The 576,716-nt window shown below is 43.9% G+C and overlaps 4 protein-coding genes across 6 annotated transcripts; all 4 read right to left on the bottom strand.

Moving 5' to 3' along the window:
- Positions 1 to 10,023: 10,023 nt before the first annotated feature.
- Positions 10,024 to 56,369, bottom strand: LOC137372272 (UDP-glucuronosyltransferase 1A1-like). 2 transcript variants are annotated; one of them, XM_068036007.1, is made up of 5 exons: positions 55,492 to 56,369; positions 46,746 to 46,877; positions 41,246 to 41,333; positions 39,257 to 39,476; positions 10,024 to 10,368 (listed from the first exon to the last, which is right to left on the bottom strand). In XM_068036007.1, the coding sequence occupies exons 1-5, from the start codon at positions 56,353 to 56,355 to the stop codon at positions 10,080 to 10,082; spliced, it is 1,593 nt and encodes a 530-aa protein (XP_067892108.1). In that variant the 5' UTR covers positions 56,356 to 56,369; the 3' UTR covers positions 10,024 to 10,079. The 2 variants fall into 2 exon arrangements, with proteins under 2 accessions (XP_067892108.1, XP_067892106.1); XM_068036005.1 differs by lacking the exon at positions 10,024 to 10,368 and adding an exon at positions 27,262 to 27,911.
- Positions 56,370 to 90,671: 34,302 nt separating this feature from the next.
- LOC137372273 (UDP-glucuronosyltransferase 1A1-like) lies at positions 90,672 to 91,616 on the bottom strand. The gene has a single exon (XM_068036008.1). The coding sequence runs from the start codon at positions 91,598 to 91,600 to the stop codon at positions 90,755 to 90,757; it is 846 nt and encodes a 281-aa protein (XP_067892109.1). The 5' UTR covers positions 91,601 to 91,616; the 3' UTR covers positions 90,672 to 90,754.
- Positions 91,617 to 144,033: 52,417 nt separating this feature from the next.
- On the bottom strand, positions 144,034 to 443,084 carry LOC137372271 (disco-interacting protein 2 homolog A-like). Its single transcript, XM_068036004.1, has 38 exons — positions 442,820 to 443,084; positions 328,257 to 328,328; positions 302,358 to 302,501; positions 292,775 to 292,894; positions 286,680 to 286,889; positions 257,902 to 258,033; positions 255,067 to 255,186; positions 253,152 to 253,349; positions 252,553 to 252,644; positions 245,603 to 245,713; positions 245,349 to 245,472; positions 242,023 to 242,132; positions 235,643 to 235,745; positions 234,457 to 234,521; positions 220,892 to 220,985; positions 219,510 to 219,629; positions 215,003 to 215,117; positions 213,361 to 213,500; positions 212,293 to 212,429; positions 209,818 to 209,898; positions 205,465 to 205,592; positions 204,287 to 204,401; positions 203,335 to 203,536; positions 201,932 to 202,041; positions 189,927 to 190,007; positions 185,499 to 185,622; positions 183,684 to 183,805; positions 177,212 to 177,323; positions 172,023 to 172,132; positions 170,614 to 170,744; positions 166,981 to 167,149; positions 166,520 to 166,690; positions 163,938 to 163,999; positions 156,759 to 156,816; positions 155,300 to 155,374; positions 153,597 to 153,771; positions 151,418 to 151,541; positions 144,034 to 149,324 (listed from the first exon to the last, which is right to left on the bottom strand). Exons 1-38 carry the CDS (start codon positions 442,896 to 442,898, stop codon positions 149,072 to 149,074), a joined length of 4,689 nt encoding a protein of 1,562 aa, XP_067892105.1. The 5' UTR covers positions 442,899 to 443,084; the 3' UTR covers positions 144,034 to 149,071.
- Positions 443,085 to 479,609: 36,525 nt separating this feature from the next.
- On the bottom strand, positions 479,610 to 555,884 carry itgb2 (integrin, beta 2). Of its 2 annotated transcripts, none has more exons than XM_068036002.1 (16): positions 555,543 to 555,884; positions 528,565 to 528,628; positions 520,499 to 520,593; positions 516,619 to 516,814; positions 515,183 to 515,353; positions 512,603 to 512,844; positions 509,898 to 510,056; positions 508,510 to 508,605; positions 502,866 to 502,955; positions 502,546 to 502,683; positions 501,292 to 501,482; positions 493,976 to 494,208; positions 492,381 to 492,603; positions 490,443 to 490,651; positions 488,077 to 488,243; positions 479,610 to 483,331 (listed from the first exon to the last, which is right to left on the bottom strand). In XM_068036002.1, the coding sequence occupies exons 2-16, from the start codon at positions 528,623 to 528,625 to the stop codon at positions 483,266 to 483,268; spliced, it is 2,337 nt and encodes a 778-aa protein (XP_067892103.1). In that variant the 5' UTR covers positions 528,626 to 528,628; positions 555,543 to 555,884; the 3' UTR covers positions 479,610 to 483,265. The 2 variants fall into 2 exon arrangements, with proteins under 2 accessions (XP_067892103.1, XP_067892104.1); XM_068036003.1 differs by lacking the exon at positions 555,543 to 555,884 and adding an exon at positions 544,840 to 544,966.
- Between the last annotated feature and the right edge of the window lie 20,832 nt (positions 555,885 to 576,716).

Here is a 576,716-nt window from a genome sequence, read left to right as displayed (position 1 = left end):
CCAGGGGACACAATTTCAAAATAAGGGAGAAGCCACTTGGGACAGAGATGAAGAGAAATTTCTTTACTCAGAGGGTTGTGAATCTTTAGAATTCTCTACCCCAGAGGGCTGTGGAAGCTCAGTCAGAGTATGTTTAAGGCAGAGATTGACAGATTTCTAAATAGAAATGACATAAGGGGATATGAGGATAGTGTGGGTAAGAGTCATTGAAGTGGATGATCAGCCATGATCGTATTGAATGGCAGAGAAGGCTCGATGGGCTGAATGGCCTACTCCTGCTCCTATGTTCTTAAACTCACTGCAGAAAGGTAAGACTAGTAATTAACAGCATAAGTACTGTTTATTGACTGCCAATCCACCGCTCTTGCCCAGAAGATGAACAATTAAATGGGTGAAGTCTCATTCCTTTAGGCTGTGAATTGTTGTTGGAGATTTTAAAAATGTCAAATTTATAAATGCTTCTTTACTTTTCCTTTGTCTCCGATGTTCTCTCTCTCAATCCAATCTTTCTTTCCCTCTCTTTATTTCTCTTTCTGGACCTGATTTGAATCTAATTTCACCCTATTTCCTTGTCTGTCATTCTTGTTCCTTTCGTGATCCTTTAACCTCATTCGTTAAGGAGATAGACTGTTGGTTCTGGAGTTTATCAAGCTGCCAGATGCCCCGTTGCCCTCGCCATACCATTACTATCTTGCACTTCTGGCAACTCAGGAAATGTCCAGTGTCCATATCTCATTGGAATTTTAGCCTTCTGTCTTCAATGATGGCCGATTTCCCATTGATGATTAATAACTATTTCCAATACTGTCAGGTCTTACACTTGCATTGTGTATAGACATATTCATCGATTTCAAATGGCAATCACATGAATGTGCAGCCACGCTTCGCTAAGATTGCAGGGATGAATAAGATCTCATGCAAAAGGGAATTTCTGAGGGGAATTGTTATGTTTCTCTTCCCAACGTTCCTTGATGATGTGGCTTAATGTTGGCTGAAAAGTGCAGAAATGAGGTTCTCCATGATGTTCCTTGCATGTCTCTCAAAGGCCCTTATACTGATGACGGAATCATTGGCATTGTTGTCCTCCTCCACACCCTCTTCATAGTCATCCTCATCTGAGGAGGACTGGTGTTCCTCCTGTTCCTCCGCCTGCAGAATGTTGCCATATCTAATGGCAAGGGGGTGCAAGGCACAGCAGACAACGACTGTTCCTGACACCCTCTGTGGCGTTTACTGAAGAGTCACTCCAGACTGGTCAAAGCAATAAATTGCAATTTCAGCATGCCAATGATGTGTTCAATGATGGCTCTGGTAGATGCGTGTGCAACATTGTACCTCTTTTCAGCAGTGCTTTGGGGATGACGTATTGGTGTCATCAACCACATACAAAGTGGGCAAACCTTGTCACCCAGGATCCATTCGTCCACTTCGGCTGGTTCCTCAAAAACTGCTGGCAGCTGGGAGTTCCTCAAACAGCTCCCTGGGAAACCTAAGCAAACCTGCATGATACTTTCCCTTTGGTCGCATACCAAATAAATGTTTGAAGAGTGGAAGCCTTTGTGATTAACAAACACAGCAGGCTGGTCTCAGGGAGCTCGAATGGCCATATGAGTACAGTCAATCACCCCTTGTACTCCAGGGAATCCAGCGAAGGCTGCAGACCTTGCTGCCTGTTAAGTAGATGAAATCTTTGGCACATCGAAAAAGGCCATTGGACACCTCTTTGATGCACCTGTGGATTGCAGACTGCGAGATGCCACATATGTCACCCGTTGACCCCTGGTAGCAAAGAAATTGAGGGCAATTGTAACCTTGAGGGTAAGTAGCACGGGGCTCCCAACGAAAACAAGTGGCTGCAGGTAATGCTGAAGGATCATACACATTTCTATCACCATTGCCAGTCAGCCCTCATGCTTCTCTGGCATTGCCTTTCAGACATCCGAAGGTAATGTATCCTTGTCCTGAGGATACGATGACACGCCAGCGCCCGTCTTTGATAATGCCTTTCCTGGATGGTTTCAGAGCAGCCTCACCCTCTTGTACTGCCTATTGAAGCATCAGCCGTTGATCACCAAGATCCCTCCTCAGTCTCTGCCTCTGCAATTGTTTGTGTGCAAAGAGGACAAATAGCATGTATGAGACTCGGCTTTGCAGCTTTTCAATTGCTAAGATGAGAAGAGTGTTGTAAAACTGTCCTTCTGCCATTCAGCAGAACTATGAAAGTGATGAGCAGATCTCTGTTATGTACCTTACATTTGCATGTAGCAGGAGATCGCACCCAACACCATTTGTCTTCTCCCAATCCACTTGCATTCCTTGATTGGGCAAGCGGTTTTCATTCTTCTTCCAGAAAATGTTGTGTCTGCAATACTAGGCAAGTTTGCCCACCTTCCAACCTCCTCTTGCCTTCACCCATCACCCTTGACCCACCCAACTTAACCTTCACCCTTCCCCCTGTTACCATAGAACCTCCCCCCAATTGGGGACCGGCTCATCAATTTCTACATGCCATCCTTCGCCCCTGTCCCTACTCCCGTCACCATCCAACTACTGACTTTCATCCTTGAACCTCCAAGATATAGTTACAGATTCCCAATCCCTTCCCTGTAATGACCTCGACTATCCAGCCCTAAGTTCCGACCTCTCCCCCCTACCATATACAATTGCCCCCTGTAACTGTGACCGTGCCTTCTGCCAGCCAGTACCCTGATGTGGACACACAGGACTCTGACGACAACAGTGATCCTCCCTCCTTTTAGGCCTCTCATGACCATCAGTTTTCTGACAGGGACATTTCAAGCCACCACTCCCTGCAACCACACACAGCCAGCTTCATTGTCTAAATCAGCTGCCCTCTTCCCACTCCTGCTCCTCCATGCACCAGAGACCCCACCCTGTCCTACCCAACTACCCTCCCCTGTTCTACCATGTAGCCCCCACCCATGCCTACACTGTCATCCCCTGAGATGATTTACCCTTGCTGGTGCTGAGCCTGGCAGCAAACATCCAATCCAATGCTGGCATTAGTTTAGCAAATGAGTTAAAGAGAGAACAGCACAGTGCTGAGACACAACTGCACAAATCCAACTGTTGCATGTCACGTTGAAACATTCATGAACCGGGTGGCACGGGAATATCGCTCACCATTTAGTTAATCTGGCAGATCGGACTAAATCCTAACTATGCGTAGGGTAGTGAGTATTTATGGCATGTAAATGAATGCAAAGCTGCAATCTCCCACCACACTGGGGGAACCCTGGAATGCCGCTAACCCACCAAGTTAATTCCTTTAAAATATGACACTGATGGGAATCCGTAAAAACAGCTCCCACCTAATTATATCTCCCCACACACCACCAAATCTGCTGTGGCGGACAGCATAAAATTCCCCCCTTGGTGTTACTATACACTAATCCTTTTTTGCTGACAAAGCCAAAAAGCGTCCTTTTTGATTGGAATTAATTTCTGTTCTCACAATTTTTTCACAACTCATGGAATGTTTATGCAACTCAAAAACATGACTTTTTAGTGACTGCAGATTAAGCTTCAACACTTCTATTCACATCAGCATTAACATAGCAATTACGTATGGTGATTATAAATTAAGCTAGGGTTTGGGATTCATTGGTTTGAACATCACCCAGAAACACACGAAAGGTTATATTTTTACCATGCAAGTTAGAAATGAGGTCAATCCAACTGAAGCTCAGCAAAACTGTTTACTCCCTCACTTACTCCGTCTGCTTCATATTTTCCCAGCGTCAGCAGTTTTTGCATTACCAAAGTTAACACACATCTCGTCTTGATGACGCAGGAACTATCTTCCTGTGATTCGCAGCTGGAGAACATACCAGGAGTATAAGGTGTTGATCCTTGTGACTGGTTCTGGCCAGGTGTCCTCACCACCTGCTCAGTAGATCAGGTTAAAATTGCGAACAACACAGAAACAGGCCATTCGGCACACCTGGTCTATGCCAGTGTTTGTGCTCCTCATGAGACTCCTCCCACCTCTCTTCATCTCACCCTATCAGTACATCCTTCTATTTCTCTTTCCCCCATGTATTAAACAAGCTCCCCCTCACTTCTGGGGATAAGTAAACTGGGTGATTTTGCAACCCACCTGCCCGTTTTCCACCTAACTAAAATCACCCCCACAAAGTTAAAAATCATCAAGCAGCAAAACTAAGCAGTTGGACTAGTGTCACCTCTCTTTGAAGGAAATTGGTGGCCAGAATTTCAAAAGGTGAATGTATAAAATGACACTGCTTCCGATAAATCACCTTTTTTGTGCTTTAGAAAAAGGTCATTCAATGGGTGTTCCCTGTGGCAGGTATGAGAATGGCCTGGGGCACTTAGTGGCTAAATTATCCAAACTGCAAGGAATTGCTTGCAGCAAGTCCACAGCGGGCAGTGACAGATACTCAAGCAATAATTACACCAAAAGGGATAAAAGGATCACAAGTATAGAGTCAAATTTTCTGTCGACCAGCTCATGCATTAGCTTTGTGTTATACAGTAGAATCACACAAGGGGGGTGGGGCGCAGTGGTGCAGGATTAGTGGGGAGCTGTGTCGGGACGGCTCCCTGACACATTCCCACAGCCAAGGAGGTTACCCATGGGCAGAGGTTACCCAGATCAGCTGCCCGTGCCATGGAGATGGGACACAAATTAAGCCGATTACAGACCCAATCAGGTCCAATATTGCTGACACGCCGGCATTTTTGCCGCCAGCGGAGTGGCACCCCCACTGCGAGCGGATTTCACCAACTCAATGGAGGCGATGTCCCTGCGGCAGGCTGGGGGGTGGGGGAGGTCACCAGAGCTGGAGGCTGCATGCCCCAAAGGAGGGCGCCACCGCAGGAACGGCCTCACCCGTAGCCCAAACAATACACCTAGAGGGGTTTCCCCTCCGTTTTGAGGGGCTGATGCCTTTGCCTTAACTTTAAATATGTCTCCAAAAGTGGCTCCACGTTGAGGCATCCTCATGGTCCCCGACCTTCATCAGCAGTGCCCACCTCTCCCGGTGGGGCTGCCGAGGCTCCAGAGCTGCTCGCCCTCTGATTGGGTCTACAGAATCAAGAGCCTTCCCGCCATCATTAATGCCATGGCCAGAGTGGAGGCAGATAATAAGAAGGCTGCCTCTGGGAAGATTGTAATGTCGGGTGCGCTGCCAGTGAGTGCAGTCTTGGAACCCCCATATGGTCCTGATGTTGGGTCCCTGAAACTCAAGGGAAAATCCAGCCCCATGTTACAAAGCATATCAGTTCACTAATAGGATAAGCCGTTTCTTCCTGCTGGCTCATATCCAAGTCTTACTGAACTCAAGTATCTGCCAACTGAGCTCAACTACACACACTTTCAGGTGTTATTCTCATATTAGATCTACATCACCAGCTTTTAACCACTAAATTGCCTTATCCATGGCAAGATGTTTCTGTCATCAACTCGCATTTATAAAACACCTTCAACGTAGTAAAACATCCCTTGACACTTCACTGGAGTAATATCAGATAAATTTTGTCACTGAGCAACACATTAGGGCAGGTGACCAAATGCTTGGTCAAAGAGGTAGGTTTAAAGAAGCACCTTAAAGGAGGAGAGGAAGAAAAAGAAAGAATTGCATTTTTATAGCGGTTTCACAACCTCAGGGTGTCCCAAAGCACTTTTGAATTGCAGTTCCTGTTGTAATGTAGGAGAGAGGGATAGAGAGGCATCGAGGGGTAAAAAGGTTCAGGGAAGGAATTCCAGAGCTTCAGGCCTAGTCAGTTGACGGCATGGCCTCCAATGCTGGGGTAAAGGAAATCTGACAAGTGCAAAAGGCACAAAATTGGGCAAATGCATAGTTCTTGGAGGAGGTTACAGAGATAGGGAGGTGCGAGAGCACGGAGACATTTAAACATAAGGATGAGAATTTTAAATGCCAACATAGATCAGCGATGGGTGAACAGAACATGATGTGAGTTAGGGTATGGAGAACAGAGTTTTGAATCAGCTCAAGTGTAGGGTGGAGGAAGGGAGGCCAGCGACGAGAGCAATGGAATAGTCGGGCAGAGGTAGGAAAAGCGTGTTTAAAATGTAATAGATGTCAACAAATGTGACATTTAAAACACAAACAAGAAATGCTGGAAATATTCAGCATCTGTGGAGAGGGAAGCAGAGTTAACGTTTCAGGTCAGTGACCCTTCATCAGAACTAAATGTGACATTTAGTCTGATTTGTTCCCAGAATTAAATATTTCAACTTAAAAGTTAATGTTTCCAGGTACTCTCAGTCAAAACATCCTTACTAAATACTGACTCATTCTGAGTGTAGGAACACAGGAATGGAGGGAGAGGAGAAGGCCATTCAGCCCATTCAATTAGATCATGGCTGATTTGTATCTTAAAATCCATCTACCCACCTCAGTTCCATATTTCTTAATATCCTTCCCTAACAAAAATTTATTCATCTCAGTTTTGAAATTTTCAATTGACCCCCAGTCTCAACAGTTTTTGGAGGAGAGTGTTCTAGATTTCCACTACCCTTTGTATGAAAAAGTGCTTCCTGACATCACCCCTGAACAGCCTATCTCTAATTTTCATGTTTTTCCCCCTTGTGTTTCCCCCTAGAGTTTCTCTCTAATCCTTTAATCAATTCAAACCTTTCAATCAGATCACCCCTTAATATTCTATAGTCAAGACAATACAAACCTAGCCTGTGCATCCCGTCCTCATAATCTAGCTCTTTTAACCCTGGTATCATTCTGGTGAATCTGCACCACCTCCAAGGCCAATATACAAACATATGAATTAGGAGCAGGAGTAGGCCACTCGGCCCCTCGAGCCTGCAAATAGCACAGTGCTGGTGCCGTTGGAAGTTGCGCCTGTCCAGGCAGATGGTCACCGACATTTGTGCTCTAGTCCATAATGACCTGAGGTCTTGCAGTCCCCATGGCCATCCCCTACCTGCAGCTACCAATGTCACCATTGACCTGAAGTTTTATGTATCTGGGTCTTTCCAGGGATCAGCTGTGAACCTGGGTGGCATCGCGCAGTCCACAGCTCGACAGGCCATCAGGCAGGTCATGGATGTTTTCTTCTAGAAGACACACGAATTCATCCATTTTGACACAGATGTGTCTGCGCAGGCACCGAGGGCTTTGGGCTTTGCCACCATTGATGGATTTCATCAGGTCCAGGGGGACATCAACTGCACCCACGTAGCCATCAACACACCGAGACGCCAACCAGCCAATTCCTGAACAGAAAAGGTTTCCACTCAGTGAATGTCGCGCTGGTCTTTCACTAAAGGAAACACATCTTGCAGATTTGCGCTCGGTTTCTGGGTATCTGTCATGTGCCTTCATCCTGTGAGAGAGTCCCAGGTGCTGCACCTCTTCAGACCAACATCCAGAGTCTGTGGGTGGCTGCTGGGGGATAAGGTTTATCCTCTGAAGAGGTGGCTCCTGGCACCCGTCCGGGATCCAGCCACAGATGCAGAGAGGTGCTGCAGCCAAAGCCATCTACTAACTTGTACCTGCACTGTGCAGACGATTGGTATCTTGAAGATGTGCTTACGTTGCCTTGACCATTTGGGTGGTGCCCTCCATACAAATCTGCCAGTCTCCCCGATTGTGGTTATCTGCTGTGCCCTGCACAATAATGCAAAACAATGAGGCCTGGAGCTGGATGGAGAGGAGGACCTGCAATGCTGCTGCACCTTGGAGGACGACAAATGGGGTGCTCCAGAGGCATTGAAGGAAAACCGCTGAGGGCATCCCAGATCTCATGGCAAGCGGCAGGCTGGCATGGCTATGACGGCCATGCTGATTCAGCAACATTTCACTTCACTGGCTCTCAGCCCCATGACAGATGAGTCTGTAACTCACCTTTCATCAGATAGAGAAATTATCCAGCAAACACACACTTCTGAATAATCCCATTGCCTCCCAAATGGATTGAAAATGGGGGCTCCACTGCCAATAATCTCCCACAACACAGACCATGACATCCATATGAGATGTTGCGTTCCTCAGTGACAACCCCTGTTCAAACGCACCCCATATTTTAGGGTTGCTAGCACCTCAGTGATGCAACTGGCCATTTGATCTGACTAAGTTAAAGAGAATTATGGACACTCAGTCTGCTCAACTTGCGTGCATGTTGATGTATACAGGGTCAGATACCCATCACCCGGGTTTCCCTTGCCACTCATCTTTCCAAACCTTATCAGATGATTGAATCGCTTTCTGTACTGTTAGCTATCAGTGCATTTATTTTTCAAGCAGCTTCAGCTGCCATTTTTATTTCTGACTTACATGAATATGCAGCCATACAAAATAAATTTGTCAAATAACAAACCCATAATCGTTATTAATATTTTCCCTTAAAACAAAGTTAAGTTTACTTCTATGATATTCCAAATTCCAACACCGTTGTTTCTTTTCTGTTCAGGAATTGGCTGGTTGGCGTGTCGGTGTGTTGATGGCTACGTGGGTGCAGTTGATGTCCCCCTGGACCTGATGAAATCCATCAATGGTGGCAAAGCCCAAAGCCCTCGGTGCCTGCGCAGACACATCTGTGTCAAAATGGATGAATTCGTGTGTCTTCTAGAAGAAAACATCCATGACCTGCCTGATGGCCTGTCGAGCTGTGGACTGCGCGATGCCACCCAGGTTCACAGCTGATCCCTGGAAAGACCCAGATACATAAAACTTCAGGTCAATGGTGACATTGGTAGCTGCAGGTAGGGGATGGCCATGGGGACTGCAAGACCTCAGGTCATTATGGACTAGAGCACAAATGTCGGGCCTTTCTGTATTTGGACTACCTTGACACTTCCCCTCCCTTTTAATCTTTTCTCTTACCTCTTTTTAAGTTGTACTTTTATTTTTCCCATACATATTTCCCATTCTTTTGGCCCGCAGTTCAAATTCAGCTTCAGGTTCACCCAAATACTGGAACGTCCTCACATTTTGCACATGCTCATTCATCCAGTCCTGTTCAAACATATATCTATACATGAGATAGATGTGTAAATAAAGATATTATCTCTTGTGTGACTGGCATACAAAATAAATGAAGAAATTTGCACAGAACCAAACCTTATGAAAGTCAAACAGATCAAGAATTTGAGAACGAGAATGTGCTGAACCTGCTTATTCTCAGACAAAAATCAGTAAAACTGAAATTTGAAAATAAATGAACAGCACCTCATCTTTTGACTGAGCACTTTACAGCCTTCCGGACTCAACATTGTGTTCAACAATTTCAGACTGTAACCTCTGTCCCCGTTGTGTTTCCTTTTTCTTTGCCGTTTTTGGTTTTACTCTCATTTTTCTCATTTTTGCTTTCAGATGGCAGCTCTTCATCAGTTGGCCATTCACACCTCCTCTAGACACATCTTTTGTTTCTTTACTTGTTCCATTGCCATTCCCTTTGGCCTTGCACCATGAACCTTTTTGTCATTTAATCTCTCCTTTCTTCCACCCTATCACAAATCTTCCCTTTTGTTCCCTTTCCTACCCTCCCCTCTTACACCTGCGTCAAACCGATGACAGTTCTAACTTTTCCCAGTTCTGATGAAGGGTCAGCGACCTGAAACATTAACTCTGTTTCTCTCTCCACAGATGCTGCCAGACCTGCTGAGTATTTCCAGCATTTTCTGGTTTTATATTGAAAATAAAGATCCTTGCTTGTTATACAGAATTATGGTAATTCAATCGCAGTGCTGACCCATATTCTTATTTCAGTGTTTGCCACATCTTGCAAAGTATAAAGTGACAACTATTAACAATCATAAAAATGGTTTCATCGGTCACCAAATGCTTACTTTGTTCACTCCTCCACATGGCATTAATGTTTAATTTGAAATCAGAAGATCATTCAAAATCCAGCATACATGTATGATGCCAAGAACAAATCGAATCCAATACACAAAGTTATACAAGCAATATTGATTATCCTCTCCTCCTGCTAACATTCATGGACTGAGAGGAATAAGCAGAGTTTGTTTTACTTGGACTAAATTACCCTTTAACCAGTAACAGAGACCAGGCTACCTTTCAAATATTTAGAGATGGGAATGATTAATGTCCACTTTAATCTGATTTTCTCTTCATTTGATCCCTCGCTCCACACAAACACCTCCTGCAACAAAACAAGCAACATTTAACCATTAACCACACAGAGGCCACTTTAGAGACTAGAAGCAGACCAAAAACATTCAGACAGTGGTATTGGATCCAGTTGAGGTCATGGGCTGCAGGACGCAAATGTTCTGCCCCTCTGTGCTTCATCACAAATTCCACCCAATGGACAGCGAGCTCCACTGGATGAACTAAATGATCCTTGTGTAGTGAAGACAGCTTCATTATGGATTCTTTGTACCTAAGGCAGAAAAATAAAAGTCAAAATTAATTTCAAGTGGATAGCAACATGGTGGGACAGTGTGCTGAATGGGCCATCGTTAGAAGAATAATATAATAGGGTGAGAAAATTGTAGTCACTTGCCCGTCTGGCTGAGGAACTTATCAAGCTGAGAGGATGCTGCCCCTCATGAGGGAATCTAGAACTAGGGGGCATAGTTTCAGAATAAGGGGGTCACCCATTTAAGACAGAGATGAGGAGGAATTTCCTCTCTCAGAGGGCCATGAATCTTTGGAATTCTCTTCCCCAGAGAGCAGAGGAGGCGGAGACATTGAATACATTCAAGGCTGAGATAGACAGATTTTTGAACTGTAGGTGAGTCAAGGGTTATGGGGAACAGGCAGGAATGTGGAGTTGAAACCAAGATCAGCCATGATCTTATTGACTGGCAGAGCAGGCTCAAGGGACTGTATGGCCTACTCCCGTTGTTATTTCTTATGTTTTTATTTACACTGATACAGAGATACTGGGAGACAATATATTAAAAAAATAGCATTTCTGCATATCACAACCAGGTATCTACCAAGGAGCCAGGCTGATACTCAAATATAAATTGGATATTGGTATGGAAGCTCAGAGATTCATATCTAAAACCACTCAAACTCAGGATGGGTGGGAAAGGGAACTTGGGCCTAGTTTTTAACACATTTTATTTCATAGAAAGGGATAGATAAATCTGCTGCAAACTTTCTTTTAGTTTGCACTCGATAATATCTGATTTATTTCACTACATTCAAACAGCTTGCATTAAATATAAAACAGCTATCATCTGTCTGATTGCATGGGCCTATTTTTAAAAAAAATCAGTGAGCCCCTCATTGCAGAAATCATTTTATGTATCAGATGTAGCTGAGTGCATAGCTCTCTGGCTTCTGAGTCAGATGACTGCGAGTTCAAGTCCCATGGAAGAGACTTGAGAATATCATCCAGACTGACACCCCAGTGCTAGTACTAAGGGTGTACTGCACTGTTGGAGGTGCCATCTTTTGAAAGAGTGTCACATTGAGGCCCTCCCTGGGGAATATAAAAGATCCCATGACTGTATTTGAAGAACAGGGGAGTTCTCCCGGTGTCTGAGCCAATATTTATTCCTCAACCGTGATAACTAAAAAAAAACATGATCTGGTCATTATTACATTGCTGTTTGTGGGAACTTGCTTCTGCAAATTGGCTGCTGTGTTTCCTACATGACAACAGTAACAAACGTCAAAAGTACTCCATTGGCTGTAAAGTGATTTGGGACATCCTGAGGTTACAAAAGGCACTATATAATTGCAAATCAGTCTGCTTGTCTGACATCCAGTATTGAATTAGCAGAAATGTCCTCCAACTAATTACTGGGAAGACCGAAGCCATTGTCTTTGGTCCCTGACACAAACTCTGTTCCCCAGCTACTGATTCCATCCCTCTCCCTGGCAATGCCTCAGACTAAACCAGACTGTTCACAACCTTGGTATTATATTTGACTCCGAGATGACCTTCTGACAACATATCTACGCCATCATTCAGACCGCTTATTTTCACCCCGATAATATCACTCGACTCCGTCCATGCCTCAGATCATCTGCTTTTGAAGCCCTCATTCATGCCTTTGTTCTCTCCAGACTTGAATACGGTCTCCTGGCCTGCCTCCTACCTTGCACCCTCTATAAACCTGAACTCATCCAAAACTCCGCTGTCTGTATCCTGTTTGCCTATCACTCCTGCACTCACTGACCTACAATGGCTCCTGGTTAAGCAATGCCTTGATTTTAAAATCCTCATTGTTGCTTTCAAATCCCTCAATGGCCTCGCCACCTCCCTATCTATGTAACCTCCTCCAGCTATATCCCTCCGAGTTTTCTGCAATTCTCTAATTCTGGCCTCTTGAGCATCCCTGATATTAATTTCTCCACTATTGGTGGCTGTACTTTCAGCTGCCAAGGGTCTAAGCTCTGGAATTCCCTTCCTAAACCTCTTGGCCTCTCCACTGCACTTTCCTTTTTGAAGATGCATATTAAAACCTACTTCTTTGACCAAGCTTTTGGTCGTCTGCACTAATATCTCCTTAATTGGTTTGGTGCCAAATTTTATTTGATAACGCTCCTGTGAAGTGCCTTGAGATGCTTTACCATGTTAAAAGAGCTATACAAATACAAGTTCTTGTTGAAGTTTTTCTTAAGGTAAGATAGGACCATTAATTTTACTGACCTGGTATCATTGATAACGATGTTTAATGCATTAGCTAAATCATGGGAGCTCATATGTTCTATATCCAGGTCGATAGTTGCACCACGATCCACCATGTGATCTATGTTATATCCTTGATCTCCAAATAATGGTAACATGACAGATGGCACACCACTGCAGATGGCCTCATAGATTCCACTAATCCCTCCATGGGTAATGAAGGCTTTTGTTTTGGGATGTCCTAGTTCACAGAAGAATGAAACAAACATACATTACAGAGACTCATTGAAAACTTGACTACCAGTTATTTTCAATAATTAATCAAACCTTCTGTAGAAAGAAGCAATGCGGTGAAAATAGTGAGGTCATTCAACCGGCATCGCCAAGATTTAGAAGAAATTAGAAATCTTACAGACTGCCCTAAACTAGGCAGCTAATAAGTTTATTATTTTCAGTTAACAGCCTCACTAATTCAAGGCAGATGGTAGGTCACTCGACCCATTCATTGCAGCAAGAAGAGAATGGGTATTAGTTATTTCAAAGTGAAGCTAAACTGTATAAGTTTACATACCCATCACCCACAGGCGAACGCCAGATTGAGATTGAGTGCAGCCATAGTGTGAGACACTCTGAATTCAGGAGCATCTTTAGAAATTGGACTTGAGGTTAAAATTCATTTTAAAGCTGCTGGATAGGCTAACATTCTAAATCAGAAGGTTCTGGGTTCAAGTCCCACTCAAGAGACTTGAGTACAATATCTGGGTTTACACTTTTGGAGGTACCATCTTTCATATGAGATATCAAATCAAAGCCCCATCAGCTCTCTCAGGTGGACACAAGAGATTCCAGGGCACTATTTTTGATGGAGACCATGGGAGTTCTCACTCGTGTCCTGCCTAATACTTAACCCTCAATCAACATCACCAAAAAACAAAAACATGACTGCTTGTGGGATCTTGCTGTGCGCAAATTGGCTGTCACATTTCCCACATTGCAACAGTGACTACTCTTCAAAAATACTGCATTGACTGTAAAGTGTTTTGGGAGGTTTTGAGGTTGTGAAAGACACTATATAAATGAAAGTTCTGCCTTTAACCTCTCATGAGCAAACTCTAATATGGTCCCACCTGTGCCAATGCCTAAATCAGTTTATGTAGCAGCATACAAGAAAGATCCCACTACTGATCCTGAAGCAGACCAATGCTCCCATTCACCAGTCTGAAAAACATTAATTGGACCAAGCTCACTGGGGCTTCCTGGAACTTGTCAGGTTGAACAAGGCAAAAGGGATTGACTGGGTTGAGTAATTGACAAGCGGGAAAGGCTTTAAATGCTGAGAAATGACAGCCGTTTCCTTGCCTCAATGAAAGGCTTTTGCTCACAGGACTTATACTGAGAGTGTACATTCACTGCTTTCACTGGAGGTGATTTCAAAGACTTTGAAGCTCATTTCTGCTCCCTTCAAGGTTTTTGCCTTTGACTTGGGGCGGCATAGTGGTGCAGTGGTTAGCACCGCAGCCTCACAGCTCCAGCGACCCGGGTTCAGTTCTGGGTATTGCCTGTGCGGAGTTTGCAAGTTCTCCCTGTGACCGCGTGGGTTTCCACCGGGTGCTCCGGTTTCCTCCCACAGCCAAAGACTTGCAGGTTGATAGGTAAATTGGCCATAGTATATTGCCCCTAGTGTAGGTAGGTGGTAGGAGAATTGTGGGGATGTGGTAGGGAATATGATATTAATGCAGGATTAGTATAAATGGGTGGTTGTTGGTCGGCTCAGACTCGGTGGGCGGAAGGGCCTGTTTCAGTGCTGTATCTATCTATGTATCTGCACTTCTCTGCTGAGTCTTCACAGCAGCATGGGAACAGCTTATGAAGCTCTACTTTGGACCTCTGATGAGGAACAAGAGGAGCAGTAAGACCAACACCAACAGCAGTGGAAGCAGCAACAGCTTTCTCCTCAGCCAACTGCCACTCCATAAGAGACAGGGGGTGAGTGTAGAGCTCCAGCTCACAGGGTATACATGACTGAACACGTTGATGTTCACTGGAACACTGCAGCAGGCCAAGGACAGAAATGTGGGTGCGAGAGCAGGCTGGTGAATTAAAATACAAGCAACCGGAAGCTCGGGGTCATGCCTGCGGACTGAGGGGAGGTGTTCCGCAAAGTGGTCACCCAATCTGTGTTTGGTCTCCCCAGTGTAGAGGTGACTGCCATGTGAGTAGCGAATACAGTATACTAAATTTAAAAGAATACAAGTAAATTGTTGCTTCACCTGTAAGGAGTGTTTGGGGCCCTGGATAGTGAGGAGAGAGGAGGTAAAAGGGCAGATATTACACCTCCTGCGATTGCATGGGAAGGAGACAAGGTGTTAGGGGTGTTGGAGGAGTGGACCAGGGTGTCGTGGAGGGAATGATCCCTTCGGAATGCTGACAGGGGAGCCCTCAACCCTTCCCCTCCCTCCCAGAACTGTGACAGGGTTCCCCTTGTCCTCACTTTCCACCCCATCAGCCTCCATATCCAAAGGATCACCCTCCTCCATTTCCGCCACCTCCAGCGTGATGCCACTTCCAAACGCATCTTCCCCTCCCTTCCAGTCAGCATTCCGAAGGGATCATTCCCTCCGCGACACCCTGGTCCACTCCTCCATTACCCCCACCACCTCGTCCCCATCCCATGGCACCTTCCCCTGCAATCGCAGGAGGTGTAATACCTGCCCATTTACCTCCTCTCTCCTCACTATCCCAGGCCCCAAACACTCCTTTCAGGTGATGCAGCGATTTACTGGTACTTCTTTCAATGTAGTCTACTGTATTCGCTGCTCACAATGTGGTCTCCTCTGCATCGGGGAGACCAAGCGCACACTGGATGACCGCTTTGCGGAACACCTCCGCTCGGTCCGCAAGCAGGACCCTGAGCTTCCGGTTGCTTGCCATTTCAACACTCCCCCCTGCTCTCATGCTCACATCTCTGTCCTGGGATTGCTGCAGTGTTCCAGTGAACATCAAAGCAAGCTCGAGGAACAGCATCTCATCTACCGATTAGGCACACTACAGCCTGCCGGACTGAACATTGAGTTCAATATTTTCAGAGCATGAGAGCCCACCATTTCACTTTCATTTTCAGTTGTTTTTTCTTTTTTCTTCTTTACATTTTTTGCAACCTTTTTTTTGCATTTATTTCATTTCATCTTAGTTTGTTCAGTTTGCTTACCCACTGTTTTTTTTCATGTTTGCACTTGCTGCTGTTCAATATTCAGTCCGTTAACGCCCTATCTGTACTAATACTTTGTCTTTCAACACACCATTAACATATTGTTTGCCTTTGCTCCGTGACCTTTTGGTCAGCTATGTGGCCTTGTCCAATCTGCACCTTCTCCTTTGTTATCTCTTGCCCCACCCCCACCTCACTTGTTTATAACCTGTGACATTTTTAATATTTGTCAGTTCCGAAGAAGGGTCACTGACCCGAAACGTTAACTCTGCTTCTCTTTCCACAGATACTGCCAGACCTGCTGAGTGGTTCCAGCATTTCTTGTTTTTATTTCAGATTTCCAGCAGCCGCAGCATTTTGCTTTTATTATAGTAGAAGGGAAGATGTGTTTGGTGGTGGCACCACGCTGGCGGAAATGACGGAGGATGATCCTTTGGATGTGAAGGCTGGTGGGGTGGAAAGTGTTGTGGTTCTGGGAGGGAGGGGAAGGGGTAAGGGCAGAAGTGCGGAAAATGGGTCGGACACGGTCGAGGGCCCTGTCAACCACAGTGCGGGAGAATCCTCGGTTGAGGAAAAGGGAAGACATATCAGAAGCGGTATTGTGGAAGGTTGCATCATCAGAACAAATGCATGAGAGACGGAGAAACTGGGAGAATGGAATGGAGTTCTTCCAGGGGGCAGGGTGTGAAGAAGTGTAGTCAAGGTAGCTGTGGGAGTCAGTGGGCTTATAATGAATATTAGTATACAGCCTATCCCCAGAGATGGAGACAGAGAGGTCGAGGAAGGGAAGTGTCAGAGATAGATCTTGGAAAGGTGAGAGAAGGGTGGAAATTGGAAGCAAAGTTGATGAAGTTTACCAGTTGGGTGCAGGAGCAGGAAACGACACCAATACAGTCATCAATGTACCAGAAATAGAATTGGTGGAGGGGGTCTGAGTAGGACTGGAACAAGGAATATTCGATATACCCCACAAAAAGACAGGCATAACTTTTATTTGGAGGAACAGCGGAAGCAGAGCTTTGAAAAGCGCACCAAGAAATCGGAAGCCACAGCGAGAGAGAGAGAACAGCGGGAGCAGAGCAATTTTCGTGTATAGGCGGAGCGCACGCGGGACTGCTGGGTAAGTGAGGTTACATATTTGGGCGGTTGCTTTACCCGAAACACTACTCGGGTAGTGTTTCCCAGCCATCCTCCTCCTCTAACCAAAAAAAAGTTCTGTCCGTCGGATTGCTCAGCTAACAAGTTTTGACTTTTTTCTTTTTGGTTTTCAGTAGATTTGTTGGGAATTTAGAATAGTGGGAATGGAGGTTAAGGCAGTTGAATGTTCCTCCTGCAGAATGTGGGAGGTAAGTGTCGCCAAGAGCGTCCCTGCTGACTGCATCTGCGGGAAGTGCATCCAGCTCCAGCTCCTCGAGAACCGCGTTAGAGAACTGGAGCTGGAGCTGGATGAACTTCGGATCATTCGGGAGGCGGAGGGGGTTATTGACAGGAGTTATAGGGAGGTAGTCACACCTCAGGTAAAAGAAGTAGGTAGATGGGTTACCGTCAGGGGAAGGAGAGGAAACCAGCAGGCAGAGCAGGGATCCCCTGTGACCGTTTCCCTCAACAACAGGTATGCTGTTTTGGATACTGTTGGGGGGGGACGACTTACCAGGGGTAAGCAATGGGGTACAGGTCTCTGGTGCAGAGTCTGTCCCTGTTGCTCAGAAGGGAAGGGGGAAGAGGAGCAGAGCATTAGTCATTGGGGACTCCATAGTTAGGGGAACAGATAGGAGGTTCTGTGGGAACGAGAGAGACTCACGATTGGTGTGTTGCCTCCCAGGTGCCAGGGTTCGTGATGTCTCGGATAGTGTTTTTGGGATCCTTAAGGGGGAGGGGGAGCAGCCCCAAGTCATGGTCCACATAGGCACCAATGACATAGGTAGGAAGAGAGATGGGGATTTAAGGCAGAAATTCAGGGAGCTAGGGTGGAAGCTTAGAGCGAGAACAAACAGAGTTGTTATCTCTGGGTTATTGCCCGTGCCACGTGCTAGCGAAGCGAGGAATAGGGAGAGAGAGGAGTTGAACACGTGGCTGCAGGGATGGTGCAGGAGGGAGGGTTTTGGTTTCCTGGATAATTGGGGCTCTTTCTGGGGTAGGTGGGACCTCTACAAACAGGATGGTCTTCACCTGAACCAGAGGGGTACCAGTATCCTGGGGGGGAGATTTGCTAGTGCTCTTCGGGGGGGTTTAAACTAATTCAGCAGGGGGATGGGAACCTAAATTGTAGTTCCAGTGTACAGGATGTTGAGAGTAGTGAGGTCAGGGATAAGGTTACAAGGATGCAAGAGGGCACTGGCAAGCAAGAACTTGGTTTAAAGTGTGTCTACTTCAACGCCAGGAGTATCCGGAATAAGGTGGGTGAGCTTGCAGCATGGGTTGGTACCTGGGATCTCGATGTTGTGGCCATTTCGGAGACATGGGTAGAGCAGGGACAGGAATGGATGTTGCAGGTTCCGGGATTTAGATGTTTCAGTAAGAACAGAGAAGGTGGTAAAAGAGGGGGGGGGTGTGGCATTGTTAATCAAGGAGAGTATTACGGCGGCAGAAAGGACGTTTGAGGACTCGTCTACTGAGGTAGTATGGGCCGAGGTTAGAAACAGGAGAGGAGAGTTCATCCTGTTGGGAGTTTTCTATAGACCTCCGAATAGTTCCAGAGATGTAGAGGAAAGGATAGCGAAGATGATTCTCGACAGGAGCGAGAGTAACAGGGTAGTTGTTATGGGGGACTTTAACTTTCCAAATATTGACTGGAAATACTATAGTTCGAGTACTTTAGATGGGTCAGTTTTTGTCCAGTGTGTGCAGGAGGGTTTTCTGACACAGTATGTAGACAGGCCAACCAGGGGCGATGCCACATTGGATTTGGTACTGGGTAATGAACGTGGCCAGGTGTTAGATTTAGATGTAGGTGAGCACTTTGGTGATAGTGATCACAATTCGGTTAGGTTTACCTTAGCGATGGGCAGGGACAGGTATATACCGCAGGGCAAGAATTATAGCTGGGGGAAAGGAAATTATGATGCGATTAGGCAAGATTTAGGATGCATAGGATGGGGAAGGAAACTGCAGGGGATGGGCACAATCGAAATGTGGAGCTTATTCAAGGAGCAGCTACTGCGTGTCCTTGATAAGTATGTACCTGTCAGGCAGGGAGGAAGTTGTCGAGCGAGGGAGCCGTGGTTTACTAAAGAAGTTGAAGCGCTTGTCAAGAGGAAGAAGAAGGCTTATGTTAGGATGAGACGTGAAGGATCAGTTAGGGCGCTTGAGAGTTACAAGCTAGCCAGGAAGGATCTAAAGGGAGAGCTTAGAAGAGCGAGGAGAGGACACGAGAAGTCATTGGCGGATAGGATCAAGGAAAACCCTAAGGCTTTCTATAGGTATATCAGGAATAAAAGAATGACTAGAGTTAGATTAGGGCCAATCAAGGATAGTAGTGGGAAGTTGTGTGTGGAATCAGAGGAGATAGGGGAAGCGTTAAATGAATATTTTTCGTCAGTATTTACAGTAGAGAAAGAAAATGTTGTCGAGGAGAATACTGAGATACAGACTACTAGGCTAGATGGGATTGAGGTTCACAAGGAGGAGGTGTTAGCAATTTTGGAAAGTGTGAAAATAGATAAATCCCCTGGGCCAGATGGGATTTATCCTAGGATTCTCTGGGAAGTCAGGGAGGAGATTGCAGAGCCTTTGTCCTTGATCTTTATGTCGTCATTGTCGACAGGAATAGTGCCGGAAGACTGGAGGATAGCAAATGTTGTCCCCTTGTTCAAGAAGGGGAGTAAAGACAGCCCTGGTAATTATAGACCTGTGAGCCTTACTTCGGTTGTGGGTAAAATGTTGGAAAAGGTTATAAGAGATAGGATTTATAATCATCTTGAAAAGAATAAGTTCATTAGCGATAGTCAGCACGGTTTTGTGAAGGGTAGGTCGTGCCTCACAAACCTTATTGAGTTTTTTGAGAAGGTGACCAAACAGGTGGATGAGGGTAAAGCCGTGGATGTGGTGTATTTGGATTTCAGTAAGGCGTTTGATAAGATTCCCCACGGTAGGCTATTGCAGAAAATACGGAAGTATGGGGTTGAAGGTGATTTAGAGCTTTGGATCAGAAATTGGCTAGCTGAAAGAAGACAGAGGGTGGTGGTTGATGGCAAATGTTCATCCTGGAGTTTAGTTACTAGTGGTGTACCGCAAGGATCTGTTTTGGGGCCACTGCTGTTTGTCATTTTTATAAATGACCTGGATGAGGGTGTAGAAGGGTGGGTTAGTAAATTTGCGGATGACACGAAGGTCGGTGGAGTTGTGGACAGTGCCGAAGGATGTTGTAGGTTACAGAGGGACATAGATAGGCTGCAGAGCTGGGCTGAGAGATGGCAAATGGAGTTTAATGCGGAAAAGTGTGAGGTGATTCACTTTGGAAGGAGTAACAGGAATGCAGAGTACTGGGCTAATGGGAAGATTCTTGGTAGTGTAGATGAGCAGAGAGATCTTGGTGTCCAGGTACATAAATCCGTCAAAGTTGCCACCCAGGTTAATAGGGCTGTTAAGAAGGCATATGGTGTGTTAGCTTTTATTAGTAGGGGGATCGAGTTTCGGAGCCACGAGGTCATGCTGCAGCTGTACAAAACTCTGGTGCGGCTGCACCTGGAGTATTGCATGCAGTTCTGGTCACCGCATTATAGGAAGGATGTGGAAGCTTTGGAAAGGGTGCAGAGGAGATTTACTAGGATGTTGCCTGGTATGGAGGGAAGGTCTTACGAGGAAAGGCTGAGGGACTTGAGGTTGTTTTCGTTAGAGAGAAGGAGGAGGAGAGGTGACTTAATAGAGACATATAAGATAATCAGAGGGTTAGATAGGGTGGATAGTGAGAGTCTTTTTCCTCGGATGGTAATGGCAAACACGAGGGGACTAAGCTTTAAAGTTGAGGAGTGATAGATATAGGACAGATGTCAGAGGTAGTTTCTTTACTCAGAGAGTAGTAGGGGCGTGGAACGCCCTGCCTGCAACAGTAGTAGACTCGCCAACTTTAAGGGCATTTACGTGGTCATTGATTGGATAGACATATGGATGAAAATGGAATAGTTTAGGTCAGATGGTTTCACAGGTCGGTGCAACATCGAGGGCTGAAGGGCCTGTACAGCGCTGTCATGTTCTATGTTCTAATGTTCTCTAAGTGAGTGGAGTTGAAGGAGAATGTGTTCAATGTGAGAACAAGTTCAGCCAGGCAGAGGAGGGTGATGGTGGATGGGGACTGGTTGGACCTCTGTTTAAGGAGGAAGCGGAGAGCCCTCAGACCGTCCTCGTGGGGGAAGGAGGTGTAGAGAGATTGGATGTTCATAGTGAAGAGGAGGCGGTTAGGTGCAGAAAACTGGAAATCGTCAAAATGACGCAGGGTGTCAAAAGAGTCAAGGATGTAGGTGGGAAGGGACTGGACCAGGGGAGAAAAGATAGAGTCAAGATAGGAAGAAATGGGGCAGGAACAGGCTGGAACAATGAGTTTACCAGGACAGTCCTGTTTATGGATTTTTGAATGAGGTAGAAGCGGGCTGTCCGGGTTTGTGGGACTATGAGGTTGGAAGCTGTCGAGGGAAGATCTCTGGAGGAGATGAGGTCAGTGATAGTCCTGGATACAGTGGTTTGATGTTCGGTGCTGAGGTCATGGTCCAGGGGGAGGTAGGAAGAAGTGTCTGAGAGTTAGTGCTCAGCCACTGCATGGTAGAGGTCGGTGCATCAGACAACAACAGCACCACCCTTGTCAGCGGGTTTGAGCACCTGAATCCCATGGCAGCAACTCGTGACCTTGAGTAAATGTCATCCTCAAATCGAGGAACAGCCGATGACGATGAGTTGGCTTGACCCAGATGGTTTCCAACGATCATCTTTCAGCAGTTCTGGCTTCCTGCGTCTGGCTAAAACTTTTGCTGATTACTGTTTAATTGAATCTGTGTCCCTGCACCTTTTTTTAAATCTACTTTCCACAGACAGACAGAGAGGGATTAAAGGACTTTCAAATACAATGGGGTTGATTTTGACTTCAGAGCAGAGCAGGGCAGCTAACTGCCCATTCTCACAGGTGGCTGCAATTCTGCAGCTGCAGGGTGAAGTGCAAAACAGACATCCTGAAGCAGCTCCGCAGATTGAGGCCTTCTGATGCAGGGTCACCAGGAAGCTGGGTGCCGATGGAGGCTGGGGTGGGAATGGGGTTAGGGGGCTGAGTGGGGGTGGGGAGAGGAGGCTGCCACAATCATAGAGTTGGAGTGCTCCAGAGAGGCAGATTCTTTTTGTGGAGCCGATTATGGCATAAAATGGTAATCAGGGCCCGAGAAAGAAAATGAAAGACGTGTTCATACCGAGCCTTTCACTGCCTTGGGACATCCCAAAACACTTTACAGCCAATAAAATACTTTCAAAGTGTGGTCACTGTTGTTATGTAGGAAATGTGGCAACCAAATTGTGCACAGCAAGATCACACAAACAGCAGATAATCTGTTTCAGTGATGTTGCTTGAGGAATAAATATTGTCCAGGACACTGGAGAGAACTCCCCTGCTTTTTTTTTTTGAATATTGCCATGGGATATTTTTACTTCAACATGAGACGACAGACAGGGCTTTGATTGAAAGTCTCATCTGAAAAACAGCACCTCCACCAGTGCAGCACTCCATCAGTACTGGCACTCGAGTGTCAGACCCAAGTCTCTGGTCCTTCTAACTCAGAGGTAAGAGTGCTGCCCACTGAGCCATGGCTGACACCAAAGACCATATTCGCATATTAAAAGGGGCCTATGACTTGAGACAGGCAAGTGCTTTGGGCAGCCACCGCTCGGTCACTTGGCCTAGCCATTAGTACCCAGTTAACTCTAGGCAAAGGAGGTGAAACGTGACCCCAATGGGTATGAGCTTTTTCAATAAGCCAGATAAGAGAACAAATTATTTATTGTTTGGTTTGTCGTGAAAAGAGCTTCTATTCATCAATCACCCTTTTTTGCACGAGCGCCTTTTCTAAAACTTGCAATAATACGCTTTGCCTACAAAAGCTTAACAACAAAAGATTAGGATTGCTTGCAAAGTTGTCATTTAATCAAGGCATTACAATTGCTTCATAAGCCGTCGCATCAAGCTTATTTTGAATTGATTTGAGGACAGCCATTAATTAATTTTTCCAATATAGAATTGTTGAGCTACTTGATTTCATGTCAACTGTCATATGGTTTTCTTTCATTAAATTTTTCATATACAATAACAGCTTGCATCTAATATAGCATTGTGAACAAAGCTAAAACATCCCATAACACTTTGCAAGAGCACGATCAGAAAAAAATGGCTGCCAAGCCAAAGAAAGAGATATTAAACAGCGGCAACCAAAAATCTGGTCAAAAGCTGCAGTTTAAAGAGGGTCTGAAAGAAGCACAGGGAGGCAGAGTGGTTTCGGGAGAGAACCTCAAAAATAGGGCCCAGAGGCTGAAGGAATGGCCTCCAATGTTGGAATGAAGGAGGTGGGAGGAGGGTGCATGAGGTCCAAGTCAAAGGAATGCCTAGTACAGTGGGGAGGAATTGTAGGGATATAACTGTGTGATCTTGAGATATTTGGTACAAGGAAAATGGCTTCAACCTTCATATCAACTGCCATTTTATGATTTAAAAAGAAACCATTGTGGATTTCCTTTCAGCGGATGAAAAATTGTCCTTCTTCTCATCCTCAGTTTAAAAACTGATAGAAACTGTTTTCCCTTGCCAAAGGTTTTGAGACAAACCAATGGGTGACAAGCCCTGTCTCTCTCTCTCTGCCAGCTGAAAGACTTTGAACCAAAGTGACTGTTGTACTGAGTGGCCTCCATCGATGCTGGAATGGCTGAATAAGGGGAGATAGTGGCTGGAATAATAGAGTGAAAAGTTGTTTTTTTGAGACCTACCTCACCATGCCAACCTGGATTTCCCTCCCCCAGCCCCTACTGGGACGCTGCTGGCTGCTTATTCTCTAATATGCTGATGCAGTGGGTGTAGGGCCCAGATTTCCCATCCCATCCCATCCTCAATGGACCCTGAGGTTGCAAGGTGGGCCATTGTTGGTAGGCCTGTGTCAGCGGTGCAAATGGCCCCCAGATGGTCTAAATGGTCTCCTCTTCCCTGTTGAAGATCTTGAGCTCAGACAAAGTCTTCAGTGGATGATTTGGAACAGTCCTGAGGACCCTGTGAGCCCTTCAAATTATCTATGATCCTCTTCTGCTCCCACATTGGCAGTCGTTCTGAAGTATCTTCCTGGCAACTACTGGCGGGCACCTACATTAGCCGGCATGGACTCGATGGGTCAAATAGCCTCCTTCAATGACTCTACCAATGTCTCTATGAATCCCGTCAGATGCCATGAAAACGGAATGACCCCCCCCGCAACCACCACCCCCCCCCCCCCACCCCCCTACCTCGTGACCCAGGAATCTTGGCAGGATTAAGTTGGCAGGCTTACATGTCCCTCTGTCCCTGGAAGAGCAGGGTCTCACCCCAAAAGGTCAAATTCTGTTCAAGTTGCATGGGCTTCAAGAGAATTTTTTTATGTTGTTTAAAATTACGAACATACGAATTAGGAGCAGAAGTAGGCCATTCAGCCCCTCTAGCCTGCTCCACCATTCAATAAGATTATGGCTGATCAGTTTGTGCCTCAAATTCCACACTCCCATCTACCCGATAACCTTTGATTCCCTTGCCTAACAAGAATCTATCTACCTCCGCCTTAAAAATATTCAATGACCCCGCCTCCACCACCTTCTGAGGCAGATAGTTCCAAAGTCGCACAACCCTCAGAGATAAAAAATTCTCCTCATCTCCATCCTAAAAGAGCGACCCCTAATTCTAAAACAGTGCCCCTTAGTTCTGGACTCACCCACAAGAGGAAACATCCTCTCCACATCCACCTTGTCAAGATTGTTCAGGATCTTATGTACTTCAATCAAGTCTCCCCTCACTCTTCTAAACTCCAGTGAAAGCAAGCCAGTCTGTCCAACCTTTCCTCATAAGGCAACCCACTCATTCCCAGTATCAATCTAGTAAACCTTCTCTGAACCGCCTCCAACACATTTACATCCTTGCTTAAATAAGGAGCCAAAACAGCACACAGTATTCGAGATGTGGTCTCACCAATGTCCTGTATAACTGAAGCAAAACTTCCTTACTTTTATTTTCAATTCCTCTCATAATAAAGGATAGGATTCCTTGAGCCTTTTTTATTATTGCTGTACCTGGAGATAACTTTTTGTGACCTATGCACTAAAACACCTAGATCCCTCTGCACCTTGGAGATCTGCAGTCGTTCTCTGTTTAAGTAATACTCTGCTTTTTTATTCTGCCAGCCAAAGTGAACAACTTCACATTTTCCCACATTATACTCCATCTGCCAGATGATTGCCCACTCACTCAACCTATCTATATCGGTCTGCAAGCTCATGTCCTCTACACAACATACTTTTCTACCGATCTTTGTGTCATCTGAGAATTTAGCTACCATGCCATCGCTCCCCTCATCTAAGTCATTGATATAAATTGTAAAAGGTTGAGGCCCCAGCACAGACTCCTGCAGGACTCCACTCATCACATCCTGTCAATCAGAAAAGGACCCATTTATGCCATACTCTATTTTCTGCCAGCCAGCCAATCTTCTATCCACCCTTGACAAGCAAGGGGGTGGAAGGTTATCGGGGATAGATGGAAATGTGGAGTAATCAGTTCAGCCATGAATTTATTGAATGGCGGAACAGGCTCGAAGGGCCGAGTGGCCGATTCCTGCTCCTAATTCATGTGTTCATGTGTCATCTGTTCGTATGTTAATGTTACCCCCTACACCATGAGCTCCTACTTTACGCAATAACCTTTTATGTGGCACCTTGTGAAATGCCTTCCGGAAATCCAAGTACAGTACAAATCTGTGGCATTGATCAGCCTGACCTACCTCCTAGTGAGCTCCAGACTCAAAGTGTAATGTTCCTCTAGTTTGACAGAGATTGTCAGTTTGGTGGAGTGGTTGCAATGTTGAAAATGGGAAATGGAAAATAGGACTTATTCCTCCAGGGACCAAGATGGGGAAAGGCAGGTTATTAAGGCAGAGTCAGAGGTGATTCAGGGAGGATATCATGCTGACACTGGGTATTGTCAGTGAGAATCTCCAATGTGAACATAATTCATTGCTCTCAGGCTTTTTCTACGGTAACAACTTGCATTTATATAGTGCCTTGAATGTACTAGAACTTCGTAAGGCACCTCACAGGAATGATCGAAAAAAATTTGATGCTGAGCCACATAAGGAAATATTAGGACTGGTGGTCAAGGAGGTATATTTTAAGCAAAGTCTTAAAGGAGGGTGGAGAGAGCGAGAGAGAGGCCGAGAGGTTTAGGGATGGAATTCCAGGGCTTAGGACCCAGGCAGCTGAAAGCATGGCCGCAAATGGTGGGGTGAAAGAAGTGGGAGACAAACAAATGGCTGGAATTGGAGGAACATAGAGATCTCAGCAGGTTGTGGGGCTGGAGGATGTTGAGGAAATTGGGAGGGGAGAGATCATGGAGGGATTTGAAAACAAGGATGAGACTTTTAAAACAGAGGCATTGCTGGACCTAATTGCATCTCTGACACACAAACCCACACACATATATGGCTGGAGTTTTACAGGAACAGGTTGGGAGGCGGGAAGGCTGACAAAATGGCAAAGGAAGGCCTTGTGGGGTAAGGCCTGACGTCTTCCTGCTGGCATGCCATTTTTCTAGTAGTGGGAATGGTGGTAGATCGGCCAGTGTCAGGACTCAGGGGGGCATATTCCCAGGGGTAGCCAATTAATTGGCCATTGCAGAGGCTGTCCAATCAGAGGGCTGGCAGCCAGCAATTTCAGCAACGCCACCACTCGCGATGACTATTGCTGGGGCTGCAGCTGCGAGGTGAGGGTGCCTCAATGGCTGAGGTGCACTCGAAGAAGGATAAGCGGGGTCAAGGAATGCTGGGGCCAGGCAGGCAGGCCCCAGTGATCGGGGAGCTGGGAGTTCACTGAGGCCAGCCACGCCGTTTCCACGGGAGCGGCCATTGCAACTGGGGGACACATCGGCGGAACATGGAGTGCCAAAAAGGAAGGGCCTACGCCCCCCCCCCCCCAAAGCCTACTGGGAGGCCACCAGGTTTCACTGGACAGTCTCCTCAGGTGGCAGTGGGACCCACGCACCCCTCCACCCTATGTGGGCACTCCATGGCCCACTCCTTTGGCAATGGTGCTGCCAGCCCTCAGTGGCCCCATCAACCCCCTCTCCCAGCCCCCCAATCGCTGGGGCCTGCCTGCCTGACCCTGGCGTTCACTCACATACCCCTCTTCGAGAGTGCCTCATCTGTTGAGGCTCCCTCACCCTCCAGTTGCGGCCCCAGCAATGGCCACACTAGCAGTTGTTGAGATGGCAGCCTTGGTGGTGGCTACTTAATTGGCCACTCATGGGAATATGCCTCTCCCCGGGTCCCACTGCTACCGAAACGGGGTCGCCTCCTGCTTTCGACCTGGTGACGGGACCTCAGTCGCAGTGGAAAGATTCAGCCCTATATATATATATGAAAATGTGCGTATATAATAAATGTATATGCGTGATCAAACAGATTATTGACTTCGAAGAGACTGCATAGCCCAATAGTCCTGCTGGGAACTGAGAGAATTACCTAACCCCATTTTAGCGCTCGTGGACTCAGTCTTCAACCAGCACTGGGGATTGACTCCACTGCTACATGCACATAAAGGGATGTTTCATCCATCAGACTATCAGGTGGTCAGAGGAAGGTTCACTTTTAAGAAGGCACTTCAATCGTGTTTCCTCCTTCTTTGGCCTTTCACTCTGCGTAGACAGAATGAGCAGCACTTGATCACCAAGCAGAGAAGCAGCAGTGCCATGGCAAGAAGTGCCCCGATGACATCCAGGCAGTGGTACTGGATCCAGTTGTAGTTGTGAGCTGCAGTTCGCAAATGTTCGGCCCCCCTGTGCCTCATCACGAACTCCACCCAATAGACGGAGAGCTCCAGTGCCCCTATTGGGCGATCCTTGTGGAGGGTAGACAACTTCATAACGGCTTCCTTGTATCTGAAACACAAAGGCATGCCATATCTAAGACTGCTGTCCCCACTGCAGTGCTTCCCGAAACCTGAAGCAGGAGGACCATTGAATCTATCCTCCTAATGCAGCATTATTGACATACTCACTGGTTCAAAGACAAGCTAAGTGTCTCACTCCACTACACCAACACTACATTTGTAAGTGCAGCCCAAATGGACACAGAAATTGCTAGACCAACATCCTTCTGCCATGAAATAAAATCAGAAAATACTCAGCAGGTCTGGCAACATCTGTGGAGAGAGAAACAGAGTTAACGTTTCAGGTCGATGACCGAAATAAACACAAGATACAGGAAAAACTCAGATGGGTAGATAGGTGTAGTTTGTTCTGAGGAAAGGTCATCTCTGACTATTTCCTTGTGCACTAACATGATCTGAGACACACTGAGCACAAGCACAGCTGGCAGTATGTTTGACTTGGGAAGCCTAGATCTACGGCGAGCAACTAACTGTAGCAGAAATGTGGAGATGGGTGGACAGGCTGCAGTTTTGTTCGATCACTTTGGGAAGAGAGTGAGGACACTGAACCAACTGACAGGCTGAGGTAGACCATCCAGACACTGGAGTATTCATGTGGAATTTTACCACAACAGTGAGCTTCGTTAAATAATTAACAGAAATGATTTGTTTGCGATATCTACTGATTCCTTCAGAATGGATTAAATGGAGCATTACAGTGCGTACGTCATCACTACGAGGTTGAAATCCACCCTTTGTTCAGTGCTATTCAGGTGCGATGTCTGCCTGAGGGGAAATGTGCTGACCCACTGATGTGTGGGGAGCAGCACCAAGTCCCTTCAGCATCATGAAAATTTCCCAGTATGGGAGGAAGTGAGATATGTTTAGCATGGCACTGGGGTGGCACCAGGGAGAGTTGGCAAGACTTTCGGAAAAAATAGTAGTAGATTAGTGTTGGAGAATGGGAGTTATAAAGAAGACATTAAAAGAAGGATTGGATTGCAGAGAGAGAGCAGAGCAGGGGAAAAAAAATTGAAAAGTGACATCAGAGTGACGTCACAGTCGACAGAGACAGCAGGTAACAGAAAGCAGCCGAGGTGGCTATACCGGTAAACTTTTAATTTAATCTAATCTCAATCAACAAATACTAAGTAAGACATCAACTAAAAACTACAGCAGAGTTGATCATTTGTCATACAGAGTGAGAGAGAGAGAGAGAGATAGAGAGACACCAGCAGGGAGTGTATTCATTCACATTCGGACAACTTAATACAGAAGCTGTATTAAGTTTGCTCAGCATTTATCAGTATTTGTAAGGTTTACTAATAGTAGTAAGGTTTATTAGTATTGGCAACGCTTTATGAGCATTGGTAAGGTCTATGACCAGTAGGAAGGTCTACATACACAGTAAATTCTATGATACGTAGGTCTTATTCTAAGTTTATTAAGGAAGTAATTAAAGTAAATTAACTAATAGCATAAGTAACAATGGCAGAACAGGTGTTATGTTGCTGCTGTGGTATGTGGAAGCTCCTGGATGCCAAGGTGATCCAGGACAAACAGGTCTGCAGAAAGTGCAAGCAGCTAGAGGAATTCTGGATCAGGATTATTGATCTGGAAGCCAAACTCAAACACTGCACAACATAAGGGAAGGGGAGAAATCCCTGGGCACTTTGTTCTGGAAGATGGTCACATCTCTTAGAACAGGGTCATCTGTTTTGGTCAGCAGTGAGGGACAGGAGGATGTGACTGTGAGTGAGGCAGGTAAAGCGACCGAGCAGATGGTAGTGGAGGAGCCTCAGACTTGGTAATTGTCAAACAGGTTTGAGGTGCTCTCAGCCAGTGTGGACGAAAGTGAGGTCTGCAAGGTGGATGAGCAGACTGGCCATGGCTCTGTGGTGCAGGAAGCCATTCAAGTGGGAGGGGAGCAAAAAGGAATGTAGTGGTAGTAGGGAATAGTATCGTGAGGGGGATTGACACTGTTCTGTGCAGCCGAGAGCGCGAGTCCAGAAGGCTGTGTTGCCTACCTGGTGCCAGGGTTCAGGACAGTTGCTTAAGGCTGGACAGAAACTTGGAGTGGGAGGGGGAGGATCCAGTTGTCATGGTCCATGTAGGTACCAATGACATATGGAGGACTAGGAAAGAGGTTCTGCTTAGACAGGATGAGGAGCTAGGCACCAAAATGAAGAGCAGAACCTCAAGGGTAATAATCCCCGAATTATTACCTGAGCCACGTGCCAATTGGCAGAGGGCACATATGATTAGTGAAATGAATATGTGGCTCAAAGACTGGTGTGGGTCAAGTGGGTTCCGGTTTGTGGGGCACTGGCACCAGTACTGGGGAAAGTGGGGGCTGTACCGTTGGGATGGTCTGCACCTGAACCGTGCTGGGACCAGTCTTCTTGCAAACTGTATAACTAGGGAAGTAGAGAGGGCTTTAATCTAAACAAGGGGGGTGGGGGGTGGGAAAGAGGGTTCAAGCCTGGGTAGATGTAGCAAATCAAGGGGGAGAGTCAAGGCAGGAGAGCAGAAGAGTAATATGGGAAATGAAGGTCAGAGAATGGCAGGAAGGGACAGAGAGAAAAAAACCTAAGAACACAACAACAGTCAAGACTAGATGTTACAAAGATATCTGAAACGCATGTAGCATTCATAACAAAGTTTTCGAACTGATAGCGTGTATTGAAGTAAATAAATATGATCGGATAGCCATTACGGAGACATGGCTGCAGGATGACAAGGATTGGGTCCTGAATATTGAGAGGTAAAAACATTCAAGAAGAATATGAATCTCGGTAAAGGTGGAGGGGTAGCACTGTTAATTAAGGATGGCATTGGTGCAATAGTTAAAGATGACCTTGGTTCAGGAGATCAGGATGTAGAATCGGTTTGGATGGAGATGAGGAATAGTAGGGGAAAGAAGTCACTGGTGGGAGTGGTCTACAGGCCTCCTAACAGTAACCACAATGTAGGATGAAGTATCTTTCCATCTTTGGCCTCCTTGTCTCGAGAGACAATGGGTAAGCGCCTGGAGGTGGTCAGTGGTTTGTGAAGCAGCGCCTGGAGTGACTATAAAGGCCAATTCTACAGTGACAGACTCTTCCACTGGTGCTGCAGATAAAATTGGTTGTCGGGGCTGTTACACAGTTGGCTCTCTCCTTGCGCTTCTGTCTTTTTTCCTGCCAACTGCTAAGTCTCTTCAACTCACCACGCTTTAGCCCCACCTTTATGGTTGCCCGCCATATGGTTGATCGCTGGCAACTGACTCCCACGACTTGTGATCAACGTCACAGGACTTCATGTCGTGTTTGCAGACTTCTTTAAAGCGGAGACATGGACGGCCGGTGGGTCTGGTACCAGTGACGAGCTCGCTGTACAATGTGTCCTTGGGGATCCTGCCATCTTCCATGCGGCTCACATGGCCAAGGCAACTCAAGCGCCGCTGGCTTAGTAGGGTGTATATGCTGGGGATGTTGGCCGCCTCGAGGACTTCTGTGTTGGAGATACGGTCCTGCCACCTGATGCCAAAGATTCTCCGGAGGCAGCGAGGATGGAATGAATTGAGACGTCGCTCTTGGCTGACGTACGTTGTCCAGGCCTCGCTGCCGTAGAGCAAGGTACTGAGGACACAGGCTTGATACACCTGGACTTTTGTGTTCTGCGTCAGTGCGCCATTTTCCCACACTCTCTTGGCCAGTCTGGACATAGCAGAGGAAGCCTTTCCCATGCGCTTGTTTAATTCTGCATCGAGAGACAGGTTACGTGATAATCGAGCCTAGGCAGGTGAACTCTTGAACCACTCCAGAGCGTGGTCGCCGATATTGATGGATGGGGCATTTCTGACGTCCTGTCCCATGATGTTCATTTACTTGAGGCTGATAGTTAGGCCAAATTCTTTGTAGGCAGCCGCAAACCTGTCGATAAGTCTCTGAGATGTTAATGCAGCATCGTCAGCAAAGAGGAGTTCCCTGATGAGGACTTTCCGTACTTTGGTCTTCGCATTTAGACTGGCAAGGTTGAACAACCTGCCACCTGATCTTGTGTGGAGGAAAATTCCTTCTTCTGAAGACTTGAATGCATGTGAGAGCAGCAGGGAGAAAATTATCCCAAACAGTATCGGTGTGAGAACACAGCCCTGTTTCACGCCACTCAGGATTGGAAAGGGGTCTGATGAGGCACCGCTATGCTGAATTGTGCCTTTCATATTGTCATGGACTGAGGTGATGATACTTAGTAGCTTTGGTGGACATCCGATCTTTTCTAGTCGTCTGAAGAGACCATGTCTGCTGACGAAGTCAAAGGCTTTGGTGAGATCAATGAAAGCAATGTAGAGGGGCATCTGAAACAAAAACAAGAAATGCTGGATTCACTCAGCAGGTCTGGCAGCATCTGTGGAAAGAGAAGCAGAGTTAACGTTTCGGGTCAGTGACCCTTCTTCGGAACTGACAAATATTAGAAAAGTCACAGATTATAAACAAGTGAGGTGGGGGTTGGGCAAGAGATAACAAAGGAGAAGGTGCAGATTGGACCAGGCCACATAGCTGACCAAAAGGTCACGGAGCAAAGGCAAACAATATGTTAATGGTGTGTTGAAAGACAAAGCATTAGTACAGATTAGGTGTGAATATACTGAATATTGAACAGCAGCAAGTGCAAACCTGAAGAAAAACAACCTGAAAAAAACAGTGGGTAAGCAAACTGAACAAACTAAGATGAAATGAAATAAATGCAAAAAAAGATTGTAAAAAATGTAAAAAGGAATGTAAAAAAAAAAGGAAGAAAAAATAACTAAAAATGAAAGTAAAGTGGGGGGCTGTCATGCTCTGAAATTATTGAACTCAATGTTCAGTCCGGCAGGCTGTAGTGTGCCTAATCGGTAGATGAGATGCTGTTCCTCGAGCTTGCGTTGATGTTCACTGGAACACTGCAGCAATCCCAGGACAGAGATGTGAGCATGAGAGCAGGGGGGAGTGTTGAAATGGCAAGCAACCGGAAGCTCAGGGTCCTGCTTGCGGACTGAGCGGAGATGTTCTGCAAAGCGGTCACCCAGTCTGCGCTTGGTCTCCCCAATGTAGAGGAGACCACATTGTGAGCAGCGAATACAGTATACTACATTGAAAGAAGTACAAGTAAATCGCTGCTTCACCTGAAAGGAGTGTTTGGGGCCTGGGATAGTGAGGAGAGAGGAGGTAAATGGGCAGGTATTACACCTCCTGCGATTGCAAGGGAAGGTGCCCTGGGACGGGGACGAGGTGGTGGGGGTAATGGAGGAGTGGACCAGGGTGTCGCGGAGGGAACGATCCCTTCGGAATGCTGACAGGGGAAGGGAGGGGAAGATGCGACTGGTAGTGGCATCACGCTGGAGGTGGCGAAAATGGCGCAGGATGATCCTTTGGATATGGAGGCTGGTGGGATGAAAAGTGAGGACAAGGGGAACCCTGTCACGGTTCTGGGAGGGAGAGAAGGGGTGAGGGTAAAGGTGCGGGGAATGGGTCGGACACGGTTGAGGGCCCTGTCAACCACAGTGGGGGGAAATCCTCGGTTGAGGAAAAAGGAGGTCATATCAGAAGCACCGTCATGGAAGGTAGCATCATCAGAGCAGATGCGTCGGAGACGGAGAAACTGGGAGAATGGAATGGAGTCCTTACAGGAGGTAGGGTGTGAAGAAGTGTAGTCGAGGTAGCTGTGGGAGTCAGTGGGCTTATAATGGATATTGGTAGACAACCTATCCCCAGAGATGGAGACAGAGAAGTCGAGGAAGGGAAGGGAAGTGTCAGAGATGGACCATGTAAAGGTGAGAGAAGGGTGGAAATTGGAAGCAAAGTTGATAAAGTTTTCTAGTTCGGGGCGGGAGCAGGAAACGGCACCGATACAGTCATCAATGTACCGGAAAAAGAGTTGGGGGAGGGGGCCTGAGTAGGACTGGAACAAAGAATGCTCGACATATCCCACAAAAAGACAGGCATAACTAGGACCCATGCGGGTACCCATAGCAACACCTTTTACTTGAAGGAAATGCATGGAGTTGAAGGAGAAGTTGTTCAATGTGAGAACAAGTTCAGCCAGGCGGAGGAGGGTGTTGGTGGATGGGGACTGGTTGGGCCTCTGTTCCAGGAAGAAGCAGAGAGCCCTCAAACCATCCTGGTGGGGGATGGAGGTGTAGAGCGATTGGACGTCCATAGTGAAGAGGAGGCGGTTGGGACCAGGAAACTGGAAATTGTCAAAATGACGTAGGGCGTCAGAAGAGTCACGGATGTAGGTGGGAAGAGACTGGACCAGCGGAGAAAAGATAGAGTCTAGATAGGAAGAAATAAGTTCAGTGGGGCAGGAGCAGGCTGACACAATGGGTCTGCCGGGACAGTCCCGTTTGTGGATTTTGGGAAGGAGGTAGAAGCGTGCTGTCCGGGGTTGCGGGACTATGAGGTTGGAAGCTGTTGAGGGAAGATCTCCAGAGGAGATGAGGTCAGTGACAGTCCTTTGGACGGTGGCTTGATGTTCGGTGGTGGGGTCATGGTCCAGAGGGAGGTAGGAAGAGGTGTCTGTGAGTTGGCGTTGAGCTTCTGCAAGGTCGAGGTCGGTACGCCATACAACAACAGCACCACCCTTGTCTGCAGGTTTGATGATCATGTCGGGGTTAGACCTGAGAGAACGGAGTGCCTCAAGTTCAGAGGGTGACAGGTTAGAGTGAGTGAGGGGGGCAGAGAAATTGAAACGACCAATGTCTCGCCGACAGTTTTCAATGAAGAGATCAAGAGCGGGTAAGAGGCCAGGGGGAGGGGTCCAGGTAGAGAGAGAATGCTGGAGGCGGGTGAATGGGTCTGCTGGTCAGGGGGAGGACTCCTGGTCGAAGAAGTGAGCCCGGAGGCGGAGGCGACGGACGAAGAGCTCAACGTCATGCCGAGCGCGAAATTCATTGAGGTGGGGGCGTAAGGGGATAAAACTGAGACCTTTGCTGAGTACAGAATGCTCAGCATCAGAGAGGGGGAGGTCAGAGGGTATAGTGAATGCACGGCAAGGGGTCAGATCAGAAGGGGTGGGGTCAGAGGGAAGTGAAGCGGAAGGAGGATCTGGAGGGGCATTAGTCCCCATCAGCTGCTGGAGCTTGCGTTCCTTAATACCTGAAAGGAAGAAAAAAAGTTTTTTGTTAATGCGTCGGATGAGACGTAAGATGAGATGAAACTGCGGAGTAGAACAGATTTGAGATAAGGTAAGACGGTGCTGCTGGAGAGAGGGGTCCAGTGTGTGCATATGTCGGCGCATAGCACTGAGTGTGGATCTCAGGATGCAGCGAGAGTAGCAGTCCGAGGAACGTTGTATTTCTCGGAGATACCTGTGATCCTGGGTGGTTTCAAAGCATGATGGGTGAAACTGCAGTTGGAATCCACGTGGAATCAGTCGGAGCCGGAGACAGTCACTGAGGAAGGAGATGTGGCTGTGAAAACGAGTTTTGGTAGATACCTTATCAAACACCAGGAGGGAAATAGAAAGCAATGAAGGTGAACAAGGTAAAAGAGACAAACGAAAATCCCGTCGGAGAGAGGAGCAGAACTTCTTCAAAGTAGGCATTCCTGGAAGAGAAGTGGCAGTGAATTAAACACTAAAATAATCTGTTGTTCACGGCATTTCTCCTGTAGCTGGCGAAGGGAGAACAGCATGTCAATGGAGGATCTCTTTGCTCGAAAGCCACACTGTGCCTCAGGATAGACACGCTCAGCCAGCTTCTGGAGCCTGTTTAAGGCGAAACAAGCGAAGACTTTCCCCACTATGCTGAGCAGGGAGATTCCACGGTAGTTGTTGCAGTCACCGCGGTCACCCTTGTTCTTATAGAGGCATCGCGCATGTCCTGGTACTGCACCCTCATCCCAGCACAGGCAAAGTAGTTCGTGCAATGTTGAAAGTATAGCAGGCTTGGCACTCTTGATGATTTCAGGGGTAATGCCGTCCTTCCCAGGGGCTTTTCCGCTGGCTAGAGAATCAATGGCATCACTGAGTTCCGATTTTGTTGGCTGTACGTCCAGCTCATCCATGACTGGCAGAGACTGGGCTGCATTGAGGATGAAGTATACAAGAAGAAATATTGGGTGCTTGTGATAAAGGGACGGCAATAATCACAGGTAATTTTAATCTACATATAAACTGGGAAAATCAGATTGGCAATAGTCGCCTGGATGAAAAGTTCATAGAATGCTTTCGAGATAGTTTCTTCGAGCAGCACATTCAGGAACCAACCAGAGAGCAGGTTATATTAGACTTGGTATTGTGTAATGTGACAGGATTACTTAATGAACTCAGAGTAAAGGCACCTCTAGGTAGCAGCGACCACAATATGATTGAATTTTACATCCAGTTTGAAAGAGAGAGGAGTGGGTCTAAGACTAGTATTTTAAACTTGAATAAGGGCAACTATGTGGGCATGAAAGCTGAGCTAGCTGAAGTGAACTGGGTTACTAGGCCAGGAGATAGATCAATTGAGAAGCAGTGGCAGACATTTAAGGGGATATTTCAGAATATTCAGAATAAGTATATTCCTACTAAAAGGAAAAATTCTAAGGGGAGGACCCACCATCCGTGGTTAACTAAAGAAGTTGAGGAAAGCATCAAACTTAAGGAAAAAGCATATAATTGTGCAAAGATGAGTGGCAGGTCAGATGATTGGTCAGAATATCAAGAACAGCAGTGAATGACAAGGTTAATCAGGAGAAAGAAATTAGAGTATGAGAGGAAGCCAGCTAGAGATGTAAATATGGATAGCAAGAGTTTCTGCAGATAGTTAAAAAGGAAAAGAGGAAGTAAAATGGGTGTTGTTCCTCTCGAGAGTGAGAATGGGGAGTTAATAGCAGATAATAAGGAAATGGCAGATGAAATGAACAAATATTTTGCTTCTGTCTTCAATATAGAGCATACAAAAAAACATTCCAGTAATAGCTGTAAATCTGGAGGTGGAAGGAAGAGAGGAATTTGGTGAAATTACAATCACCGCAGCCTCACAGCTCCAGGGACCCGGGTTCGATTCCGGGTACTGCCTGTGTGGAGTTTGCAAGTTCTCCCTGTGTCTGCGTGGGTTTTCTCCGGGTGCTCCGGTTTCCTCCCACAAGCCAAAAGACTTGCAGGTTGATAGGTAAATTGGCCATTATAAATTGTCACTAGTATAGGTAGGTGGTAGGGAAATATAGGGACAGGTGGGGATGTTTGGTTGGAATATGGGATTAGTGTAGGATTAGTATAAATGGGTGGTTGATGTTCGGCACAGACTCGGTGGGCCGAAGGGCCTGTTTCAGTGCTGTATCTCTAATCTAATCTAAAAAAGCAGTACTGAGCAAACTGATGGAGCTGCAGGCAGACAAGTCCTCCTGATGGGCTTCATCCTCCTGTCTTAAAAGAGGTGGCTAATGAGGTGGTAGATGCGTTGGCGTTAATTTTTCAAAATTTGCTACATTCTGGTGAGGTTCCATCAGACTGGAAAGTAGCAAATATAACCCCTCTATTCAAGAAGGTGGGGGGGGGGGGGGAGGGGGGGGGGGGGGAGACAGAAAACAGGTAACTATAGGCCAGTTAGCTTGACGTCTGTCATGGGGATGGTATTAGACATGATCATTAAGGAGACTATAGCTGGGCACTTAGAAAAACTCAAGGTAATCAGGAATAATCAGCATGGTTGTGTGAAAGGGAAATCATGTTTAACCAATTTATTGGAGTTCTCTGAAGGATTAACATATGCCGTGGATAAGGGGAGCCCGTTGACGTACTGTACTTGGATTTCCAGAAGGCAATTGACAAGGTGCCACAAATAAGGTTATTGCACAAAGTAGGAGTGCATGGTGTAGGGGGTAACATATTAGCATGGATAGAAGATTGGCTGGCTGGCAAAAAACAGAGAGTATGCATAAATGGGTCCTTTCTGATTGGCAGGATATGATGAGTGGAATCCCGCAGGGGTCTGTGCTGGGACCTCAACTTTTTACGATTTATATCATTGCCTTAGATAAGGGGAGTGATAGCATGGGAGCTAAATTTGCAGATGACACGAAGATAGGTAGAAAAGTATGTTGTGAAGAGGACAAAAGGAGCTTACAGACTGATATAGATAGGTTGAGTGAGTGGGCAAAAATCTGGCAGATGGATTATAATATGGGAAAATGAGAAGTTGTTATCTTTGGCAGGCGGAATAAAAACCAGAGTGTTTCTGAAATGGGGAAAGACTGCAGAATTCCAAGGTGCAGAGGGATCTAGGTATTCTAGTGCATGAGTCACAAAAAGTTAGTATGCAGGTACAGTAAGTAATAGGGAAGGCTAACGGAATGCTATCCTTTATTACCAGAGGAATTGAAAATAAAAGTAAGGATGTTTGTGCTTCAGTTGTACAGGGCATTGGTGAGACCACATCTCGAATACTGCGTGCAGTTTGGTCAGTAGTGGTGCTACCGAGCCACTCTTGGTGATGGACATTGAAGTCCCCGATCCAGAGTACATTTGGTGCATTGGGAACTTTGCAGGCTTCACTCCTCCAGCTTCTGATTTACCAGGAATCAGCTACCAATAATCAAGTTATCAGCCTATATAATCAACAGCCCCAATTATACACACTAGACAAAGACTGGTGATACACTAGATCTGCACTATACTCAGTACTATGCCAAAGTGATAATTTATTCCTTGTGCAATCAAAACAATGGCATTTTATGATGAAAGGCTGGCGGGTTCAACCCTCAATCAATAAGATGTTGGCTGTGGGTCAGTGGGGTCACTCTCGAGGCAACATTTTTCTCCATACATTAAGTTTTGTTGATTAATCTGCTATTTTATGTCAGCCTTGGCTTAATGGGTAATACTCTTACCTCTGAGTCATAAGAGCATGAGTTCAAGTCTCACTCCAGGAACTTGAGCTCAAGGTCTAGACTAATGCTCTGAGGGAGTGCTGCACTGTCAGAGGTGCTATTTTTCAGTTGACACACATAGATGAGGTCCTGACTTTCCTTTCAAGTGGACATAAAAAACCCCATGACACTATTTTGAAGAGCAGCAGTGGAGTTCTCGACAGTGAGCTGGCCAATATCTATCCCTCAACCAACATCACCCCATTGCTGTTTGTGGGAGCTTGCAGTGCACACATTGGCTGCCGCGTATCCGACATTACAACAGTGACTGGACTTCAAAAAGTACTTCACTGGTTGGAAAGTGCTTTGGCACATCCCGAGGTTGTGAATGGCACTATATAATTGCTAGTCTTTCTTTTTTTCTTATAAACGACTGGATAGATCTTTCTTTACTCTGCTTTATTTGTAATCTTTGGGTTTTAAGTATCGAAAAAGACTTTGGAGATTTCATATAAATCAAAGCTGTGTGAACTTCACTTACCTGGTATCATTGATAACCATGCTTAACGCATCCATTAGACCCCGAGAGCTGATATTTCTCAAACTTAAGGCAATGCCAGCTCCATGACGCTTTATATGTTCTGTATTTTCTATCTGGTCTGCAAACAATGGCAACATGACCATTGGTACTGCACTGCAGATAGCCTCGTAGATTCCATGTGACCCTCCGTGAGTCAGAAAAGCTCGTGTTTTGGGATGTCCTAGACCACAGAACAAGGGAAAACAAAAATGTGAAACTTACTGCGATCCAATGAAACTTGAATCAATTGCCTTCAGCAGTGTGCAGTATTGGAAGATTATCCAAAAAGTCCCGAAGAGACGCTTGTTTGATGAAGGGTCTCTTTAATGATAAAGGGACCTTTTACATTACTTTTTTCCGAACACTACCAGAAATGTGATGCATTTCCAGTATTTTCTGCTTCTATTTCAAATGTGCCAACTCAGTTGCTGGCGTTATTAACTTGTCCTTTTCCCATGCACTGAATATGGAAAGATTGGGGTCAGTTTTCACCTTCACTATACATGGATTGGAGAGTGGGGTCTCAGAACGACCACAGAGTTATCAGCGAGAATCCCAAACCATTTGATGGCCAGGCTTAATTTAAATTCAAGCTGCCCACGAGTCGTGTGTGCTGAGAGGCAGCTCGCTGTTATTTTGGCAGGGTAGGAAATCCAGTGCGTCATCCACAGAGCATAGGTCTCTGCCAAAAAGAGGAGGGCTTGACTGATTGGGGGAGAGGGAGGGGGTGGAATAAGGGAGATCTTTATAGTGTCACTTGTCTCTTCATTGTGTGCTAGCACCTAGGCTAGATACTTTCACCTTGGTGGCAATGAAATGTCAGTGACAGAAGGTAATTAATAAAACATGTGGGAGCAGGAGAAACAGAAATGGGGTGGAAGGGGAGGAGGATGTGTCATTCTGTGATGTCCTTCCTCCAGATAATAGCGTAGACTGGATGTATCCAAAGGAAAAGGCACACCTGCTGCTGAGATGCCCTGACTGCAGGAGGTGGGGAGGCCCAACAGTCTTGAGATAGTCTGGGCAGTTAGAAACTGATGCAGGTCTACATGGAGGAAGAGAGGGGTGCAAAACATGCTTTGAAGCTGCAGAAATGAATGTTTTCAGATCCTTCAAGCTCACAGACTCCTCACTTCCACCTTTGATTAGCTGCCAAGCTTTATATATCTCCGGCCAACTGGCCCAGAGTACATCTGCAAGGTGAAACCAGGAAGCTCACAGCTGCTTTGCCACTGGCTGTCACTCTGGCAGATGCAAATGTGGTCACTGGGGAATGGTGGCAGCATCATGGGAAGGCCCAAAAAGCAGGAGGAAACTGGGCAGGAAAGCCCTTTAAATGCTCACACATCAGAAAACAGCTCAAGTTCGTCCCTTTTTTTGTTTGAGATGCAGCACTGAAACAGGCCCTTCGGCTCACCGAGTCTGTGCTGACCATCAACCACCCATTTATACTAATCCGACACTAATTCCATATTCCTACCACATCCCCACCTGTCCCTATATTTCCCTACCACCTACCTATACTAGGGGCAATTTATAATGGCCAATTTACCTATCAACCTGCAAGTCTTTGGCATGTGGGAGGAAACCGGAGCACCCAGAGGAAACCCATGCAGACACAGGGAGAACTTGCAAACTCCACACAGGCAGTACCCAGAATTGAACCCGGGTTGCTGGAGCTGTGAGACTGCGGTGCTAACCACTGTGCTGCCCCTAAACAAATTCACTCACCAAAAAGCTGACTGAGCATCACAGATCGCAGTCTAGTTTAACAGCATTTCTACAAACCTCAATTTGTCATAATCAGGTATTTCCAAAGACATATATTCCTACTATGAAGTAAACTATGAAGCCTCATAGTGACTGGGTTGGGTTACTATCTGTTTTCCCACCCTGTCACAAATGGTAGCATGTGTGGTGTGGCTCTATCAGCACGTGTTGCTCTCTTACCCAGCAGATCATTCTGTGGCAGCCATTTCATCAGTTTGGTATTTGGTGCCAGTGTAGAAGGCCTTTCCCCAGTGTATCTCCACAGGACCTATCACAAAAGAGGCAACATTCCAATAATAAGTTACCAGATCAATCTCATTACGGATATTGATGAGATATTCAGGTATTTAGGTGTCGGTTGCATCTCAGTGAGTCGCTCTCTCACCTGAGTCAGAAGGTTGTAGGTTCCTTTCCCTTTCCAGAGACTTGAGCACAAAATCTAGGCTGACAGTCCCAATGCAGTACTGAGGGAGTGCTGCACTGTCAGAGGTGCTGTCATTTAAATGAGACATTAAATCGAAGCCCCACCTGCCTTCTTAGATGGATATCAAAGATCCCATGGCCACTATTTCAAAGAACAACAGGGAATTTTCCCCAGTGTCCTGGCCAATATATATCAGTCAACCAACATCACTAAAACATATTATCAGGCCATTATCACATTGTTGTTTGTGGGATCTTGCTGTGTGCAAATTGGCTGCCACGTTTCCTACATTACTCTTCAAAAAATATTTTATTGGCTGGAAAGTGCTTTGGAACATCCTGAGATCATGAAAGGTGCTCTATAAATGTTGGTTATTTTCTTTGTATTCAGTTACCCCTCATCCTTCCCTCCCCAACTCAATGCATTATTTTGAGTAAATCTACACAATCCCCAAATTATGAACTTTGAAACTATCTCATTGGGTAGCAGACTTTTGGCAGGTCTTTATCAATGCTCAAATTAATCTTCAGAGATAGTTTCCTGAGGCTGCAATACAATAAAAAGCAACTTATCTGTATAATGTTTAGAAATATTACACAAAGGTACTGTTGCTATGTTTTCCTCCGTGTCAGTTCAAAAAAAAGTAGATGGGAGTAATCAAGGCAAGTGGAAAGTGGTAAGGAAATTTCAGGATCACTCCGCACTTTACAGTCTTCCAGCCTTGATACTGAGTTAAACAACTTTCAATCTTAATCACTTGTCTTGGAAAGCAGGATGGCTGCACCACAGCCACTGGGGGCAGAGGAGTCATGTGGGCTTGTGTTTGGAGTGCGGATCCCTTTTGATACCTGATCAATGGACTCTACCCATCTTTTTTGCAGCATTTTCTTTTGCCAGATTTCCCATTCCTCCCTCTCACTCTGCTATTCTGCTGTCACCATTTACATCTGCTCTGGACCCATCTTTTGTTTCTTTACTTGTCCTATTATCAGCCCCTTTTGCCGTGTACCATCATCCTTTTTGTTATTTAATCCCTGCTGCCTTCCACCTTATCACCCTTTAGTTCTTCCCCTGCCTCTGCACTTGCTTAAAAACTGATCATCTCTAATATCTTCCAGTTCTGTTGAGAGGTCATCGACTTGAAACATTAACACTGTTTCTCTGTCCATATGCCTGATTTGGTGAGTGTTTCCATTTAGAGTCATAGAGTTATATAGAACAGAAACAGGTCCTTCAGCCCATCATATCTGTGCCAGCCATCAAGCACCGAACTATTCCTAATCCCATTATCCAGCATTTGGCCCGGATGCTATGGCATTTCAAGTGTTCATCTAAATACTTGTTAAATGTTGTGAGGGTTCCTGCCTCAACCACCCCTTCAGGCAGTGTGTTCCAGATTCCAACAAAGGCTCTGGGTGAAAAACATTTTCCTCAAATTCCTTCTAAACCTCCTGTGCCCCTTACCTTAAATCTGTGCCACTGATTATTGACCCCTCCGCCAAGCGAAAACGTTTCTTCCTATCCAATCTATCAATGCCCCTCATAATTTTGTTTGGATTACCCGTTTTCGTTAACAAAATGTGGTTGCTTTACTGCTGCTACTCCAAAGCCTGCTGTGATGCTAAAGGTGTTAACAAAAACTAGTTCAAACAGGTCCTGGATATGACTGAAGCCTGGTTGAAACCATGCATACAAAATTGACACAGGATTTGTTTCAATGCAAGAAGTATAACCAGTAAGGCAGATGAACTTAGACTTGGATTAGTACTTGGAACGATGATGTTGTTGCGATTACAGAGACTTGGTTGAGGGAAGGACAGGATTGGCAGCTAAATGTCCCAAGATTGAGAAGCTTCAGGTGGGATAGAGGGGTATGTAAAAGGGGTGGGGGAGTTGCATTACTGGTTAAGGAGAATATCACAGCTGTACTGCGGGAGGACACCTCGGAGGGGTCGTGCAGCGAGGCAATATGGGTGGAGCTCAGGAATAGGAAGGGTACAGTCACGATGTTGGGGGTTTTCTACAGGCCTCCCAACAGCGAGCGGGAGGTAGAGGAGCAGATATGTAGACAGATTTTGGAAAGATGTCGAGGTAACAGGGTTGTGGTGGTGGGTGATTTTAACTTCCCCTATATTGACTGGGACTCACTTAGTGCTCGGGGCTTCAATGGGGCAGAATTTGTAAGGAGCATCCAGGAGGGCTTCTTGAAACAATATGCAGATAGTTCAACTGGTGATGGGGCCGTACTGGACCTGGTTATGGGGAATGAGCCCGGCCAGGTGGTCGAAGTTTCAGTGGGGGAGCATTTCGGGAACAGTGACCATAATTCCATAAGTTTTAAGGTACTTGTGGATAAGGATAAGAGTAGTCCTCGGGTGAAGGTGCTAAATTGGGGGAAGGCTAAGTATAACAATATTAGGCAGGAACTGAAGAATTTAGATTGGGGGCAGCTGTTTGAGGGTAAATCAACATCTGACATGTGGGAGTCTTTCAAATGTCAGTTGATTAGAATCCAGGACCAGCATGTTCCTGTGAGGAAGAAGGATAAGTTTGGCAAGTTTCAGGAACCTTGGATAACGTGGGATATTGTGAGCCTAGACAAAAAGAAAAAGGAATCATTCGTAAGTGCTGGAAGGCTAGGAACAGATGAAGCACTTGAGGAATATAAAGACAGTAGGAAGGAACTTAAGCAAGGAGTTAGGAGGGCTAAAAGGGGTCATGAAAAGTCATTGGCAAACAGGATTAAGGATAATCCCAAGGCTTTTTATACGTATATAAAGAGCAAGAGGGTGACTAGGGAAAGGGTTGGCCCGCTCAAGGACAGAGAAGGGAATCTATGTGTGGAGCCAGAGGAAATGGGCGAGGTACTAAATGAGTACTTTGCATCAGTATTCACCAAAGGGAAGGACTTGGTGGATGATGAGCCCAGGGAAGGGAGTGCAGATAGTCTCAGTCATCTCATTATCAAAAAGGAGGTGGTGTTGGGTGTCTTGCAAAGCATTAAGGTAGATAAGTCCCCAGTGCCTGATGCGATCTACCCCAGAATACTGAGGGAGGCAAGGGAAGAAATTGCTGGGGCCTTGACAGAAATCTTTGCATCCTCATTGGCTACAGGTGAGGTCCCAGAGGACTGGAAAATAGCCAATGTTGTTCATTTGCTTAAGAAGGGTAGCAAGGATAATCCAGGAAATTATAGGCCGGTGAGCCTTACGTCAGTGGTAGGGAAATTATGAGAGAGGATTCTTCAGGACATGATTTACTCCCATTTGGAAACAAACAAACTTATTAGCGAGAGGCAGCATGGTTATGTGAAGGGGAGGTCGTGTCTTACTAATTTGATTGAGTTTTTTGAGGAAGTAACAAAGATGATTGATGAAGGAAGGGCAGTGGATGTTATCTATATGGACTTCAGTAAAGCCTTTGACAAGGTCCCTCACGGCAGACTGGTACAAAAGGTGAAGTCACACGGGATCAGAGGTGAGCTGGCAAGATGGATACAGGACTGACTCTGTCATAGAAGACAGAGGATAGCAGTGGAAGCGTGCTTTTCTGAATGGAGGGATGTGACTAGTGGTGTTCCACAGGGATCAGTGCTGGGACCTTTGCTCTTTGTATTATATATAAATGATTTGGAGGAAAATGTAGCTGGTCTGATTAGTAAGTTTACAGACGACACAAAGGTTGGTGGAGTTGCGGATAATGATGAGGATTGTCAGAGGATACAGCAGGATATAGATCGGTTGGAGACTTGGGCGGAGAAATGGCAGATGGAGTTTAATCCGGACAAATGTGAGGTAATGCATTTTGGAAGATCTAATGCAGGTGGGAAGTATACAGTAAATGGCAGAACCCTTAGGAGTATTGACAGGCAGAGAGATCTGGGCGTACAGGTCCACAGGTCACTGAAAGTGGCAACGCAGGTGGATAAGGTAGTCAAGAAGGCATACGGCATGCTTGCCTTCATCGGTCGGGGCATCGAGCATAAAAATTGGCAAGTCATGCTGCAGCTGTACAGAACTTGAGTTAGGCCACACTTAGAATATTGCATGCAATTCTGGTCGCCACACTCCCAGAAGGACGTGGAGGCTTTGGAGAGGGTACAGAAGAGGTTTACCAGGATGTTGCCTGGTCTGGAGGGCATTAGCTATGAGGAGAGGTTGGATAAACTCGGATTGTTTTCACTGGAACAACGGAGGTGGAGGCGTGACATGATAGAGGTTTACAAAGTTATGAGCGGCATGGACAGAATGGATAGTCAGAAGTTTTTACCCAGGGTGGAAGAGTCAGTTACTAGGGGACATAGGTTTAAGGTGAGAAGGGCAAAGTGAGGCGATGTGCGAGGCAAGATTTTTACACAGAGGGTGGTGAGTGCCTGGAACTTGCTGCCGGGGGAGATGGTGGAAGCAGATACGATAATGACGTTTAAGAGACACCTTGACAAATACGTGAATAGGATGGGAATAGAGGGATACGGTCCCCAGAAGTGCAGAAGGTTTTAGTTTAGGCAGGCATCAAGATCGGCGCAGGCTTGGTGGGCCGAATGGCCTGTTCCTGTGCTGTACTGTTCTTTGATTGAGCAGAGGGGGCTACACTTAAGGAAACTGGAGTTCTGAGTTCTAAGTCAGGCCTGGAATTAGCACTGTTAGCTAAAGGTAAATCACTACAGCCGTGATCAGAATGAATAGTATTGCATTGTTATCAATCACGTGGTAGGGATACCTTAGTGCATCAGGAGCTGGAGGAGAGGGAGGCCTAAAAGCATAAAGAGCAAAGGAAGTACACAATGGATCTACTGCAACAAACCTTGATGGGCAGCAGCAAATGGCAGGGCTTTGATAGAAGCTCACTGCATATTACAAAAGGATGGTGGTCTACGGGAATACAGCAGGGGAGCGGAACTAATTGGACAGATCTTTCAAAGACCTGCCACAGACACATTGTCCGAATAGGCTGCTTCTGTGCTATATCATTCTAGGATTCTATCACCTTTCCTTACCTTGGTGTTTGTCCCCTCTCCAAGTTCTGATATTTCTTCCAGACCTCTCCCAAGTTATGGGTCCCAAGTTATCTCCCCCAACCTCTGACATATTGCCCAATCCTTATGGTCCACAGATTACAAAGCAGCAGAGACTGAATGAGTTGGAAGGATTTTAATAGGTGAAGCTTTTGTGAAGCTGCAATGAATAGACACCTAATACTACTAGACTGAAATTAGCAGCATAAATTATTGTTGATTACTCCTCTATCTGAAATCACCTTCTGAGGAATTTGACCCAATGCTTCTGCAATCTGATTGGCTGTTGTGATTGGTATTTCCGACATCATTGACCCTAAGGAGAAGATCACAGCTCCATGTTCTCCAGAACTGTTCATAAATTCTTCTAAATCCTGTGGAGAATAAAAAAAGTGTGGTCATTTTGAATATTTAAAATGACTGACTGAAACATTAGCTCCACGGTTGATTCAGGAAACCTTGTTGATACCAAGATGACCAATGGTGAGACAGTAATTCATGGGATCTATTATTGACACTATCCTTGAGGAGGTGATAATATATATTGGCATGGAATTTCCTGTAACCCGGAAGCTGCATCTGAAAATATTTGTATTCCTGCATCTTTCTGCTGATGTCAAGTTATGCTCAAATTTCCTGCCAATCCACTAGTATATACCAGAACATAAAAATGGTTGAGCCTGGCATAAGTAGCCAATGTATTATGAACATAATTGGAACATAACCAATGGGGCTCACAGTGTGAGGGTGAAGCACTATAAAAGTGCAGCCCTTCAAGGCAAGGCTGGGGAGTGCAGGGTAAGTGTCAGATAGCTCTCTATCATAAAACTTTTCATTATTTAATTTAATTCACTCAGCAGAGAGTCTCCGTTGTCTCGAATCTTTCCCCTACACAGGCAACTGCTGCTGATTGACAGGAGAAATGGCCCGGAGGAGGGCTTTCAACTTCATGGAGAGAGACCTGCAGGCCCGACTGGGTGCACTAGAAGGTAGGGGGTGATCAGATCCTCAGCTCCCCCACATCCTAGCACTCGTGCCGTCAGGAGGTGGGCATGAATGGAGGCATTGAATGCCACATTCATGGTCCTCAGGACAACAGTGCAATGTGGTAAGTTCAATGACCTGACCAGAAGGTAATAATTCGCTCACTGTGGGCCCCACACTTAAGGTTCTCAAGAACATAAGAAATAGGAGCAGGAGTAGGCCATATGGCCCCTCAAGCCTGCTCTGATATTCAATATAATCATGGCTGATCTTTGACCTCAAATCCACTTTCCCACCTGATCTCCATATCCCTTGATTCCTCTACTGTCTAAAAATCTATCAGTCTCAGCCTTGAATATACTCAACAACTGAGCATCCACCTTAGATAGACAAGTCGAAAGATACCCAACTGCGCATGAAGAAATTCCTCCTCGTCTCAGTCCGAAAGGATCGACCCCAAGTTCTAGATTCACCAGCTTGGGACCACAACCCTCTTAGCATCTACTCTGTCAAGCCTCCTCAGAACCTTAAGAGCTTCAATGAGCTCACCTCTCAAGTGTAAATCAATGACCTCCTTGCAACAAATTCTCCAGAAAGGCAGAGACCAGTTGCCCTTTTGATGGTTCCACATCGACAGTATCTCCAACTTCTCTCTCTTTTTGTCTTTACAGGGCAAGATGGCACACAACTTCTGGGAGAGGGCAAAGAGCCTGGGGGGGGGGGGGTGGGGGGGGAGACACAACCCTTGGCTTTCTGACCCCATGAGGAGAAGGTGGTGGAGCTGTGACCATGATATTACAAGTGCTTGCATTTTTTGTTAAATTTTTTTGAGGTCTTGGGTTTCAAAACTGAAGTGGATTCCATAGATGCTGGAACTTAAAGTTTTTTGAAAAAAAAAGATCATCAAAAGGTCTTGTGGACTGAGCTTGTAAACAACAGTTACTGAAAGAATCAAGCGGTGCTAAAAACAAGTCTTTACTCGAAGGCATCTGTCTTCAGATAATTGCCCAGCGGGGTTTTTTTTTTGACTTGGGGAAAGATGTTTACAAATAAGTGGCAGGTCAAGAGTTAAAGGGGTCAGGAGGCTAGACTCCCGAGATGTTTTTGGTTTAGCTTTGGACAGCGAGTGCGAGCGTGGACCGAGTTTGGAAAAGACAGTTGGAGAAAACAGGCCAAGGGAGCAAACCCCAACTCAGCTTGTTCCATCTCTTTAAAAATTCCTGTCAACTTTTCCATCTCTTTACGAAGCCCTGAGAAGTACATGAAACAGACTGAAACGGGGGCCGCATTTCTCCTGGAAAGCCTGCCCAAACTGATCTTCAACGCTGTGGACAAGAACTGTTCTAGAAAGATCCCAGTGTCAGCCGTCTACGCATATTTGGGATGCCAAACAGAAACTAAGGACATCTGACGTCTTTTCATATCTTCTGTTTTTTTCTTCACGATTTCGCAAGTATTTGGCCAAAGTATTCTTTTTGCCTGTTTTTTTGTAATAGAGCTCTAAAGAGTAAATCTCGAGTGTGGTCAGGTGGTCGAGGTTTCAGTGGGGGAGCATTTCGGGAGCAGCGACCATAATTCCATAAGTTTTAAGGTACTTGTGGATAAGGATAAGAGTAGTCCTCGGGTGAAGGTGCTAAATTGGGGGAAGGCTAATTATAACAATATTAGGCAGGAACTGAAGAATTTAGATTGGGGGCAGCTGTTTGAGGGTAAATCAACATCTGACATGTGGGAGTCTTTCAAACGTCAGCTGATTAGAATCCAGGGCCAGCATGTTCCTGTGAGGAAGAAAGACAAGTTTGGCAAGTTTTGGGAAGCTTGGAGAACACGGGATATTGTGAGCCTAGTCAAAAAGAAAAAGGAAGCATTTGTAAGGGCTGAAAGGCTAGGAACAGATGAAGCACTTGAGGAATATAAAGACAGTAGGAAGGAACTTAAGCAAGGAGTTAGGAGGGCTAAAAGGAGTCATAAAAAGTCATTGGCAAACAGGATTAAGGAAAATCCCAAGGCTTTTTATACATATACAAAGAGCAAGAGGGTAACCAGGGAAAGGATTGGCCCACTCAAGGACAGAGATGGGAATCTATGTGTGGAGCCAGAGGAAATGGGTGAGGTGCTAAATGAGTACCTTGCATCAGTATTCACCAAGGAGAAGAACTTGGTGGATGATGAGCCCAGGGAAGGGAGTGCAGATAGTCTCAGTCATCTCATTATCAAAAAGGAGGTGGTGTTGGGTGTCTTGCAAAGCATTAAGGTAGATAAGTCCCCAGGGCCTGATGGGATCTACCCCAGAATACGGAGGGAGGCAAGGGAAGAAATTGCTGGGGCCTTGACAGAAATCTTTGCATCCTCATTGGCTACAGGTGAGGTCCCGGAGGACTGGAGAATAGCTAATATTGTTCCTTTGTTTAAGAAGGGTGGTAAGGATAATCCAGGAAATTATAGGCCGGTGAGCTTTACGTCAATGGTAGGGAAACTATTATAAAGGATTATTCGGGACAGGATTTACTCCCATTTGGAAACAAACGAACTTATTAGTGAGAGACAGCATGGTTTTGTGAAGGAGAGGTCGTGTCTTACTAATTTGATTGAGATTTTTGAGGAAGTGACGAAGATGATTGATGAGGGAAGGGCGGTGGATGTTGTCTATATGGACTTTCGTAAAGCCTTTGACAAGGTCCCTCATGGCAGACTGGTGCAAAAGGTGAAGTCACACGGGATCAGAGGTGAGCTGGCAAGATGGATACAGAACTGGCTCTGTCACAGAAGACAGAGGGTAACAGTGGATGGGTGTTTTTCTGAATGGAGGGATGTGACTAGTGGTGTTCCGCAGGGATCAGTGCTGGGACCTTTGCTGTTTGTAGTATATATAAATGATTTGGAGGAAAATGTAGCTGGTCTGATTAGTAAGTTTGCGGACGACACAAAGGTTGGTGGAGTTGCGGATAATGAGGAGGATTGTCAGAGGATACAGCAGGATATAGATCGGTTGGAGACTTGGGCGGAGAAATGGCAGATGGAGTTTAATCCGGACAAATGTGAGGTAATGCATTTTGGAAGGTCTGATGCAGGTGGGAGGTATACAGTAAATGGCAGAACCCTTAGGAGTATTGACAGGCAGAGAGATCTGGGAGTACAGGTCCACAGGTCACTGAAAGTGGCAACGCAGGTGGATAAGGTAGTCAAGAAGCATACGGCATGCTTGCCTTCATCGGTCGGGGCATAGAGTATAAAAATTGGCAAGTCATGTTGCAGCTGTACAGAACCTTAGCTAGGCCACATTTCGAATATTGCGTGCAATTCTGGTCGCCACACTACCAGAAGGTTGTGGAGGCTTTGGAGAGGGTACAGAGGAGGTTTACCAGGATGTTGCCTGGTCTGGAGGGCATTAGCTATGAGGAGAGGTTGGAAAAACTCGGATTGTTTTCACTGGAACGACGGAGGTGGAGGGGCGACATGATAGAGGTTGACAAAGTTATGAGCGGCATGGACAGAGTGGATAGTCAGAAGCTTTTTCCCAGGGTGGAAGAGTCAGTTACTAGGGTACGTAGGTTTAAGGTGCGAGGGGCAAAGTTTAGAGGGGATGTGCGAGGCAAGACTTTGACACAGAGGGTGGTGAGTGCCTGGAACTTGCTGCCAGGGTAGGTGGTGGAAGCAGATACGATAGCGACGTTTAAGAGACATCTTGACAAATATATGAATAGGAAGGGAATAGAGGGATATGGGCCCCGGAAGTGCAGAAGGTGTTAGTTTAGGCAGGCATCAAGATCGGCGCAGGCTTGGAGAGCTGAATGGCGCATGTGTGTGCGTGCGCGTGCGTGTGTGCGCATGAGGAAGGGGTAATGTAAAACAGGAACTTGTATTTTTCAATCTGTGTGTTAATACTTTGCATTGTGACTGGTTAAGACTTGTTTTATAATAAACTGATAATTTTGTTCTTTAATAAAGAAGCTAGTGTATTTTATTCTGGGATAAAAATAGAGTCTATGATTGACCATATGGGTAACTGGGAAAAAAATTAAACATATTTATTTGTTGATACAGCACTGAAACAGGCCCTTCGGCCCACCGAGTCTGTGCCGACCAACAACCAACCATTTATACTTTTTCTTTTTTTTTTTCTTTTTTTCTTTTGGGCCTCCTTATCTCGAGAGACAATGGATACGCGCCTGGAGGTGGTCAGTGGTTTGTGAAGCAGCGCCTGGAGTGGCTATAAAGGCCAATTCTGGAGTGACAGGCTCTTCCACAGGTGCTGCAGAGAAATTTGTTTGTTGGGGCTGTTGCACAGTTGGCTCTCCCCTTGCGCCTCTGTCTTTTTTCCTGCCAACTACTAAGTCTCTTCGACTCGCCACAATTTAGCCCTGTCTTTATGGCTGCCCGCCAGCTCTGGCGAATGCTGGCAACTGACTCCCACGACTTGTGATCAATGTCACACGATTTCATGTCGCGTTTGCAGACGTCTTTATAACGGAGACATGGACGGCCGGTGGGTCTGATACCAGTGGCGAGCTCGCTGTACAATGTGTCTTTGGGATCCTGCCATCTTCCATGCGGCTCACATGGCCAAGCCATCTCAAGCGCCGCTGACTCAGTAGTGTGTATACGCTGGGGATGTTGGCCGCTTCAAGGACTTCTGTGTTGGAGATATAGTCCTGCCACCTGATGCCAAGTATTCTCCGAAGGCAGCGAAGATGGAATGAATTGAGACGTCGCTCTTGGCTGGCATACGTTGTCCAGGCCTCGCTGCCGTAGAGCAAGGTACTGAGGACACAGGCCTGATACACTCGGACTTTTGTGTTCCGTGTCAGTGCGCCATTTTCCCACACTCTCTTGGCCAGTCTGAACATAGCAGTGGAAGCCTTACCCATGCGCTTGTTGATTTCTGCATCTAGAGACAGGTTACTGGTGATAGTTGAGCCTAGGTAGGTGAACTCTTGAACCACTTCCAGAGCGTGGTCGCCAATATTGATGGATGGAGCATTTCTGACATCCTGCCCCATGATGTTTGTTTTCTTGAGGCTGATGGTTAGGCCAAATTCATTGCAGGCAGACGCAAACCTGTCGATGAGACTCTGCAGGCATTCTTCAGTGTGAGATGTTAAAGCAGCATCGTCAGCAAAGAGGAGTTCTCTGATGAGGACTTTCCGTACTTTGGACTTCGCTCTTAGACGGGCAAGGTTGAACAACCTGCCCCCTGATCTTGTGTGGAGGAAAATTCCTTCTTCAGAGGATTTGAACGCATGTGAAAGCAGCAGGGAGAAGAAAATCCCAAAAAGTGTGGGTGCGAGAACACAGCCCTGTTTCACACCACTCAGGATAGGAAAGGGCTCTGATGAGGAGCCACCATGTTGAATTGTGCCTTTCATATTGTCATGGAATGAGGTGATGATACTTAGTAGCTTTGGTGGACATCCGATCTTTTCTAGTAGTCTGAAGAGACCACGTCTGCTGACGAGGTCAAAGGCTTTGGTGAGATCAATGAAAGCAATGTAGAGGGGCATCTGTTGTTCACGGCATTTCTCCTGTATCTGACGAAGGGAGAACAGCGTGTCAATAGTCGATCTCTCTGCACGAAAGCCACACTGTGCCTCAGGGTAGACGCGCTCGGCCAGCTTCTGGAGCCTGTTCAGAGCGACTCGAGCAAAGACTTTCCCCACTATGCTGTGCAGGGAGATTCCACGGTAGTTGTTGCAGTCACCGCGGTCACCTTTGTTTTTATAGAGGGTGATGATGTTGGCATCGCGCATGTCCTGGGGTACTGCTCCCTCGTCCCAGCACAGGCATAGCAACTAACCCTACAGTAATCCCATATTCCCTACCACCTACCGACACAAGAGGCAATTTACAATGGCCAATTTACCCATCACCCGCAGGTCTTTGGCTGTGGGAGGAAACCGGAGCACCCGGCGAAAACCCACACGGTCACAGGGAGAACTCGCAAACTCTGCACAGGCAGTACCCAGAATTGAACCCCGTCCCTGCAGCTGTGAGGCTGCGGTGCTAACCACTGCGCCACTGTGACCTGGGGAGAAGTGGAACTAGTAAAACAGTGCACTCCTCCTGCTTCGGTAGTAATAATAGTGGTGGTGACACAGTGAGTATCCAGAGTCAAGTGTGTACCTGTCCACTTGCTATCTGCCAATACACTAGGACATTGTGCTGCCTTCCTCCACTTTTTCCCACAGATCTTTCAAAGCATCGGAAGGTAAAGATGAAGAGAAGGAGGAAGAGGAGTTCCAGGAGGTGACAAGGATGGGGTGGAGAGGGAGGGAGGGTTAGTAGATTCCGAAGGAGCTAGAAATCACAGATCCTGACTGTGTCCTGCAACTCGTCCCCAGTGAGCTGCCAGATGGAGTAATGGAAAGTCAGAGCCTTACACCTTCCTCCTTTCCTGGGAGAACCCCCCATCTTCAGGCCTCCAACAAGCAGAGTCAGAGTTCCCCAACTTGCAACCAAAGAGATACCAGTGTAAACACATTTCACCATGCCAGGCGAGTGCCTTAAGACCAGGTGAGATCTCCAGATATGGAAAAGCAGTCTTGGGGAGCATGGAGACTCCGGGGAGATGAAGAATGCTACCACTTCTCTGGAGAGTGCGGTTGCTATGCACTGGTGAGTCAGCCAATCGACTCCTTTGTAAAAGCCTAGGATATCAGTTGAGGCCCACATGCTCTCCAAGCCAGGTTCTTGAACATGGGGCAGGGTTGCCAACCCTTCAGGATTGTCCTGGACTCTCCAGGAATAAAAGATTAATCTTCCCAACACGTCTCCGAGCAAACCGGGAGAAAAATCGTTAGGGTTTTAAAAAGAATGCTGTGGGTTTTTTATTTTCTAAGAATGCTTTTGATTATTCATTATAAAAATATTGAAGAAGGGAAAAGTTAAGAACCATCTAAATGAGTAAGGAAGAGGCTGTTTGTTTCACAATTGGCGTGGAACAGCAGGAACCACATAGACAGACGTGTGGGCGACAAATGTCAGGAGTGTGGGGGTGGAGCAATAGGAGGCAGGAGGTCATGTGCTGAAATCTGCTGGAATACATCTAACCAGTGTTGGAAAGCCTAATGTTGGGGTGCAGTCCCTGCTGCACTCTCCAGATCTCCTGTCATTTATTCTCCCCCTCCCATTCCTCCTCCTCCATGATAATGGCAAACAGATGTACAGTCACTTTAAACATTCACTCCCTCCACCAATGGCGTACCTTGGCAGCAGGGTGTACTAATTTACAAGATGCACTGCAGCAACTCGCCAAGGCTTCTTAGACAGCACCTTCCAAACCACGCAACCGCTACCACCTTGAAGGACAAGAGCAGCAGACACTTGGGAACACCACAACCTGAAAGTTCCCCTCCATGTCACACATCATCCCAACTTGGAACTATATCACTGTTCCTTCATTGTTGCTGGGTCAAATTCCTGGAATTGCCTTCCTAACAGCACTGTGGGTGTACCTACACCACATGGACTGCAGTCGTTCATTACACCTTTTCAAAGGCAATTAGGGATGGACAATAAATGCTGGCCTTGCCCATAAGAGAGTGAATTAAGAATGAGACCTGGGTTAATCTCAATCTACTTTAATGTAATATATTATGTCAGTTTCCAGAGTTTCATTCAGTACAACATTTAATCAAGAAATAGGCTTGAATGAAGTGCAGCTTTGCAACAAAATCTCAAATATAGGATGATGGTGGAGACACTTTGGTAATGTTCCAGGTGTGAAGAAGTGTTCCAAGGGCACAATGAGAAGTGTATCAGTGTCCTTCAACACATATATAACTTCCAAAAGTACATGTTTGGATATTAAAGTAGCACCGATAAATATATCGACTTAAATAAATGACTATTCAAATGATCTACAACCTAAATAATTAGATAACTATATCAGATTACATGCATTTCTAGTTCCATTGAACTGTGTATTTGGCATTTAATGTCCCTATCCTTGCATTTGCCACGTAAATGCATATTCTTTCATTCCATTCATACCAGTGCTGTTCCTACCTGAGGTAAAGGTTTTCTCTCCTTGCAGCTGATGCCTCCAACTAGCACCATATTTGGCATCAGAGGTCTCGGAAACTCAAATACAAAGTCAAATCGCAGCAACCAGATGGAAGCCTGACTCAGCAGTTGGGCCAGTGTCACATCTCTCTGAAGGAACTTGGTGGCCAGTTCTTCAAAAGGTGAATATATAAAATGGCACCACAATGGCTCTAATAAACTGGCCAGCACATTGTTTGTCCTTTGGAGAAACGTCATTCGATCAGTGTTCCCTGTGAAAATTCTTGGCACATAGGAGAGTGGCCTGGGGCACTGAGTGGCTAAGTTATCCAAACCACAAGGAATCCTTCGCAACAGATTCACAGAGGGCAGTGAGAGATACTCCGCAACAATAGCACCACATGGGCTGAGAGGGTCACTCAGTAAAGCGTCAAATTTTTCCTCAGCCAGCTCCTGTATCAGCTCTGTGCTAAACAACAGATCCTCACAGATACTCAGGAAGAACTGCCTCATTTTACTCACATGCTGCAAGCTTCCACTAATCCTTTGGTAAAAGGTTCCATCATAAAAAGCCATCCCTATTAGGTTTTTGTAAAACTGGTCCACATCAGCTTTGCTGAAGGCAGTGGAGTAAATCTTACTGCTGTAGTGAAGGGACGTCTTGATCAACAAGTTGTTTTCAGGATAAACAACAACAATTTTATGTCCTCTTTCATGGAGTTCCTCCAGGACAACTTGCATGCTCAGCCAATGACTCCCATCGACAGGAATAACCAGCAGCTTTCCACTTTCAGCTGGACTCCAAAAACACTGCAAGCAAACCAGTAGACATCCCAGCTGACCAATACGCTGGTAGGTTGAAGCCATCCTGTGAAGTAACTTAAAGCCACTGCAGAAAATTGAACAACAGAATCTGGTCTGAGCCCGCAGCATTTACATACTGTCTGGGAAAGGTCCCATACAAATGTTGTTTAAAATATTATCATTTACAGAATCTGTAACATCTATACTATTGATGTTTAACATGACAGCATGCAATCACTTACACTATCGCACATTTTCTCACTTAACGTTTTCAATTTTTAACCCATGCTGGGCCAGGACTGTACCATCAGGACGGGCTGTACGTGAAGCGGGCTGGGACCATGGTCCTCATGGAAAGGATGAATAGGGCAGTCATAAGAGCTTTAAACTAGTAAATTGGTGGTGGTGTTGGGGAGGCGGTGGGAGCACTCAGGTGGAAAAGGTAGTATAAATAATAGTTCAAAAACAAACAAAAGGGAATAGAGTTACAGTCAGAATCTCACAGACCTGTATAACGGACAGACTCTCCAAAATGGAGATTGGATCCAATTGCTCTACACAAACATCACCAGCACACTTTCGATCAATGGGTGGGAATTGGAAAGATTTCCGATCAAATCTGGAGTCAGGCAGGGCTGTCAACTCTACTCTGTCCTGTCGTGGGCTGCATTGAACCTTTTGCTGAGACCATCAGGAAGGATGTGGTCATCAAGAGGGGTGGCAATCCCAGGGCAGCGGAGCCCGAAGGCCAAAGTCTCCCTGTTCGTGGATAACGCCACCATCTGCTGCTTGGATCCACTGTCGGTAAATGGACTGATGAACAGTTTTTATTTTAATCTTTAATGGGATGTGGGCATCACTGGCAAGGCCAGTATTTGTTGCCCATCCCTAACTGCCCTTGAACTGAGTAGGTTGCGAGGCCATTTCAGAGTATAGTTATGAGCCAATCACATTGCTGTGGGTCTGGAGTCACATGCAGGCCAGACCAGGTAAGGACAACAGATTTCCTTCATTAAAGGAAATTAGTGAACTAGATGGCACCATTACTGAGACTAGCTTTAAATTCCAGATTTTTAAAATATTCGTTCATTGAATTTAAATTCCAACAGCTGCCGTGGTGGGTTTTGAACCTGTGTCCACAGGGAATTAGCCCAGGCCTCTGGATTACTAGCCCAGCGAAATTACCATTCCGTCACCGTCTCAGCTGCAACCAGTTCGAACTTTCCTCGGGTACCAAAATAAATTGCAGTAAGAGCGCGGCCATATTCTTTGGGAACTGGGCCAACTGATGCTTCACCCCCTTTACCATCAGGTCAGACTACCTGAAGGTGCTGGGGATATGGTTTGGCGAGGCCGGGGCATGTGCCAAAAACTGAAAGAAGCATATAGCAAAAGTCTAACAGAAACTTGGCATGTGGGAGCGACACTCCCTCTCCATTGTGGGCAAGAACCTGATCATCAGGTACAAGGCACTCTCGGTGTTGCTGTAGATGGCGCAGATTTGACTCATACCCCAATCCTCAACCGCAGTAGTGACCCAAGACACCTTCTGCTTTTTCTGGAGATTGATAACGGACCATACCCACATGGTCACAAACCTCGAGATAAACGGGGGAAAAGCATACCCAATGTCACCCTCATCCTGATGGTCACCTTTGTGTGTGGCTGCTGTGTGTAGAACCCCAATACACACAGAGACTGTCACCAACCTCCTTCTGAAATGTGTCTTTGCAAAGTGGGTCTGGAAAGAAATGCAGTGGTTTTTGTCGAGGTTTATCCCGCGCAGCTCTGTAACACAGGATTCTGTGCTCTCCAGGCTGTTCCCAGGGACACACACCAAGATTAACATCAACTGCTGCTGGAAGACCATCAACTCGATGAAGAGGACACTCTTTGGTCTGCCCAAAACTTGCTGGTCTTCCAGCGCAAAGAGCTGTCGACAACTGAGTGTTGCAGACTGGCACATTCCAAGATCTGGGAGTACATGCTGAGGGACGCACTAAAGCTTGGGGCAGCAGCCGCTAAGGTTCAATGGGGAAAGGCCCTCCCACCATTATATAATGAGGGTGCTGGAAACCATGTAATTTACTTCTACAAATTTTATGAATAAAGTATTTTTGGGGAGGAAAAGAACGGTCAGAAATTGTGCTTTTGGTACTGCAGGTAAAAGGAAAACTAAAAGATGTAAAGTAATTAAACAAGGAGAGAAAACATAAACTCTGAGTAAAACATTAGAGTTGCAGAACAGATTTGAGTGAGTGGCCCAAATAAGCATTCTTTCGAGAAACACACAAAGTATAAGGAACAAACTGAATGAATTGCAGACAGAAATTCAACTTGGAGGGCATGACATGGTAGCCATTACTGAGGCATGGCTACAAAATGGTCAGGATGTGGAACTAAATATACCAGGTTATAGAGTTTACAGAAAAGACAGGGAAAATCGCAGAGGGGGAGGAGCAGACTTAATGATTAAGGATGACATCACTTCCACAATATGAGAGGATATAGCGAGAGATAAACAGGCAGTGGAAACTTTGTGTGTAGAATTAATAAATAGAAAAGCATTTCTGTATGGGTGTTGTGTATGGACCCCTGGTAGCAGCTATAAAGTGGTAGATTATATAAATGCAGAGATTAGACAAGCATGTAGCAAAGGCAACGTGGTTTTAATGGGGGATTCTAAATTTCATATGTAGCAGATGGACTGCGGCAATTCAAGAAGGCGCTCATCAACACCTTCTCAAGGGCAATTAGAGATGGGCAACAAATTCGGCCCTTGCCAGTGATGCTCACATTCCATGAAAGAATTTAAAAAATCTCTGCTATTTAAGAAAGGTGAGAGGGGGAAAACGGGGAATTACAGACTGGTTAGCCTAACATCTGTTGTTGGTAATTGCTCAATCTATAATTAAGGATAGAGTGACTGAACAGCTTGAACATTTTCAGCTGATCAGAGAGAGCCAGAATGGATTTGTAAAGGGTAGGTCAGGCCTGACGAACCAGATTGAATTTTTTGAAGAGGTGATTAAAGTAGTGGAGAGGGGAATGTCTGTGGATGTTATTTATACGGACTTCCAGAAGGCATTTGATCAAGTCCCTCATAAGAGACTGTTAGCCAAAGTTGAAGCTCATGGAACTGAAGGCAAATTATTGACCTGGTTAGGAAATTAGCTGAGCGGAAGGAGACAGAAACAGAGAGTAGGGATAATGGGATGGCACTCTAATTGGCAAGACGTGACTAGTTGTATCCTGCAATGAGCTGTGTTGGGGCCGCAACTCTTCACCGTATTTATTGACAACTTAGATGATGGATACAAAGCCACATATTCGGATTTACTGATAACACAAAGATCGGCGGCATTGTAAACAGTGTAGATGGGACCATAAAATTACAAAGAGAAATTGATAGATTAAGTGAATGGGGAAAACTGTGGCAAATGGATTTCAATGTAGGTAAATGTGAGGTTATCCACTTTGAACCTAAAATGAATAGAACAGGGTACTTTCTAAATGGTGAAAAGATCAAAACAGTGGAGGTTCAAAGAGACCTAGGTATCCAGGTACAAAGATCATTCAATGCCATGAACAGGTACAGGAAAATAATCAAAAAGGCTAATGGAATGCTGGCCTTTATATCCAGAGAACTAGAATACAAGGGGGTAGCCGTCATGCTTCAGCTATACAAAGCCCTGGTTTGACCACACCTGGAATACCGAGAGCAGTTCCGGGCACCACACCTTGAGGAGGATATATTGGCCTCGGAATGAGCGTAGTGTAGATTTACCAGAATGATACCTGGACTCCAAGGGTTAAATTACAAGGACAGATTACACAAACTAGGGTTGTATTCCCTGGAATTTAGAAGGTGATTTGATAAAGTTTTCAAGATACTAATGGGAACAGATAGGGTAGATAGAGAGAAACTATTTCTGCTGGTTGGTGAGTCCAGGACTTGGAGGCTAAAAATTAGAGCCAGACCTTGAAGGAGTGAAATTAAGAAACACTTCTATGCACAAAGTTTGGAACTCTCTTTCACGAACAGCAATTTATGCTAGATCAATTGTAATTTTAAAACTGCTGATAGATTTTTATTAACCAAAGTTATTAAGGGATATGAGGCAAAGGTGGGTATATGGAGTTAGGTTGCAAATCAGCCATGATCGCATTGAATGGTGGAATCGGCTCAAGGGGCTAAATGGTCTACTCCTGTTCATGTGTTCCATTTCACATAGGAATAAAATTACATTATAGGATACTGTACTTTGAGAAAGAATGAAGTTGGCATTTATGTTGCGTCTTTCGGGATCTCAGGGCATCCAAAACTGCTTCACAATCAATGAAGTACTTTGAAAGTACAGTCACTTTTGTAATGTAGCAAATTTTTAATTCGGACTTGCAGACAAATCCTATGAGGTACAGTAGCATAGTAGTTGTGTCAAGTAATCCAGGACTGTGGACTAATGATCTGGAGAAGAGGTTTACATTTTGAGTAGTTCATTCTGCTGCTATCCCCCTTCCACAGAATCAATCTCGTTCATGTTTCCTATATTTCTGCTTGTGCCATTTCCAGTGTGAAAATTACTGAAATAAAAGGAAATCAGAGAAATCTGAATCTGTACTTCCTGCCAATACGTGGTTACAATTAACCTTTAACCCTATTCTGACAAGCTTTTATTTTTCACCTCAAACATTCTGTTCCCTTGTCTGCAAACTCTGTTCTATTTAGCTGAACAGCAAAGGCTCAAAGTAAATTTCTCCAGTTGTGCATTTTGGCCCTGACAATGATCAAGGAACTTTAGGGAACAGTTAACACAGACACAACTTTGCAAACGTGCCGGCTGCCAACGAACATGCACCTTCAAACTGGTTTTAATCCAGCTCTGAACAATTGTCTCAGGAGCTGTGCCCACTTTTTATTAACACTGAGTTGTTAATGAAAGGTTCTGTATATTTATGGCAACAAAAGACTTGCTGACTCGCAGATGCTGATCAAAATAAAATCACAGACAAAAGTGCAATGGAAACAATGCGTTTGGAAAACCTTGATCCCAAGGCACTTCACAGGAGTGATACCAGAAACAAAATCTGACATTAAGCCACCTAAGGATATATTAAGATAGGTGCTGAAAGCATGATCAAAGAGGTAGGTTCAAAGCAGCATCTTAAAGGAGGAGAGAAAGGTGGAGATGTTAAGGCAAGAAATTCCAGAGAGGGCCTTGTCAGCTGAAGGTATGGCTGCCAATGGTGGAGCACTAAAAATCTGGGATGATCAAGAAACCTGAATTGGAGGTGTGCAATGATCTCGGAAGGTTGTAGGGCTGAAGAAGGTTACATTGACAGGGGTCATGCAGGGATTAAAAACAAGGATGAGAATTTTAAAATCGAAGCATTGTTCGACCAGGGGTCAATGTAGGACAATGAGCTGAGACATACAGACAGCAGAATTTTGGATCAGCTTAAATTTGTGAAGGGTGGAAGGTGAGAGTTCAGCCAGGACAGCATGTCTCCATGTCTATAGTGTTCACAGTATGAAAAGCGAGATCTCAGGATGTTTTACAGGACGGCAGACAGCAAATGAATACCGAGCAATGCAAAGGGAAAAACATAAGCAAGGATCAAATGGTGGCAAAAAAAACAGATAAAGACTAAGGTTTTAATGTGATTCTTGAATATGGAGGGAAAGAGTTGTAGAAGGTATGGGAAAGGTGGCTGAAGGAATGATCGCTGCTGGTGTAGCGGAGGGAACTGGGAACTAGAAGTAACCCAGGGTTGGAGAATTCCAGGGCACACACAGGCAACTCGGATTGAAAGAGACTGCGGATGCAGGGGGAAGAGGAGACTGCGGATGCAGGGGGAAGAGGAGACTGCGGATGCAGGGGGAAGAGGAGACTGCGGATGCAGGGGGAAGAGGAGACTGCGGATGCAGGGAACAAACACAAGAAATAGGGGCAGAAGTAGTCCAGATGGCCCATCAAGCCTGCTCTGCCATTCAATACAATCATGGGTGATCTTGGGATCATCTCTGGATTACTACCTGAGCCACGTGCAAATTGGCATTGGGCAAATAAGATTAGAGAAATTAATGCAGGACTCAAACACTGATATGGTAGATGTGGGTTCCGGTTTGTGGGACACTGGCACCAGTACTGAGGAAAGTAGGGGCTGTACCATTGGGATGGTCTACACCTGAACTGTGCTGGGGCTGGTGTTTTAGCGAGCTGTGTAACTAGGGAAATAGAGAGGGTTTTAAACTAAATAGTGGGGACAAGGGATCAAATTTGGGAAGATGTGGTAAATCAAAGAGGAGAGACAAGGCAAGAGAGAGAGGTATTAATATGGGAAATGATAAACAGACCGTGACTGGAATCAGTGCTGGGGCATCAACATTTTACAATTTATATAAATGACTTGGATGAAGGGACTGAATGGTTGCTAAATTTGCTGATGATATAAAAGATAGGTAGGAAGGTAAGTTGTGAAGAGGACAATAGGAGGCTACAAAGGGATATAGATAGGTTAAGCGAGCAAAGGTTAAGTGGGCAAAGATCTGGCAAATGGAGTATATTGTGGGAAAATGTGAAATTGTCCATTTTGGCAGGCAGAATAAAAAAGAAGCATATTATCCAAATGGTGAGAGATTGCAGAGCTCTGAAATGCAGAGGGATCTGGGTGTCCTTGTGCATGAATCAGAAAAGGTGAGTATGCTGGTTTGACAAGCAATTAGGAAAGCTAATGGAATGTTATTATTTATTGCGAGGGGAATTGAATACAAAAGTAGGGAGGTTATTCTTCAGTTATGCAGGGCATTGGTGAGACTACAACTGGAGTACTGGTCTTCTTATAAAGGATGTAAATGCGTTGGAAGCAGTACAGAGAAGGTTTACTAGACTAATGCCTGGAATGGGTAGGTTGTCTGATGAGGAAAGGTTGGACAGGCTAGGCTTGCAACCGCTGGAGTTTAGAAGAGTAAGAGGCAACTTGATTGAAACATAAAAGATCCTGAGAGGTCTTGATAGGGTGGATGTGGAAAGGATGTTTCCGCTTGTGGGAGAATCTAGAACTAGGGGTCACTGTTTAAAAATAAGGGGTTGCCCATTTAAGACAGAGATGAGGAGAAATGTTTTCTTTCCGAGTGTTGTGTCTCTTTGGAACACTTTCCTCAAAAGGCAGTGGAAGCAGAGTCTTTGAATAATTTTAAGGCAGAGGTAGATAGATTCTTTACAAGAAAGGGGGTGAAAGGTTATCGGGGAATGTGAAGTTGAGGTAACAATCAGATCAGCCATGATCTTACTGAATGGCAGAGCAGGCACGAGGGGCCCTACTCCTGCTCTTAATTCGTATGTTCATATGAAATAAAGAAGAAAGACTTGCATTTATACAGCACCTTTCACATCCTCAGTCTGTCCCAAAGCATTTCCCAGCCAATGAAGTACTTTTGAAATGAGGTCACTGCTCTACTAAACGAAACACAGCAGCCAATTTGCACACAGCAAAGCCCCCACAAACAGCAATGTGATAATGACCAGATAGTTTGTTTTTATGACATTAACTCAGATAACTCCTGTGCTCTTAAAAACATATGAAATCGGAGGAGTAGACCGTACAGCCTCTCAAGCCTGCTCTGCCATTCAATACAATCATGGCTGATCTTCTGACTCAAGTCCACTTTCCTGCTCCTCCCCTTATCTCTTGATTCCCTGAGAGACCAAAAATCTATCACTCTCAGCCTTAAATATACTCAATGATGGAGCATCCACTATCCTCTAGAGTAGAGAATTCCAAAGATTCACAAATGTTTGAGTGAAGAAATTTCTCCTCATCTCAGTCCTAAATGATCATCCCTTATCCTGAGACTGTGCCCATATATTCTAGATTCCTCAGCCAGGGGAAACAACCTCTCAGTGCCAACCCTGTCAAGCCCCTTCAGAATCCTGTATGCTTCAACGAGATCACCTCTCATTCTTCTAAACTCCAGAGAATATAGACCCAATTTGCTCAGCCTCTCATCATAGGACAACCCTCTCATCCCAGGAACCAATCTAGTGAACCTTCGCTGTACTGCCTCTAAGGCAAGCATATCCTTCCTTAGATATGGAGAACAAAACTGCACACAGTACTCCAGGTGTAGTCTCAACAAAGCCCTGTACAATAGTACCAATACATCCTTATTCTTGTACTCCAATCTCCTTGCAATAAAGGCCAACATGTTATTTGCCTTCCTGGTTGCTTGCTGTACCAGCATGCCAACTTTCTGTGTTCCTTGCACGAGCATACTCAAGTCTTCTTCAAAACACTGCTATGGGATCTTTTACATCCAGCTGAGAGGAGAAAAAAGGCCTCTGTTTAACGTGTCATTGAAAGAAGGCACCTCTGCAAGTGCAGCACTCCCCGAGTACTGCGCTTCAGTGTCAGCCTAGTTCTTGTGCTCAAGGCTAGTATTGGAACCCGTGACCTGGCTCAGAGAAGCAAAAGTGCTGCCACTGAACCATGGTTAACACCAAGGAGGAAGATGAGCTCAGGGTCATATACCACTTAATCAGAGTAACTTGATGCATCGCGCACTTCATGGCTCCTCAATTCAAACAGACAAACAGGAAAAACAACTCATCATTCACGCCATGAACTGTGGATCGGTTATGCAGGTGAAACATTTGCGATTTCGCCACAGCTACTTATCACACATGGGACTATTTGTTCAAAACAGGACAGCAATAAGCTGTACACAATACCCTGAATATTATAGGAGTGTCTGTATTGTTTCCGCAGATCTCCTTGTAAACCACAACATTATGTTTTGCAACTGCAAGCACGCAATGTGATAACGTGTTCAGTTTATGTTCAGTTGCAACAGGCAGATGTGAAACTAGATTGGTGGCATTCTGCTGCATAAGTCATTAACATTGGATATTACTGTTTCATACCAATCGGAATCTTACCTACGGCAGTATTTGACAGGCATCAGACATCACAAAGGGAGACAAACCAACTAAATAAACCTAAAGGGTCAAGGCAGAATGAGAAAAGGATTGATACATTGGACTAGATCCTTCTTTAACAGTAAATTTTGACAATTAACCACAACCTGAATATTTTTCTTCCATGTCGCAATCTGCCAACACTTTTGATGGCTCCAGACTATTATTGGATCCCATGTGCCCCCGCCACACCCCCCTCTCCGCTATAGTCGTATCCTTCCAAGCACTGGTTAGAACCCTGGTGGGTGGGGCCCACTGAGAAAATTTACGGCCTGATTCTGTAGTTAGTCATCCGGGCACAAACATTCCTGTTCAGTCTGCTCGACAAAGGCAGAGAATTAAACCACTCTCTGCGCACAAACAAAAATTTGAAACGTCCGCTTTAAACAATAGGAACATCAGAAAAGGAATTCAGCCTTTCAAGCCTGTTCTGCCTTTCATTAAGATCATAAAAACATGGCAGCACACAATGGCCGGCGGGCGGGCGGGGGTACGAGCAAGTGGGCGGGCGGGAAGATCGAGCGGGCGGAGGGGAGAGAGAGAGAGAGCGGGCGGGGTGGTGGACGAGCAAGCAAGCAGGAGGGAAGAAAGAGCAGGCAGGGGGTGGAGAGCGCGATTGGATGGAGAGGTAGAACGAGCAGGCTTCCCCGCCTGCTTTCCACCACACCCCACTCCCCAGTTTTTTCTCCGCTCTCCCCGCTTCCGGACGTCAGGCGATGACGTCAACTGTGCATGCGCCAACTCGTCTTGGCACTGCGGAACGCAGCACACGCGCAGAGAGCAGGACTCCGTTTGCACATGTGCGCTGCCTGATAACGTCAGCGGCCGGCTGCGTTGTCAAGAATCACTTTGAATATATATAGCATGGATAGTGGATTAGGTAACTGGAAACAGAGTGGCGGGATAAATGGGGCATTTTCAAGTTGACAAACTGTAACTAATGGTGTGCCACAGGGATCAGTGCTGGGGCCTCAATTATTTACATAAAAGCAAAATACTGCAGATGCTGGAAATACTGAAAAGGGTCTCTGACCTGAAACGTTAACTCTGCTTCTCTCTGCACAGATGCTGCCAGTCCTGCTGAGTATTTCCAGCATTTTTTGTTTTTACCTCAGCTATTCACAATCTATATTAATGACTTAGATAAAGGGACAGAGTGCACTGTCGCCAAATTTGCTGATACAAAGGTAGGTAGGAAAGCAAGTTGTGAGGACACAGTCTGCAAAGGGATATAGATAGGTTAAGTGAATGGGCAAACATTTGGCAGATGCAGGATAATATGGGAAAATGTGAGACTGTCCACTTTGGTGGAAAGAATAGAAAAGGCAGAATATTATCTGAGTGAAAATTGCAGAATGCTGCTATACTGAGGGATCCGGGTGTCCCCAGACATGAATCAGAAAAAGTTAGCATGCAGGTGAAGCAAATCATTCAGAAGACAAATGGAATGTTGGCCTCTATTTCAAGGGGGATGGAGTACACAAGTAGGGAAGTCTTCACGTGACTTAACAGGGCATTGGTGAGACCGCACCAAGAGTACTGTGTACCGTTTTGGTCTCCTTAGTTAAGGAGGGATATACACGCATTGAAAGCAGTTCAGAGAAGGTTCACAAAGCTGATTCCTTGGATGAAGGGGTTGTCTTATGAGGAAAGGTTGGGCCTATACTCATTGGAGTATCAGAGAATGAGAGATGATCTTATTGAAACATACAAGATTTTGAGGGGGCTTGACAGCGTAGATGCTGAGAGGATGTTTCTGTTCGTGGGGAGAATCTAGAACTAGGGGGCACAGTTTAAAAATAAGAGGTCTCCCATTTAAGACTGAGATATGTGGGCGGCACAGTGGTTAGCATCGCAGCCTCACAGCTCCAGGCACCCGGGTTCGATTCTGGGTACTGCCTGTGTGGAGTTTGCAAGTTCTCCCCGTGACCGTGTGGGTTTTCGCCGGGTGGCAAAGATTTGCAGGTGACAGGTAAATTGGCCACTGTAAATTGCCCCTAGTGTAGGTAGGGAATATGGGATTACTGTAGGGTTAGTATAAATGGGTGGTTGTTGGTCGGCACAGACTCGGTGGGCTGAAGGGCCTGTTTCAGTGCTGTATCTCTAAATAAATAAAAAATATATCTTAATTCCATCTACGCACCTTGGTTCCATATCCCTGAATGCAATTACCTAACAAAAATTTATCAATCCCATTTTTGAAGTTTTCAATTGACCCTCAGCCTCAACAGCTTTTTGGGGGAGAGAATCCCAGATTTCCACTACCCTCTGTGTGAAGAGGTGCTTCCTGACATCACCCCTGAATGGCCTAGCTCTAATATTATTATTATGTTGTTTTGATCTGGAATCACCTACCAGAGGAAATAGTTTCTCTCCAACTACCCTGTTAAATCCTTTAATCATCTTAAACACCTCAATCAGATAATCCTTTAATCTTCTACACTTGAAGGAATACAAATGTAGGGCTGGATTTTCCCTCTGCGGAGGGGGGGGGGGGGGTAAACAATAAATCATTGGGATTTTAATGGTGGTGCTCCCTTCATTGCCATGGAGATAGGTTCCCTGTCCAATTAATGGTGGCAGGAGGCTCTTGAATCTGGAGGGCCAATTGGAGACCTTCCAGCTTGAGTGCAGCAGCAGGCTGCAGTAGAAGGAAAGTAACGGAGAGGGCACTTCAACATGGAGGTGCCTTCTCACCAGCTTTTCAAAACTTTAAATAAAAAGTAGATTCAGCAGCCAGGCTGCACCTGTAGGGGGGAAGTCCCTCTACGGGGAGGGCCTTTGGCTACACCCGCATCCAGGCAGGCAGGGAGGGCCTCTAGGCCTGTCTGGAGCGATGGCATCCCCCTGGCCTGCCACTGGTGCCCACGTCCAGGCAGTTAAACTGCCCCCTGTTGCATTGGAAAACTGGAGGCCAACTGGAAAATCTCAGTTGGCCTCCTTTAACGGTGGTTCTGCCTGCCTAGTGAGGGTGGGCAGCCCTGCTGGCCCGAACCTGCCTCGGCAGAAATGGCTGGTGCCAGCATTTTCGATCCCATCTGCCTCTGTTCCCACCCTTGGCGGTGCCTGAAAATTCACCCATAGTGCATGCCACCTCTCCTCATAACATAACTCTTTTAGCCCAATCTATCACTTTCTACCGCATCATAACCCTTCCTAAACTTGAAGACAACTTAACGCTCCAGTGAAATAAAGCCTTAATTTTGCAACCAGGATGTTATTAACTGCGGAGGTGTAGGAAAAGAGCTTTGTGTCAACTATGGCGTCCCAAATGTATCCTAAAAATTTCCCAGACTAGTGAAAAGTTGTGAAGACATGGCTGTCAGGGTAGATTAGTGTTACTGGTACATGAAGGATGGCACAAGAGTCAGGCACAAGAAATGAGGGGAGTGGTGGTGAGGGCAGCAGGAGGTGCAGAGTGTCAGTAGCAGCCAAATTCAGTTCAGTGAAGTGTACAGTTGTGATTTGGACAGTGATGGGAAGCAGGGGAGAGCAGGCTTGAGAGTGCTGGGGCTACGAGCGTACAGGGCTGAGTGGTCTCAGTATGATTCCAACCCTTGCAGCTCTGATCAGATTATTGAATTTTTTTTCTGGCCTTACAGCCAGGTCCTGGGCTCTATATTCGATATTCCTTGCTTTAGTCTGCTGTGCCATCCCTCCCCACTGTTGCCGGGAAAACTTTGAAACTCTTCTGTCACCCAGGCTCACCTCCTCTACTGGTACCTCTGGAGCAGCTTCTGAAAGTCAGAACAGCCTTTTCTGCTTCAGCTCTGCCACCCGTTTGCCAATGTTCAACTCCAATTCAATTCCAATGCTCGATGTTCCGCCCCAGCTCTATTAGGGAACTGCCAATAAGCAATGAGAGCAATGCTGGGAGCTCACCAATCCAGTCAAATGAGGCATGCACTCCAATTTCCCACAAACCTCTTGCTGATATGGTGTACATTCCAATCACGCCACCCGAAAATATAGTTCAATTGTTCCCACTTTGACTCTTCCCGGGTGATCCTCAGCTGACTCAGTTTCTTGGGAGTAGGGTGATGGTAAACAGAGGCAATGATCCAGAACTTGCTGACAAAATCAGGGCAATGCTCGCTATTATTAATGTGCATATCAGCCAGCCAGCGAGGAAGAGATACTCCGTAAATTACAAATTATCACAAATTGCTGGCTAAAAGCAAATGTCAACTGTTAGCTTTGCGAAAACAGTATCTCACCCTTAACCTGCGCACAAATTTCATGAAGTTCTAGCATTCGCACATTAATTTCCCAAAATCCTTGAGGGATGAGTGACCATAATATGATAGAATTTTACAATATGTTTGAAAGTGAGGTCATTCCATCTGACAAAGATCAAAGAACAGGACAGCACAGGAACAGGCCATTTGGCCCTCCAAGCCTGCGCTGATCTTGATGCCTGCCTAAACTAAAACCTTCTGCACGTCCGGGGACCGTATAAAGAACAAATACCAGGGTGTTAAATTCGAACAAAGGTATGAGGGGCAAATTGGCTGAGGTGAATTGGGAAAATACATTAAAAGGTATGACAGTACAGAGTCAATGGATAGTCGTTAAAGAAATATTAGATAGTTTACAGCAACTATACATTCCTTCAAGGCACAAAAACCCCAAAAGTAAATGCAGTCAACCGTGGCTAACAAAGGAAGTTAAGGATTGTATAAGATTTAAAAAAAGGCCTACAATGTTGCCAGAAATAGCAGTAAACCTGAGGATTGGGAAGATTTTAGAATATGGCAAAGGAGGACGAAGAAACTGATAAAGGGAGAATTGAATATGATTGTAAGCCAGCAAAAAATATAAAAACAGATGGTAAAAGCTTCTATAGGTATGTAAAAAGGAAACGTTTGGCTAAGATAAATGTGGGTCCATTACAGGCAGAGGCAGGAGAATTTATAATGGGGAATAGAGAAATGGCAGAGAAGCTAAATGATTACTTTGGGTCTGTCTCACTGAGGAAGATACAAGAAATCTCCCAGAAGTAGAGATCCAAGGGATTAGGGAAAATGAGGAATTGAAGGAAATTAGTATTAGTAAGAAGGTTGTATTGGAGAAATTAATGGGGCTGAAGGTTGATAAGTCCCCAGAACCTGATATTCGACATCCCAGAGTGTTGAAAGAGGTAGCTATGGAGATAGTGAATGCATCGGTGATCATCTTCCAAAATTCTATAGATTCTGGAGTGGTTCCTGCAGATTGGAAGGTCACAAATGTCACCCCACTATTTAAGAAGGGAGGGAGAGAGAAAACAGGGAATTACAGACCTGTTAGCCTCACATCAGTTGTTGGGAAAATACTAGAATATATTCTAAAGGATGTGATAAATGGACACTTGGGTAATAATGATCTGACTGGGCATAGTCAACATGCATTTATGAATGGGAAATCATGTTTGATGAACCTGTTGGAGTGATTATGAGGATGTTACTAACAGAATCGATAAAGGGATGTGGTATACTTGGATTTTCAAAAGGCCTTTGATAAAGTCCCCCACTGAAGGTTGGTTAGCAAAATTAAAGCACATGGGTAAGAGGTAAAATACTGGCATGGATTAAGGATTGGTTAACAGGCAGAAAACAGAATGTAGGAATAAATGGGTCATTCTCGCGTTGGTAGGCTGTGATTAGTGGGATATGACAGGGAACAGTGCCTGGACCCCAGCTGTTCATAAATATATATCAATGATTTGGATGTGGAGACCAAATGTAGTATTTTCTAGCTCACAGATGACACAAACCTAGGTGGGAATGTGTGTTGCGAGGAAGATGCAAAGCGGCTTCAAGGGGATTTGGAAAGACTTAGTGAGTTGGCAAGAATGTCACAATGGAATATAATGTGGAAAAATGTGAGGTTATCCATTTTGTTGGAGGAGCAGATATGGACAGCATTTCTTAAATGGGAAGAGATTAGAAAGTGTAATGGACAAAGGGACCTGGGTGTCCTCGTCAATAAATCACTGAAAGCTAACATGCAGGTGCAGCAAGCAATTAAGAAGGCTAATGGTATGTTAGCCTTTATTGTAAGAGGACTTGAGTACAGGAGTAGTGAAGTCTTGCTTCAGTTGTATAGAACCTTTATTACACCGCACCTGGAGTACTGTGTGCAGTTTTGGTCTCCTTACCTTAGGAAGGATAATATTGCCACAGAGGGAGTGCAACAAAGGTTCACCAGACTTGTTCCCTGATGGCAGGACTGTCGTAGGAAGAGAGGTTGGAGAAACTGGGCCTGTATTTTCCAGAGTTTCGAAGAATGAGATGTGATCGCATTGAAAACTACAAAATACTTAAAGGGAGAGGCAGGGTAGATGCAGCTAAGGAATCTAGAACCAGGGGACACAATTTCAAAATAAGGGAGAAGCCACTTGGGACAGAGATAAAGAGAAATTTCTTTACTCAGAGGGTTGTGAATCTTTAGAATTCTCTACCCCAGAGGGCTGTGGAAGCTCAGTCATTGAGTATGTTTAAAGCAGAGATTGACAGATTTCTAAATACAAATGACACAAGGGGATATGAGAATAATGTGGGAAAAAGGGCATTGAAGTGGATGATCAGCCATGATCGTATTGAATGGCAGAGCAGGCTCGATGGGGCTGAATGGCCTACTCCTGCTCCTATGTTCTTAAACTCACTGCAGAAAGGTAAGCCTAGTGATGAACAGCTTAAGTACCCTTTAATGACTGCCAATCCACTGCTGTTGCCCAGGTGAACAATTAAATGGGTGAAGTCTCATTCATTTAGGTTGTGAATTGTTGTTGGAGATTTTAAAAATGCCAAATTTAAAAATGCTTCTTTACTTTTCCTTTGTCTCCGATGTTCTCTCTCTTAATCCAATCTTTCTTTCCCTCTCTATATTTCTCTTTCTGGACCTGATTTGAATCTAATTTCACCCTATTTCCTTGTCTGTCATTCTTGTTTTTTTCATGATCCTTTTACCTCATTCATTAAGGAAATGGATTGCTGGTCCTGGGGTTTATCAAGCTGCCACATGCCCCGCTGCCCTCGCCATTCCATTATTAGCTTGCACTTCTGGCAACTTTGTGGGAAAAATAGCATTTGAGCTGAGGGTTGCAAGAACAAATCTGACCAATGGAACTCGCCATGATTTTCCAAACTCCAATAAATTTCGGGTCATTGGAACATCAATCAAACTTAGCTGGGTTTCAGTAAAATAACAGTAATGATGCAGCATACTACACCAATAACACAAAGGACAGTTTGTGCTGTTAAATGGAAATATTATTTAGCAAAGTGAAACATTACAGCGGCATGTCCTTGTATTTGGTTTGCACAGAGTCTGTGAACATTGTTTAGGTTAGCATCTGTGGAGCAGTGGGTGGAAAGCAGTTATCTACTTAAGTTGTCGTAACTTCTGCTCCCGCTGCAAATCCCGTTTCCCACGTGAATTTGTATTTAAATTAGCCATGTTACAAAAGGCACAGGGAACACGTGAGATCATGTGGCGGGGTGGCCTTTCATTGGTGGAACCCGCCTTCACTGCCCCAAGCACCATGATCGCCACAGATATAAAACATTCTGTGCTGGAAGTCTCAAGGAGCAGCAGCCTTCCTTTCATGTAGGTATCTTCAGAATAACTTAGCTGAAGCTTTCACTTAAATCAAAATGTTTTTGCCTCCCTTCTTTCGTGAAACTCATCACCAACTTCATATCATTTATTTTCCTTACAGCCAAAGTGAATCACATGGAAGTCAGCAGGCAGCGTCCCACCCCACGGTTCAGTGATGCCTCCCTGCAGATTCTCCTCCAGGCCGTCAGGGAAAAGCAGGAGGTTCTCTTCCCTGCAGATGGAGTTAGAAGACCCTCTGCCTCACCAAGGCGGCCTGGATGGAAGTAGTGAAGGAGGTCTCGAACCATGGGGTAACTCTTACAACATGAGTGCAGTGCTGTAAGCGTATCAATGACTTGCTCAGATCAGCATGCTAAGACGGGAGGAGGGTAGTCCCTGACATAAGACTGCTGACCACGGCTGTGGAGGAGGCTTCGAGATTGCAAGACAGGAGGGAGGCAGGGCGATCAAAGATGGCGAGGCAGGATCCACAAGGCGTGAGGATGAAGTGTCATCTCAGCTCTTACAGCCATATGTGGAAACTGAAGGAAATTGTGTGAACTAACGTGACAAACATGCTTAACGTGTCTCTGTTTGTGTCTCCACTGTAGGTTCCCGCACTTGAGCCACAGAACATCACGTGACCCAAGAATCCTCCTCTGGGGAGCAAGAAGAAGCCAATGCCCCAGAGAGTACACCAGCACCTGCCTCTTCTTCCACCACCGCCAGCGCAGATATATCCACAGGGTCCGCAGGAGGTTTAAGATTAGAATCTGGGTCACAATCTGGTGTACACGACACAGACATGTCCCAGCAGCTGAGGGAGCATGTGCCAGCCAGGTCCCCTGACAATTGGAGGACTGCTGGGGACCAGGCCCCTGCTCAGCCCCACGCTTATGATGATCCTCCGTTTATAGCTACGAGATGTCTGCTGGATGTGCAGCAAAGCCATGTGGAAAATATGTCAGAAGTGCCTGAGGTTATGTGTGGCTTAGCACGTGCCATGGAGGCGTCCATTCAAGCCATGACATCTGCCATGTCCCAGGCATTTGAACATATGGCTTCCTCAGTAGAGAGTCTGGTGAACTCCATGGCGAGTCTGGTTGAGCACTTGAGCCATCTGTGATCTGACCTGCACTCCATTGCTGTTGCTGTGGGCTCCATGCAGCAGAATCTAAGCAAGGGGGGGATGAGGAATCTGGATCCCCCTCCAGGTGCTCCTTCCCCTCAGGAAGACAGGCAGGTGCCATCATGCACACAGACAGAGGAGGAGCATGTGCCAGCTGCCCCGGGGCCTTCCTCTCAGGAAACCCCCAACGAAAGCGGCTTCTCATCCCCCCCCTCCACCACTTACCTCCAGCAGGTGAGCACATGGGGGATACTCAAGCACCACTGCTGCCGACCCCAGTAGGATGGAGCCATCTGGCATCGTTCCTCCAGAGGACGCCCGCCATGGTCATCTACTACAACAGGGCAGCGCACTGAGCAGACTGCCTCCGCCTCAGCTGCTAATGTTGAGGTAGCACCTAGACATAGTGGGAGAGAAAGAAAATTGAAACAGTTTTGAGCACGAAAGTGGCACAGGTGATGGAGCAATGTTAATGAATGCAAAGCTGTATTAAAAAATTTTTATTCCTTGCAAAATTTGATCCACTCTCGGTAATGTTTTGCTTGGTTACAATGGATACAAAGATGTTTTTTGCAGGCTATGGGAGGAACACAACGATGCTTGCAAAGCATCTCAGGAAATGTCCAGTGTCCATATCTCATTGGAATTTTAGCCTTCTGTCTTCAATGATGGCCGATTTCCCATTGATGATTAATAACTATTTCCAATACAGCTTTTGTATTCTACGGTCATAACTTAATGCTACTTACATGGTGTATAGTCACATTCATCGATTTCAAATGGCAATCACATGAATGTGCAGCCACGCTTCGTTAAGAATGCAGGGATGAAAAAGACCTCATGCAAAAGGGAATTTCTGTGGGGAATTGTTGTTTGTCCTCCCAAGGTTCCTTGATCATGTGGCTTACTGTTGGCTGAAACGTGCAGAAATGAGGTTCTCCATGATGTTCCTTGCATGTCTCTCAAAGGCCCTTATATTGATGACGACATCATTGGCATTGTTGTCCTCCTCCACACCCTCTTCATAGTCATCCTCATCTGAGGAGGACTGGTATTCCTCCTGTTCCTCCACCTGCAGAATGTTGCCATATCTAATGGCAAGGGGGTGCAAGGCACAGCAGACAACGATTATTCCTGACACCCTCTGTGGCGTTTACTGAAGAGTCACTCCAGACTGGTCAAAGCAATAAATCGCAATTTCAGCATGCCAATGATGTATTCAATGATGGCTCTGGTAGATGCGTGTGCAACATTGTACCTCTTTTCAGCAGTGCTTTGGGGATGACGTATTGGTGTCATCAACCACATACAATGTGGGCAAACCTTGTCACCCAGGATCCATCCGTCCACTTCGGCTGGTTCCTCAAAAACTGCTGGCAGCTGGGAGTTCCTCAAACAGCTCCCTGGGAAACCTGCGCAGACCTGCATGATACTTTCCCTTTGGTCGCAAACCAAATGAAGCTTTGAAGAGTGGAAGCCTTTGTGATTAACAAACACAGCAGGCTGGTCCCAGGGAGCTCGAATGGCCATATGAGTACAGTCAATCACCCCTTGTACTCTAGGGAATCCAGCGAAGGCTGCAGACCTTGCTGCCTGGTAAGTAGATGAAATCTTTGGCACATCGAAAAAGGCCATTGGACACCTCTTTGATGCACCTGTGGATTGCAGACTGCGAGATGCCACATTTGTCACCCTTTGATCCCTGGTAGCAAAGAAATTGAGGGCAATTGTAACCTTGAGGGTAAGTAGCACGGGGCTCCCAACGAAAACAAGTGGCTGCAGGTAATGCTGAAGGATCATACACATTTATATCACCATTGCAAGTCAGCCCTCATGCTTCTCTGGCATTGCCTTTCAGACATCCGAAGGTAATGTATCCTTGTCCTGAGGATACGATGACACGCCAGCGCCCGTCTTTGATAATGCCTTTCCTGGATGGCTTCATTCTGAGCAGCCTCACCCTCTTGTACTGCCTATTGAGGCATCAGCCGTTGAACGCCAAGATCTCTCTTCAGTCTCTACCTCTGCAATTGTTTGTGTGCTAAGAGGACAAATAGCATGTATGAGACTCGGCTTTGCAGCTTTTCAATTGCTAAGATGAGAAGAGTGTTGTAAAACTGTCCTTCTGCCATTCAGCAGAACTATGAAAGTGATGAGCAGATCTCTGTTATGTACCTTACATTTGCATGTAGCAGGAGATCGCACCCAACACCATTTGTCTTCTCCCAATCCACTTGCATTCTTTGATTGGGCAAGCGGTTTGCATCCTTCTTGCAGAAAATGTTGTGTCTGCAATACTAGGCAAGTTTGCCCACCTTCCAACCTCCTCTTGCCTTCACCCAACACCCTTGACCCACCCAACATGACCTTCACCCTTCCCCCTGTTACCATAGAACCTCCCCCCAGTTGTGGACCGGCTCATCAATTTCTACATGCCATCCTTCGCCCCTGTCCCTACTCCCGTCACCATCCAACTACTGACTTTCATCCTTGAACCTCCAAGAATACACGTTGATATAGTTACAGATTCCCAATCCCCTCCCTGTAATGACCTCGAATATCCAGCCCAAAGTCTCGACCTCTCCCCCCTACCATATACAATGTCTCCTGTAACTGTGACCGTGCCTTCTACCAGGCAGTACCCTGATGTGGACACACAGGACTCTGATGACAACAGTGATGCTCCCTCCTTTTAGGCCTCTCATGACCATCAGTTTTCTGACAGGGACATTTCAAGCTACCACTCCCTGCAACCACACACAGCCAGCTTCATTGTCAAAATCTCCTGCTCCTCCATGCACCAGAGACCCCACCCTGTCCTACCCAACTACCCTCCCCTGTTCCTCCACGTAGCCCCCGCCCATGCCTTCGCTGTCATCCCGAGATGATTTACCCTTGCTGGTGCTGAACCTGGCGGCAAACACCAATCCAATGCTGGCATTAGTTTAGCAAATGAGTTAAAGAGAGAACAGCACAGTGCTGAGACACAACTGCACAAATCCAACTGTTGCATGCCACGTTGAAACATCCATGAACCGGGTGGCACAGGAATATTGCTCACCATTCAGTTAATCTGGCAGGTCGGACTAAATCCTAACTATGCGTAGGGTTGTGAGTATTTATGGCATGTAAATGAATGCAAAGCTGCAATCTGCCACCGCACTGGGGGAACCCTGGAATGCCGCTAACCCACCGAGTTAATTCCTTTAAAATATGCCACTGATGGAAATCTGTAAAAACACCTCCCACCTAATTATATCTCCCCATACACCACCAAATCTGCTGTGGCGGACAGCATATAATTCCCCCCTTGGTGTTACTATACACTAATCCTTTTTTGCTGACCAAGCCAAAAAGCGTCCTTTTTGATTGGAATTAATTTCTGTTTTAATAATTTTTTCACAACTCACGGAGTGTTTATGCAACTCAAAAACATGACTTTTTAGTGACTGCAGATTAAGCTTCAACACTTCTATTCACATCAGCATTAACATCGCAATTACATTTGGTGATTATAAATTAAGCTAGGGTTTAGGATTCATTGGTTTGAACATCACCCAGAAACACACGAAAGGTTATATTTTTACCATGTAAATTAGAAATAAGGTCAATCCAACTGAAGCTCAGCAAAACTGTTTACTCCCTCACTTACTCCGTCTGCTCCATATTTTCCCAGTGTCAGCAGTTTTTGCATTACCAAAGTTAACACACATCTCCTCTTGATGACGCAGGAACAATCTTCCTGTGATTCGCAGCTGGAGAACATACCAGGAGTATAAGGTGTTGATCCTTGTGACTGGTTCTGGCCAGGTGTCCTCACCACCTGCTCAGTAGATCAGGTTAAAATTACGAACAACACAGAAACAGGCCATTCGGCTCACCTGGTCTATGCCAGTGTTTGTACTCCTCATGAGACTCCTCCCACCTCTCTTCATCTAACCCTATCAGCATATCCTTCTATTTGTCTTTCCCCCATGTATTAAACTAGCTCCCCCTCACTTCTGGGGATAAGTAAACTGGGTGATTTTGCAACCCACCTGCCCGTTTTCCACCTAACTAAAATCACCCCCACAAAGTTAAAAATCATCAACCAGCAAAACTAAGCAGTTGGACTAGTGTCACCTCTCTTTGAAGGAAATTGGTGGCCAGAATTTCAAAAGGTGAATGCATAAAATGACACTGCTTCCGATAAATCACTTTTTTTGTGCTTTAGAAAAAGGTCATTCAATGGGTGTTCCCTGTGGCAGGTATGAGGATGGCCTGGGGCACTTAGTGGCTAAATTATCCAAACTGTAAGGAATTGCTTGCAGCAAGTTCACAGCGGGCAGTGACAGATACTCAAGCAATAATTACACCAAAAGGGATAAAAAGATCACAAGTATCGAGTCAAATTTTCTGTCGACCACCTCATGCATTAGCTTTGTGTTATACAGTAGAATCTCACAGGTAGTCAGGAATAACTGTGGAAAGTTTCTAATATCTTCCAAAACAAAACTAACTCTTTGGAGTAAGGACATGTTATTGAAGATTGTTGGTTTGATGTTGTCCTTTTCTCTGCTGTAAGACACTGCGGACATTGTTGGTAAGCGGATCGTCCATTGTTCATGTTCTCCTCAGGCACAGCAACCACCACATTGTGATCTCTTTTCCCAAGATTGTCCATCAGAGTTTCGAGGTTTAACCAGTGACTTCCATCCACAGGCACCACGAGAAGGTTCCCACTTTTATTCATTCTCCAAAAAGACAGTAAAAAATTTCAGGAGGCATCCCACTGCACACACATGGTGAAAGTTATAGGCTGAATTTTCCCAGCCCCATGACTGTCCGCTTTGATGCGGTGTGGGGGGGTGGGGGAGGGGACGCGGTGGTGTGACAAGTATACCGTTTTGGATACTGTTGGGGGGGATGGTCTATCAGGGGAAAACAGCAGCAGCCAGAGCAGTGGCACCACGGCTGGCACTGTTGTTCAGCAGGGAGGGACAAAGCGCAGAAGAAAAATAGTTATGGGGGACTCTATAGTCAGGGGCACAGATAGGCGCTTCTGTGGACGTGAAAGAGACTCCAGGATGGTATGTTGCCTCCCTGGTGCCTGGGTCAAGGATGTCTCTGAATGGACAGGGGGCATTCTGAAGGGGGAGGGTGAACAGCCAGAGGTTGTGGTACACATCGATACCAACGACATAGGCAGGAAGCATGATGAGGTCCTGCAGGGGGAGTTTAGGGAGTTAGGTCGTAAGTTAAAAAACAGGACCTCGAGGTTTGTAATCTCTGGATTACTCCCTGTGCCACGTGCCAGTGAGGCTAGAAATAGGAAGATAGTGCAGCTAAACACGTGGCTGAGCAGCTGGTGTAGAAGGCAGGGTTTCAGATATCTGGACCATTGGGCTCTCTTCAGGGACAGATGGGACCTGTACAAGAAGGACGGGTTGCACTTAAACTGGAAGGGCACTAATATCCTGGCTGCAAGGTTTGCTAGCGTCACTCGGGAGGGTTTAAACTAGTGTGGCAGGGGGGTGGGAACCAGAGCAGTAGGACAGCTAGTGAAATAAATGAGGAGGACATAGTAAATAAGGCCAGTAGGACTAAGAGGAAGAGCAGGCAGGGAGATGTTGCTGAGCACAGCGGGACTGGTGGTCTGAAATGCATTTGTTTCAATGTGAGAAGTATAACATGTAAGGCAGATGAACTTAGAGCTTGGATTAGTACTTGGAAATATGATGTTGTTGCTATTAGAGACTTGGTTGAGGGAAGGGCAGGATTGGCAGCTAAATGTTCCAGGCTTTAGAAGCTTCAGGCAGGATAGAGGGGGATGTAAAAGGGGTGGGGGAGTTGCATTACTGGTTAAGGAGAATATCACAGCTGTACTGCTGGAGGACACCTCGAAGGGTTCATGCAGTGAGGCAATATGGGTGGAGCTCAGGAATAGGAAGGGTGCAGTCACGATGTTGGGGGTTTTCTACAGGCCTCCCAACTGCCAGCGGGAGGTAGAGGAGCAGATATGTAGACAGATTTTGGACAGATGTAAAGGTAACAGGGTTGTAGTGGTGGGTGATTTTAACTTCCCCTATATTGACTGGGACTCACTTAGTGCTAGGGGCTTGGATGGGGCAGAATTTGTGAGGAGCATCCAGGAGGGCTTCTTGAAACAGTATGCAGATAGTCCAACGAGGGATGGGACATTCTGGACCTGGCATTGGGGAATGAGCCCAGCCAGGTGGTCGAAGTTTCAGTGGGGGAGCATTTCGGGAGCAGTGACCAAAATTCCATAAGTTTTAAGGTACTTGTGGATAAGGATAAGAGTAGTCCTTGGGTGAAGGTGCTAAATTGGGGGAAGGCTAATTATAACAATATTAGGCAGGAACTGAAGAATTTAGATTGGGAGTGGCTGTTTGAGGGTAAATCAACATCTGACATGGAGGAGTCTTTCAAACGTCAGCTGATTAGAATCCAGGACCAGCATGTTCCTGTGAGGAAGAAAGACAAGTTTGGCAAGTTTCGGGAAGCTTGGATAACGTGGGATATTGTGAGCCTAGTCAAAAAGAAAAAGGAAGCATTTGTAAGGGCTGGAAGGCTAGGAACAGATGAAGCACTTGAGGAATATAAAGACAGTAGGAAGGAACTTAAGCAAGGAGTTAGGAGGGCTAAAAGGGGTCATGAAAAGTCATTGGCAGACAGGATTAAGGAAAATCCCAAGGCTTTTTATACATATACAAAGAGCAAGAGGGTAACCAGGGAAAGGGTTGGCCCACTCAAGGACAGAGATGAGAATCTATGTGTGGAGCCAGAGGAAATGGGTGAGGTGCTAAATGAGTACTTTGCATCAGTATTCACCAAAGAGAAGGACTTGGTGGATGATGAGCCTAGGGAAGGGAGTGCAGATAGTCTCAGTCATCTCATTATCAAAAAGGAGGTGGTGTTGGGTGTCTTGCAAAGCATCAAGGTAGATAAGTCCCCAGGGCCTGATGGGATCTACCCCAGAATACTGAGGGAGGCAAGGGAAGAAATTGCTGGGGCCTTGACAGAAATCTTTGCATCCTCATTGGCTATAGGTGAGGTCCCAAGAGGACTAGAGAATAGCCAATGTTGTGCCTTTGTTTAAGAAGGGTGACAAGGATAATCCAAGAAATTATAGGCCGGTGAGCTTTACGTCAGTGGTAGGGAAATTATTAGAGAGGATTATTCGGGACAGGATTTACTCTCATTTGGAAACAAACGAACTTATTAGCGAGAGACAGCATGGTTTTGTGAAGGGGAGGTCGTGTCTTACTAATTTGATTGAGTTTTTTGAGGAAGTGACGAAGATGATTGATGAAGGAAGGGCAGTGGATGTTATCAATATGGACTTCAGTAAAGCCTTTGACAAGGTCTCGCATGGCAGACTGGTACAAAAGGTGAAGTCACACAGGATCAGAGGTGAGCTGGCAAGATGGATACAGAACTGGCTTGGTCATAGAAGACAGAGGGTAGCAGTGGAAGGGTGTTTTTGTGAATGGAGGAATGTGACGAGTGGTGTTCCGCAGGGATCAGTGCTGGGACCTTTGCTCTTTGTAGTATATATAAATGATTTGGAGGAAAATGTAGCTGGTCTGATTAGTAACTTTGTGGATGACACAAAGGTTGGTGGAGTTGCGGATAATGATGAGGATTGTCAGAGGATACAGCAGGATATAGATCGGTTGGAGACTTGGGCGGAGAAATGGCAGATGGAGTTTAATCCGGACAAATGTGAGGTAATGCATTTTGGAAGGTCTAATGCAGGTGAGAGGTATACAGTAAATGACAGAACCCTTAGGAGTATTGACAGGCAGAAAGATCTGGGCGTACAGGTCCACAGGTCACTGAAAGTGGCAACGCAGGTGGATAAGGTAGTCAAGAAGGCATACGGCATGCTTGCCTCCATCGGTCGGGGCATAGAGTATAAAAATTGGCAAGTCATGCTGCAGCTGTACAGAACTTCAGTTAGGCCACACTTAGAATATTGCGTGCAATTCTGGTCGCCACACTACCAAAAGGACGTGGAGGCTTTGGAGAGGGTACAGAGGAGGTTTACCAGGATGTTGCCTGGTCTGGAGGGCAGTAGCTATGAGGAGAGGTCAGAAAAACTCGGATTGTTTTCACTGGAACGACGGAGGTGGAGGGGCGACATGATAGAGGTTGACAAAGTTATGAGCGGCATGGACAGAGTGGATAGTCAGAAGCTTTTTCCCAGGGTGGAAGAGTCAGTTACTAGGGTACACAGGTTTAAGGTGAAGGGGCAAAGTTTAGAGGGGATGTGCGAGGCAAGTTTTTTTTACACAGAGGGTGGTGAGTGCCTGGAACTTGCTGCCAGGGGAGGTGGTGGAAGCAGATATGATAGCGACGTTTAAGCGACATCTTGACAAATACATGAATAGGAAGGGAATAGAGGGATATGGGCCCCGGAAGTGCAGAAGGTGTTAGTTTAGGCAGGCATCAAGATCGGCGCAGGCTTGGAGGGCCGAATGGCCTGTTCCAGTGCTGTACTATTCTTTGTTTGTTCTAGTGGGGAGCTGTGTTGGGACGACCAAGGAGGTTACCCATGGGCAGAGGATACCCAGATCTGCTGCCCGCGCCATGGAGATGGGAAACAAATTAAGCCGATTACAGACCCAATCAGGTCAGATATTGCTGACGCACGGCATTTTTGCCGCCAGCGGAGTGGCACCCCCACTCCCCCCACTGCGAGCGGAATTCACCAACTCAATGGAGGCGATGTCCCTGCGGCAGGCTGGGGGGGGTCATCAGAGGAGGGCGCCACCGCAGGAACAGCCTCACCCGTAGCCCAAACAATATACCCAGAGGGGTTTCCCCTCCGTTTTGAGGGGCTGAATGCCTTTGCCTTAACTTTAAACACAAGCCTCCAAAAGTGCCTCCATGTTGAGGCATCCTCACGGTCCCCGACCTTCATCTGCAGCGCCCACCTCTCCCGGTGGGGCTGCCGAGGCTCCAGAGCTGCTCGCCCTCTGATTGGGTCTACAGCATCGAGAGCCTGCCCGGCATCAATAATACCATGGCCAGAGTGGAGGCAGATAATAAGAAGGCTGCCTCTGGGAAGATTGTAATGTCGGGTGCGCTGCCAGTGAGTGCAGTCTTAGAACCCCTATATGGTCCTGATGTTGGGTCCCTGAAACTCAAGGGAAAATCCAGCCCCATGTTACAAAGCATATCAGTTCACTAACAGGATAAGCCGTTTCTTCCTGCTGGCTCATATCCAAGTCTTACTGAACTCAAGTATCTGCCAACTGAGCTCAACTACACACACTTTCAGGTGTTATTCTCATATTAGATCTACAGAGCTACATCACCAGCTTTTAACCACTAAATTGCCTTATCCATGGCAAGATGTTTCTGTGCACGTGCACTGGATAGAAAAACTGCGGACAACAGAACCTATTTTATAAAAGCATCAACTCGCATTTATAAAACACCTTCAACGTAGTAAAACATCCCTAGAGACTTCAATGGAGCAATATCAAATAAATTTTGTCACTGAGCAACACATTAGGGCAGGTGACCAAATGCTTGGTCAAAGAGGTAGGTTTAAAGAAGCATCTTAAAGGAGGAGAGGGAGAAAAAGAAAGAATTGCAGTTTTATAGTGGTTTCACAACCTCAGGGTGTCCCAAAGCACTTTTGAATTGTAGTTCCTGTTGTAATGTAGGAGAGAGGGATAGAGAGGCATAGAGAGGCAAAAAGGTTCAGGGAAGGAATTCCAGAGCTTCCGGCCTAGTCAGTTGACGGCATGGCCTCCAATGCTGGGGTAAAGGAAATCTGACAAGTGCAAAAGGCACAAAATTGGGCAAATGCATAGTTCTTGGAGGAGGTTACAGAGATAGGGAGGTGCGAGAGCACGGAGACATTTAAACATAAGGATGAGAATTTTAAATGCCAACATAGATCAGCGATGGGTGAACAGAACATGATGTGAGTTAGGGTATGGAGAACAGAGTTTTGAATCAGCTCAAGTGTAGGGTGGAGGAAGGGAGGCCAGCGACGAGAGCAATGGAATAGTCGGGCAGAGGTAGGAAAAGCGTGTTTAAAATGTAATAGATGTCAACAAATGTGACATTTAAAACACAAACAAGAAATGCTGGAAATACTCAGCATTTGTGGAGAGGGAAGCAGAGTTAACGATTCAGGTCAGTGACCCTTCATCAGAACTAAATGTGACATTTAGTCTGATTTGTTCCCAGAATTAAATATTTCAACAGAAACGTTAATGTTTCCAGGTACTCTCAGTCAAAACATCCATCACTAAATATTGACTCATTGTGAGTATCGGGACACAGGAATGGAGGGAGAGGAGGAGGCCATTCAGCCCATTCAATTAGGTCATGGCTGATTTGTATCTTAAAATCCATCTACCCACCTCAGTTCCATATTTCTTAATATCCTTCCCCAACAAAAATTTATTCATCTCAGTTTTGAAATTTTCAATTGCCCCAACAGTTTCAGTCTCAACAGTTTTTGGGGGAGAGTGTTCTAGATTTCCACTACCCTTTGTATGAAAAAGTGCTTCCTGACATCACCCCTGAACAGCCTATCTCTAATTTTCATGTTTTTCCCCCTTGTTCTGCTCTCCACTACGAGAGAAAATAGTTTCTCTCTAATCCTTTAATCAATTCAAACCTTTCAATCAGATCACCCCTTAATATTCCATAGTCAAGGCAATACAAACCTCGTCTGTGCATCCTGTCCTCATAATCTAGCTCTTTTAACCCTGGTACCATTCTGGTGAATCTGCACTGCCTCCAAGGCCAATATACAAACATACGAATTAGGAGCAGGAGTAGGCCACTCGGCCCCTCGAGCCTGCAAATAGCACAGTGCTAGTGCCGTTGGAGGTTGCGCCTGTCCAGGCAGATGGTCACCGACATTTGTGCTCTGGTCCATAATGACCTGAGGTCTTGCAGTCCCCATGGCCATCCCCTACCTGCAGCTACCAATGTCGCCATTGACCTGAAGTTTTATGTATCTGGGTCTTTCCAGGGATCAGCTGTGAACCTGGGTGGCATCGCGCAGTCCGCAGCTCGTCAGGCCATCAGGCAGGTCATGGATGTTTTCTTCTAGAAGACACACAAATTCATCCATTTTGACACAGATGTGTCTGTGCAGGCACCGAGGGCTTTGGGCTTTGCCACCATTGATGGATTTCATCAGGTCCAGGGCGACATCAACTGCACCCACGTAGCCATCAACGCACTGGCACGCCAACCAGCCAATTCCTTAACAGAAATGGTTTCCACTCAGTGAATGTCGCGCTGTCTTTCACTGAAGGAAACACATCTTGCAGATTTGCGCTCGGTTTCTGGATATCTGTCATGTGCCTTCATCCTGAGAGTCCCAGGTGCTGCACCTCTTCAGACCAACATCCAGAGTCTGTGGGTGGCTGCTGGGGGATAAGGTTTATCCTCTGAAGAGGTGACTCCTGGAACCCGTCGGGGATCCAGCCACAGATGCAGAGAGGTGCTGCAGCCAAAGCCATCTACTAAATTGTACCTGCACTGTACAGACCATTGGCATCTTGAAGATGTGCTTACGTTGCCTTGACCATTTGGGTGGTGCCCTCCATACGAATCTGCCAGTCTCCCCTGTTGTGGTTGCCTGCTGTGCCCTGCACAATATGGCAATACAATGAGGCCTGGAGCTGGATGGAGAGGAGGACCTGCAATGCTGCTGCACCTTGGAGGACAACAAAGACTTGCAGGTTGATAGGTAAATTGGCCATTAGCAATTGCCCCTAGTATAGGTCGGTGGTAGGGAAAAATATCGGGACAGGTGGGGATGTGGTAGGAATAGGAAATTAGTGTAGGATTAGTATAAATGGGTGGTTGATGGTCGGCACAGACTCGGTGGGAGGAAGGGCTTGTTTCAGTGCTGTATCTCTAAACATAAACTAAACTAAATGGGGTGCTCCAGAGGCATTGAAGAAAAACCGCCGAGGGCATCCCAGATCTCATGGCAATCGGCAGGCTGACATAGCTACGACGGCTATGCTGATTCAGCAACATTTCACTTCAGTGGCTCTCAGCCCTATGACAGATGAGTCTGTAACTCACCTTTCATCAGATCGAGAAATTATCCAGCAAACAAGCACAACTGAATAATCCCATTGCCTCCCAAATGGATTGAAAATGGGGTCTCCACTGCCAATAATCTCCCACAACACAGACCATGACATCCATATGAGATGTTGCGTTCCTCAGTGACAACCCCTGTTCAAACGCACCCCATATTTTAGGGTTGCTAGCACCTCAATGATGCAACTGGCCATTTGATCTGACTAAGTTAAAGAGAATTATGGACACTCAGTCTGCTCAACTTGCGTGCATGTTGATGTATACAGGGTCAGATACCTATCACCCGGGTGTCCCTTGCCACTCATCTTTCCAAACCTTATCAGATGATTGAATCGCTTTCTGTACTGTTAGCTATCAGTGCATATATTTTTCAAGCAGCTTCAGCTGCCATTTTTATTTCTGACTTACATGAATATGCAACCATACAAAATATATTTGTCAAATAACAAACCCATAATCGTTATTAATATTTTCCCTTAAAACAAAGTTGAGTTTACTTCTATGATATTCCAAACACCTACACTGTTGTTTCTCTTCACGGGCCTTTCTGTATTTGGACTACTTTAACACTTTTAATCGTTTCTCTTTTTTTGGGCCTCCTTATCTCGAGAGACAATGGATACGCGCCTGGAGGTGGTCAGTGGTTTGTGAAGCAGCGCCTGGAGTGGCTATAAAGGCTAATTCTGGAGTGACAGGCTCTTCCACAGGTGCTGCAGAGAAATTTGTTTGTTGGGGCTGTTGCACAGTTGGCTCTCCCCTTGCGCCTCTGTCTTTTTTCCTGCCAACTACTAAGTCTCTTCGACTCGCCACAATTTAGCCCTGTCTTTATGGCTGCCCGCCAGCTCTGGCGAATGCTGGCAACTGACTCCCACGACTTGTGATCAATGTCACACGATTTCATGTCGCGTTTGCAGACGTCTTTATAACGGAGACATGGACGGCCAGTGGGTCTGATACCAGTGGCGAGCTCGCTGTACAATGTGTCTTTGGGGATCCTGCCATCTTCCATGCGGCTCACATGGCCAAGCCATCTCAAGCGCCGCTGACTCAGTAGTGTGTATAAGCTGGGGGTGTTGGCCGCTTCAAGGACTTCTGTGTTGGAGATATAGTCCTGCCACCTGATGCCAAGTATTCTCCGAAGGCAGCGAAGATGGAATGAATTGAGACGTCGCTCTTGGCTGGCATACGTTGTCCAGGCCTCGCTGCCGTAGAGCAAGGTACTGAGGACACAGGCCTGATACACTCGGACTTTTGTGTTCCGTGTCAGTGCGCCATTTTCCCACACTCTCTTGGCCAGTCTGGACATAGCAGTGGAAGCCTTACCCATGCGCTTGTTGATTTCTGCATCTAGAGACAGGTTACTGGTGATAGTTGAGCCTAGGTAGGTGAACTCTTGAACCACTTCCAGAGCGTGGTCGCCAATATTGATGGATGGAGCATTTCTGACATCCTGCCCCATGATGTTCGTTTTCTTGAGGCTGATGGTTAGGCCAAATTCATTGCAGGCAGACGCAAACCTGTCGATGAGACTCTGCAGGCATTCTTCAGTGTGAGATGTTAAAGCAGCATCGTCAGCAAAGAGGAGTTCTCTGATGAGGACTTTCCGTACTTTGGACTTCGCTCTTAGACGGGCAAGGTTGAACAACCTGCCCCCTGATCTTGTGTGGAGGAAAATTCCTTCTTCAGAGGATTTGAACGCATGTGAAAGCAGCAGGGAGAAGAAAATCCCAAAAAGTGTGGGTGCGAGAACACAGCCCTGTTTCACACCACTCAGGATAGGAAAGGGCTCTGATGAGGAGCCACCATGTTGAATTGTGCCTTTCATATTGTCATGGAATGAGGTGATGATACTTAGTAGCTTTGGTGGACATCCGATCTTTTCTAGTAGTCTGAAGAGACCACGTCTGCTGACGAGGTCAAAGGCTTTGGTGAGATCAATGAAAGCAATGTAGAGGGGCATCTGTTGTTCACGGCATTTCTCCTGTATCTGACGAAGGGAGAACAGCATGTCAATAGTCGATCTCTCTGCACGAAAGCCACACTGTGCCTCAGGGTAGACGCGCTCGGCCAGCTTCTGGAGCCTGTTCAGAGCGACATCGTTTCTCTTACCTCTTTTTAAGTTGTGCTTTTATTTTTCCCATACATATTTCCCATTCTTTTGGCCTGCAGTTCAAATTCAGCTTCAGGTTCACCCACATACTGGAACGACCTCACCTTTTGCACATGCTCATTCATCCAGTCCTGTTCAAACATATATCTATACATGAGATAGATGTGTAAATAAAGATATTATCTCTTGTGTGACTTGCATACAAAATAAATGAAGAAATTTGCACAGAACCAAACCTTATGAAAGTCAAACAGATCAAGAATTTGAGAACGAGAATGTGCTGAACCTGCTTATTCTCAGACAAAAATCAGTAAAACTGAAATTTGAAAATAAATAAACAGCACCTCATCTTTTGACTGAGCACTTTACAGCCTTCCGGACTCAACACTGTGTTCAACAATTTCAGACTGTAACTTCTGTCCCCGTTGTTTCCTTTTTCTTTGCAATTTTTGGTTTTGCTCTCATTTTTCTCTTGTTTTTGCTTTCGGATGGCAGCTATTCATCAGTTGGCCATCCACACCTCCTCCAGACACATCTTTTGTCTCTTTACTTGTTCCATTATCATTCCCTTTGGCCTTGCACCATGAACCTTTTTGTCATTTAATCTCTCCCGTCTTCCACCCTATCACAAATCTTCCCTTTTGTTCCCTTTCCCACCCTCCCCCTCTTTCACCTGCGTCAAACCGATGACATTTCTAACTTTTCCCAGTTCTGATGAAGGGTCAGCGACCTGAAACATTAACTCTGTTTCTCTCTCCACAGATGCTGCCTGACCTGCTGAGTATTAACAGCATTTTCTGGTTTTATATTGAAAATAAAGATCCTTGCTTGTTATACAGAATTATGGTGCTTCAATCGCAGTGCTGACCCATATTCTTTATTTTATTTATTTAGAGATACAGCACTGAAACAGGCCCTTCGGTCCACCGAGTCTGTGCCGACCATCAACCACCCATTTATACTAATCCTACACTAATCCCATATTCTTACCACATCCTCACCTGTCTCTATATTCCCCTACCATCTACCTTTACTAGGGGCAATTTAGAATGGCCAATTTACCTTTCAACCTGCAAGTCTTCGGCTGTGGGAGGAAACCGGAGCACCCGACGAAAACCAACGCAGACACAGGGAGAACTTGCAAATTCCACACAGGCAGTACCCAGAATTGAACCCGGGTCGCTGGAGCATTGAGGCTGCGGTGCTAACCACTGCGCCACCCATCTTATTTCAGTGTTTGCCACATCTTGCAAAGTTTAAAGTGACAACTATTAACAATCATAAAAATAGTTTAATCGGTCACTAAATGCTTACTTTGTTCACTCCTCCTCATGACATTAATGTTTAATTTGAAATCAGAAGATCATTCAAAATCCAGCATACATGTCTGATGCCAAGAACAAATCGAATCCAATACACAAAGTTATACAAGCAATATTGATTATCCTCTCCTCCTGCTAACATTCATGGACTGGGAGGAATAAGCAGATCTGGTTTTACTTGGACTAGTTTAGTTTTAATTTAGTTTGGTTTAGAGATACAGCACTGAAACAGGCCCTTCGGCCCACTGAGTCTGTGCCGGCCATCAACCACCCATTTATACTAATCCTACACTAATTCCATATTCCTACCACATCCCCACCTGTCCCTATATTTCCCTACCATCTTCCTATACTAGGGGCAATTTATAATGGCCAATTTACCTATCAACCTGCAAGCCTTTGGCAAGTGGGAGGAAACCGGAGCACCCGGATAAAACCATGCAGACACAGGGAGATCTTGCAAACTCCACACAGGCAGTACCCAGAATTGAACCCGGGTCGCTGGAGCTGTGAGGCTGCGGTGCTAACCACTGCGCCACTGTGCCGCCCAGTAATGTTCCAAAGAAGGGTCACTGATCCGAAACGTTAACTCTGCTTCTCTTTCCACAGATGCTGCCAGACCTGCTGAGTGGTTCCAGCATTTCTTGTTTTCATCTCAGTAATGTATGTTTGTTTCATTCTTCTGTGAACTAGGACATCCCAAAACAAAAGCCTTCATTACCCATGGAGGGACAAATGGAATCTATGAGGCCATCTGCAGTGGTGTGCCATCTGTCATGTTACCCATTATTTGGAGATCAAGGATATAACGTAGATCACATGGTGGATCATGGTGCTGCTATCAACCTGGATATAGAACATATGAGCTCCCATGATTTAGCTAATGCATTAAACACCGTTATCACCGTTATCTCAGGTGGATACAAGAAATTCCAGGGCACTATTTGTGATGGAGACCATGGGATTTCTCCCTCGTGTCCTGCCTAATACTTATCCCCCAATCAACATCACCAAAAAGCAAAAACATTGCTGTTTGTGGGATCTTGTTGTGCGCAAATTGGCTGTTCATAAATTCTTCAAATTCCTGGGACAAGCAAAATGGAGCTTTACTTCACAGTGACGGTTCATTGAAATGCTTCAATTTAATTTAGTTTCTGCTATAATCAAAAGGCAGTTAAAAGCCGAAACAAGTTTAGAAAACTTTCTAACTTTACACCTTTTTGACCAGTGCTGTTCCTACCTGACCTCAAGGTTTTCTCTCCTTGCAGCTGATGCCTCCAACTAGCACCATATTTAGCATCAGAGGTCTCGGAAACTCAAATACAAAGTCAAACTGCAGCAACCAGATGGAAGCCTGACTCAGCAGTTGGGCCAGTGTCACATCTCTCTGAAGAAACTTGATGGACAGTTCTTCAAAAGGTGAATATATAAAATGGCACAACAATGGTTCCGATAAACTAGCCAGCACGTTTTTTGTTCTCTGAAGAAAGGTCATTCGATCAGTGTTCCCTGTTAAAAACCTTGGCACGTATGAGAATGGCCTGGGGCATTGAGTGGCTAAATAATCCAAACCACAAGGAATTCCTCGCAGCAAGTTCACAGTGGGCAGAGACAGATAGTCAGCAATAATTGCACCACAAGGAATGAAAGGGTCAGTCAGCAAAGCGTCAAATTTTCTCTCTGCTAGCTCATGCATCAGCTCTGTGTTGTACAGCAGACTCTCACAGGTAGTCAGGAAGAACTGCCTTACAATAATTGTCTTTTGAAAACCAGAACTGATTTTTTGGAATAAAGACATGTTGGTGAAGATCTTCGGTTTGATGCTGTCCATCTCTTCCTTGCTGTAAGCCACCGGGAACCTCTTTGTTGTGTAGTAAGGGGATGGACCCATTTTCATGTTCACCTCAGGCACAACAACGACCACATTGTGACCTCTTTTCCCAAGTTCGTCCATCGGAATTTTCAGGTTTACCCAGTGACTTCCATCCACAGGCACCACGAGAAGGTCCCCACTTTCAGTGACTTTCCACAGAGATGTGAATAGAAATAGTAGACATCCCACCACATGCAGATTGTGAGAGGTGGCAGCCATATTACAAAACAAAGACTTTTGTTTTACAGCTCAGTGGCCGTACAGAGTTTATTCCAATGTCTGCTGCCTCAGGCCCAACCTCAAACTGGATTCAAGTAGCTGCCAACTAAGACAAAGTGCACAGAGCTGCGGGGTCATTCAGATTTATGCTAGTGCATCATCAGCTATTAACCATTTGAATGCAATTGAATTTAATTCCCAGGTACAAAACTGCCAAGAAAGGTGTTCCCATAGGATTTCTGTTTTGTAAAAAAAAAACTCATGCTTATGTTATTCAAGGCGTTAGTAAGTGGCTTGCAAGATAAAGATTGAGAGAAACAAAAGTGACTTTGTTGCCTGAATCAAACAGAAGGGTTAATGATTAATAAGGGCGTTCCCTCAGAAACACACCGACGATTAGATTCAAAGTGATCTGTTAAATGTTTGAAAGTGCTGAGCCGTACTGGGGTAGTTTCAAAAGTGGCGACACCCTCCAGTAGCTTGTCCAAGTAACTGTTTTGAATGTGGTTTTTTTGTACTTAAAAAATCAAAATACTATTGCATGATTTCCCGAAAGCTTCAGGAATTACATTACCGTCCACGCTCTTCTTTCATTTTGTCTCACTGCCTGTATTGGACTCTGAGCAACTATGGATAAATGAGTAAAAACAAACTTTATTAAAAATATTTATTACCCGTAGACCTGCAGCTGATGAAAGAGTTAACAGATCTCTCATTGCGAATTTGTCAAAAATGTACTTCTGACTTTGCATAATTTCATGTTTCATCCTGAAGAAGTTGCAAATTAAACTTTGACAATTAACTTCTGTGATCTGTGGAATAGACTGCCACCTAGTGCTGATCATGGACTGACCTAAGATATTTAGAACAGAACTGGCTCAAGTTCCACATTCCCCTGAAAACAGATGGTGGCAGTAAAAAAAAGGTGGGAATGCTTATATTGGTGCTTGAAATGGCCTGGATGACAGTGCAAGATGGATGTGCCGGATTAAAAGCTTCTGAGGCTCGGTCAATTGAAAATTTAAAACAACGTGATTGATAGATTTTAGTTGAGCATTTCTTTTGGGCCTCCTTATCTCGAGAGACAATGGATACGCGCCTGGAGGTGGTCAGTGGTTTGTGAAGCAGCGCCTGGAGTGGCTATAAAGGCCAATTTTGGAGTGACAGGCTCTTCCACAGGTGCTGCAGAGAAATTTGTTTGTTGGGGCTGTTGCACAGTTGGCTCTCCCCTTGCGCCTCTGTCTTTTTTCCTGCCAACTACTAAGTCTCTTCGACTCGGTAGTTAAAACAACGTGATTGATAGATTTTAGTTGAGCATTAAGGGATAGAGAATCAAGCTACAGATCCAGAGCTTCCATGCCACTCTCCCGCCTCTATTGTTCATCTTTAACCATTTACACCTCATCGTCTGTTTCTATACATGTCTCATTAACACCCCTTTTTGCCTTGCAACAACAACATTTTGCCATTTAAGCAAGGCTGTGTTTGTTAACAATGCTACCAGTAGGTGGCGCTGCAGTGGCACGTGTGCAAATGCAGCATGTGCCACTAAAACAGACTGCGACTTCAGGCAGCTGCCTGGACTAAAGATGGCGCTGCTCAAATAATCACACCTAACCTAAACACGTGGCAGCACACAATGCGAGGGAGGGAGAGAGCAAGTGGGCCGGGTGTAGGGGGAGAACGGAGCGGGCAGGGTGCGGGGCGTGAGCGGAGCGGGGTGGAGGGGGAGCAGGGCCGGGTGCAAGGGGGGGTGCGGGGAAAGAGTGTGGAGCGGGCGGGGACAGCAGCGAGCGAGGAGCGGAGCTGCCAAAACAACGGAGCAGCCGGGGAGAGCAGCAAGGGGGGAGTGGAACGGCCGGGGAGAGCAGCGAGGGGGGAGCGGAGCTGCCAAAACAACGGAGCGACCGGGGAGAGCAGCAAGGGGGGAGCGGAACGGCCGGGGAGAGCAGCGAGGGGGGAGCAGAACGGCCGGGGAGAGCAGCGAGGGGGGAGCCGAGTGGCCGAAAGAGCGGAGCGGCTGGAGAGAACAGCGAGGTGGGGAGCAGCTGGAGAGAGCAGCGAGGCGGGTAGCCGAGCAGCCGGGGAGGGCAGCGGAGTGGCCGGGGAGAGCAGCGAGGTGGGGAGCCGCCAGAGAGAGCAGCGAGGGGGGTGGCGGATCGGCCAGGGGGAACAGCGAGGGGCCGGCCAGGTGCGTTACCCGAAGTTGCACACGTCACGATGACGTCATCGGCGCATGCGCAATCCAGTCCTGGCAAGTCGGAACGTAGCGCACGCACAGAGAGCAGAAGCCCGTCTGCGCATGTGCACAACATGTCGCAGCTTGATGACGTCAAGTGGCCGGCTGCGTTGTCAGGAATCACTTTGAATTACAAGTTACATCCAATGTGACTGTGACCATAGCCAATTATCTCTCCTTGTCCTTCTTGCTTTATCTGCAGTCTTTGACATGGTTGACCACACCATCCTCCAACACCTCTTCTCTGTGTTACGACTGAGGTGGGAGGAGTGCACTGTTTATTCTAGCCCCACTTCTCCACAGGACACAACATATATTTAACTTTTCCCACTTACCGAAACAGTCAATCATATACTCTATTTTCCCCCCAGAATAAAGCACACCAACCAGTTTCTTTAATAAACAACAAAATTATCAGTTTATTATAAACCAAGTTTTAACCCCAATAATGAAGTAAAATATACACACAAATTGAACTATTAAAGCCCCTTAATTATCTTCACCCTCACAAACATCCAGACATGTCCACCGGTTAACTGGGGGAAAAAAAAAGGAATTTTGTTTATAGCTGTTACAAAGAAATAGAAGGAATAATAAAAAAAAAAAACACAGGCTGAAAAGAAGGTATGGAACGAAGTCCTTTGTTTTGGTTAGGTGTCTCAAATGCGTGTTGACGTCAGTCAATGGGATCTTCCGAGAACAGTTTTTTTTCCAGGCGATGTTAGTCTTAGAGAAATACAGCACTGAAACAGGCCCTTTGGCCCACCGAGTCTGTGCTGACCATCAACCACCCATTTATACTAATCCTACATTAACCCCATATTCCCTACCACATCCCCACCTTCGCTCAATTCTCCTACCACCCACCCACAGTAGGGGCAATTTAGAATGGCCAATTTACCTATCAACCTGCAAGTCTTTGGCTGTGGGAGGAAGCAAGAGCACCCGGCGGAAACCCATGCGGTCACAGGAGAACTTGCAAACTCCGCACAGGCAGCACCAAGAACCGAACCCGGGTCGCTGGAGCTGTGAGGCTGCGGTGCTAACCACTGCACCGCCCACGTTGATCAGTTTGGATCGGCTTTCCAAGAGATGCAGCTACAGAGGCTCCAAATAGGTCTTACACCAGGAAGGCAGCAACAAGATTTCAGTGCGCACACATTCGATGCAAGGTTCCTTCAAATACAGGAGGAAATATGAATCTGCCATATTGGAAATACAAGCTTTCTTTTCAAGCGAGAGAGATGAGCTGTCTTCTCCTGCCAGGCAAGAAACAACTGGCTTTTTTAACAGTTCAAACTGAAAGCAAAACCTTCCAGAAGACAAGTCTCCTGATGTCTATAAATCTTGGTCTGTCACTCCTTTATAAAACATCTCTCCAAGTCAACCCCTGCTGGATTTTTATTTGAAAATGGGGATGCCTTCCAGTAACTGCTTCCAGTTCAAACTCAGTCCAAACTTTCTGGTGACCTCCTTTTAAAAAAAAACACCCAAAGTTCCAGCCTCGATAAAATCCTTTTCTGTTTTAAACCCAAATTCTCAAAATTTAACAAATGGAACACTCATAACACCTTTGGAGAAATGAAATGCCATTTATAAATGCATTTCATTACAATGTGTATAAAAAACAGAAGTTGAAAACTTCTGTCCAAGTGAAGGATTGGGTAAGGGCCTGCCTTTGTCACTGCATTAACTTTTCAGTAGTCCATGCAAGTCTAGTTGACCCATCAGGTTTATGCACTAATACTACTGGTGATCTCCAGCTGCTTGACTGGGTTCAATTAGGTGGTTTTCTAGCATGTTTGCTGGAAAATTCTGCTTTTACCTGGGCCTGTTTTTCTGGACTTAAGCAGTAAGAATGCTGTTTTATAGGAACAAATTCCCCTACATCCACATCATGGGCTGAAAATTCTGCGGAGTGAGGCCCGCCTTGACCCGCGACGTCGGGAAGGGCCCGCCGCAAATTACTGGTGGCTGGGGGACCTGGGTGCTGCCCCACACCCACACGCCACATGGCGGCAGCACCACAATTAGAATATGTAAAACGGTACTCACCTCTGCAGATTATGTAGCTCACCGCCTCTCCACGGACACCTGTGGATTTTTTGCTGAATGGGCAGCCGTCACATGCCGTACTGTTCACGATTGGAAAAGCTGCCGGGACCTCAAAGGCAGATGTTGTCACCAGTGAATTTAAATCTGCCATTCAGCGGTCTCACTCAGTATTACGGAAGGGAGGAGGGAGGGGGGTGATAATCAGGGGTCTCACTCTGCAAACTGGAAGGGAGGAGGGAGGGGGGGATATTCAGGGGTCTCACTCTGCATTCTTAAAGGGAGGGAGGGAGGGGGACATTCAGGGGTCTCATTCTGCATACAGGAAGGGAGGAAGGAAGGGGAATATTCAGGGGTCTCATTCTGCATACTGGAAGGGAGGAGGGAGGGGGATATTCAGGGGCTTCACTCTGCATAGTGGAAGGGAGGAGGGAGGGGGATATTCAGGGGTCTCACTCTTCATACTGTAAGGGAGGAGGGAGAGGGTCTGGGATTACTGGAAGGAAATCTCTGCAGGCATGAAGGGAGGTACTGTGTACCCTGTCTCCGTAAACAGTGCATGCTCTGCGTTTATTTGGAAATAGTTATGGCTCATCCGACATTGTGTGATCCTCTGCTCCTGAGGATCCGTATGCACCAGAAGCAAAATCAACAGGCAGGTGGGATTCAAGTACAGGCTCCCAGTCGTGAGCAGCAGCCTGCAAGGGGAGCTCGCCATTACGATTGTCGTGCATCTACAGGCCTCACATGACATGCCATCGGATGTCAGAGCACCAGTGTCAGAGGCAATTGCACATGTAGAGGGGATGGTGACACGTCTCTGTGCCCTGCTCAAAGATGACCTGCAGCCCATGGGCTTCAGTGGACATCCAATGCATTTGGAACTCATAGTGGCAGTGGTGCTCAAGCTTGACACCGATGCAGCTTTTCTGGGGCCCACCAGAGAGCTTTGCGGGGTCACACAGTCAGCAGTGCACCGCTGCATCAGGGAGGTCACCGATGCCCTGCACCCGATGGCCAGTGAGCATGTCCGCTTCAGGACAGACTCTCACAGCCAGGCCCAGTCGGACATCGGTTTCAGCACCATTGCCAGAGAACCATAGGTTTTAATGTTCATAAACTGCACTCATGTGGCCATCTGCACACGTCACCATTAAAGGAATCCTCTTAATTTAGGTGAAGCTGGTACGTGATCACTGCAGATGTTTCATGCAAATCTGTGTCCGTTTCTCAGACAGCTGTCATGACACCTGGGACTGCGCTAGTCCCAGTTGCCCCTGCTGCTCACTGAACTGGCTCAGATGGAGGGGTGGCTTCTTGGAGATCAGGGCTATCCCTTGCAGACATGGCTCCTGACACCAGTGAGAGACCTCACCACTGCTAAAGAGGAGAGTTACAACGCCAGCCTCTGAGGTACAAGAGCCACCATTGAGCAGGAGATCGGAATGCTGAAAGTGCGCTTCCAATGCCTGGATGGATAGGATGATGCCCTGTACTATGGGCTGAAAAGGCCAGCTCCTTTCTTTGCTGCTCTGCATAATGATGAACCCAATCGGGGCCAGACATGGCATGATGAGGAGAGACATCAACAGGATCCCTCCTTGGACTATGAGGACGCTGGGGACCTACAACATCAAAGACGCATGGGATCGCAGACGGCACCCAGGCTCTGCATGCAGGGTTAGCAGTAAGCAGCAGTGGCTTATCAGACAAAAGCTGTCTGCTCCATTGGAATTCTCATGAGCTCTGCAAGCCACACATCACCCTCACTCACCTGATGTGCACCAGTCCACATCTGCAGCATGCCTGTGTAAACCATTAGAGGCAGCAGCTGACTGAGCCAATGTCCATGTCACCGCATCCGTGGAGACGCTCATGAGTAATGGTGGCATGGCAATGGTGTTATTGCATACGTTGGCTCTCCTGAAGGACCAACGGTGCAAAGGGATGTAACATTGGCGGTACATGCTGGCACACATCATTCACACAGAGAAAAGGACACACATGGTGAGGAGCATTTAGTGAAAGACGTATTTACATTGCTGTGACACCCATGCATTCCCATTTGTGTCAGTGTGTTCTCTATAAACCTCTGTAATACCTTTTATGGTATATTTAAGTCTCACGTCTTGGAATGTGAAAAATTAAGATTATTCACCCATGTGCGGCATGCCTACAAAAAGGAATGTTACACTTGAGTGGAAGAAGAGGATTGCAACGTCACAGGATACTGGGACACAACAGGGTAAGTATGTGGCAGCAAAGTGGCAAGCGCTGGGGTAATTCTGCAGGTCAGGCAGCATCTGTGGAGAGAGAAGCAGAGTCAACTTTCAGGTCTGTGAACTCTTATTCTATTTCCACAGATTCTGCCTGACCTGCTGGGTTTCTGCAGCACTTTCTGCTTTGCTGCCAGATTGACAGCAGCCCCACTCTTCAGCAGTCAGGTACGTATTCTTTGACAGCGATCAAGAAGCAGGTGCTGGGACGCTTAAAATAGGGCCCCAGCACCTGCTGCACAGCTGTCAAATGGTCCCTTACTGCACCGATTGTCCTGCTTCTCCCCATGTAATATGGGGAGGGCAGCTCGGCGCCGTGATGCTAATGAGCCCCCGTGCGTAATATCGCAGTGGCTCTGCAGCGGCCACTAAATGCGGGCACCTTCTTTTGGGCCTCCTTATCTCGAGAGACAATGGATACGCGCCTGGAGGTGGTCAGTGGTTTGTGAAGCAGCGCCTGGAGTGGCTATAAAGGCCAATTCTGGAGTGACAGGCTCTTCCACAGGTGCTGCAGAGAAATTTGTTTGTTGGGGCTGTTGCACAGTTGGCTCTCCCCTTGCGCCTCTGTCTTTTTTCCTGCCAACTACTGAGTCTCTTCGACTCGCCACAATTTAGCCCTGTCTTTATGGCTGCCCGCCAGCTCTGGCGAATGCTGGCAACTGACTCCCACGACTTGTGATCAATGTCACACGATTTCATGTCACGTTTGCAGACGTCTTTATAACGGAGACATGGACGGCCGGTGGGTCTGATACCAGTGGCGAGCTCGCTGTACAATGTGTCTTTGGGGATCCTGCCATCTTCCATGCGGCTCACATGGCCAAGCCATCTCAAGCGCCGCTGACTCAGTAGTGTGTATAAGCTGGGGGTGTTGGCCGCTTCAAGGACTTCTGTGTTGGAGATATAGTCCTGCCACCTGATGCCAAGTATTCTCCGAAGGCAGCGAAGATGGAATGAATTGAGACGTCGCTCTTGGCTGGCATACGTTGTCCAGGCCTCGCTGCCGTAGAGCAAGGTACTGAGGACACAGGCCTGATACACTCGGACTTTTGTGTTCCGTGTCAGTGCGCCATTTTCCCACACTCTCTTGGCCAGTCTGGACATAGCAGTGGAAGCCTTACCCATGCGCTTGTTGATTTCTGCATCTAGGGACAGGTTACTGGTGATAGTTGAGCCTAGGTAGGTGAACTCTTGAACCAGAGCGTGGTCGCCAATATTGATGGATGGAACATTTCTGACATCCTGCCCCATGATGTTCGTTTTCTTGAGGCTGATGGTTAGGCCAAATTCATTGCAGGCAGACGCAAACCTGTCGATGAGACTCTGCAGGCATTCTTCAGTGTGAGATGTTAAAGCAGCATCGTCAGCAAAGAGGAGTTCTCTGATGAGGACTTTCCGTACTTTGGACTTCGCTCTTAGACGGGCAAGGTTGAACAACCTGCCCCCTGGTCTTGTGTGGAGGAAAATTCCTTCTTCAGAGGATTTGAACGCATGTGAAAGCAGCAGGGAGAAGAAAATCCCAAAAAGTGTGGGTGCGAGAACACAGCCCTGTTTCACACCACTCAGGATAGGAAAGGGCTCTGATGAGGAGCCACCATGTTGAATTGTGCCTTTCATATTGTCATGGAATGAGGTGATGATACTTAGTAGCTTTGGTGGACATCCGATCTTTTCTAGTAGTCTGAAGAGACCACGTCTGCTGACGAGGTCAAAGGCTTTGGTGAGATCAATGAAAGCAATGTAGAGGGGCATCTGTTGTTCACGGCATTTCTCCTGTATCTGACGAAGGGAGAACAGCATGTCAATAGTCGATCTCTCTGCACGAAAGCCACACTGTGCCTCAGGGTAGACGCGCTCGGCCAGCTTCTGGAGCCTGTTCAGAGCGACTCGAGCAAAGACTTTCCCCACTATGCTGAGCAGGGAGATTCCACGGTAGTTGTTGCAGTCACCGCGGTCACCTTTGTTTTTATAGAGGGTGATGATGTTGGCATCGCGCATGTCCTGGGGTACTGCTCCCTCGTCCCAGCACAGGCATAGCAGTTCATGTAGTGCTGAGAGTATAGCAGGCTTGGCACTCTTGATTATTTCAGCACCACGCTGAGTTTAAAGGGCGCCACTGTGCAGTGTGGTGCCCGAATAAAATTCAGCACCATGTGTGGCTAAGGTTGTACATCCTGGCTTATCCCTACAGACTCTTGTAAATGCTGTGAGTAGCTTTGTTAGGCCTTATCATTGTTCTGCATCTAAATATGAAAGCATAGTGTCCAATCTTCTTAGAAATTCAGTAATAGTTAACTGGATCATAGGAAATGCAATTTGAGAACTGTCTCAGCTTCCTTCTGCCTCATCCTCACTATCCCTTTCATTCTTCACTGTCCCTACTACCTGACATTTGTGTTTGCTTATCCTCCTCTCGGCAATGATATTGTTTGAACATTTTGAGACAGTCGATTCTTTTTCCGGCGATCTGGGGTGTCAATCAAATAATTTACCTTACCAATTTATATGGACCTCATTTACCGATTAGGCATGCTGCAGCCTGCCGGACTGAACACTGAGTTCAATAATTTCAGAGTTTGACGGCCACCCTTTTTATTTTTAGTTATTTTTTTCTTTTTTCTTTGTTAATTTCATTTTAGTTTGTTTAGTTTGTTTCTACTGTGCCTACCCACTTTTGTTTTTAATGTTTGTGCTTGGAGCCTGGGCTGTTCATTTTACAGTCAATTGACACCCTCTCTCTACTAATGCTTTGTCTTTTACCACACCAATAACATACCGTTTGCCTTTGTTCCATGACCTTCTGGTCAGTTATTCTCAGTGACCTTGTCCTATCAACACCTCTTTTGTTATTTCTTGTCCCATCCCCGCTTTACTTGCTTAAAACCTTTTACATTTCTAATATTTGTCAGTTCTGAAGAAGGATCACTGACCTGAAACGTTAACTCTGCTTCTCTCTCCACAGATGCTGCCAGACCTGAGTATTTCCAGCCTTTCTTGTTTTTATTTCAGATTTCAAGCAACTGCAGTAATTTGCTCCCATCTTTAATATAATAGCCTTCTGAAACTTCTTTTGCCTCAGTTTCTGCTAGAGCTGATTGTGCCACTTTATTCAACACTCGATCAGCTTGCTGAGTTGTGATCAGAGACTTATCTGTCTGTGATGCCAATTTTATCTCTGACAATGGAACTTATTAGCCATTGCTTGGGTTATTACACATGAAGGAATAATTCCTGGAACCTTTTCTGTCACATTTCTGTCTCTTTAACTTCAGTTGATTTTTCTGTGACTATGGGAGAAATTACTAATTTCACACTGGCCAAATCATTCCCCAGGAGTAGGTCAACTCCATCTACTGGCAAGCTATGGACAACTCCTACAGTTACCATTCCAGACATCAGGTTACACTCTAGGTGCACCCTATACAAAGGGTATAGGTGTATACTCCCCACCAATACCATTCACTAAAACTTCAGTGTTCAGTGCGCTCTCGGGTAGAAATGTTATGCCCTTCCCCAGCAAAAGAGTTTGGGTGGCTCCTGTAGAATCATAGAAAAGTTACGGTCCAGAAGGAGGCCTTTCAGCCCATCCATCGTGTCTGCGCCTGCTGAAAAAACTAGCCGCCCAATCTAATCCCACCTTCTAGCACCTGGTCTGTAGCCTTGCATGTTACAGCACTTCAGGTGCATTTCCAGGTACCTTTAAAAAGAGTTGAGGGTTTCTGCCTCCACCACTGATCCAGGCAGTGAATTCGAGACACCTACCACCCTCTGGATGAAAAAGCTTTTCCTCATGTTCCCTCTAATCCTTCTACCAATCACCTTAAATCTGTGCCCCCTGGTAATTGACTTCTCCGCTACGGGAAACAGGACTTTCCTGTCTACTCTATCTCGGCCCCTCAATTAAGTCACCCCTCAGCCTCCTTTGTTCTTAGGAAAATAACCCTAGCTGATCCAATCTTTCCTCATAGCTGTAACTTTCAAGCCCTGGCAACATTCTTGTCAATCTCCGCTATACCCACTCCAAGCAATTACGTCCTCTCTAAACTACCTGTGGACATGCACTCCAGGGTCTCCCACTTCTTCCAGCCCTCTCAATATCCTCCCTTTTATTGTGTATTCCCGTGCTTTGTTTGCCCTCCCCAAATGCATTCCCTTACACTTCTCCAGAATGAATTCCATTAGTCACTTTTCTATCCACTCAACCAAACAAACCTTTGATATCATTCTGGAGTCTACAGCTATCCTCTTCATTATCAACTACACGCCTGATTTTGTGTCATCAGCAAATTTCCCAATCATGCGTCCCACATTTAAGTCCAAATCATTAATCTATACCACAAACAGCAAAGGGCCAACATTGAGCCCTGTGGAACGTCACTGGAAACCGCTTTCCATTCACAAAAACATTCGGTGACCTTTGTTTCCTGTCACTGAGCCAATTTTGGATCCAACTTGTCATTTTTTCCATGGGCTTTCATTTTTCTGACCAGTCTGCCATGTGGGACCTTGTCGAATGCCTTACTCAAATCCATGTAGACCACATCCACTGCACTACCCTCATCAATCTTCCTTGTTACTTCCTGGCTTCCTTTAATAACCTGGGATACAATCTATCTGACCAGGTGATTTATCCACTTTCAAAGGATGTCAGACCTCTAGTATTTCTTCTCTCATTATGCTTATTGTATCTAATATTTCACACTCCTCCTCTTTTATTACAATGTCTGCATCATTCCTCTCCTTTGTGAAGACAGAGACAAAGTACTCATTAAGAACCCTGTCCCCAACTTCTGCATCCACGCATAAGTTCCCTTGTACATTGATAGGCCCTACCCTTTCCTTAGTTATCCTCTTGCTCTTAATGGACTGATAAAAAGATCTTTGGGCTTTCCATGATTTTACCTGCCAATAATTTTTCATGTCCTCTCTTTGCTTTCCTAATTTTCTTTTTTACTTCACTCCTGCACCTTCTATATTCCTCGAGGCTTTCTAAAGTATTAAGTTTTTCATGACCTCCCTAAGCTTTCTTTTTCTGCTTTATCTTACCCTGTATGCTTTGAGATAACCAGGGGGCTCTAGAATTGGTCGTTCCACCCTTTACCTTTGTGGGGACATGTCGACACTGTACCTGTAGAATCTCGCTTTATGCAGTGTCAGTGTCGTAGCCAATGAGGTTAAACCAAGGCAGGGAAGAGACCACGATCAGTGGGCTTTGACCCTTCAGGTGGTGTTTTTGTGTGTGTTTCTGGGGGGTTTCAGTGCCATTTTTACGGCATTTTGCCCTTTGGGATTGGAGATTGACGTTGGTTGTTGTTTTCCTGTTGGTTGGGGTTTTAGTGCCTGTTCCAGGAAAGCTTCAAGCAAAAAAATGCTGCAACCAACACCAGAGCTCCAGGCCAGGGTTGCGTAACACCGTTAGGGTGGCGGTGAAAGATAGCGCAGGAGGTGCACCTATCGACTGCGCCTTCTTCATTAAGGAAATCCTGATTGAATGCTGTGGATTTGAAGCTGTGGACATCTTCTGCCTGCAAGACTTCCCCAGCAGTGGCTATTTCGATGTGACATTCAAGAACATGGCAGGATACATCAAGTTCCTGAAGGTGTTCAAGGAGAGGGGAAACCAGGTGCCGTCACAACAAAACTGCATGGTGACAATCCACCTCGACAACCCCCACGTGGATGAGCTCACTTTCCTCACCAGGTAAGTCGAGGTGGTCGGGTATGACACCGAGGTCAAGGACTTGTTTGGGATTTGGACCAGCAAGCAACAAGTCAAACTGACCTTGAAGGTTGGCGCCAACAGAGTCATCATCCATCCTCCCTTCCACTTCACTATCGGGGAAGTCGAGGCATCTTAGCAGCCCAGAGTTTGTCGTACCTGTGGCAAATCTGGTCATGTGGCGGCCAACTGCAGCACAGTCATCTGCAAGAACTGCAAGCAGGAAGGCCATCACACAAAAGACTGTAAGCGCTGCAACCTGTGTGGTGGGGCAGGCTACCTCTGCAAGATCTGCCCCTAATGCTGCTTCAGTTACGGCACAGGCAACAAGGTCGAAGGAAAGGCTGGAGGAAGGAACAGTGAACGCATCTGCTGCTGCGTAGGAGACCAGCAACCCTCCCCCCAGCGAGGAAAATCCATCCAAGGATAGGAAAGGGGAGGCAGCTGCAACAAGCGACCCAACACCTACCCCGTTCCCAGAAACTCCTCCTCAACAGACAGAATCAATGGAGAAGGAGGCAGCAGAGGGACAACCGGTTGAGTGGCAAGTGGTCAAAAGGAAAACGACAAAGAAGAAACCCCAAAAGAAGGAACAGGTCACCACCCAAACCAGTGCCAAGAGGAGGCTACTGTCTGAGACGGACCATGGCAGCTGCTCCTCATTGGACGAGGAAGGGCCGGAAAGATTGCACCTGCAAAAGAAGTGGCAGAGCGCAAAGGAGCTAGAAGAGAAAGACCCCCAGCTCCGTGGCACTGGAGACAGCTGTCAGGCAAATCCCCACCTGCCAAGACTGAGGCACACATTATTTTGCCACATGAATATTAAAACTTAAAATTGCAAGCCGTGACCAGAAAGACATTTCCATGGTAACAGACAATGTTGAAACAATGGAGACTCTGCAGTGGCTCTCCAATAAATAGAAGTGTTCAGACTAGTTTTAGTCGCATGGCTAGCTGGCTGGGGCAGAGAAATTTAAGCCTCCAGCAAGGGATGTTAAGAGACGGTTCCAGAAATGGAACTAGTCACATGACTAACCTGCTGAGCACCCTGGGAACTTTTTGAATTTGAACTCCCAGGCAAAGGAATTGCCAGGCAGAATGCCGTGTGCTCTGATAACTGAAGCAAGAACTCCTGCCTGCCTGCCTTCATTTCTTCTCAGGGAACTGAAACCATTTAAGACATGTGAAACTCAAAGAGAGAAAGGTTTTGCCACATGAACAAAGTTTTAAGATTACTGGGCCCCAACGAAACGCAACAATATAACTTCAATCAAGTACTGCAGCGAGCTCGAGAAACAGTAACAAGATATTGCCTCAAACTGTTCCACTTATCTTTTATTCTCTTTTTTTTGTCCCTATCTTGCATGTTTATTTCGCATGTGCATGCTGGCATGAGCACGTCATATATCCGCAGGCGTGAACCATATTAGAATTAAGTTAAAGGTTTAATAAATTTCATCTTTCTGCTTTAAACCAAAGAAAGCCTGTTTGTGCTCAGTTATTTGCCTGATAATTGAAACAGTGAACACAGATTCACAAAAAGGGGAGATCAAAACATAATGCGCTTAAAATTAAACCCTGTTACAATAAGACCAGGTGAAGACAGCAAGAGACCCCCGAGACATCTTGCTCACCTGGTCGTAAGAGTGATGGGCCCAGCGTGCCCCAACCCCAAGGCACTGAACCCAGCAAGATGCCCAGCACCCACAGATCCAGGAGACCAAGAGCAACGCAGCATCCAGCGCACTCCAGCTCTGGGATGCCGGGAGCAGAAACGTCCTCGAGGAGAAAGACGCCACCAGCAGAGCACAGTCCAAACCTTGCTGCCTACAAGACGCGCCCCCCCACCCCACCCCCCTCCGATGTCACCCCAGAGGAACAAACCCCCCGTGAGTGAACGGGGTTTTTTTCTGAACCCAACGAATGTGCAACAGCTTGTGTACACTATGGGTATCCAGGCATATACCCAAGGACTGGGACTAGTAAGGACACCTGGTGTGGTAAGCGACATCCAGCTTTAAATAGGTATAAAGATTTCTTCCATTAACGTGTGTAGTATTAAATCCACTACGCGATGTGCTTTGACCTTGGGCTACCTTGCCAAGGTCAAAGCCGACCTATTATTTCTACGGGCATGTGGGATACCACACCTCAGCAGTTGCAGGCAATAGTCAAGGCGGCGGTTCCACGGGCCATCGATCTGGTCAGGGGGAAATGATTCCCGTTCCTCTGGCCTGGGTATTCTGCTGCAGGGAGGCAACTTCACCACCTCCAAAGTTCAGGAGGTGGTGGGTAGTCGCCTCCTCATAGCAGACGTAATGTACAACAATGCTCCGCTCCTGTTATTCAAAGTGTATGCCCTGGTCCAATACAGCGAGCGTCTGACCATCCTCTAGCAGCTCCAACTGCTGCTGGCGGCATCCAGGCCGGTCATTCGAGGTGGTGACTTCAACTACACCATCGATGCAGCTGGACAATCTGGCAGTGACAACAGCAAACTAGACACTATGTCCAGATTCCTGACGGAAACAGTAAAAGATGCCAAGCTGCACGATGTCTTCAACTGTGCAGATGGAATGCAGCATAGATACACCTGGTCAAGACCGGATGGGTCTGCCCGTTCCAGGATTGACTTCCTGTTTGTGTCCCTTGCATTCACGGTCAGATCCACCAACATCAAGCCAGTGTTCTTCTCTGACCTCTGCCTCCTACTGACCGTTACTTAAAGGACGACCAGCGGGTTGGCAGGGGGACATGGAAGCTGAATGTAAAACTGCTAACCCAGAGAACATTGAGGAAGTCAAAATGGATTACAAAAGTTGGAGAACCGTGAAACCCCTCTTTGAGTCTCAGGCACACTGGTGGGAAGCAATCAAGGCAAACATCAAGAGATCCTTCATCCTCGAAAGTGTTCAGATGGCTAGAGAAAGACAGAGGGAAATGTCCCGACTCCAGAAAAGAATGCAGAATCTGCTCCGGCTGCAGTCGATGGGGGTCAAGGTCAAGGAGAATCTCCAAGAGGTGAAGAGCCAGCAAGCCTCGCTCTTCGCCACAGAGGCCTCCAACATCATCTTCCGGTGCAGAGTCCGTTCCGTTCAGTAGGATGAGACGTGCTTGTGTTTCTGCTTCCAAAAGGTACAGAGAGAGAGAGCTCTGTGATCAGGAGCCTGAAGGAAGAGGATGGCTCGGTAACATCATTGCAGTCGAACATACTAAATCCTTTTATGCGGGGCTGTACGACGTGAAGCCCACAGACAGCATGGCCTCCCAGTCCTCCATCATGGAGGTCTTAGATGACAGTACGTGGGAGAGTCTGGACAAAACAAGTCCTTCGAGACGAGTAAAACTCCAGGAAGCGACGGCTTACCAGTTGAGTTGTATTTGGCTCTGTGGGACTGGATCAGCCCAGACCTGCTGGAAGTATACGAGAGTATGCTTTTGGATGGCAGCATGTCAGAATCCATGAGGAAAGGCATCATCACCCTCATCTACAAGCAGAAGGGGGAGAGGGTGGAAACCAGAAATTGGCAGCCCATCTCACTGCTTAATGTAGACTACAAGATTCTGTCCAAGGTCATCGCCAGTCAGGTCAAGTCTGCTCTGGAGTCGGTGATCCACACCGACCAGACCTGTACTGTACCCGGCAGGAAGATCTCTGATAGCCTCGCACTACTCAGAGATACGATCGCCTGTGTATGGGACAGGGGTGTGGGCACCTGCCTCATCAGCTTGGTCCAGGAGGAGGCCTTTGACAGGATATCGCGCGCACACATGATGGACATGCTATCCAAAATGGGGTTTGGGGAGGGAATCCGCAATTGGATCAAACTTCTGTACACAAATATCAGGAGCGCAGTCTCAATCAATGGGTGGGAATCAGCAAGTTTCCCGATCAAATCTGGAGTCAGACAGGGCTGTCCTCTCTCCCCTATCCTGTTTGTTTGCTGTATCAAATTTTTTGCTGAGTCCATTAGGAAGGATGCGGGCATGAGGGGTGACAATCCCAGGCAGCGGAGGCACTCAGGTCAAAGCATCCCTGTATATGGATGACGTTGCCGTCTTCTGCTTGGATCCGCGGTCCGTTTGCAGGCTGATGAGCATCTGACCAGTTCGAACTGGCCTCGGGAGCCACGAGCGAGGCCATGTTCTTTAGGAACTGGGCCGACCAATCCTTTGCTCCCTTCACTGTCAGCTCAGACTACATGAAGGTGCTGGGGATATGGTTCGGAGGGGCCGGGGCATACGCCAAAAACTGGAAGCAGCGTATAGCCATGGTAAAACATAAACAGAGCATGCGGGAGCAGCGTTCTCTTTCCATTGCAGGCAAGAACCTGGTCATCAGGTGTGAGGTGCTCACGTCATTCCTGTACGTGGCGCAGGTCTGGCCCATACCCCACTCCTGCGCCATGGCAGTCACCCGAGTCATCGTCCACTTTAGCTTGAGATCCAAAATGGACCGGGTCCACAGGGACACCATGTTTGAACCTCTGGATAAAGGGAGAAAAAACGTACCCAACGTCGCCCTCATCCTGATGGCCACCTTTATGTGCGGCTACATAAAGCTGTGTGTAGAACCCCAGTACACAAACACCAAGTGTTACTACATGCTGAGGTTCTATCTGTCCCCGGTGTTGCAAAGGATGAATCTGGCCACACTGCCGCTAAACACTCCAATTCAGTTGGACCGTGCCATACCACCTTATCCTTCGTGGAAAAGTTTGTGCAGAAAAACACATTTGACCACCAATCCATCAGGCAGTGGTCCGCACGGAATGTCCTCAAGGCCCTGTGGGCAAAGGAGACGGTGGATCCTGTTGGATGGTTACCCGAGCAGACTGCCAAAGTCATTGGCAGAATGCCTCATTGCCAGAACTTTCAAACAAGCACCAAGACATAGCTTGGCTTGTGGTGAAAAGGGCCCTCCCAGTCAGATCCCTTCTGCACGCCCGTAATCTCTCCACCTCTGGACGTTGCCCTCAAGGTGGCTGTGATGGGGAACAGACTGTTGCCCACCTCCTTCTGGAATGTGACTTTGCAAAGCAGGTATGGAAAGAGATGCAGTGGCTTTTGTCGAGTTTCATCCCGAGCAGCTCCCTAACACAGGACTCTGTGCTCTATGGGCTGTTCCCAGGGACGCACACCAAGATAAACATCAAATGTTGCTGGAGGACCATCAACTCAGTGAAAGACGCACTTTGGTCTGCCCGAAACCTGCTGGTCTTCCAGAGCAAAGAGTTGTCCACGACCGAGTGTTGCAGACTGGCACATTCCAAGGTCCAGGACTACGTGCTGAGGGACGCACTAAAATCTGGGGCAGCCAGATTGGAAAATAGCGAATGTAACTCCTTTATTCGAAAAGGGAGGGACACAGAAAGCAGGAAACTACAGGCCAGTTAGCTTAACATTTGCCTTAGGAAAAATGTTAGAAGTTGTTATTAAAGACATTATAGCAGGGCATTAAGAAAAATTCAAGGTAATCAGGCAGAATCAATACGGTTTTGTGAAAGGGAAATCACGTTTAACCAATTTATTGGAGTTCTTTGAGGGAGTTACATGTGCTGTGGATAAAGGGGAACCGGTGGATATATTGTACTTAGATTTCCAGAAGGCATTTGATAAGGTTATTGCAAAAAATAAAAGCTCATGATGTGGGGGGAAAATTTTGGCATGGATAGAAGATTGGCTAGCTAACAGGAAATAGAGAGTAGGCATAAATGGGTCATTTTCTGGTTGGCAAGACGTAACGAGTGGTGTGCCGCAGAAATCTGTGCTGGGCCCTCAACTTTTTGTAATTTATATCAATGACTTAGATGAAGGGACCAATCATATGGTTGCTAAATTTGCTGATGACACAAAGATAGGTAGGAAAGTAACTTGTGAAGAGGAGATAAAGGGGCTACAAAGAGATATAGATAGGTGAAATGAGTGGGCAAAGACCTGGCAAAGAGTATAATGTGGGAAAGGGTGAAATTGTCCACTTTGGCAGGAAAAAAAGAAAAGAAGCATATTATCTAAATGGTGAGAAATTGCAGAGCGGTGAGATGCAGAGGAATCTGGGTGTCCTAGTGTATGAATCACAAAAGGTTAGTATGCAGGTATGGCACGTAATTAGGGGAAAGCTAATAGAATGTTATCGTTTATCGTGAGGGGAATTGAATACAAAAGTAGGGAGGTTATGCTTCAGCTATACAGGGTATTGTTGAGACCACATCTGCAGTACTGTGTACAGTACTGGTCTCCTTATTTAAGGAAGGGTATAAATGTGTTGGAGGCAGTACGGAGAAGGTTTACTAGACTAATACCTGGAATGGGTGGGCTGTCTTAGGAGGAAAGATTGGACAGGCTAGGCTTGTAGCCATTGGAATTTAGAGGAGTAAGTGGTGACTTGATTGAAACATAAAATCCTGAGGAGTCTTGACAGGTTAGATATGGAAAGATGTTCCCCCTTGTGGGAGAATCTAGAACTCGGGGTCACTGTTAAAAATAAGGGGTCGCCCATTTAAGACAGAGAAGAGAAGAAATATTTTCTCTGAGGGTCGTGAGTCTTTGGAATTCTCTTCCTCAAAAGGCGGTGAAAGCAGAGTCTTTGAATATTCTTAAGGCAGAGGTAGATAGATTCTTGATAAGCAAGGGGGTGAAAGTTATCGGGGGTAGGTGAAAATGTGGAGTAATCAGTTCAGCCGTGAACTTATTGAATGGCGGAGCAGGCTTGAAGGGTCCAGTCTCCTACTCCTGCTCCTAATTCATATGTTCGTATGTTTGCCGCAAAGGCTCAATGGGGAAAGGCCACTGTGTAAGGTCCTCCTGCCATAGTGAACCGAGAGTCTGCAACCTGCATAAAACCCCTCGGGCTCTATGCACCAAAATGTTTTTTTACTATGTAATGCCAATGTATATTGCATTTAAAATGAAATGGCAAGAATTGTGAGGCACTTCATGTTTTTCTGTGTCGAAGAAATCTGATCTCTATTGTACTTTCTCAAATGAGAAATTTGAACTGTTTTTTAGATTTTTTAGATTTAGAGATACAGCACTGAAACAGGCCCTTCGGCCCACCGAGTCTGTGCCGACCATTAACCACCCATTTATACTAATCCTACACTAATCCCATATTCCTACCACATCCTCACCTGTCCCTATATTCCCCATACCACCTACCTAAACTAGTGGCAATTTATAATGGCCAATTCACCTATCAACCTGCAAGTCTTTTGGCTGTGGGAGGAAACCGGAGCACCCGGAGAAAACCCACACAGACACAGGGAGAACTTGCAAACTCCACACAGGCAGTACCCAGAATTGAACCCGGGTCGCTGGAGCTGTGAGGCTGCGGTGCTAACCACTATGCCGCCCATTTTTGCAAATTTTTCTGAATAAAGTATATTTTTGGGAAAAAAAGACTTGTTACATACCGGCAAAAAAAGTTCTCTTGAATACAGTTCAAGAATTTTGTGCTGTCTGTATTCATCACACTGTTTGTATCCCAGTTGATATTGGGGTAGTTGAAATCCCCAACTATTATTGGCCTATAGTTTTTGCACTCAGAAATTTGCCTACATATTTGTTCTTCTATCTCCCTCCCATTATTTGGGGGTCTATAGTACACTCCTAGTAGTGTGGCTGCCCCTTTTTTATTTCTGAGCTCAACCCATATGGCGTCATTTGATGATTCATTCAGCATATCATCCCTCCTCAAAGCTGTTATTGATTCCTTAACCAATAATGCTACACCCCCTCCTCCTTTTTATCCCCCTCTCTATCCCGCCTGAAAACTCTATATCCAGGGATGTTGAGCTGCCATTCTTGCCCCTCTTTAAGCCAAGTTTCCGTTACAGCAATAATATCATGCTGCCATGTGTCTACCTGTACCCTCAGCTCATCGGCTTTATTTACTATACTCCTTGCATTTAAATAAATATATTTTAACACTGCCAAATTCCTGTGCTGCACATTTTTTAACCTTTGCTTCTTCAGTCTTTGATTTTCTTCAGTCTCTACTTTGATGCCTCCTGTTCCCTGCCCTGAAATTAGGTTCCCACCCCACTGCCAAACTAGTTTAAACCATCCCCAACAGCACTAGCAAACCTTCCTGCAAGGATATTCGTGCCAGTCCCATTCAGTTGTAGACTGCCCGGCTTGTACAGGTCCCAACTTCTCTAGAGCCAGTCCCAATGTCCCATAAATCTAAAGCCCTCCCTCCTGCACCATCTCTCCAGCCACGCATTCATCTGGTGTGTTCTCCTATTTCTATACTCGTTAGCATGTGGCCTTGGGAGTAATCCAGAGATAACTACCTTTGCAGTTCACCTTGCTAATCTCTTTCCTAACTCGCTAAAGTCAGCCTGCAGAACCTCATCCCTCTTTCTTCCTATATTGTTGGTACCAATGTGGACCACGACCTCTGGCTGTGCACTCTCACCCTCCAGAATTCTCTGTAGTCGCTCGGTGATATCCATGATGCTTGCACCTGGGAGGCAACATATCATGCTGGAATCATGTCTGTTCCCCTAACTACAGAATCCCCCACCACTATTGCTCTCTTGTCCTTTCTCCTCCCTCCCTGCACAGCTGAGCCACCCATGGTGCTTTGGTCATGACTCTCGCTGCACTCTCCAGAGGAACCCTCTCTCCCATTGGTACTCAGAACTGAAAACCAGTTAGAAAGTAGGATGCCCTCCGGGGACTCCTGCACTACCTGTCTTGTCCTTCTTGTCTGTCTGACAGCCATAAGCTCCAGGGTGACGACCTCCTGGTACATGCTATCCACGTAGTTCTCTGTCTCGCAGATGCACCACAGTGACTCCAGCTGCCGCTCGAGTTCTGAAACCCGGACCTTAAGCTTCTTCAGCCAGTGACACTTTCTGCAGATATGTTTGTCCAGGACACATGGTGCATCCACGACTTCACACATACCACAGAAGGCACATTCCACTTGGCTGAGCTGTCCTGCCATACATTAGTTTTACAAATTCATTATTGCTAGTGTAATAAATGTAATAATTGGAATAACTTACCAGTTACTTGCCAATCAGTTTCTTCCCCCGTACCGTGGAGGCTGAAAAAGCAGAAAAGAAACCAGAGAACACCTCCTTCCCCTAGTCAGTGAAGTCCGTCATACACCAACTCACAGCCTTACACTCTGCCCAAACAGCACTTTCTAATTAGTAATTACTAATAAATTACACTAACTAAAACCTTAGTAGTACTACCCTTACCACTTATAAGGTATCTATTTGAGGATTTGACTACTAGAAACGATCGGATGTCCACCAAAGTTACTAAGTATCATCACCTCATTCCATGACAAAATGAAAGGCACAATTCAGCATAGCGGTGCCTCATCAGACCCCTTTCCTATCCTGAGTGGCGTCAAACAGGGTTGTGTTCTCGCACCTACACTGTTTGGGATCTTCTTCTCACTGCTGATCTCACATGCGTTCAAGTCTTCAGAGAAGGAATTTTCCTCCACACAAGATCAGGTGGCAGGTTGTTCAACCTTGCCCATCTAAGAGCGAAGACCAAAGTATGGAAAGTCCTCATCAGGGAACTCCTCTTTGCTGACGATGCTGCATTAACATCTCACACTGAAGAGTGTCTGCAGAGACTGAAACAGGATTGCGGCTGCCTGCAACAAGTTTGGCCTAACCATCAGCCTCAAGAAAACGAACATCATGGGACAGGACGTCAGAAATGCCCCATCCATCAATATCGACGACTACGCTCTGGAAGCGGTTCAAGAGTTCACCTACCTAGGCTCAACTATCACCAGTAACCGGTCTCTCGATGCAGAAATCAACAAGCGCATGGGAAAGGCTTCCACTGCTATGTCCAGACTGGCCAAGAGAGCGTGGGAAAATGGCGCACTTACACGGAACACAAAAGTCCGAGTGTATCAAGCCTGTGTCCTCAGTACCTTGCTCTACGGCAGCGAGGCCTGGACAACGTATGTCAGCCAAGAGCGACATCTCAATTCATTCCAACTTCGCTGCCTCTGGAGAATCCCTGGCATCAGGTGGCAGGACCGTATCTCCAACACAGAAATCCTCGAGGCGGCCAACATCCCCAGCATATACATCCTACTGAGCCAGCGGCGCTTGAGATAGCTTGGCCATGTGAGCTGCATGGAAGATGGATCCCCAAGGACACATTGTGCAGCGAGCTCGTCACTGGTATCAGACCCACTGGCCGTCCATGTCTCCGCTTTAAAGACGTCTGCAAACACGACATGAAGTCCTGTGACATTGATCACAAGTCATGGGAGTCAGTTACCAGTGATTGCCAGAGCTGGCGGGCAGCCATAAAGGCGGGGCTAAAATGTGGCGAGTAGAAGAGGCTTAGCTGTTGGCAGGAAAAAAGACAGAAGCGCAAGGGGAGAGCCAACTGTGTAACAGCCCCGACAACCAATTTTATCTGCAGCACCTGTGGAAAAGTCTATCACTCTAGAATTGGTCTTGAGAGCCACTCCAGGTGCTGCTTCACAAACCACTGACCGCCTCCAGGCGCTTACCCATTATCTCTCGAGACAAGGAGGCCAAAGAAGATGATCTAAGGATTTTTTAAAAAAAGAACTTTTTTCCCTCTGATTTTTGAGCCATTTACAGTAGAGCATGGCTACCCGACCCGAACCAGACGACATGTGTTGGGTTCGGGTCGGGTCGCTCTTCTGGGTCCAGCATTCGGGCTGGGTCGGACACAGTGGCAGTGCTGCCTTTTGGTCAGGGAGGGAAAGGGAAGAGTAAGAGTAAGCATCATTAATTTCTGGTAGTCGAGTCGGGTCAGTCATAGAGTCATAGCAAGATACAGCATTGAAACGGGCCCTTTGGCCCACTGAGTCTGTGCCGACCATCAACCACCCATTTATACTAATCCTACATTAATCTCATATTCCCTACCACATCCCCACCTTCCCTCAATTCTCCTACCACCTACCTACACTAGGGGCAATTTACAATGGCCGATTTACCTATCAACCTGCAAGTGTTTGGCTGTGGGAGGAAACCGGTGCACCCAGGTCGGGTGTGGGAAAAATCCCAAAGGACTCGAGCCCGTGTTGGGTTAGATGTGGTCGGGCCGAGCCTGGGTCAGGTTTAAATCGTATACCTGAGGAGGCCTTTTATTTCCAGGCACTAAGTAACAGTTGCTACTCACCAACCAATCAGTTTATGGATTTCCTGTGATGTCAATGTTTAGGTTTTTTTTAATTTTTCAATCCCGGCGGGCGCCAACAGACACAGCCTGCCTCTCTGGTCTCCCAGGGAAGTAAGGGCCTCGAGCCCCTCTTTTTATTTATAGCTCCCACTTTGGTTCCGCCTCCTCCCAGGTCCGCTGAATGCCTCTCCGGTATCCCCAAGTATCACTACAGGTTTGCCTGCCTCACCCAAGGGATAAGGAGTTACTTTTCCTTTCGACAAGTATTCTCTATAACTCTTGGGTATCTTATCCGCAACCCCGACACTCTCATCAGTTTTTTTATTTGGCTTTACAGCTGCAGACAAATCTACAGCCTGATTTGGTGTACTGTTGGTCAGGGCCCCTTTGCATTTGCTTTGTGCAACTCAACAAGTCCCATGGGTTTATCTCACAACTTCCAGCATTCTGCACGAAGATGTCCCATCTTGTGACAATGGCAACATTTTGGCTTGCGGATCTCACTTACACCCTCAGCATCTTCCTTTCTGGCCTGAGGAAGAGATCCTGGGGCATTCCCAGCTGTCCCTTCTTGTCCCCGGCTACTTGTCTTCCTTTCACCCTCCCACCTTCAACCATTCTTGGGTTAGTGGGGGTGATGGACAAAGCGTTTGGGCTTATACACAGCTCAATCATCAGCAATTTCCTCTGCCTGAAACCTTCTCATTCTCGACATAAGTTTTTACGAATGGAGGGATTGAATTTTTAAATTCTTCCAGGAGAATCAGTTCCCTAAGGTTCTCATATGAAGCTTCCATCTTTACTGCCCGTATCCAACGATCAAAATGAATTTGCTTTACCCTCTCAAATTTTATGTAAGTCTGCCCGGCCAGTGTCCGGAGGTTTAGAAACTTTTGTCAGTAAGCTTCAGGGACTAACTCATAAGCAGCGAGAATAGCCTTTTTTGCCATCTCATAATCTGCAGAAGCCTCCTCAGAAAGCATGGTATAAACCTCATGAGCTCTGCCCATCAACCTGCTTTGCATAAACAGTGTCCAGCTTTCCTTTGGCCATTTCATTTGTTTGGCTATCTTTTCAAAGGAACTGAAAAAGATCTCTACATCCCTTTCCTCAAACTTAGGGAGAGCTTGTTTCAATTTAAACAGCTTTCCGCTAGGTCCTGGGCTGGAGTCAGATTCTTCCTCACCAGAACCTTCACTGGCGTCAAGACCACTCTTTTGTCTTAATTCCATCATTTTTTCATTTGAATTCCATTCCTTCTCTTTCCCTTTCCTCAAATTCAAGTTTTTTCTTTGTCACTTCTTTTTCAAACTCAAGCTGACATTCTTTCAATTCTTTTTCCTGCTCAAGTTTTCTTAATTCAATTTCCTTTTCTTTTTCCTGTTGAAGCTTAAGTTCTCCATTTCTAACAGAGTTTTAGCTAATTCAACTGCGCTACCCTCTGGTTTGCTTTCTTCTTCTTCCAATTCCAAATGTTGTTCTATTACTTCAATTACCTCTGCTTTCTTAGTTCCTGGTTTTAACTCTAACCCCAATTGTGCTGCCAAAGCTATTAGATTAACCTTGGTTCAATTCCTCAAATCATTTGGGGATACATCCTCCTTCCCCAGAAGAGTCACAGCAACTATTAAAGGCATTCTGGTGGTGTAAACTTTATTCTGTTACACAAGAAACCTGGTTCTTTTATTTTACTTTCTCAATTATTATTACCCCACTTACAAATGAACATCATTGGCATTGGCTTAATCCCAACAAGAGCACCCAATTATATGTTACGACCGAGGTCCCACTTCTCCACACGCCACAACATATATTTAACTTTTCCCCACTTATCGAAAAAGTCAATCATATACTCTATTTTTCCCCAGAATAAAGCACACCAACCAGATTTCTTTAATAAACAAAATTATCAGTTTGTTATAAATCAAGTTTTAACCAATAATGAAGTAGAACATACACACAAATTGAAATATTAAAGCCCTATATTTATCCTAACCCACACACAAGAAACACACAGACATGACCACCGGTTAACCGGGAAAATATAAAAGGGATTTTTGTTTACAGCTGTTGCAAAGAACTAATAGGAATAATTTTTAAAAAGGCTGAAAAGGTATGGAACGATGTCCTTTATTTTGATTTGGCGATGTGTTGGCTACAGTCAATGGGATCTTCCTAGAACAGCTCTTTCCAGGCAATATTGATGATCAGTTTGGGTAGGCTTTCCAAGAGATGCAGTTACAGAGGCTCAAAATAGGTCTTACAGCAGGAAGGCAGCAACACATTAGCCTACACATTCGATGCAAGGTTCCTTCAAATACAGGAGGACATAGGAATCTGCCACATTGGAAATATAGGGTTTCTTTTCGAGAGAGAGAGATGTGCTGTCTTCTCCTGCCAGGCAAGAAGCAGCTGGCTTTTTTAAACAGTTCAAACTGAAAGCAAAACTTTCCAGAAGTCATGTCTCCTGACGTCTATAACTCTTGGCCAATCACTTCTTTGTAAACATCTCTCCAAGTCAAAAACAACCCCTGCTGGGTTTTTATTTGAAAACAGGTGCCTTCCAGCAACTGCTTACAGTTCAAACTCAGTCCAAACCTTCTGGTGACCTCCTTTAAAAAAAAACACCCAAAGTTCCAACCTCTATGGAATACTTCTCAGTTTTAAAAACAAATTCTCAAAATTTAACAAACTGAAACACTTGTAACATCGGTTATCCAGCTGGGTGGGACTGCACTCATCTAGTTCCATTGTTACCAATCCAGTTGCAGTCAGAAAATCACCAGCAACAACTTCTCATCCTGCTCCCAAGACACTACCTCTGGTGTTTCCCAGGGATCTAACCTTAGTCCTCACCCTTTTTAAAGTTCATTTCATAGGATGTGGGCATCGCTGGCCAGGGCAGCATTTATTGCCCAACCTTAATCGCCCATGAAAAGGTGGTGTTGAGCTGCCTTCTTGACCCGCTGCAGTCCAGGTGGGGTAGGTACACCCACAGTGCTATTAGGAAGGGAGTTCCAGGATTTTGACCCAGCAACAGTGAAGAAGCAGCGGTATAGTTCCATGTCAGGATGGTGTGCGACTTGGAGAGTACTTTGTAGGTGTTGGTGATGCATCTGCTGCCCTTGTCCTTCTAGTTGGTAGAGGTCATGGGTTTGGAAGGTGCTGCCTAAGTAGCCTTGGTGTGTTGCTGCAATGCATCTTGTAGATGGTACACACTGCTGCCACTATGTGTCAGTGGTGATGGGAGCGAATGTTTGTCGATAGGGTGCCAATCAAGCGGATGGTGTCGAGCTTTTTGTGTGTTGTTGGAGCTGAATCCATCCAGGCAAGTGGAGAATATCCCTTCACACTGCTGACCTGTGCCTTGTAGATGGTGGACAGGCTTTGGGGAGTCAGGAGGCGAGTTACTCACCACAGGATTCTTAGCCTCTGATCTGCTCTTGCAGCCACCGTATTTATATGGCTACTGCAGTTCAGTTTCTGGTCAATGGTAACCCCCAGGATAGGGGGGGATTTGGCGATCATAATGCCATTGAATGTCAAGGGCAGATGGTTAGATTTTCTCTTGTTCAAGATGGTCATTGCCTGGCACTTGTGTGGCACAAATGTTACTTGTCACTTATCAGCCCAAGCCTGGATATTGTCCAGGTCTTGCTGCATTTCTACACAGACTGCTTCAGGACCTGAGGTGTTGCGAATGGTGCTGAACATTGTGCAATCATCAGCGAACATACCCACTTCTGACCTGATGAATGAAGGAAGGTCATCAATGAAGCAGCTGAAGATGGTTGGCCTAGGATACTACCCTGAGGAACTCCTGCAGTGATGTCCTCGAGCTATTTCTCACCTACATGCTGCCCCTCAGTGGCATCATCTAAAAAAACATCAGGCTGCATTTGTATGCTGCTAGGTCCCTCTCTTAACCCCTCCACTGTCGCTGGTTTGTCACACTGCTTGTCCAACATCCAGTACTGGATTCGCAGAAATTCCTCCAACCAGCCACCGTCTACATCCCTCGCTCTGGCCGCTGTCTGAGGCCAATCTCAACCATGGTGTTGTGTTTGATCCCATGATGAGCTTCTAACCAAATATCTGCTCCACCATCAAGAACACTTACTTCCACCTCTGTCGCATGCCCAACTTCACCCCTGCCTCAACTCATCTGCTGTTTAAACCCTCACCAATGCCTTTCTTACCTGTAGACTTGACTATTCCAATGCACCCCTGACTGGCCTCCCATCTTCCATAAACGTCACCTCATCCAAAACTCTGCTGCCCATATCCCAACTCATTCCATGTCCCATTCACCCATAACTCCTGTGCTCCCTGACCTACATTGGCTTCCTATCTGGCAATATCCCAATTTTAAAACTCACATCCTTGTTTTCAAATCCTTCCATGGCTTCATCCTTCCCTATCACTGTAACCTCCTCCAGCCCCACAACCTCAGATATCTGCGCTCTTCTAATTCTAGACACTTGCGCATTCCTGATTTTAATTGCTTCATCATTGGCAGTAGGGTCTTCAGCTGCTTTGGCCCCAAGCTCTGGCATTCCCTCCCTAAACTGGGCTTGTTTTCACCAGAGTTTAGAAGAGTGAGGGGAGACTTGATTGAAGTATATAAGATCCTGAACAGTCTTGACAGGGTGAATGTGGAGGGGATGTTTCCTCTTGTGGGTGAGTCCAGAATTAGGGGGTACTGTTTAAAAATTAGGAGTCGCCCTTTTAGGATAGAGACGTTGAGAAATGTTTTCTCAGAGGATTGAGAGACTTTGGAATTCTCTGCCTCAGACGGTGCTGGAGGCAGGGTCATTGAATATTTTTAATGCAGAGGTAGACAGATTCTTGTTAGGCAAGGGAATCAAAGATTATTGGGGGTAAATGGGAGTGTGGAATTTGAGACAAAAGCAGATCAGCCATGATCTTATTAAGTGGCAGAGCAGGCTCCATGGGCTGAATGGCCGACTTCAGCTCCTCATTTGTATGGTCATATGGTAAACTTCTTAGTTTCTCTCCCTCACTCACCTCGTTTAAGAGGTTCCTTAAAACCGACCTCTTTGACCAAGCTTTTGATTACCTGACCCAATATCTCCTTATGAGATTCCATTTCAAATTTTGTGAAGTGCCTTGCGACATTTTACTATGTTAAAGGTGCTATATAAATGCCAATGGTCGTTGTTCAAGAGAAGAAAGAGTTAGAAATTATGGACTTTCTTGTTTTGTTTCAAAGTGCTTGTTCTAATTTCTTCAACTCCACCTTTGCTTTAAGATTGAGCTGCCTATATCGAATTTGTTGCTTTGTTTAGTTTTGTAAATATAAATATTTACAAATGTAAATGTAAAATAGCTTTAATCATGAAATCCATGTATGATGCTTCTCCTATTGGGTCAGTGTAGTAAGTGCACTATGTGATGTAGTACTGAGTCACACAGCGTAAGGTGGCCCTGGGATTGATCACAGGGTTGTGTTTAATCAGATCATCTCATACAAAGTGCTGAAGTGGTTTTTGAAATTAGCCACAAACAGCAAGAAAAGGATTCAAATAAAAACAGAAAGTGCTGGAAATACTCGACAGGTCTGGCTGCATCTGTGGCGAGGGAAACAGATTTAAAGTTTCAGCTTTCATTAAAGTTCACAGACTTGAAACGTTAACTGTGTTTCCCTCTCCATAGATGCTGCCAGACCTGAATATTTCCAGCACTTTGTTTCTATTTCAGATTTCCAGCATCCACAGTATTTTGCTTTTAAGAAAAAGATTAACCTATGTTCCTGCTATTACTGCTGGCAAGTACACTGGTCAGGAACATGTCAAGACGTGCTCTCCTGCTATTTGAGAAACTAGATGGTTTCAACACCCGTGGAATTACATTTCAGCCTGCATCAATGTTTTGAGAACAAAACTGGTAAAGAAAATGTGTTTTGTGCAGCTGACTGATTTACATAAATTGTTATCCCTTAAATAACCAAAAATAATGCTTTTTTAGATCAATGATTACAGGGCCCTGCTCATCAGATCTCTACTATATATACACAGTGTAATTACACAACACATTACATCTGTCAGTGTGTACATGAGGAAGAGGAGGGAGCAATGAATGGGAGATCTTTGAAGTGACTGTATGGAAGTGGGAAGAGAAGGCAATGCCAGATAGAGATGCTTTGGCTATGACCAGCTGAGTACAAGTGCCAGGCCCCATTGCCATTTTTGTTTCTCAACCAACTTTCCTGCTGTGTAAGAAAGTTTTATCTTTGATTTAGCTTGACACTCTGCCGTGACACTGCACACAAAGGGTCATGGGCAGGGGAACTAAATTCCAGTGAGGATAGGGCTGAACATTAAAAATGATAAGACGCTACTAAATAATTAAATCCTTAAGCTCACCTTTGCTAAGATGACTGCTAAACAGGAATTTCAGAAAATAAATTGCTGCAACACAACCCAGTGGCCAGAGTACGTGCATACAGGCAGATACAAACCAAGCTTGTATCCTGGATACTCCCAGTATTCCTCTCAGCCAACTCATACCTGCTGTTTGTACCTTTTACTCATCAACGTTTTGCATGCGCCAATACTCAGACCCAATAGTAATACAGGGATGACCACTGATTCATCAACTCTTTTACCAAAATATCTTGAGCCTGCCTTATCCTGCTTAATCTTCCACAAGCAGCCAAAGCAGAGCTAATCCTGCTCCTGACGTCTTCAAAACTCACATTCCCAGACACTAACCCAAGGTATGCAAATGTTTCTACCTGCAACCCTGCCAACTGTATTCTGTACCTTTTCCTGATGATTCCCATATGGCATCTTTATCTTTGTGTTAATGTGCAATCCAAATTTTCTACTGTCTACATGTATTTGATGTTAGTGTTTGCAAATCTGTTTTAAAGGTGACTGTTTTATATCCTAGCACATTAGGAGATTCGCCAGGTATTACCTTTATCGCAAAATTCATTACTGTTTTCAATACCACCTTAAATGAATCAGTTGACAGTGTGCATCCTTACACACCCCAACAGTTGATATAAACCATTTTGTTAGTTTTGTATCCACTCCAACAGTGCTCAGGGACATGCTGGAGATGTTTCTTCCAGCATCCGCAGTATTTTGCTTTTATTTTATGTTTCTATCAGTCTTTGTTTCAATCACGGGATGTGAGCATCGCTGGCTAGGTCAGCATTTGTTGCCCATCCCTAAATGCCCTAGAGAATGTGGTGGTGAGCCACCTCCTTGAATCGCTGCAGTACATGTGGTGTAGGTACACCCACAGTGCTGTTAGGAAGGGAGTTCCAGGTATTTGACGCAGCGACAGTGCAGGAACAGCGATATATTTCCAGGTCAGGATGGTTTGAGACTTGGGGGGGAAACTTGTAGGTGGCGATGTTCCCATGTGTCTGCTGCCCTTGTCCTTCTAAATGGCAGAGGTCATGGGTTTGAAAGATGCTGTAAAAGGAGACTTGATGAGTTGCTGCAGTGCATCTTGTAGATGGTGCACACTGCTGCCACTGTGGAGGGAGTGAATGTTTAAGGTAGTGGATGGCACGTTGATCAAGCAGGCTGCTTTGTCTTGGATGGTTGAGCTTCCTTGAGTGTTTTCAGAGCTGTACTCATCCAAGCAAGTGGAGAGCATTCTATTACACACCTGACTTGTGCCTTGTGCCCTCCCCTTCGTTCTTTTTGTCTGTGTCCCGCGCCGGGACCTCTGTCCCTTTAGAGACGAGGATCCCGCCTCCAAGAGCTGCCAGTCAATCACAGGGCCAACAGCTCAGCAGTATCGGCAGCGCCACCAGGAGCGGTGGCCATTGCCGGTAAAGCAGAGGCCTTGGACCCAGGCCCAGCGCTGGAACCCCAGACCTCAGCTAAGAGTGGAAGGAGTTTTGGGGGCCAGTCCAGAAGGCCCAGGTGAGGGGGTTGGGGGTGGTCAGGCAGTCCAGGGGGAGGGGGTCCCAGGGAGTAAAGTTGTTTCCGGCAGTGGTCCCCTGTGGGCCACTGATTGTCCACAGAGGATGGACCTCACCCCAAGCCCACAGGGAGTGCATCTCATGTTACAAGGCGACCTCCTCATATGGTGGAGGCCACCCCTCTGCCACTGGTAAGATCCCAGCAGCGCCAGGAAGTGGCCCTTAATAGGCCACTTAAAGGTCTCAATTGGCCTCTGGGCGGGAAGGCCATCATTGGCCTATCCCACTGCTGGGAAGATCATCTGGCGATGGGCCCTCCGCCCCTCACCACCCATCGCAATACTCTGTACCCCCCGCCTCGGGGCATTAAAATCCTGGCCCTTGTTTCTTACTTGAAAATTGGTAAAATTGGAACTTCATGTCTGAACTGATTCAAACGCTGAAAGGAGCTCATGATCAAGTAGATCATGCTCATGTTTTGGTTCATCCCTTGCTGGGATCATGTGATCGACATTGGCATTTTGAAATGGTCAGGTCATCCATGACCGCAATTGCAAAGGAGTATTAGGGGCTTATTTTTTTTTTTTTTACAGTTTTGGCAGATAATAGCTAATCAATGATTCCAGGTCACTGTCTAGACCAGGCCAATAAACAAAAGCTCTAGCTATGGATTTCATACTGACTATTCCGGTGTGTTCAATGTGGAGTTCTGCCATAATCCTATTTCCTCAGAGAACTAGGTACCACTACTCTATGACCCCACTTAATGCAGCCGTGTTCACATAACTCTTTATGCCAATTGTGGAATGGTTTCATTTCCTCATCTGCGCACTGGTCAAATTCTGTCCATCCATTCCATGTCTGTTCTCAGACTCTTTTCAACACAGAATCTTTGAGTTTCAGCTGCAATTTCAGTTGCAGTGATTGGAAAATCATCATCTGCTACTCATACTGTGAAGATTGCACCTTCACAGCCTACTTCTGAATCTTCATCAGACAAATGCGACAGTTCATCAGTGATAGCATTCTCTTTTGAACTGTGATACTCAATGTTGTAGTCAAACTGTGAGAGAGGTACAGCCACCGCTGCATCCTTGACATTGCCATCATCGGTAATGCAGACTTTGGTCCCAGAATAGCTATTAGGGGTTGATGATTTGTTACTAACGTAAAGTTTCTACCCAACAAAAACTGATGAAGCTTTTTGATTCCGAAGATGATTCTAAGCACTTCCTTTCTATCTGCATTCACTCTTGGTCAGGGCATGTGACATAAATGGGCTTCTCTTGACCATTATCCTGACATGACTGATCGCTGCTCCAATTCCGTGATTTAAAGCATCACATGCTTCAGGTCACGATTTGTGTTGTAGTGACTGTGTTGAACGAGTAGTGAAGCTTCTCTTACATGCATCATAAAAATCTTGTGCTTTGGACTATTCCTATTTCACTTCTTTCTTCAACAACTCATGTAATGGAGCTAACGCCATTGCAAACCCAGGCAGAAATTGCAAGTATTGGACCATGCCAAGAAGAGATCTAAGCTCAGGCACAAATTCTGGCTTTGGGGCATTGACTATAGCCTCTATTTTCTCTTTCACTGGCTGTAGTCCTTTTTCATTGATTTTCAGGCCAAAGTACAATACCTCAGATTGCATGAAGGCATACTTGCTCCTTTTCAACCTGACATTGTGATCATTAAAAGTTTTAACGCTTCATCTAACACTTGAAGATTCTCTTCCTCGGTTGCAGTCGTAATTAACACATTATTCTGCTAACATAAGCAGTGCGGCACTGCTTGAAAAATCCTATCCATTGTAGCTTGGAAGATTTTTGGAGAAGACTTCAAACCATTGGGCAGCGTCGTTTTGGAGTATAACCTCATCTCTCAATTCACAATGAGCTTGCATAAGCATGGGATAAATTCAACTTCGTAAATAGCTTGGATCCCACTAACTCTGCATACAAATCTTGAGAGGTCAGTAGTGGATACTGCTCATTATCCACTGCCTGGTTGATTGAGACTTTGTAGTCCCCACATAGTCTTATGGTTTTGTCTGACTTGGGCACTACTACAATTGGGGTTGCCCAATCACTGGTCAGTTTTCACGAGCACACCATTTCTCTCTAGCTTCTTTAGTTCTTCAACCTGGGTTTTGAGAGCATAAGGAACCGGGCTCGCCTTGCAATATACCGGTTTTGCATCAGGCCTAATTCAGATGTGCACTTTCACACCAATTATACCTTCACAGATATCCACGAAAATGTTCTTGTAACTATTCAATAGCTGATCAAACTTCTTGATTGTCTTAACTTGGAAAACATGCTTCCAGTCTAACTTCAGCTTGTGAAGCCAGTCTTTGCCCATTAATGGCTTGTTGACACATCTCGCTACAACAATGGTAACTTTGTGGACTTGCCCTTACATTTGCCATTGCACTCCATTTATCCAGACGTTTCTTACATCTCACCAGAATAGGTTTTCAACTCAACTGTGCTCTTAGTTAGAGGTACATGACTGAATTTTCTCTCATACATATCTCTACTCATAATGGAGAAATCTGCAGCCATATCGACGTGCATGTTGATGCACTTTTGATTCACCAACACCTTTGTACAAAAGCCTTTGTCATTTGAGTGATATCTAGTGGCATACATGCTGTACTGCCCGAGCTCCTCTTTGCTTAGACACTGTGGATTCACTTCAAGATTGCGAACTCATTGTTTTCTAATTACGGCTGGAATGAGTTCCTTTTCCTGCTTTGGCCTTCACTTAGCAAACAGTTGCAATATAGCCTTTCTTTTGGCAATTAAAACATTTGGCATTTCTCTACTGACATGCTTGTGCCATATGGTTGCCTTTGCAACAATAACAAGATGCTAAACCGTTGTCACCAGCACTCTTCTGACTAGGTTTCTCCACTTCAGGCTTGGCAGAAGACTTGTGACTGTGGACAGAAGCTGTACTAGTCACTGGCGTAAGAGCATTCTTTGATGCCATCTCTAAGAAAGAGCAATCTTAAGATTTTGTGCATTTAGTAACCAATTAAATTCTTTGGTCCACCAATCCACACACGTCTGTCTTATACTGTACAGTCTAAGAAGTTTGTGCCTGTGAATCTGTAGGTTTTGCTAGATTTTCTGAACTCCATTCTTGCAAACTGTAGAGCATCTAAAACTACTTCATCTGGAATATTATGCTTAATAAACTGCAATCACTTTTGAATTCTTGCAGTCAACTTTGATGAGTCTTTTTACAGTCGGACGTACTAGAAACCACAATTTGCAACAAACATACTGAAGATTTTGGCAGCCACCCTTAAAAAATAGCATTCTGTGACAGGATGTCCGTGGAATTTTTAGAACTCGGGCGGGGCCCTCAGAACCCCTGATTGAGAGAACATGAGTTCAAATCCCACCAAGGCAGTTTGAGAATTTGAATTCAATTTAATATTTTAAAAAACAGGAATTAAAAAAAAATGCTGCTGTCAGTAAAGCAAAGCAACCAGGAAGCAGTCAAATTGTTGTGAAAAGGCAACTGGTTCACTGGTGCTGTCATTAGGCATTCTGGCCTATGTAACTCCAGTCCCACACCAAAGTGATTTGATTCATAACTGTCCTTTGAGGTGGCCTAGCAAGCCATTCAGCTGAATCAAGCCGCTTGGAGTAGGTCAGGAAGGCAGCCCACCACACCTTCACTGGTCAACTAGGGATGGTCAATAAATACTGGCCTTGCCAGTGACACCTACATCACACATTCGGCTATTTTTTGAAAAATCAGTAATTCGCCAATAGGCACATCAACCAAGTCAGCCACTTTCCTCTCAGCATTACACCCAAGGACACTGTCTTCAGTGGGTGGCCGACTCGTATTGTGAGGCAAGACAGAAAGTTATAGTAATTGATTGTGTTAAAGCTCATTAATATATCAATTCCATTTTTTGTCTCAGGGCAGCAGTACATAGCTATAAGGAGTAATTAAAACCTTTGTGAACTCACTAATTTTAAAATACAACATGTTTTCACCGAATTTACAACACAAGCCATTCGTTGCAAGTACTTATACTCCACACAAGTCTCTCCTCACTCTATTTACCTTATCTCATCCTATAAACATAACCTTCTATTCCTTTTCCCTTTATGTACTTACCTACCTTCCCCTTAAATGCATCCATGATATTTGCTTCAACCACTCCATGTGGTAGCAAGTTCCACATTCTCACTACTCTCTGGGTAAAGAGGTTTCTCCAATATTCCTTATTGGATTGATTAGAGACCATCTCATATTTGTGGTCCCAAGCTTTGGACACCCAACAAGTGGAAACATTGGGCTGGATTTTATGTGGGCGCTGCTGCACTCGGCGGTGGCCGTAAAGAATGGCAGCCCTCATGTGCAGGTTTCACGCCGTGGAGCTGCCGCGATCTTATAGGCGGCGGCACATGAACATAGCCAGGGCAGACTGCAACCCCCCCCTCCCGATGACATGGTGGGCGAGCTGTCCCCAGCAAAGGCGTCTGGCGCCACTGTGCTGGCACCAGTGCCATTTTTAAAGGGCTTAGAGCCCTAAATGACAGTTTGCAATATTAAAGATACATTGCATTTAAAAGTACAACAAATCATTACATAAATCTTTCCGTCTCCTCTTCCACACCCCCCCCCCCACCCAATTTAATTCCTTGCCCACTCATCCCCCTAAAATACTTAGCTTGACTACATGACCTCAACACCACCCCCCGCCATAGTTCATAAACTCTAAACCTCAACCTCTTTCCATCAAACAATCCAAAGATTTTGACCCTGCTACCCACCCCGCCACTGCACTGAGGAAATTACCTGCTCCCCCCTCCCCACAGGTGTCGTGCCTCGCTTCCCCGGATGGGGATCGGAAAGATCAGTTCCGGCCGCCGGGATGAAGATTGCGGTGGCACATCTGGAGGCGATGGGACCTTCATTAATGCAGGCAAGTTAATTTATTTAAATATTTAAATTTGAGGTCCCGTCACCGAGCACCGGGCTGGGGCCACCACAGGTCCTCGCCGCCCAGAATGGGACAGACCCTGCTGGCATCGTGGTCCGTGGCAAACCTCATCTTCATGTCACCCCTCCAGCCACGGATCCCAAAGTCGAGGCCCCTATAAAATTCAGCCCATTATCTTTACCTCCACCCTGTTAAACCCCTTCATAATTTTTAAAGACCTCTATCAAGTCACTTCGCTGTCATCTCATTTCTAGAGAAAAGAACCCCAGACTGTTTCCGAATGTTGTATTCTTTTAGTTCTGGCACCATCCTTGTAAATCTGCTTTGCAAACTTCTCCAGTTCCTCTATATTCTTTTTGTTACATGGAGATCATAACTGTGCATAGTACTCTAAAAGTGGTCTATTCAAAGTTCTTCATCAGTTCAACATACCTTTCCTGTTTTTGAGTTCTGCTGCTCTCGAAATGAACCCTAGTGCTTTGTTTGCACTTTTATGGCTTTGTTAACCTGCATTGCGACTTTTAAAGATTTGTGATCTCATTGCACTTCGACTCCATTTAGAGTCTTTTCACAGGTGTAGGTAGGCCTTTGTTTTCCTCCTACCAAAATGCACTACCTCACACTTATCTATACTAAAATTCGTTTATGCACTTAAACATAAATCATTCCCAAAACTTTTCCGTGGTCAGAAAACTCAAATCATAGCACATCCACACACCAGAATCTACACTTGTAAAAATCCAACCAACCTAGCCAATCTCCTAAAGAAAGGCTCCGAAAAAATTCATCTTCACCCTTTCCCCAAAAAATAAATCAAGCAAACTAAACCTAACATGTTAACATTATACATCATGATCAATTGCTTTTCCTAGTATTACATTTCCATTTTGATAATCTCTGTCTATTTTTATCTGACATACGAACAATGACAGACAGGTAAAGACTCTCTGGTCCACCCAGCCGGTCCCACACCACTGTGTCACAATATACACACTCCCCATGCCATGCTTTATAAACATTACCCCATTCCTAATCAGATATACACTTCGTCCTTTTACAATAGGTATTAACTAACTGTTAAAATTGACCAAACTGGGAGGTATTTCCAAATATCACAGCCCTTTGGGGAAATAAACCTTTCCAGTTTTAAATCTACTCAAAAGTTGACATCATGGGCACAGATGGTGAATTAAGAGTTGCCCTTCTGGACACAGAATCAATATTTGTGGGCAGACAGTGACTGATAGCATTACAAGTCTCCCCTTACTGGATTTGATGAGATGGATCTCATTGGAAAACACTGAAATTGAGAATGTCATCATGATGGGGCAAAAATCATTGTGAGCTAATGACTTGATTTGTCAAAAAGTGTTGTTAAGTAAACACTATTTAAACAGTAACAATTTTTTTGCAGTGATATTTCCGCTCAAATTGAATCCTAATCAACAACTACTGAAATATTTCTGAACAATGAACCCAGTGGGGAATTGTGGATTTAACTATTAAGACTCTGGAGGCTATTTATTGTTATTTGAATTGACCATTTGGAAGCCACTGAGCAATATCTGTCAAAATAATCAATCATTCAAGGATCATGGTTCTCTAAATGATCAGCTATGCTGAGAATGTATACTGTAATCATCAAATGCAATACAGATAGTTTCTACAGTATTTCTAGGACAATAGAAACAGGTTGCATGATTAAACATTTCTAAAAATAAATTGAAACAACTGACAAGCTTTTTCCCCAGAGTGGGGGATTCAATTACAAGGGGACACGAGTTCAAAGTGAAAGGGGAAAAGTTTAGGGGGATATGCGTGGAAAGTTCTTTACGCAGAGGGTGGTGGGTGCATGGAACGCATTACCAGCGGAGGTGGTAGACGCAGGCACGATAGCCTCTTTTAAGATGTATCTAGACAGATACACGAATGGGCAGGAAGTAAAGAGATACAGACCCTTAGAAAATAGGCGACAGGTTTAGATAGAGGATTTGGATCGGCGTAGGCTTGGAGGGCCGAAGGGCCTGTTCCTGTGCTGTAATTTTCTTTGTTCTTTGACATTATAAACTGGTAGGTACAAATGCCTCTAAACTCTTTCACAGCGGGAGACGGCACTCTTGCATTCTCAAATGCGCTCATAAAATAAGCAGTAAACGACGGGAATAGAGGCTTATTGTGGAGAATGGTAGAGTGTCGGATCCATATGATCAGATCAAGATCGCAGAGCCTGCCTTGGACTAAGAGACTCCTTCAATTGTGGCCTCTGCTGCTGAGACAAATTCAAATATCAGAGACCGACAGAGAACGTATATATTATCAGGTCAAAATAAAATTAAATTAAAAAATAAAACACGATTATTTTTCAACGATGTTATCATTCAGTGACAAATAAGAAAATTGTAATAGAACATTAAAAACAGAAACTTATTTACACTTTTGCATAATCTGTGGAACACAGACACTATCACCACACAGGAAAATAGATCAAATGAAATAAAGGAGGTTTGAAAAAAAAGTGAGTAACAGCCAGATTTGAAGGTGGTAATGACAGTGAAACTGAGTGTTCTTCAGCATTATCCCTCTGAAACTGACAGCAACTTCTGGAGTCCACACATGCATAGAATAATGCAGAACTCCAGAAGTTGCTGTCAATGATTCTATCTTTCTCTGTAGAGTGTGCGGTTGAAGTCCCCCCTAAGACTAAAATCAAGTAGAAATCACTGGACTGTCAAGAACTTCCACTTTTACACTATTTGTCTCACTGTAAAAATCCTTGTAAAAGTTACAGCTTGTTGAATGAGGTTTTATTTTAAATAGTGTACTAAGTTCATAATTACTCAGCAGCCTCGCTAGCCCTGAAAAACTAATTTTATATTTGTAGAAATGCCAAATTTCTTTCACATGTTCCAATTTTAAAAAAAAGTTTGTTTATGGAATTTTATCTTCTACCTCGTGGCACCACGTCAGCAGACGTGGTCTCTTCAGACTACTAGAAAAGATCGGATGTCCACCAAAGCTACTAAGTATCATCACCTCATTCCATGACAATATGAAAGGCACAATTCAACATGGTGGCTCCTCATCAGAGCCCTTTCCTATCCTGAGTGGTGTGAAACAGGGCTGTGTTCTCGCACCCACACTTTTTGGGATTTTCTTCTCCCTGCTGCTTTCACATGCGTTCAAATCCTCTGAAGAAGGAATTTTCCTTCACACAAGATCAGGGGGCAGGTTGTTCAACCTTGCCCGTCTTAGAGCGAAGTCCAAATACGGAAAGTCCTCATCAGAGAACTCCTCTTTGCTGACGATGCTGCTTTAACATCTCACACTGAAGAGTGCCTGCAGAGTCTCATCGACAGGTTTGCGTCTGCCTGCAATGAATTTGGCCTAACCATCAGCCTCAAGAAAACGATCATGGGGCAGGACGTCAGAAATGCTCCATCCATCAATATTGGCGACCACGCTCTGGAAGTGGTTCAAGAGTTCACCTACCTAGGCTCAACTATCACCAGTAACCTGTCTCTAGATGCAGAAATCAACAAGCGCATGGGTAAGGCTTCCACTGCTATGTCCAGACTGGCCAAGAGAGTGTGGGAAAATGGCGCACTGACATGGAACACAAAAGTCCGAGTGTATCAGGCCTGTGTCCTCAGTACCTTGCTCTACGGCAGCGAGGCCTGGACAACGTATGCCAGCCAAGAGCGACGTCTCAATTCATTCCATCTTCGCTGCCTTCGGAGAATACTTGGCATCAGGTGGCAGGACTATATCTCCAACACAGAAGTCCTTGAAGCGGCCAACACCCCCAGCTTATACACACTACTGAGTCAGCGGCGCTTGAGATGGCTTGGCCATGTGAGCCGCATGGAAGATAGCAGAATCCCCAAAGACACATTGTACAGCGAGCTCGCCACTGGTATCAGACCCACCGGCCGTCCATGTCTCCGCTATAAAGACGTCTGCAAACGCGACATGAAATCGTGTGACATTGATCACAAGTCGTGGGAGTCAGTTGCCAGCATTCGCCAGAGCTGGCGGGCAGCCATAAAGACAGGGCTAAATTGTGGCGAGTCGAAGAGACTTAGTAGTTGGCAGGAAAAAAGACAGAGGCGAAAGGGGAGAGCCAACTGTGCAACAGCCCCGACAAACAAATTTCTCTGCAGCACCTGTGGAAGAGCCTGTCACTCCAAAATTGGCCTTTATAGCCACTCCAGGCGCTGCTTCACAAACCACTGACCACCTCCAGGCGCATATCCATTGTCTCTCGAGATAAGGAGGCCCAAAAGAAAAGAATCTTCTACCTTAACCCCATGTGCATGCGCCAATCATTTATTTCACTCTCTAAAAGTTTTACAGTTAAGTGAAAAATTCAGGGCATTTTACTTCTTGTTTGCTGTCTATGAGAATACTTCAAGGTGATTGGCTGCTTACCCCACTCGATTACATCACTGTTGCTGGACACCTTGACTTGACACCAGATTCAAACTGATGTTGGGAAAGGGGAAATCCACATCACAGAGATTGCTAGAACTCGTGGACAGCTTTCTTCACGTTAAGTGGTGAACACTGTCTCTCCGTTGCTGACTGCGAAATCCAACCAATTAAGGCAACTAAGAGGTGATTAACCCTCTCCACATCCAATTTTAACTATATTAAGGTAGGGTAAGACCCATAAGGCATTAAAGAGTCTGCTATTATAAAGCAGTACAGAAGGTAAAATCTTGCCAATAGAATGAAAAAGACTGGTGACTTTCCTGGTCTTATAAAAGAGTGAAATTTGAAGCAGTACTTATATTTCTTTTATTGCCAGTGCCAACTGTGGCTGTCTATGCCGTCACAGGCTCACTCTTTGCAATAACAATTTGTATTTATGTAGCACCTTTAATGTAGTAAAACGTCCCAAGGCTCTTCACAGGAGCGTTAACAAAATTTGTCACTGAGCCACATAAGGAGATACTATGGCAAATGACCAAAGAGGCAGGTTTTAAGGAGTGTCTTAAAGGAGGAAAGAGAGGTAGAGATGCAGAGCATTTTAATTGGAATCTCTGCACAAAACGGCTATGACTCCCTCTAACAAATCAGGCTCTGGCGCGGCAGGTGGCAGCAGAAGTAAATGTGGTGGTAATATTATTAGACACTTCAATAATAAGGCTGTAATTCCAGTCTAGTCAACTTCTGCCCTCTTCCAGCAGTATTCAGGGGAAAAAGCCTGGCCATGTCTCGGCTCTTGATCACAATGAAGCCTTAGACAATGGTCATCATTAAGCTAAGTAAAATACTCAGAGTTCAGAGAACAACAGATTATGCCATTGCCAATTCTGGTATAGTGAACATGCCCCTGACAGAGGTCACATATTTACTTCCATTTTATTTATAATTGACTATTTCATTATTGTTCAGTACTTTGCCCTTTTCCTACTCGATCGCCTTTCTTTTTCCAACATTGTTATTTTTAACACACTTCCTTTTTTGTTATTTCTTAACAGTGCCAATTCCTACCAACACTCCTTAGTGCAGGTGTAACCACTCCATATTGTTTTAATCCTGTTAAGCTATTTTAAAGAGCAGTTTATTTAATCTGGTTGAGAATGGATACAAACCATTGCCATTGACTAACATGTCTGACTTGGGGTTGCCATCTCCAGCTGCTCCACCCAGTCAAACTGCCTTTTTTCCCACCTCCAATACTTTTATAACTAATATGCAAAAAGGTTCAAAGAAAATGGGAAAACAAGAAGTTTTTCTTTATTGCCAATATGATTCCCCACCCCCCCCAGGTTGTTTGCAAATGTGTCCAGGAGATTAACCTTCAATTTATGGGGACTCCAGGACAATCCTGGAGGGCTGGCAATCCCAGCCTGACTACAAGCCAAATCACAAACTTTCTTCTAAATTCATTGACTTAGCTAAAGAGCCAAGTCCATAATGCATGACACCAAGATTGAAATAAGAAAGAGAAAAGACTAAGTAAATCAGTAAGTTAAGTAGTAGTAATTAATTGATGCCTGTCAATTGTTGCAGAGGTAATACTGAGGGAGATAAGCAGTTCCATCATTTTAAGATCCTGGGAAAGCATGAGCGCAGTAGCCTCAATTTCAACATAGTGAGGATGTATGGAGGAGTGTGTAGGGTGGTATACTTAGAGCTTAGGAGGACCAAGCCGAAGAAAAGACTTGCATTTATATAGTGCTTTTCACAATCACCAGACATCTCAAAGTGCTTTACAGTCAATGAAGTACTTTTGAAATGTAGTCACTGTTATAATGTAGGAAAATGGCAACAGTGGTGCAGTGGTTAGCACCGCAGCCTCACAGCTCCAGCGACCCGGGTTCAATTCTGAGTACTGCCTGTGTGGAGTTTGCACGTTCTCCCCGTGTCTGCGTGGGTTTCCTCCGGTTTCCTCCCACATGCCAAAGACTTGCAGGTTGATAGGTAAATTGGCCATTATAAATTGCCCCTAGTATAGGTAGGTGGTAAGGAAATATAGGGACAGGTGGTAGGGAAATATAGGGAGAGGTGGTAGGGAAATATAGGGACAGGTGGGGATGTGGTAGGAATATGGGATTAGTGTAGGATTAGTATAAATGGGTGGTTGATGGTCGGCACAGACTCGGTGGGCTGAAGGGCCTGTTTCAGTGCTGTATCTCTAAACTAAACTAAACAAAACAAGTCCTGGAGTGAGACTTGAACCCAGAATGTTACAACCCACAGGCAAGAGCACTACCAATGGTGCCACAACCAACACACAAGAGAAGAGAAGAGGAGCAATAACCAGTGTAGTATTGATTAAACAGGAGAAAGGTAAATTGGAGCAGTGGAAGGTGGGGTAGTGGAAACTAGAAATGAGTGAGCCTAGAATTATATCAGATGCCAAGCTTATTTTTGTATCTTGTCCAGAAGTGTGAAATGTGTTTAAAGAACATTACCAGATATAGGTGCAGTGTTGAAGATTTTGGCAGATGTGGGCTTTTCGAGTCAAGGCTGGATAAGGAGGAAATATATTTTTTGCATGAAAGAGAACACTCGAGTATCTTGGAGATTGCTTTAAGAGGAGATGGTGTAGGATTACATTTGAGAAGATCATACTGCTGAAAACATTGATATGAAGAACCACCAAGGATGGAGTTAGGTGTTAGTTGTGGATTTACAAGAGCAACTGTATCTGAAAAATTGACAAATGGGACTTTGATTTCCCCAGTGAAGGGCATGTAGATCAAGATTCGATTCAACCATAATACTCTAAGAGGAATAAACATTATATGTAAGGAGGGTTTGCCATCTGGAGTAAGTGGGTGAATACAGAATTGAAGTATCAGCAAGAGTTTGTGCCTCAGCACTCCCACTGATCAGAGGGACAGCAGACTGTAGAAGTGCTGTGACATCTTGGAAGCCCCTATCCACAGTTTCCTTTCAAGCTTAGTAAGCTGGATGAAATTGTAAAGCACTAACATGGCAAAAACAGATTTAAAGTAAAATACATAATATAGCTACTACTCCTCAGGATATTTAAAATATCAGGCAGCTGAATCTTTGAACTTGAAACTCTCAATAAAACTAAAGCTGAAAAAAGTCTCTAGTCGTAATTTTAATTCAGCTTTTGCTGCAAAGCTTCTACAGATTAATCTATTACCTCTCTCTCTTATGGCTTCAGAAGGACTCCTGAATTGGGCAAGTTTTCTTGAGATATACTTAACAACTCACTTTGAAGTTACACCTGGGACAAACATTACATTACAAATATTCACTGGGTCTCAGCTTCTCAGGGACAGTCTCCAGTGTGCTAACTCAGGAAGCTGCCCAAATGTAATCAACTACACATTGAAGAGTGAACAGGTAACCAAAAATATATGCAAATACACCCTCAACAAAAAAACAGAATGGACTTCCCTGCCCTCCTGACCAAAAGCTGCTGAAACAATCCAATTATCAGCAAGTCATAACAGTCCCCTTTGAACACCTAAAAAAGAAAGGTAAGCAGCTGAACAGGATCACCATTTCTTAATCAGGCACAGTGAATAGAAAATACAGTATGTAGAGCATATCATTCAATCTTTAGGAGTGAGCCCATCAGCTTACCTTGCATCAATAGCAGAGCGAAGAAAAAAAAAACCCACAAGCAATTATTTACTTTTTGTGGTGAAGTGCATCAGAAATTGAGAAATTGGTTTACCTTTTTTTTTTAGAAAAAGGTAATCACCAGTAATATATAGCAAAGTAATTGTTCCAATGAGGGCCTTCTTGATTTAGCATAATTTGCTAGTTTTTTGAACTATAATGAATTGCCTTCAGCGGTGGGAGATTCTGTATACTGTCATAGCTAATAATTTGTTTGTAGGAATTCTCTCCTCCAAAAAGCTGTTGAGACTAGGCCAATTCAACATTTCAAAACAGAGGTCGATAGATTTTTGTTAGGAATGGGCAATATTCCCTCTAATTTTTTTTTGTTGGAGTGTGGGTGATTGGTTTGAGTGTGTGACCCTTTTAAATTCTTTTGCATGGCCGCATATGCAATTTAAAGAGACCAACTTGGGCATGGCCGCAGCGGGAACTTTTGGGTTGCTGCATCGCTGAGCAGCTTAGGGGAAACATTACACATGGGTATTCAGGGATATGGAACCCAATTGGAAAAAAGGAGTTCAGATACAGAGCAGCCATGAACTACTCCTGCTTCCAATTTCCTAAATTGGTTAAGATTTGATGACAGCATATGCAAGAACATTCATCCTCATATAATACTGTCTAATATGTAACTTCCAATTGTTGTTGTGTATTAATACCTTTGAGATGTGTGAAATCTGCAGGTGGCACATACGAAGCACCCAGGACAGCATCCTGTTTTTTATTGAGATGCTAAACTGTTCCTGTTTTCCAAGTGCAATCTTCAAAGGAACTGCTTTGAAGTTCTAAAAAGAGGACAACCTGAAAACAGAAGGATCTTTCAGTCATCAACAGTTTTAGCATTTAACTGAATACATGTTCAGGATACATACAATTCCATAAAGTGGCACATATCACAGCACAAGACTGTATCATTTCAAGAGTTTGCCAGAAAAACCAAGGAGAACAATGGAAAGTTTTAAACAATCATGCTACTAGTAAACAGTCGCTGAATACTTATGGCATTGGATTAGAAGTCGTGAGTTCAAATTCAACCACAACAAAAGGTACAAAATTGGATTCTGGATTTTTGTAAAATCCCAACTGGTTCACTAATATCCTTCAGTCCTCCAAAATGTGTTGACACTGAGCAAGACATGCATTGCAAACGCAACAATAAGAACCCCATCACCACAACGCCAGCAATGGCTCAAGCACAAGGCTCACCATCTTTTCAGGGCAATTGGGTGATGGGCAAGAGATGCAGCTTTCACAGTGACGTGTACATCCGGAGAACTTAAACTTCATATAATACATACTTTATTTGTTCATTGGATGTGTATAGGGTTATATAACATTCTATCTTTGCTTCTGTAACATCTGATTGTAAATACATTGGAACAGTTTAGCCTATGTAAGGCAGGAATAGCATGAGATATTTTCTGCCTTTCAGATTGACAGCAGATTTTATGGGTATTTGTGTGAAATACTGCAGACAATGTCAGATCATTTATGTTTATTATGGGCGCGGGACAGCATTAATTCAGTACAGCAGAAAATAAGTCACAGCTTTCGGTTTGTAAGAGGTGTGTGGTTTACTTAAGGAAATTTCATGCCGTCTGAGAAAGGGCATTGGGGTAAACCTGAACTGTAACAAGGTCAAAGCAACAATAATTGGTGAAAATTGGCGAATGACTACAATAACTGCTCTAAATGGAAGAGATAACTACCACTGACAACTATGCCATCCTATAGGTGAAAACACACACTAATTGTCCAGCTTCAAATGAATAGAAAGTCATGGCCACTGTCCTAAAAATACCTACTGCTATGACCCTGACTGTAGTATCCCTATACATTCAAAACGATCATGGCTGATATTGGGCTTCAATTCCACTTTCCTGCCCACTCCCCATATCCAGTGATTCCCTGCGAGACCAAAATTCTATCTATCCCAGCCTTAAATGTATTCAACGATGCAGCATCCACAACCCTCTGGGGTAGAGCATTCCAAAGATTCACAACCCTTTGAGTGCAGCAATTTCTCATCTCAGCCCTGAATGATCGGCTCCTTATCCTGAGATTGCTCCCTTGCATTCTAGATTCCTCAACCAGCGGAAACGATCTCTCAGCTTTACCCTATCAAGCCCCTTCAGAATCTTGTATGTCTCAATGAGATCACCTCTCATCCTTCTAAACTCCAGAAAATATGGACCCAATTTACTCAGCCTCTCATCATAGGACAACCCCCTCATCTCAGAGACCAATTTAGCAAATCTTCGCTGCACTGTCTCCAGTGCAAGTATATCCTTTCCTAAATGTGGAGACCAAAACCGCACAGTATTCCAGGTGCGGTCTCACCAAAGCCCTGTTCAATTGTAGCAAGACTTCTTGATTCCTGTACTTCAATCCCCTTGCAATAAAGGCCAACATGCCATTTGCCTTCCTAATAGCCTGCTGCACCTGCATGTTAACTTTGTGTGTTCCTTGTATGAGTACCAAGTCTTTCTGAACATCAACACTTATCAGTTTCACACCTTTGACAAAATATTCTGCTTTTCTATTTTTACGACCAAAGTGAACAACTTCACATTTCCCTATATTATACTCCATTTGCCATCTTGTTGCCCACTCACTTATAACCTGTCTATATCTCTTTGCAGCCTCTCTATGTCCTCCCTGCAACTTACCTTTCCACCGAGCTTTCTATCATCAGCAGATACATTACTCACCGTCTCTTCATCCAAGTCAATAATAGAGTGTAAATAGCTGAGGCCCCAGCACTGATCCTTATGGCACCCCACTATTGCCTGCCAACTTGAAAATGCCCCATTTATGCCCACTCTCTGCTTCCTGCCTGTTAATCAACCCTCTATCCACACTAATGCAGTGTACACCAAGGCTCCGCAGACTGCACCTTCCAAACCTGCGACCTCTACCACCTAGGACAAGGGCAGCAAATGCATGGGAACACCACCACCTACAAGTTCCCCTCCAAGTCACACACCATCCTGACTTGGAACTATATTGCCATTCCTTCACTGTCGCTGGGTCAAAATCCTAGAATTCCCTTCCTCACAGCACTGTGGGTGTACCTATACCCCCAAGGACTGCAGCGGTTCAAGAAGGCAGCTCACCAACATCTTCTCAAGGGCAATTAGGAATGGGCAATAAATGCTGGCCACAACGCCCACATCCCATGAACCAATAAAAAAATTACCTTCAACACCATGAGCCCTTACCTTGCCTATTAATCTTTTATGTGGCACCCTATCAAATGCCTTTTGGAAATTCAGGTATACTACATCTACTGGTTCCCCTTTATCTACACCCTACTAGATACATCCTCAAAAACCTCTAATAAATTGGTCAAGCAGGATCTCCCTTGAGCAAAACCATGCTGCCTTGTTCTATTCATACTATGCTTTTCTAAGTGCAATGTTAAGACTTCTTTAATAATAGTTTCCTGCATCTTCCCAATGGCTGATGTTAGGCTAACTGGCCTGTAGTTCCCCGTTTTCTGTCTACCTCCTTTCTTAAAAAGCAGTGTAACATTTGCCAACTTCCAATCTGATGGGACCATTCCTGAATCTAAGGAGTTCTGGAAAATCATAGCCAGCGCATCCACTTTCTCTGCATCTATCTGTTTTAGAACCCTGGGATGTCAGCCATCTGGTCCAGGGGGCTGATCAGATTTTAGTCCCTCAAGTTCTCCAATACCTTTTCTCAGCTGATATCAATTTCCTTAATTTCCTCATTCTTTTTAGCCTCTAGGTTACTGCCTATTTCTGGTATGGAACTTGTGTCTTCTACTGTGAAGACAGACACAAAATATTTGTTCAATGCCTGTGCCCATTGCCCATGATGATTTCTCCTGTCTCTGCTTCTAAGGGACCAACATCGACTTTAGCTACTCTCTTCCTTTTTATGTACTTATAAAAGTTCTTAAAATGTGTTTTTATATTGCTGGCTAGTTTACTCTCATTCTACTTCTTCCCTTATCAATTTTCGGTGGCCCTTTGCTGATTTCTAAAACACTCCCAATCCTCAAACTTGCTTCTATTTTTTGCAACATTGAAAGCCTCTTCTTTTAGTCTAATTAGATTAGATTTTTTTTAGATTAGAGATACAGCACTGAAACAGGCCCTTCGGCCCACCGAGTCTGTGCCGAACATCAACCACCCATTTATACTAATCCTACACTAATCCCATATTTCTACCAAACATCCCCACCTGTCCCTATATTTCCCTACCACCTACTTATACTAGTGACAATTTATAATGGCCAATTTACCTATCAACCTGCAAGTCTTTTGGCTTGTGGGAGGAAACCGGAGCACCCGGAGAAAACCCACGCAGACACAGGGAGAACTTGCAAACTCCACACAGGCAGTGCCCGGAATCGAACCCCGGTCCCTGGAGCTGTGAGGCTGCGGTGCTAACCACTGCGCCACTGTGCCGCCCTTCTCCTTAACTTCCTAAGTGAGCCACGGATGGGTCTTTCTTGACGAGTTTTTGTTTTTGAACGGAATGCACTTTGGTTGAACCCTTTGAATTGTTTCTTTAAATGTTTCCCACTGTTCATTTACTGTCATACCTTCCAGTCTATTTACCCAATTAACCTTAGCCAGTTCTCTCCTCATACCTTTATAATTGGCATTAAGTTTAAGATTCTTGTTTCTGAATCAAATGTGTCACTTTCAAACTTAACATGAAATTCAGTGGTATTATGATCACTATTTCCCAGTGGATCTTGTAGTAGACATTGCTCATTAACCCTGCTTCATTACACAATACGAGATCTAAGATAGCTTTATCCCTAGTTGGTTCGACAACGTATTGCTCCAAGAATCTGTCATGAAAACACTCTATAAACTCATCTTCTAGACCACTGTTGCCAATTTGATTGTCCCAGTCTATATGCAGATTAAAATCCCCCACAATTAATACATTACCTTTTTACACACTCCAATAATTTCCCATTTGATGTTCTGCCCAACTGTTAGGGGGCCTGTAACTACTCCCACCAGGGTTTTCTGACTCCTGCTATTCCTAATTTCCACCCAAACTGATTCTACTTCAAGATCTTTGGAGGCCAGATCCCTTCTTATTAATGTCCTTATATCATCCTTTACTATCAGGGCTACCCCTCCTCCCTTGCCATTCTGTCTGTCGCTCCGAAATATTGCGTACCCTGGAATATTCATTTTTCAACCTTGATCTCTTTGTAACCATGTCTCGGAAATGACAATTAGATCTATATCATTTACCTCTATTTGTGCCACTAGTTCATCTATCTTATTACAGAAGTTTTGTGCATTCAGATAAAGGAACTTTAATTTAATTTTTTTTTACCTCTATTCCCTGCAATGACCTTATTTGTTGATGCACAATTTTTGTTTGGCAGCACAGAACCCGAGTATTGCTGAAAACGGAGATATTTTGTTGAAGCTTTTCATCTTGCACCCATCAGGACAATTAGCAAGAATATCAATGTAAGGGAAACAACAAGTTTATACTGCATGAGAAGAGAGCGCTGATTGGTTGGCAAGTGGACTCTGATCGGTAGAGGCGTTGCCATGGAAAATGCACTGGTTTATGGTTAACAGCCAAGCTTTTTTTCAAATTTAAACCAGACAGCTTGACGGTGATTGGTCAAGGCATTGCCCTGAGAAATGAACCAGCGAATGGCTGTCATTTATTTTGTTTAACTGAAACAGGCACAAGCAACGTATGTACACAGCAGTAGCGAACCCCTTAGCAGATTTCTCAACTAAATCCACTCGCTAGAAGATTGGCCTATCTGCAACCTCGTAAATAGGGTCCAATCACACAGAAGAGTAACATGATATACAAATTTCAATGCCAGCGTGATGCTAGGTATATAGGCCGTACATCCCAAAGACTGGCTGATTCTATCAAACAACATGTCCCTTCCGCTGTTTGCAAAAAAGCACAGACCGTACCCAAACAGCCCGTGCTTGCAAAACTCAAACCAGAGTGTCCAACATTAGATGTGATTCTGCGAATGGAAAACTTTTGCTAAATAACCCTCAGTGTGCTAAGAATTACACTGACAACCAATTTAAAACTGTCAGTTCAACGCGATGTGGCTCATTTGTGTGTACTGGAAACTACATATATTAATACACAGAGCCCTGTTTTTTGCAGACAGAAAGAACATGTACACACATTGCGCCTGTTTCAGCTAAACAAGTGACAGCCATTTGATGGTTCATTCCTCAGGGCAAGGCCTTGACCAGAGTCAAGCTGTCTGGTTTAAATTTGAAACAAAGCTTGGCTGTTAACTGCCACTCACCATAAACTGGTGCATTCTCCATGGCAACACCTCTACCAGAGTTCATTTGCCAACCAATCAGCACTCTCTTCTCATAGTATAAATGCATTCCTTCCCTTACATTGGCATTCTTGTAAATTTTTCTGATGAGTGCAAGATGAAAAGCTTCGACAAAATGTCTGTTTTCAGCAATTTTTATTACAGTCTCTGTCCCTTCCTGTTGGAATTTACCCACACCACTATCCTGCTACAATGTCTTGACCCCTGTCTTTGGATTTCTCAATTTCCCTTTACCCAACCCCTCTATGTCTCTATTTATAAAACTCAGAATCCTGTATGCCCTTTTAACTACTGTTTCAACCTGTTCTGCCACCTTCGATGATTTGTGCACATATACCCTCAGGTGTCTCTGTTCTTGCATCCGCTTTACAATTGTACCCTTTCGTTTACATTGCATCTCCTTTGTTTCCTACCAAAACATATCACTTTGCACTTCTCTGCATTAAATTGCATCTGCCATGTGTCTGCCCATTCCACCAGCCTGTCCGCATCCCCTTGAAGTCTATCACTATCCCTCTCACAGTTCACTACTCTTACAAATTTCGTCTCATCTCCAAATTTCAAAATTGTTTCCGGTACATTCAAGTTTAAGTAGGCTTGATGGATTGAATAGCTTTCTCCTTTCCTGAGTATATAGAACGACACTATATCACAGTGACTTAACTATCTATAAGTGCTTAATAACCTTGAACTACTAGTTTTAGACTTAAACTGTGATACCATTGTTGACAACTATTAGTAATACTGTAGTGTAATGAAGCTGTAGCTCAAATGGAATTATAAATTCTTGATTACAATGCATTATATGTATTTTTAAAATGTTAAGAGTCCAAAACACACTCTGCAAATTATTTATTTTTCCTTGATCTCTTTATGCTGAGATTTGTGGCCGAGATAGTGGATGGGGCCAGTAACTTGCTCCCATGTCTCTGCCATATGCTCTCTAAACTGACCACTGGGATGTGCACAAAAGGAAACTGGTGGATGACTGTCTCTTCAGTTATATTCCTTCCACATGGATATGGCTGCCCACCATCAGCACCTTCCCACCAAGGGGCCTGAAACAACAAACTGAGTATTCTAGGAACATGTTGGTGCAAACCCATGTTCAACCACTTTGTGATTTCTTATTTTTGTGCATCACTATCGTGGTGCATATTAGCTCTTTCATATTTTTCATTACAGCAGATGAAATTGAGAAAATATGTTGGAAGTAGCCAAAGGAGAATTTATCGTAATGAAGGAGGAAAAGACAAAGATGAACATGGATTGATCTTATTGCTTCACCACTAACAAAAAAAGCTTAATGACAAAACTTCAATAACTTGTCTAGTGTGTCCTGTAAGGAAATTGTGAACCAGGAGAGGGCTTAAAGCCCTTGCAAAGCTTATAGCATAGGAAATAGAACAATGAAGTGTTGAACCATAGTATCAGGTAAAGTAGACTTTGAATGAGAAATACCAATGCTGTTTCAACGTTCAGTTTAAGGCATAGACGCAAGTAACTTCTCTGCCAACTTGATATACAACAAGGAAGTTCCAGTCAAGGATGCATTTATCCTGGAGCTGTTTATTCAATGAATTGGAGACTGCCCTCCCTGAATACAGAAGTTGGATAGCTAACAGAAAACAAAGTCATTTGTGAGCATAGAATTGTACTATAATACAAGCTGGAGTAAAACAGTGATGTTGAAAAGACTGCTGGCGGTTAGAAAAATATAATAAATTTACAAAAGCAGTACTGTGGAGAAATAGATCTAAATTTGCAACAGACTGGTTGCAACTAGTGTTTATGTTGGAAAAAAATTGAAGAAAACTGCTTGGAGATAATATTACATGGTGTGGGGGAATAAAATTTACAGATTCTGCATAAATAAAGGCATGAAAAGATAAGGATCACTGCATTTCTCAGTTGGGTTGGCTGCCAATATAATTATGTTTTTCTGGTGATCTTGACCTATTGCCAATAGTGCAGTCCAGCTAGGAATAAGAGCTGTCAATTCCAGCATAGGCCTATATAACGGACCTAAAATTCTCCCTTCTTCTCAGAGGTGGAAACGTTTTTAAGTTGCATAGCTTTGCAATATGCTTGAAATCGAAGCTTTTCTTCAGGGAAGAGCTGTATCCACCAGTTCAGAGCAGAATGCACAGTAAGTGTGAGGAACTAGTTACCACATTCCAACAAAAACTTCAACTGCAGAAGAACATTTCATAAACAGACGAAAAATTGTTTATTAGTCTCTCGTGTTCAACTACAAGTATATTGCATTAGACATTTAAGTGTGAATATGACATACACAGCTGTCAACCAATTCTTTAATCATACCAATCACACTTGATGCGGTGGCTTTCCTACTTTGACTTACTTCAGAATGAAGGAGTTCCAAATCCTTATGCTCGGAAAGTAGTTAGAGCAGGGCCTCAAGTTACGTATCCTATGACCTTGAGGTAGCAGAAATTTCTGAATATCAAAGGCCCACAGCATTTCAATGAAGGAACTGGCTCCATAAAGTAACACCTGAATCATAAAATGGGTGCTCTAAGTCAGAATTGCTGTTCTCAACTGTCTTCACGCTACTTGATTTGAGGAGACCTCCATTTGTTTGTAAATGATCGTATGAGATTGTTTTATTAACCACGCAGCAGTGATGGTAAATCGTTGTACAACATGAAATAGAAGGCAGCAACCAACATTATCTGCAAGTTCTAGTCTAACGCACAAATAGCCAGTATGGTGGTTGTTATTGTTGGTCTACCAGTGATCCTCTTGCCTATTTTAAATACCTCTGAAATTTTACTTTTGCGATTCATTAGTCATTGTTTTAGCTATCCCAAATCTTTTGAGGGGGTTTGGCACCGTGTACCAGAACAGGTTGACATTATATACTTTTTTCTTTATTATTCATTCATAGAATGTGGGTATCACTGGCAAGGCCAGCATTTATTACCCATCCTTAACTGCTCTTGAGAAGGTGATGAGCCACCTTCTTGAAATACTGCGGTCCATTTGGTGTTGGTACATCCACAGTACTGTCAAGGAGGGAATTAACGATTTTGACCCAGCGACAGTGAAGGATCAGCAATATATTTCCGAGTCAGGATGCTGTGCAATTTGGAGGGGAACTTGCAGGTGGTGGTGTTCCCATGCACCCACTGCTCTTGCTCTTCTAGCTGGTAGAGGTTTGGATGGTGCCGTCAAAGACGACTTGGCAAATTGCTGCAGTGCATCTTTATGGTTTATACTGCTGCCACAGTGCGCTGGTGGTGGAGGGAGTGAATGCCAATCAAGCAGGCTTCTCAGTCCAGGGCAACATCCAGCTTGAGCGTTGTCAAAGCTACATCAATTCAAGTAGTTCCTGCATTACTCACTATGGTGCCATGACTTCTCTGCAAGATTTCTATCCAAGCAGTTTCTGCATTGGTTTCCATGGCTAGCTGATTCAATAGCTCGATTGAAACATATAGTTGGCTTTAACAGTGAAGCACGCTTGAGTGTCTTAAATGTCAACTGTGAATGGGAATATTGCAAAAGTCAACTGATGGATAAATGACATTACAGAGATGAAAGTTCCTAAATCACAGCCTTTCCTTTCTCTCAAAACCAAGATTGCACTTTAGATGGTAGAATTACAATAGTTTGAAAAATATCATCCATATTCAATCTTAATTTTCATTTGCTACCAACTTCCTTTCAAGTTGACTGGGCAAAAGTTTGATCCAAAGAACACTTTTTGGCTAGATGCTCAATTGCACCTGAAAACAGGTGAGCAGTGGTAGTGCATACGCTGTACACATGTACACACCAGCTTACATGGTCCAAGGTCACACACTAAATTAGTTTTGGGACCTCATTAAAATGATTCCGACTTGCAGCCAGTATCATTCGCACTATTCATCGGCTGCACACCAATGTTTCCTTTAATTTTCTTTTTTTGAGTGCATGAATGATTTATTTAAGTGCGCGGACTATATAAATACCTTTGCGCGGCCTGCGCAGGAACTTTCGGCTTGTTGCTTGGCCACTGTGGAAACACTTGGTAGGAGTACTAGGATAGGTGAAACAAGCACAGACCCATAAGGCTGGATTGATAGGAGGTAACTGGATGGTGGCAGTAAGATCAGTGGTGATAACGATTGTGGGTTTATGGAATCTGACAGATGGTTCTGTGATGAGCTGCTCTCAGAACTCTGGCAGCTAGGGACACTCGTGGTCAATGCTGCTTCTCCTCTACATGCTGCACTTCTTGCTGCCCAAGTGGTGGTAAGGGCTGGCCGCTGGTGATTGAAAAGTTACGAACCATGCAGAAGACGACCACAAATTTGCATAGCCACTCAGGGCATTGCTGCAGAGCTGCACTTTGGCATCGAGAGCCACAGGCAGTGCTGTCCATGCCCTGGTGTGAGGCTCAAGTTGTGGTTGCAGCTGACATAGGTCTGTGATGGTGTCCTTTGTGAAGTGAAGGCAGCTGCAATAATGGTGCTCTGAGAAGCTGAGGCAGAAGTGCTCCCTGAAGACTTACTGTGGGTATGCCCTCCTCCTCACTCATGACCCAGCTGCTTATGCTCTCTCCTGTGTTCCATGCTGCTCCCCCTCATACTCCAGCCTCAAAGGCAGCTACACCAGACCACCCATGACTAGCGTACGACTGTTCTAAAGTCACAAATAGTGGATCATCAGTAAAATCATCTCAAGTCCGAATTCAGTTTTCAACGCCAGATAACAAGCAAAAGGTATCCAGAAGTTAATCAGCAGCCTCAAATGACAAAACCGCAACTAACCTGTCTGCAGTGGATGAGCCCTCTAAATAGTGCTGTTGAAGGGTCCTTCCTATTACCACCACAAATTACTGGGCAAGTTTATCAGAGGAGCCCAGTATCAGAAAGGAGATCCCATAGGACCCTTAAACATTTGAATTAGTCATTTTAATAGTTCAGTCATCCATCCTGGATGTCTACAGAGGAGCCAGATTCGACATGGCACACTTCCTGCTCATAATGTCCACCACACATTGGAACACATACCTGAAACACAGGCATGGGGCCAGACTGAATTGCTACATTTTTATATTGTGGACAGTTGGCATTTTTGACCATTTTCTGATCTTGAATTGAGTTGTATAGTCTCATGGTTTAAAAGAAAAAAGGGATGCTCTGATTATCTTGCAAATATCACAACATTGTTAAGTGTTATTATTTCATTCGGTGATGATTCACTTACCATGATTAAAAAATCTCCCATAAAAACAGAAACAGTGAGGTGTGGTAAGATTGAAGTCATATTGTTGAGAAAAGCACTGAGAGAGAGTTCAAAAGTTCCTGCTCTGCAGAATGAATAAACCAGATGACTGCCCATAAGCTGTTGTCCCCTTTGGAAAATAAATGATTTTAGCAAAATCTGCAAACTTCTGCAATAACTTTATTTATTTGTGTAATCACCGAGCTGTGTCATGTCTCAAGACCTAGAATGCAAAAAAAAGCCAGCCAGGTATGCAAGTGCATGTCAGCAACATGGTGCAAATTGTAGCAACTGGCAGAAATTGGAGCTCACTAATCAAATAGAAAGATTTTCATTTCACATCAACTCAACCCTTTTGCAACTTTATGATCAAAGCCACTCGAGATTGGAGACCCCTCTGAAAATTTTTGTAACATGATCAATGATCGACTCCCGTGGAACTTCCAAGTCTGGCATTATTAAATAAAGTGGAAGGAAACACGTTAATGATGGGAGTGCTGCTATAGGATTCCGTTAATGGAATGACAATACTTTATAAAAGGTATCACAATATTATCATTAAAATGACAGGATACTAGTTTTATTCATTTTTCCTAGAGATATAATGATGCTCTCTGTGCAGGTAAGATGGTTTGATGTGGGTTTCTATTGCTCAGGCCTGATTATCATGGTTAGCAGTGATCACAACAGTGACACAAGTTGGCAAGATTCTCACCAGCTTTACAAATTGCAGCACAAGGATGGGATAAAGTTCCACTCATAAGTCATTGATGTGACTCACAGTACAACCGAGCACTTGACAAACTTTACCAGCGACCATTTTCCATTGCTTAACAAGCTGAACAGTGGATAAGCTTGAAGATGAGCACAACTTTAAGGAGACTGGCCCCCTCAACTCCTGGCTCTGGGATATCCACTGTCCTATCCATCGACCCGTTAAATTACATCCGCTGATTAACGGAATAATTAGGATTTAAAAAGAATTTTCAAATCCAAAGCCACACTGAGAAAGTGTGGCAACACAAACTGCAAAGATGAGCAGGGATTTAAGAAAAATGTAACACTGGTGATAGATATGTCTCCCAATCTTGCAGGAAGTCTAATGACACATGATGGAGATATGTTCCTGCTGCTGCTGTGCAGTCTCTTTAATATGCGGATAGTGATTTTTCTAAAACACTACTTCACATTTAATATGGCACCAGCAGTGGTGTGGCTGGCAAGCCCATTGTCTTTTGATATGACAGGCGTTGCAGCATTGCTGAACACATCACCTTGAGAAGTGGCTGACAATAGATCGTACGGGATGTATGGTCTCAACGCACAGAGCACCACCTCCCAGCAAGGTCTGGCTTTCTTTGTTCTCATTTTTAGTGCAGCATATAAGATCAATATGGACATTCAGGGCACCGGCGAACACTGTCACTGAGGCAGCAGTAGCAATAAGTAGTCTCAGAGCACTAGGCTCACATATTATAGGCCACGTAAATGGGATCAAGCTGATCAGCTAGGAAACCATCCCGAAGATGCATTCGCTGCTTTTCGCCACGCGAGTTGATGGGAATGACCCCAGGGTCAACCACAACTACCACTCCCACAATCAGATAATGTTCTTCTAAGACAACATTAGTAACCAAGGCAACCAAGTCCAGTGCTTCCTGCTCAGAACCATCCAATTCAACCACTACAACAAGCAGGTTGGTCCATGTGAAGACAGCACTGCAGAAGAACAAAAACACAATTATCAGAAAAAGGCAAGAATATAGATTGATGGACAGAACAATGCTTAAGGGAGCTATCTTAGAACCCAAAGAGATAAAACCCAATTATCCACAGCGCATTATTAAGCATCTCTTATCTATCATGAACAATTATAAAGATCGTTCCCAGGTTGTTAGTACCTGGCCGAGTTCCTCTCCAATGTAATTCCATCTGTTGATATCCTTTGCCCTCTTCCCCACTGCTCAACGCCCCTGCTAATAATTCAGTTCAATGTACAAGTTAAAGTTTCCTGTACAGTGCACATCACCCATCCCCCAACCCTCTTTGTTCTGTGCTTTTTTCAACAGTTGACCCTGAGCTCTCATGATTTTCCAGACACCGCTACCACCAAGATGATGCTGTTCTGCTGGACTATGCTGCAGGGACACATGGCCATGATCTAAATTCCACTCAATCTATTCAAATTTAACTATTCCTTCCAGCCCATCCCACACTTGTTTCTGTTATCTGCTGACTTCGGGACTGTATTCCAGTGCACTTCCCAGCATTACTCTGTTGCTGTTTTGGGTCCTGAGCAGAGATCTGCTTTCTTCAATCAAGGCCTTCAAAAGAGAACTGGAAAATATCTGAAAAGAAAAAAATTTTCAGGGCTACGGGGAAAAGGTAGGGGAGTGGGATGAGGCGAATTGCTCTTGCAAACAGCCGACATGGACAGGATAGGCCGAATGTGGTCCTACTGAGCCATTCTTGGTGATGGACATTGAAGTCCCCCACCCAGAATACATTCTGCATCCTTGCCACCTTCAGTGCTCCCTCCAAGTGGTGTTCAACATGGAGGAGTACTGACTTATCAGCTGAGGGAGGATGGTAGGTGGTAATCAGTAGGAGGTTTCCTTGCCCATGTTTGACCTGATGCCTTGAGACTTCATGGGGTCAGGAGCTGATGTTGAGGATTCCCAGGGCAACTCCTTCCCGACTGTAGACCACTGTGCTGCAACCTCTGCTGGGTCTGTCCTGCTGGTGGGACAGGACATACCCGTGGATGGTGATGGCAGTGTCTGGGACATTGTAATGTATGATTCAGTGAGTATGACTAGGTCAGACTGTTGCTTGACTAGTCGGTGGGACAAGTCTCCCAACTTTGGCACACACCCCCAGATGTTAGCAAGGAGGACTTGCAGGGCCGGGTTTGCCGTTGTTGTTTCCGGTGCCTTGTTCGATGCCGGGTGGTCCGTCCAGTTTCATTCACTTTTATTGACTTTGTAGCAGTTATATACAACTGAGTGGCTTGCTAGGCCATTTCAGAGGGCATGTAAGAGTCAACCACATTGCTGTGGGTCTCCACAAGACTCCATGATTAACTTCTGGTGGCTCAATGTCAAATCTCCACTCCTCCTTGGCTATCTGACTCCAGTGGAGAACCTCCACTTGCATCCCATTGAACTTTGCCCTCATGGGTTCACTAGCTTTCCACAATGGACAAAGAAGCTGCATACTGTTTTGTGCACGCTCAAAGGTGACTACCTTCAAGTTGACTTCCTTCCATCGCAGGGCCTCAGATATTATCTTTGGACTCCATCACGTTTCTTCCTAGTCCTCCGTCCACGTCCTTGATGCTTCTCATGACATGTGCCATGCTTCTATAACCCGAAATCCCTCTGGTCCATTCAGGTATGCATTTAGGCTGCAGTGCTGGACCCCATGTCCAACTACTTCTATTTTCCCGTTTTATCCCTTCTTGTCCTCCTCTCTCTACCGCTCATCAGCCATCAGTGCCACCTTTTATACTTCCCCAGTCAGGTACTTTTCCCCCACAATTCTTTCCCAACTCATCATTACTTCCTCGACCTATCTACACTTCTGCCACTTTCCCAGCCTGAATTTCCCCTTGAATGAGTCCTCATCAACAGCATAAAACATGAACGCTTCTGGTGGAATATTTTTCAAGAAGCACTCAATTTCGCAGTTCAGCTGGATACAAGAGCTTTATCCTAAATCATGGGTCAGTGGATCAAGCAGCAAGCGGATTTATATCAATCATTTTGATAGTTTCATTTCAGAGTCTGGTTAACTCCATCTTTATGCCTTACCATTCAGCAATACTCTTGTGTGATCTGAGCACTGAGGTCTCAATATCAATTGGGTGATAGCGCATTCCTCTCAACTCCAGAGTCTCATCCAAGGAACCAACCACATAAAGGGCATCATGGCGTTCTACAAGAGGAGACAAGTATCAGTTATCTAGAGAAGTCAGTTTGAAGTTATCTTAGGGAAAGAGATGAAAGCATCCTTTTTGAAGGTGATCAATGGTCCTAATGTCTTCACTTACAATTAATGCAATCAGTAAACATGCCACATTTCAGTGCACATGCATCCTCCATTACCCCCTAAATACACCACATTCTTCTGCAGCTTGTTGGCAGCTTCCTACACACTACTCAAAATAACTCATTTAAAGAGCGTCCCCAAGGCGGCGCCTGTACACAGTGCGCACCCATGACAGCTCCTGTAACACCGCTCCCAAGCGACCCCAGGGTAAGCACCCCCTCCCCAATGACTCTGGTATGAGCACTCTCTCCCCAATGACTCTCATATAAACACCACCCCCACCACCCCCACTCCTCAATGGCTCCAGTATAAACACCCCTTCTTCTTCTAATTATCCAGTATAAACACCCCCTCCCCAATGACTCCAGTACAAAAACCCTCTTCCAATGATTCCAGTATAAACATCCACTCCCCAATGCCTCCGGAAAAACACCCATCCCAATGACTCTGCTATAAACATCCCCTCACCAATGACTCTCATATAAACATTCCCCCCCACCGACTCCGGTATAAACACCCCTTCTTCTTCTAATTATCCAGTATAAACACCCCCTCCCCATAACTCCAGTACAAAAACCCTCTTCCAATGATTCCAGTATAAACATCCACTCCCCAATGCCTCCGGTATAAACACCCGCCCCCATGACTCTGCTATAAACATCCCCTCACCAATGACTAGTATAAAACATACTGATGTTTGAGAAACGATATAAAAACATCCTTTATCACATATCCCTCACTCGTCTATGGATTCCAAAAAGATTCCATGGAAGGTCAACTGGGATACAAAGTGAATGTTTTCCAATGTACGTTCTATCAAAATCAACTAATTTCCTATAATATACAAGAAATTTTTGGAAAATGATTTGATCACTACAAATAGAGTCTCAAACTCAAAGGTCACACACCTCATGTATTCCAAGTAATTTCAATAATAAACAGTATTCGAAGAAGAAATAGGACCACGAGTGGGCCATAAGGCTGCTCCAGCCTGCTCTGCTATTCAATAAAATCCTAGCTGAACGTCTAGATCAACTCTACATTCCTGGATTCCCTTAGTGCCCAAACATCTAACAATCCCAAACATGAATATATTCATATGCTAGAGAATTCCAGATTCACAACCTTCTGAGTGAAGAAATTTCTTCTCATCTCAGTCCTAAATGGCTGCCTCCTTATCCTGGGACTATGACCTACAGTTCTAGACTCTCCAGCTGGGGGAAACAGCCTCTCAGTATCTACCCAGTTAAGACCTTTCAGAATTTTCTATATTTCAATGCAATCACCTCTCAATCTTCTAAACTCCAGATAATATAGGCCCATTCTGGTCAATCTCTCCTCACTGGGCAGCACTTATCTCAGGAATCAATCGATTGAGCCTTTGTTGCACCCTCTCGAAGGCAAGCATATCCTTCCTTGGGTAAGGAGAACAAATGTGTACACTGTACTCCAGGTGTGCTTTCAGCAATAACCTATATAGCTGCAGCAAGACTTTACTCTTATATTCCAACTCCTTTACAATAAAAGGCTAATATACCACTTGCTTTGCTAATTGGTTACTGTACCTGCATGTTAACTTTGTGATTAGTGTACAAGGACAGCTAAATTCCTCTGAATACCAATATTTACTATTCTCACCTTATTAAAAAAATTCTGCTTTTCCATTCTTCTTACTAAAGTGAATAATTGCACATTTTCTCACATTATACTCCACCTGTCACCTTCCTGCCAATCTGTTAATAAGTCTATATTCCTACGCAGACTCTGTATTCTCCTCACAGATTACTTCATCATCTCGCTCAGATGTTTTTATACTTATCCTTAGTTGTCTAATTTTACTAATATGCTTAATTGAAACATATGTCATAATTTAAACTTTAAAGCCACACTGAACAATTGAACGAATGCTATTGCTCATTGTGGGTGCGCACCAAGTCTCACCTCCAGTTGCATCAGTGAGCTCCGTTCTACGAAGAAATCCCAGATAGCCTGTCCGTGCCCACAAGGTTTGTGTGTCCCCAAAACTGAGCCTGGCATTAAAATGGTCAGCATGCAAGGATTCTTCACCATAAACAGTGTAGTACCCAGTAGCATTATGAGGGCTGCTCACCCAGATCTGTGCAAGAAAAATATCACAATCGGCAGCACATTATTTCCTCTAACCTATCAACCAATTTTTGTTTGCATGTATAGAGAATCAGACAGCTTAATACATAATAAAAGGGCAGGCCCACCATGTTTGATATGCATATTTCTTCCCTCATTAGATTTTTGTGTCACACATCATGGCCTGCCTCTCCCCTTTGAGTCAGAAGACTAAAAGACTTGAATACGTAATCTAGGCCAGAATGAAGAGGATGCCAGCAGTTACAGGTAATGCTTTCTCCACTGGTGGCACTGTAGCATTCTCCTCAACTCTGGGCAGTTGCCTGGTTCAGTTCTATTCAAAATTCAGGCATTCCCTGCAAATGTTTTCAGCTTACAAGTATTTTCATGACTCCTCAGTTTCTTTTTAGTTAAAAAAAAGTCATCATTTGCCTTCTAGTCTGCACGCTGTGCAGAGTTGCCAATCCTGGTTGATGCATTTCTAGAGTTTTCATCAGAAGACCTCCAACGACTTCATATAATCAAATAGCCTTTCTTCCCATCTTTAATATTTCTTTAACTAATACACAAAGCATTCAAAGAAAATGATTTTTCAAAATTATTTATTATTTTTCTCCTGGGTTGCTCTTGTAAGGGAGCAGAATTAAAATCTGAAGGAAAAAAATGAAGTATTCTTGATTACCAGCTATATTTACACTATTAATTATGCAAAAATACTTTTTGTTTTTGAAGACAGGGCAGGTGGTGTGTATGGGACATGAATCTCCAAAGAGGGCTCAAAAAATGTTTGGGAACCTTTGATCTAACCTAAAACTTTCGTGCACTACTGAAAGTGCTGTCTTTTGGATCAGATGTTAAACCTGCCCTTAAGTGGACATAAAAGATCCCATGGCACTATTTAAAGGGGAGCAAGCGAGTTATCCCCGTGTCCTGAGCAACATTTATGCCTCATAGAACAGATCAACCGTTCATTCATTTCACTATTGTTTGTGGAAACTTACTATGTGCATTATTGAGTGCCATGCTTGCCTACATAACAAGAGTAATTGTACTCAGTAGCTCTTTGGTACTGAAGGGAACAGAAGAATAATTATTGAAAGGCACATATGCAAAGGCACCCAGTCTCTACATTTAAACCCAGTGAGGCAGTTGCAACTCCATCTGAAGTATGGCATACATGTCCAAACATCCCTCCAGAAACTGTTGCAGGTGACCAATAATGAAGCAAAGGAAAGCAGTAGGCAGCAAATGTGTCATTGTCTGATCAACTCCCTGCCCAGGAAACAGGAATGTAGCCAAAGTCAAATGCAATTTTTCACTCTGGCTGTTTAATTACAAAACTCTTTAGAAAAAATACTAATTATATTATAAATTTGCTACTGCATAATAGATTAAGCACATGCTAAGAGAAAAGCATGGTACAGTCATAGTGATATTTATTAATACAGCGGTATCAGGATAATTTTCCAACTCATCATTTTCCAACTTGTGGAAACTAGGGACTAACTGTAGCATTAACTTGTTCTTCCTGATCTCACCTCTCCCAAGTGGGAATCTCCCAGAGGACCTTTTGTCTCTGGATTAGTTATGATAACCTTTACTCCAGGAAGAATCTACAAAAGAATGGAGATTAAAAAAAGACAGTTAAAGATCAGTTAGGTAGTTCAACATTTTTGGCACAAGTTCTCACTGATTCAACAGTACTTTACATCTTTTTAAAAAAAAATCAGCCAATCATAAAAGGTAAGAGAAACAAAGCCAGTGCTTCAGGTCAATGACCTTTCATCAGAACTGGAAATAGGTTTTAAGCAAGTACAGCGGCAGGGATTTGCTCAAAGCCTGTTATATCTCCAACCTTTTCTAGTTCTGACAAAAGGTCATGGACCAAAAATGTTAACGCTGTCTCTCTCCACAGATGCTGCCTACCTGCAGAGTATTCCCAGCAGTTTTTCTTATTTCATTTTTCCAGTATCTGCAATATTTTGCTTTTATAAAAGATGTTTCCGCCCATTCAGGGAACAAAGAACTTGTGAGTCTAGTTCTAATAGAACACATGCAAGGCTCCCTATATTACATAAGTGATATAATGTTTACAGAACCAGGTAAAGAGTAGTGTCCAATATTTGGTCAGAACCACAAGCTGGAATGGTTTGATAAATCCAAAATGGCCACCAAATCATTTTTAAATTTGGGTCTCAGCTGTACCATAAAGACTAATTCTTGTAATCATTTAATTCCAAGTTGGCCTATTTTTTAAATCCAATCATCAATTTTTCCCCCCTCTTCAATGACACTGTAGGCAGTTTCCATAATCAGCAAACTGGGCAATCAAAAGGCACAAACATAAAAAGCAGGGAAAAAGAGAAGTGATTTGTTAGTCAAAGACCTATCCATTTCATCACAGCTTTTATACAGTCCTTCCCTCCATCATAACCATGTGCGTACCTCCAATTTTTGGAATTAGTATGGTCAGTGTTTATCTGAATTTACCTCTCATTTCTCAAATTGCAAAAACAGCATTGTACACCCTCTTCCTTCTCACTACATCATATGATACTGCAATAAAGATTCATTTGCAGTCTCCAACTTTAACTCTTCCAGAACCGTGGAGGTCCTTTCTTCCCTCAGTCTTTCCTTCATTCTGCACCCTCAGGTTTGGCGTCACCGATTCACTATTTGCTCTTTTACTTGATCTGTGCCTTTACACCTCAGCGATGTATTACATTATTGCCTTTAGCTTTTCACCTTACTTTCTCAAGATAAAATATTTAATCATCTGATGCAAATGAAAGGAAAATCTTTTCCAATATTACAGAGTCCAATTTTACTGCATGAAAAATTACCAGTTTGGTTAAAAATCTTACAAAATGTCTTTTCACACCTGTTGTTTCAACTAGGGAATGGTGTAGTCCGAGTATGCTGTTAAATCTCTATGATAACTGGCTGATCAGTAACCTTCCTGAAAGACGTTTTTCCTTGTGTGCGGGGTCAACTTACCTTTCCCGACTCCATTAGTGGAAGACTATGTGGGGAACCTCTCTCCACCAAACGTACCCTACAACCAGAGAAATCAGCTTTTAAAAAGAAAAATCCATACATTCAGTAAAAAAGCTTTTGCACAGTTGCACAATGTGCATAAATCACCCCTTTCAAAACTCTGGCAGAGTAAGAGTTCTATTTTAAAAATGACCTACCTTAAAAATAATAGTCTCTCAATTTTTGAATATAGGTTATCCAACATTTACAAGCGAGAGAAATGAAATACAATCTCTTGCGACTTTGGAACATTGCACTACTAATTACACTCATGTAGCTCTTATGCTACATAACAAGTAAGCCCATGGGCCACCTCTATGCTCTCATCAATCAAAGCAAAACATTTTCAGAGCTCAAGTGTCAAACTGAACAACAAAATAATTCTCCACATATCAACTAAAACTATCACAGTAGAGTCCAAGTTGAGTTAAGTGACTGCAATTTTATCTCAAGTCTTACTTTAGGAAGTAGCATACCAGAAAACAAATCTTCCTTTACAGGGTGATTGAAAGAACATTTAGTTTAGTTTAGAGATACAGCACTGAAACAGGCCCTTCGGCCCACCGAGTCTGTGCCGATCATCAACCACCTCAACCACCCATTTATCCTAATCCTACACTAATTCCATATTCCTACCACATCCCCACCTGTCCCTATATTTTCCCTACCACCTACACTTGGGGCAATTTCTAAATGGCCAATTTACCTAATTTACTGAAGGACTGTTCCATGGAGTAGTTTTGCAAGTATAATCCAGTACAATGCTCCCCATATTAGCTCATGAAGTAACTTTGGGTCTTGTAGAACAAACTGCCTGTTTTCTATCCACAAACTGAAAGCAAAACACACTGTCGAACCTATTTGGCAAGACATTATTTAATACTGTCGAATGTTCGATTAACACATGTAACTTTGTCTGTGTACATAGAGCAAAAAGTCCCGATATAAAAAGGTTACATTTATGTCGGAACTTTAATAGAGTAAAACATCCCAAGGTGCTTCACAGGAACATTATCAGATAAAATCCAAACCCAAGACACAAACAGATATTAGGTAAGATGAACAAAGGTTTGCTCAAGGTGATAGGCTTTAAAAGGCCTTAAAAGAGGAGAGAGGTGTTGGACCTAGGTTGGACTGTCAGACCTTAGAACCTAAGTATCTGAAGGCACAGCTGTCAATGACAGGGCAAAGGAAATCATGGAAGCACAAGAGGCTCAAATTGGAGGAATGCAGAAGGCTCAGAGGGTTGTAGGGCTGGAGAAGGTTAGAGAGATAGGGAGGGGCAAGACTATGGACGGAATCAAAAGCAAGGATGAGAATTTTAAATTCAAGACTTTGCTGGACCAGCAGTTAAGAGAGGTCAGTGTGCACAGGACTGATGGGTGAACTAGACTTTGTGTAACACTGTAGTTGAATCTATGCTACACTTCACATGATGAAGGCGCCAGACAAAGAAGTTTGATTATTATTCTCCGAGAGAATTAAAAATCCAATATAAGGGAAGAATTGTGAGAGAACTTCTTGGGCAGCCACAATACAGACAAAATCCACCACAAATGTGCTGGTGTTTATGCTTCAAGTTCATACAACAGGGAACTTTGCTGCTTCTTTAGCAGTCACAGTTTCTGTAGAATGGCGAGATGGTAGGGAGAACACACTGCAGATTTTCCAACTTGGACAAAGCTGTATTGTAGCACAGGGCTCTCTCAATTTATGAAGACTCTATACTGATATCCCTTGTAGTTATTGAGTTTTGCAGGGGAATGTGCTTGTGGGAGATAATCCCATTGTTTCCATGATCTCAGTCTCAGAGATCTCATTAAAAGGGATAAGATTACACCTGTTATTACTTGAAAGTGATTCAATTAAAAGGAACACAGCAAGACTTCTCAGAATTAGTGCTTTAATAGCATTTAATCAACTCTACATATGCAGAAAGAGCCCATACCATGGAACATTCAAAATTATAGAGCTGTCAAAGCTCTATTTATACATACAAGATCCTGACAAAGCAATGTTTAGACATTCAGTGTTAGAGACACCAGAGAGCAGTTTGTGTATTCAGGATGACAAATCTTGATGTACTATTTACAGAATGTTTAAATAAAGGCAAAGACAAACTATATCACCGTTTTTGTCAACATTTCTCCACCAGAAAATATTAAAAGGGACCATATCTATGCAATTGACTGAACTGAATCACTGATTTACGGCAGAGGAGAAATTTTGTAACTCAGTGTTGTGAATCTTTGGCATTATTCCTGAGGATTGTTGATGCTCCAATCTTTGAGTACATTTAAGGGGGAGATATACAGAGTTTTGGTCTCTCAGGGAATATGAGGAGTGGGCAGGAAAGTTGAGTTGAGTCAGAAAATCAGGCGTGATCATGTGGAGTCGTATGGTCTACTCCTGGTCCTATTTCTGATATTCCAATGAACACATGGGCTAATACTATGGTATGTGAGTTCGAATGGAACACAAAGGAGGAATTAAAAGTTCACAATCTCTGGGAAAGTTCTCAAAAATGTGTATGCTGTTTCGCAGCAACTTAAAGGCAGAAATCCTAATCAGACTCTGGATGTGTGCTTAAAATAAGTCAGCCAAAACTTTTGTTAAAATCATGCACTGAGGAATTTCATATGAGTGGCAGTATGAGAACAGCACAGATTCAACCTTTTATATGCAAAGGAGCTTTTAGTTCTGCATGATATGTTTTGCTCAGAACAATAGCAGTGTTGAGTCTAATTTTATTTAGCAAGTCAACAATGATGTTAATTAGATCTTAATCACTGCTCCCATTTTCTAAGTCGGATTCTGGTAATGGAGGATAGCTCCACTAGAGCCAACAAGAGTGGAGGCGGTGCAGGCTGGTGCTTGGGGTGGGGCGTTCCATCAATACACGGACAGCAAAATGGTCTGCATGACTGGAGTCTACCCAAGATTCTCTGGTACATTCCAGGTCATGGGAACCTTCTCTTTTGTCAGATTTTTCCATGCTTCCTTCCCTCTCTGATATCCTGCTGTACCATTTACAACTCCTCTAGACCCATCTTTTGTTTCTTTACTTGTCCTAGTACCGCCCCCATTTGCCGTCCACCATCAGTCCTTTGGTCATTTAATCACTCCTAACCTCCACCCAACGAGACCTTCCCCTTTCTTTCCTCCACTCCCCTACCCTTTCATTTTCCTGCGCATATGCTTCAAATTTGATAAACTCTAACTTCTATTAGTTCTGATGCAAGGTCAATGATCTGAAACATTAACAGTTTCTCTCTCCACAGATGCTGTCTGATCAGGTGAGCACTTTCCAGCATTTTCTGATTCTATTTCAGATTTCCAGCATCGGCAATATTCTGCTTTTGTTCAATTAATAATGGTTTTCACATGATAATACTGCACTGCAGCACCTCTTGCTCTCAGTGGATACATGAAATAAAATGGAGAAAAATTTCCAAGCCAAAGCAAGATGTACCATGGTTGGCATCCTTCCCCTCTACGAAAGATGACTGACATGCAGCAAACAATCCATTTAGGTGGCGTGTCTCCTCTTGGTGCATCTTTGCTGATGGCTGTGAAGGCCAATCCTTGAAAGGGAGATTCTGCCACAAGCGCTACACGTGAAGCTGCCAAGTGACGCTGAGAGTTGTTGACGTTAGCATCTGTTGCCAAGCTGCTGTAACAACTGGTCGTCATTGTAGTACATGCCAGTCCACAGGATGTGTCACCATTTCCCTCTTTCGCCAGCTTGTGACTCCCAGGTGCGATAGTCGACATTTAGGGCCTTCATATCACACTTTCAAGCATCCTTGAAGTAGAACTTTGGGCGCCCCACTGGTTATCTGACCGCAGCTACCTCACCATACAGAAGGTTCTAGGGTACGCGACCATCTTCCATCCTGCGGACATGTCTGATCCACCGAAGCCGCCTCTGTTTGTTTAGTGACAACACACTTGGGAGCTCTGTCCTTTAGAAGACTCCCACCTTTGTGCTTTTGTCCTGCCAGGATATACCTAGGATGCACTGCAGACAGCGAAGATGGAAATTATTACGATCATATGAATTAGGAGAAGTAGGCCATTCGGCCCCTCAAGCTTGCTCCGTCATTCAATAAGACTGATATGGCTGATCTGTTTCTGTCTCGAATTCCATAATCTTGGATTCCCTTGCCTATCAAGAATCTATCTACCTCCGCCTTAAAAATATTCAATGACCCCACCTCCATTAACTTCTGAGGCAGAAAATTCCAAAGTCGCACAACCCTCAGAGAAAACATTTCTCCTCATCTCTGTCCCAAAAGGGTGACCCCTAATTTTAAACAGTGCCCCCTTGTTCTGGACTCACCCACAAGAGAAAACATCCTTTCTACATCCACCTTGCCAAGACCGTTCAGGATCATATATACTTGAATCAGGTCTCTGCTCACTTTTCTAAACTCCAGTGAAAACAAGCCCAATCTGTCCAACCTTTCCTCATAAGACAACCCGCTCATTCCAGGTATCAATCCAATAAGCCTCCTCTGAATCACCTCTAATGCATTCACATCCTTCCTTCCTTAAATAAAGAGATCAAAACTGCTCACAGTATTCGAGATGCAGTCTCACCAATGCCCTGTATAACTGAAGCAAACATCCTTACTTATATTTTCAATTCCTCTTGTAATAAAGGATAGTATTCCATTAGCCTTCTGCATTACTTGCTGTACCTGTATACTAACTTTTTGTGACTCATGCATGAGAACACAGAGATCCCTCTGCACCTCGGAAATCTGCAGTCGTTCCCCGTTGAAGGGCGAGGGGGGGGGGGAAGACGACGACTCGGAGAGAGAAAGGGGGGGGGGGACCGACTCGGAGAGAGAAGGGGGGGGGGGGGGGGAACGACTCGGAGAGAGAAGGGGGGGGGGGGGGGGAACGACTCAGAGAGAGAAAGTGGGGGGGGGAACGACTCGGAGAGAGAAAGGGGGGGGACTCAGAGAGAGAAAGGGGGGGGGACTCAGAGAGAGAAAGGGGGGGGGACTCAGAGAGAGAAAGGGGGGGGGACTCAGAGAGAGAAAGGGGGGGGGACTCAGAGAGAGAAAGGGGGGGGACTCAGAGAGAGAAAGGGGGGGGGACTCAGAGAGAGAAAGGGGGGGGGACTCAGAGAGAAAGGGGGGGGGGACTCAGAGAGAAAGGGGGGGGGGACTCAGAGAGAGAAAGGGGGGGGGACTCAGAGAGAGAAAGGGGGGGGGACTCAGAGAGAGAAAGGGGGGGGGGACTCAGAGAGAGAAAGGGGGGGGGGACTCAGAGAGAGAAAGGGGGGGGGACTCAGAGAGAGAAAAGGGGGGGGGACTCAGAGAGAGAAAGGGGGGGGGACTCAGAGAGAGAAAGGGGGGGGGACTCAGAGAGAGAAAGGGGGGGGGACTCAGAGAGAAAGGGGGGGGGACTCAGAGAGAAAGGGGGGGGGACTCAGAGAGAGAAAGGGGGGGGGACTCAGAGAGAGAAAGGGGGGGGGGGACTCAGAGAGAGAAAGGGGGGGGGGACTCAGAGAGAAAGGGTGGTGGGGGGGGGGACTCAGAGAAAGGGGAAACCTTTATCTTTCTGAAATTCTCTCTCTGTCCCCCTATATAAGATAAAAGTTGTATTGTAGCCTCCCACGCTAAAAGTTTGAACAACCCTGTTTTTGACTAATTTGCTTAACATCAATGGAAGATAAGATAATAGAATCCTTACTCCAAGATGCAATAGAAAAACATCTCGGCACTGAAAATATAATAAAGAATAGTCAGCACAGGAAAAAAAGGAAGGTTGTGTTTGAGCAACTATATTGAATTATTTGAAGTAGTAACAGAAAGGGTAATGCTGTAGGTGTAATATACTTGGATTTCTAAAAAGTCTACAATAAGGTACTGCATCGTAGACTCATGACAAAATCAGAGCAGGTGGAGTCAGCAGACAAGTCGCAGCACGTATAGCAAGCTGGCTCTCGAACAGAAAAGAGTGAGTAGGGATTAAAGTTAGTTTCTCGGATTGGCAAAAGGTGGATGTGGTCTTCCACAAGGACCATAGTTGTACATTATTTGCATAAACGATTTGCGCTCGAGAATTGGAAGTACAGTTTGACATTTTGTGCATGACACCAAATTGGGGGTGTAGTTAATACAGAGGAGGACTGCAGCAAAATACAAAGACAACATTAATAAACTTGCCAAATGGGCATGTAATAGCAAATAATAGAGATAAGTGCGAGGCAGTACCTTTTGGTAGGAAGAATAAGGAGACCACATACTGAGAAAATAAGTGACTAAATGTGACTGTGCAACAGAGGGATTTGGGGGTATAGACACACAAATCATTAAAAGTAGTGACACAGGTTCATAAGGCCATCAAAAAACACTGGCTTTCATTTCTAGAGGGGTAGAATTGAAAAGCAGAGAAGTTATGCTTAACTTGTGTAGAACCTTTGTTAGACCACATTTGGAGTACTATGAACAGTTCTGGTCTCCATATTATAAAAAGGAAATACAGGCACTGAATTTCGAAGGATGATAACAGAACCAAGAGGTTATATTGGTCAGGAAAGACTGAACAGGCCAGGGATCTTTTTCACTACAAAAAAGACAGAGGTGACCTGATAGAAGTCTTTAACATTATGAAAGGGTTTGATACAGTAGATGCAGACAAGATGTCTCCACTTGAGGCGAGACCAGAAAGAAGGGCCATAAATGTAAGGTAGTCACCAATAAATCCAAAAGGGAATTCAGGAGAAACTTCTTTACTCAGAGTGGTTAGAATGTGGAACTCGCAACTACAAAGAGGAATGGAGGTGAGCAGCACAGATGCAGTTAGGTGGAAGCTAGCTAAACACATGAGGGAGAAAGCAATAGAAGGATATGTTGATTGAGTTAGATGAAGAACAATGGGAGGAGGCTCATATGGAGCATAAACATGGTCATGGACCTATTGGGCCAAACATATTGCTTCGGTGCTGTAAATCCTTTATAAAGTCATTTGATAGCAAATTCCTTATCTTGGATACGCTGTTGAGTAAAGGCAGTGATTAGATACGCTATACTTCTCTGGGGCTAGATGGGTGATATAAGGTGGTAATAAAATATATGAGAAGTTGCCAACTAAAACAAGTCCAAAAAAATGGTTTAGGCATACCTGTCATGCCGGAGAGCTCTCATATCCACAAACACTGTGGTCGGATCTGGTCCAGATGTACCCTAGTAAACAAAGACAGTGACATCAACACCAGAAATGTCATAATAAACGTTATTTAGTCAATCCTTTCATGTGGTTCATATAAATAGAACTGCGCAACACTTCTCAGAAATAAGGCTGCAACATGGTGTCCTGCCAAATCTACAGATGCCAGAAATAGCTTTCACCACAAAACATTCAAAATTACAGAGCACTATTTATATATCCAAGAATCTTTAAAAGCATAATTACATGTTCAGCATTACAGGCGTCATCAAAACAGATTATACATTGAGGATTACAAATCTCTTCAGCAATTTTTATTTTTTGAACAGCAAATACGATCAACTCTTTACTTGGCCTCCAGCTAAAGTTTTCTTTTTTGCCTCCTTGCTAGAAAATGGATAACAGTGAATGCTGTTGTTTAGCAGGTGGGATCTAGCATCTTACTGTGTAGACTTGAATGTTATTTGTAAATCAGGGTTCAAAACAATAGAACTTTAACCAGTGGAAAAACAGTCCTGAAGAATAGTGCAAGAGAAATGGGCACAGACACCACTGAGATTTCTGTTGCGGACTGAATAGGAACTTGGAATTGGATATTATTCTTAATCTAATCACATAGCACAACATCCCTTCTGGACTAATAGTGCAGTACGTAAGTGGGGCTGAAATGTTTACCTCAGATTGCCATGAAACTTGCATCCCAAAATTTGATCTAAGAGGATTGACAATAACTCTGGTCCACAAAGGGAACTGAAAATCAGTCGGGAGACAACTCTCAATGCTTAAATCAAGACACCACTGGTCAAGTCCAGGAAACATGTTGGCTACCCATCCTTTTGGCCACATTTGTTTCATGGCTCTGGGGAAAAAGCGTGAAGAGGAGGTTCTTATTCTCACTCAAAAAGAATACTGATACTTGATCAATAACACAAAAGCAAAATACTACGAATGCTGGAGATCTGATATACTTGGTGCTTGCCCTAGCTCTGCACAAGTGTATATTGGTAATACAGCTACTTTGGTCTCCAAGAATAATCATGATCAAATGCTGAGAGAAAATATTTTTCTGATAGCAAACTGGGCTACAGCATCTAGTAGTCAGTGAAAATTCTTGGCTAACGGGAGAGCAGGTTATTTATGAAATGTAGTTTAAATTGGCTTCTGCCCGTGACTTGAATATGCGATCATATAGTAGATTAAGAATTGTGATCAAATGCATTAATAGACTGTGCCGTACCGTTGAATCAATGCAAAAAAAAAATTAACCCAATGTCATAATATCTATACTCTTCAGCCATATCACTAAGTTACACATTGCTGTGCTGCTTTTGCATGAAATTCCATTTAAATTTTGAACTACCCATTTGTTCAGCGACTTAAATAGAGCAGTGATTCTTAACTTTGTAATTTTAAGATAAATTTTTACTAGTTTGTTAAGGAAAGGACATGGGCAAAATAAAACACAAATTACTCTACCTGCTCAGCCAGCTTGCCCAGCCTGTGTGGCTGAGAGTGCGAGGGAGGAGGAAGCGAGGAATGGAGATGACACAGGTCAGCCCAGAGAGAGGAAGGGACAGCCAGATTTAAAGAGAGAGAAGCATAAGCAAGAGACAAGAGACAAACAGAAATAGCAAAAACAGTTACTGGAGACACTGGAACAGCCATTAGCAAAATTACATTGCTGGTTTAATACAAGGATCTCAGGGAAGTATATACAAAGCTCAGCCTTTCACTAAATCATGGTTTTGATGAAAGGTCACAGACCTGAAAACATTAACTCGGGGTTTCTCTCCACAGATGCTGCCTGACCTGCTGAGTATTTCCAGCATTTTCTGTTTTTGTTTGTGAATTAAATCATGGTGTTGCTTTAGTACAGGGCATCTCAAGAAAGGGCATGATGGATTAAAACAGTTTCATACATCACTTTAAAAAAACGTTTATGTGTTCACACTTTATATTGTCCACATTTCAATTTATATCAGCCATCAGGTTTAAATAAAGTGCAACCCAAGAATGCAAATTTGGGATTTTTCTCCAAAGTTTTACCACACAGACGTAGCCTTCAATTTGCCAAATACCTCCTTTTACTAAGAAAACAATGAGATGGGAATGAGACTGTTAACTGCATTACAATTACATCGCCATTGTGCTGACTTGATTATTCCTGTCTTTCTTGGTGTGGTGGTGATGGTGTAAGGACCATTTTGCATTGCATAGGTCCTGAGAGTACAACACAGCTTTGGATCAGTCAGTCAGTCAGGTCAGAGATGGTTGATACCATCCCCTACAGTTCACAACAGTTTTAATACAGATTTATCTTTTGTGTCTTAATGGTTACATAATTCCAAGCATCACCATCAAGCTTGCAATTGTGGCCATTCCAATGGCAACAGTGAAGCTTGGAGTGGATGGGCATTCCTCAGCAACAGGAAAAGAGACTATGCCTAAAATATAGGAAAAGAAGGGATTACATTGAAAGGAAAGGCTATTCCAGTATGTTCTCATCTTATGTTTAGTTTAGAGGATGAGATTCTCACCTGTAAGCAGATGGCCACATTGACCCTGCAGCCAAAGGTTGTACTGACAGCCCTCAGAGATAGTCCAAGGTCCTTAAATAACTTTGAGAAGGATTGTGTAAGCGCTATTCGTGGCCGCTCCTCTGCGACCACCATACATGTTCGAACACAGGACAGGTTCACACCTTTTGCCTGGAAAAATAAAACATGCTTAGAAGCAGACCACATTGCACACAATGATAAAGACAACAAAAGGTTACCAATCCATAGACTTTAAGAAAAGCCACAGTAGTTTTGCTTGGCATTCATGACAATCAAGATGTGTCACTTCACCTGAAGTAGTTCCAGAACCTTGACAAGGAGAAACTTGATTTGAAAGAAAAACATTTGCCATCAATTTGCCACAGCATCTTCAAAAACAGATGACTCAGTCACATGGCACAGTTCCCAAGGTAAATTCCAGACTCACTATTGACTCTTACCTTCAGTGCATCTGTTTGCGCACCAAGTCCTTTGGTGCACATCTCCATTACAGAGTAGGAACAGAAAGTAACACGCACTTTGTATTGGCTAACTGCAGACAGCCAGAGGGAGACATTACTCTCTAATTCAAGTGGAGGGACCAGAATGGACTGATGACCTGAATAAACACTGGGGTGAAAAAAATAGGTGTTTAACAATTATGAAAATGCAAATATAATGTATTTCATAGTACAACATTGTGCAGAGTGCATACATTTGAACAATTTACCAAAGAAATCATGAGTAATACTCAAAAAAAAATCAATGTCTAAAAATATAGAGATGGTTTTGTGTGGGTAAAGTGTGTTCCAAAAATAATAAAAACACTACTAAACCTGACAATTCATTGACCCAAGTGTTTTAGTGATTGTTTTCAAACCTTAAAACAATACTACTCATCAGTCAAATCTGTTTATCACTAAATTAAATAATAGAAAATTTGTTCAGGGATGTGACTTGCCCAGTAGCATGAAAATTGAATATGTTCAAAATATAGATAAAGATTAGGACATGTCAGTATTCAGAGATGTACAAATGACCCATGATTATTCCCAGCATGCTTCCTTAGGGAGGTGTTTGATGAAAGGGACATGCATAATATTTGACGAAAATTAGATGGAGTTCTTGTAAGCTAAGAAATTGGACAAATTTGCATTCCGAGATAGGAGCATGAACAGATGCACAAATCCAGATGTAGGGCAGAATTTTATTCGGGTGCCATGCTTTGTGGTGGCGCCCTTTAAACTCAGCGGGGTGCCCGCATTCAGCAGCCGCTGAGATGCCCCCATGATATTTTGTGTGGGGGCTCATTTAAAGAGTGGGGGCGGAGTGCCCGCCCCCGATGACGTAGGGGCGGCTGCTGCGACCCCAACAATGGCATTTGGCGCCACCGCGCAGGTGCCATCACCATTTTTAAAGGGTTTTAAGCCCTTAAAAATTATAATTTTTAAAGGGAAAATATAATTGATTATTATTTAATATAAAAATAAGTGATGGAGGCCCTTCCCCAACCCCCCTCAATGGTCATTTCATTGCCTGAAATGACCATCAATTGATTTTTCAAATACCCAAACTTAACCCCAACTCTCAATCTTTTGCCCTTCAACCCCTTCCCCATCATCCTTACATCCAATAAAAACTGATTTCCCTGCTCCTTACCCCTCCTCCCCACAAGTTCTCGCTTCGGAACTTGAGTTCCGAAGGCGTGCAAAGGCCTAACGGAGGCCGTAAAATCGGCGTGGGAACGCAGCTAAGTTACTTTGCATACATTTATTGGCAATCTGCATATGGAGATGAAGGGCCCGCCGCCAAGTGGCAGGGGGCGGGCCACACTGAAGTCTCTCCCCACAGAATTTTACCAGCCTCCGTGCCACAACGTTGAGAGGCCAGTAAAACTCAGCCCGTAAATATCATTCACGCCCAAAATAAATTTATAGGAGATTAGAAACAATATTTCAGTTTGTGGCAACAATTTTCCCGAGAACATGAACCAATACTGTTATTTATTCATTTAGGTGAAAATGTAGGTGATGTCCTGTCACTGTTATTATGTCTACTTTCGTCTCTCTCATCTAACAGAGTCACTGCCATAAAACCGAAGGTCTAAAATTGCTGGCAGCATTATTTCTAGCTGTCACAACAGCAGTAATCTGTTCATAAGTCCTTGATTCCAGCATTTCGGGAAAGTGAAATTTTATTTTATAATTTACTTTCTCTTGTTACTGACAGGTGGGAAGAGGTGCGGGTGATTTCCACTTTTCGCCTCTCAACTGACTGCAGACAGTGTTTTAAAAGTAGTGTTTTAGTCCCTGAGTGTTTTAAGAGTCAAATAAATAGATAAATGACAGGTTTCCTCATAGGTTAAAAAACAAAGATGAATATTTATTCTTTTTACATAACAAAAACTATTTGTGACTTCACCCACTCATGCATTTTTACACACACACACACACACACACACACACACACACACACACACACACACACACACACACACACACACACACAAGAAAAGATACAGTATAGAGGGCAGCATGCAATTAGAGCCCAAGTGGTGTAAAAAAATTCATGCTTTGAAAAACTTTTAGAAGCATTTAGGGAGGAAATCTTTCAGCGATGCAGGCCTGAATGTTTGTTGTCTTGAAAAGGATAAAGTGTTGCAGGTTCCTTGTAGTTAAGCCTCAATCTGAAGTCGATGGTGGAAATCCTAGTTCCCTTTGGCAGATGGAGTGTTCCACAGTCACCTTGCAATTTCTCTGTTGCAGTAGTTAAAAGATGTTGTCAGCAGGGCTCCTGTTTAGCTGGAACTGTCTTACAGTTGTTCTGGCTCAGAAAAGGCTTTCTCTCGCTGCTCTCTCTCCAGAGAGATATCTTTTAAGGTAGAAACTGGTCAGGTTGGAGTGGCGGTCAGGTGACTAAGGGCTTTCTCTCCCCTGGGATGGTTCAGACAAAGCTCCAGGATATGAGAACCATACATGATAGCGTCTGAATGTGGTCCATTCTGCTAAAGTAGTGCTATTTCACACCTATTATCTTAGTCGTGGCTGCAGAGTCAGCCTGCTGCAAAAGTCTTTGTTAGCACCACACCTAAAGACAGGAGTTGTTCGCATAGAATGGGTTGTTTTCCATTTCAATGTGTTTTCCCCAAAACTAATTCAGACGTGGGTAATGGGTTTCGTCTTCATCATTCAAACATGTTTATTGACAGTACAGGAGGAGTCACCTGACCTCTATTTCATCCTGCCCCTGTAGCATAAATGTGTCCTTTTTTGTAGTTCAGTTCAACAGTTGACCTTTATTTCATAATTCCTCCAGTTAATTCCATCTGTGAGCATGACACGCTTAACTGATTCTTCTCATGCTGTACAAAGTTGCAAGGGTGGGTGAGTGACCAGTCACCAGACCATCACGAATGTAATTTTAAAACTAGCTCAAGTAATTGTCTCTCTCATATTCCCCTTCATCCGCGAGCTCATGATTTGCATCTATTTGGTGCCTCCCATCAGCATTGCAGAAGAAACCAGGAATTCTGATGCCAAAAGTTGCAAGCTTGACCTTGCGCCTCATTATTCTGTACTATCACTGGTTAATTCTCAAATATACTGTGTCACCACACTATGAAATCCTGCCGTGTTATAATGACAGAAAGAAATCTGCAAGTTTCCATATGGTATAAGCACCACACAAGATTTGTGGTTTACAATACGCTATTTTTGAATCCAAACACATGTTCTTGACTTGGGTTTGGATTAATCATAAATACTAGGAAGTAGTGGCTACAGTTTCATACCGTTAATACGCATCTACAGCAGCAGGATGGGATGGAGCACAGGGGGGCATTATGGTTTCTATTTTGATGTCTGTTTTGCTCGTTCAGAAGTAGGTCTGTATATTGTGACTTGACCGGACAGATTTAAGATGATGTCTCTCTGTCACAAATTCACTGTCACTTATTTACATTAAATATGGTTACAGATACCTCCAGTCTATAGCATTGGTACAAACTGGTGAATTATGTAATTGCCATAGTGGAATTGTTTTCCTGAAGTTCAGTTTGCATCATTAGGATTGATAAGTTTCAGCAGTTATCTTACCTGCAGAGGCACCAGAGTGCAAAACCAAGGCCGCAGTAGGGGTCAAGGCAAACTGCAATCTGTCGGGAAGGGTATAACTCACACTGCAACTTGACAGAGCGGCACATGGCACTTGTTGCTTCATGGGACATCTGTTGCCAATAAGAACAATGTTCAAAGTAAAGAGGTATATATTCAAGATTCCTCTCTTTCCCAAAGTATATTACAAAGTTAAAGCCATTACAGTCTGGAGTTATGCTACGAGATTTTAATCATAAGAACATGTTTGTGGCAATTTCCTGTCAGCCACTTTAAAGGAGACATTAAACCATTTATTACAACAGGTTAACACCTCAGTTGAAATAACAAAGAAACTGGCGATGAATGCTTTAAGTATTTCTGTGATATTATACAGACTTGCATGTACTACTTCAATGCAGACAAAGGTTGCACTGGTATTACAAAAATTATGTGACAGTACTGATTTTATAAAGGAGGTTTTATAGATAGTTGATGCAAACTTTCTGTGCACAAGGAGGACGATTTAAAGGGCATTATCCAGCAACAATCTGTCAACTGTGCTTCAGTTGGGAGCACGCTCGCCTGAGCCAGGAGGTTGTGGGTTAAAGCCCCTCTGAACAGACTTGAGCACAAAATCTAGGCTGACACTCCAGTGCAGTACTGAGGGAGTGCTGCATTGTCAGAGATGCTGTCTTTCAGATGTGACAGTAAATCAAGGTCCCATTTGCCCTCTTGGATAGATGTAAAAGATCCCATGGTACTATTTGATGGGGAGCAGAGGAGTTTTCCCCCGTGCTCTGTCCAATGTTTTATCCTTCAACCATCACTAAAACAGATTATCCGGTCATGATGACATTGCTGCTGTGGGATCTAATATTGTGCAAATTAGCTGCCATGTTTACAACAGTGTCTACATTTGAAAAAGTAGATAATTGGCTGTAATACACTTTGGGACATTCTATTGACTTGATCATAAACGCAAGTCTTTCTTTCTTACTCAAGTAGTTAACTTCTATATTGGTGGATTGAGGCATTTTTACCACTTGAAATTCATAATACTACATGGTTGTAAAGATCAAAGGGGATGTGTGTCACAGCTGGAATTAAAATAAATGCATTCACTGTACTAGAGTCTTGCATCACATACAAGAGTTCACATGTGCCCATTTAGGAGGCGTGATGACAGTTCCAGCTCATCTCAGTTTCCTCACCCTACCTTGACTGTCAACAGGCATAAAAAATCCTGCTGAATGCCCTTAATATAATTCATCATCTGGATGACGAACAGAAAACATTTATACAGTGAAGGGCATAGTAGGCAAAATTATATTTTGCAATATGCTGATTTTTGTAACTGTCACAGCTGCCTCAGTTAGCACATAATGCTATCCACAGTAAAGACGCCATACCTTCACTCCTGCAAGGATTCCCGTAGTGGATACACTGAAGTCCAAATATGCCAACATTTCAGGTGTTGGTGCTTTATATATTTGGGGAGGCTTCTTTCGGGGCAGGTCATCTAATTGAAATACACAGATGTCAAAAATCAAATATTAATACAAATCATCAATGCATCAAAATTAAACTCACCAAGCAAACTTAAGCAGCTTTCTGTCCCACTTAATAGTTTCCTCAACTTTACCTGGAATTGCTGCCTATAAGGAATGTAATCACCTCTAAGTCTGCCAAATGATGCTTCACCTCCCGAAGGACGTGGATGAGCTTTCCGGACGTCGATGGTGGGCACTGAGGAAATGGCTTATTACCTGCACCAGATTCCACCCCCCCTCCCCCCCCCCCTTTACCCCCCTTCCACCCCCCCCCACCCCCGTCCCCTTCCCTGCTCCACCCTCTCAGCTCACCCCCTCACAACCCCGTCCCAGCCCGCCCCCCCCTCGCACCATCTTCACCCCGCACCCCCTTCCCCTGCACCCACCCCCCACCCCCTCCCTCTACCCCTCCCCCTTGCATCCCCTCCTCCCACCGGCACCATCCTACACCTGTGTAGGGGCCCCAACAACCCCACTGCCTTGTGGGCGTCTCGGGAGAGACCAAGGCTAAGGGAGTAAACCCTAACAGAAAATCCGGAGCGGAACCCCGTAGGCGGTCATGTGTCACCTTTGGCATGTTTCCGGCAGTTCCTGCAGCCATACTGGTGCCAAACGTCGTGTCCTGCACTCCTTTGGACCCCACCAGAAAGGCCGAGAGGGGGGTTTTGACGACTGGGCAACTCTCAACCTCCATAAATTTGCCCAGGCATGCGCCATGGAGAGGTCACTCCATAGTTGCCTCACAGCGACTGAAACAACACGGAAGGCAGCAGTTACGGGTTATAAGTCCAGATAAATTGGCGTAGAAACTGGGCGCCACGGGTTGCCTTTGTCGGTGGGAGAGGTCATTGCACCTCACTGGACAGCTACCGCCCGCCTCAAACCAGGCAGCCCCCGGTCAATAAGGTTCTGTCCCGCCACAGTCTGCCTGCTTCAATGGGTGCTTGGAGCTCAGGGTCATTGCCCGAAAGGTGGACTGATACACTGCACCAAACAACATGAAAAAAGGAAAGAAGGTACCAGCCCTTCGCTTTGCAAGCTGGAACGTCAGAACTATGTGTCCTGGCCTGTCGGAAGACCTTACACAAATCAACGATTCTCGGAAGACCGCCATCATTAACAACGAGCTCAGTAGACTCAATGTGGACATTGCAGCACTTCAGGAGACTCGCCTCCCCGCGAGTGGCTCTCTAGCAGAGCAAGACTACACCTTCTTCTGGCAGGGCAGGGATCCTGAAGAACCAAGACAGCATGGAGTGCGCTTCGCCATCAGAAACTCCTTGCTCAGCATGATAGAGCCTCCCTCAAATGGCTCGGAACGCATACTGTCCATCCGACTGCTCACCACCTCTGGTCCAGTACACCTACTCAGCATCTATGCTCCAACACTCTGTTCCGCACCTGAAGCTAAAGACCAGTTCTATGAACAACTCCATATCATTAGCAGCATCCCCAACACCGAACACCTATTCCTGCTGGGGGACTTTAATGCCAGGGTTGGGGCCGACCATGACTCATGGCCCTCCTGCCTTGGGCGCTATGGCGTTGGAAGGATGAATGAGAACGGGCAGAGACTGCTTGAGTTGTGTACCTATCATAACCTCTGCATCACCAACTCGTTCTTTCACACTAAACCCTGTCACCAGGTTTCATGGAGGCACCCAAGATCACGTCGTTGGCACCAGCTAGACCTCATTGTCACAAGGCGAGCCGCCTTAAACAGTGTTCAAATCACACGCAGCTTCCACAGTGCGGACTGCGACACCGACCACTCCCTGGTGTGCAGCAAGGTTAGACTCAGACCAAAGAAGTTGCATCATTCCAAGCAGAAGGGCCACCCGCGCATCAACACGAGCAGAATTTCTCACCCACAGCTGTTACAAAAATTTCTAAATTCACTTGTAACAGCCCTTCAAAACACTCCCACAGGGGATGCTGAGACCAAGTGGGCCCACATCAGAGACGCCATCTATGAGTCAGCTTTGACCACCTACGGCAAAAGTGCGAAGAGAAATGCAGACTGGTTTCAATCTCATAATGAAGAGCTGGAACCTGTCATAGCCGCTAAGCGCATTGCACTTTTGAACTACAAGAAAGCCCCCAGCGATTTAACATCCGCAGCACTTAAAGCAGCCAGAAGTACTGCACAAAGAACAGCTAGGCGTTGCGCAAACGACTACTGGCAACACCTATGCAGTCATATTCAGCTGGCCTCAGACACCGGAAACATCAGAGGAATGTATGATGGCATGAAGAGAGCTCTTGGGCCAACCATCAAGAAGATCACCCCCCTCAAATCTAAATCGGGGGACATAATCACTGACCAACGCAAACAGATGGACCGCTGGGTTGAGCACTACCTAGAACTGTACTCCAGGGAGAATGCTGTCACTGAGACTGCCCTCAATGCAGCCCAGCCTCTACCAGTCATGGATGAGCTGGACATACAGCCAACCAAATCGGAACTCAGTGATGCCATTGATTCCCTAGCCAGCGGAAAAGCCCCTGGGAAGGACAGCATTACCCCTGAAATAATCAAGAGTGCCAAGCCTGCTATACTCTCAGCACTACATGAACTGCTATGCCTGTGCTGGGACGAGGGAGCAGTACCCCAGGACATGCGCGATGCCAACATCATCACCCTCTATAAAAACAAAGGTGACCGCGGTGACTGCAACAACTACCGTGGAATCTCCCTGCTCAGCATAGTGGGGAAAGTCTTTGCTCGAGTCGCTCTGAACAGGCTCCAGAAGCTGGCCGAGCGCGTCTACCCTGAGGCACAGTGTGGCTTTCGTGCAGAGAGATCGACTATTGACATGCTGTTCTCCCTTCGTCAGATACAGGAGAAATGCCGTGAACAACAGATGCCCCTCTACATTGCTTTCATTGATCTCACCAAAGCCTTTGACCTCGTCAGCAGACGTGGTCTCTTCAGACTACTAGAAAAGATCGGATGTCCACCAAAGCTACTAAGTATCATCACCTCATTCCATGACAATATGAAAGGCACAATTCAACATGGTGGCTCCTCATCAGAGCCCTTTCCTATCCTGAGTGGTGTGAAACAGGGCTGTGTTCTCGCACCCACACTTTTTGGGATTTTCTTCTCCCTGCTGCTTTCACATGCGTTCAAATCCTCTGAAGAAGGAATTTTCCTCCACACAAGATCAGGGGGCAGGTTGTTCAACCTTGCCCGTCTAAGAGCGAAGTCCAAAGTACGGAAAGTCCTCATCAGAGAACTCCTCTTTGCTGACGATGCTGCTTTAACATCTCACACTGAAGAATGCCTGCAGAGTCTCATCGACAGTTTTGCGTCTGCCTGCAATGAATTTGGCCTAACCATCAGCCTCAAGAAAACGAACATCATGGGGCAGGATGTCAGAAATGCTCCATCCATCAATATTGGCGACCACGCTCTGGAAGTGGTTCAAGAGTTCACCTACCTAGGCTCAACTATCACCAGTAACCTGTCTCTAGATGCAGAAATCAACAAGCGCATGGGTAAGGCTTCCACTGCTATGTTCAGACTGGCCAAGAGAGTGTGGGAAAATGGCGCACTGACACGGAACACAAAAGTCCGAGTGTATCAGGCCTGTGTCCTCAGTACCTTGCTCTACGGCAGCGAGGCCTGGACAACGTATGCCAGCCAAGAGCGACGTCTCAATTCATTCCATCTTCGCTGCCTTCGGAGAATACTTGGCATCAGGTGGCAGGACTATATCTCCAACACAGAAGTCCTTGAAGCGGCCAACATCCCCAGCTTATACACACTACTGAGTCAGCGGCGCTTGAGATGGCTTGGCCATGTGAGCCGCATGGAAGATGGCAGGATCCCCAAAGACACATTGTACAGCGAGCTCGCCACTGGTATCAGACCCACCGGCCGTCCATGTCTCCGCTATAAAGACGTCTGCAAACGCGACATGAAATCGTGTGACATTGATCACAAGTCGTGGGAGTCAGTTGCCAGCATTCGCCAGAGCTGGCGGGCAGCCATAAAGACAGGGCTAAATTGTGGCGAGTCGAAGAGACTTAGTAGTTGGCAGGAAAAAAGACAGAGGCGCAAGGGGAGAGCCAACTGTGCAACAGCCCCAACAAACAAATTTCTCTGCAGCACCTGTGGAAGAGCCTGTCACTCCAGAATTGGCCTTTATAGCCACTCCAGGCGCTGCTTCACAAACCACTGACCACCTCCAGGCGCGTATCCATTGTCTCTCGAGATAAGGAGGCCCAAAAGAGAAAAAGAGAAGGATGGTGGAAGCAGAGAGGATCAATGATTTCACAAGGAAACTGGATGGGCACTTGGGGAAATAAACTTGCAGGGCTATGGGGCAAGAGTGGGGAAATGGGACTGATTGGACTGCTCTAGAGGGAGCTGGCATGGACTCTATGGGCCATTTGGCCTCCTTCTGTGTCTATATGACTATGATAACTCAGGCTTGTGTACTGCTGGCACTCAATAATTCTACATTCATTGCCCACAAAAGGCAAACTAGACTTGGGTTGGATCTGGTTAATGTACTTAAATAGGGTGTAATTTACACGGTTCATGTATGCCCTAGATACATTTTTGGGTACAGCAGGGGTGGCAACTCCCATAGAGCACCTTACATTGAGCAGTGAGCCCAATATCTAGTGAGGCTACTGGTTAACAATAGAACCCTGTTGTGAACCCAACTGGATGTATCATTGAGTGCCCTTCACCAAACTTTCTGAAGATGAACTAAAACATTTTAGTGAGATGAAGCTAGATATTTGTTAGGCAAGGGAATCAAAGATTATTGTGGGTAGATGGGAGTGTGGAATTCGAAACGGAAACAGATAAGCCATGATCTTATTGAATGGCGGAGCAGGCTCGATGGGCTGAATGGCCTACTTCTGCTCCTAACTCGTATGGTCGTATGCAAATTGTTAAGCTATTTTACAGTCAACAAGTGACTGTACAGAGTAACAGTTTTAATCAATTCTCTTTAACAGATTGATAAAACATGAAGGTACCTTATTAAGCAACTAACTTAAAACTTTTTCAATAAATAACAAAATCCTACCAGTATCTAAAACTGTGGGCCAGCTCTTGATATCCACAGCTGCAGCTGCCTCCTTTGAACGGAGAAGTTTTAATATTGCTTGTGTTGTGAGTATGCAGACAGACTTGCTTACCTAGAGGAATAAAAGAAACAACAGTCAGTTAATGACCAGAATTTGTAGAGTAACAGTGGATGTGCCATGCAGAGACTTGAGCTGTCCAGAACACCAACTCGTTCACCCAAGCACCAATTATTTTCCATGTGTTTGTTTTCTGCTGCTAGCACCACAACATGACAATATCCTTCATACAAATGAATTGCTCTAGCTTCCCAAACCAAAAAATATAAACAGAATAGATGGTGCAAATGCATAGTAGGCCAACTGGCATCAGAGGAACGATAGCCAGCATCTGGGTGGGACATTGCAAACAAATGAGAATTTTCTGTTTTTATTTCAGAACTGCAGTATCTATGAGTATTATTTTCATCTGCAATATGAATGTTCATTACAGTAAAACATAGCAGCAACGTGCTTTTTGATTATGTAGATCAGCCTCAATAAATAAGCTTCAACACAGTGGCAGGCCCTACCCGTGTCTTAACATTTTGCTGCTAAACAGAAAACATCTTGACTTTATGTTGCAGAAATAACAGTTTTCTTTCTTTTTTGGCAAGTTTGTAGCTGAAGACACCTTATAAAGATAGTGAAGGGATCCAATGGTGAAAGGAATCCATCCCAAGTTTATACTGGCAGAGCACTACATCTGTCCCAATGGCCTAGGAACAAGTGAGACATCTGAAGTAGGTTTTGACAGATGAAGATTATTATCTGTCTGGTGTGAAATAATACCGATAACCCATCTTCTTCAGCGTGAGCTGACCCTGAACTCCAACTTAACCTATTTACACAATTATCTAGAGCAAAGACACCCCACTCTTTCAGCTGCTGGTTTGTTACTTATTTTCCATTTATACTGGAGGTGGAAGGCGGTATTTCAGACTATAAGCAAGAAAAGATCTTTTTCTTAAATGCAAGATCTGCATGACCATGGAATAAACTAGGCTGCTGCTAGAATACAAATATTGATTTACTACAGTTGAGTACATATACTGAACAAGATTTTTGTATGAGAGCCACAATTTAGCAAATACACTCAAGCTGGTTTTAATCCAGAATCTTTGTTCCAGCATAGGTTGCACTAATATTGCTATGAAGGGGTCGTTTCAACAAACTACCTTCAAAAGAGCAATGTATATCTGCAACTTTTTCTAAATTCTTAGAGTCATAATGGCACAGAAAGAGGCCATTCTGCCCATCGAGTCCATGGCGGCTTTCTGTAGAGCCATCCAATCAGTCCCATTCCCTGGCTCTATCCCCATAGCGCAGTAAGTTTATTTCCCTCAAGTGCCCAACTAATTTCCATTTGAAATCATTGTTTCCACTTCCACCACCCTTGTATGCAGCAAGTTCTACTTGCTGCGTATAAAATTTCTTACTCATATTCCACCTGCGTCATTTGCCCAAAATCTTCAATCTGTGTCCCCTAGTCCTTGTACCATCAGCTAATGGGATTCGTTTTTCTTTGTCTACCCTAAACAAACCTGTCAGAATCTTGTACACCTCTAGCAAATCTCCCCTGCTCCAAGGAGACCAACCCTAGCTTCTCCAAACTAACCTTGCAGCTGAAATCCCTCACTCCTGGAACCACACTGGCAAATCTCAACACCCGCTCAAGGTCCCTCCCATTCTCCCTAAAGTGTGGTAAACTGAATGCAATACTCTAGTTGAGCTTTATAAAGGTTCAGCATAACCTCACTGTTTTTGTACTCAATGCCTCTGTTTATGAAGCACAAGATCCCATATGTTTTGCTAACTACTTTCTCAAAATGTCTTGTCACCTTAACAGATCTGCACGCATGAACCCCCAGGTCCTTCTGTCCCTGTACACTCTTTCGAATTGTACCATTTAGTCTATATTGCCTCTCCCTTCTGCTGTATTAAATTTCATCTGCCACTTGTCTGCCCATTCTGCTAGCCTATGTCCTGTTGCAGTTGATTGATATCATGCTAACTGTCTGTCACACCCCCAATGGCAAATTTTTAAATTTTCCTCTGTATTCCAATATCCAAGTCATTTAAGTATATCAAAAAAAGCAGTGGGTCAAGCACCGAACCTTGGGGAACACTGCTATCTACCATCCTCCAGTCTGAAAAATAGCCATTTACCACGACGTGCTGCTTTCTGCCCTTAAGCCAATTTTTAAAATTCAAGCTGGCACTGACTCTCTTATTCCTTGAGCCTCAATTTTAGTAACCAGCCTTTTATGTAGTACTTTGTCAAAGACTCTCTTAAAATCCATATAGACAACATACACTGCATTCCCTTCAACAACCTTCTCTGATACTTCATCAAAAAAACAATAACATTAGTCAAGCACAATCTGTCTTTTACAAATCAGTGCTGGCTCTCCCCAATTAACTCAAACCTCTCCAAGTGCCTGTTGATTTTTTTTCCCTGATGATTGATTCCGAAACCATATCCACCACAGATGTTAAACTGACCAGCCAATAATTACTAGGAATGTCCTTACACCCTTTCTTGAAAAAGGGGATCACAGTTTCCATTCTCAAATCCTCTGGCACCTCCCCCGTATCGAGGGCAAAGTGGAAAATTATGGCAAGCCCTTATGCTATCTCCACTCCCACTTCCTTTAGTAACCTGGGATTCAAGCCATCTGAACCAGGTGAATCAGGTGAATTATCCACTCTAAGCATAGCCAGCCTTTCCAGTACTTCCTGTCGATCTGTTTTCACCTCATCCATTACCTCTAATATCTCCACTTCCACCGATATTTTGTCAGCATCCTCCGCATTAGTAAAGACTGATACAAAGTACTCATTAAGTACTACAGCCGTGCCCTATTCGTTTAAGTACATATCACCTTCTCTGTCCCTAAAAGGCCTCATCCCACCTCAAGTTACTGTTACGACCAGTGAGAAAGGTGTCATGGGGTCCCTCTCAGCCTTCACCTGGTCTTACCGTAACAGGGTTTAATTTTAAATACACCGTTTTTTTTAGCTCCCCCCAGTGAATCCTTGTTCACCGCTTTCCAATTATAAAGCAAAAAAAAAACAGCACACAGGTTTTCTTAGATTTAAAGAACAAAAGTTGAAATTTATTAAACTTAAACTCTAATTCGGTTGATGCCTACAGATACATGACACACCCACGCTAGCATGCATATGTGATACACACATACAAATAGAGACAGAAAAGTGAAGAAAAAATAAAGTGAAAAGTTTGAGGCAATATCTTAAGAGTTTTTGTTACGGTTCTTCAAATTCACTGTAGAGTCTTGATTGTAGGTAGTTCTTGCTTTTTGTTGGGGCCCAGTGTTCTTAAACCTTGTTCGCTGTAGGAGATTTTTCTCTCTTGGGGTTCCTGTGTCTTCAGTAGATTCAGAGGCTTGAGAGAGAGAGATGGGAGCAAACAGGAGAGATCTTCTCAATCCAGGAGCAAACAGTCTTTCTGCGTTCAAACTGTTTTTACAATTCGGAAAAACCCAGGCTGCCAAGCAAGTTAGTCATGTGACTAACTGGTCTGACCACGTCTTCGATTGTATCACCTTAGCAATCAACCTGGAATGGGAGCTCTCCCACCTTCAACGTCTGATCAAAAGTCCATTGTGGGTTGAATGTGTCAGGGAATGGCTGCTTTGTCCTTCCAAACACTGTCTGTTAATATGCAAATATCTTTTCCAGCCACAGCTGATCTATTTAACAAGTCCTTTCTTCACTCCAGCAACAGTTTAAAATCAATGTTCATGACAAAATTAATGTGCCTCATTCTTGGCAGGTGGGGGCCCAGCCACCCACTTACTATTTATATACTGGTTGAAGATTTTTGGGTTCCCTTTTAGGTTAACTGCCATTCTATTCTCATATTCTTTCTTTTCCAGTCATATTTTCCTCTTCACTTCCCCTCTCAACTTATTCTATTTGGTCTGGTTCTTGCTTGAAAAATTCACTTGACATGCATCAGACACCATCTTTTTTTGTTTCATCATATTCTCTATCTCCCTCATCAAGGGGCCCTGGCTTTGGTTCACTAAATCTTCACCCTTGTTGGAATGTACCTAGCCTGTACCTGAAACATCCCCTCCTTAAACATCATCCATTGCTCTGTTACAGTTTTTCCTGTCAATCATTGGTTCCATTTTACCCTGGCGAGATCCCTCTCAGCCCATTGAAGTTCGCCCTCTTTCAATTTAGAAGTTCTACGTTAGACTGCTCCTTGCTCTTCTCCATTGCTCGTCGAAATCTTGATCACTCTTACAAAGGTGTTCCCCCCACAGACAATTGGTCCCCCTCATTCCCCAGCACCAGATCCAGAAATGCCTCCTTCCTAGTTGGGCCAAGAACATACTGGTCAAAGAAGTTCTACTGAACACAATTCAGAAATTCTTCCCCCTCCTTTCCCTTTACTTTAACATTATCCCAATCGATATTTGGGTAATTAAAGTCCCCCAATATCACCATAAAGTCATAGAGTCACTTATGGCATAAAGGGAGGCCATTCTGCCCATCAGGTACATGCCGGCTCTCCGCAGAGCAATCCAGTCAGGCCCACTTGAACCCCATAGCCCTGCAAGTTTATTGCCTTCAAGTGCCCATCCAATTTCTTTTTGAAATTATTGATTGTCACTGCTTCCATCACCCCCATGGGCATCAAGTTCCAGGTCATTACCATAGGCTGTGTAAAAGAAGTTCTCTCTCACATTTCCCCTGCATCTCTTGCCTAAAACCTTCAATCAATGTCCCCTAGTCCTTGTACCTTCAGTTAATGGGAACAGTTTTTCCTTGTCTAGCTTATTTAAGCCTGTCATAATCTTGTACACTTCTATCAAATCTCCCCTCAATCTCCTTTGCTCCAGGGAGAACAACCTCAGCTTCTCCAACCGAACCTTGGAACGAAAATTCCCTATCCCAGCAACTTGGCAAATTTCCAATGCACCCTCTCAAGGGCCCTCACATCCTTCGTAACATGTGCAGAACTGGATGCAAGACTCCAGTTAGAGCCTAACTGGAGCTTTATAAAAAATTCAGCATAGCTTTCCAGCTTTTGTACTCCAAACCTTATTTATGAAGCCCAAGATCCCATATGCTTTGCTGACCACTCTCAGTTTGTCCTGCCACCTGCACCCCCAGGTCCCCATGTTCCTGCATACAGTGCCATGAAGTATATATTGCCTCACCCTATCCCTTATGCCAAAATGCATCACCTCACACTTGTCAGTATTAAATTCCATAGCCACTTGGCTGACCATTCTGCTAGCTGATCTATGTTCTGTTGCAGGCAGTTTGTATCATCCTCACTGTTTGCCAATCTTCCAAGTTTGGTATCGTCAAATTTTGAAATTCTACTCTATTTCAAAATCTAAGTCATTTATAGCAAAAAAAAAGTAGTCCTAGCACTGACCTTTGGAGAACACCACTGTCCATCATCCTCCAGTCTGAAAAATAGCCATTCACAACAATTCTTTGTTTTCTGTCCTTAAGCCAATTTTTAAAAATCCGATTGGGCACTGACTCTCTTATTCCATGAGCCTCAATTTTTGTAACCAGCCTTTTTATGTGGTACTTTACCAAATGCTTTCTTAAAATCCATATAGATAACATTCACCACATTTCCTTCATTAACCTTCTCTGTTACTTCATCAAAAAATTCAATTAGATTCATCAAGCGTGGCCTGCTTTTTACAAAGTCGTGCTGGCTATCCTTAATTAACTCAAACCTCTCCAAGTGCCTGTTGATTATTTTTCTCTGATAATTGTTTCTAAAACATAACCCACTGCTGATGTCTTTGCCCCTTCAAGGGAATCCTCACTTTCCAACACGACAACATCTTCCAAATTCCCTCCATATGGACAGAAGACTGGTACAAGGGAGACATCTATCAACCTTTTCCTCTGCATATACAGCAAAATAATACAGGGTGTACTATCAGAAAATCCCTGTGTTTAGGTCATGCAGTGACTCATGGCAAAACATGAATCAGCTGTTGCTTTCGTAAACATGACTCCAATAGTTACGCTCTACCTATGGAAAGCAACAACGTGTAGCATTGTTTTGTGAGCGAGTGAGAGAGATTACTTCTTTAAGTATGCCTCATGATATAACTATCTGCTACTCCCTTTTCATGGAAAGCAGTGAGTTGTGCAAGAGAGTCATTAATGGAACTTTCTATACAGGTTGTAGTGTGCCTCTCTGATTCAAGGGTGCCAACATACATAACAGTACAAGACCTTTAGTTAATCCTACCATATGGATGGCACTGTAGCTAATGTTTAATTCCTATAGTTAGGGACATCAAATTCCAAAACAATATAGCTAATGGTACAGTTCCTAAAGTTAGAGCTATCAATATCTAAATTGAACTGTATGAAATTATCACGCAGAGACAAGTGCTAAATAGTCATTTGATATCATACCTCTACGATCATCTTGACAGTGGGCAAAGTGGTGGCAAGGTTCTGTGGGTGAGGAGGTCGCACAGTGACAGGCACACATCCTGCATACAGGCACCCATAGAAAGTCATTATGAGATCAATACCTGGAGGAAGCAGAATGAGAGAGTTTGTGCAGTACTGTGATTTACTGACCTTTTAGTAGTCACTGTAAGTTGATTCCATAGGACTTGACCATATCTGAGAGACAAAAATCTTAAGAGGATTCTCTGTTCAAATGGGGATACAACTACCAATACCAACTCAACGGCATACATCCATCACAGAATCTGCACTGATGAAGCAAAAGATAGTTGGCAAAAGCTTTCCGAGGTAAACTGACAAAGTACCAGGTTTTTTGCTAAAGGAACAAAATTAAATTATGAAAATTGGATTATTAAACTGTGATAGTCCCACTGCTCCCTGCCCATACAACACGATTGCTTTGTCAGGTAGTTCCTCATAGCCTTACTGCTTTGACAGCATATAAGTAAATAAAACTAGTTCTGACAAAAGGTCATTGACCTGAAACATTAACTCTGTTCCTCGCTCCACAGATGCTGCCAGATTTGCTGAGTATTTCCAGCATTTTTTGTTTTAATTTCAGTTTGCCAACATCTGCAGTATTTTGCTTTTGTAAATGAAACTATATTCACCATTAAAGCATCCGTTAAAACATCGATCTGATCACTTTCAAAAATTTTTGTCTATATCGAAATAATAACTTCAACATTTTGAGCTGTCATAAAAAGTTCATCAGTTGTAGAATAAAGAAACGCTATTAAACAGATCATCTCTACAGCCACTAAGTTTCTTAAGTGAAGTGTGTAACCACTGTGCTTTTGGAACATGAGAGAATATCTTGTGCCAAAATTTCTTAAGTTCAGAGTCACTGGTCTGTCCTTCAACCAGACCATATGTCCTCCATGATCATGAGTTTAATTTTACTTTCCAACCTAGTCATAAGATAGCAGATCCTGGGGGTTGGAAACAATGAATCTCCATGTTACATAAACTGGATATGGAAATCTTGTGTTTCTATCTTCTGGAAGTGGACTAAAGAACACTAGTAAGATGAGATCAATCATAAATTAGCAAGCCAATTTATTTTACATAAGATATATAACAGAATACAACTCACAGGGAAATTTAACCTATTTTATAATGTGGCTGTGACAGGAAAATATTCGTTAGCAGGCTAAATACACTTTCCCCATTAGTAAATTCTCTGAAACTAGTTGCACTAAACTTAAGCAGGGAGTTTGTATTCCCTGTGCATAACCTTAACAGGTCTCTGTAGACGGTGGACTTTCTCAACTGATTAGGAAGCCAAAAGGTTGACTTTTGATCCTGCCCAGCTCTGCGCTCGAGGATGGTTTGTCAAGCTGCTAATCATACCTAGCACTGTTCTGCTAGGTCTTGGCTCTGGGTGCTCATTCCCATTTGTAAATCTCCATTATCTCAAGCTGACATTGTATGTTGGAAGCACCATATCTTGAGCTAGTTTACCGGGATCTATTCCTTTATGTGTGAACTCTATTCTGCAATCCCAACAGCTCTCTGTTGTGCATTTTGTATCTCATAAGCCAAGTTTAACTTAACATCCTAATGTGAAATGATCGGAAATCTCTCCTCAGCCAAATAGTTAGAAATCCCAAAAGACAACAGACCCCCTACTTGGATAAACGTGCAAACGTTTTGCTGCTGGAGTTACCTGATTGAACAGCAACCCGCCTGAAGCAAACAGGCTTGTTTACCCACAAAGATGATGTCAAAGTAGTAGCACACTGTCCTGTTTACCTGGTGGGTAAACCAAGGCCACATGGTCCCCAGTGTTGAGGCGTCCTTTTTCCAACAAGGCTGCAGCCACTCTCTCTGCTCTCTTGTGCAGTTGTATACATGTTGCTGTATTCACAACGGTGCCCTGATTGGTTGAAAAACAGTTTTTAGCACTTTGTGATGTGCAAGATGAAAGAGTTGTCACAAATTTCAGCGACTTTATTCTCCACTATGGACTTTGGTGATCAGTGCGCTCCATACTTTCTGACCAAGATTTTATCAGCCCCTATTACACCCAACAATTCTGTCAGCTTCCATCAGGAAAGAGACACAGAGGGGAGAGAGAGGTTAAGATCACTCCTGACAGATGAACATCTATCCTGATCGCTCCGCATCGCTACATCAGGAGTGCAGGCAGAGATTGACTATTAATGCAACCTAAAACAATGCCAGGTATTGACATGGAGAACACAATCCCCCAAAAAATCCTTTTTGCCTCTACACCTATCTCTGCTCCACAATGTGCAATATCATATTAAAGATATACACATTCTAAAGCAGTGGTGCCAGCCTTTTCGTGTGGGGGAGGGGTGGCACATTACAGGTTTTGTCCTATATAGGGGCTGGTGAGACAATTACAGCAAGATAAAGGCATTAGAAATTTATCTTACCATTAATCAAAACAACAACAAATGCGTATTTTTGTGAACAAGCTTTAAATGAGAAGACTAATTTTTATTGACTTACTTTCTCGTCACTATGCTGAACACTGACTTAGTGACATACCTGGCAGAGTTTTTGATTGCATTAATAGTCAATCTCTGCCTGCACTCCTGATGTAGCAATGCGGAGTGATCAGGATAGATTCTCATCTGTCAGGAGTGATCTTAACCTGTCTCTCCCGAGTCTCTTTCCTCCCTCCCTCCCCGCCAATCTCCTCCCTCCCTCCGCTCTCTTACTAACCTCCCCCCACCACTCTTGCCCCCTCCCCCGCCGCTCTCACTCCCTCCCTCTGCTGCTCCCTTTCTCCCCCTCTCCCTCTGCTCCTTTTCTCCTCCCTAGCCTCACTCTTCCCCCCCCCACCTCCTACCCCCTGCACTCTTTCCTCCTCCCTCACTCCACCGCCGATCTCTTGCCCCCCTCCCTCACTCCACTACCACTGTCTTGCACCCCCCCCTCACCCTCCCAGCTGCGCTCGCCCCCCCCCCCATCCTCCAACCCCCCCCCCGGCCGCTCCCTTGCCCCCTCCCTCGCCCTCTGCCGCCCTCTTGCCCCCCTCCCTCACCCCACCACCGCCCTCTTGCCCCCCTCCCTCACCCCACCACCGCTGACTTTGCCCACCCCCCCCTCACCCTCCCAGCTGCGCTTGCCCCCCCACCCTCCAACCCACCCCCCCCCCCCCCCCGGCCGCTCCCTTGCCCCCTCCCTCGCCCTCTGCCGCTCTCTTACTCCCTCCTTCCTCCCACTGCCGCTCTCTCCCACTCCCTCACAAACCCTCTCCCCTCTCGCGGCCCTTTTCACCCACCCTCCCCAGCCCACAATGTCTCTCTTGCTCCCCGTTCACGATTGGCTGCTCCATACTCATGGGTCCCGCTCCCCCCACATGGTTCACTGCTTCCTGCTCCCATTCCCGCTCATACTCTGAACCACGTGAAAACAGCAGGGGCAGCTGGTCACAGCACACCTACACTGCAAACCGCCAATCAGAACTCACCCTGCCGGACCAGCCCGATGTCAGTCACAGACAGTGACCAATTACTAACAGGCATCCACCCACCCTCAGACGCAGGTCCCGCCCACCCCTCACCTGACATGCACGTACAGAAGAGCCACGGGCAGCCCGCAGAGGACTAGCGGGTCAAATTTTGGACAATTCTGTTCTAAAGGATCTTGGCATTGATCAAAGTAGAAGTAGGATGCCCTGATTTAAAAGGGCAGTCATGATTTACTACGTAATGCATAGCGCATTATGTTGCTACTATGTTGTGTTAAACTCTAACTTCACTGGGATGCAATAGTTAAATATACACAGCTGAGGGCAGTGTTTAATTGTTGGTCGGTCAGGAAATTTTGCAGATTGGAAAATGTGCGTTATTTCGGACAGCCAGTCAGTTGCACCCAACATTAATTTAAAGTTAATAAAAGTAAAATACTGCGGATGCTGGAAATCTGAAATAAAATCAAGAAATGCTGGAAATACTCAGCACATCTGGCAGCATCTGTGGAGTGAGATGCAGAGTTAACATTTCAGGTCACTGACCCTTCATCAGATATTAGAAATGTAAAATGTTTTAAGCAAGAAAAGCAGGAAGGAGGGGGGGGGGGTTGCGAGTGGGGCAAGAGATAACAAAAGAGGTGTTGATCGGACAGAGGGTCACAGAGAAGAACTGACCAGAAGGTCATGGAACAATGGTAAACGGTATGTTAATGGTGTGCTGAAAGACAAAGTGTTAGTACAGAGAGGGTGTGAATAGACTGTAAAGCACAAAGCGCTCCAAGCACAAACATTAAAAAAAAGAAACAGTGAGCAGGCACAGTAGAAACAAACTAAACAAACGAAAACAAAATAACCAAATAAAAAAGAAAAAAAAACTAAACATAAAAAGGAGGGCCCCGTCATGCTCTGAAATTACTGCATTCAATGTTCAGTTCTGCAGGCTGTAGCATGCCTAATCGGTAAATGAGATACTGCTCCTCGAGCTTGCACTGATGTTCGCTGGAACACTGAAGCAATCCCAGGACAGAGATGTCAGCATGAGACCGAGGTGGGGGGGGAGGGGCGGTGGGGGATGTTGAAATGGCCAGCAACCGGCAGCTCGGGGTCATGCTTACTGACTGAGCGGAGGTGTTCCAGAAAGTGGTCACCCAATCTGCGTTTGGTCTCCCCAGTGTAGAGGAGACCATATTGTGAGCACCGAATACAGTATACTACATTGAAAGAAGTACAAGTAAATCGCTGCTTCACCTGAAAGTAGTGTTTGGGGCCTTGGATAGTGAGGAGAGGGGAGGTAAATGGGCAGGTATTACACCCTCCTGCGATTGCAGGGTAAGGTGCCGTGGGTAGGGGACCAGGTGGTGTGGATAACAGAGGAGTGGACCAGGGTGTCGTGGAGGGAACGATTCCTTTGGAATGCTGACAGGGGAAGGGAGGGGAAAATGCATTTGGTAGTGGCATCACACTGGATGTGACGGAAGTGGCAGAGGATGATCCTTTGGATCTGGAGGCTGGTGGGGTGCAAAGTGAGGACAAGGGGAACCCTGTCGTGGTTCTGGGAGGGAGGGAAAGGGCTGAGGGTAGAGGTGCAGGAAATGGACACGGTTGAGGGCCCTATCATCCACAGTGGCGGGGGGGGGGGGGAAAGAGAGAGAGAAGAATCCTCAGTTGAGGAAAAAGGAAGACAGATCAGAGGCACTGTCATGGAAGGTAGCATCATCAAAGCAGATGCGACGGAGACGGAGAAACTGGGAGAATGGAATGGAGTCCTTACAGGAGGTAGGGTGTGAAGAAGTGTAGTAGAGGAGACTATGGGAGTCTGTGGGCTTATAATGAATATTAGTAGACAGCCTACCCCCAGAGATGGAGACAGAGAAGTTGAGGAAAGGAAGGGAAGTGTCGGAGATGGACCATGTGAAGGTGAGAGAAGGGTGGAAATTAGAAGCAAAGTTGATAAACTTTTCCAGTTCCGGGCAGGAGCAGGACCAGGCACCGATACAGTCATCAATGTACTGGAAAAATATTTAAAGTTGTTCTGCACCTGTAAGTCTAAAATTTAGTGTATGATGTTGGGAATACAATGTGCTATGTATACTAGCAAGTCTCCCATGATGATGCTCGCACAAAGTCAAAGGTTGTTATGTTTGCTATCAAGTGCATTATACCAAGTAAAAAGCTTAACCCTTGGAGGCTGCAAAATCTAATTACTAATGATTTAAACACTAGACTCATGCAGGGGTCAAATAAGGCTGCTGCTTTTAAATAAAAACTTGGTAAATTCATATAGGCTCAAGTAAGCAAGTACAGATATTCTGACTCCCATAATTTATGATGCTGCAGAGTTGCTTTGTTTTCTCATTGCTTTTAATTATGAAGTGTGACAGATATTTGAGTCTAATACTGAACTATGTCCAAAAAGTGTAGTAGGAGGGAAATTCCATTTTTACCATTTTTGTAACAGCAAACAGTAAGATATAAAGATGATACAAGATGCGATCAGGGAAATAAAATTCTACTCAAACCATTGCATGTGTCCTGTTTCCCAATAATTATTTTCCATTTATAACTATATCCTTAACTACAGCCTGCTGGATCTTCAGCCAGTACACCCATGTATCAATACAACTCCAGATGAAATTGATAGACACCACTAACTGAAATAACAGCACTCTTATTCATTTCATTTTGATTTGAATTCTTGGTCTCTGAAGAATTAATGAATGCTCTGAACATACCTTGGCATTTAAGAGGAGAAAAAGAGGGTGGTCTGGAGTGGTCTGAGCACGCCAATGCAGAACATCTGCCAAGAACAGAAACTGGGGAAAGACAGGGAAATGTTACTCAGTAGCCAAAGGTAGTACAGATATCAAGTAATTTGCTAAAAATACAACAAAATGCATCCTTTCAGCTGGTATTTTGTCATTCTGAATAACACATCAACTTACATGGTAGCATAAAGCAGATATTCCAAACAAACACAAGCTCTAAAATAAACTTGTATTCAGATCATTTGCTTGGGGGGAAGATTGAGCAGATGGCTAATTACCAGAGGGGGAAATTGCTCTGGATTCTTGTAACAACACAGGAAGTATTCCAAAATACTATTTAAAGGTAGCTACAAATAGTTGCCAGAGAAGTTCTTGCTTCTCAGTATACCAGAGTCAACATGGTTTTGTGAAAGGGAAATCACGTTTGACAAATTTGCTAGAGTTCTTTGAGGACATAACAAGCAGAGTTGATAAAGGGGAACCGGTTGATGTAGTGTATTTGGATTTCCAGAAGGCATTCGATAAGGTGCCACATAAAGGATTATTGCACAAGATAGGAGCTCATGGTATTGGGGGTAATGTATTAGCATGGATTGAGGATTGGTTAACCCACAGAAGACAGAATCAGGATTAATGAGTCTTTTTCAGGTTGGTAAGATGTAACTAGTGGAGTGCCGCAAGGATCAGTCCTAGGGCCTTAATTATTTACTATCTATATTAATGACTTGGAGGAGGGGGCAGAGTGTAATAGATTCAAACTTGCTGACTGTACAAAAAATAGGTGGGAGGGGATGTTGCGATGAAGACGTAAGGAATCTGCAAGGGGATATAGATAGGTTGAGTGAGTGGGCAAAAACTTGGCAGATGGAGTTTAATGTAGGAAAGCGTGAGGTAGGAAGAATCAAAAGGCAGGCTATTATTTAAATGGAGAGAGACTCCAAAAAAGTACAGCACAGAGGGATCTGGGTGTTCTGGTGCATGAAACACAAAATGTTAGCATGCAGGTGCAGCAACTAATTAAGAAGGCAAGTGGAATTTTGGTCTTTATTGTTAGGGGGTTGGAGTTTAAAAATAGGGAAATCTTGTTACAACTGTACAGGGTGTTGGTGAGGCTGCACCTGGAGTACTGTGTACAGTTTTTGTCCCCGTATTTAAGAAAGGATATGCTGGCATTGGAGGCAGTTCAAAAGAGATTCACTAGGCTGATTCTTGGGATGAAGGGGTTGACTTACCAAGAACGGCTAAACAGGATAGGTCTTTATTCATTAGAGTTTAGAAAAATGAGGGGTGATCTTATTGAAACATACAAGATTCTGAGGGGGCTTAACAGGATAAATGTTGAGAAGATGTTTCCACTAGTGGGGGAATCTCAAACTAGGGGACATAGTTTCAGAATAAGGGGACGCTCATTTAAAACTGAGATGCAAAGGAATTTCTTCTCGGAGAGCAGTGAATGTCTGGAATTCTCTACCCCAGAGAGTTATGCAGGCAAGATCACTGAAAGTATTTGAAGCGGAGGTAGATAGATTTTTGAAATATCGGGAAGTTGAGGGCTGAGGAGCTGGCACGAAGGAGGAGTTGGGGTCTGGGTCTGGGGCAGATCAGCCATGATCTTATTGAATGGCAGGGCAGGCTTGAGGGGCCGAATGGCCTACTCCTGCTCCTATTTCTTATGTTCTTATACAATGGTGCAACAAGCAACATAGAGCAGTGTAAGCCGGTACAAACAATTTATGTACACTTCGAAACAAACAGTTAAATGCAACAGCATGAGCAGCTGGCTTTCTTCTAGCCAGTGTAGAATGAGCCAACAATCAAACCTTGAAGCACAGTTTTTAGTAATAGGTCATCCATGTTGAGTTTTTCTTTGAAGACAGAGAACCAAATTAATTTAATTTCTTGTGTGGAACCGCAAGTAGATTTTTTTTTTGGATGATGTCACCTTTTGACATGAAAATATTTATTCTCGAGATATGTAGTGGTCAGCAACTCATGGATTCATAGAATCACTCAGCACAGACAGAGACCATTTGAGCCACTGTGCCTGTGCTACCTCTTTGAAAAAATTATCCAATTAGTCCCACTGCCCTGCTCTTTCCCCATATCGTTACTGTCATTGTCCTGTAGTTTTTTTTCCTCTCTGGGAAATATGGGGTGTGTCTTTAAGGCTTGCAAAAGATCAGTACTTCTTTAAGAACCAGCAAGTCTCAGGACTTAGAGAAAATGCATTTTTGGTTGCTGTTGGATACAACCATTTGGAGACTAAATTCAAAGGGTGCATTCTCGTTACCTTGGATACAGCCACTTAGACTGAGCATCACGCGATACATTTGTCACAATTCAACTTTGAACTGGCTTTTTTGTTGAAGACAGTCTGTTCTGACAGAAAACAGACAGCTGGTGTTAACACCTGAAAAGGAGCCCTCAGCCATTTAAACTGAAGGAAGAGAATTTTGTCTGTTTAATTATCTCTCAAATTTCTAAAAAAAAGTCAAGCCAAATCAGAGACCTCTGGTAATTTAAACTGAAGGAAGGGAAGTTAGATTGTGACAATCTTTTATCCCTCAAAAACTCTAAAGTCAAATTGATTCATTTAACATAAAAGCAAAATACTGCGGATGCTGGATTCACTCAGCAGGTCTGGCAGCATCTGTGGAAAGAGAAGCAGAGTTAACGTTTCGGGTCAGTGACCCTTCTTCGGAACTGACAAATATTAGAAAAGTCACAGATTATAAACAAGTGAGGTGGGGGTTGGGCAAGAGATAACAAAGGAGAAGGTGCAGATTGGACCAGGCCACATCGCTGACCAAAAGGTCACGGAGCAAAGGCAAACAATATGTTAATGGTGTGTTGAAAGACAAAGCATTAGTCCAGATTAGGTGTGAATATACTGAATATTGAACATCAGCAAGTGCAAACCTGAAGAAAAACAACCTGAAAAAAACAGTGGGTAAGCAAACTGAACAAACTAAGATGAAATGAAATAAATGCAAAAAAAGATTGTAAAAAATGTAGAAAGGAATGCAAAAAAAAGGAAGAAAAAATAACTAAAAATGACTAAAAATGAAAGTAAAGTGGGGGGCTGTCTGACCTGCTTTTTCGTTTGGTATTACATCATGATATCAAACCACAGGCTACCACTGGCTCTAATACACAGGAACAATTCACCAGATTTGTGTATGTAAATTAGGAAAGAAAATCATGACAAAAGAAAAAAATCAAACAGATCGCAAGCAAACCTCTTCCGAGAGAACTTAATCCGATTCGCACCAAGTCCCTTTCCCCCAACAATCATGCTCGCTAACCTAGGGAGTAAGGGGCGCACGGAGAGGAGACTTGGCCGGAGTGAGACGTAGTCAGAGCGTGAAGGTGGGAATTTGGCTCACATGGGAATTTGGTGCAAAGGGGGAAAGAGGAATTGACATGTGATGTTCCAGCAAAAAAGTTAAGTGATTGGTTGGTGAACACTTTCTAGGTTTTTCTCATCTAAACTAAGCAATGGGGTTAGAACCATAGAAAAAGTACAGCACAGAAGGAGGCCATTCAGCTCATGGTCTCCGCGCCAGCCGAAACACTAGCCACCCAAACTAATCCGACCTTCCAGCACCTGGTCCATAGCCCTGCAGGTTACAGCGCTTCAGGTGCATGTCCAGGTACCTCCTAAAAGAACTGAGGGTCTCTGCCTCCACCACCATTCCTGGCAGCAAATTCCAGACACCCACCAGGAAGGACCTATTTCCCCTGATAACCGACCTCCCCACTAGGGGAAATAGGTCCTTCCTGTCCACTCTATCTAGGCCCCTCATAATTTTGTACACCTTAATCAAGTCACCCATCAGCCTTCTAAGTTCCAGGGAAAACAACCCTAGCCTATCCAATCTTGCTTCATAGTTGCAACCTTCAAGCCCTGCAACATTCTTGTAAGTCTCCTCTGTACTCTTTCCACAGCAATTTTGTCCGTTCTGTAATGTGGTGACCAGAACTGCACACAATACTCCAGCTGTGGTCTAACTAGTGTTTTATACAGTTCCAGCATTACATCCCTGCTTCTGTATTTCATATCTTGGCCAATAAAGGAAAGCAATCCATATGCCTTCTTCACCACTCTATCCACGTGTCCTGCCACCTTCAGGGACCTATGGACATGCACTCCAAGGTCCCTCACTTCTTCTACCCTTCTCAATATCCTCCCATTTATTGTGTATTCCCTCATTTTACTTGCCCTCCCCAAGTGCAATACCTCACACTTCTCTGGATTGAATTCCATTTGCCGCTTTTCCACCCACTCAACCAAAACATTGATATCATTCTGGAGTCCACGGCTTTCCTCCTGTTAACAACACAGCCACTTTTAGTGTCATAAGCAAATTTCCCAAGCATGCCTCCCACATTAAAGTCCAAATCATTAATATAAACCACAAACAGCAAGGGACTCAACACTGAGCCCTGTGGACCACCACTGGAAGCAGCTTTCCATTCACAAAAACATCCGTCGACAACTGCTGTTTCCTGTCACTGAGCCAATTCTGGATCCAACCTACCAACTTCCCCTGTATCCCATGGGCTTTCATTTTACTGGCCAGTCTGCCATGTGGGACCTTGTGAAATGCCTAACTAAAATCCATGTAAACCACATCCACTGCACTATCCTCATCCATCGATTCATGGGTTAAGTGGCACCAGTCGGACAATATTAGTATATTATTTAGCATTAGGATACGTTAACAGTCTTAGAAGGAAGATGGAAGCACTGTAGTTGTAGGGAGCCAGGGCATGGTGGGATGCGTGGCAATGATTATGGGAAGCTGTACAACTCAGATGTCTTATTGCCTATACATCTGTGTAAAAATGGTGTCCTTGAAATAAGACTGCGATTGCAGGAGGCACAAGATATTATAGACTGTGAAACACCATGCCTCAAAAATGGGGAGGAGACAACAAGGGGGTTGATTAGTGAGACAATATACATCAGTTTATTGATCAAACTGCAGCTTTGGAATGTGTCGGGGGTGGGGGGGGGGGGGGGGGGGTAGTGTGGACAAATGAGTAATGGATTTTGTTTTCTATAAATTTGTACTACAGACTTTGTTTCATTGAGAAGCTGTTGGATATTTCACCAGACACTTCTCCCTTATGCCGGTGTTTGAATAAACCTTTATTTACTTTAATCCCGTGGACTCGAGAAGAGTTATTTTCTCCACAACATGGGGTACTGACATGAGTAAAGGGGAAAGTGGGAGCTGGACCATTGGGATGGTCTTCACCTGAATCATACTGGGACCAGTGTCCTGGCGAGTTGTATAACTAGGGTGGTAGAGAGAGCTTTAAGCTAAACAGTGGGGGCGAGGGATCAAGTGAGGGAAGATGTGATAATTTAAAGAGAGAAGAGAAGGCAAGGGAGCAAGACAGCAATAAGGGTAATGACAGTCAGTGCGGCGGGAAGGGACAGAGCGTACAAACTTAAGAGTGCACGAGCAGACAAAGCTAGGAGGTTGTGAATTAAGAGAGAGGGGTTAGGGTTCAGGTGAAGTGAGATTTAGAAATCCAAAGAGAAAGTCGAGGCATTGGAACAGTATAGCATTGTGGGTAAAGACAAGCAGAATGGGACAAGAAGGGACCGAGTGTTTAACAAAAATTGTACATCAGCAAATAAGGTCATTGCGGGGAAAGTAGTAAAAAAAATGAAATTAAAGTTTCTTTATCTGAACGTGCAAAGCATGTGCAATAAGATAGATGACAGCAAAATACTGCAGATGCTGGAAATCTGAAATAAAAAGAAATGCTGGAAACACTCAGCAGGTCTGGCAGCATCTGTGGAGAGAGAAGCAGAGTCAACGTTTCAGGTCAGTGACTCTTCTTCAGAATAAGATGAACTAGTGGCACAAATAGAGGTAAATGATTTAGATCTAATTGCCATTACAGAGACATGGTTACAAGGTGATCAAGGTGGGTAATAAATATTCCACGGTACACAATATTTCGGGAAGACAGACAGAATGGCAAAGGAGGGGGGCAGCCCTGATAGTAAAGTATGACATAAGGACGCTAGTGAGAAAGGATCTAGCCTCAGATGATCATGAAGTAGAATCAGTATGGGTGGAAATTAGGAATAGCAAGAATCAGAAAGCACTGGTGGAAGTAGTTTATAGGCCACGTAACAGTAGTCATACCATTGGACAGAGCATTAAACAAGAAATTACTGGAGTTTGTAACAAAGGAAATGCAATAGTGTGGGACTTTAATCTTCATATAGACTGGGACTGGGAAATTGGCAAGAATGGTTAGAAGTTGAGTTTGTAGAATGTTTTTTGGACAGTTTCTTGGAGCAATACATTCTGGAACCAACTAGGGTAAAGCTAACTTAGATGTAGTATTATGTAACGAAGCAGGCTTAATTAGTAATATCATTTTAAAAGATCTACTGGTAAATAGTGGTCAAAATACCACGGAATTCCACGTTAAGTTTGAAAGTGACAGACTCCAATCACAAACAGGAATCTTAAACAAAGCCAATTACGTAGGTATGAGTAGAGAACTGGCTAAAGTAAATTGGGTAAATAAAAGATATGGCAGTAAATGAACCGTGAGAAACTTTCAAAAAAAAATTCAAAATGTTAACAAAAATACATTCCATTGAAAAACAAAATCTCAGTGAGGAAGACCCATCTGTGGATCACTCAGAAAATTAAGGATGGTATTAGATTAAAAGAGGCGGCTTACAATGTTGCAAAAAGCGTAGCAAGTCTGAGGATTGGGAGTGTTTTAGAAACCAAAAAGTTGATAAGAAAAAGAGGATGAAAGTAAACTAGCCAGTAATATAAAAACAGATTGCAAGAGCTTTTATTGGTATATAAAATGGAAGAGAGTAGCTAAAGTCAACGTTGGTCCCTTAGGAAGCAGAGACAGGAGAAATTACCATGGGGAATGAGGAAATGGCAGAGGCATTGAACAGTGTAGGCATGTTCCCACAAAGATTAAGAGCGGTACTGCCAAATCTAGAGCCCCTTGGTTATCTAAAAGCTTACATGGTAAGTTAAAGCAAAAAAAGAAAGCTTATGACTATCATAAATGTCTGAACACTTTAGAAAGCCTAGAGGAATATAGAAAGTGCATGAGTGTAGTAAAAAAGGAAGTTAGAAAAGCAAAGAGAGGACATGAAAAATTATTGGCAAATAAAACATCTTTGGGTTTTCCTTGATTTTATCAGTACATTAAGAGCGAGAGAATAACTAAGGAAAGGGTAGGGCCTATCAGAGACGTACAAGGGATCTTATGCATGGATGCAGAACATGTGGGCAGGATTCTTAATGAGTTTTTTGTCTCTGTCTTCACAAATGAGAGGGTTGATGCAGACATTGTAGTTAAGGAGGAGTGTGAAATATTACATATGATAAGCATAATGAGAGAGGAAGTGCTTGGGGGTCTGACATCCCCCGAAAGTGGATAAATCGCATAGATTGCATCCCAGGTTGTTAAAGGAAGCCAGGGAGGAAATAGCAGATGCGCTGAGGATCATCTTCAAATCTTCACTAGTTACAGGCGAGGTACCATATGATTGGTACAACGTTCGCAGAACTCCATTGTTTAAAAAGGGTGCAAGGGATAAGCCAGATAACTATAGGCCAGGCATGTCTGACCTCGACGGTGGGTAAATTGTTAGAATCTATTCTGAGGGACAGGATAAACTGTCATTTAGAAACACATGGATTTTAATCAGGGATAGTCAGCATGGATTTGTTCGGGGAAGATCATGTCTTACTAACTTGATTGAGTTTTTTGAGGAAGTGACCAGGAGGATTGATGAGGGTAGTGCAGTGGATGTGGTTTACATGGATTTTAGTAAGGCATTTCACAAGGTCCCACATGGCAGACTGGCCAGTAAAATGAAAGCCCATGGGATACAGGGGAAGGTGGCAGGTTGGATCCAGTGACAGGAAACAAAGGGTAGTAGTCGATTTATGTTTTTGTGAATGGAAAGCGATTTCTAAGGTGTTCCACAGGGCTGTTAGGTCCCTTGCTGTTTGTGGTTTATATTAATGATTTGGACTTTAATGTGGGAGGCATGCTTGGGAAATTTGCTTATGACACAAAAATTGGCCGTGTTGTTAAAAGTGAGGAGGAAAGCCGTGGACTCCAGAATGATATCAACGTTTTGGTTGAGTGGGTGGAAAAGCGGTAAATGGAATTCAATCCAGAGAAGTGTGAGGTATTGCACTTGGGGAGGGCAAATAAAGCGAGGGAATATACAATAAATGGGAGGATATTGAGATGGGTAGAAGTAGTGAGGGACCTTGGAGTGCATGTCCATAGGTCCCTGAAGGTGGCACAGGACACGTGGATAGAGTGGTGAAGAAGGCATTTGGATTGCTTTCCTTTATTGGCCAAGATATGAAATACAGAAGCAGGGATGCAATGCTGGAACTGTATAAAACACTAGTTAGACCACAGCTGGAATATTGCGTGCAGTTCTGGTCACCACATTACAGAAAGGACAAAATTGCTGTGGAGAGAGTACAGAGGAGATTTACAAGAATGTTGCAGGGCTTGAAGGTTGCAACTATGAAGAAAGATTGGATGGGCTAGGGCTGTTTTGCCTGGAACGGAGAAGACTGAGATGTGACTTGAATGAGGTGTACAAAATTATGCGGTGCCTAGATAAAGTGGACAGGAAGGACCTGTTTCCTCTGGTGGGGAGGTCAGTTACCAGGGGGCACAGATTTAAGGTGATTGGTAGAAGGATTAGAGGGGACATGAGGGGAAACGTTTTCACCCAGAGGGTGGTGGGTGTCTGGAATTCGCTGCCAGAAATGGTGGTGGAGGCAGAGACCCTCAATTCTTCTAAAAGGTACCTGGACATGTACATGTGGTGCTGTAATCTGCGGGGCTATGGACCAGGTGCTGGAAGGTGGGATTAGTTTGGGCGGATAGTTTATTCGGCCGGCGCAGACACGATGGGCTGAATGGCCTCCTTCTGTGCTGTACTTTTTCTATGGTTCTAAATATTCTGTGTCTGTCTGCGCAGAAGACAAAAATTTCATACCAGAAACAGATGGTAACATAGGGGCTGAAAAGAGTGAGAGGAAATTAATATCAGCAGAGAAAAAGTATTGGAGAAACCTAAGCGACTATAATCTGACAGATCCCTGGGACCTGATGGCCGATACCTTATGATTCTAAGAGATAGCTGCAGTGATAGTGGATGCAGGATCTATGATTTTCCCAAATTCCTCAGGTTCGGGAATGGTCCCAGCACAATGGAACTTGGCAAATGTTACAGCGCTTTTCAAGAAAGGAGGGAGAGAGAAAACAATGAACTACAGGCCAGTTAGCCTATCAGTCATTGGGAAAATGCTTGAACCTATTATTAAGGAAGTCTTAATGCACATAGAGTATGATTAGAACAAGTCAACGTGGGAAATCCTGTTTGACAAATTCATTAGAGTTTTTTGAGGATGTTTTATTCTTCCTATTCGTTCAGGGGACGTGGGCGTCGCTGGCTAGGCCAGCATTTATTGCCCATCCTTAACTGCCCTCGAGAAGATGGTGGTGGTGAGCTGCTTTCCATGTGGGGTAGGTACACCCACAGTGGGGTTAGGAAGGGAGTTCCAGGATTTTGACCCGGCGACAGTGAAGGAACAGTGATATAGTTCCAAGTCAGGATGGTGTGTGGCTTGGAGGGGAACTTGCAGGTGGTGGTGTTCCTATGCACCTGCTGCCCTTGTCCTTCTAGGTGGCAGAGGTCATATGTTTGGAAGGTGCTGTCGAAGTAGCCTTGATGTGTTGCTGCAGTGCATCTTGAAGATGGTATACACTGCTGCCATTGTGCATCAGTGGTGATGGGAGTGAATGTTGAAGGTGGTGGATCGGATGCCAATCAAGTGGGCTGCTTTGCGCTGAATGGTGTCGAGCTTCTCGAGTGTTGTTGGAGCTGCTCTCATCCAGGCAAGTGGAGAGTATTCCATCACACTCCTGACTTGTGCCTTGTAGATGGTGGACAGGCTTTGGAAAGTCAGGTGGTGAGTTACTCGCTGCAGGATTCCTAGCCTCTGACCTGCCATGGCATTTATATGGTTACTCCAGTTTCTGGTCAATGGTAACCCTCAGGGTGTTGATAGTGGGGGATTCAGCAGTGGTAATGAATGTCATGGGGAAACTGTTAGATTCTCTTGTTTGAGCTAGTCATTGTTATTGGTCACCTATCAGCCCAAGCCTGGATAATGTCCAGGTCTTGCTGCATTTCTACACGGACTGCTTCAGTAACTGAGGAGTTGCGACTGGTGCTGAACTTTGTGCAATCATCAGTGAACATCCCCTCTTCTGACCCTATGAATGAAGTAAGATCATTGATAAAGTAGTTGAAGATGGTTGGGCCTAGGACACTACCCTGAAGACTTCCTGCAGTGATGTCCTGGAGGTGAGATGATTGACCTCCAAAAACCACAACCATCTTCCTTTGCGCTAGGTAAAGGCTCACTGAGTTGGGGGTAATATATTAGCATGGATAGAGGATTGGCTAATGGACAAGATGCAAAGAGTGGGCATAAACGGGGCATTTTCAAGTTGGCAGGCAGTGAATAGTGGGATGCTGCAAGGATCAGTGCTGGGGCCTCAGCTATTCACAATCTATGTTAATGACTTAGATGAAGAGACAGAGGGTAATGTATCCAAGCTTACTGATGATACAAAGGTGCGCGGAAAGGTAAGCTGTGGGGAGGTCACAGAAAGGCTGCAAAAGATATAGATAGGTTAAGCGAGTGGGCAACAAGGTGCAGATGGAGTATGATGCAGGGAATTGTGAAGTTATTCACTTTGTTCGTAAGAATAGAAAAGCAGAATATTTTTTAAAAGGTGTGAAACTTGCAAATGTTGATGTTCAAAGAGACTCAGGTGCGCTTGTACAAGTCATGCAGAAAGTTAGCATGCATGTACAGCAAGCAATTAGGAGGGCAAATGGTATTCTGGCCTTTATTGCAAGGGGATTGGAGTACAGGAATAAAGTCTTGTGACAATTGTACAGGGCTTCGTTGAGACACATCTGGAGTACTGTGTGCAGTTTTGGTCTCCACATTTAAGAAAGGATAAAATTGCATTGGAGGCAGTACAGTGAAGTTTCAATAAATTGGCCCCTAGGATGAGGGGGCTGTCCTATGCTGAGAGGCAGAGTAAATTGGGCCGATATTCTCTGGAGTTTAGAAGAATGAGAGGCGGCCTCGTTGAAACATACAAGATCCTGAAGGGGCTGGAAAGGGCAGATGCTGAGAGATTGTTCCGCTGGTCAAGGAATCTAAAACACAGGGGCACTGTCTCAGGATAAGGAGCCTACCATTTAGGACTGAGATGAGGAGAATTTCTTCACTCAAAGGGCTGTGAATCTTTGGAATTCCCCACCCCAGAGGGTTGTGGATGCTGCATCGTTGAATACATTTAAGGCTGGGACACACAGATTTTTGGTCTCATTATCAAGGGATATGGCGAGCAGGCGGGAACGTCCAGCTGAAGCCTCAGATCAGCCATGATCGTATTGAATGGCAAAGCAGGCTCGATGGGCCATATGGCCTACTCATGCTCCTATTTGTGTACACTGACTCCTGGTCTGGTAACACCTCGATTTTACAATTCTGATACTGGTTTTCAAATTCCTCCAAGGCCTCGTCCCTCCCTAACTCTGCAACTTCCTTCAGCCTTACAGCTCTGAGAACTCCGATGTCATTTTGAAGAGCAATTTGAACTTTGTGCTGAAATGGAACAGCTCTTCTTTGAGCTTGCAGTTATGTTTGAAGGCCTGTAATACATGCTGAAATGTTCTTGCTGAGCATGATCCTTCATATAATCACATAATATCTCCCTTAAAGAACACTTTAAATCAACTACATTTCATCTTATAGATCAGATAGCATAAAACTGATAACATCCTGTCGCCTGAACAGAGTATAATATCCAATTAAATTCTTACGTTACACAGAAGGCCATACCTTTCGAGCCTGATCATTGTCCTCAAACTGGGTGACATCCCTGCCCGAGGCCTGCGCGATTCGCTTTCCTGCCACAAGGTTACCAACTATCATGGAAGCAGGTCCCACCTCTGCATTCAAAAACAAAGAAGAAAAAAAACAATGGGAAGAAAACAAGAACGAGCAGCGTCACTTTTCAGTGGATCAATTCAGCATTTTAATCTGGTGGGCTGTACCAGAACAAAATGCCCTTTCATGGAACTGTATTTTTTAATTAACTGTTTCCCTGGACATTTTATTCACTATTAAAGGAGGAGGACTCAATGTTTTCGTTTTTTTTTTCTGCATTTATATTTTTTAAGTCTCCCTTTAAACAGATGAAAGACAGGGGTTAATACATGTCATTCCACCACATCCAGAGAGGAGTCAATTTATTACACAATCAACCCCTCCAACACAAATCTAACCGAGAGGGTTAACAAGATATTAGGGATTTCATCCCAATGCAGCCAGATGGAAAGATAAACATGTTTCAAGGAGTACTCTACAATGAGACAGGCAGGTAAATCACTTGACTAGACACAAAATCTACTAATTTTCACCAAAAAAGCACCCTATTTAAGGAGCAAATGATTCATGCTCCCCCAATGGTTCAGTGTGTAATTGTAGCAAGTTCTGTAAAATTACACGATACAGTAGTACCAGATTTGATCACTGACCTGTGCTGAGCTGACTAATCTCAGCACTGTTGGGAACCCAGACAACCTGGGCTAGAAAACTGAAAAACAGTTTGAAATACAGTTATTCTGTAACACCAGCTGGGATGTGCATACCTGTGAGCATCACCTTGGCTGCTACAGCCTAAATTTACTGTATTAGCTCACATTTAAACAATTCCCAATAGAATGTCTTGTGGACAAGCAGTACAATAGCATGTTGAATACCACGAAAAGATAAAATGAGAATATAAATTTCAAAAGGAAGATTTTATCATTTTAAACATACGTCCCAGCTTAGAATCTGTACAGAAATTGTGCACTTCATCAATTCATTTTTTAAAATTACCATAAGCAATTTCCCTTTTAACTAAATATATGGGGGGGGGGGGGGGGGGGGGGGGAGAAGAGGGGAGGGAAGAATGCATTTTTGATAACTATATCAATTTATATAAACTCATTGTAGGCCAAGGATATTTTTTGAACACCTGTTTATCCGGCATTTAGAGGGTGAACACGGTCACCTAATACGAGTCATTTAAAGTGTTAACAACTTCAAACTCACAGCCTACCTATGGATTATGACAGTGTAATAACATTACAAAAAAGGAAGCGGTCAAACAAAAGCCTAGCAATGAAAGAAAACCATTATGCTCAACACACTCATTCCAATTGTATAGCAAATAGACTATGGTAGCTTACACCTACCTGGTTGTTTCTGCCTAGGTTTGGGAAGGTTGGTGACACAGGTGTGGGGGCACATTAAGACATTACATGGGTGCAACATGCCCTCCAAAAAGCGTTGTTTGGTCTCAGACAAGTGGATACCTCCTAAAGGAGTCTTGGGAAGTGTATTAGCAGGTACCAGGGCCAGGCAGTACACTCCTACCTGATGGATACTGTCGATAGCCTGTGAGAGAGCAGATGATGATTATCTTAATCTGAAGGGTCTCACTTGCCAGAAACCTGTGATCATCAAAATTTTTTATCTTCATTAGCTTCTAAAGGAATGCTAAATCAGCCACTGACAGCATTCGGCAAGCCTGGTATCGGTAAAATGTGCTATCTCCTGAAGTTGAATGCAGTATTCCACTCATAATATTTACAAAGGTGTATGAGACACAAGCTTAGAAACCGTTGTTGGTGACATTAATGAACAAACACTTACACTTTTATGACATTCCAGTGTACACTATTTCAATATAAACTGCTTAATCTGCATTAAAATCATGAGCAGAGGAATATCATAAAAACAGATTAAAGATTTGTCTGCTAATAGTGGTAATAGCAATTTCCAGGCAAAGAGAATTAAGGGTGGAATGTAAAGATTGTGCTTTAATTAAGCTCTAACTTCAGTACAAATCACTTTATAACTTGAGCCAGTGGATCATTTCTCCATCGGCTTATTGAGGTGAATACAGATATATAATATTTTGAGCAACCAAAGCTGGAGTATCAAAATATACACAATGTTTCTTGTGAATAGAATCTTAAAGATACAAAATAAAACATCAAAGAAAACCAATGTACATTTGGAATATTTGCAGTGCTTAAAGCTCTTTATAAGATTCATAGCCTTTTGCAGCTGGCCATGTGGTTCAAGTACTCTTAACATCTGAAATAAAACAGCCCACCTCCAGAGATAATAAAGTTTAATTACCTGAAGGACTCTACTCATCCACTGGAAACTGTCCTCCTCAGATGCATCTGGTCGCTGTTCTGCCACTAATACAATGCGTTCATCATGAAGCACATTCACTGAAAACACTGCTATCCTAAAATAGAGACATGAGAAAATAATAATCCTGATTGGGAGTACCTGCATGTTATATGATACAGGCATTAGTTCCTTCTCTGTTTGAAATAAACAATAAAGAGACATCAAGATCGGAGCAAACTGACATGTGAACATCAAATCAATCAGTTTGTAATGTTACTAGTGAATTACTTCACGAAGTCATTGAAATATGCAAATAGTTTTCTGCAGGCTGCCTCTGAAAATCAGTTTTAAATCACAAACAGGAATGAGGGTTAACAGGGATGTACTGCTATGTGCAGAGTTTTATGTGAAAACAGAAAAGGTTGCATCTTTAGTTTGTGGTTGTTTTTGTTCTCTCCCACAAGAATAAACTGTGTCAGACACTCAAGTGCTGAAAGTTATTTCATCACCTTCTTCAAAAAAAAAAGTGTCAAATGCAGACAGCATATTTTCCACTTTCAAGTGATGTGATGGTCAACTAGGTTTATAAGTTTCAATACCGTAAAGATTAATTTGGTGGTCTGCCATCTTTTCCCTTAAAATAAAATCTCCCATTCACCATGCAAGCACATGTCAGTATTCAGTATATATAAAGCTTTATACTTGAAGTTGCACTTGTACTTTTTCAATAAAAAGGAGTGGAGACAGAAACACCAAGTGGATACAATCATGCGTAAAAAAATGGACGCTTCAAGTGCTTCAGCTGTGCAATAGAAGGTAGGGAAGAAGCTTTTTATGAGGACGGTGAAATCCATTCAAACTATGACTAAGGTCCTATCAAAGGTTACCACATCTTCTCATTAAAGACAGATAATTTGCATGATGCAACCCTGCACAACCAACCTCTGAGTACCACAAATTACTGATATCAATTTTACATTATTACTAAAATTACCAATTGAATTCTGTAAAATTCAAATGTAATATATAAACCCGAATGAAAAATATCAGCATCAGCAATACAGAAAAGTGCATAGTGGACCTCGTTGCTGAATTTGCAAGAAAGACAAAACCATTAGATGTATCTTTAATTAAATTAATTAAAGGATCATCATACCCATGTTTAGTCATTTACTTACCTCCCTCTGTACACAAACTTCATGGGCTCCACTGCTAATGCTGTTGCCACAACATCATCTGCATTATGCCTACGTCCACTCACTATCATCAGGCCATCCATTTTGCCTACCACAAAAACTTGGTTTCCCTACAATAAAAAAAATCAAAACGATACTAATCCCACTCAGGTAGTTGCTGGTCAGAAAGTGTCATTAGTATGACAGTTACTGGGCTTTAATGATGTAACACAGTACACAAGCTGTATATGCATCTTTATGACAGTGAAGCTGTCCACAGCAAAGATCCATCCCACGAACACAAATGCTCACAATATATCATCTATGACCCATCATCTTAATGAATCAGAAAGCTAACTACAGATGATAAGTAGTGCAATTCCAAATTTATTCAGCTCATGAAGACCTTGGTAACTCAATCCTGACTGTCACCCATGACATTAGTGGACCCTCATCATTGGATGAGACTACATATCCCACAGTTCTGCACTATAGATTTTTACTTTTCTTAATTTATTCATTCACGGCATATGGATGTTGCTGGCAAGGTCAGCACATATTGCCCATCCCTAACTGCCCTTGAGAAGGTGGCGGTGCGTCACAATCTTGAAGGTACTCCCACAGTGCTGTTGAGTAGGGAGCTGCAGCACTTTTACCCAGATATTTTTTTTTTCCCCAAAATATACTTTATTCATAAAAATCTGTAAAAATTACATTCCCAAACAGTTTAAAACAGCATCAAGTCAAAAAACACAAACAGTGCAAAGGTGATCAGTTCCCTTCTATACAATCATGAGTTGCCTCACAACCCTTCCATTTCATTGTTATGCCATATACATTTTTACATTTACAGTACACAAAATTTTCCCGATACAGTTCGAGGGGTTTCCCATGGACCCAGCCCCTCAGTTCAGCTTGGTGGGGGGACCTTACACTGTGGTCTTTCCCCATTGAGCTTTCGCTGTGGCTGCCCCAAGCTTTAGTGCGTCCCTCAGCACGTAGTGCTGGACCTTGGAAAGTGCCAGTCTGCAACATTCGGTGGTGGACAACTCTTTGCACTGGAAGACCAGCAAGTTTTGGGCAGACCAAAGGGCGTCTTTCACCGAATTGATAGTCCTCCAGCAGCAGTTGATGTTTGTCTCGGTGTGCGTCCCTGGGAACAGCCCGTAGAGCACAGACTCCTGTGTTACAGAGCTGCTTGGGATGAACCTCGACAAAAACCACTGCATCTCTTTCCACACTTGCTTTGCAAAGACACATTCCAGGAGTAGGTGGGCAACCGTCTCTTCCCCACCACAGCCACCGCGGGGGCACTATGCGGAGGGGGCGAGACTTCGGGCATGCAGGAAGGATCTGACGGGGAGGGCCCAAGGAACCACGATATATTTCCAAGTCAGGATACTGAGGGGAACATGGAGATGGTGTTCCCATGCACCTCCTGTCTTAGTCCCTCTAGGTGAGAGGGGTCGTGGATTTGGAAAGTGCTGTTAAAGAAACTTGGCAAGTTGATGCAGTGCCTCTTGTAAATAGCACACACGCAGCCACGTTGTGTCGATAGTGGAAGGAATGAATGTTTACTGGGTGCTAATCAAGTGGGCTGCTTTATCCTGGATAATATCAAGTTTGAGTGTTGTTGGGCTGCGTTCGTCCACACAAGTGTAGAATATGCCATTACACTTCTGACTTGTGCCTTATAAGTGGTGGAAAAGTTGGGAAGTCAGGAAATAAGTCACTTGCCTCAAGATACCCAATCCCTTGTCGCAAAAGTATTTATGTGGCTGATCCAATTAAGTTTTGGGTCAATGGTGACCCCACCCCCATGGTGACCTCACCCTCAGCATGAACATGGTGGGGATTTGACACTGCTAATGCCATTGAACGTCAATGGGAAATGGTTAGTCTCTCTCTTGTTGGGAGATTGCCATTGCCTGGCACTTGTATAACAGAAATGTTACTTGGCACTTATCAGCCCAAGCCTGGAAGTTGTTCAGGTCTTGCTGCATGCAGGTACAGATTGATCCATTATCTGAGAAATTACAAATGGAACTGAACACTGCACAATCAGTGAATACCTCCTCCTACTGACCTTCTAATGGAGGGAAGGTCATTCATAAAGCAGCTGAAAATGGTTGGGCTGAGGACACTGCCCTGAAGAATTCTTGCATTGATGCCCGGGGGCTCAGATGATTGACCTTCAACAACCACAAGCATCTTCCTTTGGGCTCGATACAACTCCAGACAAGAAAGATTTTTCACCTTGATCCCCACTGACTTCAATTTTCCGAGGGCTTCTTCTTACAACCCTTGGTCAAATGCTGCCTTGATGTAAAGGGCATCACCTCACCTCTGGAATTCAGCTCTTTTGTCCAGTGTGGACCAAGGCTAGAATAAGGTCTGGAGCCAAATAGTCTTGGCAGAACCCAGAGCATTGGTGAGCAGATTTATTGGTGAATACATGCTGCGACTTCCATCACTTTGCTGATGATTGAGAGTAGGCTAATGGGGTGGTAATTAGCCAGATTTAAGTTATACTTCTTTTTGTAGACAGGACATACAGGTTCAATTTTTCACTTTGTTGGATAGATGCCAGTGTTGCAGTTGTGCTGGAACATCTTGGCACGAGGCGCAGCTAGTTCTGGGATACAAGTCTTAAGTACTACAGCTGAGGCCGTCAGGGTCCATAGCGTTTGCGCATTCAGCTCAGCCACTTCATCATATCACGTGGAGCGAATCGAATTGGTTGAATACTGGCTTCTGTGATAGTGGGCACCTCAGGAAGATTCCGAGATTGGATCACTCACTTGGCACTTCTGGCTGAAGATAGCTGCAAACGCTTCAGCCTCATCTTTTGCATTCAATCGCTGGACTTCGCCATCTTTGAGGATGGGGCTGCTCATGGAGCCTCCTCGTCACATTAGTTGTTTAACTTTCCACATCATACATGGCCGGATATGGCAGGACTGCAGAAATTTGATCTGATCTGTTGCTTGTGGGATCACTTAGCTCTGTCTATAGCTCGCTGCTTCTGCTGTTTAGCATGCATGTAGCCCTATGTTGCAACTTCACCAGATTGGCATTTCATTTTTAGGTATGCCAAATGCTGATCTTCTACACTCCTCATTGAACTAGGGTTGGTCATCTGGCATGACGGTAATGGTAGAGGGGTATGCCAGGCCATGGGGTTACAGAATGCAGTGGCATATAATCCTGCTGCTGCTGCTGATGGTCCACAGTGCCTCATGGATGACCAGTTTTGAGCTGCTGGATCTGTTCTGAATCTATCCCAGTTGGCATGTTTGGAATACTGCACAATACAATGGAGATTGCCCTCAGTCTAAGACAGGACTTCATCGCCACAAGAACTGTGTGATGGCCACTCCCAATGTCATAGCAAGATGTATGTGCGGCAGGTAGATTGGTGAGGAGGAGGTCAAATAACTTTTGCCCTCGTGTTGGTTATCTCATGACTTGCTGCAAGCCCAGTCTGGCAGATATTTCCTTCAGGATTCAGCTAGCTAGGTTTGTAGTGGTGCAACTAAGCCAAATTTGGTGACAAACATTGCAGTCCCTAACCTAGAGTATATTCTGTACCCTTGCTACCTTCAATGCTTCTTTCAAGTGGTGTTCAACATGGAAGAGTACTGATTCACCAGCTGAGGGAGGACAGTAGGTGGTAATCAGCAGGAGGTTTCCTTGCTCATGTTTGAGCCAATGTCATGAGGCTTCATGGGCTCCATAGTCAATGTTCAGGACTCCCAGGGCCACTTCGTCATGACTGTATTCCACTGTGCCATGACCTCTTGTGAGTCTGTCCTGCAGGAGGAGTCTGGGATATTGGCTGAAAGGTGTGATTCTGTGAATTCAACTATATCAGGCTGTTACCTTACTCGTCTGTGGGACAACGCTCCCGATTTTGGCACAAGTCTCCAGATGTTAGTGGGGGACTTTGCAGTGTCAACTGAGCTGTGTGTGTCTTTGTTGTGTCCGAATCTAATGCCTAGGTCAATGCTGGGTGGTCCATCTTGTTTTATTGCTATACCTTTTTCTAACAGTTTGATGTAATTGAAAGGCTTGCTAGGCCATTTCAGAGGGCGGGGAAGAGTAAACCACATTGCTGTAGGTTGGGAGTCACATATGGGCCAGGACGGCAAATGTCTTTCCCTAAAGGACATCAGTGAATCTGTTGAGTTTTTACAACAACCCAATAGCTTTGTAGTTGTCATTACTGATATTAGCTTTTTATTCCAAAAAAAAAGATTCTGTACTTGACCGTCATAGTAAAATAAACTGAGGACAAAACATGAGAACTTCAGAACTATTGTATCCTGTCACTATAAAACTAATAGGTTTCCTTACAGATCCGAGAAAGCCCAGTAAATTAGTCCTAGTGAAGACATGTTCGCTGATGGGGACTCCTCCAACATTCACTGGCACAGCCTGGGAAAACAGTAAACAGCAAGAGTTATCCCAACACCATTTAGAAGGAAGCAACCGATCCACAGAAATTTGTCCCAACCCTCCAGAAACTTGATAGATGAAACTAAGATGCAAACTAAAATACTTCTAAATGAATACAGGTAACAAGGATAAAGCAGTAAAGTGAAGGATTAAATGCTTTACATAAAAACTCAACCATGACACAGATGTCTTGTCAAATGCTTTTGTATGTAACACATTTAAATGTTTCACACTTGCAGTCAAGTGATATTCCCCTCAAGCTCTTCTAACTCACAGTTTTGCTCTGGCTGGATCCTCAGCCCTTTCCTAGTTAAGGGTCCTATTGCAATGTGAAACTTTCCATCCAATATTGTGGGTGATGGAAAGTCTTGGGGAAATATTTTTTGTCGAAGAAAATAACAAACTTGGGATAATCATGTTTGATGTCATTGGAGGATTGGCACAGCCAATCTGAAAAGGACTGCCATAGATTCTAATATGATCACCTACATGCTTTGGCCATTGATAACATTATGGATTTCAACAGGTCCAAGACTGAGTCCATATTCAAGCCTGGAATTGTGACTATTCCCCACCTGGCTGGAATGAAAAAAATGCATTACTGGTGACAAATGATGTGTGCAACATAATCCAAGTCTCCAGTAAATAAAGCTGACATTTTGTACATCAGTATTCCTTTCTGATCACATCTTTTTCCTGACTGTAATAACAGATTTCAACTAGTGCATCTTGGAGAGAAGAGGAATTCCATCATCTACTCAATTCTCTCGCTGGAGGTTGAAGCAAGCCTCCATGTGTCAAAGAACTAAATGTTGACATCCTAGGCTAGGGTTCCTTTCTAATGATTTTTGCTATCTTTGCAAATCCCAAGTGCTGTTATGTTTAAAAAACACTGGCATAATAATTAGAGGGGAAGCTACAAGAAAAATCTTGGATATCCAATATTGTAAGTGCTCCAGGACAAACTGGACAAATCTTTAAATGAAGTACTGGCATTAACCAGGATGTTAACTTTTTTTTTTTACATTCCCTTTGGTTCAGCAACACCAGCTAGTCCCATAAGCAGACCCCACGTTCCCTAAAATCAAAATCTACCTTTACCTAAATTCTACAGGAAAATGCATCAACCCAGACATCAAACTGAGAACTTGTCCCTGTACCCCAGTTTACTGGAATATATCATGTGCCAACACAGGATCTTCTCAACTTCGGCACAAGGATGAATATATATCACATTGCTGCTTAGGCTATAAACCACCAGACAAATTTACTGAACACTAAGCAGACAAATGAAAACTCAGTACAAACAAGTCATTAATAGTAGTAACAATGCTTGTCCTGTGTAATCAGGACATTAAACAGACCCCTGAGGCTCCATTTCTTTACTTTTTAGATGGCCATAGGCTGCAACTGAGTTGCTGACTAACCCTTCATCTCTGCTTGCTTCAAGTTGACTGAGGTCTGGTGACAATACAGCCAAGATACAGCGCTAAATTTCTCGAACATGCAATTAAGTGCATTTCGCATAACTACACTGGATGGTCACGATGTTATTTAATTTGAACTGGATGCCTTAAACTTTTTTTGTAGAAACCAATTAATCTGTTCCAATCACTCAGTAAATTAACACATCCATACAGCTATCAGGGACACTGATGGACAGAATAACGCGAAGATTCTGCAATTAACAGACATGAAAATCATCTTTGCTCCACAAGAAATAACAGATGCAAATCAATATCTGTGAAATGGGCTATTATCTGACGGTCACTCTGTTCTCTAGACATCAGATAAAAATGAAGCATTTCTTACCTGTGCACTTAAGATTAAATATTAACCACCAAGGGTATAGAGCTCAGCTCATGTTAACAAACATGCTGCTGCTTCATTTTTGTCACACAGAGCATCAAATATAGCACAAATAAAATCAAGTTCAGACTCCAAAAAGTGGAAATTACCTTCTGGATCTCAAACAAACTTTGGGCACCAAAGTCGGAAAACCACTGAAAAAACTTCCAAAATCAAGTAAAAACTACAAATCAACCCCAGAAACTTCAGCTTAAGTTAAAAGGAACTTAATGCAAGATAACTGCACAGCAAAAAAAAAGACTTTTTCCCAATAAAAGAGCAAATAGGGAAATAGTTTGCACACAGAACAAAAACTTTGAGGCTGTCAGCAGAATGCAGATGAAGGGAAGAGGAAAGATAACCTAAATGCAAGTTTGAAAATTTAAAAAGACAGTATGTCAAAGAGTGCTTTGTCCCAGTGGATGGAGGACTTTTCCAATTTTACATGAACAAATGAATGAATGAGACGAATTAAAATGCACTTTCAGCAAAATAAGCAAAGTATTTTCACAGGATTTCAAATACCTCAAATACAGTCTTTGTCATTCCTGGCAGCCCATAGTACGACGTCCCTGATGCACGTGAGCTCACGCAGATCTCACCGATCTCATCTGTCTTGCAGAGATGTGGTGTGCCTTCAAACTTTACAATACACACTAATGCTGCAAGACAGATGTGGAGAAACATTGGAACACACAGGGAAAGAAAGGGTACCAGTTATCAGAAACATCAACAACTTGCATTAAATAGCACATTTAATGCAAGATTTCCGAAGGCGCTTCACAGAAGTGTTAAACATAATTTGAGGCCAAGTCACATAAGGAGATATTAGGGCAGATGGCCAAAAAACTTAGTCGATGAGGTAGGTATGAAGCAGCATCTTAAAGAAGCAAAGAGAAGCATAAAGGGGGAGAGCTAACAAGATAGTGGCCACGCATAAATGTGCCCAATTTTTCCACTAAAATGTGTCTCTGCTATTCTTAACATCTACACCTCAAAGTTTGGCAACAAATGTTTCACAAGGTAAACTGCCTTACAATTCAACATATTTTCTTTCGTTGGTTACAATAGGTGACTAAATTCCATGGCCTGGAATTTGCTTCTTGCAGATGGTCAGTGCAAACTGGACACAGAGCACAATCCCTGCACCAAACAGGTATTGGGTCTCATTAACGAAACTAACAATCTGTAGACACCTGCTGGGTGCTCCCAGGCAGCTCGTGGCAAACAGTATTTTGATTTTGGGCTGTCAACAGAATTCAGAATGGTCAGGGGAGGCAGTTGAGGAAAGGAATCAATCATGAAGAAGTGAGGACATTTAGGCAAGGGTTGCGGGAAGCAGCGACCATGAGAGTAAAGAGTGTAGTCGCAGGAACGGTGGTGGAGATTGAGTAGGGGCTTGCAATGGTCTTCAGCACTGCAATGGAGAAGTAGTAGTTTCAAGCCAGTTTTGAAAATACCTTTTCTGACCGATGGATCAGTCAAAAATTAGATATAATGAGATGAGAGTCCAAACAGGTGATAAAGATCAGCTACTGTGCTACCCTCTGCAGGAAGCACCATCAATATTAACAATTAACAGGATAAAAATACCTCCAGGCATAACAGCACCCACATCTTGGACAGTTAGAACAGACAGCTTTTCCTCCGTATCCATACGTATAACTCCATAGCTCAAGCCATTCATGGATAGCACCATCTTCCCTGAAAAAGGTCCTCCCAAGTTACCAGGTCTGAAATGAAAGAGAACGCATTACAGCCACCAGGTTCTCCCCAAGTCACATGGTGTTTCACAATTATTTATCTCTAATCCTTTGAATATATCAGATTCAAGTGTTACAAAAGTGCTTCTGCATTTTGTTAAACAAATTTTTTGAGGATTCATTTTTGAAAGATTGAAGAAATGTGAAACTTAGGGGTTTTCAAAGAGGGTCATGTAAAGGCCACTTGACTTTTGAAAAAAAAACAGGTCCGGTGAGGAAAACAAGCCTTTCCAGGAAACCACCTGACTTCCAGCTCAATGAACAAGAAGTTGTTTACTAAGAAGTGACAGGTCAAGATTGATGGAAGTTAAAAGGTTGACCTCCTGTTGTCAGTTTTGCTTTTGAATTGGTTTCAGTTGGGGTTGAACTGTATAAAAAGGGAGAACACTTCCCAGGAGAGAAGAGAATTCCCAAGGAAGGAAAGACGACCCATCCCAGCTCAGCTTTCCAGCACCTCTCTAAAAGACCCTGAGAAGTCCACTGTGTCAGCTCATCGCGTCTCCTGTCTTTAAAGAAAAGCATGCTAAATTAATTCTCAAAGCCACCTGAAAAGAACTGTTCTAAAAGAACCCAGTGATCCATCTACACGTACTCGGACAGAATGCATGCCAGTTTTGGAACACAACATATCTCATCTGCTGTTTCTTCAAGAATGAGCAAGTATTCAGCCCAAGTGTTCCTTTTGTCTATAGAGCTATAGAGCAATAGAGCTCTGAAAATAAAATCCTTTTATTTTTCCGGTTAACCGGTATGTGTGTGTGTGAGGGGCTAAGGTAAAAAGGGAACTTTAATATTTCAATCTGTGTGGTTATGCTTTACTTTATTACTGGTTAAGACTTGTTTTTGAATAGACTGACAATTTTGTTCTTTATTAAAAGAAACCTGGTTGGTGTGTTTTATTCTGAGATAAAAATAGAGCCTATGCTTGACCGTATCAGTAAGTGGGAAAAAATTTTAATATATGTTGTGACCTGTGGAGAAGTGGAACGAGAATGAACAGTACACTCCTCCCACCTCAGTCATAATACAACTCATTTAATTTTGTGTGGCAAATCAGTAAGCAACTTGAACCCAGTGACTGCTCAGCTATTAACTTAAATATGGAAAGACTCATGCCAAAACCAATTCTTCCTTCTCTAGCTCCCATACTGTTGCACAGCCAAAGCCAAAAGGGTTGAAACAATATATAATCAAATTAAAAAGTTGTATAGGATCACTCCTCCTCCCCCAAGATCGTAAGTCAAAATAGCACTTCCAAATCTTACTGCAGAATCAATGAATAAACCAGATGAGATCATTGCCCATAATGATGCTACTCATTATGCTTTATAGATTTGAAGGGAAAAAATACATATATATTTACATCAATATAAAATATGTATTTTCCAATATATTTTAGAAACATTACCATACTCAATAACATTAAGAACCAGTGAATCCTAGGATTCTCATTATGAAAAGAGCATTTGTACCTGCGAATAGCTACTGTCAGAGCTTCTGATGAGCTAGCACTTGGGCAGATCACCTCAGGTCGTAAACCACGTGACTGAAACACGTTCACAAATGCATCACAAGATGATATTGACCCTGCAATAAAACACGACATTTAGTAAGGAATCACTTCATTTGGTGAAGAGACTCATTAATATTAGGCAAATGAAAGATTACTATTTGACCAGCAGCGATCATGGGATCTTGGTGTTTTCATAATGTGACCTGTATTATATTCATAATATAAAACTCTAGGAAGCACATGAGTTAATAGTTTTACACAGCAAATCCATAAGTGCACTATGCAATGGAGCAGGAGACTGTGGGCCCATGTCTAAGTTTCCTAATCTAAGCCCAGTCATTAGATAAGGGGGCCATGTGCCAACCAGACAGTTCACCATGAGAAGGGAGAGGGGAAGCAACTAGGCAACATAACACCCTCAACCACTCCAGTGCATATTCTATCAGCCAGTAATAAATAGCTCTGTTACAGGCTTAGGAGCAAAATGCCTAACTCTCTTGTAAAATAAAACTATAGGTTAGAAAATGAGAGAAACAAATTAAACATACACGTGAATCTCTCCCCCTCCCCACCATTTCTATTGGCAACAATAATTGGTACTACATAAAGATGTTGAGACAAAGGGCTGAATATTATCAGCGCGCCAAGCTTCGCGGCCCCCACGATATTACAAGCGGGGCCCATTTAAATGGAGGGGGTGGAGCAGCCACCCCCGATGACGTAGAGGGGGCTGCCGTCTTGTCGCTGACAACAGCATCCGGCACCACCATGCAGGTGCCGGCGCCATTTTTAAAAGGGCACCAAGCTCTTCAGGTAAATTTAAATATTTAAAGCGCTCTAAAAATCTTTATTTCAAATAAAAAATTAAAACATGGAGGCCCTTTACCAACCCCCACAATGGTGTTATTGTATGATGTGTTTGGAATGTATTCTAGTCCCAGCATGAACCTTCCCCCCTCAACCTCACCACATTAGCTTTTCAACCCCTTTCCACCTTCCCAACGGCCAATGATTATTGTTTTTCCCGTTTCACCCCCCCCCCCCCCCCCGCCCTGATAATTTTATTCCTCCTACCCACTTGTGTCGCGCCTCGGAACTCCAACAGAGTTCCGAAGGCGCACACTTTGCAGCCAGTTGGCCATAAAATCAGCATGGGACGGCTGCCGTCGGCAGGTAAGTTCATTTGAATTTTCATTATCCTCATTTTAATATTGTAATGAAGGCCCCTGCCAAGCACCCGCTGGCATTTTACGGGCCTCCCCACCACGGCCCATGGCGTCGACGGGTTGGTAAAATTCAGCCCAAAAGGTCAAGTATAATTAAATTCAGTTTCTTCCAGCATATTTCTTTTCGAAACTGTCTGTACTGTAGTTCATCACCACTAGATGTCACCATCATACACAGTCAATGCTGCATTGCAAGCTCGCACAAGTTCTTAAGCCTCAGAGCCAACATTCCCTCTTCACCTGCATTCTGTTCACATGGTGAATGCTGCTGACAATCCATCTCTCATTATGGCAAATGCCAAATGCTTGCATGTGGCTCATCTTAGATAGCGTTGGTTGAGATAGCCATGTAGTAAGTCAAGGGCACAAATCTTCTCTTCTCTCTTAGGCAGGCCTTCGGAATCGAGGATGACTTGCTTCCTCTCTGGTTCGATGGGTTCTGAGAAGGTTGACAAGTCCAATGTTTGATCTGCAGACTCTGCCCCATGAGGGGCAGGTGGTGCTTGAAGGGTCAGATGAGTAGTTTGGAGGTTTGTGTGCTCCCTCAGACGCCTCAACTTAGCCTCTGCCTTTTTCCGACGAAATTCCTCGAGGTGTATGATGCCTTCCCGAATGAGCTTTCTCCAGTCAGGGACTCCCATGAGTTGATGGGGACGTTTGATCTCTTCAGGGATGCTTTGAGAACATGTCTAAAGCATTTCCACTGTCTTCCTGGGGGTCTTCTGCCGCAACCGGTAGAGCAGCTGCTTTGGGAGTCTGATGTCAGGCATGCGAACAACCTGGCCTGCCCAGCAGAGCTGGTTTTGGGCAATTAGCACCCCGATGCTGGGCAGGTTCGCCTGAGAAAGAACGTTACTGTTGGACCGCCTTTCATTGCCACTGGATTTGGAGGATCTTGCAGAGGCAGTGTTTACCATAGATTGTCCAAGTCTCCAAAGCATACAGGAGCACAGGGATCACTACATCACTACTGCCTGATAAACCATGATCTTAGTTTCGGATTTGAGATCCTGATCCTCAAATAGTCTCTTCCTCAGTCAGCTGAAGGCTGATCTGGCACATTGGAGGTGATGATGAACCTTGTCATCTATGACTGCCGTCGCCGAGAGGAGTCTCCCAAAATGGAAAATGCTCCACATTTTCCAGGATTCACCATTGATCGTGATTGTCAGAGGGAGGTGTTGTGCTGTGAGAGCTGGTTGGAAGAGGACCCTGGTTTTACAAGTGTTTAGTGAAAGACACCAAGGGCACAAATAAGCATTCTGTCACTCCATTGACAGCACACCACATTTGGTTGGTATCAGTTTATTTTACCTTTCCCATGCTCTATTCATTCTGTGCATCCAGTCTTTTTCTGCCAATTCCTGATAACAATTTAAGCCATAGGGAGATTTGTTTTTAAAACAGGAATTATTTCATGGTGAAAATGATGGTGGAGGGGTTGGGAAGAACAACAGAGCAAACTTTCCAATGAAACCACTCAATATTTCTTCAACCAGGAATTCCTTTGGTTGGTAAGACTCGCTTGCAGGTTACAAACCACACAAGACTTCTGTAGAGTTGGTGTCCATGGATTCTAAAAGATCCTCAAAAAGATCCCATGAAGTCTGTATTGTCATCAGATTTCGATCTAAGGCTGGCAAAACATGAGCCATAACACAGCCTTTTTGAAAATTATGTTTTCTATATTTGTTGATTTATTAGTCATTTTGATGTTCTGTAAAAACAAAAATTGTAATTATCACAGATTTTTCCTTTGTTAACATGCTGCATTTCGGAAATTTAAACAGGGATGTGCACCAATATTTGTAGGAGTCCCCAAGGCATGTACTCGTATTTGAAGGAGTTCTGTTGCACTATACCAATATTTGGAGGAATCCCCAACCTTTGTAGACAAAATTGTCAATGTTGTTGGAATCTACCTCAAACTACTATTTACAGCTTAAATTTATTGCAACTCATTTGTTCGCAATAACCCTTCCCAGAACAGTGAAGTAAGGGCAGTGATATCGTACATTAACATCCTCTGCCCCTAAATAATAATCAGGATGGTTTACTGATTTGTGCGATGCAGCTGGCAGGAACTTGTTTTCCATGAAGTTACAAAAGGAGAATCAGCTGATCTTTGTGATGGAGAGGATATGGGGTCGAAAGCTCAGCTTATGGTTGAACAGGACGCCGACGTTGTGAACGGTCCGGTTCAGCCGGAGACCATGGACAAGAAGGGCAATGAAGTTAGTGACAAGCGTGCAGAGCATGTGATAGGGGTTTAAGACGATGACTTCCCAACATTTGGCTGGCACGTGGTGCAAGACCGGATGTCTGACAAGCAGCTTGATGACTCAGAGACTGCAAGAGATTAAGAAAGGTAGTGGAGAGATAGAGCTAAGTGTCATAAGCATACACGTGAAATTTGATCCTATTTCAACAGGTAATATCACCAATGAGCAGGATGTAGGAAGAAAAGGATGACATGTTACAATTTTTGAAGAGTTTAGGAGCTAACAGTGGGGTAGGAGTGGGAGTTGAAACGAGAAGCCAGTGCTGGCTACAATTATATAGGTATGGGTGAAGTCACATGAGGGTAATTTCACTGAGCCGCACAATGGAGGAGCAGTGTTGAAGGAGGATAGCGTGATGGACAATGTCAAAGGAAGCACAAAGTTGTTTGGAGGACAAAGTGGGATAATGCACCAGTTACAATGGATGTTATTTGTGACTTATTAAGCAAATGGCAGTGTAGCTGATGCGGAAACCTGACTGGAGAGATACAAACAGGGCACTGCGGAAAAGGTATGCACGGATTGGGGAGACAACAGCATATTCAAGGACTTGAGAGGAAAGAACGGCTGGTGATCAGGTTGCAGGTCCCAAGGACAGAAGGGTTGATGCAGTGATGGTAACAATGATTTTGAAAGGAAAGAAGACAGTACCTGAGGAGGGAACCATTTACAATGTTGGTTAGCATGGAGATCAGGAATGGAAGTTGGCTATTCAGCACCTTAGGCATCATTAATGGAGCTGAGGGGTTGGTTAAGTTATCAATAGCTGGAAGGCCAAAAGCTAGGCATTTATGAGTTTGAAAGGGTAATTACAACTGACTTAGGGAAAAGTGTTTTCCCAAGGATGGATGCAGAAGGAAATTGAGTTGGAAGGGGATGCTGGTGGTGATGGTTACACGATCTTGATGAAGACTCAGAGCACAGACAGTAAGAGATGGCAAGTTAACTGCATACTTACATGGATTTGCACCATCTGCTACAATCAGCATCCGCAGTGAGCTGAGACTTACGTCTCTCTGATCCCGCTGAGCTAAGAGAGACCAATGCATGTCCCGAGATTTCACCACAGCAATGTGAGCTGCAAGAAGATAACACAGGATTTGCTTTTACACTCTGAACTCAAGACTGCTTAAAATTAAAAATATCATTTTTCAACTTATGTGACCTTGAAATGGAAGAAACTGCATTAATAGCAAATGCTATAGTCTAAATAGCTCCACAAAAGTCAATGCACACACGAGAGCAGTGGTTCTCAACCAGAGGCATTGATGGGAGGTAATGCTTGGAGAACAGCACTTAAAATATAATTAAATAGGGTCTGTTAAATCTTGCACAATATTGGCAACACTTCAATTCCAATACAATTGCAGATGAAAATCCACTGAGACTTATCACAGTGGAAACCTCCAGACCATATCAGGAGACTGAAGTGTTGCAGGTGCCAGGTGCAAAGTGAGCTATTGCTGAAATATTCACATTGTACTTATCACAGCAGAGCTGGCAACCGATCATAAAATTCAGCTTAAGTAATCACCTCTCACCGCAAAAATTTATTCTTTGGCACAAACCACAACAATCCAGTCTAAAATTAAATCTTAATGCCCAGTTGGATGGCCTCAAAATGATATTGCTCCAGAAATAACTAGCAAAGCACAACAGGGGAGAGAGAATTTAGAAATAAATGGAGTGAGGGAGGGCAGAGACAATGATAAAACATAAAACCTAGTAAAACTTTTCCATTTTATGAAAGGTCTAATCAAAAAAGTGTGAGAAAACCTCAATTTTCTGGTGAAAAGCATGCATCAGATCTCCTTACAAAATAAGGCTTGTACCTCGTAGTCTGCATCCTCCTTTAGAAATTTCCAAATGCATGAAGCGGGGCATGAGGAATTACAACACTGATTGGAAAAGATAAAATTCCAGTGTGGTGCCCAGAATTTAACACAATTCTCCAGCTGAGGCCTAACCAGTGTTTTATAAAGATTTAGCATAACTTCCTTATTTTTGTATGCTCTGCCTCTATTAATAAAGCCTAAGATCCCATAAGCTTTTTTTTGTTAATAGCCTTCTCAACTTGTCTGACCACCTTCAAAGATTTATATGCATAAGTTCATGAGGGACAAAAAGATTAGGATATGTTGATTGGGTGATATGAAATAAGGTGGGAAGAGGCTCGTATGGAGCATAGTCCCGTTGAGCCAAACAGCCTGCTTCTGTGCTGTAAGTTGCATATAAATTGAGTTCATGCAAATACAAAAAGTACACAGCTGACAGAAGGAGTGTGTGTGATGGACTACATGACTTTTGCTTGTTCCATGTCTTCTGACATTACCAACATACCTTTGTAGGCATAAACTTTCTGTATCCAGGAAAGAGGATTCACCTTCATCAGAGCATAAGGGATGTTGATCACATGCATCCGGTTCATGACACTCTGCCAACAAGACAAATAAGATAATCGGTGAGTTGTACTGCGATGTCTCAAATTGCACACTGATTAGAGGTAAGCAGGGTCGCCTTGGGGGTCAAGTTAGCTCCAAGGTGACATGCCTGCCAATGCGAGCTCAGAGTCAAGGTAACCTTCTGTAGTAGATTCAGTAATGTGATAGCTGAGCCAAGCAGATCTCCGCTATGTAAGGATGCTATCAACAACTAAGCAGCTAACCTGGTGCACAGGGAACTTGGATGGGGGCTGAATTCTTCCACTTGGCCGCATGCAACACTAGAAGCTAATGCCCAACAGATAAGGCAGTACTTGCAGTTCTGGTAAGGAAATGGATAATTTAATAACGGAATTCCGAACTGCTCAAATTTTCTTTCTGATTAAAGGAGAGAACTGCTGGGCTTTCATGACAAGACTACAAATGGACTAACTGGGAGATGATAGGAGGAAACAACTAAGCAACCAGTGGACAAATACCAATAAGAGTCATTATTTCAAGTACCAAAATATCTCAGTAACTAAATGGCTCAAACATTCAATGACAATATTAGAGATAATTTTCAACTGACCCACAAACATACAGGAATAATAATGTGGACGAAAACCATTAATAAAAAATCACTGACTGTGCAGAAACAAAGACGTAGGTGAAATTTTTGGTAAAGCATCCATAAGCTTCAGGAAATCTCTGCAAAAGTCTTCGCATCATATTGCATATGAAACAGCACACTCTCCAAATGATGATAGAAATTCATGTTCGCCAGGAATTGAGTTTCTTTTAAAATCTTGCATTGATTCTCAAGCAAACTGAAGATTTTCAAAGAAGCTTCTTGCTCACTTAGAACAGCTGATCAAGCGTGTTGCTCCCGATGAATCTGGTGCTTTTGTACCAGTTTGCTGCAGTGGTGGGATTCGATCCCATGCTTCCAGATTACAAGCCTGGGGCTCTGGGTTATGAGTCCAGTGACATGACCACTAAGCCATTGCCTCCCCATTAACTGGATAGATTGGGGTTGTTTTCTTGGGAACAAAGGGAGCTGAGAAAGAGAGATTTAATTGAGGTGTAGAAAATTAGGAGCCGATATACAGTTGATAGGAAGGATCTATTCCCCTTAGCAGACAGGTCAATACCAGGGGACATAAATTTGAAGTAATTGGTAGATGGATTCGAGGGGAGTTGAAGATTTTCTTTTTCATCAGAGGGGGTCTGGAAGAGGTGGTAGAGGCAGAAAACCTGGTTGTATTTAAAAAAAACACTTGGATATGCACTTGAGGTGTCACAACCTATAGGGCTAAGACCAAGAGCTGGAAAATCATCATCACTAGGGGAAAAAGTACTGAGCAAATTACTGGGATTTAATTTAATTTTTAATTTAATTTAGAGATACAGCACTGAAACAGGCCCTTCGGCCCACCGAGTCTGTGCTGACCAAGAACCACCCATTTATACTTCTTTTTCTTTTCTTTTTTCTTTCTTTTTGGGCCTCCTTATCTCGAGAGACAATGGATACGCGCCTGGAGGTGGTCAGTGGTTTGTGAAGCAGCGCCTGGAGTGGCTATAAAGGCCAATTCTGGAGTGACAGGCTCTTCCACAGGTGCTGCAGAGAAATTTGTTTGTTGGGGCTGTTGCACAGTTGGCTCTCCCCTTGCGCCTCTGTCTTTTTTCCTGCCAACTACTAAGTCTCTTCGACTCGCCACAATTTAGCCCTGTCTTTATGGCTGCCCGCCAGCTCTGGCGAATGCTGGCAACTGACTCCCACGACTTGTGATCAATGTCACACGATTTCATGTCGCGTTTGCAGACGTCTTTATAACGGAGACATGGACGGCCGGTGGGTCTGATACCAGTGGCGAGCTCGCTGTACAATGTGTCTTTGGGGATCCTGCCATCTTCCATGCGGCTCACATGGCCAAGCCATCTCAAGCGCCGCTGACTCAGTAGTGTGTATAAGCTGGGGATGTTGGCCGCTTCAAGGACTTCTGTGTTGGAGATATAGTCCTGCCACCTGATGCCAAGTATTCTCCGAAGGCAGCGAAGATGGAATGAATTGAGACGTCGCTCTTGGCTGGCATACGTTGTCCAGGCCTCGCTGCCGTAGAGCAAGGTACTGAGGACACAGGCCTGATACACTCGGACTTTTGTGTTCCGTGTCAGTGCGCCATTTTCCCACACTCTCTTGGCCAGTCTGAACATAGCAGTGGAAGCCTTACCCATGCGCTTGTTGATTTCTGCATCTAGAGACAGGTTACTGGTGATAGTTGAGCCTAGGTAGGTGAACTCTTGAACCACTTCCAGAGCGTGGTCGCCAATATTGATGGATGGAGCATTTCTGACATCCTGCCCCATGATGTTCGTTTTCTTGAGGCTGATGGTTAGGCCAAATTCATTGCAGGCAGACGCAAACCTGTCGATGAGACTCTGCAGGCATTCTTCAGTGTGAGATGTTAAAGCAGCATCGTCAGCAAAGAGGAGTTCTCTGATGAGGACTTTCCGTACTTTGGACTTCGCTCTTAGACGGGCAAGGTTGAACAACCTGCCCCCTGATCTTGTGTGGAGGAAAATTCCTTCTTCAGAGGATTTGAACGCATGTGAAAGCAGCAGGGAGAAGAAAATCCCAAAAAGTGTGGGTGCGAGAACACAGCCCTGTTTCACACCACTCAGGATAGGAAAGGGCTCTGATGAGGAGCCACCATGTTGAATTGTGCCTTTCATATTGTCATGGAATGAGGTGATGATACTTAGTAGCTTTGGTGGACATCCGATCTTTTCTAGTAGTCTGAAGAGACCACGTCTGCTGACGAGGTCAAAGGCTTTGGTGAGATCAATGAAAGCAATGTAGAGGGGCATCTGTTGTTCACGGCATTTCTCCTGTATCTGACGAAGGGAGAACAGCATGTCAATAGTCGATCTCTCTGCACGAAAGCCACACTGTGCCTCAGGGTAGACGCGCTCGGCCAGCTTCTGGAGCCTGTTCAGAGCGACTCGAGCAAAGACTTTCCCCACTATGCTGAGCAGGGAGATTCCACGGTAGTTGTTGCAGTCACCGCGGTCACCTTTGTTTTTATAGAGGGTGATGATGTTGGCATCGCGCATGTCCTGGGGTACTGCTCCCTCGTCCCAGCACAGGCATAGCAGTTCATGTAGTGCTGAGAGTATAGCAGGCTTGGCACTCTTGATTATTTCAGGGGTAATGCTGTCCTTCCCAGGGGCTTTTCCGCTGGCTAGGGAATCAATGGCATCACTGAGTTCCGATTTGGTTGGCTGTATGTCCAGCTCATCCATGACTGGTAGAGGCTGGGCTGCATTGAGGGCAGTCTCAGTGACAGCATTCTCCCTGGAGTACAGTTCTAGGTAGTGCTCAACCCAGCGGTCCATCTGTTTGCGTTGGTCAGTGATTTTGTCCCCCGATTTAGATTTGAGGGGGGTGATCTTCTTGATGGTTGGCCCAAGAGCTCTCTTCATGCCATCATACATTCCTCTGATGTTTCCGGTGTCTGAGGCCAGCTGAATATGACTGCATAGGTGTTGCCAGTAGTCGTTTGCGCAACGCCTAGCTGTTCCCATTTATACTAACCCTACAGTAATCCCATATTCCCTACCACCTACCTACACTAGGGGCAATTTACAATGGCCAATTTACCTATCACCTGCAAGTCTTTGGCTGTGGGAGGAAACCGGAGCATCCGGCGAAAACCCACACAGTCATAGGGAGAACTTGCAAACTCCGCACAGGCAGTACCCAGAATTGAACCCGGGTCCCTGGAGCTGTGAGTCTGCAGTGCTAACCACTGCGCCACTGTGCCACCCAATTGAAGGCAGACAAGTCCTCAAAGCCTGATGGCCGACATCCTAAGGTCTTAAAGGAAGTGGCAGATAGTGGATTCACTGGTTATGATATTCCAAAATTCCCTGGATGCGGAAAATGTTCCAGTGGATTGGAAAAATGCTAATATAAATGCCCTAATTCAAAAAAGGAAGGAGGCAAAAAGTAGGAAACTATAAACCAGTTAGTTTAACATCTATCGTTGGGAAATTATTAGAATCCATTATTAAGGAAGTAATAATAGGACATTTAGAAAGTCAAAACGCAATCCATCAGAGTCAGCATGGTTTTATGAAGGGTAAATTGTGTTTGATTAATTTGCTAGAGTTCTTCGAAGATCTAACAAGTAAAGTGGATAATGGGGATCCTGTAGATGTAGGTTATCTGGACTTCCAGAAGGTATTTGATAAGGTGCCGCACAAAAAGTTAATACACAAGGTAAGATCACATGGGGTCAGGGGCAATTTATTAGCTTGGATAGAGGATTGGCTAACCCCAACAGAAAACAGAGTTGGGATAAATGTGTCTTTTTCTGGTTGGCAAGATGTAACTAGTGGGGTGCCACAGGGTTCGGTCCTCGGGCCCCAACTATTTACAATCTATATTAATGACTTGGATGCAGGGATGGAAGGTACTATAGCCAAATTTGCAGATGACACTAAAATAGGTGGGACAGTAAGTTGCAATAAAGAAATAAGAAATTTACAAATGGACATGGATAGGTTAGGTGAATGGGCCAAAATTTGGCAGATGGAGTTTAACGTGGATAAGTGTGAGGTTATCCATTTTGGTAGGAAGAATAGAAAGGCAAATTATCTAAATGGAGAGAAACTTCAGAGTGCTTCGGTGCAGAGGGATCTGAGTGTCCCCGTACATGAATCGCAGAAAACTATTATGCAGGTGCAGTAGGGAATTGGAAGGCAAATTGAATTTTGGCATTTATTGCTAAAGGAATAGAGTACAAAAGTAGGGAAGTGTTACTGCAACTGTACAAGGCATTAGTGAGACTGCACCTGCATACCGTTTTGGTCCCCTTACTTGAGAAGGGATGTAGTTGCATTGATTCCAGAGATGAGGGGTTTGTCTTATGAAGAGAGATTGAGCAGTTTAGGCCTTTACTCTCTAGAGTTTAGAAGAATGAGAGGAGATCTAATTGAGGTATATAAGATGATTAAGGGGATTGACAAAGTAGACGTAGAGAGGATGTTTCCTCTGGTGGGGCAATCTAGAACGAGAGGTCATAGTTTTAGGATAAGGGGTAGCAGATTTAAAACACAGATAAGGAGAAATTACTTCTCTCAAAGGGTCGTGAGTCTGTGGAATTCACTACCCCAGAGTGCGGTGGATGCCGGGACATTGAATAAATTTGAGGAGATAGACAGATGTTAAATTAGTAATGGGTTGAAGGGTTAACGAGCAGGAAAGTGGAGTTGAGGCAGAGACGAGATCAGCCATGATCGCATTGAACGGTGGAGCAGGCTCGAGAGGCTGAAATACCGACTCCTGCTCCTAGTTCTTATGTTCTAAAATGGGATTAGGCTGGGTAGCTCATTTTCGGCTGGCACGGACATAATGGGCCAAATGACCACAGAGTGCAACAAAGATTTGAAGCTGCAAGCAACTGGAATCTCGGGACCGCACTGGCTGGGCCAGCATTAATTGCCCTCAAGAAGGTGATGGTGAGCTGCCTTCTTGAACCGCTGCAGTCCATGTGGGGTAGGTACAACTACAGTGCTGTTAAGGAGTTCCAGGATTTTGACCCAGCGACTGTGAAGGAATGGCAATGTCGTTCCAAGTTAGGATAGTGCGTGGCTTGGCGGGGAACTTGCTGGTGGTGGTGTTCCCATGCATCTGCTGCTCTTGTCCTTCTTGGTGGTAGAGGTGGGTTTGGAAGGTGCTGTCTAAGGAGCCTTAGTGCATTGCTGCAGTGCATCTTGTAGACGGCTGCCACTGTGCGTTGATGGTGGAGGGAGTGAATGTTTGTGAATGGGGTGCCAATCAAGCGAGCTTCTCCAGTGTTGTTGGAGGTGCACCTATCCAGGCAAGTGGAGAGCATTGCATCACACTCCTGACTTGTGCCTTGTAGATGGTAGACAGATGGGAGTCAGATGATGAGTTACTTGCCACAGGATGCTTAGCCTCCGACCTGCTCTTGTAGCCACGGTGTTTATATGGCTACTCCAGTTCAGTTTCTGGTCAATGATAAACCCCCAGGATGTTGACAGTGGGGGATTCAGCGATCATAATGCCATTGAATGTCAAGGGGAGATGGTCAGATTCTCTCTTGTTGCATATGGTCATTGCCTGGCATTTGTATGGCACGAACGTTACTTGCCACTTTTCAGCCCAAGCCTGGATATTGTCCAGGTCTTGCTGCATTTCTCCATAGACTGCTTCAGTACCTGAGGAGTCGTGAACATTGTGAAATCATCAGCGAACATCCCCATTCCTGACCTTATGATTGAAGGAAGGTCATTGATGATGCAGCTTCAGATGGTTGGGCCTAGGACACTACTGTGAGGATCTCCTCATGTCCTGGAGCTGAGATGATTGACCTCCAATAACCACAACCACCTTCCATTGCGCTAGGTATGATTCCAACCAGCGGAGAGCTTTCCCTGATTCTCACTGACTCCAGTTTTACTCGGACTCCTTGATGCCAAACTCGGTCAAATGCTGCTTTGATGTCAAGGGCAGTCACTCCACCTCACCTCTTGTGTTCAGCTCTTTTGTCCATGTTTGAGCCAAGGCTGTAATGAGGTCTGGAGCTGAGCGGCCCTGGCAGAACCCCAACTGAGCGTCAGAGATGTTTAGAAAAATGATTACCCAACCTGTACTTGGTCTTCACAATGTACAGGAGACTACATCGTGAGCAGTGAATTCTTTTGGGCCTCCTTATCTCGAGAGACAATGGATACGCGCCTGGAGGTGGTCAGTGGTTTGTGAAGCAGCGCCTGGAGTGGCTATAAAGGCCAATTCTGGAGTGACAGGCTCTTCCACAGGTGCTGCAGAGAAATTTGTTTGTTGGGGCTGTTGCACAGTTGGCTCTCCCCTTGCGCCTCTGTCTTTTTTCCTGCCAACTACTAAGTCTCTTCGACTCGCCACAATTTAGCCCTGTCTTTATGGCTGCCCGCCAGCTCTGGCGAATGCTGGCAACTGACTCCCACGACTTGTGATCAATGTCACACGATTTCATGTCGCGTTTGCAGACGTCTTTATAACGGAGACATGGACGGCCGGTGGGTCTGATACCAGTGGCGAGCTCGCTGTACAATGTGTCTTTGGGGATCCTGCCATCTTCCATGCGGCTCACATGGCCAAGCCATCTCAAGCGCCGCTGACTCAGTAGTGTGTATAAGCTGGGGATGTTGGCCGCTTCAAGGACTTCTGTGTTGGAGATATAGTCCTGCCACCTGATGCCAAGTATTCTCCGAAGGCAGCGAAGATGGAATGAATTGAGACGTCGCTCTTGGCTGGCATACGTTGTCCAGGCCTCGCTGCCGTAGAGCAAGGTACTGAGGACACAGGCCTGATACACTCGGACTTTTGTGTTCCGTGTCAGTGCGCCATTTTCCCACACTCTCTTGGCCAGTCTGAACATAGCAGTGGAAGCCTTACCCATGCGCTTGTTGATTTCTGCATCTAGAGACAGGTTACTGGTGATAGTTGAGCCTAGGTAGGTGAACTCTTGAACCACTTCCAGAGCGTGGTCGCCAATATTGATGGATGGAGCATTTCTGACATCCTGCCCCATGATGTTCGTTTTCTTGAGGCTGATGGTTAGGCCAAATTCATTGCAGGCAGACGCAAACCTGTCGATGAGACTCTGCAGGCATTCTTCAGTGTGAGATGTTAAAGCAGCATCGTCAGCAAAGAGGAGTTCTCTGATGAGGACTTTCCGTACTTTGGACTTCGCTCTTAGACGGGCAAGGTTGAACAACCTGCCCCCTGATCTTGTGTGGAGGAAAATTCCTTCTTCAGAGGATTTGAACGCATGTGAAAGCAGCAGGGAGAAGAAAATCCCAAAAAGTGTGGGTGCGAGAACACAGCCCTGTTTCACACCACTCAGGATAGGAAAGGGCTCTGATGAGGAGCCACCATGTTGAATTGTGCCTTTCATATTGTCATGGAATGAGGTGATAATACTTAGTAGCTTTGGTGGACATCCGATCTTTTCTAGTAGTCTGAAGAGACCACGTCTGCTGACGAGGTCAAAGGCTTTGGTGAGATCAATGAAAGCAATGTAGAGGGGCATCTGTTGTTCACGGCATTTCTCCTGTATCTGACGAAGGGAGAACAGCATGTCAATAGTCGATCTCTCTGCACGAAAGCCACACTGTGCCTCAGGGTAGACGCGCTCGGCCAGCTTCTGGAGCCTGTTCAGAGCGACTCGAGCAAAGACTTTCCCCACTATGCTGAGCAGGGAGATTCCACGGTAGTTGTTGCAGTCACCGCGGTCACCTTTGTTTTTATAGAGGGTGATGATGTTGGCATCGCGCATGTCCTGGGGTACTGCTCCCTCGTCCCAGCACAGGCATAGCAGTTCATGTAGTGCTGAGAGTATAGCAGGCTTGGCACTCTTGATTATTTCAGGGGTAATGCTGTCATGTCCTGGAGCTGAGATGATTGACCTCCAATAACCACAACCACCTTCCTTTGCGCTAGGTATGATTCCAACCAGCGGAGAGCTTTCCCTGATTCTCACTGACTCCAGTTTTACTCGGACTCCTTGATGCCAAACTCCGTCAAATGCTGCTTTGATGTCAAGGGCAGTCACTCCACCTCACCTCTTGTGTTCAGCTCTTTTGTCCATGTTTGAGCCAAGGCTGTAATGAGGTCTGGAGCTGAGCGGCCCTGGCAGAACCCCAACTGAGCGTCAGAGATGTTTAGAAAAACGATTACCCAACCTGTACTTGGTCTTCACAATGTACAGGAGACTACATCGTGAGCAGTGAATACTTGCAAAGGATATACCTGGATTTTGATATGGAAGGAGGTTATCACTGCACTTGCAAGGGAAGGTGTCGGGGAAGAGGAGACAGAATAGGGATAACTGAGTACCTGATTCGGGTGTTCGAGGGAAGTCCCTTTGGAATACTAAAAGACAGGAAGATGTGTTTGGCAGTGGGATCACACTGGAGGTGGCAGAAATGGTAGTGGATGTTCCCTTGAATGTAGCAGTAAGGACAAATCATGGTTCTGGAAAGGAGGAAAATGGCGAGGATGCAAGTGCAGGAGATGGCACAGACACAGTTAAGGGCCCTGTTGTGATGTGGAACTCTGAGCTAAGGAATAAGCAGGATATTTCAAAAGCTCTGGCATTGAAGCAGGGCAGTTTGGGGTGGGAATTCAAGATAGTTAGACCAAGGCAGGGGAAAGCGCAGCCACCCTTCTTGAGGTGAAGGGAGGAAAGGTGCATAACAGGCCAGAATCAAAGGAATGGAAAGTACAGTGGGTTTTTCTAGGTTGCAGAGAAGGAGAATAGAGAGGCCATCAAGGGATGCAAATATATCTATGAGGGGAGAAAGTGGGGGAGGGGGGGAAGAGCGCAAGACAGCGAGAGCAAAAGGGAGGGACGGGACACAGAGACAAGAGCGAGAGGAGACGGAGGGAGGGAAGGGTGGGGTCGGAGAGGGCGGGGGGGGGGAAGGGGGAGTCAGAGGTGGGGGGAGAAGGGGGAGTCGGAGAGGGGGGGGGAAGGGAGGTCAGAGAGAGAGGGGAGGACAGACAGACAAGGAGGGGGGAGAGAGACAGAGATAAAGGGGAAAGAGGGGGGTAGAGAGTGTTAATGAGTCATTTAATTATGGCGATATTTCTGTCCATCGAACCCATGCCAGCAGTCCATGGAGCTATGCAGTCAGTGCCACTCCCTGACTCAATCCCCGTAGTCCTGTAAGTCTATTTCTCTCAGGTGGCCATCCAACTCCCTTTAGCAGTCATTGATCGTCTCCACTTCCACAACCTTTGTGGGCAGCGAGTGCCCGGTCATACACGCACGCACACAGTGCAGGGGGTTTGGGGGGGGTGAAGAGAGATCAAGGTCTCTCCTGAAAGATGGACATCTATCCAGAATACTCTGCATCGCTGCATTAAGTGTGCAAGCATTGATTAACTCCTTATTAAAAGCAAAAACAATGCCAGATATGTCACTAAATTAGTTTTCAATATAGTGACGAGAAACTAAGTCAACAAATTAGTCTTCTCATTTAAACTTCTTCACAAAAATGCACATTTGTTGTGGTTTTTATTAGCAAGATAAATTTTTAATGCCTTTATCTTGCAAAATTTGCTTACCGGCCCCTTTGGGCCGAGCAAAAATCACAAGCGGCCCTCCACCCGAGTAGGTTGGACAACCCTGAACTAGAGGGTGCAAAGAACATATCAGAGTAATCAAGTCTTGGGGTGACAAAGGCATGAATGAGAGCTCTGGAGCAGATGGGTTGAAGTGGGTGTGGATATAGGCAATGCAATGAAGGCGAAAGGAGATAGTCTTTATGTTGGAGGGGATAGGAGTTCAGAAAATCAGCTTTGGAGCAATTAGGGCACCAAGGTTGCTCATAATCCACTTCAGCCTGACACAGGCCAGAGAGTGATGGAACCAAAGGGAAAAAAAATGGAGTTGTTGGAGGGTGCTCAGACAGTGGCTTTACACTTCCCAATATTTAGCTAAAGGAAGCTGAGCTCCATCTCAATAACAGGCTAGCTTTGGCAAATGAACATGGATTATTAAACAACTGATCAGCACAAACCATGTTGATTAAAGGCTGAGCTCCACCAAAACTCAAAGAAAGATATGGAAAGAAAGAGTATGCAAGATCTATATTCAAAGGTTCCTCCAAGGATGTAAAGTGTGTGCTTTGATATCTCGTTGCTCCCTACAATGGGGTCAATTGAACTCCCAAGTCACACAAAAGTTCTTGAGGATAAACATAAACATGCATAATAGCAGCACGGACAATCAAAGTACTAATACAAATTATACACCATAAAAGCAATGTATAATGATTTATAATTGGAGAGTTAAGACAGAAATAAAAAGATTGCAGGACTACATAATTTTAACTTCTTTCTGGTGTGCTCCCAATAAAAAAAATAACTGTGATAAATAACAGGAAAAGAATCACTGAAGTGGAGTAGGAGACCAAAGCTGAGAGGGAGATCATGTTGTTTTAATGAATCTTATGCCATGACAAACTTTGAAAGGGGAAATGTCGTACTGATTATTGACTCATCTGGATGACCAAGATAGAATACTTTATCTCATCTGAAAATAGGTGTCATTCTGGCAACACTGTAGTTAAGCATACAAGGGAGAATTCCAAATCAATCACACTGTTAACAGCCAACTGCCGCTTAAGCAGCAGTGACTGCTGTGAATCAGCATTCTGTCAACCTATCACTTGTGGTGTAAGAAACAGCAACAAAGCTCAGCTATGCCTCATCAGACAAACAGCCAACAGCCTGGAAGATACTAAAAGAAAACTGTAAATGCTTTTTAGAACAAAATGCCTGAATGTGAAGGCTGTGAATAAGCTCAATACAGCCTCCACCACTTACAGTGGATGTGTTGGGTCTAAACACCATGTGCCCACTTTATGCATTGGATGGTAAATATGAATCTACGCTGTTTGTGAAGGGTACTGAAGTAGCTGCTTCAATTGCAAACTGCTGCCAATAGATAAACTCGACATAGAATTGTTTAAATCAGACGTGGCTAAGGTTTTTGAACATAGAATCACTGCATAGAAGGAGGCCATTTGGCCCATCAAGTCCACCCAACTCTCCGCGAAGCAATCCAGTCAGTCATACTCCTCCGCTTGATCCCTGCAGCCCTGCAAGTTTATTTCCTTTAAATGCCCATCCAATTTCTTGTTGAAATCTTTGATTGTCTCCACTTCCACCACCCTCGTGGGCAGCGAGGTCTAGGTCATTACATCTTGCGGTGTAAAAAGTTCATTCTCACATTCCCCCTGCATCGCTTGCCAACAACCTTCAATCTGTGTCCCCTCATCCTTGTACCATCAGTTAATGGGAACAGTTTTTCCTCATCTAACTTATCTAAGCTGGTCATAATCTTGTACACCTCTATCAAATCTCCTCTCAATTTCCTTTGCTCCAGGAAGAACAACCCCAGCTTTTCCAACCTAATCTTGCAACTTAAATCCTCCATCCCTGGAACCATTCTGGTAAATCTCCTCTGCACCCTCCCAAAAGCCAGAATTGGACACAATACTCTAGTTGGGACCTAACCAGAGCTTTCAAAGTTTCAGCAAAACTTCCCTGCTTCTATTTATGAAGTAGTAGTGTGTAAACATTTCTATTAGTAATCCATTTTAAAATTCAGACTGAGGCTTAAAGCCCTGTTCACGCATTGGTTAAACACCTTGTTCACAATTACTTCAAACACATTCAATATTCGCCAATACCACTTAAAGATGATTAGGCATAATAGCTTGTTACACCTTACCAAGTTGCAAACTACTCTTTGAACACGTGTCACTCAAAATAGATACAGTGTAAATTTTAATTGACAATAATAATAATGGCAAATTATTTTCACCATTTGCCCGATTTAAACATGGGCAGTTTAAGTGATGGGGACGATAATGACAGCTCTATTTAAACAACTCCTTTGACTCATCTGATTTTTCCACAAGAATGCATGTGGTAAGATCAAATTTGCAGTAAATCTTAGCAGACAGTTTGTGTAAAAAGTGAACAATACAAGTACTACATACCATAGGTAAGCTTGTTTTGTGAACACATGGAGAAGCAGATAGATTCTGCCCCTAAAAAAATAAACCTGGAGATAATATGGTCAGGCAAATCCCACCTGCCAAGACTGAGGCACACATTATTTCGCCATATGAACATTTAAACTTTAAAAATTGCAATCTCTGACTGGAAGGAAATTCGCATAATACCAGACAATGTGCAAACAAAAGGAGCCAATCCCTTCCCTCCAATACACAGAAGTGGTCAGACCAGTTTTGGTCACATGATTGACTGGCTGTTGCAGAGTTTTTGAACTCCCAAACAAAGGGATTTGAACTGAGGCAAAGCCGTGTGCTCATGGAGTAAAAGACCTTCTCCTGGGACTGAGAACATCTCCTCTGCTGCCTGCCTGTCTGCTTTCATCTCTTTCCACGGAACTGAATCTCGTGAAAACACGTGAAACTCAGAGAAGGGTTTGCCACATGAGCAAAGTTTTAAGATGATTACTGGGCCCCAACGAATCGCAAGACCATAGCTTCAATCAAGGACTACAGAGAGCTCGAGAAACAGTAACAAGATATTGCCTCAAACTGTACTACTTATCTTTTCTTCTGCTCTTTTCTATTCCTAACAGCATGTTTATATCATGTGTGCATGCTAGCGTGAGTGCGTCGTATATCTGTAGGCGTGAACTGTATTGGAGGTTAAGTTTAAGGTTTTAATAAATCTTCTCTTTCGGTTTTAAACCAAAGAAAGCCTGTGCGTGCTCAGTTCTTTGCCTTATAACTGGAAACTGTGAACACGGATTCGCAAAAAGGGGAGCTCAAAACAGTGTTTAAAATTCAACCCTGTTAGAATAAGACCAGGTAAAGACAGCCAAAGACCCTTAGACACATTGCTCACCTGATTGCAACAATACTTACAGTTAAAATGCCATGCCACAGCCCAGCATCCCTTTTAAAGTCCAAAACATTTGTTAATGTCTCCCCTGCAATACAAAAGTAGAACATAAGTTATAGACAGCTCAACTCTAACTTGCTTTATGCAGCTGCTGACAGATTTGCTGTAATCTGTTTCATACCACTACCAATACATGTCTCTCAATCATCGTCATACCACTTCTAGGACAGTTGTTATGCCCAATGTAGAAATTAATTATATTTCAAAATTTTTTCGGTTTAAAAGAAAATCTCCTTTGAAAGGGAGTTTCCCACTCCTAGTCATGAAGTATCCCATGTACAGGTATGTGAAACACCATCTGTTTGGGGGCTACAGCTGCTCATTCATTAACAATCCCTCCATTTCAATGCTATGTTGATAATTCCAGATACACAAACATAATCAGGCAGTAAGCTCTGTGAAAGCTCTCTATTTAAGTAAATACATCACAGACCATTTCAAATACCCTACAAAATCAACAGCAGTATGGGAAAACACATTGAAACACATACTCTATCATGTAATAATAAAGATGCTCCCCCAGTTGGTTTAATACCTAAAATCACTAACTGATGTCACACTGAACCATATAGCAAGGTCCCAGTTTTGATTCCTGGAATGTACTAAGTGAGCTGAACTCAGCCAGGGTGGTAATAGTGGTACTACAATTAGTCCGAACATTCCAAATTAGGGAGGGGAAACGTAAAAAATTAGCCCAAGTGTCTACCCTGATTACCATCCAGTGACCTATTGTACTTGAGAGTAACCATACAAACAGGTTCAGACTCGACTGAAATAGCCCGCCCCTCCTCCAAAGGTCAAATAATTAACAGATATTCATCATCTAAGCTCAAACATGAAGAATGGCCACTTTAGCGAGATACCAGAGGGCTGCTGCTACTCCCTGAATCAAAACAGACAAGTCAGCACCTTCGGGAGACAAAGGGGAAAGTTATACAAGAAAAATGCATAATCCACACTGCCTTAATTACTGGTCAAGGGCCCATGCTGGCATATCATCCCATCAGCCAGGTTTGTAAGTGATGAATCGTATCCATGAAGTTACCCCATCCATCTTTCATCTTCAAGCTAGCAACTTCTTAGATCCTATTACATATCGTCCAGAAAAGTGGCTCTTGGCTGAATATCAATTCAACACAACTAGCTCACCGTCATTGTATCCACAGCTTTGGCTAAGGGCATGGCAATGTGCCAACATGGCAGTCTGAGATATAGTTATGCCCATTGAACTTCCTTCTTTACTGGTCTTGTACTGAATGAGGAACAAAAAAAAGACAAAGAATATTCAAAAATTATGGACTGCATACATTCCAAAGCACAGCAATGTAAACAACTTACTCTGCAGTCATAATTGATTCTATGACATCTTTGATTCAAATCATCAGTTACACGAGGAACATAAGAACAGGAGTAGGCCATTTTGCCCTTCAAGCACGTACCACCATTCCACGAGATCATGGCTGATCTGAGACCAAACTCCGCATTCCTCTCTTTGCTTCATATCCCGAGTACCTCTCGTTAACAAAAATTTATCAATGTCAGATCCAAAATTTACAACTGATCTACCACCAATTGCTATTTGCGGAAGGGAATTCCAAACTTCTACCACCCTTTGTGTAGAAGCTTTTCTTAATTTCACCTTGAAAGGTCTAGCTCTAATTTTTCGACAGTGTCCCCCAGTCCTAGACTCCCCAACCAGCAGAAACAGTTTTTCCCTATCTACCCCATCTGTTCCCCTTAATATCTTGAAAACTTCAATCAAATCACCTTTTAACCTTCTAAGTTACATGAAATACAACCCTAATTTGTTGAATTTGTCCTCGTAATTTAACCCTTGGAGTTCAGCTATCATCCTGGTAAATTTATGCTTTATTCCCTTCGAAGCTAATATATCCTTCTTTAGTTGTGGTGTCCACAACTGTTCACAGCACTTCAGTGTGGTCTAACCAGAGCTTTGTACAGCTGAAGCATTGCACCTGCCAGTCCTCTAGATATAAAGGACAGCATTCCATCAGCCTTTTTGATTATTTTCTGCACTTGTTCATGACTTTTAATCAGCTATGTATTTGGACCCCCCAGTCTCTTTGGACTTCCACTGTTCGGCTTTTCACCATTTAGAAAGTATCCCGTTCTATCATTTTTAGATCCATGTTTGCCTACACTGAAACACATTCCAGAGTTTGGGTCATTAACTTAATTAACATTTCTTTATAATGTGACGCTTCTATTTATTCTCCTTGCAATGCCTCCTATCTTTTTGTCATGGATAAATTGTAAAATGTGGCTTTCTAGACCAAAGTCAAAAATAAATACGGTGAATAGTTGAGGCCACAACACAGATCCTTATGGGTCACCATTTGTCACATCCTTGCAATTAGAGCACCTGCCCATTATCCCAGCTCTCTGTCTCCTGCCACTCCACCAATTTCCTAATCAAGCCAATAATTTGCTTTCAATTCCATGAGATTCAATTTTAGCTAACAGTCTCTTATGGGCACCTTTATCAAATGTCTTTTGGAAGCCCATATAAATAACATTTATACAGCTCCTTTAACATAATAGAACATCCTAAGGTGTTTCACAGGAGCATTATGAAACAAAATATGATATAACATCATGAGAGGTTCTCTGTCCACTACTTATTCACCTCTTCAAAACATTCATTCAATCAGGTTCAGCAGGCATAACCTACCCTTTACAAATTTATGCTGGCTGTTTCAGATCAGTTGAAAATTTTCCAGGTGTTCAGTCATCCCATCTTTAATTATAGACTCTAGTATTTTCCTGACAACCTATGTTAGGTTGACATGTCTATAGACCTGGAGCTGCATCCAGTTTGGGCCAGCAATGATAGATAACTGCCGCTCAACTTAGGTCATCAACAGGTGTCGAAGTACTCACACAAAACACTTTGAATTTTCTTCAATTTAAATGCATGAAAAGCCATAGGGTGAAAATATCCTCTCTTCACTAATGGTACAGAATTCATAAACATGCGTACTGAAACACATTTGCAATTTACCACAAATAACCTGAGGAAATCTTGTTCTCAGCATTTTAAAACATTGTCTAGCTACTCATTATTTAAATCATCTGCAAGCATCCCATCATTGCCTGCAGCTTATTTGCATCTTTATTATTTTTACCACAAGGCAGACAGGTGTGCCCTGACCGACTGTACCCCTATTAGAACAAAACTGTTCTAATAGAACAGTGAAAACTGACAAGATGATACTTTGTCAACTTTGCATAAATTATTTAGTTTAGTTTAGAGATACAGCACTGAAACAGGCCCTTCGGCCCACCGAGTCTGTGCCGACCATCAACCACCCATTTATACTAATCCTACACTAATCCCATATTCCTACCACATCCCCACCTGTCCCCATATTTCCCTACCACCTACCTATACTAGGGGCAATTTATAATGGCCAATTTACCTACCAACCTGCAAGTCTTTTTGCTGTGGGAGGAAACCAGAGCACCTGGAGAAAACCCACGCAGACACAGGGAGAACTTGCAAACTCCACACAGGCAGTACCCAGAATTGAACCCGGGTCGCTGGAGCTGTGAGGCTGCGGTGCTAACCACTGCGCCACCCAATATTCTCAATAACTTGCTCCACGAGTGCCATCAAAAACAGATCAACCACCAACAATCTTCCCATTGCAACATCTAATTGTTTTTTAAATGACTCCAATGTCTTTGCCTCCATCACACTTCCTAGCAACATGTTTCAGTTGTTCATCAACTTGCAAATGAATATTTCTTGGCATCAAACCTACACTTGCCGATCAAAACTCTTTCTAGTTCTCCGGCCCTGGCATATTTAAATTCTTGTTTTTGGTTTAATTTCCTTATTACATGAAATATTTTATACACCTCGAAGTTTCCCTGGAGATTTATTTTTATTTGTTCGTGGGATGTGGGTATCACTGGCTAGGCAAGCATTTATTGCCAATCCCTAACTGCCCTTGAGAAAGTGATGGTGAGCTGCCTTCTTGAACCACTGCAGTCCTTGGGGTGCAGGTACACCTACAGTGCTGTTAGGAAGGGAGCTCCAGGATTTTGACCCAGCGACAGTGGATATAGTTCCAAGACAGGATGATGCGTGGCTTGAAAGGAACTTGCTGGTGGTGGTGTTCCTATGCATCTGCTGCCCTTGCCCTTCTAGATGGCAGAGGTGGCGGATTTGGAAGGTGCTGTCGGAGGAGCCTTGGTGAGTTGCTGCAGTGCAACTTGTAGATGGTACACACTGCTGCCACTGTGTGTTGGTGGTGAAGGGAGTGAATGTTGAAGGTGGTGGATGGGGTGCCAATCAAGCAGGCAGCTTTTTCCTAATGCTGTCGAGCTTCTTTAGTGTTGTTGGAGCTGTACCCATCCGGGCAAGTTGAGAGTACTGCATCACACTCCTGACTTGTGCCTTGTAGATGGTAGACAGGCATTGAGGAGTCAGGAGATGAGTTACTCAACGCAGAATTCCCAGCCTCTGGCCTGCTCTTATAGCCATAGCATTTGAGAGGCTGGTCCAGTTCAGTTTCTGGTCAATGGTAACCCCCAAGATGTTGATAGTCAGGGATTCAATGATGGCAATGACATTGAAAATCAAGGGGAAATGGTTGGATTCACTCTTGTTTTGATATGGTCATTGCCTGGGACATGTGTGGTGCAAATGTTACGTGCCACTTATCAGCCCAAGCCCAGATATTGCCCAGGTCTTGCTGCATCTGCACATGGGCTGCTTCAGTATCTGAGGAGTCGCGAATGGTGAACATTGTGCAATCAGCGAACATCCCCATTTATGACCTTATGATGCAGGGAAGGTCATTGATGAAGATGGTTGGACCGAGGACACTATTACAAGAAACTACTTCAGTAATGTCCTGGGACTGAGATGATTGACCTCCAACAACCACAACCATCTTGCTTTGTGCTAGTTATGATTCCAACCAGCGGAGAATTTTCCCCCGATTCCCATTGACTCCAGGTTTGCCAGGGCTCCTTGATGCCATACATGGTCAAATGCTGCCTTGATGTCAAGGGCAGTCACTCTCACCTCACCTCTCAAGTTCAGCTCTTTTGTCCATGTTTGGACCAAGGCTGTAATGATGTCAAACGCTGAGTGGCCCTGGTAGAACCTAAACTGAGTGTCAGCAAGCTGGTTATTGCTGAGCAACTGCCGCTTGATAGCACTGTCAATGTCCCCTTCTGTCACTTTGCTGGTGATCGAAAGTAGACTGAAAAGGGCAGTAATTGGCCAGGTTGTATTCGTCCTGCTTTTTGTGCACAAGACATACCTGAGCAATTTTCCACATTGCCAGGAGATGCCAGTGTTGTAGCTGTACTCGAACAGCTTGGCTAGAGGTGCAGCTAGTTCTGGAGCACAAGTCTTGATGCCAGTCTTCAGCCGTTTCTTCATATCACGTGCAGTGACTCGGACTGGCTGAAGACTGGCATCTGTGATGCTGGGGACCTCTGGAGAAGGCCAAGATGGATCACTCACTCAGTACTTCTGGCTGAAGATTGTTCCAAATGCTTCAGCCTCGTCTTTTGCACTGATGTGCTGGGCTCCCCCATCTTTGAGGATGGGAATATTTGTGGAGCCTCCTCCTTCTGTTAGTTGTTTAATTGTCCACCACCATTCACAACTGGATGTGGCAGGACTGCAGAGCTTAGATTTGATCCGAGGAACAGCATCTCATTAACTGACTAGGCACACTACAGCCTACCGGACTGAACATTGAGATCAATAATTTCCAAGCAGGACGGGCCCTCCATTTTACTTTTATTTTTCGTTATTGTCTTTTTCTTTTTAATACTTTTTTAAATTTTATTTCATCTTAGTTTGTTCAGTTTGCTTACCCACTGTTATTTTTTCATGTTTGTACTTGCAGCTGTTCAATTTTCAGTCCGTTAACACCATTTCTGTACTAATGCTTTGTCTTTCAACACACCACTAACATATTGTTTGCCTTTGCTCCATGACCTTCTGGTCAGCTATTCTGTGACCTTGTCCTATCTATACCTTCTCTTTTTTTATCTCTTGCCCCACCCCTGCTTTACTTGCTTTAACCTTTTACATTTCTAATATTTGCCAGTTCTGAAGAAGGGTCACTGACCTGAAAAATTAACTCTGCTTCTCTCTCCACAAATGCTGCCAGACCTGCTGAGTATTTCGAGCATTTCTTATTTTTATTTTAGATTTGATCCGTTGGCTGTGGAATCGCTTAGCCCTGTCTATTGTGTGCTGCTTCTGCTGTTTGGCATGCAAGTAGTCCTGTGTTGCAGCTTCACCAAACTGACATTTCATTTTTAGGTATGCCTGGTGCTGTTCCTGGCATTTCTTCCTGCATCTTCATTGAACCAGGTGCAGTCCACCAGCTTGATGGTAATGGTGGAGTGGGGGATATGCCAGGCCAAGAGGTTACAGATTGTGGTTGAATACTACTCTGCTGCTGATGGCCCACAATGCTTCATGGATGCCCAGTTTTGCATTTTCAAATATGTTCTGAATCTACCCCATTTAGCACGGTCGTCATGCCACACAACACGAGGGTGGGAATTCTCACTGTGAAGACGGGACTTAGTTTCCACAAGCATTGTGCGGTGGTTACTCCTACCAATACTGTCATGGACAGATGCATCTGCGACAGGTAGATTGGCGAGGACGAGGTCAAGTAGGATTTTCCCTCTTGTTGATTCCTTACCACCTGCCACAGACCCAGTCTAGTAGCCATGTCCTCTATTTTGAGCCTCACAGCTCATCTGGTAACATGGCTTATCCCCCCAATGTTAGGGATCAGTCTCGATGCTTTCCTTAGCACAAGAAATAATCACATCAAATCACTAACAAGGGATGGATGAACGCAGTAATTGGCCAGGTTCTTTTTGTCCTGCTTTTTGTGCACAAGACATACCTGAACAATTTTCCACATTGCCAGGAGATGCCAGTGTTGTAGCTGTACTCGAACAGCTTGGCTAGGGGTGTGGCCAGTTCTGGAGCACAAGTCTTGATGCCTTCACTGAATATGTTTGTGACTGTTTCACATGATTATTAGTTCTTTACAAATGCATCATCTTTCTAAGCATCCTTGGCTGCAGTTCATCCATCCCTTCTTGTTTACCAATATGTATCCCTTACAGCCACATTATGACTGCTTTGCTAATCTTTGATGTTGGATGGTACACTATTAAAGTCCTCCATGGTACAAACCTCCCACTGGTAATGATGTGGTGTGATTATTTCTTGTTCATCCTCCTATTCAATTCCACGTGGTTTCTTATGGAGTTTGAATTGGCTTTCAAACTATCCTTTTCCTACAATACAATAATTGAAGAATTTTTTGGTATAGTGTTTTGAATTTTCTGCTACAGGTTTTTAGTTCAAGGCACCACCATCACCTTTGCAAAAATAATACGACTTCTAGTCTGCTAAATAAGAAATATTTTGAAGGGAGTAATGCATGTAGACCAGGTTAAATCAAAGTTAAACAAGGCACTACATAGAGTGAGATTAGTTCAGGACTTACCTCAATGTAAGCAATATTGTTGCTAGCATCCCTGATCATGGGGTGCCAATCTTTAGGAGGCTTTGACAAGTGCTTAACATCCGTCACAAACCAACCCAGTCGAGGCCAACCTACAAATAGAATCAACGCTTTAGTTTGTCTCGTGCTGGGTGGGGAGATCCAATACCCATAGCCAAATTGGCAGAAAGTACTTCACTGCAATTATTTCCAAAAATACTCACTAAGATTTCATTGCACTAGTTACGTGCTTAGATGTACAATTGGATTTGATAGTAATTTAAATAAATTTGGTACGAGCATGTTTTTTTATTCATTCAGGGGATGTGGGCATCACTGGCCAGGCCAGCATTTATTGCCCATCCCTAATTGCCCTTGAGAAGGCGGTGATGAGCTGCCTTCTTGAAACACTGCAGTCCATGTGGGGTAGGTACACCCACAGTGCTGTTAGGAAGGGAGTTCCAGGATTTTGACCCAGCGACAGTGAAGGAATGGTAATATCGTTCCAAGTCAGGATGGTGTGTGACTTGGAAGGGAACTTGCAGGTGATGGTGTTGCCATGTATTTGCTGACCTTGTCCTTCTAGTTGGTAAAGGTTGCGGGTTTGGAAGGTGCTGTCTAAAGCGCCTTGGTGCATTGCTGCAGTGCATCTTGTAGATGGCACACACTGCTGCCACTGTGCGTCGGTGGTGGAGGGAGTGAATGTTTGTAGACGGGGTCCCAATCAAGTGGGCTGCTTTGTCCTGGATGGTGTCAAGCTTCTTGAGTGTTGTTGGAGCTGCACCCATCCAGGAAAGTGGAGAGTATACCATCACACTCCTGACTTGTGCCTTGTAGATGGTGGACAGGTTTTGGGGAGTCAGGAAGTGAGTTACTTGCCGCAAGATTCCTAGCCTCTGACCTGCTCTCGTAGCCACGGTATTTATATGGCTACTCCAGTTCAGTTTCTGGTCAATGGTAGCCCCTAGGATGCGGATAGCGGGGGATACAGCGATGGTAATGCCGTTGAATGTCAAGGAGAGATGGCGAGATTCTCTCTTGTTGGAGATGGTCATTGCCTGGCACTTGTGTGGCGCGAATGTTACTTGCCACTTATCAGCTCAAGCCTGGATATTGTCCAGGTCTTCCTGCATTTCTGCACGGACTGCTTCAGTACCGGAGGAGTCATGAATGGTGCTGAACGTTGTGCAATCAGCGAACATCCCCACTTCTGCCCTTATGATTGAAGGAAGGTCATTGATGAAGCAGCTGAAGATGGTTTGCCCTAGGACACTACCCTGAGGAACTCCTGCAGTGATGTCCTGGAGCTCAGATGATTGACCTCCAACAACCACAACCATTTTCCTTTGTGCTAGGTATGACTCAAGCCATCGGAGAGTTTTCCCCGATTCCCATTGACCTCAGTTTTGCGAGGGCACATTGATGACATACTCGGTCAAATGCTGCCTTGATGTCAACGGCAGTCACTCTCACCTCACCTCTTGAGTTCAGCTCTTTTGTCCATGTTTGAACCAAGGCTGTAATGAGGTCAGGAGCTGAGTGGCCCTGGCAGAACCCAAACTGAGCGTCACTGAGGCAGGTTATTGGTAAGCACGTGCCGCTTGATGGCACTGTTGATGACACCTTCCATCACTTTACTGATGATTGAGAGTAGGCTGATGGGGCGGTAATTGGCCGGGTTGGACTTGTCCTGCTTTTTATGGACAGGACATACCTGGGCAATTTTCCACATTGCAGGGTAGATGCCAGTGTTGTAGCTGTACTGGAACAGCTTGGCAAGGGGCGTGGCAAGTTCTGGAGCACAGGTCTTCAGTACTATTGCCGGAATATTGTCAGGGCCCATAGCTTTTGCAGTATCCAGTGCCTTCAGTCGTTTCTTGATATCACACGGCGTGAACCGAATTGGCTGAAGTCTGGTATCTGTGATGCTGGGGACTTCAGGAGGAGGCCGAGATGGATCATGAACTCGGCACTTCTGGCTGAAGATTGTTGCAAATGCTTCAGCCTTATCTTTCGCACTGATGTGCTGGGCTCCCCCATCATTGAGGATGGGGATATTTGTGGAGCCACCTCCTCCAGTTAGTTGTTTGATTGTCCACCACCACTCATGGCTGGATGTGGCAGGACTGCAGAGCTTAGATCTGATCCGTTGGTTATGGGATTGCTTAGCTCTATCGCATGCTGCTTATGCAGTTTGGTATGCAAGTAGTCCTGGGTTGTAGCTTCACCAGGTTGACACCTCATTTTGAGGTTTGCCTGATGCTGCTCCTGGCATGCCCTCCTGCACTCTTCATTGAACCAGGGTTGGTCTCCTGGCTTGATGGTAATGGTAGAGTGGGGGATATGCCGGGCCATGAGGTTACAGGTTGTGGTTGAGTACAATTCTGCTGCTGCTGATGGCCCACAGCGCCTCATGGATGCCCAGTTTTGCATTGCTAGATCTGTTCGAAATCTATCCCATTTAGCACGGTGATAGTGCCACACATGATGGACGGTATCCTCAATGTGAATGTGGGACTTAGTCTCCACAAATACTGTGCGGTGATCACTCCCATCAATACTGTCATGGACAGAAGCATCTGCGGTAGGCAAATTGGTGAGGACGAGGCCAAGTGTTGTTCAACATGGAGGAGTACAGACTCATCAGCTGAGGGAGGACACTAGGTGGTAATCAGTAGGAGGTTACCTTGCCCAAGTTTGACCTGATGCCATGAGACTTCATGGGGTCCGGAGTCGATGTTGAGGACTCCCAGGGCAACTCCCTCCCTACTGTATACCACCGTGCCACCACCTCTGGTGGGTCTGTCCTGATGGTGGGACAGGACATACCCGGGGATGGTGATGGCAGTGTCTGGTACATTGTCTGTAAGGTATGATTGCTGTCAAATCAAACCCACTCAAAAAAGTATGACAAAAATATTGTGCCATTTCTGTGACAGAATAATGGCTGGTCTAAAATGAGTTATATACGCTGTGCCATCTAAATCCTGTTGAACCTGTGACGAGACAACATATTCTGATACATCAACCAAACATTAGAAAAGGCATAGCATCAGGTTTTTAAGCACAGGTGCTGAGACTCATGGAGTACATGCCAATTGTCAAGCTACTGAGCCCATGCTTGTTCATCCACCCAATAACAACCTGCAGTTCCCCCTTCCCACACCATCACAATATACAGCTGTTTCTTAAATAATTCCAAGGTTTTTAGCCTGAAGTAGGTCACATTGATCACTTGTGTGAAGGACTTCCTGGTTCAGACATCTTTTAAAAAGGTCGTGGTTATTTCACTCAATATCCCCTGGTTACTAATAAGTGTGTAACATTACCTTTAAATTGCACCACATCCCCAGTTTGGGACTTAGGTAATCCTTTGTGACAGGCGTCGCAGGTGAGAGCGACTGACACACCACAGCTGCCAAGGAGAAAGCCAATCTGCTGACTGCCAGCGTCCTACCAAGAGCAAAGGAAACATTGCACATAGTACTCAAAGAAAATTTTAGCACTACAGAGCAACCCTAATCTGGTGTTACAGAATCAACACCTATTTGGAATCAAAAGTTTAGATGATATCTGACGTTACCTTCCTAGTTAGTGGTACTTCAATGGGCACAGGGACCAATTCTGCTAAAAGGCAACCGTAAAATGCCACAATAAATGCCACTGGGTCATTGTTTGGATACACCAAAGCCACCTAAAATAGAGCAGAGAAATTTTATTTGAAAACTGGATCTGGAAAAAAAATGCAAGATGTCCCCACTGTTTTCCACTTTAGACGTGACGATTCTGCAAATGTGACGCTTGCTTCAAACTAACGTTCAGAGGAAAACATGGGGGATCATTAAACCAAAATTAAGCTTCAGATTTTTAGCTAATTCTGTGGATTTTTACTAATTCTTGGTTAACAAAAAAGGCATTGTTACAAGTATGGCTTAACTGATGAAACGAAACCAAAAATAAACTTCAACTTTCTTCCAACAATAAATTTCTCTCAACTTTTCTAAAATAATTAACTGATGTTTTTTTGTAGGGCAAACCATATTTTCTTATTTTTGTTCTTTGACATCAGTATTGAGTCTCGCTGGGCAAGAACCATGATAGTTTTACATAGAATTAAATAGAATTTTACAACACAGAAACAGGCCATTCAGCCCAAGAGGCTCACAACGATGATTATGCTCCACACGACCCTCTTTTCACCCATCTTCATCTCACGATCAACATTCCTTCCATTCTTTTCTCCCTCATTTATTATATAGATTTCCCTTAAATGCATCTATGCTATTCACCTTAATCACTCCATGTGGTAAAGGTATTTGCCAGCTTATGACTGATTTTCGACTGTTTTGTGATTCATATGCTGCTTGCTCAATCCCCAGCAACCTTTTATTATTGAGTTCAGCAATGATTGATTTTAGTTTATCTTCCTTTTTGTCCTCCACCAAACATCTCTCCTCAGACTTTCTCCTCCCCCAAAAGCCATGTCTCATCTGAAACACTGTTCTCCAGTCAGGAGCAGCTTTCCAGTACTTGCAAAGTACTGTCATAATTTATTATCTTTATGTGTGAGTCTAGGTTATGAGCACCTGCAGGTTACTTGATCATGGGATGGGGTGGGCATTACAGCCAAGATTGATCCAGTCTTCAACCCATGCCCACACGTGCACATTTCTAGCAAGATCACTGCATAGCAATCAGAAGCAGGAGCCCGAACAGGTTTTGACTAATCCACAATTCCAGCTCCTAGTCACTAACCTGGCTAAAAACACAACGGTAGAGCACATTGGGAGAGAGGAGTTTAAAAGGAGCATGGGAACCACTGGCAGAGACACAGCAGCAGAGCACATCTCCAACAACAGAGCACCTGATCAAAAAGAAAAATCGAATTGTGATGTCACAGGAAAGCAGGTAGGTAACTGGCTGGGTGAGACATTGGAGTTACAAACAGCGTGAGAGGGGAGCGAGGCACAGGGAGTTAGCTGGTGAGTAACTGGTGGGTGTTTTCTGAACTTTCTTATTGTTTTTAATTTCTGCTGAGTTTTATTTTTCTCTAATATTCAAGTCTATCTACCAAGTCAAAGCTAAAATACCAGCAGTCGGTAGATGGTTATCCGTTTGTTCGTTCTATTGTGTTCGTTTAACTTCCAATTTTTAGTGCAGTAAATAAATGACTTGAGGCACGGCAGGGCTGCTCACACCTGTCGAATCCACCTCCTGTGCCATGTGGGAGATCCTGGATGCTTCCTGTATCCTGGAAAACCATTTGTGCAGAAAGTGTCGGCTATTGCAGCAGCTTGAGCTCCGGGTTTTGGAAATTGAGGAGCAGCTGGCGACACTGCAGTGCATTTGTGAGGATGAAAGGTATGCGGATAGCACATTTATAGATGCGGTCACCCCGCAGCTTAAGAGTATGCAGGAAGACAGGGAATGGGTGACCGCATGTCAAATGGCAGTCAAAAAGAAACAGGCAGGATTGCAGGAGACCCCTAAATGCATCTCACTTTCCAACGGGTATTCAGTTCTGAATACTGATGAGTGATGGTTCACCGAGTGCAGCCAGAGCCAAGTCCATGGCACCACAGGTGGCTCAGCTGCATAGGGGGTACAGGGAAGACTGGAAAAGCCATAATGACAGGTGTTTCAATAGTCAGCGGAACAGACAGGCGTTTCTGCGGCCGCAAACATGCATCCAGGATAGTGGGTTGCCTCCCTGGTGCCAGACTCAAGGATGTCACTGAGCGGCTGCAGAGCATTCCGAAGAGGAAGGGTAAACAGCCAGCAGTCGTGGTCCACACTGGAACCAACGACACAGGGAGAAAAAGGGATGTGGTCCTGCAGTCAGAATTTAGGGAACTAGGTAAGAAATTAGCAAGCAAGACCTCAAAAGTAGTAATCTCCGGATTACTCCCAGTGCCATGTGCAAGTGAGTATAGAAATTGGAGGATAAGACAGATGAATGCGTAGATGTAAAGATGGTGCAGAAGGGAGGGTTTTAGATTCCTGCGACATTGGGACTGGCTCTGGTGGAGATGGGACCTGTACAGGCTGCACCTGAACAGAGTTCCTTGCAGGACATTTTGTTATTGCTGTTGGGGAGGTTTTAAACTAGTTTGGCAAGGGGGATGGGGACCTGAGGATAGACTCAGTTGGGACAAAATCAGAAATGAAAATGGAAGGCAGAAAATTAATGGATGAGTCTGGAAGACAGAGGAAACACAGGTTAGAAAAAAAAAGTTTGGCAGGGCTCAAGGGCATCTATTTCAATGCAAGGAGTACAGCAAATAAAGCAGACCGGCTGAGGGCACAGATAGACACATGGCAGTAGTATGATATCATAGTTATATCTGAAACATGGCTTAAGGAGGGACAGGAATGGCAGCTCAACGTTCCTGGTTACAGGGTTTTCAGACGCTAGGGAAGGGGATAAGAAAGGAAGGTGAGTGGCAATTTTGGTCAAAAAACTATTGTAGCTGTGAGGTGGGATGAGGCCATATGGATTGAGCCAAGGAACAAAAAAGGGGCAATCACACTGCTGGGAGTGTGCTATAGACCCCCAACAGTCATAGGGAGACAGAAGAGCTGATATGTAGGCAAATCTCGGAGAGGTGCATGAACAATAGAGCAGTAATAGGGGATTTTAACTACCCTAATATTAACTGGGATAGTTTTAGTCATGGTCAGAGAGAGATCCAGCACTGAAACAGACCCTTCGGCCCACCAAGTCTGTGACGACCATCAACCGCCCATTTATACTAATCCTACATTAATCCCATATTCCCTACCACATCCCCACCTTCCCTCAATTCTCCTACCTACAGTAAGGGCAATTTACAATGGCCAATTTACCTAACAACCTGCAAGTCTTTGGCTGTGGGAGGAAACCGGAGCACCCGGCGGAAACCCACGCAGTCACAGGGGGAAACTTGCAAACTCTGCACAGGCAGTACCCAGAACCAAACCCGTAGTTTTAGTGTGAAAGGAATTGAGGAAGCAGAATTCTTGAGGCGCATTCAGGAGAACCTTTTTGGCCAGTATCTAGCAAGTCCAACAAGAGAGGGCACAGTTTTACACTTACTTTTAGGAAATGAAGATGGGCAGGTGTGGCAGTGGGAGAGCATTTTGGTGTTAGTTATCATAATTCAGTCAGTTTTAGCAATTATGGAAAAGATCACAGATTGAACACGAGTTAAGAGTTCTCAATTGGGGCAAGGCCAATTTTACTAAGCTGAGGAGTGATTTAGCGAAAGTGAACTAGAAACAGCTACTTGAAGGTATATCAGTGTCAGAGCAGTGGGAGGCATTCAAAGAGGCGATTCAAGGGGTTCAGAGTAAACACGTTCCCATAAAGAAAAAGGGTGAGACGGTCAAAACTAGAGCTCCATGGATGTTAAGGAGCTTACAGGGCAAGATAAAGCAGAAAAGGAAAGCTTATGCCCGACACCGAGAGCTCAATACTACAGAAAGCAGGGAGGAATATAGAAAGTGGAGGGGTGAAATCAAAAAGTAAACTATGAAAACCAAGACAGGGCATTAAAGAATATTGGCAATAGAGCATGGCTACCCGACCTGAAGCCGATGACACGTGTTGGGTTCGGGTCGGGTATCCGGGTCTGGCATTCGGACTCAGGTCGGGCCAGGTACACTATCACCACCTCCGGTAAGTGGCTCCAATGTTAATGTACGTTTTGGACTTGAAAGGTTGTTTAGTTACAGTTTTTTTATGTTTGTGCAGGTAAGCAACAAAGTGAAAAACGGAAGCGAGGTTAACTGATGGTCGGGTCAGGTCAGGCGCAGGAAAAAATGAAAAGGACTTGGGCTGGGTCAGATGTGGTTCTGTCGGGCTCGGATCGGGTTTCATTTGCAGACCTGAGCCGGCCTTTAACGGGCAAGCAAAATCAAGGTGAACCCAAAGAGGTATTATCAATACATTAAGAGTAAGAGGTTAACTAAGGAAAGAGTAGGGCCCATAAAAGACCAAAAAGGTAACTTATGTGTAGGGGTGGAAGATGTTGGCATTGTTCTTAATGAATACTTTGCGTCTGTCTTCCCAAAAGAGGAGGACGATATAGATATTGTAGTTAAGGAAGAGGGGTGTGAAGTATTGGATGTGATAAATATAGGGAAAGAGGAAGTATTAATGGGATTAGCATCCTTGAAAGTTGATAAATCACCATGGCCAGATGAAATGCACCCCAGGCTGTTAAAAGAAGCGAGAGAAGAAGTAGTGGAAGGTCTGACTATCATTTTCCAGTCCTCACTGGATACAGGTGTGGTACCGGCAGATTGGAGAATGCGTACCTCTGTTTAAAAGGGATTGATGAATAGACCAAATAATTACAGGCCAGTCTGTCTAACCTCAGTGACAGGCAAATTATTGGAATCTATTCTGAGAGACAGGACAAACTGTCACTGATAAAGGCATAGATTAATCAAGGATAGTCAGCATGGATTTGTTCAGGGAAGATCTTGTCTCACCAACTTGATCGAATTTTTTTGAATTAACAAGGAAGATATATGAGGGTAGTGCAGTTGGTGGGGTCTACATGGATTTTAGCAAGGCTTTTGACAAGGTAGCACATGGCAGACTGGTTAAAAAAAATAAAATCCCATGGGATCCAGAGAAATGCAGCGAGGATTTAGACATAAATGTAGGGGGCATAATCAAGAAATTTGCAGACGATACAAAGACTGGCCATGTGGTAGATAGCAATGAGGATAGCTGTCGGCTGCAGCAAGATATTGATGGTCTGGTCAGATGGGCAGAAAAGTGGTAAATGGAATTCAACCTGGAGAAGTATGAGGTGATGTGTTTGGGGAGATAAAACAAGGCAAAAGAACACATGATGAATGGGAAAATACTGAGAAGTGTCGAGGAAGTGAGGGACCTTGGAGCGAATGTCCACAAATCCCTGAAGGTAGCAGGACAGGTCGATAAGGTGGCATACGGAATCCTTTCCTTTATTAGATGAGGTACAGAATATAACAACAGGGAGGTTATGCTGGAACTGTATAGCTCATTGGTTAGGCCACAATCTGAGTACTGAAGGATTACATTACAGAAGGATGTAATTGCACTTGAGAGGGTATAAAGGAGATTTACAAGGATGCTGCCAGGACTGTAAAAATGCAGCTATGAGCAAAGACTGGAGAAGCTGGGGTTATTCTCATTGGAACAGAGAAGGCTGAGGGGAGACCTGATTGAAATGTGCAAAATTTTGAGTGGCCTGGATAGAGTGGAGGTTAAGAGCCTATTTACCTTAGCAGAGAGGTCAGCCACTAGGGAGCATGGAGTTAAAGTAATTGGTAGAAAAATTACAGGGGAGTTGAGGAAAAACATTTTCACCCAGAGGGTGGTGGGTATCTGGAACTCACTGCCTTAAAGGGTGGTTGAGGCAGAAACCTTCAACTCATTCAAAAGGAGTTTGGATATGCACCTCAAGTGCCATAATCTGCAGGGATACGGACCAAATGCTGGAATGTAAGATTAGAAGGGTGGATCGTTTTTCAACCAGCACAGACACAATGGACCAAGTGGCCTCTTTCTGTACCTTAAACTTTCTACGATTCTAAAATCATGTAATTCAGAAAACACCATGTTTAAAGTAGATACCTTTTATGGGTCAGAACCCGACCAAGTGCTGCAGGCACATCATCCTGACTTGGAACAAGATTGCTGTTCCTTCACTGTTGCTGGGTCAAAATCCTGGAACTCCCTTCCTAACAGCACTGTGGGTGTACCTACCCCACATGGACTGCAGCGGTTCAAGAAGGCAGCTCACCACCACCTTCTCAAAGGGCAATTAGGGATGGGCAATAAAATCTGGCCTGGCCAGCGACGCCCACATCCCATGAATGAATAAAAAAAAAGACTTGCTATCACACTGCACTTTGCACGACGTTGGGACGTACCAAACCACAACAGCCCATGGAGTACTTTTGAAGAGTAGTCACTATTGTTGGAAATGCAGCAGCCAATCTGCGCACAGCAAGCTCCCACAAACAGCAATGTGATCACCAAATCATAATTTTTTTTTTTTAAATGGTATTGATTGAGGGATAAATATCAGCCAGGAGACTGGGGATAAATCCTCTGCTCAAGTTCGAAGTAGTACCATGGAATCATTACATCCACCTGCAGGGGCGGCTGTGGTCTTGGTCTAATGTTTCATCTGAAAGACAGCACCTCTGACAGTGTAGCACTCCCTCAGTACTCCACTTGAGTATCAGCCTCGATTTTTGTGCTCAAGTCTCTGGAGTGGGATTTGAACCCACAACCTTCTGACTCAAAGGCTAGAATGCTACCCACTAAGGACATTAACCAATGAGTCATTAGGACAGCTTTGTAATCAGTAATCTTATGCTCTGCATTGGTTTGGAAATTGAAGTAGTGCTCAAGAGAAAATGCAGAAGTATCATCCTGAATGTAATGTATACAGGGGAGGGCAGCATCACGAGTGGTGGCCACCTTGCATGTTGCAATTCCAGTAATACTACAAAAAGAAAACATTACAATTCTGGGCAAGACTGACATACTCTATCACCAGGTCTCAGAAGCGGATCATTCTTATTGCTCAGTTTGTTGAGGAGTGTGTAAGCGAGCTTGAGGCTCCGAGTCCATAGCTTCCCTAAAACAGACAAAACAAAGGCATCAGCCACTGAGTACAACGTTGCAAAAGCAAAATATTGTGGATGCTGGAAATCTGAAATAAAAACAAAGATGCTTGAAATACACAGGGTAGGCAAACATCTGTGGAGAGAGAAAGAGTTAATATTTCAGGTCAACAACCTTTCATCAGAACTGTTTCTGATGAAAGGTTGTTGACCTGAAGCATTAACTCTATTTCTCTCTCCGCAGATGCTGCCAGACCTACTGAGTATTACAAATATTTTCTGTTTTTAAGTAGTGTTGCAAGACTTTCTGTAGCTCCATGAAAAAAAACTACACTTAACAGAAAGACTCATCACATTACCATTATAAACTCATAAGTTTATGCATATTTGCTTAATCCTGGATCAATTCAAGGATCAAATAAATGTGGATTAAGTAGCATAGCATAGTATAAACAAGATTCCCATTAATAGGAACAACAAACATCTATTACAATCACTTTATTCAGCTGGCAGGTGCTTACCATAGGTGAGTGTATAAACTGGCTTCCCCGTAGTATCTAGTGAGGTCAGACAAGAAGCCTTGGGCTGTGTGGTCCCCCACCTTTGTACAGCTGCCAGCAGTGATGGAGGCCAATTTGTCACTACTCCTAGTGGCTCCCCTTGTAATGGTGCCGTCTGAAGACCTTCCGGTTTTGGCTGATTCGGATCTGCTTGTGGAACTGAAATCAAAGCAAGTTAGTAAAGACGAGCAAGATGAAAAGAGACAATCAAAAAATGCATGGTTGTCCTCATTCTTTAAGTTAAGATCTCTGTCACATACCGCTGTCAGGCATATTAGACATCGGAATAAACTGACTCTGGTGCTACTGAGAATGACTATTTGCATTAAAAGGTGGGAGGGGAAAAAGGCCAAGAACATTTCGTCCTCGTGGCATGGTGCATTGGGAAATTAATGACAATGTATAGATCAGTAAATGAAAGGCGACTAGACTGCGTGAATACTATCAGTGAATTTCCTCCACATCCTCACCTTCTAAGAAATCAAGCCAGATTCATAGATTTTTTTTTAGAATTAGCCCCCAAGCCAAATCTCATCACATCAGTGGACTAGCAATTGCTGCAAGGGTTAATCAAAGACTTGTGATGTGTCAAATCAAATCAGCATTACCTACATTGAAGACTATGTGAGCCATATTACAAAAAGAAGAATGACTGAGATAATTGAAGTAAAACCTTCCGGGAGCACAACTCATTAAAGGGGGTTGCAGCACTGGAAAAAGTTACAGTGACGCAGAGTCGAGATCATGAAATGACCAACACTAGGGTGAGAATTTTTAATTTGAGACTTTGGGAAACTGAAAGCCAATGACAGGAGAGATGAGCAAGTGGAACTTGGCGTGGGATAAGTCACAGGCAGCAGAGTTTTGGATGAGGTTAGAGGATGGGACACTCAGCAGGACAGTACTGGAATGGTCAAGGTTGAAAAAGGCACATATGATTTCAACAGATTAGTGAGGTAGAAACAGAGATGGGCAATGTTAGACAGGTGGGAGCAGGAGGTCTTTGTGATGGAAGATACATTGTCAGAAGCTCATCTTGCGTTCAAATGAGATGCAGAAATTGCTAACAATCTGGTTCAAGATATGTAATGGCCAGGGAGGGGAATGGAGTTTGTGGCAAAGGTTTAAGACAATGGCTTTGGTCTCCCCAATTGCTGCTCATTCAAGACTTGATGTTGCACAAGTAGTCTAACAGTATAAAAACAGTGGAGAGGTCAGAGAGCTGGTGAAGTTGGTTGTCATCAGTACTCATGTAAATAGATGGTGTCACAAAGGGACAACATGTAGATGAGGAAGAGAAGGGGGCCAAGGATAGATTCTGGAGGCCTTCCAAGGAGATGGTACAGGGTTGAAAAGATGTTCTGGCTCTGTCACCAACTAAAGTGATGCAGACCTCGATAAAGAATGTAGAAGCCTGCTGATGTCTTTGCAAGGTTGGTAAAACTCCCCCACCTCACCAACCCTGACACAAAAAAAATCAGTGTCTAAATTTTTGCTTCAAAAATAAAATCACAAAAGATGACCACTGCAACAGGAAAAAACAATCAGCTTTCCCATGAACTTCCAATGTGAACTACAGCTGAAAATGTAAAAACAAAACAAGAGGTAAACAACCAAAATAAAATCTATACACAAAGTGGGAATGAGGAGGAAGAGAAGAACTGACCAGAATGATCATGGACTTTACACAGCATGACACTCTTGAATTATACATTGCCATCGACAGAAAAATACAAAATCTAAGTGTCAAAGAATTTGACCGGTATAATTAAAGATTTCTGAAAATGAAACTGTACACCAGTGTATGAATGCTCAGTACTGAATACTTCAGTTTTCTCCAATAGAATCTGTTTCAACTCCATCTAGACAAACGTACCTTCCAGCTGTTCTTCAAAATCATCGACAAAGAACTCTTTCAGTGGTGGCCGCTTGGGTCGCTTGAGTGTGTTAAGGAGCTGCTGAATTTTTGATGAGACTCTGCTATTCACAGGAACACCTGACAAAATGAGCAAAAGAAACATACTTCTTTCAAATTTTCCCTCCTAAGTCTGCCATCTAGGGCTTTTATTTTGGGTTGGAGATGAACAATTTGGATAGTTGTTAAAGTGATAGATGGCGCTACAAAAGAAAAGCAATTGAATTTTACAGCATTTGGCACAGCTGATGCTGTTAGACATGTGTCTATAGATTGCATACAGCAGTGGGCATGCTTTGAGCCAATATCTGACATAGGTCACATTTGTCCTCAGGTTGTTTTAATAATGGACATTATTAGGGCTCACATCTGTCATCCAGGCCCAGTGGTAGCAAACATGCCTTGAAGTCAGAAGGTTCAAGTCCCACTCCACTAAATCTAGGTTTGACCACTAAATCTAGGTTGACACCCCACTGCAGTACTAAGTAAGTGGTGCATGTCAGAAATACTTTTTCTTAGATGAGATGTTCAATCGATGTTCCATCTGTCCTCTCAAGTGGACGTATAAGATCCCGAAGTACTATTTCGAAGAGAAGTGAGCTATTCTCCCTAGCGTCTTGACCAATATTTATCCCTCAATCAACACTTACAAAACATCACCTGATTATCAGATTGCTGTTTGGGTCCTTGCTGTGTACAAATTACCTGCCGTGTTTCCTACATTACAACAGTGACGACACTTCAAAAGAACTTCATTGACTATGAAGCACTTTGAGTGGTCCTGATGATTTTTAAAATATCTGGCACTTGGGTTTGAATCATATCCAGATTAATGAGATGACTGTCTCTTTTCCGGTGGCAAGGGATCTATGTGAAATAGATTTGAACACTCAGTGTAGACTCTAGTGGATGGAGGCCCACATTGCATTAAATGCCAAAGCAAAATACTGCAGATGCTCGGAATCTTAAAATAAAAACAGAAAATGCTATGAAGTACTTAGCATGCCAGGCAACATCGGTGGAGGCAGAGAGCAAGTTAGGTTTTAGGTCGATGACTGTATCAGAAAGTTCTGATGAATGCGAGCATCACTGGCAAGGCCAGCATTTCTTGCCCACTCCTAATTGTCCTGGAGAAAGTGGTGGTGAGCTGTCTTGAACTACTGCAGTCCATGTGGTGTAGGTACATCCACAGTGCTGTTAAGAAGGCAGTTCCATATTTCTGACCCAGCGACAGTGAAGGAATATTGATCTATTTCCAAGTCAGGACGGTGTGCAACTTGCAGGTGGTGGCATTTCCAGGCATGTGCTGCCCTTGTTCTTCTAAGTAGTAGAGGTTGCAGGTTTGGAAGGTGCTGTGGAAGGAGGCTTGGTGAGTTGCTGCAGTGCATCGTGTATAATGGTACACACTGCTGCCATTGCTCGCCAGTGGTGGAGGGAGTGAATGTTGGCAGTGGTGGACAGGGTGCCGATCAAACGAGCTGCTTTGCCCTGGATGGTGTGGAGCTCCGAGGGTTGTTGCAGCTGCACCCATCCAGGCAAGAGGAGAGTATTCCATTACACTCCTGACTTGTGACTTGCAAATGGTGAACAGGCTTTGGGGAGTCAGGTGAGTTACTGGCCACAGAATTCCCTGCTCTTGTAGCAGCAGCATTTATATGGCTGGTCCAGTTCTGTTCTGGTCAATGGTGATCCTCAGGATGTTGATGACAGGAGAATTCAGTGACAGCAATGCTGTTGAATGTCATGGGCAGATGGTTAGATTCTCTCTTGTTGGAGATAGTCATTGCCTGACACTTGTGTGGCATGAATGTTACTTGCCACTTATCAGCCCAAGCCTGATGTTGTCCAGGTCTTGCTGTATATGGACACGGAATACTTCACTATCTGAGAAGTGGCAAATGGGATTGAATACTGTGCAATCATCAGCGAGCACCCCCAGTTCCGATCTTATGATGGAGGGAAGGTCATTGATGAAGCAGCTGAAGGTGGTTGGACCGAGGACACTATCCTGAGGAAAGGTCACAGACCTAAAACGTTAACTCTGCTTCTCTCCCCACAGATGCTGCCTGCCTGACCTGCTGAGTATTTCCAGCACTTCATTTTTATGACACTATCCTGAGGAACTCCTGGAGCAATGTCCTGGGGCTGGGAAGATTAGCCTCCAACAACCACAACCATCTTCCTTTGTGCTAGATATGATTCCAACCAGTGAAGAGTTATCCCCCAATTCCCATTGACTTCAATTTTGCTAAGTTTCCTTGATGCCACACTAAGTCAAATGCAGCCCCGATGTCAAGGGCAGTCACTCGCACATCATCAATCTCCACAGATGTTGCTTGATCTGCTGAGTATTTGCAGCATTTTCTGTTTTTATTGCATTGCGTGCCAACAGTCTGGCAATCTGATTCAGAGAAGGCACAAAGGTGTTTAGTATGGTAATGAAAACATTCACAACAACAGGTGCTGCTCTTTTAAGTCAGAGTTGGACAGGTAAAGGATGCTTCACTTGGCATCTGCACCATTCATAATCAATTTGAGAATTCTTGACTCAGTAACTGGGTGTCCAGAGTTGAACTTATTCTGAACACACACATACTTTATTTAAATTAGACAAAAATCACTACCCAACTCACCCCTGCCAAAGAAAAACTAAATTTAAAAACTGAGTACAAGTTTTTCAATTGGATTCAAATTCCGGTCAGGATTACGTTCATCCAAATTCCTCTCTGAATAAGATTTTAAAAACAGTCATACCACTTTGAACATACTCAATGTTGAAATCCATCACAAACTCACCATCAGCAGTTTCCATTATGCCACTGTTGAAACTACGAGGAACTCCACGAACTGAGGAAACTTGCGGCCGCTCAAAGTGGGCAATGCGCTCCGAGGCACCAGTGGTCACATCTGGTGGTGCTGAGTGGTTATCTGACCAGAAGGTAAAGCAAGTATTAAAATATTAGTTATCTTATTTAATGGGAACTGAATAATAAATCACTTGGTGCATTCCATTTCCAACATTTAACTTATTTTTCTGACAGTTTTCTCCTCGCTCTTTCTTGCTGAGGTACAGCTCCATAGCAGCTGGCTGCACTCCAGGAACTTGATTAGCTGGCTATTATAATTATGTACATATGAACATACGAATTAAGAGCAGGAGTAGGTCATTCAGCCCCTCGAGCCAGCTCTTCCATTCAATAAGATCAGGGCTGATCTGATTGTAACCTCGACTACCCACAATAACCTTTCACTCCCTTATCAAAAATCTATCTACCTCTGTCTTAAAAATATTTAAAGACTCTGCTTCCACTGTCTTTTGAGGAAGAGAGTTCCAAAAACTCTCAACCCTCAGAAAAAATTTCTCATCTATCTTTAGTGGGTGACCCCTTATTTTTAAAGTAGTGACCCCTAGTTCTCGATTCTCCACAAGCAGAAACATCCTTTCCACTTTCACCCTGTCAAGACCCCTCAGGATCTGATATGTTGACATTGAGTGGCAGCATGCTCACTGATCATGGGAGAGATCACAACAGGGCTCAATTCTTTTCTCATCCAATGTCCACACACACCAACTTATTGGGGGCTTGGGGCGGGGTGGTGGTGCATGGTTTCAAAACTAGGATCCATAACTATAACTATCAAATCTAGCACAGAATTCAGGAGAAACCTAGCTCAGGAATTAGTGAGAATGTGGAACTTACCACTGCATGTTTGGGCCGAGGTAGACAGATGGGCACATTTAAGGCAAAGCTAGGCAAGTATGTGAAGGAGAAAGAATAAAATAAATTGTTGATAAGGTGACTAAGTGAGTGGCGCATATACACTGGCACAGACCTGCTGGTTCAAATGGCCTGTTGGTGTGCTGTAAAATTCTGAGAGATTAAACCTGGAATCTGTCTGGTTTGTGTAGTGGAGTTACTCTCTAAATAAACTCACCAAGGGTCTAGTATTCAGCATGCAATTGTTGAAAATTTAAAATTGTTTCTCAATTGATTTTAATCTCTACTGGTTTGTGTTACAGAGTAATATGAAGAAAATGAATAAAAGTCCCATTCCATTTAATGTACTAAGCTTGGCAGAATTGTGCATTGGGCAGGATTCCTTCTAGTCAGTGTCACCGAAGAACATCCTCTGTAACTGGTCTCAACGAGCTAATACAAAAAAAATGTAAAATGAATAAAACAATGACATGTCATGGCAGGACGTGATGCCCTTTTGACTGGCCATCTTCCACGACAAATATATAGAATCACAGAATAATACAGTATAGGAGGCCATTCTCCCCATCTTTGAAAGAGCTACCCAATTAGTCCCACTTCGCTGATTTTTCCCCTTCAAATATATCTTTCTTTTCAAAGTTATGATTGGATTTATTTCCACCAACCTATCAGACAGTGATTTCCAGTTCATAACAGGCCACTGTGCAACACTTTTTCCCCTCATGTCACTTCTGGTTCTTTTGCCTATCACCTTAAATCTGTGTCCTCTGGTTACTGATCCATCTGCCACCAGAAACAATTCATCCTTATTTATTTACCAAATGCTTCACGATTCTTAACACCACTATCAAATCTCTCCTTAATCATCTCTGCTCTAAGGAGAGCAACCCCAGTTTCTCTAGACTCTCCACCCAACATAAGTCCTTCAGCCTTGACACCATTCCAGTAAATCTCTTCCGCACCCTCTGCAAGGTTTGGAAATCCTTCCTAAAGTAGACTGACCAAAATTGCCTACAACACGAACTGGGACCTAACAGTGCTTTATAAAGGTTTAGTCTAAATTATTTGCTTTTGCACTCTAAAACTCTATTCAGAAAGCCAAGAATTCTGTATGCCTGTTCAACAGCCTTCTCAACTTGTCCTGCTACCTTCAAAAATATGTACATGCACCCCAGGTCTTCGCTCCTGCACACGCCTTATAATATAATTTCCCCATTCTTCCTCCGAAATGCATCACTTAACTCTCCTCTACGTTAAATTTCATCTGTCATGTCCATTTCATCAATGTATTTATGTCCTTCTGAAGTCTGTTATTATTCTCATTATTTACGATTTGAAATTATGCCCTCCATACCCAAGTCCAGATCATTTATTATATTAATAAAAGTAGTGCCCCAAAAACCCATCCTGGGGAACACCAGGGTGTTATGGGCGGCACAGTGGCGCAGTGGTTAGCACCGCAGCCTCACAGCTCCAGCGACCCGGGTTCAATTCTGGGTACTGCCTGTGTGGAGTTTGCAAGTTCTCCCTGTGTCTGCGTGGGTTTCCTCCGGGTCCTCCGGTTTCCTCCCACATGCCAAAAGACTTGCGGGTTGATAGGTAAATTGGCCATTATAAATTGCCCCTAGTATTTGTAGGTGGTAGGGAAATATAGGGACAGGTGGGGATGTGGTAGGAATATGGAATTAGTGTAGGATTAGTATAAATGGGTGGTTGATGGTCGGCACAGACTCGGTGGGCCCAAGGGCCTGTTTCAGTGCTGTATCTCTAACTAACCACTACACATTTACCCCCAGTCTGAAAAATAACTCTGCTCTCTGTCCCTTTGCCAATTTAACTATGGCTTAAACTTTGTTGATAAAGCTATTATGTGGTACTTTAGAAAACACCTTTTGAAAGACCATATTACAGATCAACCCCATTACATCAAACCTCACCATTACTTCAAAGAGCTCAATCAAGTTAGTCAAACACAATTGGCCTTCAACAAATCTGCACTGGGTGTTATTTATTGGCCCATATTTTTCATGTGCCAAGTAAATTTATGTCTCTAAGTTTTCCCACCGCTAATGTAGGCTGACTGGCCGGTAGTTGTCGGGTTTATCCCCCTCCTCATTTTTAAACAGGGGTCTAACATGTGTAATCCTCCAGTCCTCTGGCACCCTCCCACATTCAAGGACGATGAGAACATTTTGGCCAGAGTATTCAATTTCCACCCTTACTTCTCTCAGCAACCGAAAATGCATTCCATCCAGTCCAGTTGACATCTTCATTTTGAGCACTGCCAACCTTTTGAGTACCTACTCTTCATCTAGTTTCAACCTATCCAATTTCGCAACTACCTCCTCCTTTACTCTAACATTAGCAGGAGCATTTTCTTTAGTGGAGAACAGGATAATTATAGTCCCCAATTATCACTGCTCTAAAGTTATTGCATCTTTCGGCAATTTTCCTGAAAATTTGCTCTGCTCTTCTTCCAACAATTTGGTGGCCAAATATATACACCAAGCAGTGTAATTGCTTCTCTACTGTTCACTAATTCTAACCAAATAGCACGAGTTCTTGAAATTCAAGAAGAAATCCACCCACACACCACAAATATACATCAAAGCTAAACCACCCAAACATGATATTTAAAAACTTCCAAATTTGAGTAATGATGACAAATAATTTTTTTTTTTTATTCATTCATGGCTATGCCACCATTTATTGCCCATCCCTAATTGCCCTTGAGAAGGTGGTGGTGAGCTGCCTTCTTGAACCGCTGCAGTCCATGTGAGGTAGGTACACCTACAGTGCTGTTAGGAAGGGAGTTCCTGGATTTTGACCCAGTAACAGTGAAGGAACGGCGATATAGTTCCAAGTCAGGATGGTTCTTTGACTTGGAGGGGAACTCGCGGATGGTGACGTTCCCATGCATCTGCTGCTCTTGTCCTTCGAGGTGGAAGATCTCGCGGGTTTGGAAGGCGGTGTCTAAGCAGCCTTGGTGCGTTGCTGCAGTGCATCTTGTAGATGGTACACACTGCTGCCACGGTGCGTCGGTGGTGGAGCGAGTGAATGTTTGTGGATGGAGTGCCAATCAAGCAGGCTGCTTTGTCCTGGATGGTGTCGAGCTTCTTGAATGTTGTTGGAGCTGCATCCATCCAGGCAAGTGGAGATTATTTCATCACACTCCTGACTTGTGCCTTGCAGATGGCGGACAGGCTTTGGGGAGTAAGCAGGTGAGTTACTTGCCTCAGGATTCCTAGCCTCTGACCTGCTCTTGTAGCCACGGTATTTATATGGCTACTCCAGTTCAACTTCTGGTCAATGGTAGCCCCTAGGATGTTGATAGTGGGGGATTCAGCGATGCTAATGCCATTGAATGTCAATCGGAGATGGGAAGATTCTCTCTTGTTGGAGATGGTCATTGCCTGGCACTTGTGTGGCGTGAATGTTACTTGCCACTTATCAGCCCAAGCCTGGATATTGTCCAAGTCTTGCTGCATTTCTACACGGACGGCTTCAGTATTTGAGTCGCGAATGGTGCTGAACATTGTGCAATCATCAGCGAACATCCCCACTTCTGACCTTATGATTGAAGGAAGGTCATTGATGAAGCAGCTGAAGGTGGTTGAGCCTAGGACACTACCCTGAGGAACTCCTGCAGTGATGTCCTGGAGCTCAGATGATTGACCTCCAACAACCACAGCCATCTTCCTTTGCACTAGGTATGACTAACCAGCAGAGTTTTCCCCCTGATTCCCATTGACTCCAGTTTTGCTAGGGCTCCTTGATGCCATACTCTGTCAAAGGGCAGTCACTCTCACCTCACCTCTTGAGTTCAGCTCTTTAGTGCACATTTGAACCAAGGCTGTAATGAGGTCAGGTGCTGAGTGGCCCTGTCAGAACCCAAACTGATTATCACTGAGCAGGTTATTGCCAAGCAAGTGCTGCTTGATGGCATTGTTGATGACACCTTCCAACACTTTGCTGATGATTGAGAGTAGACTGATGGGGTGGTAATTGGCCAGGTTGGACTTGTCCTGCTTATTGTGTACAGGGCATACCTGGGCAACTTTCCACATTGCCGGGTAGATGCCAGTGTTGTAGCTGTACTGGAACAGTTTGGCTAGGGGTGCAGCACAGGTCTTCAGTACTATTGCCGGAATATTGTCAGGACCCACAGCCTTTGCAGTATCCAGTGCCTTCAGTCGTTTCTTGATATCACTAGGAGTGAATCGTATTGACTGAAGTCTGGCATCTGTGATGCTGGGGACTTCAGGAGGAGGCCGAGATGGATCATCAACTTGGCACTTCTGGCTGAAGATTGTTGCAAATGCTTCAGCCTTATCTTTCGCACTGATGTGCTGGGTGACCCCATCATTGAGGATGGGGATATTTGTGGAGCCACCACCATTCACGTCTTGAGGTGGCAGGACTGCAGAGCTTAGGTCTGATTCGTTGGTTATGGAATCGCTTAGCTCTGTCTATTGCATGCTGTTTATGCAGTTTGACATGCAAGAAGTCCTGGGTTGTAGCTTTACCAGGTTCACACCTCATTTTTAGGTATGCCTCGTGCTGCTCCTACACTCTTCATTGAACCAGTGTTGGTCTCCTGGCTTGATGGTAATGGTTGAATGGGGGATATGCCGGGCCATGAGGTTATAGAATGTCGTTGGGTACAATTCTGCTGCTGCTGCTGATGGCCCACAGTGCCTCATGGATGCCCAGTTTTGCATTGCTAGATCTGTCCGAAATCTATCCCATTTAGCACGGTAATAGTTCCACACATGATGGACGGTATCCTCAATGTAAAGGCGGGACTTCGTCTCCACAAGGACTGTGCAGTGGTCACTCCTACCAATACAGTCATGGACAGAAACATCTGCGGCAGGCAGATTGGTGAGGACAAGGTCAAGTATGTTTTTCCCTCGTGTTGGTTCCCTCACCACCTGCCGCAGACCCAGTCTAGCAGCAATGTCCTTTAGTACTCGGCCAGCTTGGTCAGGAGTGGTGCTACCAAGCCACTCTTGGTGATGGACATTGAAGTCCCCCAGCCAGAGTACATTTTGTGCCCTTGCCACCCTCAGTGCTTCCTCCAAGTGTTGTTCAACATGGAGGAGTACAGACTCATCAGCTGAGGGAGGGCGATAGGTGATAATCAATAGGAAATTACCTTGCCCATGTTTGACCTGATGCCAGGAGACTTCATGGGGTCTGGAGTCGATGTTGAGGACTCCCAGGGCAACTTCCTCCCTGCTGTCGACCACTGTGCCACCACCTCTGTTGGGTCTGTCCTGCCGGTGGGACAGGACATACCCAGGGATGGTGATGGCAGTGTCTGGGACATTGTCTGTAAGGTATGATTCCGTGAGTATGATTGTGTCAGGCTGTTGCTGGAGTGTCAGATTATCACTAATGCTGCCATTAAAAGTTGAGAGTGCTGTCTGGTGCCACCATACAACATGGCGAGATGATGAGTTTGTACCCAGAACACTGTACATAATGGAATTCCTGCTCTCAGCTGTACAAACATAGGCCAAGTACTTCCCCACAAGCAGAAAATATCATCCAGAAGGACAGTCAGTGCTAACTAACTGAGCTGGTCACATGTACCTTTCACAGTCTGGTTCAGAGGAGCTCTCAACAGGCTGCTCACCAACACTCATGGCTGCAGTCACATAACATGGGGAGAGTAGGAAAATGTGCAAGAGAACACATGAAGCCCAAAATAAAACAGCAAATTCCTTATGAGAATATGGCAAACTGCAGTTAATTTCCATTCAATTTTTGCCATGATGAATTATCCAGAATAAGATGTCGTTCATAAATTAAGTTTTCTTTTTCGGTGTTATCAGTTTTTATTTTCAACTCAAACACTGGAACCAAAAAAAAAAATCGGGGGAGAAAATTAGAGCCCAAAAAAAAGGGTAGATTCAGGAAAAAAATCAATACCCTAAATAACAACCACAGACTGCTCCAAAATATATTAGTTTGAGCCTACAGTCTTCTACGCACTCATTCTCAGCTTAAAGAACTACTGCAATTTGCTATAATAAAAACAGAAAGTGCTGGAAATACTCAGGTCAGGCAGCATCTGTGGAGAGAGAAGCAGAGTGAACATTTCAGGTCTGTGACCTTTCTTCAGAACGGGTTCTGATGAAAGGTCACAGACCTGAAATGTTAACTCTGCTTCTCATTCCACAGGTGATGTTGGACCTGCTGACTATTTCCAGCACTTTCTGTTTTTATTTCAGATTTCCAGCATCTGCAGTATTTTGCTTTTACTGCAAGTTGCCTCTGTTCCAGAATTTGACATTATTTCATTAAGGTCCCAAGAAGCATAAACATCTATCACACAGTGCATGTTGCACAAATACTATCATGCAATCTGCATGCCAACATCACTGACGCAGGATATGCACATCTCAGGATTTTGAGACCCACTACTAGTAGGGCAAATTCCCCTTTCTGCAAGTCAGATGTGAGCAGAAATGACCAACCGAGGATAGTCTGGGAATTGTTTTTTGATCATTGAAAATCAGTAAAACCCAAATTTAAAAGTCTCCAGCTATTCAGTAATCCAACTAACAGATAGAAAGATGTACACAATCTTTTGCAAGATTCTTCACATGAATCCATTCACAAATTGAAAAGAAGGTTATGCTGAGAGTCAGGCTGTCAGGAGTTATTGCAGGAAACAGCATTTCAGCATCTTTTTAATTTGATGGCACTTGAACATGTGTTTTATGTAGCAAAGCAGTAAAACATACAAGAACCAGAAGTATTGAACAACTCTTTTTGGTATTGTGTTCTAATGAGTTGCCAACTCTGCCAGCTTCTTGCGTGCACAAAAAAGAAAACCACTGACTGGATTTTGTGGTCAGCTTTTCCAATTTTCAAATTACATTGAAGAATTCTCAGACAGCTCGCCAGGAGGCAAAATGTACTGATTCTTCATCACTCTTCATAAATTCTACAGGGCGCAATTAAGATTGGGACATACACGTTAGAAGAATATCATGAACTATTCAAAAAATTACAACCATGGAATTATTAAACTGGAAAAAATTGACATTACAGAAATATAAAATTAGTTCTGCAGGGTCAGAAAGGTTCTTCAGCAGCTAAGACTTTGTATGCCATTACAACAACTTATATTTATATAGCACCTTTAACATAATAAAACCTCCCAAGGAACTTCACAGGAGCATTACAAAACAAAATATGGCACTGAGCCACATAAGGAGTTATTAGGTCAGATGATCAAAAGCTTGGTCAAAGAGGTAGGTCTTAAGGAGTGTCTTAAAGGAGGAAATCAAGGTTGAGAGGCGGAGAGGTGTCGGGAGGGTATTCCAGAACTTAGGGCCCAGGCGACTGAAGGCACGGCCACCAATGGTGGAGCAATTAAAATCTGGGATGTTCAAGGGGTCAGAATTAGAGGAGTGCAGATATCTTGGAGGATTGAGAGGCTGGACGAGATTATAGAGATAGGGAGTGGCAAGGCCACGAAGAGATTTAAAAAGCAACTCATTTACATGGTGTAATTTTTTCAGGGTTTTTTTCCCCAGTGATATGCGGAAAGGAGAAAGTGCTCATCAGTTCAGTGATTTCTAATTCTACCATCTGTGTGAACTTGAACAGCACACAGTGACGCTCAGTTTGGGTTCCATCAGGGCCACTCAGCTCCTGACCTCATTACAGCCTTGGTTCAAACATGGTCAAAAGAGCTGAACTCAAGAGGTGAGGTGAGAGTGACTGCCCAGTCAGTGGGAATCAGGGGGAAAACTCTCTGCTGACTGGAGTCATACCTAGTGCAAAAGAAGATGGTCGTGGTTGTTGGAGGTCAATAACCTCAACTCCAGGACATCACTCAGGGTTCCTCAGGGTAGTTTCCTAGGCCCCACCATCTTCAGCTGCTTCATCAATGACCTTCCTTCAATCATAAGGTCAGAAGTGGGGATATTAACTGATGATTGCACAACGTTCAGCACCATTCATGACTCCTCAGATACTGAAGCAGTATCCATACTGTCCATATGCAGTAAGACCAGGACAATATCCAGGCTTGGGCTGAAAAGTGGCAAGTAACATTCGCGCCACACAAGTGCCGAGCAATGACCATCTCCAACAAGAGAGAATCTAACCATCTCCCCTTGGCATTCAATGGCATCACCATCGCTGAATCTCCCAATATCAACATCCTCGGGACTGCCATTGACCAGAAACTGAACTGGAGTGGCCATATAAATACTGTGGCTACAAGAGCAGGTCAGAGGCTAGGAATCCTGTGGTGAGTAACTTATCTCCTGACTCCCCAGAGCCTGTCCACCATCTACAAGGCACAAGTCAGGAGTGTGATGGAATACTCTCCACTTGCCTGGATGGGTGCAGCTCTGACAACACTCAACAAGCTCGACACCATCCAGGACAAAGCAGCCTGCTTGATTGGCACCCCATCCACAAACATTTACTCCCCCCCCCCCACCACCGATGCACAGTGGCAGCAGTGTGTACCATCTACAGCAGTAATGCACCAAGGCTCCTTAGACAGCACCTTCCAAACCCGCGACCTCTACCAACTAGGAGGACAAGAACAGCAAATGCATGGGAACACCACCACCTGCAACTTCCCCTCCAAGTCACACACTATCCTGACTTGGAACTATAATCGCTGCTCCTTCACTGTCGCTAGGTCAAAATCCTGGAACTCCCTTCCTAACAGCGTTGTGGGTGGACCTACCGCACATGGACTGCAGCGGTTCAAGAAGGCAGCTCACCACCACCTTCCCAAGGGTAATTAGGGATGGACAATAAATACTGGGCTAACCAGGGACGCCCACATCCCATGAATGAATAAAAAGAACACCCTATGGAGAAGTGGAGAATCACTGACCGCAACTTCTGGATTTCTGCTTTCAACTGCTTTTTTGCAGACTCCAGAAGTTGCTGTCAGTTTTAAACGAGTAATGATGGCGATTGTTGACAGTTTAACTGTCATTACTACTGCAATATCTGGGCCATTATATTTAGTGCACATGAAAAAGTCCTAAATTTCAAGACTGCAGATTTATTTTTAAAAGGTCCATTTAACAGCCAATGCAAATGTTTAAAAAGACACCGGAAAACAAATGCACAATCTTTAGTAACTCGTCTCTGGCAGTCAAGTTCAGCACACTTTCTACAACAGTACTAATTATGCCCTTTCCTATCCTGAGTGGTGTGAAACAGGGCTGTGTTCTCGCACCCACACTTTTTGGGATTTTCTTCTCCCTGCTGCTTTCACATGCGTTCAAATCCTCTGAAGAAGGAATTTTCCTCCACACAAGATCAGGGGGCAGGTTGTTCAACCTTGCCCGTCTAAGAGCGAAGTCCAAAGTACGGAAAGTCCTCATCAGAGAACTCCTCTTTGCTGACGATGCTGCTTTAACATCTCACACTGAAGAATGCCTGCAGAGTCTCATCGACAGGTTTGCGTCTGCCTGCAATGAATTTGGCCTAACCATCAGCCTCAAGAAAACGAACATCATGGGGCAGGATGTCAGAAATGCTCCATCCATCAATATTGGCGACCACGCTCTGGAAGTGGTTCAAGAGTTCACCTACCTCGGCTCAACTATCACCAGTAACCTGTCTCTAGATGCAGAAATCAACAAGCGCATGGGTAAGGCTTCCACTGCTATGTTCAGACTGGCCAAGAGAGTGTGGGAAAATGGCGCACTGACACGGAACACAAAAGTCCGAGTGTATCAGGCCTGTGTCCTCAGTACCTTGCTCTACGGCAGCGAGGCCTGGACAACGTATGCCAGCCAAGAGCGACGTCTCAATTCATTCCATCTTCGCTGCCTTCGGAGAATACTTGGCATCAGGTGGCAGGACTATATCTCCAACACAGAAGTCCTTGAAGCGGCCAACATCCCCAGCTTATACACACTACTGAGTCAGCGGCGCTTGAGATGGCTTGGCCATGTGAGCCGCATGGAAGATGGCAGGATCCCCAAAGACACATTGTACAGCGAGCTCGCCACTGGTATCAGACCCACCGGCCGTCCATGTCTCCGTTATAAAGACGTCTGCAAACGCGACATGAAATCGTGTGACATTGATCACAAGTCGTGGGAGTCAGTTGCCAGCATTCGCCAGAGCTGGCGGGCAGCCATAAAGACAGGGCTAAATTGTGGCGAGTCGAAGAGACTTAGTAGTTGGCAGGAAAAAAGACAGAGGCGCAAGGGGAGAGCCAACTGTGCAACAGCCCCAACAAACAAATTTCTCTGCAGCACCTGTGGAAGAGCCTGTCACTCCAGAATTGGCCTTTATAGCCACTCCAGGCGCTGCTTCACAAACCACTGACCACCTCCAGGCGCGTATCCATTGTCTCTCGAGATAAGGAGGCCCAAAAGACTAATTATGAGAGCACCATAAGGCACTTGCCCTTTACACTAACATTTACCTTGAGGATATGATACACATAAATGCTTGGTCTGTGAAGGAGACAACACAAGTTATATTATATCAACTAACTCAGTCATAATATACACACACACACACACAAAATGCAATCCTCACTGTGAACAAAATAAACATAAGCAAACTAACGGATCCTTTGTTCTTAAAAAGCAACACAAGCAAACATTACTGACTCTTTGGGAGCAACAATATACACATTACTTCAGCCTTCCATTTTGTTGTAAAAACTAAGTGAGACAGTAAAAGCTTGTGAAAGTGATACTGAAGCCTAAAGATATTAAGCAGCAAATTGAGAGGTGGGGAACCAAACTTTAGTTGAAAGGCAGAGGAAATTGCCAAAAATGAGTCAGCAGGATTAGGACTGGGAAGTCATGGCAGTTTGAATCCCTGATGTAGTTTGCATTCGCATGCAGAAAGGAGAATATGACTTGAGTATACAACTGGTGTTCAGACCTTGATTGTGTTACACAGAATTACACTCAATATGTAGCACAGAAACAGGCCCTTTGACCCAAACAGTCCATGCTGGTGTTTATGCTCCACTTGAGCCTCTTTCCATCTTTACTCATCTAACATCATCAGCAAAACCTTCTATTCCCTTCTCCCTCACATGCTTATCTAGCCTCCCCTTAAATGCATCTTTAGCATTAGCCTTAACTACTCCCTGTGGTAGCGAGTTCCACTTTCTCTCAATTCTCGGTCACGGAGTTTCTCCTAAATTCCTTATTTGATTTCTTGTAACTAACTTACATTGATTGATGGCCTCTACAACAGCACAAAAGCAAAATATTGTGGATATTGAAAATCTAAAATAAAAAACAGAAAATGCTGGAAATATTCAGCCTGGCTGGCAGCAACTCTGGGGAGAGAAACAGTTAACCTTTCAGGTCTGTGACCTTTCATCAAATACTGGTGAAAGGTCACAGACCTTAAACATTAACTATTTCTCTACTCACAGATGCTGCCAGACCTGCTGAGTACTGATGGCCTCTAGTTTTGCTCTTCCCCACAAGTGGAACACACTTTCTTCCTGTCCATTCTACCAAAATCTTTCAGAACTTTTAAGACCTCTATGAGGTCACCCCTCAACCTTCTCTTTTCAAGAGACAACCGGCTGTTAGTTCTTTTCTGATAAGTATAACATCCCATTTCTGGTATCATCCTTGTAAATCTTTTTTGCATCCTCTCCAGTGCCTCCGTATCAATTTTATAAAATGGTAACCAGAACTATACACAGCAATCCACGTGTAGTCTAACCAAGGTTCAATGTAAGGATAACCTAACTTCTCTTTTCAATTCTATCCCACTAAAACTGGTTTGCTTTTTTTTTTAAAGAAACTGGCATTTTTAACCTACATCATTACTTTTAGTGATGTGTATCTGTACTCCCAGATCCCTTTGTTTCTCCACCCTATGTAGATTTGTATTTTTCCAAGTAATATGCAACTTCCTTATTTTTCTCACCAAAATTAACTACCTCACACTTGCCTATGTTGAAATTCAATTGCCAATTATATGCCTGTTCTGCAAGTTTGTTAAGGTCTTCTAAGTGTTGACTATCCCTCCCAATTTGGTGTCAGTTGTAATGTTATAAATTGTGTTTTTGATTCCAAAGTGTGAAGCGTACATATTTTATATTATTAAATGGCCCAAGCACTGATCCTTGTAGGCCCCCACTTATTACCTTCTACCACTCTGAATAGCTACCCTTGACAACAACTCTCTGCTTTCTGTCTTGTAACCAGCTAGCTATCCGTTCTGCAAACAGTCCCCTCACTACAGATATTCTGAGCTTATTCATTAGTCTATTATGTGACACCTTACTGAAGGCCTTTTGAAAATCTAGATAAATTACATCTGCTACATTACCCTTGTCTACCCTGTTAGGCCTTCAAAAAATTCAACGAGTCAAGCAAGGCTTTCCTCTTTTGAAATCCATGCTGACTATTAGTTATCATATTTTTGGACTCCAGATGTTTCTGCTTTCTGTTTTATTCGGGATTCCATTATTTTTCCCACCAAAGTTCATCTAATGTTAAGTTGTTTTAAACCAGAACAATTCCCTGTCTCCTTCTCATGGAGATAGACAGAATACTTAAAAGTTTGAATGCAGGCACAGCATCATACAAATGATTAATTTTTCTATTACACTGATGCTGAGTCCTGGAGAAGGAATCCAGATTCAACATCTTATGATGCATTTTGCTTATACTTCATCAGAGTACTAATGGAACAGGAGACACAACATCACCTCATTCAATTCCCCCTCTTAACTTTCAACAATGTCCACTACACCTCAAGTAAATTTCTTTTCAGAAAAGACACCAGTTTTAAACCTGGAAACTTGCGTTTTTATTCGTTCATGGGATGTGAGCGTCACTGGCTAGGCCAGCATTTAACGCCCATCCCTAATTGCCCTCGAGAAGGTGTGGTGGTGGTGAGCTGCCTTTTTGAACTGCTCCAGTCCATGAGGGGGAGGTACACCCACAGTGCTGATAGGAAGGGAGTTCCAGGATTTTGACCCAGTGACAGGTGAAGGAACAGCAACATGGTTCCAAGTCAGGATAGTGTGCGGCTTGGATGGGAACTTGAAGGTGGTGGTGGTCCCATGCAACTGCTGCCCTTGTCCTTCTAGGTGGTAGAGGTCACATGTTTGGAAGGTGCTGTCAGTGCAACTTGTAGATGGTACACACTGCTACCACTGTGCGTCAGTGGTGGAGGGAGAGAATGTGTGTGGAAGTGAGTTATTCGACACAGAATTCCCAGCCTCTGACATGCTCCTGTAGCCATGGTATTTATATGGCTACTCCAGTTCAGTTTCTGGTCAATGCTAACCCCCAAGATGTTGGTAGTGGGAGATTCAGCGATCGCAATGCCATTGAATGTCATGGGGAGATGTTAGATTCTCTCTTGTTTGTGATAGTCATTGCCTGGCACTTCTGTGGCAGGAATGTTACTTGCCGCTTTTCAACCCAAGCCTAAATATTGTCTAGGTCTTGCTGCATGCGGGCACGGACTGCTTCAACATCTGAGGAGTCGCAAATGGTGCTGAACATTGTGCAATCATCAGCGAACATCCCCATTTCTGACCTTATGATTGAAAGAAGGTCATTGATAAAGCAGCTGAAGATGATTGGGTCTAGGACACTACCCTGAGGAACTCCTGCAGTGATGTCCTGGAGCTCAGATGATTGACCTCCAACAACCACAACAATCTACTTTTGCGCGAGGTACAAATCCAATCAGCGGAGAGTTCTCCCTCGATTTTCATGGACTCCAGTTTTGCTAGGGCTCCTTGATGCCATACTCAGTCAAATGCTACCTTGATGTCAATGACAGTCGGTCTCACCTCACCTCGAGTTCAATTCTTTTGTCCATGTTGGAACCAAGGCTGTAATGAGGTCAGGAGCTGAGTGGCCCTGGCGGAACCCAAACTGAGCGTCACTGAGCAGGTTATTGCAAAGCAATTGACACTTGATAGCACTGTCGATAACCCTTTCCATCACTTTGCTGATTATCGAGAGTAGCGTAGGGGAAAAAGTGACGCAGAGGGAAGGTTAATGTCAGTCCAGGAGGAATCCCGGATGGAAACCCCAACTGTCCAGTCAACCAACCCCGAAAAATGTGAAAAGCTAGACCCCACATCCTGCTTTGTAAATATCGACTCTCGAAGCACCCCTCCAGAGTTGCTAACAGTATTTATAGGAACCTGCAGAGACAAAGAGAAACCTCTAGGGGGCACAGACACTGTGAGGGTGATGCCTCACCTCATCAAAGTGTCACAGGAGAGTAGTCAAGCCTGCACAAATACCTGCAGTTCGGAGCGTCCCAGAGAATAAAGAGGAGATTAACAAAGAATCCTTCCCCACAGTCAGAGGAAAAGGGAACCCCCATCCCCTGAAGTCAAAAGTCTTTGCATGACTCAGAATGTTCAGGATAGACCCACCCACTACTAACTCTCCTGAAAAAAAAAGGGAAATTAAAGCAGCACTGGCACCCAGAAAAGACAATTTTTATTAAGCTTTAAGATTGATGAATTAATGAATGGAAATGAATGAGAAATGCATGGTTTTTCTTTCCGTATCGTATATTTCTCTCAAACCTTTTAATGAAAGGCGCCTTTTTTTTTCAAATCGCATTTCATTCCTCTGGGTGTGGAGGTGTAATACAGGCCCCCACCGGTCAAGAATGAGGCACACATGACTTTGCCACATGAACATTAAAAACTTAAAAATGTTGCTGGAAAGAAAAGAGGGCCTATCACAAGGAATTGTCAGGCCCCTCGCCAGAAAGACCTTTTCTGCATACTAACAGACAGTATTGGAACAAAGGACCCAGTCCCTGTTTCGCCAATACACTGAAGACCGAGTCAGACCAGTTTAGTCACATGACTAACTGGTTGTTTGAATCTGAACTTGCCACAGAGTGTTTTAAAACTCAAAGCTCTTTACTCCTGGACTGGGAACACCTCTCTCCTGTCTGCTCTCATCTCTTTCTCACGGAACTGAAGACCCATTGAAGACCCATGAACCCCGAGAGAGAAAAGTCTCCTTCAGTGAACAAGGTTTAAGAAGAATACTGGGCCCCAACGAAAAGCAAGATTACTTACAAAAGGACTGCAGTGAGCTAGAAGCACAGTAAACAAGAAACTCTTCTGATATTGCCTCAAACCTTTCTATTTTTGTTCTGCTCTCTTCTGTCCCTATTTGCACGCGTATATTGTGTGGGCGCATCGTATATCCTTAGGAATTAACCATATTCGAGTTTAAGTTTAAGGTTTAATAAATTTCACTTTTCCTTAAACCTAAGAAAGCCTGTTTGTGCTCATTTCTTCGCCTCAAAACTGGAAAGTGGTGAACAAGGATTCACCAAGGGGAGCGCAAAACACAGCGCGTTTAAAAACATAAACCCTGATACATTAAAACCAGGTGAAGGCTAAAAGGGATCTCCAGCCACCTTGCTCACATGGTCGTAACAGTAGACTGATGGGAGGTAATTGGCCTGGTTGGATTTGTCCTGCTTTTTGTGCCAAGGACATAACTGGGCAATTTTCCACATTGCCGGGTAGATGCCAGTGTTGAGGCAGTACTGGAACAGCATGGCTAGGGGTGCGGCAAGTCCTGGAGCACAAGTCTTCAGTACTATTACCGGAATGTTGTCAGGGCTGTAGCCTTTGCAGTATCCCGTGCCTTCAGCCATTCCTTCATATCACGTGGAGTGAATTGAATTGGCTGTGATGCTGGGGACCTCAGAAGGAGGCCGAGATGGATCATCCGCTCGGCACTTCTGGCTCAAGATTGTTGCAAATGCTTCAGCCTTATCTTTCGCACTGATGTGCTGGGCTCCCCCATCATTGAGGATGGTGATTTTTGTGGAGCCACCTCCTCCTGTTAGTTGTTTAATTGTCCACCACCATTCACGACTAGATGTGGCAGGACTGCAGAGCTTAGATCTGATCCGTTGGTTGTGGAATCGCTTAGCTGTCTATTGTATGCTGCTAACGAGGTATGGCACGCAAACAGTCCTGGGTTGTAACTTCACCAGGTTGACAATTTATTTTTAGGTATGCCTGGTGCTGCTCCTGGCATGCCTTCCTGCACTCTTAATTGAAGCAGGGTTGATCCCCCGACTTTATGGTAATGGTAGAGTGGGGGATATGCCGGCCATGAGCTTACAGATGGTGTTTGAGTACAATTCTGCTGCTGCTGATGGCCCACAATGCTTCATGGATGCCCAGTTTTGTGTTGCTTGATCTGTTCGAAATATATCCCATTTAGCACTGTGGTAGTGCCACACAACACATATAACTCAGAAAAGACAATCTACTAAGGAACTTCTTACATATGTGCATACTTCAGAAGACTGAAAGGTGTTTAGTTATGGAAAATAGCTACACAATGCCCATGTTACAGTCATGTTTGTAACTGATATTTCTACAATAGTTCTCGTGCTCCATGTGTACTACAGTGTTATCTTTTAAAGACAGAGAGGAAAGTGCTATTTAAAGCTTTTCACACTGACTGCATTTCAGTCAGCAAGCTCTAAACCACAAAGGGATGTGTAGACAATCCAAATAAATTTCCACTCTGCCTTTAGCACTTGAAAGTTCTATTTGTTTTCTCACCCCTAACACATACAAGAAATCCACATTTATCTCATTATGAAAACCTCCAAGGGAATGTTCAAGATTACTAGGATTGTTGTAATTAACAGTTTTATTTCTAAATGTTTTCTCTTCCCTTTGCCTTCCTCATACCACTGCCCTGTTTCCTTGCATTGAAATTTTCAATCCTTCTCTATAAACAATAGGGGGATACAGATTTTGCTTTGGGCGTAATTGGAAAATTGCACCCAAAACAATGGATAGGTTAGGCTTCAGTTTTCCACTTAAATTCATTTGCATAATCACTAACAAAAAATAAGACACCATATTAGAACCCAAGTGTTTCTTTTCTTCTTCCCATTAAGTATTTTTTATGTATTTAACCGTGGTAACCAGGTTTCTTCTTTTTCTTTTCTTTTGGGCCTCCTTATCTCGAGAGACAATGGATACGCGTCTGGAGGTGGTCAGTGGTTTGTGAAGCAGCGCCTGGAGTGGCTATAAAGGCCAATTCTGGAGTGACAGGCTCTTCCACAGGTGCTGCAGAGAAATTTGTTTGTCGGGGCTGTTGCACAGTTGGCTCTCCCCTTGCGCCTCTGTCTTTTTTCCTGCCAACTACTAAGTCTCTTCGACTCGCCACAATTTAGCCCTGTCTTTATGGCTGCCCGCCAGCTCTGGCGAATGCTGGCAACTGACTCCCACGACTTGTGATCAATGTCACACGATTTCATGTCGCGTTTGCAGACGTCTTTATAGCGGAGACATGGACGGCCGGTGGGTCTGATACCAGTGGCGAGCTCGCTGTACAATGTGTCTTTGGGGATCCTGCCATCTTCCATGCGGCTCACATGACCAAGCCATCTCAAGCGCCGCTGACTCAGTAGTGTGTATAAGCTGGGGGTGTTGGCCGCTTCAAGGACTTCTGTGTTGGAGATATAGTCCTGCCACCTGATGCCAAGTATTCTCCGAAGGCAGCGAAGATGGAATGAATTGAGACGTCGCCTGGTAACCAGGTACACTTTTATTAATACAGCTGAAAAGGTTTTCTTCACCAAAATTAAATATTAGTAGGAGTGGCTAACTGTGAGCAAGCTGATTTATCACTGAAAAAGACTAAGAAAACTATACTGAAGCACTTAATAGTTTCATTTGTGTAATCGAGTCAGTTTCTTGGTAAATTATCTATTTTTGATACGGAAAAAGTCTAATAAAACGTGCCTACAAGTGCCTGCGCACCTTAGAAAAAGGATCTAATTCGAAGAGCCTTCCCAAACCAGCACAATCTTGCAATTGAGCTGGGGATGGGGCCAGTTTAGTGGGTGGAGCCTGATTCAGGCCACCTGAACAAGCAGCTAAGATCGTGGAAAACACGAGCACAAGTGGTTTTGGCCATAACGCACTTAGGTTTAAATTTCCCTGACCTTTTCCGCTGGTTCAACCTACACTGCCCGGTTTCTATTGACTTAACTAGCAGAGACAAGGGGAAATTCGACCCCACATGCCACACCACAGAAGCAAATCTAACTATTTTACTAATTTCAATGCACGAGGGTCTTGAAAGCTTTCGCATCGTGCACCTGTACACACAACGCTAGAATTATTTCTGCAAATGGTGACCTCACCAAAAGTTCACCAGTATACCCAAACATCTGGCAACGAACCAAAGAGAACTCTACTATATTTTCTGGTAACCAATATCAACCCCCATAACAGGCTGTAATCACACAATTTGGATTATTTCTGCATTATTCTGGGTTAATTGGTGTGAAAAAAATCTGTGCTGTGCTGACCTACTTGAGATCTAATCTGAATCTGTTCTATTATTTCCAACTGTGTGTCATGCGGCACCAATTTGTTCTGTTATTCTGGGCTAGGAATCCTGCAGCAGGATTTATTGTAAGTTATGATCTCAGGTTGCATTAAAATTGAAAAGGGAAAGCACACAATCCTCTGCATAAGGTTGTTAGTACAGGATCAAAGCTCATGGTTAGTGGAAACCACCTAAACTGTTGCAGAAACACTATTGCCAATATGAGTTGTAAACTCTGAGATTTGTTTGGGAATTCACCTTAAGTAGAAATTCAAACAATTTATAGTAAGGTTTCCCGATTTATACAAATTCACTGAGTCTCATATCATGTTTCCAAGTAACTAAATGTTTCTCTGCCTGCATCATTACTGAAGTTATACTTTCAAAAAACTCCAAACTTGAAAATGTCAACTTACACCTCACCATTAGAAAATAACAGTACTAACAGTACATATAAATTTAGGATCAGTACTAGATGTCTAAATCCAAATGGATAGAAGAAAAACTTGCACGCAAAAGTTATTGCATGATGTCAGACTACTACATGTGACTGCTAAAAGGAAATTGGAAGAAAAATAACAAAAGGACACCAGGAAACTTGGAGGGAAAAAAAAAAACACTCCAAAGTGGAATGGGCAGTGGCACAAGTCCAATGATTGCCACTGCTGAAATTTCTAGTTCATTATTAAAAAAATACAAACGGGGCTGAAATAGAGAATTAACTTAAGACTTAGATTCCGAATGATAACTTCCTCCAAGTATTCACAAGGGAGGGTACAAACAACATGCTCTCTTTAGTGACAACTTAAGTAGAATTGCTGACTTTAACATAAATGAGTTAGAATTTCTAAACACCCTAAAAGGTAATAAAACAAATTAATCATCAGATGTTACTTATTCCACAATATTGAGACACAAAAGTGAAGATTGTGAGGCACTGATGGTGATTAGAAGTGATATTAGGGAGGTACTAGAGACTTGGAAACATGCTAATATGATGCCCAGATCAAAAAAAAGGGACAAAATAAACATAGAATCATAGAAGGTTTACAGCACAGAAAGAAGCCACTTGGCCCATCATGTCTGCGACGGCTGAAGAGGAGGAGCCACCCAACCCAATCCCACTTTCCAGCATTTGGTCCATAACCCTGCAGGTTACGGCACTTCAGGTGCACGCCCAGACACCTTTTAAATGAAATGAGGTTTTCTACCTCTACCAGCCATTCAGGCAGTGAGTTCCAGACCCCCACCACCCTCTGGGTGAAAAAGTTTTTCCTCATCTCCCCTCTGATCCCATCACTTTAAATCTATGCCCTGTATTCACTGACCCTTCTGCTAAGGTAAATAGGCCCTTCCCAGCCACTCTATCCAGGCCCCTCACAATTTTGTACATCTCCAACAAATCTCCGCTCAGCCTCCTCTGTTCTGAGGAAAACAACCCCAGCCTATCCAATCTTTCCTCATAGCTGTAATTTTCCAGTCCTGGCAAAATCCTCATATCTCCTCTGTACCCTCTCTAGTGAGGAGACCAGAATTGCAGACAGTACTCAAGTTGTGGCCGAATGTTTTATACAGTTACAGCATAACCTACCTACTCTTACCTCCTCAGGATAGTTTCCTAGTGCCAACCATCATTGCTTCATCATTGACCTTCCTTCTATCATAAAGTCACAAGTGGGGATGTTCACTGATGATTGCACAATGTTCAGCACCATTCGGGACTCATCAGATACTGAGCAGCCCATATCCATATGCAGCAACACCTGAACAACATCCAGGCTTGGGCTGATAAGTAGCAAGTAACGTTCGCACCACACAAGTGCCAGGCAATGACCATCTCCAACAAGAGAGAATCTAACTATCTTCCCTTGATGTTCGATGGCATTATGATTGCTGAATCCCTCACCAACATCCTGGGGGTTACCATTGACCAGAAACTGAATTGGACCAGCCACATAAATGCTGTGGCTACAAGAGCAGTTCAGAGGCTGGAAATTCTGCGATGAATAACTAACCTCCTGACTCCCCAATGCCTGTCCACCATCTACAAGGCACAAGTCAGGAGTGTGATGGAATACTCTCCACTTGCCTGAATGGGTGCAGCTCCGACAACACTCAAGATGTTCAACACCATCCAGGACAAAACAGCCTGCTTGATTGGCACCCTATCCATCACCTTCAACATTTACTCCCTTTACCATAAACGCACAGTGGCAGCCATGTGTACCATCTACAAGTTACACTGCAGCAACTCACCAAGGCTCCTCCGACAACAACGTCCAAACCCGCAACCTCTACCGCCTAGAAGGGCAAGGGCAGTCGATGCATGGGAACACCACCACCTACAAGTTCCCCTCCATGCCACACATCATCATGACTTGGAACTATATCGCCATTCTTTCATTGTCGCTGGGTCAAAATCCTGGAACCCTCTTCGGATCAGCACTGTGTGTGTACCTACACCCAAAAGACTGCAGCTGTTCAAGAAGGCAGCTCATCCCCACTTTCTAAAGGGCAATTAGGGATGGGCAATAAATGCTTGCCTAGCCAGCGATGTCCACGTCCCATGAACGAACGAATAAAATAAATATTCTACACCTTGGCTAATAAGGGAAAGAATTCTGTATGCCTTCTTAACCACCTTATCGACTTGTCCTGCTATCTTCAGGGATCTGTGGACACACACTCCAAGGTTCCTCACTTCCTCTACATCTCTCAGTATCCTCCTATTTATTGTGCATTCCTCTGCCTTGTTTGACCTCTCCAAATGCATCATCTGACACTTCTCTGCCCACTTGACGAGTCCATTGATATCGTCCTGCAGTCTACAGCTATTCTCCTCACCATCACTCTGCAGCCAATTTTTGTGTCATCTGCAAACTTCTTGTTTATTTCCCCTATATTTACATCCAAATTGTTAATATATACACGAAAAGCAGGAGACCTAGTACTGAGCCCCAAGGAACCCCACTGGAAACATGCTGCGAGTCACAAAAGCACCCAACAATTACCCTTTGTTTCCTGCCACTGAGCCAATTTTGTATCCAGCTTGCTACATTCCCCTGGATCCATGGGCTTTTGTTTTTTTTTTTTAAAACCAGTCTGCCACATTGGACCTTGTTAAAAGCCTTGCTAAAATCCAAGTGGACCACATCAACTGCACTACCCTCATCAATCTTCCTCGTTTCATCCTCAAAAATGTGAATCAAGTTAGTCAGACACAACCTTCTCTTAAATGCATCCATAAACAGCTCCAGAACCATTGGCCTTATTTTCATTGCGAATAAAGAAATTAATCAGCAGTAAACATTATCCCAGCAATAGTAAATATAGACTCAGAGCAAGAAGACCCTGCCTGACCAACCTCCTTGACTTTCTCTTCCTCAAGAAATGAAAGCCGGTGGACTATGTGAAGCCCCATATGATACATCTGCAATTCCAAAAATTATTCTGTAATATTCTGAATATTGATGCAAGCTGTCCTCACCACTACACCATCAGATGCTTAGTTGCCCCATACCCCATAGTCTACCATTCCACTCAGGCTTTTGGCCATCAGTTCACCTTCCCTGTTGTCACAGCTGACCAACCACACACCCAGTCTCACTGCCAAGCTACTGTCTCCCATTGGCAATACTAGCTCTAGTCTCTATTCCACAATGTACAGTTTATTTATTTAATGCCAGGCCAGTAGGGGATAATTAGTGTGAAGGGATGGAAAGGCAAAGGGCAGGGGGAAATACAGAGGATAAGAGTGTGGAAGAATAGTAGGAGATGGAAGCAACAGGGTAGTGCAAAATTCAGAGCGACATAGTGGTGGGAAGGGTCTGGTTTACAAGGGGAAGAGAAGCAATGGTGAAGGGACAAGCAAGCATGCATACATATGGTGGTGGTGGCAAAGTGTAGTTGGGTGGTGGGGGGGGGGGGGCGGCGAGGGATGATGAGATTGTGTGTGGTGGAAAGGGGAAGGGCAGAGCAGCATTTCCTACATGTGATCTGAGATGTAGGAACAAACTATCAGGGAAAGGATCTGAAGTATCATTCTCTTCACATGCCTTTCTGCTGCTGCTTAACACCCCAGCCAAACCCACATCAAAGATGTGAGAGAGAAATATGTACCAACTTAAAATAAAATATAGAGCAGTCGGCATGGATTCCAAAAGGGAAGATCATGCTTGACCAATCTTATTGGAAGCCTTTGAAGAAAGTAACAGAAAGCGCAGATAAGGTAATGTAATTGACGTAATATAATGGAATCTCCAAAACGTCTTCGAAAAAATATCACATATTAGACTCATAACTCAGGTCAAAACATGTAGAGTTGGGGTCAAGTAGCAGAAATGATAGCAAGCTCGCTACAAAAGAGAGTAGAGGTTATAGATGATTATTCAGATTGGCAAACATTGTGAAGTGGTGTCCCACAAGAATTGGTGCTGCTCACAATTTACATACACAATTTGGGCTCAGGAATCAGTAGTACAGTTTAAAATTTGCAGATGACACCAAATTGGGGAATTTGGTTAATACAGAGGAGGACTGCGACAAAATACAGGAAGACATTAATAAACTTGCAGAATGGCCGTGTAATTGGCAAAAAGTGTCATGTAGCACATATTGGCACGAAGAATAAAGAGGCCACAAAATCCTTGGAAAATAAGTGCCTAAAAAGAATAGAGGAAAAGAGGGATCTGGGACGACAGATATACAAATCACTGAAAGAAGCAACATAGGTTAATAAGGCCACAAAAAGCAAAAAAGGCAAAGAGGTTCATTTCTAGAGGCATAAAATTGAAAAGCAGAGAAGTTATGTTAAACCTGTATAAAACCATGGTTATATCACACTTGGAGTACTGTGAACAGGTATGGGGAGGAAAACAGGAACCTCTTCATTCCAATGCAGGCAGTATGCAAACGCAGTGCTGCCTGCTTATGACATTGATTGCAGCAACCAGCCAACGCTAAGCATGCTGCTGAATTGCTGAATGCCCGAGTAGTGGGTGCAAAATTGTGAGTGGCTTGCACGAGAATTGTGTTATGACAGCACAGTGCAGCTCTCAAAACGGGAAGTGCCGTTTGGCTGGAACAAATGTTGGAATTCATTGCACAAGTGACTTTGACCTGAAAAAGACATGTGAATGGTACAATATGGCAGAAAGCAGGCTCCAAAGTTCACCACTACAGCATTGGAGGACTTGGTGTAGGATGGTAGTCCTCTATTCACAGGGGGCCAGGAGGTCCTCTAGACCAGGTTTGTCCAACCTTTTCGGGTAGAGGGCTGCATTGAGAGTTTTGCTCGGATCCGGGGGCCGGTGAGCAAATTTTGAAAGATGAAGGCATTAAAAATTTATCACTAATAAAAACAACAAATATGAATGCTTGTGAAGAAGCTTTAAATGAGAAGACTAATTTATTGACTTACTTTCTCATCACTATATTGAAAACTGATTTAGTGACATATCTGGCACTGCTTTTGCTTTAATAAGTAGTCAATCTCCACCTACACAATGACGTAGCGATGCAAAGTATTCTGGTTAGATGTCCTCCTTTCAGAAGATACCTTGATCTCTCTTTCCCCCTCTCCCAGTGCTCTGTTTGTGTCTGTCTCATTCTTTCTTCCCTCTCCCCTCCCCTCTAAGACTAGGGGACACAGATTGAAAGTTTTGTGCAAAAGATGCAGACGGAATATGAGGAAGCACTTTTTTTATGCAGTGGGTGGTAATGACCTGGAACTCGCTGCCCACAAGGGTGGTGGAAGTGGAGACGATCAATGACTTCAAGAGGAAGTTGGATGGCCAATTGAGAGAAATGGACTTGCAAGGCTATGGGGATTGAGCCAGGAAGTGGGACTGACTGCATAGCTCAATGGAGAGCCAGAATGGCCTCCTTCTGTGCCGTAAGTAAATGACTGACTCTCCGTCTCTCCACCCTCTCTCTCCGTCTCTCTCTCTGAGTTTGGAACGTTCATTTAAAGTGCTTTTAAAAGTCAGTTCAAGAAGATCGTTGCCAGTTTCACAGGTGACAGCTGTTGACATCGGGAACAGCCTTTTCCGAACAGACTCTGGGTTTTCCAACCGGCTTTTGTTAAAAAAGTGTCAGAACTAGCCGGAAAACCCGGAGTCTATTCGGAAACGGCTGTTCCCGGTGTCAACCGCTGTCACCTGTGAAACTGACAACAATTTTTTATTTTAATAAAAGAACTGACTTTAAAAGACCTTTAAAAGAGCATTCCACTCTCTGCAACTGTGTGAGAGTCAGTAGCTGTGAAACTGACAATGCAATAGTTTAAAAGCCAGACTGACAAAGGTAAATTTCTCATCTCTAATCATGGTGAGGATGAGGAATGCCCCGGGAACAGTTTACATCCGCAGTCCAGATGGAAAAGTTTGGCGAGCCGATCCTGACCCGTGGGCTGCATGTTGGACAACCCTACTCTAGACAAACTCTCAAAAAGCAAAAGGGAGCAGATAGCTGTGCAGACCAATGCCAGCAGTGTAGCCGACGACCTGGATGCAGTACTGAAAGAGGTTCAATGACCTCTCACGAGTGCTCAAGGTTAGGAATGCATCATCAAATGCTACATTTCACCAACTGCACCACAAGTCTCTCAAACTGCTCAATGCACCACACCCCCAACAAAAATCTCTAATCACAACACATGACTAACATTCACTGCTGCACCTCACCCTCATACACTTAGCACTGCTGCAAGCCTAACACCCACGTCACACCTTGCAAATAATGCCCCAGATTGGCTCACACTCAATGACACACTCCCAGCTCTTTTGCAGGACAAGGTGGCAGACAACCAAAGGCAGCAGTAGCTAATCCATGGGGAACAGGCACAGCTGTATCTCCTTCCCTGATGCCGAAGACAGTGCTCACCATCACTGGAGATGCCAAGACTGAGGCCGTGGCCAGCTGCAGGGCTGAAAGGATCGAATATGACGGTATGCTCATAACTAACCCTCCTTCTCACATCTCACTTCTCCCTCATCCCACAATCTCTCTCCGATTCCCGTGCCTCAGCTTTTATTGCAGCATAGGTAGAAGTCACTTAACGTCTGAGTGCCACAGTGGAAGCTCAGACTGAAGTTACGCAAGCTCAGCTTGTTGCCATGCAGCGCAGATTGCTGCCATCGTGGCTGCGGATAGCAGTGCTCAAAGGGCTTCCGGGGTCTCTCAATCTGTCCCCCAACAGATTACCAGGCACCATGCCGGGAGAGGGGCTGGTAACGGCAGTGACCTAGTGGAGCACGAACCTGCTATCCTCAGGACGACAGCATTTGTCCTCCCACCACTATCAGTCTGCCAGTGCTCTTGCTATTGCCTGTCAACCAGCCAGCCCACACTGCTGCTACCCATGTCAAGACGCTACAGTCCACAGAGGGATTTCTTCGGTCTGAGCTACTCAAAGTTGTCCTGCAAGGCTATCTGCAGTCTCCTGCACTGACAGTCAGCACCTTGCACCAGTCATGCTGGAGCTACTGGGGCAGCACTGTGAAGGAGCACTCGACCAGACAAAGGCACACAGAATACAGGCACCAAGGGAATGCACAAGGGCAAGTAGTTGACTTTTCATGGAATATTGGATGGCTTGTTTGATAAAGTTGGAATGGAATGTTAGTTTTGTGGTGGCTTTTACTTCAGCATGTTGGCCAAGAGAACTTTGTGATGATCAATACCAGTAAGATGCTACGGTGCAGGACTGTTTTTGAATGGGGAATTGGGTTTGCACTTATTGGTACCGCCGTCAGATGAGCTCACCACGGACAGCCCAGCCGGAAAAGTCATGTGTTCGTTGTTCTTTCCCTTCCTGTTCTACTGCTCGCTGTTGTTACCTGGTCGCAAAGGCTGTGCTCCCATGCTAAAGAAGTTTACAGGATTCAGCAGACTATGACAAATCGTGACACACACACTAACAAGTACTGTCGGGTTCCTCCAGAGTGGTCTAGGCAGCGCAAGTGTTGCTTAAGCACCCCAATGGTCAATGACATTTCATGTGGCAGCATGGATGTTAATAATGGATGCTGCCCACATGTGGTTGGGCTGTACACCGGAGTCATGGGCGAGGTGGTCAGCTGATAGCCCTCGTTACCGAGTAGCCACCCTCTGATTTGACATGGTATTCAAATACTGATGCTCAAATACAGTCGACAGCCACAGAATAAATTCATCAGGACCAGATACCGGATATTCACATACATGAATATAGTGTGCTCCAACTTACTGGAACAACATCAATGACATGTAATCTGGCTATATTGTCGTTGTGCTTTTCTGAATACACAGGCACACCAAACATTTACATACAGACACAAAATTGAAACACTGAATAAAAAATGCTGCGTTCTGTTAGTCATAGAGTCATTTATGGTACAGAAGGAGGCCATTCGGCTCATCAAGTCCATGCAAAGAACATGTTAAAATCCAGAACATTTATAAAGCTGGAGGGTTGGAATAACAATAAAAATACTGGGGAAAAAAAGCAAGAGGAGTCAAGAGAGATTTTCTCGCAATGTCTGATTAACTGACAATAAAAATGGAGTAAAATACAAACTGCCTTAGGTCATTGTTTCAACTCAGGAATAAAACATTACAATAGTAATGATAGCAAGCCATAGTAACTACTAAAGGAAGGTCCAAGTGTTTTTTTTGGATCATGCTAGTTATTACAAGTACACTTCTGTTTTAAATGGGGTATGAAAATATCGATAAACATATTATTTAAACAAAATTGTATTATTCCCATATACCAGTCCACTAACAACATTGTCATGAAGCAGTCTGAAGTATTATCCTTGGACAAATCTATAAGTCATCAATATCATACAATCTTTTGATACAGCACAAAAAATGCACGAACTGCAAATATAAAAAAGGAAATGTGATGCAAGCACGTAATGACATTGAGCATCAACATGGGATGAAGGAATGAGAAGCATTTCAAAAATCTTTCAGATGACATGTTAAAATGAGGACCTGTCTGCCCTCTCGGATGGATGTAAAAGATCCCCTGGCACAAACCACAGGCAGTGGAGTTCTCCTGGCCAACAATTACTCCTCAAACACCATCACAAAAACAGATTAGTTGGTCATCTATCTCATGGTGGTTTGCAAGATCTTGCTGTGCACAAAATGGTTGCAGTGTGCATATTTAAAAGCAATGCATTGGCTGCAAGGTGCTGGGGGGGGTGGGGGGGTGGTTCCTGAAGTCGTGAAAAGTGCATCGTAATTCAAGTGCTTTCTATTTCTTTTAAAATATGCTGCCCCTGCAATGGACCATTTAGCAGGAGCAACTTTAGACTGTACTAGGCATTATCCATTTGAGGTATATAACAGATCAATAACCCTGCCCTTTTACTTAATATACCTTTTCTACCTGACTCTGCACTATACAGTTGCTGCTAACAAAATTAATTTAGACAATAGTCACCCTACATTAAGGTTTGTTTCTCAATGCTGTAGAGGAAGTAAAATTAAATAAAGGTTTACTGACCTAAATGGGTATGCGCCATGAGGTCAGCTAGTGAAGCAGTAGGTTTCCCTCCTACATGTGATGAGGTGGACGATGCAGAGGATGAGGTGGAGGAGCTCTGGATAACCTTGTTAAGCCAGTGCTCTACATTCAAATGGCCCTGGTTTGGAGTGGACTCGATCCGGCCCTGGCGACGGAGTGAGCCCTCATCTTCCGACGCCGAAGATGTGTCTGCATTCAATATAATACTAATGTTAGGACAGTGTAGTCTCTACTCTATGAAACTCAGTAACACAGTCTCACGGGGCGCATTTGATACATGCAGCACACAGAGGAAATGCAGGACACAACTTGTATCCCACAAATAGCCTGGCTGGATAATTCCCAACCAGAACACCATTTTAGCCCATAGATCATCATGAACTCTTTATATTACACATTACACAAGCAAAGTAAAAACACTAGATGCGAGATGTAAATATTAATTTGAGTACAAATTTCAAGGATGTATAGATAATTTGTAATATTTCACGAGGAATGCAACTCCGCACTGCTTAGTGCCTCCAGTTCTCCATTATGTTTCTTCTGTGAGAAATGAAAATTATTTCACTAAGATGGTTTCACCTAAATCCTAAAACGTGTTTAGATATTGGAAGTATTTGAATCAGGGACAAGTAAACTTGAGATTGAATAGTCTTATTTCTTCTATTTGTTGTTGCATTCAACGTTTCACTCCCCCAGTTTCCTTAACAGATTTTTTTTTGTCAAACTCTTACTTGTCAGTGTAATTCTTCACTAATTTCACACAATAGAAAGATGTCATGTTTCCGTATATAACTTGCACCAATATTTAACTGCACTATTTTCTCATCTGCATAAAATAATTTTGTGCACTCCTACCAATACAACTTTGTTGATTTAGCATTACACAGATCTACAATGATTATCACAGAACCACTGCATGGCACAAACACTACACATAATTCCTTATTATATCTGCAAGACTGAAATCCTTCACCGTTCAATTCAAAATGCAAAAACAATTACTTAATTACACCCAGAGAATGGTGCAGCAACAATATTAACTTGGTGTTACTGCAAAAAAAAATCACAATTTCATTTCTCCCTTATTTTCTAACATGGCATTTTTTATCAATATATGTCCATATACGGAGGATCAGTGGTTTTTGGAAAATAAACCAAGCAGTGCCACCCATCTATCTCATCAGCAATGAGTTATGCCTGTCATATGTGATTTAATTTCCATAAAACATCAGACCCTGAAACAAACCGTTGACAGGTTTAATTTTTTTTTAATGAAATAGCAGTTTGGTAGCACAGAACTTGAGTATTGCTGAAAAGAGACATTTTGTTGAAGCTTTTTGTCTTGAACTCATCAGGACAATTTGCAAGAATACCAATGTAAGGGAAGCAACAAATTTATACTAGACGAGAAGAGCGCTGATTGGATGGCAAGTGAACTCTGATTGGTAGAAGCATCGCCATAGAGAATGCACCAGCTTATGGTGACTGATCATGAACCGCCAAACTTTGTTTGACTCGGATTGGTCAAAGCATTGCCCTGATGAATGAACCAGCAAATGGCTGTCCCTTATTTTGTTGAGCTGAAACAGGCGCAATGTGTATACATATTCTTTCTGTCTGCAAATTATGTTTTTCGTCTCAAATACACTTAGCATTCTAGTTGTGTGTTGCTGCTCTGTATGTTTGTTTCAGTACTGGTTATAGAATGAAACTTAAGACAGTGAGGTTGCACAGCAGGAAGGAAAAGAGACTGTTCTTCCCACAGTTCCCAGACTTCCAGTCAATCCCAAAAATTCTTAGTTACTTAAACACCCACCCAATATTCAACATTCACCACCATTAGGTAATATTTAAGCTTGGTTCTGGACTCGATATCTAGCTGTCTGTCAACAGTCTCTTTCTCTCATCTGTGACATACTTTACATGCTTGCACTATGGGTGACAAACATGCGTCTAGCATATTAGGTGGTTAACTGACTGAACAAATGACAGAAAAAAGTTCCTGCAAATACTCATTGTAGATAAAATGATCAAGAGTTAAATATTTCAAAGATCAAATGAATTACATAAAATGCTGCAATTTAACCTTGCAAATCAAACTGCATCTACCAACTACTATTTCATTCCTTGAGGCATTTGATATCCATATCCCACCATTAGGTTAGTCTTAACTTTAATAAAAATATACATGATCACGTAATTTCTCTCATATAGTCACGTTATTGAAATCACGTGTCTACTAAATGCATCTATACTGTGTAAATGCTGCTATTAACTTTGGAGATAGAAGAACAATTCAGATTTCCTAACTTTTAACAAAAAAGACAAGCATAGTACCAATTTTGTTCCTATACCACTGGGACGTGGTTTCAAAAACAGCAGACTGCTGCAAATGAAGTCTTTGCCCTTTGCACACATGAAATTGGTTCACTCAGTTTCAGCATAGGCCCATTGCACAAAATTGTTCATGCTTTTTTTTTTATTCAGTCATGGGATGTGACCGTCGCTGGCTAGGCCTGCATTTATTTCCCATCCCTAATTGCCCTTGAGAAGATAGTGGTGAGCTGCCTTCTTGAACCACTGCAGTCCTTGGAGTGTAGGTACACCAACATTGCTGTTAGGAAAGGAGTTCCAGGATTTTGACTCTGCAACAGTGAAGGAACGGAGATATAGTTCCAAGTCAGGATGGTGTGGGGCTTGGAGAGGAACTTGCAGGTGGTGGTATTCCCATGCATCTGCTACCCTTGTCATTCTAGGTGGTAGAGATCGCAGGTTTGGAAGGTGCTGTCGAAGGAGCCTTGGTGAAAGCTGCAATGCATCTTGTAGATGGTACACACTGCTGCCACTGTGCGTCGGTGGTGAAGGGAGTGAATGTTGAAGGTGGTGGATGGGGGGGCCAATCAAGCAGGCTGCTTTGTCCTGGATGATGTCGAGCTTCTTGAGGGTTGTCGGAGCGGCACTCATCCAGGCCAATGGAGCATATTCCATCACATTCCTGACTTGTATCTTGTAGATGGTGGAAAGTCACTGGAGAGACAGGAGGTGAATTACTCGACACAGAATTCCCAGCCTCTGACCTGCTCTTGTAGCCACAGCCTCTATGTGGCTGGTTCAGTTCAGTTTCTGGTCAATGGTGACCCGCAGCGATGTTGACAGAGGGGGATTCAGCGATGGTAGTGCCGTTGAATGTCAAGGGGAAGCAGTTAGATTCTTTCTTGTTTGAGATAGTCATTGCCAGGCACTTGTGTGGCTTAAAAGTTACTTGCCACTCATCAGCCCAAGCCTAGATGTTGTCCAGGTCTTGCTGTATATGGACATGGGACATATGCATTCTTAATTTCTTTTGGGCCTCCTTACCTCGAGAGACAATGGATATGCGCCTGGAGGTGGTCAGTGGTTTGTGAAGCAACGCCTGGAGTGGCTATAAAGGCCAATTCTAGAGTGACAGGCTCTTCCACAGGTGCTGCAGAAAAATTTGTTTGTCGGGGCTGTTGCACAGTTGGCTCTCCGCTTGCGCCTCTGTCTTTTTTCCTGCCAACTACTAAGTCTCTTCGACTCGCCACATTTTAGCCCTGTCTTTATGGCTGCCCGCCAGCTCTGGCGAACGCTGGCAACTGACTCCCACGACTTGTGATCAATGTCACAGGATTTCATGTTGCATTTGCAGACGTCTTTAAAGCGGAGACGTGGACGGCCGATGGGTCTGATACCAGTGGCGAGCTCGCTGTACAATGTGTCTTTGGGGATCCTGCCATCTTCCATGCGGCTCACATGGCCAAGTCATCTCAAGTGCCGCTGACTCAGTAGTGTGTACAAGCTGGGGATGTTGGCCGCCTCGAGGACTTCTGTGTTGGAGATACGGTCCTGCCACCTGATGCCAAGTATTCTCCGGAGGCAGCGAAGATGGAATGAATTGAGACGTCGCTCTTGGCTGGCATAAGTTGTCCAGGCCTCACTGCCAGAGAGCAAGGTACTGAGGACACAGGCCTGATAGACTCGGACTTTTGTGTTCCGTGTCAGTGCGCCATTTTCCCACACTCTCTTGGCCAGTCTGGATATATTTGGCATAAAATTGGTAATCTCATTCAACTGTACCATAATGAATTCAATAAGTCTTTAATTTTTGAGTTACAGCTAAAGAAAATGACCAATGAATGCTGCGAAATGGTCCTAAAAATTCAAATGGTCCATGTATGTCCTACAGGCCTGCCATCCATACATAGCTAACACATGACTTCTATCCCACATTATGTGACGAATTCTTAATGTCCTATGATGTACAAGGACAAATAATTGCTCAGAGCAATTACATTTTTAAAAAGGGTCTTTTCAGATTCCAGCACTTCTGCTAAACATTTTTTTTATATAATGATTGGTGTGGAAACAGAACCATAGTTGTGGTAAATGGCATTCTTCTGATGATCGGCTAAAGCACACAGTAGGGCTCTTGAATCTGCAACTGGCTCTGCTATATCTGACAAAGAGGGCTCAAGTCAATAATATGATGTCATCCACTTTGGATCCAAGAAAGACCAAATGGAATATTTTTGTAATGGTGAGACACTCAGTTGTAGAGGAGCAAAGGGGTTTATGTATCAATGCACAAATCACTAAAAGCTAGTGCACAGTGTACATGAAGTGATTAAATGGACAAACACAGTGATGTCCTTTATCTGAAGGGAGTTGGAGTATCAGAGTGAGGACACGATGCTTTGGTTATAGAGCCTTGGTTAGACCTCATCTGCAGTACTGCATTCAGTGTTGGGCATCACACCACAAGAAATATGTATTGGCCTTGATAAAGGGAAAAGTTCAGATTCACCAGAATGATACCAAGGCTTAAAAAGGTTCAATTACAGGAACAAGGTACAAAAACCTGCCTTGTATCCCCTTGAGTTTAGAAAATTGAGGGACGATCCAATCAAGGTGTTTAAAATGATTAAGGGATTCAATTCAATCCAGAACAAGGGGAATAATCTTAAAAGGAGAGCTGGGAGTGAAATCAGGAAGCATTTTTTCACACTAAGGATAATGAAAATCTAGAACACGCTACCACAAAAAGCAGTGATTCCAGGCCAATTGGAATTTTAAAGACTGAGAATGACCAATTTTTGTGACGTAAGGGCATAAATGGATATGAAACAAAGGTGGGTAAATGGAGTTGAGATACAGATCAGCCAGGATCTAACTGAATGGAACAGACTCGACCAACTGAATGGCCCACTCCCATTCCTAGGTTTCTATACAAGAAGTTCAGCAGAATGAGGTTAAAATCTGGTTTCCAAATTAGTTCTCAAATTATTTTCCAAAAGTCTTTTCTTGTTCCTTCAAGGTAACCACACTCTTTCGCAGACACAGATGACAAGCACACTCCATAGAATCAGATGTAGCATTAAATAGGCAGTTCACAAGCATCACTGATAGCAGACCAATCTGTTCTCTTGCTTACAGTGATGCACTGCTTGGGGAAGCAAGGAACAAGGAAAAAATACAGAGTCTAATTTTCTGTTCCCAAGGGAATAATTCATTTGATTTAGTCATGCCATTTTAGAAGATTTTTGTTCTTGTGCAGATCTTCACAGACTACACATTACCTAGGTAAGACAGCGGACAGGACATTGCCAATGTAACTCACTATGCCAATGTCCGATGTGAAATGCACAAGAATTTAATAATACCCAATAACCTTCATGTCTTGCATCCCCATTTATCAGTTCCAGTCTAAATTTATTTAATTAATCATGCTAATCTCTTTCTGAAATTCCCCCACCTTTAAACAGTGAATCCTTTCTGCAACATTAGTTTTGGCTGGATTCCAACATAAACTGCCTTCACTGCCCATTGCTGGTTGCAACCACATTGTTTTGTGGGGGGGGAGGGAGAGAAGGAGGAATTCTTTAAAACAATAAAATATCACTAGTTGAAGTCTGTTATCTCCAGCAGAGGTCTCTTTGCTGTGTCTCGGCCAAAGCATAAAACCATGTTAAGTTTGTAGCTCGACAAATAGAAGCAAAAGTAGAATTAGCATGTAGATTCGAGTGAATAGGTTTGCTATAAGAAGATCGGTGTACCTGGAGGAGTGTATGCATCTAGTGATGAATGTACAAGCACAGAGCGCCTCTTCGAAGGCATCGGCATTTTTCTCTCTTTGTATTTGGCCAGAGCTGCTTGAACTGCTTCTGTGTGCAAATCTGTGGAGGCAGGAAGATCAGCAAACAGTATAAACAAAAATGCAATAGACAACCACTGCAACTTAAACGAGCATCCTGAAGGCAGGCTTGTGTAGCAAATTGCCGGCACCAATACCAGGTGCCATGGAACAGTGAGATGTAAATTTATTGCCTATGCACTGAGATTTAAATTTCAACCACACCACTGTGAGAGTTACCAAAGACGAAATGGAGAGTGGGGGTTGGGGTTGGGGTTGGGGGGGCAAGAGCGCTGGAGAAGGAGGGGGGGGGCCAGAGCACTGTCAGGCTGGAGGGGGGGGGGGCAAGAGCGCTGTCAGGCTGGAGGGGGGGGGGGCAAGAGCGCTGTCAGGCTGGAGGGGGGGGGGGCAAGAGCGCTGTCAGGCTGGAGGGGGGGGGGGCAAGAGCGCTGTCAGGCTGGAGGGGGGGGGCAAGAGCGCTGTAAGGCTGGAGGGGGGGGCAAGAGCGCTGTCAGGCTGGAGGGGGGGGCAAGAGCGCTGTCAGGCTGGAGGGGGGGGCAAGAGCGCTGTCAGGCTGGAGGGGGGGGCAAGAGCGCTGTCAGGCTGGAGGGGGGGGCAAGAGCGCTGTCAGGCTGGAGGGGGGGGCAAGAGCGCTGTCAGGCTGGAGGGGGGGGCAAGAGCGCTGTCAGGCTGGAGGGGGGGGCAAGAGCGCTGTAAGGCTGGAGGGGGGGGCAAGAGCGCTGTAAGGCTGGAGGGGGGGCAAGAGCGCTGTAAGGCTGGAGGGGGGGGCAAGAGCGCTGTAAGGCTGGAGGGGGGGGCAAGAGCGCTGTAAGGCTGGAGGGGGGGGCAAGAGCGCTGTAAGGCTGGAGGGGGGGGCAAGAGCGCTGTAAGGCTGGAGGGGGGGGCAAGAGCGCTGTAAGGCTGGAGGGGGGGGCAAGAGCGCTGTAAGGCTGGAGGGGGGGGCAAGAGCGCTGTAAGGCTGGAGGGGGGGGCAAGAGCGCTGTAAGGCTGGAGGGGGGGGCAAGAGCGCTGTAAGGCTGGAGGGGGGGGCAAGAGCGCTGTAAGGCTGGAGGGGGGGGCAAGAGCGCTGTAAGGCTGGAGGGGGGGGCAAGAGCGCTGTAAGGCTGGAGGGGGGGGCAAGAGCGCTGTAAGGCTGGAGGGGGGGGCAAGAGCGCTGTAAGGCTGGAGGGGGGGCAAGAGCGCTGTAAGGCTGGAGGGGGGGCAAGAGCGCTGTAAGGCTGGAGGGGGGGGGGCAAGAGCGCTGTAAGGCTGGAGGGGGGGGCAAGAGCGCTGTAAGGCTGGAGGGGGGGGGGCAAGAGCGCTGTAAGGCTGGAGGCAAGAGCGCTGTAAGGCTGGAGGGGGGGGCAAGAGCGCTGTAAGGCTGGAGGGGGGGGGGCAAGAGCGCTGCAAGGCTGGAGGGGGGGGGGCAAGTGCGCTGTAAGGCTGGAGGGGGGGGGGCAAGTGCGCTGTAAGGCTGGAGGGGGGGGGGGGGGGGCAAGAGCGCTGTAAGGCTGGGGAGTTCCAGAGGAAGGAATATTGAGACTAAGTTACCCTTAAGATCTCTCAAACACAATAGTTAATGCAAGCTTCTGTCATGAATCAAGATACAAGATGATGTTCTCCAAGAGAATCTTTCTGGAAAGATTTATGGAAATTTGTAATAGCTGAACCATGAACTCCAATGGCACTTGGTCACAAAAATTATCAGCAGCGTTTGAAAATATTCACTAATTTAAGTAGCTGGAAAGTAGTGGGAGTTTACTTAACTGATCAAGTAATCTTGTGAGAAGCTCTGAAACTTGTCAACTAAACACAGTTACGATATACAAGTGCCATTTCTAAAGATGGATTACAATTGCACTTTAAAAGAATATTTAAAGCACATTTAAAGAACACTTTGGAGGTTGAGGAAAAACAAGCAGGAACTCCCAGTAGACTAACTGTTCACCTAGATATTGAACCTCAAGAACTTTATAGAGCAGGTGTGGGGTAAAATATGGTTGAATGACGATATGAAAATGAAATGTTTCCTGCACGCAGACCCGACATAAACCTTCAGATGAGATTGCTGAACACAAAGAAATTGGAAGTGGTTTTAAGCAGTTTACTTGGGATAATTCAGGGAATTATATGATTAAACTAAGGGTAAGTCATGGCAGAAGAGCTCGGCCCTGTGATATGCTCCTCCTGCGCTATGTGGGAAATCAGGGACGCTTCCAGTGTCCCTGACGACTATGTGTGCAGGAAGTGTATCCATCTGCAGCTACTGGCTACCCGCATTACAGAGCTCGATCTGCGGGTGGATTCACTGTGGTGCATCCACGATGCTGACAACATCGTGGATAGCACATTTAGCGAGGTGGTCACACCACAGTTAATGGCTGCACAGGCAGAAAAGGGATGGGTGACCACCAGGCAGAGTAGTAGGCACAGGCAGAGTAGTAGGCATGGGGGGGTGGGGTGTGGTGAGGATGACCTCCCAAGGTAAAGCAGCAACAGCCAAGTTCGTGGTACCACGGAGGGCTCTGCTGCACAGCAGGGGAGGAAAAGGGGTGGAAGAGCTATAGTGATAGGGGATTCTATCATAAGGGGTGCAGATTGGCGTTTCTGTAGCCGCAAACGAGACTCCAGGATGGTATGTTGCCTCCCTGGTGCAAGGGTCAAGGATGTCACAGAGTGGCTGCAGGACATGCTGAAGGGGGAGGGTGCACAGCCAGAGGTTGTGATACACATTGGTACCAACGATATAGGTAGAAAGAGGGATGAGGTCCTGCAACAAGAATTTAGGGAGCTAGGTAGAAGATTAAAAAGCAGGACCTCAAAAGGTTGTAATCTCTGGATTACTCCCTGTGCCAGGTGCTAGCGAATATAGGAATAGGAGAATACAGCAGATGAATGCGTGGCTGAGGAAATGGTGCAGGGGGGAGGGCTTTAGGTTCCTGGATCACCGGGTCTGTTTCTGGCAAAGGTGGGACCTGTACAAGTTGGACGGGTTGCACCTGAATCAGAACGGGACCAACATCCTTGCTGGGAGGTTTGCTAGTGCTGTTGGGGGGGTGGTTTAAACTAATTTGGCAGGGGGATGGGATACAGAGTGGAGGTACAGTAGGGGGTGAGACACAGCCAAATATAGAAGAGAAACTGAGTCAGTCTGGAAGGCAGAGCAAATATAGACCTGTTAAGGCACAAGTGAAAAATATACGGCTGGATTACATTGACTTTAATGCAAGGAGTCTTACTAATAAGGCAGATGAATTGAGGGCATCGATTAGCACATGGGATGATGATATTATTGCTATCAGAGATATGGTTGAGGGAGGAGCAGGACTGACAACTCAATATTCCAGGGTACAGAATCTTCAGGCGTGATAGGGGAGGGGATAAAAGAGGAGGTGGCATTGCACTGTTGATCAAGCAGTCAATTACTGCAGTAAGGAGGAATGATATCTTAGAAGGTTCCTCAAATTAGAGTCATAGAGTGATACAGCACTGAAACAGGCCCTTCAGCCCACTGAGTCTTTGCCGACAACAACCACCCATTTATACTAATCCTACATTAATCCCATATTCCCTACCACATCCCCACCATTCTCCTACCACCTACCTACACTAAAGGCAATTTACAAAGGCCAATTTACCTATCAACCTGCAAGTCTTTAACTAAGATAGTTAAAAGTCTTCCTTTTGGGCAAGTCAAGCATTTAATGCAGTAAAGTGATAAGGATTGATGTGATGAAATTAAATTGGTCAGTGGACATTAAAGCTTAGTCCTGGTTCAGACTGTACTTAACATTAATAAATCATTACTGAACTCTAAGGGCAAAAAGTATACTTAAAAACTGTATAAAATATGCATTTCACCAGTTTACTTTTCCCTTCCCCTCTACCTTTTATTTACAAGCCCAAACATCTTCAAAATAGAAGTGTTTTGACCTCATTAATTAGGTCTACTCTGCCAAATACCATAAGGTTTCCCATTTGCAGAGTCATAAAATGTCCGCTACAAATGCTTTGAGAATGCTACAAATCATTTCAAAGAATGGCTTTGAGATCAAAAGCCTGACAACTATAATTAAAGTTATAGGTGAACAACAAGCAATCAAGGTTCAAACAGCTTCCCTCATGATATTTAAACTTCATTGCTACTGTAACAGTCCACTTATCATTGGCAAACCTATAGTATAAATAGGCTATTAAACAATGCAACTTCCTTTGCAAGATTCCTGCCAATCAGTACTTCCCACTGCTTTTACTAATCTGAACAAGCAATGGAGAAATTGATAGGAACAAACTTTACTCGCCTTCCGATTCCTCTTCTCAGGAAGCCCCAGTGGAGATAAAATAGGCTGGTGTAAACAAGGTCAATTAGAAGTAACTGACCTGAACAATTGAAGCATTTGTCCAGTATTTATGGCCAGAATTCTGTGTTGCATACTGCATTTTATTGTAAAATTCTCATCTACATAATTCAAATGCTGGGCAACCCCAATTTCAGGACATACCCAAACATCACAAATTATAAGTCAAATATTTTGTCAGTCACCAAACAGACAAGCTCAATTCAGGCAGAATGAATAGAGGGGAAAAAAGCAGCAGAAATTAGGAAAAGAAAAATTCGGCCATATGGGTAGAACTTAAAAACAAAAAAGGGGCAACCACTTGGCTGGGAGTGTACTACAGGCCTCCAAACAGTCAGGGAGAGATAGAGGAGCAGATATGTAGGCAAATCTGAGAGAGGTGCAAAAATAATAGGGTAATAATAGTAGGGGATTTTAACTTAGCTAATAGCAACAGGGATAGTCTTAGCGCAAAAGGCTTAAAGGGGGAGGCATTCTAAAAATGCATACAGGAGAGCTTTTTCAGCCAGTACGTAGAAAGTCCTACACGAGAAGGGGCAATTCTGGAACTAATCCTAAGGAATGAAGCTGGACAAGTGGTAGAAGTATCAGTAGGGGAGCATTTCAAGGATAGTGACCATAACTCTAAGATTTAAGGCAGTTAGGGAAAAGGACAAAGATGGGCCAGAAATAAAAGGTATCGAATTGGGGGAAGGCCGATTTCAATTTGATAAAACAGGATCTTGCCAAAGTGGACTGGCAGCAGCTACTTGTAGGAAAGTCGACATCAGGCCAGTGGGAGTCATTCAAAGAGGAAAGAGTGAGGGTTCAGAGCCAACATGTACCTGTTAAGGTGAAGGGTGGGACCATCAAGTCCAGGGAACCCTGGATGTCAAGGGATATAGAGTATTGGATCAGGAAAAAAAAAAAGGAGGCTTATGGCAGATTCGTAGCGCTGAAAACAGCGGAGGCATTAAAGGAGTAGGGGGGGTACTTAAAAAAGTAATTAGGAGAGCGAAGAGGGGACATGAAAAAACATTGGCGGGCAAGATAAAGGAAAATCCTAAGGCATTTTATAAGTATATTAAGGGCAAGAGGATAACCAGGGAAAGAGTTGGGCCCATTAGGGACCAAAGTGGCAATCTGTCTGTGGAGCCAAAGGACATAGGTGAGGTTTTAAAGGATTACTTTTCATCTGTTTTCACTGTGGAGAATGACGATGTAGGTACAGAGATCAGGGCAGGGGATTGCGATATACTTGAACATATTAACACTGAAAGGGAGGAAGTAATAAATGTTTTAGCAGGCTTAAAAGTGGATAAATCCCCAGGCCCAGATGAAATGTATCCCAGGCTGTTATGTGAGGAAAGGGAGGAGATAGCAGGGGCTCTAACACAAATTTTCAGATCCTCTCTGGCCACGGGAGAGATGCCAGAGAACTGGACGACAGCGAATGTGGTACCATTATTCGAGAAGGGTAGCAGGGATAAACCAGGTAATTACAGGCTGGTGAGTCTAACATCAGTGATTGGGAAACTATTGGAAAAAATTCTGAGGAACAGGATTAATCTCCACTTGGAGAGGCAGGGAATAAACAGGGATAGTCAGCACGGCTTTGTCAGGGGGGGATCGTGTCTAACTAACTTGATTAAATTTTGAGGTGGTGACTAGATGTGTAGATGAGGATAAAGCAGGTGATGAAGTCTACATGGACTTCAGTAAAGCTTTTGATAACGTCCCGCATGGGAGATTGGTTAAGAAGGTAAGAGCCCATGGGATCCAGGGCAATTTGGCAAATTACATCCAAAATTGGCTTAGTGGCAGGAAGCAGAGGGTAATGGTCGAGGGTTGTTTTTGTGAGTGGAGGTCTGTGACCAGTGGTGTACCGTAGGGATCGGTGCTGGGACCCTTGTTGTTTGTAGTGTACATTAATGATTTAGACATGAATATAGGAGGTATGATAAGTAAGTTCGCAGATAACACGAAAATTGTTGGTGTTGTAAATAGCGAAGAGGAAAGCCTTAGATTACAGGACAATATAGATGGGCTGCTAAGATGGGCAGAGCTGTGACAAATGGAATTTAATCCTGAGGTGTGAAGTGAAGCATTTTGGGAGGACTAATAAGGCAAGGGAATATACAATGGATGGTAGGACCCTAGGAAGTACAAAGGGTCAGAGGGACCTTGGTGTACTTGTCCATAGATCACTGAAGGCAGCAGCACAGGTAGATAAGGTGGTTAGGAAGGCATATGGGATACTTGCCTTTATTAGCCAAGGCATAGAATATAAGAGCAGGGAGGTTGTGAAGAAGCTGTATAAAACGCTAGTTAGGCCATAGCTGGAGTACTGTGTAAAGTTCTGGGCACCACACTATAGGAAGGATGTGATTGCAATGGAGGGTGCAGAGGAGATTCACCAGGATGTTGCCTGGGCTGGAGCATTTCAGCTATGAAGAGAGATTGAAAAGGCTAGGGTTGTCTTCCTTCGAACAGAGGAGGATGAGAGGGGGGCGGGACATGATTGAGGTATACAAAATTATGAGGGGCAGTGATAGGTTAGATAGGAAGAGACTTTTTCCCCTAGTGGAGGGGTCAATAACCGGGGGGCATAGATTTAAGGTAAGGGGCAGCAGGAATTTGAGGAAAAATGTTTACACCCAGAGGGTGGTTGGAATCTGGAATACACTGCCTGAAGGGGTGGTAGAGGCAGGACCCCTCAACATTTAAGAAGTATTTAGATGAGCACTTGAAACGCCATAGCATACAAGGCTACGGGCCAAATGCTGGAAAATGGGATGAGAATAGTTAGGTGCTTGATGGCCCAAAGGGCCTGTTTCTGTGTTGCAGAACTCTATGACTCTATGATAACAGACTGAAATCCAATATTGAGTGCATTAAACACTGGTGTAACAGGAGTCCTCCAACAAGACCAAGGAACATTTCTTAACAAAAGCACAACTTATCCTGACTTCAGACAAAAACTGAAATCTGCTTGTTTAAGAAATCTGTCAGTGATTGCAAGGATACTGACTGCAACAAACATCTCAATACCACACTTGTCCAACATCATATGACCTCAAAGATCATACAATGACTCTACTTATGGAGAAAAGGTTACTGGGACAAACATGCTTAAGACGTCTGAGGTAAACTGAAAGCACTGGACCTCAAAGGAAGAAAGCAGGATAAAATTATCTATCTCCCTCCAGGTTAATCTCTGAGAATAAACCTCTGCTACAATCTGGTGGGGAGTGAGCCTTTGGCATTCCCACCTCTGAGTCAGAAGGTAAAACATTTGAGCCTCACTCCAGACAGCTCAGCAAGTGGAGACCTGAATAAAGTCTCGAAAAACTGGGTTGACATTCAACAGTGTTTTCACATCCAGACGGAGTGACCACTAGCTCAAAGGTAGTATTCCCACCTCTGAAGCACAAGGTCTGCATTACAGCTCCACTCCAAACAGTCCAGGCGACCAGAGCGCCAGATCTGAATACTGGGTTCATGTCCAGCAAGGGTACTTGCGTGTAATGTGTGCAACTACCCCTCTATACCTCCCATCGTAAAGAGTAGGTGAGTCTCGAGCCTTGTTTGCAGCTTACCCACCGACAAGAAGGGACTCTGAAAATAAAAGCTGTGTGAGAGGTAGTTGAATAAATCAAAGAAAAATTTCCTTTTATATCGTGCCTTCCACAATTTCAGGGCGTCCCAAAGTTTTACAAGTAATGAAGTTCTTTTTTGGAGTGTAATCACTGTTGTAATGTAGGAGGAATGGCAGCCTATTTGTACACAGCAAGATTCCACAAACAGCAATGTTCAAAGACCGAATAATCAGTTTGAGCGATGTTGGTTGAGGGATAAATATTGGTCAGGACACAATACTCTCGTTTCTTCGAATTAGTGCCCTGATATCTTTTACGTCCACCTGAAAGAGCACACATGGCCTCGGGTCAACATTTCATCCAAAAGCCAACACCTCTCAGACTGTGCAGCATTCAGTACTAGTATGTCAACCTAGATTTTGGTGCTTAAGGCCGATTTGAACTCTTGACAAAATTCTCTCTGCCTCTCCACCTCCCTCTCTTCCTTGAAGACAGTTCTTAAAACCTACCTCCCACAAAGCTTTTGGTCACCTATCTTCATACCTTCTTACATGGCTTGAAGTCAAATTTTGTCTGATAATACTCCTGTGAAATGCCTTGGACGTTTTTGTGTCAAATGCACTACATAACTCTAAGTTCTTGTTACTGATGTGACTTAATTCAATGACTCAGGAGGGGTGACAAAATTGGAGGAGGGGTATAACCAGCCTGAAAAATGCCATACTAATCTTCCGAAAAGGACTGGCAAAGTTGACTCAATCAGTACTTCTGAAGCACTGGTTGTGCGGGGTGGTTGGGGGCGGGAGGTGCTCAAGACAGCCAGTGCATGTGTGTCAGACTAAACAAACACTGCTGTGGTACAAATATTATTTAGAGCATGGCCTCTAGGCATGGACTGCAGGCCCAACAAACCCAAAAAAATTATGCAGATCAGGTGGAAGCTACGGTTTGGTTAATTTGCTTTGTGTAAACTAGCACCCATGTTTCCTACATCACAACAGTGACTACACTTCAAAGGTACTTCATAGGCCGTGAAGCACGTTGGGACATCCATAAATTCTTACTCCTTTTTCTGTTCTGAGCAGATGAAAAAAGTAAATGGTCAACCCTTTATATAGAATGGATGCATTCAGATTAGTTTCCCCCCTGCAACCACCCCCCGCAACCCCCGAGGGAAGATGATGCAGGGCAGAACATTCAGTGGACTATTTTTCTCCGTTATCGGCGGAAAAGGAAATGCAATGGTAACTACCGAAGATGATTTTCCCAATTCCAGTGCAAGTGAATGTGCCATTTGTAATGGGAAAGATCCATCTAGTTGGTTGGTGTAGAACTGAATGCATCAGACTATCCCATCCTTATGGCCCAAGGAGAGACTGTTGTACGAAGTGACATGGGCCAACTTCTAACTGGAGCTTAGCAAACGCATACTGCAGGATTAAAAGTTTTTTTCAATCCAAGAAATTCCTGGATCAATAAATCTCCTTAAAATACAGTTTTTGCTGGTAAAAGACCCATTTCTGCTACACGAACAGTCTTTCCTCATTCTGCCAGCAGAAGTTTCACTTACCCGATCGATAGCGTTCATCCCTGGAATTGGAGGCTCGAGATTTGGGCTGTCTGGTGGCAGCCACAAAAGCGACAGAGGAGGAAAAAGGTGAAGACTGGATAGGTCCTGGGAGCCTGGACTCAATTTGAAATGAAGGATCTACACCTGCAGAAAGAAAAGACGTTTAACTTTTATGACATCCCTTTCTACGTGCTCTCAATATAGAATACCAGTATATTCAGCATGCTGAAGGATACTTACCGTGCAGCTACACTGGACTTCAGTTTATTCAGCAGGTAGGGGCTAACATAAAGAATTCTATAGTACCCTAAAATATTCATACATATGACCATTCTTCTTTTCCTCTCAAATTCCTCAAGAAATTATGCTATTTGCACTGCAATAGCTGCATTTCACAGTGTCAATACCAGATTTTGTTTGGCTACAGTGGGAGAAGACAGGGGCAGGTAATTTAGAGCAAATGAATCAAAAAGCTGGAGTTTCAAGCACACTATTCAGATCCAAATACCAACAGCCAAAACTTCAGAATGATTCAACATCAATGAGAAATTAGCTAAATTCCCCCTTCCCAAATAAGTACACACATGATGCAGAATCATAAACTGCACAACTATCTCTTTAACGAGTATCCTCAGTTATGCAAGTTCCATCTACCGATAATTCCCTCTTCACAAAACACTAATTTATACTAATGCATTGACAATTGATTCGTGTTTGGTGTTTGACAACTGCCACGACTGGAGTATGAAGGGGTTTTTAAACTGCTTGAAACTGGTTTTAGCTGTACTTGTGTTAAGTGTGAAATTTTGGGATTAGATTTAGTAGTTGAATTTGGAAAAGCACCCGAGTCAGACAGACCAATTAGCAAACCAATAACGGGCAAATGCTCAATCTTCTGCATTTCAAATATCAATTAATATATGAAATGGCATTAAGTATGGTCTAAATTCAGAAAACAATCAATTCTGTCCAAACCTTTTTCCTGATCGAATACAGAACAGGCGACAGAATAACTAACTTTGAACATTAACCTACTTCTCAAGCAAGTCTTTACCCATATTTCAGTCCAACCACCAGTATGAGAACATTTCCAGAAGGTGCCAAATATGAACTTCTATGCAGCAACAAAATTAGAATACGTACTCAAAGCATTCAGTTCAAAACCAGTATTGCACATGGTGTTCCAGAATAGCAACAATCCCAGTTTTACACCAGAACCACATTAATGGGAAGGTATACAGCAAGAATTTAATTACTAACATATTCCAGACAAACCAGATTTATACTAAATGCCAAGACTTGATGTTTGATGCACTGACTGGAGTTATTGAAGAATTATATGCATAGTTAAAAAGTGTTGACAGACAACTTTTTACAAAAAAACCTTATATTTATATATGCTTTATGTCATTGAAAAATCCTAAGTGTTTCATATCCATTACATTCTACAATGCAAGAAGTTACGTGTAAGCTAACACGACAGCAATTCTGCATTAGCCAGCTCGAACATACAGCAATGAGGTGAATTATCAATTAATTTTCATGGTGAGAAAGATACAGTGATAATTATGGGGGATTTTAACCTACATATAGACTGGAAAAATCAGATGGGCAAAAGTAGCCCAGACGAGGAGTTCATACAATGTTTTTGGGATAGTCAACCGGAGAGCAGGCTGGACTAGACCTGGTGTTGTGCAACAAGATAGGATTAATTGATGACCCCATAGTGAAGGCACCCCTCCGTAGCAGCGATCATATGACTGAATTTTACATTCAGTTTGAGGGTGAAAAGAGTGGGTCTAAGACTAGTATTTTCAATTTAAATAAGGGCAATTATGAGGGCATGAAAGCAGAGCTAGCAAAAGTGAACTGGTAAAGTCGATTAGGCGACAGGTCACTACAGGTGCAGTGGCAGATATTTAAGGGGATATTTCAGAACACAATAGATACATTCCAGTGAGAAAGAAAAATTCCAAGGTGAGGACCCACCATCCGTGGTTAACAAAAAAAAGTTAAAGATAGTATCAAACTTAAAGTATTTAACTGCGCAAAAATAAGTGGCAGGTCAGAAGATTGGACAGAATATAGAAAGAGGCAAAGAACAACTAAAGGAGGAAAAGAGAGTATTAGTGAAAGCTTGATGGAAATATAAAGACAGATAGAAAGAGGTTCTACAGATATTTTAAATAGGTATTTAAAAAAGTGTTAACAAATGAGCATTGGTCCTATGCAAAGTGAGTCTGGGGAATTAATATGGGAAAATAAGGAGATGGCAGATGAATTGAACAGGTATTTTGCTTCGAGCTTCACTACAGAGGGTACAAGTAACATCCTAGAAATAGCTGTAAATCAGGAAATGGAAGGGAGGGAGGAACTCAAGAAAATTACAAAAATCACCAGGGAAATGGTGCTGAGCAAATTGTTGGAACTGTGGGCTAACAAGCCCTGGGTCCTGATGGACTTCATCCTCGGATCCTAAAAGAACTGGCTAGTGAGATAGTTGGTGCATTGGTTTTAATTCCCTAGATTAGGGCAAGGTTCCATTAGATTGGAAAATAGCAAACGTAACTCCTTTATTCAAAAAGGGAGACAGAAAGCAGGAAACTACAGGTCAATTAGCCTAACATGTGTCTTGGGGAAAATGTTAACTCTCCACACAGATGCTGCCAGACCTGCTGAGTATTTCCAGCACTTTCAGTTCTCATTTCAGAGTTCCAGCATCTGCAGTATTTGCTCTTATTTCTGTATGCATAAATGGGTCATTTTCTGCTTGGCACAATGTAACGTGTGGTGTACTGGGGCCCCAACTTTTTATAATTTTTTAGAAATGACTTGGATGAAGGGTCCAAAGGTATGGTTGCTAAATTTGCTGATGACACAAAGATAGGTAGGAAAGTAACTTGTGAAGAGGACATAAGGAGGCTACAAAGGGATATAGATAGGTTAAGGTGAGTGGGCAAAGACCTGCCAAATGGAGTATAATGTGGGAAAATGTAAAGTTGTCCATTTTGGCAGGAAGAATAAAAAAGCATATTATCTAAATCTTGAGAGATTGCGAAGCTCTAAGATGCAGAGGGATCTGGGTGTCCTAGTGCATGAATCGTAAAAGGTTAGTGTGCAGGTTTGGCACGTAATTAGGAAAGCTAACAGAATGTTATTGTTTATTGCGAGGGACATTGAATACAAAAGTAGGGAGGTTATGCTGCAATTATACAAGGCATTTGTGAGACCACATCTGGAATACTGTGTACAGTTTTGGTCTCCTTATTTAAGGAAGGATGTAAATGTGTTGGAAGCAGTTCAGAGAGGTTTACTAGACTAATACCTGGAATGAGCAGGTTGTCTTATGAGGAAAGATTGGACAGGCTAGGCTTGTATCCGCTGGAGCTTACAAAAGCAAGAGCTGACTTGATTGAAACATACAAGATCCTGAGGGGTCTTGACAGGGTAGATGTGGTAAGGATGTTTCCCCTGTGGGAAAATCTAGAACTATTAAAAATAAGGCGTCGCCCATTTAAGACAGAGATGAGGAGAAATTTTTTTTTTCTGACGGTCATGAGTCTTTAGAATTCTTATTCAAAAAGCGGAGTCTTTAAATATTTTTACGGCAAAGTGAGTTAAATTCTTGATGAGCAAGGGGGTGAAAGGTTATGGGGTAGGCAGGAATGTGGAGTTGAGGTTACAACCAGATCAACCATGATCTTATTGAATGGCGGAGCAGGTTCGAGGGGCCGAGTGGCCTACTCCTGCTCCAAATTCAGATGTTCACATGTGGCATCAGTTGAGGAAAAAAGGCATTCTTCACTCAATACTCAACTGAAATGCCGCATTAGATTAGGACCTTAAATCCTCACATATGGCTCTCAAATCCATAACCTCCTAGCCGAGTTATATAGTAAGCTGAGCTGACAGTTTGTAACTCAGTCCTGTCAATTTAATCAGATCAGATCTTACTGTTTGCAGTCATTGAGGAGATAGAATACAATCATGGCAATCCAAATAAAATCAAAAGGCCCTTCACTAGGTAAATATCAACAGTGCCAGGAACTCTGAAAAGATGTAATAGGATACACTAAGTAGTTCTTTGACAAGGATGTATTGCTGTGGTTTTACATTCTAAGATTTTATTTTGTTTAAGCTAACTGGATGTTCTTTTATTTAAAATTTAACTTCAGAATCGGACTGCATACAGCAAAAGTGGCAAGCATGCAAATAGTCATTCTGAAACTGAGGGTGTAAATTGTCATTCATATTGGATTCATTTTTTTCAGCCAAAATGGCAGAATTCAACTTAAACATTGGTGCTGATTTGCAATGCAAGAATCTTACACCACAAATTAATCAAGTCCTCTCGATATATTCTACATAAAAAGTAAAAGCTGAGTGACAAATAGCTAAATAGAATTTGGGGAGCTATAGAGCGACAAACATTGTAAGGAGATATTTGCGATGCTGCAATCCAATTCAAAGACTCTGACAGAGCACCAGCTGACCCCAATAAGTTCAAACATCAGTATTTCTCTCCAATCTATAAAACGACGCTGTTTTTGTCTGTCAGCACATTTCTGATTTGGTAGGTGGGTTTATTTGGTGGACGATGCCTGCCTGCACCTGTGGGATGACAGTTGGTTAATTAGATATTTTAAAACTGGACTGTAACATTCGGGTACTATGTGCACATAGTTCAACAATTCATGCGAGGTGTTTTTGGACATTCTAAAGACACATGCAGCTGCCAATGGTTGGTGTTCTGCTGTCCCTATGCAAAGACGGATTTTGTGTGTGCATGAAGTGATGCAAATTCTAGGCAAACAGGGCAGGGGTGGTTGAGATGATGGCATTGGTTAATGATACTAATTTGACTGCAGGGTCAGGTCAGGGTCAATATAGAAATGTAGTGGGATGGACATGGCATGGGAGGGGTGGCATGGGAAAATGGACTGTCATAGGAGGGAGGGTATGACGTGGGAAGGATGGAATAGCATGGGATGGGGATGGCACTGGATGAGCAGGAGGGAAAGGGTGGCATGGGAGGAGAGGATGACATGGGCTAGTAGCAGCATGGGATGAGGATGGAATGACATGGCAGGAATGGGAGGGAGGGGATGGCATTGGAAGAGTGGTATGGGAAGGACGAAATGACATGGGTTGTGGGGAATGGCAAGGCTAGATAACTTGATGCGATTGGTTTAATATACTATTTTGACTACAGGGTCAATATGGAAATGTGATAGGATGGGAATGCCATGGAAGTGGGGACATGGGAGGGGGAAGGGCAGGGCCAGAGTGGCATGGGAGGGGTCAATGCGATGTTGACATTTATTAAGTATACTAATTTGGCTGCAAATGTTTTGCAGGTCTCTGCTAGTTCCTTATTAATCTACCAACATTCTCTATCATACTCTCTAATAATTCATATTGTCCTTCATACTCTGCCTACTCATGCACATTTTCCCTTACACTTCATTCTGAATCATGTCTCACCTTGCTCATGCTTTCTCCTCTCTTCCTTCTTGTTGCAGGCAGATTTACACTAACTTTATCACCTCGCTCTTTCCTTTACTCACAGACTTTCCAAATGCACTGTACTCTATCCCTTCTTTTTATTCCACTTGCACATGCCATCTGCTTTCAATGTGTAGCTGCTCTTGTTCAAATCAATCACCTGCATTCACTCAACAATCACAGTGTCTTTCTCTCCAATTACCCTGCAAGAGGTTTTGTTCAAGTTGCTCTCATGCATTTCTTTCAAACTCTATTTACACAGCATAATTAGCAGAGAGAATGTCACTTTGCATCACAGCAACCATGAGAAAAAGCTTCCCAAGCACACTTGCCTGTGGCAGTCCTGCATAAATGTGTGAAAGGACAAGTGTCCATTCATCTCAGCTCAAGGTTGGTGTCCTCTGGGAAAGCTCAACTACCTTAAGCTTTGATAAGAATGACCATCAGATCCATATGTAGAAGACATATGGCAAAGTTGCTACTCCAATAAGGGCCCATTCATGGAGGTGTCTCAAGTCCTTGTTGAGGAAATTCATCACTACATTCTTTATGTTTGTCAAGTACTGCACAGAAGTAATGATTTAATTCTGGCAAGCAGTATTGATTTATTTCTGAAGAAGGGTCACTGACCTGAAACATCAACTCTGCTTCTCTCTCCACAGATGCTGCCAGACCTGCTGAGTATTTCCAGCATTTCTCGTTTTTATTTCAGATTTCCAGCATCTGCAATATTTTGCTTTTATTGATTTATCTGCAGCGTATCCCTGACAACAGAACAATACTGAGTTCTTCCTGTTTATTTAGTATTGTACAACAGATATATTGCCCACCCACTGCGTGACCATATATTTAACCTGGACAAGCAAGAGTACCAGTCATGCTGCTCCAAGTTTAAGCCATTCATGCGTATTCAATCAACCTGCAACTGTGTTCCAAGTAATGTGTTTAGGTTCCCCAAAAATGACACCACAACCTGTGAAGGAGGAATCCATCGTCAGCACTGGGTATGTAAAGGCCCAAGGTGAAGTGTCACTTCAAGACCATCAGACAGAGCAACTTCTGAACCTTGAGAAATCTTGCCCAATAGTTTCAAATATTCCACTATCCCAAAATGCAGTCGGTGGATCTGTAATGACTTCTTGTCGGCGGGTGGGAGGAGGGGGTACTGAGTGGACCACTACTGTTTTTAATTTCCATCTATGGCCTGGATTCAAAACCTCCATACAAAACAGTCAGATTTCCAGATGATAAACTCAGAGGAACAGTGAAACTGAAGTAGGTAGCTCAGAAGTTCCAGAATGAGTTATATAATATTTCAATGAGCAGTCAAAAATGGCAGATGGAATTTAATGTAGGTAAATGTAAACTACATAGAGGAAGAAAAAATATGACATGTACTTCATGAATTGTGTTGAAATAACTAAGGATGAAGCTGAAAGAGAGTTAGAAGCTTACTGGAGTGCGCACTCCACATATCCACCCAAACAATCCAGAAAGCCAGTCCCATACAGCCAAAGTAGAAAAAATGAGTCAGAGAATGTCGTGACCATACTGTATGTTGCTCTAGTCAGATCACAGCTTATGCACTGCGTCCACTTCTGGTCATCAAGGCACAAGGGATATGTTAAGGCACTGTAGGCAATGCGCCAAAGAACTAGTCTGATCCCTAGTGTCTAAAGGTTGGACTTACTGCGTAAGATTGGAGAAACTTGGATTTGTCACTGTGGAAAGGAGGTATCTATGAGGTGATGTTTGATAGGTATGACAGTTAAGGGACTAGAAAAAGGTAAATCTGAAATATTACCTCACGTTGAGGGAATAGAGAGAAAAAAAAACCCAATGTAACAGAGCTTGAAGCTAGTAAAAGGCAAATATAGGAGCAAGGTCAGAAATTTTTTCCACAGTGATCAAAGTATGGAATAGACCTTCAGAAAGAGTACTAGAAGCAAAACACCTGGTATCTTTTAAGCAGCAATTACATTCTCAATCCAGGTAAATTCAGGATCTTTCAGGGTGAATGAAAGGCAATCGCCTGACTGGCCTTCCTTACCTGAATTATCTTGTGCTCGAGCACAGCGTGCAACATTGGGAGAGATTAAATATTTAAGAATTAAATACATGGTCAGCAACAGCTATTCCAATACTAACTGCATGTTTTAGAATATTAGAAACATATTTTATTCATGAATTTGGGATTGTAAGAAAACCAGACTAGCAAATCTTGAGAAATTCCAGATAATGGATCTTCTAAAAACCAAGACAGGACAACTAAAGAATTGCCATGAAGTGCAAATGATCCTTTGCTCCAGACTACGGAACAATTCCGATTTTTCACATGTCAATGAAATGCATGTGAAGGAAGCTGTCCTTTGCTCGAGTCACTTTCCAAATTTGGGATTTACCAACATGCTTCAAACTCACATCTTATTGCAAGATAACATAATTGGTAAAACTGAGAAATAAGAAATAGAGGCCAATTTGACTTAATTGCTTGAGGAAACAACTATATCATGGCAATGCAACAAGTAAAAACTTTATTCCTGACTAGAAGGACTCCGTAAGCTTTTAATTAATGGAATGCAACATTGACAGACTGACATCAATCACAAAAAAGAACTCAGGAGACATTTCAGCTGAGTGTGCAAAAGTAGGCCAGTCAAGTCATGAGACTCACAATAAGTTGCAAAAGCCAAATTCTCAAAAAGGTCCTCTCCCGCCCCCTTGCCCCCTGGATGAGGACTTGAATTAATTCTGTAACAGCGAATACAAGTCCTAAATGGTGTTTTGCATTCCAGCAGCCAGAGCATCAAACATAATGGAGTGTGGGCAGAAGCTCCTAGACAGGTACAGAACTTGGCCAAAAGCTGTGGCTTTAGTCAGAAGCAATGACATTGGATTCATGACCTGCATGAGTTAAGTAGGACTTCAAACCTCTGCAATTTCATGATTACGAGAAAAGCCATGCACCAGCTGGAACAGAATATCCAGATTTTTTTTCTTTCATGGGATGAGTGTCCCTGACAAGGCCAGCATTTGTGGCCCATCCCTAACTGCCCTTGAGCAGGTGATAGCAAGCCGCCTTCTTGAAGCACTGCAGTCGATGTGGTGTAGGTACACCCACAATGCTGTTAGAGAGGGAGTGATAGGATTTTGACCCAGTGACTCTTAAAGAACAGCGATATAGCTTAAAGTCAGGATCGTGTGTGGCTTGAACAGGAACTTACTGGTGGCTGTGTTCCCATGCATCAGTTGCCCTTGTCCTTCTACATCATGGTGGTCACATGTTTACAATGTGCGGTCAGAAGGACCTTGGGAAGTTTCTGCAGAGTATCTTGTAGCTGGTACACACTGCTGCCGGCGATGGACAGAATAAAGGTTTAATCAGCTGGATAGGGTGCCGATCAAGTGGATGATGTTGAACTTCTGGCCATAATTTTTCAGTCTTCCTTAAACTCGGGGGTGGTGCCAGAGGACTTTGTTGAGAGAGATGTAGAGTACAAGAGCAAGGAGATTATGTTGAACTTGTATAATACACTAGTTTGGCCTCAACTGGAGTACTGCATCCAGTTCTGGGTGCCACACTTTAGGAAAGATGCGAAGTCAGTGGAGAGCATGCAGAGAAAATTCATGAGAATAGTTCCAGGGATAAGGAACTTCAGTTATGAAGATAGATGGGAGAAGTTGGAACTGTTGTCCTTGAAAAAGAGAAGGCTGAGGGGAGATTTGATAGAGTTATTAAAAATCATGAGGTACCTGGACAGAGTAGTAAGGAGAAACTGTTTCCAATCGTGCAAGGATCAAGAAGAGGAGGACACAGATTTTAAGTAATTGGTAAAAGCAACATGAGGAAAAACTTTTCACAGAGAAAGTGAATGTCTGGAAAACACTGCCGGAGAGTGTGGTGGAGGCAGGTTCAATTGAAGCATTCAAAAGGGAATTTGACAGTTACATGAAAAGGAATCATGTATAGAGTTATGGGGAGAAAGCGGGGAAATGGCACTAAGTGAACTGCTCATTCGGAGAGCTAGTGCAGATACGATGGGCTGAATGGTCTCCTTCTGTGCTGTAATAATTCTGAGATTCTTCAATGTTGTAGGAGCTGCATTCATCCAGGCAAGTGAACAGTATTCCATCACACACCAGACTTGTGCCTTGTAGATGCACATGCTTTAATGAGTCTGGACCTGAGTTACAATGCAGAATTCCCAGCCTCTCTTCTGCTCTTGCAGTCACAGTATTTATATGGCTGGTCCAGTTAAGTTTCTGATCAATGGTACCCACCGCAGAATCTTAATGGTGGGGAATTCAGCAATCGTAATGCCATTAAAGGTCAAGGAGAGATGGTTAGATTCTCTCTTGTTTGAGATGGTCATTGTCTGGCACTTGTGTGGTGCGAATGTTATTTGCTACTTATCTGCCCAAACCTAAATGTTGTCCAGGTCTTGCTGCCTAAGGACACAGACTGCTTCACTATCTGAGAAGTCGTGAATGGTACTGAACGCTGTGCAATTAGCGAACATCCCCACTTCTGACCTTAAGATGGAGGGAGGGTCATTGATAAAGCAGCTGAAGATGGTTGGGCCGAGGACATTACCCTGAGGAAACCTTGCAGTGATATCCTGGGGCTGAGATGATTGTCCTCCAACAATCAAAGCCATCTTAGTTTGTGTTAGGTATGACTCCAGCTAGTGAAGCTTTTTCTGCTGATTGCCATTGACCTCAAAATTGCTGGGGCTCCTTGATGCCACACTCAGTCAAATACTGCCTTGATGCCAAAGGCCATCACTCTCTCCTAACCAATGGAATTCAGCTCATTTATCCACGTATGGACCAAGGCTGTAATGAGGTCTGGAGCAGAGTGTCCATGGCGCAACCCAAAATGAGCATCAGTGAGCAGCTTATTGCTGTGCAAGTGCCTTCTATCACTTTGCCGATGATCCAAGATTAGACTGATGGGGCAATAATTGGCAGGATTGGATTTGTCCTTTTTATGGACAGGTCATACCTGGGCAATTTTCCACATTGCAGGGTAAATGCCAGTGTTGTAACTGTACTGGAACAGCTTGGCTAGGGGCGCAGCAAGCTCTGGAGCACAGGTCTTCAGTACTATTGCCGGAATATTGTCAGGGCCCATAGCTTTTGCAGTATCCGGTGCCTTAAGTCGTTTCTTGATATCACGCGGATTGAATCAAATTGGCTGAAGTCTGGCATCTGTGATGCTGGGGACTTCAGGAGGAGGCTGAGATGGATCATCAACTCGGCACTTCTGGCTGAAGATTGCTGCAAGTGCTTCAGCCTTATCTTTCGCACTGATGTGCTGGGCTCCCCCATCATTTAGGATGGGGATATTTGTGGAGCCACCGCCTCCAGTTAGTTGTTTAATTGTCCACCACCATTCACAGCTGGATGTGGCAGGACTGCAGAGCTTAGATCTGATCCATTGGTTATGGGATCGCTTAGCTCTGTCTATCGCATGCTGCTTACGCAGTTTGGCATGCAAGTAGTCCTGGGTTGTAGCTTCACCAGGTTGACACCTCATTTTGAGGTATGCCTGGTGCTGCTCCTGGCATTTCCTCCTGCGCTGATTGCCCACAGCGCCTCATGGATGCCCAATTTTGCATTGCTAGATCTGTTCGAAATCTATCCCATTTAGCACGATGATAGTGCCATACAACACAACGGACATGCAGACACAGAGACATGCAGACACAGCAGGTATTAGCACCTGAAAAAAGAGCTCTGAACCATTTAAACTGAAGGAATAGGATTTTTAGTCTGTTTAATTATCTCTCAAAATTCTAAGAAAAAGTCAAGCCAAGAGAGAGATCTCTGGTTATTTAAATTGAAGAAAGGGAAGTCAGACTGTGACAATCTTTTATCCCTCAAAAACTCTAAAGGCATATTGATTTTGTTGAAAGTGTTTGCAAGTCGTTAATGGTTGAAATTCGCTAGAGAAGGAAAGCAACAGGCTGCGAGGACGTCAAGCAACAGGCTGCGAGGACGTCAAGCAACAGGCTGCGAGGACGTCAAGCAACAGGCTGCGAGGACGTCAAGCAACAGGCTGCGAGGACGTCAAGCAACAGGCTGCGAGGACGTCAAGCAACAGGCTGCGAGGACGTCAAGCAACAGGCTGCGAGGACGTCAAGCAACAGGCTGCGAGGACGTCAAGCAACAGGCTGCGAGGACGTCAAGCAACAGGCTGCGAGGACGTCAAGCAACAGGCTGCGAGGACGTCAAGCAACAGGCTGCGAGGACGTCAAGCAACAGGCTGCGAGGACGTCAAGCAACACTGGACTGTAAATTTGCAAGGACTCAATTTTTCTATTTTATACCTTCATAGTGTTTAAGAATTTAGTTCTTCTAATTAAAGGAGTTAATTTGTTAATTTAAAGACACCTGCTTTGGTTAGCCTCATTCGGGGGGGTTAATAGATGGTACAATTTGGCTGGGTCTCTTCAATTTGCAAGTTTTAAATGATATGTTAGGCGATCTGTGGAGCGATGGAATTGAATCAGCGCGTCTCTCCCACCACAATTAGAATTGTATATTTTGATTGGGAGCTTTGACAGGAGCGTTTGGTTGTAACAGCATAAAGAAGGTAGAAAGTCTGAAAGAGATTAAACATAACAGCAAAGTACAAAAGAAGAAACCAGGATTGAGGGGGCAAAAAAAAAAAAAAAAAAAGCGGGGGCGAACTTTCAAATCAAGGAAACCCAAAGTAAAAATGTACATAATGTGCCAAGTACAAAAAACAAAACTGGGAAACTGCTGGACTTAAGAACATAACATAAGAAATAAGAGGAGGCGGCGGCCATTCGACCCCTTAAGCCTGTCCTGCCATTCAATAAGATCATAGCTGATCTGCCCCAGACCTCAACTCCTCTTCCGTGCCAGCTCATCGCCCTCAACACCCAGATATTTCAAAGATATATCTACCTCCTCTTTAAATACTTGCAGTGATCTAGCTTCCACAACTCTCTGGGATAGAGAATTCCAGACATTCACTACCCTTAGAGAAAAAATTACTTAGCATGTCAATTTTAAATGTGTCCCCTCATTCTGTAACTATGTCCCCTAGTTCGAGATTCCCCCACTATTAACAAAACTACCCCACTTCCTTTTCCTTTTTGTCTATTTTTCCAGAACGTCGAATACCCTTAAATATTGAGTTCCCAGTGTTGGTCAGCCTGCAACCACGTCTCTGTAATAGCTATCAAGTCATATTCATTTATTTCTATTTGCGCCATCAGCTCATCTATCTTGTTACAAATGCTGCATGCATTCAGATAAAGAGCCTTAAGCTTGGACTTTTCATCATTATTCCTCATTCTGCTTCTAATTTCTGCTGCACTCTTCTGCTTATATTTTCTGCTCCTTCCCATCAATCTTTGATTATTGTTCGCTTCTTCACTATCCTGCACCTCTGCTCTCTCATTTCTTTTTGATTTTTTAAACTTAAACTTAATTAGCTTAAAGTCCTACCTTCAACCAGAGTTATACGATTCGCCAGGACACTGTTCCCAGCATGGCTCAAATGAAGCCTGTCCCAATGGAACAGTTCTCTCCTTCCCCAGTACTGTGCCAGTGCCCCATGAATCGGAAGCCATTTCTCCCACACCAGTCTTTGAGCCACTAAAATAGAAAATGACAAAACTAGTAACAAATATGGTTGTAGCTGGGTCAAGATTGGCAGTCAAATGTACTGGGTATAAAAGCTTTAGGAAATAAAGGGATGAAAGAACAGGGATAGTGATATTAGAGGAAGTATCATAGGACTGGACTGTCAGGATTTAAATAGCCAAATATTTCTAAAACAGAATCTATTTGAATTCAGCTGCAGGATAGCAAAGGATTGGACACATTATTAGGAATATATGTCACAGACCAAACAGTGGAAAGAAAAGACAGGATTAAATTTGCAGATAAAAGAGATGCGTAATAATAACTCAGGTTTTAGCTATCCAAAAATGGACTGGAATAAGTAAAATATTTGCCGTGAGAAAGGGGACAGTTATCTTGCAGTACAGGTTCATTTGGCAGCACTCTTGTCTCCAATTCAGAAGGTTGTAGGGTTCAAATCCCACTCCAGGAGATTGATACACATAATCTAGGTTGGCACTACAGTGGAGTACTGAGGCTGTGTGCTGCACTATTCGATGAGAAGTAAGCTATTCTGATAACCTTATTGGTTATTGGTTCCTCAAACACTACCAAAAACACATTTATTGTTCTTTCATGATTTGTGCAACATTGCTGTGTGCCATATATAAGCAATGATTGCACTTCAAAAGAAATTCAATGAATATAAAGTGTTTTGAGGACCTAATGAGGTGCTCCATCATTTCTTCCTTCAACCCAACAATCAGGGGGTAATACTTGACTTGGTACTGTGTGCTGAAGAAAAGCAAGTAGGTGGCGAACATCAGGACAAATATATGGCTAAGAGACCACAATGTCATTCGGAACTGGTTGAAACCCAGATTCTGGATGTGAAAGGTAATGACTACCTCACTATGTATCAAAGCCCCAATATAACTGCAAACCATCCAACTGTCTAGCATGCTGTTCTGCCTTTTACTGAAGTAAATAAAGTGACAATAAGCACAATACACAATACTCTTGGCATTACTAGTTGTATTTAAACCTAGTATTTTCCAAATTCAAAAAATCAATAGAACTCCACAGTTAGTGCAGTCACGATTAAAGCAGGTAACAATTGCTGTTCAAATAAAACGGCAACCCTGCCAGAATAGTTGCCAAATTTAAGTGCTTAATCGCATTTGCTGAATGTCATCAACGTCCCTGGAGTTCTGCCCAGTGTTTTTTCTCTGCAGCAACAGCACAAAGGGTGCTGATCCCAAGAAAATAATTCCTTTCCAGCTGTAACAAGCACTCTGGTTAGAAGAATCAATGCAATATCATGATCAGCTATTTCAAGTGTCTCACTGCAAGCAATGCAACTCACATTATGCTCAAAAGGTTAATTTATAATAGTACTTTGTACTGTACAAAGGGTCAAGAATTTATGGTCATAAGTCAGTCACCATCATCTCTACCTTCATGTAGAGAAGTTGTACATTATCACCTGGTCAAAATGAAGACCAGCTTAAGTCTAGCTTACATCTTTCTGCTGTTATTTTTCAATCCTGGACCCACATCATTTAAAGATGTCGACAACTCAAAAACTGAACTTGACATCATGCATTCTTTGAGGAGGATGAGAGATATGATGGATGATCAAAACACAGTGTACGTGGACTTTTAGAAACTCTGACATGTTACCACAGAGCAGACTATTTAACATTAAGGATTATGCAATTAGGAGAAGGGTAGTAAATTGAATTAGAAACTGTTTAAAGAGAGTGGCAGGTAGGCAGGTGTTGGTGGCCCATGGGGTTCTGCTGAGACTGCTTCACTTCACTGGTTACATCAACAATTTGTATACGAGGCTGAGGGAGTGGTGTCCAAATTGTCACATACTATAACAGGGAGCATAGTAAATAATTGAGGACCAAAGGAAGCAGCAAGGGGATATTCATAAAATGGAATAGGCACAAAAGTGGCAGATGGAATTCAATGCTAGTCAAACAAAAAGGGCTTGCATTTATATATTGTCTTTCAAGGCCATAGGGCATTCCAGTACACTTTACAGCCAATTAACCACTTTTGAATGCAGTCACTGTTGTAATTTAGAAAGCCTAGCACAGCAAGGTCCCACAAACATCAATGAGATAACGGTCAGATTATTTGAGACATCATTTGAGGGACAATTATTAGGCAGGACACCAAGGAAAATTCCCCTGCTCCTCGAAATATTGCCATGGCGTCTTTTTACAGCCACTCGAGAGGGAAGAGTGTTTACTGTCTCACCTGAAAGATGACTCCAACATTGCAGCACTCCCTCACTATTGCACTGTCAGCCTAGATTACGTGTTTGTATGGGACTCAAAGGTGGGAGTGCTACTACTGTGCCAAGTCTGAAAACGTGTCAATGTGAAGTTATACATTTTGTTTTAAAAAAGTAAACTATACTTTGAAAGACTGGTGGCTGGGCGACATCTGAGAGCAGACAGATTTGAGGGTTCAGGTTCATAAGATATAGGCGATTGTAGTAAAGGGGAATAAATAGATATGCTAACAGTGCTGGTGCATGGGATAAGGACTGCTGTTCATGTGGTAAATAACATGAATGGTTCGGCTGAACAGCCAGTTTCCATGTTATAATTTCTATGTAATTCAATGATGCTAAGTAGAATCTTCTTTGTCTGGAAAAAGACAGCATTACTAGATTTCCTAACACTGAAATATTCGCTCAAGTTGCTCTTTCCCCACCAAGTACTATCTTTTGTTCCAATTTATCACATTAGCAATAAAATATGGCAAGAGCCAAGTATTATAAAATTGCTGGCTGATGTATGCCAGCAAACTATTTGGACTGTTCCTCGTCATTGTATACACCCTCAGTCTTTGCAGACCTGAAGATCAAGACCATAAGGAACCACCAGACACCATCAAAAGCTCCAGAAAGATTTAGAAAAAATGCCTGATGTTGCTTACAATTAAAATATAAACCAAATGTAATGCACTGTATCTCAGAGGATTTTGGAAGCACACCATGAAATCTGGACAGCACATTTACTGAATGGTAGGAAGGTGTAGCCTCATGCCCATTAGCTCTGCTTAATGTATGATGTCTCAGCAGAGATATCAAATTCACTGAGAATCCCACACAGCGATACCTTCACTGACTAGGATTTGCAGGTCAGAGTGTGATTACAGTGCAATGGTAATAATGCAGACCTGACGTGAACTGCGCCCAGATGAGCAACTCCTAATTCTTGTAAACTGGGCTACAGGAAACAGAAGCACCATTTTGAGATTGGGACATGCAAAACCAGATGGAAATAATGCATTATTTTTGAAAATTAAGCTTGTTTGGGCCAGACTCACCTTTCATCCTGACATCATGTGGACTAACAGTCAGACCATATGCCAATATTTTCCACTCACCATCTGAAGGTATTTACATTCCTCATAAAGTTTTCACATCACTGCTGTTCAAAAGCTCAGTATTCCAATGCACAATTATTAGTGGCAAATTAGTATAATATTGGAACGATACCACACAGTCCCACAACATTCCTTGCACTGAAATGCATTCAGTTAGCAAAGCACAAACACGAACTGTTGATTCCTCTTCTGCTCACTCTTTCCTAATTATAGTACGAGTCCTCCTGTCCATTTAATTATCTGGCCCCAGCACAATCTTTTTATCCTGAAGCAGAGTAAACCTTATTTGACTTAAGCAAATCTGATTGAAAAACTATGCTAAGCAGAATTCTGCATGTACACAAATGGAAAATGCAGAATTTTTTTTGGTTACTGTTTAGCAAAAGAAAGCTCAAAATCCAAGAATATTTTTTGCCTATCTTTGTATGCTGTTAATGAAATAGTTTCTGTCCCAAACACCCATAAACAATGATGGCACTTAGTTTAAGGTTTAATTTGTTGCTGGTGCCATGCTACTTCGTTGTCAACAGTCACAGGAAACCATATTTAGTTCATTGTGTTTGGCACACTAAGGATTGACATGCTTTAACTGACACCCTGGGATGCCTGTAGCAAGCAAAACAATGGTAGATTTGTGCAACACTGACAAAGCATAGCACCACCATTCGATCAAATACAATATGTATAATAATTTAAAAGATTGGAATTTCTTCACTATAAACCATAAGCCAAGACAATTTTTGCTGCAATACGTTGAGGAAAGCAGTAATGCAAATCTAATACATGCTATATAAGTACCAAGACAACCCTTACCATACCACCAATGCTCATACTGAATGCCAGCATCTGCTGATGCAGGTCAGGACGGATCAAAAAGCTACTTGCTTCAACAAAAGGAATACAACTTTTATACCAGTGAAAATGTTTAACGACAGAAGACTTTGAAATTGCATTTTTAAGCTCTAGCCCTGAAAATGTTTCAGTAGATTTGTACACAGATTTGGCGTTCAACTTCACATTAATGGTTGAAAAATTCTACGAGATAGGCACTTAGGTCATACCTCCGTTCTCAGCAAAAAGCCTTACATTAAGTACATGAAGGCCAGTACACGTCTGATCACAGGTGTCTCTCACAAGAGAACTCAAACACAGTCAATTGCAAGAACATCTATTGACAACATAATCCTTTTTAATTAGTGAAAGGTTAGGTGTGTATAATGTATAGTTCCATGGACGGCAGCAAACTAACTATGGCATAGGAATTTGCCACGGGGTGTTAAATGTGCAATGTAAACAGAAAATGCTGCAAATACTCAGCAGATCTGGCAGCATCTGTGGATAGAGAAACAAAACTAATGTTTCAGGTTTATGATCTATCAGAACCTGAAAAAGTTAGAGATTTAACAAGTTTGAAGCAAATATCGAGGCAGGGAAGGGAGAGGGAGGCTAAGACAGCACGAGAGGCAGGAAACACTGATCAGCAAAAGAGATGATGACGCAAGTGTCAGGCAAACCCCACCTGCCAAGACTGAGGCACACATTTTTTCGCCACATGAACATTAAAACATAAAAAATTGCAATCTCTGACTGGAAGGACATTTGCGTAATACAAGACAATGTGCAAACAATGGGAGACGGTCCCTGTTGCACCAATACACAGAAGTGGTCAAACCAGTTACAGTCACACATCTTGTTGGTTGGAGCTTTTGGATTTGAACTACCAACAAAGGAGATGGAGACTGTTCCATATAAGGAGCTAGTCACATGACCAACCTGCTGAGCACCCTGGGAGCTTTCAGAATTTTAAACTCCCAACGAAGAGGACAGAGAACGCAGTGTGCTCATGGACTGAGAACATCTGCTGTCCTGCCTATCTGTCCGTTCATCTCTCAGGGAACTGAAACCACTGAAGACACGTAAACTCAGAAAGAAAAGGTATCCTACGTGAACAAGGTTTAAGACTAATACTGGGCCCCAATGAAATGCAAGACCATATCTTCAATCAAGGACTACAGCAAGTTCGAGAAATAGTAACAAGATATTGCCTCAAACTGTTCTACTTATCTTTTCTTCTGCTCTTTTCTGTCCCTATTTTTGCATGTTTATATCGCATGTGCATGCAAACGTGGGTGCGCCGTATATCCGTAGGCGTGAATGTATTAGAGTTTAAATTTAAGGTTTAATAAATTTCCTCTTTCTGCTTTAAACCAAAGAAAGCCTGTGCATGCTCAGTTCTTAGCCTTTCATTGGAAGCTGTGAACATGGATTCACACAAAGGCGAGCTCAAAACATTGTGTTTAAAAATTAAACCCTGTTGCACTAAGACCAGGCAAAGATAGCAAAAGGCCCCGAGACATTGCTCACCTGGTCCGAACAGAAATTGGGTGCTAGCGTCCGGATTGTTACCCACAGACAATTGAAGTGGGAAGCTAAATTGTTCCCAATCAAAAAGAGCAAATCAATACAAGTTTTCTTGTGGATGTGTGTGATTGTATACTAACATGTCTGCAACTGAAGCGAGTAGCTCTCCAAGCCAGGGTGAGGTAACTTGGGTAAGTTAAAAGCACTGTGTGGAGGAGTTGAGCAAAATGGCTGAGCAGTGTGGGATCACTGTACGTGGCAAGGCTGGGAAGCCTGAACTCCTAAGGCTAGTAGCCAGCCATTTTTCCCTTGGACCCAGACAGGGTACTGCTAGTAAAGATACAATTGGAACAAAGGAAACTTGAATTAGAGGAAAGACCGAGAGAGGCAGGAGAGGAAGAAAGAGCCTTCCAAATGGAACGTGAAGAGAGACAGAGACAGAGACAGAGACAGAGACAGAGAGAGAGAGAGAGAGAGAGAGAGAGAGAGAGAGAGAGAGAGAGAGAGAGAAAGTTCCATAAAGAATGCAAAGAGAGTTGCAGTGGTTTGAGTTAGCTAGGGGGCGACAGAGTAACCCTAGTGAAAGCATGGACAATATGGACGATCAGAATTCAGGCTTGGATACAAGATTGCTCAAACTGACCCAACTGATACCAAGATTCAATGAGGAAGATGTGGAAGCATTTTTCGTGTCTTTTGAGAAACTGGCAAGACAGCTAATATGGCCAGCTGAGAACTGGTCTCTTTTACTGCAAAGCAAACTAACTGGAAAAGCCCATGAGGTCTATTCCTCGCTGCCAGATGAGAGTTCATCAAACTATGAACAGACCAAATGAACAGCAACAAAGGAAATGGGAGAACTTCATTACAGGAAGTTGGGAGAGAGGAAGTCAAGTCAAGGTGGTTGTGGGAGTCAGTGTGATTATATTGGTTGACAGTCGACCCCCAGAAATGGAGACACAGAATCAAAGTAGGGAAGGGAAAGTTGGCGTGGACCATGTAAAGGTGAGGGAAGAGTGGAAATTAGAAGTAAATTTGATGAAATTTTCCAGTTTGGGGTGGGAGCAGGAAGCAGCAGCAATACAGTTTATGTACTGGAAAAAGTGGTGAAAAAGGAAACCTGCGTAGGACTGAAACAAAAAATGTTACACTTATGCCTGCCTTTTTTGCAGGTTATTTCAGAACCATCGAGGTTCCCACCAAAACAACTTTTACTGTTCCCTCCTCAACACCCTGATCCACTCCATGTGATCTAAAACAGAGTCAAGGGTTATGGGAAGCAGACAGGTAACTGGAGTTAAGGCCACAATCAGATCAGACATGATCTTATCGAATGGTGGAGCAGGCTCAAGGGGCTGAATGGCCGACTCTTGCTCCTATTTCTTATGATCTCAATCAACCCCAACAGCCCGTCCTCTTCTCACGACACCTTCCCATGCAAGCACAGGAGATGCAACCCCTGCTCTTTTAGCTCCTCCTTTCCCACTAACCAGGGCCCCAAACACTCCTTTCCAAGTGAAAGAGTGATTTACTTGTACTTCATTCATTTTAGAATACTGTATTTGTTGTTCACAATGCAGTCTCCTCTGTACTGGGGAGACCAAATGCAGATTGGGGGAACTGCTTTGCAGTACACCTCCATTCAGCCCACAAACATCACCCCAAGCTTCTGGTCACCTGTCCTCAACCTCCTACACCGATCCAATGAAGCTCGACATAAGCGTGAGGAATAACACTCATCTTTCCATTAGACACTTTACAGCCTTCTGGACTTGACAGAATTCAACAACCTCAGATCTTAACCTGCGCCCCCATTTTTTTTCAGACAATAGCTGTTGGTCATGATGCCGATATTCCCATTTACATCTCCCCTAGATCCATGTTTTCTTTCTTTACTTGCCTCGTTATCATCTTCCTTGCACTATCATTTCTGTAATTTAATCTTTTCCCTGCCTTCCACCTCATCACAAGCTTATTGTTCTGTGCCTGCCTCTTTCCCTACCTACGTACTCACTTAAAACCTGTTATATCTATAACTTCATCCAGTTATGGTCATCAATCTAAAATGTTAACTGTTCCTCTGCCCAGATACTGCCAAGTACTTCCAGCATTTTCTGTTTTTATTTCAGATTTCAAGCATCTGCAGTATTTTGCTTTTGCATTGGTGTTGATGTGTATCATGGTCAGCTGGCAACTTAAGTGAAGATAGAATGCTGAGCCAAAATAGTCCATTTATTTACACGATGACAAGAACCATTTTATAGAACAGTAAACAGAAATCTCTAGTTCTGTGGTGTAGTCAGAATTCTTGGCTATCACAGTCACTAATGTCACGAGACAGTGTCTATGGCATTCTCAGCTCTGGAAAAGGTCAAGAAGCAGCAAGTCAACTTGGTTTCAGTCGGGGAAACGTTACAATGGACTACCTTCATAAGAATGTGAGTCAGAAGTAGAGACTCAATAACTGAAATGTCTGAAAATCACACGACAAAGCAGTCTGTTCAACTACCAGCATTCCTTCGTGATCTCATCTAGATATGAAAACCTCACATAAAATCACCATCATTACAGGACCCGAATGGAATCTGTACAATGTCATCTTCAAGGACACTGCTGCTTTGATGACTTGCTTTTCAGTAATGATTTGGATATTTCACACCATCTCAGTCCTATCTATCAGTCTCTCTTAATTGTTTGCTAAGGGTCATTTTTACACAAAGCTTTAAACCTAACCATGGGATGGAATTACTTATATCCAATTCACATGAATACACAATACATTGATGACAGAAGACTGAGTTTCATGCAATGAGAAGGCAAACTATTACAAATATATTCTGTAAATGATGTTACAGCAAATCAAAATATTTTGAAACCAATTGTCCTGTTGATGAAAGTTTCAGCATTTTAGGTTGACGATATATTGAGGTTAACTTATTTATTTATTTAGAGATACAGCACTGAAACAAGCCCTTCGACCCACCTAGTCTGTGCCGACCAAGAACCACCCATTTATACTAACCCATATTCCCTACCACCTACCTAAACTAGTGGCATTTTACAATGGCCAATTTACCTATCACCTGCGAGTCTTTGGTGGTGGGAGGAAACTGGAGCACCCGGCAAAAAACCACGCGGTCACAGGGGGAACTTGCAAACTCCGCACAGGCAGTACCCAGAATTGAACCCGGGCCCCTGGAGCGGTGAGGCTGCGGTGCTAACCACTGTGCCGCCCCGCTTATTACAAGTTGGATATGATTCAAATCAGTGATCAGTTCTCAATCTCAAAATATAAACACTTGCAAGCATTTTTAAAACTTAACAGATCTCCATGCTGTAACTGGTTCGGTCATTATCTCCCTCTTCCCCAAACACCATTAAACCATTAAAAACGCTGCCAACAAATACATTTCAATATTTAATACAGTAATGCATTAATATCTTGTTATATCAGCACACTCAATCTAAGCACCAAGTGGCCAAAGAGCAAATACATTACAAATCCCAGTCAATACCTCGTGTAAGTATCAATACTCCAAATACATCAGCGCAAGTACAACACACCTCGTAAATGGCAAATACTTTCAATGCAAAGGTAAGAAAATAGATATATAAACACCAAGTACTTCTAATGTATATTACTCTGCAAGAGACAGACACAGACAACAATAACCCTGATAGATGTACACACAGACACCCGGCAACTTTTCAGTGATTGAAACACACAGCAATTATTTGGAACATGTGGGCATGCACACACATACATACACAATTACCCAGGAAATACCTAATAATTCCAAGTTTCAGGCTTTCAACTTGCATTTTTTTTGATTACTTTAGAAGGCTGAATCTAGGTGAAAGTCATGAAAATAATAAGGATCAGGTGGTCTGTGAAGGAACAGACTCACCATCCAAACCGTTACCTCTGTTTTTCATCTCAGTTTTTCTGGGTGATATATTGGGTAAACATTTAATGTTGCAAAAACAACAGCAACTGCATTTTTACACTTAGTCTTTCTCGATATATATTAATACTTTTTTGGACTTGATTTTTTTCATTTGGTGTATTCAAATACTTATTTAAAAATTAAGATTTTGGAAAATCTTGTGGATGAAAATCATTTTAAAAAACAAACTTCAGTGAAGTCATTACCATCTCTATTGTTAATAAGATTCTTCAAGGGGTTTCTATCATCAGGTTTATAAATGAAAACGTGGAGCGTTGAAGTAAAAAGAAACTGGATTTCAAAGCGTGACAATAAAGAGGTTTCCGTAATAAAACAAAATTTGATTAATTTTAAAAAGTAACAACAGTTGGACAACATTGCTATGGTTTACTGTTAATTTTTAAAATAGCTAGTGTTTTTTTCCAAAATTTTGGGCACTTAAACTGTGCAAAATATAACACATGAATATATGCCCTATTTGTTTAATGTTGTACAGTGCTTCAGTTAACCATTTGTTTACTGAATCACGTTTTTGTACCTCGTTCAGTCTACGTAGTCTTGGTAAAATGGAGACTGGAACTGTTCAATTACAATTCAAGCTGATGAAACATTGAGACATTCAGCACATTTGGTTTTATTGTTCAGCAAAATATGTTGAATAATTCCACTGTTTCGATACTTCTTAAATGTTTAAAGCACAAAAGCAATACTGGTGGGGAAGGGGCTGTACAGTAAAGGTTGGAGTGATCTGGTCATGGTAATACTTCACAACATTTAATGAAGCAGTACTAGCCCCTGGGGAGCTCTCTGAATGTTTGTTAGCTATGGGGAACTAGTGATCGCCATTCATGATGCATTGCACAAAAGATGGAAATTGCTGAAAGAGAACTCCAAGAAAGAACTTGAGTAGAGGAGCAGTTCATTCTTTTGACTGGCTTATTGCAGCCATATTCAAATTTTTAAAAAAATCTAAATTGTTATAAAATGTTAAACCTGATACCAGCCTTCATTGCAGATTACATTGCCACTGCTGTGTTGATCAGCATCATCCAATATGGTAGTCACTAGCTGTATGTGGTTAATGATGAAACTAGACATGGCTAATTGCATTTTTGATTAGTATATAAAATTCAGTAATAGACACAGTCATTGAGTAAGTGACCTCAATACTCATTGGCACAGCATACACATCTACTTTAACCTTTTTTGTGTATTTGTTGGTAAAATGCCAAGACGAAAAGCAGGGCATAGGACTGTTTTTTGATCATTGTACACTTGACTTCCTTGGTTACTGCTTATTGGTTATCTGCTAAAATGGTGCATAACTTGGGTACAAACACCTAACTTCATCATAGATGCTCCAACGTTTTATGGAGAGGGCAACTGTCTTCATAGTCAACTTTACCAAATCGGAATAACCATTCCAGGCCAGAACACAAGACCAATCAATAATGAGCAGCTTCAACAGGGCACATGACAAAGAATAAGCAGCATCTAATCACGGTAAGGACAAAGAACAGGAGCAGCTGGAGTGCCTTGTCGTGCAAGTCAACATTCCCTGCAATCACACTTATAAAATCTAAGTGTCGCTCGCAACCAATAAATAAAAACCCTGAAAACTGCACCAAGATCTGCTGTGTCTGGTAAATTCATTAGAATTCCAAAATTTGGTGATCGAGAATATCTTTAAAGTTTCACTAAATAGCGGTGGATGTCTGTTAAGTAAATATGCATTAAATACATTTATCGGTATTATGTCTACGGTTTTTTCTATTGAAATTAGTGCATATGGCTAAAAAGGTGCCACTGTCGCCGCACTTGTGGCTAGTCAGCGATTTCGAATGGACAATGCTTATGTACATCTGGAAATGGGTATAAAATGAGAACCTGCAAGGCACTCTGCTGCTGGGGACAAACAGAAATCTGTGTGGGAGGAAAAAAATCATGTAGGAGGACAGCTACATGCTATTGATGCAAACCCCCAAGTAGGTCACTGGTTCTCAAATGTTATTGGTTGAAGGACCCCTTTTCAAGTGGATTTGACATCCCGGGCCCCAATCTAAATTATAATACGATACAATATGAAAATGCTGCAGATATCCAGTGGTTCTCAAACTGGGAGAAGCAGACCACTGGGTTTTTGCAGATACCTTCCAAGGGTCCGTGACTCAGGCCTGGCCTTAAGAGTAGGCAGCTTGGGTGATCGCCAAGGAGCCATGGTCAAGAGTAAAAGAGTGAGTGGGGCCCAAAGTGTGCTCGGTTTCCGCACCACACTCACCGCACCCTGCGCTCCTGCAAGGAGTGCTAGGGTAAAGACTGTTTTAATAATTCTTGCAAGAAAACCAAGTACTTACTTACAGCTATCAGTGAGATGGGTATGGTTCTCGCTGCAGAATCGGTCTATCCTTGGCAAGAGCATGGAGAAATCAACAGCTTGGGGACAGCAGATCTCGAAGAAAGCACTAAGGGAGCCCAGCGAAATCACTGGAGGAGTAAGAGCAGTGCAGGAGCACAGGGTGGGGTGGGGGAGTGAAGCAGAGCATGCTTCGGACTGCCGCTCACTCTCTTGCTCTTGACCATGGTGCCTTGATGATCACCCAAGTCACCTACCAGTAAGGCCAGCTCTGAGTCACAGACCACTGGACGGTATCTGTAGACCCTCAGAGGTCCGGGAACCCCAGTTTGAGAACCACTGGCGTAAATTATAAAAGAATATCGGCAGGATCTATAAGAGGTTAGAGATTAGTGGGGGGTGGCACAAGACGACTTTAATGAAATAAAGATAAGCCGAGTAATTAAGGTTTTTTTTTTAAAGGGAGAAACTGCACTCACGTGGACACAGTATTCTCTGTCTATGGATGGAGCTGCATCAGCTAAAAGTGGGCTTCAGGCTACTCAGACTAGAATGAACAGCAGCAAAGGGCGATGAGAGAAACTAGAGAAAGATACAAGTTCAGGGCTCGGGGAGCAAGGGGAAGAGGGCTGTGGCACAGGTAGCTGAACTTGGTCAATAAAATTAAGTCTATCACATTTCCTTTTCATTTATCAGCAGTTTTGTTGACCATGGTCACCTTACCTACAGTCTGTGGTATGTATGGAGCCAGCAGTTTGGCCTTTTTCTTCTCATAGCCCTTCTGAGTGATATCACCTGAATGGAAAGAAACAAAACACAGTCTTAAGATCCCAACATCTGGTTAACAGTGCCAGTACATACATTAAAACAACGCTACTAACCCTATTCTCAGCAATGAAAACACAAGTCAGGGACTTTTGCTTCTGATTAAACTGATAGCTAAGTTTATAGTTCACTTAACCACTGGGCGTCACAGTGGCTCAGTGGTTAGCACCGCAGCCTCACAGCTCCAGTGACCCAGGTTCAGTTCTGGGTACTGCCTGTGCGGAGTTTGCAAGTTCTCCCTGTGACCGCGTGGGTTTCTGCCGGGTGCTCCGGTTTCCTCCCACAGCCAAAGACTTGCAGGTTGATAGGTAAATTGGCCATTGTAAATTGCCCCTAGTTTAGGTAGGTGGTAAGAGAATGGTGGGGATGTGGTAGGGAATATGGGATTGATGCAGGATTAGTATAAATGGGTGGTTGTTGGTTGGCACAGACTCGGTGGGCCGAAGGGCCTGTTTCAGTGCTGTATCTCTAAATAAAAAAAATAAATAAACCTACCTTACACCTGAAAATTACCTGCACCCTGCTTAAGTGTTGGTGCCATACAAAGCATTCTGAACAAGGCTATTGTAATAAGGGATTAGAGGAAGCTGGGATAAAGGCCTACTCGGGTATACAATTTAAATCTGACCCCGACCCGACCACATCTAACCTGAACCCGACCTGGACCAGAGTCCCTTGGTTTTTTTCCAGCACCCGACCCGACCACTGGAAATTAATGATGCTTACTCTTACTTCCCTTTCCCTCCCTGACCAAAAGGCAGCACTGCCACTGTGTTCGACCCAGCCCAACCCGACCCAAGCCCAAATGCCAGACCCGGAAGAGCAACCCGACTGGAACGTGACACGTTGTCGGGTCGCCATGCTCGGAGCTAGGAGGTGCAAATGAGTTCAGACTCTTCTTATACTTTACTGACCTGGCCTTGAACCCATGCCAAACTGATGGATTAAAGTGTGTTCTCTCTTCCAGCTGTGACAATGAACTGAAACTCAGCTGGATTCTACCCAATGGATGACTTATCCACAAATGTGCACATTATCTGTAATCAATTAGCAATGACATGAGGATGATACTGTGGGATATGGAAACAGTGGTGCTACAAAGAATACCTCTCCTGACTGGAGGGTTAAACCACATGTTTGGTCGGAGTGGATTTATTCTATATCTGGCAGCACAAAACCTAGCCTCAGAATGTTCATCCTTGATCTTGGGTGCCCAAAATAGAACACTTCCATTCTTACAATTAAAAGTTTTCTTAAAAAAAATTAATGAAAGTTTGGGTGGCGCATGCAGTTAGTTTTGTTTTATATACATACACACAGTTTCTCTCATTTTCCCTTAGTATGACACTGCATTTTTAATCTGATTCAACTGTAGAATACACAGCTCGACAGCTTTCGCCATGATATTGACCAAAAGAATTTTTGGTCAAAGTTGAATAAAATCTGCCACACCAGCTAAACGATTACTCAAGCAACTATAACACCTCGGGCTCAAAGTATATTACTTTTCCATCACACAGTTTACGTCATTTGAAACTCTGAATTTATTACTTAGCTGCACAAACATCATTTTATGCATCAAGAAACTTACAGTTGTATGTTAAGAAAATTAAGGGAACAATTAACTGTGTCCCTTATAATTGAGAATTTTATGTATAGCGATGTCAGAACAAAGCTTCATGAAAAGGTGGAACTTTTGGGAAGACTTGGGACATTAGATCAAAGATTAACTACTTGCTTGATAGGGACTAGAGAAGTGGTACAAAATTGTTTCCAAAAATGCATGGTGCGAAGCAATACTGTGAACTATGACAGGTATGCACAGGGGTGAGGGTGGCTAAAAACCAGGAGGTCTGAAACTTCGTTGCCCAAGACAAAAAAAGTCTGAAAACTTCTTTTGACAAGGAATCATGTAATTATAGCTCATGGTGCAGGGAGCAACATATTGGCATGGATAGAAGATTGGCTAGTTAACAGGAGACAGAGTCGGCATAAAAGGGTCATTTTCTGGTTGGCAAGATGTAACGAGTCGTGTGCCACAGGGATCTGTGCTGGGGCCTCAACTTTTTACAATTTATATAAATGACTTGGATGAAGGGATCGAAGGTATGGTTGCTAAATTTGCTGATGACACAAAGATAGGTAGGAAAGATAGGTAAAAAGGAAGAGGACATGAGGCTACAAAGGGATTTAGATAGGTTAAGTGAGTGGGCAAAGACCTGGCCAATGGAGTACAATGTGAGAAAATGTGAAATTGTCCACTTTGGCAGCAAGATTAAAAAAGCATATTATCTAAATGGTGAGAGATTGCAGAGCACTGCGATGCAGAGGGATCTGGTTGTCCGAGAGCATGAATCGCAAAAGGTTAGTATGCAGGAACAGCAAGTAATTAGGAAAGCTAATAGAATGTTATTGTTTATCGTGAGGGGAATTGAATACAAAAGTAGGGAGGTTATGCTTCAGCTATACAGGGCATTGGTGAGACCACATCTGCAGTATTGTGTACAGTATTGGTCTCCTCTTTTAAGGAAGGATGTAAATGCTTTGGAGGCAGTACAGAGGCGGTTCACTAGACAAATACCTGGTTTGGGCGGGCTGTCTTATGAGGAAAGACTAGACTGGCTAGGCATATATCTGCTGGAATTTAGAAGAGTAACAGGCAACATGATTGAAACATAAAAGTTCCTGAGGGATCTTGGCAGGGTGGATGTGGAAAGGAATCTCAAACTAGGGGCCACTGTTTAAAAATAAGGGGTCGCCCATTTAAGACAGATGAGGAGAAATTTTCTCTCTCAGAGGGTCGTGAGTCTTTGGAATTTTCTTCCTCAAAAGGCAGTGGTAGCTAGATTCTTGATAAGCAAGGGGGTGGAACATTATTGGGGGTAGGTGGAAATGTGGAGCATTCAGTTCAGCCATGAGCATATTGAATGGCGCAGCAGGCTCGAAGGGTCGAGTGGCCTACTCCTACTTCATATGCTCGTATAGCACTGTTAATGATCTGTAATGAATGCAAATGCTTCCACATCACGTCAATTGTGCAGTTTTCCCTTTGTTTGCCTTCAATTACCATCAAGACAATTTCTCACCCACAGCTGTTACAAAAATTTCTAAATTCACTTGTAACAGCCCTTCAAAACACTCCCACAGGGGATGCTGAGACCAAGTGGGCCCACATCAGAGACGCCATCTATGAGTCAGCTTTGACCACCTACGGCAAAAGTGCGAAGAGAAATGCAGACTGGTTTCAATCTCATAATGAAGAGCTGGAACCTGTCATAGCCGCTAAGCGCATTGCACTTTTGAACTACAAGAAAGCCCCCAGCGATTTAACATCCGCAGCACTTAAAGCAGCCAGAAGTACTGCACAAAGAACAGCTAGGCGTTGCGCAAACGACTACTGGCAACACCTATGCAGTCATATTCAGCTGGCCTCAGACACCGGAAACATCAGAGGAATGTATGATGGCATGAAGAGAGCTCTTGGGCCAACCATCAAGAAGATCACCCCCCTCAAATCTAAATCGGGGGACATAATCACTGACCAACGCAAACAGATGGACCGCTGGGTTGAGCACTACCTAGAACTGTACTCCAGGGAGAATGCTGTCACTGAGACTGCCCTCAATGCAGCCCAGCCTCTACCAGTCATGGATGAGCTGGACATACAGCCAACCAAATCGGAACTCAGTGATGCCATTGATTCCCTAGCCAGCGGAAAAGCCCCCGGGAAGGACAGCATTACCCCTGAAATAATCAAGAGTGCCAAGCCTGCTATACTCTCAGCACTACATGAACTGCTATGCCTGTGCTGGGACGAGGGAGCAGTACCCCAGGACATGCGCGATGCCAACATCATCACCCTCTATAAAAACAAAGGTGACCGCGGTGACTGCAACAACTACCGTGGAATCTCCCTGCTCAGCATAGTGGGGAAAGTCTTTGCTCGAGTCGCTCTGAACAGGCTCCAGAAGCTGGCCGAGCGCGTCTACCCTGAGGCACAGTGTGGCTTTCGTGCAGAGAGATCGACTATTGACATGCTGTTCTCCCTTCGTCAGATACAGGAGAAATGCCGTGAACAACAGATGCCCCTCTACATTGCTTTCATTGATCTCACCAAAGCCTTTGACCTCGTCAGCAGACGTGGTCTCTTCAGACTACTAGAAAAGATCGGATGTCCACCAAAGCTACTAAGTATCATCACCTCATTCCATGACAATATGAAAGGCACAATTCAACATGGTGGCTCCTCATCAGAGCCCTTTCCTATCCTGAGTGGTGTGAAACAGGGCTGTGTTCTCGCACCCACACTTTTTGGGATTTTCTTCTCCCTGCTGCTTTCACATGCGTTCAAATCCTCTGAAGAAGGAATTTTCCTCCACACAAGATCAGGGGGCAGGTTGTTCAACCTTGCCCGTCTAAGAGCGAAGTCCAAAGTACGGAAAGTCCTCATCAGAGAACTCCTCTTTGCTGACGATGCTGCTTTAACATCTCACACTGAAGAATGCCTGCAGAGTCTCATCGACAGGTTTGCGTCTGCCTGCAATGAATTTGGCCTAACCATCAGCCTCAAGAAAACGAACATCATGGGGCAGGATGTCAGAAATGCTCCATCCATCAATATTGGCGACCACGCTCTGGAAGTGGTTCAAGAGTTCACCTACCTAGGCTCAACTATCACCAGTAACCTGTCTCTAGATGCAGAAATCAACAAGCGCATGGGTAAGGCTTCCACTGCTATGTCCAGACTGGCCAAGAGAGTGTGGGAAAATGGCGCACTGACACGGAACACAAAAGTCCGAGTGTATCAGGCCTGTGTCCTCAGTACCTTGCTCTACGGCAGCGAGGCCTGGACAACGTATGCCAGCCAAGAGCGACGTCTCAATTCATTCCATCTTCGCTGCCTTCGGAGAATACTTGGCATCAGGTGGCAGGACTATATCTCCAACACAGAAGTCCTTGAAGCGGCCAACACCCCCAGCTTATACACACTACTGAGTCAGCGGCGCTTGAGATGGCTTGGCCATGTGAGCCGCATGGAAGATGGCAGGATCCCCAAAGACACATTGTACAGCGAGCTCGCCACTGGTATCAGACCCACCGGCCGTCCATGTCTCCGTTATAAAGACGTCTGCAAACGCGACATGAAATCGTGTGACATTGATCACAAGTCGTGGGAGTCAGTTGCCAGCATTCGCCAGAGCTGGCGGGCAGCCATAAAGACAGGGCTAAATTGTGGCGAGTCGAAGAGACTTAGTAGTTGGCAGGAAAAAAGACAGAGGTGCAAGGGGAGAGCCAACTGTGCAACAGCCCCAACAAACAAATTTCTCTGCAGCACCTGTGGAAGAGCCTGTCACTCCAGAATTGGCCTTTATAGCCACTCCAGGCGCTGCTTCACAAACCACTGACCACCTCCAGGCGCGTATCCATTGTCTCTCGAGATAAGGAGGACCAAAAGAAAGAAATGGACCAATGCATTTGGCGAAATCACCAAAGTGAACTCAGCATTCCAACATTTACTACAGTTAGTTTGCGCAATTTTAGCCGGTTAAATTCCAGCAATGCTCCTGCATGTACCTGAGCAACCCTAAAAGCTTAGTTAATTGGGATATTACTCCACAGAGAGTTCCTGATTAGGCAGAAACCATTAAGTACATGTAGATTATGCATTAGTTTGAATAGGAGACTCAAACATGGTGATGGATTGCCAAGTGTCAAACACAGCTGATTCCATCCAAGAAAGTCACACAAGTCCACATGGGCTTCCGCCAGGTGCTCCGGTTTCCTCCCACAGCCAAAGACTTGCAGGTTGATAGGTAAATTGGCCATTGTAAATTGCCCCTAGTGTAGGTAGGTGGTAGGAGAAGGTAGGGAATATGGGATTAATGTAGGATTAGTATAAGCGGGTGGTTGTTGGTCGGCACAGACTCAGTGGGCCAAAGGGCCTGTTTCAGTGCTGTATCTTTCTATGACTCTAAGTGGTAATCCTACCTCAGGGACACAGACAATAATCATCTGCCAAACTTCAATTGCACAAAAAAAAGTCTCAATAGAAATCAAAAGGAGATACTGGATGAGAGGTCAAATTGTTTCAAGTTAAGGAAAGCTCCCAATCAAGTATAATTCCAGATTTTAAAGCTTCTCTACGAAACCAAGAATGCTACTGTAATGATTCGCAAGGTGAGCACTAACTAGGAACTGCTGCTTCCGACCTTCAGGGCAGCTTCGTGGTTTTCTGGCGGGCTTTTAAACGAAAAAAAATTTGGAACGGATAGTTTAACATGCGCCAACAGTTACAAGTACTAAAACTAAATCACTTGTTAAGTGCAAAGCTGAATAAACAGTCTTAGTTTTTACATATTCCTTGTGTCACACACCCAAGCATGAGGTGTTGAATATTTCATTGCTCAATAATAACCCAGTCAAATTGGGTGGAAGCACAGTGGGATGGTCAGTGATGCCACCTATCAAGGAAATCAAGTCTTCCTGCTGACAGTCCCAACCTGTAGCTACTGGGCTTGACCAGTGGGAGCATTTGAAGCATTATTTGGTCTTGTTGGTTTCCACGTACAGCAGAGGAGCATGCAAATGTCTGTGGCAACCAAACAGGTAACCACGTGCAAGTTTTTTCAAGGAAGATTATCCACCAAAAGATAAATTATTTCATTCTCCCTCCCATTGACTGCCATATATTCCTAGATAGTCCTCATGAGTCGGTGATATTAACATGCAAAAGAGATGGATTTACTTCCAATGCAAATTATGTAAATACAATTTTATTTTACACACACAAAAACATCTTTCGGGGACACCAAATTAATCCATACCACTAATTAATTATTCACTAATCCCACAGATTTGTTCATCAAATTATTTCAATTTCATACAGGGAACCCAACTAAAAATCTCAAAATAATAGTCACTAAAAATCTTGCATGTCTATGTTCCTCCACTTCAACTGCATGCATTTAGATGGCACCTACATAATAGAAAAACATCCTTAGGCACAACAAGAGAAGAGTAAGGAGAAAAATGGATGCTGAATCAAAGGACATTTTACAAGTGATAATCAAAAGCTTGGTCAGAAATGCAAAGCGGATACTGATAATTACACAAATTGTAGCACGTGAAATACATCACTTACAATTGGATTTGTATTTAGCCAGCACGCCTAAGTTCAGCCCTAAGCTCTGAAATTCCCTCCTTAAACCTCTCGTTCCTCCTTTTAAAATGCTCAATAAAACCCACCTCTTTAACTAACCCTTTGGTTATTTGCCTGAAAGTCTCCTTATGTGACTCAGTTTCAAATTGTGATTAATAACATTCCTGTGAAGCACCTTGGAACGTTTTACTATGTTAACGACACTATATAAATACAAGTTGTTGCTGCTGTCATTTACTGTGATATTAGCCCCCACCCCCCCCCAACAAAAAAGTGCAGTATTTAACCATCCATATTTCAGAGGGATTTCCGTTTATTTAGACAATAAATTGGAACTGCAACATCTGACAGCTTGATGACAATACAGTAAATGTTGTGGCGTAGCAACTGACTCACTCAGAGGACCCGAGCTCAAACTGTGGCATCAACTGACATATGAACCTACCTTAATTTCTATCAAGAACATTGCTGGTTTTCACTTGATTTAAAAAATGTCTCGCCTGCATCAGAGTCAAAAGGCTATCCTCCAAATTATTAATTCAAGCAATCCATTTGATAAGACTGTATAGAAAAATAGAGGTGCAACAAAACCAAATTTATTGGCTTCAGATCTTATGGTGTACTGGGGCAGTGAAGCAGGACATCAAAATAAACAGCCAGCAGGGAACTAAGATCAAATGAGTCAACTCTGTATTGGGGAGGGGAATGGTGAGAGATGAACACATGCAAAAAACACACAAGCTGACAGCTGAAAACAAAAGTAGGCAAGAATAGGAATTTTATTGAGGTACAAGAAACAAATTAAGCTGCTAAGAGTTCATTGCCACTGGAAACACTTGGTGTAACCTAAACAGATGATTGAAGTCCAATCCATTGGCCACAAAGAGGGTGAAATGATCACCAACCTCACCAAAAATCTTGTTAAAAATAATCAACACTGGAGCAGATTAGCAGTCAGCTCAGTAATTGAAAGTAAAAAAATTGTGCCAGACATTAAACATTTCAGACATTTAGCATTATAAACACACAAGGTTTGTTTCATTAGGTTATCAGTTACTAGAAACCTGACAATTATGCCAAAAATTTAACAAAAGCTTGAAAAAGTATCAAATGTGGGCACACCAAGTGTAACTTTGTGCAGTTTTTAACAAACTAATAGTCTAATACTCAATGGCAAACTATTCCATTTCAAACAAATATACACCATGCACAAAGAGGTAGTTTCCCATACCTTACGTCGTCACTGGAAAGAGTGTGCATCCCACAAATCTCCATACACCAATCCACACAATCGATAGTTATTTTTAAGCTAATTGCGGCAACTGATTTTAATTCCCAACAGTCTTGCCATACTGATTAATTTGCTATTGAAAAAAACAGCATCAAGGGCAAGGTCTACAGCACTGTAAGAAATAGCAGTGAGGCAATTACTGTGTCAAGAAGCAGTCAGAGAGAGTTAAAGACAATGGTTTGGATGTGCAGCTCCGGCCAATCAATCCCTTTCAGTCCGAGTCAGACAGTACAGCGTGCAGCCTCTGTTTCCTGTTTCAAAGAGCTCAGAGGCTGAATGTGTGCCACACAATCATTTCCTAAACACAAAGCACCAACATAGTCTGCAGTCAGACCATCAACCCCCAACCCAACCCAAAATTCATCTCACCCCCACCCCCACACACCCCAGGCACATCTGGTACATTTGGCAAGCAGCTGTCATCACTCAGCTCTGGCAGCTTTCTCAAAGACTATTAAGATATGACAAAGCTGCCTAATACAGCTACTTCCCTAGTTTAGCTGAGGACACCACAGTGTGAATCAAGGAAAACAGCTGAGCCACAGGGTTCAGCAGGTCAGAAGTAACCGAGGGCTGATAATTTATGCAAGTCCCAGGTCATTGTTTTACCACACGACAGCCAGATCCCTCCTGGCATGCTGCAGATTCATTAATTGCTGAATTACATTTCCAATGGCACTGGAGCAATTTTTTGTATCTATTGGAAAACATTTAACTCACTTCAGATGCTTTAACTTTGCAGTTTGAGATTTCAGGAGAGCAGCACCAAACTGGCTTCTTGGCATAACCTCAACCCATGCGCATGCACACCTGCCCTCACCATCTACTTTCCCACCCAATGTCAATCTCTATCAGATGCAGGGCCAATCAATCTATCTGCTAGTCAAAGACCCAAAGTAATTTGTCACTTCCATTGAAACCAGATAAAACCATGCTTTTTACTTTTTATTGCCACCAGCTTACTACTGACCGAGCTTTAAAAACCTAAAAGCACATTTAGTGCTAAGGATATTCACCAAGACAGAATACAAAAATAAAAATCAGGTTATACTAGCCCAATGCACCAATCTCAAATGGGGGAGTGAAATATTCTTAACTACCGGTAATGCTGCAAACCTATTTACATCAATATAGCTAGCTTATGTAATTCAGCTTCTTTAACCACACCAACAGTCTGTCATATGTGCAATTCAGAAAACCGTAACATTTATCTTGTAACCTGTAATCGTTAATTTGAATGCGTCCACTGTACTTCATGACAGCAACCTCCACTCTGCGAATCAGTGTTTAAGTAAATACATGCAAAGCAGGACCTCTCGGGTTGTAATCTCTGGATTACTCCCAGCGCCACATGCTAGCGAGTAAAGAAATAGGAGAATAGCACAGATGAACGCGTAGCTTAAGAGCTGGTGCAGGAGGGAGGGTTTTAAATTCCTGGACCACTGGGACCGTTTCTGGGGAAGGTGGGACCTGCATCAGCGGGACAGTCTGCATCTGAACCAGAGGGGGAATAACATCCTTGCTGGTGGGTTTGCTAGTGCTGTTGGGAAGAGTTGAAACTAATTTGGCAGGGGGAGGGGATGCAGACTCCTAGCAGAATAGGGAACAGCTAAACACAGGAAAGCAAACAAGTCAGAGGGAATAGAGCAGAAGTAAGTTTCAAGGGAGTAAGACCAGGATGGATTGCAGGTAAAACGGATGAGTTAAGGGCAAGGATTGACACGTGGAATTGTGATATAGCAGCCATCACGGAAACAGTTGAGGGAGGGGCAGGATTGGCAGCTCAATATCCCGCGATATAGAATCTTCAGGCGAGACAGAGGAGGGGGCATTGCAATATTAGTTAAGGAGTCAGTTACTGCAGTAAGGAGAGATGATATCTTGGAGGGGGCATCAAATAAAGCTTTATGGGTAGAGTTTAGGAATAAAAAAGGGACAGCCACATTGCTACGTGTTTATTATAGACCCCCAGATAGTCAGTGGGAAATTGAGGAGCAAATATGTGCACAATTTGCAGAGGTGTGTAAAAGTAATAGGGTAATTATATTAGGTGATTTCAACTTTCCCAACATTAATTGGGATAGTCATCGTGTTAAGGGCTGAGATGGAGTGGAGTTCTTAAAATGTATACAGGAGAACTTTTTAGCTCAATATGTAGAGGATCCAACAAGGGAGGGTGCAGTGCATGGTACAATTTAATTAAAAGCAAAATACTGCGGATGCTGGAAATCTGAAATAAAAACAAGAAATGCTGGAATCACTCAGCAGGTCTGGCAGCATCTGTGGAAAGAGAAGCAGAGTTAACGTTTCGGGTCAGTGACCCTTCTTCAGTTCCGAAGAAGGGTCACTGACCCGAAACGTTAACTCTGCTTCTCTTTCCACAGATGCTGCCAGACCTGCTGAGTGATTCCAGCATTTCTTGTTATGGTACAATTTAAGCTCGTTATGGAGAAAGAAATAGACAAATTGCAAAAAAAGGTTTTGGATTGGGGGAGAGCAAATTTTAGTAAAATAAGGCAGGATCTGGCCAAGGTAGACTGGAAAGAGTTACTTGTCGGGAAATCTACAGAAGAGCAGTGGGGGGCATTCAAAAAGGAAATTGGGAGGGTATAGGCCCAACATGTTCCCTCTAGGGTAATAGATAGGAGCAACAAGCACAGAGAACCATGGATGACCAGAAACATTCAGGGTACGACGAGAAGAAAAAGAGAGGCTTTTAGCAAATACAAGGAGAGCAAATCAATGGAAGCATTAGTGGAGTACAGAAAGTGTAGGATGGAGCTTAAGAAAGCAATTAGGAGAGCAAAGAGGGAATATGAGAAAGCTCTGGCTGGTAAAAGTAGGGAAAATCCCAAGATATTCTATAAGTATATCAATGAGAAGAGGATAACCAGGGAAAGAGTAGGACCCATTAGGGACCAAGGGGGAAATCTGTGGGTGGAGCCAGACGACATTGGTAGGGTGTTGAACGAATACTTCACAACTGTCTTCACCCAAAAGAATGAGGATGTAGAAATGCAACTTAGAGAGAGAGAGAGGTGAGGTTCTTGAGCAAATTGTCCTAGGGAGTGACAAGGTATTGGAGGTTTTGGAAGGCTTAAAAGTGGACAAACCTCCAGGTCCGGACGATTTGTGTCCCAGGATGCTGTGGGAGGTGAGGGTGGAGATTGCAGGGGCTCTGACCCTAATTTTTAATTCCTCTCTGGCCACGGGGGAGGTGCCAGAGGACTGGAGAACAGCTTACGTGGTCCCACTATTTCAGAAAGGTTGTAGAGATAAGCCAGGGTACTACAGACCAGTGAGTCTCAAGTCAGTGGTAGGGAAACTATTGGAGAAAATTCTGAAGGAGAGAATCTATCACCACTTGGAGAGGCAAAATTTGATTAGGAATAGTCAGAGGGAGGTCATGCCTAACAAATTTGATTGAATTTTGAGCATGTGACCAGGTGTGTAGATGAGGGTAGTGCAGTTGGTGTAGTTTACATGGATTTCAGCAAAGCCTTTGACAAGGTCTCACATGGGAGACTTATCAAGAAAGCAAATGCACATAGGATACAGGGTAACTTGATAAAGTGGATTCAAAATTGGCTTTGCTGTAGGAGACAGAGTGACGACAGATGGCTGTTTTAGTGACTGGAAGCCAGTGTCCAGTGGCGTACCACAGGGATCTGTGCTGTGTCCCCTATTGTTTGTCATTTATATAAACGACATAGATGACTATGTGGGGGGTAGGATCAGTAAGTTCGCGGATGACACAAAGATTGGCCGAGTGGTTAACAGTGAGGTGGAGTGTCTTGGGTTACAGGAAGATATAGACGGGATAGTCAAATGGGCAGAAAAGTGGCACATGGAATTTAATGCTGAAAAGTGTGAGGTGATACACTTTGGAAGGAGTATTGTGACACGGAAGTATTCAATGGATGGCCTGACACTGGGAAGTTCCGAGGAACAAAGGGACCTTGGCGTGTTTGTCCATAGATCTCTGAAGGCAGAAGGGCAGGTTAATAGGGTGGTTAAAAAGGCATATGGGACACTTGCCTTTATCAATCGAGGCATAGATTACAAAAGCAGGGAGGTCATGTTGGAGTTGTACAGAACTTTGGTAAGGCCACAGCTGGAGTACTGTGTGCAATTCTGGTCACCACCTTATAGGAAGGATGTGATTGCATTGGAGGGGGTGCAGAGGCAATTCACCAGGATGTTGCCTGGGATGAAACATTTAAGCTATGAAGAGAGGTTGGATAGGCTTGGGTTGTTTTCGCTGGAGCAGAGAAGACTGAGGGGTGACCTGATCGAGGTGTACAAGATTATGAGGGGCATGGACAGGGTGGATAGGGAGCAGCTGTTCCCCTTAGTTGAAGGGTCAGTTACGAGGGGTCACAAGTTTAAGGTGAGGGGCGGGAGGTTTAAGGGGGATTTGAGGAAGAACTTTTTTCCCCAGAGGGTGGTGACGGTCTGGAATGCCCTGCCTGGGAGGGTGGTGGAGGCGGGTTGCCTCACATCCTTTAAAAAGGATGAGCACTTGGCACGTCATAACATTCAAGGCTATGGGCCAAGTGCTGCCAAATGGGATTAGGTAGACAGGTCAGGTGTCTTTAATGCATCGGTGCAAACTCGATGGGCCAAAGGGCCTCTTCCGCACTGTATTATTCTGTGATTCTGTGAATTAGCTAGCTCAGATGCAGACTCCATGGGCCAATTACAACAATAACTTGAACCGATGAAATCTTTAACATCGGAAAACATCTCAAGGAATTTCACAGGAGCATAAGACAAAGGTCAACAATCAAGGACATGTTAGGACAGATGACTAAAAGCTTTGCCGAAGAGATAGGTTTTAAGGAGGGTCTTGAAGATGGAAAGGCAGAAGGTTTAGGGAGCGATTTCCAGAGCTTAGGGCCTCGACAGTTGAAGGCATGGCCAATGGTATGCACAGGAATTGAGGGACCCCCAAGAGTTCCAAGTTGGAAACGTGCATAGCCCTTGGGAAGTTGCAGGTTTGAAGGGGTTACAGAGATAAGGGGCAGCGAGACCCTTGAGAGATTTGAACACAAGGATGAGAATTATAAAATTGAGGAGTTGGTGGACCAGAAGCCAATGTAGGTCACAAGAACAAAAGGTGAAGGGTGAGCGGGACTCAGTGTAGGTTGGAACACAGACAGCAGAGTTCAGGATGAGCTCAAATTTATGGAAACAATGGAGGGCCGGCAGGAGGGCACAGGAATAACTGATTCTGGAGACAACAAAAGCATGGATGATGATTTCAGCACCATATAAGCTGAGGCAAGGGTGGAACAGCGATGTTACAGAAGTGGAAGGAGTGGTCTTTGTGATGAGGATATGGGGTTGGAAGGTCAGCTTAGGGTCAAGTATGACTGGTTCAGTCTGAGGCAGTGGCCAAGGAGCAAGATGAACTGGTGGCGAGGGAATGGAATTTCTGGTGGGAACTGATGACAATGGTTTTCGTCTTCTCAACACTTAATTGAAGGAAATTACAAACTACTGACCAAGTTATTGAGAAGTTATCAACCTGCCTAATGCAAATGAGCGCATTAAGCCAATGTTCACATTAAAGACTGTATTCCACCTTTCATTCATCATCTGAAGGAAATGAAGGGGCAGTGAAATATCTGAAACTTCCCAGTTATAAGAAACTGGCCCTTCTGAAGAACCAATTAATAAAATGAAATCAGAGATGCATCCAAACAAGTAACCAAGACAGGGCTCTGTGTTTTCCCCCCCAAAAAAGGTCTTCCAGTGTGATGTATTTTCTCGCCAGCAAATTAAAGACACTGACCCTACCTCATTAAATTTGAGTCTCATTTTATCAGTGTACAAAGCAACCATTACTGTCATCCTCTGAAGTGAATGGAAGAACTTTCATTATTACAGAGATTATCATTTTTCTCCCACATATTCAAAGACAGGGTTTCAAATGAAGTGCCATGCTATTGGCAAAACCTAGTAGTGACGCTCCCCACCAAAATCAGATGGCAAGCAGAGATCAGTTCACCAAACATGCTTTTAACATATAAAGCTTCACGAACAGTTCATGTTTTTGAGCCTAGTTCTTCTCTACACTCCCCCAAGAGTAAATTTCAGCTTGGTCAGTGAGAATCTGAGAAACCATTTGATTCCTAAATGGGAAAGAGATCTACATAACAGAAACAGCTTTAAATATACATTAAGATTGCATAGCTTTTCTGTAAAACAACTTGCATTGATATAGTGTCTTCAATACAATAGAACATCCCAAAGCAGTTCACAGGAGTATTATAAAGCAAAATTTGACACGAAACCAAATAAGGAGATATTAGATCAGATGACCAAAAGCTTAGTTAAAAAGGTAGGTTTTAAATGACGTCTTAAAGGAGAAAAGAGAGCTAGAGAAGCACCGGGACAGAGTTCCAGAGTTTAGGAACGAGGCAGGTGAAGGCATGCCAACGGTGGTGCAATTAAAGCTGGGGATGCTCAAGCGTCCAGAATTAGAGCATCATGAATATCTTGTCTGGTTTGAAGGCTGGAGGAGATGACAAAAGATAGGGAGGAGCAAGGTCACGGAGGAACGTGAAAACCAAGTATGATTTTTTTTTGTATATATCAAGGTATTGCTTAACTGGGGGCCAACGGAGGTCTGCAAGCACCAGGGTATTGGGTGAAGAGGACTTGGTGTAAGCACACGGGCAGCAGAGTTTTTAAATGACCTCAAGTTTACAGAGGTCAGAATGTGAGAAGGCAGCCAGGGTCCACTGGAATAGTAAGGTCCAGAGATAACAAAAGCGCGGAGGAGGGCTTCAGCAGATGAGCTGAGCAGCGGCTGAATTGGGCAATGTTATGGAGGAGGAAACAGGTAGTCTTAGTGATGGTGAGGATATATGGCCTGAAGCTCATGTCGGGGTTAAATAGCACACTAAGGTTGCCAACAGTCTGGTTTAGCCTCACAGAGTTATCAGGGAGGAGGATGGAGTCCATGGCTAGAGAAGAGTTTGTAAGTGGTTTTCCTCTTCCCAATACAGAATTGAAAGAAATTTCTGCTCATCCAGGACTGAATGTCAGACAGTCTGATAATTTAAACAGTGAACATAAGGGCATAGGAACTTAAGAAATAGGAGCTGGAAGGACCCATCTGGCCTTGCGAAACTGCTCCGCCATTCAACCAGAACATGGCTAATCTCCCTCAACTACACTTCCCGCATAATCCCATATCCCTCAATTTCCTGAGGACCCAAAAACTATTGACTTCTGTCCTCAATATACTCACTTACAGAGCATCAACAGCTCTCTGGGGTACAGAATTCCACAGATTCACAATCCTCTGAGCGAAGAAATTTTTCCTCATCTCAGTCCTCAATGGTTGACCCCTTATTCTGAGACCGTGATCCCATGTCTTAGATTTCCCCATCCAGGGAAAACATTTTTTCAACATCTACCCTGTCAAGCCCATTGGAATTTTATATTTTAATTACATCACCTCTTATTCTTCTAAATTGCAGGGAATATAGCCCTTGTCTACTCAATCTCTCCTCAGAGGAGAATCCCCTCATCCCAGCAAGCATTCTAGTGAACCTTCATTGCACTCCTTTGAGAGCAACCTTTTTTACCTGGAGTCTTTTCAAAAACATTTGCTGAAAATAAAAACTAATGAGAGCAGCAAAATGAAATTTCGGCATTTCTAAACCAAATACTTGGCAGGGGAGGCACAGTGGCACAGTGGTTAGCACCGCAGCCTCACAGCTCCAGCGACCCGGGTTCAATTCTGGGTACTGCCTGTGTGGAGTTTGCAAGTTCTCCCTGTGTCTGCATGGGTTTCCTCCGGGTGCTCCGGTTTCATCCCACAGCCAAAGACTTACAGGTTGATAGGTAAATTGGCCATTATAAATTGCCCCAAGTATAGGTAAGTGGTCGGGGAATTATAGGAAAAGGTGGGGATGTGGTAGGAATATGGGATTAGTATAAATGGGTGGTTGATGGTCGGCACAGACTCGGTGGGCCGAAGGGCCTGTTTCAGTGCTGTATCTCTAAATAAATAAAGAAATAAAAATTGCCAAGTGTCTCTGGAAGAATGCATAATTTGCATATATAATAAAATACATATATTTATGTATCAATAGAAAAAAAATCAAAATTACAATAGACCTAACTCTGAATTATCACTTTTTTTTTAAAAAACATTAAAACTATAAAACTATAATTTTGTCAGTAAAAATCATCCTTCAAACCAACTATAACTTAAGATGGGTCGGGTTAAGGAAATTTTTTGCTACTGATTGCGATTAAAACAAAAAAATTCCAATAACATATTCAAAATAATTTAACGTCTCAGCTGTGCAAGAAACAATAATGGTTGCAACTATAAAACCTGTTCCTTGAACCAAAGCCATTATCTGTAACAGAGTTGTCCAACATGGGGCCAGCGGGCCAGAATCCAGCCTGCCAAAGGCTTCCACGGATGTAAACTATACCCGGCAGTTCCTCCTTCTCACTGCGCAACTTCTGCCCTTGGCCTTGTGCTTTCAGCTTCAGGGATAGGAAATTTGTTTTGACCTGCCAAATTTTTTTGTAACTGACAACAGGTGAGCACTGATTGGCAGTTTTCAGTGCAAACGTGCTGGGATCGGCCACCTCTGCTGTTTTCAGTGAGTGCACACCTGCTGGGAAATGTACTCCCCCTTCTCCCCGGTTCTTATGGATAGAACCATAATCTGGGACTACAACTCCCAGACAGCACTGCATCTGCTGGGCCCAGCCCTTGGTTCAAAATCTTTTAAAAAAAATAAAATACCAAATCAAAGGCACTCATTGGCACGGGAATAGGTCTGTCCTTCTTTGTGAGTCGGGATTTGAGATTATTATCTTCAAAAAAAGTAACTTCTTTTCAAAGAATAGAAATAGAACGTGGAGAGATGTCATGTCCTGATTGGCTGGAGGTGCCTCTCCCGGAAGGGGTGGGATAAGGAAAGGTGGGATAAGGAAAGGTGGGATAAGGAAAGGTGGGATAAGGAAAGGTGGGATAAGGAAAGGCAGGCTCGCGTGGCGATTGGCTGTGGCCCGGCGGCGCAACCCTGGATGTTAATGAGTGGAGCGGCTGAATTTGGAGGGGAAAGGAATGTTGCAGATGGGATGGAGTTTCAAAGAATGGTGGGGGGTCATGGGTTTTTATTTTGAGGACTGGGGTGTTGACAGCAGATTTGAAGGCAAGAAGGGCAGTAACTGAAGAGAGAGTGAACAGTTAACAAATTCAGCTAACAAGGGAATAAGGAAGGGTAGTTGGGTGGTCAGCAGTTTCGTGAGAATAGGGTCAAGAGACCAGGAAGTGGGTCACATGGCCAAGATCAGCTCGCACACGACTTGACAGGAGAAAAGAGAAAGGAGAAACTAGAGAATGATGCAAGTTCACGGCTAAGGTTGGGGGTACTTCAGAGGAAGTCTAGCAGGGTGGATTCCGGCAAGGGAGGGAAGCAACAGACAGCTGATCGGATGGTCTCACTCCAGTACTTCAGCTAGGCTTAAAAACTATGATCCACAAGTGAAAACCATTTAGTCTCTAGTGAAATAAAAACTACTGGACATCACAACAGATATCAGTAGATTTAGATTTAGAGATACAGCACTGAAACAGGCCCTTTGGCCCACCTAGTCTGTGCTGACCAACAACCACCCATTTATACTAATCCTACGTTAATCCTATATTACCTAACACATCCCCACCATTCTCCTACCACCTACCTACACTAGGGGCAATTTACAATGCCCAATTTACCTATCAACCCGCAAGTCTTTTGGCGTGCGAGGGGAAACCGGAGCACCCGGAGGAAAACCACGCAGTCACAGGGAGAACTTGCAAACTCCGCACAGACAGTACCCAGAACTGAACCCGGGTCGCTGGAGCTGTGAGGCTGCGGTGCTAACCACTGCACCGCCACTGCGCCACAGTAATTCAACTGAAGTGTAGCATTTCAGGCTCAGGATAGTATTCCCTCCCTCCCTGACTCCCACCTTCACAACTCATTGACACCTGCATGGAGACAGTGTCGCAATTTGATTAGGTCACAAACAAACTTGTTTTAATAGTACAGTTACACACCCACCAAGCAAGCGATCGACCACTTCAACAGTCATGCTGGGGAAATTCACCTGAGAGAATCAGCTTTTAACAACTAAAATCGACAGCATTTGATTTCTCAGCCCTGAATGGCGGTCAAGGTTAATGACTGCATGTTGCCCCATTCTCAGACTTCACTTGAATGGCTAAGAATTTCTGATTATGAATTTGGTTTCCTTTTACCTTCCAGATGAAGTACTTGGGTGAATAGAACAATATCACGTCACCAAGGCACATAATCTGGGCTGACACTTCAGTATGGTAGAGGGAGAACTGCAATGTTGGATTACCCGTCTTTCGGTTGAGATGTTGTACTGAAGTCCCTTCTGTCTGCTTTGGTGGGCAATGAAGATCCCATGGTACTACTCTAAGAGCAGGGGCCTTCCTCCAGTATCCTGTCCTACATCTATACCAGCAAAACTGATCATATGGCTATTCATCTCCTGGCTGTTGAGGAATCATTCTGTGCTATGAAGCACCGAGTTGGCCTGAGAACATGGAAGCTATTATATAAACAGAAGCCTTTATCTTTGTAGACTGTGTAGACAACAATCGAGCACATTTATTATTAAGTTTAATGTCAGCAGTTCTTTTGCTAGATTTGTAAATGTATGGGTACTGATTAATACAATACTGTTGTGCAAGTGACCGAGCATAAATATATTCTGCTGAAACACAAACATGATTTAAAAAGATGCACCAGAACTACGTTTGAGAACTCATCAACTGGATTCAGCAGTCAAAACCAAATGTGATTTTTTAAAAACTCTTTATTGAATTGCAACATTATGCCTAGAGAATTAGTTCAGTTAAAAATCACAGTAATGCAATATACAGTTCCATACCTTACTTTTCCAGATTTCTGCAAACATCCCAATCATGCTATTCAACCTTTGAAATATCTTAAAACTCTGTCAAAACCAGTTAAAATTCAGGACCATTAAGTGATCATTGCCTTATCCAAGATTTGAAAAAACCCTTCTGAACTGTGAATTTATCTCTTCTTGTAACATTGTCCTCCCAGATGGGGACCTCATTAATAAATCCCCTTACCATCTGCTAAATAGTCCAGCAGATAAGTAATGACAATTCAGACCTCCAAGTTCCAGAGATGCTTATTGCTCCTCTGCTAATCATATGATGCACTACTGCAGCACTAATCTTCATTCTGCATTTTAACAATGGCTGCAATGCATACTCTTCCTCCTCACACAAATCCAAATAAGCATTATAGTCAACACCTTCACACAAACAAATGAATTGATGCCCTCTGACAGAAAATATACACTAAATTAATAAGATGCAAGATTTCATCAAAAAACAAAAGCGGAGTGCAAAAAGAAGGGTCTGTGATGCAGAACTGCTTTCTGTGGTTGAGCTGGCTTCTTGTCCCTGCCATGCAGCACTTAATTTAGGTGAAAGAAACTCTCTGTTCTGGTCCAAAAGCCAGTCACTACTCAGCTACTCCATTTAAATGCAACTAACTCACTGGCCACAAGCGAGACTGAGAGCAGCATATATTTTTACCTGAAAAAATATTCAAGCTTTGCAGAGGCAAGTCATCAAGAAGCAACTCAACTGCAAAAGTATTTTTTGCACCACAAGGAAAGGGATCTTCAGATATAACCATGTGCACTGAAGTGCTTAGTGCTATGGCTGAAATGCTCTGATCTTTTCTCTAATATTTAAACACCAGACTTCTAATCGTAGGTTTGATAAATGAGAGCACTGGCTGTGGAGCAAGGAAATCCAAGTTCAAAACTCAGTCTCAAAACGTCCAAATAAAGCTGGAGCACTAGATCCTGAACTAAGAAATCCAAATTCAGCATCAAGTTTCAGGTTTCCAAAAGACACTTCACATTGGACTTCTGCATAGGAGATGGAACTCAAACTACTTTCAACTGACATCCACACTAAAGCTTCCCTTCGAGTGCTGGTTTGCTAATCTCAAGCAACTCTGGCAGGGAAGGGAAGAAGGAACAAGTGGAGAGAGATATTTTCCTTTACACATCCTTTCAGTACAAAATTAAACAAATATTGCCACCCAAACAGGCACATAAGAACAGGAGTAAGCCATTTAGTTCTTCACGTCAGTTCAGCCATTCAATTAAAATATGGTTGAACCGTTCTGATGAAAGGTCACAGACCTGAAACGGTAAGTCTGCTTCTCTCTCCACAGATGCTGCCTGACCTACTGAGTTTTTCCAGCACTTTCGGTTTTTCTTTCAGATTTCCAGCATCTACAGTATTTTGCTTTTATTTTTTGGTTTATCTCTACCTTAACTCCAACTACCCAAATTTGAACCGTATCCCTTGATATCCTTACCTAATAAAAATCTGTCAATTTCAGTCGCAAAAATTCCAAAACACCCAGCATCCACAGCCTTTTGGGGGAATAGAATTCCACATTCTCATTATCCTTCATATGAACAAGTGTTGGCTGATTTCACTCCTGAATAGCCTAGCTCTAATTTTATGATTGTGCCTCCTTGCTCGCAATTCCCCCACCAGAGGAAATAGTACTTCAAGTATTGTATTAATGTTTTCGTCTAACAGGAAATCAAATTTTCAGGAGGCTTGATCAAAACTCTACATAAAAGTTAACTGATCCATTCATACTCAATTAATGGTCAAAAATTTTTTTTTTTTTTTTTAAAGTGTGTTGCATTGCTTTACAGTGTAGATCGACACTGAGCAATTTTTGAATTAAAGCCAAATAGGAAATCCCCTTCATCGGATATTAAGCTAAAAATGCAATAAACATTATATCTAAAGTCACAGCTGGTCCAAAACATACACACACACAAACACACCAAGTATTTCCTTAATGTTTTGCAAGGAGAAAACAAATGGCATTATTAGAATATCTAAAACTGGGTCAGATACCCAGTAAATAAATTTACAAAATTATAGGCACATGACTTGACGAAAATCTCCTCTCTCCAAAATTTGTAAAGCTACCAACAATTTTGCCATTGGATAACTTACTCATGTCATGCAAAATGTAGGAACAGCAATGTAAATAGCTCCCTCACAGGTGGTACTACATGACTTGTGTAATGAAAATGATTGTTTGTTTAAAACTATTTTTAAAAGAAATTTATAGTTAAATTGAATAAATGTTAGACCAGTTTTTTTTTTAAAAAGAGAGCCATCAAGAGGGCACTGAAGGAACTGGGGCAACAATGTTACTGGTTGCCACATTACTCAAGTTAAAGATAGAACAGAAACCTTGGTAACAGGGGCAGATAAGTGACAAGCACCCTTTTGACTGGACAAGCCCAGGAGTAGCAGAGCACCTGGAAGGGCAGAAAACTGACAAGCTTTCTGGTTGTTGGGTCAGTGTGTGTGTTTTACCTTCTGGAGGAAGAGGCCAGATTCTTGCTGAATGTTTAAAAAGTCAAGTCTGCTGAATTGTCAAGGAGGGAGGGAAGGCCACAACCCAGCTCACTTCCCAGAAAATCTCTGAATGACCCTGTGAAGCCCACTGCATCGATTCATCTCACTTCCTGTATCTGAAGAAAGCCTGCTAAAAATAATTCTCAACACTGCCTGAAAATAACTATTCTTAAGGATCAGTGACCTGCTGACATATACTCAGAAGTTAGACTGTATGCCAGTTTTGGAACATAACTCATCTGCTGTTTTCTTCAAAAATGAGCAAGTTATCAGCCCAATTTTTCCTGTCTCTAACAGAGCTCTGAATTATAAAAATTCCTTTCATCTTTTCAGTTAACCAGTGTCTGTGTATGTGTGTGTGTGCAGGGACTAAGGTAAGAAGGAAACTTTAAAGTTTAAAATCTGTGTGTTCATGTTTTACTTCATTACTGGTTAAGGCTCGTTTTATAATAAACTGATAGTATTACTTGTTCAGTAAAGAAACCTGGTTAGTGTGTTCAATTCTGGGAAAAGGAGAGTATGTGACTGACTGCATCGCTAAGTGGGAAAACTTAAAATAATGTGTTGTGACCTGTGGAGAAGTGGACAAACAGTGCACTCCACCCACCTCCGTCATAACACTTGTCTCCATGTCCACATCTGCCCGCAAACACACCAGTTGAAAGTGAACATTCCCCAAGAGTATGAAGCCATGAAAATGTTATCAAAATACTTAGATTACATTAATATTCAAGGGTCACATAACCAGTGAAGGTTGTATAAAATTCAAATTGCATAGGCAGAAACCATTATCTGGAAGAAAATTAATCTTAGTCACTGCTTCCAATTCACTACATATGGTGGTCGGAATGCCACCATTTGCTGATTCGCCTATATTTTAAAATGCCCAATTAAAAAGCAGTCTAACATGTGACTTAGGATCAGCATGGAAAACAAACAAAACTCATGACCAGCTGTTCTTCACGCAAAATTCAAGTATATACACTGGCAAATGATCACTGGGAAGCAGCTAAAACTTCTTCCATAACAATGTCTTTCAGGTATGTACAATAATATAAAGCTATGCATACTTTAAAAACTTATTAAAAATTAAAATTAATACAAAGTACTTATGAGTTTGCCACATTATATTGTTCCAAAAGAATCTGCTTCAAGTATTTTTCTAAACAACAGCTAAATGAATGTATCTTCTCATACAATCCAAATAAAACAAAATTAAAATTTCAGTCCTATTCCATGGAATAAGCTTCCAGCACATGACTCACTGCATTTCACTTCATTTGGGGAATAATGTGCCATGTCATGTGGAATATGCACAAATACTTTTACAAATTTTTCATTCCCCCAGCTCAGTTTGGACGTAGGAATTTTGCATTACACCACTGTCTAACAGGAGTAGAGTCTGCATGACCACAAAGATTCAGTTCAGTCCAATTGTGGTGGATACACACTGTACACAGCTATAGTTAGTCCATATAGGTAAAACTGCATGATAGTGATGACAGACGATTGAGGGGATTGAAGGCAACATCCGAGATTAGCTTGAGGCAGCTTTTTGTCGAAGGGAGAGCGCACCTACATGTTGAGCAAAGATAACAGCAGGCTCTGAATAGGTCTGAAGCTAGTGGGTTGTTTTCCTTGCAACAGAGAGGCTGAGAGGAGATTTGATTGCGATGTTAAGAGGGACCTGGATATAGTGGATAGGAAAGACCTATTTCCCTTAGCAGAGGGGTCAGTGACAAAGAGACATAGATTTCAACTGATTGGTAGAAGGATTAGAGGGGAGATGAGAAAAACCTTTTTCACTCAGAGGGTGGTCGGACTCTGGAACTCTCTGCCTGAAAGGGTAGTAGAGGCAGAAACCCTCAACTCGTTTAAAAGGTGTCTGTATATGTACCTGAAGTCCCGTAACCTCCAGGGTTACAGACGAAGTGCTGGAAAATGGGGTTAGGCTGGGTGGCTCAATTTTCAGCTGGTGCAGACATGGTGGGCAGAATGGCCTCCTTCTGTGCCACAATTTTTTCTACTTGCTCTAAGTATTCTAAATAACTGAAAAGGAGGAACGTGCAAGGATGTGGGGAGAGGGCAGGGGAGCGGCAGTACATGAATTGCTCCTTAGCAGAGCCAGCACGGACTCGATGGGTCAAATGGCCTTTTTCTGTACCGTAATGATTCTATGATTCTAGATCTTTAACCAAATATAATCCACAACCTGGGGCAAGGGAAAGAAAATAATGTTGTGCTCAACCTGCTGCTTAGCGAAAAAGTACATAAGAAAAATAATATTGTTTCCCAAGACTGACGGGAGCTTAGAGGAATTTTATATCAAAAATTTGCAAAGTCAAAATATAAAAAGTGGTTTCATCACAGACGTTAGTGGTGCATCTCAAGAAATATTTCAATGTGGCTAGGAGACTAAGAAAAATGCACAAATGCTGCACATTTATCTCAATCTTCCCTCAAATTCTGAGTAGTTTAGAGTCAAAGAACTTTTTTTTTTAAACACTAAGTGTGTGATGCAAAGTCTGAACAGAACTGCAAAAGATGTTCTAATTATAATGTGCCAGAGTGTGACAAACAATGGCCTAAAGGAGAAATTACCTCTATACAATCAGGGAAAATACTGAAAAAGTCTGAATGCCACTATTTATTTACAGTAGAAGAGTGCAACCTCTATTTTGTATCCTGGGCGAGATGGTTTTCTTCAGTTTTCATCTCAGCCTGAACATGTTCTGCTCCCCATTATGCATTCATAGTCCTTATATTTGATCCAGACCACCTAGTGTAATTCACAGAAGTGTGTCCCAACAACTCGTATATGGACTCTGCAGTTAAAGTCACTGTAGCCCAAATGCAGGCAAATTGCACAAAACAGGAAAAGTAGCAGCTGTTCCAACAGGACAAACCCTCTATAAGTACACATGCTCCTGTCATCAAGTAACCCAAATTCAAATTATGCAGGTTTGATAAAAGTTTTGGAATTTCCTCGGCTCAAATTAGCTTAGTTTTAGTCACAATCACTTCCAGAGAGAGAGAAAACAAACTTCAAACATTTGGTCTACTTCCTAAACCTCATAATGGAGCCAAGGAAGAAAGGAAACAAAGTCCCCACAGAAATACGTTCTGCTGACAATGAAGTACAGTAAAGAGTTTCAGAGGTCAAGCAGAAAAAAAATCAAACAATCTGAGAGGATCCTCAAATTGACCTTAAATGAGATCATAATACAATACTGTCAAAAACAAATACCTAATTCAATTGTAGGCACAGGGAGATATACAAACAACCCATTTTACGTAGTAAACACAGGAGATTACCTGATGTAATATATTTAAACCATGATCGGAACTAAGAGACAAAACACATATATTTTATTTCCAGTTAAATTCATGACTTGTTTTAACATGGTTATCACATCTGGATCCATGTAATATTCTACTTATACACAAGGACAACAATTTCAGTATTATTTCCAAACATTTTCTTGGATAGCATGTGAATCTGAAGAGAAGTTGCAAGCAGTGATTACAGGAAGTAATTAGTGCAACTGGGGAAATAATTTTATCAGGTCACATTTTCAAAACTTTTGTGAAATCATAACCACAGAACACAGCACCAACTTTGACAAGAATTCAAAATTATTCACCCATTAGCTCAATTGGTAACAGCACCATATAAACCATACACAGATGACAAGGACCAAGGATCAATTCCCAGTCTAACCCTAGTGAGCTGATCTCAACTCACATTGGAATCGAGATGCTGCAACTGGTCCCAATGCATAGAGTTTTTGGTTGGGGTGGGGGGCACGCTGGAGGAAATCAGTTCAAGTTACCGAATGACATTTGCAGGAAACTGCACATACACGAAGGTTCAGACTCAACTATGATAGTCCCCATATCGAATAGCCTGCCTTGGAATGGCAACCTGGTTAAGGTACTGGATGCTTGCTGCCTGGCACTTCAGGTACTTAGAATCCAACAGACATCAATTCCTTCTCTTAAAAAGTGCAGAGCCAATATTAGCAACTAGGCAATGAAGAACCAACCCCATCAGTACAACTGAATTATCAATACAGAACCTCATTCAACTTGGCATCAATCTGGCACTTAGTTCAAAATCAGCAATTATTCAAACAAATTGTTGCAACAGAAACACGGAATTCAGTGCAAAATGAAGCAGAAAAGGCAGATGTGACATATGTAGCTAAGTTAATCAGCGGAATAAAAATTAAAGAATGGAGCAATATTGTATTCATCATAAATCCAGTACCATTATAGTACACATTCTATGCAGCTACAAACAGCAGCAAGGTTACAATACAATTATGCAGATAAAGCTGTGTAAAATCTCACTGCAACTCTAAGTTGAATTTTGAAAACCGTTGCAGGACATTCCTTAAAAGGCAAACAGCACTTTTTCTGCTTGCTACTAATCACTATTTCCCACTTCCTGCCCTGCATTTTTATCTGCAATGCCAGAACTGTACTCACTTTGTACTGGAACTGCTGGGACACAGAGGAAACATTACAAGTCATACCTTCAAGCACAAGGCCTATAATTCTGCATTAATCTATTAGATATAATTTCTGTTGTGCTTACTTGCAGCACACTGCCTCAAACATAGTTTTGACTATAGAATACACGAACTGCCGACAGGCATGGTTACACCAACACCATTTTAGCCACATCCATTAATTTTTTAATTAGAAAACGCCTGATGCACAACACAAATAAGTGTGCTTCATGCACATATTGACTTAACATCTACCACCATTCCATGCAAAATGCTCTTTTGCACCAAATTTTGGAATTCTGGAAGGAATTTCTGACAGAACATTAGTACAGCTTCCAGTTTTGGGTCCAGCAGTTGCAAGCAGTACTTTGACTTCATCAGAATGATTGTTGAGCACGTCAACATTCTAGAACCATTGCTGCTCTCCATTTAGAAAAAGATTAGATGCTGTTTGCCCTTTGCCATGACGCGCCCTATTGGAGCTGCTTGTTCTGGTTGGGGTTGCATTCCTTTGCTGGCCTGGAGCAGTTATTCTGCTTGGTCAAGCTGAGCAAAACAAGAGCTGCCTTCTCCATACATTGTTGCTGCCGTTTCCATGGTGCTCAAGTCCAGCAATTTTACAACTGCTACACATCATTTTAACACATAACCAACAAGCAGGAACCAAGGAAGTAAGGCACATAAATGTATTAAACACATACACTCTGGCTTTTGTCTTACGATTTTAACAAATGCACAAAGGATAAAGTAAATATGTACAGACCACAGGAATAAAAACAACCGTGGCAATTACTCATCTTACATGCCAATCACAAACGCAATTAACCACATCTAGGCTCCCAGTCACATGCGGCCAGCGGCTACTCGTTTTTTTAAATAGACATTCATGGGATGTGGGTGGTACCATCAGGGCCAACATTTAATGCTCATCCCTAAATGCCTTGAAAAAGTTGCAACAAGCCACCTTCTTGAACCACTGCAGCCCGTGTGGTGTTGGTACACCATCAGCGCTGTTAAGTAGGAAATTGCAAGATTTTGATCCAGCGACAGTCATGGAATGGTGATATATAAATCAGGATGGTCATAGTCAGAGTTATACAGCACAGTAACAGGCCCTTCGGCGCAACACATCTGCGCCGACCATCAAGCACCCATCCAAACTAATCCCATTTTCCTGCACTTGGCCCATAGCCTTGTATGCTATGGCGTTTCAAGTGTTCATCTAAATACTTGTTAAATGTTGAGGGTTCTTGCCTCTACTACTCCTTCAGGCAGTGTGTTCCAGATTCCAATCACCCTCTCGGTGAAAAAGGTTTTCCTCAAATCCCCTCTAAACCTCTTGCACCTTACCTTAAATCTATGCCCCCTGGTTATTGACCCCTCTGCTAAGGGAAAAAGTCTCTTCCTATCTACCCTATCAATGCACCTCATAATTTTGTATACCTCAATCAGGTTCCCCCCCCAGTCTTCTCTGTTCTAAGGAAAACAACCCGAGCTTATTCAGTCTCTCTTCACAGCTAAAACGCTCCAGCCCAGGAAACATCCTGGTGAATCTCCTCTGCACCCTCTCCAGTGCAATCACATCCTTCCTATAATGTGGTGACCAGAACTATACACAGTGCTCCAGCTGTGGCCTAACTAGCATTTTATACAGCTCCCTCATAACCTCCCTGCTCTTATATCCTATGCCTCAGCAAATAAAGTCAAGTATCTCATATGCCTTCCTGACCACCTCATCTACTTGTACTGCTGCCTTCAGTAATCTATGGACAAGTACACCAAGGTCCCTCTGACCTTATGTACTTCCTAGGGTCCGACCACCCATTGAAGATTCCCTTGCCTTGTTAGTCCTCCCAAAATGCATCATCTCACACTTCTCAGGATTAAATTCCATCTGCCACTGCTCTGCCCATCATACCAGCCCATCTGTGTCATCCTGTAATCTAAGGCTTTCCTCCTCACTATTTACGACACCACCAATTTTTGTGTCATCTGCAAACTTACTGATCATACCTCCTATATTCATGTCTAAATATTAAAGTACACTACTAACAGTAAGGGTCCCAGCACCAATCCCTGCGGTACACCACTGGTCACAGGCCTCCACTCGCAAAAACAACCCTCGACCATCACCCTCTGCCTCCTTCCACTAAGCCAATTTGAGATCCAATTTGCTAAATTGCCCTGGATCCTATGGGCTGTTACCTACTTAACCAACCTCCCATGCGGGACCTTATCAAAAGCCTTAATGAAGTCCATGTAGACTACAGCAACTGCTTCACCCTCATCTACACATCTAGTCACCTCCTCGAAAAATTCAATCAAGTTAGTTAGACACGATCTCCCCCAAAACAAAGCCATGCTGTCTATCCCTGCCTCTCCAAGTGGAGATTAATCCTGTCTCTCAGGGATTGTTCCAATAGCTTCCCTACACTGACGGCCGACTCACTGTCCTATAATCACCTGGTTTATCCCTGCTACCCTTCTTGAGTAATGGTACCACATTCGCTGTCCTTCAATCCTCTGGTACCTCTCCCGTGGCCAGAGAGGATTTGAAAATTTGTGTCAGAGCCCCTGCTATCTCCTCCTTTGCCTCACATAACAGCCTGGGATACATCTCATCTGGGCCTGGGGATTTATCCACCTTTAAGCCCGCTAAAGCAGCTCATACATCCTCCCATTCAATGCTAATATGTTCAAGTATATCACAAACCCCCTCCCTGATCTCTACACCTACATCGTCCTTCTCCATAGTGAACACAGATGAAATGTAATCATTTAAAACCTCACCTATGTGATTGCCACTTTGGTCCTTAATGGGCCCTACTCTTTCCCTGGTTATCCTCTTGCCCTTATGCCTTGGAATTTTCTATTATCTTGTTTGCTAGTGTTTTTTCCTGCCCCCTCTTTGCTCTAATTACTTTAAGTAGCCCCCTACACTTTTCTATACCCCTCTAGGGCCGCCACTGTTTTCAGCGCTCTGAATCTGCCATAAGCCTCCTTTTATTTCACTTATCCAGTCCTCTACATCCCTTGACATCGAGGGTGCCCAGGACTTGTTGGTCCTACTCTTCACCTTTACGGGAAGATGTTAGACCTGAGCACTCTATTTCCTTTCTGAATGCAGACTTTCCTACAAGAAGCTGCTCCCAGTCCACTTTGGCCAGATCCTATTTTATCATATTGAAATCTACCTTCCCCCAATTCAGTACTTTTATTTCTAGTCCCTCTGTCTTTTTCCATAACTAACTTAAATCTTAAAGTTATGGTCACTATCCCCGAAATGCTCCCCCAATGACACTTCTACCATATGGCCTCATTTCAGGAACCTTCTAAGGGATCATCCCTCCTTACTGCAGTAATTGACTCCTTGATCAACAGTGCAATGCCACCTCCTCTTTTATCCCCTCCCCAATCACGCTTGAAGATTCGATACCCTGGGAGATAGAGTGCCAGTCCTGCCCTTCCCTCAACCATGTCTCTGTGATAGTAACATCATATTCCCATGTGTTAATCAACGCCCTCAATTCATCTGCCTTACTAGAAAGACTCCTTGCTTTAAAACAGATACAATCCAGCCTTGCTTTATTCGCTTGGGCCTAAACAGGTCTATATTTGCTCTGCTTTCCAGACTGACTTCGTTTTTCTGCTATATTTGATTGTGCATCACCCCCTACTGTACCTCCACTCTGTATCCCACCCCATAAACAGCACTAACAAACCTCCCAGCAAGGATGGTGGTCCCGTTCCGGTTCAGGTGCAACTTGTACAGGTCCCACCTTCGCCATAAACAGACCCAGTGATCCAGGAAACTAAAACCCTCCCTTCTGCACCATCTCTTCAGCCACATGTTCATCTGCTCTATCCTCTTATTCCTATACTCACTAGTACGTGGCACCGGGAGTAATCCAGAGATTACAACCTTTGAGGTCCTGCTTTTTAATCTGCTACCTAGCTCTGTAAATTCTTGTTGCAGGACCTCATCCCTCTTTTTACCGATGTCATTGGTACCAATGTGGGCCACGACCTCCAGCTGTGCACCCTTACCTCCAGAATGCTCTGCAGCCAGTGATATCCAAGACCCTTGCACCAGGGAAGCAACATACCATCCTAGAATCATATGCCTGCGACCACAAAAACACCTATCTGTTCCTATAACCATAGAATCCCTGACCACTAATGCCCTCTTGTCCCTTTTTCTCCATCCTAGCACAGCTGAGTCACCCATGATGTTCCGGTCATGTGCACTCTCCAGAGGAATCCTCTTTCCCATCGGTACTCAGAACTCAATACCGGTTAGAAAGTGGGACGTCCTCTGGGAACTCCTGCACTACCTGCCCTGACATCTTTGTCCGTCCAGCAGCCACCCAGTTCCCCCCCCACCAACTGTGCTCGCCTATGCACCGGGTTGACCACCTCCTTAAACATGCCATCCACGTAGACCTCCAACTCGCAGATGCGCCACAGTGACTCCAGCCGCCGTCCGAGCTCCGAAACCCAAAGCTCAAGCTTCTGCAACCAGAGACACTTTCTGCAGACATGTCTGCCAAGATTACATGGCACTTCGACGACTTCCCACATTGCACAGGAGGCACAGTCCACTTGGCCGAGCTGCCCTGCCATTACTTAACTTTACAATGAAATTTTGCTACTGTAACAACTTAGCAGCTATTTACAATCAGCTTTATCCCCTGTACCTTTGAGGCTGAGAAGGCAGAAAAGAGACCAAAGAGCAGCTTCCACCGTCGCCCCCCACACCACCCTCCCCCCGCCCCAGCCAGCAAAAATACACACACTCAACTTACAGCCTCACTCTGTGCAAACAGCACTAGTACAGCTAGTAATTACTAATAAATTACAAGTAGCCAAAGGAACCTTTTTTTTTTAAAACTCTGGTCTATCTCAGCTATCCACAGGCAATAACAGCTGCCACCCACTAACCAATCAGCCCACAGAAGTTCAGTGATGTCACTATTAGGTTTTTTTTCCACTTATCAAAACAGAGTGCGCACCGAGAGCCTGCTGCTGCAGGTTGGTGTGTGATTTGGAGAAGAACTTGCAGGTGGTGGTGTTCCTACACTCCTGCTGCCCTTGTCCTTCGAGATGGAAGAGGTCATGGGTTTGGAAAGTGCTGTCGAAGATGCCTTGGTAAGTTGCTGCAGTGTATTTCGCAGATGGTACACACTGGAGCCATTATGGGTCGGTGGAGGGAGTGAATGCTTGAAGTGTAGACGGGGTGCCACTCAAGCAGGCTGCTTTGTCCAGGATGGTGTTGGATCTCCACTCATCCAAGCAAGAGGAGAATATTCCATCACACTCCTGACTTGTACCTTGTAAATGGTGCAAAGATTTTGGGGAGTCAGGAGATAAATATTCAGTCTCTGACTTGCTCTTAAAGCCACAGTATTGATGAGGCTCAGCCAGTTAAGTTTCTGGTGAATGGTGATCCCCAAGATGATGTTGATGGTGGGGAATTTGGCAACAGTAATCCCATTGAAAGTCAAAAGGTGGTGGTTAGACTCTCCCTTGTGGAGAGAGTCATTACCTGGCCCTTGTGTGACACAATGTTACTTATCAACCCAAGCCTGAATATTGCCCAAGCATGTGAGTACAGGTTGCTTCATTATCTGACTTATTGCAAATAGAACCAAACACTGTGCAATCAGCAGCAAACATCCCTACTTCTGACCTCATAAGGGAGGGAAGGTCACCGATGAAGCAGCTGAAGATGGTTGGACCTAGGACAATACATTCATAAGAAATAGGAGTAGGTTTTTCAGCCTCTTGAGCCTGCTCTACCATTCAAAAGATCATGACATCCGCTTATGGCCTCAACTCCACTTTCCTACCAGCCCCCCAAAACCCTCCACTCCCTTGTAAATCAAAAGCCTGTCCAACTCAACTTTGAATATATTCAATAACCCAGCCTCCATTGCTCTCCGGTGCAGAGAAATCCAAACATTAACGACTCAGAAAAAACTTCTCATCTCCACCTTAAATCGAAGACCCTTTATTTTTCAACTGTACTCTCCAGTTCTAGATTTACCAGTTTCAGTAAGAGCACATCTAATTTTTCCAAACTCCAATGAATGCAGACCCAACCTGCCCAACCTTTCCTCAAAAGACAACCTCTTCATCCCAGGAATCAGCCAAGTGAACCTTCTCTGAACTGCTTCCAATGCAAATATATCCCTCCTTAAGTAAGGGGACCCAATACAGTACTCTAGGTGTGGTCTCACCAATGCCTTGTGCACTTGTAGCAAGACTTGCTTACTTTTATACCCCTAATTGCCCTTGAGAAGGTGGTGGGTGAGCTGCCTTCTTGAATCGCTGCAGTCCTTCGGGTGTAGGTACACCAGCAGTGCTGTTAGGAAGGTAGTTCCAGCATTTTGATCCAGTGACAGTGAGGGAATGGCGAGATAGTTACAAGTCAGGATGGTGCGTGGCTTGGATGGGAACTTGCAAGTGGTGGTGTTCGCATACATATACTCCCCTTGTCCTTCTTGGTGTTAGAGGTCACGGGTTTGAAAAGCGCTGTTGAAGGAGCCTTGGTGAGTTTCTGCAGTGCAGCTTGGAGAAGGTAAACATTTGTGATGAAGGGAGTGGAAGTTGAAGGTGGTGGATGAGGTGCCAATCAAGTGGGCTGCTTTGTCCTGAATGGTGTCGAGCCTCGAGTGTTGTTGGAGCTGCACCCATCCTTGCAAGTGCAAAGTATTCCATCACACTACTGACTTGTACCTTGCAGATGGTCGACAGGCAGAGGGTAGAAAGGAAATAAAAGTTACCCACCGCAGACCTGCCTTCTTCTGACCTGCTCTTGTAGCCAAAGCATTTATGTGGCTGCTCCAGTTCAGTTTCTGCTCAATGGTGACCCCTCCACCTCCCCAGGATGTTTATAGTGGGGGAATTCAGCGATCTTAATGCCATTGAACATCAAGGGGAGATGGTCAGATTCTCTTGTTTGAGATGGTCATTACCTGGCACTTGTGTAGCGCGAGTTATTACTTGCCACTTATCAGCCTAAGCCTGGATGCTGACTAGGTCTTGCTGCATCTGGACATGGGCTGCTACAGTATCTGAGTCGTCACTAATGATGAACATGGTGTAATCATCAGTGAGCATCCCCTCTTCTGACCTTATGATGGAGGGAAGCAGATGAAGGTGGTTGAGCCAATGACACTACCCTGAGGAACTTCTGCAGTAATGTCCAGAACTGAAGTTATTATGAGATCATTGATTAATCTGGTCTCATTACCCATTACCAGGTTAACTGAAGTCTGCTCCCTGGTTGGTTCCAGAACATATTGTTCTAAGAAACTGTACCAAATACACTCGATGAACTCGTCTTCAAGGTTACCGTTGCCAATTTGATCCATCCGATCGAAAGGAAAATTAAAATCGCCCATGATTATTGCAGTACCTTTCTACAAGGTTCCCCATTATTTCTTTACCTATTCTTTTGGGCCTCCTTATCTCGAGAGACAATGGATACGCGCCTGGAGGTGGTCAGTGGTTTGTGAAGCAGCGCCTGGAGTGGCTATAAAGGCCAATTCTGGAGTGACAGGCTCTTCCACAGGTGCTGCAGAGAAATTTGTTTGTTGGGGCTGTTGCACAGTTGGCTCTCCCCTTGCGCCTCTGTCTTTTTTCCTGCCAACTACTAAGTCTCTTCGACTCGCCACAATTTAGCCCTGTCTTTATGGCTGCCCTTTACCTATACTCTGTCCGAAAGTGTAGCTACTGTTTAGGGCTATAAACTACTCCCACCAGTGACTATTTTCCCTTGCTATTTCTTATCTCCACTCAAACTGCTTCTACATTTTGATCTTCCGAGCCAAGATAATCTCCCACTACTGTATTGATTGCATCCTTTATTAACAGAGCTACCTACCTATGAATCAAGAGCCTCACTGCCTTGTGGGCATCGTGGGAGAGAAGGCAACTTAGGGAGTAAACCCCGACAGAAAATTGAGAGTGCAATCCTAGAAACATAGTAACATCGAAAATAGGAGGTATCGGCCATTCGGCCCTTCAGGCCTGCTCCACCATTCAAAAAACATCATGGCTGATATTCTAATTCAGTACACTGTTCCCGTTTTCTCCCCATATCCTTTGATCCCTTTGGCATTAAGAAATATATTTATCTCCTTCTTGAATATATTTAATGACTCGGACTCCACTGCCTTCTGCGGTAGAGAATTCCACAGGTTCACCACCCTCTGAGTGAAGATAAGGCTGTTACTAACTAGCAGTATCCCGGCAACTCCTAAAGTAGAGCTGGTACTAAAAAGGACTGTTTTTTAATCTCCCTTTCCTTTGGACAACACTCGCAATGTCGAGAAGGGGATCCTGATACTTGGGCAACTCAGGGTCTCCATACTATTCGCCCAGGTCTGTGTTCTGGAAAGGACATTCCAGTTAAATGTTGGCACAACATGGGAAGAAAGAGTTACCGGTTTTAGGCCAGGAATTGCTTCCAACGGTGGCAGAGATCATCGCGTCGCATTGGAAGGCTACCACCCGCCCAAAGCTGGGCAGCCCCCTGTCAGTTAAATGCCATCCCACCACGAGCTGCTTGCTTCAACGGGCTCAATGTGGGCTTTGCTACGCTACAAGAAACTAGGCTCACTTGAAGTGGCTCCCTTGAAGACAAACACTACACGTTCTTCTGGCAAGAGAAAACCCAAAAGGCAAGACAACTTCTTGCTCTTCACTTGTCAACAAGCGTGGTCCCAGTTAATCTCATGCATATTTACCCTAGAGTCAGCAGCCACTCCATTGTCTGGGTCACGTGCGCTGAATGGGGATGCAGCCGTCATCCAAAGATATGCTCTATGGCGAACTTGCCAATGGCACGAGACCTCAAGCTGACCAGGGTCGGAGTCGATGCATGAGCAGTCCTTGCTCCTGACAAGAGTTGCTGGTGAATGGCAGTCAAGAAGGGCGTGGAAAAAGCAGAGGACAAAAGAAACAACCAGATGGCAGATAAAAAAAGCCCAGTGGAAGAAAAAACGTCAGTCAACCTCAGGCCAACAAAATTCATCTGTGCCAGCTGCGGAAGGGATTGCCTCTCATGAGTGGGTCTCCAATATACACAACAGTGGGTTATGTTCCTGGATCAGCGAGGTGCCCCAGAGTCGAAAAGTCAGATGCCACTGAAAATCTCCAGGCGAATTTGATGAACAGTCTGTAATGGATAGGCATTCATGTCACTTCGGCTGCAGTAGGCCTCATACAGATCTTTCCACAAGGAGTATAACAGGTCTATTTAGATTTTTGAATTAGCAGTCTATCAGAAGAAACTTTACTGAGTTTCCAGAACTCCCAGAAACACAAAAGACAACAGAAAGTCACTCCTGAGGTAGAGACTTCTTAAAGACAGGAGTAAAAAGGAGTTTACTACCTCCAATAATGCAAAGATTCCTTTCCAGAGGTTTTTTCTTCCTTAGGCGAAACACAGCCTGAAGCCACTGTAGGTTTTCTGCTGAGAGACAAATCCTTCCTTCAAGTAGAGCATGCTTCACTGGTCTGCCAGATCAAACCAGTTCTAGCCAGTCTTTTCACACAGTCAAACTGATACAACTTGGAATGTGACTTCACTCTTTTGCTGTTATTTAATAACAGGCTCATAGCTCACACACACTGTTCCAGAGAATATGGGTGGCACAGTGGTTAGCACCGCAGCCTCACAGCTCCAGCGACCCGGGTTCAATTCTGGGTACTGCCTGTGTGGAGTTTGCAAGTTCTCCGTGGGTTTTCGCCGGGTGCTCCGGTTTCCTCCCACCACCAAAAGACTTGCAGGTTGATAGCTAAATTGGCCATTATAAATTGCCCCTAGTATAGGTAGGTGGTAGGGAAATATAGGGACAGGTGGGGATGTGGTAGGAATATGGGATTAGTGGAGGATTAGTATAAATGGGTGGCTGATGGTCGGCACAGACTCGGTGGGCCGAAGGGCCTGTTCCAGTGCTGTATCTCTAAATAAATTTTTTAAAAATAAATAAAAAGCTGCTGCGTCTTGAAGGCTCACAAACTCCCTTTAGCTTTTAAACAGAGAAAAACACTACCATGACAATATACCCTTCTAAATACCCAACCGAGCGAGCGAAAGGGCGCACGAGAGCCAGCGCACACACACACAAGTTAAAGGAAAAATAAAGAAGCTTTGGCCAAAATAATTGTTAAATGGATATTGCTGAAAATAGAGACATGTTGTCAAAGCATTTTTGTCTTGCACTCACCAGGGCAATTAGCAAGAATACTAATATAAGGGAAAACAATGACGATAAGCCTGTATGAGAAGAGAGTGCTGATTGGTCTAGGCGTTGCCATGGAGAATGCACCAGTTTATGGGACTGAGTTATCTGCCAAGCTTTGTTTGAAATTTAAACCAGGAAGCTTGACTCTGATTGGTCAAGGCATTACCCTGAGGAACGAACCAGCAAATTGTGTCACTTATTTTATTTAGCTGAAACAAGTGCTTTTTTTTTTATTCATTCATGGGATGTGGGCGTCACTGGCTATGCCACCAATTATTGCCCATCCCCAATTGCCCTTGAGAAGGTGGTGGTGAGCTGCCTTCTTGAACCGCTGCAGTCCATGTGAGGTAGGTACACCCACAGTGCTGTTAGGAAGGGAGTTCCAGGATTTTGACCCAGCAACAGTGAAGGAACGGCGATATAGTTCCAAGTCAGGATGGTGTGTGACTTGGAGGGGAACTTGCAGGTGGTTGTGTTCCCATGTATCTGCTGCTCGTCCTTCGAGGTGGTAGAGGTCGCGGGTTTGGAAGATGCTGTCGAAGGAGTCTTGGTGCATTGCTGCAGTGCATCTTGTAGATGGTACACACTGCTGCCACTGTGCGTCGGTGGTGAAGGGAGTAAATGTTTGTGGATGGTGTGCCAATCAAGTGGGCTGCTTTGTCTGGATGGTGTCGAGCTTTTTGAGTGCTGTTGGAGCTGCACCCATCCAGGCAAGTGGAGAGTATTCCATCACACTCCTGACTTGTGCCTTGTAGATGGTGGACAGGCTTTGGGGAGTCAGGAGGTGAGTTACTCGCCGCAGGATTCCTAGCCTCTGACCTGCTCTTGTAGCCATGGTATTTATAAAGCTATTCCAGTTCAGTTTCTGGTCAATCGTAGCCCCTAGGATGTTGATGGTGGTGGATTCAGCGATGGTAATGCCACTGAAGGTCAAGGGAAGATAGTCAAATTCTCTCTTGTTGGAGATAGTCATTGCCTGGCACTTGTGTGGCGCAAATGTTACTTGCCATTTATCAGCCCAAGCCTGGATATTGTCCAGGTCTTGCTGCATTTCTACACGGACTGCTTCAGTATCTGAGTCGTCGCGAATGGTGCTGAGCATTGTGCAATCATCAGCGAACATCCCCACTTCTGACCTTGTGATTGAAGGAAGGTCATTGATGAAGAAGCTGAAGATGGTTGGGCCTAGGACACTACCCTGAGGAACTACTGCAGCGATGTCCTGGAGCTCAGATGATTGACCTCCAACGACCACAGTCATCTTCCTTTGCGCTAGGTATGACTCTAACCAGCAGAGAATTTTCCCCCGGATTCCCATTGACCTCAGTTTTGCGAGGGCTCCTTGATGCCATACTCAGTCAAATGCTGCCTTGATGTCAAGGGCAGTCACTCTCACCTCACGAGTTCAGCTCTTTTGTCCCTGTTTGAACCAAGGCTGTAATGAGGTCAGGTGCTGAGTAGTCCTGTCGGAACCCAAACTGGGGATCACTGAGCAGGTTATTGCTAAGCAAGTGCTGCTGGATAGCACTGTTGATGACACCTTCCATCACTTTGATGATTGAGAGTAGACTGATGGGGCAGTAATTGGCTGGGTTGGACTTGTCCTGTTTTGTGTGTACAGGACATACCTGGGCAATTTTCCACACGCTTGTACATGTTCTTTCTGTCTGCAAAGAACATGGCCTTGTGTATTAATATATGTAGCTTCCAGGACACGCAAATGCGCCACACTGCAAGCCCTACTGACAATCTTAAATTAGTTGTCAGCATATTCTTAGTACACGGAGCATTATTTAGCAAATGTTGTCCAATCGCAGAATTACATCTAATGTTGGACATTGTGTTTTGAATTTTGCAAGCTCGGGCTGGTTGGGTACGGCCTATACCTTGCCCGTTGCGAACAGTGGAAGGGACAAGTTGTTTCATACAATCTGCCAGTCTTTGGGAAGGCCTATATACCTAGCATCACACTGGCACTGAAATTCATACATCACATTACTCATTTCAGAGATAGGCAGAACGTCTTTTTGGCTTGACAGCAGCATCCTGTAGTGGTGAACACCACCCGTCTTGCTACTGCATAGTAACAGTGTGAAACTGCTCGCTTCACCTGTTGCTCAAATTTTTGTGACACACTACTCTTCCAGGGTAATTTGATATAGGCTGGGCACTCTTCAGGGCCAAAAATGACAGCCTTAGGCCAGTTCATAAGTTGGCGTGATATACAGTGAGATGATCTGATCCAGGTAGCCACTGTCATTCGGGATCGCTTTGATTCGCCCTATTTCAGCATCAAGCTTGCATGGTGAGCAAATAGCTCAGGCCCTATTTACGAGGTTGCCGTGAAGGCCAATCTTATAGCGTGTGGAACTCTAAGAATCCCAACGCCTGTATTGACCAGTGAAGAGAGGTTTGCAACCAATCAGCACTCGCTGCACATACAGTATAAAGTTGTTGCTTTCCCTTACATTGACATTCCTGCAGCATGTCCTGATGAGTGCAAGATAAAAAAAACATGTCTCTATTTTCATCAATACTCAATTTCGGTACTACCAAACGACTACTTGCTAATTCTTGAAAAAAAGATAACATTTTACGTTCCAGATGGCACACAGTCTGGCTTCCAAATTTACTTAGATGGGTCACTGGGATCTTCTTAGAAACAGTTCGTGGAGAAGTCAAAAGGAAGTCTTCCAAAAGTTTCTCAGGAGAAATGTGGCGTCAGGCATAATAGCCATCACCCACTGAATTTTTTTTTCAGGGTTTCTCGGGGGTGGAGAAAAGATGAGCTGGGTGTTTCTTTCAGCAGGCTACAAACCCAACTGACTCAAAACCATATTCAAAAATGAAAACCACTCGAGCACCATAAACCTGGACATGTCATTTCTCTTGTAAAGAACTCCCATAATCAGAAGGTACTGGTTGCCTCATAAGCTAAAGACGAGTGACATCCAGTAAATGTTTTTAAACAGTCCTTCCTGTCACCCTTTTAAAAACACATCCATGGAATCCCTTCAGTCTCAAAAAAATCCATCTCCACAATTCAAAAACACAAGTCCTCAAAAAGTATTAAAAAATGGAAGTGCTTGAACAATACCATACATCATGTTGGGTATTGCATCCAGTTCCAGGGGCCGCATTTAAGGAAAGATGTGAAGGCATTGGAGAGAATGCATAAAAGATTCATGAGAATGGTTCCAGGGAACTTCATTTACGAAAATAGATTGGAGAAGTAGGGACTGTTTTCTTGGAAGAGAAGGCTGACAGGAGATTTGATCGAGGTATTCAAAATCATGAGGGGTCTGGACAGATAGAAACTGTTCCCACCCATGCAAAGATAGAGCATGAGAGGGCACAGATTTAAGCTAAATGCAAAAGAAGCAATGGCGACATGAGGGAAAAACTTTTTCACATAGTGAGTGGTTAGGATCTGGAATGCACTACCAGAGAGTGTGGTGGAGGCAGGTTCAATAGAGGCATTCAAAAGGGAATTAGATAGTTACCTAAAAAGGAAGAATGTACAGGGTTATGGAGATAAGGTGGGAGAATGGCATTAAATGAATTGCTCTTTCGGAGAGCCAGTGCAGACACGATGGGCTGAATAACCACCTTCTGTGCTGTCGCAATCCTGTGTTTGTGTGGCACTCCCGCGGTGCTAAATGAGACAGATTCAGAACGGATCTAGCAGCTTAAAACTGGGCATCCATGAAGCTGTGTGGGCCGTCAACAGCAATAGAGTTGTATTTAACCACAATCTATAACCTTCTAGTCTGACATATCCCTCACTATCATTCCCATCGAGCAAGGGAATCAACCTTGGCTCAAAAGAAGAGTGCAGGAAAGCATGCCAGGAGCAGCACCAGGTATTACTAAAGATAAGGTAACAACCTGGTGAAGCTACAACACAGAACCACATGCATGCAACAGACCGAGGTAAGCGATCTCACAACCAACAGATCAGATCAAATTTCTGCAGTCCTGCCACCTTCAGTCGTGAATGAAGGTGGACAATTAAGCAACTAACAGGAAGATGAGGCTCAACAAACATCCACATCCTCAAAAGGTGGGGTTCCCAAAAAGTCAATGAAAAAAAAAGGCTCGTGTTTGCAAGCATCTTCAGCCAGAAGCGTCGGAGTTGATGATCCAACTCTGCTTCCTCCCAAGATCCCCAACATCACAGTTGCCAGACTTCAACCAATTCAATTTACTCTACGTGATATCAAGAAACAGCTGAAGACGCTGGATACAGCAAAGGCCATGGGCCCCTGACAACAACCCATATTTAGTAGAGGACTTGTTCTCCAGAACTAGCTGTGCCCCCTAGCCAAGTGACAACACTGGCATCTCTCAACAAAGTGGAAAATTGCATAGGTATGTCCTGTCCACCAAAAGCAGAACAAATCCAATCCAGCTAATTACTACCCTATTAATCTACTTTTGATCAGCAGCAAGGTGATAGGAGGTGTCACTGACTGCTATCAAGTGGAACTTACTCAGCGATAACCTGCTCACCAATGTTCAGTTTGGATTCTGCCAGGGACACTCAGCTCCAGACCTCATTACAGCCTTAGTCTTGACCAAGTGTAGCATCAATGAGCCCCAGCTAAACTTAAGTCAATCGCAATCAGGGGGAAAACTGGCTGGCGCTGTACCGAAGAGGTCTGTCATCTCAGCCGCAGGACATTGTTGCACGAATTCCTCAGGTTCGTGCCCGAGGCCCAACCATCTTCAGCTACTTCAATGACCTTCCATCATAAAGTCAGAAGTGGGGATGTTAGATGATTGCACAGTCTTCATTACCATTAGCAACTGCCCAGATACTGAAGCAGTCTGTTCCCACACACAGCAAGACCTGGATAAAATTCAAACTTGGACTTGGCCAGTTAAGTGGCAAATAACTCACCACACAAGTGCCATGCAATGACCATCTCCAAAAAGAGAGAATCTAACCATCGCCCATTGGCGTTTAACAGCATTACCATTGCTGAACCCGCCACCATCAATATCCTGGGTGTTATCAGTCACCAGAAACTTAACTGGACCAGCCAGATAAAAACATGGTTGAAGAGGTAAGAGACTAGGAATTCTGCTGTTACTAATCACATAACACCCCAAAGCCAGTCCACCATCTTTCTACAAGGTACAAGTCAGGAGTGTGATGGAACACTCGCTACTTACCTGGATGAGTGCAGCTCCAATAACATTCAAGGAACTAGATACCATCCAGGACAATGCAGCTCACTTGATTAGTGCCCCAACCACCTTAAACATTCACTCCCTCCACAGTGGCAGCAGGGTGTACCATCTATAAGATGCACTGCAGCACTCGCCAAGCCTCCTTTGATAGCACCTTCCAAACCAGTGTCCTCAACCATCTTTAAGGACAAGGGCAGCTGATGCATGGGAACACCACCACCTGCAAGATCCCCTCCAAGTCACTCACCATCCTGACCTGGAACTATATCACCGTTTATTCACCATCACTGGGTCAAAATCCTGGAACTCCCTATGGGTGTGCTGCACTACATGGACTACAGTGGTTCAAGAAGGCAATTAGGGATGGGCAGCAAAAGCTAGCTTGGCCAGCAATGCTCACATCCCATAAAAGGAAGAAAAAAAAAAATGGACTGGACAACATTGCTTTACCACATGCAACATCTGTTCCAGAAGTGAACCAATTAATCATAGGTGTCCCACTAAATAATGACAAGTCACATTCAACTGAATTCTGCTGACAGAAAGACTATACTTCAAAACTAACCTGAAACATTCCAGGTTTCCTTGCAGTGCTGCTCTCAATGTCACAGGAAGAGAAGATGCTACGGCAAAACCCTCAAAAGTAGGGAGGAGAAATAAAATAGGATATCTCCCACTATTTGGCAGGTTTTTAAACCAGGTTTTATTAAGTAGATTTGGACAATGTGTGCGTGGCGGGTGCAATTTGGGACAGTTAAGCATTTTCCATCACCTTATCCGATGGTGAAAGAGAGTGTTGGGACAAAAGAAAGGGAGCCTTACTCTGTCTACATCTGTGTTATTAGGCTTATTAGTTCCAAAAATAATCAGTTGATCACCCAAGGGATTGCAAGGAATTTTTCATAGATGACTCCTGAATTAGCCACAGGTTTATGTTTTTCATCTCCTGCAGGAGTTGCAGTGAAGGGAGACTTGTACATGGGGATGAAATCAAACAGCCGCAAGCATTTAATGACTTGATGCAGATTATTGTCCTGTATACATAAACTCTCGATTTCTGCTTATGGGTGTGAGCTCCACTCCACGACTTCCCAAAATCTAGGCAGACACTACTGAGCAGCAATGAGGGAGTGCTGCATTGTTGGATATGCTGCCTTTCAGATGAGATGTTAAGCATGGATCCGACCTGCCTGTTCATGTCAATGTACAAGACTGCAGTGCTGTATCTGGTGTCTAACCAACATTCCTCCCAAAAACATTGAAGAGATTAACTAATTCCTCAAAGTGGCTGCTGCATATGCTTACATTACTGACTGCACTTAGAACAATTTGGGGCGGCACAGTGGCACAATGGTTAGCACCGCAGCCTCACAGCTCCAGCGACCCGGGTTCGGTTCTGGGTACTGCTTGTGCAGAGTTTGCAAGTTCTCCCTGTGACCGCATGGGTTTCCACCGGGTGCTACGGTTTCCTCCCAAAGCCAAAGACTTGCAGGTTGATCGGGGCAATTTACAATGGCCAATTTACCTAACGTAGGTAGGTAGGTGGTAGGAGAATGGTGGGGATGTGGTAGGGAATATGGGATGTAGGATGTGTATAAAAGGGTGGTTTGTTGGTCGGCACAGACTCGGTGGGCCGAAGGGCCTATTTCAGTGCTGTATCTCAAAAAAAAATTCACTGAATGTGAAATGTTTCAGCACATCATGAGGTTGAGCGAAATCACAAAATAAACTGACACGGACATGTTCCTATGACACTGTAACATCTGTGTGTTCCTCTGCGCCTCATAACTGCCAATTTCAGAGGTATGGTTTAATTCCCAAGTTGGAATATCCTTGATCCACCTTACAAATGACCTTCTTCATTGGTAAGTAGCTTGTGATGGTAACATAAAGGTACTGAATTGGGGGAAGGCAGATTTCAATCTGATAAAATAGGATCTGGCCAAAGCACACTGGGAGCAGCTACTTGTAGGAAAGTCTACATCAGACCAGTGGGGGTCAAAGAGTAAATAGTGAGGGTTCAGAGCCAACATGTACCCATTAAGGTGAAGGGTAGGACCAACAGGTCGAGGGAACCCTGGATGACAAGGGATACAGAGTATTGGATCAGGGAATCAGATTCAGAGCGCTGAAAACAGCAGAGGAACTAGAGGAGTATCGCAGGTGTTGGGGTATTTAATTAGGAGAGCAAAAGAGGGAACATGAAAAAATATTGGCAGGCAAGATAAAGGAAAATCCTGAGGCGTTTTATAAGTATATTAAGGGCATGAGTCGGGCCCATTCGGGACCAAAGTGGCAATCTGTGTGGGGAGCCGGAGGACAGAGGTGAGGTTTTAAATGATGATTTTTCCATCTGTGTTCACTATGGAGAAGGACGATGTAGGTGTAGAGATCAAGGAGGGGGATTGCCATATACTTGAACATATTAACATTGAATGGGAGGATGTATTAGCTGTTTTAGTGGGCTGAAAAGTGGATAAATCCCCAGGCCCAGATGAAATGGATCTCAGGCTGTTATGTGAGGCAAGGGAGGAGATAGCAGGGGCTCTGACACAAATTTTCAAATCCTCTCTAGCCACAGGAGAGGTGCCAGAGGATTGGAGGACAGCGAATGTGGTACCATTATTCGAGAAGGGTAGCAGGGATAGACCAGGTAATTACAGGCCGGTAAGTCTATCAGTGGTTGGAAAACTATTGGAAAAATTCTGAGGGACAGGATTAATCTCCACTTGGAGAGGCAGGGATAGTCAGCATGGCTTTGTCAGGGGGAAGATCACATCTAAGTAACTTGATTGAATTTTTCGAGATGACTAGATGTGCAGATGAGGGCAAAGCAGTTGATGTAGTCTACATGGACTTCAGCAAGACTTTAGATAAGGTCCCACATGGGAGATTGGTTAAGAAGGTAAGAGCCCATGGGATCCAGGGCAATTTGGCAAATTACATCCAAAATTGGCTTAGTGGCAGGAAACAGAGGGTAATGGTCAAAGGTTGTTTTTGCAAGTGGAAGCCTGTGACCAGTGGTGTACAGCAAGGATCAATGCTGGGACCCTTGCTGTTTGTAGTGTACATTAATGATTTAGACATGAATATAGGAGGTATGATCAGTAAGTTCGCAAATGACATGAAAATTGGTGGTGTCGTGAATAGGGAGGAGGAAAGCCTTAGATTACAAGACGATATAGATGGGCTAAGATGGGCGGAGCAGTAGCAAATGGAATTTAATCCTGAGCAGTGCGAGGTGATGCATTTTGGGAGGACGAACAAGGCAAGGGAATATACAATGGATGGTAGGCCCCGAGGAAGTACAGAGGGACCTCGGTGTACTTATCCATCGATCACTGAAGGCAGCAGCACAGGTAGATGAGGTGGTTTGGAAGGAATATGGGATACTTGCCTTTATTAGCCATGGCATAGAAGATAAGAGCAGGGAGGTTATGATGAAGCGATATAAAACGCTAGTTAGGCCACAGCTGGAGCACTGTGTATAGTTCTGGGCACTACACTACAGGAAGGATGTGATTGCACTGGAGAGGGTGCAGAGGTCATTCACCAGAATGTTGCCTGGGCTGGAGCATTTCAGCGATGGAGAGACTGAAAAGGCTGGGGTTGTTTTCCTTAGAGCAGAGAAGGCTGAGGGCATGATTGAGGTACACAAAATTATGAGGGGCATTAGATAGGAAGAGACTTTTTCCCTTAGCGGAGGGGTCAAACTCCAGTGAGCATAGATTTAAGTTAAGGGGAAGGAGGTTTAGAGGGGATTTGAGGGAAAAAAATTTCACCCAGAGCGTGATTGGAATCTGGAATACACTGCCTGAAGGGGTGGTAGAGGCAGGAACCCTCACAACAATTTAGTATTTAGATGAGCACATGAAACGTCGTAGCATACAAGGCTACAGGCCAAGTGCTGGAAAATGGGATTAGTATTAGGGTTAGTAGGTGCTTGATGGCCAACACAGACACGATGGGTCGAAGGACCTGTTTCTGTGCTGGAAAACTCTACGACTATGATTCTAAAACTGTGCACCCTAGAATATCCATTGAAAGGAACATTAATGCATGCCCTCATATGTTTAAACAGCACTCCCTTTCTAAAAATTATAAGTTACTGAAAAGATGGTCACAAGTACATATATTGCAACATTTGTTTATTCATCTAGACAGAGCTTCCATTTTTTTTTTAAAATAGGTGAAAGAAGACCCTTTTAGACCAATGCTTGAGAGAATATTCTTGCATCATATCCATCTGTTATTTCTTGGTCTTCACAAAAGGTACCAGGACAGAGATGTCCAAGCTCTGAAATAGACCCGATTAAGATGCACTCGACAAATTGCAAACTTTTTATTTTTATCTGATACAGTCCATGTAATGGATGACCAAACAAGTCTATTCTTGTAATAAAAACAAAATACTGTGGATGCTGGAAATCTGAAATAAAAACAAGAAATGCTGGAACCACTCAGCAGTTCTGGCAGCATCTGTGGAAAGAGAAGCAGAGTTAACGTTTCGGGTCAGTGACCCTTCATCAGAACTGACAAATATTAGAAAAGTCACAGGTTATAAGCAAGTGAGGTGGGGGTGGGGCAAGAGATAACAAAGGAGGTCTACATTGGACCAGGCCACATAGCTGACCAAAAGGTCACGGAGCAAAGGCAAACAATATGTTAATGGTGTGTTGAAAGACAAAGCATTAGTACAGATTAGCTGTTAATACACTGAATATTGAACAGCAGCAAGTGCAAACCTGAAAAAAAAGTGGGTAAGCAAACTGAACAAACTATGAAATGAAATAAATGCAAAAAATGTAAAAAATGTAAAAAAAAAGGAAGAAAAAATAACTAAAAATGAAAGTAAAGTGGGGGGCTGTCATGCTCTGAAATTATTGAACTCAATGTTCAGTCTGGCAGGCTGTAGTGTGCCTAATCGGTAGATGAGATGCTGTTCCTCGAGCTTGCGTTGATGTTCACTGGAACACTGCAGCAATCCCAGGACAGAGGTGTGAGCATGACAGCAGGGGGGAGCGTTGAAATGGCAAGCAACCGGAAGCTCAGGGTCCTGCTTGCGGACTGAGCGGAGATGTTCCGCAAAGCGGTCACCCAGTCTGCACTTGGTCTCCCCAATGTAGAGGAGACCACACTGTGAGCAGCGAATACAGTATACTACATTGAAAGAAGTACAAGTAAATCGCTGCTTCACCTGAAAGAAGTGTTTGGGGCCTGGGATAGTGAGGAGAGAGGAGGTAAATGGGCAGGTATTACACCTCCTGCGATTGCAGGGGAAGGTGCCATGGGATGGGGACGAGGTGGTGGGGGTAATGGAGGAGTGGACCAGGGTGTCGCGGAGGGAACGATCCCTTCGGAATACTGACAGGGGAAGGGAGGGGAAGATGCGACTAGTAGTGGCATCACGCTGGAGGTGGCGGAAATGGCGGAGGATGATCCTTCAGATATGGAGGCTGGTGGGATGAAAAGTGAGGACAAGGGGAACCTGTCACGGTTCTGGGAGGGAGGGGAGGAGGTGAGGGTAGAGGTGCGGGGAATAGGCCGGACACGGTTGAGGGCCCTGTCAACCACAGTGGGGGGAAATCCTCGGTTGAGGAAAAAGGTCATATCAGAAGCACCGTCATGGAAGGTAGCATCATCAGAGCAGATGCATTGGAGACGGAGAAACTGGGAGAATGGAATGGAGTCCTTACAGGAGGTAGGGTGTGAAGAAGTGTAGTCGAGGTAGCTGTGGGAGTCGGTGGGCTTATAATGGATATTAGTAGACAACCTATCCCCAGAGATGGAGACAGAGAAGTCGAGGAAGGGAAGGGAAGTGTCAGAGATGGACCATGTAAAGGTGAGAGAAGGGTGGAAATTGGAAGCAAAGTTTCCAGTTCGGGGCGGGAGCAGGAAACGGCACCGATACGGTCATCGATGTACCGGAAAGAGAGTTGGGGGAGGGGGCCTGAGTAGGACTGGAACAAAGAATGCTCGACATATCCCACAAAAGGACAGGCATAACTAGGACTCATGCAGGTACCTGTAGCAACACCTTTAACTTGAAGGAAGTGAGTGGAGTTGAAGGAGAAGCTGTTCCGTGTGAGAACAAGTTCAGCCAGGCGGAGGAGGGTGGTGGTGGATGGGGACTGGTTGGGTTCTGTTCAAGGAAGAAGCGGAGAGCCCTCAAACCATCCTGGTGGGGGATGGAGGTGTAGAGTGATTGGACGTCCATAGGTGAAGAGGCGGCGGTTGGGACCAGGAAACTGGAAATTGTCAAAATGACGTAGGGCGTCAGAAGAGTCACGGATGTAGGTGGGAAGAGACTGGACCAGTGGAGAAAAGATAGAGTCTAGATAGGAAGAAATAAGTTCAGTGGGGCAGGAGCAGGCTGACACAATGGGTCTGCCAGGACAGTCCCATTTGTGGATTTTGGGAAGGAGGTAGAAGCGGGCTGTCCGGTGTTGTGGGACTATGAGGTTGGAAGCTGTAGAGGGAAGATCTCTAGAGGAGATTAGGTCAGTGACAGTCCTTTGGACGGTGGCTTGATGTTCGGTGGTGGGGTCATGGTCCAGAGGGAGGTAGGAAGAGGTGTCTGTGAGTTGGCGTTGAGCTTCTGCAAGGTAGAGGTCGGTACGCCATACGACAACAGCACCACCCTTGTCTGCAGGTTTGATGACCATGTCGGGGTTAGACCTGAGAGAACGGAGTGCCTCAAGTTCAGAGGGTGACAGGTTAGGGTGAGTGAGGGGGGCAGAGAAATTGAGACGACCAATGTCTCGCCGACAGTTTTCAATGAAGAGATCAAGAGCGGGTAAGGGGCCAGGGGGAGGGGTCCAGGTAGAGGGGTCCAGGTAGAGGGAGAATGCTGGAGGCCGGTGAATGGGTCTGCTGGTCGGGGTGGGGGGGGAGGACTCCTGGTCAAAGAAGTGAGCCCGGAGGCAGAGGCGACGGAAGAAGAGCTCAACGTCATGCCGAGCGCGGAATTAATTGAGGTGGGGGCGTAAGGGGATAAAACGGAGACCTTTGCTGAGTACAGAACACTCAGCATCAGAGAGGGGGAGGTCAGAGGGTATAGTGAATACTATAGTGAAGTCTATTCTTGTACCCATATTCACACGAGTATATACACATTTTATTTTCTGGGCAAGAGTGCAGGAAGTGAGGTTGATGAGCACATACTTGACTAGTTACGCTATGTATGTACTTACTGAAATAAAACAAAGGATATTAACTTTAAAAATATCCAACTCTGGCTAAACATTTGATCTGTAGAATACGCGTTCTATGCATCTGTACAGGTTACACACATACAAATGAAATTTAGGATCGGTCAATACTTAACATGCTTACATCAAATGGCTGCAGTTAGAAAATGAAACAGTTGTGTAGTTGTTGTCCAAGGCACCCAAGTCCTCCCTTAGTTCCGAATAGATAGTAGCTCGATGCAATCCTCTGGGAACTCGACAAACAGTTCAGATGTCCGTCTTCACACAGGAAAAATGTAACATTACATGAATAATTAGTTGACCAGTTTTGATCTTTCATTTGCCACTGCACAACAGGATTGCTTTGTGCTTTCCTTTCAGGCCAATGTGCACCATTATGACATTATGATCACCAAGTCCTTTGGCTGCTGCCCAGCTGGCAAGATTCTCACAGGGAAATTCATGTCACAGATTCATCTGTGGACCTGCATAGTCTCGAAGACATGGAGATTCCTGTGAAATGGTTAGCATTCTTGTAAAACAGCTCATTATTTACAAAACAATACCTGAGCAACCAAAGTGATCAGTGAACTAGTTTCACATAATTGCCTTCTAAAATCATTGAGATACCAGCTTGCTAAAATACCAGATTCAACAAGCAGTGCCAGGTCACATTTTAGGATATCACCATTCAAAATGACTAAATATCTGTTGGAATCAATTTATAGTAACACAAGCTCTCAGCATTCAAACTCTCTAAGCATCTGATACCAGTACCCAACTCCATTAATTGACAATAGAAGGACTGCTACAAACCGGATGCACTAGCTCAACAGATCAGTCTGAAAAATTACCAGTTTTCTAGCAAGCATCAATTTCAAGCTGAGAGACAGTACAGTACCACACACCCTGCCTTTAAGCATTAGTTTCCAAATGCATTATGCAATTGCAGTTCTTGGTTATTTAGCAAGCCAAGAGTTAACTATATTTTGTGTAATTGAATTAAAGCCTGGCTCGGGTATAAAATTAAAACCTGACCTGGGCCCGACCCGACCACAGCCAACCTGAACACGACCCGGGCCCCAAGTCCTTCATTCTTTTTTTCATGCCCAACCCAACCGGAAAATATCAAAAAAAAAAGCAAAATACTGCGGATGCTGGAAATCTGAAATAAAAACAAGAAATGCTGGAACCACTCAGCAGGTCTGGCAGCATCTGTGAAAAGAGAAGCAGAGTTAACGTTTTGGGTGGTTCCGAAGAAGGGTCACTGACCCGAAACGTTAACTGTGCTTCTCTTTTCGCAGATGCTGCCAGACCTGCTGAGTGGTTCCAGCATTTCGTGTTTTTATTTCAGAAAATATCAAACATGTTATTAGTGCAGAAGAAAATTGCATCAAATTGTATATTAAAAAGAAAACAATACAAAACAAAACCCAACTACAGCCAACCCGAACGCTGGACACCAAATGTCGACCCAACCCGAATCGGACACATGTAGTCCTGTTTGGTCGGATTCGGGTCGGGTCGCCACGCTTTAAATTGAATAAAGTTTTGCAAAGCTTGATGGGTTTCAATGAGCTACCATCTACTGCATACCAAAGCAGCAGGAACTTCTGCCATTCTGAAAATAAAACAAGGCTGGTTTCATGTGTGTAACATAAAACAAATGTTTCCCTCAGTGAAAATTAGTACCCAGCTTCAAAAGGCAAGGTATCACAAAACTCCAACATTAAAATAACTTGACATTTCAAAAACTACATCAGCTTCCATCTCCATTTTATCTGCTCCATATTTTGTCCTGTGTCATACCCATTATCCACTTTGTACGCCAACCATTGCAAACAAGCTTACATGCTTAACTGGAAGATAGATTTATTTGAAAAAAAAAGGTACTTCTGCAGAGGTCCCTTGAACATTCAGGAGAGTAGATTCCAAGTATTCTGCACAGTCACACGTAATTTTAAAAAAATGCACATTATCCTGACCAATAAAGATCAAAAACCCCATTTCAGAATTTATTTTAGAATCTAAATCACTGATTTCACAAGAAACAGAATGTGAATGACCAGGGTTAAATGTACAAATATTTAAAAAAACAATGGAGGAATTCCACCTCACACTTAGGAATGGAGTTGCATAAGCAGGACCCAAAAGTGACTTGAGACTTTCCTTTTTGCAGTCTCCTGGCTCAATACACCAAGCAGCTGTACACACTTCAAGGGTGTAAAACTGGATTACTTCGTTTTTATTTCAGTAAAGGACAGATGATCTTCAATAAAACAGAGGCTTTCTGCTATCTGAAATGGAATCTGGTCATGTGGGACAAGAGGGAAAGTGATTTTCTGCAGCCTATGTTTTATTAGCAGCAGTAAAAAACTAATAGCCAGTGCTGCAATTTTACGTTATGGAAAAATACCAATATACAGTAAAAATTTATAGTCCAAGTGATACTCTTCTCTTCCACCAAGCGTGAACAGCTGTGGTAAACCATTGCAACAGCTCACTAATTTTCAGCACCGGTTCTATGTGACAATGCAAGGCCAGCTATATATCTGGAAAATAGGTATTAAATATGTTGCACAGTATCATACCTTCAACCGTGACTACCATGTTGTAAATGCAGTCCCATTAATAATTTCATGAAGTACTGCAGCCAACAGCAGCTTCGCTAATTTTAACAGTATTGTACAAGTTATGTTAATGAAATAGTCAAAGAGTTCAAATACCACTGTGACAGTTCAAAAAAACACGTGAAAATATGAAACTCGTTATCAGCAGCAACAAAAAAAAGTGATGAAGCTATTGGTCTTCCATAAATAGCCTACTGGTTCACTCATGTCCTTTTGGAGAATGATACCTGACCTCTTTGCCTGGTTTGGCTGACATGTGACTCCCATGCCATTACAGTTGACTTAACTTCACGTGGGGTAGAGAATTCCAAAGTTTCACAACCCTTTGCATGAAGTAATTTCACCTCATCTCAGTCCTAAATAACCAGCCCCTTATTCCTGAAACTGTGCCCCCTAGTTCTAGATTCTCCAGCCAGGGGAAACAATACCTCAGTATCTACCCTGTCAAGCCCCTTCATAATCTTGAATGTTTCAACGAGATCACCTCCTATTCTTCTAAACTTCACAGAATATAGACCCAATTTACTCAATCGCTCATAGCACAACCCTCTCATCCCAGGGACCAATCTCATCCTCCTCACAAATGGCATTTTCACCGAGCTTTGTATCATAAGCAAACTTAGACACATCACTCACTGTCTCTTCACCCAAGTCATTAATGCAGATTGTTTTAACTACGGCCCCAGCACAGTTGCGGCAGTCCACTATTCGCAGCCTGCCAACTTGAAAATGCCCCATTTATCCCAGCTCTCTGCTTCCTGTCCGTTAACCAATCGTCCATCCATGCTAATGTGTCACCCCCAAATCCATGAGCCCTTATCTTCTTGTTAACGTTTTGTGTAGCACCTTATCAAATGCCTTTTGGAAATCCAAATATGCAACACCTACCGGTTCCACTTCATCTACCCTACTAGTTACATCCTCAAAAAGCACTAATAAATTTGTCAAACAGGATTGCTCTTTTGTAAAACCATGTTGACTTGCTCTAATCACACTATAATTTTCTAAGTGCATCGTTAAGACTTGTTTATTAATAGATTCCAGCACTTTCCCACGACTCATGTCAGGCTAACTGTCCTGTAGCTCCCCGCTTTCTCTCTCACTCCTTCCTTGAACAGCATTATACTTGCTAACTTTCAATCTGCTGGAACCATTCAAGAATCTAGGGAATTTGGGAAAAACATAGCCAGCGCATCCAACATCTCTAACTAACTCATAGAATCCTAGGATGGAGGCCATCAGGTCCTGGGGATTTGTCGGATTTTAGTCCCTTGGGTTTCTCCAGTACCTCTTCTCTGCTGATATTAATTTCCTCACTCTTATTAGCCCCGAGGTTACCCTCTACTTAGGGAATGAAACTTGTGTCTTCTAATGTGAAGAAAGACACAAAATATTTGTTAATTGTCTCTGCCATTTCCTCATTCCCCATGATAATTTCTCCTGTCTCTGCTGAGGGACCAGCATTTACTTCATCTACTCTTTTCCTTTTTGTAAACTTGTAAAAGCTCTGACCATCTGTTTTCATATTCCTGGCTAATTTACTCTCATTCTATTTTTTTTTTTTAAACCCTTTTTGAAAACTTTTCTGTGGCCTTTTGCTGGCTTCTAAAACACTCCGAATCCCCAACTTGCTACTGTTCTTTGCAACATTAAAAGCCTCTTCTTTTAATCTAATACTACCCTTAACCTCAGGGAAACCATGGATGGATCTTTCTAAGATTTTGTTTCTCAATGCATACCTTTTAGTCTATTTATCCCTTCAACCTTAGCCAGCTCTCCCCTCATACCTACATAATTAGCTTTAAGTTGAAGATTCACGTTTGTAGAGTTTGTCGCTTTCAACCTTAATGTGGAGTTCAGTTATATTATGATCACTATTCGCCAGTGAAGGTTTACTATGACATTCCTAATTAAGCCTGCCTCATTGCACAATACTACATCCAAAATAGCTTTATCCCTAGTTGGCAAAGGAAAAAAAGAACAGGTGACCAGAGTCCGCCTTATTCGCAGACGTCCAGGTCGAAAGTCCTCAGAAGAAGTGAGCTAAGGAGGACTGGGAGATCCAACCAACTGGAACTGGGAGGAGTTTTGAACTTTTAACTGCAAAGAAATCACTTCAAATGAAGACAATTGTGTAATGTATAAATGTGTTGTGGAGCTTTCAAGTGTTTTAGTAAGCTAAAGGGAAATATCTCCCTCTAATTTGGTGCTTTAACTAAATTGTATTTCCTAATAGCTAACGTTGATTTTTAGTTTAGTTGTTACAGTAACTAAAAACTGGCAGGGGATAGGCACTGGCATATCAAAGCTGAAAAGAGGAATAAAAGGTGCATAATGTGAGTGTTGGTACTATTGAGGGAGTAGTTCTGCATTAGATGGGAACAGACTGAGGAGGACTATGAGGAATGCAAAGACAGGATTACAATGCATGCGCCTAAACATGCAAAGTGTGCTGAATAAGATTGGTGAGCTCCAAGCACAAATAGCAGTATGGGAAAATGATGCCATGGCAATAACGGAAACGCAACTTAAAGATGTTGAGGACTGGGCGCTTAAAATACAAGGATATGAAGTGGGCGACACTGGTTAGCACCGCAGCCTCACAGCACCAGCGGCCTGGGTTCAGTTCTGGGTACTGCCAGTCCGGAGTTTGCAAGTTCTCCCTGTGACCGCGTGGGTTTCTGCCGGGTGCTCCGGTTTCCTCCCACAGCCAAAGACTTGCGGGTTGATGGGTAAATTGGCCATTGTAAATTGCCCCTAGTGTAGGTAGGTGGTAAGGAATATGGGATTAATGTGGGATTAGTATAAATGGGTGGTTGTTGGTCAGCATCGACTCGGTGGGCCAAAAGGCCTGTTTCGGTGCTGCATCTCTCTATGACTCTATGATAGTTAAGGAAAAAAGGGGAGGTAGGGTGGCAGCACAGATTAGGCAAGACATTCTAGTGTTGGAAAGGGAGGATGTCTTTGAGGGGGCAAGGCAGAATCCAGTTAGTTAGAGTTGAGAAGCAAAAAAGGGTCTGATCATGCCACTCGGGGTATTCTATAGGCCTCCAAATAGAGGGAAAGAAACAGAAAGGAGAAAATAAGCAGGGAAATCACAGATGTCCACAAACTAGAGTGGTGATATTGGGGGATTTCAATTACTCAAATATTTATTAAGATAATTCTACAGTAAAAAGGTAAGGAGGGGGAAGAATTTCTACAATGTGTCCAGGAGAACTTCCTTGATCAGTATGCTCTCACCCCAACTCGAAAGGAGGCATTGCTGGATCTGCTGCTGGGAAATGAGGTGGGCCAAGTGGACCATTGGTCTGTGGAGACGCACTTGTCTAAGAGCGATCATTGTATCATAAGGTTTAGACTAGTAATGCAGAAAAGAAACAAAATAAGGTAGAACGTCCAGATTGGAAGAGGACCAATTTCAACGTGATGAGAAGGATAAAGCCAGGGTAAAATGGAACCAAACTGGCAGGAAGGGCTGTATCGGAACAATTAGTTATGTTTAATGAAGAGATGCTTGCAGTGCAGGTGACATATATGCCAACAAGGGCGAAAGGAAAGGAAACCAAAAACAGGGCTCCTTGAATGTCAAGGGAGATCAAGATTATGCAAACAAAAAAAAAAAAAGTTTATGATGCATGTCAGGTGAATTCTTAAAGGGAGAACCAGGCCATATACAATAAAGTTGAGAGGCAACGTCAAGAGGAAAATGAGACTGGCAGAGAGAGAGAGCACGAGCAGCTAACATAAAAGGGAACCCAAAAATCTTGTACCAGCATGTAAATAGTAAGCAAACAGTAAGAGGTGGAGTGGGACTTCTTAGGGACAACAAGGGTAATATATGCTTAAAGGCACAGGGCAAGACTAGAATATTTAAGGACTACTTTGCATCAGTATTTACTATGAAGAGGAATCTGACAACATTTCAGTAGAAACAGAGAGAGTAGAGACAATGGACGGGGCAAAAATTGAGAGGGAGGTGGTACTGGAAAGGCCAGCTAGGCTTAGAGTAGATAATTTAACTGGTCCAGAAGGCTTGCATCCCAGGTTACTCGAAGTAGAGGTGGGGATGGTGGAAGGACTTGCCACAATCTTTCAATCTTCCCTGGGGAAGGTGCCAGAGTATTGGAGGAGAGTGGCAAATGTGACACCCTTATTCAAGGAAGAGTGTAAGGACAGTCCTAGCAACTACTGGACATTTAGTTTATCAGTAGCAGAAAAGGTTTTAGAAACAATAATCAAGGGAAAAAAAAAATCAGCAGGCACTTGGAGAAGTTCAAGTTAATTAAGGAGAGCCAGCACAGATTTGTAAACATGCTTGACTAATCTAACTGAATTTTTTGATGAAGTATCAGAGAAGGTAATGAAGGGAATGCAGTGGATGTTGTTTATTTGATTTTAAGAAAGCGTTTAAGGTATCACAGAAGGCTGGTTAACAAAATTGAGGCTATATAATAAGAGGATCAGTGCCCAATTGAATTTTTAAAAATTGGCTTAAGGGCAGAAAACAGCAAGTCTTTTTAAAAAAAAAAAATTTACTAAGACTGGAGGATGGTAGACAGTGGTGTTCCCCAAGGGTCATACTGGAACCACTGCTTTTTTTTTTTGCTATAAGTAACTTGGATCTTGAAATAGAGTCGAATTTCAAAATTTGCTCATGCCACCAAACTTGGAGGTGTGGCAAACAGGGAGGATGATATGAACTGCCTGCAACAGGATGGATCGGCTAGCAGAATGGGCAGACAGGTGGAATTTAAGACTGACAAATGTGAGGTGATGCATTTTAGCAGAATAGGGAGAGGCAATATATACTTAATGGCACAGTTCTCAGGAGAGTTTGGGGTTGCATGTGCATCAAACTTTGAAGGTGGCAGGAAATATTGAGACAGTAGTTAGCAAAGCACATGGAATCTTGGGCTTCATAAAGGGAAACACTGATAACAAAAGCAGGGAAGTTATGCTGAACCTTTATAAAGCTCCAGTTAGGCCCCAACCGGAGTACTGCGTCCAGTTCTGGTCACCACATTTTGGAGGGATGTGAGGGTCTGAGAGGGTACAAAGGAGATTTACCAGACTGGTTCTGTGGTGGGGGATTTTATTTACATGGTTACTTTGGGAAAACTGGGCTTGTAGGTCTTGCAGCAAAAGGAGATTGAGGGGAGATTTCATAGCGGTGTACACGATTATGACAGGCTGAGATAAGTTAGACAAGGAAAATCTGTTCCCATTAACTAATGGTACAAAGGACTAGAGGGACACAGATTGAAGGTATGGGGCGAGATGCGGGGGAATATGAGGAAAAACTTTTTACAAAGCGAGTGGTAACAGCATGTAGGAGCTCCTGGATGCCAGTGAGATCCAGGGCAAACACGTCAGCAGTAAGTGTTTGCAGCTCGAAGAGCTTCGGCTCAGAGTCATTGAAATGGAGGCAGAGCTGCAGACACTGCGACACATCAGGGAGGGGGAAAGTTACCTGGACATTTATGTACCAGGAGGGGTCACACCCCTTAGGATAGGGTCTTCTGATTTGGTCAGTGGTCTGGGACAGGAGAGTGTGGCTGCAGCTCAGGTAGGTAAGGGGACCCAGAGGACAGGAGTGCAGAAGCCTCAGCCTTTGCCATTGTCTAACAGGTTTGAGGTTCTTTCAGCTTGTTTAGATGAGTGGGGGCTGCAGGGTGGATGAGCAACCTCACCATGGTACAGGAAGCCATTCAAGTGGAAATGAAAAAAGGAATTTAGTGGTAGTTGGGGACAGAATAGTTAGGTGGAATTGACACTGTTCTCTGTAGCAAAGAGCGAAAGGGTTTGGGACATTTGCTCAGGGCTGGAGGGGAACTTACAGTGGAAGGGGAAGGATCGAGTCGTCATGGTCCATGTAGGTACCAACGACATAGGCAGGACACAGAAAGAGGTTCTGCACACCACTATGAGTAACTAGGCACTAAATTAACAGAATCTCAAAAGATAATAATCTCTGGCTTATTGCCCGAGCCACGTGCAAATTGGAATAAGGCAAATAAGATTAGAGAAATTAATGCGTGCCTCGAAGACTGGCTTGGTAGAAGTGGGTTCCGGTTCGTTGGGCACTGGCACCAGTACTGAGGAAAGTGGTGGCTGTACCGTTGGGAGGGTTTACACCTGAACCATGCTGGGGTCGATGTTCTAGTGAGCCGCATAACTAGGGAAGTAGAGAGGGTTTTAAACTGAATATTGGAGGCAATGGATCAAATTTGGAAAGATACAGTAAATCAAGGAGTAGAGACAAGGCGTACAAATCTAAGAGTAAATCAACAGATAAGGCTCGAGGTTACAAAAATAGGACAAAACTAAAGGCTCTATATCTAAATGCATGCAGCATTCGAAACAGGACAGATTAACTGAGTGCGCAAATAGAAATAAGTAAGTACGATCTGATCGCCATTACAGACACAAGTACACAGAGGTCCCTCTGACCCTCGGTACTTCCTAGGATCCTACAACCCACTGTATATTCCCTTAACTTGTCAGTCCTCCCGAAATGCATCACCTCACACTTCTCAGCATTAAATTCCATTTGTCACTGCTTTGCCCATCTTACCAGCCCATCTATATCATCCTGTAACCAAAGGCTTTCCTCCTCACTACGATCTGATAGCCATTAGAGAAACATGGGTCCAAGATTACATAGAAGGGGACCTGAATATTGAAGGGGACATGGCATTTAGGAAGCTAGGACAAGATGGAGGGGTGGCTCTGTTAATTAATGATGGGATGATAGCAATTGATAGGGATGACCCAAGTTCAGGAAACCAGGATGTAGAAGCAGTTTGGGTAGAAATGAGAAATCATAAAGGCAAGAAGTCACTTGTGGGAGCGGTGTACAGGCCACCTAACATTAACCACATTGTAGGACAGGAAGGAAAGTAAAGGAAGAAATAACGGCAGCCTGTCTGAAAGGTACAGCGATAATCACGGGGGATTTTAACCTACATATAGACTGGAAAAATCAGATGGGCAGAGGTAGCCTAGATGAGGAGTACACAGAAAGTTTTCAGGATAATTTCTTGGAACAGTACATTCTGGAACCAGAGAGCAGGCTATACTAGATCTGGTCTTATGCAATGAGACAGGATGCAACCTCATAGTTAAGGTACCCCGAGGTAGCAGCGATCATAATATGATGAATTGTACATTCAGTTTGAGGGAGAGAAGAGTGGGTCCAAGACCAGTATTTTAAACTTAAATAAAGGCAATTATGAGGGCATCAAAGCAGAACCTGCTAAAGTGAACTGGCAAATTAGGTTAAGGGATAGGTCAATCGAGATGCAGTGGCAGATATTTAAGGGGATATTTCAGCATGCACAGAATAGATACATTTCAACGAGAAAGAAAAATTCCAAGAGTGGGACCTGCAATCCGTGGGTAACTAAAAAAAGTTAATAGTATCAAACCTGAAGAAAAAGCATATAACTGCGCAAAGATGGGAGGCAGGTCAGAAGTTTAGACAGAATATAAAAAACAAAGACTGACTGATAAGGAAGGTAAAATTAGAGTACGAGAGAAAGCTAGCTAGCAATAAAGACAGATACTAAGAGTTTCAATAGGTATTTAAAAAAGTAGTGTTAACAAAATGAACGTTGGTCCTTTCCAAAGTGAGTCTGAGGAATTAATAATGGATAATAAGGAGATGGTAAAGGAATTGAACAAGTATTTTGCAATGGTCTTCACTATTGAAAACACAAGTAACACCCCAGTATTAGCTACAGTCTGTAAATGGAAGGGAGGGAGGAACTCAAGAAAATTACAATCACCAGGGAGGTGGTACTGAACAAATTGTTGGAGCTGAGGGCTGACAAGTCCCCGGGTCCTGATGGACTTCAACCTAGGGTGTTAAAAGAAGTGGCTAGTGAGATAGTTAATGCGTTGGTTTTAATTTTCTAAAATTCCCTAGATTCGGGGAAGGTTCTGTTAGACTGGAAAATAGCTCATTTAACAAGAAACTACAGGCCAGTTAGCTTAACATCGGTCTTCCGAAAAATGTTAGAAGCTATTAAAGACATTATAGCAGGACATTCAGAAAAATTCAAGGTAATCAGGCAGAGTCAACATGGTTTTGTGAAAGGGAAATCATGTTTAACCAATTTATTGGAGTTCTTTGAGGGAGTTACATGTGCTGTGGATAAAGGGGAACCAGTGGCTGTATTGTACTTAGATTTCCAGAAGGCATTTGATAAGGTGCCGCATCAAAGATTATTGCAGAAAATAAAAGCTCATTCTGTAGGAATTAACATATTGGCATGGATAGAAAATTGGCTAGCTAACAGGAAAGAGAGTAAGCATAAATGGGTCATTTTCTGGTTGGCAACATGTGACGAGTGGTGTGCAACAGGGATCAGTGCTGGGGCCTCAACTTTTTACAATTTATATAAATGACTTAGATGAAGGGACCAAAAGGTATGGTTGCTAAATTTACTGATGACACAAAGATAGCTAAGAAAGTAACTTGTGAGGAGGACATAAGGAGATTACAAAGGGATATAGATAGGTTAAGTGAGTGGACAAAGACCTGGAGTATAATGTGGGAAAATGTGAAATTGTCCACTTTGACAGCAAGAATAAAAAAGCATACGATATAAATGTTAAGAGATTGTAAAGCTTGGAGACGCAGAGGGATCCGGGTGTCCTAGTGCATGAATCGTAAAAGGTTAGTTATGCAGGTACAGCACGTAATTAGGAAAGTTAATAGAATGTTATCCTTTATCACGAGGGGAACTGAATACAAAAGTAGGTGGTTATGCTTCAGCAATACAGGGTATTGGTGAGACCACATCTGGAGTACTGTGTACAGTACTGGTCTCCTTATTTAAGGAAGGATGTAAATGCATTGCAGGCAGTACAGAGAAGGTTTACTAGACTAATACCTGGAATGGGTGGGCTGTCTTAAGAAAGATTGGACAGGCTAGGCTTATATCCGCTGGAATTTAGAAGAGTAAGAGGCGACTTGATTGAAACACGAGAGATCCTAGGGGTCTTGACAGGGTGGATGTGGAAAGGATGTTTCCCCTTATGGGAAAACCTAGAACTAGGGGTCACTGTTTAAAAATAAGGGGTCACCCATTTAAGACAAAGATGAGGAGAAATTTTTTCTTGAGGGTCACGAGTCTTCGAAATTCTCTTCCTCAAAGACTCTGCTTCCACTGCCTTTTGAATATTTTGAAGGTTCTTGATAAGCAAGGGGGTGAAAGGTTATCTGGGGAGGTGGAAATATGGAGTAATCAGTTCTGCCATGATCTGATTGAATGGCAGAGCAGGCTCAAGGGGCCGAACGGCCGACTCCTGCTCCTAATTCGTATGTTCGTATGGCCTGGAAATCGGTGCCCACAAGGGTAGTGGAACGGGAGAAAGTCAATGACTTCAATCGAAAATTGGATGGGAACTTGAAGGAAACAAACTTGCAGGGTTATGGGGATCAAGCAGCAGAGTGAGACTGACTCGATGGCTCTGTGGAGAGCCAGTATGGCTTTGATGGGCTGAATGGTCTCCTTCTGTGCCATAGATGTCTGTATGACAAAGTTTTGAAACACGAAATCTTGTGTACTTGTTTGAATTGGTCTGGGGAGCTCCTATCTCATGTTTCAACGTTAATCGTCTCACTGAGGACACAACAGAATTGGTAGAAAAATTATTACGCTTACTAAGGTAGCGCTACCTCCTCCTCCTCATGACGTCTTTTTCTCTTTTGAATCTTGAAGAATGGTTTTGGCCAGTCTTCAGTTCACGCAGCCTTGTCATCATCCTCTAATCTGGAATGAAATGTCTCACCAAACCAGTGCATAGAGGTCGATATTTCATCACATTACTACATTCCATCAGGACACAGCTGCAAATGGAAAGGCTACGACATCCAGCTGTGAAATTATAGTTTGCCAGATGCTTTTAGCTTAAAAAAAAAATCAAAAATAGGTGCTCGAGTAGGTGATTGGGACCTTTGAGCCCACTCTGCCATTCAACAATATCATGGCTGATCTTGTGATCTTTCACAAAAGGAGGGTAGATTAAAAATGAAATTTGAAATCAAAAGGTATTGAGTTGCAATGGTGTTCAAACAAGGTTTTATTTTAAAAAGGTCTTCTGGAACATTTTGTCGTACAATTGGGTTTACATATTAGAAAAGCAAACTTATTAATAAACTGACTTTTATTTAGTTACATTACTCCTTCTAAATAATTCGGTACCAGCAATTATAAACGGAAAAAGTAAATAAAATCTAACTAGATGAGAAAAGGCTATTCTGTTCAAGAAAATCTGTTCTTCTCGTTGTCCAATTCTCCCAGCTCAACATCCAACTGATTTTTGAATATCCCTAAAGTTTCGACCTCTTCTCACCTGCCTGACAGATTATTCCTGATTTTCATGATGATGTGTATAAAAAAGTTATTTGATTTACCAGATTTAAAGTTTACTTTTTTCTTAAATACGAGTTTGCATTATGACTTCTGGTTCCACCAGCCAACCGAACATTCAAGTCATCTTCTGGATTTAACCGGCCCAAACCATTTAATACTAGAACAATGTGATCCCTGTTAACTATCCTCTTTCTAAGCTGTAGAAACTCAGGATTTTCTTAAACCTCTTTTTATAGGTTCAGATTACATTTGCGAACATTGGTGTTCTGCTTAACCTCGTTCAATGATTACACATTACTTTGTAGTGTGGCGACCTGAACTACGTATACCACTCAAGATATGACCTGTCCATGGGATTATACAAGTTCAGCACAAGTTCAATAATTCCACTGCATTGGTTCTATTATTTTATTTTACATTTTCTTGAACCAATATCTAGGAACAGAATTAAGCCATTCAACCCTTCAAGCCTGTTCCACCATTCAATTAAATCATGGCTAATTTGCACCTCAAGTCCATTTACCTGTCTTTGTTCCATGTCCCTTGATAACCTTACTTAAAAATAAATCTCAGTGTACAAAGTTCTAATTGTCGCAGCACCCACGTAAGGCACAAAAATCAAATTCCCATCATAAACCTCTGCACTTCCTTCAAGATTCTCATGAAAACTTACATCTTTGACCAAGATTTTGGTAATCTGCCCCAATAACGCCATGTGCGCCAGTATCAAATTATGTTCAGTAATGTTTCCAATGGCCTGGGGATGTTTTACTACATCAAAGGAGTTATATCAATGGCTGAATTTGCTGACATCGCAATCACTAGGTGGCACAGTACTGCCACATGCACAAATGCAGCCTCATGAACTGAAATGTCACTGCAATGTCTCAGGCAGCTGCCAGTAATAAAGATGGTGCTGCACAATTTGGCACAAAAAAGCCAATTAAACCCAAATCCCCCTCAATGGCTGCGATTGCTGCCTCCAAATCCGCCCAACATTGCCCTGCTCCCTTCTGCAATCGCTGCCTCTCTTCCCCACTCCCTCACATGATTGCCACCTCAATTGTTGCATTCAGTTCCCCACTTCTTCCCGAGCCTGCCACTTCCTTCCGCGCCTGCCTGCTCGCTATTCCGTCCCGCCGCTCGCTCCCCACCTGGCGAAGTGGCAGGGGGGCTGGGGGAGCGAGCAGGGTGCAAGCAGTGATGCGAGAAGCGAGCTAAGAGCAGCCGGGAGCGGGAGACACCACCGGGATGGAGCAGCGAGCAGAGGGGCGCAGGGAAGCAAAGCGGCGATTACAGGACGGAGCGGGGAAGAAAAGCGGCAATTGCAGGACGGAGCGGGGTACTGTTGGGGGTATGGAGGCGGACTGTGGCCATTGAGGGGTAAGACAACACGAGAACGTCATTACATCCGACAACATTGCATGGCAAATTGACCACGCAAATTCATACTGGCAAGCTGACAAATGTTTAGGCACACTGATGACGTCGGTGTCGCTCTACACATGCTCTGCGTTGTCAGAAGACACTTGTATATAAATACAAGGTCTGTTGACAGCGCTTCAGATTGCTATTATCCTTTGTGTAGATAAACGTGCTTCATGATTTTGCTCCTTAACGTGCAAGATCTTAGTTTTAATTCTCCTACCAGAGGAAATGGTTTCTCTAGCTACCCTAACAAATCCCATTGGCATTTTGCACACCTCCATCAGTTCACCTCTCAAGCTTCAATACTCAGGGAACACAAGCCAAATTTACACAACCGGTCATCCGGGAGCGGACTGCAGTCAGACCTGTGTGGAAACGCCTAGAACCGGGAGAGAATAAACTCAACACGAGGCTCGGGGCCGTCACTTACCTTCCGGGAGCGGAGAGCAGTCCAGGTGCACTGGAATTTTGAAAAAAAAGGAAGGCAGTGACATCACAGGAAAGCTGCAAGGTGATTTGTTGGTGAGTAACTGCCGTTAGGGAATAACTCTAAATAGCTGGGTAAGTAACCAAAGTAAAGAGAAAGACTTACAGTTTTTTGTAAATATAGTAGTTAGTTTTTTTTTAGGGAATCAAGGTGCCTAGTGTAAACAATCTCATTTTTGGGTAATTTAAGACAGTAAATTAAAGGCAAGTCACGGCAGGGCAGCTCGGCTGCATGAAGTGCTCCTCCTGTGCAACGTGGGAAGTCAGGGACACTTCCAGTGTCCAGGATGAACATGTGTACAGGAAGTGTCTTCACCTGCAGCTACTCGAAATCCGCGTTTTAGATGTGGAGCAGCGGCTGGAGACACTGTGGAGCATCCGCAAGACTGAGATCATCGTGGATAGCAAGAACAGGGAGGTGGTCACACCGCTGGTAAAGACTGCTCAGGCAGAAAGGGAATACATGACTGCCAGGCAGAGTAGAAGAACATGGCAGGTAGTGCAGGAGTCCCCTGGGTCCATCTCCCTATCTAACATTTTTCGCTTTGGATACCGTTGGGGGAGATAGTTTCTCAGGGGAATGCAGCAAGAGCCAGGTCTGTGGCACCACTAGTGGCTCAGCTGCACAGGAGGGGCGGAAAAAGAGTGGGACAGCTGTAGTAATAGGGGAGTCTATCACAAGGGGTACAAATATGCGTTTCTGTGGCCACAAGTGTGACTCCAGAATGGTATGTTGCCTCCCTGGTGCAAGGCTCAAGGATGTCACGGAGCAGCTGCAGGACATTCTGGAGGGTGAACAGTCAGAAGTCGTGGTACACATTGGTACCAACGACATAGCTAGAAAGAGGGATGAGGTCCTGCAACAAGGATTTACGGAGCTAGGCAGATTAAAAAGTAGGACCTCAAAAGGTTGTAATCTTCAGATTACTCCCAGTGCCACATGCTAGTGAGTATAGGAATAGGAGTATAGAGCAGATGAATGAGTGGCTGAGGAGATGGTGCAGGAGGGAGGGTTTTAGTATCCTGGATCACTGGGTCTGTTTATGACAAAGGTGGGACCTGTACAAGTCGGACGGGTTGTACCTGAACCGGAACGGGACCAACATCCTTGTTGGGAGGTTTGCGAGTGCTGTTGGGGGGGTTTAAACTAATTTGGCAGGGGGATGGGATACAGAGTGGAGGTACAGTAGGGGGTGAAGCACAGTCAAATATAGAAGAGAAACTGAGTCAGTCTGGAAAGCACAGAAAATATAGACCTGTTAAGACACAAGCGAATAAATGCAAGGCTGGATTGCATCTATTTTAACGCAAGGAGTTCGACAAGTAAGGCAGATGAATTGAGGGCGCTGATTAACATATGGGAATGTGATATTATTGCTCTGAGACATGGTTGAGGGAAGGGCAGGACTGGCAGCTCAATATCCCAAGCTATAGAATCTTCAGGCTTAACGAGGGAGGGTGTGAAAGGAGGTGGCATTGCACTGTTGATTAAGGAGTCAATTACTACAGTAAGAAGGGGTGATATCCTGGAAGGTTCCTCTAATGAGGCCGTATGAGGAGAACTTAAAAACAAAAAGGGGGCAATCACTTGGCTGGGAGTGTACTACAGGCCTCCAAACAAACAAACAAACAAACAAAGTCAAGGAGATATAAAGGAGTAGATACATAGGCAAATTTCAGAGAGATGTAAAAATAGGTTAATAATAGTAGGGGATTTCAACATCCCCAATATTAACCGGAACAGTCTTAGTGCAAAAGGTTTAAAAGGGGCAGAATTCTTAAAATGCATACAGGAGAGCTTTTTGAGCCAGCATGTAGAAAGTCCAACATGAGAAGGGGCAGTACTGGACCTAATCCTAGGGAATGAAGCCAGACAAGTGGTAGAAGTGGCAGTGGGGGAGCATTTCGGGGATACTGACCATAACTTTAAGATTTAAGGTAGTGACGGAAAAGGACAAAGTGGGACAGGAAATAAAAGTACTGAATTGAGGAACGGCAGATTTCCATATGATAAAACAGAATCTGGCCAAAGTAGACAGGGAGCAGCGATGCGTAGTGAAGTCTACATCAGACCAGTGGGAGTCATGCAAAAAAGAAAGAAAGAGTGTTCAGGGCCAACATGTTCCCGTAAAGGTGAAAGGTAGGACCAACAAGTCCAGGGAGCCCTGGATGTCAAAGGATATAGAGGATTGGATAAACAAGAAAAAAAAAGGCTTATGGCAGATTCAGAGCACTGAAAACAGCACAGGCCCTAGAGGAGTATAGAAAGTGTACGGGGGTATTTTAAAAAAAGTAATTAGGAGAGCAAAGAGGGAACATGAGAAAACACTGGCGGGCAAGATAAAGGAAAATACTAAAGGCGTCTTATAAGTATCTTAAGGGCAAGAGGATAACCAGGGAAAGAGGGCGGCCAATTAGGGACCAAAGTGGCAAAGTGTGTGGGGAGCCGGAGGACATCGGTGAGGTTTTAAATGATTACTTCTCATCTGTGTTCAATATGGAGAAGGACGATGTAGGTGTAGAGATCAGGGAGGCAGATTGTGATATACTTGAACAAATGGAGAGGCAGGGATTAAATCAGGGATAGTCAGCATGGCTTTGTCGGGGAGATCGTGTCTAACAAATGATTGAAATTTTCAGGAGGTGACTAGATGTGTACATGAAGGTAAAGCAAGTGATGTAGTCTACATGGACTTCAGTAAGGCTTTTGATAATAACCAATCTCCCATGCGGGATTTTAAGGTAAAAGCCCATGGGATACAGGGCAATTTGGCAAATTGGATCTAAAGTTGGCTTCTTGGAAGGAGGCAGAGGGTGATGGTCCAGGGTTGTTTTGAGAGTGGAAGCCTGTGACCAGTGATGTACCACAGGGATCGGTGCTAGGACCCTTGCTGTTTGTAGTGTACATTAATGCTTTAGACGTGAATATAGGAGGTATCTCTAGCAGAGCAAGACTACACCTTCTTCTGGCAGGGCAGGGATCCTGAAGAACCAAGACAGCATGGAGTGGGCTTCGCCATCAGAAACTCCTTGCTCAGCATGATAGAGCCTCCCTCAAATGGCTCGGAACGCATACTGTCCATCCGATTGCTCACCACCTCTGGTCCAGTACACCTACTCAGCATCTATGCTCCAACACTCTGCTCCGCACCTGAAGCTAAAGACCAGTTCTATGAACAACTCCATAACATCATTAGCAGCATCCCCAACACCGAACACCTATTCCTGCTGGGGGACTTTAATGCCAGGGTTGGGGCCGACCATGACTCATGGCCCTCCTGCCTTGGGCGCTATGGCGTTGGAAGGATGAATGAGAACGGGCAGAGACTGCTTGAGTTGTGTACCTATCATAACCTCTGCATCACCAACTCGTTCTTTCACACTAAACCCTGTCACCAGGTTTCATGGAGGCACCCAAGATCACGTCGTTGGCACCAGCTAGACCTCATTGTCACAAGGCGAGCCGCCTTAAACAGTGTTCAAATCACACGCAGCTTCCACAGTGCAGACTGCGACACCGACCACTCCCTGGTGTGCAGCAAGGTTAGACTCAGACCAAAGAAGTTGCATCATTCCAAGCAGAAGGGCCACCCGCGCATCAACACGAGCAGAATTTCTCACCCACAGCTGTTACAAAAATTTCTAAATTCACTTGTAACAGCCCTTCAAAACACTCCCACAGGGGATGCTGAGACCAAGTGGGCCCACATCAGAAACGCCATCTATGAGTCAGCTTTGACCACCTACGGCAAAAGTGCGAAGAGAAATGCAGACTGGTTTCAATCTCATAATGAAGAGCTGGAACCTGTCATAGCCGCTAAGCGCATTGCACTTTTGAACTACAAGAAAGCCCCCAGCGATTTAACATCCGCAGCACTTAAAGCAGCCAGAAGTACTGCACAAAGAACAGCTAGGCGTTGCGCAAACGACTACTGGCAACACCTATGCAGCCATATTCAGCTGGCCTCAGACACCGGAAACATCAGAGGAATGTATGATGGCATGAAGAGAGCTCTTGGGCCAACCATCAAGAAGATCACCCCCCTCAAATCTAAATCGGGGGACATAATCACTGACCAACGCAAACAGATGGACCGCTGGGTTGAGCACTACCTAGAACTGTACTCCAGGGAGAATGCTGTCACTGAGACTGCCCTCAATGCAGCCCAGCCTCTACCAGTCATGGATGAGCTGGACATACAGCCAACCAAATCGGAACTCAGTGATGCCATTGATTCCCTAGCCAGCGGAAAAGCCCCCGGGAAGGACAGCATTACCCCTGAAATAATCAAGAGTGCCAAGCCTGCTATACTCTCAGCACTACATGAACTGCTGCCTGTGCTGGGACGAGGGAGCAGTACCCCAGGACATGCGCGATGCCAACATCATCACCCTCTATAAAAACAAAGGTGACCGCGGTGACTGCAACAACTACCGTGGAATCTCCCTGCTCAGCATAGTGGGGAAAGTCTTTGCTCGAGTCGCTCTGAACAGGCTCCAGAAGCTGGCCGAGCGCGTCTACCCTGAGGCACAGTGTGGCTTTCGTGCAGAGAGATCGACCGTTGACATGCTGTTCTCCCTTCGTCAGATACAGGAGAAATGCCGTGAACAACAGATGCCCCTCTACATTGCTTTCATTGATCACACCAAAGCCTTTGACCTCGTCAGCAGACGTGGTCTCTTCAGACTACTAGAAAAGATCGGATGTCCACCAAAGCTACTAAGTATCATCACCTCATTCCATGACAATATGAAAGGCACAATTCAACATGGTGGCTCCTCATCAGAGCCCTTTCCTATCCTGAGTGGTGTGAAACAGGGCTGTGTTCTCGCACCCACACTTTTTGGGATTTTCTTCTCCCTGCTGCTTTCACATGCGTTCAAATCCTCTGAAGAAGGAATTTACCTCCACACAAGATCAGGGGGCAGGTTGTTCAACCTTGCCCGTCTAAGAGCGAAGTCCAAAGTACGGAAAGTCCTCATCAGAGAACTCCTCTTTGCTGACGATGCTGCTTTAACATCTCACACTGAAGAATGCCTGCAGAGTCTCATCGACAGGTTTGCGTCTGCCTGCAATGAATTTGGCCTAACCATCAGCCTCAAGAAAACGAACATCATGGGGCAGGATGTCAGAAATGCTCCATCCATCAATATTGGCGACCACGCTCTGGAAGTGGTTCAAGAGTTCACCTACCTAGGCTCAACTATCACCAGTAACCTGTCTCTAGATGCAGAAATCAACAAGCGCATGGGTAAGGCTTCCACTGCTATGTCCAGACTGGCCAAGAGAGTGTGGGAAAATGGCGCACTGACACGGAACACAAAAGTCCGAGTGTATCAGGCCTGTGTCCTCAGTACCTTGCTCTACGGCAGCGAGGCCTGGACAACGTATGCCAGCCAAGAGCGACGTCTCAATTCATTCCATCTTCGCTGCCTTCGGAGAATACTTGGCATCAGGTGGCAGGACTATATCTCCAACACAGAAGTCCTTGAAGCGGCCAACACCCCCAACTTATACACACTACTGAGTCAGCGGCGCTTGAGATGGCTTGGCCATGTGAGCCGCATGGAAGATGGCAGGATCCCCAAAGACACATTGTACAGCGAGCTCGCCACTGGTATCAGACCCACCGGCCGTCCATGTCTCCGTTATAAAGACGTCTGCAAACGCGACATGAAATCGTGTGACATTGATCACAAGTCGTGGGAGTCAGTTGCCAGCATTCGCCAGAGCTGGCGGGCAGCCATAAAGACAGGGCTAAATTGTGGCGAGTCGAAGAGACTTAGTAGTTGGCAGGAAAAAAGACAGAGGCGCAAGGGGAGAGCCAACTGTGCAACAGCCCCAACAAACAAATTTCTCTGCAGCACCTGTGGAAGAGCCTGTCACTCCAGAATTGGCCTTTATAGCCACTCCAGGCGCTGCTTCACAAACCACTGACCACCTCCAGGCGCGTATCCATTGTCTCTCGAGATAAGGAGGCCCAAAAGAAAGGAGGTATGATCAGCAAGTTCGCAGATGACACAAAAATTGGTGTCGTAAATAGTGAAGAGGAAAGCCTTAGATTACAGGATGACACAGATGGGCTGTTAAGATGGGCAGAGCAGTGGCAAATGGAATTTAATCCTGAGAAGTGAGAGGTGATGCATTTTGAGAGGACTAACAAGACAAGGGAATATACAGTGGATGGTAGGACCCTAGGAAGTACACAGGGTCAGAGGTGTACTTGTCCATAGATCACTGGAGGCAGCAGCACAGATAGATAAGGTGGTTAGGAAGGCATATGGGATACTTGCCTTTATTAGCCGAGGCATAGAATATAAGAGCAGGGAGGTTATGACGGAGCTGTCTAAAACGCTAGTTAGGCCACAGCTGGAGTACTGTGTACAGTCTGGGCACTACACTATCGGAAGGATATGATTGCACTGGAGAGGGTGCAGAGGAGATTCACCAGGATGTTGCCTGGACTGGAGCATTTCAGCTATGAAGAGAGACTGAAAAGGCTAGGGTTATTTTCCTTAGAGCAGAGAAGGCTGAGGGGGGACATGATTGAGGTAGACAAAATTATGAGGGGCATTGATAGGATAGATAGAAATAAACTTTCTCCCCTAGTGGAGGGGTCAATGACCAGGGGGCATAGATTTAAGGTAAGGGGCAGGAGGTTTAGAGGGGATTTGAGGAAAAATGTTTTCAACCAGAGGGTGGTTGGAATCTGGAACACTGCCTGAAGGGGTGGTAGAAGCAGGAACCCTCACAACATTTAAGTAGTATTTAGATGAGCACTTGAAACGCCATAGCATGCAAGGCTACGGGCCAAATGCTGTAAAATGGGATTAGAATAGGTGCTTGATGGCCGGCAAGGACACGATGGGCCGAAGGGCCTGTTTCTGTGCTGTATTACTTGATGACTATAATTTAACCACAGTGTCCTCGAAGTCTCATTATTCTGATGAATATGCGCTGCATCCCCTCCAAAGTCATAAGATCTTTCCTGAGGTGCAGGTCAAAATTGAGCCCATTTCTCCAGATGGAGTTTGACCAAGGCTCTAGACATGGACGATACTCCCAGGTATCTTTCCAAGCCTACCTGGGTCAGCTCTATTTTCCCAGTCCCTACCCACATCTATCTCTATAAATTCTTTACTGAACACATTTTATGCTTATGTTGCAGATTACTTCATCCTGTGTGCAATATTTCACATTTAATAGCATTAGTCTTCTGCTATCTGTCCTTTTGCACCAATGATCCAAATCTTCAGCAAAATCCATAGGTTCATCTTCAGTTTCCAGTGCTCTCCCTGATTTAGCGTCGACCACAAATTTGGGTCTCTCATTCAGTTTCAGCATCCACATCATTTATATGAATGCAAACAGAAAGTTAAGCATGACAACTCCAATAAATACATCCTCCAGTCTGACAATAAACATCATACCTTTACACCACTTAAGTGCCCAATCCCTTCCTTGGATTCCAATGGTTTTTAGCTTAACTAGAAGTCTTCCAAGCTGAAGCTGGTCAAAAGCTATCACAAACTAAACTTTATCAAATATGTAAAGTTTTGAGTAAAGGATGGAGATAACTGGATTGTCTTTTTCCAAGTCTACCACTTCCCCTGAACTCAGCCAATCAAAACAATTTTGTGTATCTGTATAGAGCCTTTAACAGTAAAAATTTCCAGGGTGTTTCACAGAACCATTAACATAATTTAACACTGAGCCATATAAGTAGACATTGGGACACATGAACAAAAGCTCAGTCAAAGAGTTAGGATCTAATGAGTGTTTTCAAGGACGAGAGAGGTGTAAAGATGGGGAGAGGTTTAAGGAGGGAATTTCAGAGCTTAGGAACTTGGCAGCTGAAAGTACAGCTTTTTTTTTTAATATTCTTTCATGGGATGTGGAAGTTGCTGTTAAGGCCAGCATTTGTTACTCATCCCTAATTGCCCTTGACAACAGAGTGGCTTGCTAGGGCACTTCAGGTGGCAATTAAGAAACAACCACATTGCTGGAGTCACATGTAGGCCAGACCAGGTAAGGACAGCAGATTTCCTTCCCTAAAGGACATTCATGAACCAACTGGGTTTTTACGACAATCAATGATGGTTTCATGGTACTATTATGGAGACTAGCTTTCAATTCCAGATTTTGTATTAATTATTTGAATTTAAATTCCACCAGCTACTGTGCTGGGATTTGAACCCTTGTCCCCAGGGCATAAGCTGGGCCCTCTGGGTTGCCAGTTCAGTGACATTACCACTGTGCCACCATCTCCCCTTCATGACAATGATGGAGAGAAGAAACAAAAGATAATGACTTGCATTCATATGATGCCTTTACGACCACCGGACGTCTCAAAGCGCTTCACAGCCAATGAAGTACTTTTTGAAATAAAAGCATGAACTACTGGAAATACTCAGGTCAGGCAGCATCTATGGAGAGAGAAGCAGAGTTAACGTTTCAAGTCAGTGGCCTTTCATCAGAACTGGCAAAGTATTTTTTTTTTGAAGTGTAGTCACTGTTGTCATGTAGGGAAATGCGACAGCCAGTATGCGCACAGCAAATGCCCACGAACAGGAATGTGATAATGACCAGATGATCTGTTTTTTCTGATGCTGACTGATGGTTAAATATTACACTTGATTTTTGTGCTCAAATCCTGGAGTGGGACTTGAACCCAGCACCTTATGACTTAGAGACTATAGTGCTACCAACTGAGCCACAGCTGACAAAGTGATAAAAATCAGGGATGCACAAGAGTATGTAGAGATCTTGGAGAACAACAGGGCTGCAGGAGGTTAGACAGATGGACAGGCAAAGTCCTGGAGGGATTTCAAAACAAGGATCGAAGTTTTAAAATAAAGGTATTACTGGACTGGGAGTTATTGTATGTCAGCAAGCACATGGGTAATGGGTGAATGGGATTTGATGCAAGTTTGGATATGTGCAGTAAACTTTTGGACGGGCTCAAATTTACAGATAGTGCAAGGTGGGAGGTCAGAAGTACAGTTGTCGAGTCTAAAAGGTACCAAAAGATATAAATGAGAATTTCAGTTGCAGATGAGTTGAGGCAGGGGTGGAGACTGGCAATGTTATGGAGGGAGATGTCGGTGGCTGTTGGGATTAACAGGATATGAAGTCAGTAGCTCAGCATCAAATCGGGCGTCATGGTCAGGAGCAGTCTGGTTCAGCCTCAGATAATGGCTGGGGGGGGATGAAGTTGGTGGAAAACAGCAAAGACTGTGGTCTCAGTCTTCTCAATATAGTGAAACCTGTAAATTAGGGACATATAAAGGCCTTGCATCTGCTGTCCTCCGGTTCAAAATGGTCGTGGTATATGCAGTGAACTGAATGAACCAACTATTCCAGGACACGCTGCATTTCCTGCAGCGTTGCTTCTTGTTTTCACTCTCAATTGAGATTATGCCTATTTCTGGAGTCCTTCCAACAGGATGTCATTTCAGTTCATTTTCAGGGTTTCCTAATTCATTGCCATCCCATGGTCCTTTCCACCAAGAGAGGGACATCCCGATCCTGGCATGTGCATACAGCCACCATAGCACAGGGCAAGGTGGTTGTTGCAAGCCCAAAGCTAAAGCCTGACTCGGGTATAAAATTAAAACCCAACCCGGGCTTGACTCGACAACAGACAACCCGAACCGGGCCAGAGTCCTTCAATGTTTTTTAAATGCCCAACCCGAATCCAGCACATGTAGTCGGGTTTGGTCGGGTAGCCATGTTTGACTGCAGAGTGGACAGTCCGGACTGCACGTATCCCACCTTGACGTCCTGAACGTTCATTTGAAAATTGCTTCCCAGAGCAAGGCAGCACTGTCCATTTCCAGCCTGACCCGACCCGGAAGAGAGACCCAAGCCGAATCAGACACGTTGTCAGGTCGGGTCGGGTCACCACACTTTACCCAGAGCACCTGACAAATCCCGGGGGGGGGGGGGGGGGGGGGAAAAGGAGGTGGAAATTCATGTCCTGTAGACCCTTGCCTTCAATGCATTGCAGCTACTAATGCTTGAGGTACTGTGAGGTGGGTAGGGGGCTGTTAGTAGCTCAGCAAGTTCCCAAGATACTGGCGCAGAAGGCTGCCAACTCTGGTTGGAGGCCTTCCTGGAGGTTTGATAGAGTGATATTCTGACACATGACAGCTATCAAATCATGTGATGTCCGATCACATGACTTCTACAAACGTTATTGGAATTACCTTGTAACAATTGGGCACCCTGTCGCAGAGAATCTTTGGTGATTTTGTGTCAGCAGCAGTTGTGAGAGACTTTAAGACCCAGGACAGCCCGTGAAGAGGACAAACTAGAGGGCAGTGAAACGGGGAACCATTCTCGCCATCTCTGTACCCAGGCCCACATTCTACAGTTTCCTTCTCCCTCCCCAACTCTTGAGCCCCATGCAATTTCAACCCAGCCCAACCCAACACACCATCCCCCCCAATCCCATGTGGTGATTTCAGGGCTTCTGCATAATTTCAGCCATTCCCATGCAAGCTAAGGACATCCCCAATTCCATTCCCATGACTGTCACTTAGAAGGCTTTTTGCCCAGCACCCATAGCAGCAGAGAAACACTCCATCCCTGTAACAGAACTGTGCAAGCGTTCATTCCAAGAGATAGAGGTTTCTAGTTAGATCCCCATTACACACAAGTTACATTTTCATCCGCTGCTACCACGCACCTAACTACACGTCCAGTGTTTTATGTTAACAAACTTAGTGCATTGAAGGCTAGTCATAGTTCTTAATAGCAAGTGTCGGTGGCTTCAAGGTGCAGTTTGTATCTGTTATAATGCAAGTTATTTGGCATTGTCACAAAGTGTCTATTTTGTGCAGGTATCCATTTGAACAGATTTCACTACTAAATTGCAGGAAATATCTGTACATCCACACTGGATTTTGAACAAGCTGCAAGATAAATCAGAGGCAGTGGAGGAGTCAAGAGGTGGTAGAGATCGTGCGTGTACAACTTGGTGTTGTGTTTTCAGATGATGTTGCCAAATGCAATAAATGTTGATGAGAAATAGAAGGGGGCCAAGGACAGATCCTTGGGAGATTCAGAAGTAACTGTAAGAGAGAGTGGGAAACGGAGCCATTGCAAGTGATTTGCTAGCTATAACTGTATACATAGGAATAGAGCCAGGCAAGGGCAGTCCCATCCAGTTTGACATGAGGAAAAGTGTTGGAGTATGATGCTGTGGTCAACGGTGTCAAAAATTAAAACCATATACACTGAGCAGGCTTTTTTTTTTTAATTTGAACATTCTTTGTCAGCTACCTGGTTCATCTGAAAGATTCAACAGTAAATCTAAAGTTGTGCATGTGTAAACATTAGCTTTGCTTTAACAGGAAGCAACACATGTTATACTTTGTGGTTCTTTAATGTATCAAACATGTTAATGTAATTTGTGTCTTTTCCTTTAGATAACAAGAAGCCAACCTGTAATTTATAATTATGAGACAGATGATGGCGGGAGAAATGAACGTGACACCATGGACCTGAAAAAAATAGTTTTTTTTACTTGGGTCCACATCTCAGTTGGTCAGGAATATCACAGGTGCTTTTACATTCCACAAAACTTACACTAGTTCTTGAAGTATGGGTTTTGCAAGCTGATTACAAGCCGAACACAAAACTACAACTCAAGAAAACCAGCAGCCTACAACATTCGCTACAAGTAAAACCGATCCATAAGTGTGCTACCAAACTACAGAAAATAAAATTAAGACAGACTTGCAATTGTCTAGCACCTTTCACGACTTAAGGACTTCCCAAAGTGTTTTACAGCCAATGAAGTACTTTTGAAATACAGTCATTGTTTTAATGCAGGAAATGTGGCACCAATTTGCACACAGCAAACGCCCACAAATAGCAATGTGACTAAACATCATGAATGCCAGGAGCCAAACAATGGGTGCCCAAAATCCAAAGTATGCAGCCAGTTGCAAAAAACCTGGACTGCATTATCAGTGGCATTAGAAACAGGTCTCGCAAAAAGTAAAAGCAGCTCAAATACAACTTGTGCAAGAACTTTTTCTGCAGCTTTCAGATACAATTTTACAAGTTTAGTAAAAGATGTAAACTATTTAAAAAATTTACCACTTACAGGAAGTTTATAAAAAAATTATTTTTCATCAACCTGGCTTGCCATCTAACACAAGATAAATAGCATCTTCTTCTTTGGCCTCCTTGTCTCAGGAGACAATGGGTAAGCGCCTGGAGGTGGTCAGTGTTTTGTGAAGCAGCGTCTGGAGTGGCTAAAAAGGCCAATACTAGAGTGACAGACTCTTCCATAGGTGCTGCAGAAAAAATTGGTTGTCGGAGCTGTTATACAGTTGGCTCTCCCCTTGCGCTTCTGTCTTTTTTCCTGCCAACTGCTAAGTCTCTTCGACTCGCCACACTTCAGCCCCGCCTTTATGGCTGCCCGCCAGCTCTGGTGATCGCTGGCAACTGACTCCCACGACTTGTGATCAATGTTACAGGACTTCATGTTGCGATTGCAGACGTCTTTAAAGCGGAGACATGGACGGCCGGTAGGTCTGATACCAGTGGCGAGCTCGCTGTACAATGTGTCCTTGGGGATCCTGCCATCTTCCATGCGGCTCACATGGCCAAGCCATCTCCAGCACCGCTGACTCAGTAGTGTGTATAAGCTGGGGATGCTGGCCGCCTCGAGGACTTGTGTTGGAGATGCGGTCCTGCCACCTGATGCCAAGGATTCTCCGGAGGCAGCGAAGAGTCAAGTATATAGTCATATCGAAGAACATACGGCTCAATTTACAACACCTACAATGGCAGGAAGCAAGGGTGCAGAAAATTCCTGTAGCCTACAACAAAATATCCTACCAACTTGGCAAGCAAGAAGAGACCTGGAACCATACCCACCCGGCAGTACACTCACTTATGGTGAGTCCATCCTGCTGATTTGATTAACATACCCAGGGATGGTGACTCTGATAGATTTGATTCTGAGTGTATGACTACAGCTGGTTGCTTCATTGTGTGAGGCAGTCCTTTCACCCTGCATACCAGTCCCAGATGTTGGCGAGGGACTTTGAAGGGTCAACTGAGCTGAGATTGACTTGGTTTATCCTGATTACAAGAAGGATGTGATCAACTAGAAAGGATACAAAGGAGATTTCCGAGATCTTCCGAAGAATGGAGAATTTTAGCTATGAGGAAACAATGGACAGGCTGGGGTTGCTGTCTTTGGAACAGAAAAGGCTGAGGGGAGATTTAATTAAGGTGTATACAATTAGGAGGAGCCGAGATAGAATGGATGGGAAGGACCTATTTCCATTAGCAGAGGGGTCAATAAACAGGGGGCATAGCTTTTAAGTAATTGGCAGAAGGATTAGAGGGGCAGCGAGGAGAAACTTTTTCACCCAAAGGGTCGTGGGGGTCTGGAACTCAATGCCTGAAAAGGGTGGTAGAGGCAGAGACTCTCATCACATTTAAAAAATGCTTGGGTATGTGCTGTAACCTACAAGGATACCGATTAAGAGCTAGAAAGTAGGATTAGACTGGTTAGCTCTTTTATGGCCGACGCAGGCATAATGGGCCAAATGGCCTCCTGTGCCATAAATTTTCTGTGTTCTCTATGTTTTCTCTTATTCTGAGTTTAAATATCACATCAAATTGAACGCCGTTGCCATCCTCACTTAGGCCCATTGTGAAGACCCAAAGCAACCTTGCGAGGTGGAGACCCAGTCATCCGCACATATAAATTTTCCAAATATCAACTTTATGAATCTTAGCAGTACATCTGGGAGTAGTGCAAATCAGACGCACTTCACCCCACAAGGGGAAATAGGGCAAGTCCCACCATATGCAGTAGTAACTGACCAGTCCTCAGCTGGGCAAATGACAGACTATGGGGCACAACGCATTAGAAGGACTTCTGAATTTCACTACTCCAATACCATGTTCTAGCAACACTCAACCGACTGCCATGAAATGTCCTTCATTAGTGAATGCAGTTTAAAAACATCAACTGGATTTCAGCACACATTATCCTGGTCAAGAGATAAAGCACGTGAGCAGGGACAGAGATGAATGTTTTCATTATTCAGAAACAAAAAAAGCCAGGGTTGAACATCAGCCAACCCAAATACAACGATCTTGTGCCAATCCTTGCTCAGTGGAATAGACAAAATATATTTTAGCACAAACTCAGCAAAGCTGATTAAGCTGGTGACCAGCCAGAATAATTTCATCCGAGGGGGAAAACAACAGAATGCTCATTTTTTGAGAAAACTTCAATACAAAATTGCAATAAAAGCAATAGTTCTGATACAGAAGCAATTAACAATGTCAGGATGCCAAATCACTATGCTCACATTGCCTTCATTACAACCGTGACTACACTTTGATAGTGCTTCATGGGCTGGAAAGCGCTTTGCTACATTGGGAGGACGTGAAAGGTGCGCTATATGAGAGTCTTTCTCCTCCCTCTCCCCACCCCACCCCAGAAAAGCAACTATTTTAAACTAATTTTCAACATTCTTGGGAATAATTTTAAAAATGTCTCCCTGCCTTGCTCTATTTGCAGGACTTCACTACACTTACATAAATTTATTAATGTTTCCAAGATTATGTTTCAGCAGAATATTTTCACATTATTCCAAAACAATGTAGTAATAGTTAACTACATCAGGAATTCATAACTTGAAGGGTCACTGACCTGAAACGTAAACTCTGCTTCTCTCTCCACAGATGCTGCCAGACCTGCTGAGTATTTCCATCACTTGTTTTTGAATTCATAACCATACTGTGGATAGAACACTGGAGCACCAAAATGCAAAGTTATAGACTGCCACTCTGCTGCACTGTCACTCTCAACCACCCTGCTCTAATGAGACCAGTCAATCCCTGTAATCGGGACATCAAAATTCAATCATGCATCATCTTAAATCTGAAAAAATTAGTTCAATAATGGAACTGGCAAAAGCTTGGAAGCAGCAAACAATCTCAGCTGATGCATGGCTAAAGTAACTACATGAAAGATGTGAAAGACTAACAACTGGCCACTCTCATCCCAAAGAGGAACCCTCTCTTCCTTCCATCCATCCTTTCTTTCTTCACCGCCCAACCCGACTTCCACCATTTGAACTCCTTCACAACCATTTCCCTCCTCATCTCCAACCTCATCCAACCATACAAAAATCTCCCCTGAAGTAATATATATTAATCTGCTTCTGCCCTTTTTTTTTGAATCCAACATCCTGGTCCCCAATTGCCCCAAAATTGACAGCCTTGCCTTCAATCCTAATCTGGAATTCCCTGCCTGAACCCCACTGTCTCATCAGCTCCCTCTCCTCCTTTAAGATCCTACCCTTTAAACTCATCTCACTGCCCCTTCTGATCATCTCCTTCTTTGGTTTAGTTTCCATTTTTGTCCGTCTGTCAAAATCTCTTACAAAAAGGTCCCAAAGAACTTCAATGTTAAATGTGCTACGTTAAAACAAGTTGTTGATTCTTTGAGCGCTAGGGGAACAAAGTCAGGGAAGCTGAACTTTTCAAGTGTATCCCAAAAGTACAAACCATACAGGTAGTTATGTTAGTGAGTAACACCATTTAAACAGATACATAACAAGAGACACACAGAGTCAAAACCCGATTTTAAAAGATTGCAAACTGGGATCATGTCCCCTTTCAATATTTTCTCCAATAAATAGAAAGAACATTAAGCTCAGTAAATCAGTCTTTCCAACTTCAAGCCAAAAATCATTTCCAGTCCTTTTGTCTGAATTTTCTCAGCTCCTGTCTTTCTTTTTAGGAATTCACATGAATGAAGCAAGTAACCCTTACAGCTAAATATTTTGATGGACCACAGATCTGACATTAATCTAAGAACTGACTTCTTACAGTGTGAAGTGAAGGAAACAATTTTTTCTGTTTAGAGTACCCATGAGAATTGATAGTTCAATTCTGGATCACACCTGCCTCGATGAACCAGTCACTAAAAACTTTGCACCTACATGTCTGAATAACCAGTGCTTTTGCCCTTCAAGAAGCTTATAAACAAACTTGCTGCATCATTAAATGAATTCAGTGTTCAACTCTGTACCAAAGTAAATTTTAAATGATTAAAAGCACCTAGTTGCTGCATCAGACAGGGTCTTTTCAGATTCAAGTGTGAATATTTTTCTCTCAAAAAAGGCAACATTAGCAAGTAATACATACATTTTGATAACTGTAAATAAAGAAAACACCGCAGTCTTTGCATTGTCTCAATTTATCCAATAACACTAATTTTGAGCCATGCAACAGAAATCTAAGCCCAACAGCAAAGTACTATGGATGTTGGAAACCTGAAATAAACAGGAAATTCTGGAAATACTCAGCAGTTCTGGCAATATCTGTGGAGAAAGAAACGGAGTTAACATTTCAAGCCGATGACCTTTCATCAGAGCTCACTTCTATTCTGTTCCCACTCACGTCACAAGGCCTATTACCTTTCTCACCTCTCCCCTTCTATTATATTTCTGAAGCAACTTGGGACAGTTGCTCTCCCCAAATACTGCCAGACCGGAGTATTTTCAGCATTTTCTTTATTTCAGAAATCTAAAGGCCATTGTAAGCATTTCATGGTCTCCCCTTCACTTACCCCAGTGAGTGATCTGCACCTTAGTTCCATTTCATTGAGAAGCATGCTTCTAAATTTGACATTTGCGTCTTTGACTTCAGGTATAGCACAGGAACCGCCCACACATTCTAAAGAACCCCTACACTGTTCCAACTCACATCACAAGGCCTGCATTACATCATTTATCAGCTGATTTGTGTCTACATTTTCCCCTTCCTCTCCATTGTATTTCTGAAGCAGCTTGGGACATTTTTTTTTTTTACATTCAAGGCACTATGTAAGTACAAGTTTTTATTAGAGAGTAACAGCAGTCATGTGCATCATGATGTTTCACCACCAATTCTCTTGAAGGCTGCAATTCGCTACCTTCCTCAGCGAGTTGCCCAAGCATTTGGAAACCATTCCTCCACCCTCCCCACCACAATCCTTTCCTTCTGCCCTCAGGAATGTTGCAACTATAATCGCCACTGTCACTTTACCTGTACAAATAGCCACATTTTGCACTTCTTACTCAACTGTGTATTTAACATATATGCATTATGGTGATAGTCTGCATCTGTAAATGTGTTCTGGTGGTGATTATACTACATATATTACTCATTAATCTCATGTAATGACGTAGTTCTACATGATGGCACTTAAATGATTCAGATTCTGTAACTTTGGCATTGTGCTCTAAAAATACTACACTTGATGGGGATACTGCTTTATGGTTTATAAGCATCGTGTACATTGGACCACACTTAACTTTTACCTCAAACTTAATCAACCAATCACATTCTCCTTCTGCCATCTCACTCCACTATTCTCCTTAGAAAATTGAACAGACATAGTGCCTGAAACCTTTGTTTTCCATACATTTGCCAATAAGATACACAGTGGTTGAAATATAATTATCATTTTCCAGCAAGCAGATATAGTGTCTACTTACTACAGTTTGGCATTCAAAGATCTTAACATTCAGCCCAGCAACACAGCCCATTGATCCTGAGTTATCACTAAAAGCCAGAAAATGGCTAGATTTTAATTTCTCCTCACCCAACAAAATTAACTTGAAATAACATCAAGATCTATTACGCAAAGAACCGTTCCGGTATTTGAAGTTCAATCTCTGCAATTTTAGCACAAAACAATGCAAAATAAACAAACAGGCAACCAAGAATTCACCCAACTAGTCTAATGGGGCTCTCCACTTTTCCTATAAGAAAAAAAACAAAAACTTGGTGATTTTATGTAGTTCCCTCACTCTCCAGCCCTCTCCCATTTCAAGTTGGCTCCTTATTAAAAAGAAACTGGCTTCTATATATAAAAAAAACAGGAGTTACCCAAACCTAAATCACTGCACACATAAAAACAAGGAGCTACAGCTTCACATCTAAATTTACCATAGGCAAGCATCACAAAAATTACTGAGCCTATCAATATACAGATTGGGACAATGTTAGCACACATGTGCAATCATAATGCTTATCTGAACTATCTGAGAACACAAACCACAGTACAATGCATCTCAAAAGTTATTCTAAAGGAAACAAAGACAAATGGTACTAGCAGTTCAGTGAACCAACTGGCACGAATGAAGTTCGTAGCAACAGCTCTCTTTCTCAACCACTGGCTGTTTTGCTGCTCACCAGAAGACTTTTACTCCAACTCGCATCATAGTGTAGACATCACCGCAGGGTAGAACAGGACGACTGGCCTGCTTACATTTTTTCTCTTGCAACCAAATTTTCATTCACTTCCTCCATCAGAACTGTATTTCACTTAATGAAGTAGAAAACATGTCTTGCATTTCATTGCCAATATCTATTTTTTCACACCATAAGTCAAAGTTGGCATTTTATATGCTCATTTGAAACATGCCAGTCTAAACACGAATTATCAGAGCAACTGATCTCGAAATTTCACTATTGATAATTGGGTAGATCTTTGAAGCCTTTTAAGGTTAAGCTAATTGTTAAATTCTGACCTTCGCACACCTCATAGCACCACTTCAGTTTCTTTTCACCAGTGTCTTATACTATAATATGGTGAAGATGCAAATTGCTTTATATTTGCCCTATTTATACAGTAGCGCAGATTCAGGGCACCAGTGCCAACATCAAAGCAACTTAAGACCACTGTTACCTAAAAGCTGTATTTACAACTTATGCGGTGTTAAACTTTGGTTCAATTGTCGCTTTCTCACTTCTGAGTCATGAAACTGTGGGTTCAAGCCCCACTTCCAGAGACAACGTACAACAGCTGACACATCAGTGACTGTCGTAAAACGGTCAGAAGTTCACTTTTTCAAGTGATTCGTTAAAAGTAGAGACCCTGTATGCCCTTCAGGTGGGCATAAACAGTCCTTTGGCACTTTCAACAGGGCAATATTTCAAGTGCACTGACCAACATTTAGCCCTCAACCATCGCCACTGAACAGATTGTCATTTATTGCAATGCTATTTGTGGATCTTGCTGTGCACAAATTACCTGATGCATTTGCCAAATGACAGTGACTAGATTTCAAAAGTACTTAATTGTCTATGAAATGCTTTGGGATGGAAATGAAAAGGCACTAAATAAATGCTAGCTCTTTTAAAAAAAACATTTCTTTCCAGGGATCTTTCTTCACATTGTCAATGTCTTAGATTTGCTGTTAATGGGATATGGCTTTCAGGGCAACAAATCAATTCATGACATGTTCCATGCTTGCAAAATTCTATCAGCCACTTGGATCGCACTTTCAAAGTATGAACCAGATATCACCTGTTCAGGAACATGTCTGCTCAAAAAAAAATCTGTTGGCTTCCACATAATCCTCTGCTTCTCAAAACATTGTTATAAATTACAGGAAGCATCATGCAAAAAAAATGACTGTTTACTGCTGCATCTGAAAATTTGGACAGAATGTCAAAACTTCCCTCTCCCCTCCTCCACCCACCCCAAACCAGTGCAACTGAAAAACGATACTTGCAGTTAAAGGTTGGAGGCATGACCAGTGTTGTGGCACAGATTCGTTCTTAATGGACAAACGTAAAAGATAAGGGAGACTTAGTTGTACTGTAAAAGAGAAAATACTTGTATTTATATATTGTTTTCCATGAGCTCAGGACATCCAAAGTGCTTTATAGCCAAGGAAGTACTTTTGAAGTGTAGTCACTGTTTCAAATGTAGGAAACAAGGCAGATTTGCACACAGCAAGTTGGCAAAGCAATATCAGCAGATAATTTGTTTTTAGTGATACTGATTGAGGAATAAATACTGGCCCAAACACTGGGGATGTTAATTCCAGAAAGCTTGTTGTGGAAGGATGATGCTGGAGCCCATCTTTACTCAGTTTCACATTTATTTTAGAGTAAAAGGATTACAAACATGTAGCTCCTCACTCAAAAAACTCAGTCTCCTCAAGTGTCTGTTCACAAGTGCTCAATTAAGACCCTAATTAACATCTTTCTTCTGCACATCATTAAACAACTGACACAATTAACAGATAACACTCCCATGCTGCTACTAAATGTACCATGGAATCTCATACATCTACCTGAGTGAGCAGAGGGGGCCTTGGTTTAATGTCTCATCTGAAAGATGGCACCTCAGACATTGCAACACTCCGAGATACTTCCCTGGTTTGTCAGCTTAGATATTTGTGCTCAAGTCTCTGGTGTGAAACTTGAACCCACAACATTTTGACTCAGAGACAAGAGTGCAACCAACTGAGTCGCAACTAACATTGTAGTTAAACGAGACTCACTGATGCCTAAAATTCCACGATCTTTTAAGTCACTTAATTGGTTTGCATCCAGATTACATATGCTTCTCAGTGAAACTGTGGAGGATTCTCTGAGCCATAGGTCACTTATTCCATTCATCAGTAAGCCAATAAAGACAAGGGTAAGTCAGACAACAGAACAGAAAGAAAATGATTCAGTAACTGTGTTAAGTCCAAGTTGATGTTGAATTCAACTTTTTTTTGGCAAGGAAACATTAAGAGGACTGACTAAAAGCTTGATGAGTTGGATGTTAAGGAAATCTTAGAGGAGAGGGAGGTGAAGAGACAAGAAAGTTTAGGGTCAGGCTGTGAATGGTGGAGCCAAGAGAATCATTCTTCTTTAAACTATAGTTATCACAATAAACCAAGACTCGTGTTTATGTAACGGCTTTTACAACCTCAGGGCATCCCAAAGCATTTTCCAACCAAGTACTTTTGAACTATAGTCACTGTTGTAAGGTAGGAAATGCGCAGACATTTTATACACAAGGTCCCACAAACTGAAATGAGATCAATGCACAATAATGCTTTACGAAGTGACTTTAAGGGAAAAATGTTGCCTGGACACCAGAGAGAACCCTCCTGCTCTGAAAGTAGTGCAGTGGGAACTTTTATGTCCGCTTGCGGGGACAGATGGGGCCTTGATTAAACATTGCATCTCAAAGATGGAACCTCCAACAGTGTAGCCCTTCTTTAGTACAGTACTAGAGTGCCAGTCTAGACTATTTGCTCAAGTCGCTGGAGCTGGGCTTCAACCCAAGACCTTCTGACTCAGAGGACAGTGTACTGACAACTGAGCCATTGCTGACATGTCTCTGGGTGCAAATGCAGAGGAAACTCCAGGCTACAGATTCACCAGTCCCATATTCCCAGGGCAGTTTCCTTGTCAACATTATTTTAGTTGCTATTTTAAAAATCAATCATATCCATTTGGTACATACACTCCAGTCTTGTTGAAATATTACATTTTCTTGTGTTTTTTCAATTAACATGGTAAATATGTACTTAGAGATTAGACTTGTATGCTTCAATCAACACAAAACCATTACTACTTAGACTGCATCAACACTGCAGTTGCATTCCCCCAATTCCTGTACTTATAATTTGATCATTCGAACAGAGTTTTGCACTACCACAGTACTATCCTCAACCTTCTGGCAGCATCACATTCACCATCAATACACAGTAAGCACAACTGCTTGGCAGTTTTATTCATTGCATTTGTTGCTATGCAAGCGTTTTCATAGCTGAGGTATCAACTACTCTAAAAAGTCGGTGAAAACGTACACTCGCGCCAACCTCTTTACACCAATGGTTATCAAACTTTTTCTTCTGCAGACCACTTCGGTGGGGCAAAAGACCCCACGGACCACCTCCCAGTCTAACCCCACCCACTTTCAATTGCCAATGCAAAAAAAACTCAATTAGTTGAAAGAGTGGCACTGCTTTTGATGAGACACCAATGAGGTGATGTCTGGTTCCAAGCCGGAGAGCTTCAGTCTCATGTCAGGCTGTTCCTCTTTGCTTTCAGCCCCACAAGTGTTGAAAATCTGATCCCGCAGTTGTATGTTGTAACAGCAACATAAATCTTGCTTATAAAACATTGTTATTACTTGTGCTTATGGCGACACATGCTGCAAATGTGGGAGCCAGCAGTGGTTGTGTGACATCACGTTAATGGTGGGGATGAGGATTCTGGCTTGTTCTCTTATATGGCCTCAGCTGTGGCATTGCGGGTCAGTGACTTGCATCTTGAACCAGTCCGTGGACCACACTTCGAGACATGGTACTTTACTTCAAAGACAATAAACTCTCTCCCAAGTATTTTATGCTTAAAACTAAGACACAGAATCTGAGATAGTAGGGTCAATTATGAAGAATATATCTGGCTCACAGCAACAAAGTTTCAGTCCACCAACGCAGCAGAAACTAAACGTGTACAATCTCGTCATGTACAGCTATTTGCCAGAGGCGGTTTATAAAAAGCTCACACTAGAAACTTCCCATGAATGGAAGCATAATGCATGAAGCATGTGCTTGTGGATGGACTGCAATGGGACAGGGCTCGAATGCTGACTTGCAGAGTGACCACATTTCAATTCAATTAGGTCAACTTAAGCGTATTGCCTCATGTAAAGATCTGTTAATGAATGCAATGAATCCACCTATCAGCATTCTACTGTCTGTCCTGCATCTAACAAGCAGACACCAATACTGAAATTGCTGCATTGCAGACCACATGCACGCTGAACTCTAACCATATTACAGGTTTAGCCACAGAAACACCCATTCTTTTTTGGCTGCGCTCATTACTCTTACAATACTTTTTAATGCATCTCCCCCTTCAAAACAGCTGGCTTCCATGGGATAACTGCATCAGTGAAAAGATACAATGCAGCATCCTGTTGCCACAGAAAATATGCTGATCCTCAGCTTCAATATTCTGCTGCAGATTAAAGCACAACTCTACTTTTGTATGAATATTTCTATAAGTGTGAGATAGGGAAAATGAATCCAAAATAGATTACGTTACAGAAGGGAAATGTAATTAACACTGTAAGCCCTACAACTATGACAGTTATTCAAAGATACTTTTTCCTTGAATGCATTGGTGATAAATGTGCACAAATCCTGTAATGAAATACAATGAATTTATTAAAGCTACCTTTCATTTCCTGTGGTTTGATATTTGCAATAAGCTATCAAAGAGAAACTGCATTGCTTTTTGTCCTTGGTAGAAACAAGAACTGCAAACAAAATAGTGCTAAGCAGTCTCTCCACCAAAGAGTTGGGGTGTTTTGAGAACAAAACCAACCTGTGCCAGCATCTGAGAAAAAATGGCAGAAAGAAACAGCTGGGCTATTCAGGGCACACAAACAAGTTTCAGAATGTATAGTCAATATAAAAGAAACCACATGCAATTCATTACAACTGCAACAAGGTCAAATGAAAAATTGAAGTCATTAACCATTCTCCAAATTTGTCTGCAATGTGACAATGGCCTGTAATAATCAGCCTTTTTGTCAAGTTAAAAATGTCATAATGACAAGGGAAGTGGTCAGTTCAAGTCCCACTCCATGTCTTTAGTCCAAAAAGCTAGGCTGACACTCCAGTGCAATACTGAGACTGCTGCAGTCTTGTATGTGCCATCTTTCGGATAAGACGTTAAGCAGAGACCCTGTTTGCCCACTCAGGTGAACGCAAAAGATCCCGCACTAGCTTTAAGAAAAGCAGGGAAGCTGGCACATTTCCGACACTACAAAAAAGTACTTCATTGGCTGTAAAGTGCTTTGGGACATCCTGAGGCTGTGAAAAGCCCAATATAAATGCATTTTTTTTTCTTTTTAAAAGATGCATTTAAATACTATGCTTCAAACACACACCAAGGAGAGACAGGTCAACAAAGTAACAACCAAGAGTTACAGGCAAAGCCCAAAAACTAAAGCAGCTTTGCAGCATATATTTATTTAAACTAAATATACCGAACTAGCTGTAAAGTGCTTGCAGGTGCCCTGAGGTTATGACAGGCATTATTGAGCTCTCTCTCGCTCATCCCCCCCAGCAGTGCAATGCGATCAAACTCCATCAGGCAGACGGGACCTTGGTTTAATAATGTCTTCCAAGGATACTGACTAGCAATGCATTGTCTTCTCTGTGCTGGATTGTCAGTCCAGATTCAATTGGCGAATAGGCACAGCATGATGAACAGTCCCTTGCTTGATGAGGATTTTGATACACTGACTGCAGACACCAAGTGTACAGGCATGTTATGGCACTGAATGCCAGTACGTGGGTCCACAAATGCATGTTGTCATGTACAACTTTCCCGTCTCAGCCATGACAGTAGGAAAACACAGGGCTAGGGTCCCAGAGTTCCACATGGAAGGGGTCGAAATCACGATAGCAACGGTCATCTTCACATCTTATGCAGAAACCTCTTGGGTAACATCTTGACATTATAGCAGGGCATTTAGAAAAATTCATGGTAATCAGAAAGAAAGAGTCAACATGGTTTTGTTAAAGGGAAATCATGTTAAACCAATTTATTGGAGCTCTTTGGGAGAATTACATACGCTGGGGATAAAGGGGAACTGGTGGATGTATTATACTTAGATTTCCAGAAGGCTTGTGATCAGGTGTCACATCAAAGGTTATTGCAGAAAATAAAAGCTCATGGTGTAGGGGGTAACATATTGGTATGGAAAGATGATTGGCTAGTTAACAGGAAACAGAGAGTAGGCATAAATTGGTCATTTTCTGGTTGGCAAGATGTTACTACTGGTGTGCCACAGGGATCAGTGACTTAGATGAAGGGACCGAAGGTATGGTTGCTAAGTTTGCGGATGACACATAAATAGGTAGGAAAGTAACTTGTGAAGAGGACATAAGGGGCTACAAAGGGATATTGGCAAGTTAAGTGAGTGGGCAAAGACCTGGCAAATGGAGTATAATGTGGGAAAATTGCTGTTCCTTCACTGTTGCTGGGTCAAAATCTTGAAATTCCCTTCCTGACAGCACGGTGTGTGTACCTACACCACACAGATTGCAGTGGTTCAAGGCAGCAGCTCACCACCTTCTCAAGGGCATTTAAGGGATGGGTAATAAAAGCTCACATCCCAAGAAAGAATTCTTCAAAATGCCTCTGGCCCTGGAGACTTGAACTTACCTTGACCCTGATTTCCAATGTTTGCTCACAATTAATGCAAAAATGAAGAATGAAAATGAAAAATACCACAGCCATAACAAAGTTCATTGTTCAGGTTTGAATGGTAAAAGTGGAGTCACTGAAGGCTATGCAACAGGAAGCAGTCACAAAAATAGGAAAGAGCTAATGTTTAACAGTGGCAGAGTTAACATGGACAGCAGCCAAAATACACAGAAACGGATAAACTAACTGCACCACTTGGAGTACAAATAAAATGAAGAGAGAGAGTTATCTTCACCCTCATATCCCAGATTTAGGGTTGTGTGGTCAGGTTGAGGAAGGGGGGTTGGGGAAGAGAAAGGCAGGTGTCAAAACGAGGCAATTGTGTGCGCACTACACTTAACAGCACACTTCACTTGCCTGGTATACCAGGCTGCAAATAAGCAAACAGGCACCCTTGTCATCCCAGTACTAAGTTTTAAAATCACTGATGCCGAGTTCAAACCCCACCAAATTGTGAAATTGAACTCAATGAAACTGGTAACTTATGGGCTGGCACCACTAAAAGACCACAAAATCTGCTACATTATTTTTTAAAAATTCAACTGATTCATTACTGTCCTTGGGGCTGGGTGCATGCCACGCCTATCAGTCTGGGCTACATGTGGCTCCTATGGCACGTGGATGATTCCTTCAGATCCTCAGGGCAACTAGGGATAGATGCTAAATTGTCATTGTTGATCACATCCCAAGAAGGAAAAAAATACGCAGATAAGTACAGTTGCAAATTATTAATCAAGCTCCATGCATTATGAAATTGATCAAGAAGTAACCTGAGCTGGGGGAGGGAGGAGCGGGGGGGGGGGGAGGGAGGGAGGAGCGGGGGGGGGGGGAGGGAGGGAGGAGCGGGGGGGGGGGAGGGAGGGAGGAGCGGGGGGGGGGGGGGGAGAGGAGCGGGGGGGGGGGGGGAGAGGAGCGGGGGGGGGGGGGGAGAGGAGCGGGGGGGGGGGGGAGAGGAGCGGGGGGGGGGGGAGGAGCGGGGGGGGGGAGGAGCGGGGGGGGGGAGGAGCGGGGGGGGGGAGGAGCGGGGGGGGGGAGGAGCGGGGGGGGGGAGGAGCGGGGGGGGGGAGGAGCGGGGGGGGGGAGGAGCGGGGGGGGGGAGGAGCGGGGGGGGGGAGGAGCGGGGGGGGGAGGAGCGGGGGGGGGAGGAGCGGGGGGGGGAGGAGCGGGGGGGGGAGGAGCGGGGGGGGGAGGAGCGGGGGGGGGAGGAGCGGGGGGGGGAGGAGCGGGGGGGGGAGGAGCGGGGGGGGGGGAGGAGCGGGGGGGGGGAGGAGCGGGGGGGGGAGGAGCGGGGGGGGAGGAGCGGGGGGGGGGAGGAGCGGGGGGGGGAGGAGCGGGGGGGGGAGGAGCGGGGGGGGAGGAGCGGGGGGGGGAGGAGCGGGGGGGAGGAGCGGGGGGGGGAGGAGCGGGGGGGGGAGGAGCGGGGGGGGGGGAGGAGCGGGGGGGGGGAGGAGCGGGGGGGGGAGGAGCGGGGGGGGGGAGGAGCGGGGGGGGGAGGAGCGGGGGGGGGAGGAGCGGGGGGGGGAGGAGCGGGGGGGGGGAGGAGCGGGGGGGGGGAGGAGCGGGGGGGGGGAGGAGCGGGGGGGGGGAGGAGCGGGGGGGGGGGAGGAGCGGGGGGGGGAGGAGCGGGGGGGGGGAGGAGCGGGGGGGGGAGGAGCGGGGGGGGGGAGGAGCGGGGGGGGGGAGGAGCGGGGGGGGGGAGGAGCGGGGGGGGGGAGGAGCGGGGGGGGGGGAGGAGCGGGGGGGGGGAGGAGCGGGGGGGGGGGAGGAGCGGGGGGGGGGGAGGAGCGGGGGGGGGGAGGAGCGGGGGGGGGGGAGGAGCGGGGGGGGGGGAGGAGCGGGGGGGGGGAGGAGCGGGGGGGGGGGGGGAGGAGCGGGGGGGGGGGGAGGAGCGGGGGGGGGGGAGGAGCGGGGGGGGGGGGGAGGAGCGGGGGGGGGGGGAGGAGCGGGGGGGGGGGAGGAGCGGGGGGGGGAGGAGGGGGGGGGGGAGGAGCGGGGGGGGGGGGGAGGAGCGGGGGGGGGGGAGGAGCGGGGGGGGGGGAGCGGGGGGGGGGGGGAGCGGGGGGGGGGGGGAGGAGCGGGGGGGGGGAGGAGCGGGGGGGGGGGAGGAGCGGGGGGGGGGGGAGGAGCGGGGGGGGGGGGGAGGAGCGGGGGGGGGGGGAGGAGCGGGGGGGGGGAGGAGCGGGGGGGGGGAGGAGCGGGGGGGGGAAGGAGCGGGGGGGGGAGGAGCGGGGGGGGGAGGAGCGGGGGGGGGAGGAGCGGGGGGGGGGAGGAGCGGGGGGGGGGGGAGGAGCGGGGGGGGGGAGGAGCGGGGGGGGGGGGGAGGAGCGGGGGGGGGGGGGAGGAGCGGGGGGGGGGAGGAGCGGGGGGGGGGGGAGGAGCGGGGGGGGGGGGAGGAGCGGGGGGGGGGGGAGGAGCGGGGGGGGGGAGGAGCGGGGGGGGGGAGGAGCGGGGGGGGGGAGGAGCGGGGGGGGGGAGGAGCGGGGGGGGGAGGAGCGGGGGGGGGGAGGAGCGGGGGGGGGGAGGAGCGGGGGGGGGGGGAGGAGCGGGGGGGGGGAGGAGCGGGGGGGGGGAGGAGCGGGGGGGGGGAGGAGCGGGGGGGGGGAGGAGCGGGGGGGGAGGAGCGGGGGGGGAGGAGCGGGGGGGGAGGAGCGGGGGGGGAGGAGCGGGGGGGGAGGAGCGGGGGGGGAGGAGCGGGGGGGGAGGAGCGGGGGGGGAGGAGCGGGGGGGGGAGGAGCGGGGGGGGGAGGAGCGGGGGGGGGAGGAGCGGGGGGGGAGGAGCGGGGGGGGAGGAGCGGGGGGGGGGGAGGAGCGGGGGGGGGGGAGGAGCGGGGGGGGGGAGGAGCGGGGGGGGGGAGGAGCGGGGGGGGGAGGAGCGGGGGGGGGAAAGGGAGAGGATAGTATGAGTGCAAAAAGCTTAACGAAGGCAGAATTCTTCAAGTGCATTCAGGAGAGCTATTTGAGCCAGCATGCAGAGAGTCCAACAAGAGGAGGGGCAGTGCTGGACGTAGTCCGAGGGAATGAAGCCGGACAAGTGGTAGAAGTGTCAGTGGGAAAGCATTTCGGGGATAGTGACCATAACTCTGTAAGATTTAAGGTTGTTATGGAAAAGGACATAGAGGAACCGGAAATAAGAGTACTGAATTGGGGGAAGGCAGATTTCAATATGATAAAACAGGATCAGGCCAAAGTGAACTGCGAGCAGCTTCTTATAGGAAAGTCTACATCAGACCAGTGGGAACCATTTAGAAGGGAAATTGTGAGGGTTCAGGTGCAGCATGGTCCTACTCTTCGAGTTTACAGTAACAACAGGTCAAGGAACTCTGGATATCAAAGGATATAGAGGATTGGATAAGGAAAAAAAAAGAGGCGTATGGCAGATTCAGAGTGCTGAAAACAGCAGAGTCCCCTAGAGAATTATTGAACGTGTAGGGGAGTACTTAAAAAAAGCAATGAGTGAAGAGGGGGGCATGAAAAATCACTGGCAGACAAGATAAAGGAAAATCCCAAGGCGTTTTAGAAGTATGTTAGGGACAAGAGGATAACCAGGGAAAAAGTGGGGCCCATTAGGGTTCATAGAGGCAATCTGTGTGTGGAGCCAGAGGACATAGGTGAGGTTTTGAACGATTACTTTTCATCTGTATTCACTATGGAAAGGGACAATGTAGGTGTAGTGATCAGGGAGGGGGATTGTGATATATCTGATCAAATTAGCATTGTAAAGGAGGCAGTACTGGCTGTAGTAGCGGGCTTAAAGGTGGATAAATCCCCAAGCCCAGATAAGATGTATCCCAGGCTGCTATGTGAGGCAAGGGAGGAGATAGCGTGGCCTCTGACACAAATTTTCATATCCTCTCTTGCCACAGGAGAGGTACCAGAGGATTGGAGGACAGCAAATGTGGTACCATTATTCAAGAAGGGCAATGGGGATAAGCCAGGTAATTACAGGCCTGTGAGTCTAACATCAGTGGTAGGGAAATTATTGGAAAAAATTCTGAGACAGGATTAATCTCCACTTCGAGAGGCAGGGATTAATCAGGGATAGTCAGCTTGGCTTTGCCAGGGGGAGATCATGTCTAACTAACTGGATTGAATTTTGAGGAGTTGACTCAATGTGTAGATGAGGGTAAAGCAGTTGATTTAATCCACATGGACTTCAGTAAGGCTTTTGATAAGATCCCACATGGGAGATTAGTTAAGAAAATAAAAGCCCATGGGATCCAGGGTAATTTGGCAAATTGGATTCAAAATTGGCTTAGTGGAAGGAGGGACAGGGTGATGGTAAAGGGTTGTTTTTGTGAATGGGGGCCTGTGACCAGTGGGGTACCAGAGGGATCGGTGCTGGGACCCTTACTGTTAGTAGTGTACATTAATGATTTAGACATGAATATAGGAGGTATGATCGGTAAGTTCGCAGATGACACAAAAATTGGTGTCATGAATAGTGAGAAGGAAAGCCTTAGACGACAGGACGATATAGATGGGTTGGCAAGATGGGCGGAGCAGTGGCAAATGGAGTCCAATCCTGAGAAGTGTGAGGTCATGCACTTTGGGAGACCTAACAAGGCAATGGAATGTACAATGGATGGTAGGGCACTAGGGAGTATAGAGGGTCAGAGGGACCTTGGGGTGCTTGCCCATAGATCACTGAAGGCAGCAGCACAGGTAGATAAGGTGGTTAGGAATGCATACGGAATACTTGTATTCTTTGCCTCAACTAATAAAGGCAAGTGCAGGGAGGTTATGATGGAGCTGTATAAAACGCTAGTTAGGCCACAGCTGGAGTACTGTGTACAGTTCTGGTCACCACACTATAGAAAGGATGTGATTGCAATGGAGAGGGTGCAGAGGAGATTCACCAGGATGTTGCCTGGGCTGGAGCATTTCAGATGTGAAGACAGACTGGATAGGCTGGGGTTGTTTTCCTTGGAGCAGATAAGGCTGAGGGGGGATCTGGTTGAGGTATACAAAATTATGAGGCGCATTGATAGGATAGATAGGAATGAACTTTTTCCCTTAGCGGAGAGGTCAATAACTAGGGGGCATAGATTTAAGCTAAGGGGCAGAAGGCTTAGAGGGGAGTTGAGGAGAAATTTTTTCACCCAGAGGGTGGTTGGAATCTGGAACACACTGCCTGAAGGGGTGGTAGAGGCAGGAACACTCAACATTTTAGTATTTAGATGAACACTTGAAACGCCATAACAAACAAGGCTACGGGCCAAGTGTGAGGAAATGGGATTAGTTAGGACGGGTGCTTGATGGTCGGCACAGGCACATTGGGTCGAAGGGCCTGTTTCTGTGCTGTAAAACGCTATGACTCTAACTTGCAAAGATGGCACATTATCCCTTCTTTTCATCCTCAACCTCACAAGAACCTTCAACAAGGTCAAGCACACCAGCCTTGTCCAAACCTCTCTTCGGTTCTCAAGTTCCCTTGGACTACCCTTACTTGATTTCTCTCTGGGTTACCTGACTGTAGCCAAAGGAACTTTTTAAGTACTACCTTTTTACTGATAGTAATTTCTTTCAGTTCCACATTTTTACAAATGCCTTGGTTTCCTAGTATTTCTGGGAGATTCAGTATCTTCCTCCATGAAGACAAACACAAAGTAACTTCAGTCTCTCCGCCATTTCCCCATTCTCCACCACAAACTCTCCTGTCTCCGCTTGTAATGGACCCACATTTGTCCTGGCTAATCTTTTGTTCCAAATCACGGCCACCATGCTCACCCCTAATGCTGCTCCTCAGAGGATATGAAGACGGGTTAAATCATGGTAACAAGGTAGGAGATTTCAGTCCAGTTTCAAAACCAAGTTTTAACTTGAGAAACCAAGGAATCAGGCTAAGGCTCAATACATGGGAGAGCATATGAGCGAATACCCTGAAGAATTCCCAAGTTTATCAAAAGAAAAAAGTCAGAGCAAGCCATCAACTACAGCACAGATAGAAGAACTGATTACCACCATGTGAAAACCCACAATCCATCATTAACAGAAATCAAAATCCAATTTAAAAAATCACACACAAGGGGTTTTAGGCTAATTAGTTTCAGCTATTTTACAGGAACGTCTCACCATCCAGAAGCACAGGGCAGAAGGCTCCAGAATATGTTCTCCACTGAAAGGGATTTTTTTTTGTCGATTGGAAAATGGGCAATAAATTTACAAAGTGATTCCTGATAACGCAGAGCGATCACGGACGTCATCAATCCGTGCAAAGATTTGCCAGCCTGCCAGTATGAATGCGCGCATGATGTCACCACCCATCAAAAGCTGTCTCCATTCACCTGAGCAGTATCCTGCTCCCTCCCACCATCCCAGCTTCAATCGCCACTTCACCCGGCTTGATGCCTGCTATGCCGCTGTCTTCCCTCAGCCATTCGCTCCCCCCACCTCATCTACTCATTCCCGCCCACTAGCCACTCTACCCCTTGGTTACTTATCCCAGGCACCCCAGCTTCCCCCCTTGATGCTTTCCTTCCACCCCCCCCCCCAACCCGCCACTCCCCCACCCCCAGGCTCCAGACCTCTCCACTTCTCCCCCTGCCTGCAAGGGATGACAGGGCGGCTTAGGAGCCAGTGAGCGAGGGGGGGGGGGAAAAAAAAAGAGTGGCGCGACCTGGAGATAGCAGCTGGGGTGAGCGAGTGGCTAAGGGAAGGCAGCGGGGAGCAAGCGGTAAGACGACGGGCACCGGAGGGAGCAACAAAGAGAAACACAACGGCAGGAGTGAGCAGGGGACTGTTGGGGGTGGGATGGAGGCAACGATGGCAGCCATTGAGGGGATTTTCTGGTTGAATTTGCTTTTGTGATAAATTGAGCAGCATCATCTTTGATAAAAGCAAAATATTGCAGATGCTGGAAATCTGAATAAAACAAGAAATGCTGGAAATACACAGCAGGTCTGGCAGCATCTGTGGAGAAAGAAGCAGAGTTAACGTTTCAGGTCAGTGACCCTTCTTCAGAGGTTCTGAAGGTCACTGATCTGAAATGTTAACTCTGCTCCTCTCTCCACAGATGCTGCCAGACCTGCTGAGTATTTCCAGCATTTCTTGTTTTTATTAGCATCATCTTTAATCCTGGCAGCTGCCTGAAAAGTCGCAGACAGTGACGTTTTAGTATAAGAGGTTGATAGGTGAATTGGCCATTATAAATTGCCACTAGTATAGGTAGGTGGTAGGGGAATATAGGGACAGGTGAGGATGGGGTAGGAATATGGGATTAGTGCAGGATTAGTATAAATGGGTGGTTAATGGTCGGCACAGACTCGGTGGGCCGAAGGGCCTATTTCAGTGCTGTATCTCCAAATCTAAAAAAATCTATTTGCACATCTGCTAGTACTGCGACACCTAATGGTTGTGCTGTCAGCAAACAGCCATAAATTTAACACCTCAGAAAAAGAACCTCATTAATTGTGAAGTAAGGGGATAACAGCTGACAGTCCTTGCCTCTGCCTTCCTATTTCTTTCTCAGGATTCCAAATGTTGCTCTCAATCACTGGCAACCAAAACAAAAAGAAAATCAAATATTTCACTTTCGCATATTTTTACGAGAATAAGCTACGAAATCAGATTACTAACACAACCACTGAAGGAACCTTCCATTATTGTAAAGAAAATATGACCGTTGATTAATGCATTATTGCATGGTATGATACCAAGCCAGCCATTCAGCTCAGATTGCCTCAGGCTTCACGTTCAAAACATTTGCGGATATCACAGAATCGTTACAGCACAGGAGGCAGCCATTCGGCCCATTGCATCTGCACCAGCTCACTTTAAAGCATTTCACCTAGTGCCGCTCCCCTGCCTCACACTCGAGCGCCTGCGTGACAGAGCGCGCACGTGTGCCTGTGTCTCCACGCGAACGTGCACATGCTCGTTCACACATGCTTTCACACCTCCACACGCGCATACTCATACACACACTCACACGCACATACATACCACATCATCTGGGTTAGTACTCGGGTTTATGTAGTCCAGAGCTAGGAAAGAGAGAGATATAAAGTCTCGGCCAGGGTTCCATTTGCGATACAATGACCTCTGCTATGAAATGCATGTGCGTGATGTCCAGCAAGAACATGCTCAGAATTAAAAAACACAAAGTGCTAGAAATACTCAGCAGGCCTGGCAACATCTGTGGGACCTGAAATGTTAACTGTTTCTCTCTCCAAAAGATGCTGCCAGACCTGCTGAGTTCTTCCAACACTGTTTTTATTTCAGATTTCCAGCATCCAGAATATTTTATTTTTACTTTACCAAGAACAAGTCCAGAGTCGGCTTTGATACGTTCCACTGCCGAAAACCCTGCAATTACTACTGTTTTGGCCATTTGGGAGAGGAACCAGAGGATTAGTAAGTTTGCGGACGACACAAAGGTTGGTGGAGTTGCGGACAGCGATGAGGATTGTCAGAGGATACAGATTGGTTGGAGACTTGGACGCAGAAATGGCAGATGGAGTTTAATTCGGACAAATGTGAGGTAATGCATTTTGGAAGGTCTAATACAGGTGGGAAGTATACAGTAAATGGCAGAACCCTTAGTAGTATTGACAGGCAGAGAGATCTGGGCGTACAGGTCCACAAGTCACTGAAAGTGGCAACGCAGGTGGATAAGGTAGTCAAGAAGGCATACGGCATGCTTGTCTTCATCGGTCGGGGCACAGAGTATAAAAATTGGCAAGTCATGTTGCAGCTGTACAGAACCTTAGTTAGGCCACACTTAGAATATTGCGTGCAATTCTGGTCGCCACACTACCAGAAGGATGTGGAGGCTTTGGAGAGGGTACAGAAGAGGTTTACCAGGATGTTGCCTGGTCTGGAGGGCATTAGCTATGGAGGAGAGGTTGGATAAACTCGGATTGTTTTCACTGGAACGACGGAGGGGGAGGGGCGACATGACAGAGTGGATAGTCAGAAGCTTTTTCCCAGGGTGGAAGAGTCAGTTACTAGGGGACATAGGTTTAAGTTGAGAGGGGCAAAGTTTAGAGGGGATGTGCGAGGCAAGTTCTTGACACAGAGGGTGGTGAGTGCCTGGAACTTGTAGCCAGGGGAGGTGGTGGAAGCAGGTACCATAGAGACGTTTTAGAGGCATCTTGACAAATACATGAATAGGATGGGAATAGAGGGATACGGACCCCGGAAGTGCAGAAGGTGTTAGTTTAGGCAGGCATCAAGATCGGCGCAGGCTTGGAGGGCCGAATAGCCTGTTCCTGTGCTGTACTGTTCTTTGTTCTTTTGATTTCCTCTGCATATCAAGTCAATGCCACCAGCGGAGGAGGATAAAATTGGGGGCAAAGTGGAAAAACAATTGGGGGGGAAAAGAAAATGGATAAATGATGAATGGTGGTTTTAGTGGTATCCGAGTACTGCCTAACAGCTGTTTGGCTCCAACATTTCTTCGGAAGACAACAATTCATGATTCGCTGCTTGCTGTTGTCGTGGAATCTGTAATTGGACCTTTATCATTTTCCCCCTCTATCTCAGACAATCTAACTGAAAACCTTAAGATTGCAAAGCTTGACTGATTTTGAAACTTGGCGCTATTAACCATATGCAAGACTGTGGCTTAGTGTAAATTAATAATCCCAACACAATGCACTATAGATGTAATCTACTGCAGCCTCAGTATTTCCCAAATCTGCTCAACACAAATGCTGTAACCTCACCGTTCAACACCCACACTGTACATAGAGCTAAACATACCAATAAACCTACACTACACAAGGTCTTGCTTGTTTTTTTTTTTAATATCTGCACCACAGTTCAGCTTAAACATGATGCCAGAGTAGAGAAATATACAAAAAGCTTCCATTTATGTAGCACATTTCAAGACTTCAGGATATATCAAAGCACCTTACAGTAAATACAGTATTTTTTCATCTCTGGTCACACAAGTCTGATCTTCCACTCCACAGCTCTCAATTTCATCATGCCACTGTAAGGAAATCCAGAACAGAAACCAGGTATCCCCTGGAAAGGGTGGGAAAGCAAAGTCGATTGAACAATTACTTCGAAGCCACTCGGAAATACTCAGTAACCAATTTGGGACACCACTGGAAGTGGTTTGAAATGCAAAAAAAAAAAACTTGCATCAAGCCAGCCAGAAATACAGGCAGCTATCTGAATGCAATTTTCTCATGTTGAAATTTTCAGAATTCATGCATAGATTTAGCTTTGTGAATGAAGCTAGCCAAATGTGCAGTGAGTAGGGGAAGTAAGAGAACTGCAAAATTGCACTTCAGGTGAAGCTTAAAGGCATGCAGCTACTTAAAAAGGTAAACAACTGCATAAGAGGGCAAAAAATCTTAACATTCATTGGAAAGTTCAAAGGGCAATTCAACCTATTGGTAGCCTTTCCCAAGACTGATGGGGGAAGCGGTCAAAAAAACAACAAAAATGATGTGAAAGGAAACCTAGTGAGAAAAATAAATCAGAATCTGTCGGCTGGGCTGATAATATTTATGGGATTAATGACCCTGGTAGACATTTCACAGTACCCTCCACATAGGGCAGCATGGCTGTAACAAATGAGACATAGAAGATAAAGCTTTAAGAGGCCTGCAGTCACAGCGACATTTTGCTGCAAGTCACCTTGAAGCACATGGCACAACTCTCCCACAACCTACCTCGTGAATAGTCACCAACACAGACACTGCTCCTCTGACAAGTCAAAGGCAGTGTCTACTCTATCAAACTCTTTCATAATCAGGTCACCACAGAGCCTTCTCTTTTCGACAGCATAGATTTATGGCACAAAAAATGAGGCCATTTGGCCCATCATGTCCATGCTAGCAAAGAGCCCCAGCCTGTTCATTCTTTGCTGATAGAAGTGAAAGGTTATACCTATCATTCTCAGAAATTTTTTGCACATTCTCCAGTGCCTCTATTTCTTTTCTTGAATATGGAGATCAGAACTGCTCACATGTTCCATGTGATCTCACCAAGGTTCCATACAAGTATAACAAAAATTCTCTGCTTTTCAATTCTATCCCAGTACTTAGTTTGTTTTTTCAAATGGCAATAACCTGCATTGCTACATCTTAATCATAAAATTGTACTATCAAAATGATGAAATTTTAAGCAAATTTACATACATCTGTAAGCAAATTGGTGGATTTTTCCACACCATTCCAAAATCCTGCCAGAAGATTTGACAGGACTCTAAATAGGCCTAGATCAAACATAATGACCTTCTATTCCATTTTCCAAACAATTATGCATATTACACACCTGACTGGCTAGTTTATGCCTAGAGTTCAATCCGATCAAAGAAAATAGTAACCGAGTATTAGAAGGTTACATTTTGTTGGAACGCCAACCAATTGTTTCTGTAAATGGCAGGAGTTATTCCCTCACTTTGTAATCGCATCCATGTCACTGAAGCACAAAACACGAATGAACAAGCCCAGAAATATTGGGAGTAGTGATTATACCACTGGTCAGAATTGTGCATTTTAGCACTTCAAGCAACAATAGCAGCGGCAGACATCTAAAGCATATTATTGGCTCATTCTTCCAGCCAGGGAAGGGACAAAGCAAGAGATGGGAAAACAGGCAAAAACATACAAAGGAGAAAAAAAATGTTCCCGAGTAAAATAATCATTCTGTTTTTGCGCTCTGTAGGAATATGGGATTAGTGTAGGATTAGTATAAATGGGTGGTTGATGGTCGGCACAGACTCGGTGGGCCAAAGGGCCTGTTTCAGTGCTGTATCTCTAATGTCTAAAAAAATGTCTAATGTCAAACAATAGTTGGATGCGGCATTTCTTCCACTCTACATCGCACAAGTATGATGTTCCCACTTCAGCAACTGTGAACACTGCAGTATCAAAACCAATTGCCTCTTTCACGCCCACCGCTGCTATCTTTGGGCAGTTTGCGCTGTGAAAGCCAGGTTGAATCTGCTTAAACCAATTACATTTGGGACATGTACATCCATTGCTCCACTTAACAAAAACATGGGGAAGCAAGAAGAGCAAAAACGGGGGATCACATCAGACAGGTGAAAAATTCCAAAATAAATATCAAGTCAGAATGTCGCAACAGCAAGGGACATTAAAAAAAAAGTCACTACAGAGGTCTTTTAATGCCATAATAGTTCCTTCAAAGGATCAAAGGTAAACTTATTACATTAAAACAGGAAATGGACAAATGTGTTAATTTCAATTTGTAAAGAATTAATTTATGAATAACTTCCTGAACTATTCAATTTGGCTTAGGCTCTATAACATACATGAAGTCAGCCAAGCATTAAGAAATTCAAGGCATTAAATGTCTACAGGGCACCTGGGCTAGTTGGTACACACCAGAATGTTCTTGGAAATGAGTGAGGAAATAGGAGGGGCTTTGGTTAATGTAAGGAACTCCATAATAATGCATAATGTCAACATTGAAAAAATGCCTAAGATGCAAATCAGGGAATTAGGTCTGCCTGACAGTCTATCAGTAATAAAGCAACAGTTGAACATTTTTCAGGATGCCATTGAAGTTTTATTCAATGTTTAAAGGCCAAAAAACTCAAGGATTTTAAAGTAAAACATATTGCCTCAAATCTAATAGAATTTTTTAAGCCAATCAAATTATTGGATTTCATGCTTACTGTTCATAGAAGATTCAAGTGAATGGAAATAATAGCAAATAGGCTTGACATTACAAATTATGTCAACGGACAAGATAAGAGACTAGCGACCCAGAGGCCCAGGCTAATGCTCTGGGGACATGGGTTCGAATCCCACCATTGTAGATGCTGGAACTTGAATTCAATTAATAAATGTGCAAATTAAAAGTTACTCTAGTGGTGACCATAAAAGCATTGTCGATTGCAGTAAAAACCCATCTGGTTCACTGCTGTCCTTTAGGGAAGGAAATCTGCCATCCTCTACCTTGCAGAAGCTCAACGCCAACTCACAGACACCTCTTCCTACCTCCCTCTGGACCATGACCCCACCACCGAACATCAAGCCACCGTCCAAAGGACTGTCACTGACCTCATCTCCTCTGGAGATCTTCCCTCTACAGCTTCCAACCTCAGTCCCGCAACCCCGGACAGCCCGCTTCTATCTCCTTCCCAAAATCCACAAACGGGACTGTCCCGGCAGACCCATTGTGTCAGCCTGCTCCTGCCCAACTGAACTTATTTCTTCCTATCTAGACTATCTTTTCTCCGCTGGTCCAGTCTCTTCCCACCTACATCCGTGACTCTTCTGACGCCCTACGTCATTTTGACAATTTCCAGTTTCCTGGTCCCAACCGCCTCCTCTTCATTATGGACGTCCAATCGCTCTACACCTCCATCCCCCACCAGGATGGTTTGAGGGCTCTCCGCTTCTTCCTGGAACAGAGGCCCAACCAGTCCCCATCCACCACCACCCTCCTCCGCCTGGCTGAACTTGTTCTCACATTGAACAACTTCTCCTTCAACTCCACGCACTTCCTTCAAGTAAAAGGTGTCGCTATGGGTAACCGCATGGGTCCTAGTTATGCCTGTCTTTTTGTGGGATATGTCGAGCATTCTTTGTTCCAGTCCTACTCAGGCCCCCTCCCCCAACTCTTTTTCCGGTACATTGATGACTGTATCGGTGCCGTTTCCTGCTCCCGCCCCGAACTCGAAAACTTTATCAACTTTGCTTCCAATTTCCACCCTTCTCTCACCTTTACATGGTCCATCTCTGACACTTCCCTTCCCTTCCTCGACTTCTCTGTCTCCATCTCTGGGGATAGGTTGTCTACCAATATCCATTATAAGCCCACTGACTCCCACAGCTACCTCGACTACACTTCTTCACACCCTACCTCCTGTAAGGACTCCATTCCATTCTCCCAGTTTCTCCGTCTCCGACGCATCTGCTCTGATGAGGCTACCTTCCATGACGGTGCTTCTGATATGACCTCCTTTTTCCTCAACCGAGGATTTCCCCCCACTGTGGTTGACAGGGCCCTCAACCGTGTCCGACCCATTCCCCGCACCTCTACCCTCACCCCTTCCCCTCCCTCCCAGAACCGTGACAGGGTTCCCCTTGTCCTCACTTTTCATCCCACCAGCCTCCATATCCAAAGGATCATCCTCCGCCATTTTCGCCACCTCCAGCGTGATGCCACTACCAGTCGCATCTTCCCCTCCCTTCCCCTGTCAGCATTCCGAAGGGATCGTTCCCTCCGCGACACCCTGGTCCACTCCTCCATTACCCCCACCACCTCGTCCCCGTCCCAGGGCACCTTCCCTTGCAATCGCAGGAGGTGTAATACCTGCCCATTTACCTCCTCTCTCCTCACTATCCCAGGCCCCAAACACTCCTTTCAGGTGAAGCAGCGATTTACTTGTACTTCTTTCAATGTAGTATACTGTATTCGCTGCTCACAGTGTGGTCTCCTCTACATTGGGGAGACCAAGCGCAGACTGGGTGACCGCTTTGCGGAACATCTCCGCTCAGTCCGCAAGCAGGACCCTGAGCTTCCGGTTGCTTGCCATTTCAACACTCCCCCCTGCTCTCATGCTCACATCTCTGTCCTGGGATTGCTGCAGTGTTCCAGTGAACATCAACGCAAGCTCGAGGAACAGCATCTCATCTACCGATTAGGCACACTACAGCCTGCTGGACTGAACATTGAGTTCAATAATTTCAGAGCATGACAGCCCCCCACTTTACTTTCATTTTTAGTCATTTTTTCTTCCTTTTTTTTTTTTTTACATTTTTTGCATTTATTTCATTTCATCTTAGTTTGTTCAGTTTGCTTACCCACTGTTTTTTTCAGGTTGTTTTTCTTCAGGTTTGCACTTGCTGATGTTCTATATTCAGTATATTCACACCTAATCTGTACTAATGCTTTGTCTTTCAAAACACCATTAACATATTGTTTGCCTTTGCTCCGTGACCTTTTGTTCAGCTATGTGGCCTGGTCCAATCTGCACCTTCTCCTTTGTTATCTCTTGCCCAACCCCCACCTCACTTGTTTATAATCTGTGACTTTTCTAATATTTGTCAGTTCCGAAGAAGGGTCACTGACCCGAAACGTTAACTCTGCTTCTCTTTCCACAGATGCTGCCAGACCTGCTGAGTGAATCCAGCATTTCTTGTTTTTGTGCCATCCCTACCTGGTCTGGCCGACATGTGACTCCAGACCCACAGCAATGTAGTTGACTCTGAAATGCCCTAGCACACCACTCAATTGTATCAAACTGCTACAAAGTCCAAGAAAAGGAATGAAACCGGACAGATCACCCAGCATCGGCCTACATAAGGGAAATGACAATGGCAAACGCAACCCTGTTGTCCCTGCAAAGTCCTCCTTACTAACATCCAGGGGCTTGTGCCAAAATTGGGAGAGCTGTCCCACAGGCTAGTCAAGCAGCAGCCTGACAAAGTCATACACATGGAATGTTACATTGCAGACAATGTCCCAGACATCACCATCACTGGGTACGTCCTGTCCCACCGGCAGGACAGACCCAGCAGAGGTAGCAGCACATTGGTATACAGTTGTGAGGGAGTTGGCCTGGGAGTCCTCAACATTGAGTCAGCACCCCATGAAGTGTCATGGCATCATCTCTCTCTCTCAGCAGGAGTAACCACAACAAAATCCTTGTGAAGACCAAGTCCCATCTTCACAGAGAGCGCCCACCATCGTGCTGTGCGGCACTCCCACCGTACCAAATGGGATCGATTGTGAACACAGATCTAGCAACTCAAAACTGGGTATCCATGAGGCACTGTGGGCCATCAGCAGCAGGAGCAAAATTGTACTCAACCACAATTTGTAACTTCATGGCCTGGCCTATCCCCCCACTCTACCATTACCATCAAGCTGAGGGACCAACCCTAGTTCAATGAGTGTAGGAGAGCATGCCAGTGAGCAGCACTCGGCATACCTAAAAATGAGGTGCCAGCCTGGTGAAGCTACAACACAGGACTACTTACATTCCAAACAGCAGAAGCAGCATGCAATAGACAGGGCTAAGCAATCCCACAACCAAGAGCTCAGATCTGAGCTCTACAGTCCTGCCACATCCAGTCGTGAATGGTGGTGGACAATTGAACAACTGACAGGGGAAGGCAGCTCCACAAACATCCCCATCTTGAATGATGGTGGAGCCCACCACTTCAGTGCAAAAGCCAAGACTGAAGCATTTGCATCAATCTTCAGCCAGAAGTACCAACCGGATGATCCATCTCGGCCTCCTCCTGAAGTCCCCAGCATCACCGTCTTCAGCCAATCCGATTCACTCCATGTGATGTCAAAAAATGGCTGAAGGCACTGGATACTGCAAAGGCTATGGGCTCTGACAACATTCCAGTAACAAGACTGAAGACCTGTGCTCCAGAACTAGCCGCACCCTTAGCCATGCTGTTCCAGCGCAGCTACAACACTTGCATCTACCCGGCAATGTGGAAAATTGCCCAGCTATGTCCTGTACACAAAATGCATGACAAATCCGACCCAGCCAATTACTGCCCCATCAGTCTACACCTGATCAGCAAAGTGATAGAATGTGTCGCGATAGTGCTATCAAGTGGCACTCTGAGCAATAATCTGCTCGCTGACACTCAGTTTGGGTTCCGCCAGGGCCACTCAGCTCCTGACCTCATTATAGCCTTGGTTCAAACATGGACAAAAGAGCTGAACTCCAGAGGTGAAATGAGTGTGACTGCCCTTGACATCAAGGCAGCATTTGACCGAGTATGGCATCAAGGAGCCCTAGCAAAACTGAGGTCAATGGGAATCAGGGGAAAACCGCTGGTTGGAGTCATGCCTAGCACAAAGGAAGATGGTTGTGGTTGTTGGAGGTCAATCATCTGAGCTCCAGGACATCACTGCAAGAGTTCCTCAGGGTAGTGTCCTCGGCCAAACCATCTTCTGCTGCTGTATCAATGACCTTCCTTCAATCATAAGATCAGAAGGGGACGGGGGGGGAAGAAATGTTTGTTAACAATTGCACAATGTCCAGTACCATTTGCGACTTCTCAAATAATGAGGCAGCCCGTGTTCAGACGCAGCAAGACCTGGACAAGTTACTGCCTTGGGCTGACAAGTGGTAACTAACATTTGTGCCATACAAGTGCCAGGCAATGGCCACTCAAACAAGAGAGAATCTAACCATCTACCTTGAATCCACACTAACATCCTGGGGGTCACGATTGACCAGAAACTGAACTGGGCCAGCCATATAAATGCTGTGGCTACAAGAGATCAGGGGCTGGGAATCCTGCAGTGAGTAACTCACCTAACTCACCCAATGCCTGTCCACGATCTACAAGGCACAAGTTAGGAGTTTGATGGAATACTCTCCACTTGCCTGGATGGGTGCAGCTCCAACGACACAAGAAGCTTGACACCATCCAGGACAAAGCAGCCTGCTTTATTGGCACCCCATCCACCACCTTCAACATTCATTCCCTTCACCACCAATACACAATGGCAGCAGTGTGTACCCTCGACAAGATGCACTCCAGCAAATCACCAAAGCTCCTTCGGTAGCACCTTCCAAACCCACGACTTCTCCCACCTAGAAGGACAAGTGCAACAGATACATGGGAACACCACCTGCAAGTTCCACTCCAAGCCACGCACCATCCAGACTTGGAACTATATTGCTGTTGCTTTACTGTCGCTGGGTCAAAATCCTGCAACTCTCTTCCTAACAGCACTGTTGGTGTACCTACACCCCAAGGACTTCAGCAGTTCAAGAAGGCAGCTCACCACCACCTTCTCAAGGGCAATTAGGGATGGGTAATAAATGCTGGCATAGCCAGCGATGGCCACATCCTCCAAACGAATAAAAAAAGGATACTGCCAAGTTATGGAATACAATTTTAATTGAGTATTGCTGCAAATAGAGACACGTCGAAGCTTTTTGTCTTGCACTCATCAGGACAATCGCAGGAATAACCAATGTAAGGGAAAACAACAACTTATTCTGCACGAGGAGAGAGCGCTCCTCATGGCAAGTGAACTGATTGGTAGATGCATTGCCATGGCGATGGCACCAGTTTATGACGACTGACAGTTAACTGCCAAGCTTTGTTTAAAATTTAAACCAGGCAGCTTGACTCTGATTTGCTCAATAATAGTATGCTAAGAACTATGCTGACAACCAATTTAAGATAGTCAGTAGGGCTCACAGTTTGGCACATTTGAGTGTACTGAAAGCTACATATATTAATACACAGGGCCCTGTTCTTTGCAGACAGAAAGAATATGTATAAACATTGCGCCTGTTTCAGCTGAACAAGTGACAGCCATTCGTTGGTTTATTCCTCAGGGTAATGTCTTAACCAGAGTCAAGCCACCTGGTTTAAGTTTAAAACAAAGCTTGGCAGTTAACGGTCAGTCACCATAAACTGGTGCATTTGCCATGGCAATGCCACTACCAGAGTTCACTTGCCAATCAATCAGCACTCTCTTCTCATGCAGAATAAGTTGTTTTCCCTTACATTGGTTATTCTTGCGATTGTCCTGATGATAGCAAGACGAAAAGCTTCGCCATCATATCTCTATTTTCAGCAATACTCAAGTCCTGTTCTACTAAAGGACTGATTTTAATTTTATTCAAAAGCAACATCTTTCGCCAAGCACAAAAATTCACAAAGCTTCTTCACAAATGTTGAAAGGATCAATAATGGCAGTGTAAGCAGCTAACCTATCTAAAATATGATTGGAAAACATGATAAGCATAATAAGGCACACCTCAAACAAGAAAAAATAGGAGCTATATGAAGATCTGATTGCACACAGATGCTACAAGCCAAGTATATAAACACATTGATCAACGCTCCCAAAAGGACCAAAACAAACAATCACCAATGGAATACAACCACGCAAAAGTCAGAAATCAGAGACTGGAATATCTTACTGCTAGCCTCTATTTCATTCAGACACAGGGAAACGTTTTCATAAATTGTTTACTATGGCTTGTCATTCCACATGAATATTCTAGGATCAGGCCATCATCAAAACTTCATCCTGAAGTATTTAACTTCATCATCCACTGTTTTCACATAGACTCCATGATTATTTAGTGCAAAGGAGGCAAAAAAAAAAAGACCAGAACAATTTCCAATGACAACAACTGATATTTATATAGTGCCTTTAATGTAATGAAACACCCCAAGATGCTTTACAGGAGCATTATAAAATGAAGTCTGACACGGAGCCACAAAAGGAGGTATTCGGTCAGATGACCAAAAGCTTGGTCAAAGAGGTAGGTTCGAAGAAGTGTGTTAAAGGAAGAAAGCAACGTGGAGAGGTATAGGGAGGATATTGCAGAGCTTGCAGCCAAGGAGTGGCCACCAATGGTGGAGCAATTAAAATCAGAGATGCACAAGAGGCCAGAATTAGACGAGTGCCGATATCTTGAAAGGTTGTGGGTTTGGAGGAGATTACACAGATAGGGAGAGGCGAGGTCATGGAGGGATCTGTAAACAAGGATGAGAATTTCAAATTCAAGGCATTGCTTGACCGGGAACCATTGTAGGTCAGCGAGGATAGGGGCATAGGGGGAACATGATTTGGTGCGAAGTGACACAGGCAGCGGAGTTTTGGATGATCTCAAATTGATGGAGGGTAGAATGTGGAACAGTCAAGTCTAGAGATAACAAAGCCATGAACAAGTGCTTCAGCAGTACATGAGCTGAGAGAGGGGCAAAGTTACAGAGGGTGGAAATAGGCAGTCTTAGTGATGGCACAAATGAGGTTAAAAGCTCATTGCTGTATCAAATATGACACCAAGGTTGCGAACAGACTCGTTTAATCTCAGACTGTTATTAGGGAGAGAAATGGATTTGGTAGCTCGAGAACAGAGTTTGGAGCTGGGACCAAAAATAATGGCTTCAGTCTTCCCAATATTTAATTGGAGGGAATTTCTATTCATCCAGTACTGAATGTCGAAAGCAGCCTGATAACTTAGCAACATTGGAAGAATCAAGAGAAGTAGCGGTGAGGTAGAGCCAAGTGTCGTCGACATACATGTGGAAAACTAACCCCATACTTTCGGATGATGTCGCCAAGGGACAGCATGTAGATGACAAACAGGAGCAGGCCAAGGATAGATCCTTGGGAGACCAGATCTAACAGTGCAGGAAGGTAAGTCACTGCAAGTGATGCTCTGGCTACAATTAGGTAAGAATGGAACCAGGTGAAGGCAATCCCACCCAGCTGGACAGCAGTGGAGAGGCATTGGCGAAGGATGGTGTGATCAACTATGTCAAAGGCTGCAGACAGACTATGTAATGAAAACGACAGACAATAGTTTTAACACAAAAATTAGGAATTTGAATGTCTGAACTGCAACAGATTCAAGTCATATCAAGTGGTGCATGCGGTAAATACCAAAACACAACTTCTGTTTGAGTTTTGCTTCCTACAAAAAGTGAAAATATATCAAGTTTCTCAGTAAGGTGCCCAGAAAACCAGAAACTTCATAAAACTTAGCCTCTTCAATATGGTTTGAGGGAAACAATGAAATGTCAATATACCCCCATTAGCAAATTACTTGCCTTATAATGAATGGTAATTTCAAACACTTTGCAGACATCTTCTGGCCTGAAAAAAGTTCTTTGGAAATGCCACTTCAGCACAGAATAGTTCAGAACATAGGATTTAGGAGCAAGAGTAAGTCGTTCTGTCCTTCAAGCCAGCTGTCATTTGATAAGATCATGGCTGATCTGGTTGCAGTCTCCACTCCACTTTCCTGTCTGCCTACTCCCCATAACCCGAGACTCCCTTGTCTATCAAAAATCTACCTAACTCAGCCTTGAATAAATTCAATCACCCAGCCTCCACTGTTGTCTGGGGAAAAGAATTCCACAGATAAATGACCCCTTGAGAAAAGAAAATCTCATTTGTCTTAAAAGGGAGACCTCTTATTCTTAAACTGTATCCCTGGTTCTAGTCTCCCCACCCCCAAGAGTAAACATCCTCCCGGTACCCATTCTATCAAGTCCCTTCAGGATCTTATATGTTTCAATAAGATCAGCTCATTCTTCTAAACTCCAACGGGTAAATGCCCAACCTGTTCAACCTTTCCTCATAAGATAAGCCCTTCATCCCCAGAATTAGCCAAGTGAACCTTCTCTAACCTGCTTCTAACGCAATAATATCCTTTATCAAATAAATAAGGAGACCAAAACCGTATACAGTACTCCAGATGCAGTCTCACCAAGTCCTGTACAGCTGCAATAAAGCTTCCCTACCTTTATACTCTATTCCCCTTGCAATAAACAGCAATATTTCCTTTGCCTGTCTAATCACTTGCTGCACCTGCATACTAACCTTTTGTGATTTATGTACCAGGACACCCAGATCCCTCTACCAAGTTGTGCAATCTCTCCCCATTTAAATAGTATACAGCTTTTCCATTCTTCCTGCCAAAGTGGACAAGTTCACATTAATCCTTTTGTAGACTCTTAACCTCCTGTTGACAACTTACTTTCCTTCCCATTTTGGTGTCATCAGCAAACTTCGTTACCATACATTCAGTCCCTTCATCCAAGTCACTGATATAAATTGTAATTAGTTGAGGCCCCAGCACTGATCCCGGTGACACTACACTAGTTACAGCTTGCCAACCCGGAAAAGACCCACTGATCCCTACTCGCTGCTTCCTGTAAGTTAACCGGTCCTTTATCCACATTAATGTTACTACCTGCAACATGAACTTGTATTTTCCGCAGTTACCTTTCATGTGGCACCTTATTGAATGCCTTTTGGAAATCTAAGTACACCACATTTACAGGTTCCCCTTTATCCACCTTGCTTGTTACTTCCTCGAAGAACTCTAACAAATTAGTCAAACATGATTTCCATTTCACAAAACCATGCTGACTTTGTCTGATCCCATTATGATTTAAGCATCCTGTTTATAACCTCCTTAATAATGGATTCTAGTAATTTCCCTATGACAGATATAAGGTGAACTGGCCTATAGTTTCCTGCTTTCTGACTCCCTCCTTTCTTGAATAAAGGTGTTACAGTTGTTCTTCGTTAGTGACATAATTGAGTACAGTTGAAAATAACTGCAATGAAGAAATAACACTGGTGGCTGGGTGTATGGCAGGATTAGATAAATTATACTCCAGTCCCAACAGTGAAGTCACATTTAAGCAAATTGGTGTGCTCAGAACCCTGGATGTGCAAGTGCAGGGTTAAACATCACTCCAAGTTCTGCACACAATGGGCATCACCTCAGATAAAACTGAAGGACAAGCTGTTTGAAACCTCCTTACTGGTATTTCCTGCAAAACTTCTGTATCATATAGAATGATGAGATTGCCATATCTTGTGCAATCTTGGCATACCCACATACCCATAACATATCAACATTACCTTTGCCTTCAGAGCACACGGAGAAAAAGCAATTCAACAGTACTCATGGTAAAAAGGCATTATTTTCAGATTAATATTCAATTGCTTTTCAGTTGCACTTGTGCTCAATTGTTTCAACTCCAGTCGAATGCGGAGTCCCAATTAATTTCAACAACACTAGTAATTTATCACTGGATTTCATTTGTTTGTCTGGTCCCCAACTCCTGTACACTCCATCATATCCTTGTTAAGTCAGTTTCCACCCCCCCCCCCCCACCAAGTGTTTCAAGCTCCTTCTGATTCAAAAAGCAACCCACTGAAGCAAATCATATTGTTTTCAAATGATTTTAATTCCACAGTAGCTCTCCCTGAATATTTCTTGGAGGAACAAACTTAGAATCCTTCAATTTCCACACTGACTACCTACTGGCAAGCCAACATCAATTCACAGAACGATGTGGGTGCATGGCAACCCTATCATTAGCCATGCCTGTGCCAGGGCATCCTGAGGGGCAGCAGCTGGATGCCTTCTAGGAAGCTGAAACAAAGCCTGGGAGATACTAGCTTCAGCTTCCACACAAGTCTTTTTTTTTTTTTTAAACTGTTTTTTCAGGTGCATGCATAAGGCAGAACTGAAGTGATGACGACTCAGTATTCTTTTGGACTCCAGAGGTGTAGCAGACAACAAGAACACATCACAATAAGTGACCCTTGCTCTCGTCATGAAAAAGATAATTTTTTTGGATTCTAACCACTCAACTTACCATCCACCATGCCACAATGCCACCCCAAACTCCAAGCGAATCCAGAAAACTGTTCCTTCCCCCAAGTCATTGTCCCCCTTCCTTTTAAAAATCATCACATTCCCCTTCCTCAGAGAAAAGATTGTAGGGGTGTAATTATCAAGTTGCCCCCCTCCACCACCACCACCACCATCAGAAGGCCGACCAATGGCTTTCATTTTACCAACTGAACTTATATTCCCCATTAAAAATATACCATAATTACAGCAGCTCTTCACTGTATTCTTACGTTACTCTTATTTAGGCTTAAAAATCATCTCACACAAGAGCAATCCACTCCCAAAAATGACAGTTCTGACAAAGGGTCACTGACCTGAAACATTAACTCTGCTTCTCTCTCCACAGATGCTGCCAGACCTGTGGTGTATTTCCAGCATTCCTTGTTTTTATTCCAAAAATGACTTGTTTTCCAACTCGCATTGTATACCAATGCACTTTGTCACCATGGTCACAGCATTTTGTACAAGCACTTGCAATCAAGACTCATCAGGCCATCTCTTACTGTAATACTGTTTTTCTCTGCAAAGATCTCAACTTGGAACCAGTTAGCCATCCCACCCAAGTTTTTCTATACTCCAGTCTACATGTTCATAAAACTCAATTTTGTTGGGCAATAACTAATTCTCAATTAATCTCACCATTCTTACTCTTCCATCTAAGTGTGATCTTCATCTCCATCATTAACTGGACACAATTTAATTGATATTTTTATAATTAAAGCAGTCACGGACATCTTTGCTGCCATCTTTGAAAACAGGTTTTCAATAAAGCAAAGTCCCATTTGGTCAGCAAGTGCACACAAATATATTTATGTGGTATCTATTACCTAGGTTTCTTAATTTAAACAAAACCTATCTGAAATTCTTAATTCTGAGGTGCTTCATGTTTGAAAATGCTAACAGAATTCCACGTATAAAATAACATAATTGTAATCTATTCTTAGTTCCAATTGTCAGTAACATATTATTCTTAATAAAGCTGCAATTATTAATTTTCCAGTGAGACCTTCATTGCACAACACAGAACCAGGAGCCACACAAACTAAAAGCAATTCCAACACAAAAACAAAAAAATCCTATCGAAATAAAAAAGAGAACAAACCAGAAAATTATTTCGAGTCAGTAATCAATTTTTGGGGTTCAGATGGCACTTCAAAACTACTGCTACAAAATCTGGACTTCTAAAGCAGATAACGTAACTACTTCCAGAAATAGAAACAAGAAGTGTTGGAAATACTCAGCACGTATGTAGCATCTGTAGAAGGTGAATCAGTGTTAACGTTTCAGGTCAATGACCCTTCATCAGGTGTCACCAACCTGAAACGTTAACTCCGTTGCTCACTCCATAGATTCTGCCAGACCTGCTGACTATTTCCAGCATTTTCCGTTTTTATTCATGATTTCCATCAGCCGCACTTTTTTGCTTTTGTATGCAATCTATTGAGTTTGATTCACAGAACATCCTTTAGAAACATCACTTATTAAAGGCCACATTAGCAGATCAGATGAGGGTGGAAGCAATTGTTTGAGGCAGAGTTTACAATGCATGCAATTCTCAAACATGGATCTTTAAGAGGGATTTGATATTACGCAATATGCTATTAGCACTACTACACAATTTAATTACAGACAAATGATTTTTTTGATTATTGAAAATCTAATTAGTTCAGTTTCAGAGTTGTAAAATGCTGTTAACATACTGCAACCAGTTCAAAAAAAAGTCAGCAAAAACAGATTTAACGGCGGCAGAGCACCAAGTCGGCATTTAAAGCTCTGCGGACCAAAATTAAAAAAGGAAACATTTAAATCGGTGTCACACTATGCCAGCCTTGAACACGAACTCCAAATACTTGGATTCTAAATTGAAGATTCCACTTTTTACTCCAGTCTGTTTAACCATTGAACCAAGCAGCTGCTTTCAACTGAAAACATATCCGAAGCTCACTAAATGCCTGCCATCCTGGAAAACTACAAAAGATAAGGCAGACTTATTGTGCATTTAAAACTGCTTCGAGTGCATCCGCATACCGTAACTTGTCAGCCTGCAGACGACTTGACCTTCCCCACCCCCAAACACGGCCCACTTGCAGCAGCATTAAATGCTTGCAAGGACAGATGAAGGAAAAGGAGACGGCGCCCCATCTCTTGCCGGATCAGATACACGGCGCACACGGTCGCTTGTTCAATCCCGAACGCATTGCTCCTCACACGGTGCCGGCTGTCGACCCGGTTCTTGCTTAGGAGACACACACACACACAAAACCTCTCACCTTCCGAAAGCTCGAGTTCGAGCTCGGCCAATTTCACCTTCACATCACGAGGGAGACTGGGTGTTTCCATGCCAGCCATGGTATCAGCCGCTCCGGCGACTTTCTTCCACGTCCACCTTCTCACGATCTCCTCCTCAAGGCTGCCATGGCCCCACAACGCGCCGCCCAACTCCACCCGGCGCGCTCGCGCACACTGCCCAACCGCCAATCGCTCGCGCGCCCGTACCCAGCCGGAGCGCGAGCCTTCACTTCCTCCACCCCCGACGGCCACGCCAGAGAAAAAAAGCGCAGCGCAGCGCTCCGCCTTTTCTCTCTCACTCTCATTGGTTACCAGCGCCCGACCAATCCCGCCCCCCAAAGCAACACGATCATGCTCCACGAACCTTCGCATTGGTCCGTTTGTAGGCGCCCTTCTCCCAACCACCGAGGGAGATGTCCACCACCGGACCTCTGATTGGTCTAGAGCATTGTTGACGCGCAGTAGGTGGAGCGCAATGGATGCAAACGAACCGCAGCGGGAAGCAGGACGCGGTTATTTGACGCGATTCAGGGAGTTTTCGGAAGTAGGAGTAGCTGGTGCATTTCACTCCCTTTTCCTTTCATTTAGAAACAAAGTCTTCGCTCGAGTCTTTTTACATAGACTGCAGATGCTGGCTGAGCGCGTCTACCCAGAGGCACAGTGCGGCCTTGGAGCAGAGAGATCCACCATTGACATGCTGTTCTTCCTTCACCAGCGACAGGAGAAATGCCCGCCTCTCAACGTTGCTTTCATTGATCTCACCAAAGCCTTTGACCTCGTCAGCAGACGTGGTCTCTTCAGACTACTAGCAAAGATCGGATGTCCACCAAAGTTACTCAAGTATCATCACCTCATTCCATGACAATATGAAAGGCACAATTCAGCCTCATCAGACCCCTGTCCTATCCTGAGTGGTGTGAAACAGGGCTGTGTTCTCACACCTACACTGTTTGGGATCTTCTCACTGCTGCTCTCACATGCGTGCAAGTTTTCAGAAGAAGGAATTTTCCTCCACACAAGATCAGATGGCAGGTTGTTCAACCGTGCCCATCTTAGAGCGAAGACCAAAGTACGGAAGGTCCTCATCAGGGAACCCCTCTTTGCTGACGATGCTGCATTAACATCCCACACAGAAGAGTGTTTGCAGAGACTCATTGACAGGATTGTGGCTGCCTACAACAAATTTGGCCTAACCATCAGCCTCAAGTAAACGAACATCATGGGACAGGACATCAGAAATGCTCCATCCATCAATATCGGCGACCACGCTCTGGAAGTGGTTCAAGAGTTCACCTACCTAGGTTCAACTATCACCAGTAACCTGTCTCTCGATGCAGAAATCAACAAGCGCATGGGAAAGGTGTCCGCTGCTATGTCCAGATTGGCCAAGAGAGTGTGGGAAAATGGCGCACTGACACGGAACACAAAAGTCCGAGTGTATCAAGCCTGTGTCCTCAGTACCTTGCTCTGTGGCAGCGAGGCCTGGACAACATGCGTCAGCCAAGAGCGACGTCTCAACTCATTCCATCTTCGCTGCCTCCGGAGAATCCTTGGCATCAGGTGACAGGACCGTATCTCCAACGCAGAAGTCCTCGAGGTGGCCAACATCCCCAGCATATACACCCTACTGAGCCAGCGGCGCTTGAGATGGCTTGTCCATGTGAGCCGCATGGAAGATGGCAGGATCCCCAAGGACGCATTGTACAGCGAACTCGTCACTGGTATCAGACCCACCGGCCGTCCATGCCTCCGCTTTAAAGACGTCTGCAAACGCGACATGAAGTCCTGTGACATTGACCACAAGTCGTGGGAGTCAGTTGCCAGTGATTGCCAGAGTTGGCGGACAGCCATAAAGGCGGGGCTAAAGAGTGGCGAGTCGAAGAGACTCAGCAGTTGACAGGAGAAAAGAGAGAAGTGTAAGGAGAGAGCCAACTGTGTAACTGCCCCGACAACCAATTTTATCTGCAGCGCCTGTGGAAGCATCTGGCACTCTAGAATTGGCCTTTATAGCCACTCCAGGCACTACTTCACAAACCGCTTCACAAACCACTGACCACCTCTAGGCGCTTAGTCATTGTCTCTCAAGACAAGGAGGCCAAAGAAGAAGTGTAGAAACAAATGTAGAGAATGTAATTGAAATTAAAGGGGGGAAATAAGCAAAGATAAATCAATTATTGGTTTGAAAAATGAGGTACCATAAATGTTGAGATCTGAATAGGAAAATTGAACATAGACCATAAAATGATTACAGCATAGAAGGAGGCCTTTCAGCCGTGTCGTGTTTCTTCAGATAATTGTCCAGTTCTCTATAGAAGGTCTTGATTGAGTCAGCCTCGACCACAGTTCCAGAACCTCACCACTCACTGCATAAAAAAAAAATTCCCCATGTTACCATTGCTTCTTTTGCCAATCACCTTAAATAGATGTCCTCTGGTTCTGGATCCTTTTGTCAAGGGTGACAATCTCTCCCTATTTACTCTGTCCAGACCCTTACTGATTTTTGAAAACATCTGTCAAATTTCCTCTTAATCTTTTCTCCAAGAACAGACTCAGCTTCTTCAACCTATCCATGTAACTGAAGTGTTTGACAAAAATAGAAAATGCTGGAAATACTCTGGTTACGCAGCATCAGTGGGGAGAAAACAGAGTTAAAGTTTCAGGTTTGAGAGCTTTTATGAGAACTGTAAAAAGTTCGAAATGTGTTTGGTTTTAAGTAAATGAAGGGGAGGGGGTAAAAAGAACAAAAAGGAATGTCTGTGATAGGGTGTACAGCAGGAGAGATAAAATGGCAAACGGTTTCATGGTTCAAAGGTAATGGGACAAGTAGAGAAACAAAAGATGTGTCTGGATGAAATGTGAATGGCAGGACAGTAGCATCTGAACACAAAGTAAAGAGATGAAGGATGAAACAAGAAGGGGAAAAAAAATGAACCAGCAAAAAAAAACACAAAAAAGAAAAAATGAGGGCAGTGATTATGATCTAAAATTATTGAACCCAATGTTGACTCCGGAAGGCTGTAAATTATCCAGTCAAAAGATGAGGTGCTGTCCCTCAAGTTTGTGTTGAGCTTCATTGGAACACTGCAGGAAGCCACAGACAGAAAGGTCAGAGTGGGAGAAAGGTGGAGAATTAAAATGACAAGCGACAGGAAGCTTAGGGTTGCGATTGCAGACTGAACGGAGGTGTTCCGGAAAGTGATCACCCAATCTGAATTTGGTCTCCCCAACGTACAGGAGGTTGTGAACAGCAAATACAGTATACTAAATTGAAAGAAGTACAAGTAAATTGCTGTTTCACATGAAAAGAGTGTTTGGGGTCTTGGCTGGTGAAGAAGGGAGGAGATAAAAGGGCAGGCGTTGTATCTCGTGTTTTCATGGAATGTTGCTGTAGGAGGGGTGTTGGGGGTAACTGAGGAGTGGACCAGGGTGTCTTGGAGGGAATGGTCCCTTCAGAATGCTGAAAGGGGGAGGGAGGGGAAGATGTCTTGGGTTGTATTTAAAACTGTGCAGGACCTTGGTTAGAACACACTTGAGGAACAGTAAACATTTCTGGTCTCCATATTATAAAAAGGATGTTGAGACACTGGACAAGGTGCAAGGATGATTTACGAGGATGATACCAGGACTGTGGTTATAACTATCAGGAAAGATTGAACAGGCTGGGGTTCTGTTCTCTGGGACAGAGACTGAGAGGTAACTTGATAGAGGCCTTTAAAATGAGGAAGGGTTCGATAGGATAGACTTAAAAAATGTTTCCACATGTGTATGAGTTAAAAACCAGGGGTCATTGAAATACATAAACCAAGATGAATGGAATTCTGGAGTCTGAACAATCTTCAAGAATGCAATACAACTGAGAATAAGGATCCACTTCTCGTACTCTAAACGCCCCGACGAATATTATTGATATGATATAAAAGTGTAGATTTTCTTAATTTTTTGTGACAATTAGACTACAAAATTGTAAAGACCTTACGGAGTGCAAAAGAGTAATTAAATACATGTTGTCTGGAATCTTAGCTGGTTTAATACTTCAGTATCTACAACCAAGGATTTGCTGAACGTATATCCTACCTAGCCCATAATCATCTGAAACAATCCATTTCACACCTGCATCAAAAGATTAAAAGTTTATTGGGCAGACAAATTGCTTGAGTAGCCATTATTGATTTGAGAAAACAAATGGAATCCATCAGATCAGTATTAGGTTTAAGCAAATGGACAAACCTAAAAGGGCAAAATTCCTGCGTTTGTCAGAGTCGGATGTGAGTTGTAAAAGGATTTTAATTAAGTATTGTTGAAGGAAAAAGCAGGACAGGAAGAAAGGAAAGGACATGTATTTATATAGCACTTTTCTCATCCTCAAGCTACCTTAAGCACTATATAACCACGGAATTGCTTCTGAACTACAGTCACTGTTCTGTGGACAAATGTTCCCACAGCAAAATCTGACAAAGCTTAAATGAATGAATGACCAGATTCTGCTTTTCATGTTGTTGGTTGAGGGAGGACTATTGGGTGAAAGACTAGGATAACTCCCAACCCCTCATCAGAATGCGCTGGAATCACTCTGGAGGTGGCAGAAATGGTGGAGGATGATCCGTGGAATACAGAGACTGGTTGGGTGGAAGGTGACCTAGATTCTTGGTTGAAAAAAAGAGATAAGATATCCAACATGTACAGCAGGGTGACAATCAGCAAGAAGGAGATGTATAGCGATTGAATGTAAAACAGAAACCTCTGACCCCTAGCAGCACAGTCACCAAAAGGCATCCCTGAAAACCTCCCTCCCCTCTTGTAACAGTGGAGAGGAACATGTGCTCCAGTGTGACATTCCTGATGAATGGGGAGTGCAAGTTGTCTAAGTGTGCATAGCTGTGATCTGCCTTTGCTGACAAGAAAAAAATTACTGCACCACATTTTCCCAGGCAGCCTTGCAACCAAGTACTAATCAGGCCTGACCCTGCTAATCTTGAGGTTAGGTACATGTATTAGTGGCAGTACGCTTTTTTTTTTCATTTTTCTAGTGACCATAGAAAGAGAAATGGCCACCTGATGCTCCAGTGTGACTACCAGGAGGAGGAATTCGACCCTCTGTTACTTGTACATTTCATAAGTGTTACAACCAGGTGAAACAGGGGTCCAGGTGTTCCCTCTCAGCCTTTGCCTGGTTTAACCGTAACAGATTTTAATTTTTAAAAACACTGTGTTTTAGCTCCCCCTCAGTGATCCTTGTTCACTGTTTTCCAATTGTACGGCAAAGAAATCAAATTAGACAGGTTTTCTTAGATTTAAACAAGAAAGGTGGAAGTTTATTAATCTTAAACTCTAATTCAGTTAACGACTATGAATACGCAAGGTGACGACTCTAGCACACATACACGATAAACACACAAGCAGATAGAGACAGAAAAAGTAGACAGAATAAAGGGGAAAAGTTAGAGGCAATAGCTGAGTTGTAATTACAGTCCTTTGAGTTTAATGTGGAGTCTTTGGTTGCCAGTAAGTCTTGCCGTTCGTTGGGGCCCAGTGTACGCTTTAACTTGTTTCAATGTAGGAGTCTTTTCTCTCTTGAGGTTTACACGACTTCAGTGGGTCCGGAGGTTTGTGAGAAAACAAGAGAGAGCCAGCCAGGAGAGAGGCTCTCTTCCAGGTTCAGTTGCAATCTGCTGTCTGTCTTCAAGCTGTCCTGTGTTCAGTTCAAAAAGCTTGGGCCAGCCAGGTTAGTCATGTGACCAGCTGGTTTAACCACTCCTGCGTTGTGGATTCTATCATCTTAGCAGACCCTGGAATGTGAGCTTCCTTGCACCTTCAATGTCTCGTGTTAAAAATCCATTTGGGTTAATTGGACCAGGGAATAGTAGCTTTGTCTCAACAAGCACTGTCTCTTAGTATGCAAATGTCATCCAGCCAAATGTCTGGTGATCTCTTTGAACAAGGCATTTCTTCACTCCAGCAACAGTTTAAAATTAATGTTCATATGACAAAATTAATATGCCTCATTCTTGGCAGGTGGGGGTTTCATGACATAAGCAACCTTTGCAAATTTACACAACATGGAATAATTCAATACCAACACAAAAATGGCTATTTAAAGGTTTGTGAAATTGCAATCTCAGCTAACCAGCACATTGCAACTGCCGTATATGTTTCTACATTTACGGGCTCCCTTTCAGCTGAATTGTAATCTATTGCTATTGTGTATACTAGCTGTGAAAAGCTTGATATATTGAACTACTAATACTATTTATTGTGTCACTATAGATAAACTAAGTTTTTTCAAAAAATATTAAATCGGTGTCTGGGTTATGCTTTTTTAATCAATTTTTGCAATGATAGATTTTCCAATTTTCTCCCCGCTTCTGGGTGAGGTAATTGACCTTGCAGCACTGGTCTGCTCCCTGGAGGCGAGAGTTGACAATCAGTGCCACTCGCTCCAGGTGGCACAACTGACATATCTGGAAGATTTCCTGCTATGAACACCCAGGAGTCTGTCTCCTGAGCTTGGTTTCCTCAAGGAGGCCTTGCAGATGAGACACTGTGAAATTGTAAAGTCTTCTGTTCTGTGTCCTGCTGTGTTGTTTGGCTGTGCTCCAGTTCCAAAAAAAGATTCATGAGACATGCAATCAAATTAGCTGATCGTCAAGTGAGTAAGCCAAGCCCTGTGCCTTACTTACCCCCCAGTTTCCAAGTCTTTTTGCTGCTGTGTTCAGCCAGAGCTGGCTTTTTAAAAGCTGGCCTCTAATTTCAGTGCAGCCCAGCACATGACAGTCATTTTGGACAGAATTTGCACCAAGGTCCAATGGATATTGTCACAGACCTGTAATTATTTTCCTCATCGGATTAAAAACAATGTGCCTTTAAGACTATGTTAAAAAGAGTGCACTTTTAAGGGAGAGAACGTTCTGAGACACGGTGTGCAGCAACTGTATTTTTGTTGCCCTGGGCAACGGCAGGAGAGAGAAAGGTCACATGATGTGACATTTCCACTTGACTGTGTGGAACTGGCAGAAAGCGACTGAAACCTGTGAGTTCTGGGAGATTTACAGCGAGGCAAGTGAAGAGAAAATGAACTGTGTTATTCTCTCTCAGCAAAAATTCTACAGAAAACAACAAGCCAAGTTAATTCCCTGAGTAAAGAAGAAAAGCGTTTATTTTTTCAGAAATCGCTTTTATTGCTGTGCTCATTGTTCTAAGAACCGCTTAATGCTACTGCAGCCGAAGAGTTGAATGCCTATTGTTATGACTGACCGCTCCACAGATAAAGCCCCCCAATCAAAATGTACGGTTCTGATTGTGGTGGGGGAAACGCACTGTTAATTCAATCCCGTCCCTCCACAGATCGCCTCACATATTTTAAACTTTCAAAATTAAATAAAGACCCAGCCAAATTGTGCCATCTATTAACCCCCGAATGAGGCTAACCAAACCAGGTGTCTTTAAATCAACAAATTAACTGTTTAATTAGAAAAACTAAATTCTTAAACACTATGAAGATATAAGCAACATTTAAAATAGAAAAAAATTAGAGTCCTTGCAAATTTACAGTCCAATGTTGCTTGACATCCTCACAGCCGTCTGATGGGGAAAAAAGGTTCTTCCACAGTGGAACAGTCCATAATCTAACTCCAGTAGTAAGTGATGCTTCCTTCTTCAGCGATGGATTTCAACAATTAACAACTTGCGAACACTCATTAGAATCAATCTGACTTTAGAGTTTTTGAGGAATAAAAGATTGTCACAGTCTAACTTCCCTTCCTTCATTCAAATTATCAGAGATCTCCATTTTGGCTTGCCTTTTTTAGAATTTTGAGAGATAATAATTAAACAGACTAGAATTCTCTTCCTCCAGTTTAAATGGCTGAGAGCTCTTTTTTCAGGTGCTAACACCACAGCTGTCTGTCTATGTTCTGTTAGAACAAACTGGCTTCAACTAAAAAGCCAGTTCAAAATTGAATTGTAACAAATGTACCACTTGATACTCAGTTGTATCCATGCTAACGAGTATGCACCCTTTGAATCGCAGTCTCCAAATGGTTGTATCCAACGGCAACTGAAAATGCATTTTCTTAACTCCTGAGGCTTGCTGGTTCTTAAAGCAGTACTGATCCTTTGCAAGCCTTAAAGGCAAACCGCATATTCCCATTAAAAAAAACTACAGGACCGTGACACAATCTACCAAAGGACTAATTTCATCAAATCCGAATGAAGACTTTGAGTGACCTTTGACCATTTCCACATTAGAAGACCTCATCCATCAGGGACGTAACCTGCAAAGACTTTCTTCGTTTTATTCTTAAGAGACTGCTAATTTAAAAAACTCCACATTTTTAAAAACCGGTTAACTGTTAGTTCAACAGTGTATGTGCTTAGATTAAGATAACAAGTTATCAGGTCTTTACACAAAGAATTATCTTAATAGTGTTTAAGATTTAGTTTTTTTGAATAAATAGTTAAGTTGTTGTCTAAAGATACCTGGTTTGGTCTGTTTCATTCTGGGGTTACTAGAGTGTTTAATTTGACTGTTTTCCAATTGGGTGTGAAAGCTCAATAATATGCTGCTACCTGTGGAGTGACGGGACTGAATTGACAGTGCTTTTCTCCCGCCATAGTCGTAACAATATGCAAATGAAATGACCCTGGAAAGTCGTATAAATACCACTCCTGATCATCAACAAACATAAATCTTCTTTCCCTTGTTGTGAAAGTAGTGCAACCCACTGCCCGCAAAATTCTCCCACTGATACTCTTACTGGACAGTCTGTTCAGTTGATGCTGGTGCTTCCCCAAAAGCACTTGTAAGCGATCTCAGAAGGGCCTACTTAAGTGAAAGGAAGATTTTTCTTCTGTAGGACAAGCTGTGGTCCATTTGGACACCGAGTGAACAAAATTAACGAGATTCATATCTCGTCAAACAATGAATAGGCTGATTTTGCCAAATTATTTAACTGTCAATGACCCCAGTTGTGAAACCTCACTTTCTGCAATGCAGAATCCCAATTGTGGGACTGCCAGGTAGAACATTCAAAGAACAATAGAGCTGGGACATCCCTTACATGTTCATAGGTTTCCTCAAATTCAAGTATGGGTTATAAACTTTGGCTCTCCATTGTATATACATCCAGGTTCAGCATCATCAATCTTCCATGTAAGCAGATCCCATATCATTTATGATTAGGAATTTGTCTTTACTGTCCAGTATCTAGTCATATAATAGATGAATCAGGAGCTGTAACTATGGAATCCTTTGTTACATGAACTGGATACTGTAATCTTTCATGTGTCTTCACATCCCAATCTTCCAGAAGGTAGAATGATGAACTCTAGTGAAATAAGATCAGTAGTAAATCAATAAATAGGCATTTCTGGATGTAAATATGTGATGAAACAAGATCAAGTTTAGAATGAATTTCAATCTGTTTATAACACTCTCGTAACATAAAACATTAACAAAGCACGCTGCACTATTCTGCTTAGTGGACTAATCTCACTTTATTGACAAGCAAATCTCTGAAACTAGTTGGATTAAACATAGAAAAGGAGTTCTCCCTGCAGAAGGAACATGCCATGTCCGCCAGTACGCATGGTCAATAGTGAAAATATTCTTAATTAATTTTATAAGTTTCCTTTGTTGTAAAGTTGTTGATTGTTTGCACCCATTTAAAAAGGGGCTCTTTTTTCACTTAATTTTTGATTTGGGTTGATGTCACTGGGGCAACCCAGTGTCACCTAAATAGTAACTAAAAGTTGAAAAGGAGTTCTCATCCTCTGTGTCTGACTTTCAATCTAGATGATTGCACCTGCTGACTTCCACCTAGACAAGAAACCAAATACTTGACCTGTGAACCTCCCAAACATGCCTGGGAATTGGCCACTGGAGTTGCCAATTAGGCCTGCAACTGCTTTTCTGGATGTGAGCTCCCGGCAGCTGCTCTTCGCGAATCACCCAGGCTTCACATGAATGAAATTATTCCATCTTTAATATGGGTGCATGGTTGTTGGAAAGACGTTTGGATTGTGTGCATCCTATGGATTTAAAACTTCCAAAATATGACTGGACCAATAGATCAATGGAGTTGGGCCTATTTCTGATTTTTTTTTTTAAAATACCTTGCACAATTAAACATTAGCGGTCCCTTTGGGTTGGGAAAAGAAGTATTTTATTCTCATTAATTTATAGTCCTCATAAGGAGAGCAGCTGAGATAATTGAATACTTACATGGAAATAGATTTTCGAAATGGTCATTCCTCAGGTATACTGCACTCTGATGCTGTACCTTCAGGATGCTAGTTGTGCCTTCACCAAAGATTTTCCATGTGAAGAGAAAGTATTACCATATTTTATTTGGTTTCAGTACATACAAAATATTCTCACTTGTTTGCAGCTTTTGGGGAGGTAAAGTTTTGTGTGTCAAATCTTTCTATTTTTCCTTCGTGTTTTGCAATAGAGAGTTGTTGCGACTGAGGCGAGAGAAGTGCACTGTTAATTCAGTCCCACTTCTCCATGAAACACAGCATATCAATAAATTTTCCCACTTACCAAAAACAAACAATTAGATGCTCTATTCGTCCCCAGAATAAAGCACACCAACCAGGTTTCTTTAATCAACAAAATTCACTGTTTATTAGAAAACTAAGTCTTAATCAATAATGAAGGAAATCTGTATATCAATTGAGATATTAAAGCTCCTTATTTCCCTAGACTTCATGCACACACACATACATCCAGTTAACTGGAAAAAAAGGGATTTTTGTTTACAGCTGTTTCAAATGAATAAAAAAACCTTTTTACTGAAAAGATATAGAAGGAGGTCCTTTGGTTTGGCAAGGTGTCCCAAAGTTGAATAGTTGGATGTCACTCAAAGTATTTCCAAACGATGTTGATGAACAGTCCGTGATGGGTAGGCGTTCAAGGAAATTCAAGTGCAGCAGGCTTCACATAGGTCTTCCATCAGGGGTATAGCAACAGGTGTCAGTTCTCTGTTACACATTCAATGCAAAAGTCCTTTTTAAAGAGACAAGATTTCTGCAAGCATTCAGGGTTTCTTAAAAATGTTGGAGGCAACAGTACCACACTGCAGGGATTCTTCAGAGGCAAGAGGCAAAAGGAATCTGCCACATTTGAAATACAGGGTTTCTTCTCAAGAGATGCAGGATCCCTTTACAAAGCGGTAGTACTTTTTCTGGGTCCTTTTCTGATCTTCAGGCAGGTCAGAATCAAATTTCAAAATGCCTGCTTTTTGTCCAAACTCACTGGCTTTTTTAAAGTTCAAAACTGAAACTGAAACTTCTCTCTCTTGTCACTCAAAGTGTAGCTCTGAGGTCAAACCCCTTACTGGTTTCCTTGAAATTACCTGCTTTCCTGTCCTTGTTTACAAATTCAACTCCTGTTGAACTTCCTTTCAAAACATCCATAGAGTTCAGCTTTTGTTGAAATAGCTTTCAAAACATCCGTAAAGTTCAGATGTCTCAATGTCCCCTGAAATCCTTTTGCATGTTTTCAAAACACATAGAATCCTAGGTTTTTAATACAAAGACAAAATCCCTGTAACACCTCCGCCCATGGCAAAATGAAATGTCATTTTTGAATGCGTTTCATTACAATGTAATAAAAACAAAAGTTGAAAACATTTCAAACACATTCTCACACTCATGCTCCCCATTCACTCTACTTGTAGTTAACACAATTTTTCTTTGTACCACCTTTGCTCATACAACTCAGCAAAATTAAAATTGTGACAAAGCGTCTGCGATCACATTATTTTTTCCCAAAATATGGACAATCTTTCAGTGATAAGGCTGTAACAGAAAACTCCATTGGAATATTCTGACATTTTGGGTTTTAAATTTTTCCACAAAGGTTAATGGATTATGGTCAGAATATATCAATGTTTCTCTGCAGTCTTGGCAGACATATACTTCAAAATGTTTAAGAGCCAATAATAGGCCTATCGTTCCTTTTTCCATGGTGGATTACTTTTTGTGGTGGCGATTCAATTTTTTTGAAAAGTATCCCACTGGTTTTTCTATGCATGATTTGTTATCTTGTAATAGCACTGCACTGACCCCAGGTTACTAGCATCAATCACTACCTTGAAGGGTTTAGTAAAGTTTGAAGCAGCCAACACTGGCTCATTAGTCAAAATGGCCTTCAGCTTTTCAAAAGATGCCTGGCACTCCCCTGACTACACTACCTTGGTTTTCTTTTTCTGTAGCAAATCTATTAGAGGAGTAGCGACAGTACTGAAATTTGGTACTAACTTTCTGTAGAAACCACACATCCCCAAAAACCTCATGATTTCACGCTTAGTCTTAGGGATAGGGAACTCCACCAAGGCTTGTACTTTCGCCGTTATTGGCAACACTTGTCCTTGCCCCACTATATGCCGGAGGTTAAAAAAAAATTTAAAATTAAAAAAATAATTAATTATGGCTTGGGCCGAAAAAATAAATCTCACGAATTAAAAGCATTAGTTAAAAAAACGAGAGCGCAGACTACCGGGAGAGGCTTCATTTCAAAAAGAGCGCCAAGAGTGGGGAGAGGCTTCACTTCAAAAAGAGCGCGGGGTGCTGGGAGAGGCTACAGCCTCTATCCTGTCCTCTGTACTGTCCTCTATCCTAGCCTCTAGCCTATCCAGTTCAGTGGAACGAGCTCTTTAAAGAAAATCAAGTGTAACATCACAGGCAAGTAGGTAGGTGAATAAAAGCAAAATACTGCGGATGCTGGAAATCTGAAACAAAAACAAGAAATGCTGGAATCACTCAGCAGGTCTGGCAGCATCTGTGGAAAGAGAAGCAGAGTTAACGTTTCGGGTCAGTGACCCTTCTTCGGAACTGACAAATATTAGAAAAGTCACAGATTATAAACAAGTGAGGTGGGGGTTGGGCAAGAGATAACAAAGGAGAAGGTGCAGATTGGACCAGGCCACATAGCTGACCAAAAGGTCACGGAGCAAAGGCAAACAATATGTTAATGGTGTGTTGAAAGACAAAGCATTAGTACAGATTAGGTGTGAATATACTGAATATTGAACAGCAGCAAGTGCAAACCTGAAGAAAAACAACCTGAAAAAAACAGTGGGTAAGCAAACTGAACAAACTAAGGGATGAAATGAAATAAATGCAAAAAAGATTGTAAAAAATGTAAAAAGGAATGTAAAAAAAAGGAAGAAAAAATAACTAAAAATGACTAAAAATGAAAGTAAAGTGGGGGGCTGTCATGCTCTGAAATTATTGAACTCAATGTTCAGTCCGGCAGGCTGTAGCGTGCCTAATCGGTAGATGAGATGCTGTTCCTCGAGCTTGCGTTGATAGTTAGGTGAATGGTTGGGGAAGAAGCTACCTGTTTGGTGAGTATCTGATTAGTGGTTAAGGTCTATTCTAATCCTAACGTTTAAAATAGTAAAGGAACTAGTGGGGTATGCTTAATTAAATATATAAAAAAGGAAAATAAAATAAATAATTGAATAAAATAATTAAGTAGTTAATTGAAAAACATTAAGGATAGCAGGACAGGTGACGTGTTATGGCTTCAGCATGGGGAGTTCCTGGTTGCCAGTGTGATCCATGGCAAACACATTCGGCTCAGAGTCATTGAATTGGAGGCCGAGCTGCAGACACTGCGACACATCAGGGAAGGGAAAGTTACCTGGACAGTTTGCACCAGGAGGCGGTCACACCCCTTAGGATAGGGTCTTCTGATTTGATCAGTGGTCAGGGACTGTAGCTGAGGCAGGTAAGGGGACCCAGAGGACAGGAGTGCAGGAGCCTCAGCCTTTGCGATTGTCCAACAGGTCTGAAGTTCTTTCAGCTTGTTTGGATGAGAGTGGGGCTGCAGGGTGGATGAGCAACCTTACCATGGCACCATTGTACAGGAAGCCATTCAAGTGGAGGGAGAAAAATGGAATGTAGGGATATAGTAGGGATACAGAATAGTTAGGGGGATTGACACTGTTCTCTGTAGCAAAGAGCGAGAGTCTAGACAGTTGCCTGCCCAGTGCCAGGGTTTGGGACATCTGCTCAGGGCTGGAGAGAAACTTACAATGGGAGGGAGATGATCCAGTTGTCGTGGCCCATGTCAGTACCAACAACATAGGCAGGGCAAGGAACGAGGTTCTGCATAGTCAGTATGAGGAACCAGGCACTAAATTAAGAAACAGAACCTCAAAGGTAATAATATCTGGATTATTACCTGAGCCACATGCAAATTGGCATAGGGCAAATAAGATTAGAGCAATTAATGCGTGGCTCAAAGAATGGTGTGGTGGAAGAGAGTTCCGGTTCGTGGGGCACTGCCACCAGTACTGGGGAAGTGGTGGCTGTACTATTGGGATGGTCTACACCTGAACCGTGCTGGGGCCGGTGTTCTAGCAAGCTGCATAACTAGGGAAGTTGAGAGGGTTTTAAACTGAATAGTGTGGGCAAGGGATCAAATTTGGGAAGATATGGTAAATCAAGGGGTAGAGACAAGGCAAGAGAGGAAGGTAATATGGGAAATGATAAACAGACTATGACAGGAAGGGACAGAGCATACAAATCTAAGAGTAAATCAACAGATAAGGCTAGTTGTTACAAAAATACTGAAAGGACAAAACTAAAGGCTCTGTATCTGAATGCACATAGCATTTGAAACAAAACAGATGATCTGAGAGTGCAAATAGAAATAAATAAGTACGATCTGATAGCCATTACAGAGACATGGCTGCAGGATGACACGGATTGGGACCTGAATATTGAAGGGTACGTGGCATTTAGGAAGGACAGGAAGCTAGGAAAAGATGGAGGGGTGGCTCTGTTAATTAATGATGGTATCAGCGCAATTGATAGGGATGACCCAAGTTCAGGAAACCAGGATGTAGAAGCAGTTTGGGTAGAGATGAGAAATCATAAAGGCAAGATGTCACTTGTGGGAGCAATGTACAGGCCACCTAACATTAACCACACTGTAGGACGGGAAGGAAGGTAAAGGAAGAAATAATGGCAGCCTGTCAGAAAGGTACAGCGATAATCACGGGGGATTTTAACCTACATATAGACTGGAAAAATCAGATGGGCAGAGGTAGCCTAGATGAGGAGTACATAGAATGTTTTGGGGATAATTTCTTGGAACAGTACATTCTGGCGTCCACTAGAGAATAGGCTATATTAGACCTGGTAATGTGCAATGGATGGGATTAATTAATGACCTCATAGTTAATGCACCACTAGGTAGCAGCGATCATAATATGATGAATTGTACATTCAGTTTGAGGGAGAGAAGAGTGGGTCCAAGACCAGTATTTTAAACTTAAATAAGGGCAATTATGAGGGCATGACAGCAGAGCTAGCTAAAGTTAACTGGCAAATTAGGTTAAGGGATAGGTCAGTAGAGATGCAGGGGCAGATATTTAAGGGGATATTTCAGAATACACAGAATAGATGCATTCCAATGAAAAAAAAATTCCAAGAGGGGTCTCGCCATCGACAGTATCAAATTCTTAAAAAAGCATATAATTGCACAAAGATGGGTGGCAGGTCAGAAGATTGGACAGAATATAAAAAACAGCAAAGATTGACTAAAAGATTGATAAGGAAGGTAAAATTAGAATATGAGAGAAAGCTAGATAGAAATATAAAGACAGATAGTAAGAGTTTCTATAGATATTTAAAAAAGAAAAGAGTTAACAAAGTAAACGTTGGTCCTATAGAAAGTGAGTCTGGGGAATTAATAATGGATAATAAGGAGATGGCAGATGAATTGAACAAGAATTTTGGATCGGTCTTCACTGCTGAGGGTACAAGTAACATCCCAGAGTTAGCTGTAAGTCAGGAAATGGAAGGGAGGGAGGAACTCAAGAAAATTACAATCACCATGGAAGTGGTACTGAACAAATTGTTGGAGCTGCAGGTTGACAAGTCCCCTGGTCCTGATGGACTTCATCCTAGGGTGTTAAAAGAAGTAGCTAGTGAGATCGTTAATGCGTTGGTTTTAATTTTCCAAAATTCCCTAGATTCAGGGAAGGTTCCGCTGGACTGGAAAATGGCGAATGTAACTCCTTTATTCAAAAAGAGAGGGAGACAGAAAGCAGGAAACTACAGGCCAGTTTGCTTAACATCTGTCTGAGGGAAAATGTTTGAAGTTATTATTAAAGATGTTATAGCAGGGCACTTAGAAAAATTGAAGGTAATCAGGCAGAGTCAACATGGTTTTGTTAAAGGGAAATCATGTTTAACCAATTTATTGGAGTTCTTTGAGGGAGTTACATGTGCTATGGATGAAGGGGAACCGGTGGATGTATTGTACTTAGATTTCCAGAAGGCATTTGATATGGTGCCACATCAAAGGTTATTTCAAAAAATAAAAGCTCATGGTGTCGGGGGTAACATATTGGCACGGATAGAAGATTGGCTAGCGAACAGAAAACAGACAGTAGGCATAAATGGGTGATTTTCTTGTTGGCAGGATGTAATATGTGGAGTGCCACAGGGATCTGTGCAGGGGCCTCAACTTGTTACAATTTATATATATGACTAGGACAAAGAAGCATATTATCTAAATGGTGAGAGATTGCAGAGCACTGAGATGCAAAGGGATTTGGTTGTCCGAGTGCATGAATCGCAAAAGGTTGCTATGCAGGCGCAGCAAGTAATTAGGAAAGCTAATAGAATGTTATCAGTTATCGTGAGGGTAATTGAATACAAAAGTGAGGAGGTTATGCTTCAGCTATACAGGGCATTGGTGAGACCACATCTGCAGTACTGTGTCCAGTATTGGTCTCCTTATTTAAGGAAGGATGTAAATGCATTGGAAGCAGTTCAAAGAAGGTTTACTAGACTGATACCTGAAATGGGCGGGCTATCATATGAAGAAAGATTGGACAGGTTTGGCTTGTATCCGCTGGAATTTAGAAGAGTAAGAGGTGACTTGATTGAAACATATAAGATCCTGAGGGGTCCTGACAGGGTGGATGTGGAAAGGATGTTTCCTCTAGTGGGAGAATCTAGAACTAGGGGTCACTGTTTAAAAATAAGGGGTTGCCCATTTAAGACAGAGATGAGGAGAAATTGTTCCTCTCACAGGGTCGTGAGTCTTTGGAATTCTCTTCCTCAAAAGGCAGTGGAAGCAGAGTCTTTGAATAAGTTTAAGGCAGAGGTAGATAGATTCTTGATAAGTAAGGGGGTGAAAGGTTATCGAGGGTAGGTGGAAATGCGGATAAATCAGTTCAGCCATGAATGTATTGAACGGCGGAGCAGGCTAGTGGCCTATTCCTGCTCTAATTCGTATGTTCGTATGAGGTAGGTCACACTTGCTTTTGAGAATTCGCTTTTGGCCAGATTTACCACTAAATCAGCTGCTTGTAATTTTAAAAACAGTTTCTACCTGTTTCAAGTGCTTCTTCCACGTGTTACTATATATTAGCACATCATCAATATACACTACACAGTTAGGAACACTGGCTACCACTTGATTCATTGGTCTCTGAAAGGTTGCTGGGGCATTTTTTAGCCTGATTGGCGTCACTTGGCACTGGTAAAGACCGTCTGGTGTGACAAAAGCTGATATTTCTTTAGCTCGGCATGTTAAAGGAACTTGCCAGTATCCCTTTAACAAATCTATCTTTGTAAGAAACATGGCACTGTCCACTCTGTCAATACAGTCTTCCAGGCGAGGAATTGGGTAGGAGTCTGCCTTTGTTACTGCATTGACTTTTCAGTAGTCTATGCAAATCCTTGTTCACCGATCAGGTTTAGGCACTAATACTATTGGTGAGCTCCAGCTGCTTTGACTAGGTTCAATTAGGTTGTTTCCCAACATGAAAAGGATTTCTGCTTTTACTTGGGCCTGTTTGTCTTGACTTAAACGGTACGGATACTGTTTTGGAGGAACCAATTCCCCGAGATCCACATCAAGTGTGGCTAAGGTTGTACATCCTGGTTTATCCCTACAGACTCTTTTAAATGCTGTGAGTAGCCTTGTTAGGTCTTCCCATTGTTCTGCATCTAAATACGAAAGCATGATGTCCAATCTTCCTCGCCATTCTGTAATAGCTAACCGGATAGTAGGAGATTCAATTTGAGAATTGTCTAGGCCTCCTTCTGCCTCATCCTTACTATCCCTTTCATTCTTCACAGTCCCTACTACCTGACATACCTGAACTTGCTTACCCTCCTCCCTGTGATAATATTGTTTTAACATATTAATATGACGCAGTGGACTCTTTTTCCGGCAATCTGGGGTGCCAATCAAATAATTTACCTTACCAATTCTTTTGACCACTTTATACGGATCACTGAACCGTGCTTTTAATGGTTCACCCTATAAAGGTAATACTTCACCCCCTTGTTGAAATGTTCGGGTCTTTGCATGTTTGTCTGCCCATTTTCTCATAGTGGTTTGGAATACTTGAAGGTGTTCCTGAGCCACATTGCAAGCTTTTGTGAGCCTTTCCCAGAACACAGATACATAGTCCAGTACAGAATATTCATCCCTCTGTTCTCAAAACCTTCCTTTGATTTGTTTTAGAGGACCTCTTATCTCATGTCTGCAAACTAATTCAAAATGACTAAAACCTATTGACTCATTCAGTGAATCTCTAGTGGCAAATAAAAGAAAGTGTTGCCCTTTATCTCAATCATGGGGATATTCATGACAGTATGCCCTAATCATTGTTTTGATAGTTTGATGGTACCTTTCTAAAGCTCTCTGTATCTGTGGGTGAAATGCTGAAGACCTTAACTGCTTGATACCCAAATTACCCATAACTTCTTGAAATATCTTCGACATAAAATTGGAACCGTGATCCAATTGAACTTCAATTGGTAATCCATATCTCATAAAGAATTGGGTTAACTTCTCTACTGCTACCTTAGCTGTTATTGTCCTCAAGGGAATGGCCTCTGGAAATCGAGTAGCCATATCGATTGTTAGGCTCCCACCTGCCAAGGCACACATGATCTCTCCACATGAACATTAAAACTTAGAATTGCAAGCCCTTGACTGGAAAGACATTTGCATAGTAACCAACAGTGTTGGAACAATGCGGACCCAGTCAGTGCTTTCCCCAATACACAGAAGAAGTGGTCAGACCAGATTTGGTCACATGACTGACTAACTGTTGGAGGTTTTGAATTTGAACTTCCAACAGAAGTTTTGAACTCAGAAAGCCATGTGCTCCCAGTTGGAACAGAACCTCCTCTCCAGTCCTGCCTGCCTACATCTCTTTCCCACTGAACTGAATCTTGTGAAAACACTTGAACCTCAAAGAGAGAAAAGTCTCCTACGTGAAAAATGTTTAAGAAGAACTCTGGGCCCCGACGAACAGCAAGACTACCTACTATCAAGTGAGCTCAAAGCACAGTAAACAAGAAACTCTTCTGATATTGCCTCAAACACCTCTCCACTATATTTTCCTCTCCTCTTTTCTGTCCCTCTTTGCTTGTGTGTATCGCATGTGCATGCTAGCTTGGCGCATCGTATATCCATAGGCGTTAACCATATTAGAGTATAAGTTTTAATAAAATTTTGTCTTTCTCTTTAAACCTCAGAAAACCTTTGTGAATTGGTTTTTTTGTCTTATAATTGGAAAGCTGTGAACAAGGATTCACAAAGGGGGAGCTCAAAACACAGTGTGTTTAAAATTAAACCCTGTTACAATAAGACCAGGTGAAGTTAGTAACAGACCCCTAGACACCTTTCTCATCTGGTCCTAACACTGTGATAGTGAGTATATATTAGTGTCTTGCTTTGTTTTCAGCTAGGGTCGTACACAGTCTACCAATACCCTACTTAATCATTCTCCAATAACTGGTATGGGAACTACAGGTGCTGATTTTATGGCAGGTTACAGTTTTCCCACAAACCGGCATGTATGGCATGTTTTACAAATATGCACCACGTCCTTGGTAAGACATGGCCAGTCCCAATGTTGGCTTATACATGCTTTGGTCTTCAGGATCCCCATATGCCCTGCGATAGGAATTTCATGCGCTAATCTTAATAATTCCCAGCAATACTTAGTTGGTACCACTACCTGTCGAACAACCATCCATTCTTTGTCCACAGGCCTATGTGGTGGTCTCCATTTCCTCATCAGAACCCCATCTTTAACATAATAGTCTTCTGGAACTCCTTTTGTCTCCACTTCTGTCAGAGTTGATGGTGCGATTTTATTTAACTCTGGATCAGCTTGTTGTGCTGTGATTAGAGAAGATTTGTTAAACAACTTATTTGGATTATCTAAATCCCCAAGGAAAGTTTCAGATATTCGGCTATCTGTGGTGCCAATTTTACCTCCGAAAATGGAACTTGTTTAACCATTGCTCAGGTTACTACACACAAAGGAAGTATTCCTGGAACCTTTTCCTGTAATTGTTCTGTTTCTTTAACTTCATTTGTTTTCTCTGTGACTATGGGAGAAACTAATACTTTTGCTCCAGCCAAATCATTCCCTAGGAGTTGGTCAATTCCATCTACCAGCAAACTATGGACAACTCCTACAGTTACTGTCTCAGACAAGAGGTCACACTCTAGGTGCACTTGATACAAAGGTACAGGTATATACTCCCCACCAATACCATTAGAGTAGGTTAAAGGTTCGGCACAACATCGTGGACCGAAGGGCCTGTACTGTGCTGTACTGTTCTATGTTCTATGTTCTAAAACTTTAGTATTCAGTGCACTCTCTGGTGGAATTGTTACACCTTTCTCCAGCAAAAGAGTTTGGATTTCTCCTGCATCCCTAAGTATAACAATAGGTTGGCCTGCCTCACTTGAGGAATAAAGAGTTACTTTTCCTTCTGACAAGAAGTTCCTATAACTTTCAGGTATCTTATTCTCAACCCCTACACTCACATTGTTTTTTGTGTCTGGTTTTACAGCTGCCGTCAAAGGTACAGATTGATCTGCTCTACTGTCAGTCAGAGCCCCTTTCTCTGCATTAGCTTTGCGTACCCCAACAAGTCCCACAGGTTTACTTTGCAATTTCCAGCATTCTTAGTGAAGATGTCCCACCTTGTGACAATGCTAGCACTTTGGCTTGTGGATCTCACTTCCACCCTCTGCACCTTTTCTGGCATGAGGAGAGGATCCTGGGGCATTCCCAGCTGTCCCTTCTTGTCCCCGGCTACTTGCCTTCCTTTCTCCCACCTTCTATCCTTCTCGGGTTTGTGGGTGACGGACAAAGGGTTTGGGCTTATACATAAGCTCAAATCATCAACGATTTCCACTGCTTGTCTGGCTCCAGAAACCTTTTAGTTCTCTACATGAGTTCTTATTGAATTTTTTAATTCTTCCAGGAGAATCAGTTCTCTGAGGTTCTCAGATTCTTCCCGACAAGAATTTTCCCTGGAATCACGACCACCCTCATGTCTTAGTTCCGTCTCTCTTCATTTAAATTCCCTTGCTTCTCTTTCACTTTCTCTTTGAAATTCAAGCTTAAATCTTTCCAATGTTATTTCTTTTTCTATTTCCTGTTGAAGCTGAAGTTTTCCCATTTCTTGGTTCCTGCTCAAGTTTTTTCAGTTGTAACTGAATTTTAGCTAATTCAACTTACTGTCTTCTTCTTCTTTCAATTTCAAATGTTGGTCTATGACTTCAATTACCTCTACTTTTTTAGCACCTGATTTCAATTCTAACCCCAATTGTGCTGCCAAATCTTTTAGTTTAACCTTAGTTAAGATGCGCAAGTCACGTTCTCCTTCCCCAGAAAAGTTTCGGTAACTGCTACAGACAGTATATATTTTTTTTTTTATTTATTTAGAGATACAGCACTGAAACAGGGCCTTCGGGCCACCGAGTCTGTGCCGACCAACAAGCACCCATTTATACTAACCCTACAGTAATCCCATATTCCCTACCACCTACCTACACTAGGGGCAATTTACAATGGCCAATTTACCTATCACCTGCAAGTCTTTGGCTGTGGGAGGAAACCGGAGCACCCGGCAAAAACCCACACGGTCACAGGGAGAACTTGCAAACTCCGCACAGGCAGTACCCAGAACTGAACCAGAATTGAATCTAGCAACAGGTGTCAGTTCTCTGTTACACATTCAATGCAAAAGTCCTTTTTAAAGAGACAAGATTTCTGCAAGCAGTCAGGGTTTCTTTAAAATGCAGGAGGCAACAGTACCACTCGATGCAGGTATTCTTCAGAGGCAAGAGGAATCTGCCACATTTGAAATACAGGGTTTCTTCTCAAGAGATGCAGATTCCTTTACAAAGAGGTAATACTTTTTATGATCCTTTTCTGATCTCCAGGCAGGTCAGAATCAAATTTCAAAATGCCTGTTTTTTGTCCAAACTCATTGCCTTTTTTAAAGTTCAAACTGAAACTGAAATTTCTCTCTCTTGTCACTCAAAGTGTAGCTCTGAGGTCAAACCCCTTTTAAGACAAAAACAAAATCCTTGTAATAGAATGAATGGTCTCCAGCAATGTTGCTCTAAATCTACCACGATGAGATACAGGGCAGCGTTATTGGACAACAACTTCTGCCACCAACCCCTCTCTGTGAGGAAGGCTCCTGACCTTCACACAGCAACAGACTTCAGAAAGGCAAGTGAGCAAAATTATATGTTGGGAATTAATCTCCTGCCAGGAGCATATTGGTATTCTCGTTTGCCAGTGAAACAACAGTATGGGTAATCCTTGAATTGGAAGGCTGTGCTCCAATGAGTTATTCCGGTTTAAAGAGAAACCGTCTACTGGCTTCAAGTGTACAGATGCGTTTTTTCAAAATCTCTGGAATGCTCTTCTTCGATTCATAGAAAGATTCAGTAGAGAGAGGCCATTTGACACATTGTGCCAATGCCAGCTCTTGGAAAGAGCGATCCAATTAGTTCCATTCCCCTGCCCTTTTCTCATAGTCCTGTAAAATTTTCCCTTTCAAGTATTTTTCCAATTCCCTTTTAAAAATTACTATTGAATCTGCTTCCACTACCCTTTCAGAAAGTGCATTCCAGATCATCGTAACTCGCTGCATTTATTAAAATAAACTTATCTTGCTTCTGGTTCAGTTCAGTTCAGAGATACAGCACTGAAACAGGCCCTTCAGCCCACCGAGTCTGTGCCGACCATCAACCACCCATTTATACTAATCCTACACTAATTCCATATTCCGACCACATCCTCACCTATCCCTATATTTCCCTACCACCTACCTATACTAGGGGCAATTTTATAATGGCCAATTAACCTATCAACCAGCAAGTCTTTGGCATGTGGGAGGAAACCGGAGCACCCAGAGGAAACCCACACAGACACAGGGAGAACTTGCAAACTCCACACAGACAGTACCCAGTATTGAACCCGGGTCGCTGGAGCTGTGAGGCCGCGCTGCTAACCACTGCGCCACTGTGCCTTACATCTGTGTCCTCTGGTTACTGACCCTTCTGCTACTGGAAATAAGTTCTCCTTATTTATTCTAACAAAACTCTTCATGATTTTGAACACCTTTATTAAATATTCCCTAAATTCACTGCTGTAAGAAGAACAATCCCAGCTTCTTTCGTCTCTCCCTGTAACTGAAGATCTGTATCCCTGCTACCATTCCCATAAATTTCCTCTGCACCCTCTCTAAGGCTTTGATAGTCTTCCTAAAGTGTGGATCCCAGAATACAACACAATACCCCAGCTGGGGTCCAACCAGTAATGTATAAAAGTTTAGCAAGTTTGTTGTTCTGTACTCTATGCATCTGTTTATTAAGGCAATATGCTTTTTTAACAGCCTTCTCAACTTGCCCTGCCACCTCCAAAGACTGGTGTATGTACACACCCAGATCTCTCTGTTCGTGCACCCCCTTTAAAATTGTACCATTTAGTTTATAAAATCAGAAAATGCTGGAAATGCTCAGCAGGTCTGGCAGCATCTGTGGAGAGAGAAACAGTTAACATTTCAGGTAACGCTCTCGGAATAATGGGTAGGGGCTGTCGAAAATCACCTCCCAGCAGAAAACTTTTCCGACAGCCGGCTGGAATATCGGAGCAGGATGGCCGTCACTACAAGATAGGTCATTTTTCACGTAATTTAAATTAATTAACATATTTTAATTTGGTCCCCGTCGCCGAGCGGCAGGGGGCGCGGCCATGAGGCCTCAACGCTGGTAATATGAGATGGGGCCTTCCCGGCATTAAGGCCTGTAGCGGGCCTCTCCCGGAGATATTTTCGGGGCACCCCCCCCCCACCCCCACCACCCCCCCGCCACAACCCCCAACGTCGGGGGGCTGGTAAAATCCAGCCCGAAGACTCAATCTACCAAAATAAAAAGTTAGTTTTCTCTGACATCAAGTAATGTTTTGCACAAACACTAAAGTTCAGAGCATCCTCAGATGTCCTTGTGGGTCAGCAATCAGTTAAGTGCTAATTGTGGCATCCTGGCAGCATTCTCCACAGCAATGCACAGAACTCCTGTATCTTTATAAGCAGCCAATTCAATAAATGCAGATTTTCACATTGGGCTACGGGCAATTATTGCAGGATTGTAATCCATCTGACAGCACCCTCTAGTGAACTGTTATCAGAAATATCAAGCATCAGTGCTAATTATCAGAAGGTGGACACAGAACCACCAGGTCTGTAAGCAGATCTTCTGAGTCTCAGTCCTGTGAAAATGAATAAACAGAAATATTGGGAGGAATTCTAACTTGGAAGAGAGCGTTGGGTTGGGTGCGGGTAAAGGGGGTTAATACAGGGAAAAATGCGAGCGCATTGGAAAGCTGGCTATAGCCTTGCTGACTTCTGCATTTCACCACAGCGCGTAAGGTTACTTGCATGCAACCTCTTCAGGAGAGGCGAATTGCCAATTTGAGAATGTTAATTGCTCAATTAGAGCAAGATTGACTTGGGATTTCTACTTTCACTTTGGGTCCACAGATTTCCCAGTGTCACGCCCACAAGAAGTGCGACTATACAAAAATTATGTCCAAAAACGTGAGAGTTAACGTGACTATTTGTGGCATCCATGAGGTGGCAGCATTATACACAGCAATGCACAGAACTCCTGTATCTTTATAAACAGCCAATTCAGTAAATGCAGATTTTGACATCGGACGACGGGCAATTATTGCAGGATTATAATCCATCTGACAGCACCCTCTAGTGAACTGTTATCAGAAATATCAAGCATGACTTTACCTTTTAAAAAATGGACATTTCTTTTAAAAAGTGGACAATGTGCTCAAAAGTGGCTGCCAAAGAAAAAGGACTTGGCCTTTGTATATCCAAACAGTCTGACAGAGACAAAGGAGAATCTTCAAAGCTAAATTGCACACATCCTACATCCATCCTAAAATAGTCCAGAATTGAATGGGTTCTTCTGAAACAAAGAAGGTGTGAAGTAGCCACGTCCTGGGCCATTGTGTAATCACCATGGGGGAGAGACCAAGAATTTTCTGCCAGGAGGCAAGATGTAACACATCTTTACCTTAAAAGACAGCCTAGAGAGAGTGAGACACCCAGAAAGGAGCATCCAAGAAGCTTGTTTTCAGCAAACGAGAAGAATGCTGGAGAATTCCACATCTACATTTAATACAGCAGTGAACGAGAAGTGATCCACTGTCTTCAAAGAACAAAGAACAAAGAACAGTACAGCACAGGAACAGGCCATTCGGCCCTCCAAGCCTGCGCCGATCTTGATGCCTGCCTAAACTAACACCTTCTGCACTTCCGGGGCCCATATCCCTCTATTCCCTTCCTATTCATATATTTGTCAAGATGTCTCTTAAACATCGCTATCGTATCTGCTTCCACCACCTCCCCTGGCAGCAAGTTCCAGGCACTCACCACCCTCTGTGTAAAAAACTTGCCTCGCACATCCCCTCTAAACTTTGCCCCTCGCACCTTAAACCTATGTCCCCTAGTAACTGACTCTTCCACCCTGGGAAAAAGCTTCTGACTATCCACTCTGTCCATGCCGCTCATAACTTTGTAAATCTCTATCATGTCGCCCCTCTACCTCCGTCATTCCAGTGAAAACAATCCAAGTTTTTCCAACCTCTCCTCATAGCTAATGCCCTCCAGACCAGGCAACATCCTGGTAAACCTCCTCTGTACGCTCTCCAAAGCCTCCACGTCCTTCTGGTAGTGTGGCGACCAGAATTGCACGCAATATTCTAAGTGTGGCCTAACTAAGGTTCTGTACAGCTGCAACATGACTTGCCAATTTTATACTCTATGCCCCGACCAATGAAGGCAAGCATGCCGTATGCATTCTTGACTACCTTATCCACCTGCGTTGCCACTTTCAGTGACCTGTGGACCTGTACGCCCAGATCTCTCTGCCTGTCAATACTCCTAAGGGTTCTGCCATTTACTGTATACCTCCCACCTGCATTAGACCTTCCAAAATGCATTACCTCTCATTTGTCCGAATTAAACTCCATCTGCCATTTCTCCGCCCAAGTCTCCAACCGATCTGACAATTCCTTCAAGTGAACTTTCAACCAAGGGAGAAATCTACAAACACCTCAGGTCTGCAACCAACACAAACTTAACTTCCAAGAGAATTCAACAGGTTTGCTGAGACTCCCCCTTAAATCTCCTCCCCACTTATAATCGCTTACCCCTTTTTTTCCTTTCTATCTTTCTCTTCTTGTGTGCGTTTGTGAGTGTGTGTGCACGCGAGCGAATGCGTGAGTGGATACAGTTGCAACAATTGTGGGATAAGGCGTATTGACCAATAAACAATTGATTTTTTGTTTTAAGCCTGCAAGAAAACCTGTCGCTGTCTATTTGACAAATAAAACACAAAGGGGTTAAACCCTATTAACAAAACACACTTGCTGTGGTCAGGTGGGAGTTGAACAGTGGGTAGGCGGTGGCGTAGTGGTATTATCATTGGACTAGTAACCCAGAGACCCAGGGTATTTCTCTGGGGACATAGGTTCGAATCCCACCACAACAAAAGGTGGAATTTGAATTTAATTAACAAATCTGGAATTAAAAGCTAGTCTAATGATGCCCATGAAACCATTGTTGATTGTTGTAAAAACCCATCTGGTTCACTAATGTCCTTTAGGGAAGGAAATCTGCTGTCCTTACCTGGTCTGGCCTACATGTGAGTCTAGACCCACAGCAATGTGGTTAACTCTTACATGCCCTCTGATGGCCCAGTAAGCCACTCAGTTGTACCTAACCACTACGAAATCAATAAAAAGGAATGAAACCGGACGGACCACCTGGCATCGACCTAGGCACCGGAAACGACAACGGCAAACCCAGCCCTGTCGACCCTGCAAAGTCCTCCTTACTAACATCTGGGGGCTTGTGCCAAAGTTGGGAGAGCTGTCCCACAGACTAGTCAAGCAACAGCCTGACATAGTCATACTCACGGAATCATACCTTACAGACAATGGCCCAGACACTGAAATCACTATCCCTGGGTATGTCCTGTCCCACCGGCAGGACAGACCCAACAGAGGTGGTGGCATAGTGGTATACAGTTGGGAGGGAGTTGCCCTGGGAATCCTCAACATCGACTCCAGACTCCATGAAGTCTCATGGCATCAGGTCAAACATGGGCAAGGTAACCTCCTTCTGATCACCACCTACCGCCCCCCCGCAGCTGATGACTCAGTACTCCACCATGTTGAACACCACTTGGTGGAAGCACTGAGAGTGGCAAGGGCACAAAATGTACTCTGGGTGGGGGACTTCAATGTCCATCACCAAGAGTGGCTCAGTAGCACCACTACTGACCGAGCTGGCTGAGTCCTGAATTACATAGCTGCTAGACAGGGTCTGTGGCAGGTGGTGGGGGAACCAACACGAGGGAAAAACATACTTGACCTCGTCCTCACCAATCTGCCTGCTGCAGATGCTTCTGTCCATGACTGTATTGGTAGGAGTGACCACTGCACAGTCCTTACGGAGACTAAGTCCCGCCTTGTTCACATTGAGGATACCCTCCATTGTGTTGTGTGCCACTATCATCGTGCTGAATGGGATAGATTTCAAACAGATCCAGCAACACAAAACTGGGCCTCCATGAGGCGCTGTGGGCCATCAGCAGCAGCAGAATTGTACTCAACCACAATATGGAACCTCATGGCCCGGCATATCCCCACTCTACCATTACCAGCACATCAGTGTGAAAGATAAGGCTGAAGCATTTGCAACAATCTTCAGCCAGAAGTGCCAAGTTGATGATCCATCTCAGCCTCCTCCTGAAGTCCCCAGCATTACAGATGCCAATTCGATTCACTCCGCGTGATATCAAGAAACGACTGAAGGCACTGGATACTGCAAAAGCTATGGGCCCTGACAATATTCCGGCAATAGTACTGAAGACCTGTGCTCCAGAACTTGCCACACCCCTAGCCAAGCTGTTCCAGTACAGCTACAACACTGGCATCTACCCTGCAATGTGGAAAATTGCCCAGGTATGTCTTGTACACAAAAAGCAGGACAAATCCAACCCGGCCAGTTACCACCCCATCAGCCTACTCTCTATCATCAGTAAAGGTGTCATCAACAGTGCCATCAAGCGGCACTTGCTTGGCAATAACCTGCTCAGTGACGCTCAATTTGGGTTCCGCCAGGGCCACTCAGCTCCTGACCTCATTACAGCCTTGGTTCAAACATGGACAAAAGGGCTGAACTCAAGAGTGAGGTGAGAGTGACTGCCCTTGACATCAAGGCAGCATTTGACCGAGTATGGCATCAAGGAGCCCCAGCAAAACTGAGGTCAATGGGAATCAGGGGGAAAACCCTCCGCTGGCTGGAGTCATACCTAGCACAAAGGAAGATGGTTGTGGTTGTTGGAGGTCAATCATCTGAGCTCCAGGACATCACTGCAGGAGTTCCTCAGGGTAGTGTCCTCGGCCCAACCATCTTCAGCTGCTTCGTCAATGACCTTCCTTCAATCATAAGGTCAGAAGTGGGGATGTTCGCAGATGATTGCACAATGTTCAGTACCATTCGCTACTCCTCAGATACTGAAGCAGTCCGTGCAGAAATGCAGCAAGACCTGGACAATATCCAGGCTTGGGCTGATAAGTGACAAGTAACATTCGCACCACACAAGTGCCAGGCAATGACCATCTCCAACAAGAGAGAATCTAACCATCTCCCCTTGACATTCAACGGCATTACCATCGCTGAATCCCCCACTATCAACACCCTAGGGACTACCATTGACCAGAAACTGAACTGGAGTAGCCATATAAATACCGTGGCTACAAGAGCAGGTTAGAGGCTCAGAATCCTGAGACGAGTAACTCACCTCCTGACTCCCCAAAGCCTGTCCACCATCTACAAGGCACAAGTCAGGAGTGTGATGGAATACTCTCCACTTGCCTGGATGAGTGCAGCTCCAACAACACTCAAGAAGCTCGACACCATCCAGGACAAAGCAGCCCACTTGATTGGCACCCCATCTACAATCATTCACTTCTTCCACCACCGACGCACAGTGGCAGCAGTGTGTACCATCTACAAGATGCACTGCAGCAATGCACCAAGGCTCTTTAGACAGCACCTTCCAAACCCGCGACCTCTACCAACTAGAAGGACAAGGGCAGCAAATACATGGGAACACCACCACCTGCAAGTTCCCCTCCAAGTCACACACCATCCTGACTTAGAATTATATCACCGTTCCTTCACTGTCACTGGGTCAAAATCCTGGATCCCTTCCTGACAGTACTGTGGGTATACCTGCCCGAAATGGACTGCAGCAGTTCAAGAAGGCAGCTCACCACCACCTTCTCAGGGGCAATTAGGGATGGGCAATAAATGCTGGCCTGGCCAGCCTCGCCCACATCCCATGAATGAATTTTAAAAAAGCCACCAAAACCTCACCACATGGCCGTGACACCAGGCTTCCTGTCACTCGCCAATGAAAGCAAAGCTGGAACACAGTGGTAAATGAGGGGGTTAAGCCATGACGGCGGAAAATGTTAATAAGTGCTCAACACTCACAATTGCTTTTACCTGCTTGTGTGACAGTATTTGTTCACAGTGCTTGTACTTAGAGGTTTTACACACTTTGGACGTGTCACCTACACATTGGAGGTTTGGAGGTTCGTTCTGCATTTTGAAGCTCTGATTTATCTGATCAGCATATGTACACTTATGCTGTGTTAGATTGGACCTTCGATGAAAACCAAGGTGACTAGCAGCAGGAGCAGCAGCCTGTTCCTCACAGACTTGCAGCTCCACAGGGTAGAGGAGAACAGCAGAGAGGTGCAGCTCACAGGAAGCCACATCCCACACACAAGGTCTACAGACAGAGGATAAGCTTCCTCAGCCTGCTGACCATTGTCTCAGGAGGCCTAGGGTGTCGCGTCAGATAATGGCACTTCTATGTTGTTCCACAATTTTAAGTTAAGAACAACCTGGTCGGACTGCCATGTTTTGAAAACTGACCTTTAACGCATAACTGCAAGGTTAAGTCGTTGGAACTGCCAGCAATTTGAATCTGCCGGTCGAGCCCTTAGATCATACTGTGAAGACATCCCAGTATTAGGGTGTGATTACTATCACAAGATTCCTTTGAAAAAAATACGAACAAATTTCATTGTGAATCACAGGGTACACTGTTTTTTGGTGACAGATGCGTTATACCATGTAATAAAAATGTCATAGTATAGCTGATCTTCTGTAACAAAAAGAAATCCTGTTTCAGTAACTCTTAGTTTCTTTTCCATACTCGAGGGGTGCTGGAGGAAAGCTGCCATAGTTAACAGTATGGTCACTGCATCTTTTAGGATTGCCCACTGCTGACCTTCCTTTTTTTTTATTCAGTCATGGGAGGTGAGCATCACTGGCTAGGCCAGCATTTATTGCCCTTCCCTATTTGCCCTTGAGAAGGAGGTGGTGAGTTGCCTATTTGAACCGCTGCAGTCCTTGGGGTGTCAGTACACCAACAGTGTGGTTAGGAAGGGAGTTCCAGGATTTTGACCTCGCCACAGTGAAGGAATAGCGATATAGTTCCAAGTAAGGATGGTGTGTGGCTTGGAGGGGAACTTGTAGGTGGTGGTGTTCCCATGCATCTTCTAAGCGGTAGAAGTTGGGTTTGGAAGATGCTGTTGAAGGAGCCTTGGTGCATTGCTGCAATGCATCTTGTAGATAGTACACACTGCTGCCACTGTGCGTCGGTGGTGAATGGAATGAATGTTGAAGGTGGTATATGGGGTGCCAATCAAGCAGGCTGCTTTGTCCTGAATGGTGTAGAGCTTCTTGAGTGTTGTTGGAGCTGCACCCATCCAGGCAAGTGGAGAGTATTCCATCACACTCCTGACTTGTGCCTTGAAGATGGTGAACAGGCTTTGGGGAGGCAGGAGGTGAGTTAATAACTGCAGAATACCTAGCCTCTGACCTTCTCTTGTAGCCACAGTATTTATGTGGCTGCTCCAGTTCAGTTTCTGGTCAATGATAACCCCCAGAATATTGATAGTGGGGGCTTCAGCGAAGGTAATGCCATTGAACATAAAGGGGAGATGGTTAGATTCTCTCTTGTTTGAGATGGTCATTACCTGCCACTTGTGCAGTGTGAATGTTACTTGCCACTTATCAGCCCAAGCCAGAATGTTGTCCAGGTCTTGCTGCATCTGGACATGGACTACTTCAGTATCTGAGGAGTCGCTGAACATTGTGCAAGCAACAGCGGACATCCCCACTTCTGACCTTAGGATGGAGGAAAGGTCATTGATGAAGTAGCTGAAGATGATTGGGCCTAGGACACTACCCTGAGGAACCCCTGCAGTGATGTCCTGGAGCTGAGATGATTGACCTCCAACAACCACAACCACAACCAACTTCCTTTGTGCTAGGTGTGACTCCAACCTGTGGAGAGTTTTCCCCATGATTCCCATTGACTCCAGTTTTACTAGGGCTCTTAGATGCCATACTCGGCCAAATGCTGCCTTGATGTCAAGGACAGTCACTCTCCCCTCACGTCTGGAATTCAGTGCTTTGGTCCATGTTTGGGCCAAGGTTGTAATGAGGTCAGGAGCTGAGTGGTTAGAGCAACATCCTGAAGCTCACAGCAAAATTATTTTTTATGTTTTAAAGTCCACCCTTCTTCTCAACTTCCTCACATATCTCCATCCTTGACAATAAATATCAAAAACTAGCGAATTCAATAGTTCTCTAATTTATCAACCTCCCATGGCCTCTCTGATTAAGGGTGCTGATGGAACGCTAAAATGTCTCCTCTCTCTCTTCCTCCACCCCATTGTACTCTTTTTGTTTTTCTCTGTCCACTTCACTACTTGCTTTCACTGGTTTTTTTCCTATTTCTTGTCAGCTGTGGCTCAGTGGGTAGAGCTCTCACTTCCAAGGCACACGGTTCGCGGTTCAAGCCCGACTCCAGGATTTTGAGCACAAAAGTCTATGCTGATGTTGGAGATGCCATCTTTTGGATGCTATGTTAAACTGAGGACTTCATCTGCCTGCTTGGGTGGATGTAAAACATCACATGGCATTATTCTGAAGAGTTATTATCCCTGGTGTCCAAGCCAATGTTTATTTTTTAATCAACATCGTAAAAACAGATTATCTGGTCATTATCATATTGCTGTGTGTGGGAGCTTTCTGTGCACAAATTAGCTGCCACTTTTCCGACATCACAACAGTAACTACACTTCAAAATTCCTTCATTGGCTGTAAAGCGCTTTGAGACATCCCATCGTCGTGAAAAGTACTTTATAAATGTAAGTCTTTCTTTTCCTGCCTGCTCTTGAGTTTCATTGCTCGTTTTCACACTTTCCTTCTTTACCTTCTGCTTTCTTTCACTGTCCTGCTTCATTTCTCAGCAGGCGACAAAACATGTGGGGAGGGAGAACAGATGGTCAAAAGTACGTGGGCAGAAGGATTCGTTCGCAAGTTGCTGAAAATTCACTCATTTATTTGAGGCATGCAATTGGCAAGTTTCTGTAAATCACCTGTTTGGAAATTATATTGTTGGGAGAAAAGAATGGAGCTCAGTTTATCGTCAGTGTCCACTGACTGAATTTGATCATTTTCCATTTAGTCTATTGATTAGTAATTTGACAGATAAGCTCCAGAATAGCCAAGCGTTTATTTTTTGACCTGAGGCACTTTGGTATGCACCTTTGAAACGATACTTTCAGGTGTGATGCTTTTGAAAGGTACATTACAACAGATTTTTTTTAAATCCTTTCATGAGATGTGGGCATTGCTGACAAGGCCAGCATTTCTCGCCCATCCCTGATTGCCCTTGGGAAGGTGGTAGTGAGCTGCCTTCTTGAATCGCTGCAGTCCATCTGGTGCAGGTGTACCCACAGTGCTGTTGGCAAGGAAGTGTCAAGATTTTGCGATAGTGAAGGAACAGCGACATAGTTCCAAGTCAGGATGATGTGTGACTTGGAGGGGAACTTGCAGGTGGTGGTGTTCCCATGCTGCCCTTGTCCTTCTAGCTGGTAGAGGTCACGGGTTTGAAAGGTGCTGTCGAAGCTTCCTTAGTGAGTTGCGGCTGTGCACCTTGCAGCTGGTACACACTGCTGCCACTGTGCATCGGTGGTGGAGGGAGTGAATGTTGAAGGGTTGTGGATGGGGTGCCAATCAAGCGGGCTGCTTTGTCCTGGATTGTGTCGAGCTTCTTGAGTGTTGTTGGAGCCGCACTCATCCAGGCAAGTGGAGAGTATTCCATCACGCTCCTTACTTGTGCCTCGTAGATGTAGACTGGCTTTGGGGAGTCAGGAGGTGAGTTACTCACCGCAGAATTCCCAGCCTCTGACCTGCTCTTGTAGCCACGGTATTTATTTGGCTGCTCCACAGTTCTGGTCAATTGTTATCCCCAGGATGTCGATAGTGGGGCATCCAGCGATGGTAACGCCATTGTACATCAAGGGGAGATGGTTAGAATGTCTCTTACTGGAGATCATCTTTGTCTGGTACTTGTGCGTAGAGGCCTGCTCAGGTTGGGAAAAAAGAACCTTACCCGAACCTGACAGAACCACAGCGGACCCGAGACTGACCCGGCCCGAGTCCCTCTGATTTTGCCCCGAGCCCGACCCGACCCGAGCATCCCTTTACTTACCTTCCTGACACTGAACCTCCAGGAAGCTACAGCGCATGCATGATGATGTCACAGTGACGTCATTTGCTTACTGCACAGACTCAGTTTCGTCCCGGACTCCCAGCTCAGGTAAGTTTTTAAATTTTAATACTTACCAGCCGAGCACTTACCGTGCGTGTCCGGCCCGACCCGACCCGACCCGATTCGACCTGGATTCGGCCTGACCCGACCTGAGCCCACATGTCGTCGGGTCCCATCGGGTTGCATGCCTCTACTTGTGCGGTTTGAATGTTATTTGCGACTTAGCAGCCCAAGCCTGATCGTTGTAGAGGTCTTGCTGCACATGGACATGGACTGCCTCAGTATCTGAGGAGTTGCAAATGGTAATGAACACGGTACAATCATCAGCAAACATGCCTACTTCTCACCTTATGTTGGAGGGAAGGTCATGGATGAAGCCGCTGAAGATGGTTGGGCCTAGGACATCACTTGTTTGTGAGAGGCAAGACTTTTGAATTATATGGATACGCCCATACAGCTCAAACATGTGACTAGAACTCTTAGCTTCTGTAATTAAGTTAAATAAAAAGGATTTTTATCCAGTGAAATAACGGCTGGAATTTTATGTTGGGCGGGAGGCCAAAAAGTCAGGGGCGAGCCCGCCTTCACTGGGCCAGGGAGCCACACTAGGATTTCACGTCGCCCACACCTTTAATTGGCCTTGGGCGGGACTTCTGCCCCTCAGGAAGTCCTACCTCCAAGAGCCACTGGTCAATCAGCAGGCCGGCAGTTCTTAGTCGCAGCAGCTCCGCTGGGTCACTGCTGGGACTGCAGCAAGAGACTCCAGCCCCGGGATGAGGCTAGGTTTGTGGGGCCTCGCCAGGGACAATCGGCCAGGCCCCGGTGAGGCAAGGAGGGTAGTTGGGGTGGGTGGTGTGTTGTGTAATGGGGGCAGTTTGGCCGTGGGGGGTGCGGTGGGGGCCTCCATGGGACACAGGGTGTCTAATCAGGAGGGACCCCACCCAGCCTGCGAGGAGACTGCCAGGTTTTACTTGGCGGCCTCCGGGGGGACCTTAGCTGACCTCCAGCCACTGGTAAAATACCAGCGACGGCGGAAGGAGCCCTTAAGTGGCAGTTAATTGGCCACTTAAGGGTCTTGATTGGCCTGGGGGTGGGCAGGCTGTTTCTTACCGCCGCCACCCCTCGTAAATTTGCAGCAGGGGCAGGAAGGCGTCGGGAATTGCACCCCCCGCCTCCCACTCAATTTTTGAGCCCCCCAAGACACCAGCCCGCTCCTGCGGGGATGGCGTAAAATTCCAGCCAATTACTCTTCTCTTTTCCCCCCCACTAAACAACATACCAAAAATATACACATTCCCAGCAGTTGGGAACAAGCCTTCACATCAAATTTTGTGCAGGTCCAAATGTTCCATGTTACCACATAAAGTTAAATTGTTAGAACAGCAGGAGATTTGAGATTTCTCTGCAGCATTTGATATCAGTTCTCCACTTCTGAAGAGATGTATTTGCTTCGAGGAACTGTTATCCTGTTAAGGGGTGTTATCTGTCTCACTCATTGTCTAATTCAAGATGTGATTATTCAATTAAGATCGATATCCTCAAGTTTTCCTTGTTCCTGGTCCTGTCTTGTTTAGTTAGAGAACCTCTCACTGGAGCTTCCGGAACTGGCAAATTCATTCTTGAGTAAAATGTGAGGTCCTCCACTTTAATCCGCGTTTATTCCACAGGGAGATCTACTCTGCAAATGGCCATAACTGAGCAATTAGAGCCCATCTTTTAAAATTTAATTGCTTTTCTTTCAACAATACACAGATGAGTATTTAATGTTCCTTCCCTGTTGCAAAAATAATAAAACATTTTCTGCTTTACTTCCTTTCAGGTTTCAGACCGATCGCAGCTCAGTATAACTGAAGCATTCCTGCCCTATGTTGTGTGCAGAAGTAGAGCTCTGGCTCCTTAGAGGATGCCCCTCTCTAAAGAATTGGGATTCTTTATTTTCCAATTTATGTTCATTCTTAAATTGAATCTAAACCTGTATTCTGACCTGACCTTATTTCCCTCTTGTAGTTAAACAAGAATTAGCTCTAGCTGTGCCCTGTTTCCAACACACTCCCAGTTATTGATTTAACTAGCTTTCCAAAGTTATTTTGTTCTAACTCCTTCATTATGGCACCCTCACCAGGATTGGTTAATCCCAAACAGTCACATGTCTTAACCGGCCTCTCCCTTTGCTAACTGCTGCATCATAGGTCACTCACAAACAAGCAAGATATGAGTCCATGGACCATAAAGAACTTGTACTACCAGAAGCATAGTAACTACAGTCATATATAGAAACTAAAAAATGCACTTAACCACAAAACAAGTTCCTCTTTTGATGGTGCCTTGTACAGAATATTTCCTTCACTGGGATCAGTATTAGAAATCATTTGGATTCTTTCCTGGCAAGTTCTACCTAAAAGGGCATTGTGGGCTCTACCTGCAACACTTTTTTAAGCACAAAAAAACTGACTACTGACTTAATATTTACTTATCTATCCTCCACAGTTCATACAGCACGTGATTATTTCTGTGGTCCCTATTTTTGATGATTCTCTTTGAAAAAGAATTGTCGTGAGGTGATCCAGTTCAACCAAAATATCTCCATATCCTTCCTCAGTAGTTAAACCATCTCTTTTCCATTGCCCTCATGAAATTTATCATCCTGGAGCAGGTTCAGTGTTTACAAAGTTACTTCTTTGTTCTGTTTCAGCTCATTGAACACTGAGAATGACACCAGAAAAAGAGATATGCAAATTACAATGCTTCTCTTTATTCAACAATGAGTACCATCTTACATTTTTCTTCGAAAAATTCAGCTTTAGTTTAATAAAGACAACATAAGTTTTATCAATATTATACAATACATACAAGAATACTTTTAAAGCTTGCAATGATTCATCCAACAACATAATAATTAAGCCCTCAAAGCTCTTTGCCATTTTTAATACTGTTTGTTCCGAGGTTCTCCACGACTATGTAAATCTCCAGACCTCTTGAGTATGATTTTATAAAGTGTCGAGCAAAGTTTCAATGCTTTGATTGCCCAACAAAGTACTGAAGTCCTCTGTGTGGCATACTTTGGATAAAATGTTCAATTTCAGTGACAGATGGAGTTTATCCAACTTTGAGTTCAGATGCTAGATTGTCAAATCTACCCATGACCCCTGCATTGATAATATCTTGAGAATTACCTTCAAAAGAATTGTTGGAAAAGTAACATTTCTTGTTCTCTTTATCCTCTTTAGAAAATCCAAATTCCCAGAGATTGACATTCACCAGAGCAATCATTTCCCTCTAAGTGTGACATTATGTACAGCACTTCACTATTTACACTAAGAGTCGTTAGCAAACAGTTACAATTAAATTTGCTCAATGAGGAATTCAGCAGAGATTTCTATTTTAACCCACTCCAAGAATTCACCTTCAGTGCCTTCCTACCCCCAAACCACAAAAGCTGACCATTTCAGCAATGCTGAAAGATTGTCATCATTTCCACAATTGGCTAAAAATTAAAACTTAAGAGAAATAACAAAGGGAAGTTTGTTGGTAATGTAGGAGCATAACAGCTTGCAATAATATAGTACCTTTAAAATGAAAGAACGTAGCAAGGATGGAGTGGCAGAAGGAGTTAAGAAGAGAATTAAGGAGAAGTGGACCTTGCTGGTTGAAGTCACAGCCACCAAAGGTGGGGAGAATGGAGTGGGGCATTTACACAAGGCCGAAGTCGAGAGGATTGATAAAATCAGAGTGGGGAAGCAGGAGATTAAAGAGATGGGAGGAATGGTGTGACCATGAGGTCAACAATTTTAAATTTCAGGTGTTGAGGTACTAGAAACAATTTAAATTGGTGAGGATGGGCTGATAGATCAACATGATGTTGTTTGGGATAGGATATGAGCAGTTTTAGATGAGTTGAAGTTTTTGAAGGTGCAAGGCCATAGTATAATGGAGGAGATGAAGGCATATATGACTGTTTCAGCGCATGCTGGATGGATGAAGATGGACAATGTTATGGAGGTTGAAGCAAGCTAGCTTTGTGACAGAGAGGGTACGGGGTCATACACAGCCTGGGGTTGAACAGGACACCAAGGTTGTGAACACTGTGGTTAAGCCTGGAGCAGTGACAAGGCAAGGGAGGCAGTCTATGACGAAGGAGTGGAGTTTGTGGTGGGGCTTATCTTTACTGCTCTGAGCCTGTCTCCTAGCAATATCACAGAAGTACAGCACTTTACTCATCAAGGAGGAGAGCAGATAAAGCATGCCTGGGTTAACATGTTTGAACCTAGATATAGTTGTCAGTCAGCAAGAGTCTATCTCTGCTGTGAACTCTGTACAACAGACCTCAGGAGTAGTTTTACAAGAATCCAGTACTCCAGACAAATATGATTCTGTACAAAAGTGCAATTGTAAACTGTACATTGGAGGGTGTAAATTATGACATCTACTTTTTATGCATCTTAATTGTGTACTGATTAAATGTGGGCACCAACTTACATAATTCTGAGCACTCACCTCATGATTATATCTCAATTTCATAATTTAAAGTTTTAATACATGCTGCCTTAGATGGACCTACTTAGCTGTGAAGCCCTAAAACATTTGGAGACAATAAACTGCTGCTGTATTCCTGTATATTAGACAGCAGGAATTGTTTTGTATCTTATATATCCTCCTATTCTTGTGACAGCACAGGAGTGCAGGTTGTAAGGCACAGTTAGCATAGCACCAATGGAAGCAGTTTTGCGGTATTAACAACTGGTCACTGCCAACATTTTACCTGTAACTGGTTATATGCAAGTATTAGTCACAAACAAAAGAACAGTAAAACAATTAAATAAAATAGCTGTAGCTTGTGCAATGGAAAATATATTTACAGGAACTGGGACAGATGTGCTTCTGTTGCTGATTGAACATTCAAAAATACCAGACAAGTGCTTTAATATATTAACAGAAGTAATGGGTATTAGTTATTTTCAGTTGAAGAAAATCACTATCACTTGCTTGAGGCCAACGATCAACCACAAATTTATCGCCATTATTTTCTTCGACACTTGTGTTTTTGCCTGGTGTCCATTGATGAAAAATGGTTGTGATTTGGAACAATCCAAAGGTGAGCTGTTCATTCACTCACCTGAGAGGTATATTGGAAATAAAAGAAAAATGGATGAACGTATCAGGGATGAGATGCACAGGATTGCAGACAACTGTTTTTTAAGTGATCTGCAAATGTATGCCAAGAGTGTTATTTTTGGACAATAGAGAATTAATTCAATCTTATTCTGTTCAACTAATCTACATTTGAACGTGAAATGGCCATCAAGCTATACCAGAAGAAAATAACAAAACTGTCACAAAATTTATCAGGTTCTTCAACATTGCAACTGGAATTTGTTTTGCAGGAGCTGAAGCTATTACTTTGACACTGGTATTGGGCACCGATAGCTGGACTGGGTATGGAAAGCTGGCACGAGCATTTGAGACCAGTATTCGTAGTTGGACACTGGGTATCAAGTATTGGCGCTAGCAGCTAGTACAAATGTTTCATTTTGTAATCAGTGGCTGGTCCTGTAGGGCTGGTATTGGCAAATTGGCACAAATATAAATACTTAACATTCACAATTTGGTACCAGCCAAGATTCACATTGGAATTGATGAGTAATTTTAATGGTTTGATATTTGCTCCCATTTTTTTTTTCAGGAGATTAGGCCTCCTCCCTATTGCCTGTTTTTCAGCTATTGGATGAAAACAATAATAAACCATCCCTCATACAGTGCACCTTCCAGAAGAATCCTTTACTCCTGCTTTTTTCTGTAAAGATCTATTCGTTTGGATATTAACTCAGTGACAGGGAACAGCAGCAGGCTGCTGGTTTGAGGTCAGAAAATCTGGAGGAACAGGACACCAGGAACATTTTTTTTCCTGTTTCCTGGCCGCAGGCAGCAAGATTGAGAGGCTGGCTGATTGGCTGGTGGGTAGGCCTTTGGCACCAGGCTGCAGTCATAGAGCCGAGAAGAGCCAAGGGAAGGTCAGGAAGGCTGGGGATTGTGAGAGGAAGATCGGAGTCCAGAACTGGGGAAAGACTGAGAGGTTACCTGCCTGCCATCTCACCTCTGTTAAAACTGGAAGTGGGCATATTGGGCTTGGGATTCAAAATTTAACATTTTAACATCCCACCCGAACAAAGCCTGCCCATTTTTGAGGGTTAAAATTAGCAGTACCCCTGCTCCCCACCCCACCACTACCCCCATAACCGTTGTCTCTTTTGGTAATCTATCAAGTAAAAGTGAATGACCTTCACAGTTTTGAAAATAATCTGTAAAATAAGCAGTAAAGTTAGTCATTTTAAAACAGGCTTGATTGATGCAAACAAAACATGCTCAATGGTTTCTAGCTCCATACAAATCTTCAATCTTGACTGAAGTTGGGGTTAAAAGTGGTGGTGGTTGCCTTCTTAAACAGTGGATTATCAGCCTGATGGACAAACACAAAATAGGAAAACAATTAATTTTTTTACATCTTTACTTTCTGAAGATTACAGAATTACATACAGTAAAGAAATCGGCCATTTGGTCCAACCAGTCCATGTCAGTATTTATGCTGCACTCAGACCCAGTACAATAATCTGGGAAACCAAGGCAAAGCTAGCCTGGCAATTCCATCTGACAGCATTCAATGCTTTCTCAATTGAATCAAATGAGGATGGTAGATATGGAAAAGTTCACAGGCTGACTTATTCTAACCTCCCATTTTGGACAAATCTAGCTCACCTCCAGTTAATGGTGTAAACCCATGTTCCTTTAAAAATTAGTAATCTCCCATGGCATTTTATAAGAATAGATATACAGTTTGAAATATATACTCATTCAGTCCTCATTTTGAAGTCATATGTTCTGCCATAATATCAAATTGAAGTATAGCAAGTTGTCATTGAAAGTTTGCAGCAGTTCATGGAGAAGATTCTGTTAAAGCATCAAAGTTTCTCTGCAGTACATGCTGAGTCGTTGGGAGACAGAAAACTGAAGTTCTGAAGTGCCATCATTGTCAGCAGGGTGTACTTAATGTGTGATAAGTTTGCATTATAAACGTGGATATGGGAATTTATATTGGGAAAAGTTGACCTAAAGGTGTGACAAAATCACGACAATAGGAAGCAAGGTTTAACAGACAGTAAGTGTTAGCAGTATTTAAGATTTTTAAAATATAGTTATCTAAGGCTTCTCGTTTATTTTCATTTGCATTCAGACATATGTTAGAAAATGTTAATTCAGATGCTCACAATGATCTGCATGGAAGCCAATAGCTTTCTGTAGTTTTGTTAAGGAAAACATTCAAATCATTTTTCCATTTTTAGATACTGATACTCTGCAACAGTATGTAAAAATTCTTTAGCAAAGTCGTGTTAAGAGTTGATGAGAGTAGTGCATTGCATTTGGTGTTGTGGATATGGACTTTTAATAGGTGTTTGATAAAATACCACATAATAGATGTGTTAGCAAAATTGAATCACACAGGATTAAAGGGGCACAGAGACAAAATTGGCTGCAGGACAGAAAGCAGGGAGTAGCGGTGAACAGATTTTCAGACTGCAGTGACGTGTGCAGTGGTGTGGTGCTGCAACCACTTCTCTTTTTGATCTATATTAATGAACTGGACCTTGGTACTAATGGCATAATTTCAATTTCAGATCACACAAAACTCTGAAATGTAGTAAATAGTGATGACAATAACAATAGACTTCAGTAGGACATAGCAAGACTGGCGAAATGGGCAGTCACATTCGAGATGAAAATGAATACACTTTATCCTTTAGTGCGAAGTGATACATTTTGGTGGGAAGAATGAGGAAAGACAATATCAACTAATTGGTACAATTTTAAAGGAAATGTAGGAATAGAGACATAGGTGTGTACCTGAGCAAGTCTTTGAAGGTGGCAGAACAAGTCGAGAAGGCTGTTAAAAAGGCATACAAGATCCTTGGCTTTATTAAAATAGTCATAGAATACTAAAGCAAGGATGTTATGCTCAACCTTTATAAAATATTGGTTAGGCCCCAGCTGGAATATTGTGGCCAATTCTGGGCACCACACTTAGCAGGGAGGTCAAGGCCTCCATTGAGAGAATACAGAGGTAATTTACCAGAATGATGGCAGGGTTGAGAGAATTCAGTTATGCCGACAGACTGGAGAAGTTGGGATTATTCTCCTTAGAGCAGAGAAGATTAAGAGGAAATTTGAATGTGGTGTTCAAAATCATGAAGGATGTCTATAGCATACATGAGAATAAACAGTTTCCAGTGGCAGAAGCGTCAGCAACCAGAGAACACAGACTTAAGGTAATTGGCAAAAAAGGCAGAGGTGACATGAGGGAAAAATATTTGCACAATGTGTTGTTATGATCTGGAACGCACTGCCTGAAAGAGTGCTGGAAGCAGATTTAATAATAACTTTCAAAAGGGAATTGGATAAATACTTTAAGGGGAAACATTTGCAGGACTATTGGGAAAAGAGCAGGGGAGTGGGACTAATTGGACTGCTCTTTCAAAGAGCTGGCACAGGCACGATGGGCCGAACAGCCTCCATCTGTGCTGTACATTACAATAATTCCATGATTTTCTGATGTTTCCCTGCCAGCGTGGGTGGAAATTCAGCCAGTGGGCTGAGTGAGGTGCATGATTTGAATGGCCCAAGGCTCATTTCTGGTGCAGGGGGTGAATTTCTAATACACGCCGAAATCGGACTGAAGTTAAAATCAAGGCCATGAGCATTTGCTCACCCTATTAAAGAAGTGCTAAAAATTTGGAATTTTAGTCAGAATAAAGTGGCAGCCTTTGGAGGAATAAAAGACCAGGAATAGACCATTCAGCCCCTCGAGCCTGTTCTGTCACTCAATAAGATCATGGCTGATCTGTGTCTTAACTCCATCCATCCGCCTAGGCTCCATATCCTTTAATACCCTTGTCCAGCAAAAATATATTGCTCTCAGATTTATAATTATTCATTGAGCTAGCATCGATTGCTTTTTGGTGGGAGAGTGTTCCACACTTCCACTACTATTTGCGTGAAGAAGTCTTTCCTAACTTCTCTCCCAAATGGCCTGGTTCTTATTTTAAAGTTAAGAACCCATGTCTTAGACTCCCCCACCAGTGGAAAATGTTTCTATCTACCCTATAATTCCTTTCAAAATCCTAAAAACCTCAATCAAATCACCCCTTAACAATCTATGTTCCAGGGAATGTGAGCCTAGTTTATGTAATCTCTCCTCATAATCTAAGCCTTGGAGCCCTGGTAACATTCTGGTGAATCTGTGCTGCAGTCCTCCCAAGGCCAATATATCCTTTCTAAGGTGCGGTGCCCAGAAATATACACAGCATTCCAGATGTTGTCTAACCTGTGTATAGTATAGCTGCAGCAAATCCTTCTCCCTTTTTATTTTTTGGCCATCTAGTTCCAAGGTCTAACACACCATTAGCCTTTTTGATTTTTTTTGTACCTGACTGCTACATTTTTGTGATCCCTAAATCTCTTTGGTCCTCCACCGTTACTAGCTTTTTACCATTTAAATAATACTCAGAACTATTCCAAAATGGATGACCTCACGCTTATCTGCATTGAAATCCATCTGTCACAGTTTTTCCCACTCACTTTATAAATGTCTCTTTGTAATTGTATGCTGCCGTCGACACTAATTACTATATCACCAAACTTTGCGTTATTGGAAAACTTGGATACACGACTCTCCATTGTGTTATCTAAGTCATTAATAAATATAAATAGTTGAAGCCTCAGCACAGATCCTTGTGAAACACCACTAGTCACTTGCTTCCAATTTGAGTACATACCCATTAACCCTGCTCTCTGGATTCTACCGCCTAACCAGGTCAATAATTTACCTTCAATGCCATGGGCTTTAATTTTAGCTGGCAGTCTTTTATGCGGAGCCTTATCAAATGACTTTTGGAAGTCTGTATAAGCCAAACTCATAAATATTAGCCTGTCGACTACTTTAGTTACTTCCTCAAAAAATGTAATTTTATTCAGTAGACATGACCTACCCTTTAAAAATTCTTGTTGGCTCTCTCTAATCAACTCAAATTTATCTAAGTGCTCAGTTACCATATTCCTAATTATAGATTCCAATAACTTGCCCACAACAGATGTTAGACTAACAGGCCTATAGTTTCCAGTTTTCTTTCTCTCACCTTCTTTATTCGGTTAAGATATTTTCCATTATAAATAGGGGCTTAGGAATTTATTTGAAAGCAGCATTGGGCAGGATGGCTGAATCAAAGCTAGGACCCCATGCAGAAGCAGATATTGATCATTGCTGCCACATTGGAATGGAAACCACAGCCAGCGAGGTGAGCCAGAAGGCTCTGGGTTCATTTCCCACCTGAGAGACTTCAGCACATAATCTAAGCTGATGCTCCACTGCAGTACAGAGGAAGTGCTGCACTGTTGGAGGTGCCGTCTTTTGGATGAGATGTTAAACCGAGGCCCCGTCTGCCCCCTCAGATGGATGTAAACGATCCCACGGCAATATTTCGAAGAACAGCAGGGGAGATCTCTACCATGCCCTGGATAATATTTAATCCCTCAACCAACATGACCAAAGAATGGATTATTTGGTCATTATCACATTGTTGTTTGTCGGACCTTGCTGAGCAAATATTGTCTGCCACCCTTCCTGCATCAAAACAATGACTACACTTCAAAAGTATTTTGTTGGCTATACATCACTTTTGGACATCCTGCGGTCTTTCTTTTGTTGGGCAAAGAGAGCCAACTGTACTGTATTTATTTGTATTTGGAATCTGTTTGGAGAAAATAAATTAAAAGTACTATAACATAATTAATATTTAAAAAAGATTCAAAACTTATGTGGTTGTTTACCACTTAGTCCAGAAAAAAAGATTGCTTGAAAGTGTTATGAGAAAACAAGTTTGATTGCACAAAGCCTGCAACTGCATGTAGGCTCAAAACAGTTGTTCTAATGTATTCTGGTGTCACATTAACAGGAAGATCCAATTAAAAATTGTGATACCTATTGCAGAAAAAGTGTTACATACAAACATAACGCATGGGTGTGAACACATTTAACATGCAAAAGTCCTGAAGCACTGTATACATCATAGTGTTTCAATGGGAGGACATGACTGACATAACAATTTCAACAATGTATAGCTTTGTCATGAAGTGCAACTAAACATTTCTACGTACGTCATTCCACTTGGATTTTGCTCTTTCCTTTTCAAATTTTTTATACTCTCTTCTGTCATAGAGTTCAGTCACCAACTTCCAGATCAGGAGAATTAGCAGTCCAATCAGAAGCACACCAACCAGTCCACCAGCAACAATAGCAATGACATTTGTAGGCTCAGGGCATTCTGAAATTATGAAATAGAAACATAAGGTCACAGAGACAATTGGTCGCAATTCTATCCCAGTGCAACTCCTCTCGCAGAGACCTTGCCCCATCACATCATGGCCATACCAGTGAGAAGTGAGCATCTTAACTTCTGTATGACCAGGACCATTTTCATAAACACTTTTTTTCGCACTTGGCTGATGTCACCATTGGTTTGGGTATTCCATATCTGGCCATAATGTTACCAATGTTTGATGTTAATTACCTTTTACTTTGGTGTCTGTGTACTTGTCAAGATGAGGAATAATGGTGCTACACCATTCAGTTAGCTCAGGCATAGCAAGTCAGACACAGTGTAGCACTCTGCAACACCCTGACAGTCTTAGTTTAGTTTAGTTTAGTTTAATCTCTTAATCAGAGAAGTGCACAGGCATCCACTAATATGGTATTTCCAACATGCACAGAGTGTCAATTTTTAAGAGTATTTTAGTTGACACTTCGGGATATTGCAATGGCACCATCTCCATAACATTAGCTGTTAAATAACTGTTAGAGCAAATTCCTAAAACCAAAAGGGGCTGTGGGGAAAGACAAAGTAAAGATAAAATGATTTTTTTTTAAATAGTTTCAGCACTGCCCTGACAAATACATTGTTGATTCTGTTTTCAGAGTGATGTGGGAGGAGGTTTGCAGGCAGTTAGGATGTTGGGGAAAGCATGGGTTTATCTTTGCTTACTCAAGCACATGCAAAATATGTTGCATACAAGTCTTCCACACCCAGTGTTATTTTTTGATTAAAGTATGTCATGCACGAAAAGAGCCATGATGAAATAAACAATGAAATGGAGGAATTATGAAATTAAAAATTCAACTGTTAAAACTAAATCGAAAAAAACTAAAACAAGAACTTGGACACTTGAACCACAGTCAGAAGGGAGTAGTAACCACACTTCCAGCACTTCCTGTTCTGGAAACAAACAAACTTATCTGCAAAGATGAAACTCGTTCATCTCGTCTGAAATAGCTCTGAGGAGGACCCCTTTGAAATTGAAAAGAGGACTATTGCATATTAATGACTTTTATCAACATGAATGGATGAATAAAGGATGCCGGAGACAGTCTGACTCACAGCCAAAAACAGGATGAATGGGTGTGAAGTAGCAGCATCACAGCAGAATAGTACCCATTCAAACATTAATCGATAGTCATGGTTATCATCTCCTTGCCCATTGTGTGGTCATAACAGGGGAGAGGACCATGCATCTCCAAACAGAAACTCCAATGTGAAAGATTTTTTACTTTAAAAGGTAACCCTCTGGGGAAGAGAGGGAGTGATCAAGCCAACACCACAGAAAGCCTGTTCAGCCAAGGGCTGTGTGAGGGATCCAGACAGGTAAGAAAGAATCCCTGCTGCTAATTCTACACTTCAACTTGCTGTAGCAGAGACCTGAAAGTGACCACCATCTCCAGAGGGAAGTCTTAACCACCAGAAATCTACAACACCGTAACAAGTTCAAGACTACAAACACCCAGGCCTGCATCTTTAAAAAGAGACTGTTCTCCTTAGAAGATTGAACAGGTTTACAATAAACCATGAACACCTACCTCACTTTGAACTACATCCTATTCTTTTCTCTCTATCTATCTATTCTTGCGTATGTGTGTGTGAGTAAATGTGTGTGTGAGTGAGGTTGCAACCATTTTGGGAATTGTGTAAAAATAAATCTTTTCTCACTTACGAGAAAACCTATCATTTGTCTGTTTATTTGATCCTAAAACACTCAGGGACTAACTCACCATTTTTAACAAAATACAATTGCTGTCAGTTGGGAGGTGAACAGTGGGAACCACCCGTACTCATTTCCACCTGTCAGTAACAAGTATATAATAAGGAATTTTAAGAGCAGGAAGAGCTCTTTAGGTTCAATACGCTCTGCATAATTTGATAGAAAACAAATTTAATTACTCACCAGATCTTGAACCTGCAATCCTCTAGCATTCCAATCTCCTGTTATCATGTCTACCACATCAATATACAGAATTATTCACTGAGCCACTGGAGATTAAGAGTCCCTTATGGCCCAGTAAAGTCTCATACATGGATTTAAAAAAGAACAAAAATGCAAGACTGTCATCTTGTCATGCAATATTGAGCACATCTGTATATTTTGTGTCTTTATTGCAGTTTGTTTATACAAAGAAAGAAATTTATGCAAACCTGTTTTTGTCTTGATAGTCACATGATACTGTGAGACCCCATCTAACTCCTTCATCAAAAAATTCATCCAGCAGTTCTTGGAGTCCTTTTCTTTACACGCATTCTGGTCTTTTAGTTCTTCCACTACATTGTGTTGTATATTCTTACAGGATTCACTGCAGTTTTTCTGGTATGGACCACTTGAAAATCCAAGACACTCAATGCAATGTCTGTTTTAAATAAAATGAGAAATACCAAGGTCACAAACTGCACTCTAAACACAGTACCACCCATTCCTCCCTTACAATCTAAGATAGGTCACTGACATGAAAAGGACAGTGTGCCTTCTCCCTATTACATAAAGTATTTTAAATATTCAAGCCTATCGGTCTTATGAGCACCATTATATTTGCTCTAAACAAGATATTATAACAGCAAGGCCTTGATGGAGTGGGAGAAGTCAAAGATGTAGAACTGTTCAGTGTGGGGCATTCAATTTTAACCCTAAACCTCCTAAATCAACATTTACCTGTCCACCTGAAATTTATGTGCTCATCCAAAACTCTGCTACCCATATCCTAACTCACACAAAGTCCCATTCACCTATCACCCCTGTGCTCACTCAACCTACAATGGCTGCCAGTCCAGCCATGCCTCAATTTTAAAATTCACATCCTTGTTTTCAAGTCCATTCATGGCCTCGCCCCTCCCTATCTCTGTAACTTCCTGCAGCCCTGCAACCTTCAAATATGGCTGCACTTTTCCAATTCCAGCCTCTTGCACTTCACCGAGTTTAATTGCTCCACCATTGAAGATCGTGCCATCAGCTCTCCAGGCACCAAGCTGTGGAATTCCCTCCCTAAACCTCTTTAGCTCTCTCTTCTCCTTTAAGACACTCCTTAAAACCTGCCTCTTTGACCAAGCTTTTGGTCACCTGTCATAATATCTCCCTATGTGACTGTGAATGTTATCCATTGGACATATTCCTTATTGCATTAAAGGCACTTTTTAATTGCAAGTTGTTGTTGCTGTTGAAACATTCAAATCTGCAACATACAAAGTTTAAGGAAATTAGAACCGTCTTTTGTACAATTGACCCAGCATCGATATCGACGGCTGGAAACAGCTTGTGATGTGCTGAAGATCGTGTTGCAGCCACAATGAACTGTCTACAACTGTTTCCCATGAATTTAGGTATGAAACTATAATAACCCATCTTTACAAAACAGAGGTACACTGGTCAAAATTTATTCTCGTATGGAGTTTGCAAAACAATGTCAGATTTACTTGGATACTATTATACTAATAACCAGCAGGATTTCCTGGCTTGATTTAAAAATTGTGATTTGATGTTATACATTTGCTTTACAGTAAATATATGTTTGTAATGCTGCATATTTTAAAAAGAAATATTCAAAGTGTACAGCAGGTTGATCAGCATATGAAAAAGAAAGGTCATTGAACACTTATGATAAAGGGCTCCACCCGAAAGACTGAATTTGTCTTTCAAATGCTGATCTATCTGCCGTACAATGACAGCATTTTCAATAAAAGTAAAATACTGCAGATGCTGGAAATCTGAAATAAAAACAGAAAATGCTGGAAATACTCAGCAGGTCAGGCAGCATCTATGGAGAGAGAAGCAAAGTTAACATTTCAGGTCTATCGCCTTTCATCAGAATGCTCTACAGAATTTTCAGATTCTTTTAGCTGACCAGCATTTGAAGAAGCAGTGAAAACATCTTTTTTCAGGAATTCCCCAGTAATGGGATTTACAACAAAGTAAATTAAAGCTCCTTGCTCTAGAAACATGGGTTCTGACCAGAGTTAGTCAAGATCTCGAGGAACAGCAACTGCCAATCCATTTTTTGTTTATCTCCATGTTGTAGGTTGCATGCTAAGATTAGTCTCTGATTTCTAATGGGTGTCTTAACTGGCAGCTCTCAGATGGGTACTTACACATAGGTCGGACATGGAGATGGACAGCCAGGGCATTCTTTGCAGTACGGAGGCTGATAACCTGCATTACATATACACTGGTTACAGGTGCATTTTCCTCTTCCACTGCAGATGGCACTATTTTGGTTCTGCTTACATTGCTCATTAGCATTTTCACACTCACAGGCAGTTCCATCAAAGCCTGGATTACATCGACATATTCCACAATCACATTTTCCATGACCTGAAGGATACCATAAGGGACATCAGTGGTAGTGCTTCTGCAGCCTCCTTCACAATTGCATTCATTTCTATGATAATACCTGTATGCAATACATTCTATACCACAGAGTACAAGCATCAGCCACAGGGAGTAATAATCCACAGAACGTGCCAATTATAGGGCCATCACATCTAGGTGATACTCCAAGCAAAATCAGTGGGCTGAATTTTACCAGCCACCCCCCCCAACATCGGGGGTCATGGTAGGGGGGGCCGGAAAATGCCTCTGGGAGAGGGCTGCCATGGGCCTCGTGCCAGGAAGGCCCGGACCCATATTGCAGACGGCTGCGAGGCATTGTGGCGGCCCCCCGTCGCGCGGCGGCAGGACCGCCATTTAAATATGCTAACAAATGTAAATGAACTAATTAATAAACTACCTGGTCCCACTGGCCGTTCCACTCTGATATTGCGGTCGGTGGCCGGCACTCCCGTGCCGTTTGATCTCCGACCAGTGATGTAAGGCGGAACACTGGTGGGGAGTGGGGAGCAGATAAGTTCTTCAGAGCGGGAGTGGGGGGGGGGGGGGTCAAACTAATTTCATTGGTCTAGGGGGTGGTGGGAAGGGGTAAAGATTAAAGTTTGTGACCATTGGGGTGGGGAAGGTCAGGTGTGAAAGGTAAGTATTTTGGTGGGGAGAAGACAAGGAATGAATTGTTTGGTCATTGCAGGGATAGGAAAGGGGCTTGAAACTTTATTAACTTTTTTCAAATAAAGTCCATGTCTCTATTGCTTTAAAAATTCAAATTAAATTTAAGGGCTTGAAGCGCTTTAAAAATGGCGTCGGCGCCAGTGCAATGGCACCGGACACCGTTGCTGGGGACGGAGTGCCCGCCCCCTCCACGTCATTGGGGGGGATGGTCCACCCCAGCCACATTTAATATCGCGGCGGCTCCGCGTGTGCAGGCCACCATCTTTTATAGCTGCCGCCAATTACAGCGGCAGCAACATAAAATCCAAGCCAGTGTTTCCAAACAGTCCCTGCATTTTCTATCAGCCAAATACAGAACAGCACAAATCATTAATTCACTGGTAAAAGGCAGGTGCTCTGTGCTTCAGTGCCTCCATTCAGTACACCTGGGAAAGAAAAGAAGCAAAGAGCATGGTCCACGTACTGATGCATAGCTGCATGCTAGCCCCTTAAAATGGATCTAAATGATTGTATATTTTTGTCATATTTTGATTCATCAGTGCATCACAGGGATCCATGTGACTTTCCCCTCACCAGTTAAGTTAGAAAACAAAGAAGTGAGGTTCCATGTGTGGGAGGTGCTGTTAAAGAATAAAAACATATTAATTAAAGGAGAAATTTTAAAAATATTTCCAATTAGACTCACCAGCACACAGTTTACCCAGGTTTCGCTCACAGTTCTGGTCATCACACTCACAGTACTTGCCATAGATTTTCTTATTGGGGTTTGTATGACAAATGCATGCACCACACACACAATCTCCCTGGTTACTGCACAAAGCTGAAGTGTTGTCTATACGGCAGGCTGCATCCAGTTCTTGAGTGGAACGCTGCTCAGGGTCACACTCACAAAACTTGCCAATTCGATCCTTAGTACATCTAGAAAGAAGCACAGAAATTGGGCTCAACTCCTCCAATAAGTCAAGCAACTGATATGGTGCACGCATATAATAGAAGCGAAGAACAGTAAAGACCATCCACCCCTCAAACCCATTCCTTCCTTGCCTACATAACAACAATGGCTGGACTTCGAAAGTAATTCACTGGTTGTGAAGTGTTTTAAGATGTCCTCAGGATATGACAGGGCACTACACAAATACAAATTATTTCATTCAATCAACCACACACAATCCACTTGATCATGCATTCCTCTTAAATCAGCTAATTTTCTAAAGGTTGTCTCATGTTTCTTCCTGTGTCCTCCCTCATCCCAATAAATTGAGTGAAACTCTAGAATGCCAACCTGACCTGCCATGTAACATATCTGTAATATATTGAAGTTCTTTTGTGGGTCCCGTATTCTATTGACAACTGCTGTGTCATTATTTCCTGTGAGACTCTATCATGTTATTAGTTGGTGCTTCAGTTTGATTTCTAATGTTAATCTGAACAGTGGCTGTCACAGCATGTCACCTGACTATGCGCCGCTGGATGATCATATAAATATATCCATTAAATTGCTTCTTTTTGTCTTTTAATTTGTTCATGAAAGTTTTTACTTGAAGTCTTCACTTCTCTCTAAAATTAGGGCTTAGACTCATATATTGTCCAGAGGTAACTCATTGCTCATTTGTGCAGTCTGAACATGCAGAGTGTAACCAATTTTCAAGATTTATCAGTATCATTCAGTCTGTTAAACCGTTTCTTTGGCTTTTAGCAGTTTGTGCTCAGCTGTTTTAGATTGTTTGGAGAAGAGCAAAAAGGACAAATTTCAATATTTTTTATCAGGTAAGTTTCTGTTGAGTTTTTTTAAACTGTTTTCCGTGAGTGAGAGATTAAAAAGACAATGTACTTACTACAAACTTGTAGCTTTTATTGTGTTCAAGAACGTCAGAAAAGCATTAAATTGAGAGAGGAAGAGTATCTTTGCTCATAAGAACATAGGGAACTAGGAGCAGGAGTAGGCCATTCAGCCCTTTGAGCCCACTCTGCCATTCTATGAGATCATGGCTGATCTTCCACTTCAACACCATTTTCCTGCACTATTCCATATCCTTTGATGTTTTTAATATGTTGAAATCTATCAATCTCAGTTTCGAAAATATTCAACGACTGGGGCAGAGAATTCCTTGTAATTTAAATAAATTTTTCAAGACACATTGAACCTTGAGGCTTGGATAATAATGATCTGATTGGGCATAGTCAACATGGATTTATGAATGGGAAATCACGTTTGACGAACCTGTTGGAGTTTTTTGAGGATGTTACTAACAGAATCGATAAAGGGGAGTCGGTGGACATAGTATACTTGGATTTTCAGAAGGCTTCTGATAAAGTTAGCAAAATTAAAGCACATGGGATAGGAGGTAATATACTGGCATGGATTAAGGATTGGTTAACAGGCAGAAAACAAAGAGTAGGAATAAACAGGTCATTCTTGTGTTGGAAGGCTCTGACTAGTGGGGTACTGCAGGGATCAGTACTTGGGCCCCAGCTGTTCACAAAAAATATCAATGATTTGGATGTGGGGACCAAATGTAATATTTCCAAGTTTGCAGATGACACAAACCCAGATGAGAATGTGTGTTGTGAGGAAGATGCAAAGCGGCTTCAAGGGGATTTGGACAAACTTAGTGAGTTGGCAAGAACGTGACAGATGGAATATAATGTGGAAAAATGTGAGGTTATCCACTTTGGTAGGAAGAATAGATGTGCAGAGTATTTCTGAAATGGTAGGAGGTTAGAAAGTGTAGATGTACAAAGAGACCTGAATGTCTTCGTCAATAAGTCACTGAAAGCTAACATACAGGTGCAGCAAGCAATTAGGAAAGCTAATGGTATGTTTATCGCCTTTATCGCAAGAGGATTTTAGTACAGGAGTACTAACGTCTCGCTTCAATTGTATAGAACCTTGGTTAGACAGCACCTGGAGTACTGTGTGCAGTTTTGGTCCCCTTACCTTAGGAAGGATAATATTGCCATAGAGGGAGTGCAACGAAGGTTCACCAGACTTGTTCCCGGGATGGCGGGACTGTCCTATGACAAGAGATTGGGGAAACTATTCTCTAGAGTTTCGAAGAAGGAGAGGTGATCTCATTGAAACCTACAAAATTCTGAAAGGGATAGACAGGGTAGATGCAGGAAAGATGTTTCCCCTGGTTGAGAAGTCTAGAACGAGGGGACACAATTTCAAAATAAGGGGGAAGCCACTTAAGACAGAGATGAGGAGAAATTTCTTTGCTCAGAGGGTTGTGAATCTTTGGAATTCTCTACCCCAGAGGGCTGTGGAAGCTCAGTCATTGAGTATTTAAAGTAGAGATTGACAGATTTCTAAATACCAATGACATAAATGGATATGAGGAATAGTGTGGGAAAAAGGTATTGAAGTGGATGATCAGCCATGATCATATTGAACGGAGCAGGCTTGATGGGCTGAATGGCCTACTCCTGCTCCTATGTTCCTATGTAACAAAAAGCCTTTAACTTGTGGTTTGCTGGCAGTTAGAAAAATGTAAACATTCAAATTATTGATGTCTGAGAGAAAAGAGGCAGATAGAATTTCTTTCCTCATTCTAACTTCAATTTTGAAAGCAAACTGTCTTTGTAAGAAATGGATAAGAGGGTAGGGGAAGAGATGGAAGGAAATGGGACGCGAGAACCTCTGGCCTTTTGCTTCCTGCCATTGGGAGATGCAGGGGAGAATAGTGTTAGGTGAGTGACAGCGGAGTGACAGAGAAGGGAGGCTACAGGAATGAATATGTAGTTTATAGGGGAATAGGTAACCATAGCAATAAGATTAGGTCTGATAGGAAATGGAAGGAGAAGTGAGCCAGTGAAGGGGTAAGGGGCACAACAGAAATGAGGGTGTTGGGATGGGGGGACCCAAATTTCAAAGAAGTGGGAGGGTAGAGAACAAAACCATTTTTCCTGCAACCATTGCCTAGCAAGAGCAGCCTACATCAGCAGCAGCTCCTTTCCCCTGTTATGCCAGCTTCACCATTACCAGCCCCCATCTCCCTCTCAAAAGGAAGGAAGGAAAGTCAGAGAAGCAGAAAGAGTCAGAGAAAGAGAAGCAGAATGGAAGAGCAAAATGAATATGAGAGAAGCAGCAGAATTAATTCAACAAAGACAAGTGAGGGACTAATCTGCCCTCTATCTTTGTTTTGTGCGGTCTAGCGATTTAAGTGTAGGGTACCTTTAAATTGTTTTGTGCAGCTGCCCATGCACAGTGTCTTAAAGGGGACCAGTTGTGCACAGCCGGCACAGTAAATTCTGGGTTCTTGCATGACCACGCACGTGCTTGGCTTAGAGAGAACATTGTGAGAGATCATATTCTCCAACTGTGCCATCCCACAAGAGATCCACTAGCACAGTAAATGTACAAGTACATGCATTGGATAAATTAGATGAAAAATGTGATCAGGCCCATTTGTGTGCTGTAACATTCTGATTGTGACTGAATGCAGGACAATAGATAGGGTAACAGGATGGGCATAAAGGTAACAGATCCAAATCCATGTGGCAAAATTTGCATTTTGGAAGGAAGAACAGGGAAAGGAAATACACCTGGAATGATAGATTTTAACTGGGATTGAGAAGCAGAGGCAGATCAGGGTGCAGGTTCACAGGATCATTAAAAATGGCCGTGGAAGTAGATAAGGCCATTAAAAAGGCAAGCAGAACTTTTGGTTTTCAATCAAGAGACAGGGAATAGAAAAGCAAGGAGATAACTTGGAACCTGTGGAAAGCTGCAGTTAGAAATATTATGTGCAGTTTTGAACATTGCATTATTGAAAAGAAAGTGTGTGTGTGCACACGCATGCATGTGTAGTGAGGACATTGTGGGCCGAGTTTTATTCTCCCACTGCTGTGCTCCTGGCGGCGGGCAAAAAATATGGCAGCCTGCACATGCAGGCCGCGCGCCCCCATGCCACCATGATCTAGTGTGCGGCTGCTCATCTGTATACACTGGGCAGTCCACCCCGCCCAATCACTTGGCGAGGGCAGACTCTGTGACACCGGCAATGCATCCGCTGCCTCTGCGCAGGTGTGGCGCCATTTTTAAAGGGCTGCCAGACCTGCCTGCACAGTTGAAACCCGTATCCCCCCCCAAAAAACCGCTGTGAATTGATTTTTGGCCTGTACCCCAGCCCCCAATGCCAAGAAATTAAATGGCTGCCCTGTTTCTCCTCCCCCCCACTCCAAAACACTTGTGTTTAGTATGTGACCTTTCTCCCCCACAACGTCATAAAGTGCAGAGGTCATCCCTTCCCCCCTCCCCAACACTACACATGCAGATTTGACCTCGTTCCCCTGCCCTCCCCCCCCCCCCCCAACTATACTCCCCTTCCCCACCTCAGCTTTCCCTGGAGGGTAAAGTAAAGGTGCGTGAGTGCCAGCCGCCGCACACAAAATCGCAGTGAAAGGTATGTTAATTTATTCATGTCCTTCATTTAAATATTTAAAATCGGGTCTCTTCGCCAAGCATCGAGGTGTTGGTGGGGGGGGCGGCGCCAAGGAGCCTCGCTGCTGCCAGATTGATGGGGCCCAGCAATCCTGGCATCGGGCTCCGTGGAGGGCTACTGCCTCAGTGATCTTCCAGCACCCCACCCCCAACACCCCCTCCATCCCCGCCACAGAGCTCGATGCTGGGAACTCCACAAAATTCAGCCCTGTCTTTCACTCCATGTAGATCCACTATCATATTATCAGGGATGAGGGGTTATAGTTATGAGAAGAGGATACAAAAGCTTCCTTTATATGATCATTTAATATAATTTTCCAATTAAATTTTGTATTCTAATAAATTAGACAAGCAACCTATTTTTCAGTCTTGACTCTCCATCTTTATAAGATCTGAATCAAAGAAAAAAGACAATTCAAAATAAGTACCCTCCACAGGGTCAGAACGTCTGAATCTTATAATGAAATAGCCAATCATTTTTAAAAGACTTTGGAACTCATCTGTCAGTACTTGACTATATGGCTGATCCACAGATACAGAGAGGTACAGAAAGCCATGCAGACAAGAATAGTAACAGCAAAAGGATATTTCTTGCAATCTCTGACAGTGTTTGTGCTGGCAGACATCATGGGGAAAAGTGTGAAGTTAGCCACTTTGGCAGGAAAAATCAAAAAGCAGAATATTATTTGAATGGTGAGAGACTGGGATGTGTGTGCATTCCAAGAGACCTGAGTGTCCTTGTACATGAATCATAGAAAGATAACATGCAGATACAGCAAACTATTAGGAAGGCAAACCATATGTTAGCTTTTATTACAAAGGGATTGGAGTAAAAGAGTAAATAAGTCTTACTACAATTATACAGGACATTGGTGAGGCCACGCCTGGAGTACTGTGGGCAGTTTTGGTTTCCTTACCGAAGGAATGATACACTTCCCTTTGAGGGAGTGCAACAGATTCACTAGACTGGTTCCTGGGATGAGGGGGAATTGTCCTATGAGGCGAGATTGAGTAGACTAGGCCTATATTCCTTGGAGTTTTGAAGACTGAGAGGTGATCGAATTGAAACATTTATAATAATTAAGGGTTTGACAAGGTAGATGCTGAGAAAATGTTTCCCCTGGCCTGAAAATCCAGAACACGGAGTCACAGTCTCAGAATACGGGGTTGATCATTTAGGACCGAGATCACCTCCTTCTGCGCTGTAACAATTCTTAGATTCTGAGGAGAAATTTTTTCACTCAAAAGGTTGTGAATCTTTGGAGCTGCAGATGCTCAGTCGTTGAATGTATTCAGGACACAGGTCAATAGATTTTGGGTACTAAGGGAATTAAGGGATATGGGGATAGTATGGGAAGGTGGAGTTGGGGTAGAAAATCAGCAATGATCTAACTGAATGGTGAAGCAGGTTCGAAGGGCCAAATGGCCCAGTCCAGCTCCTATTTCTTATGTTCTTATGTGTCATAACTTTCTCCAGCTAAACATCCATCAACCTGAGGCCATCATCGATTTTTAAATATGGACACCCCTGGGCTGGAGAGAAGAAAAAGGTCAGGCATTGCTTCTGCTTTGGATTGTTACCTTTTGGCAAATGCATGTGTGGCGTCATTGGGTGAGGAAAGGCTTGAGCTTGGGTGTCATGACCTCCATAGTCAGAGAAGAGAGAAATCAAATTAAATAATTATCATCCAAGCTCCCACATTAAGGGAGGCCATTTGGGAAAAAGAGTTAGACTCTTCCACACACTGATTTCCAAATCTCAACTGTGCTTTTACAGAGGGATCTGAACAATGGCCAAACATTTTCCAACAGCCAGCAATGTAAAATTTGAAAGGTCGATGGGTTGCAGGATGGTGCCTGACCTTGGTATAAACCTTTCACTTCATTTTGTTTTGCATTTAAAAAAGGCAGGTGAATGGCCAGAATCTACTCCACCACCCAGATTTGAAAAAAAAAGTCAAAAAGTAAAATCAAATAGTGATTTGGCAGTGCTAAGCTTAGATTTATAATCTCTGATTTGAAGGAAGAAGGCTGAGGAGTTATAGTTTTGAAATCCTGAGGAAAAATGCATAAAAGAATAAACAAAAGGAGACAGTGCAACAATTCTTGATTTTAGCACAGTAAGGATGTAGGGAGGAGAAAGACAATGTAGGACAAGGTATTTTACATTTAGAATGAACCACAGAGGAACAATAACCATAGCAATAAAATGGAGTGAGAAAAGAAAGGTTGCAGAGAGAGAGAGATTGGAGACAAGAAGTGAGAGATCTTGAAATAGTAAGCTTATTCTGTATCATCTCCAGACCAAGCAAACCTCCACAGATATGGGAGGAGTACTTAAGTCTGCATTTAGATAGCACCTTTAACATAGTAACATGGTCTAAGGCACTTCACAGGAGCATTGGCAAACAAATTTTGGCAATAAGCCATATATTAAAGACAGGTGACCAAAACCTTGTCATCAGTTCAAAGTTCGACTTCAGAGTTGTTCAAAGGAAAATAAGTCTTCATCAAGGAAGATGAACTGGACCTAAGGAATTTTCAAAGCATTGTTTTACCTGCAAATACCACACTTGACTTGACCCTTGTTGTTGCAGTGATCAGACATGTCAGATTTGTCATCACATTTACAGTCACACTCCGTCTGCAGTAAAATTTCCAACTTCTCAGTGAAGCCCAAGGGTTTGATCTCAAAGGACTCTCCTTTAGTCAGGCACTTGTCTGCAGTTATTGTGACTGTGAAACTTATCTGGAAAAAAAGCATGATTGCTGTCATCAAGGGGCACAAAAGTTTTGTACATTACACTTCTTCTATACTTTTTCCTATTTTCTGGGTTCCATGCAATAATCCATTGGTAATTGGAAAAACCTGTCGCTGCATCCCCATGGGCCTCAGTTAAATACTTTAAATTGTCCCTCTTCTCCCCCACCCCTATCTTGTAGGTTGACTATTCATGCATTTTAATTCCTACATGAGATACTGTTTACTTGTTCACTCAAGCCTATTTTTGTTCTGAATATAAATTCTAAGTAGTTGTTACTATTTTTGCCTTCTACATCTCGATGTTCTTTTTCTGGTGGTGAAATGCACAGTGGTTTAAAAGAAGTGAACACTGCTGTGGAGAGCTTCCCAGCACGTCCAGTAACTTATTTTTCAGCATCAATGTTAATGAAGAGTATTAAATAAGGACTTGCGTTATATAGTGCCTTTCAAGACCACCAGACATCTCAAAGTGTTTACAGCCAATGAAGTCTTTTTTTGTTGTAATGCAGGAAACGCAGCAACCAATTTGTGCACAACAATCTCCCACAAACAGCAATGCGATAATGACCAAATAATCTGTTTTTGTGATGTTGATTGAGGTATAAATATTGGCCAGGGCAATGGGGAGAACTTCCCTGCTCTTCTTCAAAATAGTGCCATGGGATGATTTACATTCACCTGAGCAGACAGATGAGGCTTCGGTTTAACATTTCATCCAAAAGACAGCACCTGGGACAGTGCAGCGCTCCCTCGCTACTGAATTGGAATGTCAGCCTTGATTTTTGTGCTCAAGCCCTGGAGTGGGACTTGAACCCAGAGGCAAGAGTGCTACCCACTGAGCCACAGCTGACATATTAGTCATAGGTGCCCCCTTTGGCCTCATGGATAGACACACCACCCAATGCACTACTAAGAATATGAGCTTCTTGGTTTGATTTACAGTCCAATGTTGAATTGCCTCTTTCAACCTGGAATTTATCTCATGTGAGTGTGGGCTGTGTACCCACACATCTCATAGACCACTGTAAGAATCTAAATTTGAACTCACCTCTGTATTAATCTTCACGTTTGAACAGGTACCCTTCTTATCACTCTCAATATCTCCATCACCGCAGTGTGATATATAAGAGATTCGGACCCCATCTGGCAGGGTGTTGTGTGTTAATATCACTGTGGAAGATAGATTCTGGAAAATAGAAATTAATCAATAAACTGAGAATATTGGAAGATGGCCAGGTGGCACGATCCACTGCTTTACCAATGTGCTCATGCACAGTGCATTCGAACTAGTATCCGACCATTGTTCCCTCAATAGCAGGCAAACAGTAAAACTAAAATAGATTGAACTTCTCAATGAATAGAACCTACATTATAGGCATCTGTTATTAGCTGAACCACATTACTGGAATCGTCCTTCAATTCACCCACCGCAGACTTTGGAATCATTTTGCTCAGCTCCTGGAATGAAGCAGAAAGAAACGAGAAGAGACCTTTGTTACTTCAGTACTTCACAACATGATTGCAAAAAAAAAATACAACAGGAGCAGCGATGCTTCAAGTGGAAATTGGGGAAGCTGAAATATTTAGAATTGGACATGTGTGCTTTGAATAGCATTCCACCATAGTAAAAACCCTTTGGTCACTCTGTCTCTCGCAGTGTAGTCCAACATGTCACCTGCCACTATCTAACTGGATAAACTCATGGGAGCTGTGCTTAAAAGGAACATTAGAGAAATTGGTTCAACAGTATTATGGCCCTGTCTCTGATCTTGCTTATTTTACGAGCTACATAGTCTACAGCACAGAAACAGGCCATTTGGCCCATTGGTGTATGCTGACATTTATGCTCTACACGAGCCTCTTTCCACACCTTTTCATCTAACCCTGCCTAACCTTGTCAACATATCCTTCTATTCTTTTCTCCTTCATGTGCTTATTCAGCTTCCCCTAAAATGCATCTGCGCTAGTCACTATGGAGAGTGCAGGATTACTGAATTCACCCTAAAATTTCCACTGTGCATATGTAAATCCCCCAGAAAAGGCAAACTTTCCTAGCTCCTAAAAAGTACATATTTAAGCTTAAAGCACATTGTAAAGGAGATTTCCCTGCACAGAAGCTGGTGTATTTCTGGTTATGAACTGGGCTGAAGGTTACAAGAATATAAAGGATGTTCAAACATATTCAGTTTAAATCTACTACAGGATTTTTTGTACCCAAAGGTACAAGTTAAGCCCATTGAAAGAGATTAGTAGTTTTGTAAAGACTTGATGGTTAGGAAAGGGACATCAGGTACAATGGAGTCTTCTAAACTAAAAGATGAAGTACATTATGTTATGTTGAAAGAATAACACCTCAAAAGTCATATCATGCAGTGTAAACTCAGATCAGCTGTGGCTGTTAAACAACGTTAATGTTGCGTGTTCCTTGAACCTCTGTGTTAGTAGGGACTGTACACAAAGATTGACCACTCCAGATGAGATCAGTATCACAATATTGTAGGTTCTTTATTGAGTACTGAGAGAGCAGCTAGTACATTGACATGTTTACTGTACAGGTGTTTCTTCAATTCTGCCAAACACTCAGAATCATGTGGTGTTTTACATTATAGCTCTAACATGATCTAGTAGCCACACCGCTTAAAGGTGAACATATACAACATCCCCCTTTTCCAAAAAGGAAAAGAGCAACATATTTACAAATTTGAACATCTCTTTTATGCAAGTAGGAGTTAACTATATACATGTACAGAAAAGTAGTATGATATAATACAAAAGAAACAATAAGAATATGCAAGGACATCAATTGCAAAAACGTAAAAGTGGTTTGATAACCCTGCCAGATTTCGAAATGGAGTAGCACTTCCTAATACTGGAACAGTTGTATGTGAATTGGAGTTTGTACAACCAGGTGAGAAAGGTGTCTAGGGTTTAAACACACTGTTTTTAGCACCCCCTTGGTGAATCCTTGTTCACCGCTTTCCAATTATAAAGCAAATAAACCAACACAAACAGGCTTTCTTAGGTTTAAAGAAAAAAAGTTGAAATTTATTAAACTTAAACTCTAATTCGGTTAATGCCTATGGATACACGTCGCGCCCCACGCTAGCATGCATATGCGATGCACACATGCAAATAGACAGAAAAGAGCAGAAGAAAAATAAAGTGGCAAAGTCTGAGGCAATATCTGAAGAATTTTTGTTACCGTTCTTCGAGCTCACTGTCGAGTCCTCGATTATAGGTTGAGCTTGCTTTTCGTTGGGGCCCAGTATTCTTCTTAAAACCTTGTTCACTATAGGAGACTTTTTTCTCTTGGGGTTCATGTGTCTTTAGTGGATTCAGAGGCTTGTGAGAAAGAGATGGGAGCAGACAGGAGAGATCTTCTCAATCCAGGAGCAAACAGTCTTTCTGAGTTCAAACTGTTTTTACAATTCAGAAAAACCCAGGTTGCCAAGCAGGTTAGTCATGTGACCAACTGATCTGACCACGTCTTAGATTACAGCAGTTTTTGGAATGCTCCTCTTACACACAATACCTGGTAATCAAGGTCCATTGTGGGTTGAATGTGTCAGGGAATGGTCCTTTGTCCTTCCAATCACTGTCTGCTAATATGCAAATGTATTTTCCAGCCATGGCTGATCTGTTTAACAAGTCCTTTCTTCACTCCAGTAACAGTTTAAAATCAACGTTCATGACAAAATTAATGTGTCTCATTCTTAGCAGGTGGGGGCCTAGCATGACAGAGTTCATGGAAGAAAAATGTATAGATTCTGTCTGAGATAGCTATCTTCGAGCTTGTATGAATTGCAATGGACTCTTACATGGACTTGGAATTATGAACAACTCTAATTTCACCTCAGTGACGACGCAATGTAGCAACAGTAGGTCTACTTACTTCATAAGAATTTTGGAGACTGTTGCAGAACTCCATGTACCAGTGATAGAGTTTTGACTGGTAACTTGCTGATCAATAACTAATTTGAGAAGTTCTTCCCAGCGTGATTGTCATTCATTTCTTTCATTTTCCTAGGTTGCTCTAGAAGAACATTTCTAACTTCAAGCACTAGATACATTTCGCACTGGAGGCACTGTATGTCGTATGTAACAGGCTGTGCCTCATCCTCATTCTCACTCTTAGGAATCTTGAAACCACAAGATGCGCAGAATTTGAAAAGAGCTTCTATCTTCTGACCACTCGGGCAGAATTGGAAAACCATTGGAAAATCTGGGAAACCATGGCCCGTATTGCACTCCTTCTAGTCACCATTTGAGGACTGAAAGGAGGTAGTGCTTGGTGTCACCTGTTCCGCTTGCTCACTCGTGATTATACTCTGATCTTCATGATCAGTAGTGTTAGTGTCATCCAAAACTTCATGGATGAATCGATTGCGACAGAGAATTGCGAAGCCTGTCAGGGCATGAAGATGTCCTCCGGTTCAATTGTTTGCATTCAGGACTGTTGCCTGCAGTGTCTGTCTTGGTTTTACGACATTGTTCCTTTCCAGTGACCTCTGACACTGCATGCTTTGCATATGGAGTTAAGCGGTGGACAGACTTTAGGCAAATGTAAAATTCCGCACCTTGTACATGGTGTCTTGGATTTGAAATCCCTATTCAATGCACCTATGACATTTGTTACACATAGAGATTGAAGACTTTGTTGACCCATAACGATGGATTCAAATTTGTGGCCATGCTTCAATAAGGTGTTAGCTGTGTACTCTTTGGGTTTCTCTAAAAGATCCTTTTGGTAGAGTTCCATCGGTGTGGATGCAATCACAAGCTCAATGATGCAATCGGCCAGCTCGGTGTCAGTAAAATCACACTCTCAGCCTTTGGCACAACAACTGACAAACTGCTCTATAGATTCGCTAGGCTGTTGTCTGAAAGACATGAATTCAGTGTACTTGAAAATTGAGCTTGTGGCATAATTGGTCTTCTAGAGTGGACCAAATCTTTGCAGGGTCCTTTTGTTCTTCGTCATTAAGACCAGAGGTGTTGAGACGATGTAGTCCTTCATTGTCAATAGCTATGTGTATCTTTACTGCTTGCTTCTGTGGATCATCAATGCCTTGGTTGTCAAAACAAACCTTGACTCTCTGCTTGAAATTCTGAAAGCAGGTCCAATTAATAGTAGGAAGAAGTGTAGCCTTGATTGCAATAACTCTGTGTCATTACATCTACAAAAGATAAGCTGTGCAGGCAAATAATAAAAAGACTTGTAGTACCAATGCTGAACAGACTTGGATGGTATGGAGCTGTTTTCCACAATAAAAAAAGTAGTTGCAGTTCCACTGGTGAACTGGTTTGGAGGTTGTGGCACTGTTTCTTGTTATGGAGACTTGTAACAAAAAGGAACAGGCTTGGAGGTTGTGGCGCTATTGCCAAATTCGCACGCTTTTGCCTTAGCCCCGCCCTCGAGGGTGGATTTGACACAAGGAAAAATCGAAGGCCCAAAACTGTAATGTGATTTTCCATCAAAACATAGCAATTGTGATTGCTCCTCCTGAAACCACAATGAAAAAGTTTCCTTCGTTCTGTGCCTAGACTCTCGCCCATTCCCCTGTTCACTGATGGATCACAGTGCTCCCAGTACCAAAAATATGCACATTTTGTGCTTGACCCGGTATTACACTGCCGTGATGGAGATGAACTAACTGACGCACTTTGTAAATGTAACAGGGTCTGTTACCTCTGTACAGCGTTCAGCTCACTCATACTTCCTCAAGTTGCTCCCGATGAACTCCGAATCCCCGTGTTAAACGAGTCAACAGGAGTCTGCAGCCACCTGACTTCACAGCCCGAAGTGAAAAGTAGCTTACCCAGTTGCTGTTGACTGAACAGCTTTGAAGGTAAGAAGGCTCGAAGAGTTGAGGTGTTGAAGATCCAGATCGTCGCTGAGTAGACTTGAGAGAAAAAATGACTGCAACATGGTCTGATCTTCCAAGAGGAAAAGTAGTGTGCTTTCTTCAGAATAGTTCTTCTAAAAAACATCTTTGGGTCTTCAAAACATGTTGTGTGTTCCTTGAACCTCTGTGTTAGTAGAGACAGTACACAAAGACTGACCATTCCAATAACATCAGTATCGCAATATTGTGGGTTTTTTTATTGAGTACTGAGTGAGCACTTAGTAGATTGAGATGTTTACTGTACAGGTGTTTCTTCAAGACTGCCAAACACACAGAATCATGTGGTGTGTTACATCAAAGCTCTTACATGACTAACATGATCTTGTAGCCATATCCCTTGAAGGTGTACACACACAACAGTTAACATTTCATGTTTTCTAATGATTGCTTTGGTAACCATATTATGTTTGGAAGCAATGGAAATTTTAAACAGTTGGCGATACTTTTCTACGTCCTGTTCAGTTCTTGATATCTGTAACGATTGATCGAATGGTGACTTAATTATGATTAATCAGATTGACTGACTTAGAACAATTCCAGGCGGGTTAAATTAAGCTTGTGTATTACATCCTAGACAAACACAACTTCTGTTGCCACCTTCAATACATACTGTGTGGATCATTTATTGGGGATATATATAATTCCTTTAGAAAATAATCAGATACAGCAGAAGACTGGTTCAAGTTCTGGCAGGAGCACAAAAGTACCATTTATGGAAGGGAAACACTTGGCCAAATAATATAAAATGTCATGTTGCACTGACACACTGATGTTTTCTCCCAAATCCCTGGGGTCAGGAAAAATTTAAAAGCTTTCCCTTCTTGGAAATGCTGTGCTTCTTCACCTCACATTGGAGATTAAATTGGAAAGTTCAAATTGTGCATAATTAAAAATGGTTATTTCATATTTTTCTAGGCTGAAATTCTGCAAATGGCGACCTGGTAAATTGGTATTATTCTGTGAATGATTAGCAGAGAGTCATTGGTTTAACAATGGTATGGGAAGAGAGTTCTGTGAAGGGTTAGCTGGTTCATTCTTTGATTAGTTTACTGGCCTTATTTTGTGAATAGTTATCAGACATGTTGGCATTCACCATAAATGATTACCTGGTATATTGGCATTATTTTACTTGTGACTGCAAAAATGGGTTGAATATTATGTTGAGACAACTTCGATGCCAACTCAGCAATGGATGGATAGTCCTGGAAAACAGACAACAGATAAAAGACAGAATGTTCCATCACATCAGGATAAATAAGTAGCAGTTACTACAGCACACCCGAGCAACACTGCAATCTTTACCTGTGTATAATCATAAAACGCCATTCAAGCCTAAAACCAACTTTGTGGATCATCAGATTTTCATCGCTGCTAATTTCAAGTTGAAAATATAACCCGTTGATTTGAAGAACGGAAGACCAGCTGAAAAAGTCGCTGTTGCTGCAACAGCTGTTAACTGGCTGATCCACAGCTTGACGCTGCACTGTGTCATAAACCTCCAAAAAATCCCAACAAATATGATGCCAAGCGACCTCCCCACTAGTCCCCTCTCTACCCCATGGACAGAGGTGAAAAATGTACGCAGTGCATGCTCAGCGCCTGTGACCCTGTCAGCAGCCTCCATTTCATCACTGGTGGTGTTGCCTTTAAAATCAATGAACAGCCTGTTTGAAATGTCCTCCTCACTGACAGAAGAGCACATCTTGAATTGATGTTAAAGTTACAGTTCTGTTGGGCCCAGAAATAGAGAGGCTTTTGCCGTGATAACAGGACGAAACACTGCGTTTTCTCTCACTCAAGGTGGCTGATTGGCATCAAGTGGGTTTTCGCCCCACTTTCTCGATCTGTAGCTGGCTACAGAAGTCACAGGAGATATTTCACTGGCTCTCCAGCATTAACAACCACTTCTCAGATTTGTCATTGCAAGTGATATTGTTCATATACTCCACTGACTTGTATTTGGGCAGGCTTGATAGGCAGATGTTATTCAACGTATCTCCTGTTGTGAAACCCTTAGCCATTCTGAGTGTCAGGACCATCACTGCATTTCTGGTATCCAGCATTGATCAGACAATGGGGGCTATGGTTAAACACTTGAAAGGGCCACATTGTCTGGAGCAATATTTACACAGCAAAGCAGAAGATCTGAGAAAAATTCTGTTCTTTAACCGGAACCATTCGCTGTGCTGCAGTGCAACTGGTGCCACAGCCATTTTTCTTCCCTCACCCCATTCTCCCCCTTGCCGCCAGGCAGATGGGATAGGCAAAACAGTGGCAGTGGAAATACAACCGGAAGCCAGACAGCAGCCTGCTGATGAGCCCTCCCCCTCAAAAGATCCACTTGGTACAAAGCATAGAGAGGCAGATAAACACAAATCCTGCTCCGCCATCAATCTGGTGGGATTCTTTCTGGACCGGGATATTTAGGCCACATTTTCCTGTAGAGTGGGATGATTATGCTCGTACAAACAACAAATCGGAAAGTTACACTCACATATTTAGTGTTATCTTCATAAAAGCCGTCTTGATTAAGATGGCATTTGCCATCATTGGGGGTCAGAATTGCTCCAAGCTTCCCATCTCCAGCAAAATGAAATCCATCATCTGAAGTGTACACAAGAAGACGCGTGACATTGCGCCACCCAATCGCCTCCTGTGAGAAACAACATTGCTATTTTTAGGCAGATGTACATGGAGTACATAAAACTCAAATAAAAGAAAAGTACTGTGGATGCTGGAAATCTGAAATCAAAACAGAACGTGCTGAAAATACTCAGCAGGTCTGGCGACATCTGTAAAGAGAGAAACAGAGTTAACGTTTCAGATCGACGACCTTTCATCAGAACATTTTAATATATAAAGCTGTTGATGTCTTTCAAAGATTTTTGCGTTTCCTTAAGTTTTACTAAGTTATTTGTAAACAATTTGCAGAATCAATGGGATGAATTTTATGGGCCCACTCGGGATGGGAACGGAGGCCGGTGGGGGGGGGGTGCCCATAAATTTGCGTGGGAAGGCAGGGGGCGGAGTGCCCGTCACCTTCTGAACATCTTCCAATTCACTCTGAGGACAGCTTTCCCACCCCAGGCAAATTGAGGCCCTTAATTGGCCAATCCCACCTCCACCTCAATTTCATAGAAAGTGGAAGGGCTCGCTGCTGCAGGGAGACGCTGCCAGATAAAACCTGGCAGCCTCCTAGTGGGGGGTCAGGGTGTCCCTCCTTTGGGGGCAATCCAGAGCCTCCAGAGGGCCACCAAGCAGCAATCGCTACCCCCCTCCCCACCCTCACCAACCCCACCCACACCCCACCCCATCACTAGAACCTGCCTGAATGGGCCCGATGACCCCCACCCCACGACCTCTCCCAGGGTCCTCTCCTGCAGTACTGGCAGTGGCCACTGTTCCCAGTGGTGCTGCTGGTACTGCAGAGTTGCCAGCCTTCCGATTGGCTGGCAGATCCGGAGGCAGGAGCTTTTCCCTTCATTGCCTGCCCGCCGTAGCATTGCAATGGGGTTCTGACGGAGGGTCGAGGCAGGGTCTCCACCCACATTCTGACCCGCCACCAGGACCCCTGTAGCCAGAAAATTTCAGCCCAATATTTCAGGTGCAACTTGTAGCTTAGACTGATGGACTGTTTCGGAGACAGCTGACCAGGCACAGGGTGAGAGATTCTCCTTCTGCTATTGTTTCAGTGGATCTAGAGCAGGCCGGGTGAAAGCATTCTCACTGACATGTTCCACCTTGCCCCCCCCAACTCCCTTCCCTATTTTCCAATGGGTGCATGCAATGTCTCTGCCCATATGGGTTCTTGCAAATTAAACGTAAATGTGGGAAAAAGTTTCTTTCATTTTCCACAATTGAATGCTGGATGCAGAGCTCACCTGTTACGCTCTAGCATCAAGCATTCTAAACCTGGTAGAGGGGCTTTGGGGGTTATTTGGAAGAGGGGCTTGTCCAAGCACCATCGGAGTGCATTATATAAATGCAAGTTGATGTTTGATAATTGTGTGCATATTTGCACGGAAACAGTAAATCAAAGAGCTTGATTACTCTTGAAATTGATTTAAGTGTGTAGTTAATTTTTTTCAATGGCTTGCTTTTAAAACCCAGGTTATGAAGAAAGCTGCAGGTAGTGAAAGAAAGTTTTTTTTCATTCATTCAGGGGTTGAGGGCATTGCTGGCCATGCCAGCATTTATTGCCCATCCCTAATTGCCCTTGGTGAGCTGCCTTCTTGAACCGCTGCAGTCCATGTGGGGTAGAGGCCCTGCTACCCGACAGAACTGACGACATGTGTCGGGTCCGGGTCGGGTCGGGCCCATCTTCCGGATCCGGCTTTCGGGCTCGGGTCGGGTCGGGCTGACTCCAGATCGAGTCGGGCTGAGTCCAGATCGAGTCGGGTTGGCTCAGGCCGGACACACAAGGCAAGTGCTCTGTTGGTAAGTATTAAAAATAAAAAAACTTACCTGAGCTGGGAGTCTGGGACGAAACTGAGTCTGCGCAGTGAGCGAGTGACGTCACTATGACGTCTCGCACATGCGCTGCAGCTTCTTGCAGGTTCAATGTCAGGAACGTAAGTAAAGGGATGGGCGGGTTGGGCTCGGGTCGGGCTGACTAGTGGCGGGTTCGGGTCGGGTCGGGCTCGGTGCAAAATCTGAGGGACTCAGGCTGGGTTGGGCTTGGGCCCACTGTGATTCGGTCGGGTTCAGGTCGGGTTCTTTTTCCTGACCTAAAGCAGGCCTCTAATATGGGTTAGGTACACCCGCAGTGCTGTTAGGAAGGGAGTTTCAGGATTTAGACCCAGTGACAGTGAAGGAACGGCAATATAGTCCCAAGTCTGGATGGTGTGTATCTTGGAGGGGAACTTGCAGGTGGTGGTGTTCCCATGCATCTGCTGCCCTTGTCCTTCTAGGTGGTAGAGGTTGCGGGTTTGGAAGGTGCTGTCTAAGGAGCCTTGGTGCGTTGCTGCAGTGCATCTTGGGCAGTGGATTGTAGAAACTGCGTCAAGTGGTAGTGAGGGATTGTTTCACTGTGTTGGTTGGTAGTGTTGGCAGAACTGGAGCAGGTGCAGGGGTCCTGGAAAACTGACTGGGGAGGTTGTTAAATGTGGAAGCCTTGGCACTCTACACCACTCAGATCCCAATGTTCTAACTGTAAGTTAAGCTTGTCTCTAAAATAAGCCCTTCAAGTAACAGCCTCACCTCACACACTGCTGCCTGCATCATGGCGTCCAGACCTGCCTCCGGAGGATCCAGGTTTCCAGAAATAGATTGTTTCCCAACTTGTTGAGTGAATGTGTTTGCATCACTTGTTAGCTTGAGGACATGCCTAAAATCAAATGGAGGCTGACAAGCCTCACTTTTATCCGGACATGGATTTTTCATCTTCTCCTTATGCGTATTCACGAATGGCAGGACTGTCTTGTCTACAAAGGAACCAAATCCTGCAAGCAAAAAGTCATTATTTGAGTGATTTATTATTCATATTGAGCCTGGATAGTGATTGTTAGTAGGCGACTCAACCATGAGGGCTTTAAGCACAAGTAACCCCAGACTTTCCCTTCCTAGTCTGGGAATGCTGAAACCAGTTACATAAAATCTTGCAACACAGAAACAACCTCCTTCCCATCCTACTTCATCTAATTCCATCAACATATCTGTCTATTCCTTTCTCCTTCATGTACTCATCTAGCTTCCTCTGAAATGCATCGATGCTATTCATCTCAACTACTCCATGTGGGAACAAATTCCACATTGTCAGGCAAACCACCCCCCCCCCCCCACCTGCCAAGACTGAGGCACACATGATTTCACCACATGAACATTAAAACTTAAAATTGCAAGCCCCTGATTGGAAAGACATTTGCATCGTAACAGACAGTGTTGGAACAAAGGGACCCAGTCTTTTGCTTCCCCAATACACAGAAAAAGTGGTCAGACCACTTTTAGTCACATGACTGACTGACTCCTGGAGTTTCTTTGAATTTGAACTTCCAACAGGGAAAGAAATCAGCAAGCACTTTTCTCCTGGACTGAAAAGACCTCACTCCTGTCTGCTCTCATCTTGCTCTCACCAGCTTCGGAAACCATTGAAGACATATGAACCCCAAGAGAGAAAAGTCTCCTACAGTGAACAAGGTTTAAGAAGACTATTAGGCCCCAATGAAAAGTTAGAGCTGTCCACAATCAAGGACTCTATGGTGAGCTGGAAACACAGAAACAGTGACAAGAAACCCCCGCCACCCCACCCCCCCCCCCCCAACTCTTTAAGACTGCCTCAAACCTCTCCATTTTATTTTTCTTCTCTTTTCTGTCCCTATTTGCATGTGTGTATCACATGTGCATGCTAGCGTGAGCGTGATGTATATCCATAGGCGTTAACTGTATTAGAGTTTAAGTTTAAGGTTTAATAAATTTCACTTTTCTCCTTTAAACCAAAGAAAGCCTGTTTATACTAATTTCTTTGCCTTATAATTGTGAACAAGGATTCACAAAGGGGGAACTCAAAACACAGTGTGTTTAAAAATAATATCCTGGTACAATAAGACCAAGTGAAGACAGTAACAGACCCCTAGACACCTTTCTCACCTGGTCATAACAACATTCTTATCTTTACTCTCTGGGTAAAGACATTTCTCCTGACTTGGATTTATTTGTTGTAGCGGAGCTGTTGCTATGATTAAAAAAGTCAACAAATCGGGGATTGAACCTGATAGCTTTCCAGTTTGAACCAGGTTCAGTACCAAACCTCATATGTACGTATCCACTGCACCACTCAGGTGCAGTTTTCCCTTTAACATCCTTACTCACCACTATTTGTTTGGGTGGTGAATTGGAAAATCTCCAACTTCCCATTGTTTTCTTACCAAAAGATTGGGTCTATTAATGTGCATGCATTGCACCTGTGACATGAGCACATGCACTGTTTGCTGTAAATACCACACTAATGGCACAGATCCCATACATGTCCATCCATGGAACCAATTTTCAGATGAAAGAGAAACAAAGGCTGTTCAATTTGGATTTTTGTTTTGAAGGAGACCCTTCTCACCTGTTGTGAGGACTCCATTTTCTATATTGCGACAAGCATCAGCCTTCAGTTCTCATTGGGTATGGAACAAGAATGGCAATGCACTGACCGTTGCCATACTGAAGATGCCTTGAAGACAAATATCATCAAAGGCAGACTCGGGTCACAAGATAAGTCAACGTTAGTTAAAGCCAGGGTAGCAACTGTTCCTTGTGTGTAATCTGTAAATTCTTTTGATCCATCCATCATATAAATGATAGTTAAGTGAGTGGAAAAACAGTAAACATAGGCTCATCAATTGAGGATCTGATCTTAAAAATTATGCCTTTGTAAAAGATGTTTAGGTCCCTTTGTTGTTTTCTTTAGTTTTCAGCAATATTACAAGTAAAAGCTGTGTTCTTATTGAGAGGTTTTTGGGTCCATTTTCCCTACCTTTGCGTTATCTTAATTAAAAATAAAATTGGGGAAAGCACAGGTTTTAAAATTGGCAATAAAAGCTGACCTTAATGATACTTTTAAGTATCATTAAAAGACCTTCTCTCCCCTTTTAAAATTACAGCTCGCATCCAGCTTGATCAATTGTGAAAAAAGTTACGGCATCACACTATACCCTGAGACAATCATTGCAGCAGGGATCTGACTGACCACTTCCAGACTATGAGAAACAATATCCAGATTTTAATGCTATGTGCTCCTACAAGTTACTGGTCTTATGAATCCACTACAAGCAATATGGAAAATGGTGGGCTCACCAATTTGGATTGAATTTGTGACACGCTTTAGTGCTTGAAGAAGCTGTCCTCCCAATTTCTTCACATTCTCCAGGTCATCTTTCATGGAGTAGGACAAGTCCATGAGATAGTACAGGTCAACAGGGTAACCCTCAGCACGCTTGAATTTCACCTCGATCTTCTGTGGACTGCCTAAAACACAAAACAATGTATTTATTGAGGAATCAGTGACAAAAAGCTGCAACTTACCAATTCCACTCTGATGTTTTCTTTTTGCTTCATGTATAAAGTCTTGCATCTATTGCAGTTTAATGTCATAGTTCCAAGTGAGATATAAAGAAGTGTGCATTTTCCTTATCTTGATAATCTGGCCTCTCCCCCAGGGTACGGCTAACTGCTTATCTCCAAAAATATCCTCCCCACAATTAACCTCAAATCGATTTTGGCGTGGTTGTTTTGACCACTTTCCCAGGAGAATTTGCTGAGCTAGATTAAAAACAGTTCTATTATAGCAAAGAGCCATCACAACTGTGTTTCAGACCCCTGATAATTAGGAGCTACAGGAGATGAACCAGTCTCTTGTACTTCCCTCCATCTACTTACCAAACCAAGTCTACAGCCCTGAGGGGAGTCAGGCTTGAGAAATATGCATAGTCAGCGTACATATGAATTCAACATGAAAATATAGTCATGGAAGAGTGTGTGCATAGTGCCAGGAAAGGATATTCTGATCAAAGTATGTGTATTCAGAGTAGATAGGTGGGTGCCTTAATCAGACTCACCACATGGAGGCACATTAATAGAGGTTGATCTAATTAGAATTCAATTAATGTACTTTAGAATTCAATTAATGTACTTGCAGACAGTGAGTAAATTTAATTTCCTGTAAACACCCAGCTAAGTAGTTTGAAGGAGACACTGATGGCACTCGAAATGATTGAGACAAATTAAGTGCAGTGAGAAACAGCAAACACAATTCAATGTGGAAAATTGTGAAGTAGGGCAAGTTGGTACGAAAAACATGAATATGTCTACACAATGGAATGCATATATTAAATTTCATTAACATCTCCTTTGCCCATCTACTCAGATGCTCCAAAGTTCAGCTTTATCTATTTTCCTATTCTGCTTCCTCAGCAATATAGCAGTGTTATCAAATTTCCTAGCATAAAGGTATTGGGCCCAATTTTAATTCCATGTAAATGAATGGGCTTGGAGTGAGTTAAAATCTCTCATATTTTATGAACAGTACAAAAAGCAAGGGACTGATTTCCCTCTACATTGGCCTTTTCATATTTATTCGATTTGTTCAGATTATGTAGATATCTTGAAGGATACTGACGCGCGTAATTTTATTTGGAGTGTTGAGTGATTTTGTTTATATATTATATAAAATAAACATTTGAAACTTGTTTATATCTGTAAAGTCATTAATATGCCAAGCCTTAAGATTTTACCTCGTCGAAGAAAAAGTTGAACTTTCTGCGGTTTTATCTGTGTCACAGTAGCTCCAGAATTCACGAGTGGCTTGTCCACTTTCAAATACATCTTATTTTCTGGGTTGATTATGTCTACCGTTTTGCAATCTCTACTCTTGAGGACCTTCACAGAGTCACAGCGTGCAGAATTTGATTCTCCGGCCTTGGTGAAATTCTGTACAGGAAATAGAACTATATAGTAAAGGAAACAACAAAGGTGGTGGAAGCAGAGTCTTTGAATATTTTTAAGGCAGAGGTGGATATATTCTTGACAAGCAAGGGGGTGGAAGCTTATCGGGGGTAGGTGGAAATGTGGAGTAATCAGTTCAGCCATTAACTTACTGAATGGCAGAGCAGGGTCGAAGGGCCGAGTGGCCTTCTCCTGCTCCTAATTCGTATGTAACAATAAAACAAAAGTCAGCAATATTTTCTGCCTGCATTTGAGGATAGAGAAGTTATGCATTTGTATATGCTCGAGAGAGTGTGTGATGTGGGTAAGCTGGATTGAAGGATGGGCTAGAAGGCCAAATCAATCAGCTTTCTGGCACGGTTCTCAACATTGGCCAGTTTTAAAGGGTGGAATTAGGTGCCATGTTTGCGATAGAAGTGCACTTTTCTGCAGAATCAGCTGATTTTATTACCTTGCATGCTCCTACAACTTTTCTCAGTGGTACTTACATTCCAATTTACACAGAACAGAGAATATGATCCTCAATTTGATAAAACCATACACACGTCTACCTCTTCACTAGAGCTTTCCATTCCAAAAATAATCTGAACTACTCTGGATTTTCATGTTTACTTCAAACTGATGACCGCACACTGCATCAACATGAACAGTCTAACTTCACACTATAAGAAGGAGGATTATCTCATTTCTGGATTCCTTCTCATGAGATCTTTCTCTCCCAGGTGGACTTACCAAAACTCCCCCAAACAAGGAATCTAAAATTAATTGGTGAAGGCCTTCTTCAGTGGGTGCTATGGCTATAAAATTAACCTGTGGTGGTTGGATTAAAGAAAAATAGACTGAAACTTCAACACATTGTGCTAGTGATGGATCATGAAGGTGGTGGAAGGGAGAATTCTGGGAAGTCAGATGATATGATCTTACATTAGGTCCAGAATTGACTCATGGTGCTGAATTTCATGGGCCCCGAGATGGGTTTGGAGGCAAAGGGCCCGTAGAATTGCAACAGGGGCCCGTCGCCTCTCTGTCGCAATGCAATTTTGTTGGGGGTGGGATTGGCCGATGATGGCCTTCCCGTCCTGAGGCCAATTGAGGCCCTTAAGTGGCCTTTCTGCCGCTGCTGGCATTTAACCAGTGGCGCGGCTGTGGGATACTACTGGGCTTCTGGCCCTGTGATTGGCCAGCAGCTCCTGGGGGTTGGATCCCCATCTTTAAAGGGACGGGGATCCCGGTGCTGGACTGTTAATTGGCCCGCGCTGGGCTTTTTAATTGGCCTGGCACCATAGAATCGCTTCAGGGGGACTCCAGCTGGCTGAGGCGGGATTCCCTCTGTCATTTTGGCCCGGCATGGGAGCCCTGCCGTGGGCACAAAATCCAACCCATGGTCTGTTTCTGCGCTGGTCCTGGTCCTGGGCCTCTTGGTGTACTGGCGGTGGCCAGTGCTCCCAGTGGCCACTGCTCCCATTGGCACTGCCAATGCTACTGATATGCTAAGTCTCTGATTGGCCTGCAGCGCTTGGAGGTGAAATCCCCATCCTTAAAGGGAGTAGTTAAATAGAGCCAGGCGATGGGTTCTCCTAAGGGCCATGGCGGTTCCCCTCGCCTTTTGGGCCCGGCATCGAGGCCCCCCTTGCATCCATAAAATCCATCCCATGGTCTGCAATATGATTGTATGGACAGCTGATTGGCTGCTAAATTCTCACCAAATGAAATATGTGTTGGAAGTGCTGAGAATGAGATGCCTCCACCTTATCCACTCAAATTCAGCAGAATCAAAGTATCTTGATTGTTCATTAAAAAAACTTAAAATTTCTGAATGGCCCATATTTTCAGGTCAGCAGTGAACGAACAGTCCCAGACATCCTGTGGGTTTTTACATTGAGACTTGCTGTTAATAGGAAGCAATTTCAGGACAACTCCCTCTCGGGGGATCTGCGACCAGGGCAAGCAACTATGGATCTCCTTAACCAATCAGATTGAAAAATCCTAACTGAGGCACACAAAGTCTGAACCAGAAAGTGTCAGTTAAGATAGTGCAAAATAGTGTGAAATCATGCAAAAAAAAAACAAAATAGAGGGAAAGAAAGGTGCGATTAAGAGAATGATTAAAGAGTCAAAAAGTAAAAAAAAAACTCCAACAATAACTAAAATCTGAAGGAGTGAGACTCCACACGTGTAAAAGTTCATTTTCAGGTTGCATGGCTGTAATTAAAAATTCGCATATACAAGAATGGAAACACCCAACTTTTTCTGGCAAGTTTAGTGGGTATCTAACACAATAATACCACAACTTCACACCCTTTATCTGTTTCAATGTCAATTCTTTCTGTGAGATTCTCGTATTGTGAAACTTCTGGAGGACAAGGGCAACTCTGACAGCAATTTCCTGATTTCCACATTTAACTGCCCACGCGCCAGAATCTGCTGTCCGATTTATTCTTTATTAACGGTGAGCACTGATAGCTTCACTGTTATTTTTGTTGCAACATCAGGACTAATATGTCAAACAAAGCAGTATGAAGCATATGTGTGCAGTGGTCTTAGGTAACACCGACATTGCATCAGAATGACAGAATGATGATCCAAGGACAATGCTGATGACTTCCATGCTGTGGCCAAAGTCTCTGTTAATTTGTCAATATAGCTATATTTTTAATATTCTTTCTCAGGACATGGGAAATCATGGGCATTTCTTGCCAATTTCTAGTTGTGCTGAGGTGATGTGGTGGGTTGAATACTTGAACTACTGAAATCCTTGGTGATGGTGCCCCCATGACAGTGTTAAATTAGGAATGGCAGGACTTTGATCCAGCGACATACTTGGGTCATTTTTCACAATGTCAGATTGATACCATGGTTATCGCTGCACCAGAATAACTTGGCAAGGCAGTACAAACTTCTGGTACATAAGTCTTTAGCACGACAGTCAGGGTGTTGTCAAGGCCCAAAGCCCTTCACTGTGTCCTTTCAACTGCTTAATTTTGTGTGGAGTGAATTGAATTTGCTTGACAGTGGCATCTACAATGGTAGGAATCTTGGAAAGAGGCCAGACACTGTTGTCCACTCAGCAGTTTTGGCTGAAGTCACTGAAGTTCATAAAAACTGCTGCCACTGAGGTAAAGCTTCCTTGATAAAGGACTCCACCATGGGATTTGGTTTCTATGAACTGTCAATTCCACTATCTTACAGATTCGGTGCACCAAGGTTATTGAGTTTTCAGCTGGGGGCACCATCACATTTCAGCTTAAGTTCTGAGGACAGCTCTGAGGCCTCATTTCATGCTTTTGAAGTTTAGGGTTCTTAAAATTTTCAAATTTCATAACATTCTCAAAAGTTAGTCATGTGAAATGCATACCAACCAAAGATAACTATTAAAAGCACACATTCCGCCTCTCACTTAATCCAACTTCACACGACTAAACAACTTGTATTCTTTGGAATTAATTATTACATCATATATGTAGTTTGCCCTGTTTCCCTGCACAGACTATTCTACTTTCAATTAGCAGCTACTCCATCACCAACGTAATCTGTACTAATGTTTGATAACCGGCTACCTCATGTCCGATACAAGCAGTTCCACTCTAAATATTCTGTACCATTGCACTTTCAAATGTAGGTACTGTACCAGACATTATAAACTGTACTATTATACCCAATGAGACTTACCAGTGCCTTACACCAGGCGCAAATTGGTCCTAAATTGATACATTCCTGGCAGGTTGCTTCTGCTTTTGTGGGATTACAGTTGTACTGGGAAGAATCTAACAAAAGAGAAAAATAGGTCATTTTCTGTTACAACCAATTATATTTACAAAAGCTGGAACTTCTCCGCGGAGGCAGCAGTTCTGCCACTGGGGCCGAAAGCAGGGCACAACCCTATTTCAGTGGGGGCGGGACCTGGGGGCCGCATTCTGCCAGCAACAGCCAATTCAGTGGGGGTTGACGTCCCTATTCAGGATGGTGGTCTGCCTCCAAAAACTGGCAGCCCAATCAGAGCGCCGACACCTCAGCAGTGCCACTGCTGGAGGATGAGGGCGCATTGACACCGGCGCCCTTGAAGAGGAGTAAGAGGGTTTTTGTTTTATTCTTTCACAGGATGTGGGTATCGCTGGCTAGGCCAGGATTTATTGCCAATCCCTAATTGCCCTTGAGAAGGTGGTGGTGAGCCGCCTTCTTGAATCGCTGCAGTTCATGTCATGTAGGTACACCCAGAGTGCTGTTAGGGAGGGAGTTCCAGGATTTTGACCCAGCGACATTGAAGGAATGGTGATATAGTTCCAAGTCAGGATGGTGTGTAGTTTGGAGGGAAACTTGCAGCTGGTGGTGTTCCCATGCAACTGTTGCCCTTGTCCTTCTAGGTGGTAGAGGTCGCAGGTTTGGAAGGTGCTGTCGATTGAGCCTTGGGGAGTTGCTGCAGTGCATCTTGTAGATGGTACACACTGCTGCCACTGTATATCGGTGGCGTAGGGAGTGAATGTTGAAGGTGGTGGATGGGGTGCCAACTAAGCAGCCTGCTTTGTCCTGGATGGTGTTGAGCTTCTTGGGGTGTTGTAGCAGCTGCACCCATCCAGGCAAGTGGAGAGTATTCCATCACACTCCTGACTAGTGCCTTGGTGGATGGTGGACAGGCTTTGTGGAGTCAGGAGGTGAGTTACTTTCTGCAGAATTCCCAGCCTCTGACCTGCTCTTGTAGCCATATTACTTATATGGCTGCTCCAGTTCAATTTCTGGTCAATGGTAACCCCAAGATGATGATAATGGGGGATTTAGTGATGGTAATGCCATTGAATGTCAAGGGGAGATGCTTGGATTCTCTCTTGTTGGAGATGGTCATTACCTTGCACTTGTGTGGCAGGAATGCTACTTGCCACTTATCAGCACAAGCCTGAATGTTGTCCAGGTCTTGCTGCAAATGGATACGGACTGCTTCAGTATCTGAGGACTCATGATGGTGCTGAATATTGTACCATCGTCAGTGAACATCCCAACTCCTGACCTTATGATGGAGGGAAGGATGAAGCAGCTGAAGATGATTGGTCCTAGGCCACAACCCTGAAGAACTCCTGCAGTGATGTCCTGGGACTGAGATGACTGACCTCCAACAACCACAACTACCTTCCTTTGTGCTAGGTATGACTGCAACCAGCAGAGAGTTTTCCCACATTGACTCCAGTTTTGTTAGGGCTCCTTGTTGCCATACTTGGTCAGGTGCTGCCTTGATGTCAAGGGCAGTCACTCTCACCTCACCTTGGTTTGGGGTAGCTGGGCAGGCAGTCCCGGCAATCATGGTGGCAAGTGGAAGCAAGGTGAGTCTTGATGGACAGGTGGCGCCGTTGCCGCAGGGGTGGGTATTGCCACTGGGGAGGGCCCCTCGGTGGGCCAAAGAGTACCCAAAATGGAGTCCCCCCACGCCTGCCCACCCCCATGGCCTACTGGTTTCACTGGACGGTCTCCCCACACGACAACAGGCCTCCAACTACTGGCAAAGTGCCACAAAGGTGGGAAGTCACCCTTAATTGGCATCTTAAGTAGCTCAATTGGGCTCCAGGCAGGCAGCTCACCTGCCATCTTTCCTGCCACTGGCAAAATGGCATGCTGGTGGGACGACATCTGGCACGATGTCCACCTCCCAAAGGGCTGGTGAAATTCAACTCAAAAATTCCATGTAGAAAATAAGATAATTGGCACATGAAAAGTACATAGTGCCACATAAATACACTTCTACAATAATAATCAATAGAACAAGAAAACGGCCAATTATCATTAGTGAGTTCAGCATCTCTATAACAGCAGTGCCAGGCCCAGTACACAGACAGACCATAGAAAATTTCTAAATGTTTCTGCTTTTTGGGGAGTCCAAAACTGAGGTCATAAATATAAGATCGTCATTAATAAATCCAATAAGGAATTTAGGAGAAACCTTTTTTACCCAGTGAGTAGTGAGAATGTCGAACTTGCTACCACACAGAGTGATTGAGGTGAATTGTACAGGTATATATTTAAGGGGAAGCTAGCGAAGAATGAGGAAGGAAGGAATAGAAGGTTATGCTGATAAGGTTACACAAGAAAGGTGGGAGGAGGCTCATTTGGAGGATAAGGATAAAGACTGTCAGAAGGACAGCCAGAATACTGACTATGGCACCTTAGAACAGGAGACTGTCCAAAGAAAGGAGGAGGGGAAGCATAAGGTGGTAGTTACAGGGAATTCAATAATTAGTGGGATAAATAGCATCCTTTATAATCAGGATTGAGAGTCCCAGATGGCAAGTTGCCTCCCTGGTACCAGGATGAGGGGCATCTCAAATTGACTTGAAAGAAAATTGGAGAGGGAGGGGAAGATCCAGTTATTCTGTTCTATGTTGAGACCATCAACACAGGGAAGAGCAGGCAAAAGTATACGCGGGAACCAAGACCTAAATTAAAGAAAAGGACCTCAAGCGTTATAATCTCTAGATTATTGTCCGAGCCGTTTCCCAATTGGCACAGGGATAAGCAGATTACGGACGTGAACATGTGGCTGAAGGAGTGATATAGGAAAGAGAGGTTCCATTTCATGGGACAATGGTGCCAGTACTGAGACAGGAAGGAACCATAATGTTGGGGCGGGCTCCACCTGAATTGCGCTGGGACCAAAAAGGATAAATAGGACAGTCACAAGGACTTTAAACTAATAAATGTGGCGGGCGGGGTGCGGGGCGCAGAGGGGTGCTCAGGTGAAAAAGGTGGTATAGATATAGTTTGAAAACAAACAAAAGGGAACAGAGTGGAGTAACAGCCAGAAATTGTGCTTTTGGTACTGCAGGTAAAGGGAAAACTTAAAGATGTAAAGTAGTTAAACCAAGAGAGAGAAATAGGTGGAGGCTTTGATGGTAAAGAGGATATAACGAGAGGTAAGCAGGCAGTGGAAACTTTATTAAGAAATGGAAAGGAATTCAAGACTGTATGGAAGCTATGTATAGGCCCCCCGGTCGTAGCTGTGAAGTGATAGATTGTATAAATGCAGAAATTAGACCAGCATGTGGCTTTAATGGGGGGATTTTTACTTTCAGATAGATTGGAATAAGCAGACCAGCACATGTCAGACAGGTAGTGAATTTTTCGAATCTGTTCTAGTTTTCTGTAACAATATGCACTAGAACCAACAAGGGGGCATGCCATATTAGATTTTGTAATTAGTAATGAGCCAGTTAAGAGCCTAACGGTGTGTGAACATTTATCTAATAGCAATCAAGTTCAATATAATGTTTAAAAGGGAGAGATGCAAAACAACTACTAAGATTCTAGATTTAGGTAAGGTTGACTTCAATGTGACAAGACAAAGACTGTTCACAGTAAACTGGGAAAACCTGTTAATGGCCAGTGGCAGGTATTCAAAAAGGTCTTCCAGCACAAAGAGTTGTCCATAGCCGAATGTTGCAGACTGGCACATTCCAAAGTCCAGGACTCTGTGCTGAGGGATGCACTAAAGCTTGGGGCAGCCGCAGCAAAGGCTCAATGGGGAAAGACCACTGTGTAAGGTTCCCTCCCCACCAAGCTGAACTGAGGGGCTGGATCCACGGAAAACCCCTCGAACTGTATCGGGAAAATTTTGTCTGCTGTAAAATGTAAAAATGTATCTGACACGACAATGAAATGGAAGGGTTGTGAGGCAACTCATGATTGTATTGAAGGAAACGGACCTCCTTTGCACTGTTTGTAATTTTTGACTTGGCGCTGTTTGAAACTGTTTGATAATGTATTTTTTACATATTTTTATGAATAAAGTATATTTTGGAAATAACAGAAAAGAATTTAATGTGATACAGAGCCAGTTTATACCTCTGAGGACAAGAGATCTACTTGCAAAAAAGGACAGTCATGGACAAGTAAAGAGGTACAAAACAACATAAAACTAAAAAAGCATACAAAAGTGCAGATCATAGCACAGATACTGATAGTATATAATACTATAATATACAAAGGACAACAAAGGGTGACAAAACAGCTAGCAAGAGCTATAAAAAGTGAGTATGGGAAGAAACTTTCAAGGGATATCATAGTCAACACAAAACGTTTTGACAATTATTTAGGAAAAAGAGGATGGTCAATGGTAATAAGGAAATGGTGGACATGTTGAATAATTACTTGCCATCGGTATTTACAGTAGAGGAAGAGATCAGTATGCCAGACATTCCAAGGAGCTACTATTGCATCATGAATGGGGACTCACCAAAATTAATGTAGCAAAATAATGGTCGGCGATCTGTGGAGGGACAGGACTGAATTGACAGTGCATTTCTCCCACCGCAATCAGAATCATATATTTTGATTGGGGGCTTTCTCTTGAGCGGTCGGCCATAACACTTAAGGAAGTAGGTGAGAACATTGCAGATGCCCTAACTATAATCTTCCAAAATTCTCTCAATTCGGGAACTGTTCTCTAAGATTGGAAAATAGCACATACCACCACGCTTTTTAAGAAAGGTGAGAGAGGGAAGCCAGGAAATTAAAGATCAGTTGGCCTAACATCTGTTATTAGTAAATTACTGGAGTCTATAATTAAAGATAGTGTGACTGAACCCCTTGAAAATTTTCAGCTGATCAGAGAGAGCTAGCATGCGTTTGGAAAGGGTAGGTCTGAAACTGACTGAATTTTTTGAAGAGGTCACTAAAGCAGTGGACAGGGGACTGTCTATGGATGGTACTTAGATGAAGTCCCTCAGAAGAGACTGTTCACTAAAGTTGAAGCCTATGGAATCGAAAGTAAGTTATTGACTTGGTTAGGAAATTGGCTAAGCAGCAGGAGACAGAGAGTAGCGATAAGGAATAGGTACTCTAATTGGCAGGATCTGACTCGTGGTGTCCCTCAACGATCTTTGTTGGGGCTTCAGCTATTCACCATGTTTATTAACAACTTAGATGATGCGATAGAAAGCCACGTATCCAAGTTCGCCGATGACACAAAGATCAATGGCATTGTAAGCAGTGTAGATGGAAACATAAAATTGCAAACAAATATTAATACATTAAGTGAATGGGCAAAACTGTGGCAAATAGATTTCAATGTAGGTAAAGGTAAGGTCATCCACTTTGGACTGAAAAAGGATAAAACAGGGTACTTTCTAAATGGTGAAAAGCTCAACAGTGGAGATCCAAAGTGGCCTGGGGGGTCCAGGTACACATATGATTAAATGTCATGAATAGGTGCAGAAAATAATCAAAAAGGTTAATGGAAGGTTGGCCGTTCTATATAGAGGACTAGAATACAAGGGGCTAGAAGTTGCTCCACAGCAAACAAAGCCCTGGAGTACTGCGAGCAGTTCAGAGTACAATACTTTAGGAATTATATATTGGCCTTGGGAGTACAGTGTAGATTTACCAGCATGATACCTGGATTCCAAGGGTTAAGTTACCAGGGGAGATTGCACAAACTAGGGCTGTGTTCCCTGGAATTTACAAGGTTAGGGAGTGATTTGATTGAAGTTTTCAATATATTAAGGAAAACAGAAAGAGAGAAACTATTTCCACTGGTTAGGAAGTCTAGGACTGGGGTGGGGTGGAGGGGGCGTGCATGGTCTAAAATATAAAGCCAGATCTTTCAGGAGTGAAATTAGGAAACACTTCTATCTGCAAAGGGTGGTAGAAGATCGGAACTCTCTTCCACAAACGACAATTGATGCAAAATCAATTGCTAATTTTAAATCTGAGACTGATAGTTATTTGTTCACCAAAGGTATTAAGGGATATGGGGCAAAGGTGAGTATATGGAGTAAGGTCACAGATCAGCCATAATCTCACTGAATGGCAGAACAGGCTCAAGGGGAGAAATGGCCTCCTCCTGTTTCTGTGTTCTTAATTACTCAATAGGTCAGGCAGCATCTGTGGTGAAAGAAAAGGAGGTGACATTTCAGGTCAATGACCTATCATCAGAATTGGAAAAGAGAGGTAAGTTTTTAAGCAAGAACAGAAGCATGGAAAGGGGAGGGGGCAGGTGGAAGAAGAATAAATGAGAAGGTCTGGTGGATGGAGAACAGAAGTGATTAAATGATAAAAGAGGTGATGGTGCGAGGCAAAGGGTGGTGGTAATGAGACAAGTAAAGAAACAAAAGATGGGTCTAGGGGAGATGTAAATGGCAACAGCAGAATCATTACCAGCACCTGCTGCCCAAAAAACAGAACAGTGGTTATGATCTGAAATTATTGAAATCAATGTTGAGTCCAGAAGGCTGTAAAGTGCCAAATAAAAAGGTGAGGTGATGTTCCTTGAGCTTCCATTCAGATTCATTGCAGCAGTGTAGGAGACCAAGAACAGAGAAGCCATGGTTGAAGTGGAGTGGAGAAGTTAACATGGCAAGCAACCAGAAACTCAACGTCATGCTCATGGACTAAATGGAGGTGCTCAGAAAAGCAATCTGTGCTTGGCTCCCAATGTGGAGCAGACTGTATCGTAAGCAGCAAATACAGTATATTAAATTGAAAGAAGTACAAGTAAATCGCTGTTTCACCTGGAAGGAGTGTTTGGGACTTTGGATGGTGGGATGAGAGGAGATGAATGGGCAGATGTTGCATTTAAAATGGTACCGATATATTACAAATTTGGATCATTATTACTCCACCATAAAAAATACAGTACACCAAGAAAAATACACAAACATGCAAACAGGGCAATATAAAATAAAAACGGACTCAAAATAGATGGAAACTACTAAGGAAAATGGAGAATATATGGGAAAAGCAAGATCTTTATAATGAACAATATTGTTATTTTAATCATATCTCAACTGTAAGTCTTCTGTATTTGTGCAATACTTTGCAGAAATGGAGACATATAAAGTATATCAACTTTATGCAACTGACTTTAAACAGGGCAGCCAAATAGTTTGACTTTTTCCACATAAAACATATTCTGCGCAAAACCTGGCCAATTCTTGTATCTAGTTCTTTATGCAGATGTCAGTAGTAGTGCTCTCACTTGAGTCAGAACGTCGTGGGTTCAAGTTCCACTCCAGAGACTTGAGCACAAAATCTTGGCTGACACTCCAGTGCAGTGCTGAGGGAGTGCTGCACTGTCACAGCTATTGCCTTGAAGATGAGATGTGAAACTGAGGCCCATTCTGCACTCTCAGGTGGATGTCAAAGATCTCATGGCACATTTCGAAGGGGAGTAGGGGAGATCTCCCCAGTGTCCTGGATAATATTTATCCCTCAATCAATGTCACTTAAATGGATTATCTGCTCATTTATCTTATTGTTTTTTGTGGGACCTTGTTATATGCAAATTGGCTTTTGTGTTGCCACAGTGACTATAATTTAAAAATACTTCATTAGCTGTAAAGGGGTGGCACAGTGGTTAGCACCACAGCCTCACAGCTCCTGAGACCCGGGTTCAATTCTGGGTACTGCCTGTGCGGAGTTTGCAAGTTCTCCCTGTGACCGCGTGGGTTTTCGCCGGGTGCTCTGGTTTCCTCCCACCGCCAAAGACTTGTAGGTGATAGGTAAATTGGCCATTGTAAATTGCCCCTAGTGTAGGTAGGTGGTAGGGAATATGGGTTTACTGTAGGGTTAGTCTAAAATGGGTGGTTCTTGGTCGGCACAGACTCGGTGGGCCGAAGGGCCTGTTTCAGTGCTGTATCTCTAAATAAATAAAGCGCTTCAGGACCATGTGTGGTCGTGGAAGGGGTGATATAAATTAGTCTCTCTTTCTTCTTTATTTGTTGCCTTTCCAAGTACATTTAAATTTTACATTCACTCACCAGCTAGACCTATTCCCAGCACAAAGGCAAACACCAGCGAAAGGAGGAACTGCTTGATCATTTCCTGTTTTAAAAAAGAAAAGATGCATATCACATTCTCCATTTGACTCTGAATATTGAATTTGAAGTGCGCTTGCTCGTTAATGCGGTCAACTTTCTCGCTTATTCTATACTGTTCACGAAAATACATCTCACACCACAGTCTTGCTATGGACCCGACTGAACCTTAATGCTAAACAGCAAAATTGCATGAATTTATGCAGGTGGTCTCATCTTGTAGTTTAGGAAGGGAAGATATTTTCTGAAATATTTATTTCTGAAATATTTATCTGCAGTCATATAGAAAACATGATAAACAATGGGCAGGATTTTGGCTTTTGGGTCAAGACCCTGACATTAGGGTCAAATAGGGTCAATAGACCCTGCACTGTGTTGGGAGCAGTCACCCAACAGTGATTTTTTTTCTGAATTAGCCATAGTGGCCAGAGGGTGTGCTCGCCATCCAATTAAGGACAATAGGAGGCCCTCCAGCACAGTAGGATCTACAGCCTGCTGTTGCAAGTAAAGGTGAAAGAGGCTACCTCCATCCTGAGGCATCCCATCAGCAACTTGGAAAACCTTTCAATTAAAAGATGGCCATAGCTGCCGGGTCAGCACTGTGGAGGAGGAAACCCTTCCACAGGATAGCATGTGGCTGCAGCTGTGGCCATGTAGGCAGGAAGGGCTCAAAGCCTGCCTGAGCCGCTGGCCCCTGCGGTCTGCTGCCAGGAGGGTGCCTCCAGGCAGTTGATCTGTTCCCCATGCCATGGGAGGCCCGCAGGTCGACTGGAAAATTCCAGTCGGCCTCTGATAATTGCCATTAATTGGCCTTTCACTTACCTTAATTGGCTGCCCGCTGCAAAACTTCCACCTCTGGGGAAATGGCCTGGGAGCAGGATGGTGCGAATTTACACATCTGCCCGCCTCTATTCTCACCCCAATATGGGGGCAAAAGTTCTCCCCAAGGTGTTTTCATTTTCTGCAGAACAAAAGCAATGCTCTCACCGCAACCTACATGAAGTACCTAAGTTGTCCACTGCCTGAAACAGATCTGATCATTTTGTTCTGTGAGTCAATATTTGTGTGGCCTTTAGATGAACACACACAGCATTTCCTTATGACTTCTGATGATTTTGGTGTTCTCCTTTTTGCAAGGTACCCTGGCATTCAACACTTCAGAATGTCAGAGGTTCCTCAAACCCACAGGTAGCAAAATTGTTACGAATTTCCCCTGAGCACAACAGAGAATCACATAGAATTTACAGCACTGAAACAGGACATTCAGCCCAACCAGTCCATGCCTCCTCCCAGCCGTCTTCATTTAATTCGATCAGCATAACCCTCTAATTCCTTCTCCCTCATATGTTTATCTAGCTTCCCCTTAAATGCATTAGCACTATTCATCTTAACTACTCCCTGTTGTAGTATGTTCCAAATCCTCACCTCTCTCTGGGTGAAGAAGCTTCTTTGGAATTCACTATTTGATTTCTTGGTGACTATCTTATATTGATGGCCTCTAGTTTTGCTTTTCCCCACAAGTGAAAACATTCTCTCTGTGTCTACTCTATCAAAACCGTCCATAATTTTAAAGACCTCCACTCGGTTAGCCCTCAAAAGAAGAGAACTGGCCTGTTCGTCCTTTCCTGATACATATGCCCGCATTTCTGGTATCATCCTTGTAAATCTTGTCTGCAACTTCTCTAGTGCCTCTATATCCTTTTTGCAATATGGCAACCAGAACTGAACACAGGACTCCAAGTCTGATCTGACCAAGGTTCAATACAAGTTTCGTATAGCTACTCTACTTTAAATTCTGTCTCCCTAGAAATAAACCCTAGTGCTTGGTTTGATTTCGTAATGGCCTTCGTGACCTGCATCACAACCTTTAGTGATTTGTGTATTTGTATCCCCAGATCTTTTTGCTCTTCTACCCCATTTAGATTTTTATTCCCAAGTAATATGTGTCCTCCTTATTTTTCTTACAAAAATGTGATACCTTACAATTATCTATGTTGAAATTTATTTGCCAATTAATGGCCTTTCTGTAAGTTTATCAATGTCTTATAGCTTTTTGCAGTCCTCCTCAGGGTTGACCGTTCCTCCTAAGTTTATGTCAGCTGCAAATTTAAAAACTGTGTTTTTGCTTCCAAAGTGTAAATCATTAATATAAATGGTAAATGCTGCAATCAGTCTGAACACCAGTGCCCCATTCTGCTGCTCCTGGATACCCATGGATTGCAGGCCGACTGATGTTGCTGATATTCATGATGGCAGCCTGAAAGATATTGGCAGCAATAAGGTCCTGGGTTACAGAGACTTTCACTGCAACAGGAAATGCTGTGGTAGTTGGTTACAAGAGGTGATGAAACTCGATGACAGGCTCCCTTGAACAACATAGCTTCCTTATTCACTGCATCTTAGGGAAGTACAGGTCTATAAACTCTTTAGGGAGGGTGAGGATTTCTCTGAGCCCACTTACTGTTTGCTGTCCTATAAGCTGAAGCTCTATTTTTCCTTCCGCTATCTCCTGTGGAACTCGCAGTAGGACCCCCATGTGCTGCCACAAGCTCCTTTCAGAGTTCAGCGTGTTCTACAGCCAATACAAGCAATTTGAAATCATCTAAGTAACCAGGAACAACAATTTAATACAAGAAAAATGTCTCTCAAATCTTTCCAGCTTTTGAGTCAAGAGCAGCTGAGGATCTCTTCAAATATTGCCAAAAATGCCTGGCTCCCCACTTGTATCATCCATGGTTTGTGGACAGGATGAGGAACCAGGGGTGGCAATGCCTGCAGTGACAAAAATGGCATTGAGGGTCTTGGCAATGTCATTTAAAATAAACTGGTTCCCGTTATCAGCTTATAGTCAAAACTGACTACTGCCCACACCCAAGAATATGGACTCCATCAGCCTAGCCTGGCAACACCCTTGCTGAGTTCAACTCGATAAGATTGCCACAAACGGCAATGAATGTGACCAACCGCTGGAAAGTCAAATTGTCTTTTCTTGCCTTCAGACAGCTGGTTCAGGCATCTCGTCTGACTTCTAATATATACCTGTTAGCCCAGCTGTGCTGTGACTTGGAACTTTTGAAAGCTAAGTACAGTTCAACAGTAATATCTTGCATCAGTGTCCCTTTATGACAGTCTAACCTGAAATCCTGAAACGTGACATCAGGGATCATTTCAATACATTCACCAGTTTGTGAACAAACTGTGTCCACAGAAAGTCACATTTGCCAAAAAAATCAATTTTCTGGATTTACACGAGCTATATAAATTAGGGCCTGTAATTTGAGCAACTGAGAGATTTCTCATGCCTGAGAGAGAGATATCATTTCTTCTTGCTCCATCCTCATGTCCAACTGGCGGGATGTGGCATAACACCACAAATCCATTGCTGAAATAACTTGAAGAACTTCAGCACTTCCCTGATCAGTGGCTCCTGAAACCCACATCCGGATTAATGTTGCAGAACCACCACTGGACTTCTCCTGGGCTCTGCTGAAACTAACTTGAATCAAAAATTCTTTCAAAAAAAGAAAATGGACAAACTGTAATATTCTGCTTCACTACTTCAGACAATTCCGATAAAATTGAACTTTTCCAGTGCCGAGGAATAAATACTTCCTGTCCCAAACAGCAGGATTTTATGGCTCTTTCAATAGATCTTTTAAAAATTTTGTTGCACAGATATTTGAGTTGATATTTTAGAGGCTGAACAGGTCAATGTGAGGTCAACACCAAAGGGCCTGTTTCTGTGCTGCATAACTGTATGACTCAAACACCCTGTTCCATCCACACCAGTCGGCTGCAGCCAGCATATTCAGTTTCTTGATTTAAAATCAGTCAAAATAGGAGACATAATTTGAACATCCAAATATGCAGAATGGAGGAACAGATAGTTTGCTCACAAAAATTATTTTCTTCCTTCCTATTTTCTCTTGTCTCCTGAAGGCAGTGATGTGCTGGGAGAATGTTCGACAAAAACTGACCAGTAAGTCTCCCCAACTTTACCCAAATGGGCATTCTTTGTGCATGAGCCTGAGCGATGAATGTTGATGGAAATTTTGTCCTGGAGAATCAGCACCGCCAAGCCTTGTCATCACCAACGTGTGTACAATTCCAATTTGCAGTTTGCTGGACAGAAATGGGGAATGCTTGGCTGATTTCACCCTCCTCTGACCATAGGACACTGAAGACAAAGCTGGCACTACACCCATGCACACAGCCTCCCATTCCCCCAGCTCAAATCAGAAAGCTCACCACATGCTGTGTCCCCGATGTACCTCTGCCCTAACCAGTCCTGCCATGTAGCACAGCTACAAAGAATTATTCAGCTATATTTTCCTACTTTTTGTTATGTACTTACAAAGCTTATTAAATATTTCACATCCTTCAAAGTCTAGATCGGCTGATATTTGCTGTGACAAACTGAATGGGAGAAAGAGTAACATTTCTTTAGGATGATCAATTGTCTCCAACTTGCTTAGTGACACTTTCCCTTTTCTATCTTTCACTCATTCATACATTGTTTCTGTTTTTCCTATTCTGTCTTAGGCAGAGACATTCAAACATTGAGATGGGAATATGGAGACAGGCAGAGCACAAACCAAGGACATACCAATAAGCTTTTGTGGCACCCAAGGCGAAAAGTCCAGTAATTCCAAAAAATGTATTTGTAGGTTAGTCTATAAGCACTTTATCTTCATTATTCCTCAAGTTTATTTCTTCTTTTCACATACACATTCTTTTTCTGTTCTGAGCCTTCAATTTTTCTCTTATACTCCTACTGTAATTTCCTACGTAATTTTGTTCTTTCAGTCCCTTTCTCTGTTCACTCCATCATCGTACTGCTTGTTCTATCCTCAATCGCCAAGACCTTGCTTCCTGCATCCCACAGTTCCCCATCACTGCTGGTTCCCAGTTAGGTGATGACTGCATGTCTCCTGGACACTTGGTTAAGACAGCCCAGTCTTGCACCAAACAAACAGTTATAACCAGCTCCATATGCTCTGCCTGGAATAGAAGTAACAGGCTGGAATTTTACACCCCTCCTGGGAGCGGGCTGGAGGCAGGGGCGTAAAATCAAGTGGGAGGCAGGGAGTGCCATTCCTGTCCCCTACCACCAGCACCACCAACCACCGCCCCCCCACTGCCATTTTACCAGCAGAGGAGGAGGTGGCAAATGGCCCACCTGCCCCAGGCCAATTGAGGCCCTTGCGGGGCCAATTAATTGCCACTTAAGGGCCTCCTCCCACTGCTGCTGATGCTTCACCAGCAGCGGCCAGGCACTTCAACAGCTGAGGAGACTGCCCAGTAATACTAGGCGGCCTCCTTGTAGGCCCAGGGTGCAGGGGGGAGACCCTCCTAATCGGGCACCCTGTGCCCGCAAAAGGCCCCCCCTGCAGCAGATGCTGCCCCCACTACAGCACCGCCCCCACCCTCCTGATTGACCCCCAGCCTCACCCCCCTCGTCGGGGCCCAGCTGATTGTCCCCATCAAGGCCCAAAACCCCACTTACCTTTTTTGGGGCCAGCATCCATGCTGCTCCTTACGCTGGGTGCAGTCCCAGCGGTGGACAATGCTGCTGGGACTGAAGAGCTGCCAGCCTGCTGATTGGCCGGCAGTTCTTGGCGGCAGATTTTCCTGCCTCTGAGGGGAGGAAGTCCAGCTCGAGGCCAAATAAGGACCTGGGCTGTGCAAAATTACTGCGTGGCTTCCAAGCCCAGCAGAGGCGACTTTCAAGCCGTTGGGCAGGTCCTCCGCCTCCACGTAAAATTCTAGCCAACAATGTTCAAAAAGCTGTGTATTTTAACATCCTATGTCACCTAGCTCCCAACGGGAAAGTGTAATCTTTGTCCGACCCAGATAGTAAGGCAGATATACAAAGAGAAATATTTGGGCTTTATTTCCCAGAAATTACTCTTTTACAGCTTTAAAGCAGTGACTGACTGGAGTACTGTTCTATCAGCATCTGCAGCCCATTAATCACATGGGCATTCAAGCAGGCAGTGAAAATCAGCAGGCGTTTCAATGGCTGCATTGGAGATCCTTTCCACATGCACACAGGTCCATTGACCCCTGTTAGAATCAGGAGAGGAAACCGTGTTGATTTTTCCCTTCTCCTTTGCTGCAGAAAACCAGGCTCCACTGTCAGCCCTCACAGCAGTGATCAGCTCAGCACATATCAGAAATAAAATCCATGATCATCCAGGTCTAGGTGGATAAGCACTACACCCCACAGTTCATTTACCTGCTGAAGCACCAGAGTTGTCTCAGAAGAAGGATACTGTTCTAACACAGGACATTAGCTTTTCTGAGTCAGAAAGTTGTGGTTTCACGTCCCACTCCAGAGACTTGAGCACAAAACCTCAGCTGACATTGAGTACCGAGGGAGTGCTGCACTGTCAGAAGATTTTTAAAAATTAATTCAAGGCATGTGTGCAATGCCAGAATTTATTGGGAGAAGGTGGTGGTGAGCTACCTTCTTGCTCTGCTGCAGTCCTTGGGGTGTAGATACATATTAGCTGCCACATTCCCCACACCCCAAGAGTGAGTATGTTTCAAAGTACTTGATTAGCTGTAAAGCACTTTGCAACAGCCTGAGGTTGTGAAAGGTGCCATATAAATGCAGTCCTTTTGTTCTTTTATCTTTTTCTATAATGTGCCCAATGACCATGAAATTTTAGAAGTAGTTTTACCATTTCTCATGGATTGCATTTTCATTTTAAAAATAGCCCATTTTGTACACTGTGTCAGACGTACGAGGGTGTTGCTATGAGCTGCAGTACACACACATCACTAACTGCTTGTTTCCTGTTTACAATTAAAATGTATATGAGTCATTTGGTTTGCAGCAAAAGTTCACACATTTTGTGTTCATTACTAATTTATAAGTAAGCCAGCAACATCTGAGAAGACCACACCATCACCACATTTTGTACAAAGGCTGTCAATTTCCCTTTACAGAATCATAGATTTTACAGCACAGAAGGAGGTCGTTCAGTATATCATGCATGTGCCAGCATTGCAACAGAGCTATATAACGTAGTCCCATTCCTCATACTCTTCAAACTTCATTTTCACAAGTATTTAGTCACTTGCCTTTTAAAAGCTATTACAGATTCCATTTCCATCACAATTGCTGATAAACCATTCCATGTGCTAACACCCCTCTGCCTTAAATAAAACTCTACCCACCCTGTTTTCATGTTTGATGGTGATCTTAAAGTTTTGCCCTTTAGGTTTTGACACACAGACCAATAAAAATATTTTTTCCCGGTTAACCTCGTCGCAACCTTTCATAACTTTGTACACCTCAATCTGATGCCCTTTTCACATGTGTTCGCACAAAAAGAATCCTAATTTTTATAGTCTGCCATGGCTCAGTTGGCTGAGTGTCCCTCATTTTTTTTTAACAAAACACAAGAGCAAACCCATGAGCTTCAGGAGCAGCAGCGTTTGAGCATGTGAGGGCAGAATGAGGTGCCTGCATTGGTGTTCAAGCTTATTAATGAAAAACAAGGACAGTCAGATTCAAAAACTGAATTCAACAGGGTTGAGTTCAGCAACTTCCCAGTAACTTTCCTCATTAGAATTCTCAGCAGATAGAATCCCAATCAGTGAAAGAATCAGTGAAAGTATAAGGGAATCCAATATGATATGGTGTTTTTCAGTTACTCCCAACATATTTAGGTCTATTTTTCTCTCTGTAAAATTTTTTTAATGTTTTATTAAACTGTCGTTGATTATAAATAAAATGCTGTTCAGTAACTTCTTAAAACTTTACACAGAGTAAAATATATCCCATATATTCCCAATAAGCCAGCTGTACCTCATTCACTCCCATTACTCAGAAATTCAATGAACCCAATTATTTCCCTTTGTGTCTGTTACAGAATTCCAAATGTTGAACAATGGCTCAGCAAGGGTTTAAATATAATCAACAGTTCGAATGACACAGGTTAGCTGCAAGCCAGAGGACTGGTATTTCAGAGGTTAGTAATGTCATAACCAAGGTGTTAGAAAGAGTACTCCTTTATTGGCAAATCACTGACATGTAGACTGGGCTTTTTGAACTGGAGATAAAGAACAGAAGAAATGCATTCTGATAAGAATCAAAAGACTACGATCAGCCTTGGATATGATAACAGGTTAAGGGTGATTTGATCAAAGTTTTCAAGATATTGAGGGGAACAGACAGAGAGAAATTATTTCCACTAGTTGGGAGATCTAAAACTAGGGGGCGTGGTCTCAAAATTAGAGTCAGATCTTTCAGGAGTGTAATTAGGAAACACTTTCAAACACAAAGGGTGGTAGAAGTTTGGAACTCTCTTCCACAAACAGCAATTGATGCTGGATCGATTGTTAATTTTAAATCTGAGATTCATAGATTTTTGTTATTCAGGACTTGGAAAAGCTACTGTAGAGTCCAGCAGGATTCAGAAATTCGAATGGAATTACCTAAGTCATGGAGTTTATTCACCTGCAAATGACTGCAGGAGATGACAAGGAGTTCATAAATGTCATGTCCTATTGAAAGATGGAGTCTGCAGCCTCTATATCTACATAAAGAGTTATGCATTAGCTCAGTGAAAGAGAAACCCAGGTACAGATATCTAAAGTTGACATGCAAAAGCCTAAAGAAACAACTTAGATCTATACCTTGTTATTGTTCTTTCTGAAAGTTTTGCATAAGTTCTTTGTTCAGAGGTCATTTTGAGGTCAGTGATAAGTTCTTGTACTTTCTTGTGAAATATGGGGCTGCATTTAACGGTGAAGCCGCCGGTCCCGCTGTGGGGACCAGCAGCGGGTGCGGCTTACATCATCGGGGTCATGAGCAGCCAACCGCATGCAATCCAGCGGTGGCTGGCCAAAAAGGCAAATGAGGTGCAGCAACCGAACAATTATGTGGACAGTGGCAGGGGTGGAGGCAGAGATGCTGCTGTCAGTTGATGCCATGGCAGGGGCTGGTGCTATTTTTAAAGGACTGCCAGACCTGCAATCCTAGTTGCTGTCTGTATTGATAGGATTTGCAGAGTGCTGAAAGGCTGCAGAGTAATGGTGGACAGTAGACCCCAGGTGGCCCCACGCTTTAGTAATGCCTCCCTCCAGGTGCTCTTAGAAGCTGTCAGGGTAGGGTGGGAGATTCTCTTCCCTGGGGATGGGAGGAGGAGAGCTGGGAGCCTGACTAAGCAGACCTGCAGACTGCGGAGGAAGTCAGCAGCTGGGGGTCACCCCAAGGACATGGATACAGAACCGTAAGAGGCTCAGTGTCCTCATCCAGGCAGCAAAAGCGAGTAGCTCTCAAAACCTTTAGCTCTTGGGCTTGCCTCTGTTAGAGGAGAAGGGTGCATTGGGTCCAGAGGGAGTGCCCACCCAGACATTGCAAAAGGTCAGGGGATACAGACAAATCGCCTTAGGCATGGTGAAATGGCCCTAAAGGCGGCTCTTTGTCATTGGAGACCCTGATGAGGTCCCTGGAAAAGGACCGCAAGCAGGAGGCATCTGTTACCGATGGTCAAACACCAGCATATGTCTTGGGATTGTTGGGAGGCCAACAAAATTCATGCAGGAGAAAATTGCACTCAGTCGCAGAGAGTGGGTCAAGGCTGGCAGTGGCCTGCCAATTCTCCATGTCCTGAGCCAGATGGAGGAGGCAGCCATTGAGCTGACTGGGCCACAGGATGGAAGAAGCGTTGCGGACGGAGAGACAGGGGTACCTTCCCAAGACAATGAGTAAAGTCATCATGGGGTACAAGGGTGTATTTGCAGCAATGGTGTCATGCTGCTCATCAGGTATCCGGTGCCTACAGGGATCTCCAACGTAGGAGTGTGAGCTATGTCGGGAGGGGAGGCCCTTGACCCTTCAATGTCTCTGTTCTCTCATGCAGGTCACGCGGTGCCTCCTGGAAGAGCCTCTGAGACTGTGGGACAGCCTGCCACCTCTGAGGGGCACGGCGGAGCCTCAGAGGGTCCATCATCACATCATACCCCCACACCCTCCGCTGGCGCAGATACTCTCACGTCGGTGGGTACACACCCGTGGTTAAATTCAGGCACACAAGCTGGTGACCATATCACAGATACAACCGAGCAACTGACGGAGGCTGTGAAAGCCCAGGGGTCTAACAGTCGGAGGAATGTGGGAGGCCAGGCCCTTGATGAGGCCTAGGCTCACAACATGCCTCATGTAGCCAGCTTCACAGGAAATGCTGCAACTGCAGCAAGAGGTCAGGGAACACCTGACAGACATGCCAGAGGCTATGCGTGTCCAAGTGCGGATGACAGAGGAGTCCATCCAGGCCTTGAGTGCTGCATTGTTTCTGGTGCAGGAGTGGCCTCCTCCATTGAGAGATCAGTGACGCTCCTGGAGAGCCACATTCAGCAGAGCATGTGTCTGCAGGACATTTATGCAGATCTGTATACCCATGTATTAATCATGAGCTCAAGGTGGCAATGGCAAGGCGTGAGGGGAACAGGAGACCTGGGTCACCACCAGGTCCTCTATCCTTTCAGGTCAGCAGGGAGGCACAAGTTTGCCTTGCAAGATAGGAGGAGCAGCTGCCTATCACAGCTGGGGGCTCCTCTCAGAGGATTCCTGCTGTGGCCAGCAGTTCCTCTGCCCCTCTGCCAGTGATGCTAGGGCTTCCATCATCCCTGACGACAGAGGTGCTACTACTTCTATGCAGGAGGCCCTCAGCGCACTGGAGGCCACTAGGCCTAAGATAACCAGAAGATGACGGCCAGGGATAGCAATGTTAGCAGCCTGCCTCCATTCAGCTGATAGCATAGGGGGAGCACCTCGTAGGAATGCACACAAAAGAATGAAGAAGAGCATCGAGAACACGGGGTATTCACTGGTGAATGTAGGTGGAAAGGGTAGCATTTGCTATCAGGTCAGGAAACAATTTTTTCCAACAAACAAGATCTCCTTCAAGGCCTTCAGCCTCCGCCCAACTTGTCACCTCTGACGAGGTGACACTTGTCCGTTGTCCTCCGATATGGCACCTCTATAGATCTGGGACCTTTGACCCCACTTCTCAAATGACGCCTGATGGCCTCCCTTCTCCACCTTGCCTGGCAGTCGATGCTGCCTCTCCCGATAGTTTCCCTTTGCAGCCAGCAATGAGCTCCTGCCTCCATGTCACCTCACCCAACCAGGCGAGGCTCTGAAGCCCCATGATTCCTGAGCGCTGTTAATAAAATTTAAAATTAAGAATAAGATCACTGTCAATAGGCCTGTTATGTACCTTAACTGCCTGCCCACCACTTTGATGTCTTATCTCCATCCTCCATGATTGCCACCATGAGCAAAATCGGGATGGGACGTCACAACATCAGACTTCCCATCCGATGTCTCCCGTCCCGATTTTATGCACACCCCCCCCCACCATCTCCCTTCCTGTCCCTGAGGTCCGTGCAAAATTTAGCTAACGAAGGGCAGTTCCCCAAAGAAAATGTTAAGCAATAAAACTGGTGGGTCATATCCTGTCAATAAAAAGAAGCAGACAAGTACTGCAATAAAATGAAAAAAGCAACAACTCGTGATCCCCCGCATTTACATTCATCATCAATCAAATAGGTGTGAACAATTTTAATGTGTTCACACCCACATGGCAGGGTCCCACAGGATAAAAAGCCACTGTCTGACATTTTCATGAATTATGGCAGACATTTTGTGCAATGCAGGCATTACACGGTGATCACATAAGCAGTCTGTGACAGAATGGAAACTAACAGTGAATTTGGCAAATGTAACTCAACTGTTATGTTGGATTTTGATGCTTATTTCATTAACGTAAAGTATAAAGCAAACTCACCAATGACACAGAATTAGTGAAAATGCAGCCTTTTGTTCCACTGATTCTGAGCACTGGTAATATTTTACTGCAAGCTTGTGAACACTAAAGATACAGCAGCTTAAATACTCTGTTTATTCAATGGCCTGAAATCCACTAGGGAGATCCAAGCACACCTTCAGTTGGACAAGGACTGGCTAGATGATGTCCCCACTCTTTACATGAAAGCAATTCATCAGTGAATCAGGCATTTACTTTGAATTGTTGAGTATGGGGTTCCAGTAGGAGGTTAGTGTGCAGATTGGCACCGTAACCATATCAGGAATGCTTCTGGACCAAAGAAGCTGCAATTGGGATCTATCTTAGTTTAGAGGTGACAGGTTGAAGAGTTGGAATTGGCAGCCTTATTTTAGAGTCGGGTCGAGGCCTTGCTGCATGTTTTTGAGATCTGGAGGGTTGATATACAGGAACACAGGGGGATGACTTGGAGAGGCTAGGGACTTGGACATTGGAAACAGTCATTTTCCTTCACAGAGAAATTGGAAAGGAGAAGTTCAGAGGACAGTTACAAAGAACGAAAGGCACCAGCAAAGAAGTAAAGACTATAATAAGGTGATGCATAAGAATGTAGAAGTCTAACATTTTGCCCTTCCTGTTTTGGATTGAACAGTATGCATTTTGACTGGGCTTTCCAACAATTTCAAAAAATGGAAACTAAGCACCAAAAGCCAATTGTTTCAAGTAAAGTCAATTTTTCTCACACGGTTCTGTGTCTCATGATATGAAGGATTTAATTATGAAAGTTACTGAGATCTTTGATCATCAACATGAAGGAAAACATCAGAATTCAAGCAATGAGATCATCACTTACCCTATACCTATCCTTCCCTGTAATTCTCCTATTTTCTATTGAAAAGAGGAATTTCATCCCAAAGCAGAAAGATACATTTTTTTCCCTCCGCCTACCTCACAGTAAGTTACATTCCAGTTCTCTATCTTCCCAGCTAAGTGCCCTATCTCTTTGAGAAGGTGACTGGGAACCAAGCTGCCAGGAAGTGGCTCGGATTTCCCAAGGTCTGATCTTCACTTAGTAACTCTGCCTGCTGGCATATTTGGGGTAGAAGCTCACTATGGGTGAATCATATTGCCGGATTGCATCCCAGAACATTGTACAGCATATTAGAGCACAGCTTAGATGATCCAAATCTCCACCATCGTTGTTATATATTGTGTTTCCTTCAGGAATATACTTGGGATCATCATCATTTAGGCTGTGTTCATCCACTGTAGGATGTAGCCCTCCTCAAGCCTTTTCCATTTAATTCTATCCCTTGCTGTTTTTGCCCATATGGTTCCTAGGTGTGATATTACGTCATCTCTCCAACTTCTTCTCAGTCTGCCCCTTCTTCTTTTTCCTTTTTTGGCTGCCACTCATTTCACCTTTTTGTCCACCTGTTATCATTTATTCGAGCAACACCTCCAGCCCAACTCCATTTAGCTTCTTTTATCTTCTGAATGATGTCCTTAAATCCAGTTTTCTGGCATATTTCATTACCCCTGATTTTATCACAAATGGAGATGTGTAACATTTGCCTTTCCATTGTTCTCTGAGCTGCACACAGTATTTGTTCTATATATTTTGTAGCTGTCCATGATTCTGCCCCATATGTCATGGTCAGGAGCACACACTGATCATACAGCCTCCTCCTTAATGCCAGTGGTATTTTCTTTTCACACAGAATATCTCTGTACCTCCCAAAAGAAAAATGTTTTCTCTCAGAGGGTCATGAATCTTCAGAACTCTCTTCCTCAAAAGGCAGTGGAAGCAGAGTCTTTGAATGTTTTTAAGGCAGAGGCAGATAGATTCTCGATAAGCAAGGGGGTGAAAGGTTATCGTGGTTAGGCAGGAATGTGGAGCTGAGGTTACAATCAGATCAGCCATGATCTTGTTGAATGGCGGAGCAGGCTCGAGAGGCCGAGTGGTCTACTCCTGTTCTTAATTCTTACGTTCGTATGTAACTCCATCCTGCCCTAATCCTACTCAGTAACTCTTCATTTGTACAATCCTCCATCTTTAAAGGGTAAAGACCTGGGATCAGCAACATAGCAAATATCCACTGTCTGGCTACATAGTGGCTCCAAGGTGTCACCAAATCCAACCAATTATCGATAATACATTTGCATAAATGGGTAAAGGAATGTCAATGCATGACAAATACTGGTTATTGTGCACAAAAAATTATGTTTCCTGCTTCCCTCAAATAAAATTATGCATGAAATTAGGCCTTGAAGTTTTTTTTAAAAATTAACCCAAGCAATGTTTATATCTTTCAATCATTATCAGGAATGAAACAAATTCCTCTGACTCAGAGCTGGAAAAGAGCCTCACTGAGTGATTCAGCTTCACCCATTGATATGTTGTAGAAGTAATATTTAATCTGTAAATACCCTGGACAAGCATTTTGACATTCAAAAAAGTACTCTTGCAAAGTACCTCAGTACATCTCAGTTACCAGAAAATTACGTCGTTGTTATATATTAAGGCAAGCCAAAACACAACTAACAACATGGTAATGCATTTTAAAAAACTGAAGTTCTGCTACAGTTGCTCAGTAGTTGATGTTTCTTTCACAGCTCCACGGGCAAATGCATCCCCTGGTGTAGTACTGAGGCAGACGGACCAGGACAACTCAGGTTATATGCTGAGATGGCTGATCTGAATGGGAACAGCAGAACGGATGCTACAATTGGATTAAGCACCTGTAGGCTAAGAAGGAGAAATAAATATCTACTTGACCCAAATTTGTCTGGTGGAGAGCTTGTACATATGATATCAAGTGAGTGCAGGATCAGGTTCAGCTATGTCGATCCGTCTGGTTAAATGTCAACATTTACAGTCGACGTTCACATGAAGAATGAACAATTGTGTGAGATACCAGAGAGCTGCTGATGCATGTAGAAACCACAGCATAACATGAGTCATAGATTCATTATGACAGCGAAGGAGGCCATTTGGCCCATCGAGTTCATGCCGGCTCTCTGTGGAGCAATCCAGTGAGTCGCAATCCTCCACTCTATCTCTGTAGCCCTGCAAGTTTATTTCCCTCAAGTGCCGATCCAATCTCCCCTTGAAATCATTCATCATCTCCACTTCCACCACCCTCGTAGGCAGCATGTTCCATTACCACTCGCTGTGTAAAAAACCTCTTCCTCACATCCCCTCTGCATCTCTTGCCCAAAACCTAAAATCTGTGTCCCTGAGCCCTTATACCATCAGCTAATGGGAACAGCTTTTCTTTATCTACCTTATCTAAACCTGTCATAATCTTGTACACCTCCATCAAATCCCCCTTCAATCTCCTTTGCTCCAAGGAGAACAAACCCAGCTTCTCCAACTTATCTTCTGGCTAAATTCCTTCAACTCTGGAACCATTCTGGTAAATCTCCTCTGCACCCTTTCAAGGACCCTAATATGGTTCCTAAACTGTGGTGACCAAAACTGGACACAATAGTCCAGTTGTGGCCTAACCAGAGCTTCATGAAGGTTCAGCATAACTCCCCTTTTATATTCAACGCCTCCATTTATGAAGCCCAAGATTTCATATGCTTTGCTAACTACTTTCTCAATATGTCCTGCCATCTTCAAATATCGGCGCACATGCACCACCAGGTCCTCCTGTTGCTGCACACTCATTAGAACTGTGCCATTAAGTCTATATTGCCTCACCCTATTCCTTCTGCCAAAATGCATCACCTCGCACTTCTCTGTATTAAATTCTATCTGCCACTTGTCTTCCCATTGATATCATCCTATTGTTTGCCACAGCTCCAAGTTTGGTATCATCAGCAAATTTTACAGTTTTACCCTGTATTTCAATATCTTAGTTATTTATATATATTAAAAAAGCAAACGCCGTAAAGCAAAATGAGTCAGCAAAGAAAGGAAGAAAATTGGAAGATCGCTGTTAAACAGAACGCATCTAGCACCTTTCACAGTCTTGGGTTATCCTAAAGTGCTCCACAGCCAATTACTTATTTTTGAAGTTTAGTCATTGCTGTTTTGTCGGTAAATGTAAACCAATTTACCCCAAGCAAGAACCCACAAGCAATGAGTAAATGGAATTAAGATACAGATCAACCATGATCCAATTGAAAGGCTCAAGGGGCTGAATGGCCTACTCCTGTTCCCTTGATCTTAGGTCATATTTTACATCCGCCTGAGGGAGCATATCCAGCACTCTCTGAGCACAGCATGGAAGTGTCAACCTAGATTATGTGCTCAAGTCTTTGGAAATAAAAATAGAGAAGGTGAGGAGGAAGCATACATTGGTGGTGTTATGAGGTTCTCATGGCTAGTGGCGTTGAGGGAACCCAGGTTGATAGAGGCCAATACATACCTTTTGGAAAAATTAAGAAACATTTGTGAACATACCTCAGAGGCCCTTCCTGGCTTCCTGACAGCTTTATTCAGTGGTGCAATCTCAGGAGCAGGTTAAAATTCCCTCAGGAGTCGTATGTCATGGAACTCACATTTACATTTATTCATGAGGCTCCTGCCAGAGTCCAGCAGTAGACTCATCCGCTGCCAAAACCAGCAGTATTACAATCAGAAAATCAGCAGGAAATGAAAATGCTCCTCACTTCCTTTTCTATGAATCAGGGAAAATTAAAGTTCCTCCTTTAATGTCTGATTCAGAATCATAAGTTAACAGTGCTGAAGGATATACTTTGGTCCATCATGTCTGTGACGACTCTTTGCACAAACAATCCAAAACTATTCCCAGTACCCTGCTCTATACCCATATTCCTGTATCCTTCTCTGCTTCGGATATTAATCCATTATTCCCTTAAAAGATGGAATAGTCTTTCCCTCAACTGCTCCCAATGATAAAGTATTCAATGCTCCATCAACTGTCTGCACAAAGGAATTTTTCCTTGCCTCTGTTCTCACTAACGTAGTGAAAATTTTAAATAATCACATGTCACTGATTTCCCATCCAAAAGAAACATTCTTTCCCTATTAATCCTTTCAAAATCTTCATATTTTTAAAAGCCTCTATTAACTCTCCTCATGACCTCTGCTGCAATAGTCCCAGTCACTCAGGTTCCTTTTCACAGCTATGATTTCTCATCCCAATTTAGATGTTTTCAGATAGCCTAGTGAAGAAACAGACTCCTTTGGTCCAAAACCAGATGGGTGACTGTTTCCATGTCTGTACTACTTCTTTGTGTAATCTTGCCACAACGAAATTTTGTGTTTTTCATTAATAAAAAATGCATTTAAAACCTTCTCCCTAATTATGTAACACGCTCCAACATTTTGCCTGTTTCTCCCCGTTCTGTCACTTTAGTCTTTGTATTACAGTGTCAGCCTTGGCTCAGTGATCACATCTGAGTCAGAAAGTTGTGGGTTCAAGTCCCATTCCAAAGACTTAAGCACAAAATCTAGCTGACACTCCAGTGCACTATTGAGGGAGTGCTGCATTGTAAGAGGTGTCATCTTTCAGATGAGACATTAAACCAAGGGGGCATCAGAAGAGTACAGAAGTTCTTCCCTGTGTCTTGGACACCATCATTAAAATAGATTAACTGGTCATTGTCACTTTGCTGTTTGTGGGCCCTTGCTGTGCACCCTTGCTGTGCACCCTTGCTGTGCGCAAATTGGCTGCTGAGTTTCCTATGAAAGAGGCCCTGCATTTCAGTCATTGAGGAAGATGTGGCTGTGAAAACGAGTTTTGGTAGACACTTTATCAAACACCAGGAGGGATATAAAAAGCAATGAAGATGAACAAGGTAAAAGACAAACGAAAATCCCATCAGAGAGAAGAGGAGAACTTCTTTAAGGTAGGTTATTTAATCTGCAGTATTTTGTTTTTGCTTCTGACAAATGATGTTGAGTCATTTTCCATCTGAAATCACACAGCTCACCTTATTTATAATCAGCAGCAAAAGGGAAGAATATGACGTCTAGTGTTGCTGGTGGAAGCATTTCTATATTTTCAGCAAGAAATTCAAAGCCAGTAAATTCTATACAAAATTCCTAAAATCAATCAGTTTACTCACATGTAAGTTGCACGTCCCCGCCAAGCAGACACAGAACCCAAGTATCAGTGCTCTTCAGCTTGGCTTGGCTTGGCAACATTCTGAATCATAGGGCTGCATTTTGACAGCCCACCGCCAAAATAGGCAGCGGGCAGAAAAATTTGTGGCCCACACAAAAGGGGTCCACTTCGCGGAGCCGCCGTGTTTGCAATCACGGTGGCTCATTTGCATGGCTGGGACAGCCATGCCCCCCCTCACCCCCCACCGATGACATGGAGGAGGTGATCAAACTGTCCTCGGCAACAGCATCCGGCGCCAATGTGCAGGCGCCTGTGCCATTTTTAAAGGGCTTAGAGCACTAACTGAGCATTTAAATTTTTAAAGCAACATTGCATTACAAGTTAATAAAAGGTCATGAAAATTTTTTCCCATCTTCTCTCACACCCCCACAATAGCCTTACATTAAATTCATTGCCCGCTCACCCCCAAAAATACTTACCTTGACAAAGTGACCTTCCACCCCTCAAAGATCTGAAACTTTAACCCTCAACCCCTTCCCACCATCCCCCAACCAATCCAAGGAGTTTGACCCCGCTCCCCGCTCCCCCGGTCCCGCACTGAGAAAAGTAACTCCTCTCCCCTGCCCACAGGAGTCATGCTTCGCTTATCCGAATGGGGATTCGAAGGCGCAGCATTGCCGGCTGCCTGAATGAAGATCAGTACAACGAGTAAGGAGGCGACGGGACCTTCATTAATTCAGGTAGGTAAATTAATTTAAATATGGAAATCGTGGTCCCGTGCCCAAGCAGCGGAGTGGCCGCCACGAGGCCTCGCCACTGCCACCGAGATCGGTAGGGGGCTTGCCGACTTCATTCCTCTCCCCCACGCCACCAAGTCACTGTTCCCGACATCAGACAACCTTTAAAATCCAGCCCATAATGCTGTGAGTTTAAGCCCAACATGAGTACATAATCTAGGTTGGCAATTCATTGCTGTGCCACAAGAGTATTGTATTCTTGGGGGTGCTCTTTTTCAGATGGTATGAGGGCCCAGCTTTCTGGTTGCAGAGATGTGAATGAATCAATAATATAGGAACATAGGAACAGGAGTAGGCCATTCAGCCCATCGAGCTGACTCCACCATTCAATACGATCATGGCTGATTATCCACTTCAATGCCTTTTTCCCACACTATCCCCATATCTCCTTATGTGGTTGGTATTTAGAAATTGGTTACTTTCTGTTTTAAACATACTCAATGATTGAGCTTCCACAGCCCTCTGGGGGAGAGAATTCCAAAGATTCACAACCCTCTGAGTAAAGAAATTTCTCCTCATCTCTGTCCTAAGTGGCTTCCCCCTTATTTTGAAATTGTGTCCTCTGGTTCTAGACTCCCCAACCAGGGGAAACATCTTAGCTGCATCTACCCTGTCTATCTCTTTCAGAATCTTGTAGATTTCAATGAGATCACATCTCATTCTTCGAAACTCTAGAGAATACAGGCCCAGTTTCCCCAATCTCTGTTCATACAACAGTCCTGCCATCCCGGGAACAAGTCTGGTGAACCTTTGTTGCACTCCCACTGTGGCAATATTATCCTTCCTAAGGTAAGGGGACCAAAACTGCACACAGTACTGCAGGTGCTGTCTAACCAAGGTTCTATACAATTGAAGCAAGACTTCACTACTCCTATACTCAAATCCTCTTGCAATAAAGGCTAACATACTGGGCTGAGCTTTATTCGCGGCGGCGCCCTTTAAACTCAGCCGGGTGCCCACATTCAGCAGCCGCCGAGGAGCCCCCGCGATATTTCACACAGGAGCTCATTTAACTAGTGGGGGCAGAGCGCCCACCCCTGATTACGTGTGGGGGCGGCCTCCGCGTCCCCAGCAACGGCGTCCGGCGCCACCTCGCAGGCACCAGTGCCATTTTTAAAGGGCTTTGAGCCCTTACGAATAATTATAATTTTTAAAGGGAAAATATAATTGATTTTTATTTAATATAAAAATAAGTGATGGAGGCCCTTCTCCAGCAACCGCCCCCCCCCCACCCCATGCTCATTTCATTGCCTGAAATGACCATTAATTGATTTTTCAAATACCCGAACTTTCCCCCCCAACCTTCAATTTTTTGCCCTTCAACCCCTTCCCACCATCCCATCCAATAAAAATTGATTCCCCCACTCCGCCACCCCTCCTGCCCTGAAAATTTTATTCTTCCCCCCACCCCCCTCCCCACCAGGTTCTCGCCTAGGAACTCCGTGTGGAGTTCCGAAGATGCGCGAAGGTCAAATGGAGGCTGTAAAATCAGTGTGGGACGGCAGTTAAGTTATTTTGCATACATTTATTGGCAATCTGCATATGGAAATGAAGGGCCCACCGGCAGGCGGCGGGGGACCGCACCGAGGACCCCCCACCTCCAGTAATATGCGGTCAGCCCTTCTCAACGTCGCAAGTCAAGGCGGGCCTCTCCACGCAAAATTTTAGCAGCCCTCAGCATCGAGGGGCTGGTTAAATTCAACCCACTATCAGCCTTCCTAATTTCTTGCTGCACCTGCATGTTAGCTTTCAGTGACTTATTGACAAGGACACTCAGATCCCTTTGTCCATCTACACTTTCTAATCTCTTACCATTTAAGAAATACTCTGCACATCTGATCTTCCTATCAAAGTGGATAACCTCACATTTTTCCACATTATATTCCATCTGCCATGTTCTTGCCCACACATTTAGCCTGTCCAAATCCCCTTGAAGCTGCTTTGCATCTTCCTCACAACACATATTCCCACCTAGTTTTGTGTCATCCGCGAACTTGAAAATATTACATTTGGTCCCCACATCCAAATCATTGATATATATTTGTGAACAGCTGGGGCCTAAGTACTGATCCTTGTTGTACCCCACTAGTCACAGTCTTCCAATGCAAGAATGACCCGTTTATTCCTACTTTCTGTTTACTGCCTGTTAACCAATCCTTAATCCATGCCAGTATATCACCTCCTATCCCATGTGCTTTAATTTTGCTAACCAACCTCCTGTGGGGGACTTTATCTAAAGCCTTCTGAAAATCCAAGTATGCTGCATCCACTGATTCCCCTTTACCAATTCTGTTACTAACATCCTCAAAAAATTCCAACAGGTTCATCAAACATGATTTCCCATTCATAAATTCATGTTGACTATGGCCAATCAGATCATTATTATCCAAGTGTCCATTTATCACATCCTTTAGAATAGATTCTAGCATTTACCCCACTATTGATGTAAGGCGAACAAGTCTGTAGTTCCCTGTTTTCTCTCTCCCTCCCTTAAATAGTGGGGTAACATTTGCTACCTTCCAATCTGCAGGAACTGTTCCAGAATCTATAGAATTTTGGAAGATGATCACCAATGTATCCACTATCTCTATAGTTACCTCTTTCAACACTCTGGGATGTAGAATATCAGGTCCTGGGGACTTATCAACCTTCAGCCCCATTAATTTCTCCAATACAGCCTTCTTACTAATACTAATTTTCTTCAACTCCTCATTCTCCCTAATCCCTTGGATCTCTAATTCTGGGAGATTTCTTGTATCTTCCTCAGTGAAGAAGACACCAAGTAATCATTTAGGTTCTCTGTCATTTCTCTATTCTCCATTATAATTTCTCCTGACTCTGTTTGTAATGGACCACATTTGTCTCAGCCAAATGTTTCCTTTTTACCCTTTTACAGTCCATTTTTATGTTTTTTAACAAGCCATTTATCTTAGCATTTGTGCAATATTGCTGTTTGCAAATTAGCTACGACATGCTGTTATGAAAGTGCTTCTATTTTTTTGAGTATTCATATTTTAGAATTATGGACATTGGCGTATTTGAGAAAACTGAAAAGACTCCCCGGATGCTTTTTTACAAGGGTCACTGAGAGGTCTTGTTTGAAAACAATCTTTACCGGCTGTCACATGCCTTAAGCTCAATAAAAAACAGAAACTTTGGTGACTTGGGGGAGATGTTTACAGAGAAGTGACATGTCACGATTTGTGATGGTCAGGAGCTTGCTTTTGGGATATTGTTTTGACTTTCTGTTTGGGGTGTGGACTGTGTTTGAAAGTAGTTGGAGATCAACTTGGAAAGGGAGAAACACCCAGCACATCTTTCCTGCACCTCTCTAAGAGATCCAGAGAAATCCAGTGTGTCAGCTCCTCTTTCCCTACCTCTTTGAAAAACCTGTGAATCCAGTGTGGGATAACTGAAACCCCAAATGCCACATTTCTTCTGGAAAGCATACCAGAACGAACTGCTCCAGAAAAGATCCCAGTGATCCGTTTCCGTATACCCAGACATCAGACCAAAAGGGACAACAGGCATCCATCCATATCTTCTCTTTTTTCTTCAAGAATTAGCAAGTATTTGGCCAAAGTATTCCCTTTTTTGTAAAAGAGCTCTGCAGAGAAAATCTCTTTATTTTTTCAGTTAACCAGTGTGTGCACGTGTGTGAGGGGCTAAGCTAAAAAAGGAACTTACATATTTCAATCCGTGTGTTAATGCTTTGCTTCATTATGGGATAAGTCTTATTTTGTAATAAATTGATAATTTTGTTGTTTATTAAATAAACCTGGTTGGTGTATTTTATTTGGGGATAAAGAGTAGAGTATCTGATTGACCATATCGGTACCTGGGTAAACATTTAAATATACATTGTGACCTGTGGAGAAGTGAAACTAGAAAAGACAGTGCACTCCTCTCGCCTCGGTCGTAACAATACCGACAATTTAAAAGTAATGAATTAGCGGTGAAACACTTTGACATATCCTGAGAAGTAAAAAGTGCTATACTAAATGTTGATTCATTTGTTCATGTCGGAAGTACTTGTTGAAAGAGTAACCTGCTTTAAAAAAAAACTTGTTTTGAAGATATACCATTGTTAAATCATGTAACTTTTTACAATTTATGAAGCGACCGAAGGTATGGTTGCTAAATTTGCTGATGACACAAAGATAGGAAAGTAAGTTGTGAAGAGGACTTAAGGAGACCACAAAGAGATATAGATAGGTTACATGAGTGGGCAAATGGAGTATAATGTGGGAAAATGTGAAGAATGGCCAGTTTCCAGCTGTAGCCAGAGCATCTAATTCAATTACTTCCCTTTCCACCGCAGTATTGCCTCCTGAAACCCGCAAGGGTCCATCCTACAGCTCCCCTTTTACCTCAATTGTGTGCTGTACTTTGCTGGCATCATCCAAAGGCATAAATCCATCTTCAAGATGTATGTGATGACAGCCAACTTGACCTCTCCACCCACTTCTAAACTCCACTACTGCCTCTGTGTTGTCAGACTGCTTGACCTACATCCAATCTTGGATGGGCCATAGCAGTAAACACAGGGAAGGCTGAAACCATCAACTTAGGCCTCCAGCACAAACTCTGGACCCACACCATCGACCCCCTGTCCCAATGTCACAGGCTGAACCAGAGCATTCACAACCTTGGAGTTGCGTTTGAACCCTACTTTGTATCCTCTCGATTAGAAAGATTGCCTACTTCCTTTGTAACATTGAACTGGATTTTGTGCTAAAGATGTGGCTCCCAGCACCCGGCCGAAAAGGCAGTGGGGGTGCCCCGCCGCCACCTTTTCGTACACCCCCACCCCCTCCAATCCTTTAAAGGGACGGAGATCCCCCCTCCAAGAGCTGCTGGTCGATCAGAGCACCGGCAGCTCAGCTGTATCGGCAGTGCCACCAGGAGTGGTGGCCACTGCCAATACTGCAGAGCCGTCAAACCCAGGCTCAGCACTGGAACCCCAGAACAGAGGTAGGTAAGGTAGGATCGCTGGGGCCTGTCCAGAAGGCCCCAGTGAGGCGGGGTGGGCTTGGTCTTAAAGTTCAGGGGGATGGTGGTCTTGAGGGTTACAGTTGTTCCCTGTGGCCGTCCTCCATGGGCCACAAATTGCTCATGAAGGAGGGACCCCCCCGAGCCCACAGGGAGGGCGCCTCGATTACAAGGCATGTTCCCTGTGAGGCGGAGGTCTGCCCCACCGCTAGTAAAATCCTAGCGGTGGCAGGAAGAGGCCCTTAATTGGCCGTTAATACGAACATACGATTTAGGAGCAGAAGTAGACCATTCGGCCCCTCGAGCCTGCTCCACCATTCAATAAGATCATGGCTGATCTGTTTGTGTCTGAAATTCCACACTCCCATCCACCTCCGATAACCTTTGATTTCCTTCCCTAACAAGAAACTATCTACCCCCGCCTTAAACATATTCAATGACCCAGCTTCCACCACCTTCTGAGGCAGAGAATTCCAAAGTTGCACAACCCTCTGAGAGAAAAAATTTCTCATCTCTGTCCTAAAAGGGTGATCCCTAATTTTAAAACAGTGCCCCCTAGTTCTGGATTCACCCACAAGAGGAAACATCTTCTCCACATTCACCTTGTCAAGACCGTTCAGGATCTTAGAAACTTCAATCAAGTCTCCCTTCACTCTTCTAAACTCCAGTGAAAACAAGCCCAGTCTGTCCAACCTTTCCTCATAAGACAACCCACTTAATCCAGGTATCAATCTAGTAAACCTCCTCTGAACCGCCTCCAACGCACTTATATCCTTCCTTAAATAAGGAGACCAAAACTGCACACAGTATTTGAGATGTGGTCTCACCAATGCCCTGTGTAACTGAAGTATAACATCCTTACTTTTATTTTCAATTCCTCTCATAATAAAGGGTAGCATTCCATTAGCCTTCTTTATTACTTGCTGTACCTGTATACTAACTTTTTGTGACTCATGCACTAGAACACCTAGATCCCTCTGCACCTCGGAGTTCTGCAGTTGTTCTCCGTTTAAGTAATACTCTGCTTTTTTATTCTTCTTGCCAAAGTGAACAACTTCACATTTTCCCACATTGTACTCCATCTTCCAGATTTTTTCCCACACACTCAACCTATCTATATCGGTCTGCAAGCTCCTTATGTCCTCATCTCAACATACTTTCCTACCTATCTTTGTGTCATCTGCAAATTTAGCTACCATGCCATCGCTCCTCTCATCTAAGTCATTGATATAAATTGTGAAAAGTTGTAAACACTGAGGCCACTTAAGGGCCTCAATTGATCTCTGGGCGGGAAGGCCGTCGTCAGTCCGTCCCACCCCGGGAAGATTACTGGGTGAGGGGAAAATGATGGGCCCTCCGCCCAGCCACCCCACCACACCACCACGCACCCCCCCTCCCCTCGCCACCCGTCAAGATACTCTGTGCCATATCCGGTTTTACTGACCTACACTGACTCCCACTTACCCAACTCTTCAAATAAACAATTTTCAGAGGTGCGTATAAAAACTACCATGCTGTCATCCCTCCCTCTCTCAGTAACCACTTCCAGCCCAATTAAACCCCTCCCTTGCAGAATTCTCTGGCTCCAGCTTCTTTTTGATCCTGTCTTCTCACCTTGCATTGGCAACCTAATCTTCAGCCACCTCGCTTCCACTCACTGGAATTCCCTCCCTAAACTTTTTTGCCTCTACATCTCCCTCCTGCTTTAAGACCCTCCACAAAACCCAACTCTTTTACCAAGCTATCAGTCACCCCTCCTAAAGGCACCATATACTGTTGCTGTTGATCTGGCTAAGAGATAACATTGATAGGGTATCATCGAACTCTGAGCTAGAACCAAAAATTTACAACGATAGAAACTGATGTACCACAATGGACTCTCAGAGATATGAGCCATTAGGTTTAGAACCATTACACAGCAGATTTTGGTTTGCTGTGAAGCAACTTCAAGTTTGTAATATTAAAAATACAAAATGTGCAGTACAACTTCAGCTGAATCAGGTGAACATAGTCATACACTGCTTAAAAATTAATCTTCAGAAGCACCTCCCCCCCTCCCCCAGGTCGTCCAATGAATGTTCCCCTTAAAATTTATAATAATTTGTAACAATCATAACAAAAACAGCTTGCATTTGTATAGCGCCTTTAGCACAGTAAAACGTCCCAAGGCACTTCACAGAAGCATCATCAAACAAAATATGACACAAAGCCACATATGGAGATATTTGGACAGATGACCAAAAGCTTGGTTGAAGAGGTAGGTTTTAAGGAGCATCTTAAAGGAAGAGGTGGAGCAGCTTAAAGAGGGGATTCCAGAGTTGAGGGGCAAGGCACAACCGCCAATGGTGGAGCGTTGAAAATTGAGGATGTAGAAGAGGCCAGAATTGGAGAAACGTAGAGATCTTGAAGGGTTGCAGGATTGGAGGAGGTTACAGAGATAGGGAAGGGCGAGACCATGGAGAGACTTGAACACAAGAAGAATTTTTAAATCGAGGCGATGCAGGGTTGGGAGTCAATGTGGTTCTTCAAAGACGGGGAATGGGTGAATGGAAGTCGGTGCGAATTAGAATACAGGCAGCAGAGTTTTGGATCAGCTCAAGTTTACAGAGGGTGCAAGGTGGGTCAGGCATGAAATAGTTCGCAGTTATTTGGATGCCTGCACACAAAGTTTGCTTTTGCGAGCTGAGAGCTCAGTGAGGCAGTGTAACACTGTTCTGCCCATTCGCATGGCCTTCAAAACGGTGCAACTGTGAAATTGATACTGCAACTGCACCAAATTTCCACACAGCCACCTGCCATTCAACGCAAATTGGGGTTGACACAAATAAGATCCAGCACCTGCACTAAGTCAGAGCTGCCACTGTCAGGGAAAATTGTAGGATCAAGCAGAGTGAGACAAGTTTCAAACGAAGAGGTGGTGTTAATTTCTAAGATGCATCAAAATCGGTTACAATTTTAAAACAAAATGAGTAATTTGGTGCAGCCTGATTGGGAGCTGGCGTAGAGACACACAGTTGATATATATTGCACCCAACATTTTGTTTCAGCAAAGGCAGAAAATGAGATAAGGGTTCACAGGGGCTGGAAGGCAGTAAGAAAGAGAAGGAGCGATCCAAGTTGACACATGACGCTGTCGGCAGTAGAGAAGTGAGAGAGCATGTAATCCCAGGACCTGAGACTGAGAAGAGAAGATGGGACAGACGACAGCCACGGGAGTCAGTGCAGACATTTGGGGACACAATGGGTTGGTTTTCACTCACTGCAATAAAGATTTAATTACTTACTGAATTGGAGTCCTTCGACCTGTTGTCGTACTTACTGAGAGTGTACAGCACTCTCCAACTCCGCTTTCACTTTGAACACAACCACTTCCCTCTGCTGAAAGGAAGCGAGTACTGAGGAACACTCGTGTCAGTGCAGATGAGATGTATGTTGCAGCTCCAAACATGAGCGGAACCCATCCATGGCAAGGAGCCAAGGAGAAATGACGAGAAGAGAAATTCCAATATAGGTGGCGAGTGGTTTTGGTTTGTGTTCCTCAATAATTATTTTTTACATGCTGTTATGACACTATCCAGATGGATAACACCCATCACAGCATCACTGTCAATCCTCCTCTTAGGCAGTCCCTTAAGACCGAGGATGACTTGCTTCCACTCTGGTTCAGCATGTTCTAACATGGCAAACAAGTCTGATGCACGAACTGCAGACTCTACGTTGGCGGCACAGCGGCGCAGTGGTTAGCACCGCAGCCTCACAGCTCCAGCGACCCGGGTTCAATTCTGGGTACTGCCTGTGTGGAGTTTGCAAGTTCTCCCTGTGTCTGTGTGGGTTTTCTCCGGGTGCTCCGGTTTCCTCCCACAAGCCAAAAGACTTGCAGGTTGGTAGGTAAATTGGCCATTATAAATTGCCCCTAGTATAGGTAGGTGGTAGGGAAATATAGGGTCAGGTAGGGATGTTTGGTAGGAATATGGGATTAGTGTAGGATTAGTATAAATGGGTGGTTAATGGTCGGCACAGACTCGGTGGGCCGAAGGGCCTGTTTCCGTGCTGTATCTCTAAACTAAACTAAACTAAACTACCACACGTGGGGCAGGTGGTGTTTGAAGAGTTGGGTGGGCGAGTTACTTGGGGGGGGGGGGCTGTGCACTCGTTCCACGCTCTGGACTTGCCTTCCACGTGCTCCTGTCGAAATCTCACGAGGTACCTTCCCGAAAGCACCTCCTCCACTTTGAGTGGTTTGAGCTGTATACCAACCCGAATCTGGCAGTTGCCACCCCAATCCCAAGAAACCCTGCCAGGTTAGCAACACTCTCCATCGTGAGCTATTTCCATCCATGGTGATGGTCAAAATTAACTTTCAAAAACAACAAAATGTTTCCCAGTGGAGAACTTAGAATATTGTTTCCCAAGATCACATTGTAAATGGAGATGGCGAGATTGATTCCACTGTCTTAGTCAATCCATATTTTTAGATAACATCTTCAGTCCCCAATACAGCATCCAACTGCCTCTTAAATGGCTGCAAGGATTTGCCTCCACAATCCTCCCTGGATGTCCAGTCCAAGATTCAATGTGAAAAACTTCCTGATATGAGCTCTAAGTTTGCCTCTCACCAGTTTGTACCTGTGCCCTCTTGCCCGACTGTCTGGGTTTAACTTCAAGTACTGCTTCAGATTTACCTCCTCTGTAACATTTACTATCTTATATATTAACTTACATATACAGTCCCCTCTCAGTCACCCCTTTCAAGGTTGAAGAGCATAAGTTTCTCTAGACTTTGCTCAATCCTCTGATATATTGCACTTTCTCCATGGCTTGAATGATACTGAAGAAGCAGGACAACCAGAGCATTATACAGTTTCAGCATTAGATACTCTAATTCATAATTGGCTAATTTTAGCAGTATAGTTCAACACTCCATCATTACCAATTCCATCAGTACAGTTGGTATCAATACTGTTGCTATTATCAGCTATACTATTAATTACTATTGAAATAATTAGAAAAATGGCACCATTATTAGTACAGCCAATATCCATACTACTGTCCATAATTATTAATTATTTATCACAACACTACAGCCAGTACAATTAACACTTCGATACCATCCAATCATGTATCTTCCATACTCCTCATTCTGCCCAATCATGGGCCAGGCACTTACATGATTAGACTCAGACAATGCTTAATAACCAGATAGCTTTGTTTTTAGACTCTCTACAAACTTTCTGTAGTTAATGTAGACCTTGAAACTAATGACCATTCTACCTGCAAAGAAAAACTAACTTAAACATCATTCTCTTCAATGAATTCCTGAAGGAGAGGTAAAACTGTAGTCTCGCAAACTTAATATTAACCTGCAACCGGGCAAAGCTTTAATGTTTCAAAAGAACAGAAGGAGATTATGTTTTATTATATTTCAACTGTCATGCAGACCCCCATCTGCCAAGAATGAGGCATATTAATTTTGTCCTATGAACATTGATTTTAAACTGTTGCTGGAGTGAAGAAATGACTTGTTTGAAGATCACCAGACACTGGGCTGAAAGGACATTTGCATACTAAGAGATGCTGCTTGTGGAGACAAAGGACTATTCCCTGCTCCAATTAACCCAAATGGATTTTGATCACCAGACATTGAAGGTGTAAGGAAGTGCATTCCATGCCCTGCTAAGATGATATAATCCACAGAGCCAGGACTGGTTAAACCAGCTGGTCACATGACTAGGTTTTTGAACTAGCCACGGGACAGTTTGAATTCAGAAGGCAGTGTGCAACTGAAGCTGAAACAAGCAAGTCTCTCACCTGGCTGTCTCTCTCTCCGCTTTCTCCCAAGCCACTGGACCCATGAAGACACGTAAACCCCAAAAGAGAAAAGACTCCTCCATCAGGACAATTTGAAGCATGAACTGGGCCCCAAAGAATTGCAAGATATACTGGCAACCAAAAACTCCACATTGAACTTAAAGGACTGTAACTACCAGATATTGCCTCAAACTTTTCCCCTTTATTCCTTCTACTTTCTCTGTCTCTATCTGCGTGTGTTTATCTTGTATGCATACTAACGTGATCATGTCACATATTCGTCGTCGTTAACTGGAATCGAGTTTAAGATTAATAAACTTTTACCTTTCTTGTTTAAATCTAAGGAAACCTGTTTGATTTCTTTGCCTTACAATTGGAGCAGTGAACAAGGATTCACTAAGGGGGAGCTAAAAACACGGTGTTTAAAAATTAAACCTTGTTACGGTAAAACAGGCAAAGGCTGAGAGGGAACCGCTAACCCCTTCTCACCTGGTCATAACACAACAAATAACAAGAGTTTTCTACAGCTACAGCTAGGAGTGTTAAGAGATAATAGTACAGATGGCTTCAAGTCTCAAACTCTTCCTCCCTCACTATGCCTGCAATAATAACACAATCAGTCACTCTACACCTACCACCAGTTGGGTTGAAGGCCTAAAAGTAGTTTATTTTGAAGAACAGTAACCCTAAACAAAATTTGGGGTATTTAACTCTTGCAATGCCTAATCCTTCTAGATATCCTCATAATCTATACTCACAAAATGTTACAGGTTTTAAGGAAGTATAGAGGCAGGGAAAGTTGGCGGAGGTGGGGAAAGGAAAGAGCAAAAAGGAATGTCTGTGATAGGGTGGAGGGCAGGAGTAATGAAATGACAAAAGGAATGGTGGTGCAAGGTAAAAGTGTGTGCCAAGGGGGAAAGGAAAGAAACAAAAAAAAATGCATCTAGAGGAGTTGCCTAATTGAAAGGTGAGGTGCTGTTCCACTATTCCTGCCACAGTGTAGGGTCTGAGGACAGAGAGGTGGGAGTGGGGCAGAGAATTAAAATGGCAAGCAAATGGTAGCTTAGGCACATGCTTGCAGACTGAATGGAGGTGTTCACAAAGCAATCATCCGATATGCATTTGGCCTCCCCAATGTAAAGGAGACCATATTGTGAGCAGCAAATGAAGTACACTAAATTAAAAAAGGTACGTGTAAACTACTGTTTCACTGGAAGGAGTGTTTGGGGCCCTGGACAGTGGGAAGGGAGGAGGTAAAAGGGAGGATATTACATCTCCTGTACTTCAATGGGAAGGGGCTGAAGGAAAGGAAGGAGGCTTCCAATTTCCACCCTCCCTCACCTACATATGGTCCATCTCTGAGTCTTCCTTTCCTCAACTTCTGTATCTCCATTTCTGGGGATAGGTTGTCGACCACTATCTGCTATAAGCCTGCTGACTCCCACAGCTATCTTGATTTGTGTACTTCTTTCAACTTGGTGTGCAGTATTCGCTGCTCATAATGCAGTCTCCTTTACATTGGGGAGACCAAACACAGATTTGGTGATCGTTTTGTGAAACACCTCTGCAAGCGTGAGCCTAAGTTTCCAGTCATTTGTTTCTTAAATCCCTGCCCCACTCCTTCAGTGACCTCTCTGTCCTCAGCCTCCTGTACTGTTTTAAAGAAGCTCTAGAGATGTTCAAGGAACAGCTTGAATAACTTCCGAATTCAATATTGGACAACATTCAATAATTTCAGATCATAACCACCACCCCATTCTTTTCCAACAGCAGCTGTTCATCATGATTCTGCTATTTCCATTTACACCTCCTCTTGACTCAACTTTTATTTCTTTACTTTCCTATTACCATCTCCTTTTCATTTGATCTCTTGCCTTTCACCCTATCACAGACCTTCAGTTTAGTTCTTTCCCACCACCCACCTGTACTTGCTTAAAACCTGTTGCTTCTCGAAACTTTTCCGGTTCAGATGAAAGGTCATCAACCTGTTTCTCCACAGATGCTGCCTGACCTGCTGAGCATTTCCAGCATTTTCTGTTTTTATTTCAGATTTCCAGCAACTGCAGGAATTTCCCATTGTATGCAAAGTCTTCTTATCTGTTGTGACATTTGTCATTGTTTTGTCCTAAATGTTCACCCATTCACCATTTGGTACTTGTACTTGGTAGCTTTCAGTCTTGTGAGACGATGGCTTGCACCTTGGTGGTCAAATCTATCTTAACCATCGCCAGTCTAAAGCTTTCGAGGAACTCGGAGGAGATTTGACCCCCAGACATGCAGTGTTCAGACCCACTGGTGTGTGGACATGCCCTGGCACTCATTAAACAAACTCCCAGCTATAGGCGAATAGCTCCACTGCGTTGTGGATACCTTGGGAGAATTGAAGGCTAAGGGATTAGAACCTGACAAAAAATCTGGACTGGAGCCCAAAGGCAGACTGATGCCTAAATATGTCATCTTTCCAGCAACTCCTGCAAACAAGCTGGTGCCAAACGTAGTGCTTTGAATTCCTTTTGACGCAACCAATGAGGTCAAGAGGGAAACCCTGATGTTTGGGCAGCCCAGGGTCTCCATAAATTTTGCCCAGTCTTGCACCCTGGGGAGGACACACCAGTTTTGCTCCAAAACGATAACCATTTGATACTTGTGAGCAATATCACTAAGTTTGTAAACAAGACTGTTCTCCTTCATAGCTGTATATTTTTCTTTATATTGTAAATCACAAATCTTTTGTATTTCAAATCCATATTTTAATTGTAAATAAATATATAGTATTGATTGTTTTATCCTTAGGATATGATTTCTCATCAATATTTCACCATGTACAAAATCAATGTGATAATGCAGCATAAAACCTTGATTAATCCAATCAGCATTTTCCAGTGTTTTTTTTCTGCTTGGACAGGGAGCCCGATGTCTGGAGTTCAGTCGCCTTCTTGACAGCATTAGCTCACAGGTTTTCAAGTTGGAAAATTTACTTTAACAGGAGGACCTCATGAAGGTTGCTGTCTCCCGCAAGGAACATGAGGACTAGCTCAAATTGTGACCGTGGCCATCCAAGTCAGACCATCGGTCACATGTTGAACTCCTGCCCTGAGAAATCCATTCCTGGTGGCATCACAACCATTCACACTGCATCAGCTGAAACCAAAGATTGTTAACCTCAATATCAAACTATCACTGCTACCCCAGCCACACGAATTTATGTATATATCCAATAAGCAGATGTCTGCAAGTAGGGCAATGAACAATCCTCAAGATCACTCAACTCTGTAGAGGAAGATCTGCAAAAAAACTTTGCAATTTCCAGCCTGTTGTGTGTTAATCTATTTACAGAAAATGCTGTAAAACCATTGAAAGAGGAAATGGTTAGAGAGAAGTCCCGAAGTGTGGAAAGTTTGAATGAGGAACCTGGTGTTTCCTGAGCCACTGGGACTATGATAAACCAGAAAAGGAAGACAGATGATCTAAAATATATAATACACCTACCTTAGGGATCAGCAGAAGCCTTCCTGAAAAGATTACGGGAGTTGCATAGACATCATGATTTGGCAAATTGTCACAAATAATGAGAAATAGGAAGACTATTTGGCCTATCTTAGTTTATCCAGCCAGGGAGATTCCACCATTGCCAATCTCTTTCCACTGTTTCTCAAATTCTGGCAGAGTTTTGGACTGCACTCCTCTATCTGAAAGTCCATTCTGCATATTGATCATTCTTTGTATGAAGAAGAATTTCTTGATATCAGTCCAAAAATTATCTCTTTCTAGTTTGAACCTGTGTCCACTGGTTCTACTTCTGCATATTCTTCACAATATGCTGGTCTAGCTTTTGTTTCTGCCCTTAACAAGATTATATACCTCAATAGGATCATTGCTTAGATGCCTCCTTCCTTGCTTGAAAAAATAAAATTTCCCCAGTTTTTTTGTATTACTCAGACACTGAAGATCTCTACACCCTCTCCACTGCTTATATATGACCCTGGTTTCTTGGTGACCAGAACTGTATGCAATGTTCCCAGTGCAGTCTGACCAGACCTCTCTAAAATTTGACTACTTTGAGTTTCTGAGTCCAGCTAAATTAGACACAGTACTGAGCCATGAGGAATGTTTCCCTCCACGCTGATATCATTCCTCCAATTACTCATTTTCCATCCGTCAGTCAAGTTCTTGGCCATTTCCAGGGTTTACCCTGTATTCGCATTGCTTTGAGTTTAAGTGATGGGCTCTTCTATGGAACTTTATCAAAAATTTCTTGGAAGTTGAGGAACATCACATTACACAACTTACTGCCATCCACTTTGGTTGTCATTTCTTCAAAGAAGTAGTTGGTTAGGCAGGGCCTCCCACATTTAAATCCATGTTGACTGTTGTGAACTGGCTTATTGATGTACAGATGATCTTTAAGTTTATTCTTCATAATGCTCAGTTCATTGAATTTAGACCATTTAAAGTTATGTACTTGGCTCCTAGCTTTAGGTATTTTCCAAAATCACATTAAGCATTATCATTCTGTGATCACTGTCCCCTTGGGTTGTTATGGCTTCCTCATCTTGGACTTTTCCTGGGTCATTCATGAATACCAGGTCAAGATGAATATTGCCTCTCATTACTTTGTTGGCACCCATGGTTAACACCAGTTATATACCGCATTTACTAACTCTGATTCTAAACCACATGGGTTTTGCAATTTAGTGTCAGGTTGATGGAAGTCTCCCATTAAAATAATGTTCCCATTTTCACATACCCTTCATAATAAAATGAATTGTCTTCCTTCCTTCTCACACCAGTGGTGTGTACAGCATACCTTTCTTGTTACCTTTTTTTTGCATTCCTGATGTCTAACCAGAGTAGTGATTTTTTTCAGCTTTCTACCTACTTTGGGATCAACTTCTTTCACCTCCCAGGTGTCCCTGACATAAAGGGCTACACCACCTTGTTTTCTGCCCACTCTGTCTTCTCTAACCCTCTTATACCCCTCAATGTTATATTAATTTAGAACCATAGAAAAATTACAGCACAGAAAGAGGCCATTCAGCCCATCGTGTCTGCGCTGGCTGAAAAAACTAGCCGCCCAATCTAATCCCACCTTCCAGCTCCTGCTCCGTGGCCTTGCAGGTTACAGCACTTCAGGTCCAGGTACCTTTTAAATGAGTTGAGGTTTTCTGCCTCCACCACCGATCTGGGCAGCGAATTCCAGACACCCACCACCCTCTGGATGAAAAAGTCTTTCCTCATGTCCCCTCAAATGCTTTCATCGTCTGGATTTAGCACTCACACAAAAGCCTTCAGTTCCAGTATCTTATTTTTGATATTTCTAAGGTTCATGTATTTACATCGTACTGTCTGCCTACTTCTGGTCTCCAGTTTAAATGCTGACAACCTTGCATCCGATGATTGGTCTGATCCACGATTTTGTTTCCACCCTGCTTTCCCTTGCCAGTTTAAATGATTAAACTCCAATAAGGTTGATTGGCCAAATTCTTCCTTATATTTTTAGAAGCTATATATATTCATATACATAGGTCAGCTTGATCATTTTCATTTGAAAAAGCAATTAATTCGAGGACTCCACATTCCTCCAATTGCCTCTTGCACATTCCTCACCCCTTCACCTCTACCCCCAAGCATTGATGGCCATGCCTTAAACTGCTGACACCCTAAGCTCTGGAATTCCTTCCCTCAACCTCGCTGCCTGTTTACCTCTCCCTCCTCCTTTAAGGTGCTGCTTAAAACCTATCTCATTCACCAAGACTTTAGTCACCTACTATCTCCTTATGTGGCTCAGTCTTTTTGTCTAATAACACTCCTGTTAAAGCTCCTTGGAACGGTTTATGACATTAAAGGTGCTATATGAATGCAAGTTGTTGTTGTAGTAAATGTATAATCCAATTCCATGACTGAAAAGTTTGATAAGGCCAGGAAACAGCTGCGGGGATTGCGCTGTTCAATTAACCTGCGTCGGTTGCTTCCGATGGAGGCAGCACGCAAACTTCATGCTGCCTGCTCAAGACCATAAACTTCGTGTGCAGCCAGTGCTAAATGTGCTGCTGAATGGCTGCACTCCTGTGCAGGGGTCGCAAACTGACTGACGTCACAATTTGCCTAATCTGCATACTTCCAGTGCCCACCCGTAGCGCCCACGCTATTGACTTGCCCAAAAATACATTGAGCACAGCTGGCACCAGAAGTGTGCACATACGGTGCAGATGGGATTTTGGACCTGAAACGGCACCTGTAGTGCTGAAAGTATGGCTATACACCATCGAATTTTGGGGCTCAAGTATCAAGTAATCACTTAAATACCAAGGCTGCTATGAATCCAAGTCTAGCGGAGACTTCTTTTTGTGAAAAATATTTCCCCATTTCAGAGGGAGAAATAATTCTCTCACCAGAATTTTCTCTGCCTCTCTCAGGATTGTTTCTTGGAGTCCTGTTGCTCCAGGGAAGCTCTGAGCGCAGTCTTAAGTTGCAGGCCCTTGTGTTTCTTATGGAGACACCCTGGGATGCAGGTGGCTGGTTACCATCAATTATGTCACTGCAGCCCCCTGGCAGGCCAGGACAATCAATTTGAGGGTTTCCAAGTGAGAAACAAGTCAGGAAAACTTCTGCTCACCATATTATTTTTCTCTGAAAAAAAAATAGTGGAAAGCTTTGAGCACACTTCCTAGACATACCTTCCCTTTAAGACATTACGGTTTGGAATATTCAGCGTTAACAGCTTTGAAGCTAAGTACTGTATTATGCAGTAACTGTCAGAATATTACCTAACTGTTTAAATGACTATGCTTTGGGATGTTTTTTGTATGCTAAGGGTGTGATATAAATACAACTTGTTGTTGTAATGTCATGTTTGCAAAGTATTAGCCAGGGATAAGAAAGTGGTATTTTGATACAACTGTTATGTTCGCTGTGCACATTTTACTGTCAGCACCTAACTGTACTCAAGGTAGGTAAAAACGTCTATTGATTTCAGTTGACTGTAATGAGACTTATGCCTGGGGCTTAAGGAGTCTAGCAGCTAACACCCTAATAAGAAAATAGCACTGAAGTGTTATTATCCGACTTTAGACATAGGCAGAAAGTCCCACAATGATTCACGGTGACAATCATGAACTTCCAAACATTTTGCAGCACACAGTAGAAGATGGAATGCTCTTGACTAATGTTTAATACTCCCACGTAGGCCAGACTGAAACTGCCTCTCTGCTAAGAGGGCGTCAACATGTTCAACAGGAAATGAGTTTGTAGTCACATCTTAGTGACTACAAGATAATTAGTGCTGAAGGCAGGCATTTATCTTATTTGATACATCCATCAGAAAACAAAACATTATATTCCCTCCATTATGCCAGTTAACTATCTTGAATGAATCTGCAGTTTTTGCCTCCTGTACCCTACTTGGAAGATCACTCATAGTGTGATGTTCTCCCTGACATCAGTCCCAAAATGCCCTTTCACCAGGTTCAGCCTATGTTCCCACATTCTAAAGTGGTGGTTCTCGAACTGGGGTCCACAGAGACTCTCCAGGGGGTGTGCAAAGTAAGCACAGTCATTACCAGCACATTCGTGAGCCTGTGGTTCCGACCCGTTATTGCAATGATTGCCAATCGATCCCATGAGCAACTGGTTACCTGGCTGGTCTCCCACATCCTACTCTTTGTAAACTTGACCTGAGATCACCCAAAACTCTGCTGCCCATGTCTTAACGCACACCAAGTCCTGTTCCCCTATTACTCCTGGGCTCGCTGACCTACGTTGGCTCCCGGTCAAGCAACATCTTGATTTTAAAATTCTTGTCCTTGTTTTCAAATCCTTCCACAGCCTTGTTCCCCACCACCCCACCACCCCCACCCCCCCCCACCCCCCCCGCCACCACTATCTCTGTAATCTCCTCCAGCCCCACAAACCTCCTGGATATCTGCATTCCTCTAATTCTGGCCTCTTGTGCATCCCTGATTTTAATCGCTCCACCATTGGTGGCCACACCTTCAGTTGCCGAGGTCCCAAGTTCTGGAATACCCTCCCTACACCTCTCCGCCTCACTTTCCTCTTGAAGACATTCCTTACAACCTACCTCGTCGAACATGCTTTTGATCATCTGACCTAATATCTCCTTTGTGACTCGGTGTTATACTTTGTTTTATAATGCTCCAATAAAGCGTGTTGGGACATTTCATTACATTGAAGGCGCTATATAAATATATTGTTGTTTTTGTTACTTGCAACCGTCATCGCATTTGTGCGGGAATATTTCAAATGCACACAAACATGCAGCTAATAGCTGAAGTAATCCTCATCCAATCACCACATGACGTCTCGACAGTGAAACAATCCGAGGAGTACTTTGTGATCATGTGCAGCCAGTGTGAACATGGCCCCACACCCCTTGCTGATAGGAAAATAACTGTTTTGTTTTAGAGCATCTAAACTTTAACCAGCCAGGGGCTTTGGACTCGTCTAGAGTTATATAACATGCTGTGAGTTTAAATCGATGTCTTTCTTCTGTGGACTTTACTGTGAAATAAAGCCAACAGCTGCTTGTCTTCTTTAAAGGGAAGAGCGGTTTGTCTTCCGTGGGAGATTCTTGGTCAGGACTTCACAGTACTCAGTAATTTCATGGGTTATGGTAGTGTGTGAGTAAATTACTTTTAAATGGAAAAGTATTTGAAACAATCTCATACAGCTATTGCAAGTACTTCACCTGAAGCCATGTTCAGTGCTGAGTACAGAAGCAAAAACAAACAAAAGGCAGAAACTATGAGGAGAGTTGCATAGAATTTGGATTTATGGAGCTCAGTGACGGATCGCCATAATGTGCTGTGCGCTTACAAATTTCATCCATTTCATAGGCAATGAAGCCTGCAAAACTAAAGCAACACCTCACCATAAGACATCTGGAATGTAAAGATTAATCAGAAGAATTTCTGAATGAGAAAAAGAACAATAGTCGTCAGAAAACACAAATAACAAATATAACATTAGTTCCAGAAAAGGTCCTGACAGCAGCCCTTATAACAGTGTTTCAGATTGCTAAAAGTGAGAAACCCCATACCATCAGTAATAGCAGCAGTGCTGTTGCAAGAAGAGCCATAAATCCACAGGTATTGGTGACACATTGTTCGTTGCATCGCCAAGCTCTTGCTTCAAAAAGAGTGGAAGCCAAATTACATGCTCTGTTAAAGGCAATCATCACAACTGTGACATCTGTGAAGTCCAGACCTGTGAAATCATGTCTGTTAGCAAAGCTGTGTTCTGAAATGGGTTCAGGACATGAAAAATTATTGTTTCATGCTAAAGTACATTGGTTATCTCGCGGCAGAGTCATGGAAAGAGATTTTGAGCTTGGTAAAGAGCTGCTGGGTTTTCTTTCTGTGCACAATCATGGCATTAGCTATAAACTTCTCTGACCAATTACAGATAATGAAACTTGCGTGGCTTGCTCACATTTTTAACCTGTTAATTACACTGAATCTATAAATGCTGGCGGGGGTCAGGGGGATGGGGGTGGTGGTGGTCACTACAACCATACTTGAGGTGAGTGACATGATTGCAACATTTAGGAAAAATATTGAGATTTTGAAATCTAGACTGAGCCATGACGTTTCAGGTATGTTGCCGCAACTGACTGAGTTTCTGGATGTAATTGCAATGACAGATAAGTGTGTGAAAGAAAGAATCATTGCTCTTCTTGCAACATTGGCAGAGTATTTCAGTGTCTATTTTGTCAAATCATTAAATTTCTTGCGGCACTGGAGTCATGTCTTGGGGACAGGGCTCCTGGCTCAGTTCTCCTTGGCGATCTCTGTCCTCGTGGCGTCCTTCACTCAGCGGGTATGGGACATTCTTCCTCTGCTGTACCTTCGCCACCAGGACCAGTGGCACCTCTAAGAACCTGTGAGTCCTCTCCTTCAGTCCCTGAGCAATCCTGATACATGCTGTTATCTGTCAGCCTTGTGGAGACAAAGTCCTGTCTTCACGTTGAGGATACCCATCATTGTAATGTGTGGCACTACCACCATGCTAAATGGGACAGATTTTGAACAGATCTAGCAACTCAAAACTGGGCATCCATGAGGCGCTGTGGGTCATCAACAGCAGCAGAATTGTACTCAACTACAATCTGTAACCTCATGGCCCAACATATCCCCCACTCCACCATTACCATCAAGCTGGGAGACCAAACCTGGTTCAATGAAGAGTGCAGGAGGGCATGCCAGGAGCAGCACCAGGCATACCTCAAAATGAGGTGTCAGCCTGGTGAAGCTACAACACAAGACTACTTGCATGCCGAACAATGGAAGCAACATGCGATAGACAGGTCTAAGCAATCCCACGACCAATGGATCAGATCTAAGCTCTGCAGTCCTGTCACATCCAAACATGAATGATGGTGGACTATTAAAGTACTAACTGGAGGAGGAGGCTCCACAAATAACCCCATCCTCAATGATGGGAGTGCCCAGCACATCAGCGCAAAAGACAAGGCTGAAGCATTTGCATCCATCTTCAGCCAGAGGTGCCAAGTAGATGATCCATCTTGGCCTCTTCCTGGGGTACCCAGCATCACAGATGCCAGTCTTCAGCCAATCCAATTCACTCCATGTGATATCAAGAAACGGCTGAGGGCACTGGATACTGCAAAGGCTATGGGCCCTGACAACATTCCGCCAATAGTATTGAGGTCTTGTGCTCCAGATCTAGCCACGCCCCTGGCCAAACTATTCCAGTACAGCTACAACACTGGCATCTATCCGGCAATGTGAAAAATTGCCCAGATATGCCCTGTCCACAAAAAGCCGAACAAATCCAACCCGACCAATTACCTCCCTATCAGTCAACACCAGATCATCAGCAAAGTGATGGAAGGTGTCTTCGATAGTGCTATCAAGCGGCACTTGCTCAGCAACAACTTACTCACTGACGCTTCGTTTGTGTTCTGCAAGGACCACTCAGCTCCTGACCTCATTACAGCATTGGTCCAAGCATGAACTCCAGAGGTGAGGTGAGAGTGACTGCCCTTGATATCAAGGCAGCATTTGATCGAGTATGGCATCAAGGAGCCCTAGCAAAACTGAGGTCAATGGGAATCAGGGGGAAAACCCTCCGCTGGCTGGAGTCATATCTAGCACAAAAGAAGATGGTTGTGGTTGTTGGAGGTCAATTATCAGGGATAGGCACCAACATGTTGCACCACGGACATTTGACAAAATTATTGACTCAGCCACGGACATGGGGGCAATTAACCTGTATATAAAGTGTACATCCAAATTTCATCAAAAACACAGACCAATTTAAAATGCATTTCTCACTATTTAGTGAGTAACTGGCATTGTTTTTGATTGCGCAATTAGTCAATGTCTGCCCCGCACACTTGATGTAGCGATGCGGAGAATCCAAGAAGATGTCCATCTGTTAGGAGTGATCTTGATCTCTTCCTCTCTCCTCTTACTCTCTCTCTCCTTCTCTGTGTCAATCTGTATTCCTTCTCTGTGGCCATCTCTAACCCTTCTCTCTCTCCCCTCTCTGTGCTCATGTCTGTTTCCTCTCTCTCTCTCCCCCCTCTCTCCTCCCTCTCTGTCCATCCCTCTCCCCCTCTCTCTCTCCCTCTTTCTCTCCCCCTCTCTCTCTCCCCCATCCCTCTCTCCCAACCCTCTCTCCCAATCCCTCTCTCTCTCTGCCCCCCCTTCTATCTCTCTCCGCCTCTCTCTCACCTTTCTCTCTCTCCCTCACTCTCTTCCCTACCCCTCTCTCTCTCCCCCCTCTCTCTCTCCCTCTGTCTCTCACACTCCCCCTCTCACTCTCTCTCCCTCCCTCTGTCTCTCACTCTCCCCCACCTCTTTCTCTCTGACCGTTAGTGAGTGCAGGAACAGCAGTTTCTGAACTTCGGACAAATTTGGGTTTTCTGGCAGGCTTTGAAAAAAAATCAGAACACGCTGGAAAACTCCAAATCTATCCGAAGTTCAGAAACCGCCATTCCCGCTCCCAGCACCTGTCAGCTTTGAAACTGGGTTGCATTTTTTTTACAGCTGCTCTGGTCAGAAAGAAGAAGTCAATGCGAAATTTCTCGATCCTGACAGTCATGGATCTCAAAATCTTTTATTACAGCTACTGGCAACTGTGTACAGACACATTGTCAACCCCTATCAATCATCTCTGTCCCAGACATCATTGCAGGACTCCTCTGGGTAATGTCCTAGGCCCAACCATCTTCAGCTTCTTCATTAATGACCTTCCCTCCATCATAAGTTCAGAAGTTGAGATGTTCGCTGATGATTGCACAATGTTCAGCACCAAAATGTGACTCCTCAGATACTGAAGCAGCCCATGTCCATATGCAACAAGATCTGCACAACATCCAGGCTTGGGCTGATAAGTGGAAAGTAACATTCACGCCACAAGGGTGCCAGGCGTTGACCATCTCCAACAAAATAGAATCTAACCATTTCCCCTTGACAGTCAATGGCATTACCATCACTGAATTCCCCCACTATCAACATTCTGGGAAATTGAACGGGAGCAGCCACATAATTACTGTGGCTACAAGAGCAGGACAGAGGCTAGGAATTCTGTGGCGAGTAACTCAACTCCTATCTCCCCAATGCCTGTCCAACATCTACAAGGCACAAATCAGGAGTGTGATGGAATACTCTCCACTTGCCTGGATGGGTGCAGGTCCAACAATACTCAAGAAGCTCTACACCATCTAGGACAAAGCCCACTTCACTGGCACCCGATCCACCATTTTAGACATTCACTCCCTTCACCACCTTCACCACAGTGGCAGCAGTGTGTACCATCTACAAGATGCACTACAGCAACTCATGAAGGCTCCTTCGACAGCACCTTCCAAATCTGCAACCTCTGCCACCTAGAAGGACAAGGGCAGCAGATGAAAGGGCACCACCTGCAAGTTTCCCTCCAAGCCACACATCATCCTGACTTGGAACTATATCGCCGTTCCTTCACTGTCACTGGGTCAAAATCCTGGAACTCCCTTCCTAACAGTACTGTGGGTGTACCTACATCCCAAGGACTGCAGCGGTTCAAGAAGGGTGGCACAGTGGTTAGCACCGCAGCCTCACAGCTCCAGCGACCCGGGTTCAGTTCTGGGTACTGCCTGTGCGGAGTTTGCAAGTTCTCCCTGTGTCTGCGTGGGTTTCTGCTGGGTGCTCCAGTTTCCTCCCACAGCCAAAGACTTGCTGGTTGATAGGTAAATTGGCCATTGTAAATTGCCCCTAGTGTAGGTAGGTGGTAGGAGAATGGTGGGGATGTGGTAGAGAATATGGGGTTAATGTAGGATTAGTATAAATGGGTGGTTGTTGGTTCGCACAGACTCGGTGGGCTGAAGGGCCTGTTTCAGTGCTGTATCTCTAAATAAATAAAGCAGCTCACCACCACCTTCTCAAGGGCAATTAAGGATGGGCAATAAATATTGGCCTAGCCAGTGACGCCCACATCCCAGGAATGAATAAAAAAAATCCAGCAGACTCCACACCTTCAGTGGAAATGTGTGTGCGAAGGCTACATATACCACTCCAGGAAAATTAGTTCCAATCAACACTTGAGTCCTAAACCTGCAAGTCTCTGTTTTAGCAACTCCAGGCTAAATCACATGTAGTGTACTGGTTTCCTTATTTAAGGAAGAATGTAAATGCATTTGAAGCGGTTCAGAGAAGGTTAACTGGACTAATTCCTGGAATGGGTAGGTTGTCTGATGAGGAAAGGTTGGACAGGCTAGGCCTGTATCCGCTGGAGTTTAGAAGAGTAAGAGGCAACTTGATTAAAACATATAAGATCCTGAGGGGTCTTGACAGGGTGGATGTGGAAAGGATGTTTCCTCTTGTGGGAGAATCTAGAACTGGGGGTCACTTTAAAAATAAGGAATTGCCTATTTAAGACAGAGATGAGTAGAAATTATTTCTCTCAGAGGGTTGTGAGTCTTTGGAATTCTCTTCCTCAAAAGACGGTGGAAACAGTCTTTGAATATTTTTAAGGCAGAGGTAGGTAGATTCTTGATAAGCCAGGGGGTGAAAGGTTATCGGGGGTAGATGGGAATGTGGAATTAAGGTTACAATAAATCAGCCATGATCTTGTTGAACGTCGGAGCAGGCTCAAAGGGCTGAGTGGCTTACTCCTGCTCCTAATTCATATGTTTGTATGTTCATATGATAATCAGCACTTAATCCAACACTGCAGACTAAAACTAGACTTTTAAGCAGGCGCATCTTATTGGCAGAGCACCCACTTAGTGCCTATTTTCACCTTTTCCCCAAAATAACACCTCTAGACGTAGCAGATGGGCCTCTTCAGCCAGCTGTAGATCTGCTTCTGCCCAGTAGGAAAGCAGGGCCCTAACCTAGGCTTCCCGGCTCAGGCCTCATTAAAATTGCATCAGTGGGCAGGCTGTTAGGCAGGGACTTCATCAGCCTGCTAAACACTGCAGGGCTAGCATTGCAACTGCTCGGGACCTGCTCACTTTTAACTGCCCACCCTTCTGAATTTCTACCAGACAGGTAAAGTTAAAATCGGTCGCTTTGTCTAAGTCCAATGAAGCTAGACTCCCATTTTAAACAATACCATTTACTGTTTAATATTGGACCTGTGTGCGCCTTGTGTTGTGTAAAATTGCTGCAGCTGTCAAGCAGCTGCATTTGCTTTCTCCTTTCTTTTGTGAATAGGAAATCTCTGTTTTATTCACAGGCTTGCAAACCTCTGACAAAAGACAAGTGGGGAGGTAGTCATTTCCTCTTCTGTCTCTGCCAGTGCTTCCTGGAGCAGCTGTTTGGAGGTTGATACTCGTCCAGCTCTGTTGTAACTGGGTTAATCAATACCCACATTAACTAGATCATTTTTCCCAAATATCTGCTTTGTGTGTGTTGGGGGGAATTCTTGCTAATGTGAACTCTTACTGTTAGTCTTTTTGTCATAACTTATGGCTCAACACTCACAGTACAAATTATATATCCCTCACACTATTCATTCTTCTCAGCATTTTAAAAACCTGTCTTACATTCCCCTTCAGTCCTTTTTTCCAAATGAGAACATTGTCGTTTCTGTAGGAGCCTAAGTGCTGGAAGCAATGCTCTAAACTTCTCATGATCCACAGGTGACCTCATCATTTAAATCTACTAGCATACAGTGCTTAAATAGCTTTGTTAATGAGTGGAAACTTCCAGTAAATGGTCAAAAATCATGTCCAAATCTTTTCTCTTTCCTACTGTGGTTGATGGTCATTTCTATATGGGCTTTTCACGTTTCTGACTCCAATGTGCACGACCTACATTTATCTTCAGTGTGCCCAGGTTAGGGAACAGAAAAACCTGCTGGTTCACTCGCTCTGCTGGAAGATTCATCCGATGAGAGCAATGTTGTGCTTGCTGCCATCGTCAAACGGTCCATCTAGTTTCACATATAAAGGTGATACAGCTGACTGATGTACTTCAGTGTGACAAGCATCCATTGAAGAGTACCTCACCATGAGGAAGTACCGTCGCGTGGAAGAGAAAATACTCCCACAAAAATACAACATTCGCTAACTGCAGGCAAAAGCCCGAGCAGATTTTTAGTAAAACAAGGTGAAGCCTGCTGAACAGAATACCTTGATTCACACATCTCCTGTCGTGGTATTTGGATGGGAAACAATGTGTAAAGCAGGCTTTATTCTGCCGTTTCCAAATTACATTGTGTTGGGCAAAGCCACAGGTCAAGCAAAAGTGAAAATGGAAAATAAATGTAAAACAACAATATTAAAACTGTACATACCCCTAAAATGAAAACATGGGATTGAGATTTACAGCAGTTCAAATAACCTTTGCCTCACCTCTCTAGTAGTGCCTGTGCTGATGAACAACCGGCTCTTTTTAACTCCATTGCCACCAGGTCTAATTTTGTTTCTATTAAAATTAAAAAAATGTTATTTGTATTTGTTTTAAAGAGAAACGTAGTCTTATGAACGTTTCTAATGTGATGAGATTCAAACCATACTTGCTCCGGGCATTACTGTATTGAAGAGTGTGTGGTTGTACCTTTAATTTCTACAAGTCACTGAACTGAACTTCATGACATTATCCAAGCAAAAATTTTCCCAACCCAATTTCTTGCAATGAGGATTGTCAATTGGTATCCGTGTCCTTCAGTGACATGAATGACTGGATTCATCCACGTTATGCTTGAGCTTCTGTATTTGAAAGCCCCAGAACTTGTCTCCCAGCCCCCAGTTTATTTTCTGGAATGAAATCTTCAATTTGACCAGTCTCTTTGCATAACTTTATGGTTTCAATCATTGGGAAATGGGGTTTCCGCTGAACCTCTGCCAAAATAACAACAGCGGAATGGGAGAAATCCTGAGGAAGGTCCTGGTGAAAGTCTTTGATATTGAGGTACTCAAAATTGAAAGCACTGATTCAAAATCAACCTGAGAGTTATTGGATTGTAAATCAAAAATACCATCAAACTTTACAATCAAAAACGCATCTTATTGACAGTGCATCCACTTAGCATCTATTTCACTCCTGGGAACCCAGCTTTGAATCAACCAAAGAGTGATGGGATTAAAGTCTTCTCTGTTTGCTTATTGCAGGGCCCTGTGTAATTTAAGCTTGGGCCCCCTGAGTCTAGTTATTAGTGGGTGCAGATGAACAGTATAAAAACAGCCACATTTTGGCAAAAATTGACAACCAACATGTTGTATGTGGGCAAAAGCAAAATACTGCGGATGCTGGAAATCTGAAATAAAAACAAGAAATGCTGGAACCACTCAGCAGGTCTGGCAGCATCTGTGAAAAGAGAAGCAGAGTTAACGTTTTGGGTCAGTGACCCTTCTTCGGAACTTCATGTTGTATGTGGGACTTGCTGTCTGCTAAGTGGTTGCAATAGTTGACCACATAACAAGAATGATTGGCTTCAAAAATTGATTAGATGGGAAGTGTTTTGGAATATCCTGAGATATGATAAGGTGCGAAATGAAGGTAAGTTTTAAAAGATTCTTTACATTGATAATCTGACTCACGGAACCCAACAGGAGGGGTGACATGGGAAGTGGAAACATTCCCACTGCAGGAGGGTATTAAGGCATATTGGGGTAGGGCATCACTTTGTGTGTTCATGCACACTGGGAAAAAACGAATCAGCGTTCCACTTTACATCTCCCAATTTTTATTCTCGTGACCTGTTTCTCATGCCAGTCTGAAAAGCTGGGAATTCCCCTCAGTGCAGGTTTACTGCCTCTCCCAGGATAATACATGGCAGTGGAGGAGGGTGGGGAGGGGCAGGTGCCAAATGTCCAACCATGAAGCTGCAGCCATCATGAATGTGGGGCAGGCTTGATGGACCAACTGGTCTTTTCCCGCCTGTCATTTTTGCATGTTTGTATTGAGGAAAGGGCTGACAGACTAAGTGGGATCTTCAGGGAGCCAGGAACCTTCCTACACACTGAGAGAGCTGCAATGACAATGGAGTGCTTCTGGCTTGCCACTGGGCTCTTCTCAGTGTGGATGAATGGTGGGTTGCGCAGGAAGGGCTGGGAGTGAGGTTCTACTGCTTAGTTTGCCATCCTACATATTGCCAATATTAGGGTCCTTCAATTGCTGTACCTCCTGATTTAACCCCCTTCACCTATTGTTCATATCTCTACCTTCAACCTATTGGAAGAGGTGAAAGAGTTCCAAAACAACTGCTTTGGTGTCTTCTCACAGTAATGTGAAAGATGTGTGGGATCTGACACTTCCCAGTGTCAGGGAGTGCTGCACCGTCGGAGGTGACATCTTTCGATAAGATGTGAAAACTGAGGCCCTGTCTACCCTGTAAGTGGATTTAAAAGCTCCCTTAGCACCATTTCAAAGATCAGTGGCGTTCTCCCACGTGTCCTGGCCTATATTCACCCCTCCACCAACACCATAAAAACAGATTATCTGGAGATTGTCACATTGCAGTTTGTGGGACCTTGCTGTGCGCAAATTGTCAGTCACATTTCCTTCATCACAACAGGGATTACACTTCAGAAGTATTTTATTGGCTGTCAAGCACTTTGGGATAACTATTTTTTTCTCTTGGACATGCAGTATGTTGGAAATGCGGAGGACCTTTCATTCAGAACATACACGTTAAGCTTCTTTATCAGTTCTACTATTTAATCTTTCATGAAGATAGAACAACTGTCCTCATCAGAGCTGGTTGACTCCACTGCAAAGGGAAGATTTTTGTTGATTAGCATGGCAAACCCTCCCCCACTCTTCCCTGAGTAGGAGACAGCCAACCTTCGTCCCACCTAATGTCTTGCAAGTTTGGTGTGTTGGAGGGGTGAGGTGCAGTTTCTTATAGCAAAGGGACCTCTGCCAGTTCTGCCTATTAGAATTTCTTTGCATTTGATTGAGATGGGTCGTATTGGGGAATATGTAAGTATTCTCGGTCTGGGGGAGATTTTTGTTACTTGAGGCCCCTTTGTAAGGGTTTGTCTGGTTGTTCCAATTTCCTTTCTGTTTCTGTGCCCTGTGGGGTTCAGCCTCTGGGTGCTGTCAGAAACCTCTGCCCATGCTCTGCTGTGGATAATCATTCTTCAACACTGCATGGGTAGATTCTTCCTCCTCCCTCCCCGCTTGATCATGGATGCCCCTGGAATTACTGTTTATGCCTTACGGTGAGGTGCTGGG

The sequence above is a fragment of the Heterodontus francisci genome, chromosome 7, assembly GCF_036365525.1.
Source record: "Heterodontus francisci isolate sHetFra1 chromosome 7, sHetFra1.hap1, whole genome shotgun sequence".
In the NCBI taxonomy this organism is placed as follows: domain Eukaryota; kingdom Metazoa; phylum Chordata; class Chondrichthyes; order Heterodontiformes; family Heterodontidae; genus Heterodontus; species Heterodontus francisci.
The sequence above is the reverse complement of the archived record's forward strand: the minus strand, read 5'-3'. Positions and strand labels throughout refer to the sequence as shown.

Excerpts from the sequence above, each read along its gene's own strand:
- LOC137372272 (XM_068036007.1), bottom strand. The coding sequence starts at position 56,355 with ATGGCTTCAACCTACCAGCGTATTGGTCAGCTGGGATGTCTACTGGTT. Across the intron at positions 41,334-46,745 it reads TGGGTCAAATTCCTCAGAAG|GTCCTGTGGAGATACACTGG; the intron begins GTGATTTCAGAT and ends CTTTTGTGATAG. Across the intron at positions 39,477-41,245 it reads GCCACAGAATGATCTGCTGG|GACATCCCAAAACACGAGCT; the intron begins GTAAGAGAGCAA and ends TCTGTGGTCTAG.
- LOC137372273 (XM_068036008.1), bottom strand. The coding sequence starts at position 91,600 with ATGGCTGCCACCTCTCACAATCTGCATGTGGTGGGATGTCTACTATTT.
- LOC137372271 (XM_068036004.1), bottom strand. The coding sequence starts at position 442,898 with ATGGCTGGCATGGAAACACCCAGTCTCCCTCGTGATGTGAAGGTGAAA. Across the intron at positions 167,150-170,613 it reads GCACTCTGGTGCCTCTGCAG|TGTTTATTCAGGTCATCAGT; the intron begins GTAAGATAACTG and ends TTTTCACCCCAG. Across the intron at positions 153,772-155,299 it reads GAGATTCCCACTTGGGAGAG|ATCTGGGTGAGCAGCCCTCA; the intron begins GTGAGATCAGGA and ends TTTCTTGCACAG.
- itgb2 (XM_068036002.1), bottom strand. The coding sequence starts at position 528,625 with ATGATCAAGCAGTTCCTCCTTTCGCTGGTGTTTGCCTTTGTGCTGGGA. Across the intron at positions 492,604-493,975 it reads CCTGGGTAAACTGTGTGCTG|GTCATGGAAAATGTGATTGT; the intron begins GTGAGTCTAATT and ends GGTATCCTTCAG. Across the intron at positions 490,652-492,380 it reads TCTCCATGTCCGACCTATGT|ACATTGCATTGAGTGTCTTG; the intron begins GTAAGTACCCAT and ends TATTTAAAACAG.